This window comes from Oryx dammah, unplaced genomic scaffold (genome assembly GCF_014754425.2).
Source record: "Oryx dammah isolate SB20612 unplaced genomic scaffold, SCBI_Odam_1.1 HiC_scaffold_1, whole genome shotgun sequence".
Classification (NCBI taxonomy): domain Eukaryota; kingdom Metazoa; phylum Chordata; class Mammalia; order Artiodactyla; family Bovidae; genus Oryx; species Oryx dammah.
In genome coordinates this window covers 61,386,348-61,963,063 of record NW_024070185.1, presented here as the reverse complement: position 1 = coordinate 61,963,063, position 576,716 = coordinate 61,386,348, and the positions used below count along the sequence as shown (strand labels likewise).

The 576,716-nt window shown below is 43.4% G+C and overlaps 9 protein-coding genes, 1 long non-coding RNA gene, 1 other non-coding gene and 1 pseudogene across 20 annotated transcripts; 6 read left to right on the top strand and 6 right to left on the bottom strand.

Annotated features, from left to right (window-relative positions):
• Positions 1–6,259: 6,259 nt before the first annotated feature.
• Positions 6,260–17,027, top strand: HEMGN (hemogen). The gene is made up of 4 exons (XM_040238718.1): positions 6,260–6,394; positions 8,249–8,347; positions 13,178–14,281; positions 16,921–17,027. The coding sequence occupies exons 1-4, from the start codon at positions 6,316–6,318 to the stop codon at positions 17,025–17,027; spliced, it is 1,389 nt and encodes a 462-aa protein (XP_040094652.1). The 5' UTR covers positions 6,260–6,315.
• A 3,215-nt stretch (positions 17,028–20,242) lies between these two features.
• Positions 20,243–31,214, top strand: TRMO (tRNA methyltransferase O). 3 transcript variants are annotated; one of them, XM_040238689.1, is made up of 5 exons: positions 20,243–20,397; positions 22,473–22,647; positions 23,485–23,642; positions 26,605–27,246; positions 30,488–31,214. In XM_040238689.1, the coding sequence occupies exons 1-5, from the start codon at positions 20,322–20,324 to the stop codon at positions 30,745–30,747; spliced, it is 1,311 nt and encodes a 436-aa protein (XP_040094623.1). In that variant the 5' UTR covers positions 20,243–20,321; the 3' UTR covers positions 30,748–31,214. The 3 variants fall into 3 exon arrangements, with proteins under 3 accessions (XP_040094623.1, XP_040094641.1, XP_040094630.1); XM_040238696.1 differs by having other exon boundaries at positions 20,374–20,560; XM_040238707.1 differs by lacking the exons at positions 22,473–22,647; positions 23,485–23,642 and having other exon boundaries at positions 20,276–20,397.
• Positions 31,215–56,225: 25,011 nt separating this feature from the next.
• Positions 56,226–63,883, bottom strand: LOC120862609 (annotated as a pseudogene).
• A 1,381-nt stretch (positions 63,884–65,264) lies between these two features.
• FOXE1 (forkhead box E1) lies at positions 65,265–67,799 on the bottom strand. Its single transcript, XM_040238667.1, has one exon. It carries the CDS (start codon positions 67,797–67,799, stop codon positions 66,678–66,680), a length of 1,122 nt encoding a protein of 373 aa, XP_040094601.1. The 3' UTR covers positions 65,265–66,677.
• A 91,368-nt stretch (positions 67,800–159,167) lies between these two features.
• Positions 159,168–177,468, top strand: LOC120862596. Its single transcript, XR_005720813.1, has 3 exons — positions 159,168–159,249; positions 160,350–160,354; positions 177,441–177,468. It is a non-coding gene; the product is annotated as an uncharacterized LOC120862596 (long non-coding RNA).
• A 31,122-nt stretch (positions 177,469–208,590) lies between these two features.
• XPA (XPA, DNA damage recognition and repair factor) lies at positions 208,591–237,704 on the top strand. Of its 3 annotated transcripts, XR_005720811.1 has the most exons (7): positions 208,639–208,850; positions 216,231–216,341; positions 219,770–219,875; positions 223,489–223,654; positions 225,318–225,435; positions 228,419–228,660; positions 235,034–237,704. XR_005720811.1 is itself a non-coding variant. In XM_040238638.1 (6 exons), the coding sequence occupies exons 1-6, from the start codon at positions 208,679–208,681 to the stop codon at positions 235,180–235,182; spliced, it is 822 nt and encodes a 273-aa protein (XP_040094572.1). In that variant the 5' UTR covers positions 208,591–208,678; the 3' UTR covers positions 235,183–237,704. The 3 variants fall into 3 exon arrangements, 2 of the variants coding, with proteins under 2 accessions (XP_040094572.1, XP_040094586.1); XM_040238638.1 differs by lacking the exon at positions 228,419–228,660 and having other exon boundaries at positions 208,591–208,850; XM_040238652.1 differs by lacking the exons at positions 228,419–228,660; positions 235,034–237,704 and adding an exon at positions 226,476–226,540.
• Positions 237,477–274,742, bottom strand: NCBP1 (nuclear cap binding protein subunit 1). Its single transcript, XM_040238584.1, has 23 exons — positions 274,421–274,742; positions 266,403–266,491; positions 265,749–265,849; positions 263,781–263,937; positions 261,637–261,744; positions 261,175–261,296; positions 260,167–260,236; positions 259,471–259,686; positions 256,721–256,818; positions 255,920–255,983; positions 254,251–254,361; positions 253,494–253,558; positions 251,903–251,965; positions 251,599–251,673; positions 249,609–249,712; positions 247,322–247,444; positions 246,295–246,397; positions 245,393–245,486; positions 244,493–244,596; positions 242,750–242,864; positions 241,372–241,500; positions 240,453–240,566; positions 237,477–238,774 (listed from the first exon to the last, which is right to left on the bottom strand). Exons 1-23 carry the CDS (start codon positions 274,452–274,454, stop codon positions 238,661–238,663), a joined length of 2,373 nt encoding a protein of 790 aa, XP_040094518.1. The 5' UTR covers positions 274,455–274,742; the 3' UTR covers positions 237,477–238,660.
• A 50-nt stretch (positions 274,743–274,792) lies between these two features.
• Positions 274,793–302,412, top strand: TSTD2 (thiosulfate sulfurtransferase like domain containing 2). 2 transcript variants are annotated; one of them, XM_040238608.1, is made up of 10 exons: positions 274,793–274,936; positions 280,294–280,505; positions 284,974–285,287; positions 287,904–288,021; positions 292,321–292,446; positions 293,275–293,380; positions 296,606–296,724; positions 297,205–297,363; positions 297,902–298,040; positions 299,855–302,412. In XM_040238608.1, exons 2-10 carry the CDS (start codon positions 280,338–280,340, stop codon positions 300,142–300,144), a joined length of 1,539 nt encoding a protein of 512 aa, XP_040094542.1. In that variant the 5' UTR covers positions 274,793–274,936; positions 280,294–280,337; the 3' UTR covers positions 300,145–302,412. The 2 variants fall into 2 exon arrangements, with proteins under 2 accessions (XP_040094542.1, XP_040094533.1); XM_040238599.1 differs by having other exon boundaries at positions 274,793–275,061.
• Positions 301,410–390,215, bottom strand: TMOD1 (tropomodulin 1). Of its 2 annotated transcripts, none has more exons than XM_040238618.1 (10): positions 390,069–390,215; positions 368,855–368,998; positions 349,228–349,384; positions 340,684–340,803; positions 332,216–332,305; positions 331,198–331,328; positions 329,433–329,540; positions 323,363–323,506; positions 309,779–309,923; positions 301,410–303,012 (listed from the first exon to the last, which is right to left on the bottom strand). In XM_040238618.1, the coding sequence occupies exons 2-10, from the start codon at positions 368,972–368,974 to the stop codon at positions 302,948–302,950; spliced, it is 1,080 nt and encodes a 359-aa protein (XP_040094552.1). In that variant the 5' UTR covers positions 368,975–368,998; positions 390,069–390,215; the 3' UTR covers positions 301,410–302,947. The 2 variants fall into 2 exon arrangements, with proteins under 2 accessions (XP_040094552.1, XP_040094563.1); XM_040238629.1 differs by having other exon boundaries at positions 368,855–369,001; positions 390,069–390,204.
• A 7,867-nt stretch (positions 390,216–398,082) lies between these two features.
• Positions 398,083–495,555, bottom strand: TDRD7 (tudor domain containing 7). 3 transcript variants are annotated; one of them, XM_040226935.1, is made up of 17 exons: positions 495,445–495,555; positions 469,442–469,654; positions 466,358–466,499; positions 465,231–465,444; positions 452,702–452,775; positions 450,199–450,416; positions 435,813–436,399; positions 429,038–429,224; positions 424,969–425,080; positions 423,557–423,759; positions 421,285–421,419; positions 419,313–419,399; positions 410,277–410,411; positions 407,801–407,911; positions 405,138–405,640; positions 400,611–400,771; positions 398,083–398,569 (listed from the first exon to the last, which is right to left on the bottom strand). In XM_040226935.1, the coding sequence occupies exons 2-17, from the start codon at positions 469,646–469,648 to the stop codon at positions 398,349–398,351; spliced, it is 3,297 nt and encodes a 1,098-aa protein (XP_040082869.1). In that variant the 5' UTR covers positions 469,649–469,654; positions 495,445–495,555; the 3' UTR covers positions 398,083–398,348. The 3 variants fall into 3 exon arrangements, with proteins under 3 accessions (XP_040082869.1, XP_040082943.1, XP_040083001.1); XM_040227009.1 differs by lacking the exon at positions 421,285–421,419; XM_040227067.1 differs by lacking the exons at positions 465,231–465,444; positions 469,442–469,654; positions 495,445–495,555 and having other exon boundaries at positions 466,358–466,439.
• TRNAS-GGA lies at positions 468,766–468,838 on the top strand. The gene has a single exon. It is a non-coding gene; the product is annotated as a tRNA-Ser (tRNA).
• Positions 495,556–519,677: 24,122 nt separating the features above from the next.
• On the bottom strand, positions 519,678–575,778 carry CCDC180 (coiled-coil domain containing 180). Of its 2 annotated transcripts, XM_040226774.1 has the most exons (39): positions 575,526–575,738; positions 575,213–575,289; positions 574,857–574,947; positions 573,444–573,634; positions 570,375–570,463; positions 569,020–569,129; positions 567,880–568,008; positions 567,662–567,772; positions 567,447–567,542; positions 565,366–565,529; positions 563,503–563,622; positions 558,574–558,653; positions 556,257–556,345; positions 554,451–554,573; positions 553,177–553,350; positions 552,248–552,363; positions 551,063–551,189; positions 549,397–549,436; positions 548,820–549,268; positions 547,356–547,582; positions 544,585–544,760; positions 543,036–543,216; positions 541,988–542,134; positions 541,218–541,362; positions 540,911–541,027; positions 539,608–539,706; positions 538,300–538,419; positions 536,519–536,691; positions 536,208–536,263; positions 536,013–536,091; positions 534,225–534,302; positions 530,209–530,275; positions 529,409–529,550; positions 526,154–526,314; positions 525,479–525,616; positions 524,871–524,982; positions 522,330–522,435; positions 521,382–521,517; positions 520,023–520,204 (listed from the first exon to the last, which is right to left on the bottom strand). In XM_040226774.1, exons 3-39 carry the CDS (start codon positions 574,923–574,925, stop codon positions 520,073–520,075), a joined length of 4,869 nt encoding a protein of 1,622 aa, XP_040082708.1. In that variant the 5' UTR covers positions 574,926–574,947; positions 575,213–575,289; positions 575,526–575,738; the 3' UTR covers positions 520,023–520,072. The 2 variants fall into 2 exon arrangements, 1 of the variants encoding a protein (XP_040082708.1); XR_005718729.1 differs by lacking the exon at positions 536,013–536,091 and having other exon boundaries at positions 519,678–520,204; positions 575,526–575,778.
• Positions 575,779–576,716: the final 938 nt, after the last annotated feature.

Here is a 576,716-nt window from a genome sequence, read left to right as displayed (position 1 = left end):
AAGAGACACTTGAAAATGTGATCTTAGAACTCAGACTGATAATTATTTAGAAGATATCTGCATAGAGAGAATAGCTAAAGGTATACAGTTGGATTGACTGTCTAAGAGTGAGAGAGAAGAGATCCTCTCCTTGAGTAGTACTTCTCACAGCTAGAAGAGTGAAAGAGAAGTGTGTGGAGGGAGATGACGGGGAGGAGGGGGGGATGAAGAACATTACTACCAAAACCAAGAAGAGAGTGACAGAAGCATTCAGAGGAATTGTGAGTTACAGTGAGGTCATAGAGAGAATTGAGAAGGGACCACCAGAGTTGGCCATTAGGAAGTCATTGCTGACTTATGAGCGAACAATGTGTGGAAGAGAAAACTAGATTGCAGATGCAAAGGAAAGAAGAAGTGATGTGGGGAAAAGGAAGCGGTAGACATGAGCGTATACTGTTAGTTCTGAAAGTTCAGGAATGTAAGGACAGCGATGAGATGGGGGATCAAGGTGGGAGCAGTATTGTTCTTCCCCAGTTAAATGACCACACATCAGTGTTTATCCAGAGATGCTTACCGTCTATACATTAAGAAGTAGGAAGCAATATTGGTGGAGGAGGCCAGAGGAGGGAATTCGAAACAAACTAGATTGAAAGTCAGGTTACAGCCATTCTAAAGTCTGAGACCATGTTATCTGTATGTGTACGGCAGCATCTGTTTCAGCAGAGACAGGGGACTTATTTATCACATATCAACAGGCTATGAGACAAGAGGAAACTGAGAAATTCTCCCTCTCCACTCAGGAAAACAAAACTTGATCAACTCTTAGAAAAGAATTTAAAAGCTTTGAAAAAGTATTTTAGCAAGGAAAGAACACTAAGGGGAAAAAAGGCATATGATAGCTTCCCTTTCTTTGCTTTTTCCACCCAAAAGCACTTCAGGAAAATGCCCAGGTGCATCATAAGAACTCTCTAATAATACTATTAATGCTGCCCGCGTTTATGGCATGTCTGTCTGCGCAGTGCTTTTCATTTTATAGAAAGCTCTCACGATTTCTTCTATCCTCCCAGAATCCCTGAGAGGTATTACTTGTCCTCTGTTTTATAAGGGAAGAAATTGAGGACCAGAAAGAATCGAGCAATTTCCCTTCAAGTTACACAGCAGGAAATGGTAGAGCCCCAAATCCCTTGCTTTTTTTTCCTACATGCTTTCAAATCCCATTCATGCAGTCTTCAGAGTATAACCTTCCACGTATGGGATGACAAGCCAACGTATAGTGACGTGACCATCCTCATTTCTATATTTCTATCAATGTGACCTAAAACTACATGAGTTTGGGGGCACTTTTTTATCAAGTCCTGTTTCTCACTGAATAGTATCCAATGCTCCCTTTTCCTCCCTGTCATAAAGAGTCCCAGGGCAGAAGTTCTTAGCAGCATGTTTCCCTCTTTCCACATCTGCCCAGTTCAACCAGACCTCTGACGTGCATGAACAGGGCCTCAATACTTAAGCCTGCTCCGCGTGGGGCAGGAGACAGGAAAGCAATTCTTTCCCTCAATATCTAGTGTCTAAGTAGGAAGAAGGCCAGACTTGGAGGCTGTAGGCTCAGGTTTCACACGGAGACTGCCACTCAACACTCTGAGCACCAGTGCCATGCTCTGGAAAATGAGGATACTAACAGCTCTTTTATAAGTTTGCTGCAAAGATTCAGGCAAGCACATGTGGAAGTAGGACCCTGTGATGCATTTGATATTCTGCTGTAGCTGTCTTGAAATTTTTAACACTTTTTGAGGGAGGAGGTCTGTATCTTCATTTTGGACTGGGCGCTGTAAATTATGTCACTGGTCCTGCCTGTGTGTCCTTGGCCAAGTCACTTAACTTTTCTGGGCTCCAGTCCATAATTAATTAAATTCTTAGGACAATTCTCAATCTTTCTTCTACCTTCCTATTACCACAATTTGATATAGTTGATCACTCCCTCCTTGAAACAGTTTTTCCATTTGACTTCCAGAACACTGCACTTCCCTGGTTATTTCACCCACACTGGCTGCTCCTTTGCTGTTTTCTCCTTAGTCTATCAGCATGTCCCAGACTAAACTCCTGATCATCTCCTGCAACCCTGTTCCTCCCAGTCTTCCTCATCTGTTAATGGTAACTCCATCCTTCTGGTTGATCGGACCAAAACCTTGTCTTTGCCTCTTTATCGCTCATTCCATATCCAGTTTGTAAGCTACTCCAGAGTCTGACCACTTCTTCACCACTCCCATTACAGTCCAAGCCTTAGTTGTCTAGATTATGCATGATCCTTATAATTGGTCTCCCTGCTTCCACCTCCTCACCCTGTCCCCATGGTCTGTTCTTCACACAGTAGACAGAATAATCCTTTAAAAATATGTCAAGGACTTCCCTGGTTAAAACTCCACACTTCCACTGCAGGGGGCCTGGGTTTTGTCCCTGGTCAGGGAACTAAGATCCTACATGCTGGGTGGCACAGCCATATATATATATATATATATATATATATATCATTTGGAATCAGTCCTCTGTTCAGAACCATCCCATGATCATCCATCTCTCAGAGTCGAAATCCCTACAAGGGACAATAAGCTCCCTCTCAGAACCTCCCTCCTGCCACTCCCTCACCTTGGGCCATTCACCATTGCCTCTCTGCTGATATGTCCTTCAAGAGGGCTGCCTAGCTGGCCCCTCAGTCTCCTCCAGTTCTGCTCAACTGTTACCTTGTTTAAAATAGCAACTACCAGCAGCTTTTCTCCCTCATTCCTTATCCTATCCTCATTCCTATTCCCTGCTCACTTTTCTCCAAAGCTCTAACCACCATCTGATATTAATACATCTTTTTATTTATATGCATCTTGTTGATTTCTTCCCATTAGCATGTAGGCTTTGTAAGGGCAGAGACTTATCGTTTAACTGCTATGTCTTCAGCACATGGGGCAGGGCCAGTGAATGACTGACAGTAGAAAGAACTCTGGAACAAATGATGGTGTTACTATAATTAAGTCACAGCAGCGTCAGCCCCTCTGACACAGGCTGCACGCCCATGAAGCCGGCACTGCATACAGGAGTGAGGGCATTTATGGGGACTGCTCTGGGCCAAGCCTCCTACTATATTATAACTTGGGGATAGAAAGGTGAATCGGGAGTGGTCTCCACCCTCAGAGAATTTGTGGCCTAGAGAGAGGTATCTTGTAGATATATAAATAACTCTAGAAAGAGGCAGCATTTGTTAAAAATATTCAGTCTTTAATGCCTAACATTCTGTGATACATTCCGCTAACTACTCTAGACTTCACTGCAGAGGGAAAGGACAATGAACTATGGCTTGTGAACTTACTATGTGGCTATTTCTGTTCCAGACAAGTTCATGCTGTGGCCTGCTTATCAAACCAGAGACACCTTGCGTGACTTCCAATCTGTTTGCTCCAAACTCCCTCCACCAGCTCCCTCCACCCAATATTGCTGCCTAATTTTACTGTTAACTTGAGACCCCACCTTCACATAGTCCCTCCACATTATGCTTCTAGATATCAGAACATGAAGCAGGGGTGGAATCAGCCTGGGGAGGCTGCAGCAGGGTGTAGAGAGTCTAAATGTTATTTCCCTCCAATAAAGATGTGCATATCTCTATGGGTCCACAGTACACAGGACCCAGAGACAAACATCTGTTCACCTCTGCAGCCTGACAGCTTGCTCAGTACCTGGCACAGAGGAGACATTCAGTAAGGTTTGCTGAATCACTGAACTGGGTCTTAGAAGCTTTAAGGATAACTGTATTTAAGAAGTAATTTTGCATCTTCTGTAAGGTGCCCCAAAAGTATTCTAAAAGCTTATCTTATTTCATTATCATAAGAAATAACCTAATCAGTCAGAATTAAAACATCTCAAATAAGGCCACTAGTATTTAAAATCCCTGTTCAAATTATAAAACACTCTTATTTTATAATTTTCAAAGTTATTTAAACCTGTATTTGAGTTTTTAAAACCTGTATCTGAAAATTTAAAAATTACCATGAGATAAATTACAAATCACACTTTACATTTCCTTTAGGACTTCTTGAAATAGGGACTCCCTGAAGCTGTCTGAGTTTTCAGGTAGAGATTTACTTATGAGAAAGTCTGCAGAACCAAGAAACTTAAAGCTAGAGCTTAGAATCTGGTCATTAAATTCCACATTAAGTTTTGGTGGTAAGTCCTGGAGTGCTTGTTATAGAATTCTCAGTGTGTTTAAGAAGTTTGCTTCTCTCATATGTTCACATCACACATACATTTTCCTACTCAGGTAAGATCAAGCATGGCAAGATGACCCACCTTATAATCAGTAAGATGTGCTGACAGCAATAAGTAAGAAAATTTAGGACAGGTGAATCCTTCCCCTCCTTGGTTCTCAATTTCTCTGTATATAAAATAGGAGGAGGGACTAGATGGTTTAGGAGGATGCTAAAGCCTTATGAGTCTATGGATGTGGAGGGCATCTATTCACATGATAAAGGTTTTCTCTTCATGAAGAATTTCCTTCAGATTTTCTCTGAGTTTCTTTAAAACATTTAAACTGTGACTTGACTTACCAAAATCTTGCCACTATATTTTTATTACTAATAATAGCAGCTAACACTTATTAAAGGGCTTCCCTGATTGCTCAGCAGGTAAAGAATACACCTGCAGTTCAGGAGATACAGGAGACGGGGGTTTGATCCCTGGGTCGGGAAGATCCCCTGGAGGAGGAAATGACAACCCACTCCAGTATTCTTGCCTGAAAAGTAAACATTTATTAAGCAGGCGAGATATGGATTCAATATGCCAGGCACCTATAAACTGCCTTATGTACATTGTTTTTTTGTTGTTGTTTGTTTTAAATTTAACACTTCCAGGTTTTGTTTTTATTTTTATTATTTTAAAATTTTATTTATTTATTTATTATTTTTGGTTGCCCTGGATTTTCATCGCTGCGGTGAGCAGGAGCTACTCTTTGTTGGGGTGCACGAGCTTCTCATTGCTGTGGCTTCTCTTATTGCAGCGCAAGCTCTAGGTGTATGGGCTCCAGTAGTTGAGGCTGGTGGGCTCTAGAGCGCAGACTTAGTTTGTCGTGCTCATGCTTAGTTGCTCCTTGGTATGCAGAATCCTCCCGGATCAGGGATGGACCCCATGTCCCCTGCACTGGGAGGGGATTCTTATCCGCTGGACCACCAGGGAAGGTCCAGTACATTGTTTGATTCAATCATCCCAATAACCTCATGAGATGCATACCAATATTGTCCCATATTATAGGGAGTATACTGGCTCCAAAACTAAGTTGCCTAAGGTAACTGGATTAGGGAATGTGGCAACACTGGAATTCAAACACTCTTCAACTCAACATCTGACTCCAGACACATTGTTAACCCTTTATCTCACAGACTAGTGGCCCATATCAGGAGGTAGTCCGTGTTCCTTTCCTAGGCGAACAATTCTGGTGCTATGTGCCCCTTTGCCTTCACAAATGGGGTGACCAATTGAAGACAGGTGATTCCTTTGGTTTCAACTTAATTTCTGTGACATAATGTGCTGATACTTTCATTAAGAAATGCTTTTTGACCTTCCCTGGATTAATACAGAGGATTTCACTAGTTGTCTTGAGTCACTTATGAATGATCTGGTGAGCAGAAGAGGGTTCAAATTTGAATTCCTAATTTATATCTTTTTGTCTATTATCTAAGTCTAACAGCAAGACTTTCCATTATTTTGCATACAATTAAGGTGAAAAAACGCCACATACAGGGAGACATTGCAAGATTAATTTCACATCTTTATAATTTTCATATTCATTATATTCACTTTCACAAGATCTATATGAGGTGGACAAGTCAGGAATTATTTACCTGCTTTGCAAATAAAGAAAGAGTCGCAAAAAGGGGAAGTGATTTGTTCAAGGATATTGAGCTGGTTAAGTGCTAGACTTCATTCCTTCCTATGCTATGCCACCTCTGTATGTGAAAAGGAACATCAGACTAGAGCACTTCTTAGCATGCAGAGAAAAATGGCTGCCATCCCAGAGGCTGGGGTATACTAGCCTGGGGCTGCAGGGCTGCCTGTGTAACTAGCCACTGTGCTGGAGGACGAGGACATAGCATCAGCCACAACCCTGCTCACACCTGTGCAGGATGATAAAGAAAGTAGAAGTAGCCAACAGCTGTGGTCCAGCTAGATAAAACTTTAAGGCGGGAAGTCAAGTGACAAGTGAACTCGTCTATGTGTGTGTTTTTTAACTGTTAGTTACTTTTGACATTTTAAAAAAGGCTTCTTGTGGAAGTCAGACCAAAAGCAGGAAGATACTGCAGCAAGATGGATTTGGGAAAAGACCAATCTCTCTCAAAGCTCCATCAGACACCTGATCCTCGTCAAGAAGAGACCCATGTTCCAGGTAATGAAAGAAACCTTAAGAGACAGTGGCTGTTGGGAAGGATTGGGCTATGATTATTTTCCTCTTTGTATGGGTCTGGCAAAAAAGGGGCATCATTGGGTGGGTACATTCATGTATTAGAAAGGAAGAATAGGGGCTATATAACTTTCTGAGCTGACTTCTAGCACTAAGATTCTAGTAAGCAGGAGAAACACAAGGAAATAATAAAAAAATAATTATATATATATTATTTAAATAATAAATAAATAATTATATATATATAAGATAATGAAAATACCCAATAATGGATGGTGTGGTAAAACAAGTACAGCCATATATGTAGCACAAATATAGTGTAACTTTTGGAAAGGTATCTGGCAATTAGTAGCAAGAACTATGAGTGTTTATTCTGTTGATTGACTAATCTTAGTCTTTGGATATACCCTAAAGCAGCATTTTGGCTGCTTTTGCAGAACCCTAGGCCTTAAGACAGTGATTTAAACATTTTATATGCCATGGATCCCTTTGGCTTTCTGATGAAACTCTAGACACCTTCTTAGACTAAATTTTTTAAATACATAAAGTTAATTACATATGATTACAAAGGAAGCAATTATATTAATAAAAGTATCAAAATAAAACTGTGATATAATATGTGCTTATTTACAGGTGCATTAAATAATAAGATCCATGAGTGGATCTCATTACCACTGTATCAAATCAAATATTTCATCTCAAATAAATGATATTCTAAGGTATCTGTAATAACTGTAATGTGATATGGAAAAAAATCCACAATTTCTTTTTGTGACAAAGTCATATTCTGCTAAAATCACTGTGGTTTGTTATCTACATTCATAATTGAAGGAAATAGGCATTTAGATTGGTAAAAATAAAGGTATAATTTTCCCCCATCCAAGTTCACCATTAAGGACTGCTGTTCTAAAATCAAAAGGTGTCATGGTCCATGAGGTATGTTTGCTTTGGGAGGTCCCAGTGCAAATTTGAAATCATTCCACTGGCTCTAAGAAGTTCTACATCAAAGACCCATTAACTTTTCACAGTCTTGGATGGCAACAGAACTGTTGTTGACAGTAACTTTAATATTCCAAAGAACTTGGAGAAACATCATCCAAAGGAAAAAAATACAAAAGAAAAAAAAAATCTGTGTGTGAAATGCTTATGATAGTTGATCTACAGTGGCAACAACAACAACAACAACGAAACAAAACAAACAAACTGGCAAGAACCTAAATGTTCAGTATAAGTGGAATGAGTGGATAAATGAGAATACATCAACTTGATTAAATGTCATGTAGTCACTAGAGTTACAATTATGAGGACTAGATGATGGAATTTATTTTTGATGGTTAATAAATGGTAAAACTGTGGTATGCAATCATTGCAACTTTAATATAGGGGCTAGATGAATACATGGAAAATCCCATGGACAGAAGGGCCTGGCGGGCTACAGTCCATGGGGTCGCAAGAGTCGGACATGACTTAGCGACTAAACCACCACCAGATGAGTACAAGGAATGAAATGAAAGCAGGTTTTAATGTTAAGGATGGCAGAACATGGTTGGTTTTTTCCTTTACTTTTATGTTTGTACAATATGCACACTATTTTGAAGAAATTAATAGCACATTTATGTACAAATACTGATCTTTTCATTTAAAAAATGTTGACTGAATGTTTGCTCCCAGGCATTCTTCAGGAGGCACAAGGATAAATAAGAGGTAGTCCTTGTCCTCAAAAGGGTAGGAGAAAAACTTAGACACTCAAGGGAATTTTATCATTTTGCTATAGGACTCTTTTGCTGTTAATGCCGTAATTCATCACTCTCTCTCATAACTTTCATTTTGATCCTACAGAAGTCATTGGAACTTGGAGTTTGCGAAACAGAGAGCAACTCAGAAAAAGAAAAGCTGAAGCACAAGAAAAGCAAACTTCACAATGGCAATTTCGGTATAGTATCACTGCAAGGGAGAAGGGACTGATATTTACTTAGCATGCTGAGAACTTTTATACACTATAGTTTATCTTTCCAACAATCCCACAAATCAGGAGCTGTTATCCATATTCATCTCCCCGCCAAAAAAAGAAAGAAACCAAGTCTCTGAAGGTTAAATCTCTTGCCTAAAGTCACACAGCTAGTAAAGTGATGGGAACAGTCTTGTTGCTGCTCTCTTTGACCAGGTGATGAAATCATGTATATTGTAGAGAGATCTGCTGTTCAACCACTTTAGTAATGTAACCATTGTTGTTGGGAGTAGGAGATACCATTGAGAAGACTCCCAAGCTTGTTCTCCAAGCTTTCTATTAGTAAAATTCTTCTTTAATGAGTATAGTTAACTCTCCAAGGAGTAAACCAAAGCACTGTCTGTAAATGAGTGATGGAAGAGTCTGAGAGTTCCTGTGTCCAAAGTCAGCTGTATGGAGTCTCAAGGAGGGAAGCGTCTAATGGCCCCATGTAGAATATAACTTTGAAAACAGAGGTATTGCTTGCTTGGAGGTAGGAAAGGGGAACCCAAAGAGCTACAGTACAACATCCATCTGAGCCAGGGTTTCTCAATGCTGGGGTCACTAAAGCTGTGGGTAGGAGAATCACTGGCCTCTAGAAACCCATAGAACTTTCCCTCCCCAGTTATGACAACCAAAAATGCCTGCAGACATTATCAAATGCCTCATGGGGTGGGGGAAGAGGAGGTAAAATTGCTCCCAGTTGAGTGCCACTGATCTAAGTACTGTTCTTCTTTAAAACAAAAAAAAAATTTTTTTTTTGGTTGTGCTGGGTCTTTGCGGCATGTGGGCTTTCTGTAGTTGCGGGGGCCACTCTTCGTTGTGCTGCACAGGCTTCACATTGAGGTGATTTCTTTTGTTACAGAGCACGGGCTCTAAGTGCACAGGCTTCAGTAGTTTCAACATATGGGCTCAGTAGTTGTGGCTCATGACCTCTGGCTCAATATTTGTGGTGCATAGGCTTAGTTGCTTGTCTGTATATGGAATCTTTTCAGACCAAGGATTGAGCCCATGTCCCCTGTTATTGGCAGTTGGATTTTTATCCAGTATCACCAGGGAAGTCCCTTTACAAAATTTTGATTAAGGTTTAGCTATGTATTTCTTCTTTTTTGGAGAAATGTGTCCTTCAGTGGCAAAAATAACATAGGTATACATTTTTCTAAGCATCATTTTTTAAAAAAGCATACAATGCAGGTGTTTTAAGTTCCTATTCTCACTGTGGACAGAATATTGTCTGTTCTGCTACAACATGTGTTTCTATAACACCAGTTAGCTCACATATAATTTGTAAATAGGAGAGTGGCATCAGTTTAATGTGGAAGTTTTGTTAGTTTGTAATTTTTCCTAGTCAAAAGAAGCCAGAATGGTGGGAATAGAATTAAAAACTTCAGCAGGAAAGGAAAAAGCCTTCAACTTGGCTGCTCTGTAGACAGGATTCTTTTCAGCCTGCATCCAGGCTCCTTCCGCAGAGAAGGACATCACTAGCTCTGCAGAGATCTCCTCATATAGCAGGTTGCACTTCCTCCTGTGCTCAACTCTGTGGCAGCCCTGCTGGCTCAGAGCATCATCCTCATTTGCATGATCTCAGCACTGAAAGCCCGCATTCACACTGGTGCTTTTGTGCATTTTTGCCATCCCCAAGGCTGCCTCCCTGCAGAAAAAGCTGCCTGTCTGGACTTTCCCAGTTATCTTCCCTGTACCAACTATTGTTTATCCTAGTGTTATAAAGTTGCATAGGATTTGACTCATTTGCCCCAACTAAATTTTTTTCTTCCCATAAGCGCTGTCACTTTTAGTGCATGATTTTGCAGAAAGTGAGGTTTTTCAGGAATGCATATATGTTGTAGCGGAAACTTCTGTACTCAGGTCCTCTGACAGGTGACTCTGTTGAAGAATACTGAGTTGGCTCCCTGAATTCCATACTCACCAAGCAACCTTCTGGTCATTATTGGCTTCCCAAGTACCTGCTGGAGAAGGTGATGGCACCCCACCCCAGTACTCTTGCCTGGAAAATCCCATGGATGGAGAAGCCTGGTGGCCTGCAGTCCGTGGGGTCGCAAAGAGTCGGACACGACTGAGCGACTTCCCTTTCACTTTTCACTTTCATGCACTGGAGAAGGAAATGGCAAGCCACTCCAGTGTTCTTGCCTGGAGAATCCCAGGGACGGGGGAGCCTGGTGGGCTGCCGTCTATGGGGTCGCACAGAGTTGGACACGACTGAAGCGACTTAGCAGCAGCAGCAGCAAGTACCTGCTATGGAGAAACAGTGCATTGTCACTTTGCTTTTCTCACAGTTTATTTAAAAATTGGTCTTTAGGTTTATGTATCAATCCCTTTGAGCTGGTTGCTGAGCCCTGACTCAAGAAATGGAAGAGGCTGGTTTCAGTATGCTCTTAGAATTGGGTTTCTATGCTCATTGGGTTGGGGGAGGGGTTCAAGGCTGAAGAAATCACAGGAGTAGGTGGAACCTTAGTGAACCTGGGCTGGCCTTGCTGTTGTGATGTATTTCTAGACTGCTGACGGCTGTTCTCACTACAGTGAAACCTCAGTTCCAGAGAGAAAGGACAGAGTGTAATGGTTAAGAGCCCGGTGGCTGAAGTCAGATGACTTGATATGAAGACTAGCTCCCTCATGTCCCAGCCATTTCACCTGGGGCAACTTACTCAGAAAACTGTGGTTCAGTTTTCTCATCTGCAAAATGGAGATTATAATAGTATCTGCCTTATAAGTTTATGTGAAGATTACATGAGATGACAGAATAAGTAAATTACTTAAAACAGTGCCTGACATGGAGGAAGCACCATATATATATATGGTATATTCTATATTAATATGAGTTCAGATTTCTATTTGGACAATTCATCATGTAAGTTATTACATGCTCATACAACAACTACATGAGGCTGGGCAGATACTATTTATTCCATTTTACCTGTGAAGAAACTGAGGCATAGAGAGTTTGACTTGCCCATGATCACACGGCTGATAATTAAGAGAAGAGATTAAATTTTAGACCACACAGATATATTTGTATCTTTTGAGAAACTACTGGAAATAACATGAAACAGTGTATTACTCAGACTCCCTCATATAGAAACCTACATAACAAGTTATTTAGGATTTAATTTCTAGGGTAATAAGTGTTTCCTGAAGAATTCACATACATCAGTTTTTAAAAACATTTAAAATTTTAAAAATTTATACATCATCTTTTAAAAATTTGCTAATAAGGATTTTATAATTTATCTTGTTACCTTGGTTACTTGGACTTAAACTTCAAAATGCTGAGCTATCATTTTTACCTGCATATCATCATATTATTTCTACCTTCTATATTATTTTTAATATTTCTTTTAAACTATATTATTACAATATAAACTTTTAAAATATTGACTTCAAACTAGTTTTGATGAGACAGTCTTAAAAAAATTAATTATGGGAATTTTTCAGACACAGCAAAAGTAGAGTAGGGTATACATTTTTTGAGTGTGCATGAACTGTGAGAACTGCAGAGGTGTATAAAACACTGGTTTCATCTCGAAAGAATGTCTAGTTTACTAAAAGAATTTGGGTTTCTCCATTAAGCATAATCCTCATAATAAATCCTATAGGAGTGGTAAGCATGGAGAGCATTTCAGTCCTGTGGCCTGTTAGAGAAGGCTCCATGGGGCAGATAGCATGGAACAGAGAGTTTCAATAAGTTTAGAAAGTGGTGAAATGCTTATTTATAGTCCCCTCTGCCCTGCCCCGCCAATCCATCTGTATTAGCCTTCTGTATTTGGTTATATTTGCAATACCTAATGGCACCACACTTCAGCACTCTTGCCTGGAAAATCCCATGGACGGAAGAGCCTGGTGGGCCGCAGTCCATGGGGTCGCTAAGAGTCGGACACGGCTGAGCGACTTCACTTTCACTTTTCACTTTCATGCATTGGAGAAGGAAATGGCAAGCCACTCCAGTGTTCTTGCCTGGAGAATCCCAGGGACGGGGGAGCCTGGTGGGCTGCCGTCTATGGGGTCGCACAGAGTCGGACACGACTGAAGCGACTTAGCAGTAGCAGCAACAATTTGTCATTGGCTGCAGTTATCATGCATATCTTTCCATCTTCTAGATCTTAAACTATCAGTTCAAAGTAGGTGTAATATGACCACTCACACTTTTTCACCAAGCTGCTTTACCTCAAGAACATGTTTTTGTAGCTTTGGACCCGGCTTATACTACATCTCATTTGACTCACACTGCAGCCTCTTAGCTTATTTTACACAAGACACTGTATTAAATGAGCAAGCCAGGCTCATCACCTGCAGGCTTCACAGATGTGAATCAGGGCTGCATTGCAGATTTAGCAACACAATCATATCAGTTTTCCCCACCGGCACAGAGAAACGAATTCACACAGGTTAAACCCAAAGAGACTATTATGTAAAACAGAATGCCAATCTGTTCATTTATAACATCAGTGATACATTTTCTATAACCAAAGTTTAAGTATATGCTCTCAAACACACACACACACACACACACTGCTCACTAAGAAGGTGCTTGTTGAACCAGTCATCAAAGACAAAAAAGTCCTAAGGGTCATTTCCTCTCCGGACAATTGAGAACATTTAGCACTCCTTCTTCATTTTACACACACGGAGATTGAGGCCTGGAGAGATTAAGTAGCTTGTTCAAAGTCACGCCACTAGGCGGTGGGAGTCCTGGAACAGTTACTGCCAAACATTTATTTGAATTCTGGAGTCCTATTTTTGATAGTAATTCTGATTTCTCCATAGAGAGAAAAAACACAAGCGGCAAAGAACAGGGAAAAGAAATGAAAGAGGCAGAAAGAGACAACAAAATACAGAAATGAAGGTGGAGCTTCCATCACAGTTAGAAAGGGAAATGATGGAGAAAACACCAGCACCTGAAGAGAAAGAAATTGAGCCACCTGGGAGTGTGACCAAAGCTCTCCTTCCGGCAGTGTCCCCACAAAGAGTTGTGCCCGAGAAACATGTTTCTGAAGTAGGTCAAGAAAGTGTTATCCTTCAGGAAAATTCTTCTGAGTACCAAGCAATAGCGGTACAAAACCACCCTTCTGAAATAAGCCAAGATAGGGCTGAATCTGAAGACCTCTCTCCTAAAATGTGCCAAGAAATAGCTATATTTCAAGACCAGCCTTTCAAAATGTTCCGTGATATGGCTCAGCCTGAAGACGTCTCTCCTAAAACATGCCAAGAAGCCATTGCAGCCAAAGTCCTTTCTTCGAAAACATCTGAAGATACAACTGACCTGGAGGGATGCTCTCCGGAAGCACACCCCAAACCAGATGTGCCCAAAGCCTCCACTCTTGAAACATACCAGAAAAGACCTGAGCCTGAGGAACCCGATTCTGAACCAGGTCAAGGAATAGTTGAGACTGAAAGCTTTGTTTCTAACACACAGCAAGAAATGGCTGTGCCTAAAGAGCTTTCTACAGAAATACACCAGGAAACAGTTGAACCTGAAGACTTTTCTCATAAAATGTATAAAGAAATTGCTGTGTCTAAAGCCCTCTCTCATAAAACAACCCAAGAAACATCTGTTCCTGAAAAATATCCCCCAGGAATGTACCAAGAAACACCTGGGTCTGAAAAATATTCACTTGAAATATACCAAGAAACACCAGGACCTGAAGATGGTGCACCTGAAATATACCAAGAAACAGCTGGACCTGAAGCCTATGCACCTGAAATTTACCAAGAAACACCTGGGCCTGAAGACCTCTCTACTAAGACATATAAAGACAAAGATGTTCCTAAAGAATGCTTTCCCAAACTATGCCAGGAAATAGGTGGACCCCAAGACCAGGATCCTAAAGCACACCAGGAAGATGCTAAGGATGATTATACTTTTCCTCAAGGTATGGGTTTCTTACTGGGGTCAAGTTAGTGACACTGCCATTTCTTAACTGCTCCCTGTTCATAATCAGAGCACCAAATAGGCATCTCTCCCTTGGAGCACTGATTTATAGCCTTCTGTGACAATCCTGGGTTATCCCAGTTATCGCAACAGGTATCTTTCATGTCTTTGTCCAGTTTTAAGTGAAAAATGTTTATCATTCAACTGATATATATTTGGTATATTTCCATGTAATTTAAAGAAAATAATTGAAACTATAAGTGTATATAGTGGGTACCTATACATACTATGCATTTTGGGAAGCTTCAGTAGGTGAAGAAAAATGAACCCTATGTAGAGTCAATTATGTGCAAAATATTTTGGACAATTACATTTATATTAACACAAAATCTTGGTGAATAAAGTTTTTTTTTCCTAGAAAATTAACATTTCCTGGCAAACTAAAGGCAAGTAAATTCATGGTACAAGGTACTGAGAAAGATACAAAGACATAAAATAGGATCCTGATACTAGGGAACTTGTTGTTATAGGAGTTAACAGGCTTACCTTTCTATTTCAATATTTGTCCCTGAAAAGCGTAGTATTTTAAAAACAATGTGACCATTATTCAACTTTACTTGTCTCAGGGACATACGGAGAAGGCAATGGCACCCCACTCCAGTACTCTTGCCTGGAAAATCCCATGGATAAAGGAGCCTGGTAGGCTGCGGTCCATGGCGTCGCGAAGAGTCGGACACGACTGAGCAACTTCCCTTTCAATTTTTACTTTCATGCATTGGAGAAGGAAATGGCAACCCACTCCAGTGTTCTTGCCTGGAGAATCCCAGGGACGGGAGAGCCTGGTGGGCTGTCGTCTGCGGGGTCACACAGAGTCGGACACGACTGAAGTGACTTAGCAGCAGCAGGGACATAACTGAGAGCCTTGGCTCTCCTTGTTCAGTCCTGTTCTCGGTGTAGAAAATGGGCTGAGCCTAGCAGTCTATCCCCAGGGAATTGTTTTCTAAAGAAATTCCTTTGGTAGCTTATTTTCTCTTCCTCCTAAAATATGAGTGCAACAAAAACCTGGGCTTAAGTTGGGTTCCAAGCAATATAGGTTTTGAGGAAATACCTTTTTAAAATTACAGTAAAAGCAGACATATGAAACACTACCTGTATTGACAGGAGTCCCCTGCTGGAGACGCAGCTCTAATCAACATAGCACCAGATTCTCAGGGTTTTGTTCTAAACCCAGTGAGGTTAAGACAGGCAATTAATTAATTATTTTATGCTTTTTGGCAATTAATGCTTATCTTGTTTTCTCTTTGTCTTGCCAAACAAGTAGAAATGTCTTCCTTTTTGCTGATTATAAAATTGCTATAATGATAATTATAAATGTTCATTATAATAAATTAAAGCAATATCTAAGTGACTATAAAGTACCCTATGATACCACTTCCTATCTCTGACCCCCAATGTTAAGTTTTTGTTTTAGCAAATGAGATGGTACAATAACGTTCTATTTTATAACCTGCTTTTTTTCACATGCCATGTATATTGTGGCCATCCTAATGACATCTTTGTAACAGTCATCCAGTATTATGTTATATACACAGCAGTTTATTCAACCAGTCCTTATGATGATGAACACCTAGGTTACTGCCAAGTTTTACTATTATAACAGTGTTCAATGAACATCATGGGAAGTAACGGTTGTTTAAAATTTATTATAGCACTTTCTATCTGCCAATCTCTCTATTAAACATTTTTTTGTGAATTACTTTATTCAATGTTAGAAACCCGAGTGGATGAATAATATGTCCCTATATTATAGATAAGGAGACTAAGGCACTGAAAGCTTAAGTTGATCTGATTACTTCCTTGGATAAATTCCTAGAAATTGAATTGCTGGGCCAAAGGGTACCAGCATTTAGTCTGGATACATTCAGTCAGACTAGCCCAAATGTAGCAATTCACAGAATCCAAGAATTTATGTAAGTGCCTAGTCCCCATGCCCTTGCCAACACTGCACATAATTATGTTTTAAAAATCTGCACCTATCTGCTAGATTTTTAAAGACCAACCAACCTAATTGTTTTAATTTCTACTTTTTTTGATGATCTATGCTACCAGGCTTACTTTTAAGATTATTATGAATTTAAGTTTTTCCTTTTGAGAATCACCTGTTTGAATACTTGCTCCATTTTATATTTTGGATATCTATCTTCTTAATTAAAAATCTCTTTAAATAATAGTTATTAAATCTTTGCCTACATATAAGTTGAGTCATAAACATTTTTATTCTTGTTGTTTGTGGTTTAACTTTGTTTATAGAGGTTTGGACATCTATATGACCAAAATTTTAATGTTAGTTTTTAGTTACACAAACTTGTCATGATTTTAGTTTTTAATGATACAAACCTGTCAATCTTTTTCTTTATGGCTTCTAGTCTGTGGTCTGCTTAGAAAGGCTTTTAAAATCTTAAGATTAAAAGAAATATTCTATGTTTCTACAACATTTATTGGATCTTAATATTGAAATCTTTAATTCATCTGAGATTTGTTTCTGTGCAAAGTATGAGGTAGTTTTCTTTCTCCAAATGGATAGCCAATTGTCCCAATACCGTTTATTGAATCTATTTTCATATTTTTTTTATTTTACAGAAATGAAGGAAAATCCCAAAGCAGAAGAACCAGAGATAATAGAAATTACAAATGTGCCTCAGGAGAGTAACCCAGAAAATGACATCTATAGTTACGTTTTGTTTTAATAATGTTCAACCATCATAGTCATCCAACAAAATACACATCTCAGTACATCATATGTGTGATTTTCTCAAAATATGGTAGAAATCTCTACAATACTCGTTAACATTTTAACAGTATCTCCCCGCCTATAGATATATAGTCTATAGATATATAGACTATATCTGAAAGCGAGAATTAATGTTTTTTCTCAGGCTCTACCACATAGACAATATTCTGCTAGTGTGTATGTGTGTGCACATATGTGTATGTATGTAATCTGGGGAGAGGACAGTGGTGGGAACAAACTTAATTGTTTTACTCCCCTTAAGAATTAATCAAAGAAATGTTTGCTCTTGGGGGAAATTATCAAGCCCTCCTTTTTTCCATTTTTAAGGCTGAGCAATTAAAATATGGGGAAGTATATAGATTTCTTGTAAACTTTGATTAATTATTAATGTGACAATAGTATCAAAATTTTATGCAGGCTTAAGTTAGCTTTTAGTTATTTAATAATTTTAACAATTCTTATCATTCTAGGACTTCTTTAAAGATATTTTGGAGTGATGTATGTACTTACATATTTGAATTTTGATTTTCTATTTTTACTTTTAAAATATTGTAATTGTGCAAAATGTACATTAAATCATTAGTACAAGTTTAAATGTGCGGACAGCATTATGGTAAGCACTGTGAGGGGCAGAAGACCTATAACACATAGTCCTTACCTACTAGGAGTTTAATCTAGTCTTGTGGAGGAATAAAACAGAAAACAAATATTGCAAAAGAAGAGAGTAATGCTGATGCTCTTTGGATAGAAGATACAACCAAGGAATACTCACTTTTTTGCCAGAGTGACCTGAAAAAATTACACTAGTGGAGCCTTGAAAGTTGGAGAAGATTGGTATTATAGGTGAGGATAGCAGCTTTATTGTTTGTGACACAAAGAAGGGTGAATTCAATATGTTCAAGAACTGCAGCAACACACTATAGTTAATGCAGGGTCCATGTGGAATAGCAGAATTAAAGTTTGGCGAGAATCCATCTAGCCCTACGTTGGGCTTACCCTCCTCTCATTGTGGGTGCAATGGTTATTCTTTAAAATACATGAATCTTATGATATTAAATCTAATGTGATGTGTGATAAGATCCAAAGCTTTAATTGATTTTCAGAAGGATCCTTCACTCAAATGAAAGATTAAGAATCATTATACTGGGACACCCCTGGTGGTTCAGTGACTTAAGAATCCGCCTTCCAGTGTAGGGGACACAGTTTGATCCCTGGTCAGGGAATTAAGACCCCATATGCCACGGGGCATCTAAGTATGAACACCACAACAAAGATCCTCCAGGCTGCAACTAAGAAAAAAAAAAAAAGAATCATTATACTGAGGAGTGTTTCTCAAAGTGTAGGCCGATACCTACTTTGAATCATTTAGGGTTTGTTTTTTTTAAAAGGCAGATTCTTAGATCCTACCTCTAGAGAAAAGGTTGTATCATAAACTACAAGTAATCACATATAATTGTTATTTATATAATCATATATTCTCTAGACAGGATAATAAAAATTGCAAATCATATAATGAAAGTGCTACATATTTAAGTTCCTGCTTTCCATAAAGAGAACTTTTTCCTTTAAATCCAGTAACAATCTACCTCATCAGTGTCTCCAAGTCTACTATGCATTTCAGAACATGTCACACTTGGTATCGTATTTTTGGCGTGACTTTCATTGTGTATATCTAAGGCCAAGAAGGCAAATACCTCTGTTGGGCCACAAAGCGACTATCACTTTTAGCAACACCCCCATCTAGTGGAAAATTGCAGCCATTACGGCCCCAGTTTTACATCGTGCAAAAAGCTCAACAGTTGTCAACTTTTGTTTCATAGCTGCCCAGAACTGTTCCCTCCTGAAAACAGAATAAAGGTGTTCTTTTCCAAATTTCGTGTGGAAAAAACCTATCAGAGGACATGTAGGGTTATGAATTTTATCACTTTTAAAAGTTTTTGTTTTAAAACCCATAATCCTCTCTTTAAATCTTTGACTCCTTCTGATGGTTATTGTCTGATAGTGGTCTATTAGTTAATGATAAATGAACATGTTTAGGAACAGCTTTTCATGGTTGTTAAACTTTAAATCTGTGGAGTTTTACGATCTTGAATAATTTGTTTTGCAAGCAATATGTCTCTCTCCCTCCCCTAGCCCAAGAAAAAAACAGGATAAAAAACTCAGAATTAGAATTAAGTATACAGAGAAACTTTATAAATATACAGGTGGGAGACGAGGTTACAAGTAAGTAGGTAAGAGTCCTTGGTGGCTTAGACGGTTAAGACTCTGCCTGCAATGCAGGAGACCTGGGTTCAGTACCTGGGTGGGGAAGATGCCCTAGAGAAAGGGATGGCTACCCATTCCAGCATTCTTGCCTGGAGAATTCCATGGGCAGAAGAGCCTGTCGGGCTACAGTCCATGAGGTCACAAAGAGTCGGACACAACTGAGCGACTAACACACACACACACACACACACACACACACGTAAGAGGCCAGGCTAGCGCTGCAGGGGTAACTGGTCATTGCAGGGGCTGAAAACTGATTCTTGTAGGCCCTCAACTTTTTAGAGCTTCCCCAAAACAACCACTACAATCCCAATGTATATGGCCGTTGACTCAGTTTCATTCTCACTTCAGTTCTCGTGAGGTACAGAGCACAAGGAATAGTCCCCACTTCTTATCCCTACCTAGTCTGGTGTAGAGCTACACATCCATTAGATTTGAAACGAGGTTTATTTGGGTTTCTTTTCTGACTAAACATCCTTTTTATTATGGAAAAATTGGGAGCATACAGAGAAGTTATAAACGACCATCTGTGTATTCCCACTACTCAAGAAGTATTAACGTTTTCTTAACATCCCGTCATCTCGCTATGTGATAACTGTATATACATATTCTTTTTATTTAAAAATTAGCGTCATGTGTTGGATGAGTAGGTTGCTTATTATTTCGAGTATCTTTATGCATAAATATTCATCGACTTGTTCTCAATGGAAAGGGCGGTAACTTGGACCCTAAAACTGAAGCGGGTGCGTGCGAGACAGCACAAAACACAGATTCAGAAGCGGAATAAGGGCTCCAACCTCTAACCGCCACCTAGTGGTAGCCTCTGACATACCCCGCCCGCAGCCTCACTCCCCCAGCGCCCCCGCCCTGCGCGTGCTCAATCTTGGCACCATCCGCCAGCACAGCTACTACGCAGGCGCCAGGTAGGGAAACCGGAAGCGGAAGGTTTGAACGCGTTGGGTGGGATCCTGTGTGACCCGTAGCCATGCGCGACTTGAAAGAGTCCGGGCCTCGCGCCACAGCGACCCCGTGCGGGTGTGTGAAGCCGGCTCTGGAAACAGGTAACTTCTAAGAGGCTGGCGGTTCTGCGCGCCAGGAGCAGGGAACCGTTTTCACTGCAGAGGGGGGACGGGACTTGCGACACCTTAATGGACAAGGGTCGTTTTTCGTATTTATTGCGAAGTTACGGATCATGTGCTCAGGCGACCACGTGATGTGTCTGAGGTGAGCGGGATGATGTCATCTCTGCTCTTTGGTGGCTAAGGTTGGCAAGGTCTTGGCGGAACAGCCACGTGCACTAAGAACTACTGTGTACCGTGACCCCATGCACTCCCTTTATTGCTTAAAATTAGTTCGTTTCATGTATTGTGTTGTTTTCAATTAAAAGCGTCTTATATGCAACCCGTGTCCTTATCTTTTATTCTTTGCCTTGTATTTCACACTCCAATCAAACTGTTTTGTTCCCTTCTTATGCTAGAAAATTTGTCATTTAACTTTGTGCACCTTATTCTCTCTATTTGAAATACTCCATAGTCCTGACCAAGGTCACATACATAGTTATGGTAGCATAGAATTTGAATTATAGTAAGTCTTCTAAACGTGAATTTTTCCTTTCACCCATGTTCTTTCCAGTTTATTATCTAAAAGGATATAACAATGCATATGTAATGATGAGGATATTTATTTGTACTTATGAATGTCAGACACGACTGAGTGACTGAACTGAACTGAACTGATGAATGTTTTAAGAATCTTGTTTTATAGTTGCATAACATCTGGCGTGCTGTGGTCCATGGCGTTGCAAAGAGTCGGACATGACTGAGTGACTGAACTGAATTGAACATCTGGTAGAGGCTTCCCTGGTGGCTCAGTGGTAAAGAATACACCTGCCAAGGCAGGAGGCGCAGATTGGAATCTGGGTCAGGAAGATCCCCTGGAGTAGGAAATGGCAACCCACTCCAGTATTCTTGCCTGGAAAATTCCACGGACAGAGAAGCCTGGCCAACTATAGTCTGGGGCATCACAAAGTTGGACAGCTATAGTCTGGGGCATCACAAAGTTGGACACGACTGAGCATACACGCATGTAGGAAACATCTGGTAGATTTTAAAACTATGAAGTCATTGCGTTAAAGAAAACACATCTTCCTACATCTTTTCTTGACCTTTTTTTTGTTGTTATTTTTGCCTGCTTGGAAAAGAAAAATAATCATGGTGGGTTTTAATACATTGTGTTAACACTATTATGTAGGAAATTGTGACTTCTCTTTAAAAAATTTTTATATTATATTTTATTTTTAAATTTTTTCATTGAAATATAGTAGATATATAATGTATTAGTTTCAGGTGTACAGCAAACTGATTGAGTTATATGTATGTGTGTATTCTTTTTATACATTCTCTTTATAATAACCATTATAGGTTATTATAAGATATTCAGTATAGTTCTCCAGGCTGTACAGTAGGTCATTTTTGGCTGTTTTATGTAAAATAGTGTGTATATGTTAAGCCCAAACTCCTAATTTATCCTCCTCTTCCCCTTTTGGTAACTGTAAATTTGTTTTCTGTGTCTGTGAGTCTATTTGTTTTGTAAATAAGTTTGTTTTTATCATTTTTTTTTAGATTCCACCTATAAGCAATATCATGTATTTGGCTTTCTCACTTAGCATGAAGTCTGGTTTACTTAGCATGATGATCTCTAGGTCTATCTGTGCTGTGCTGTGCTGTGCTGAGTCACTCAGTCATGTCCAGCTCTTTGCCACCCCATGGACTGTAGCTGGCCAGGCTCTCTGGCCATGGGGATTCTCCAGACACCAATGCTGGAGTGGGTTACCATGGGCTCCTCTGGGGGATCTTCCCAACCCAGGGTTTGAACCCAGATGTCCCTCATTGTAGGTGGATTCTTTTCCTTCTGAGCCACCAGGGAAGCCCAAGAATACTGGAATGGGTAGCCTATCCCTTCTCCAGAGAATCTTCCCAATCCAGGAATCAAACCAGGGTCTCCTGCATTGCAGGGGGATTCTTTACCGGCTGAGCTACCAGGGAAGCCCTTGGTCTGTCTGTGTTACTGCAAATGGCATTATTTCATTCTCCTTGACCTTTTGATTAATGATTTCTTACCTAATTTTCTTCTGTAGGGAATCTTTTAACTGAGCCAATTGGTTACTTGGAATCCTGTTTCTCAGCCAAGAATGGTACTCCAAGGCAGCCATCCATTTGTAGCCATTCACGGGCTTGTTTGAGGATTAGAAAAAGCATCTTTAATAATCCTGAACATTCCTTGATGGGCTTAGAACAGTTTTCTCATGTTTGGTAAGTTGTTTTTTAGTTAGAAATGGTACTCTGGACCAGAACTTGTCTCTGAGTACTCCAGTTAGAAGTACCCTTGGAGACTGCCATCCAGACCACCCTTATCTATTGCCTGGGATTCTTGGACTATAGGCATGAATGTGAATGTTGGCATAACTTGGACACCCTCAGGGAAGTGTGCGATCCACTGAGGGGGCACACTCCATTTGCAATTGTTCTAATTGTGATGGATGACTTCTGTTGAGCTGAAATCTGTAGACCTCAGTTCTGCCCATGGGTCATTATTCTGTCTTCTAGACCAGGGGTCAGCAAGCTATGGCCCATGGAGCAAACCCATCTCATCTTCTGTTTTTGTAAGTAAGTTTATGGGAACACAGCCACGAGCATTCATTTATGTGTTGGCTGTGGCTGCTTTTGTGCTACAGTAGCAGAGTTGAATTTTTATAGCAGAGACTGGTTGACCTGCAAACCTTAAAATATTTTCCAGCTGCTCCTTTAAAGAAAAAGTTTGTGGACTTTGCTCTATACCTGTGAAGTATTAAGTCTACTCTTCCTAAAAGACAAAAGAAACCCTAGAAATCTTGATACTTTTAAGTAAAGTGTTAGCTATATTAAGTCCTGTGTTATACTAGTGTTACTTGCTGTCACTTAAATTTTGTCTCTGTTCATTCTTCCTCACCCCAACATTTTTTCCCCCACTGATCATATTTTAATACCATTAAAGGCATTCTTTCTGTTTTAGTTTGTGAGGATTACAGTTTTTTCTTCCTCCATATCATTATGATAGATTAATTTCTTTGTCTTCTTTTCTTACTCAGTAATTTGGTTTATTTTCAATAGGATTTTGTTTGTTTTTCACAAAAATGGTCATTTGAGCTGTAAGGCAAAAGTACAGCCTCCTAGGCTGAATGGTGCAAAGACTGGCGTTTTCTCTACAAGGAGCCCACATCGTCCCAATGCAATAGGACTGACCCTGGCCAAACTGGAAAGGGTAGAAGGTAATTTCTACTTTTACCTATTTTTCCTTAACCAAAAGAAGTCTTATAAAATCAACATACTACTCAGCACTGGCTGTTATTCACAGAAATACAAATGGTGTTAGCCCCTGAGACCCACCAGATATTAAAGAGAATGAAATAATGAAAGGAATGTGAGCATTGAAACACTTTGAAATAAGCTCTCATAGGATGCTCAGAGTTAGTTTATGTCATTGCACTTATCAGAAGTTATTATTTCAAAATAACTCTTAAGATTTCACAATCATTAAATTAGCAACCAAATTTTTTCTAACTTGAAATTCTGTAAATACAAAATGATCTAAAAATAATTGGACATGCTCAAAATTTAACACACAGCAACTGGTTGCATGTATGGTCAGCACACAGGGTGGTCGGTCATTTCTTCCTTGTAGCCCCGAGGAATGAACGAGCATCCTAGCTGCAGTGCTGCTGCCCACTGAGACATGAGGCAGAGGGCTGGGATGAAGACTGCATTGACTGAACATCTGTCAGATTGTGGGAGAACCTGTGTGGAATACTAGATTAGTTTTAACTGCATGCTTGTGTATAATGTTGCTACTGAGCTGTTCATTTTTGAAAGCTGCTGGTTCTCAAATCCCTCCAACCTGATCAGCACATTTGTGAAAGAGGGAGAAGATGGAGTGGCAGGTATAGGGAAATCAGGGGACATTCCAGGCTTCAGCTTGCTTGTTTGTAAAGTGGCCAAAGGAGAAGGAGTCACTGTGGGATATTTTTTTGAGGATCTTACGAAGGCTCTAAGGGTACATTACAGACTAAAAAGATGCAAGCCATTACTTCATTTGTTCTTTCTGAGAGCTTGAACTCCCTTGCTGGCTTATATTCAACAGGGCCTTGGTTAGGTTTTCCAGAAAAATTCTAGAGCCAATCCAACTTGAGTTTTCTCAATTTGTGATGGCTAACCAACTTGGGTAATAGTACTGGAACATTTTGTGATTGTGCAACACACATGTATTTTCTGAGCACTGAATATGTGTCAAGCATTATTCTAGGTGCTGGGGATATAGTGGCAAACAAATTTAGATAAAAATCCCTGCCCTCCAGAGGAGCTTAGCATTCTAATGGGGAAGATCAAATCAAAGAGGTGAAGACAAGCACAGCAGCCCTATAGACACTCTTATAAGTAAGCATTATAAGGATAACCAGTGTTTTTGCAGTGCTTTGCAGTTTATAAAACATGTTCATGTATGTTATCTCACAGTGGCTCGTGGACTTGATAGAGTAGCAGTCTGACTGTTGTGGATGAGGGCACTGAGGTCTTGGATGTTTGATAATTTACCCAACGGCATCCAGACAAGGGTTTGTCTGACTTCAAATCCCTTGAACTCTCACTTGTACCCCCATGTCTTTTGCAGACATCATTAGGCACAATCTATCACTTAGAAAGTCCAAAATCTTCTTTCCAAAGTTCCAGGTTCATTCACAATAAGCATGTTTTAGAAATCAGAGTCCTTTGTTAGTCATGTTTTTCTTAAATGAAGATAGGATCGAGTGTGATCACATGTGGTTTTTTGATTCTCATTGGACCAGTTTTCCAGGGGTCAAGTTAGTAGACTCTGCAGCAGTCTGTTAACTGGACAATAGCAGTGTAAGTGGGACAGCAGGAGACCTTCCCTTAGTATTCGGTAATGTGACTTATATTCTGCTTAATTATATGATGGAATATTATATTTCTCTTGCTGTGTAACAAATTACCACACCCTATCAGTTTAAACAGCACACATTTATTACATGTTTAAGACATTATGATGTTTCTAGGGGTTAGGGAGTTGGGACACAGCTTAGCTGGGTCCTTGCTTAGAGTCTCACCAAGTTTCAGTGAAGGTGTCATGTGGAATGAGTTCTTTTCTGGAGGTTTGACTGTGGAAGAATCCACTTCCAAGCCCACTCTGGTCGTAGGCAGAATTCACTTCCTTACAGTTGTGATCCTGAGGGTCCTGACCTCTCGCTGGTTTTTGGCTGGTGGCTGCCTCCAGCTCCTAGAGGCAGCCCACAGCACCTAAGGACCACCCACAGTGCCTTGTTATATGGACTTTCCCAGCGTGGCTGCTTGCTTCATCAAGCCCACAAGAAGAGTCAAGTGAATCTGCAGCAAATGCAGGAGTCTTAGATAACATAGTCACTGGAGTGATATCAAATCATACTCGAGAGGAGGGGATTATACACCACTAGGTGATGAGCGTCACAGGGCCACCTTAGATGCTGTTTGCCGCAGTAGAAACAATCGTCAGTCCCACAGAGGTAATACTGAGGACTCTGAGGTACCTGGGCTTCCCTGGTAGCTCAAACGGTAAAGTATCTGCCTGGAATGCGGGAGACCTGGGTTCAATCCCTGCATCAGGAAGATTCCCTGGAGAAGGAAATGGCAACCCACTCTAGTATTCTTGCCTGGAAAATTCCATGGGCAGAGGAACCTGGTGGGTTACAGTCCATGGGATCTCAAAGAGTTGGATATGACTGAGCAACTATCTTTCTGATGTACTTGGAACAAAGTTAGAAACCTCCAGTGATGCAAAGGTGAGCTGGCCCCACCTAGTGCTCAAAGGCCTACTCACTGTCTAGGGGGAGAGACTCTAAGCAGGCCATTGCCAGACCACATGACAGGGCTCCAGGGGAAGTCTGGGCACAGGTTCCTCTGCAGGACCCAGAGGAAAGAACACTTTTGCCTGAAAGAGCCAGAAAGGCTCTGTAAAGGAGGTATTACATGAGAGCCCTGAAGAGCAAGCAGCAGTCTGACAGGTTAAAAAGAGAATCAGTTTCTAGGTAGAAAGAGAAGTGTGTATTTGGCACCAGGTGTAAGAGAGCCTGGTGCGTGAGGGAATTGTGACTAAGCCTGGTGAAATTTAGGCAGATGGTGTTGAATCTCTAGTCATTTACACTGTTCTTCATTGTTAATATCTCTAAGATGTTTTTTATATTACAGGTGGAGCTGTCTACCTTTCTGGAATTGACATGATTCATGGCACACCTGTACTAGACATAAAGCCCTACATAGCTGATTATGACTCACCGCAAAATTTGATTGAGTCTTCAGGGGACTTCACCTTACAGAATAACCAACATAAACTGAAAGCCATGTCCCAGTCTGAAGGCAAGACTGATAGCTGTGACTGGCAACAGCTCTCAGGGTACAAGGAATCAGAGCCCTGCCACTGCACTAGGGAGAAACCCAAATGTCCTGAACATAGAACTTCAGGGGAAAACAACGCGGAGTCTGATGATGCAGCAAACACCCAGCAAAGCTCCCCTGAGCCGAGGGAGAGAGCAGCAGAGTTGGGTGAAGAATCCGGTCCCAGGGTGGCACAAGAGCAAAGTGGCCCACATAGCCAGGAGAAGAGCCCTTCAGAGGAGCAAGAAGATGGCAGGCTGAAGAGAGGGGAAGAAGCAGTGGTCCCAGAAGGACACGGCTCAGAGATGTCCCCCAAGGCTCCTTCCAGGGTGGCCGGTGCAGCCCACTGCAGCGTGGTCCCTGCCTGGGTGAGAGAGGCCCCGGTGGCCAACCTGGAAGTCCGGTTTACTCCTCACGCAGAGATGGACCTTGAGCACCTCAGCTCAGGTGAACCAGGTACTTTCCACTTCTTGTTTGTGAATAACAGATGAGCCTTTGCTAGGAGATTTGGCGAACTTGGCGTTTCTCCCATCCAAATACTAACCAGGCCCGACCCTGCTTAGCTTCCAAGATGACCTTAGGCATGTTCAGGGTGGTATGGCCATAGACCAAATTGGTATTTCTGAGGGCAGGTATATAAAGTATTGGTCATTATGACTTGTAAAGAAACGTAGGAGTATAAAATCAAACTTGGACAATGTCATCATCTGATGGCTTTCAGTCAGCAACTGTTCAGCACAGAGTCCCAGCCACTCAGTCACATGTTTACTGAGGACAGCTGCTGCCCAGGAATAGGGGCTCTTGTCAACTCGTAGCAGTAGTTCTTGGAGTTCTCAGATGGCATTCAGACACTAAGTTGTGCTTGTTCTATACTTAGGTAGATTTTCTTTCATCTGTTTCACTCGCTGAGTAGAGAAATGTCTCATCTTATTTTTACTGTCAGGTGGCCAATAGCTCAGCCTTTGGCACAGAGCCCAGTAGTAAGAAGGAAAGAGTGTCTTACCACCGGGATTGTCCCTGTAAAGTCCCAGCACTGCAGAAGAGCCACCACAGGTCTTTTACTTGGCACCTGTTTAATACGTAATGTTAACAAACATTGTTATCTGGTTTTTCAAGCCCACAAGCAGATTCCAAGCAGCTGTCCAGAATGAAGGAAGGGCCGTTAAGAAGTGGGTTCAATGGTTCTAGTAAGAAGTAGCCAGTTAGTTGTTGCCAAGGAGATGTCAGATTTTACCTGCCACTAGGTGGTTGTACTTCTCATTCTATCCTAAGGCTTTATGTTTAAACAGAACATTTAATTTTTAAATTGATCTCTTTCTTTTAAAAGTTTTATGAACATTATTTAATCACTGCATCTAGCTCATGGTGGGGGGGCTTCCCTAATGGCTCATGGGTAAAGAATCCACCTGTAATGCAGGAACACCTGTTCAATGCCTGGGTCAGGAAGATCCCTGAGAAGAAAGCAGCAACCCACTGCAGTATTCTTGCCTGGGAAATCCCTTGGACAGAGAAGCCTGGCTGGCCACAGTCCACGGGGTTGCCAAAGAGTGGGACATGACTTAGTGACTAAACAGCAGCACAGTTCACGGGAAGAGGAAGTCAGTTTTGGGTTTCTTTTTTGGAGGGGTCACACCCGACATGGCTTGTAGTGTCTTAGTTCCCTCACCAAGGATTAAGTCCACACCCTTAGCAGTGAAAACTCGGAGTCCTAACTAGTAGACCACCAGGGAATTCCCAAGGAAAGTAAAAAAAAAAAGGATTTTGTGGTAGAACAAAGCAGTGCTGCCTAAAAGGTACCATATATTTGCCCCTTGTCTGGTGGTTATCATGAAATGCTTCCTGCTTTGGAAAGTTTTGTGTTTTTCAAACTACAGTTCATTGAGGGGCTACATGATGTCTTACTGATTTAAAAAATGGTTAAAAAGAGAAATAGTGAACTGTAACTATAAAATGGGGGCTGATTGATTTATAGCAGCAGAATTTTGAGCCAGGACAGAAATAAGAAATGACTTCAGAAAGTTTAGAGTGTAGAAAGGATAAAAAGATGTTGGAATGGAGAGGAGGGATTGGCGCTGGAATAGAGTGCTGTGGGAACAGAAAGGAGAATGTATTCTGACGTGGGGAGCAGAAAATCTGGGGAGGCTTCCATCTCCTCGGGGAGGAAATCTGAGAAGGCTTCTTGGAGGAAAGGGTAAGTATTTGGGCTGAGCTTGGAAACATAAGTAGGTAGGGAAGTGAGGGAAGGGCACCTGTGCCAAATGAACAGCCAAGCGAAGACCTGGAGCTTCTACGGGAAACAGTTACTGAGAAGTGTGGTGTTTTGGGAACTCTTCTTTCTAGAGTGGCCTTAGAATCATTTTATGTACCATACAAGAGAGGAATCTTAGCACTGCATAATTAGTCCTCAGTTTTTGACCAGAGATTGTATTTCATGACTTTACTTATCAACTTTTTAATTGGACATAGTCCAGAGTGATATTTGGCTGTTTTCTAAAATCTGAATTTGTTTTCAGAAGGATAAAGACAGCACTTCCACCCACCAACTACCACTCCAGATGATATTTTGAACAGGGACAACATTCTGTAAAGCACCTGCCTTCTTGGAAGAGCCTGGTCTTCGTTTGGATGTATATTATGTGGCAGCTATTAAAAATTAGGTCACAGTTAATCTTTTATTTAAGTTTTGTATGTAATGTATTTTTAAAAATTATAACACACCTACAGTGTTACAAACATAGGAAATTTTTCTACTTCCTATGTTTACTGACATACAGACGTGGGGAATGGGGTAGCCTCTTCCCAGTGATGGTGCTGAACTTAGTCTGCCTGCTTCACTGTTCTCACAAGGCTCTCCCATTTCTCCTACACCCCTAACTGCTGTTACTTTTACTTGTGGGTGTGTGACACCCTCCCCTGCCTGAGGCACCCTCCCCTGCCCTTAGGCAGTGCTCTGGCTATGTGTGGCCTCCTGAGAATGCTGGGACTGTTGTACCTTTCAGTGACCATGCCTCCATTCTGAGAGGAAAATGACAAGGAATTGAGTTCAAGTCTACATTGAGCTTCCCTAGTGGCTCAGTTGGTAAAGAATCTGTCTGTAGTGCAGGAGACCCAGGTTCGATCTCTGGGTTGGGAAGATCGCCTGCAGAAGGAAATGGCAACCCACTCCAGTATTCTTGCCTGGAGAATTTCATGGACAGAGGAGCGGGGCAGGCTACAGTCCATGGGGTCACAAAGAGTTGGATAGGACTGTGCGACTGACTTACATTGAGCATAGGAAAGTGACATTTTGGGTGCACAAAAGTGAAAGCTCAGCTGTCCTGTTTAGGAGACTAAGGAAAATTATCACCATGATTTTTTTTGCTCAGCAGATTTTGAATTTGGGTTGTATGTGCATAAATTTTAATTATATAATGACAGTACCACTTGAAGGTGACATTCTTTATGATGATTAGATTTCCAAGTGATATTCAAGGCTCCAACCAGCCTCCACATTGAAACTCACTGTACTGAAATTTGACTTGCATGATTTTGATAATTAAGTCATGGGGTCCTTTTTTGGGGTGGGGGTGGGGGCTGTGTGCCTTGTGGGATCTTACTTCCCCAGCAGGAATTGAACCTGGGCCCATGGCAGTTAATGCGTGGAGTCCTCACCACTGGACCGGCAGAGAATTCCCAAGCTGTGTTCTTCTTGTTGCAGGTGTTGGTCAGGCTTCATTTAAATACTTTCAGTCAGCGGAGGAAGCAAGGCATGCCATCGAGGCTGTGCTGTCAGCTGATCCTCGGTCTGTATATCGACGGAAGCTCTGCCAAGATCGTCTTTTTTACTTTACAGTAGACACAGCACATGTCACATGCTGGTTTGGTGATGGTTTTGCAGAAGTCCTAAGGATCAAGCCAGCTTCTGAGCCTGTTCAGATGAGCAAGCCTGCAGAGTCCCCAGTGTCTTTGGGGTCGTGAGTATCCTCCATGGAGCCTGTAAGACAGCCTGATTGACTTGGGTGTGGCTGTTGGGTTATCAGTACAAGCTAATGATGTGCCTTCTTTGCAAAAGGAAGCAACATGACACTTTGTGATCTCTCACATTTGGGGGATTTGGGTTGTTCACAATATTTATTTGAAAAACATGTATTTTAATAAACTAAGAGATATAGAATTTGGAGAAAGCACCATATCATGATTGCTTTTGATCAGTTAATACTGAAGAATCCAAAGGTGATGCTATGTCAGGGTTTTCTGAAAGAAGTCAGTTGTCCTTGGTACTTGGTAAAACTGGGCCAGAAGTTAGAGGATGTGTTCAACCATTCATGTTGGGTTTTTTTTTGTCTGAAAAAGCCCGATCTCTCTATTTTGTTCTAAATCAAACTGAGTTATGATATCTTGAGAAACTAACAAATCAAAATAAAGTTGTTAGAAAGATCTTTAGAGACTTTGCTCCCCACACTCACGTATGTGTATATATTTAATCCTGATTCCAAAATGGTGACTTTAGGATTTCTTTGGATGCCTTTGTATCAGAAAAGAAAATCATTCTCAGAAGTCCAAGAAAAATAACTTAATTTCTGGTTTATTTCTTATTTATTCTATGACCATTCACTGAGAACTACCATGAGTGGGGTTTCAGTGGTAGAATGAGATTAAACTGAATGCAGTGCTTGTTGCCAGTCATAGTTGTGGAGGAAGAAGACACAACCACATTGTTGTATTGCAGTCAGATAAATAGAGTAATTAAGTCTGTACACGATTCCTGTGTGAGCACCACACGGGAAGCAGCTTGAAGAACGTATTGCCCCTAGGTGATTTTAGTGATGTGATCCCAGATAGCTGAAGGTTTATGATCAGCATAACCAAATTAGACACCTGTCAGCATGACACAGGCTTTCCTAATCATAACCATGAATCTCAATAGCTGATTGATCATGGTTTTGAAAGGAGCCCTGCTGCCTGTAGATACTTGCAGAGTTGTTTGTGGCTCATGACAGTGCATTCCGGAAACAAACTGGGTTGTCTTTGAGGTTACCTAGAACCTCGTGGGGAAGTAGTATTAATTTGATTTGTAAAAGCTTTTTATTTCAAGATAATTATAGGTTCACGTGTGTGCTAAGTCGCTTCAATGTGTCCGATGCACTGTAGCCCGCCAGGGTCCTCTGTCCATGGGAATTCTCCAGGCAAGAATACTAGAGTGGGTTGCTATGCCTTCCTTCAGGGGATCTTCCCCACCCAGGGATCAAACCCTCATCTTCTGTATTGCAGGTGGATTCTTTACCGCTGAGCCACCGGGGAAGCCCTATAAATTCATAGGAAATTGCAAAAATAGTGCTGGAGGCCCGTTACCCCTTCACCTAGCTTCTTCTCATGGTAACATCTTACATAACTATGGTATAATGTTAAAACTAGGAAACTGACATTGGTAACAATCCATCCTTTATTTTGATTTTGAATTCTTATCTCTTAAAATCACTTTGAGACTGAGTGACTTCCCTGGTGGCTCAGACGGTAAAAGCATCTGCCTACAATGTGGGAGACCTGGGTTCAATCCCTGGGTTGGGAAGATCCCCTGGAGAAGGAAATGGCAACCCACTCCAGTACTCTTGCCTGAAAAATCCCAGGGATGGAGGAGCCTGGTAGGCTACAGTCCATGGGGTCGCAAAGAGTCGGACACAACTAAGTGACTTCACTTTCACTTTCAGGTCTTGAAACACAAAATGTTGATATTTAATATGGAGAAAATAACTCTGAGGACCATACCAGTCAACTTCCTAGCAAGAGGACTCTTCCATTGTTTGTGGTTTTAATATACATTCTCAGGGTTTCAGAACTAAAACCCTAAATATAATCCAGCTTAGTTCTCTGCCAGCTCATCAGTCTCTTCAGTATTCCCAGTGTTTGGCCTTTTTCTCCCTGCGTAAGCCCCTCAGTGACGACCCTTCACCCCTGCCCTGTGTAGCTCATTATTAAACGGGTCTTCCTTTACATGAGATCAGATCTGTTCTCTGATAACTACACTCTCTGGCAGGGCCATAGAGGGTGAGACTGATCACCCTTTCGTGTGTTTTTTTTTTAAGCTGTTTCTCACATAACAAGTTCTGCAGCCTCTACCTACCCCCAATCCTTGAGTCCCCTGTGTGAGTTTTTGTCTCTAGGCGAGAAAATGTCCTGTTGTGAGGAAGTTCATATCTCTAGGTTACGAACTTCCATCCCTCAGCAAGAGAAGTCATTGGAAGTAAACCTTCTAATCCTTTTCATCTCGGGAACTTTTTCTAAAGAAAGGGACACAAATGACATCCACCTTCCAGGTTACCCTTGGCTTTCTGGTGCCTGTAGGGGGAGCCCTGAGAGCTGATAATTTTCACTAGCTTGGAGAGTAACTCCAGGAGCTCAAGCTGTTCAGGTAATTTTGGCTTTCCCCCCATCTCCTCCAGCTCTTCAGAACAGTAACTCGCACAGGGAATGATGATACTTGTCAATCACATATATATAGGGAGGACAAGGATGAGTGCCATTTATTACATTTTAAAATTGTAGTTGGCTTAAGGTGTGAGATGGATTATTCCAGTGTGTGGAGGATGGAATTAGCGAAACCCATAAGCCTTTGACTGTGTGGATCACAATAAACTGGAAATTCTGAAAGAGATGGGAATACCTGACCTGCCTCTTGAAACCTGTATGCAGGTCAGGAAGCAACAGTTAGAACTGGACATGGAACCACAGACTGGTTCCAAATAGGAAAAGGAGTAGGTCAAGGCTGTATATTGTCACCCTGCTTATTTAACTTATATGCAGAGTACACCATGAGAAACGCTGGACTGGAAGAAGCACAAGCTGGAATCAAGATTGCCGGGAGAAATATCAGTAACCTCAGATATGCAGATGACACCACCCTTATGGCAGAAAGTGAAGAGGAACTAAAAAGCCTCTTGATGAAAGTGAGAGAAGAGTGAAAAAGTTGGCTTAAAGCTCAACATGCAGAAAACGAAGATCATGGCATCTGGTCCCATCACTTCATGGTAAATAGGTGGGGAAACATTGGAAACAGTGTCAGACTTTGTTTTTTTTGGGCTCCAAAATCACTGCAGATGGTGACTGCAGCCATGAAATTAAAAGACACTTCCTCCTTGGAAGGAAAGTTATGACCAATCTAGATAGCATATTGAAAAGCAGAGACATTACTTTGCAACCAAGGTCTGTCTAGTCAAGGCTATGGTTTTTCCAGTGGTCATATATGGATGTGAGAGTTGGACCATGGAGAAAGCTGAGTGCCGAAGAATTGATGCTTTTGAAGTGTGGTGTTGGAGAAGACTCTTGAGAGTCCCTTAGACTGCAAGGAGATCCAACTGGTCCATCCTAAAGGAGATCAGTCCTGGGTGTTCATTGGAAGGACTGATGCTAAAGCTGAAACTCCATTACTTTGGCCACCTCATGCGAAGAGTTAACTCATTAGAAAAGATCCTGATGCTGGGAGGGATTGGGGGCAGGAGGAGAAGGGGACAACAGAGGATGAGATGGCTGGATGGCATCACCGACTCAATGGACATAAGTTTGGGTAAACTCCGGGAGTTGGTGATGGACAGGGAGGCCTGGGGTGCTGCGATTCATGGGGTCACGAAGAGTCAGACACGACTGAGTGACTGAACTGAACTGAACTGATGAGCCATTTGTTTATCAAGCTCTTGTTGATAGTTTTCTTTTTATGATATGGTCCCAAAGGATGAAGGTGCCATTATAATGAAATCTGTATTGGTTACTACACTTTTAGTGGGTCCTTGGCACTGGGCTGTTTGCTTTCCCTACATTGACCAGGGGTTAAATGATGTGTTCAGGCTCACACAGCTGGTCAGCCAAGCACTGAGGATGTCATCCCTGTCATCCAACTTGGTCCTGGAGTTGGCTCCCTTCCCAGCGTGGCCCTCACCTTCCCCTGTGCAGGGGCAGATGCTCAGCTGACCCTGCTGCTTTATTTGAGGTTCCATATGCTTCATTGGAGAAGGAAATGGCAGCCTACTCCAGTATTCTTGCCTGGAGAATTCCATGGAGAGAAGAGCCTGACAGGCTACAGTCCATGGGGTCGCAAAGAGTTGGAGAGGACTGAGCAACTAACACACACAGATGCTTCATAAGCACAGCGTGCTTCACCTAGAGTGATGTTCATGGGAATCTAACCACTAAATGAAGAGGGAGGAGAATAAGGGCAGAAATGCCCATTCCCTCTAGATGTGCCTGGCACCTCCGCAGCGTGGGAGATGTGGGGAGCTCTGTGACTGGCCTCAGAAAGTTCACGCACTGCTTTCTGCTCGGCCCTGTGCTACCTGTGTGACCTTGGGCGAGTCACTGAGCCCATCTCCACCTCCCTGAGCTTATGGAGTTGTTGTTACAAGGATAATGCTTGGGAAAGTATTTTCTAAACTCTTCTGTGGTCTGTAAACTTAGGTCATTTTAATTTTATCTTTTAAGAAACAGACTCACAGATTGATTTATTTTTGCTGTGCTGGGGCTTTGTTGCTTTGCGTGGGCTTTCCTCTAGTTGCGGTGAACAGGGACTCCTCTCTAATAGTCCTCTCTCTAGGAGCAGAGAGTCCTACTCTGCAATGAGGGCTTCTCATTGCAGTGGCTTCTCTTGTTGGGGAACACAGGGTTTAGGGTGCGAGGGCTCAGTAGCTGTGGCCCATGGGTCCAGTTGCTCTGAGGCATGTGGGATCCTTCCAGACCTGGAATCAAACCTGTGTCCCCTGCATTGGCAGGTGGACTCCCCAACCACTGGACCACCAGGGAAGTCCAACTTAGGTCATTTTTAAATTGCACTTGTCATCATCAACACACTTTCTCTGACAGTCTGCTCTGGCTTACCTGACTGGATAAGCAGACTCAGGAGAATCAAGGGGTGCTTAAAGTCCAACGTATGGAAGGCCTTATTTTATTATTATTGTCATTACAGAATTTTCTTTTAAAGGACTTCTTTTAGCCAGTTATAGGATGTTTTGCTAAGGGAACTGTCACAAACTGCCCCCATCTGAAGGACCCAGGTGACTTTATGCCACCTGCCCACCTGGCTCTCCCTCCTGAAATTGTACATGTACCAGGAGCTGCCTTCACTGCCTGCACACCATCCCCAGCTCAGGCCCTTCCTCACGCATGATCCTTCTCAGCACCCTTTCTCTCCTGCCTTCCTTCCTAATGCCAGCCCAAGTATTTCAGGGTAGTCTGCACTTCTTTTGTATGAAAGTAGAATTGTAATCATAAAGTGCAGTTATTAAGGTAAGTTCTACCTCTCTGACAGAAAAGAGGTGAGTCATAAGGATTAAAGCTCAATGAAATACAATAAGGATTTTTGGCCATTGTTAAAAATAAGGTTCCTCATCTAGGTAGTTATCAAACGACTCTCCAGCATCCTTGTTATTCTGCTGTCTGCCCCTTCTCTTGCCTTTGTGAGTTACCAGAAGTGCAACTCACAGAGAACTCAAGATTTAGGTCAGTGCATATGCAGAAAGTGAAGAGGAACTAAAAAGCCTCTTGATGAAAGTGAAAGAGGAGAGTGAAAAAGTTGGCTTAAAGCTCAACATTCAGAAAACGAAGATCATGGCATCTGGTCCCATCATTTCATGGGAAATAGATGGGGAAACAGTGTCAGACTTTATTTTTTGGGGCTCCAAAATCACTGCAGATGGTGACTGCAGCCATGAAATTAAAAGACACTTACTCCTTGGAAGAAAAGTTATGACCAACCTAGATAGCATATTCAAAAGCAGAGACATTACTTTGCCGACTAAGGTCCGTCTAGTCAAGGCTATGGTTTTTCCTGTGGTCATGTATGGATGTGAGAGTAGGACTATGAAGAAGACTGAGCGCTGAAGAATTGTTGTTTTTGAAGTGTGGTGTTGGAGAAGACTCTTGAGAGTCCCTTGGACTGCAAGGAGATCCAACCAGTCCATTCTGAAGGAGATCAGCCCTGGGATTTCTTTGGAAGGAATGATGCTAAAGCTGAAACTCCATTACTTTGGCCACCTCATGTGAAGAGTTGACTCATTGGAAAAGACTCTGATGCTGGGAGGGATTGGGGGCAGGAGGAAAAGGGGACGACCGAGGATGAGATGGCTGGATGGCATCACTGACTTGATGGACGTGAGTCTGAGTGAACTCCGGGAGTTGGTGATGGACAGGGAGGCCTGGCGTGCTGCAATTCATGGGGTCGCAAAGAGTCGGACACGACTGAGCGACTGAACTGAACTGAATTGATGTGAATGTAAGTGACAAGCACAAGAGAAGCCTTTCTCAGTGCCCACAGGAGTTGGGGGAAGAGACAGAAACTCAGTGGTACACTCTCTCTTTACTAATGGAGGGGGCTGCTTGGCCTATGAACTTATGCCACAAAAACCAATCAAGTTTGGGCCCACGTATATTTACATTATGTTGACAAAAAACAGTAGGATTGGATGTAATACAGTTCCCTACCTCTTCTACCTTGTAGATAACTGGAGAATTCTATTCAGATTCTTCACTAATTCTTCATGCAATTCAAGATATATAAAACTTTTAAATTCAGTGTTAACAAATTTTATTTTTTATAAAAAATTACCCATGTGCTAAACACTGAAGAAGTGTTGTAATTCTTCAGAGTGGTGTAGATGTTATGGTTTGCAAAGCCATTTAAAATATATTGACTCATTTGGTATCTTAGCAACGTTGTGGGTGGATTTTGTTTCTGGGTGCTAAGCTGGGAGCCTAACTGGTATTCAAACAGGGCACAGCAGACCATAGTCTGAAGGCCCAATTTAGCCCATAGCCTGTTTTTGTGCAGCTTAAGAGACAAGACTGGTCTTTTTTATTTTTTATTTTTTTACTGGTCTTTACTTTTTAAAAAGATTGTAAACAAAAACAAACAGCCCTTCAAACAGAACCAGTGACAGAGATCATGGGCTGCAAAGCTGAAAATACTTGCCACCTGGCCCTTTACAGAAGTTTATGGACCCTGACCTAGAACATTATTTCTCTGAGAGGGTGTTTTGAGTTCTAGAAAAATTATTTATGAAATAGGTTTTTGAGTTATCACGTGCTTCTAAATCATGGACTGTACATTTTGGAAAGATTTAGTCATATAGCCACATGAGAAAATTCACCAATACAACATAAATAGTAAACTGTTAACAATGTTCTATTCATACATGTAAAACAGGATTATAACAAATCCATGTTTACACATATGTAGAAACTTCTAGAAGGATAAATACAGGTATGCTAACAATGGTTGCTTGGCGGGGAGGCATGTTCTCTGGCGGCTAAGGGAACTTTTCACTTTCTTCTCTACAGTATACTGTAGATTTTTTTCTAATCATGAGCATATTTTTATTTATTTTAAAATTTTTATTTATTTTTTTGGCTGCGCTGGGTCTTTGTTCCTGCACATGGGCTTTCTCTAGTTGCAGCGAGCATAGGCTGCTCTCTGTTTGTGGTGCATGGGCTTCTCACTGTGGTGGCTTCTCGGTACAGAAAGTGGGCTCTGGGGTGAGTGGGCTTCAGTAGTTGCAGCACTTGGTCTTAGCAGTTGTGGCACACGGGTTTGTTGCTCCATGGCATGTGGAGTCTTCCTGGACCAGGGATCAAGCCTCTGTCCCCTGCATTGGTGGGTGGACTCTTAACCACTGGACCAGTAGGGAAGTCTCGCATGTGTTGTTTTTATATGTGGAGCATAAGGAGAATAAAATGTCCTAACTTAAATAAGTTCAGTTATACAAATGTGAAACTATGTATCTTTGTCCTCTCCCCCCAAAAAATAACTGGTAAATATAGTTAGAGACATTTTTTTCTCCTAGAGCATCACATATGGATCAGAGAACCAGAAACCACTCAGGTCACTTATCAGCTGTGGAGCTGAGCCATTTGGGGCAGGTAAACTGGCTGGGGCTGGGCAGCTTGTTTCCAGGTATGCACTGATCTTTTCTCTTCTCCCAGAGACAAGGTTTTGGATAAAGCATTGTGCCTCCAGGCAGAAGACAGGTGCCTATGTGGATGGTGTTTCTCGCAGAGGGCTGAGCCGCTGAGAGCACCTTAGACCCATACTCGCCAAACCTGTGCAGTTCATCCAGTCTGGAAGAAGGAATGGGTCTCTGCTTGTGTCAGCTACACCCACTAGCTCTCTGTCTACCTGAATTTAGTGAGTTCACAGGCCATGTGATGGAAGGGGGTTGCTCTGCCTGGGTCCCCAGGGCCGGCCCTTACCCACTGTCAGGATGGGAATTCTGAGCTCAGTCAGCAGGAAAGGAAAGGCTAAGAAATGAAAATTAGCTGTTCCCTTAGATCAAGGGGAGGTGGAAGTGGGGCAGACTAGGAGGAAGGGCAGGCTGGCACAGTGGCAGGTGGCAGAGCTGAGTCTGTTGGTGGTGGTGGAGTAGGGCTGTTGACAGGTTGGGGGCTCAGGCTCTACCTGGGTTGGGGAGGAATTGAGGTCTGAGAGAACTGGCAGAGCCAAGGCAGGACAGAGTCCAGAGGGGTTAGGTGGGTTATCCAGGGACTTCAGGGACAAGAAGTCAGGGACCCTTTTTATTCCTTAGTTCTTTGCCCAGCATCCTATATTTGCCAAGATAAAAGATCACATTCAAAGTTACCTTACATATAGGAGGACAACACGAGTAAGAAGTGCTTGGAAACAGGCAAGGGGAAAACAAGCAACATAAAGTGGGCTGATTAGTGAAGCCATGCACAGACTGTCTGCTGGGTCCTGTGGTGGGAGGAGCTTGGCCATCAGAGCTTGCCCTCTCTTCCTCTTGGGATCCTACCACACAGACAAGCCTGCGTTAGCCTACTGGATGGTTAGGGATGCATGGCTGAGTCTCAGCAGACACCAAACTGGTCACCAGACATATAAGTGAAGCTATCCTACATCATGCAACTCTGAGTTGGCCTAGATGGCCCAGCCAACACACAGAATCATGAGGGGGAAACTTGTTCAATTTTTTATGTCCCTGTTTTGGGGATGATTTGGTATAAAACAAAAGCTAGCTTATGCATTTAACTACCACACTTGAGAGGAGCAGTGCAAGACGGGAATTTATTTAGCAGGAGGGTTAACATGACAAAATGCTTAAATGAAAAAGAGGTTTTTAATGCAGGATAGATTTTTGTGATGAAAGTCATGAAAAAGTAATAATAGCTAACATGTTAGGTACTGGAGTTAAGAGTATTAGTATGGATTATCTCATTATAAGGAAAGATACTGTTATCTCTGTTGTACAGATGAGAAGCTGAGGCTCAAGGACATTAAATTACAAGGTTTCATGGTTAGAAAGCAAGAAAATTTAGGACGTAAATCCTGAGTCTATCAGACTGCACAAACAACATTTTAAACACTAATAACTCCAAGGTTTCCAGCCCAGAAACATTTTTATTGTTGTTTAGTCACTAAGTTGTATCCGACTCTTTGTGACCCCATGGACTGTAGCCACCCCACCCCCCCTCACCCCCCCGCCAAGGCTCCTCTGTCTGTGGGATTTCCCAGGCAAGAATACTGGAGTGGGTTGCCATTTCCTTCTTCAGGAGATCTTCCCAACTCAGGGATCAAACTTGTGTCTCCTGATTGATAGGCAGTTTCTTTACCACTGTGCCACCTGGGAAGCCCTTCCAGCCTAGAAGACTCTTCGAATGGTGGTTCCATAAACTCCAGTGAAGAGCCATAAAGTGAAACTAAAACCAGGTACACCGCCTCTCTCCCTCAAATCACATCTCTGATTTCTGGGTAAACATTTAGTGAACCCATGCAGTTGTTTCTGCTCCCTGCTAAAATCCCAATAAATTGCAGCAAAAAGGGAAAATTAAACCCAAAGCAGAAATCAAGGAAACAGGAAATTAAAAGTAGAAATGAGTAAAACCAAAAGCTGGTTATTTTGGGTCAATTTGATAAACTTCTTTCTAGACTGATCAGAAAAAAAGAAAACGTCAATTAACAGTATTAGGAATGAGAGGTGACACCTCTATAGATTGTGCTGATATTTAAAGGGAATATTATGAACAACTTTGTGCCAATTTTAAAAACGTAGATGAAATGAATAAAAACTATGAATATACAAATTACAAAAACTGACTAAAGAAATAAATAACTTGAAGCACCTTTATATCTATTAAAGGAATCAAAATTGTAGTTAAAAACCTTTTCTCACAGAAAACTTCAGGCGCAGATTACTTCCCTGGTGAATTCTATCAAATATTTAAGGAAAAAAAATTCTAAATAAGCTCTTAAAATCCTGAAAATGAGGGAATACTTTCCAACTCATTCTATGACCCCAATATTACCGTGATGCCAAAACCAGACAAAAATATTACAAGAAAGAAAACTACAGACCACTATCTCTCGTTTGCAAAAATTCTAAACAAAATTTTAGGAAATTAAATACAACAGCATATTAGAGGATAATATATCATGACCAAGTAGGGCTTACCCCAGGAATGTCTAGTTGGTTTTAACATTAAATAAATCAACATAATTCACCATATTTACAAACTGAGAAAGAAAAACTCTATGCTCATTTTGATAGATGCTGAAAAAACATTTGACCAAATAGCCAATCTGGTAACAACTGTCAGAAAACCAGGAACTGAATGGAACTTCCTCAATCTGATAAAGGGCATCTACAAAAAAATCTACAGCCAACATCATACTTAGTGTGAAAGACTGAATGCTTCCCAGACTAAGATCAAGAACAAGACAAGGATGTCTATACATACCACTTCTATCCAGTATTGTACTGCAGGTACTAGCTAATGCAGTAAGGCAAGAAAAAGAAAAAGCACACAGATTAGAAAGGGAGAAATACAATTTTCCTTATTTACAGGTGATACATCTATGTAGAAAGTCCTAAATAGTAAACAGAAAAAGCCACAGGACTAGTAAGTGAGTTTAACAAAAGTTATATGGAATATAAGGTAAAAAACCCCCAAATTTTTAAATTAAAAAAGTTAAAAAAAATTTTTTTTTGCTGCACCACATGGCTTGCAAGGATCTTAGTTCCCCAAGCAGGGATCGAACCCAGGCCCATGGCAGTGAAAGTCCTAACCACTGGACCACCAGGAATTTCAAACAAAAATCAATTTTATCTCTCTATATTAGCAGTGAACAATTGGAAACTTAAAATAGCATTTATGTAAAAATATGAAATAGAGATAAAATTTATCAAGATATGTGTAATATCTGTACACAGAAAATTACAGAACTTTGCCAAGGGAAATTGAAGAAGGCCTAAATGCATTGAGAGATGTACAGTGTTCGTGACTTAGAGAACATGGTATCATTAAAATAAAATATCAGCTTTCCTCAAATTGATTTATGGATGGAAGGAAATGGAGCAGGCAGACTCAGCCAAGGAGAACTTCAACGGGAAAATCCTGAGACTGGCTCTGCGTCTCTACCTCCAGTATCAGCCTCAGTCCATCAGCAAGCTACTCTTTAAGGCTTGGCCGTTCCAGATCTTGGGCAACCAGCACTCTGCAGGGGGGAGGACAATTCCTCGGTCACTGGACCCCATTGACCCCTCGGACGTCCATTCAGTTTTATGTGCATCTCCCAGCTCACGGGCTCTCAGGACATCCTTCAATTGTGGCTCAGGAGCTGCAGTCTTCTTGGACTTCTTCCCTGGGCTTTTTGGCCTTCAAAGGAATTCCTAAATTAATCTCCAGCATCCTTTTCCTAAAGTAGAAAGAAGATGCTCCCCTCCAGACCTCTTCCTCTCTTTGCTCTGCCTCTGGGTCTCTGCTCCTCCGTGACTGGAGTCTGTTGGGGCATGACTCCATTCTCATCTCTTGGGTCATGTCCTGCCATTATTTGACTTGGAGTGACTCCAGACTGCCTCTCTCGTCCCCCATACATTCCCACTCTGCCACAATCTGTCCATGATGATGGATATGAGAAACCAAAAAGTTTGTCTGCTCTCCTAGAATTAAGGTCCTGTGTGGACCATGGCCAACATCTCAGGGCCATCTGAGTTTCCTTGTTCACAACTGAGGAACTGGGAGAGGACTGTCCAAGATGGGGGCTGAACTTTTGTGATCAGCTTGTCTCCTGACCTGCCAAGGGTTTCTACCTCAGCTTAGCTATCCCTCATCCCATGGGCATCTGAGAGAGAAAAGTGGGCTGAGGAAGAGGCCATGATTGAGTCTGTATTAGCTAAATGGTTTATGAATTCAAGGAGCTTGAGAGGTAAGCCCTAACTTTGCTGTACCCCAAACCATATAATCTGGGCTTCTGGTGCTTGTCTAACATCTGGATCAGGCAGGAAAACTTCCAAGAGGGTGCTTCCCTGATGGTACAGTGGATAAGAATCCAGCTGCCTATATAGGGGACATGGGTTTGATCCCTGGTCCAGAAAGACTCCGTGTGCTGCAGAGCAGCTAAGCCTGTACTGCACAGCTAATGAGCCCAAGCTTTAGAGTCTTCAAGCTGCAACTCCTGAACCCCGTCTGCCTAGAGCCTGTGCTCTGCAACAAGAGAAGCCACCACAATGAGAAGCCTATGCCCTGCAACAAAGAGTAGCCCCTGCTCACAACTAAAGCCCCCACACAACCATGAAGACCCAGCACAAACAATAAAGAAGTGATTTTTAAAAAAGTTTCCAAGAGGCATTCAGATGGTGCTCCTGACTCCCAGGAGGAGTCAGTGTACAGGTGGCCACACGCCATGAACTACACTCACCTATAGGGCTCTTGCCAGAGTCATCTACTCAACTTCTTGTCCAGGTGCATCTTCAGGGTGTTTTCCAGTTGCCTCTGATCTAATTTCTCCCTTGAATCCTCAGGTGACATACCAAGTTCCTTCCTGTCTCCTCAGAGTCAGACCCTGTACTCCTCACAGGGTGGCTTTCTAAAAACCTAAGTTGTTTGAGAGCTCTTCTTCAGGCAACATGCAAGGGTTCTTGTGGGTCACTTTGCCAGCACTTTCACATGGAAATTCCCTGGTTCCCTCAGTCTCCTGTGGCCAAGATATTTCTTTGCTGTTTTCCCTGCCAGTTTGCCCCAAGGCTGTCTCTGTACCAGGTGGGCCCAGTGTTGGATGAAACTCTTTGAAAGGTGGTGCTCAAGCTGCCCCCAGATCTCAATGCTAGTAGGAGATTCTCCAGCCAGGTTGGAGCCTGGTACTTGGGGGCAAAGAGGCCATGTTGCACTGAGGAATGTTGGGAGTGAGAGGATGAAAGTTTTCCTGAGATCTGTGGACCAAGGGTTCCAGCTGCTTATGCTATAGGTGCTGCTCTGGGAGTTAGGCCTGAGAGACTGTACTTCATCCCGGGGTTCAGAGAAGGACACTGCGCAGGGGCGTCACCCCAGACACTCCTGTCTGGGGTGACAGAGTAGGAGAGAGTTTGAATGTAGACCTGAGTTAGGGGTGGGGTTCAAGATAAGAGTGGGCTGGGGCTATAGTAGGGATTCTTTAGCCTGAATATGGACTGGGAATCTACTGAGTAAGACAAAGAGAGACACTAGTGGGGACCAGCCACCCAAGGCCAGGACAGTAGCCCCTGGGACCCACTATGCTGAGAGGGGAGACCCTGAAAGAGCTGGCTCCATTTCTGCTGCAAAGAGTCCCTTTGAGCTTTGGGACTCGGGAACTGCCGAGGACTGCAGCCTCTGTGGTTTGTCTGTGATGTTCTACAGGGCTTGGGAGCCTGTGGGTGTCCTGTGTGTCCACAAGAGACTCTGAAGTAGTCCTGGAAGATTTCCTTGGTAGTCTGCCTCAGTTGCTTGGTAAGTTGCTTCCTCTTCTCTCTCCTCCATAATTCGGAAATGAGCTCTTTTTGTGACTTGTGTCTCCAGGAGCCCCTGGAGGTAAGGGTGGAGGAAGATAGGCTACCACCTCAGCACATCTGCTGGCTGAGTTCCCCAGCAACAAGGAACCTCTGAGGGAGGGGAGGGCTCTGAACTGTGGAAGGCAAAGGAATGCAGAGGCCACTGCAACTTCTCAACCTCCCAGACATTGGAAGGTTACTGCTAACAATCACCCTGTCAAGATGCTCCCAGCAGGGATCTTCCATAAACTGTCCTCATCAAGAAGCCTGCCCAGATGGCTGCAAAACCAGGATGTATAAACTACGGTTGGGAGCAGGACAGGGATGTAAGGGCTCAGCAGGCCGGGCAGGAGTCACATTCTCCATATCACTGACTCGAAAATGCTACTTTTATTTCTTAAGGAGGGTTCCTCTCACATTCCCTTCCCTGTAGAATTACCCTCCCATGTCAACCACTGTTGCATGGGGGCCCTGCAGTCACAGAATCCATGCCAGGAAGAGGGGGACAAGACGAGAGGTCCGTCAAAACCTGCTTTCCCAAAGAGCAAGCAGGTCCCTTGTCATGTGCACTCCTTTCTGGAAAATTCTCCTAGGAAATCAGAAGACTTGGTCACATGTAGGGAAGGAAGGAGCAAAGCATCTTATGGGAGACTGAGCAAAACCAAATGAACCAGTCTTCTAGATAATTGAGGAGGCTTTTGATGCATCTTTGAATCTAGCACAGCTCTGTGCTCAGTGGCTTATGTATCGCAGATACTCGGTGTTTTTGTTAAAGGGAAAATTTTGTGTAAATGAACAAAGGAACAAAGAATAGATGAATAAATGATTGGGGTGGGTGGAAAAACTGCCCTCTGAGGGAGGCTCTTGGGAGACTAGACTTCAAGAGCCCCAAGCATTAGCAGGCAAGGTCTATCAGTGACAACAATAGACAGGCTCAGGTATGGGATAGCTGTGAGGGATGAAGGTCAAGTGTATCTTTAGGAGGAATCTGAGCCTTAGAAAAGTTAAAACAGTCTGTCCCGATCAGGACCCAAAAGGCCTGCCTATAGATATCCATTCCACTGTGTCTCACACTGCCATCTGGTGGGCAAGACCCACCAACCAGCTCCACCTCCAGACCTAGCAGGGAACCAGCGAAGTGTACTCCTTCCTGTGACTCTCTGATGAGGGCTTTGTTTTCTAAGAGGGTTGAGCTGCAGGGTTGGACTGTGGATGTCTACCTGGGTCTCAGGAAAAGGAGAGATTAAGGTTAACCCTCGAGTGCTATGGACTGAATAGTCAGAACCTTACCTACCACATGCTCCCTCTTTGTTGCTGTTCCTCCCTCCACACTGATGCGGAAAAACAAGAAAAGAATGAGGGGCTTGGACTCAATTCTTATTCTCCCCTCTTTAGGCAAATCATTATTCACAGATAAATCTTTCTACATTGCATTGACAGAGCTCTATGTTTCTATTTCATTTATAAAATGGATTATATATATATATATATATATATATTTTAATCTCAAAAGTTGTCTGTGTGGGGTTCCCAGTTGATTTTCTTCCATTGGTAGACCTCTCCTGAACAAAGGGACAAACTCTCAGACATGATTTGCTCTAGAAGATGAGGTTCTGTTCCATGACAGCACTGTGGCTTCAGTGTCTGATTAGAGGCTCAGCATTGCTGTTTAGATCAGCTCTAACACAAAGGAAAGGCTTGGCCAAGACACCTGGATGCAGGATTGGGGTGGGATATGACTGATGAACCAGTGTTGAGGACTGTTCAGTTTTTCTGAACTCTCTTAATAATCCTATCCATGGCCCCTGAATTGCATGGTTGGGTTTTTTCCCAGAGTTACAACACCAAACAGATGGTCTGGGGTATTGGACAAAGGCCCTACTAGTCTCTATTCTAGCCTCTCTCTCCTACAAGGATGATAGTGTCTTCTTTCATGAGAGTTCCCATCTCTGGGCCAACAGAGTTAATTTAGAAAACTGGGAAGAGGCACAGGAAAGAAAAACCCTCAATTTCTGCTGGGGGCTCATCTTCTATTTCTCTAGGGTGGTGGTTGGGGGGTGGGGGGTTAGCCTCTCAGCCTAGCAGTCCCTCAAGCTTTTCTAAATTCTTCCACTCTTCTCTGGGTCTTTTTTACTCTCCACTCCGTATTTTCATCATATCATTTATCTTATGCTATTTCCTATTTCTTCCACCTAGAACTAGATATTAACTGGATCCTTCTTTACCCCTGGGAAATCTCAACTTGAACTTCATCAATTCCATAGACTTTGAAGCTCTTTCAGTTCTGGAATTTTTTGCTCTTGCATCAACACAGACACACAACTCATCCTTTGCTCCCTTCATTATTCTCAGAAAAATCCACTTACACATAAAAGAATTAGCAATGCAGCCTTTTTTAAAAGACGGTGTGGGAGTGACCAGAGGGAGACAGGCCCATAAACATACACCATAGTAAACAGCTTAAAATCCTCTCTGATGAATTCCCTTTCTTTCAGAATCCCTTTGCATTAGTGTGCCTCTAAGGGCTCTCAGCCCTCCCTCCTTCACCCCTGCAGTGTCCCCCTTACCGGTCCCTCCCTCCTCTCTCCCAGGTGCCTCCCTTTTCCCAGCATTATAATGCTTCTTCCTTACTACACAGAGCAGTTCCCCTCTCCTAAAGCCCTGCCCAAACCTGCATATGCAAACCCATCCTGATTTGAAGAGTAGGTGAGGCCTTCTCTTTAAGCATTTCAACTTTTAAAGGCAGTAGTTGGAGTTACACATGAAAATATATTTTATTAATTTTGAATCAGGCTTCCCTTGTGGCTCAGCTGGTGAAGAATTCGCCTGTAATGCAGGAGACCTGGGTTCGATCCCTGGGTTGGGAAGATGCCCTGGAGAAGAGAAAGGCTGCCCACTCCAGTATTCTGGCCTAGAGAATTCCATGCACTGTAGTCCATGGGGTTGCAAAGAGTTGGACACAACTGAGCAACTTTCACTTTCTTTCAATTTTGAATCATGCCTAAGGTTATTTCTTCCATGAAGGATTTCTTGATTTTTCTCATCTATTTTTTACATTTTTACCACCCTCTCTTGAAATAATCTCAACTTTTTTTTTCTTTTGAGATCATGCATTTCACATCGTCAAATTTTCTTTTTTAACAGATTTATGAGGCACAATTGTTTAAAATGTACAAAATTTGATGAGTTTTGACATAGGCATATACCAGTGAAACCACCACCACAATCAAGAAGATGAGAAAATTAGTAAAACAAGTTCCAATCAAGAAGTCCAACTGCTAAACTGTAATATATATTCCCATACTGGTAGCTTCATATGAGATTGAGCAGGCGTGACCCTGCAGAGCCCGGAGGTGCTGGGCTGGGAAGCACAAAGATGCATATAGTAGGGCACTGGGCCTAATGGTGGAGCCACTGCTGCCTCCCAGGCCACCTGTCCTTCCTGCTGGGGTGCACACACCTATAGAGGTCTCTGATTTAATAAATGCACTGCATCCTGAAGAATGGCACTCTGTTCTTTCAATGTGTTGCCTGGTACATCAGTTGTGCCTTTAGCAGGGCGTTTCAGTATTCTGTGAGGCTGGCTGCCTCCAATTTCATTAGGTGATTATCAAGCTATTCATCCCATGACCACAGGCCATCCCCATACCACTTTTACAGGTATGACCCAGCACAGGTCATATACTGTGCTGGGTGGAATTCCATGCCTGTGGACTAGGCAATTCTTATGCCCATAGGCAGAGAAGGTGATGACACCCCACTCCAGTACTCTTGCCTGGAAAATCCCATGGATGGAGGAGCCTGGTAGACTGCAGTCCATGGGGCTGCGAAGAGTCGGACATGACTGAAGCGACTTAGCAGCAGCAGCAGCAGCAGCATGCCCATAGGGGGTCAAAGTAATAGGATGACGATAATGGGAAGCATATTGAGAAAACAGAGGGTGTCGTGTATAATAGGCAAGATGAGTGCCTATATAAAGCAAAGGGAAAGAAAAAGGATTCTGTAGAACCTGAAAGTTAATCCTGTTCTGTCAACTTGGAAGAAGCTAGCCACTTCCAAAGTGCCAGTTTTGGAAAGTTCCTAAGAATCTTGTCTGTGGTCTGATGGACTGGATGGTTTGTAGTCGGGAGAAAGTGAGGCATGTCTTTTCAGCTGGTGGACATGTATCCAAGGATAACACTTTGGAGGTTCATGATGTCAGTTAATAGTGGCTGATGAGACCCTCTCTTTCAAGGCTCAAGGGCAGTTTTTCTTTAATGTCTTTTCCAGAAACCAAATCTCCATATTTCAGATCATGCAGAGGTTGCTTAGGTGGTATTTTTACAATTTCTAAAAGCAAAACAACAACAAAAATTTTTTTTTTTCCAGCCACCGTCTCGTCTTTTATACCCATTTCTTGTACGGCTCTCCCCAAGACGGGGAATGGGGGAAGTCATTTCTTAATCCTATCTGACTTCCTTCTTCTTCTCCAGAGACCCACGCAGAGCGGGTGCAGGTAAATATTTAGAAAAAAATGTTGAACCGCATGGCATGGTGCCCGCTGTGCTCGCAGTGGGCTCGCTCTCTGCCAGCCGCCGCTCGTTCTCTCCGCGTGTCCAGTCCGGTGGATCTGTGCCGTGGCATGCACCGCTTCAGTCCTGACAGCCTGGCCACCATCCAGGGCAGGACTCACAGCTTGATGAAGCCAGAGGAATGCCTGCAGCGGATGAGCACATACCCAGCCCAGGTGTGATCGGTAGTGAAATCACTGCAGCTTCCGGTGAGGAGTGGAGCTCCATGACCCCAACAGGAAGGTGGTCATGGACACGTTAGTAGAAAGATTTTCCGGAATACAAAGCCCCTTGCATCTTACTCTATCCAGGGTTCTCACCATTGAAGTGTTGCTGTTTTCTCTTCTTTTGACTTCCAGTGTCAGGAGATGGCATTTATAAGGGAAGGTTTTCCTTGTAGTCTCACTTGCTCAACTGTGGAATGGGCTGCCGTGGGAAGTTTGAGTTTCCTGCCTGGGGTGCTGGATACCATCTTGGCAGAGCCGTTGTGGTGGTGGGAAGAGAACTCCCAGCCCCGAGATGCTATGAATCTTTGGTGTCCGTTGTTCCTAGGACGCCGCCAGAGGTACGCAATCTGATGCGGATTTCGCAACGCAGCCTTGAGGTTAGTGATGCAAGCTCATTCAGGAGGAAACTGGCTGGTGAGTCGGATCCCAGGATGCTGCTGGGGCTCGGAGGGCCTGAGTCACGCCTCAGAGCTCCCGCCAGCGTTTCAGAGGGAAGCGATGTTGTCTCTTGTTCCTCTTCCTCTGCTCATCCCCTCAAGGTGGGCGGCTGGTCTTCAGCCTCCTCTGCATTCCACGCAGCCCTCCTGGGAAACCTCAGCCACACCTCTGACTTCAATTCCTATCTCTGTGATGATAAGTTCTAATGTTGTGTCTCCAGCCTTGATCTCATCCTTTAGCAGACAGACCAGGTAGCCAGCAGTTTATTGGACATCATCATCTCATCAGCCCTGCATCTCAACACAATGTGTCCCAAACTGAGATGTTTTTCTCCTGCCCTCAAACCTAACACCCCTCACCCAACCAGCCGCCCCATACAGGAACTTTATCTTTCTCTCTCAAGTACACTTCTCCCTTGCCTCCATATCCGATGTGTTCCACCCTATAGTGCCTCTTTTTATCGGCCTTTTAAAATTCCAGTTCTGTTGCAACTGATTTCATTATGCCTCCCCAGGGCTGTATTGCTTGGCCTCCTGGCTGGTTCCTGTGTGCCAGCTCCCCCTTTTCTAAGCACTACACTCTGTGTTAGGTGGGTGTGTAAATGGACAAAACTACTGTAGAAGACTAGTAGTATCTATTCAAGAAGACATATGTATACCCTGTCCCGTGCTTAGTTACTTCAATCATGTCTGAGTCTTTTCGACCCCATGGACTGTAGCCCGCCAGGCTCCTCTGTCTATGGGGATTCTCCAGGCAAGAATACTGGAGTGGGTTACCATGCCCTCCTCCAGGAGATCTTCCCAACCCAGGGATCAAACCGGGACCTCCTGCATTGCAGGCAGATTCTTTTCCAGCTGAGCTACCTGGGAAGCCCATGCATACGCTATGACCCAGCAATTCCACTCCTAGATATGTATCAAACAGATGGACATCCATGAAAGTACCAGAAGTCAGATGCAAGAAGTTTTATAGCCCCAAATTGGAAACCAGGTGATGCTCATTAATATTAATAATTATCATATCTTCATACAATGGGATATTAACATAAAGATGAAAAACAAACTACTTTTATATACGGCAACATGGATGAGTCTTGAAAACATTGTGTTCGGTGAAAGAAGCCAAATACAATAAAATAGGGAAAACTCTTTTATGGTGTTAAGATCAGGATACTATTTTCTCTTGTGATTGGGTAGTTCCTGAAAGAGGGCTATTGGGTTTTTAGTAATGATTTCTTTCTTTAGCTGGATGCTGTTTGCAGAGGTGTGGTCAGTTTGTGAAAATGTTTGCACTTCTCTGTATGTGTGCTATACTTCAATTAAAAGTTTACCAACACCCTTCCACCCACCCACACACCAAAGCAAAATTCCTTCCATTTTCCTCATAACCAGCAGAAACATTTCCAAACCCTAGCAATACATTCAGTGCCCTCTGTGATACGACCACCCAGGGCATCTCCTTCCCACCTATGGCATGTGTGCCATCCACACTGAGTCACACCCCGTTCTGCTGGCACATCTCTGGGCCCTTGCTTTTCTAGTTCCTCTCTCTATCTGTTTCTGTGCTGAAAATGCCACCTCCTCTATGAAGCCTCCCTTTATTTTTTAGGCCAAACAGATCTCTCCTGGGCTTGTGTTCACACGGCATGCTGTTTTCCCCTCTCTCAAGGCCCTTAGCTCTCTCTGCTTACATGTGTTTCTCTGATTGGTGGTAAACTCTGCTGTGGCAGGAACAGTGTCTCATTCACCTTTGTAAAATCTCCTGGAGCCAGTGTTGTGGCTGCTACAGTGCTCGAGCTAATGAAACTCTGACAAGTGATTGAATGCATGCTCCGAGTTAAGCCTCAGTCAGTACTGCCAGCAAACCGAGACACCCAGCTTGCCTGCAGAGAGCTTTTGCTGAGAGCCAGGTCACTTTGGAAGGAAACACATCCTACAGTCCTTTCTTGACTGTTGACAGCCATCCAGATGTAAGTGTGTTGTGCAGCACTGTGGGCGTGTCCAGTTAGACTGAGCAGCCCCACTAACATGAATAAGCCGTGCAAATATGTGTTTAATGACCATGTTGCTCCGTGTCAAGTCTTAATCCCAGATAATTAGCAGATGGATAATTGGTAGAAGAATGGGAGGTGCCGATGGATATCCCATCACTTGGGTGAAGCTAGTGATCCTCTATGGATTAAGACCCACCCTCTGTAAGTGTTGATGGCTCCATTTGAAATGCTCCTTTTGAAAGGGCCTAGGTCCAAGAAGAGGTGTCAGGAGCTCCAGAATAGGGCGTTGGCATCAGCGCTAATTCCCTGGGCTGCTTCCATGCAAGATGGGTGGATGGGTCCCACTGCTACCAGGTTAGTGCTGACAGCTCAGAGTCCTGTACTGCCACTGACTTGGTGGGTTGTCTTGAGTAGGTCCTGTCTCCTTTCTTGCCATTTGTCTACTGGCAAAGGGCAGAAGGAATGGGGTGGACATGCTGAGTTGAGAAGCCATTGTAGACAAGATTTTCCCTACTCTGCTCCTTCCTGGCTTTGTCAGAGGCGTGGTTAGTTGGCCTGGATGTCAGGGTGCCTTGAAGGGGATGTTCTGGGAGTGAAAGCAGACATCTGAGATGAGAGTTGACAGTATCGTACTATGTGCATGGTGACCCTGGAGTTACACATCCAGGCAGCACTGGATTGAATGACTTTCACGTGTCACATTTAGTCATGCTCAAGAGAATGGAACTTAAAGGCAGCTCTGCTGTGGATCTGGGTGTAGAGGAATGAGCCTTTGACTAGAAGTCAGAAGGCTAGTTTTGAGGCTGTTATCATAGGAAGTTTAGTGTGAACATAGTCTTTATTTCTCTGGGATAAATGCCCATGAGTGCAATTGCTGAATTGTATGATTGTTACCTATTTAGCTTTATAAGAAACTGCCAAATTGTTTTCTAGAGCAGCAGTACCATTTTACATACCCATCAGCATTGTATGACTGATCTAGTTTCTCTAACTCCCTGCCAGCATTTGGTGTTGTCACTGTTTTTTTTTTTTTTGTAGTCACTGTGATAGGTATGTAGCAATATTACATTGTGGTTTTAATTTGCATTTCCCTGTTGACTAATGATGTTGAACATCTTTTCATGTGCTTATTTGCCATCTGTGTATGCTCTTTGGTGCAATATCTCTTTTGTCCATTTTGTAGTTGGATTGTTTCCTTACTGGCGAGTTTGAGATTTGTCTATATATTCTAGATAGGAATCTTTTGTCAAATATGTGGTTTGAAAATACTTTCTTCTGGTTTGTGGTTTGTCTTTTCTTCCTTTTAACAAAGTCTTTCCTAGACAAATGTTTGTAATGTTAACAGTCCTATTTAGCAATTTTTTTCTTCTATGCATTGTGCTTTTTTGTGTCATTTCTAAGAACTTTTTGTTTGCCTAATTCTACATCCCAAAGATTTTCCTCCCATTTTTTTCCCTAAAAGTTGTGAACTTTTTACATTTTATGTTTAAGTCCATTATCCACATAAAGTTAATTTTTGCATAAAGTATGAGATTTAGATTGAGGATCAAATTTCTTTTTTCTTTTTTTTGGACTATGGCTGTCCTGTTGCTCCAGCACCATTTGTTGAAAAGGGTGTCTTTCCTTTGTTGGATTGCTTTCTCACCTTTGTCCCAAATCAGTTGGTTATTTATGTGTGGGTCTATTTTGGGGTTCTCTATTCTTTTTCATGGATCTGTGTGTCTGTTCCTTTACCAATACCAATATGGTCTTGAATACTATAGGATATAAGAAGTGTTGAAATTGGTTAAATGATTCCTCTCCCTGAAATGGACTAAATATTCATGTCCCTTAAAATTCAAATGTTGAAATCCTAATTCCCAGTGTGAGAGTATTAGGAGATGGAGCCTTTTGGAGGTCATTAGGTCAGGGTAGAGCCCTCATGAATGAAATTAGTGTCCTTTTTAAAGGACCCCAGAGAGCTCTCTTGTCCTCTTTCCACCATGTGAGAACACAATGAGAAGTCGGAAGTCTGCACCTGGAAGAGGGTTTTCACTGGAACTTGGCTATGCTGGCACCCTCCCAGAACTGCGAGAAATAATTTTTTTATTGTTTATAAGCCCCCAAGTCTGGTATTTTGTTATAGCAGTCTAAACTGACTAAAAATATACTCTCTTTTTTCAAAATTGTTTTAACTATTCTAGTTCCATTGCCTTTACATATATTTTAGAGTGATCCTGTCTGTATCAGTAAAAACTCTTGCTGAAATTTTGATAGGAGTTCCTTTAAACCTGTATGTCTACTTCGGGAAAAATCAACTTCTTCATATGTTGAGTTTTCCAACCTTGCATATGGTCTGTTTGTTTAGACTTTCTTGGGTTTCTTTCATCAGTATTTTATACTTTTCAACATATAAGTTCTGTACATGTTTTGTTAGATTTACCACCTGTTTTTTTGAGTGATTATAAATGGTATTTTAATTTTGATAACCACACTTTCATTGTTAATACATAGAAATATAATTGTTTGTTATGTTTGTCTTATAGCTTGTAGACTTTTCTGGACTCACTTATTAGTTCTAGGAGTTTTGTTGTTTTCTCCCTGTAGAGTCCCTTGGATTTTCATTGTAGACAGTCATGTCATCTGAAAATAGAGACAGTTTTATTTCTTTTCCATTCTATGTAACTCTTAATTTCTAGCCTTTTTTTTTTTTTGGTCCTGGTTAGAACTTCCAGTACTATGTTGAATAAGAGTGATGACAATGGACATCTTGCCTTGAGCTTGATCTTTGGGAAAAATATTCAGTCTTAAGTATAATGTTAGCTGTAGATTTTTGGTAGACATTCCTTGTCTAGTTGAAGAACCCTTCTGTTCCTATATTTTTGAAAGTTTTTATCTGTGATAGGTATTAATTCTGTCAAATGCTTTTTATTCAGTGATTGATATGATTATGTGATTTTTCTCTTCTTTAGTCTATCAATATGGTGGATTGTAATAATTAATTTTTGCCTATTGAACTAGCCTCACATCCTCTGAAGTCAACTGTGTTTGGTTATGCTATATAATTATTTTCATATATCACTGAATTCTATTCACTAATATTTTATTGAAGACTTTTCTGTCTATATTTATGAGAAATACTGGTTTATGGTTGTTGTTTCATATGACCTTAATCTGATTTTGTCATCAGGTTAATACTAGCTTTATAGAAAATAAATTGGATGTATTTTTTCCTCTTCTATTTTTTGGAACGGAGAAGGCGATGGCACCCCACTCCAGTAGTCTTGCCTGGAAAATCCCATGGGCGGAGGAGCCTGGTAGGTACAGTCCACGGGGTCGCAAAGAGTCGGACTCGACTGAGCGACTTCACTTTCACTTTTTTCCTTTCATGCACTGGAGAAGGAAATGGCAACCCACTCCAATGTTCTTGCCTGGAGAATCCCAGGGACGGGGGAGCCTGGTGGGCTGCCGTCTATGGGGTCGCACAGAGTCGGACACGACTGAAGCGACTTAGCAGCAGCAGCAGCATTTTTTGGAAAAGATTGTGTCATTGGTATTATTTCTTTAAAATTTTGGTAGAATTTCCTAGTGAAATCATCTGGGCCTGGACATTTCTTCTGGAGAGTTTAAAAAAATTTTGAATTCAGTTTCCTTTATAGTTATAAGGCTCGTCAAATTATTTCATATTGAGTAAGTTGTGGTATTTTTTGTTTTTTCACATTGGTCTATTTTATCTAAGTTGTCAAATTTGTGTGTTTTTAGTTGTTTGTATAATTCCCTTATTATACTTTGATATCTGTATAGTAGTAGTGATAGCTTCCATTTCATTCCTGATATTGGTGATTGTGTCTTTTTTCCTTAATCAGTTTTGTTAGAGGTTTGTCCATTTTATTCATCTTTTCAAAGAACTAGCTCTTTATTTCCTTGGTTTTCTCTATTGTTTTTCTGTCTTCAGTTTCAACGATTTTGACTCTTTATTGCTCCCTCCCACCCCTCCCTGATTCCTTCCTTCTTTCCTTCCAGCCTAATAGACCTACAACAGTATGTTAGTTCTAGGTATATAAGTGATTCAAGATTTCTGTATGTTACAAAATAATGACCCTGATATGTCTAGTTACCATCTGTCACCATACAATTGTAATATTACTGACTGGATTCTTTTTTTCTATTTTCTTGAGGTGGAAGCTTAGGTTATTGATTTGAGATTTTCCCTTTTTCACAATGTATGCCTTTAGTGCTATAAATTTCTCTCTTAGCATTTTATTTTTGCTATTTCCCACAACTTTTGGTATGCTGTATTTTCATTTTCATTCACTTCCATGTTTAATTTCTCCCCCCATCCTAGACTTTCTCTTTTACCCATGGACTGCTTAGAAACATGTTGAGTAAAATGTTTTCCATTCACTGATAAACTAAGTCAATTTCTGGATCTTTCTTTGTCTTGTATGCTTCATTTGTTTTATTGGCAAGCAAAGCCCTATAAGGGATGGCTTCACTACTCCTCAGACTCAGATCCATCTTCATCTTGACTAATCTGGAAGTAACGAAGTTTATAAGTGTCCTTGTCAGATGCAACCCTTGAAGCCAGTCACCAAAATTGTTCTTTTTAAGGTATTTCTTGGTAAGATATTTTAGATATCTTTTGGAGAACTGTTTCTCAGAAAAAACATGATTTTATTCTTGAAGCATTCAGTGCAAACAACATTCCCAAGATTTCAAGGTTTTCCATTCATTTTAACATTCTCACATAGAGACGGTTCAATTTCCAGAATCAAAAATTCCATCTTCTCCTGGATGATTAAGATCAAAATTAAACTTCCAGGTTGATTTCTTGGGCTTCCTTGTCTTTCTTCAGCACCATCCTGAAGGTTGGCCATGCAATCAGAGAGCAGCCCTGAGTCTTTTGACTTCTAGCCTAGTGCTCCTCTAACCCAGGAGCTCATGATGCAAAGTATTATCACTTAGAGGTTCTGGTCCCCAACTGCCTGGCTTAACACTGCTCCTCCTGTTCTAGGTCACAGTCACTACCTTTCAGAGGAGTTTGTGGAGACTGAAAGCACCAGATAGTGCCCGCCACCCCACCCCACACCCCCCCACTGCAGCTCACTGAATGTTAGCCATTGTGACTGGTATCAGAGAGGGAAGGCATTGTTGTGCCCATTTTATTGTTGAGGAAGTTGAGGCTGGGACTTGCGCAGGTACTGGAACCAGGATTTGAACCAGTGCATTTGTGACAAAGATGGGCAACTGCTCAGAAAATAGGAAAGTACCAAACAGTGTTCAGATTTGACCCTTACTAACAGTATATCAGACTCTAGATTCATTTCGTGCATTTGTGTGTAGCGGGGGGCAGCCCAAGTTTCCTGAGGATAGAAGGAAAAAAGGAAAAAAATTTGAGGAGGAAATCTTCAAACTGAGACCTGAAAGGGCTTACCTGGTGGCTCAGTGGTAAAGAATCCACTTGCCAGTGCAGGGGACACAGGTTCGATCCCTCGGGAGTGATCCCGCATGCCAAAGAGCAATTAAGCCCATGCACCACAGCTGTTGAGCCTGTGCGTTAGAGCCTGGGAACCACGACTCCTGAGCCCTCATGCCCTAGAGCCCATACTCCGTAACAAGAGAAGCCACTGCAATGAGAAGCCTATGTACTGCAGCTAGAGAGTAGCCCCTGCTCACTGAAACTAGACAAAAGCCTCAACAGCAGGAAGACCCAGCACAGCCAAAATAAATAAATAAATACAATTTTAAAAAAGAGAGAGAGAGACCTGAAAGCCACTTACTGAGAAGCAAGGTGTCTGCCAGGGCATGTAACTCACCAGCCAACCAACCTTGTAGTAGTGTTTCGGAAAAGTCATTTATGTTCATTATAGTTTGGGGTTTGGGTGGAAAGCCTGTTTCAGTTCTGGGGTTTTGCTCTCCTATCAGGCCGGCTGCAGGCCCAGACGGGCCCCTGTTGGAAGGAAGTCGGCCCTCCTCCCCTCAAGGAGGAAAGGCCCTCCCATCTGTGGTCGCTGCATTGTACTTGTTGGATTCCAGGCTGTCAATCTCATGCAGAGCTCCCGGGACGCTTAGCCTGCAGTTTGTTTTGTTAGGTTTCTGCTACAATTAATTTGGAAATCACCCAGCTGCCCACAGCCTCTCCCAGGTGTTCTGTAAACCACAGGCCTGCTCCTGCAGCCTTTGCCTTGGTGGGACCATCGCTGGCTGAAGCTGGGTGGGTCAGGGTGGGGTGATAGGAGGGTGAAAAGAGGCCCATGATGGTAGAGCTCATTTAAAGCCACGTCCCCCTCAGCTTTGGCACTAACCGTCCTGCTTTGTAGGATCTGGAGCAAGCAGATCCACACACTTTGCAAACTTTATCTTTAAGCCTCACACGCCCCGTGGAGGTAAGTCAGGGGCGTGTGGAGGATCCACCCTACTCAACGAGAAAGGATTTCCCCCAAGCTGCAGTCAAACCAACTGGCAAGCCTCCAGGTTCCCATATCCAAGGAGCACAAATCCTCACATGCTTGATTCATTTTGCTGTGAACTTTGTCACACCTGGATTGAATCCTTTGCAGACAAAGGTCTGTGACCTTGAGCTTGCCCTCTTTTCTTGGACCTTACTTTTCTCATCTGAAAAAATGCACCTGAAACCTGCTACTTTCCAGGGCAGTTGTGAAGATCTAAAGGAGAGCATATGTGGATGTTCTTAGTACAGCATGAACAAAGCCACTCGTGGATAATGTGAGAGCTATGTTAGTCAGCTGTGCCATGGCTGAGCCACTTGAAGCTGGGGAAGAGCGATGGTGCGCTGAGAGCCCTGGACAAGGATCTAAGATGTTAGCTCCTTGTACAGCTGTGGAAAGTCACCGTCTTTATTTATGTGCTCAGTCGTGTCTGACTCTTTGTGACCCCATGGACTGTAGTCCACCAGGCTCCTCTGTCTGTGGAATTCTCCAGGCAAGAATACTGGGGTGGGTCGTCATTTCCTTCTCTGGAGGATCTTCCCCTTCCAGGGTTGAACCTGTATCTCCTGTGTCTCCTGCATTGCGGTCGGATTCTTTACCTGATGAGCCATTGAGAAAGCCCAACCTTGTTTTTTTCCTTCTATAAATCAAGGGGTAAGATTAGATTACCTTTCAGCTGTACTTTTTTTTTTTTTAATATAAGAACGGCAAAGGAAATCTCAGTGGGAAAACCAAGAATCAATATTTTCCCTGCCTCCAAAAGGGTCACCTTCTTTAGTTAGCATGCATTTGGCTGCAAGTAACAGAGAGACCAAAGAGAAGAGGTTTAAATGGCAAGATGTTTGTTATCGCACACAGGTATAATGAATTGTTCCGGGGTTGGCTCTTTCAGTAGCTCAGTGATGTCACTAGGTACCCAGGTTATTCCCACCTTTTGGCTCTGCCATCCTCAGCAGGGTGGCTTGTTCTCTTAGGCTGGTACCCTCTGAGCCCAACATGTCTGTCACACTTGCAGGAGTCACTCTAACAACATTAAGAGGAAGAAAATGGCTATTTCTTTCCCCCTGTTGCTTTAAAAACAAGGAGATATTTCCCAGAAGTCCTGAGCAGACTTTTCTGGGCATCTCACTGGCCTGAAAAGTATCCTGGGCCTGTTTCTCAATAACCACTGGCAGGAGTGATGGAATCATCACCATGTCTACCTTAGACAAGTCCAGATTGAGCCAGTGGGCACTCCAATGGGTAAGACATTCCCTACAACACATGACCAATTGCAACCTGGACAAAATCAGGGTCTTGTGAGCAGAGAGGGGGCAGAATGAATGGGTAGACAACTATCATTATCTGGCACACCTTCTTCTTGAATAGGCCAGAAAGAGAGCCTATTGTTCTACTTCTGTCCAGGGTTGCCCACTGTTCAGTTGTCCTCAGTATGCTGCATCTCAGCTCTACCATAAAGACCTCTTTGTCCAGTTTCCTTGATAGGACACTGTTCTTTCTTTTGAGCACCAGTACCGAGAAAACGTGAGCACACCCCAATGTTGAGTAGTTGTATGAAGCTTGGATGAAATTTAGGATAAAAGGAAAGTGTTACATGGGAGGGGAACATTTTGAAAATGCTCATATTAAGAATAATTTTCTCATAGTGTAAGAAACCCTTGGACTTCCCTGGTGGCACAGTGGATTAGAGTCTGATGTCAGTGCTGGGGACATGGGTTCAATCCCTGATCCAGGAAGATTCCACATGCCTCAGAGCAACTAAACCTGTGTGTCACAACCACTGAAACCCATACACCTGTCCTCCGCATCAAGAGAAGCCACTGCAATGAGAAGCTCACCCACTGCAATGAAGAGTATCCCCTGCTTGCTGCAGCTAGAGAAAGCCTGCTTGCAGTAACAAAGACCCTGCATAACCAAAAATAAATAAATAATTTTAAAAAAAGAAACCCTTCACAGGGCTGCTCACGAACACACCATGCTTCTAATCTCATTCCCTTGTCCTGAGATCGGGACCTCCGCAACAGAATAACACGATCCATTCGTGTTTGAGCTGAGTTACATACTGGCTGCTGTGGGAAATGAGTGAGGAGAGCAGTGGAGGGATCAGGGAGCTCTGTGTGTGAGGCTGATGCTGTGATCCAGGAGAGGGATGATGGAGGCTCCTGATGGGTTTTGTCCTTGGAGGTGCAAGATGGGATTAGGTGGTTCTTGGAGAGGTAATGATCAAAGCAGATTTGGGGTGACTGGAACACATAGGGGTGTCTAGGAACAGCAAGTGGGGTGTTGGCTGGAGCCTAGAGGTGTAGGAAGGGCAACTGTGGGAGATGAGGCCAGGAAGAGGGTTTGCATAAGGATCATGGAGGGCCCCAAATGCCAGGTGAGAGTTTGGGCTCTCTGCTACAGACAAAAGCGAGCCTGAGCCCACAGGACTGGAGCTCAGCTTCTGGAAGTGAGTCTGGCAGTGTGGGCAGAATGGGGGGTGGAGGTAACAGCATCCAGGGGCGGGTTTGGCTGGCTATAGGTGGCTGAGAGCAGAGGAGAGAGTTGGGCTGTTTGAGGCTGTGCTTCTCACACTTCATCTCTGGTTGTTGATTGCCTCCATGCATGAAAAATCATAGCTGGGAAGCCACTCCAAGTTCTCAGATAGTGAGATAAGCCGGTGTTCTGACCAGGGCAGAGATCCACCCTGATTCTGGCTCCCAGTCCCTTCCTCACCCTGGGAGAGGCTGACAGTTGATCCCCAGCGCCTCTCTGACTGCGTGCCTCTGCACCCGGTTAACCCTTCTAGGCTAAGCTGGAAATCCGAGCCTCAGCTCTCAGAAGAGGGGTTGTGGGGCTGGCAGAGGGGTATGGGGAGCTCCACAGGGAGCAGTCGTCCTTTCCATCCCAGGAGCTCTGCTAGCTTTGGCCTCTACCTGGAGAGAAGAGGGAGGGCCTCCCATCCTCCTTCTGCCTTAGCTGTCTGCCCTGCTTTTTCTTTAGTTCACTGCTCAGTTTGGGCTGAAAACACTGTCTTCCCTCTGGGTAGTTCTAAGCTATGTATTTAACTGATCCCAGGCTCACGACTGAAGCGACTTAGCAGCAGCAGCAGCAGCAGCAGCTGCAGCAGGCTCACTTTACCCATCCATACAATGGAGGCTCCCCATCCAGTTGCACTCCTTCTCCATCCTTCAACCCCCACCTTCACCACCACCACACTCTGATTACCTCCATTTCCACATTGCGTTTTATGAGGATGATAATCAAATGTAGTCTCCCTTGAGGGAGGCATAGGTTTTAGTCAGGCTTGGACACTTAGAGCTATGAGATCTGGATTAAGTCATGTATCCCTTTGGGTCTGTAGAAGTTCTATACACACACATCATATTCCTATTTATTCCTATTATTGAAAACTCATGTGAGCACTGAGATCAGAGTCCTGATTCTTCCACTGAGCTGCTCTGTGATCCTGGGAAGAAAATCCAGTCTGGTACATGCCCCTTGTCTGAACAACTTTTCATCAGGGACCTCCCCCACCCCACCCCACCCCCAGTTATTCTGTCATGCCAGCCCCAGCAGTCAGTACTTCTCAGGAACAGGATGAGCACAGAAACGAAATTCTCTAGAAAGCTGTGTGTACTGGGGGCGGGGATGGGGGGACTGTGGGGATGGTGGGGGGCAGGGTGGTGGTGGATTCATTAGGGCACTCATAATCTTGGGCCGTTCAAGGGACCCTTAAACTGCTTTACTGGAGGATCCTTCAGCTCTTCCTGCTGGCTGTTGGGTCCTGAAAAGTGAGCTTTATTTTTCTCCTAAACCCCAACTAGCCCAGACTTGGGGTTAGAGTTGCCAAGCTTAATCCGTATTTAGGTAAATGACTGCTGCTTAGAGGACACAGAGATCAGAGCCCAAGGTCTCCAAAGTGGCTCAGCAGGGAGTCAGGAGCCTGGGTTCCTGGCCAGGCTCTGACACCCCAGCTTTCAAGATGGTTTCAGATACACTCTCATTGAAGTCACTGTCACGGTCACACCCATCAGACAGGGAACATGAGATGAGATGCATTCGAAAGTTTAGGATTCCAAGACTGTAAAGTATACCCAAGGGTGGAGGTGAAGGGCTCTACCCCAGCCATCTCTGGTTGGGGTTCTTGCTCAGAAACAGGAAGCTTCTGGAAGTTATTCTGGGGTCTCTGATCAACAACAGAACACTTTACCCCTCATCGACAACTGCCCCCCCCACCGCCCCCACGCCTCCCCGCCCGCCACCCCACACTTCTCTACAGCTCTGCCTCTCTAGTAGGGCAGAGAAACGCTTCAGGTCTCGTTGAAATGCAGTTTGTGTTTCAGTGAATCTGGGTAGAGCTTGAGAGTCTGCATTTCTGTCGAGCACCCAGGGGATGCCCATGCTGGTAGCCTATGGCCCACACTTAGAGCTACAAGGCCTTTGTCTCCTGTGCAGAAGAGCAGGGACAGCAAGCCTGCACTCAGCTTTTCTACTGGCTCTTGGAGAACAGCATCCTGCATTCAAAAGAGGAGTTCAAGAATGTGAGGGTGAAAGGGGACCTGCCACCTAGGTTTGTAGATAGTGCAACATAGGCTGGTGCAAGCTCGGTCAAGATCTCAAAGTATTTCATTGACAAAGTTGGGACTCAGGCCTCTTGCAAAGGAGAAACAAAAACTAGAAAAGATACTCACTGAGGTGTTTTCTGTGCTTTCTCTAGGTGAATTAATGTTACTTTGACTCTTCTTTCTGTTGTGTGCGTGTGTGTTTTACAGTGAAAGTGTACCAATTTTGTAATAAAAATGTGATTTTAATGAAAAAATTCTCACAAAGTTCTTAGTAAATGAGATTATGTTTATGAGTGTTCTGGGTAAACTATAACTGTGTACAGCAGCTTCATGTCATGACTGTGGAATTCAGCCCAAACCCTCACGAGTTCATTTCAGCGAGGTTACCCTTACTCTTTCAGGCGCACGGGTCGTCGAGTTGAGGAAGCCGATGCCATCACCGTCCACAGCCGCGGAAAGCAGCTTCCTACACCCCCTTGGCCTCTGCTGTGGGAACGCTTCCCCTAGCGCTGCAGGAATCTTTCCCCTTAAACCGGGGAAGATTCCTTAATCCGTTTTCGTGGTAAACGACCTCGGGCCAAGACTCCTTTTGTTGCTGGTTTCTTAAACTTAATTGCAAGCAAAGTTAATTTGAAAGAAAATAAATGTTACAGCTCTGGGGCGAATTCTAACGAGCCTTGGGAAATTAGAGAAGAACGCATCTAATTACCCACAGCCCGGGGGGCGCCTGCACACGACGCTGGGGGTGCAGGGCCCAGAGAGGGGCACACGATTACTTTGGTTTCAAGATAGGAAGAAGAAAAAAAGAGAAACGCACCTCCCGACTCTGAGCCCCTAGACGAGGAGGTCCTGTTTCGCGGTTTGGGGGTTCGGAGAGTTGGACTGTCGCTAGACGCAGCCGTGAATGCTCTCAAGGTCCTAGAATCGCGCGGACGGCTCGGCCGCGTGGAGGGTCGGCTCGGCTCGGCCCGTCTGTGGTTGAAGCGCCTGGATGGCCCGCGAGATTTGGTGCCGCCGGCAGGCAGGAGGCCGAAAAGCGCCGACGTTCTCCAAAACCTCGAGAGTCCCGCTGTGTCTTTCGGGGCTCTCGCTGCGCGCGCCCAGTTCCCAACTAGCAGCGCCCCCCTCCCGTCACATACTCTGGCTTTGGGCGCCATCTCACCTGTCGTCCCAGTTTCCAGAGAGAGTTGGGAGTGAAGACGCGTGCACTTTGCCTCTCCATCTTTCTCCTTCACCCGGGTTTTACCTCGACACTCCAGGAGGCTTCGGGATAAGGCGGCGCTTTTTAATTGTAAAGCCCTTCTTCCCTCGTGTGCCAAGCGCTTTACAGTTTACAAAGCGTATCTACCTCTCTTGATTCTTTTAACTTCAGGAGGACTCTGAGCGAGGGGTCACAAATTCCTACTAAAAAATGAGGACCCTAGAGAAGGGACTGGTTCATGGCGCTGTCAAAGCACTGGACTTGCTAAATAAAACACAGAGAAAGGGTCAACCACCGCATTAACCGGGCGCATAGACTGCCCTTTTCCAGGCCTAATCCCCTAGCTGGGCTTTAGGCAGCCAAGGACAAAGAACCTGGGGTGGAAGAAGCCTTTCAATTTCTGACTACTGCCAGCTAAGGAAATGGCAACTCACTCCAGTATTCTTGACCTGGAGAATCCCAGGGACGGGGAGCCTGATGGGCTGTAGTCTATGGGGTCGCACAGAGTTGGACACGACTGAAGCGACTTAGCAGCAGCAGCAGCAGCCAGCTAGGCAAGGCATCCTGATTTCTGCCTGGGAGAGCCAGACTGTCTAGCTACACATGAGAACCTTTGAATTTCAACCTGCAAGGATCCATAGGGAGATAAGGGAGGCCTAACACCTAGGCATTTCCAAGGTCACAGGGCTAGGTCTGAAATCTGGACCTGCTGGTGGTAGGGTCAGTGATGCAGCTGCTCCCTGCCACCAGGTGGTCCATTACTACCATCAGAGTCAGGAAGGACCAGTGTCTAGACTCGTGCTAACACCGTAGCCATCAACCACACACTGCTACTGAGCACTTGGCTTGTGGTTAGTCCAAACTTAGGCGGTTCATGGGGTCACAAAGAGTCGGACACGTTCATGGGGTCACAAAGAGTCGGACACGACTGAGCGACTGAACTGAACTGAACTGAAGTGTAAAATACACTCCAGATTTTGAAGACTTAGTATGAAAAACACAAACTACCTCAACAATTTTTACACTGATTATACCTTGAAATGATAGTTTGGACAAATTGTGTTAAATACAGTATATTATTAATCTCACTATTTCACTTGTTTTTAAAATAAATGCAGCTACCAGAAAAATCTTAGTTACATAGGCAGCTTGCATGATATTTCTATTGGGCAGCACTTTTTAGACAGATACCCATCTGGACTGAATCACATTCACGTGTCTTTGTGAACAGGATAGAGCAATCCGCGAAATTAAAAATAAAAATTACCAATGGTTTTTAGTCTTCTTTCCCACACTCCCCAACTCTTCCCTAGTAAATTACACAGAAAGAGGCTGCCTTTCTCTTGCCAGAACTCACTTACTCAAAGATCTTTATTAGAAACAGTTCATATGAACACTCAAGTTTATCTGAAACTGCACAATGAGCCTCTGAAATATTTAATGCTAGAAAGTTTTGCTCCAGAATCAAAACTTACAAGATATCTCCTGAGAAAGGTGGGGAAATGGTTGGATTTATTATTTTTTTCTGATCTTGGTCATCTTGTAGCTTAAAAGAAATAAATGGAAACAAAACAAAGTTAAATACCAGTTTCTTTCTAAAGCCTGCCTAACTGACTGCCCCAGTTAGTTTTTCTCTTTCTTTTTTGCATGAGGAGGCTACCGAGGTGCGGCAAAAGGTGCCAGGGATGGAAGGGGCAGCCCACAAAATGAAAGCCTTCACCAAGAGACTCAAGAGAGTTTTGTCATCCCTGTGACTTTTAAGTCACCCACTGGGTCCAGGGCTTAATGAAAAGAAAGAGTGGGCAATGGACAAATGTATTTCTACCTGCCTCACTGGAAAACCACATTTATGATCCAACAGTAATAGCTGCCGAATGATCAGCACATCATGCTGAAAAGATTCAAGAAATTATGACATAATCCGGGCCTGGAGCTAATCCAGAGTTGCTTGCCATGAGCTCTGTTCCCATTCCCTGGAGTAAGGTTAGGCCTTGGGTGGCCCACCCATGCTGCCAAATATGCAGGGCGGCAGCAACCCTCATGGGCCCTTAAAGATCATATGGGGCACGGCTGGATTCTGCAGCCCTCTTGTATATCACATGGGAACACTGCGGGGTGTGAGTGATGGAACTGGGTCACACTGTGGCAACCCAGCACAGTCCAGATTCAGAGCCAGGTTTGCAGTTCTCAGAGGCTGGGAAAGCAGGCCTCCGTCAAGCTAAACAGAGATCTTTCCCATTTTTTAAAAAAAGTTACTTCTTTTGCAAATTTGTCCTCCTCACCTTATGTAGGAAGACGCTATAGGAGTCTTTTATTGTAATAAGGTAGTCAAAGGCACAAGAAGTCGAACTGTGTAAAAAGTTTCGAAAAGTACAGGGAAGAGTGAAATCGTGTGATTCTCCACCATTCCTCTAGACTCTGGAGTAGACGCTACCTTGTGCCCTCTTTAGAGCTAAGGGCCCCTCCCCGGTAGAATGTCAAAGGCAAGACCTCTGGAGCTGCGCCTCTATGAGAGTCTATTGTCCCAGTCCATGGGCCTCGGACGCTTCTCCCCACCTCCCATTTTCAAAGCCGCCCGGTAGGCGCCCGGTGTACGCCGTGCACCGGGAGTCCGCGCCTGTCACGCCGGCTCGGTCCCTGCCACATGGTTCTCAATTCGGCCCTCTGTCCAGTCCTGTCCTCAGGTTTCCTGGATACTTAGTTCGTAAGGACAGTCGAGGTATCTATGAATATTCGCCTGTATGCTCCGCTCACATGGCGGACACGAACCGATCCACTGCGCCTGGATAGGCAGCCGCGTGGCGAGCGTGGTAGGCGCCTCCACTGCCCGCTCCGAGCTGCCCACCAGGATTGTAGCAGGGCCCCAGCGCTCCGAACTGGCCGGGCGATGTGCGCCCATAGAAGTCCACCGCAGTCTCGACGCCGCTGCTGCTGCCACCCGCGGGGGGCGAAGCGGGCCCGGCCAACCGGCCAGTCGCTGCGAAGAGGGCCCCGCTGGCCCCTTGCGAGTACGTGCCGTCGGGGCCAGCGTAGGCGGCCGCATAGGCTGAAGTGTTGGCGGGTCGGGCACCGGCGCAGCCGGCTGGCTGGTAAGCGGTGCTAGCGGCAGAGCCGCCGGCCGAGGCAAAGGAGCAGGAACCGGCGGGCCCCGATGGCGCGGGGCCCAGTTCTGGGCTGAGCGGCCGCTCAGGCACCAGGCCGAAGACGCGGCACGGGCCTGGCGAAGCAGCCGGGTAGTAGACCGGGGGCGGCGCGGCGAGCGACGGTGCGGCATAGCCTGCATAGACCGCGCCAGGGTAAGGAGGGCGCGCAGCGGGCACCCCCCCCGGGAAGATGGCGGCAGCGGCGGCGGCCGCAGCGGCAGCGGCGGCGGCGGCCGCGTCGTGCATGTAAGCGGGGTAAGTGGACAGGTCAGAGCGCTTGAAACGCTTGCGGCGGCGCAGGAAGCTGCCGCTCTCGAACATGTCCTCGGCGTTGGGATCGAGCGCCCAGTAGTTGCCCTTTCCCGGGCGGCCGGCCTCGCGCGGGATCTTGAGGAAGCAGTCGTTGAGCGTGAGGTTGTGGCGGATGCTGTTCTGCCACTTTTTGGGGTTGTCGCGGTAGAAGGGGAAACGCTCGGTGATGAACTTGTAGATGCCGCCCAGAGTGAGGCGGCGCTCCGGCGCGTGCGCTATGGCCATGGCAATGAGCGCGATGTAGCTGTAGGGCGGCTTGCCCCGCTGCAGGGGGCGCTTCCGCCGCCGCCCACCGGCGCCGCGACCCGCGGCCTCCGCCGGTACCCCGCCGGCCCCCGCCTCACCGCGCTCCTCCTTCACGGCCACCAGCGCCTCCGGCTGCGGCGGCGGCGGCGGCGGCCCGCTCTCGGCCGTCATGGCGCAGCCGTCCCGTGTCCCCGAGGCGTCCCCGCTGCCTTCGAGGATCGGGCGGCGGATTTGGGAGCTGCGGGGCCCGGGACACTGGGTCGCGGGGACCAACGCTGGTTCTCTTTGCAGAGAGCTGAGAGGGTCCTCGCAGTTGGCACCGGGAGCTTCCCTGGCAGGGGCTCGCAGGAGGCTTGGCGCCCGCGGTTTCCGGACTGGCGGTCTGTGGACAGAGGCTTAAGTATCCCGCCCACCGACGGCTCTGCTCGTGTTCTGGACCTCGAAGCCAGGCGCCGGCAGCGACGCTGGTACTGGAACTAGACTCCTGTCTAGGGCTGAAGGGTCCTTTGCGCGCTGGTGCCAGGCGGTCACCGGGTTTGGAATTGGTCCTGGAGCTGAGGCGCTGGCATCAGTTCTGGGCTTCTCGCTGATTCTGAGGATAACCGTCGAGGTCGCGAGTGCAGAGGAGGTTGCGTGCCCAAAGGCCTGAAACGGTAGCAGTCAGTGCAGGCGTGGGGGCACTGTGTTGGGGGCGGCCTAGGCCGCGTCCCTGAGGCCGCAGCCGCTGAAAGCGCGGAGGGCAAGGAGTCGAGGCGACGGTGGCGAGGTCGCGGCGCGGGTCAGGCGCGGTGGCCGGCCACTGTTCCTTTCCGAAGGGTTGGCCTCCAGCCGCCAATACTTCTGGCGAGGCGCTCCCCTGCACACACCCGGACCGGCTCCTCCCTCCGCGGGTTTCTCCTCCTTAAAGGCGCGGGGAAGCTCGGGGCGGTACCGCTTCCCCGCCCGCCCCCCAGCCCCCGACTACCCGCCCCCTGGGCCCCGGCGCACCTCCCCAGGTAGGTGCAGCTGTGGCGGCGCGGCGGGAACCACACGGTCGGAGCGCGGACGGCGCTTGGAGATCTCCCCGGCCGGTCCTCTCTGCGCACCGACGGGGAGAATGAGGCCGAGAGAGGCAGGGACTGTCGGCGCGCAAACTCAGCGCTTCCGGACTTTACCAGCCTGTATAGAAGGCTGGGACCCGCAGGTGAAAGGAAGGGCTCGCTTCACTTTTTTGGCTGGAGAGGGTGAGAATTGACTGAAGGGGCGCTTGGTTCTTGTGGGTGGGGGCGAGGAAGGGAGAAGACGTCCCAAGTGACTGGCTCCCAAGGTCTTTGGGTTGATTCTTAAACTCTAAGTCAAGGCTGCCCTGGCCATTCTCCATCCAGTCCCTCGTCTTTCAGACAGAATTCCTAGGTCTTATAGAGGATGTAACTTGATACAGTTCCACCGCGACTTCGCGGATTAGCCAAACCTCACACCCGCCTGCGTCTGTGTTAGTGCGTTTCCTCACCATGTGCCAGAGGCAGCCACTTTCCCTCTTTGGGTGCTAGGCTCCTCGACTGTGCCGAGGTTTTGTATCTCGTGTCCTTGCATTACTGATATTTAGGGAAATACCGCACTACCCCCACCTCCAATCATTTATCCTTGGGTGGCTCGGCTCCCTCTATATGATGGGGAGTGAAGCACAGTTTAAAGAGGATGAAGGCTGGGCTTCTGCCCTCTCGTGGTGATCTTCTCCTCCAGTTCGCTCAGGCCAAGAAGGCTCCAAGCAGCCGAGTCGCTCCATCCCGAAGCGGGGCTGAGAGAAGTAGGGGCCGGGGGAGGGGGAGCAGTAGCCGTCGGCCGGCGTGTCTCCTTGGAAAGGGGCGGGCACGGGGGACCCGTTTGCTTCGAGGGTGTCTGGTTTCTGAGTTCGTTTCCTGCCACCCCCCAAGACCGAGCTCGGCCTCACCCAAGACTTCCTGCATTGGTGGCCCCGCAGATCTGGATTCTTTTTATGATCATTTGCAGGGAGACCTTGGGCCAGTCCCTTCCCACCCGTAAGCTCACAGTTTTTTTCTGAGAATCGAAGGCGGAAGGAAGGCTTTTATCCTTAGGATTTCGAGACTTGGTGCCGACTGCCAGAGGCTCCGGCCGAGATGCAGCTTTCCGGCTGCGGGTGCAGGGTTGCGGGGAGCGACCTGCGAGAGCACGGGCGGCCAGCCTTCAAGGATTTTAGTCGCGTTTTTCGTGGCGACGAGCTCCGGGCAGACCCAGCCCCACCAAGCACTGGGCAACTGCCTTCGGAAGCAGGAGGCAAAGAGTCCAAGTCCTCGCTCCGCCGATCCGGGTGTGGAAGCCAATCGAACAATTTGCATGAGGACCTTCCTCCGCAGATGCACACTCGAACGACTGGAGAGGCTTTTCACTCGCTCAAAACACTCCCAGGTTCCTTCTTCCAAAGTAACCACGCTGCGAAAATCCAGGTTTCATCCTTTTTTTTTTTCAAAGGGGGAAAAAGTTTAAAATTGTTAAATTTTAACCAGATTACATCATAGCAGTCTTTTAATACTGAATTTTATGGTTCCAAGATTCAGATTTCCAAATGTTAAAATTTGGACTACTATCCTAGCATGAATCCCTAAATCAAATAATGTGTTTCTGTAATTCTATGATCAGTGTCTAAGTTCTTTGACTGTGATTATATTTCTATGACTTTAAACTTCTGTTCAGAGTATAAAAGCATATTCCTTATATCTTAAGATGCTGGGAGTAAGATTTTGTGCCTGAAAATATGATGCCACTGTTGGCAGTTGTAACTTCTCTGTTTTAGACATTTTTGCAGCTATGAGGTACATATTGCTTAATTTTAATTCCTGTCTAGGAATGTCTGATTGGAAGATTTGGGTCCTATAAATCCACATCTCTCTTATTTCATTCTAAACTATTAGTACTAGATCCACTATTCTATAACTCAAATAATTTAACAATTCTTATAATATTTGTGACCATATGCTTGAATAGTTAAGATGGAGCCTTTTAAGCTCCAGTTACTATGATTAGAAGCCTCCGTGTCTCAGGATGTTTTGATCCTCATTGTTTTGTGACTGTGGACACACTCTTCTAGAAATCCGATTCCTTTTTCTCAAACTTTTCAGCTACTGAGTTCTGCCTATGCATCCGACCAAGCGTTAGCATCCTGAAATTAGAATTATTAAGATTGTGATTCTAGGATTTCATGAACAAAGAATCCTTAAAATGCTGTTCCGTAAATGCTTTATTCTAATAACACATTTTAAAATTCTGTACCTTGAAGATGTAAAATTTGAATTAAAGGATTTGAATGAACTGGGACAGTTAACCCGTTTGGATCAAAACTATGCAGAAAGATCTGCTCAGTGCCAGGCCACTTCCTCAGTTTCCTCTCATCCAGTCTTCACCTCTTCTCTGGGGCAGTGCTCCTTAATATGTATAGGATTAACAGACCCATTGAGAACCATTTGAGAACTACAGAGTTGGCTCTTGTCCCTTGGAAATCATCCTTCTAGTCCAGCTGGGCTGGGTTGATGTTGATATGGACAGATGCCGGGTGCTTTCCATCCTCTTCTGACTACCTACAGCCCTGAGTGTATCCTCAGCACCTTTTGGAAAAACCTGCCCCCTCACAGGCTATCTTATGTTAAATTTTGGGGGGAGAGGAGGAGTGCTGCTGATCTGTAGAAGATGCTAGAGCTCTTCCCCTAACTACCGAATTTTGAAGTGCCCTCGGAGAGGGGATTCTAGGAGTTATGGGAAATTCCTCCATATCTTTTGACCCAGATGCCCCTGCAGGCAGATGCAGAGGTACCCTGCTGTTAAGGAAATCTTAGAAATTCAAGCTGGAATGAAACCAGGCCCAGGTTGTCAAAGGGGCTTGCTTAAAGTTGTGCAGAGGAGGTTCTACACTGAAAGGGAACCCCAGGTATTTGGGCCCCTTACCTCCTGGGCCTGCAGCCTCTCTGTCTTTTCCTGAGTTCTCTGTCCTCACTTGTGCTTGAAGTCCTGATCTTCAACAGTCTCCTTACAAGGGGACAATGGAAGTCTAGGCACAGATGCTTGCCGATCAGATCTAAGAATCTCAGGGCAGCTAGAACACAGGGACTTCTGGATTACTCTGGGACAGTCAGTCAGGGTCAATGGGTTGTAGGTATGGCCTCAGAGTGCCACAGAGGCAGTCAGTCCTGTGTCACGCTCAGCCTAGCCGCTGGTTGCAGCAGTGGCACCGAGTGAGAGCTGTCACTAGGCCCAGCAGCTTTGAACTATTTGTTGTCCTTCTTAGGCCTCAGTCTCCCCATCTGGGAAGTGCCGGACTTCCTGTCATTTCATTTCCACCGAGTCAAGAGGATGAAGTGGGGCATATAGCCATGATCATCTTGTCTTTTAAACTGTTTTCAAGACGAAAATGGTTGTTTTAAAAAAACAGGCTGCTGAGGAAAATTAAAGTCGTTCCCACTCATACGTGGGAATGAGATGCTCTCCTCAAAGAAGTAGCCGTAGATTAAATTGTTTTCTGCCCGCCTAGAAGGCAGTATGTGTGTAGGGAGAGTGTTGGAAGTTTTTGAGTTCGCAAGAGTGTGGCCTTATTTTGCTCCACGGAGGCGCAGAGACCCCCGGAGCTTAGTCAGGACAACACGGTTTCTAACGCTTTCTCCTGCTGGTTCACTTAAATACCGGGGACAGAGAATTACCATCATCCAGGCAGAGAAACTGGGGCCCAGAGAGGCGAGCTTTCTGCTTCCCAGCCGCAGCCTCCCAGCTCACCCAGCTCACCTCGAGGAAGCTCCTAATCCCTGACTCAGAGCCCTCTCCCAGCGCTGCCCTCTGGTCTCGGAATGGGGAGTTCAGGAGCCGTCTGGGACAGCCCAGGAGCTCCGCGGCGGCTGCATCGAAAAGGGCAAACCTCCTGGAGGACGCGGACCTGTCCCGCTGCGTACAGCAAGTTGGGGTCTGAGTGGAGCCCGAGCAACCCCCGCCCCCAGGTTAGCTCCTCAGCCCTTTCCCCGGCGCTGTAAGCGTTCCTGAGCCAAGGACGGAGGAGCGCAAGGTAGATTTTGCTCAGACCCAGAGGGAGAGAGCCGGGCTGTGGCTGGGCCCACTTCTGGAAAAGCCGTGCACGACCCCCCAAACCCCACCCCTCCACGGAGGAGGAGGTGAGTTCTCAGCAGGCTCAGGTCCTCCTTTAGGGTTCGAGGGTCTGTGGGGAGGAGTGGCTCTCCAGAATCATCCGGCATCCTGATGTCTTGGGTATTCTGAGCTCTGCATGCGGCCTTGGGACTCGAAGAAGCGGGAAAGATTGTGAATGTTCATTTCAGTGGACAGAGTTCCCGGTTTGCGAGACGATCTCAAAGGACCAATGATTATCCTCTTTCTCTCTCAAAGCGGAAATGCACCAGACTGGATTCAAGTATCGTCTGAGGCACAGGAAGAAACAGTGATTTGACCTCCCTCCCCAGGCCAGGCTCAGGCCCAGGCCTTTGATTCTACTGCTTGAGGCCTCCTGCCCGGCTGTGACCATCAGGACACTTCACCTTGAAGCTATCTCGGCTCCCGGGGTGAAGGTTAGAGCGTGGTGCAGTGCTCAGGCAGGGACCCAGCCCAGCTGCTGGTTGCTCAGGGCCCACAGCAACGCGGGAGCAATAGTGAGGGAGGCCAGAGACCCTTGTCTGTGGCTGCATGCGTGCACAGGTGGCCAAGCTCGCCTCTGGCCTCTTTCCTTTGGGCTTTTTTGGCATTGTTTCTCTGTCTAGCCTGAGGGTGTATATCTTTCTTAGTCTTAGCCTCCACCTTTCTTGCCTGTCTGTATGAACCAGCCTGCACATCCTCCCTTTCTGGGTGCCTTTCCCCAGAGTTGCTTGGAAGAGAGCCTGCACACTTCAGCCAGGGTTGGGCTGCCCATACCAGTCCCTTCCCTCCCAGAGGGTAGTGCAGACAGTATCAGGGCTGGGACAGACACAGGTTCTGTCCCGATCCTCAGCTTTTCTGCCCAGGCACCTTGGAAACCCTCAGCTCCCTGAGCTCCGCTGAGCTTGACTGGGGTAGAGGGGAACACAAGGTTCCACATGCCAGCCTTTTGGAAAAACCTGAGTCCAAATAGTCCTCATCAGCACAGTTCTTCTGCTGATTGTCTCTGCACAAACTGGGCTACTTGGCTGCTCAAAGGCCCTCAGTGACTCCCCTCCTCCAGGGCAAGATCAAGTACACCTTCCCTGGCCTGGCAGGTCAGAGCCCTCCAGCACAATACAGCCCTTTCCCACCCCTGCTGTCTCCCTTGGTCTTCTCTGCCCCCAGCTTCAGAGGACCCGTTGCCAAGTCTTCTCCAATTCTCTCACATAAGTTCTTGCCCTCAGCCTGGACCGGCCCCCCTCCGCTCCCCCATCAGCCCAAATATCTCCTCTTCTGGGAAGTCCTCCCTGATCTGCCTAAGTCGAACACTCCCTCTTTCAGCCTGCCCCAGCATGATTGGATTTTGGCACTTGTCACACATTTTTGTGGTGTAGTAATTTGGTTATGTGACTGTTGCTGTTCTTCTCTGGGAGTTTCTTGATGGCAGGAAGCGTAGTTTCCTGCAACTGGGCACCTGGGTCATCAGCACAGAGCCTGGCCCAAGAAAAAAAATGTGGCCCTGCTGTGAGAGCCAGTTACTCAGAGTCACAGTCCTAGGTCAGTTCCTATGTTTACCTCTTCTCAGCTGTGTGACTTTTGGCCACTTATTCACTCTGAACCTCAGCTTTTTGATCTACAAAATGGGGATGATACTAATGTCATAAGGGAGCTGTGAAGGTAGCTTTTATTAACTGCAAATACTTGCAAAACTCCTCTGTTTACAGATATGGTTTTAAGCAGTTTTGTGCATGAAGTACACTAACATGTCAGGAGACCTGGCAGCAAGTCTCAGGCCTATGACTAACTGGGCACTGGGGGGACAGCTAGGAGAACAGGCAGAGCGCTGGCTTTAGAAGGTATAATGACTTGATGTGCCATCTAGGCAGGAGGACAGCTGCAAAAGAGCCCAGAAGCAGGGGTCTCACAGGTAGTAGATGGGGCCTAAGGGAAGGTTCAGATGCCGAACAGCATCTTCTGCCCTAGGTTCAGGTATGGAGGCCTCTGGGATGAGCCTGGGGTCATCTGAGAGGCACAGTTGGTCCAGCTTGATCCTACTGGACTGAAGTCTGAGGGTGTCATGGGGCAGCCTCTCCCTGTGGTGTCCTGGTAACCTAGGGCCTTGGATCTGTTATGCATGTCTGGTTTCTGTCTAGGCAGATCTGGCCCATCTTTTTGGCACAAGGGTTGAGGAGAGCTTCAGCATGGAACTGGGCATATTCAGAGGCGTATTCTTCAGTCCTGAAGACATGCCACCCAGTAGGGTAGGAGTCCGGGGGCCATGGGCTTACCCTCGTGATATGGATTTGGACATGCACCAAGAGTAGGGAAGAGGTGAGAGACTGCTCCTGGGGTCCCTTTAGGGGTTCTCACCCTTGGTGAGTGGTATATGTGGCTCCTTGTCTTCCTTGAGTCCTGGCCAGGCCAAACTGACCCCAGGTGCTGGGACCAAACGGACTGCTGGAATTTAGCACTGGGTCAGTGCAATAATACAATAGCTTCTATCTACAGGCTGCTATCGTTTTTTCCCCCGCTAAGTTCTGACTTTCTCATATATAGCCTATATGTAGTTTATGGAGCTGATTGTGGGGGCATTTGCTGGCCTGGGATCATTGACGTTGATTTTACTCAATGAGTGATTCATACAGTCCAAACTCAGGTAAGCATCTCTGCCTCCTTCTCAGGTTCACTTTGCTTCCATCTCCTAGTCTTCCTCCCTTGGGAACTGGCTTTCAGTCAAATATGGAATTGAAATAACATAAGCAGACTGACAGCAATGGAGGGAAAGAGTGTGCTCTTCACACCACACCATAGCTCTGTTCATCATTTAATCAATGATACAGCAGAAGGCATAGAAGGGAAGCTGATTGGGCTTGTGGCCTGACCACGCTGAGATGCTGATGCTGGTAGCTGACAGATGCAAGACTCAGAATGATCACCAGGTTGGGAGACTGAGCCAAAACCAACAAGAAGACATTTAAAAAACTGTTATGAAAACATCATAACATTACAGAAGATAAAGCTGGAAGAAAAAAGTCACCCACATACCAATTACCTATCATTCATCAACTGAGGTTGTTTCCTATATTCTGTTTTTTTTTTCTCCTTTGTGTTCTTATGCATCTTTATGTTTTTGCATAGGTGTAACAATAGAGTGTGTACAATTCTATAGTCTATACACAATTCATTTACAATATTTTGTAAACATAACTGCATGTTGCCCCTTACTTCCCATTTTTCATCTTTAGTTGGGAGTGACATGGTCTTGTGTTGACTTATTCCTTTTATGGTAGATAGGCAATTAGGTAGTCTCCAATATCTCTGATATAGGTGATGCTGCTATGTGTTTGTATAAAGAACTTTGTGTTTACTTTGAACTGTCTTTAAGATAAATTCCTAAGAGTGAGATTTATGGAATAAAGAATATTTTTGTGTTTTTAATATAGTTCTACCATGTTGTCTCCAGGACATCTTGCAACTCGCCACAATCAAGGTAATTAACATGTCCATCACCCCTAAACGTTTCCTTGTGCCCTATGTGATTGATTCATCCACCCCCCACCATATCTGTAGGCAATCACTGATATATTTGTGTCACTACAGACTAGTTTGCATTTTACAGAACATTATATAAATGGAACAACTGTATTTTTTGTCTGTTTTCACTGAGCATAATTATTTTGATATTCATCTATGTTATTATAATAATCAAATCCTTTTTTTTTTTTGCTAGATAATATTCCATTATCCATTCACTTGTTGCTAGACATTTGGGTTGTTTCCAATTTTGGCTCTTTTAAACAAGCTGCTATGAATAGTTTTATATAAGTCTTTGTGTGGCTAAATACCTTCAATAAATATGTAGGAGAAGAATATCTGGGTCAGATGGTAGACATCTATCTACCATCTGACCAATTTCTTAAATTTTTAAGAAATTGCTAAACTTTTCACAAAGTGGCTGTATTTCTTTTATTTCTGTTAGCAGTAGATGAAAGTTTGAATTACTTCATCTGTTCACCAAAACCTATTAGTACAATCTTTTGAATTTTACCCCTTTTAGTATATAGTGGTATCTCATTATAGCTTTAATTTGCATTTCCCTCAGGACTAATGATATGTTTATTATCTATGGCTGTGTAACAAATTACCCCCAAAAATTAGTGGCATAAAACAACAAATATTTATTATCTCACAGTTTCTATGGATCAGGAATCTGGGTGTGGCTTAGCCAGATGTGGTTAGCAGAACTGACCCATCTTAAAATGGGTCAAAGCTTTAGCTTTAAAGCTGCTTTGAAATAGTGCTGGATTTGAGGAAATTGGGGAAAAGAAGAAATGAAAGAACAAAGCGTTGGAAAAATGGACAGAATTGTCATTTTTGACAATTTGACAATTTGACAAAATCGACAATTTGTCCGTTTTGACAGTTCTTTGTCAAGCTGTAGTTTTCCTACTGGAGAGGAGTTTGAATTTTCCTAATGATTCTGTGAAACGGAACATTTGTTGAGCAATGTACCTGTATCAGGCTTTGATGGTAGTTCATTTAGTCAGTTCTCAGAACAGTCCCATTTTACAGACTTAGAAATTGAAATCTGGAAAGTTAAGTAAAACTCCACCAAGGCCATAAACCTGAGAAGGATTTGAACCCCCGCTCTATTTCCTATTGAAGCCCATAGACTTTCATTGTGGTACCCTAGTCTATTCACATCCTATTACATTTTCAGCTCTGCCTCACAGTGTCCTTTGCCTCCAGGGCTCAGAAGACCTCTTGGAGTAAGTTCCAGTGGACAGTAAAATGTGCAGGGCCTCTGATCACTCAGTTTTAGCTAACAGCCTGGGTTCTCCTTAGAGACTGAGCTGTGTTGCAGAACCTCCCTGTAGCCTCTACTCTAAAAGGCCCGAGTGGCCTCTGTAAGGTTGACCTCCAACAGTGAAAGACAGTAAGTCTCTACTCTGGCTATCTTCATGAATGATATCTGCCTTAGAATGGAAGAGTCACCTGTGGCCCAGCTTGAGATGTCTTCTGTCCAGTCAACACCCCCTATTTCAATGCCCCTACATGCAACAAATTTTGGTTGTGAGACTGCTTCAAGTTTTAGCTCCAAGTAGTGAGTAGGTGTGTGATCAGGCCATCCAAGATAGCTGTTCTCTCTCTCTACCTCCCCTGCTCAACCATTCCCTGCCTCACCTATACTCTGCTCATCTGACTGACCTTCCCTCTTGATCATAGAACCTAATCAGTAAATGCCTAGGTACCTGCCCGCTGGCCCCAGCTAGTGATTGTTCTAAACTTTAGATCAGAAGGTCTCCATTAGGACAGTTTATCAAAGGGTAGTGAGGGGCACGTGCCTCTGACCATTTCCCTGGTAACCAATGAACCAACCTGATGTCAGTTCCCTCTATAACTGGTAACCTCCCTCCCCCAAAGGTAGCAAATATGGCTGCCTGCTGTCCGCATCCACGAAGGGATGTCATTCCAGGACCATTTTGTGATGAGATCTTCTGTCCAATAAAGCACTGTGTCTTTGTCTCTGAGCTCTTTCTTCTGTCTTGTGGCTCAGCAAGTATAGGGCTTACAGGCCTGCAGGTGCAGCCCAACAGTGGGTTTGAGAAGGTTCTGTTTCCTCTCCAGGCTGTTTCTTCAGTCATCGAATGGGACGGGAAGATTTGGTTGGCTCGATCAGTTCTTGTTCTTACCCCATGGAAGAGGAGAATGCAAAGTATGCTCCAGTCCACAAGATTACTAGGCATTGTCTATTAAGTCATTCATAGGTCTTGCCTCTATATGTATGACTACTTTTTAAGTGTGTGTCAAGTTTTGTCTTAAATAAAATACAAATCCGTTTAAAGATGTTACTGAAATGTTGGTAATTTTTTGGACCTGAAATTTATCAATCAATGTTTACCGAAAAATATGTCTACCTTATATGTACGTATGTCTACCTTATATGCATTTTGTGAGAACTGTGGAATTTATAGCTGTTAAAAAGTATTCTCACACTCAAAACAATTGAAAAGCACTAAAAGACTCCCTATAGTTTCTCTAGCCAGATGGAGTACTAGTAAACATATTTAACAAACAGTGTATTGTTCAATAGGTATAAAGCTATAGTTATACAAGGTGAATCACTTGTAGAGATCTCCTGTAGGACATAGTACCTATAGTTGTGCACTTAAAATTTTGTTAAGAGGGTAGATTGCATGCTAAATATTTTTATCACACACACAGAAATTAAGGGATATAATGAATCTTTCTGAGATAACAGATATATCTGTCACTTTGAATGTAGCGATAGTATCACAGATATATGCATATGTCCAAACTCATCAAAATAATGCATTGAACATGCACAGGTTTTTTGTGTACTTATTATAGCTCAATAAAGATAAAGACGTTAAAAAAATCAGTAAGCCAGGGGTATTGACCAATTAGAGTAAATGTGCTGGACCAGGCCCAATCAGAATGGAAGCCTGCTAGGACAATAGCCGCCCCCCTCTTCTTGCTGTTTCAGGCTTTAACCTTTTAGTTACAGAATCTTAGGGGCATTCCAGGGAATCACAGGGGAAAGACAGCTTGGGGTGTGGGGGCTCAGCAGTGGCTGTTTATTTATGGGGCATCACACCATTTCAGTATCTTAATCTCCAGCTGCTGCACGGAGATGGCATACAAAGCCTGGACATGGGCTTGGATTTTTCCTTCCTGCACAGCTGACTCTCTGTGGCCACGAGCCCACCTAGTATCAGTGCACCACACCCTTTTGCCCCCAATTTGACTTTAAAATGCTGCATCGTGCCAGGCAAGTTTTACACCCAGATGGTAAACTTGTGGATGGTAAACTCTCCAGATCTTGTTTTGGTTGAATGAGGTCGTCTCCTCACTTCCTGTGTACAAGTGAACCCTGTGAAGGGAAGGAAGCAGACTTTGAGGTCAAGAATTGGTTCTGGGTTCACATCTCAATTCTCCTACTTTTCCTCCTTATACCCCTGGGGGCAAGTCAATGAATGTGGTGGTGATATCTGCCCTGTCCTCTCATAAGTCTGTGCTGAGGTTCGAATGAGAGAAGGGAGAGGAGGTGCTTTGCAAACTGTAAAGTGTTGGGCATACATGAGTGAGTCTCTGTTCCATAGACCAAAGGCCTTGACTTAAGAATGTTGCTTGTCTGCTTCTGATTGAACCAGGGATTACAGATCTGCCATCTATTTAGAATGTTTAGTCACTATCCTCACCATATGTGACTATGGTATAGCTTTAGCTTTTAATGGACGGGGGAAGATCACTGCAGAAAGTGTGATCTTTCTTTCCTCTTAACCCTATAAAATCAGAGCTGATATGGGCTGCTAGAGAGTATCTAATCCATTTTGTAAATGGGGTCACTGAGGTCCAGAGAGGGCCCAAAGCCACATAGCGAGTTAATGGCAAAGTCAGGACCGGGTGTTTGGTTGCCCAGCTCCTTTCATCACAATATGTGATATATCTCGTGGCAAACCATTCATTCATGTTTTTGATCACTCAGGTAAGTCATTAGTAAATGCTGGGCTCTATGCTGACGATTTTGTGCATAGACAAGTTGGATGGAATTCTGCTCTCAAGGTGCTCATGCCACTGGGCAGAGAATGTTTTTTCAGAATCCTGAGAGGGGACCAGAGAAAGTTATTTACGTAGATCTGGCCTATATATATAACCCCCCTCCCCGGGAATGGAGGCGGTTTTTTGAGAACAATCAAAAAGTGTGCTGAAGGAGTAGGAAGTGGGAAGGAGGTTCCAGAGGGAGAGCATATATGTATTCATATGGTTGATTCATGTTGATGTATGGCAGAAGCAATATTGTAAAGCAATTATCCTTCAATTAAAAAAATAATAAAGACAACCACTGATTGAAAAGAAAAGTGTGATGAAGCCCAGAATCACTGACCCAACACCACTGAACAATCAAATATCCTCATCAGCTATCTCATCCAGTATTCCCAAGAGCCTTACACTACAGATGGGGTTACTGAAGCCCCAAGAAGGGAAGGGTTATGACCAGGGGCACAGGGCTAGAGAGTGCCAAAGCCACTTTGATTGCAAACAGGGTGTGAGTCCGGGGCTTCTGGGTCTTATGAACCAGCTTTTAGTTTGAAAGAACATACATCTTGGTGCTGAGGAGATCTGGGTTCAAATCCTAGGTGTACCATTTCCCAGCTGAGTGATTTTGGGCAAGTTCCTCCTTGGGAGATTGTTTTCTCATGGGCAGCATAGAGATAACTTACCTTGTAGGGCTCCTGTGAGGGTGAAATCAGTGCCTGTGGGGGTGAAGCCCTCAGTGTCTGGCACGTGGTGGGCACTCAGTACTTGTTCCTTTGCTGCCTCCACTAGCCCCTGTTGTGGGCAGCTTGACCAATAACCAAGGCCTCAAGTACTCCTGGCTCTTTACACCTGAGTCCTGTGTCATGACAAAGGCTTGGCATGTTTTCCTTGATTGAACAACAAAGAGGACAGTGGTGAAGGTGAGGTTTGCTGCAGATTCAGGCCTGAAAATTGGGGCCTCTCTCCCAAAGCTCACTCTGTCTCCCTCCCTCATGGGTGGGGCCCAGGCAAAGCTCCTGAAGGCCCAGTTTGGATGCCGGAGACACCTGCCATGCCTGACTGCACGGGGTGTCAGTTCTGCCTTGTTCCTGCTGCATTCCGGCCTCATATGTCAGCACCTCATGAAAATCTTCCAGGCCCTGGCTTTGAATAGCCCTTTGGCTGCCTGGGAGTGAAGAGGCTGGCTCTGTTTTGCCTGTCAAATCATCCGCTTTGTCTGTCTACAGGCAGGTAAGCTGGGTCTCCTTACATAATACCGACTGGGCCATCACTGTCAGGGCTGATTCTGCCTGGCTCAGGCTGAACAAACAGCCATTCAGCCCCACCAGCTGAGGCCGAGGCTGTGCAGTGGCAGGAGCTGCTATTCTTGGGAACAGTTTAATGACAGTCTAAGCAGGTGCCATGCACTCTAGTGAGGAAGGAGCTAAGCTCCGACTTGCCTCACAAGGCAAAGGCAAATCCTCCTTTCTCAGCTGAGCCAAACCTTCCAAAAGGACTCCCATTTTCAATTCTGGGCATGTGATATCACAAGTGGGCAACATGAAACAAGAGGTAGCCCCTGATATACAAAGAGCCCTCAATATATACAGAGAATCTGATAACCCTGCCACATTTCTTTTGCCTTAACTGCTAGGAGACTTGGAACAAATTTAGTACCAGAGCAATAGTTAACTCATCCCAATTGCCTGGTAACATCCTCTGCTCCTTTTAATTGGTTCTCATCTTAGTCTTTAATCTTTTTTTTTATTTGGCTGCACTGTAAGGCAAGCTGGATCTTCGTTCTCTTATTAGGGATTGAATTGTGCCCCCTGCAGTGGAAGAGCAGATTCTTGACCAGTGGACTGCCAGGGAAGTCCCTTATCAGTCTTTATTTAATGTATTTTTCATTGTGATAAAATATATACAACATAGAATTTACCATTAGGGACATTTATTACACTCACTGTGCTGTACAACCTTTGCCACTATCCAAGTTACAGAACATTTTGATCACCCCACACAGAAACTGCTTACTCATTAAGCTGTTATTCCCCATTCTTTAACTTTTAAGATATCAAAGGATCCTTGCAAAGTGAGTAGAGGGTATGGATTCTAAATAAATATAATAAAAGAATAAGCAATTCAAATTTCATGTATTAGCTAGGCATATTCACTTTTTGTTTTATCGTATTTTTCCACATTCACTTGTGTATTGTTCTCTTCTTTGTTCAATTAGACATTGAGTTGTGGCTCATTTCTGATCTGCATATGTCATTCCATATTCCCTTCTTTCTTCTCTCCTTCCCGCTGTCTTCCTTTCCTTTAGACTTTCAAATCAACTATTATCTACCAGTCATCTATCTAGCAATAAAAATCTGTATGAGTTACTTATGACTTATCTATGAATTATCTTTCTGTCTATATATCTATCATTTGTCTATCTTTCTATTCTCCATCCATCCATCTGTGCTTTTCTTTGCAAATCTAGATCATTGGTTCTCAGCCCTGCATATTAAAATCACCTGTTAAGGTTTTAAAAATCTACTGATGCCTCATCCCATCTTGGTCCAGTTAAAAGGGAAATATTTTTATGGGACCTTGGTATCTGCATATTCTTTAAGTTCTCATAGGTGATTCTAACGCATAGTGAAGATTAAGAATTACTCACCTAAATTAACCTCTCTTAATACTTAACCTTCTGCAGAAACTTCTTATCTCATTTCTGGTCCTCAGCTTGTCTATTTTTTACATAAATGCCATTGACTACACATAATGCTGTTTAATTGGCCTTTTAACAACATGTGTAAACAAGTTTCAGTGTACTTAAATATTTTTCAAGAACATCATTTTAAAACCTGCTGAGGGTTTTATTAACACATATGTTACCTTTATTTAATCAGTCTGTTGAAATTTTGATTAGGATTGTATTGAATCTATAAATGAATTAGAGAAATCTGTGTATATTTGATATACATTTAATCTAAAATTAAAAACTTTGAACATATACAAAATAAATGATATGATGTACTCTCAAGTGCTCCAAAACCATCAGTCCTGTTCACTTCTGTCCCATCTGTATCCCTATCTTCCCCTAGTATCACATTATTTTGGAACAAATCCCAGACCTCATATACACTCAGTGTAAGTAATTCAATATGTATTTGTAAAAGATAAAACCCCAATATAATTGTTGAACCAAAAAAAAATACCCAAAAAGAAAAGCCTTAATATTATCAAGGGCAACTTGATGGCTTACTAAAAGTAAAGTTTCAGATTTCTGATTGCTCATGAAGGTAATTATTTTATTTTTATATTTTGGGGGGATTAAAAAATTTTTTTTAATTGTGATAAGTCTTGATTGGTCTTATGCCTCATTTAATATAGAAATTTCCACTCTATCTTTAATTTTTTTCTTGGACTTTGTTGAAGAAACTGGATTGTTGGTTTTATAGTGTTTTCCATGTTTTGGATTGTGTTCTTACGGTTTAATTTAACATGTTTTCTGTCTTCTGTATATCCCATACATTGGTGACTAGGGCTAAAAGTTTACATGACATTAAACCTTCCAATTTATGAACATGTTTTACTTATCATTTTAATTCAGGTTTTCCTTGATGTCCATCAATTATATTTTCTATTTTTCTACATAAAATCATGCACATTTATTAAAATTATTTCTAATACTTTGTCTTGTTTGGATAAAATTGGATATGTTCAGTGTTCTTTTTTTTCGTCTTTGCTTTATTGAGATATAATTGACATGTAACATTGTGTAAGTTTAAAGTGTACAATGTGATGATTTGATACATGTGTATATTGCAAAATGTTTATCACAAGAAAGTTAGTAAACACATCATATAATTGCCATTTTTTGTTGTGTGGTGGTGGTAAGATCATTTAAGATCTACTCCCTTAGCAACTTTTAAGTGTACAACAGAGCATTGTTAACTGTGGTCACCATGCTGTATATTAGATCCCCAGAACTCACTCCTCTTATAAGCAGAAGTTTGCACCCTTGGACCAGCATTTCCTCATTTCTCTCACTCCCCAGCCCCTGGCAACCACCCGTCTACTCTCTGTTTCCATGAGTTTAGCTTTTCTAGGTTTCACATATAAGTGAGATCATACAGTATTTATCTTTGTTTGTCTGACTTAAGAAATGTTAGCTGTTTTTAAACTGCATTTATCTACTTGTTTGTTACTGATGGATAGTAATACAACTGATTTTTTTTTTTTAAAGATTGATTTGTATCCAGTAACTGGTTCAATTCTTTTAAAAAATCTAATATGTTCTCAACTTCTTTTCAATGTAGATAATCCTATAATCTGTGAGTAATGACATGTTTATATCTTATTTTCAAATATATTAATATACATACATATATAAGATATGTATCACCAGGCTTCCCCTCCACCACATCTCCTCCTTGCCCTTTTTTCCAAAGCCTTTCTCTGGCTTTTCTCTTACCTGGTTCTGACCTGCTCTCACCTCTCTGTCCCAACCATTCACCAGGTGGCTCCTCGTGTGCCACCTCTTCAGGGAAGCTGTCCCCTTCCGGTACCAGATGATTGATTTGTTTTTCTGGACTCGACTAGAAGTTGCTTGGTGCCAGGAATGGGTCTGGGTTCACCACTGTGTCACCAGCACTTACTGCAGGGCCTGGCCCAAAGCAGCTGCTGGGTAAATGTTTGCTAAATGGTCAGATAATTGGATGAATGAAAAGGAATGGAGGACACTTGTTGATCACCTTGAATGAGGATTTGTTTGCAGATCACCAGTCAAATTATTTAAAAACCCAGATCCACAGAGAGCTAGGGAAATGAAGCAAGAGTGACAGGCAAAATGGCTTCTAAAAATACCAGAGCCTCAGGGTCTTATTTTCACACCTGGCGTGGCTAGTTTTGTTTATTCACAATTTTCTTATTTCCATGTAAATCACATTCCTTGAATCAGTCTGGCTTTGACACTATGTCTTCCTGCCTTTGGGTTAAAAAATAAACACTATGGTTAGTGAGCTTTTGTGTTTAACATGCTGCTATGATTAAGAGCTACTATTTACTGGACCTTACTGTGTCAGGAAGTGTGTGGAGTGCCTGACATCTGATATCTAATTAAATCCTCACTGCTGCTGCTGCTGCAAAGTCACTTCAGTCGTGTCCAACTCTGTGCGACTCTATAGACGGCCTCCTAGCAGGCTCCGCCGTCCCTGAGATTCTCCAGGCAAGAACACTGGAGTGGGTTGCCATTTCCTTTTCCAATGCGTGAAAAGTGAAAGTGAAGTTGCTCAGTTGTGTCCAACTCTTAGCGACCTCATGGACTGCAGCCTACCAGGCTCCTCTGTCCATGGGATTTTCCAGGCAAGAGTACTGGTCAGTGCTATTTCCCTCATTTTGTAGGTAAGGAAATAAGTCCAGAGAGGTTAATGATTCATGGTCACCCAGGAAATGAACAGTGAGGATGGGATTTGAATCCATGTCAGACCCTTTTGTTCTTCAGTTCTTATCTCCCCAGTTTACAAAGTGGCTCCATGTTCATCATCTCAATGGATCCCTGAAGCCTCTCATGAAGGAAGGAAGCAGGCCTCCCTAATCCCCTGTGGAAGGTGAGGGAGTTAATGACAAATTTAGAGCTTCAGCCCAGTCCAGCAGACGCTGTGCTCAGCCCTGCTAGGGCTGTGACTGTGGACAATGTGTTCTCCCTCTCCCAAGCTCAGGATCTTCATCTGTTAAATGGGGATGAGGGTTTCTTTTTCTTCCCCTCACATCAAATATATGCTCTCTTTTCCAGTACCGCTTCTTCAGCTCTCTGGCACCAACTACTTGTCCTGCAATTCAATTCAATTCTAACACTGACTGCTGCTGCTAAGGTGTCCAGCTCTGTGCGACCCCATAGACGGCAGCCCACCAGGCTCCCCCGTCCCTAGGATTCTCCAGGCAAGAACACTGGAGTGGGTTGCCATTTCCTTCTCCAATGCATGAAAGTGAAAAGTGAAAGTGAAGCCGCTCCGTCGTGTCTGACTCTTTGCGACCCCGTGGACTGCAGCCCTCCAGGCTCCTCCGCCCATGGGATTCTCCAGGCAGGAGGACTGGAGTGGCTGCCATCGCCTTCTCTCTTACATTGACCGCCTGGAGCCAGTGTCAGATCTCCCGGGTTAAAGGCTCTGCCGAGACTGCCCTCACTTTGCAAGTAGTGGGTTCCCAGGTGATGTGCCACATCACTTGGCTACAATGTCAGGCTTTCCCACAGTTCCTCTCCTTGGGTTTAGTAATTTGCTAGAACAATTCATGAAACTCCAGAGCATGCTACGCTTATGACTGCAGTTTATTATGAAGCATATAAATGAACAGCCAAGTGAGGGAGTACACAGGATAATATCCCAGAGTCCGGAGTTGAGGTGATTCTTTCTCCATGGAGTGAGGGTGCACCACTGCCTGAGCGCCTTGATGTGTTCCTCAACTCAGAAGCTCTCCAGACTCACCTTTTAGGGTTTTTTTTTTTTTTCCTAAATAGAGGCTTAGCTTGGCTGGTAAAGAATCTACCTGCAATGCAGGAGACTCTGGTTTGATTCCTGGGTCAGGAAGATCCCCTGGAAAAGGGATAGGCTACCCACCCCAGTATTCTTGGGCTTCCCTGGTGTATCAGATGGTAAAAAATAGAGGTTTTATTACATATGATTGATTGTATACACTCATACAAATCATTGACCAGTGATGATTGGACTCAATTTCTGGTCGATCACCCCTCGCCCCCTCCCAGGTCAGGGGTGGGAAGGTAGGGCTGAAAGTTTCAACCTTCTCTAATCAAGTCTTGTTCTTTTGGGTAACTAGCCTTCATCTGAAGCTATCTGGAAGTCTCAAGCATGACCTCATTAGCATACACCCAGTATGGTTGAAAGAAGTCACAAACGACAGCCGTGTCATCCCTATCACTCAGGAAATTCCAAAGGTTTGAGGAGCTCTGTGCCAGAAACTGGAGGCAAAGACCTATTTGGTCTTTACCAGCATATTTACCATTATACTTAGGGAGTAATCATGGTCTCTACCTGCAGAGTTGCTGGAGGGATGAAATAATAGAGGTAAAGCAGCAAGCAGTCACGATGTGTCCCCAGGAAGCCCAAACCTTTCAGGCAAAGGGAGAGCAGACTGAACACCACCAAGGTTGGCATGGGTGGGAATTGAGGAGGAGCCTAGGGCTAGTGGTGGGTAGGACAGCCAGGACGGATACCTGGATGCTCCACAGGCTTATCGGTGATCTCAAGCTGAGATCCACACTGTTGGCTGAGAGAGGTTAGAGCTGAGAGAATGACTAAATCCAAACTGCTTGGATCTCAGCCTCTCAAAGGCTCCTGCCTCTTTCTTCTGCCATGCTAGTCCCACCTACACATTGTCTCTCTCCTGGGACTCACACACTCTGTTTCAGAAACTAGCCCATTACTTCTCCCAACAGTTAGCACCAGTAGTCTCCTAAGCAGCTCTCAGGGTCACTTACCCATTCACTCACTCATTCATTCGTTCACCAAGCGCTTCCCAACCTTTAGGTACCTTGTGCTGGCCTTACTGAACTGAACAAATTATGTTCCCCTTCCCACTAAAGGAGCTTCCCATCAATCTAGCCAGCTCTCAGCTGTTAACCCTGTCTCCAAATATCCTTCCACCTTGCTGCTCTCATGAAATTCTATCATTGCCACCCTGTTACTTATCCTTAAAATCTTTTAAAATTACTATTGAAATGTTGAATAATTTTATTAAGATGGTACTGGCTTCCCCAGTGGTTCAGTGATAAAGAATCCACTTGCCAATGCAGGAGACATGGGTTCGATCCCTGGATTGGAAAGATTCCCTCAAGAAGGAAGTGACACACTTCGTTATTCTTGCCTGGGAAATCCTATGGACAGAAGAGCCTGATGGGCTACAGTCCATGGAGTTGAAAAAGAGTTAGCAACTCTTAGCACCTAAACAGGAGAAGGCAATGGCACCCCACTCCAGTACTCTTGCCTGGAAAATCCCATGGTCGGAGGAGCCTGGTGGGCTGCAGTCCATGGGGTCGCAAAGAGTCGGAAACGATGGAACGACTTCACTTTCACTTTTCACTTTCTTGCATTGGAGAAGGAAATGGCAACCCACTCCAGTGTTCTTGCCTGGAGAATCCTAGGGACGGGGAAGCCTGATGGGCTGCCATCAATGGGGTCACACAGAGTCGGACACGACTGAAGTGACTTAGCAGCAGCAGCAACAGCAGCAGCAACTAAACAACAACATTACCTCTTTCCTGAAATTTCAGCTTTAATTTCTCTGAGAATACTACTTATAGAGTTGGTTTTGCTAGAAGATGGTATTATAAAGTGGTTAAGGGCTTGGACTTTGAGGCCACCATAGACCACCTGGGTATGGGTCATGCCTATGTCTCTCACTAACTATGAGACCTTGAGCATGGTACTTAATCTCTACAAACCTCTGTTTCCTTTTCTGTGAAAGTGGAATTATAATACCTAATCCAAAGAGTCATAAGAAGTAGGTGAGAAAATGTTTATATAGTGCTTAGCATTTAATACATGTTGATAATTAGATCTGTAGTCAGAGTGTGTAACATCTCTATGACCTACTTTCTCTGCTTACCTTCAATTCATAAAACTTTTCTGTCTTGTTACTCATTGTTCATGCTTGTTATTTTGAATGGCTGCAGAATATTTCATCAAGCTTCATTGTAATTAACTCAGTCATTTTCTTCTTGTTGGATATTTAAATTACTTTCAGTTTTTCTCTAGTATAAAAATATGGTTAATATTTTGGAATATAAAATATATTTTAAAAATAGCAAAACAATTTAGTTAAACAAAATCACTGCAGATGGTGATTGCAGCTGTGAAATTAAAAGACGCTTACTCCTTGGAAGAAAAGTTATGACCAACCTAGATAGCATATTCAAAAGCAGAGACATTACTTTGCCAACAAAGGTCCGTCTAGTCAAGGCTATGGTTTTTCCAGTGGTCATGTATGGATGTGAAATTTGGACTGTGAAGAAAGCTGGGCACCGAAGAATTGGTGCTTTTGAACTGTGGTGTTGGAGAAGACTCTTGAGAGTCCCTTGGACTGCAAGGAGATTCAACCAATCCATTCTAAAGGAGATCAGTCCTGGGTGTTCTTTGGAAGGAATGATGCTAAAGCTGAAACTCCAGTACTTTGGCCACCTCATGCGAAAAGTTGACTCATTGGAAAAGACTCCGACAATGGGAGGGATTGGAGGCAGGAGGAGACGGGGACGACAGAGGATGAGACGGCTGGATGGCATCACCAACTCGATGGACATGAGTTTGGGTGAACTCCGGGAGTTGGTGATGGACAGGGAGGCCTGGCGTGCTGCGATTCATGGGGTCGCAAAGAGTCGGACACGACTGAGCGACTGAACTGAACTGAACTGATTCATATCTCAGTCTTGAGTAAAATTTTGTGATACATACCCTGGATACAAAGATGGTTCAGTCTTGGTCCCTTGCTTCGGGGAGCTCATGGTTCTGAGTGGAGAGACACCTCGGTTATATAAAGCAGGGAGTACTCAGTGCTGTTAGAGAGAGGAATGTACTACGGACGCATGAAATGAAGGGGAGACATTACTGTGCAGGAAGTATTTGTGGATCTGGAAGCTCCAAGAAAGTTCAACTCACCCATTCAGTTGTGCATCCAGCATGTTAAGCCCCTCTGCTAGTGGGGTTGCCTCCTGCCCTCAGGAACTCATACCCTGTTGGACTTTAAAACCGGGACCCTAATCCTAGGTAGAAAGGCCACAGAGAGACTGTCGGCTCTACTCAGAAGCAGAAGAACTGGAGGCAGCCTGCCTGGAGATAGAACTGGAGGTAGAGGAGGTCTTCTGAGAGCAGGGCTTTGGCCTCACCTCTGAAAGAAGAAAAATGGAGTCCTTGAGGGATTTGCAGCTAGAAGACTCAGGTGGGGGCCCCCTGGGAGGGTTGGGAGTGATGACATGTTGGGAGTGATGACAACTTGTTTCACTGCTGTGATGCAATTGTTATGAGTTCAAGTCCTGATAGAGAGGGAGAAACTTCTATATGAGGACATTTTGCCTCCAGGGAACCTAAAGCAACTACCAAGGCTGAGTGCCGACTCCCCAGTCACTTTCGCTCATCAAACCATGGCAGAACTGGACAGCAAATGACTGCAGCTCTCCATGAGTGCCAGGAATATAGAAAACTCCACATAACATAGATATACCACCTTACATGTGCAGTTCAGTAGTAAGTCTATTCACGTTATTGTGCAATGTATCTCCAGAAGTTTTTCATCTTGCAGCTCTGAAACTCTGTACCCATTAAACAACTCATCATTCCCCTCTCCTCCCAGGCTCTGGAAACCACCATTCTCTTTTCTGTTTCTATGGATTTGACTTCTGTAGGAATGGCACCCCATTCCAGTACTCTTGCCTGGAAAATCCCATGGGTGGAGGAGCCTGGTAGGCTGCAGTCCATGGGGTCAACAAAGAGTTGGACACGACTGAGTGACTTCACTTTCACTTTTCACTTTCATGCATTGGAGAAGGAAATGGCAACCCACTCCAGTGTTCTTGTCTGGAGAATCCCAGGGACGGGGGAGCCTAGTGGGCTGCTGTCTATGGGGTCGCACAGAGTCGGACACGACTGAAGCGACTTAGCAGCAGCAGCAGGAATCTCATATAAGTGGTATACCTTTTTTTTTTTTTAGCTTATTTTTTTGGCCACACTATGTAGCACGTGGGATCTTAGTTCCCTGACCAGAGAACTCAGATCCATGTCCCCTACAGTGGAAGCACAGGTGTCTTAACCACTGGACCGCTAGGGAAGTTCCTCATACGAGTGAAATTGTACAGTATTTGTCGTTTTGTGATTGGCTTATTTTGGTTAGCTTAACATCCTCAAGTTTCATTTGTGTCATAGCCTATGTCAGGATTTCTTTTCTTTTTTTTACCAGGCATACTCTGAGGCCTGTTATGCACATTGCTTTATGCACATTACATCATGTAATCCTCACAATGACCTTGTGAGGGAAGTACTAGTCTCACCTTCCTCACGTTGAAGATGAGGATATCTGGGCACAGTGAGCTTCTGTCAACTGTCTCAAGGACCCCTAGCTGGTGGTGGAGCCAGGACTTAAACCCAGGCAGCCCGGCTCTAGAATCCATGCTGTTACCCACTCCTCTGGGTTACCTCTCTCACTGTCACACTGGGGAGCACAGAGATAATCAGAGATCAGTGCATCCCAACACACAAGATACCTGTGTCATCAGCATCTTGTTAAAGGGGAAAGAGCCTTGGGTAGGGATTAGAAGCCTGGGGTGTGCGTCTGGTTTTTGCTCTTGATGTTCTGTGACTATGAATGAGCTTCCTCCCCACCCCTGTAGGGTGTCATTTTCCCCATTGGTAAAATGAGAATGTCGGGCAAGATCATTTGTAAGATGTTCTGTGGGCAAGTGAATCTGGGAAATCTGCTGAGGTTAAATATGTTTCCCTTTAAAAGAGAAAAGGGTGGTCATGGTGAATACAAGGTTATTGCAGTTTTCTTTGAGAATCTTTTGGTGTGAGGGAGGAGAGGAAAGGGATTTAAAAATATCTTAATTCATTTGGCTGTGTCAGGCGGGGTCTTCATTGCAGTGCTAGGGTTCTCTAGTTGTGGCGCATGGGCTCTGGAGCATGTGGAGTTAGTTGCCCCACAGAGTGTGGGACTCTTAGTTCCTCCTAACCAGGGACTGAATTCGAGTTCTCTGAGTTGGAAGGCAGATTCTTAACCAATGGCTCACAAGGGCAGTCCCAAGGACAGCATTAAGGCACTTTTGGAGGAGTAGGAAGGCAAAGACCACACTGTTTTTCATAATGTGAAAGAGCATCTTTTTTTTTTTTTGGCCTCTCCTGCGAGGCTTGTGGGATCTTTCCCAACCAGGGTTTGAATCCAGGCCATCTCAGTGAAAGCCCAGAATCCTAACCTCTAGGCCACCAGGGAATCCCTGAAAGAGCATCTTGAGGGTGGGGTGCATGGGCAGTTCATCTCTGGATCTTCACTATCCTTGCAGCTCCCTCCGTGTAGCTGGTATCCAGAAAATATTTGAGTATGTCTGAGCAACTGTGTCCAGCTAATCTGAATGCATCCCTAACTTACACACCTTTGCCTCCAGGTGGGGCCTGGAGAGTATTCACAGAAAAGTGGAACCGGTGGGAGCACAACTCAGGGGTATTGAGGACCTTCTGTGATCTAGGTGCAGTGTTACACATTTTTTTTTTTTTTTTTAGATTCACTTAATTTTTGGTTGTGCTGGGTCTTTGTTTCTCTAGTTGTGGTGAGCTGGGGCCACGCTGTGGTTGCAGTGCCTGGGCTTCTCATTGCCGTGGCTTCTCTGGTTGAGGAGCACGGGCTCTAGGTACTCAGGCTCCAGTAATTGTGGTGCTTGGGCTTAGTTGCTCACCGGCACGTGGAATCTTCCCGGACCAGGGATAGAACCTGTGTCCCCTGCATTGGCAGGCAGATTCCTATCCACCATACCACCAGGGAAGTCCCATGTTTATTTTTTAAAGAACAACTTTATTGAGCTATAATTCACATACCATAAAATTCACCCAGGTAAGGTACACTTCAGTGTTTTTGGTATAGTCACAGAGTTGTGCAGGCATCCCTGCAGTCAATATGAGAACATTTTTATCACTTCGTCTAAACCCTGTACGTATTAGCAGTCTCTCCCCATTCCTCCCCACCCCACCCACTTCTTCTACATCCCCATGCCTAAGTTTAGGCAACCACTAATCTTAACTAATAGATTTGTCTATTTTGGTCATTTCTTAGAAATGAAATCATACAATACATGGCCCTTTGTGAACTGCTTCTTTCATTTAGCATAAATGGATGCCTTTGAGATTCACCCATGTTATAGCATGAGTCAGCACTTAATTTCTTTTTATGGGTGAACAATATCCTATTGTATGGATGTACCGTGTTTTATCCATCCATTCATTAGTTGATGGGCATTTGGGTTCTTTCTACTTTTTGGCTATTATGAATAATGCTGCCATGAACATTCACGTATAGGTTTTTGTGTGGACATGCTTTCATTTCTCTTGGATATATACATGTATAAATGAAATCATTGGATCATGTGGTAACTCTGTGTTACCATCTGAGAAACTGCCAGACTATTCTCCGGAGTGGTGGTATCATGTTACGTTCACATCAGCAGTATATGAGGGTTCTAATTTTTCCACATTTTTGCCAACAGGTTGGGTTGAAAGGGAGCGCCATGTCCTAATCTCTGGAACCTGTGAATGTTGGAAAAAGGGTCTTTTCAGATAATTAACTCCAAGATGTTGAGCTCTTGGGTGGGCCCTAAATCCAGTGACAAATGTCCTTATGAAAGAGACACAGAGGAGAGACACAAAGAGAAGAGAAAGCCACGTGCAGAAGAAGGCACAGACTGGGGTGAGCAGCCCAGTGCAAGGCATACCTATGGCCAGCAGTAGAGGCCACGAGTGGACTCAGATTCCCCTCAAGCCTTTGGAGGGAGTGTTGCCAACACCTTGATTTTGGACTTCTCAGTTCAGTTCAGTTCAGTCACTCAGTCATGTCCGACTCTTTGCGACCCCATGAATCGCAGCACGCCAGGCCTCCCTGTTCATCACCATCTCCCGGAGTTCGCTCAGACTCATGTCCATCGAGTCCATGATGCCATCCAGCCATCTCATCCTCTGTTGTCCCCTTCTCCTCCTCCCCCCAATCCCTCCCAGCATCAGAGTCTTTTCCAATGAGTCAACTCTTCGCGTGAGATGGCCAAAGTACTGGAGTTTCAGCTTTATCATCATTCCTTCCAAAGAAATCCCAGGGCTGATCTCCTTCAGAATGGACTGGTTGGATCTCCTTGCAGTCCAAGGGACTCTCAAGAGTCTTCTCCAACACCACAGTTCAAAAGCATCAATTCTTTGGCGCTCAGCCTTCTTCACAGTCCAACTCTCACATCCATACATGACCACTGGAAAAACCATAGCCTTGACTAGACGGACCTTAGTCAGCAAAGTAATGTCTCTGCTTCTAGTTTCGTGAATTGTAACCATCTTCTTACTGGGCTCCTGTCTCCAGCCTCTGCTGCCTTCAGTCCACCCCCACATACCAGCTGCCAGAGGAGCTGTCCTAGAGCACAGCTCTGACTATGATTCGTCCACCTCAAAAATGTGCAATGATTCCTATTACCCACATGACAAAGTGTAATCTGTGAGCCTGACATTCAAGGCCATCTCTCATCTGGCTCCTTTATCTCTCTCCAAACTCATTTCCTCCTTCCGTGCCCTTCACACATCTTTTGCTGCAACCAAACAGAACTACTCACTCTTCCACAGATGGACATCTTGCCTTTGTTCTTTTTTTTTTTTTGGCCAAGTAGCATGCAAGATCTTAGCTCTGCAAGGACTGGGGAGGATTGAACCCATGCCCCCTGCAGTGGAAGCACAGAGTTCTAACCACTGGACCACCAGGGAAGTCCCTGCTTTTGCCCTTATTATCCCCTCTGCCTGGATTGCATCTTTGCATCTTTGTGGGCTGAAGTGTTTCTGCTCTTCATGACTTGACTCAGATGTCATCCCTGCATAAAGTCCTCTCCCTTCTCTCAACTGGAAGTGATCTTTATTGCATTGTGTGTGTCAGTCCTTGATTTCCTCACCTGCAGCGCCAGGGCTGCAGCAGTACACATCTCTGGACATGGGGATGAGGGCATTCACTTCATGGTCTACGAGACTGGTTTTCCTTAGAGGTGTACAGGAAAAACCACTGGTACAGCTCTATGTGGTCATTCTGGGCAGGGCCACTTTATCTCCTGGAGTCCAGACGGATGGTCTTATGAGCTCTTCAAGCACTTTTGAAAAATGTATTAGCTCCCAAACATAAAAAGAGAACTGCAAATATGAACTTAATAATAAGCTCTAAAAAATAACTTACTTTATGCTGCTGCTGCTGCTGCTTCTGCTAAGTTGCTTCAGTCGTGTCTGACTCTGTGCAACCCCATTGATGGCAGCCCACCAGGCTCTTCCGTCCCTGGGATTCTCCAGGCAAGAATACTGGGGTGGGCTTCCATTTCCTTCTCCAATGCATGAAAGTGAAAAGTGAAAGTGAAGTTGCTCAGTCGTGTCTGACTCTTCGCGACCTCACAGATTGCAGCCTACCAGGTTCCTCTGTCCATGGGATTCCCCAGGCAAAAGTACTGGAGTGGGTTGCCATTGCCTTCTCCAACTTACTTTATACTAAAACATTTTTACACTGAAATATAAAATGTTTATGCTAAATGTTTTTATAGTACAATATTTTAAAATTTAACTGGCGGGATACAGGTTCCAAAGAAGTAATTAAGGTTATTGGTGGTGATGGTGTTGATGATTGACGATAGGGAACATTTACTGAGTGCTTACTGTACTAGGCTCTATTCTAGTTTACACATTTTAAACTAATCTATTCAGACACGACTGAAGTGACTCAGCAGCAGCAGCAGCAACCCTTATAGTAGTCCTATGAGGATGTGCTCTTGTCACCACTTCAAAGCTTTGGAAATGTATAGCATGTCAACATCTTAAAATGGCCCCTCTTGCCTGCATCATCCTGTAAATCAGAGAGTACAGGGGCCAAGATTGCCCCAGTGCTATGTCATCTCAGGCCACAACATAGAATAGGTGCTCAGGGGCTATGAAATAAAGGAATGAATGAATCACTTGAGTTGAAGGTCTTCCACAGCATATTAGATGTGCGATGTACATATTTATGGGATGCATTGCTTCCTACCTTATGGGGGTTTTTTTGTTCTTCTATTAGTAGGCTCTGATAATTCAACCACTTCAGGTGGTAAGAAGAGTTTAGGTTACTGCTTTGCTAGTGTACTATTGTGAAGATTCATAGGAAAGGAAAACAGAAACAGGAAACTTCTTAATGATCACACCACCAAGACTTATGGAGACCTGGTGCCTCATTCTGGATGCAACAAGTCTATTAGTTGTCCTGTGGAAGTGGGCATCTGATGTTTTTAACATAGTCTATGCAAATAATGAGCAAAAGAGCACTGGGATGGCCACAGTATTATTGGACAAAATAGATTAAAATTTTTTTAATAATTAAAACACTTTTCACTAATGAAATATTGACTTTTTGTTTTTTGCCATGCAACACAGAATATAGGATCTTGGTTCCCTGGCCAGGGATCGAACCCATGCACCCTGCATTGGAAGCAAGGAGTCTTAGCCCCTGGACCACCAGAGAAGTCCCAGATCAAAATTTTTTAAACTGATTTTTTATAAATAAAATTATATATAAGGTCTACAACATGTTTATTTCATATATATATATATATATACACATGTGAACTAAATATCCCTATGAAATTAATTAACATAGTCATCACCTCCCATAGTTACCAATTTGTGTGGGATTTACTTTCTTAGGATTTTCACTTGGGATTTACTTTATTAGCAAAATTCAAGTATATAATATGTTACTGTTAACTACAGACATTAGTTTTCTAGAACTTATTAGGCTTCTAGAATTTATTCATCTTGTAACTGAAAGTTTGTACCCTTTGATGGAAATCTCTTCACCATTCTACTCTCTGTTGCTATGAGTTCTGCTCTTTTTGCTTGTTTGCTTTTCAGATTCCACATATAAGTGAGATCATATGCTGTTTGTCTTTCTGTGTCTGGCTTATTCTACTTAGCTTGATCTTCTACAGGTTTATCCATGTTGTCGCAAGTGGCAGAATTTCCTTTTGTTTTAAGGCTGAAAAACATGCCATGGTATGTATATACCACACTGCCTTACCGACTCCTCGGCTGGTGGACTTCTGTTGTTTCCATGCCTCGACTACTGTGAATAATGCTGCAGTGAATACTACGGTGCAGACATCTCCACGTGGCGGTGATTTGATTTCCTTCAGATGCGTGCCCTGAAGTGGGCCTGCTGGATTATACGATAGCTCTATTTTTAATTTTTTGAGGACCCTTCATACTGTTTTCCACAGTGGCTGCATCAATTTACATTCCTACCAACAGAGCACAAGAGTTCCAGTTTCCTCCGCGTCCTCACCAACACTTTTTCTCTCTTGACTTAAATAATAGCCGTCCTACAGGTGTGAGGTGTTGGCTCACTGTGGTTCTGATTTGCATTTCCCAGATGATTAGTGATGCGGAGCATCTTTCCATGTATCTGTTGGCCATCTGTATGTCTTTTTTGAAAAAGTGTCTATTCAGGTCCTTGGCCCATTAAAAAAAAATAGGGTTATTTGCCCTTTTGCTATTGAATTGTATGAGTTCTTTATATTCTTGGGGGGTATTAACTCTTTATCAGATATGTGTGTGCTCAATTTCTTAGTTGTGTCTGACTCTTTGCGACCCCATGAACTGTAGCCTGCCAGGCTCTTCTGTCCATGGGATTTCCCAGGCAAGAATGCTGGAGTGGTTTGCCATTTCCTCCTCCAGGGGATCTTCCTGATCCAGGGATGGAACTCACAACTCTTGTGTCTCCTGCATTGGCAGGTGAATTCTTTACCACTGAGCCACTTGGCAAGCCCTTATCAGAATATGGTTTGCAAATATTTTCTCCCATACCACAGTTTGCCTTTTCATTTTGTTGATTGTTTCCTTTGCTGTGTGAAAATATATTAGTTTGAGTCTCATTCGTTATTTTAGCTTTTGTTGCCTATTTTGGAGATAAAATAGATTCAAGTAAAAAGTTTATAAGCGGTAAAGAAGGACAATACATGTTAATAAAAATATAATCCATCAATAAGTATTAAATTAGGTAACAACTATAAACATGCATACACCTGCAAATAGAGTCCCCCAAATATATGAAGAATAATGGATAGACTAGAGGGGAGAGAGAGACAATTCTATGGTAATAGGTGGAGACTATTTGTATTTGGAATATCATTTTTCTCCAACTAGTTCAGGCAATTCATTGTTGAAGAAAGAGAGTTAATTGCAGAGCAATGAGTCACCATGGTTTTCAGAAACAGGATGAGGGGGGAATAAGGGCAGAATAATCCAGAATAAGTAGATGGATTTGCAGCACACCTTTGAAGTTGAGAGCTGGTGTACAGCTGATGTACAATCATGGGTTTGATAACAAATTGCTATATTCACATCATTGGCAGTGGACATGGGGAATAGCATTTCAATCATCTTGTAGCTTGGGGATTGACTGGAATTTCTTTGGTTCGTAGCTGCTCTCATTTTGGAAGGTCTTCTGGTCCCCATGTGAGAGTCCTCAGCCCCTTACTGTGCTGGGCACTGGTAGGGGTGCCAGGGATGTGAAATGAATGAGATAAGGAATGAAGTATTGACACATGCCACAACATGGATGAATTTCCAAAAAAAAAAAAAAAATTCATGGTAAGTAAAAGAAGCCAGACACAAAAGACTACATATATGATTCCACCTATATGAAGTGTCCAGGAAATGCAAATTTATAAATACAGAAAGCAGATTAGTGGTTGCCTGGGGCTGGGGCTGGGAATGGGGAGTGATGGGCATAAGGGAAATATTAGGGGATGATGGAAACATCCTTAAACTGGACTAGGTGGTAGTTGCACAGCTCTGTAGATTTATGTTGTAAGTCTTGAATTATACACTTAGAATATATTAATTTAATGGTGTATAAATTATACTTCAATTCAGTTAAAAAGAACTCGTGAGGTCCCTGCCTCTTCTTCAGGAATATGGACCTTCCTCGGGAAGAGGCGCTGGCAGGACACACACTGGACACCCTGAGGTGGAGCCAGCGTGTATCAGAGACAGTGCTGGGCGCTGAGAGGAGGAGGGGGCAGGAGGGAGGTGTGTGCTTGACTCATTTTCACTTTGGGAAATAGGTACTGCACGCTCTGCACATTTTATCCTTCCCCCACTGGCAAATGTTTCATGCCTAGCCTGGGACAGGACCACCAGGACCCTGCTTGTGTCTGCACTGGTTGGTCTATGCTATCCTCGTGGTTTTCTGATGGTCAGCCAAGGGTGGGAATTTCAACCCACTCTAGCCAGTCTCAGAACATGGAGGCCTAGAAGGGGAAAGGGCTGTGACTCTGGTTCAGACAGCAACTGGGTGAATTTAAACGCAGGTCTCCAGCACCCCATGCTCCTACTTCTTTCCAGCAGTCTCTCTGGACTCCTGCATTGTAGGCTGTTTAGGACAAGGCTGGGAGGACCTGGACTTTCTCTTCTGAGATGCTGGAAATCTGGACTTGAGGTCAAGCTTTCTCTTGGGGACCAAGGATCTGGTTTTGCACAGTGCGGGTGTGAGATGAGTGAGCTCTCCTGAACACTGATCTCTGTTGAATAAGGGCCTTACTCTAGGGAGCTTGGTAGTTCCAACCTGCCCAGGAGCGTGGGACATCCCAGCCCCTGGGCCAGCTCTTGGAGGTGAGTCACAGGGAAGGAGAAGATAATTCCATTATGGAAGGGGGCCACCCACTGGGGCTTTATTATCCAGCATAATAGAAAAGTAATTGCCTTCGTTTATCCAGTGCCTAATATGAACCAGACACTGTGGTAGGTGCTTCCCTGGCTTTATCCCACTTAATCCTCACAGTAGCAGGCAAAAGGTAGGTGGTAGGATCTGTATTTTACTGAAGAGAAACTGAGGCTCAGAGAGGTGAGGCAACCTAGTATGCACTCCCTGCCCATATCTGCCTGTTGAAATCTTGCTCATGGCTTGCAACCCATCTCTGGTACCATAGCTCTCCTTGGAGCCACCTCATTGCCTCCACTGCATCTCTCCCCCATGGCGCTCAGGCTGTCAACTGTGCTTCTCTGAGTTTATGTCCAGTTGCCCCACAAGCCTGGGAGTTCCTGGAGGGCAGGAAGCTGGCCCAACTGGGCTCTGCCTTCCCAGAGCCTGGCAAAGCCTTCTGGGAACATGGGTTGGATTGACTCTCAATATGCAAATTGAGTCAAGATTTACAGGTTACAATAAGAAGGAAGAATACAAAGTCAGCAATGGTGAAAGTAAGTTGTAATCCTCTTATCCACCCAATGAAGTAGAAATAATGATCTTCATTAAAAAACAATAAGGATAGCGTCCCAGAGAGCCTGAGTTAGTTGACCGAGGTCACGCTGCCAGCAAGTAGTGGGACTGGATTCAACCCCTGGCCTGTTTGACTCCAAGCCTATGTTCTTTTCATTGTTCTAGGGAAGTTACTGGATTTTAGTCTTTTGATCCTCCTTTACAATTTGCACCATATCCATCAACCACCTGTGAGACTGCTAAATATTTGTTCTTTAAGTCAATTCACTATTTAGGAAACATAAATTTATTCTAAAAAGAAACTTTAGATGGAAGCCTAGTATCATTTATGATAATTAAATTAATTATTTATCATAAGTAAGTTCACCCCAGTTTCTCCTTTGCTGGTGTGTGCCTTTGCTCTGGGGAATCCAAGTCACACCTCCTCTCCCATGTGTTTTACACTGTCCCCACAATCCCTTTTAAATCTCTTCTTGCCTCCTCTCCTATTTACTGTCCATTTTCTCACACGATGCTCAGAGTCCTGGAGAGTGAGTATTAGAAAGGACATGGAAAGTTTCATCGTGTCACTGAGTCTGAACGAGCTTGTGAATCAGTGGTCATGTGGCTTAGTTCCATAGAGGTTTTCACTGCTCACATTTCATTGACCAGAAGCAGTCACATGATGCCACCTTACTGCGAGACAGCAGGAAGTGTAGACTCCCAGGGAAGGCGAGAAGAATGAAATAATGGTGAGCATTAATAATGCTCCTACAAATCACTCCTCATACCATTCCTAAGGGAGGGGTGCATACGGACGTGCTAAGTCACTCCAGTCATGTCTGACTCTGCGACCCTATGGGCTACAGCCGGCCAGGCCCCTCTGTCCATGGGATTCTCCAGGCAAGAATACTGGGGTGGGTTGCTGTGCCCTCCCTCCAGGGAATCTTCCTGACCCACGGATCGAACCTGTGTCTCTTACGTCTACCTGCATTGACAGGTGGGTTCTTTACCCCTAGTGCCACCTGGGAAGCCCAAGGGAGAGGTACTAAGTATTATTTCTCTCCTATTAATGAGGGAACTGAAGCCCAGCTGGGTAAGTTGACCAAAGCCACACAGATGTAAAAAGGTGAAGCCAGGATCTGAACCCAGGCAGTCTGGCGCATGTATAAAACCCACTTAGGTGACCTTAGATAGTTGTGCTTCATTACTCAGTGTATTGTGTTTGCATTGTAAAAATAAATTACTTGCTCAAGATATGACTGAGGAAAAAGACCAATTAATGCCTAACATATAACCAGTTATTCTATTTGTATAAGGTTCTTATGGCTCCTGAAACAAATCACCATAGGCTTGGTGGCTTAAAACAGTATAGATTAATTGTCGTATAGTTCTAGAGACCAGAAGTCAGAAATAGTTTCATTGGACTAATTTCAAGGTGTCAATAGGGCTGGTTCTTCCAGGAGGGTCCCGTAGAGAATCCATTTCTTTTTATTTTCTATCTTCTGGAGGCAACCTGCATCCCCTCATTTTTGGCCCTTTCCTGGAAATATTCTAACCTTTTGCTTTCATCATTACTTCTTCTCTGTATTCAAATCTCCCTCTTAACAAAAATACTGGTGTTTACATTTAGGGCCTTACATTTAGGTACATTACCTGTGTAATTTACTACAAAGATAATCCAGAAATATATCCCCATATTAAGATCCTTAAACACATCTGCAGAGATGTAAAATGATATTCATAGGTCACAGGGGTCAGCATGTGGACCTCTCCGAGGGCCATTATTCAGTCTGCCACACTCTCAGTGTGACCTCTTAGTACTTGGATTTCAATTGTCTTTTTTTCTTGGGGCTGTGAGCACTTTCTACCTTTATGATAGCAATCTGTCATGACTGATTTCTTCTTCTGGAATTCATGCTTCCTGAGGGCAGGGACTGGGGCTGATTTACCTTCCTCTTTACAGAGTTGGACATACACAGATAATACAGAATTGTGGATGAAAGTGATTAAATTGAGTGCACTAAAAATTTCAGAAACAACTGTAGGGAAGGCGAAGCCAGTGAATGGTGGTCCCCAATTAACCACCTTGTTTAGGGTGGAAAGAAGGTGACCCACTGTCTGCCAGGGCACACTGCTGCTTTGCCCTGTGCCACTGCCTCATACCTGCAGGTTGAGGAGCTGATAGTCGAGGGGAAAGTCGGCTGTCATCTCACTAACACCTTCGACTCATTGACTCATTCAGCAAACGTTTATTGACTATTCCTACACGTTAGTAGAGAAGGAGGCCTTACAAATAGCTGTGAAAAGAAGAGAAGCAAAAGGCAAAGGAGAAAAGCAAAGATATACCCATTTGAATGCAGAGTTCCAAAGAATAGCAAGAAGAGATAAGAAAGCCTTCCTCAGGAATCAATGCAAAGAAATAGAGGAAAACAATAGAATGGGAAAGACTAGAGATCTCTTCAAGAAAATCAGAGATACCAAGGGAACATTTCATGCAAAGATGGACACAATAAAGGACAGAAATGGTAGGGACCTAAAAGAAGCAGAAGATATTAAGAAGAGGTGGCAAGAATACCCAGAAGAACTATGCAAAAAAGATCTTCATGATCCAGATAACCACAATGGTGTGATCACTCACCTAGAACCAGACATCCTGGAATGTGAAGTCAAGTGGGCCTTAGGAAGCGTCACTATGAACAAAGCTAGTGGAGGTGATGGAATTCCAGTAGAGCTATTTCAAATCCTGAAAGATGATGCTGTGATAGTGCTGCACTCAATATGCCAGCAAATTGGGAAAACTCGGCAGTGGCCACAGGACTGGAAAGTGTCAGTTTTCATTCCAATCCCAAAGAAAGGCAATGCCAAAGAATGCTCAAACTATTGCACAGTTGCACTCATCTCATACGCTAGTAAAGTAATGCTCAAAATTCTCCAAGCCAGCTTCAACAATACGTGAACTGTGAACTTCCAGATGTTTAAGCTGGTTTTAGAAAAGGCAGAGGAACCAGAGATCAAATTGCCAGCATCCTCTGGATCATCGAAAAAGCAAGAGAGTTCCAGAAAAACATCTACTTCTGCTTTACTGAATCTGCCAAAGCCTTTAACTGTGTGGATCACAACAAACTGTGGACAATTCTTAAAGAGATGGGAATACCAGACCACCTGACCTGCCTCCTGAGAAATCTGAATGCAGGTCAAGAAGCAACAGTTATAACTTGACATGGAACAACAGACTGGTTCCAAATTGGGAAAGGAGTACATCAAGGCTGTATATTGTCACCCTGCTTATTTAACCTATATGCAGAGTACATCTTGAGAAATGCTGGACTGGATGAAACACATACTGGAATCAAGATTGCTGGAAGAAATATCAATAATCTTAGATATGCATATGCTACCACCCTTATGGCAGAAAGCAAAGAAGAACTAAAGAGCCTCTTGATGAAAGTGAAAGAGGAAAGTGAAAAAGTTGGCTTAAAACTCAACATTCAGAAAACTAAAGTGGCATCTGGTCCCATCAATTCATGGCAAATAGATGGGGAAACAATGGAAACAGTGACAGACTATTTTGGGGGGCTCTAAAATCACAGCAGATGGTGACTGCAGCCATGAAATTAAAAGACACTTGCTTCTTGGAAGAAAAGCTATGACCAATCTAGACAGCATATTAAAAACCAGAGACCATCTATCAAAGTGATGGCTTTTCCAGTAGTCATGTATGGATGTGAGAGTTAGACTATAAAGAAAGCTGAGCGCCGAAGAATTGATGCTTTTGAACTGTGCTGTTGGAGAAGACTTTTGAGAGTCCCTTGGACTGCAAGGAGATCCAACCAGTCCATCCTAAAGGAAATCAGTTCTGAATATTCATTGGAAGGACTGATGCTGAAGCTGAAACTCCAGCACTTTGGCCACCTGATGCGAAGAGCTGACTCATTTGAAAAGACCCTGATGCTGGGAAAGCTGGAAGGTGGGAGGAGAGAGAATGACAGGAGATGAGATGGTTGGATGGCATCACTGACTCAATGGACATGAGTTTGAGTAACCTCTAGGAGTTGATGATGGACAGGGAAGCCTGGCGTGCATGGGGTCACAAAGAGTAGGACATAACTGAGAGACTGAACTGAATTTACACGTTAGTAACATCTTCAGCTAAGGCAGTCATGGCCTTAGGAGTCTGTTTTTGGTGCTATGTGGAAAGACTTTGGGTCACACGTTTACGTGCCCTGGGCAAATTGCCAGTGGATGAGGTGGGCTAGAAAGAGTCTTGGGATACCTGGGCTCAAGTCCTAACTGTGCTGCTCCCTTGGAAAGTCCCTTGAAAGTCACCCTCAGTGTCCACACAAATCTATGCTACTGCATTTACACATTATTACATTGTAATTATATATGGTTTCTGCAGTCTCTTTCCTGCACTATGAGTTCCCTGAGGAGAAGACAGCGTCTATGTCATCTTTGTTTTCCCATTCATTATCTTGTTGTCATACCTTGTGCCTAGTAAACTCTTAGTAGTAGTAATAATGGTATAGTAATGATGATGGTAAAAGTTCTTCACTTACAGGGAGTTAACTGTGTGCCAAGCACTGTTTTATGTGCTTTTGTTGTAACTCATTTAATCTTTGTAACAAGTCTACTAATTAAATAGTATTAATATCTCTGCAGGTGAGAAATATGAAGCACAGAGAGGTTGAGTAACTCACCCAAAGTCACACAGTAAGTGGCAGAGCCAGTTTAAGTTCCTCTGTCCACAGTTCATGGTATAAACCATTCGTACAACATGACTTGTTTGAAGAATGGAACAAACTGTGAAATGATGACCTCCAAGGTCCCTTAGCTCTGATTTCCCGTGAGTCTCAAAGATGCCTCTCAGTAGACTACAAAAAGGGGCACCTTCTCCGGTGTGGCAGGGTATACCAGGAAAGCAGGTCCACACTGGTACATGGCAGGTGCTATGCAGTGTAGGAGCTTGAAAGCTGACTGTGGCACTTATGGCTTTGACCCTGAGATAGTTATTTAACCTCCTTGAATATGAGTTTCCTCACAGGGCAAAAGGACAATATTAGCTACATTGTAGCACTGTTGGAAGAATAAATTAAAAATACCAAAAAAAAAAAAAACCCAAAACAAAACCCCAAAGAAAGTATCTTATGAAAAGTGCTTAGCACAGAGGACGCTGTTTACAGAAAACTGTGGAGTTTGGAATTAATTGTTACAGAGTTGGATATGCTTTAGAACAGAGCTTGGTGGGGGATTCAGGTGAGTCAGCTTCTCAAAGATTAGTATGCTGCTGCTGCTGCTAAGTCGCTTCAGTCGTGTCTGACTCTGTGCAACCCCATAGATGGCAGCCCACCAGGTTCCCCCGTCCCTGGGATTCTCCAGGCAAGAACACTGGAGTGGGTTGCCATTTCCTTCTCCAATCAAAGATTAGTATGAGAGATCATAAAAAATTAAGTGAATTCAAGGGTGGTCTGCTTTCTGGATGTATGGACTTTGGATGGAAATCCAGCAGGTTGCCTCCGTGTGGGGTGTGTATGTGTGGAGTATGTAAGGAGTCTTGGGATCGATTGCTGGGAATGGGGTGGGAACATAACTTAGACTGAGCAGAGACCAGGGAGTGAGAAAACATATTCAAATTCCAGCTCTGCCACTACCCTCCTGTATGATGGAACAGGTTTGGAAACTCACCAGTCATTTTTGGATTTCCAGCTCCCCAGTTCCAAGATGAGAGGGTGGAATTTGAAGATCTCCATAATCTTAGTAAATACCACCAGTCTAGAAATTCCCAAGCCAAGTTTCTCAAATGAATGAAAATTCCTCTGGTATCCATTTCTACTGAAAGAGCAACTGTTTTATCTTTCCACTGGCATTGCTATGTATTTGAATCGGATACAAAGAAGAATATGGGCATTTTAAAGGCTTTTGATACACATTTCCTTTTGTTTTCTAGAAAGCTGGTATCAAAACAAAATCACTATGAGATAAACTTTCATGTATTCCTACTTTAAGAGCAAATAGGAGGGGTCCCTGAGGTAGTTAGGGGTTTGAAGGGCAGGGGAAGCTATGCAAAGTGTCCGGGTGGAGATCTGTCGAACAAGTTGGAGTGAGCCAAACGAAAAGGGAATGTCTGTTCCTGACAGAGGGGAAAGCATGTGAGAAGGCCCAGAGGCACGGCAACCTGAGAACAGAAATAACTTCCATGTGGTTAAAATCTTGAGAGAAGGCGAGTAACACATGGAGCAATATGGTAAGATCTGTATTTTAGTAAGGTCGCATTGGCTTCAGTGTAGAAGACTGATTGGGGGCAAGACTACAGACAGAGTGACAAGTTAGGGGGCTGCTGCAGTTCCCCGGGTGAGCAATATAGCAGTTTCCAAGACTGGGACAGTGATAGTGAGAATGGAAAACAGGAAGGACGGGACACAATTATTGCTTGGATAGCAGGAGGATGGGAGAGACGGAAGCCTTAAGGGTGGTTTTCAGGGTCCGGAGGTCTTGGAGAGGATTCAGTCAGCAAGTCACCCCTCACCAAGGAACAGAGGGAACAGAGGGATGCCTAAGAGAGAACCCCAAGGCCCACCAACTCCTAAGGGATTTGTAAGGGAGGAGGAGCCTGCAGTGTGACTGCGAAGGAGTAGCCAGAGAAATGGGAAGAAAACCTGGAGTGCCGGTTGTCATGGAAGTCAAGGGAAAAGAATTCTCCAAGGACAGTGGCTGGAAGAATCTGATATAGATAGGTATGACCTTCACACTTTTCAAGGGTCATCTCATTTATTTTTCCCATCAAATTGTCAAAGTGGGGACTTGTATCACGCTGTTTTTAAAGAGAAAACTGAATAACAGAGAAAGTTGGCAAATTTCCCAAGGTCATCCAGCAAGCCAGTGGCAGACAAAATTTGATCCCAGGCCTTGATAGGCAGTGTGTGGGTCAAGCAGGAGAGGCTAGCATATAGAATTTTAGTGTGAGCTCCTGGAGTAGGTGATAGAAGTAATTAGTGGCCATCAATCACCATGTACCCAGAGTGTGCTTGGCACTGCTCTAGGCCTCGCCTGCACTGTCTCTTAGCCTCACTACCACAAAGAGAGGTAGTGATTTTGCTCCTAGTGCAGAGGCGCCTGGGGACCAGAAGCGAAGTGACTTATACGGGATCACACACTGTGGCAGGTGGCAGGGCCGGGCTGGGAACCCAGGTCTTCCTTATTCCCAGTAATGATCGCGGCGGTTCTCTCCCGAGGAGCAAGACAGAGTCTCCAGTGGGAACACCTGGAGGCGCCCCCGGGACCCTCGCCCATCCCTCGCCCCCGCGCGCATGCCTGGCCGCTGAGGCGTGAGAGCGGACGCCCCGGGCCCTCGCTCCTGCGGTCCTTGCACAACCTGCCCGGATAAGTGCTGCGTCTCTGGGCAATTATCGCCCTCCTGCCGCCGCCAGGACTGGCCCGGCAGAAGGCCAAAGGCGAAGGGACTCGCAGCCACCCAAGGAGAGCGGTACCCAGCGGTAGGGCCAGCCACCAGCTCTGCGCGCCGCGCGATTGCACAACATCGTCCGGCCGCGGGGACCCGAAGGCGGGGAGGCGCGGTGATGTCACGTGGAGCAGCCCCGAAGCCAAGGCTCTAGCCCCTCGCCTCCCTTTCCCCACTGCCTCAGGTAGCAAGCCGTGTGGGGCGGTGTGTACACTGCCAGGTAACCTCCTGAAAGGCATTCTTTTCCTTCTTTTATCTTCATTTCCTCCCTTCTTTTCTTTATCATCCCTGTCATTCCTCCTCTTCCTCCTGGCTTCCTCTTACTTCTTTTCCTTTCCGCTTTCTTTCCTCCCTCCTTCCCTGCTCCCTTCTCCTTCCCTCCCTCTCTCCCTTCCTTTCCTTTCCTTCTTCCCTGCTTCTACTTGCTCCCCTTTTCATTTCTTCACTTTTGAAAATAATTTTTAATCTCTACCTATGTTAAAAGCACAGAATATAAATTTACCATCATAACCATGTTTAAGTGTAGAGTCATTAGTGTTAAGGACTTTCACATTGTGCAACCAATCTCCAGAACGATTTCATCTTGCAAACCTGAAACTCTAGATCCGTTGAATAACATCTCCCTATTCCGCCATCCCCGAGCTCCTGGTCATCACATGCTTCTTTCTTTTTCATTTCTTCCTTTTGTCTTTGTGTGCCCTTCTTTCTTTTCCCTTATTTCTCTTTTTTCTTCCCCCTCCTCTTTCCATCATTTCTCTCTTTCTTTCCTTAAAAACCTGGATGGCCCTGCTGCACCCTTGCCAGCCCTCTACATTCTCTGCCAGGGGCTGGGCTGAGAGCCCTGTCAGCGAGGCTGTTAGAGGGCTGGTGACTCATCATTCCTCCCCCGTGTGTCAGGGCCAGTGGGCGGCCCCTGGAAGCCTCACCTGGTTTATGATGGTAGGCAAACATGTCCAGCAAGGAACTTTTGCCAGGAAGAGTTAATTAGAGAGAGGCCCTGACTCCAGGGTCAGGCTGGGAGCCCCTCTCTCCTCTGGGCCTTCCCCCAACCCTGGGGCTCCCCTTCTAGACAGTGCAAGCCAGCCATGATGATGGTGATGGTGGTGATAAGTTGGACTGACAAAAAGTTTACAAAGCAATTCCATAGACATGATCTCATTTTTGTTCTCATAACAATCCTGGGAGGTAAGCCTTACTATTCCATTTTCACAGGTGAGGAAACTGAGCCTCGGAAAGGTGAAGGGGTTTGCATATGGCCATGGAGCTGGTAAGTGACAGTATTGGTACGTAGTATCACAAAAACAGGAGAAAATGAGACAGGTCAGAGTTTAAAATATCCTTTAAAAAATTCATTGCTTCCTCTTCTGTGTTCATGTAGCACCTTGTGTAGACCTCTTGAGGACAGGCCCCACCTGATGGGTTTCTTCAACACCTGAGCGGTAAGGGGCAGATCCTGAAAGAGTGAGTGGTGGAGGTATTTGATGGTATGCATAGCAAATGTGAAAGAGGTAATATCTAGACAACTAAGAGACTTTTAAAAGTGAAATAGAGTTGCCACCCAGCTGTCCCTGGGTTATCTAGAACTGTGGCTCTCCATCTAGGGAACATACTGAGAGAATAGAGGACTTCTAAGTGTGGATAGAGTTGCAATTTTCCCGCCTTTTCTGGGTGGAACCTCTGGATGGTTCACAATTTTTGAGTATGTTCCATTTTAATCTTTTTGTCGTTTGGTGTAAAAATAATTTTGTGTTATGGGTAATTGTGGTAATTATTAATGTTCACCAATATCCACTTCTCTCCTGTGTCATGCAATCTCCAATCTTCTTGAAAGCATGGTCATGTGACTACTTTTGGCCAATAAATGTGATTGGAAGTGGTGTTCATCACCTGTGGAATGGAACGTTGAGTTGCAGGTGCTTGAGTCTTTAGTCCTCTCTTCTTCTGCTGCATTGACTAAGGAGGTCACATTCCAAGACATTGGAACTTTATTGGCCTGGGTTCATATCAACTGTTATGCATGCACAGAGCAAGTGAGAAATAAACCTCAGTGATATTAAGCTGCTCAGACTTGAGCATTTTTGTTACTATAGCTTGCTGCTGCTGCTGCTAAGTCGCTTCAGTCGTGTCCGACTCTGTGTGACCCCGTAGACGGCCTCCCACCAGGCTCCTCTGTCCCTGGGATTCTCCAGCTAAGAACACTGGAGTGGGTTGCCATTTCCTTCTCCAATGCATGAAAGTGAAAAGTGAAAGTGAAGTCGCTCAGTTGTGTCTAACTCTTAGCGACCTCATGGACTGCAGCCTACCAGGCTCCTCCGTCCATGGGATTTTCCAGGCAAGAGTACAGGAGTGGGGTGCCATTGCCTTCTATAGCTTAATCTAGCCTATTCTGACCAATGCAGTCATCGATAGAACAATCAGTATAACACATTGAGTGCTTAGTCAATTTTTTAAACATAACTTTCAACTTTTGAAACAAGATTTATTTATTTAAAAATAGATTTACAGCTACACAATCTAATAGAAAATATAAGATTGATTTCCATGTCTTCCTTATATATATATCTTATCACATATATTTTAAAATGTTTTTAAGAGCTTCATTGAGATGTAATTGAAATATGATAAACTCCACATATTTAAAGTATATAGTTTGAAAAGTATTGACATATGTATGTACCTGTGAAACCATTACTGCAGTCATGATTGTGAATATGTCCCTTTCCACAAAAGTTTTCTTGTGTCTTTCTCTGTCCTATCTCTTCCCACCAAGCCCATCACTGAACTGCTTTTGTCACTATAGCTTAATTTGCATTTCTTAGAATTTTAAATGGTATCATATAGTATGTGCTCATTTTTGTCTATCTCCTTATAATTTAGTATAATCCTTTTGAGATTTTTCCAGATTGTCAATAACTCATTCTTTTTATGTTGCTGAATACTATTCCATTGTATAGATAGACCACAATTTGTTTATACATCATCTGTTGATAGACTTTGGTTATTCCCAGTTTTGGGATATTTAGAGTAAAATTATTGTGAACATCTATGTACAAGTCTTTGTATGGGCATGTGCTTCCATTTTTCTTGAAATACCTAGGAAAGGAATGTCTGGATCATATGGTAGCTTGTGTATGTTGAACATTCTAAGAAACTGTCAGACTGTTTTCCAAAGTGATTATAGCATACATTCCCACCAGTGGTATATGGAGAGTTCTGGTTCTTCCACATCCTTACCAACACTTAGTATGATTAGTTCTTTGGTCTTTTTGTTTGTTTGTCTTTTTTCTTTTGAACTTTTTATTTTGTATTGGGATATAGCTAATTAACAATGTTGTGATAGTTTCAGGTGAACAGCAAAGGGACTCAGCTATACATACACATGTATTCATTCTCTGCAAACCTCCCTCCCATCCAGGCTGCCACATAAGTCCTTTGGTCTTTTTAACCTTAATCACTTTAATAGATGTGCAGTATCATATTCATTGTCAGAGAAGGCAATGGCACCCCACTCCAGTACTCTTGCCTGGAGAATTCCAGGGATGGGGGAGCCTGGTAGGCTGCTGTCTATGGGGTCGCACAGAGTCGGACACGACTGAAGCGACTTAGCAGCAGCAGCATAGTTCATTGTGGTTTTTAAACTTGGGATAAAATACACAAAAACATAAAATTAACCATTTTAAAGTGTGCAATCCAGTGGTATTTAGTATATTAATAATATTATAAATCATTGTAGTTACAGAATATTTTCATTACCCCCAAAGGAAACTCCATATTCATTAAGTCACTCTCCAGTCCCCTTTCCTCCAGGCCTAGGCAGCTACTAATCTGCTTATTGTCTCTGTAGAATTGTTTATTCTGGATATTTCATGATGGAATATGAAATAAATGGTGGAAAAATGCAACATGTAGTCCTTTATGACTGGTTTCTTCCATTTAGCTTGTTTTTGAGGTTCATCATGTTGTAGCATGTATTAGAACTTGATTCCGTTCTGTGTCTGAATAATATTCCATTGCATGTATATACTACATTTTGTTTATCCATTCATTAGTTGATGGACATTTGGGATTTTTCTACTTTTGGGGTATTGTGAATAGTGGCTATGAGCATTTGTGTATAGCTTTTTTAAATTGTTAAATTTTATTGTGATAACATTTAACATGAGATCTACCTTTTAACAATTTTAAAAAATTACTTATTTATTTTTGACTGCTGGGTTTGTTGCTGTGTGTGGGTTTTCTCTAGTTGCAGGGAGTAGAGGCTGCTCTCTGGTTGCAGTGTGTGACCTTTAATAAATTTTTAAGTGTATAATACATTATTGTTGACTATAGATACTGTACATAGGTTCACTTAACATGAATCTGCCTTTCTAACACATTTAGAAATATATATATTTATCTAACTGTGCCAGGTCTCAGGTGTGGCACATGGGCTCTATAGTTGTGGCAGTGGAACTCTTAGCTGGAGCATGTGGGATCAAGTTCCCTGACCAGATGTCACAACCAAGCTCCCTGAATTGGGAGCTCACAGTCTTAACCACTGGACCACCAGAGAAGTCCTCTAACAAATTTTTAAGTGTATGATAAACACGTTTATTGTTGACTAGAGGTACTGTGTATAGGTTTTTATTTGAATATCTACTAGATAATATTGGTAATTTTATGTTAAATTTTTTGAGGAACTACCAAACACTTTTCCACAGTGGCTGTATCATTTTACATTCCTACCAGTGAGGCATCAGGGTTCTGCTTTCATCATATCCTCACAAACACTTGCTATTTTCCATTTTTTTGGGATAATAGCCATTTTAGTGGGTATTAAGTGGCATCTCATTGTTTTGCCTTTATTTTTGAAAGATAGTTTCTCTGCGTGTAGAATTCTGGATTGCCTGTGTTTTCTTTCAGATGTTAAAAGATTTTGCTGTGCTGTCTTCTAGCTTGCATTGCTTTCAACAACAATTTTGCTGTCATCTTTGTCTTTTTTTCCACTGTGTATAATATGTATCATTATCAGAGTACTTTCAAGATTTTCTCTTTGTCTTGAACAATTGGATTGTGATATGCCTTTATGTAGTTTTCGTGTTTGTTCTATTTGGAATTTATTTGGCCTCACGGGTCTGTATATTTAGTTTTCAGTACAAATGATTGGAAAGTTTTGGGCCATTGTTTTTAAAACAGATTTATTGAGATAGAATTTGTGTAACATATAATTAAGCCATGTAAAGTGCACAAATAAATGTATGTTATTATCTATGTGTTTGATGCATATCCATCACTACAAGCAGTTTCAGAGCAGTTTCATTATCCCAAAGAGAAGCCCTGTTTTTTAGCTGTCTGCTTCCAAACTCCCTGGCCCCCTCACAACTAATCTGGTTTTTATCCCTGTGGGTTTACTTATTTTAGATATTTCATATAAATGGAATCATATAATATGTAGTCCTTGGCCATTATTTCTTTAAATATTTTTTCCTGTCCCTTACTCTTTATTTCTCCTTCAGGTACTCCCATTTGTTTTAAAATTATATTTCAGTATAATTAGTTTCTGTTGTAATCCTCTATAGTATTTTATCTTATGCACTTAAACACGTCATTCTAAGATGTCTGTTGGCTCTGCTAGACTGCTAGAGAGGTCCTTGGCACAAAAATGTTGAATAAAGTATTTTTATTCTAGATAGCATTATACATGAGTGTTTTAACTTTGGTTTTTCAAAGAAGGCTATTCCTCAGGATATTAATAGTTTCTGCAATAGAGGTATTCTTTACACAAATAAGCTTGGGAAACACTGGGTGAAACAGTATTTGGTATATTTTTCTGTTGGATTTCTCAGAGCCTTTTATTTGATAAAATGCCATGGGTGTGTATGTGTCCTCGTCCTGAATTCCCCTCCAACCTCCCTCCCCATCCCATCCCTCTGGGTTGTCCCAATGCACTGGCTTTGAGTGCCCAGCTTCATGCATTGAACTTGCACTGGTTGTCTATTTCACATATGGTAATATACATGTTTCAATGCTATTCTCTCAAATCATCCCACCCTTGCCTTCTCCCACAGAGTGGGACTGACCTTTTAAGGGGAAGGTTCTTTGGGCTCCATCTTGCCTATACTACTGTGTGTGTGAGATGACTTAGTTCTCCCACAGCTTTCTCCATTTGAACTGCTGTAAGCTTACAGGCCTATGATATTTCAATCTTCAGTTAATACCTTGAGATTAGGCCTGTCTCTCTCTTCTTCTCATTAACTATTATAATTAAAATACCACTGCCTAGTTCCACTTCCCTCAAAAAGTGCACACATGGGCACTGCAGTGGTTAATTTTACATGTCAACCTGACTGGCTATAGGGTACCCAGATATTTGGGCAAACATTATTCTGGTATTTCTGTGCTGGTGTTTTTGTAAGAGATAAACATTTAAATGGATAGACTGAGTAGAGCAGATTGCCCTTCCTAATGTGGATGGACCTCATCCACTCAGTTGAAGGCTTGCCTAGAATAAAAAGGCTGACCCTTTCCTGAGCAGCAGAGAATTCTTCCTGCCTGACTGCCTTTGAACTGGAACGTTGGCTTTTTTTTTACCCCTGAATCTAAAACCTGTCAGCCTTTAAACCAGAGCCACACCATCAGCTCTCTTGGTTCTTAGGCCTTTGGACTTGGACCAGAACTGAACCACTTGGCTATGCTTCGTCTCCAGCTTGGTGCCCCACCCTGTTGATCTCTGGAGAACCCTGCCTGATACAAGCATTGACATCATGTGGCAGTAGGCAGGGATTGGCTATAATTTTTTTTGTAATAAGTATGTCCCATGCAATAGCTGGGAGACATTATGCTAAGAAGTCATTTATCTGAAAGTCAAGTTTATCTGTGAGTCTTGGGTTTCATCTAGTAACCCTGCCTCCAGATGAAACTGCCCGCTGCAGCACTGCACGACCCAGGAGCAAAGTGACAGACCATGGACTTGTGCTCCAAATCTCCATTGCATTGAACCACCAGGGAGAAAAGTTGGCCCTGAGGATCTGGTTTCAGGGCAGGTGGCCCTTCCCCAGGAGTCTTCACAAAGAACTCCAGTGCTGGCCACTTAAGAGAATAGTCCCCCAGGGGCTCGCTTTGTGGTTTCTGCCCCACTTGCTGGCACTGAAGAGAATTGTTGCCCACTGTGTCAAATATGCCTTCCCCTAGGAGACCCTCAAGACTAATCCTGAGATGCTTGGAACACTGTTTAACCTCAGTCATCTTCAGAAACCCAGGCTCCTCAGGGCGATGGGACTCTAATCCCCATGGTACTCTGAACAGTCTCTAATCTGACTCAATTTCCCACCCCTTCTGGTATGCCCAGACCCTTCCTCTGTGGGTTTGGGAACTCATGGAGTCAGTTACATGCTCCAATATCCTCAACTTCTTTTTTGACTATTCACTTCTGTTTCTGTATCAAATGAAAGCTGAGTATCTACTTATGATTGTTTTCTCAACCCTTTCAAGTGGAGGGTGTTTTTCCTCTTAGATACTGGGTACTGAAGAAGAAGGAGAAGGCCATGGCACCCCACTCCAGTACTCTTGCCTGGAAAATCCCATGGATGGAAGAGCTTCGTAGGTTGCAGTCCATGGGGCTGCTTAGAGTCAGACATGACTGAATGACTTCACTTTCACGTATTAGAGAAGGAAATGGCAACCCACTCCAGTGTTCTTGCCTGGAGAATCCCAGGGACGGGGAGCCTGGTGGGCTGCTGTCTATGGGGTCTCACAGAGTCGGACACGACTGAAGCGACTTAGCAGCAGCAGAGGGCCCAGAGGTGAAGTAGGTGGGGTAGGTGAGGTAAGTGTGGTGGACTAGGTAGGGCCACCTTGATTTACGTTATTGATTCTAAATCCAGTTCTTCTCCCTTTTCCTTTAAAACTCCACTCCCTTGAAATCCACATGACCCACTCTTTATCCCCATTCACTAGTGTCTAGCAATGGCATGCTGTCTTCCTCTCTATCCTTTTTCCTGACATCATTCCTGGTGACTTCCACATCCATGTGGATGAGCCATCTAACATGTTGGCCTCTTGGTTTCATGCCTTTCTTTGATTTTTTTTTTTCCTTTAATCTGTCCCACCCTAGTCACTCATTCCTTTGTCACACTCATGACTATATCATCACCCAGAACCTAGACATCCTGCTCTCTGACCACCACCTCTTCTCATTCCAGCTCCCAGAGGGTGATGTTTCTACACTGTCTCATCAAGATTTCTAATGCACTCCCCCTCCCACTTTTTCACATCTGTCATTTCCCTTAAGTTCTCTGTCTTCCTTAACCAGCAAGTCTTTCTGCATTTGTTGCCATAACTAATCTTTTCAGTTCAGTTCGGTTGCTCAGTCATGTCCGACTCTTTGCGATCCCATGAACCGTAGCACGCCAGGCCTCCCTGTCCATCACCAACTCCTGGAGTTTACCCAAATTCATGTCCATTGAGTTGGTGATGCCATCTAACCATCTCATCCTCTGTCGTTCCCTTCTCCTCCTGCCTTCAACCTTTCCCAGCATCAGGGTCTTTTCCAATGAGTCAGCTCTTCGCATCAGGTGGCCAAAATATTGGAGTTTCAGCTTCAGCATCAGTCCTTCCAATGAACACCCAGGACTGATTTCCTTTAGGATGGACTAGTTGGATCTCCTTGCAGTCCAAGGGACTCTCAAGAGTCTTCTCTAACACCACAGTTCAAAAGCATCAATTCTGTGCTCAGCTTTCTTTATAGTCCAACTCTCACATCCATACATGACTACTCGAAAAGCCAGAGCCTTGACTAGATGGACCTTTGTTGACAAATTCTTTTCAAACACTCCTAATTCGCTTATCATACTTCTCTTCATTCTTATTTGCTCTCCTTAAAGCCTACCTCTCTTCCTTCTACATGCTGGAACTCAAGCATGAGAGAAAACACACAGCCAAGCCAGCTGGCCTCACTTTAAATTCATGACAACAAATCTCAAATGATCATTCAATCCTGTTCAGCAATCCTACTACCCTTCTCTAGGTGTTGACTTCCTATCCCCAAAGACAGTTTTTTCACATCTTGACCTCCTCCTTGGTAGGAGCCATCCATTCCACACCCCTCTTCCATCTTTGTCTGATCACCTCATCTCCTATTTCATTGATAAAATAAGAAGCAGGTACAAAGGAACACCCTTATTTTTCCACCACACCTCTTAATCCATCTGAATTTGTGTTTCCTTTCCCTCCTGCCTTCATATTGCTATAGTTGAAGTTTCCTTACCTGTATTTGTGAGCTGAATCCTCTGGCCTCTAGTTTTTTTTCAATTCTCCCATCTCTGCTGCATCCCCAGTTTCTTTCTCTCCACTCAGCATTTCCAACAAAATTCATACCTGTTCCATCCTTTCCACTCTCTGTAGAGCTAGTGGAAATGCTAGCTTTACCCCATCTTCCTTCAGCTGATGGCCTGTTTCCCTGCTGTCTTCACAGCAGCCATCCCCACGGACTTGTCTCCTGTCCCTTCTTCCTCACTTCTGTTTTCTGCTCAGCCCTCTGTAGTGGGCTTATCTTCTCTCCAGTCTGCTGTTTTTGATGAGATCACCAATAACGTCCAGTGGGCACTTCTCTGTCTTCACTTGATCTCTCAACAGCACTTGGTACAGTAGGCCACTACTTTCTTGAACTACTTTCTTTACTTGGTTACTGGAATATTGGGCTTCCCTGGTGGCTCAGATGGAAAAGAATCTGCCTGCAATGTGGGTGACCCGGGTTCGATTCCTGGGTCGGGAAGATCCCCTGGAGAAGGAAATGGCAATCCACTCCAGCACTCTTGCCTGGAAAATCCCATGGACAGAGGAGCCTGATAGGCTATAGTCCATGGGGTTGCAAAGAGTCGAACACGACTGAACGACTTCACTGGAATATTGTATGCTTTTGGGAGCCCCTCTGTGGTCTGCTTAGCTGGTGATCTCATCTGCTGCTTGACTTCCAAGTGTCAGAGTGCTCAAAGGTTTGGCCATAGTCCTCTTCTCTAGCTACTACTTCTCCGTTGGTGATCTCCTCTGGCCCAGACTTTGAAAACACTCTGTGCAGCCATGTCTCTCCAAACTCTATCTCCAGCTCTGTCTGCCTCTTGGAACGTGACTCAGAAGCATCCAGCCTCATATTGAGTACCTCCACTTGGATGTTTAATAGGTGTCTCTATCCTGACTTGTCCCACATCAAACTCTTGGCTTGATACTCTGACGTGTATCTGTATGACCAAAACTGAGTCATTGAATAATGGTCCCACTGGGAACCAAAAATCATTGATGTGACCTGAAAGGAGTAAATGAGTGAATGAACACACATAGAAACAACTTCAAGGTTTTCAGTCTCAGCCAGACTTAGTGCTACTTGTTAATCTTTGTACCCACTCCCCCCAACTTCTTTCAACTTTTACTCATATCCCATTTTTAGTTTCCCATTTTCTTTGTGTGGTCTACTTCATGGAGAAATTGAGATCGTTGAGTGTGATCGTTCCTGTCTTCCTAAGTTTCTGTTTTCACATCCAGCACTGCTCCCTTTATCTCATTCTCAGAGTATCCTTCCTTCCTTTTCAAGCTAATGTGTCCACCTATGTTCTGGACCTCTTCTTTTCTAACTCTGTCTACTACCTTGTTCCCACAATTATCTCCTTTCTCTCCTGTATCTGCCTTTCAGCTGGTTTACGAATCTTACCAAATTTCTTCAAAGAGTGGTCTAAAATCACTATTTCTACTTCTTCACTGCCTATTCGCTCCTCGACCCACTGTACCCTGTCTACTGCCCCTGCTCTAAGTTTCCCTGAGGATACCAAGAGCCCCTAGTAGCCAAACCCATTAGAGACTTTTCAGTTCTTATCTGATTCAACCTGTTCATGGCACTGGACAGTCGAGGAGTCTCTCTTTTTGGCACATACAACACTGAATTTTCCTGCTTCTACTCTAACTTTGCTGCTTTGTGGGCTCCTCCTCCATCCTTTCCTTAAATGTTTTGTTCTTCAGGATCCATTCTTGTCTTGTAGCTCTCGTCACTCTACAGACTTTCTTTGGGCGATCTCACTCACTCCTGTGGTTTTAGCTACTGTCCATATGCTGAGGAGGCACTGGAGTACATTGGTAATCCTATGAGGTCAGCTGTGGCAGCAATTGTGGCATTGTTTCCATTTCAAAGATGATACAGTTGAGGCTTAGAGAAGAGAAGAAGGAAGGTAGGAGATTAGAAGCAGAGCCAGGTCACAGGTTCTTTCCCCCACACCAGTTGTCTCCCTAGACAGGACATTCCTGGCTTTTCCAAGCACTGTAAGCAGAGGGCAGCCAGGGGCTTAGTCGTGCACACAGAGTGAGACTCCCGGGGTCCTTCTAGCACAGTCCTGACCAATCTTCCTGCGTGCTTGGTCTCCAAGCCCCTAGTTCCGCTGCTACCCTGACAGCACCTCTGCAAGACAGCAGCCCTTGACCTGTGCTGGTTTTTGCTCTCCCTTTGTTCTGATCTTGGAAATACCCTTACTTTCCCATGACATTTCCTATACATTTCAAATGACTAAAGCAAACACTACCCAGCATTCCTGGATGTTTTGTAGCAGGGAGCTTTGAGAGTACTTAGTCTCCATCTTTGCCAGTAGCCCCTCTTCCCAGGCTTAGTCTTCATCTCCTCTACGGCTCCTGCTCCATCTTGGTGTACTTTCTCCACAGTGAAGGGCAGTTGTGCAGAGAGACCTAAAGTGTTGCCTCTCTTGACCCTAAGGTTGCTGCTGAAGCCATTATGGAAAGGTTCAGTCTTGGGGCTGATAATTTATAGTTGGGGCTTTGTGAACCTGGGAGGGTGCTGGGCAATATCCTGGGAGAGAGTGTGGGCAGGCCCTGGGAGGAGGGCCTCACCCTGGCTGGGTCCTCTCTCTAAGACTGTTCCAGGCCTTCGGCTCTTTACTAGCTACACGCCCAAGCTCACTCCCCTTGGCCTAGCCTTAAGACCGTTGCCACCTGCCCCCAGTGACTCTCTAGCCTCACCTCCTGCTTCAACCGAACGTGTGGTCCGCCTGCTGTTACTGAGACACAGCCTACATTTCCTGCCTCCAGACTCTGCCTCTTGCTGTCTCCTCAGCCCAGATTACCCTTTCCCTAATGTCTTGCCCCCAGGTCTTCTCTGTCCTCCAAGGGTCAGGTTCAGTATCATCACCCAGAAAGGTGAGGGCACTCTTTCTCTCCCTTGCTCCTCATAGCCCATCTCTGAGCCTTCCTGTGGCCCTGTTGACCCTACTTAACTGTGGCTGGAGTCTGCATCTATGTGGTCCTGGGTGACCCTGAACTTAATGGAAGGTGTCCCTTGAGACTGCCCTCCATTTTCTCATCCAACACTGGGGCTCAGGGCTCAGAGGCAAAGGAGGGAACACAGCTTTGCTCTGAATGGAGGAAAACTTAAGGCTTTCGTGTTCTGGGTCCTGGGTGGAGACAAGATGAAGTGTCCTGGAAGACCCTTCAGCCACTGTCACTCCATGGCCCAGACCATGCTGCTCTTTTAACCAGCAGCATCTCTGACAGCACCTCTGATTCGAGGAGGTCTGTTGATGGTGGAAGAAGTCTCAATAGAAATTTTGAGTATGCAGAGTTTTTGCTTTATATGCTGGCTTTACCCCCCAACTCCCATATTAGTGCCAGAACCTGGTGTGGGACTTGGAAATAAATGGTTCTTGCATAAATGAATGAATCCTCAAACCCTGGAATTAAGAGGAACTATAAGGATCTTTATATCCACATTTTATGGAGAAATAAATAATAGTAATAGCCTTTTATTGAGAGCTGATTCAGTGTTAGGATCCACGCTGAGTCCTTCACATATATTGATTTTATCCTTTCAGGAGTAATGTGAGCTGGAAGTTATCATCCCTACTTTTTTTTTTAAGGTTAAAATTTTTTTTTTTTGTACAAGTAGCTAGCGTTGTTTTGTCAGGTAGACGTCTTGGATAATCCATTCAACAAAGATCACTTAGTTCTACTTAATGATGCCTATATCCTTCGTGGGCTGATGGAAATACTGGTGGCCCATAGTTAGGCTGTGTTTCCTGATCAGTCAGTGTCAGTTTGAGCAGCTGCAGTAAGAGTTAGAACTCTGGTTGATTTTTGTGGGTGGCTCCAGTAGAGCTACTGATGACATATATAACTTTCAGGGGTGCAATAAGGTACATTTGCACAGCTGGTGACTTGCAGAACCAGTTGTGTCCAGAGGCCACTGGCAGACCCTAGGCTATACTGCTTCTCATTGCATGTGCAAAGACAGAAACTTGGCTTGTCCCCCCAGCCCCTAGAGCTACTTTATCCAAGGCGCCTTCTTTCCTAGTCTTTCCAAGAGCCCTGCCTGCAAGGACATTATGAAGAGGGAAAAAGAATTTGAAGTGCATTCTAAGAAGCCCCTCTGTTCTCTTGCTGTGGAGGGCAGGAGCGTGCACTCAAAGACTCAGCCAGGGAGAAAGACTTGATCTCCTGGGCAGGATCACTTCCCATGGCGACGCCTTCTTGAGTCGAAGCTCTGGTATGAAGAAAGACTCGTTTAAAGCAGTTAAAAGCAGCAATCCCCATTGTGTCGAGTGGTGACAGTATAATCCTCCTTAATGATTTCGTTCCCTCTCCAAACTCCGCTCCATTATGCATCCTTAAAATGTGACTTCAGATGCCTCTGTAGGTTTCTGTAAGTGCAAGGGGATTTGGTGAGAAGGGATGAGGAAAGACCATCTCTGTTACACTCAAACCACTCAGAGGTGCACCACAGGAAACCCTTTCCCCCACTTTTTTTTTTTTTTTTTTTGGCTAAGAGCTATGTGTGTTAAAGTTTTCTTTTAAATGAAAATTTAAATTATATATATATTAGTATGGAATATATTACACCTCCATATCCCTATCACCTAGCTTTAAAATATGAATATATGGCCAATCTTGCTTCATTTATATCCTGTCCACTCTTACCTGCCCCATGCCCCCACTGGATTGTTTTGAAAAAAAAAAAAAAAAATCCCAAATATGTTGGAATACATGTATTTTTTATCTCTAAAACATAAAAGGTCTTTTAAAAATTATTTATAAAACCCATCACACTTAAAAGTTAAAAATGACTTAATATCAAATATCCAGTCAGTTATCATATATATATATAAAATGTATATATTTCAAATGTATAAATGTTCATAGGGCTTCCTGGGTGGCTCAGTGGTAAGGAATCCGCCTGCCAATGCAGGAGACACAGGCTGGATCCCAGGTTTGGGAAGATTCCATACGCCATGGGGCAACGAAGCCCGTGTGCCACAACCACTGAGCCTGAGCTCTAGAGCCCGTGAGGTGCAACTACTGAGCCCATGCACCGCAACTACTGAAGCCGTGCATCCTAGAGCCTGTGCTCTGCAGCAAGATAAGCCACCTCAATGAGAAGCCTGTGCAGTGCAACTAGACAAAAGCCCATTCAGCAACAAACACCCAGCACAGCCAAAATAATAAATGAATATGTTCAAATAAATAGATATCAGAATCCGGAGATAGTCTGCACATTGAATTTGGTTGATATATCTTCTGAGTTTCTTCCAATAAATAGGGTCCCTTTCTTCCTCTATTTAAAAAATATATATATATTTTGAAAGTCAGTTGTTTGTCCTGTAGAACTTTCATGTTTTGGATTTTGTGGATTGCATTCTGAGAGGATCATGTATTGTGTTCCTCTGGTCCCTAGGATGAAATCTAGAAGTGTTATCAGGCTCAGGTTTGATTTGGGGACAAGTTTAAAGTTTGTGCCATATACTTCTCGATGCCTAACATCAGGAGGCACATAATGTTTGATTTTCTCTCTTCTTGGCTTATTAAGAAGATATTGATCAGCAGGTTGAGGTATTTTTAGCCTAATCTGTTATAATGTTCCTTGTTGGGGTTTTGCCTTATGATTTTAGTAGTCACTGATGATTGCTGTTATTTAATCAGGGATTTCAAAATGATGATATTCTAATTCTGATATTCACTATTTATTAGCTATAATTATTTCATAAAGAAGAGCTTGATCTCATCAACTATTTGGTTATACTGAAGTACAATCCATAAAGGAAAGGCAAGATAAATGTTTGATTCTTTACCGTTACCTGTTTCTGGAATTATGAGTTTATTCTTAAGCATCATCCAAAGGTGATGTACTACTTAGGTACTATTGTGTTTTAATTACCCTAAAACTTAGTGGCTTAAAACAACAACCATTCAGTTATGTCTCATTATTTTGGTCCAGGATTAGCTGATCGACTTGTCAGCTCCATATGGTACTGAAGTCACTTGGAGGCAGATTCAGCTCTTGGATGGGCTGGTCTGAAGGATGTGTGACGCCTTACTGGGAATGACTGAAAGGCTGAGCTTTGCTGGAATTATCAACCAGGATACCTAAAAGTGACTTCACTAAGATGGCAGTCATGTGGCTCCTCACATGGTGGCCTGTGACTTTCAGACAGTGTTCCCAACAGAAGATTGAGAGTTTTTCCTAACCTAGTTTCAGAGGCACTTTTCTTAACCTAGTTTCAGAAGCTTCACTTCTTCCATATTCTGTAGTTACAAGTGAATAAGTACCAGGACCAGTCCAGGTCAAGAAGAGGGTACTGTACAAGCCCATGAATACCATGAGACAGTTCATGAGACCCTCTTACAAATACAGGGGGTCCAGTGTCAGACACCCCTCCTCCCCCACCTAGTGTCTTTGAATGCACTTGACTCCTCCCCAGGGAGTCTGGCCATCCTCTTGATTTTGGTTAGGAGCTCGCTGCAAGAGACACAGCCTTGCTCCTGGTGTCCTTATTCTCCCTCAAGGTCAGCAGAATATGGACAGCCTCATCATGAACAGAATCGGTAGTAAGTTACCAAGCTCCTGAAATATTAGTATGCCCATTGCCACCACTGCTAGTATCGTGTAGGCTCTGGCTTTAGATGAACACTGTCATCAGTAACATCTTGGAAAACTTGGCCCTGAATGCTTGAGGACTTGAGAAGGGATCTGTTCTGAGAGCTTGGCCTTCCCTTGATAATGAAGAAGCCGTCAAGCAGGACTTACAAGGATTGTTTTTTCTTTGTATATATTTTATTGACGTATGTATATATGTGCTTAGTCTCTCAGTTGTGTACAGTTGACTTACAATGTTACAGGTGCACAGCAAAGTGATTCAGTTATACATATACACATATATTGTTTTTGAAATTATTTTCAATTATAGGCTATTACAAGATATTGACTATAGTTCCCTGTGCTAGACAGTAAACCTTTGTTGCTTGTTGCATATCTATTTTTTTTACATTAGAAATTAGCATTCTATTCATACTGAGTCAAACAAGTGAAAGCAAAATGTCATGAATTTTTTTAGTTGGGCAAAAATTCATAAGTTTTCTAAAATCACAGGAGTTTTGTGGGCAGAACTAAGAGTGCTGTGGCCATGCCTCCACAGAGATTGCTTTTAATGGTGTAAAATATTTCATCCTATGGATACAACATGCTTTACCAAACGGTTTCTTGTTGTTGTAGTTGTTTGCACTTTCTGATGATTTATGAGTAATACTGTATGTTTTTGTGTACAAAACCTTATAATTCTATTAAATTCTTCCCTTAAGATAGATTTCCAAGAATAGAATTATTTTTGGCTCTTGATGTATTTTATCAATTTGCTTTTCAAAGAAGTTATACTTTATATTTTAACATTATATTTTATATTTTTTATATTTTATATTTTAACATTATATATACTTTAACAATATGTATTTAACATTTTATATTCTGACAGCAGTGTGTGTGCCTGTTGGCTCTTCTGTAACCTCAACTGCATGGAGAATTATTTTAAAATGTTTTTTGTTAATTTATTAAGTGTAAAACTAAAGTTTTCTTTGAATATTTTCTTTTACTATTCTGTTCTAAATTGTCTGTTTTCCCTCTCTTGTCAGTGTTATAAAGGATTAATTTGTTTAATTTATATCAATTTGGCATTAGTCACTTAAGTGAAATTTAGATCATTTTTATTAGTGCCTCCAGTACAGTGTCCTCTAGAACATTAAAAAAGATAAAAACATTTAACTTCTACTCTTTTCAGAGATGAGCGGCAGCAACATATTTCTTGTATTCTGTACCTACAGGAAATTCCCAAGTAGGATCAATACCTAATTATATTTAAAATAACCAGAGAAAATGCAAAAAAAACAAAACAAACCTCCAGAACATTTAGCAGTAACTCCTTAAACCCAGAGGTTATAAATAGCTTTCACATTTATTATCTCATTTGTTTTTTATATTCAGTCCTGGAGGTAGACTGGGAGGAATTCACAGATGAGAACACTGAGACTCAGAAGTTAAGTGCATGGTGACCCAATTAGTTAATGGCAGATCTGAATAGAATCCAGGCTTTCTGACTTCAAATGAATTTGTTCCTTCATTTGTTTAAAAAATCATTAGTAATCAATTCAGTTCAGTTCAGTCACTCAGTTGTGTCCGACTCTTTGTGACCCCATGAATTGCAGCACACCAGGCCTCCCTGTCCATCACCAACTCCTGGAGTTCACTCAAACTCATGTCCATCGAGTCGGTGATGCCATCCAGCCATCTCATCCTCTGTAGTCCCCTTCTCCTCCTGCCCCCAATCCCTCCCAGCATCAGAGTCTTTTCCAATGAGTCAACTCTTCACATGAGGTGGCCAAGGTACTGGAGTTTCAGCTTTAGCATCAGTCCTTCCAATGAACACCCAGGACTGATCTCCTTTAGAATGGACTAGTTGGATTTCCTTGCAGTCCATCAGTCATAACTTACCATATTTCAGGAAATAAGCTAGGAGCTGGGGATGCAGCCATAAACAAGAACTCGCTTTCTTGGAATGTATAGTCTACTAGGAGAGAAGAGCAATTGTCATAAATTAGGAAGCACGGGAAATCTAAACTACCCAGAGAATGGACACTCAGCCCAACCTGGAGGGACAGGAGTTAAGGTAGACTTCCTAGAGGAGGTCACGGTTAAAGTAAACCCTGAATAATGAGCTACCCAGGATATGAGGGATGGAGTAGGTTTGATTTAAAAGCCAAGGGAAGTAATGGATTTATCCAGAGGTGATGAACCTTGATTGGATTTGGGTGGTGAGAGAAAAGGATTCATTGAGGATGATCCCCAGGTTTTTAAACTGAGCAACTTGGAGAATAGGGGTAGGGGTGCCACTCACTGAGAAGGGGGGATAGAGGAGAAAGAACTGGTCTGTGTGTATGTTGATCGTCAAGCTCCCCAAATCCTCAGGTATTAATAAGAGCCTTTCCTTTTCTTAGAGGAATCTGTATTCCAATGAGAGAAGCAAAAACAGAGAAAATATTTCTGACATAAAGTGAGAGGTGCTGAGTGGTAGAGATCTGTGTGAGGTTTGGGGACCACAGAGGAGGGCAGGGCTGTGGGGCAGGAGAAATCATTCAAGGAGGTTTCCCAGAGGTGGTGATACAAATGTGGAGAAGGCAGGAGGCTTCCATTTAGAAGAGATGTGAGTGAACTAGTGAATTTTGGAGGTAGCCATCTGGCAGCTTCTGTTTGATGAGGTGTAGGTTATGAGTGGGAGTTCTCTTGGAGCTGGAGAGGTTGGCCCAGGACTGAGAGGCATGGGCTTCATCTCATTGATGATGGGCTAGGATTTAAAAAATCCTTCTTCCACTGCTAAAATATAGCTATATCTATTAGAATGTGAGTTACACAGGGGCAGATTGTTCAATAGTGTCTGGCACATAGTAGGTACTCAGGAACTCTTTGTTGAATGAATGAGTGGTTGGAGATATTGAAATATTTGCCTCATCTTCCATATTGGTGGAAATTTCCCAACACCATCTATTTTGACTATGTACATTTCAAAATAAGGATTAATATAAAATATATATACCAAGTTGAAAGCAGATTTTATTCATATATATTTTTAATTTATTTAAAAATAAAGCACAAAAGAGTCAGACACTGCTTACTGACTGAACAACAACAAGACTATATTGTATCCTGAAAGCAGCAGTTTAAAAGCTAGGTAGGTTTAGTAAGTATTTTCAAGTGTCATTGTTGGAAACATGAATAATACTTAACAACCAATCAAAAGTTATCAAATATTTTCTTTGTACAGGTGAGAAACTGGGACCCAGAGAGGGAAAGGGACTTGTCCAAGATCACACAGCAAGTTAGAGGCAAGCCAAGAATAGTATCTAGATGTTTGACTGCTAGTCCAGCACTTTATTATTCCATGCTATGGTGGCTGGTGTTTTTCTCTGTCCAGAACCTACTTCCTTCACTTCAGGAAACAGATTTCATCCCTCTATCTGCAGGTGTAGGCATTGGCCTAGGCTAGGTCAGTCATTGTAAAGAGCATTTCACCTTCTCTGGCCTTAGTTGGTTCAAGGGATGAGGATGTGATCCAAGTTTGACCAATCAGAATCCTTCCCTGGGATTTATGATCGTGGATCTGGGAAAGGAAAGGATCTTTTCCTTTCTGGTTGTGAAGTTGTGAGGATATGAACTCAAAACTAGAATGGATAAGCCTGTGTCATATCAAAAGAATGAAAACAGAAGGAAGACAGAAAGGAGAGAGGTAGTCCAGATGGGAGTTGAATTACTTATGCTGATTTCCAAAGTGTATCCATCCTAAATTTTTTCTTAGGTCTCTCTTTTTTAAAAAAACAGTGATAACATTCTTCCAATAATTACCCTGCTTTTTTTTTTTTTTTCTTTTTCTTCTTTTACTAAAGCAAGTTGGACTTGGGTTCCTGTCCCTTTCAGCCAAAGATGCTAACCCAGGATTTTTCAGTAGCAGCAGTATTGGCATTTTGGACCAGATAATTCTGTATTGGGAGGGGTGGCTCTGTGCATTCTAGGATGTTTAGCAGCACCCTGGACTCTACCCCACTAGATGCCAGTATCACTCCATCCCAACTGTGGCAACCAAAAGTGTCTCCAGTCATTACCAAACGGCCCCTAAGAGTGAGTGAGTGAAGTCGCTCCGTCGCATCCGACTCTTTGCGACCCCGTGGACTGTAGCCCCCCCAGGCTCCTCCGTCCATGGGATTCTCCAGGCAAGAATACTGGAGTGGGTTGCCATTTCCTTCTCCAGAGGATCATCCCAACCCAGGGATCGAACCCAGGTCTCCTGCATTGCAGGCAGACGCTTTAACCTCTGAGCCACCAGGGAAGCCCAATGGCCCCTAAGGGTTGGGGCAAAATTGCCCCTGGTTGAGAATCACTGGTGTAGTCTAGTACTCATGGTGATTATTACTAAAGCAAACAGACAAAAAAACCTAACCAACCAACTGAACAAACAAAGCAGATAAGGAAAACTGAAATTCAGTGAGCTGTGGGACTTTTTTCAAAGTGGCAAAGATAAGACTACTAAATCGGGCAAAAGAGATCCAGGAAGTGACACTCCACGGAGATGTTGGTACATGCAAATGTTGGCTCTCATCGCTGTTGGAATAACAACAAACTCCACAAAATGATTTGGGATTTTACACATGACACAGGCAGGAACTCTCTACCTAAGAATTCTCACGCACTTCATGAGATGGTGAGACAAAGTAATGCCAATTAGTTTCATTTCTGTTGTTTTAAATCTTTCTGGTGAATGACTTGGAGTTTGGGTTCAGTGAACTTTTTTCACTGGGTGTCTCCAGAAAGCTCACTGCATGCCCTCCTAAAGCAGATATCCAGGAAGCCAAACATTGCTACAATTAAAATAATAATGATTCATTGCACAATAATGATGTGTCTACTTGAGATCTGTAAAGTACCATGAAGAATGAACTTCATTTTTGCTGAACTACTTTTTGAGGAAGTGCTCTTCAGAGGCAGGATTGTGAGGGAAAGATTACAGGAATCAAGATTACAGGAATCAAGAGGTCTGGAAGTGAGCGTGACTCTGCCACTCATGTTGTGTGACACTGTGCAAGTGTCTGCCTCTCTCTGGGCTTCAGTTTCCTTCTCAGTATACTGAGTAGTTGGATCAGACAAATGCTGAGGAACTTTCTAGCACTGAGTTTCAATGATTCTTGTTGGCAGGCATTATGTCATATCCATTTTGGTTCCTTTATCCCCAACCTAGATCTGGTACAGCACCAGAAACAAAATGGGTACTAAGCAAATGCTAATTAAATACACAGATAAATGAATTAGGTATGAGATAAATGACAAGGACACCCCAGCTTCCAGAGATGTATGGAATTAGAAGGGATCTTAGAATTAAAAGGGATCCCTAAGCTTATTTAGTGAAGCCCCCCCAAAGCTAGAACTCTCTACCTTATTTCTGACAGATGGATATACAGTTTCTGTTTAAATGCTTCTAATGACAGGGAATTCAATATCTGCAGAGGTGCTGTTTTTGGATAGATCTAGATATTAGAAAGTTCTTCCTTATCTGGAACCTAAATTAGTCTCCTTGTAGCTTCACTTGCTTCTTTTTTAAAAATTAAGTTTAATTTTAATCTAAGAATATATGCACACAACTTGAAAAGTAAAATAATACTAAAAGTCTTATTATAATAAATAAGAGTCATTTTTGACTCTTCCTCATCCTTTCTCATTCCCCAGGGCTGCCCCCTCCAACATCTTATACTCTGTTTCTTCTGGAACTTATATCTGCATTTCCGATTAGTATGCTTATGCTGTTATTTCTTGATGACACTGTTGATTTTCTGTTTTAAAGAAGAGGATGTAGCCCTCTTAACTAACCTCCTCTAACTCCCCTCCCTTTATCCTCTTACTATACTATCACAATATTTGCTTCAATCAGTGTTCAGTGTTTTCAAAAGTGTGACTTCATAAATATTGTTTAATGCTAAGCCAAGTAAAATTCTGTTTCTCTTCTTTGTACTTAATTTTTCCTGCTTTGATTAGTTTTCTATGTACTTTTCTCTTGTGATTCTCTAATATTTCAACTGAACTGTAAAACAGCTATCAACACATAATTTTAAAAAGTTTTTATTTTTATCACACTTACACAGTTACAGGCTAAGAAATGGAAAGTCAAAGAGGGAAAACGCCTTGCCTAAGGTCACACAGAAGCACCTAGAGGAGCAGAGCCGTTAGTGCAGCCCAGCACTTTCCCAACCACATTTGTGTTCGGAAACATCACTTTGAGTCCAAACTGGTCAGTGGCAGAATGTGTCCCAAAGATAAGGGGTTCCTGGGATGTGACTCATTTTTAATAGACAGGAGTAAATCACTTCTCTGCAAAGCAGGGCTCAGCAACTGGCAGGACTGAGTGGGCTTGGCCAAGAATTGTGAAAGGCCAAGAATGTCTCCACACCCTGTAATCCTGTAAAGAGGGTCTCTACTTTTTAAATTCCTAAACAGTGTTACACAAACCCTCTAGGGGCTTAAACTTGACATACAGACAGGTGAGCAGGACCTCCCTACCTGCTAGAGAATAGGATGGCCTTAATCCCCACCAGGCAGATCTCTTCTTGCTCCTGTTGAGAACCAGGAGGGAAGGAGTGAGAAATGGCCCCAGGCCTGAAGTCAGATCGTTCTTATTTTGCAGAAGTAAGTTCTACAATATAGAAAGGAAGCCACGTTCAGAAACAAGCAGAGCAATCCCTGCACAATTAGCACTGTGGAGAGGGCCCCTTTGACACATGACTGAAGGAGTTGCTTGAGAGCCGCTCCTGAGTCCCTAGAGGTAGCAGGGTCTTTGGCTGTTTTTACCAGAAACAAGGCCGGAGGACTGGACTTCCTGGGCCTGTAGGGCAGCACCACCCAGCAGCGGCACGTGAAGGTGCCCGTGCAGCCCCTGAGCTCCCTTACCCTGATCTCTGTGTGCTCCCGAGCTTTGCAAGGCCCGTGGTCTCATGATTTGCAGTCACTTGCAAACCTTTGGAACAGCACAGGATTGACTCAGCACCAGCTGTGGGGATGGACAGACTGCCTGCTGAGGGGACTCACACCCAGAACATCTCAGAGCAGGTGTGTGGAGCTGAGGGCGGGGCAAGCAGCCTGGCCTAGAAGGTGACAGAGCCTTCCAGCCCACTTTGCTGACTCTGGAGTCTACAGTTTCATTTAGGTTGGGAAAGGCTGGTGGCAGAGGCCACTGAGCTCTGGAGTTGGAAGAAACCTTTGTGACGTCTCATTAGAGAGAGAAGACTAGGAAGCTTAGAGTGGTTGAGGGCCCTGCCTCTTGCTATCCAGTAGATCCAGTAATCAGGTGCCTACTGTATGCTAAGCACAGAGAAAAATGCTTTCTATCCATCTGCTCTTTTGATCATTCCAGCAAGTCTATGAGTGGGGTACTATTGTTCTGTTTTTGATGCAGACTGAGGCTCAGAGTGGTGAAGTAACTTGCCAAAGCCATGGGGCTAGAATGAGATGGAGGCAGGACTTGAATCCAGGCCTCTCTGCCCCTGAAGCCTGTGCTGTGGACTCTAGTGAGATAACAGGCAGAAAGTATCTACTTTAGATAGAAAGTAGAGCATTCCATTTCCCTCTGTTCCAGTGTTCACATGTTAGCTCTAATTAAAGGAAGAATCTGGGAGGCTGTGGTGGAGCCGGGGAGTCAAAAGGTCTTGGGTTCCAAACTCCTGCCATGTGACTTGGGACAGGACCTTCCTTCCCCTCCCTGACCCTCGGTTTCTTCATCTTGGAGGCCATATCATAAGAGTGCCTTCTGTGCTATAAGCAGGGATGGTCATGTGTCATGGACATACTTCTGTCCAGTTCTCAGCGGCAAAAGGGGAAAAGGCCACCAGAGGAGATACTGGGTGGCACAAGGCCTGGCCTCCCAAGAGGCTAGGCTGCTTCTAGCCCACCAGCCAGGCCAACACAAAACCTCAGCTTTTGTTTGACTTGGCTTCTTGCATCTTGTTGAGTCTGCAGAGCAGGCTCTTTATCCTACTGCCTTTGTCACAGGGCATTACTACACACATAATCCTCGGGGGCTTACTGCTTTCTCTAGGAACTCAGGGAGGGCCACAGAGGGAGCCCAACTCCTGAGAGCCATCTGTCACCCCCCAGCCCCATTCAGAGCAGCCTCAGCTGAGAACCCATGGAATAGTGTGCTCCTGGCTGTGTGATCTTGGGCCACTTTCTCTCCCTCTCTGGGCCTCCATCTACCCATCTGTGCAGAGAGAGAATTGGCTCAGATGCCCTGGAAGTGACTTCAACTCCCTGAGGTTCAGAAGTACATTTCTATGTGGTTTTTCCCCTTTGAGGCCTCCCTCATCCCTCTCCTGAGCCCTCCCCCAATTCTGAAGCAATTTGTAGCATTTTCACTGATCCCATCCCTGCCCTGAGCCTGGGGCCAATCCCTCTCTCATTCAACCTCCTGCTTGTAAATTGGGGATAATAATACCTGATAACTCACCCTGCTGCTGCGGGGATTAAGTAATTAGTGGTTATTAAGGGATGGAGCAACACAGTGCACTGTTTCCATTTAGGGCACTTTTCCTCCTCTGAGCTCCTGCTGCTGCACAATCTCAGAGTTAGTTGAAAAATCCTAAGAGTCTGACTTTTTACTCCCACTTTACGGATGGAGAAACTGAGGCCGAGGGGAAGCAGTAAGAGTGTACAGCCGTTCTGCAGCACAGCAGGGACCAGAGCTCAGGGCGCTGGACATTGTCCAGCATGCCCCTGTCATGCACAGAGGTCGTGGTCCGGGTCTGTGGCGGTGGTCCCTCTCCTGGGATGGAAGGTGAACGAGAAGACTGCCACACCTTTGACCTGGTTCACAGGGGTTCCGCAGCTTGGTATCAGGGAACAAAATTTGGCTTCAGCCAGTCCTGGGTACCACTCCTGGTATCTTGGCTTACTCAGTGAGCTGGGGCATGTCACCCCATTCACTCTGAACTGTCAGTTTCTTCATCTGTAAATGGGGATAATGACAACTTCCTCAGAGGTCGTGTCAGGATTGGCCCAGAGCAGGAATTCAGGAAATAAGTATTATGTTATTATGAGGTTGTTTTTGTTGACTGCGGTGATGGCCAGAGCTCGCTAGACAGCTGTTTGGCGATGCTTCAGGGGCAGACCCTCACTGGGTGCTCCCGTGGGCGACACCCTGGCTGGGGGCTTCCATGTAAGCAGCTCCTTCGTCCTCACGCTAAGACAGCAAGAGTGTTGTTACCCCATTTGACAGAGTTGCACATGGAGCCTCAGAGGAAGAGAACTTGTCCAAAGTTGTGTTTGCTTTAGAAGTGAGATATCCTCATCTTTAGTCTCTTCTTGCCATGTCCAGTTCCCTTATCCTTTATTTCCTTTGTGTTCTCCTGTCTTTTCAGTGGAGAAGTACAGGTGATGCTGGCTCATCAGCAGCCCAGGCCCTCAGGCCTCCTCAGGCCCCATCCCCATTAGCACATCTGAACTCAGAGACCAGGCATTTTCTGGGAGACACAACAGAGTACAAGAAGCCACTGGGTCTGACCAGACTCAGTGTGGGAGGGTAATACTGTGAGGTACATTTGCCTCAGCCCTGGGTATGGTGTCTCCATAATAATATTGATGATAATATTGGTATTAGCTCCTGTTGCTGAGAACTTACTAGGTGCCATGCACAGTGCTAAGCATTCACTGTATCCTTGAGCTCTGTGTCCTGTACTGCTGGAGAGCTGATGTGACCTTGCTCAAGGTCATACAGCTGGTAAGAGGCTGTGTAAACCCAAATCTTTTGCCCCTATAGCCTGTGCACATTACTTTTGCACTCCTACTCTCCTTAGGGCCTGGGGACCTGGGACTGACTCAGACCCAAATCTGGGTCATCTTGGATTAAATCCACCCTGCAATTGTCCTCTCACCTGGGGTGACAGACATGTACACAGGCAGTCAATTCATCTTTGAAATGGGAATAGTAATGATCACCTTGCAGGGTTTTGTAGATGAAAGCAGAGCACTTTGAAAGTTGCCTGGCATATGGTGAACACATAATAAATGGCAGAGATTATTATTATTGACATGATCTTGGCTTCCTACGGGGCCCATGGAATAAGGGGGGTGTAGTGGGTGTGGGGGGAGGGTTCATGTGCTAATGGGAGAGGGACGCCAGAGGAAGAGGTCATGTGCTAATGGAGGGGAGCATCCTGTCTCTGACGATGTGTATAGGTTGCAGTCAGGACAGAAGCAAAGCAGCGGGCATGGTCATTGTTTCTGAGGGGGTGCCCTGGGTAGAGAGAGCAGATACAGTCTGGGACTCAGAGGGCAAAGCCAGTGGAGAGAGCTGCAGGATTGAGGCTGGTTTTCAAAGGACCAAAGACAGGAGGGGTTTCCCTGAGCAGTGTTGAGCTCCTCAAAACTGGAGGTGTACAGGCAGGGGCTGGAAGCTAACTGGTGTTGCAGAAGGCCTGTTAGTGGCTGTATCGTGTGATTTCTAAGGTCTCAGGACAGAAAAGCTACAGGAAGTCTGATTTTTGACTCAGCATAAGCAAGAGCTTTCTAGCAGCGCAATCTGAAGGTGGATGGCACTGCTTCAGGGGACGGTGGTGAGGTTCACGTCCTCGGGACCACTTGAGCAGAAGCTGGGTAAACACTTGGAAGGAATGTTGTGGCATGGGTTAGTGCCTCAGACAGCAGGTTAGATTAGGTGACTTCTTAGTGATAGGTGATGTGACGCTGGTGGAAAAGAAGGGCCCAGAGTCCAACCTGAGGTCTGTTCCAGATACCAGCATTTGCCAGCTGGGTGACCTTGGGCAAGTCTTCACCTCTCTGAGCTTTGGCTTCCTTACCTATAAAATGAAAATTATAATCTCTGTCCTGCTTAGCTTCCAGGAATGGAGTGAAGGGTCAGAGATACAGACAATAGAAAGGCTCTGAGAACTGTGAAGCCACTGTGAATTATTCTTGTGAGCCTGTGGGGGATAGGAAGATGGGTGGAGGAGGAGGAGAAATGAAGAGGTGTCTGGCTCTGTGCTGGGTGCTGGACTGGAGGAGAAAGGAGTTTGTGGCAGATGGTCTGCTCCTCTCAGAGCTGCAGCAAGTTTGAATCTCTTAGAACAGTGTTGTCCACTAGAACTTTCTGTCCTGATGGAAATGTTCTGTATTCGCCCTATCTAATCAATAGCCGCTGGCTACAACTAGCTACTGAACCCTTGAAAAGCAGCTAGTGTAACTGAGGGACTAAATTTTAAATTTTACTTGGCTACCATATTGGACTGCTCAGCTCTAAAGGAACCTCCTTCCTTCCATCTTCTCTGTTCTTTCATCCTAAGTAGGTGCTGTGGCCCCGCACTCCCTGGGCACTGCAGAGGCCACCAAGGTGAACAAGGCAGGGTCCTGCCCTGAAGAGCTCACATCTCATTCTGGACAGATTGGCATGTACTGTAGACAGAAACTACAACCCAGGGTGAGGCATATAGCTCTACAGCTGTGTAGGCCTAAAGGGAGGGAGGCACTCATGCAGGGGGTGCTCCAGAGACTGCATATGAAGGATGGCATGGGCGTCTGGGCAGGAAAACTTTCCTGTGGAGGGACAGCATTGGCAAGGGCTTGAAGGCAAGAAAGAGCACAGAATGTTCGGAGAGTGAAGGCTGGTATGAGGATGGAGGAGGGCACATGTGGCAGGAATCAAGCCCCAAATTCTCTGTTGCAGTCACCCAAGGTATGCCCAGTGAGCTGATGGGTGGAGGCCTTCAGGGGCAGGCCTGGTGAGGGCCTGGCAGCCTTCAGGACAAGTTAAGGAGGTAGCTTTGGAGGGGGTCCCCTCCCTCTGCCCCTTACTCAGAGTCTCATCTCTCTGCCTGGCCTTGATGAAAGGGTCCTGCTGTTCACCTTTCACAGAATCCCTGAGAGTCCTCTTGCGAGAACACGCCCTTTTTGCCCTCACTCTACCCACCAAAAACTTGCTCATGACTCAGGCTTCTGCATTACCGGGCTGGCCCGTTTCCTCATTTCCCAGGTCCTGGGCTGACAGCCTGGCTGACTTCCTCACTGGAACTCTTGCCCCTAACACTGCCTCACCCCAGTCCAACTTCTTGCAGAAACTAGTAGGAGAAAAGGATTAGCTGTGGCCCAAGTTTAAGGAAAGCTTCAGCGTGGGTAGCCTTTGGATATAGGGCAGCACACATCACTGGCTGCCAGCTCAATACCTGCCTCTTCTTGCTCTCTCTCTCTCTTTTTTTTTCCAATTTTTATTGGAGTATAGTTGATCTACAATGTTGTGTTGGTCTGTGCAGTACTGTAAAGTGAATAACTTTTACATATATATATGTGTGTATATATATATATATATATGGACTTCCCCGGTGGCTCAGATAATAAAACATCTGCCTACAATGCAGGAGACCCAGTTTCAATCCCTGGGTAGGGAAGATCCGCTGGAGAAGGAAATGGCAACCCACTCCAGTATTCTTGCCTGGAAAACCCCATGGACGGAGGAGCCTATTAGGCTACAGTCCATGGGGTCACAAAGAGTCGGACACAACTGAGCTACTTCACTTTCACTTTTCATATATATATAAAACCACTCTTTTTAGATTCTTGACCTATATAGAGTGTAGATCATCATAGATATTGAATAGAATTTCCTATGCTCTATAGTAGGTCCTTATTATCTATTTTTGCCTCTGGCTCCCTCTTAATAGAAGCCCCATCACACACACAAAGTCACAGCCATCCGCCCTTGGGAGACTCTGACCTACGCCTCATTCAGAGATGAACCTGATTAGTGTCAGGAAAACTCCATTTTACTTGCTATTGTCCCTGCCTCAACTTGTTGGTTGAGGAAAGGCATGAGATCCAGTTTTGGCCAGTGAAGCACAGAAAATACCTGCTGGAGACAGTTTCAGGAGAAACTTACCACCACGGAAGAGATATAGTAAAAGGTGGTCCCTCTACTTCCTTAGGTTGATGTCATGTGGATGTGATATCTGAAAGCAGATATCGTCACCTTGTTTCTGAGCAGAATGGGGAGCTTGAAAGAACCTGAAGACATCATTAAATCCTTGAATCAACTCACCCTGAAGTCCATCCCATGTGAGATAATACATTTCTGTTATTTGCAGCTAAAAGCTTCTTAATCATTTCAGAGAGATGAGGTACATTGGTCAGGACTCTTTCAGCTTCAGTTGGTAGAAACTCAGTTCCAACTGACTTGAGCCAAAGAAGGGATGTGATACTGCTTTGCATGATAATATGAGATGGATCCCCGTGTGGGCAGAGAAATCCAGGCAGATTACGTGGATTTAGAAAAATTACTTTCTTCTAATGGTCTAGAGCCTATAGTGACTTTGAGAATTATGATTTTTCTTTGGAAAATGATGTGTGTGTGTTCCAAGCATTACCATTTGGAGGACGATGGGAAGAATGAGTAGACATTTTTATCTCATACTAGTGGAGACACATGGATGAGCACCATCCTTTGAGGGCCCAAGCCCACACCATGATTTGCTGGGGCCCTACATGGCTATTCTAGATTCAGATTCTGGGAGAGATACTGTCAGAGGGTTACTGCGTACTGTGGATCTCCTTGATTCTGGGTTCGTGCCATCCCTGTGATCAAGGTTTAGCTTTTCCTAGCCGCAGAGGCTCCCCTGGTGAAGGACTGACAAAGTGGTTCCTCTCTCAGAGAAGGGAAAGGGAAGTGGTCTTCAAGGCAAGAAACACAAGGAGACCTCCTGTAGAGGGTTGATACTCCTATGCTTTGCACTCTTGGAAGAGTTCTATTTGAAGGTTTATGGATGCAATTCCATTTCTTCCTGACCTTCAATAGAGGCTGGTAGACATGTACTTTATGGGTGGGTTGTGGGTGTTGAGGATTGCTGGGGGGTAGCTAGATGGCTTTTTAACAGTTCTCATATGGTGAAGCCCTGCAGTGATAGGTGACCAGAGCAAAGCAAATAGAAACCCAGGAAGATGCTGAGAGTAGTGGGAAATTGAGACCCTCTGAGATCCATTCCTCAGCCCCTACTAGGCCTCAAAATATTTCCCTTTTAGGCATCAGGGTGAGGGTGGGGCTTGAGGGTAGGCACAAGATCTAAGAAGACATACCTCCCCAGCCAGTAGCTCCTCTGCTCTCTTGCTTCCTCCAAAGCCACTTCCCCCTTGGGATCTGAGCTGGGGCCCAGGGTCTCCACAAACTGGGATATCTGTCTTCCACAAGGGGCAGTGATGCCTGTTACTTCCCTTACCAAGAGGTTTGGGGACTTATATAACTGTTGAGAAATAAAGCTGATTAAATGATGAGCATTATATTTTGATCCACACCATGTATGTTTCCAAAATTCCTTTGTAGATACCATCAAGCAAAGTCTGGCAGGTATCTTTCTCATCCAAAGGTTGCTAAAATTGCTTGGTTAGATGTGATACAAGAAACCATTTTCTTTCATGTTGTTGGCTTCCTCTCTAATGCCACCAGTTTGGAAGCTTTCTGGGTGCAAGAGGAGGGGGCTGCTCCTTGATCCTTCTGCCTTAGCCTGGTATTCAAGGCTTTTTCATAAACTGGCCTTCTTAGACTTAGCTCCAGCTACTCCCCAGCAGGTGCTCTATTTTTTTTAAAGCAAAGATGTTTTTATCCTTAAATCCAGAAAGCCATAGTTACCCTCCTCCCAGTGCTATTCCTTTAATTTATTCCCTTCCACAACCCAATTTTCCCTTTTCATGTCCAAAGTCTAACAGCTTTTAAAGCCCAGTGGGAATACCGCCTGTACTACATATCCCTGCCAGAGCAGGGACTGAAGGCATCAGAGAGACCTCTGTTCAAATCTCAGCTCCACCACTGTTAACCGTGTGACTCCAGACAAGTGCTTCCTCTCCCTGAACTTCATTTTCCTTGTCTGAAAAGTGGAGATATTTACCTCACAATCTAATATCCACACAACAGCCAGAGGTGTCCCATGAAAATATAAATCAAGTAATGTCACCTCTCTGCTCAAAATTCCCCTATGGCTCTCGTTCACCTGGAGTAAAAGCCAAGTCCTTGCACCAGCCCTCCATGCTCTGACTCCCATCTCTGAATCCCTGACTCCTACTTTCCCACCCCAGATTCCTCACAGAGCCTCCAACATGCCTGGCATTTTCCTGCCTTAGGAACTTTGCACCAGCTCTTCCCTCTGCCTGAAACACTCCTCCCTGTGAATGCTCTCGACCCTTTCTTCACTTCCTTCATGTATTTGCCCAGATGTCACTTTCAGGGTAAAGCCTTCTCTGATCAGCCTATTTAAACTTATAAACTCTCCCCTTCCTGACTTCCCTTCCAATTCCCCTTGCTTGCTTTATTCTTCCCATACACATGTCACCTTCTGTAACAATGGATGATTGTCTTATTTGTTATGTCTCCTCCTACTAGAAAGTAATCTTAAGGAGGACAGAGAGTTTTGTCTGTTGAGTTTTCTGATGTATCCTCCAGTGCCCAGAACAGTGCCTTCATAGTATGGCACTCAATAAATATTTGTAGAATGAATGAGCAAATGAGAGAGTGACTGATCTCTGATGGCCTTTGAGCCCCATGAGCCACTGAGAGCTGTCCCTGGTGCTGCCCTGGCCCGGCCTCTTCCTGCCCTTCCTGCAGTTCTGTGCTTTGTCTGGTCATTCTCAGCTCTTCTGGCCCCATCTGTATTTACTTCCTCAGCTGCTGATCCAGCCAGTCAGAGGGCAGAAGAGGAAAATGCAAGACATAAAGAAGGGTTTGAGACCCTATGAATTCAGCTCCCAAAGACCCTCAGGATCAAGTCCAAACTCCTTGGCATTTGCTCCAAGGCTCCTCCCTCCTTCAGCCCATCTTGTACTGCTTCCTCCTGGGGCCTGCACTCCTGGTCTCTTTTTGTTCCTTGAACTACATGTTCTGTTATGTTCCTTGACCACCTGTGGCTCTGGGTTTCATGAGTGGGAACAGCACTAGCCAGGTTTCATGCTGTTCCCACTCCTCCTGGTCTTGCCTGCCCAACTCTCAGTCAGCCTTCAGATTTTGTCGCAAAGACTACTTTCTCCTGCAGGCCTCGTTTGCTTCCCAGATAAGATTTACGGTCCCGTGAGGCTCTGATCCCCTACTTTGGCAGTAGTTGCTATGCTTGTTGTTATTCTTCACTGCTTTCCTTCCTAGTAGACTGTGAAACTGTGAGGGAAGGCTCCAGGTCGGTTTTACCTCCTGTGTATTTTTGGAGCTTAGCACAACGCCTGGGACATAGAAAGGGTTCAGTAAGCCATTGCTGAATGAAAGACTGAAGAGGAAGAAGGAAGCAATAGAGGGCAATCAAGAAAGAACACGGCCTCTCGAATCCAGATAGCCTGGGTTCCAACCCGAGCTCTCTCACCCTCAGTCTGTGTGACCATGGGTAACTCACCACCCCTCTCTGGGCCTCCATTTCTCATGTCTAAAAATATAGCTAATAATAACATTGTCATTATGGTTGTAGGAAGAATTACATATGATACTGGATAGACACTTGGCGCTTTGCGGATGCTGAATAAGTAAACCTTTATGTTAATGGTGAAATTATGAAACAGTAGTAGTCATCTTCGGTTTCTGTCTGCAGAGTACTTACAAGCTGATTGTTTTGTTTCACTTTTAGAATAGCTCTTGGAGGAAGGAAACTGAGATTAAGACTTTAAGGGACTTGTTCAAGGTCACCCAGCATTGTGGGGTAAGGTGGAGACTGGATCAGGCAGCATGATTCTGGAGTCCCTCTTCTAGGACCCTGCCAGTTTCTGCTGTTTTTTTGGCTACTTGGGCCCAAATCTGGCTAGATTATAAAGAGCAAATACCATGCTCAGTTCACTACAGAATCCCTAGCCCCTTGTGCAGAATCTGACAGAGAGCAGGTAGTCAGTGAATATTTGTTGAATGAAGAAATACATGAGTTTATCCATGACTCTCTGCTCACCCAGACCCTTCTGACTGCTTAGTTCAGGCAGGACCCCTCTCACTACCTCCCACTGGATTCTTTTGGCAGGCACAAAGGCAGTGTGCCCTCAGAGGAAGCATCCATGGGTGTCACTGGAGCATGTACCTGGCTCCGTTGAGAGACAAGTCAAGTGTTCCCTGGAGCCCTGGCCACCTCTTTCCCAGCACCTGCTTGAGTATCCACTCACCTGTGACAACTGGCCAGGGGCAGTGCTAGAGAAGGCATTGTGTGCAGCCAAGTGCCCTGGGGTCCCCATGCTTGGCTCTACCCAGGGACTCTGGGGTTGAATGCCATTCCTGAGCCTCATGGGCAGAAGTGGGGTAGCCAGGCCCAGCCTCCTGGGAGACATCTCAGCCTTGGGTCCTTTGTGGTGAGGAAAACCTTGGGCATCTGTGTGGCAGAGTCCTTGTCTACGAAGGGGCAGAGTTTGTAGCAGAAAGTGCATTGGACTTGGAGCCTGAGCAGCTGGATGTAGTCTCAGTCCACAGATGACTGTGTGAGCTTGGACAAGTCATTTAGTCTCTCACAAACCTCATTTTTCTCATCTGTGGAGGCACTGATGTGCAGTGGTTACACAGTCCCACATATGAAGACTTGGATTATTTGTACAGAGAAAGGAGTCCATAAATGTTAGCCATTTCTGTAAGTGGGATGAAAGTTCCCATGTGGCCACTGTCATGGGAAAGATTGGATATCACAGGAAAGATTGGATATCAAATTCCCTGTAAAGGGCCCAGTTCCTCCTGCTTATAAACGGCAAAAGATAATCACAATTTACACTGTCCAAGCCTCAACTCTGCTTTAGGAGCAAAAGATTAAGGTGATCTCTGGAGATTTATTGGCAGCAGCTTTTGTGTAGTGAATCATCCATTCATTTCTATCCATGCTGTAAAGGACTATAGAAATGATGTAGCCCTAGGGCCATACATTTTAATGATAATGATGATAATAATAATAATGAACATTCACTAAGCACTTATCTATGCCAAGGATTGTGCTGGGTATCATATTTGCTCATTTAATTGTCGTATCAATCCCTGTGAGGTGGGCACTAACTTGATCCCTATTTCCAGGTGAGGAAGCTGAGGCACAAAAACATAAACAACTTGCTGTATGAGTCTCAACAGGAAACAGAATCAACTGGATGGTTCAGACAGAGAGACTTCAATAAAAGGGCTACTTGCAAGGGACCAGCGATGTTAAGGGAATAAATAAGAGATGTTGAGAGGTACAGAGGCTGGCCACTGTAGGAAGGGGCAAAGGGAGGACCTGGAGTTAATCATGCCCAGAGAGGGTTGGGGCTGTAGGGGCAAGAGCAATCAATGGTCTTGGAGGGCTGCAGCCACTGCTGGACAGTAGGGGCTCAAGCTGGGGGGGGGGTGCGGAGCATGATGGGAGTGTGTGTGGGCCTTCTCTCTTCTCAACTTCTGATCTCCCGCTAGTTCTCTTGTAGCCAGATCCACTTGGAAGACAACCAGTAAGAGAACCTGGGAGATGCAGTCTGTGCAGACCCCAGAGCAGGACAAAAAAACTGTAGAAATAGGATTAAGGGATAGGAAATGGTGCAAATAGAAAACAATCAGTACATTTGCTTGAAGTCACTCTGCTAATAATATGAAAAAAAAATGCAGTCTAAATGTTCACCTGGTTTCCTGGTGGTCTAGTGGTTAGGATTTGGCATTTTCACTGCTGTGACCCAGGTTCATTCCCATGGTTTGGGAAATGAGGTCCCACAAGCTACATGCTGCAGCCAAAATTTTTTTAAAAATCGGATTGTTTAAAAATAGATAAATGCTTACCAGGAACTGGCAGGTCACATAAGGAAAGAAAGGAGGTGACAGTAATTGGCGTCACTCATGCTTTATCCAAGAAGGCCTGATGCTGTTCAATTCAAGCCATTTTTTTGCCATCTGGAGAGATAGGTCCAGTGTTACGGATCTTCCCATTTTTAAGAGAAGCTGAAAATAGGGATTTCAGTATAATGCCTTCAATTCTTAACTATTGGCAAATAACCCTGGCTTAAAATTATTCTGGTGAATGAATAGAAAAGACGTGATACATGCATACTGCTGCTGCTGCTGCTAAGTCACTTCAGTCGTGTCCGACTCTGTGTGACCCCATAGACGGCAGCCCACCAGGCTCCCCTGTCCCTGGGATTCTCCAGGCAGAAATGCTGGAGTGGGTTGCCATTTCCTTCTCCAGTGCATTAAAGTGAAAAGTGAAAGTAAAGTCTCTCAGTCGTGCCCGACTCTTAGCGACCCCATGGACTGCAGCCTACCAGGCTCCTTTGTCCATGGGATTTTCCAGGCAAGAGTACTGGAGTGGGGTGCCATTGCCTTCTCTGATACATGCATACAATGGAATATTATTCAGCAGTAAAAAGACGTGGATGAAGCCATGAAAAGATGTGGGGAGGAGGAGCAATGTATATTGCTAAGTGAAAAAAGCCGTCTTAAAAGGCTACATACTATATGATTCCAAGCATATAACATTTTAGAAGAGATAAAACCATAGAGACAATGAAAAGACCAGCGGTTGCCAGGAGTTTGGGAGGAAAAGTATGAAAAGGTAAAATGTAAGGGATTTTTGTCATTGGAAAAGACTCTGATGCTGGGAGGGACTGGGGGCAGGAGGAAAAGGGGACGACAGAGGATGAGATGGCTGGATGGCATCACTGACTCGATGGACGTGAGTTTGAGTGAACTCTGGGAGATGGTGATGGACAGGGAGGCCTGGCGTGTTGCGATTCATGGGGTCGCAAAGAGTAGGACACGACTGAACAACCGAAATGAACTGAACTGAACTGAAGGGATTTTTAGGGCAGTGAAACTATTCTTATGCTGCTGTAATAGTGAATACATGACATTATATCTGTCACAACCCACAGAACCGTCCAACACAAAGAGTGAACCCTAATGTAAATGATGGGCTTTGACTAATAATAACATGTTGACTTATCGTACCACACTGATGCAAGATGTTGACAATAAAGGAAACTGGTGGACAGAAGATGGGGGTAGAAGAGGGAGCATATGGGAGGTCTCAACTTTCCACTCAATTTTCTGTAAACCTAAAGCTGCTCTAAAAGTAAGGGCTATTAATTAAAAAAAAAAAATACTGAAAATGCCCCATGGGCCAAGTGTAACATGTGCCTGCTGGATCCAGCCACCAGCTTGGATGGCTGACCCAATCCAGCACCCTCATTTGACAGATGGGAAAACTAAAGACCAGAGGAAGGAAGGGGCCCTGCCAGTCTGCAAAACACAGTGTGAACAAAGATTCCCATCTCAGGGTGCTGGGGATCTTCCCAACAAAGAGGGAGAGACTTCCCCTGGAAAGGTCTGCTGCTTGTGTAAGAAAAGGCAGCTGAGGAGAGAAAGGCCAGTGAAGCTCTCTGGCCAGGCGGTTGGGCTGAAATGCCCCAGCAGGTAGTGAGAGCCTCTAAGAGCCTTGTTGCTCTTAGTGTTTGTTTAGCCAGAGACCAGTCTCCCTCCCAGCTTGGCCTGGATCGGACTCACTGAGTTGGATGCAGAAAAGAGTGGACACTTGTGACTCTTGTATGTGCCTTAGAGCAAGATAAGACTCAGAACAGGAGCTGGTATCTACAGGACCCAACCCTGGAGCGCAGTGACTGTGATGTTAAGATTACATCAAACATTTGAGGAGTGAGGGGCGATTTTCCTGAGCCCCTTTGTATATTTTATCTCCTCTCATTCTTCCCTCCCCATCAAGGCGATGAAGCAGATAGGCTATTATTTTGGTTTTATAGATGAGTAAATAGAAATTAAAGAGATGTTAAGTATGTTCCTCACGCTGACACAGTCAATGAGTGGCTGAGATGGGATTTGAATCTTTGCATTCTTTTTTTTTTTTTTGGCTGTGCCATGTAGGATCTTTGATCTTTGTTCAGCATGTGGGATCTTTTTTAGTTGCAATCTGCAGGATCTTTAGTTGCAGCACATGAGATTTAGTTCCCTAACCAGGGATCGAACCCTGCCCCCACATTAGGAGCTCAGAGTCCTAGCCACCAGCAAGTGCCCTGGGCATGCTTTTAAATATTAAAAATTATCTTTGGGTAAAGACAGAAGAGAAACACTGTACTCTAGTTGTTAAATGTATTTGTCATAGGAATAGAGGTTAGCATTCTGAAGCTACACGTATATGAGAGTTAAATAAGTGAATGAATTGTGGAAAATGGGAACCAGGTCTCTCATGTCAGAGGAAGAAGTCCCCCATGAGCACAGGGGAAAGACTAGAATGAACTCTGTGGGGATAGAGTTAGAAGTCTCAGTATGAATTCATGTCTATTTTAATATATGTACAGAGAGACATAGGAACAAATGTAGATACATGTTATGCATGGGTTAGCATACTTCTGCATTGCCTTGCTCTGGCTGCTGAGAGATAGATAGTGACACCCCAGAAGCAATGAACTCAGACTTTGGTTCCTAAGGGTCATTCATCAATGAAAGGAACCAACCCCCCCCACTCCCCCAGGGAGAAATGGCCAGTTACAGGACTAAGTCAGGGAAAGTACAAGGTAACTCTAATGCCTAAAGTAGTGTCATAAAGTAAGGAAGTATATATATATATATATATATATTAAAAAAGATGGAGTATGAAAAGAGGACATAAGTGTCAACCTGAAAGAACTTCCGGTGGATTAAGTAAATAATTATAATACTAAGTTATAACCCAGATTATATTAAAGATCCATATAGACATATTGATATAGACAAATAGTTAATAAATAAGACAGAGGTCCCAAATCTTCACCATAGAAGAATTCCAGATAATTAATACAGAAGGAACGAGGAAAGTAAAAAATCACTAGTAGACACCACAGTAGTAACTGCAAGAAACACTGAGTATGGTAAAATTGGTAGGCAAAACTTTAAGGAGAAACAGGACATTTGTATTGCCTCAAGGGACCTCCCCCAAATGTGGTAGTTTTAACATATGTCCACAAATTCTTTGATACTCTTCTCCCTAGTAGGTAGACCTTAATTTCTCATACCTTGAACTGGGTGTGGAGTGTAGGTTGAACTCAGTCTTTCTCATCTCGGAGTAGGATATGGAAAGGGAAAAATTGTAATGTGGAGAAACCTGGCAGATTCCACCTTAACCAAGTGCTCGAGTTTAACATCACCATTTATAATATTATGTATATCATACCCTGATATGGGGGCTTCCCTAATAGCTCAGTGGTAAAAGGATCTGCCTACAATGCAGGAGACACAGGAGACTTGGGTTTGACCTGTGGGTCAGGAAGATTCCTTGGAGGAGGAAATGGCAACCCATGCTAGTATCCTTGCTGGGAACATTCCATGGACAGAGGAGCCTGGTGGGCCACAGTCCACGAGGTTGCAAAGAGTCAGATGCAATGAGAAGAAAGCTTCATCTTTGTGATAGTCTTCCTAAAAACTCATTAGCTCTGTTGTATCCTGAGAAAACATCAGATGCTCCCAAATTCATGGCATTCTACAAAATACATGAGTGGTACTCTTCAAAAAATGTCAAGGTCATGAAAGAAAAAAACAATCTGTCACAGATTGAGGAAACATGATGACTAAATGTGATGTGTTACTGTGTATTGGATTTTGGAACAAAAAAAAAGGACACAAGTAGAAAAATTGGTAAAATCTCGAAGTCTGTAGTTATCAGTTTGATACTTTTACAACAGTTATGTAAGATGTTAATATCAGGAAAGATGTAGTTATTGATGAATGGTGACTCTCTGTTCTGTCTTTTGCAACTCTTACATGAAAGCTTTTCCAAAATAAAAACTTATAAAATATTTGTTGCACAAAGAAGTTAATAGCCACCACCAAGGAAATCTTGAAGCCAGTGAGAATGTGGGACAGCTTTATAGTTCTAACACATCCTGTTCTAACACAGCAGTGTTCTAACACAATGCTGGCAAACGTAAGCCTTCATTTCTCAGATCTAGTTTATATTATTCCATGTTGATCTTTCTAACAGCCAAGAGAGTGAAGTCAGATGGCATAGATGAGGAAACCGAGACACACAAAATAGTTCCCACCTTCTCATTGAACAGATGAGGGGACTCTATCCCAGAAAAAGGGAAGGATTTGTCCCAGTAACAGAGCAGGTTAGAAGCCCAGTCCAGGAGTAAGACTTCTGGCTCCACTTTCTTAAAACCATCTTGGCTGCTGTTTCAGGGCAGCTGTAGACAAAGCTTAAATGTAGACTATTTGGGAAGGCAAAGCAGAGTAATTCTCATCTTGCCCCCACCCCCTTCTCACCTTTGAGTTAAGCAATAAAGCTGAAAAGATCCTTCAACAAACAAATCCCTCCTCATTATAGAATCCACAGGCACATCAGCTCTTAGGAAACCTGCAAGGCAAGCTCTTTAGGAGGGAGGGCTGTTCAAACATGCCTGTCTAGGTGCCCTCTTTCCTGTTCACTCTCAAGAAGACAGAACGTCTGTTTCGGGAGCAGCAGTTCAGTGGACATCTGGGCTCCCAAGCCCTTGTGGTGGACCTGGCTGGTGCAGGGGTGGGCGTGGAAGCAGTAGGCCTTCAAGGCCAGGATGCACCCTGGCCACGGCACAATCTACACTTTTCTATTCCAAAGTTGAATTCTTTCTCAATGTTGGAAAATGCTCCAAACTGTTTGTTGTTGATGGAGAAGGGCATTTGTGTAGTCAGACTCACTGGGTGATCGGATAAAGATCATCCCCAGTTCAGAGGATGAGTCTAGAGAAGATGAGCCTCATTTATTCAAAGCAAAAGTCAAGCCTCACTGTCCCTTTTAAACTCTGAGGAAACTGGATTAATAGGAAATGGTGGTGTTCCCTGAAATTGAGGTCAGGAACTCTGGGCAAGGCTTGGCTGCACCAAGAGGTGGAGTTGCTTTAGAGAACAATGTTTGTTTGCTTAAGTCACAGAAAGAGAAAAGAACTCAGTTGGGCATCTTATTTGAGAGATGGAGAATGATTCCTCTATTTGCATAAACAAAATATTAAAGAAACCTATATCTCAGGGGAGAGGAATGCAATCATTCCAGTAATTAACAATTCCCCCAAGAAGTGTGGTTTGCATCATACATGATCTTCTCATTTCGATCCTCTTGGTTCCCGGAAAACAGTGTTTCTTCTCCAGGGCCCCATGGAGGAGAGATGGAGTTGACAAGAAGGCTCTGCATACCTATGATGTCAGAGTCCAAAGTTTCAACTCTTGGCTGATCAGCTTTTAAGATTAGAAAATACATTGTGGCTCAGTGAAAGATTTTGGGTGTTGCTGTCTCATCAACCTGGGTTTGAATCCCAGTCCTACTTGGTAGCTGTGTGGCTGACCTTCAGAGAATTGGCTAGCCTCCTTGCATCTTCAGTTTCTCCTCTTTCAATGGGGATGAAAGCTTCTATTTAATAGTAATGTTGGGAAAGCCCCCCAGAGAGTTGCTTCGTGTAGTAGGTGTTCAGGATGTATTCTCCTGGAGTATGTCTTGACTGTCTTCGCTCTAATTTACTCTTAAGTAGTCTTGTTATCTAGGAATATGGGTTAGTCAATGGTTAGTTTGTATTTCTCTCAGATAAATAAGAACTTCATTCTTCTTTCTTTTTTTAAAAAATAACTGCCATATGGAGCTATGGAAAATTTGATTTTAATGATAGCTTTCAAAACGTTCAGCAGATTAACTGATACTTTCTATTCTGAGCAAGCTAATCACACTCTCTACCTCTCCTTTGTACCCATTACCATCATTTTAGTTGGCTAATTGTGAAATGAATTGTTGAATGATGATCTGTCTTATCAGAATGTCAGTTTTTTAAAAATCTGTATTTTAAAATGTATCTGTTTATTTGCTGTGCCGGGGCTTAGTTGCAATATGTGAGATCTTTAGTTTTGGCACGTGGAGTCTTAGTTGTGGCATGTGGGAGATCTAGTTCCCTGACCAGGGATCGAACCCGGGGCCCCTGCATTGGGAGCACGGAGTCTTAGCCATTGGACCACCAGGGAAGCCCCAGAATGTCAGGTTTCTGAAGGCAAGGTTAGTAGGGACAATATCTGTCATGTTTACTATCATCCCTCATAGCACATGCTGGCTGTGTGCACGTGCATGCACGTGTGTGTACGTGTATATAATCCAATAAGTATTTGCATGAACAAATGAATAACTTTGGAACAAAACTAACAAACAAGAGGAAGATATTTCACAGGATATTATGGAAGATGATAATGCATTAGTTTTTACTTAAGTTTTGACTGAATTGTATATGGCATTTTAGCTATAAATCATGAGATGACTATGGGCATGTCACTAGAATTGACAGCTTCAAATCCCAATTTTGTCACTTCCTAGCTGTGTGGCTTTAAGCAAATATATCCTTTTGTACCTCTGAGCCTCCAGTGTTCTAGATGCAAAATAGAAAATAACATTTAGCTCTGGGCTTGGCTGTGAGCATTAATATACGTGATGCTTTAATGTAGTACCTGGAGATCTTACATGTATGATAAAGATAGGACCTTTGAGAGGTAGTGGTTTGTGTGTTAGAGTGCTTGGCTGGGTTCAAATCCTGATTCTATTATTTATTAGCTGTGTTACTTTACACAAATTACTTAAACTCTTGTGTCACATTTTTTTCTTGCATACAAAATGGGGATGATAATTATATTGATAATATACCTACCTTTTATGGCCACTGTGAGATTTAAATATAATTATTATAGGTAAAATTCTTGAGTGGTGTTTTATGTGTATGCGTAAATGTGTGTGTATATACACACATATATATTAGGCATACTACAGGTCTTGTTATTCTTTGGTAGAGTATGTTTACCCTTTGAGGGTACAGTCATTTTCAGAAGCAACCATTTAAGTGATAAAGCTGAGAAACAGAATTTTGGGTAAAAATTTCTTTAGCCGTAAGTGTCAGGAGCCAGGAAATCAGGCATGACTTGGACACTGTTTTGACTCTCGATGGGCCTCTGGCCAGGCTGAGGAGACAGACACACATATCAGCATTTCAAGAAAGGCCAGCCAGGTCCTTGGAGCAGGAGGCAGGAAGCTTAAATTCTAGTTCCAGCTGTGCTTTGAACTTGCTGTGTGGCCCTGGACAAATGCCTTTCCCTCTCTGGGCCTTTATGTTGGAGAAATTAAGTTTGGTGTGATCTGCGGAGCTGTCCTGCTTTGTTGGTCCTTGGAACTTATGATTTTTATTCGTTAAGTTGGTGCTGCTTCCAACAGTTTCCATCTCCCGAAGCCTGTGCGGCCTCTGCAGGAGAGTGTGTGAATTCCACCTGCTGAGAGAATTCCAAACTGCCAGCCTCACCTGCCTGCCTTGAGTAAAGGCCTTTCTTGGGAGTCATAGACCTGTTCCCTCCCCTCACTGGCCGTGACAAGGGAGAGCCCGGGCCACTGTCTGGTCTTAGAACCCTATGTGTACAGTACAGAGGCTGTGCCCAGAGGTCTGCAGGGCTCCTTCCTCCGCCTGGTGCTCTCAGATTGTTAGGATGGTAAGAGCTGCTGTCTTCTAGTGCAACATTTCCCAAACTGAGTTTGTATTCTGTGGGATGTGAATAGGATTCAGTAACATAAAAGGTGATGGTGAGGTTCCAGCCTCAAATAGGGGGACAGAATATTTCGTTAAATTTAAATAAGGATCCTCAGGTCTTAATTACATCTGGAATTTCCTCAAGGAACAGTACAGCAGATTAAGACAAAGGTAGTCTCACAGAATAAGAGCACAGGCTGGGTTTTGGATCCTGGTTCTTCTCTTTCTAGCTTTGTGACCATGGGGAAGCTCACTAGCCCTTCTGAGCTGCAGTTTCCTCATTTGTGGTTCAGAGGAAATAAAGTGGAGCCTACCTTTCAGGATTGTTGTGAGGGCAGAATGCAGCATTGTGTGCAAAAGACTCTACACAGGGCCTGAGACATGAACAGTCAGTACATCATTCCTGTTGTCTCGTTCAGGGCGCTCTTTTGTGGAGACATAGTTCTGAGCATCTCTCAGGATGCTGGTGTCCCGGGAACACAGTGTGGCGAATGCTGATTAATCTGCTTCTTTTGTGCTGCGCTGCTCTGTCACCCTGACGTGGGAGGACTCCTGTCAACATCTGCCCTACCTCTTCATCCAGTTGCACTGATCACAAGATCAGTGATAGGGACAGAGTCTGGGCACCCTGTACTGGGTTCTGAAAAGTCAGGTGAGCCCAGGGAAGGATGAGTAGGCAGGTGTGGTGGGAGCAGGGGCATGTGAGGGGGAGTCATAGAGGAAGAAGGTGGAGAGATGGGCTTGAGTGAGGACCTGAGGCCGGGATGAGGAATGTGGACGTTGCCCTGGGCAGCGGGGAATTGTGCTGGGGTGTTTGAGCACAGCTGCTTGCTCCAGGGTGCCCGGAGCGCTGGCATCTATCCACTGCAGCTGTCATGGCTCCTCTGCCCCAGGGCATCCAGGGCCTGTCTTGGAGGGCAGCAGCAGGAGCAGTGCGCTGCATCAGGAGACAGGAGATATGGGGAGAGCGTTAGCCCCCACTCAGTGCTTGGAACCTGTTGCTTTACCTCTCTGTGTCTCAACCTCCATGTCTGTAACGTGGGAGGAACCATCATTCCTGAGCAGCCTAACCCACAGGGCTGCATACTTTAATTGAGATAACGTATTTCAACCATCCCATTAAGTGGAGATGCTACTATATGCCAGGCCCTGTATTCAGGCCTCCAGAGGGTTAGATGAACAGCATTGATCCCTGCCCTTGGGTGCAGGGTGGGGCTTACAGTATGCTGGTCACCATGCAGTGAGATGTGACTATGGTCAAGTTAAACCCTCGAAAGGGCCCTTTGCCCAGTGTGGGGATTGGAAGGCTGTGGGAGGAGGAGGCATTCAAAAAGATTCCTCAGAGCAGGTAGCATCCCTAGTAGTTAGTGGGTAAAGAAGGAAGAAATGAAGTTCTAGGCAGAGGAAACTGAATGAGCAAAGGTGAGGAGATAGGATATGCCACAGTTTGTATGGGCAAACAAGTAGCAAGTGAAAATATTAGCACATTACGTTTAAAGTGTGGAAGGAGATTAATGGACACTGCTGACAGGAACACTGCTTGCATTTAAACAGATGCATCATCTAAAGCTAAGAAGTGAAGCTCAAATAGGATAATTTCAGGAATTAACTAGTATAATGCTTTTTTTTTTTTTTTTTTTTTGGTCTCCCTTGAAATTGTAGCATGGTCCCTTTGGTCTCTATGATAGGTTACATCAGTGGTGTTGGGCAGACTGCAGGTCTTGAATGCCAGGCTGAGGGGTTTGCTCTGCAGTCTGCAGACTAATGGAAGAATTAGCCACAAAAGCCAGGGGATTTAGAATGGAATCCGTGGCATTCTCTGCATGTGCAGGGCTGGCTAGGCAAGGAGGTTCCCAGAAGAAAAACAGAGAGACCTTTGCCCTCCTCCTGCACTTAGGCAAAAAGTAGAATTAGGATAAGGTTGGCTGAGTGATCTGGCTATTGTGCCTGCCCTTTGGGTGTCAGCAGCCAATCTGGCATAGTGCTGGGGGCTTAAGGCTTGCTGCTCAGGAGGTGGGGTGGTGAGCCCCAGCCATTGCCTGGGCTTTGAGGAGCTCCTGCATGCAAATAAGCCTGAGCCAAGGAATTAGTCCTGTTGTTCCCTGGAGGAAAGGGCTTGAAGGTACCTCCCTAGCTGGGGATGCACACTTTCCAGCCTGCTGCCACTGGTGGAGAGTCTCTCAGTCCATTTCTCCAGACTCTTTTGGAGCCTCTGAGCCTGACAGTTGAAATCTTCCATTATGAGGTCCCTGGGGTGGAGAGAAGCAAGGGCTGGGGGACACAGGGCCTGGGCCAGGGCATGGCTCTGCCTCTAGCCCATTGTGACACCTTGGGCAAGTCTCTTCACCTCTGTGAGCCTCATTTTTCTCATTTTTAGGAGGAGGAACATCCTCCAAGGGCACATATGAGCATTAAATAATGTGTTTGGAGAGCTTTACAGGGAAAGAGGTGTCATAATCTTTTTTAAAAGAGGCAGAAGGGGAGAGCAGAGAAACATGACAATAATTAGAAATGTGAATGCTCCCTTACTATTTAAAAAAAAAAACTTTATTTATTTATGGCATACTGGATCTTCTTGCTTCACAGGCTTTTCTCTAGTTGCAGCGAATGGGGGCTGCTTTCTAGTTACAGTGAGTGGGCGTCTCGTTGCAGTGGCTTCTTCTGTTGTGGAGCACGGGTTCTAGGCTCTCGGGCCTCAGTAGTTGTAGTTCATGGGCTCAGTAGTTGTGGCTCCTGCGCTCTAGAGGACAGGCCCAGTAGTTACGGCACATGGGCTTAGTTGCTTTGTGGCATGTGGGGTCCTCCTGGATTGGGGATCTAACTTGTGTCTCTTGCATTGGCAGGTAGATTCTTTTACCACTGAGCCACCAGGGAAACCCACTAAATGCTCCCTTACCATTTGATAATCTTAAATTATGGCAAAGTATTTAGGAATAGTAAGTATGTTTTCAGCAGGCTTCAGCAGTATGTGAACCGTGAACTTCCAGATGTTCAAGCTGGATTTAGAAAAGGCAGAGGAACCAGAGATCAAATTGCCAACATCTGCTGGATCATGGAAAAAGCAAGAGAGTTCCAGAAAAACATCTACTTCTGCTTTATTAGCTATACCAAAGCCTTTGACTGTGTGGATCACAACAAACTTTGGAAAATGCTTCAAGAGATGGGAATACCAGACCACCTTACCTGCCTCCCGAGAAATCTATAAACAGGTCAAGAAGCAACAGTTAGAACTTGACATGGAACAACAGACTGCTTCCAAATCGTAAAAAGAGTAAGTCAAGGCTATATATTGTCACCCTGCTTCTTTAACTTATATGCAGAGTACATCATGAGAAATGCCAGGCTAGATGAAGCACAAGCTGAAATCAAGATTGCCGGGAGAAATATCAGTAACCTCAGATATGCAGATGACACCACCTTTATGGCAGAAAGCGAAGAAGAAAAAGAGCCTCTTGATGAAAGTGAAAGAGGAGAGTGAAAAAGCTGGCTTAAAGCTTAACATTCAGAAAACTAAGATCATGGCATCTGGTCCCATCACTTCATGGCAAATAGATGGAGAAACAATGGAAACTGAGAGACTTTATTTTTTGGGATTCCAAAATCACTGCAGATGGTGACTGCAGCCATGAAATTAGAAGACGCTTGCTCCTTGGAAGAAAAGTTATGACCAACCTAGGCAGCATAATTGGAGAAGGCAATGGCACCCCACTCCAGTACTCTTGCCTGGAAAATCCCATGGATGGAGGAGCCTGGAAGGCTGAAGTCCATGGGGTCACTAGGAGTCGGACACGACTGAGCGACTTCACTTTCACTTTTCACTTTCACACATTGGAGAAGGAAATGACAACCTACTCCAGTGTTCTTGCCTGGAGAATCCCAGGGACGGGGGAGCCTGATGGGCTGCCATCTCTGGGGTCGCACAGAGTCGGACACGACTGAAGCAACTTAGCAGCAGCAGCAGCAGCAGGCAGCATATTAAAAAGCAGAGACATTACTTTGCCAACTAAGGTCCATCTTGTCAAAGCTATGGTTTTTCCAGTAGTCATGTATGGATGTTAAGAGTTGGACTATAAAGAAAGCTGAGCATTGAAGAATTGATGCTTTTGAACTGTGGTGTTGGAGAAGACTCTTGAGAGTCCCTTGGACTGCAAGGAGATCCAACCAGTCCATCCTAAAGGAAATCAGTCCTGAATATTCATTGGAAGGACTGATGCTGAAGCTGAAACTCCAATACTTTGGCCACCTGATGCGAATAACTGATTCATTTGAAAAGACCCTGATGCTGGGAAAGATTTAGGGCAGGAGGAAAAGGGGATGACAGAGGATGAGTTGGTTGGATGGCATCTCCAATTCGATGGACATGAGTTTGAGTAGGCTCCAGGAGTTGGTAATGGACAGGGAAGCCTGGAGTACTGCAGTCCATGGGGTTGCAAAGAGTCAGACAGGACTGAGTGACTGAACTGAACTGAAGTATGTTTTGGTTGTTTTTTAAATTAACTGTATCACTTAAAGGCTTACACTGAAATATTTATGGACAAAAATATATGATATTTGAGATATGCTTCAAACTAAGGAAAGGAGAAGACTGAATTGCCAAAGCAATCTTAAGAAAAAAGAACGAAGTTGGAGGAACCATGGTCCCTGCCTTTAGACTGTGATCCCACGAAGCTACAGTAATCAAAACAACATGATACTGGCACAAAAACATACACACAGATCATGGAACAGGATAGAGACCCTGGAAATGAACTCGAGGAGGCACCTACAGTCCATTAATCTATGACAGAGGAGGCACCTACAGTCCATTAATCTATGACAGAGGAGGCAACAATATGTAATGGGGAAAAGACAGTCTCTCAAAATAAGTGGTGCTGGAAAAACTGAACAGCTTCACGTAAGAGAAAGAAATTAGAACATTTCTTCACACTGTATGTGAGTGAAAGTCAGACTGTTTGCAACCCCATGAACTATACACTCCATGGAATTCTCCAGGCCAGAATACTGGAGTGGGTTGGGTAGCCTTTCCCTTCTTCAGAGGATATTCCCAAGCCAGGGATTGAACCCAGGTCTCCCACATTAAAGGTGGATTCTTTACCAGCTGAGCACAAGGGAAGCCCTGGGGGCTCAGAGCGTAAAGCATCTGCCTGCATCGTGCGAGACCTAGGTTCAATCCCTTGGTTGGGAAGATACCCTGGAGAAGGAAATGGCAATCCACTCTGGTAATCTTGCCTGGAAAATCCCATGGACGGAGGAGCCTGGTAGGCTACAGTCCGTCAGGTCCCAAAGACTTGGACATGACTGAGCAACTTCATTTCACAGTGTATACAAAAATAAACTCAATATGGTTTAAAAACCTAAATGTAACAGCTGAAACCACAAAACTAGAAGGGAACATAGGCGGAATACTCTTTGATGTAAATCATAGCAAAATATATTGATCTGTCTCCTAAGGGGAAATAAGAGCAAAAATAAACAGATGGGACCTAATTAGACTTTAAAACTTTTTATTATGGTTTATTGCAGGATATTGAATATAGCTTCCTGTGCTATGTAGTGGGACCTTGTTGTTTATCCATCCTATATATAATAGTTTGCATCTGCTAGTCCCAAATTCCCAAGCTGTCCCTCCCCTGCCCCCTGTCTTGGCCACCACTGGTCTGTTCTCTCTGTCTGTGAGTCTGTTTCTGTGTCATAAATAAGTTTATTTGTGTCATAGTTTAGATTTTACATATGAATGATATTGTATGGTATTGGTCTTTCTGACTTACTTCACTTAATATGATAATCTTGAGGTCCATTATGGCTGAGTAATATCTCAAAAACGACAGAATGATCTCTGTTCGTTTCCAAGGCAAATCATTCAATATCACAGTAATCCAAGTCTAATCCAACTGCCCCAACCAGTAACCCTGAAGAAGTTGAAGTTGAATGGTTCTGTGAAGACCTACAAGACCTTTTAGAACTAACACCCAAAAAAGATATCCTTTTCATTATAGGGGACTGGAATGCAAAAGTAGGAAGTCAAGAAACACCTGGAGTAACAGGTAAATTTGGCCTTGGAATGCAGAATGATGCAGGGCAAAGACTAATAGAGTTTTGCCAAGAAAATGCACTGGTCATAGCAAACACCCTCTTCCAACAACACAAGAGAAGACTCTACACATGGACGTCACCAGATGGTCAACACCAAAGTCAGATTGATTATATTCTTTGCAGCCAAAGATGGAGAAGCTCTATACAGTGAACAAAAACAAGACCAGGAGCTGACTGTGGCTCAGATCATGTACTCCGTATTGCCAAATTCAGACTTAAATTGAAGAAAGTAGGGAAAACCACTAGACCATTCAGGTATGAACTAAATCAAATCCCTTATGATTATACAGTGGAAGTGAGAAATAGATTTAAGGGACTAGATCTGATAGATAGAGTGCCTGTTGAACTATGGACTGAGGTTCGTGACATTGTACAAGAGACAGGGATCAAGACCATCCCCATGGAAAAGAAATGCAAAAAAGCAAAATGGCTGTCTGAGGAGGCCTTACAAATAGCTGTGAAAAGAGAAGCGAATAGCAAAGGAGAAAAGGAAAGATATAAGCATCTGAATGTAGAGTTCCAAAGAATAGCAAGAAGAGATAAGAAAGCCTTCCTCAGCAATCAAGGCAAAGAAAGAGAAGAAAACAACAGAATGGGAAAGACTAGAGATCTCTTCAAGAAAATTAGAGATACCAAGGGAACATTTCACACAAAGATGGGCTTGATAAAGGACAGAAGTGATATGGACCTAACAGAAGCAGAAGATATTAAGAAGAGGTGACAAGAATACACAAAAGAACTGTACAAAAAAGATCTTCAAGACCAAGATAATCATGATGGTGTGATCACTCACCTAGAGCCAGACATCCTGGAATGTGAAGTCAAGTGGGCCTTAGAAAGCATCACTATGAACAAAGCTAGTGGAGGTGATGGAATTCCAGTTGAGCTCTTTCAAATCCTGAAAGATGATGCTGTGAAAGTGCTGCACTCAATATGCCAGCAAATTTGGAAAACTCAGCAGTGGCCACAGGACTGGAAAAGGTCGGTTTTCATTCCAGTCCCAAAGAAAGGCAATGCCAAAGAATGCTCAAACTACCGCACAATTGCACTCATCTCACATGCTAGTAAAGTAATGCTCAAAATGTTCCAAGCCAGGCTTCAGCAATAAGTGAACTGTGAATTTCCTGATGTTCAAGCTGGTTTTAGAAAAGGCAGAGGAACCAGAGATCAAATTGCAAACATCCGCTGGATCTTGGAAAAAGCAAGAGAGTTCCAGAAAAACATCTATTTCTGCTTTATTGACTATGCCAAAGCCTTTGACTGTGTGGATCACAATAAACTGTGGGAAATTCTGAAAGAGATGGGAATACCAGCCCACCTGACCTGACTCTTGAGAAACCTGTATGCAGGTCAGGAAGCAACAGTTAGAACTGGACATGGAACAACAGACTGATTCCAAATAGGAAAAGGAGTACATCAAGGCTGAATATTGTCACCCTGCTTATTTAACTTCTATGCAGAGTACATCATGAGAAACGCTGGGCTGGAAGAAGCACAAGCTGGAATCCAGATTGCCGGAAGAAATATCAATAACCTCAGATATGCAGATGCCACCACCCTTATGGCAGAAAGTGAAGAGGAACTAAAAAGCCTCTTGATGAAAGTGAAAGTGGAGAGTGAAAAAGCTGGCTTAAAATTCCACATTCAGAAAACAAAGATCATGGCATCTGGTCCCATCACTTCATGGGAAATAGATGGGAAACAGTGGAAACAGTGGCAGACTTTATTGTTTTGGGCTCCAAATTCACTGCAGATGGTGACTGCAGCCATGAAATTAAAAGACGCTTGCTCCTTGGAAGAAAAGTTATGACCAACCTAGATAGCATATTGAAAGCAGAGACATTATTTTGCCAACAAAGGTCCATCTAGTCAAGGCTATGGTTTTTCCTGTGGTCATGTATGGATGTGAGAGTTGGACTGTGAAGAATTGATGCTTTTGAACTGTGGTGTTGGAGAAGACTCTTGAGAGTCCCTTGGACTGCAAGGAGATCCAACCAGTCCATTCTGAAGGAGATCAGCCCTGGGATTTCTTTGGAAGGACTGATGTTGAAGCTGAAACTCCAGTATGTTGGCCACCTCATGCGAAGAGTTGACTCATTGGAAAAGACCCTGATGCTGGGAGGGATTGGGGGCAGGAGGAGAAGGGGACGACAGAGGATGAGATGGTTGGATGGCATCACTGACTCAATGGACGTGAGTCTGAGTGAACTCCGGGAGTTGGTGATGGACAGGAAGGCCTGGTGTGCTGCGATTCATGGGGTTGCAAAGAGTCGGACACGACTGAACGACTGAACTGAACTGAATATTCCACTGTGTGGGTATGCATACACACACACACATACACTCTCTCTCACTTATAGATACATACACCACATCTTTATCCATTTATCCATCAATGGGCCTTTAGTTTGTTTCCACGTCTTACCTATTGTAAATAGACCTGTATGAACATAGAGGTACATATAGCTTTTCAAATTATAGTTTTGTCTAGATATATGCCCAGTAGTAGAATTGCTGGGTCATATGGCAACTCTGGTGGACTTCTTGGTGGTTCAGACGGTAAAGCGTCTGCCTACAATGTGGGAAGTAAGTGAAGTTGCTCAGTCGTGTCAACTCTTTGCAACCCCATGGACTGTAGCCTACCAGGCTCCTCCATCCATGGGATTTTCCAGGCAAAGTACTGGAGTGGATTGCCATTTCCTTCTCCAGTGGATCTTCCCAACCCAGGGATCGAACCTGGGTCTTCCGCGTTGTAGACAGACGTTTTACCGTCTGAGTCAGCAGGGAAACCCGGGTTCTATTTCTGGGTTGGGAGGATCCCCTGGAGAAGGAAATGGGAACCCACTCCAGTACTCTTGCCTAGAAAATCCCATGGACAGAGGATCCTGGTAGGCTACAGTCCATGGGGTCGCAAAGAGTTGAACATGACTGAGCGACTTCGCTTTCACTTTTCACTTTCATGGCAACTCTATTTTTAGTTTTATAAGGAATCTCCATACTTTTCTCCATAATGGCTGCACTAATTTGCATTCCAACAACAGTGTATCAGGGTTCCCTTTTCTCTACACCCTCTCCAGCATTTGTTATTTGCAGACTTTTAAATCATGGCCATTGTGACCAATGTGAGGTGGTACCTTATTGTAGGGGACCTAGTTAAATTTAAAAGCTTTTGCAAAGCAAAGGAAACCACTGACAACATGAAAAGACAGCCTACTGAAAGGGAGAAAATATTTGCAAAGTTATGATTGATAAGGGGTTAATATCCAAAATCTATAAACAGTTCATACAACTCGACATATAATGTCCCAGTTAAAAATGAGCAGAAGACCAAAACAGACATTTTTCCCAAGAGGTTATACAGATGGCCAACAGGCACGTGAAAAACTGCTTAAGACTGCTAATCATCAGAGAAGTGCAAATCAAAACCACAATGAGATATCATCTTACACATCTTACACCTCTCAAGATGGCTGTCATTAAAAAGTCTAAAAGTAACAGCACTGGCAAGGATGTAGAGAGAAGGGAACCACAGTACACTCTTGGTGAGATTATAAATTGGTGCAGCCATTGTTTAAAACAGCATAGAACAACCGTATTTAGCAATTCCACTGCTGAGTATATATCCAAAGAAAATGAAAACACTAACTCGGAAAGGTATGTGCACCCCAGTGTTTATAGCAGCACTGTTTACAATGACGAGATATGCAAACAACCGAAGTGCCATCACTGGATAAAGAATGTGTGGTATATATACATGAGAGGGGGCTTCCCAGGCGGCTCAGTGGCAAAGAATCGGCCTGCCAATGCACAAGGTGCAGGAGATGTGGGCTCCACCTCTGGACTGGGAGGTGCTCTGGAGGAGGAAAAGACAACCCGCTCCAGCATTCTTGCCTGGAAAATCCCATGGACAGTGGAGCCTGGAGGGCTACGGTCCATGGAGTTACAGAGAGTTAGGAACAACTGAGCATCTGAGCTTTAGTATACATAATAGAATATTACTCAGCCATTAAAAAGAATGAAATTCTGCCACTTGCAACAATGTGGATGGACCAAGAAAGTATTATACTTAGTGAAATAAGTAAAATAGAGAAATAAGAATACTCTGTTATTACTTATATGTGGAATCTAAAAAAACAAAAGAAGTGAATGTGTATAATAAAACAGAGACAAGCCCACAAATATAGAGAACAGACAAGTGGTTACCAGTGAGGAGAGGTAAGTGGGAGGGGTGAGACAGTAGTTTGTGTCTCTTAAACCCATACCCCTATGTATAATATAAATAAGCAACAAGGGTATATTGTACAGCACAGGGAAATATAGCCATTATTTGGCAATAACTTTAAAAGGGGTATAGTCTATAAAAATTTTCAATTACTATGTCATAAACCTGAAACAAATATAATATGAATCATTTAAAAAATAAAAAGGGAGGTAGGAAGAAACAGAGAAGAGGATAGGATGAAAGAAAGTAACTCCAGAGGAATGACAAGGAGGCGGGAATGTGGTGAAGTACAGGAAGAAGATGAATCGAGAAAAAAAGAGGCACCAGAGGGCAGGTGGTGGGGAGAAAGTGAAGACAAAGAGCAGAAGCAATCAGCCCTCCCTTCTCTTTCTCTTCCTGGTCCCTAAGGGTTAAAATGTCTCCAGCCACCTCAGCTGCTGGTTGTGGAAGGTTGGGAGATGGGGAGGCCAAACCCGCCTTCCCGGGGGTCCCATCTTTTCCCAGCAACCAGAAGCAGGTCAGCACTGTGGGGTGGACAGCGCCTGACTGGGCAGGACATTGCACTCACTTCTAGATCCCTCTGTGAGGTGCTGGGTTTGAGCCCCCCAAGTCCAATCTTTAACTCCTCCCTTTTGGGCAGCTTTCTCAGCTGGCTTGGGACCTGATCGAAAGGAGTAGGCCAGGGTGGGGCTGGCGCATGGTCTCTTCTGGGGCAGGGCCTGACACATGGAGGAACACCTTTCAGGACCACCCCAGGTACCAGGGGTTTCCTAAGAAGTATGAGAGGAGGACCCTTCCTGCAAAGGCTCAGGGTGCTTGGAGAGATACAACAGATGGACATGAAATCCTTGGAGAACAGTAGGAGGGATGTAGACTAAGCTTCAGCATTCCTGGAGGTCTGTTCTTGGAGTCTCACTGAAACTCAACCCTGCCAGTCACCAGCTATGTGACCCTAGGCACTTTCTTCACTTCTCTGGGCCTCAGGTTACACATCTGTAAAATGCACATTATACTCTCTGCCCTGCCTGGCGTCCAGGAGCTGTTTGAACACATCTAGGATGATGGATGTAGAAGCACTTTGTAAACTCTGGTACCCTCTATCCATGTGAGCTTTCACCCCTGGATTCCAGCCTGTGTGGCCAAGGTGTTGAACTGTGTTTCTCTGTTGGGCTGTAGTTTTTATCCGAGGATTACATGATAAACCTCCACATGAGGGCAGTCCCTTGACCTTCTTAAGTTACTGTTGACATTTTATCTCTTGTTCTGTTCAGTGTATGAAGACATACTTGCTCTGTTATTTTTAGAATATAATATGAGGGAAAGATGTGTGTTTCTTGAAGAACAGATTCCTTTATCAGAAAGTGAAAATTACATAATTCATCCTTATTGTCTTTTAGTCTCAGCTACCAGGAAGATGAGAGTAAAATTTAAGCTCAGTAATAACAATATGGGGCTTCCTAGGTGGCTCAGTGGTAAAGAATCCGCCTACCAATGCAGGGGACACAGGAGACGTAAGTTCTATCCCTGGGTGAGGAAGATCCCCTGGAGAAGGAAATAGCAACCCACTCCAGTATTCTTGTCTGGAAAATCCCTTGGGCAGAGGAGCCTAGCAGGCTATAGTCCTTGGGGTCGCCAGTGAGTCAAACATAACTTAGCAACTAAACAAATAACAATAGAGGTCATTTTTATACATTTTCTTCCATTTTTTAAACCTGATTTTAATTTGCTGCTGCTGTTTCAGGTTGAGTTGATGCCAAGCTGATCCAAAGATGAGAACCATGCTAACAAACCCGAAACACTCCATTCCAGTCCTCAAGAGCAACACTGTTGAATAGGGAGATAGCATACATTTCACCATCTGTATTAGCTTCCCGTGGCTGCTGTAACAAAGTACCACAAACTTGGTGGCTTAAAGCTGTAGAAATTTATTCTTTTATGGTTCTGGAGGCCAGAAGTTTCAAATCAAAGTGTCAGCATGGCTGTGCTTCCTCTGGAGGCCCTAGGGGAGAATTCCTTCCTTGCCTCTTCCAGCTTCCGGTTGTTGCCAGCATTGCTTTGCTTGTGACGGCATCACTGCAATCTCTGCCTCTGTCGTCACATCACCTTTCTTTGTGTCTTCTCCCCTTCTGTCTGTGTCAAAACTCCCTCTGCCTCTCAGGAGGACACATGTGTTTACATGTAGGGTCTACCTAGATAATCCAGGATTAAGCTCCTCCTTTCAAGATCCTTAACTTAATCACATCTTTTGCCATGAAAGGTAGCAGTCATGGGAAATTAGGAAATGGATATATATCCTCGGTACACTGTGGAGCCCACCATTCCATCTGAGAACCCTAGATTCATAGGCTCATCCACTGTCCCTCATTCATTGTGTAACTCAGTGGTTAGGAGCAAATGCTCTGGAGTCTTTTGGGTTCCCAGCATACCTCTGTCACTGGCTGTGGGACCTTGGGAAAATTCCTTGATCTCTCAGCACCTCAGTTTTCCTGCCTGAAAAACTGTGGATAGTAGCTCTCTTGTAGGGTTTTTATAAGGATTAAACAAAATGCCCTGTAAAAACACACAGCATAGCACCTGGCCCATAGTAATCACTCAATAAATGTTAACTACTATTACAGTTGATGGTTTTAGGATATGTCTACAACTTCTTTAATATTCCTTCTTTCAAGAGGTGAGGCTTAATTCTCCTCTGGAGTATTGACTGGACCTAGTGCCTCACTGACAATGAAGAGAATAAAGCAGAAATAACAATGTGACTTCAAGACCTAGGTCATAAAAGATGCTGTGGCTTGGCCCTTTCTCTCTTCTTCAAATCACTCACTCTGGGGAAGCCAGCTTTTATGTCATAAGAACCTTGTGGGAAGGAACTGAGGTCTCCTGACGTCGGCCCACAGTAAGTGATTTCAGAAGAGGATCCTTCAGTTCCAGCCCAGCTTTCAGATGACTGCAGCCCTGGTCCATACCTTGATTGAAATCTCACGAGGGACTCTGAGCCAGACTACCCAGCTCTTGGCTCTCTGACCCACAGAAACTCTGAGATAGCAAATGTTGTTTTAAGCCACTGAGCTTTAGGGTAATTTGTCATACAGCAGCAGCTAACTGATAAATTAGTTATTTATTATTTAATCTTTAAATATTAATTACCTATTGCATGCCAGGCAAGGGAGATTATACAGTTGGCAGAATATCCACTTTTAAAAAACAGTCTAGTGGGGATTGGAGTGGGCCATGGAATATAAAACCATGTTTGCAATGGAGTGTGAGACAATGCCTGTGTGGTCTGTAGCACAGACAAGGTAGAAAAATGCTTTCTTAAGACAGCATTCTATGGAGGGGGCTGCTGATCTGGTTGGGCCTGGCTGGAATATCAGAATATAGGCTGAAGTTCAGGCAGAATCCAGTCGGTGTAGGATCTGCATCTAACTACCCGGAGGGACTTTGAGAAGGATAAAAACCTCAGTAGTTTATTAAAATCCCATACTAAAGCTAAATGTACACCTATCCCACGATCCAGAAATTCCACTCTTGAATATAAATCAAAGAGAAATGTAGCTCACCCAAAGATGAGGTGATTCATAGCAATGTTATTCATAATATCTGTAAACTGGAGGTATCCTAGTGTCTATAAACAAATTTCAGTATGTTCACACCATGGAATGTTTCTCAGCAGTGGCAGAGAGCAAACAACTGGTATATGCAATAATGTGAATGAATCTCAAAAACATGCTGAACAAAGAAGCCAGGAATATATCATATTTATAGGGATGTTGTTGTTCAGTCACGCTGTCATATCTGACTCTGTGCAACCCCATGGACTGCAGCCCTCCAGGCTTCCCTGTCCATCACCAACTCCCGGAGCTTGCTCAAACTCATGTCCACCAAGTCAGTGACACCCTCCAACCATCTCATCCTCTGTCGTCCCCTTCTCCTCCTGCCTTCAATCTTTCCCAGCATCGGTCTTTTCTAATGAGTCTGCTCTTTGCATCAGGTGGCCAAAGTATTGGAGCTTCAGGATCAGTCCTTCCAATGAATATTCAGGACTGATTTCCTTTAGGATGGACTGGTTGGATCTCCTTGCAGTCCATGGGACTCTCAAGAGTCTTCTCCAGCACCACAGTTCAAAAGCATCGATTCTTCAGCACTCAGCCTTCTTTATAGTCCAACTCTCATATCCATACATGACTACTGGAAAAACCATAGCTTTGACTAGACAGACCTTTGTCGGCAAAGTAATCCCTGCTTTTTGATATGCTATCTAGCTTGGTCATAGCTTTTCTTCCAAGGAGCAAGCAAGCGTCTTTTAATTTCATGGCTGCAATCACCATCTGAAGTGATTTTGGAGCCCAAGAAAATAAAATCTCTCACTGTTTCCATTTTTTCCCCATCTATTTGCCATGAAGTGATGGGACCAGATGCCATGATCTTAGTTTTCTGAAGGTGGAGTTTTAAGCCAACTTTTTCACTCTCCTCTTTCATTTTCATCAAGAGGCTCTTTAGCTCCTCTTCGTTTTCTGCCATAAGGGTGGTGTCATCTGCATATCTGAGGTTATTGATATTTCTCCCAGCAATCTTGATTCCAGCTTGTGCTCGGCATTGCTCATTATGTACTCTGCATATAAGTTAAGTAAGCAAGGTGACAGTGTATAGCCTTGACGTACTTATTTCCCAATTTGGAACCAGTCCTTTGTTCCACGTCCGGTTCTAACTGTTGCTTCTTGACCTGCATACAGATTTCTCAGGAGGCAAGTATGGTGGTCTGGTATTCCCATCTCTATAAGAATTTTCCAAAGTTTGTTGTGATTCACACAGTCAAAGGTTTTAGCATAGTCAATGAAGCAGAAGTAGATATTTTTCTGGAATTCTCTTGCTTTTTCTATGAATGGTTCTATGAAGATCTACATGAACTTCTAGAAAAAAAGATGTTCTTTTCATCATAGGGGACTGGAATGTAAAAGTAGTAAGTCAAGAGATACCTGGAGTAACAGGCAAGTTTGGCCTTGGAGTACAATATGGAGCAGGGCAAAGGCTAATAGAGTTTTGCCCAGAGACCACACTGGTCATAGCAAATACCCTCTTCCAACATTTATAAGAATATATAAGCATATAACAAAATCAAGATAAAAGACATTTGCAGAACTTTATGCATTTAATACCTTAAATAAATGGACTACTAAAAAAGAATGAAGCATATTATTAGGGAAGAATTCCATGTATTTTAACATATTTATCATACATAAGAGTATATGCAGTATACTACAAATCAGTGCTCTCTGACATAAATATTCAGCTCCTTGTCAGAGGGTCTCATTGGCTTAACTGTATGGCTAAGACAGCAATTCCTAACTGGTGTACACTGGAGTACCACAAAGGTGTGAACTCAATTTCAGCTACAGTAATTCCGGATGTGGTTGGAATATTGAGCTGGGGAGATTATAGGATCAAGGGTAGCCGGAGTACAGCTCACTGGGAGCGAGAAGTAGGGTCACACACAAGAGCTCTTCTTTGTGGGTATGTTAGGGCTTACAGGGCTTCCTGGGTGGCGCAGTGGTAAAGAATCTGAATCTGTTATGGGTCTGCCTGTTCCACTTTCACACATCTTTCTCTGAACTTCTGTGCCACTTGCAAGCAGGGGATGTTTTCTTGTCGCGTGGCCTTAATATTTGAAGACCATCTTTAGGCTTATGACAAGAGCTTGTGACAAGTGCAAGCCTAGGGAAGTGTTCCTAGGGAAGTCTGTTTCCTCTGTACATTCTTCAAGATCCCGGCACCCTGCTCCATGCCCATATACTGGGTTATGGAATTTCCATTTATCCTGAGGTTTCTGGGGAACCATGGGAAGCTTTTGAGCAGTAAAGAGACACGATTAGATTTGTATTCTTAAAAACTATCATGGCTATCATTAATGTAGTGTTTCCTTTGTTCCAGGTGCTTTAGATATGCATGGCCACAAGAGTGCTCTGGCTGCGGGGCGGACAGTGGATTGGAGACAGTCAGGAGGTGCAGGCAGACCAGCCAGGGCTGCTGCTGGGGAAGAGTGGGTGAAAGCCTGCACCAAGGCAGTGGCCCCCAGGTGGGAGAGGTGCTCAGGAGGCAGGGTTGCCTGGGGACTACCTCAGAGGAGTGAGGAAGGAGAGGGAGTCTGGGAAGGACTCCTGAGGGTCTGGCTTAGGTGACTATGGAGAATTTTGGAATGAGTGGCATTGAGGATTCTCAGTATCCTATAAACCCAGCTCCCAAAAGTGGAAGGAGCCCTAGAGACTACCTAGTCTCATTCTATATCACTTATTCTCTGATAATTCCCAAGCTGACTGTAGGTCGTCTATGGACACACCATTTTTTATGGTTGGGAGACTATTTTTATTGTATTAATAAACACTAGCATGTGAGACCCATGGTTTTATAGATTTTATTGCTTAGCAAAAGGCTAAAGAAGCTATTTCAATTTAAAAAGTAAGTTTATAAAAGGAAAAATATTGTCAGTAATACCACACTTACAAGGTGGCACTAGTAGTAAAGAACCCGCCTGTCGATGCAGGAGACGTAAGAGACATGAGTTCAGTCCCCGGGTTGGGAAGAGCCTCTGGAAGAGGCCACAACAATCCACTCCAGTATTCTTGCCTGGAGAATCCCATGGACAGAGCAACCTGGCAGGCTACAGTCCATAGGGTCGCACAAAGTTGGACATGCCTGAAGCAACTTGGCACGCACGTACAGAGATATGGCTGAAATTAGGCATGAGTGAAGTTCAGGGAACCTGCCACCACCTGGAACACTAATCTCCATAGGATGCTATGTGGTGAATCCCCGTATTTCCCTGTGGGACCCGCCTGAATGGAGCCTAGCTGTCCAATCAGCTCTGGCCCATCGGCCCAGGGGAATCCACAGAGACATCTCTGAAGTCGCCCTCAAAGGCAGATCAGGCTTCTCCTGGTTAAGGATTTGATGGTTGCTGTAAGAAGGCAGTGACGATGAACATGCTGTTCCCTGGAGGCCTTCAGGAGCCTCTAGCTCAGGGAGGTGAACTTGTCTTTACCCGCCTGCCCTTTGTGCCGGTCTCTGCCTCGTGCTCAGAAAAGACTGCTACACGCAGGCTGGAGCTTCATGTGTGGATCCAGGGACTTTGTCTCAGGAGGCGCTGTAAGGGATGGCATGTGTGGTGCCCCTGGGACCCCTGAACCACTCACTTGCAGATGGAGGGTGGCTTTGGGCACCCCAGCCATTGGACAGTGCATTCTTGCCTAGACGAGGCCTTCCCTGATGGGCTGGGCCTCCCTTTGTGCCATTCCCCAGCACAATGCATGTAATCCTGCCGACCTGCCCAGCAGAGGCGGGCAGGCAGGAGCAGCTTGGTTTCCTGTCTTGTTGAATGGCTTGAATGGGTGCTGGGCCGACTGTTAATCCCCCAGCAGCTGACTGTGCCGGCAGGGGGGTAGAGGAGGAAGTACGGGAGGACAGCCGCTCTCTTGTCTTCTTTCCACACAGGAGGCTGGCGCAGCCCTGCCTGGCACAGTTCCACCTACGTTTAAAGGCAAGATGTGAGACAGCCGTCGGGCTGCTTGCCGGCGCCCGCTTAGAGCACTCTGCCCTTCTCCAGTACTGTACTTGGCCAGAGCTGGGTGAGCTAGGATTACAAGCAGGGAGCTCAAGGTGGAGAAAAGGAGCTTCAAGACCCTAGCATGTCAGAACTGGAAGCAGCCTTAGGGATTCTGCTCCCCCCTTTCTTTTACAGATGGGGAAACTGAGGCCCATACAGGTCAGAGACATGTCTAAGGTCACACAAGAAAGAGACAGTAGCTGACTTCAGTCAGGTGGCCTGTCCAGTGGACAGCAGTTGTTTCCTAGGCTGCTTCCTGGAGCATCTGCAGCTACCGGGAGACATTTAGTGCTCCTGACAAAGACTTACATGGTCAGATGTGCTGGGAGATGCTGCCTGGGCACCAAGTCCATGGAGGAGTGGAGGGCATGGCAGGCCCTGCAGGCTGATGTTAATGCCGCCCTTTCCAAATAGACTTGGCAGTGCAGCTCTCTCTTTCAGGTGGCACCTTTTCTCACACAGAAGTAGTACCTATTCTAAAGCACACAGTCTGGAAATTCTGCACTAGTCCATGCTATAGACTTTCCAGAAGTGATGATAAAGATGGTGAGGACACTTCTATTTAAACTCTGGAGTTTAATCCATGTGGGAGCCTGTACAATGGGAGGGATCTCCTCTTGAACTGAGACTCACCTGGTGTTTGTTGAGCATCTCTTATTAACCAGGTGCCTTCTACCACCTTATTTCTGCTGAGCCTCCCAATAACGCCTTTAGAAAGGTAATAGAATCTCGATTTTACGATGGTGAAAACTGAGACACCTGAAACCAAGTTAGTTGCTTAAGGTCACACAGCCAGCAGTCAGTGAAAGCAGGTTTTAAGCCGAGGTCCGCCTGCCTTCAATTTAGTGCTCCCGCTCTCTTGCCGTGCTCCCAGTCTTTTGCTGTGCTCTCGTCTCCTTTTCCCCTACAGTCAGATAGTGAGAAGCAAATACATCAGACTCAAAAAGAAAGGAAAAATGCCTAGGTTCATACCCTATTCCATTCTTGATGCATTGTGTGACCTTGGACAGACCTGTCCCCCGCCCCGCCCCCCTCATCTCAGCCCCTCCCCCTACCAGCCCCTGGGACTCTCTCCTGCTTCAACATTCCATGACCCATTCCATGACTCTGGTCTCAGGCCCACAGAGGTCATCCTGTGGGGGAGGGTCAGTCCAGGAACGGGTGACATGAGGCTGAATTCATGTGAATTCAGGCCAGGCCAGCCGCCTGCCTGAGCAGGAGGAGTGTGTGCCGACTCACTCCTGACAGCTTGTGAGAGCCATGGGAAACTGTCACCCAGGGCTCAGGGATGGAGTCGGCCCTGCATGATGCTGGTTCTCAGGACCATGACCTGTGACACCCTCACATGTAATGACCTCCTTAATGGGTGGTGGAGAAACTTGCAGGACTGGTGAGGGTGGGGCCCGGAAAGGGGCAGGCAGGCATTGTGGCATTCTAGACCTGACCTCAGATCACTTCTTATAGTCTATATTTGTCATTACTTGGCCAGTTGGTCCACCTTCTTTTATTGTAAACTAAGGCGATTGTCTTAGTTTAAGTTACCTGAGAAGGGGACTCTAAAACAAAGATTTGACTTACACTTTGTCAAGACTTTGTCTAAGACTCTAAGGCAAGTGGTTTGTTTGGGATGAGATCCCAGGAAATGCTGCCAGGGGGCCTGAAAGTAACGCAGGGATGGAAAGAACACAGTGAATGACATGCTCTCCAGCAAGTGGCCCTGTGAGCAGCTGGAGCTTGACTGTCCTGCAGGTTCTGGGAATGAGTGTATATGGCCTTGGGGTTGACCTGTCTGAGGGGCCAGACAGTAGCCCCCAGCTCGGTGGAGACAGTACCCCCCAGCCAGTGGTGGAGAACTACTGCCAGGGGGGACTGTTAATTCCCCAGCATATCTGGCCTGTGCTGGGAATGACCAGTAGGGAGAGGCCCCTGGCAGAGTGGGAGGAGCTGTGGGCACGTGGGCGGGGAATAACGTGTTTGCCACAGAGGACTGGTAAGCCGAAGCTGCTTCTCCTACACCAGAGAAGGGGTCTGAGTGCCTCCAGAGCTTGCTGGGGGGTAGGGATGGGAGGATGCTGAGTGAGCCAGTTGTCCTCTTGGAGTTTCAGTCTTCTCGTCTAGCAGGTGAAAAGGGAGCCCCTGCCCTGCCTGTCACACACAGGCCCAAATCATAAATTGTAAAAAGATGATGCGTATATATTGGCCTTAGCTTCACTTGGCTCAGCAGTAAAGAATCCACCTGCCAGTGCAGGAGACCTGGGTGCCATCCCTGGGTCAGAAAGATCCCCTGGAGAAGGGAATGGCAACCCACTCCAGTATTCGTGCCTGAAGAATCCCATGGACAAAGGAGCTTGGTGAGGTATGGTCCATGGGGTCACAAAGAGTCAGACACAACTGAGTGACTAGACACCGCCGCCACCGTATATTCAGCTTGCTCCCTGTCTTTCTCATCATCTGCCTGTCCCCATTACCCCACACCAGTTCTCAGTCACTTCAGCTGGGATCGTGAGCATTTTGGTCATTCCTACTCTTCCTCCACCTTAGAAAGCATCCATCCTCCTTAGAAAGGGAAAGGATTTTAGATTTAGAAATTAAGATTTTTAAGCTCAAGAGGAAGCAGAATGATGTGGAATCAAGAGGCCAGAAATATTCCTTTATTCAGGACCTACCATATCCATAGGCTGAGGGTGCTCAATGATGACACAGTTCCCAAAGGAGCTCTGTGTCCATGGTAGAGGGGGCAAGCCCCTTGTCCTCCTGTGGCTTCAGTCTCCCCACCTGTAAAATGGGCCAGGCGGTTCCTGGGGTCCCTTCAAGTGCTATCATTTTTTACTTTAAGTACAAAACCCCCAGTCTTCTCAATATCTTCAGCTTGGGGTCAGTGGAGGAACTAGCGGCCAGGGCCCCTGTGTGTCTGGAGGTGATGGGTGGAGGCAGGGAAAGATTCACTCTGAGCCCTCCATGGAGACCGCCATCGCGCCTGGGCTCCATCTGCCGTGAGCACCGTGTAAGCTCTGCAAACAGCGGCTGAAGATGGTGGATTTGGGCAGCATTAAGCTGTATTAAGTTGAGCTGTTTCTACAAAGAGTACATTTTAGGATAAACATGGCACCAAAGATACGCTAAGAGGATGTAGCACTTGTATTAATAAGAAGTGGCTTCATGCCATGGGCAGCACCTGGTGCAGAGAACTGCTCCCTGACTCCACCCACCCACATGTTGGACTCTCTAAGGAAAAAATTGCACAGCATCTCCTTCTGCTGTTTCTTCTCGAAGAATCACCTCTTGAGGCCCTAGGCACATGATCCAGGCTGAGCCAATCAGAGGACTCCAACCTCCTGGCTACCGTGATTGGTTCAATGATGACCATGTGACCCAATCCAGGCAAATTGGAGTCCTTTTCTTGGAATTTCTTTTAGCTAGTTGGAAAGAATTCTCTCCTGACACGATGGAGATGTGAACTTAGAGCTTTTGGAAGCCATATTCTCACCGATGGTGAAGCCTGTCTGTGGCAGGATGGAATGAAGCCAACAGTTAGAGATGAGAAGCTGAGAAGAAAGTGTCTTGGTGTCTGAGTCCCTGGTCCCAGACCTCCCTGAGGCCAAGTCTACCCTGCCCTTATTGGTTACTTAAAATAATAAAATGCCTTCTCTACCTAAGCCTTCTTTGTTAAGAAACAAAACTTTACTTGAGCTTTATTTCTCTCACCCCTAGGCAAGAGAATCTGAAATGAGACTAGCACCTTCCATTTATTGAGCTTATTGTGTGCCAGGAGCTTTTCACTGCATCCCCTTAGGTAATCCTGCACACAGCCACGTGGGCCATGATTATAATGCTCGTTTTACAGATGAGGAAGCTGAGATGCAGAGGGTTGAAGGACTTACTGAAGGTCAATCAACTGTTAGTAAGTGGTCAAGCACGGATTCAGACCTAGGTCTGGCTAACACCAAAGGCTGTGTGCTTAGCCCTTTTGCCACAAGACTCTTCCACAACCTTAAGCCTCTCTGGTTTTCATCCCCTGGGCAGCCGCCTTCAGAACAGTTTCCTTGATTTGACATTTTGTGTCTTGGTTTCTTGGGGAGTGACTGAATTGCAAATAAAATTAGCATCGTAAATAAACTTTCGGTATTGAGGTCTTATGATTGCCCTCAGCAGCTTAAAGTCAGCCTCCATGTTTGATTTCTCCTCACACTTTCACCAAGCTGAGCAAACGCTTTTTAATCAACATTCTCGGGAGTGTGTGACATTTCTGATCCTAGGAAATCCTAGTCTTAAGAACTGTCACCAGTGTTGTTCTCTCCAGAGGCTTAAAGAGGTAAAGTAACTTGCCAAGGTTGCCCAGCTTGTCAGGGCAGAGCAGAAATTGGAGCCCAGTTCTCCATTTAGTTTATTCCTTTTCCAACAAATTTCTGAGTCCTTACATCCCTCAGGCTTCCAAACCCTCTGCCACAAGATGCTTGTGTCCAGACACAGGTGAGTGATACTGATGCTATCACTGGTAGAGGGTGGTGCAGAAAGCCCCACCTTCTTGCTTTTAACCATCGAGAGCTTGAGTTGTCCTCATTAAAACCTCCCATGGGACCTTAGAAAAGCCTGTGGACAGGGAGTTGGGGCAGAGTAGCTGCCTTTCCTTCCAAAAACAGAGGGTTCCCTCAAAGCCAGTGTAGACTGGAGGGGATACAGGAGAGCTCAGGGCTAGCCTTGGCACTGCCAGTGAATCTGAGTGACCTTGAATAAGTCCATCAAAAATAGCCACTCTTATCAAGCAGTTTTGAATGTGCAGATGTTCATAGCTATCGAATGAAGTAGGTTCTAGTCACCCCACCTGACAGTGAATCTGAGGCACGAGGCAATTAATAACACATCCAAGTCAATGTGACACAACTAGCAAGTGACAGAACTGTGATTAGAAGCCAGGAAGTCTTATTCCAGAGTTCATTCTGTTAGCCACCCCACTGTATCATCTCCCTTTTGAACTGTGAATCAGAGTGGTGGTTTAGTCTCTATGTCACATCTGATTCTTTGTGACCCCATGGGCTCCAGCATGCCAGGACCCTCTGTCCTTTACTGTCTCCCAAAGTTTGCTCAAATTCATGTCCACTGAGTCAGTGATGCCATCTAATCAACTCTTCCTCTGCTGAAATCAGGATATTTCTGCAATCAAACTATTCCAGTTTTGGCAGAAGGAGGGTACACCAGTCAGTATGATTCTGAGGTTGAAATCACAAATTTTGTATTAAGATAAAACCAGAGTAAATTTATGTAGTCTCCTTCAAAGGAAGCTCATGTGGCTTCTTTCATAAGAAAAAGGAAAAAAGTCCCATTCTCTGCTATTCCATGGATGAGCATTATCTCAGCAGGGTCTTTCCCAGCTCATTACAGGTTGCAAAGTTAACTGCAGTGTCTCTGAACTCAGAAGGTCCTCTGGCAAGGCAAAGAGAGTTCTCTCCCATTTTACTGATGAGAAAACTGAGACCAGAGTGGGGAAAAATATTTGTGACATGCATGTGTGTATGTATATGTTTGTTTCTGCGTACATGTGTAAGAAGGGCCCTGGGTGCTCCCGCAGCCCTGGACCTCAGCTGTGAGAGGAACTCACAGCTGTGATGCTTGGAGGGAAACGTTCCAGCTCACTGCCCATGTATGGAGTCACTCAGACTTAGCTAAATACACAGCAGTTAGGAGCCTGTGCTGCAAGCAGCTGAAATCAGCGGGCAGCAGAAAAATGTGGGTGTAGCTCCCTTTCCGCTCCTCCCTTCCCCTCTTCTCCCCCACTTCCCACAGGGTGGAACTGCCTGGAACAGGCCCGGCCCAGCCCACGAGCCTGCACACGCAGCATCCAGGAACAACTGCAGGGAGCTCAGGGGCACATGTAGGAACATGCTTATGTACTTATGTATGTATACATACATGTATACATGTATGTATACATATATGTATGTACTCGCACATGTGTACATACATGGCTTTCTAGAAGGAGTATTCGGGAAAGGTCTGGGACTCTGGGTTCTGACTCAGCCTCTGAATCTCTGGTGACCTGTGAGCCTTGTTTCTCCATCTGTATAATGGGCACGATGATGTTTGCCTCCCAGGGCTGTTACAAGGATCTGAAAAAAGAAGGCAGGTCTGAGAACTCGACCTGAAGGAGCCTGGGAGGCAATTAGCCTAATGCTCACATTTCAAGACAGAGCTGCTGAAGCCCAGAGAGGGACCCAGAGCAAATTAGACACAGATTGGCTAGAACACAGGCCTCCTGACTCACCAAGCACGGCCCTGAAAAGAGCAAGGTGCTGTTTAAGGCAAGTTCTTGCTCTTGGATTTGAGCATCCACGTGGATGTGATTTTGAGACCAGAATGCTTTGTAAACAGAATTTATTAACACAGATTCGCATGTACTGTGCCAAGGTGGGGAGGGTCCTCTTTCTTTGTGAAATATTAGCTCAGATAGGCATACAAAAGACTGTGAATCTGTGCTTAACATATTTGATTTGCTTTCTGCCTACAAGTTCATACTAAACCCTTGCTTATCTGTCAGGCTTTTTATTGACATATCAATTCAGCTTTCCCTAAAAGATAAACTCTGAAATAGAGGCAAGGCAGCTGGGTTTAGGGCCAGTAGGAGTGTTTGCCTAAGAGCCTGACCCTGGGCTTCCCTATTTGTAAACTGCCAGGCTTATGCTCATTGCTCTTCTCGGCTCCCACCTTCCCTGGCCCCTCAGGTCCGCCCCAGCCTCCACTTCCTCCCCACGACTCTCAGTTTGCCCTCTTACTGCAGCTTTCCATACATACGCCCAAATGTCTGTCAGCTTGGGTGCCCCTCCCAGCAGGAACCAAAACTCCAGTGCCCCTCACAGGACCCAGCCCGCAGTCACTGCTCAGGAAGTGGGAGGGCTCCCAGGTAAACTTGGAGTTGAGGCATGCAGGTCACAGGAGGAAGGAAGATAGTACGTAAAGCCCTGGGAAAGCCCGCATTCCTTTGCCCCTCAGCTCCTGCCACCCAGCCTATGTAGCAGGTGGCAGTCTCCTACTAATGATCACATCTGTTTATTTCACATACCATGTGCCAGGCATTTCATATGTGTTAATTCTAATAAAGATTGAAGGCAGGAGGAGAAGGGGATGACAGAGAATGAGCTGGTTGGATGGCATCACCAACTCAATGGACATGACTTTGAGCAAGGTCCGGGAGATGATAAAGGACAGGGAAGCCTGGCGTGCTGCAGTCGCTGGGGTCGCAAAGAGCTGGACACGACTGAGTGACTGAACAACAACAATCTTAATCAGCTCTGATCCCATTTTCAAGATGGGGACCTGAAGCTCAGAAACCTCCATTTATTTGCTTCAGGGAGAGAAAGTGGGATTGGGCCCCAGGTCTGTCTGGTTCCCAAAGCCATGCTTATTCTGTGATATGACAGACGTCTTCCTGATGCTCCCAGGAGACTTGGGACTAGGAGATTACCCTCTGCAGGGATTTTTTCTTGTTATAGAGGTAGGGAGGAGAGGCTCTTCCTGGCCCCTGCCTCTTCCTGGGCTCTCTTTCATCCTCTGACCTTGGTTTTCCTATGAGTACAGTGAGGAAAGGGAGCACGTCCACCAAACTTTATCGGCAGTTCTGACAGATCATCCACTTTCACCACTCGAACTTTTAGGAGCGAAGACAGGGAGGCAGTGGGGCAAAGGGAGGACCCAGTGGTAACAGCTGTCCTCAGAAGGGGACGAGGAAGGACTCAGGCTGCCTGGGATGGTGACAGTTCACCTTTTTGGTCCATAGCCCATGGAAACTTGGAACCCAGGAAGGCTTGCACATCTGATGAGCTGCAGAATCACCAGGGACCCTTGCTAAAATGCAGATTCCTGGGTTCTCCTGGAGGACTAGGGTGATAGGTTTGGGACAAGAGGAACAGGACTGTGCATTTTTTTTCCTGATCAGTTCTGTTTCTTTTAAAAAAATTTTATTGAATTATAGTTATTTACAATTTTTGTTAATTTCTGCTTTATAGGAAAGTGACTCAGTTGTACACATATATATTCTTTTACATATTCTTTTCCATTATAGTTTATCACAGGATATGGAATATAGTTCCCTGTGCTATATACAGTCGGACCTTGTTGTTTATCCATCCTATATATGCTAGTTTACATCTGCTAATCTCAAACTCCAATCCTTCCTTCCCCTACCTCCTTCCCCCTTGATAACCATAAGATTGTTCTCTGTGTCAGTGAATCTGTTTCTGTTTCGTAGATATGTTCATTTGTATCATTTTATTATTTTAAATTTTGGAATATTTTTTAACATGGCAGTAAGGTTTTTTTAAAATATAAATTTATTTATTTTAATTGGAGGTTAATTACTTTACAATATTGTATTGGTTTTGCCATACATCAACATGAATCCGCCACAGGTATACACGTGTTCCCCATCCTGAACCCCCCTGCCTCCTCCCTCCCTGTACCATCCCTCTGGGTCGTCTCAGTGCACCAGCCCCAAGCATCCAGTATCATGCATCGAACCTGGACTGGCGACTCATTTCACATGATATTATATTTGTTTCAATGCCATTCTCCCAAATCATCCCACCCTCTCCCTCTCCCACAGAGTCCAAAAGACTGTTCTATACATCTGTGTCTCTTTTGCTGTCTCGCATACAGGGTTATTGTTACCATCTTTCTAAATTCCATATATATGCATTAGTATACTGTGTTGGTGTTTTTCTTTCTGGCTTACTTCACTCTGTATAATAGGCTTCAGTTTCATCCACCTCATTAGAACGGATTCAAATGTATCCTTTTTAATGGCTGAGTAATACTCCATTGTGTATATGTACCACAGCTTTCTTATCCATTCATCTGCTGCGGTAAGTTTTTACCACAGAAAGATACTTATTTGTTTATTTTTGGCCACACCATGCAGCATGTGGGATCTTAGTTCCCTAACTAGGGATCGAACCCACAGTCCCTGCACTGACAGCACAGAGTCTTAACCACTAGACCATGAGGGAAGACCCCCATTTATGTCATATTGTAGATTCCACATATAAGGGATGGCGTCTGGTGCTTGTCTTTCTCTTTCTGACTGACTGTGCTTTGTATGATCATCTCTAGGCTGCCCCAGGTAACTGCAAGTGGCATTATCTCAGTCTTCTTACGGCTGAGTAGTATGCCACTGTGTGTGTGTGAGGGTGTACCTCTTCTTTGTCCACTCACCTGTCGATGGACGTTTAGGTTGTTTGCGTGTCGTGGCTATTGTGAATAGTGCTGCTGTGAGCATAGAGGTGTGTGTGTCTCTCCACATTGTCTTTCTGTCTGGCTATATGCCCAGGAGTGAAATCGCTGGATCATGTGGCAGCTGTTTTCAGTTTTTTGAGGAACCGCTATACTGTTTTCCATGATTGCTCTAATGTACATTCCTACCAACAGTGTGAAAGTGTTCCCTTTCCTCCACACTCTCTTCAACATTTATTATTTGTAGACTTTAATGACGGCCGTTCTGACCAGTGTGAGATGGCACCTCACTGTAGTTTTATTTGCATTTATCTAATAATTTGTGGTAGTGAGCATCTTTTCATGTGTCTAGTGGCCATCTGTATGTCTTCTTTGGAGAAATGTCTGTTTAGGTCTTCTGCCCATTTTTCAATTAGATTGTTTGTTTTTGTTATTGAGTTGTATGAGCCCTTTGCATATTTTGGAAGTTAAGACCTTGTTGGTTGCATTGCAAATATTCTCTCCCAGTTTATAGGCTGTCTTTTTATTCTGTTTATGGTTGCTTTTGCTATACAAAAGCTTGTAAGTTTGATTAGGTCCCATTTGTTAATTTTTGCTTTTATTTCTATTGTCTTGTGGGACTTACCTAAGAAAACACTGATATTAAAAAAAAAAAACACACATTGGTATGATTTATGTCAGAGAATGTTTTGCCTGTGTTCTCTTCTAGGAGTTTTGTTGTGTTATGTCTTATATTTATGTCTTTAAGTCATTTTTAGTTTATTTTTGTGTAGGGTGTGAGGTGGTAGTCTAGCTTCATTGATTTACATACTGATCCTGAAGCAGCCAGGTAAACCAGGAATTTTACAACAACTCTTTTAGAGAGAATAAAGGCAAATAAAAGAAAACAACTCAATCCTAGATATATAAATACAAAAGAAAAAAATATCAAGAAGCAAAAAGAATCATACTTATCTATTATATCTTCTTTATCCATTCCTCTGTTAATGGGCACTTGTGCTGCTTACATATCTTGGCTATTGCAAACAATGTTGCTGTGAAATTGAGGGGCATGTATTTTTTCAAGTTAGTGTTTTTGGTTTTTTTTTAATATATACCCAGGAGTAGAATTGCCAGATCATATGGTAGTTTTATTTTTAGTATTTGGAACTCTGAGGGGTATTAACTAGAAGGTGGCAAGAAATCTTCTGTGGTCTAGGCAATAAGGCATAGACACAAGTATATATATTTGTGAAAATTCATCAAGCTGTACGCATGTAATGCACTTTACTGAGAATGTATTATACGTCAATTTTTCGACATTAAAAAATAGTAAATATTGGAAATCTCAATGAACTACAGAATGCTGCCATCAAGCAAACTGTATTCACTCACCAGAATGCAAAACTAGAATTTCAGTTATTGACAGATAGCTCCTCCTTGCAATTCCATACACCTGTAAACAACCCTTATAAATAACTCTTAAGTTAAAGAGAAATCCAAATGGAAATTACATTATTTAGAACTGTATGATAGGAGCACCATTTCTTAGTTCCTAGTACATAGAAGGAACTTAAATATGTGTTGAATAATTGGATATCAGATCTGTGAGATGTTGCCAAGGTAATACTCAGAAGGAAATTTACACCATTAACTGTCCTCACTATTAAAAGAGAAAACTTTAAGGAGTGGAATCACCAAACTTTCAATCCAAGAGGCTAGGAAAACAGTAAAATAAGCTCAGAGAAGTGTAAGGACGAAACTGATAGAGGTAAAATGAGAAATTATTGAAAAAGAAACAACTAAATCAAGCCCCAAAACCCAGTACAAATGATCAACAAAATGAAAGCCAGTTCTTTGAAAAGCTGATAAAATAGTTTGGTCTTAGGGATAACTAAGGGGGGAAAAAAGACACAAACAACACCAAGAACAAAAATAAGGGCAGAGGTTAAAAGAAGATCTGACTATAGACACAGAAATTTAAAACTGTAGAAAACAAGTAGTGCGGTAACTGGTAAAAGGAACTTAAGGATGGGCACGTCCAGTGAGCTTCCTGGAGTTTCCTGTCTCACTGAGATTCAAAGTAATAACGGCAGGAGAGGGATGGGGGGCTGGGTGAAATAGGTGAAGGGGGTTAAGAGGAATATTTCCAGTTACAAAATAAACAAGTCATGGGAATGTAATATACATAGGGAATTTAGTCAGTAACATTGTAAATACTTTGTATGGTGTCAGATGGTTACTAGACTTATTGTGGCAATCAATTTGTTTTAGATATAAATGCCTAACCACTGTGTTGTACATTTAAAACTAATATAGTTTTGTATGTCAACTATACTTTGGGTATACAAAAACAAAAAGCAAAATACAAACTGGTTTGCATCAGATGAAGTTCCCTTTATCCACCCCCAATATTAAAAAAATAAAAACAAAATGGTGGCAGAATCAGGCAAGAAAAGCAGTGCAGTCAGGGGTTATATTGTGTGTCCTTGAAGGGCAGAAGCACAGGTCCCAGATTGGGTGTGCAGGGCCTCCTGGAGACAGCTCAGCCATTCAGACCTCCCATCCCTGCACTTGTCTCCTCTTTGACCTCAAGAGGGCTGGCACTATGTGCAGAGATCTCTGCGCTGTACTAGATCTGGCTGTTTCACCTCTAGGATGCTTTGGACGTGTAAGGTCCCTCTCTCCAGGTGCCCCAGGGCATTTCCTCCTGGGGTGGTCGGGCTCAGTGTATCTCCAGCCAGGCTCACTCAGTGGGAGGTCCGGGGCCGCCACACCCAGGACCTCCTTCTTCCTCCTGAAAACTGTCTGGGCCAGGGACCCAGGCCAGAAGAATCTAGGGTGGTGAGGATGCTGGTCCCCTGTTGAGAGAGAGCAGCCACATCATCTCCCACAGTTGCGCTCTACTACAGAACCCACTGAACGATCCCTACTGTATGCCCCCATGCCCACCCTGTCTCTTCCTGACTGAGCCTTGCCAGTGGTGTGTTAGTAAATGTTTAACCAAAACTCTCTCAAAAAAGATACCTGCATAGATATCTGTGCATAAGTTATATTTTCCCAATATAAAGGATGTATGGCACACAATTTACAAATAGTAATATGAAATACTCTTTTTTTTTGTAAATTCCATGCACCTTAACTTTAGTGCTGCTCTTCCCTGGAGGCTCAGTTGGTAAAGAATCTGCCTGCAGTGTGGGAGACCTGAGTTTGATCCCTGGGTCAGGAAGATCCCCTAGAGAAGGGAATGGCAACCCACTCCAGTATTCTTATCTGGAGAAGTCCATGACAGAGGAGCCTGACAGGCTACAGTCTATGGGGTTGCAAAGAGTCAGACATGACTGAATAACTAACACTTTCACTTTCATTCCTTGTGAAATCCTCTATTAGTGTGTACAAGTGTATGAACAATAATAGTATTACAAAGTCACACTATAAACAAATACTTGATTACCATAGGATTCAGCCAAGAAGTCACTCATGTCACAGAGTCAAGTTCCTTCATAAATGTTGGCTGGTATTTTCATTTATATTAATGAGTAAGACAAAAATGAAATAATGAAGAATAATTCATGGAACTTTACTCATTCATCAATGACAAATACTTTGCTGAATCAGATAATAGTTTGAGTATTAGAAGTATTTCCTCATATTTTGGTACTATTCATAATGTTTAAAAAACCATAGACATGACTGTCATAAATTTAATCTGCATTATTAATATTTTCTCCATCACTTTTTAAAGTCCAGAGTCTAAACTCTAGAAAGCAACAAAGCATTACACTGAGTCCTGATTTGGATTACTTGCCCATTTGCATGGTGTAAATGCTCCCCCCACCTCCAGTTTCAGGCCACAGACATGGTATCACTAACAGCATGGAGTTGGGGACAAATGTGTGGGTACAGACCATATGGTTAACAATAGATGAGAACAACCTCAGGGACATAGGTCACAGTAAAATAATGTGGAAGTGATTAGTATCGAGTATTACCTTTGTTTCAAATGTTATTTATGAAATTACAAGTTCATATACTTTATTTTTAATAATGGCTATGTTTAGGCACCAACACTCGATATTTCTGAAAATTTAGCAGTCAGCTCTCACTAGCTGGCATGCACTGGCTCCAGCATATGCCAGGTGTCCTCACTCTGATTCTGTGTCCAAACGCCACCTCCTCCGTGATGTCTTCCCTGATTAATTCGGGCAGAAGCCTTCTCTTTCTCCCAGTTGCTCTGAGGGTGGGCACCAGGTCTGATTTACCTCTGTCCTTCAGGGCCTGGCATTGAGGAAGCATGTGCCAAGGCCACACGTTGAGCCAGTCCTCTCCACCCCGGCCCCAGAGGCCTTCCACACCCTGACTCTCCTGTGCACAGTCACCACCCCTCCACTCTGCCCCTTCAGCCATCCCTGTCGGCCACATGGAAACTGTAGGGACAGGTTCTCGATGGCAGGGCAGCCACTTGGCCTTGTCTCCCTATGTGTAAAGAGGGGATGGAAAGAAGGAAGCACAGTGATACTCCTTCCAGTCTCTTTTTCCTAGGCATATAGTTATGGGCTGTTATTAATATATTCGGTCTGGGCATGCTATTTTTTTTTAGTGTCTTATGGTTTCTTAAGTAGTATCATAAGCAATTTTCACATTCCTGTATAGTTTTCAAATTTTTCACTATTTGTGAATGCATATTGTCATATTTAATTAAAACTCACTTTACCTTTCCTTTGAGAAATTTATACAGTTTTTGTTTTCTGTGTAGAACCAGTTTTACTTGATCATCACCAGCATTGAGTGTTTTCATTTTAGAAAATACATGCGAATTTAAACATCACGGACTTTATTATTGTTTAATGTGCTTTTGTTTTAGTTTCCAGTGTTGTTGGACATTTTTCTGTCAACTATCCCAGCACCCCTTTTTTGTTTTTTAAATTTTTATATGATTTTTAAAGATTACAATCCATTAACAGTTACTGCAAAATCCTGCACTCTTAAATAGAGAGCACAGATCACAAAGCAACTTGATTCTTAGTGTCTTGTGTCATTACTCACACCAGGAGCTCTGGAATGTGTAGATTTTCAATCCAGAGTATGATTTTGAGTGAATACAGCTGTCATTTATACTCTTTTGGACATTTCTCCTGTCAGGCTGTTAAATATTGCTTTTTCCTAGGGTCAGTAGGCCAGCTTTTTGAGTCTTTGTTTGCTTCTACTCTAAAAAACCAGACACAATAACGACGCTTGTTAGAACTGCCTAGAAGAGAACACACTGGGCATTGGAGCCCAGTTGCTTCATTGTGAAGAAGGTGCCTGTCATGTGGTATAGCCGCCCAGAGGCCTTACAGGTTTGTATCCTAACTCCTAGCTGGCGTCTGCAAGTCTGAGGATGTTGGATCAATGATCCCAAGAAAGAGGAGTGACCGTATTTGGTATTGTCAAAAATCACACTGGGAGAACAAATGTGGACAGCAATACCTTTACATGTGCATTCAGCGCGACACTTTATGAAGCCCTTGAAACACGTCATAGATCCTCACAGCACCTCACAGCTTTAACCCCTTTATGAACTAGGATGCTCAGGCCTGACGAGATTCTCTGACTTACCCGAGATCCCTCAGCTAGTTTGTGGGGCTTGGCCATGCACCTGGGGCTCCGGACCCTTTCTCCCTACCTAGATGCAAGGTCTGCGTGACTTGAGCTCCTATGTGTCTGCTCCTTCACGTGTTCGCTCATGTTCAGAGTGCAGGATGTGGGGAAATTGCCCTTAAGTATTATACAACAAGGGAGAACCAAGCAGGTGAGCTCACAAGGTCTTTTGTTTGGGATGGTACCTGTTTATCTAACTGACTCTCCCCAAATTACTAACAATGTCTCTGCAGCCAGGAGACGGGCCACCCTGTACTTGAGACATGGGCGTCTCTCTTTGGAATTCATAAAGTCATGATTCAGTCCATCCTGGTGCCTTGTGTTGGACAAATTCTAGAAGAGAAGGGTTACTCTGGGGAAAGAGTCACTGATGGCATCCTGGGACACACATAGTGACTCTGAGATTTCTGACGGCAGGGTGGTCTGTGAGCTTCTGTGGCACGTGAAGGATTCCCTGTTAAGTAGCCCTCTATAGGAAAGGCGTTAGTCCCAGTGTAGTGAGGACACAGCACACAGTAGGGCATGTGGGCTGTGGTCACATCAGAGGGACTTCTTCCAGAAGTCCAGCCCCAGCCCACTGGAATCTTGTGTGATCACCTGGGTGACCCTGGGCCAGTCACTCAACTTGTTTTGCCTGCACCCAGGAGACCTGGAAGTGAGCAGGAGATTGCCCACCACCCCGCCTCCCCCATAACCAGAGGGAACCAGGGATACAGAGGTGCAAACACTCCAGCTCCTTGCCCTTTACTAGGATGTCTCTGGGGTGTGACTTTCACCAGAATTCCCTTGAGGGGTGAGCCAATGATGTTTTCTGAGCAACTTGTTTGATAATGACCTTTGCTGGGCCCCCTTTCCTTTCTGATCCTTCTTCCCCATGTCCTTACAGGTTTGCTCCAGGTCTCTTCCTAGTAAATCACTTACACATGACTCCTCCCACCAAGGTTGCTTTTACAGAACCTGATTTAAGGGGCAGCCGTGGAGATGCTGCTGTCTTGGCTATAAGATAGAACTCAAGCAGGCTCACAGAGACTCCTCTGTTTTTCTGTCACTCACTTTAAAAAGAAATCTGCTAGGGTCTTGAAGGGAGAAGGAATTGGAAAAGGTGTGAACTTTCCGTTATAAGTAAGTACTAGGAATGTAATGTACAAGATGATTAATATAATTACTATTGCTGTGAAGAGAGTAAATCTTGAGTTCTCATCACAAGGGAAAATTTTTTTCTTTTATTTTGTTTCTCCATGAGATGTTGAATATTCACTAAACTGATTGTGGTAATCATTTCATTATATATGTATGTCAAATCATTACGCTGTACACCTTAAACTCATATAGTGCTGTAGATCAATTATATCTCAATAAAGCTGGAAGAAAAATACAAAAAAAGGAAACTGCTAAAAGTTTAGCTTTTCAATAAAACATTAAGCAAACTTTTTTTAAAGCTCTTAAAAAATTTACTTTTGTAGCATTTGAAAGGATTTTTCACACACATGGTTTCATTTGAACCTCATTACATTGCTGATAGAGGAAGAAATTAGTATATCTCCTTTCTCAGATGAGGAAATTGAGGCCCAAATTGATTAAGTGAATTGCCTGAAGTTACCCAGACATATAGGGCAGAACCAGGTAAAGCAGCCCAAGTTTTCTATGCCCTGGTGTGTGTGCCACAGGGCTTTGTTTTCATAGAATTGTGGATGAATTGTTTTAGTTGATTTTTAATAGGGTTTGTTAGCATACTTATAAATCCTTATGCAATGTTCTCAGAGGCTGGCTTAACCCATTATTTTTAAGCAAAAAACCCTTTTAACATAAATTTTACCATTATAAACATAGTATGTTCTCACTACATAAAATCTGAGATATGCAAAAAAAAAAAGCAATATGAAAAAAATTTTCATAATTCCTATAGAGTGTCTTCTAATTTTCTAGCATTTTCTTCTATTCCTTTCTTTTTTCTATGCATAGTTATTTCTTTATGTGTTAAAAATTTAGAATAATTATTCTTGTTTACTACCACACTTTGCCAGTGCACAATCATCTTTAATGATCTGTAAATACCCCTTTCTCTTTTTCTAATCTCCATGCTTTTTTTTCCACAAGATGAGCCTGGTATATCTGGTGCTAGAAAGTAAAGCAGTGCTCAAAAAAAAAAAAAAAAAAAAGATGGGGGCAAGTCAAAAGGACACGGGAATCAGCTTGAAGAGGAGCCCATCAGCCAATCTGGGATAATTTGAGCATCAAAATAATTAAGAAAATAAGGAACAATGAACCATTGAAAAATAGGATTCTGTGAATCTGTACTGATAATAAATAGATCAATAATAAATGGATGAACAAACAAAGAAGAGGAAAGGGCTCTCGCTTACAGTAAAATGCCAGCCAGTAAATGTGAAGAGAATGTTAGGGTTGGAAGATATTTGTTTTGCAACCGTCATGGTCAAGCTTGGTTGAAATAAGAATCATCATGCTGACACAAGTTCTTCAAGCTGAAATGAAAGGATGCTGCTTAGTAACGTGAAAACAAACGAAAGTATAAAACACACTGGTAGTTCCCAGGAGACCTCCCTATAGTTATCTTCATTCCAGACTTATCTAATCTGTTGTGAGTGAAAACTGATTGACTCTTTTAAATTCTACTGAGCTTAATTATTCATTTATTTCTGGCATCTCTAGCTATAAGATAAGGGAAACAGTGCTGGATCTATCTAGGTGTAGGTTTGGATGGCCAGTCTCCTCTCTGCCCTGTTCCTGCTAATTCAAATACCACGGCCCCGGGCCCCCCCGCCCCGTCAATGTAAACAGCCTTGTTTTTCCAGATAGTATATTCTATTGTTTTATTTTGAATAATAGGTAAAAAGAAAGATATTTCATTCTGGATGGTGGTAAACATTTATTAGAAACCTCCCAAGTTGTTTTTAAGTTTCATACAATTTGGAAAGAATAAAGTCCAAGTCAGGGAGACAGAGGTTTGAGAGCTGTGTGTGGATTTAAAGAATGTTTACCCAGCCCAAGTAAGAATTGTTTGCCACTAAAAGATTCCCAGAAGTAGCCGAATTGTTTGCCAGTAAAAGATTCCCAGAAGTAGCCACAGGATTGGAAAGGGTCAGTTCTCATTCCAATCCCAAAGAAAGGCAATGCCAAAGAATGCTCAAACTACCGCACAATTGCACTCGTCTCACACGCTAGGAAAATAATGCTCAAAATTCTCCAAGCCAGGCTTCAGCAGTACGTGAACCGTGAACTTCCAGATGTTCAAGCTGGATTTAGAAGATGCAGAGGAACCAGAGATCAAATTGCCAACATCCGCTTGATCATTGAAAAAGCAAGAGAATTTCAGAAAAACATCTATTTCTGCTTTATTGACTATGCCAAAGCCGTTTTCAACAATAAACTGGAAAATTCTTTAAGAGATGGGACTACCAGACCACCTGACCTGCCTCTTGAGAAACCTGTATGCAGGTCAGGAAGCAACAGTTAGAACTGGACATGGAACAACAGACTGGTTCCAAATAGGAAAAGGAGTAGGTCAAGGCTGTATATTGTCACCCTGCTTATTTAACTTATATGCAGAGTACATCATGAGAAACGCTGGGCTGGAAGAAGCACAAGCTGGAATCAAGATTGCCAGGAGTAATAGCAATAACCTCAGATATGCAGATGGCACCACCCTTATGGCAGAAAGTGAAGAAGAACTAAAGAGCCTCTTGATGAAAGTGAAAGAAGAGAGTGAAAAAGTTGGCTTAAAGCTCAACATTCAGAAAACGAAGATCATGGCATCTGGTCCCATTTGTGGCAAATAGATGGGGAGACAGTGGAAACAGTGACTGACTTTATTTTTTTGGTCTCCAAAATCACTGCAGATGGTGATTGCAGCCATGAAATTAAAAGACGCTTACTCCTTGGAAGGAAAGTTATGACCAACCTAGACAGCATATTAAAAAGCAGAGACATTACTTTGTCAACAAAGGTCCGTCTAGTCAAGGCTATGGTTTTTCTAGTGGTCATGTATGGATGTGAGAGTTAGACTATAAAGAAACTGAGCGCCGAAGAACTGATGCTTTTGAACTGTGGTGTTGGAGAAGACTCTTGAGAGTCCCTTGGACTGCAAGGAGATCCAACCAGTCCATCCTAAAGGAGATCAGTCCTGAGTGTTCATTGGAAGGACTGATGTTGAAGCTGAAACTCCAGTACTTTGGCTACCTGATACGAAGAGCTGACTCAGTTGAAAAGACCTTGATGTTGGGAAAGACTGAGGGAAGGAGGAGGAGGGAATGACAGAGGATGAGATGGCTGGATGGCATCACTGACTCAATGGACATGTGTTTGGGTGAACTCCGGCAGTTGATGATGGACAGGGAGGCCTGGCATGCTGTGGTTCATGGGGTCACAAAGAGTCAGACACGACTGAGTGACTGAACTGAACTGAAAAGATTCCCTGTGCCCTGTCTGCATCACAATGTCCTGCTGCAGAAGGTCAAGTGGCCTTGCACATAGGCTCATTCCCTGCATTCCTGATCCAGGGGCACACAGGTTGGGGAGCACCATTGGGAATTAGGACCAGAGGCTCATGGTTCTTGTCAGGGTAATTCACATACCCCCATACTCTTCCTTAAAACGCTGAAAAGCAGAAGATTGGGGCTTGCATCCATTTTGAATAGAGCTTTAGAAAAAGAAACAGGGAGGCCAAGGTCTAGCCATCATTAAGACCAGTGACCTCAAATGACATTTACATAGTATATGATGGTTTGTCACCTATGTCTCATCAGTCTGCTAAAGAGAAGAGGGCTATCTCTTGAAGGCTGAGTTTCAGCCTCATATACGGACTCCTTGGGTAAACTTGGGCAAGCAGTTTGTCTTTTTTGGGTACCAATTTCCTCATCTGTAAAAGTAAATGGTGGCCTAGGTAATGTCTAAGCTGGTCCCTGGCTCTTCCTTTGTAACCCACCTGGCAACTCTAAGTAGATAGGGAAAAGAGCCTTATTCCCATTTTATAGGTTGAAATGACTGGGGCGCACCGAGTGGAAGCGTCCTGGCCAAAGCTGCAGTGTAAGTGGGTTTGAATTATCTAACTCTTCTGTTGTTTCTATTACACTGAGGACCCCAATGCAGAGTCATGATTGGAATTTTTTGTACTCCTTCACCTGTGCTCCTGCAAGTGAAGGAACAGTGTGGGTGAAGGCCCAGAATCCTGTCTGTGTAGCCCAGGCACATCTGCTTACCCTTCATGTTCCTTACTTTCTCTTTATGGTTTTAAGAACTGGCTTATTGATGTTACATAACCTTGGTTTTCCATCAACACCGAAAGAAGGGCCCACAGACAGACAGATCGTCAGAAATAACCCTGGAATGACAAGAATGCAGCCATCTCTCTTAGGTTTGTTGGCAAAAGCTGTGCTGACTGATTCGAAGTGCTGAACTCAGAAGCGCCCCCAACAGGCCAGGTAAACAGCAGCGACAGTCCTTCACAAGATGGGAACTGTGCAGCCACACACCACTCTCTGCTGTGAGCTTCACCCACGTCATCTCATTTAATCCTCATCGCAGTCCTAGTCTCCACTTTACAGAGCGGAAGACAAAGTCTCTTCAAAGTTGGGGAGCTTGTCCAGAGAGTCTCTGTATATGGGTTGGAATTGGGGTGGAATCTGAACCAGGTCCATCTGTCTGTCTGTCTGCAAGGATAAGGTCTATTTTTGTTACCCCATGACCACATGCTACCTTCCACATAATTTTGGGGAAATTTACAAATCTGTAGGCACACACACACAAGATTTAATGTTCATCTGATGAGGAAAATGGTAACTGGTGGGCATGGAAAAGATTTCCCTTTCAGTATTTATCCTTTACCCTTACAGAGTGTTGACCCTGTATGTATGCATTATCAATTCAAATGAATTAATTAAATTTAACAAAAAGTGATCTGTATGTTAGTCTCTTGTGGCTGCTGTAACAAATTACCATTGCCTTGGTGGCTTAAAACAGCAGGCATTTATTCTCTCACAGTTCTAGAAGCCGGAAGTCTGTAGTCAAGGTGTTGCAAGGCCACACTCTTCTGAAGTTCTCAGGAGAATCCATGGCTTGCCTCTTCCAGCTTCTGGTGGCTCCAGGCCTTTCTTAACTCGTGGCCACATCACACCAATCTCTGTGGCCACATTGCTTCTTCCTCCTTTTCTTTGTGTGTCTGTCTTATAAGGATGCATGTGATTGCATGTAGGGCTATCTGAATAATCCAGGATAAATTCCACCTCTCAAGATCCTTAATTTATTCTTGTCTCTTGCCACACAAGAGGCACCAGGGATTAGGATGTGGACATATATTTTGGGGGTCAGCTTTCAATACTTAGGAATTAGGAAGTAAATCTTTAGCCCTTCCTGGCAGAGGTTATTTTCCCCTAGTATATTCTTTTGGATAAGATGCTGGTGTCTAAACAGTCTAAGCAGTTGTTTTGAAGCTTATCTAGAGTGTTTCTGTGGCTCTCTTGGAGAGTTATATGCCCAAGCTTGGGAGTCAGCCTGGGTGGGTTCTACTATCAGTGCCTCCATTTGCCACCTGGGGGGACCTTTAGGAAAACCAGTAGGCCCATTTTGCCAGATTCATGTTCCTGAAGTACAATTCTGATGACAGTACATCTCTTCCTTCAGACCTTCAGTGGCTCCTCAGTACCTGCCAAATGAACTGCACACCCCTTGCCTTAGCATTTAAAGCCAGATCCCTCCTTCTATCACTGTTTGGCCCTCTGCATCCCTTGACTGTGTATATACCAGGCTTGGTTTTGAGTCACAAGCCTCTCCACTGGTCTCATCCGGCCCAGTGAACAGTGGCTCCTTGTGGGCAGGAAACAAGCGTCTTCTGTATGATCAGAGGCAGGAACAAGAAATGGTCTAAGATAAGGGTTCAATGGTGTGTGTTAAGTTGAATTTATGTAAAAATAATAGAAACTATACTAGAAGGACCCTGAGTGGTTGTGTGTTCAAAGTCCTTCCATGTTATAGACAGGGAAACTAAGACCCATACTGGCAAATTACATCTTCTAGCCCAGGCTTTCAGGAAAACTTGAAGGATTAGAATAAAAAATGGAAAGGTTGCATTTGGGAAACTGTTTATTTCTAATGATGTCAGATGGCAAAGAGCATGCATTTCATGGTGAGGTTTGTCTGTTTTAAAGAAAAATACAAACAATTTGGTTTCTTTCATACTATTCTCTAGCCATCACCAGCAGATTTCAACCTTAGTCTTATACATGTCCTGGTTAGACTTTTCTTTATGCTTCACTCTAATTTTTTCCTAATGTTTTCTTACTAAATTTAGAGCATGAACTGCCCCTCTCCCCCCGACTCAAAGTTTTGAAGTTATTTTTAAGAGTCCCACTTTCCCAGGGAAAACACAGGCAGGCAAATGAAAGCTGCCCTACAGAGCACATCCTCCCAGCTGGTAACACCTCAGAGAGGTAGACCAGTCTTCACCAGCATCCGTGTCATTTGGCAAAGCGTATAAAGGGAGGTGCAGCGAGGCAGAGCAGAACACCTGTGGCCGTTGTGAAAGCCCAAGCCACCTTCCAGTTCTGCCTTTTATTCTGAATGTGCAGCATCTGTCAGCCACAGGTGAACACCCAGCAACAGAGGGCCCGGCACTGGGGCTCAGACAAGCTGACTGCGGAATTACAAGGATTTTGTAATAAGAACCCATTCATTTTGTCAGGTTGAAAGAAGAAAAGAAAAGAAAGAAAGTGAAGTCGCTCAGTCGTGTCCGACTCTTTGTGACCCCCATGGACTGTAGACTACCAGGCTCCTCCGTCCATGGAATTTTCCAGGCAAGGATACTGGAGTGGGGTGCCATTGCCTTCTCCAGGGGATCTTCTTGATCCAGGGATTGAACCCAGGTCTCCCGCATTACAGGCAGATGCTTTACCATCTGAGCCACCAGTGATTTTATGTTGGGTTGAAATATCTTCTGATGGCACACAGACAAAGACAGCTGTACTTTGGTTTAACAATTTTTTTTTAATGTGGGCCATTTTCTTAAGGTCTTTATTGAATTTGTTACAACACTGTTTCTGTTTTATGTTTTGCTTTTTTTGGCCATGAGGCATGCAGTATCTTAGTTCCCAGACCAGGGATTGAACCTGCACCCCCTGCACTGGATTGCCAGAGAAATCCCTGGTGTAACATTTTATATGGCATTTTATGCCTGCCTGAAAGCAGGGGTGCAGGTCTGCACAGCGAGGTTGCAGGGCCAGAGATTAGGGTGCCAGAGTCCAGGGCTGGGATTCTGAGCTCTCATTTACCAACTTTAATTTTGGGGCCCACAAAGCAGAGTTTGTCCCTCTCTATTGTCACAGAGCTTCTATTTGAAGCTCAGGTACATGTCACAATAAACCGCTGAACGTGTCATGTCACCCAGTTCCCACCATCAGGTTGAGTCCCCTTCTGTCATTCCCTTGTGGAAGTTGGGCTCTGATAAGACACCAGAAGACCAGAAGGGACTTGAGAGCTTCATCACATGTTTCGTGCTTTGACGTCCTTTATAAAATGGCTCAGGAATGACATGCACTTCTGAAACTCACCCCTCCCATCCCCCAACACACATACGCACACCCTTTGCTGGCATGCGAAGCGTGCTTAGAAAGGGGAAGAAAAACGCAAACCACAAAAACCCACATTCCTTTTGAGGGCTGTATGTGTACACACCCTAGACCTCTGACCCTCTTTGCCTGCTGAACAGGGGTTTTTGAGGCTTTAAGTCAGGAGTCCTGGACTGTTAAGGTCCCACTTTACCAGGTCCCAGGCTTATGGTTTCAGCATTTCCCCTCTTGGGGGTTCTGTTTCTTCATCTGTGAAATGGGGTTAATAAACCCTGGTCCTGTCTAACCTCCCAGGATTGTAATAAGGATAAAACAGAATAAAAATGGGGTGAAAAATTGGAAGTATGAGGCTTCATTACACTGTTTCAAGTGGAAACAGTCTACTTTCTGTTTCTGAGGTGGTGGGTAGAATTAGGAAAAGGCAGAGGACAGGCTGGAAAACCAACTGAACGTTCCCCAGAGACTCCCGCACTCCTCTCAGCCCTTGCTAGTCCCTTCAGCGCTCATCCAGACAGCCCTTGTCTTCCTACTGAGCACAGGGTTTCCCTTCACTCTAAAGATGATGAAAGCAGGAAAAAGGACACACGAAATCAAGTGTGTCTAGAACACCATCCACATCCTTTTCTCCTCAGTTCTGATAAAATGTTTATACCACTGAGAAACGCATTCAGATGAGCACTTTATTTAAAAATCCTATGTTGGAAAGAAAAAAGACATGGCTAGAATTATCTGAAACAACCATAAAAACTGAAGAAACAAGAAAAGAGTCTAGTAACAATTCACCATACCTCTGAATCTGGGGGAAATTGCTGTTAATTATAAGGCAGACAGAAATGGATGAAGAAATCTATCAAAAAAAAAAAAGAGTCTATTAAAAATGGCAGAGAGAGTAGGAAGGCCTGGCATTGTATAATGTAGATTCCAAGGGGTTGTTTACAGTTTCTATTTACAAAAAGGAAAAACACAGAAGTACTAAAAGAATGTGTATGTGTGTATATAGGAGGCTATTTCTATAATTTTGGAATGGTGAAAGTCTTTCTAAGAATAACTCAAAGACAAAAGCATAAAGAAAAACATAGATTTGACTTATTTTTCTATGTAAAATTAAAAATTTTAATTTATTTAAAAACCATAAACATCTCCTATATGGCTAGTGGAATTTTTAAATGATGTGGCCATTTTGGAAAATAGTCTAGCAGTTTTTAAATGTAGAATTATCATATGACCCAGAAATTACACTCCTAGGTATATACCCAAGATAAATGAAAATACATGTCCCCACAAAAACTTGCTACTTGAATGTTCATAGCAGCATTATTCATAATGGCTAAAAAATGGAAACCACCCACTTGACTATCAACTGATAAAAATCTGATCTGCCATACCATACAAGGGGGTATTATTCTGCCATAAAAAGGAATGAAATAGTGATACCTGCTACGACACGGATAAGCCCTGAAAACATGCTGATGTATACTAAAAGCCACCAAAGTCTATACTTTAAAAAGGGCGAATTTTATGTTATATGAATTTTCCTCAATAAAGATATTATTTAAAAATAAACATAATGGCAAAGCTAATGACAAATAAAAAATTGTAACATTTCACAGAGATGGGTAATATGTGTAACACACGAGTGCTTATATAAAAATTTGAAAATAAAAAGGCCATTAAAATTGGCAAAAACTAAGATATGCATTTCACAGGAAAAGCAACACTAAAGGCCAATAAGCATTTTAATATTTATGCTCATTTTGGAATTTTGATGTTACTGTGATTATTAGACCTGCTGCTAGATGTTATCATTTAGCATGTTAATAGTAAAGCCATATTTTAGTATGTCATACTCGGAGAAGGGGTCCTCAAGCTTTGTCAGAACATCAATGTGTCTATGGCCCAAAAAGAGTTAGGAATCCCTGTACTACAGGAAACAGGTAAAAGAAAGTACGGCATATTTGTATGAAATAGAAATGCTATGTGGCCATTAAAACTGATCTTGTAGGTGGAATGTAGAGGAGTTGGAACTCTCAGACAGTCAGGAGAGTTTAAATTGGTGTGACCATTTTGGAGACTTTTTTTCTTCTAATGCTGAATATGTGCATATCTATCACCTAGCAGTTACATTCCTAGCCTTGTATGCATCAGAAATGTACACATATATTCACCAAAAGACATCTACAGAATGTTCATGTTCTACAGAATATGAACAGCTACAACAGCCAAAACCTGAAAACATCCCCTGTGTCCATCAACAACCGAATGGATAGATAAACTGTGATGTATTTATATAAAGGAATATTCTATGGCAGTATGTGTGAATGAAATGTTGCTATATGCAATGACATGAATTAATCTCATTCATATACTGTGGAGTGAAAGAATACAGACGTAAGAATAAATACTGTCTAATTCTATTATTAGTATATAAATAATGTGTAAAGATTAAAAAAAAAACAGGCAAAACTCACTAGAAATTAGAAGTTAGTATCATGGCTTCTTTTGCAGGAGAGGAGACAGTGTTTAGGAGAACTAGGAGACAGTGAACGGAGAAGGCCATGGCACCCCACTCCAGTACTCTTGCCTGGAAAATCCCATGGATGGAGGAGCCTGGTAGGGTGCAGTCCATGGGGTCGCTGAGGGTCGGACACGACTGAGCGACTTCTCTTTCACTTTTCACTTTCATGCATTGGAGAAGGAAATGGCAACCCACTCCAGTGTTCTTGCCTGGAGAATCCCAGGGATGGGGGAGCCTGGTGGACTGCCATCTATGGGGTCGCACAGAGTCAGACACAACTGAAGTGACTTAGCAGCAGCAGCAGCCAGCAGGAGACAGTGAAAGGTTTTTTGAAATGCTGGTAATGACCTGTTGTTTTATATTCAGTTCAGTTCAGTGGCTCAGTCATGTCCGACTTCTTGTGACCCCGTGGACTGCAGTATGCCAGGCTTCCCTATCCGTCACCAACTCCTGGAGCTTGCTCAAACTCATGTCCATCAAGTCAGTGATGCCATCCAACCATCTCATCCTGTCATCCCCTTCGCCTTCTGCTCTCAATCTTTCCCACTATCAGGGTCTTTTCTAAGGAGTCAGTTCTTCGCATCAGGTAGCCAAAGTATTGGACCTCCAGCTTCAGTATCAGTCCTTCCAATGAATATTCAGGACTAATTTCCTTTAGGATGGATTGGTTTGATCTCCATACAGTCCAAGGATCTCTCAAGAGTCTTCTCCAACACCACAGTTTCAAAGTATCAGTTCTTCAGTGCACAGCTTTCCTTATGGTTCAACTCTCACATCCATGCATGACTACTGGAAAAACCATAGCTTTGACTAGAAGGACCTTTGTCAGAAAAGTAACGTCTCTGCTTTTTAATATGCTGTCTAGGTTGGTCATAGCTTTCCTCCAAGATGCAAGTGTCTTTTAATTTCATGGCTTCAGTCACCATCTACAGTGATTTCAGAGCCCAAGAAAATAAAGTCTCTGTATCCATTGTTTCCCCATTTATTTGCCATGACTTGATGCGACCAGATGCCATGATCTTAGTTTTCTGAATGTTGAGTTTTAAGCCAGCTGTTTCATTCTCTTCTTTCACTTTCATCAAGAGGCTCTTTAGTTCCTCTTTGCTTTCTGCCATAAGGGTGGTATCATCTGTGTATTTGGGGTTATTGATATTAATCCCTGCAATCTTGATTCCAGCCTGTGCTTCATCCGGCCTGGCATTTCACATGATGTACTCTGCATATAAGTTAAATAAGCAAGATGACAATATACAGACTTGATGTACTCCTTTCCCAATTTGGAACCAGTCTGTTGTTCCATGTCCAGTTCTGTCACTTCTTGGCCTGCATACAGATTTCTCAGGAGGCAGGTATGGTGGTCTGGTATCCCCATCTCTTGAAGAATATACAGTTTGTTGTGATCCACACAGTCAAAGGCTTTGGTGTAGTCAATAAAGCGGAAGTAGATGTTTTTCTGGAATTCTCTTGCTTTTTCCATGATCCAACGGATATTGGCAATTTGATCTCTGGTTCCTCTGCCTTTTCTAAATCCAGATTGAATGTCTGAAAGTTCTTGGTTCATTGGTACTGGATATAAAAGTAGATTCAATATGTGAAAACACTTTGAACTTTACACTTATAATTTTTGCGTATTTTAGATTTTTATGTACTACTTGAATCAAAAGTTGCTTTAAAATGACACTGTAGAAAATTTCAATAAAATGGAAAGATATTCATGTCATGTTATATTAAAATATAGATTAATGCAGGTGAAAATTGTACATAGAGTATGCTACCATCTTTTCCTTCATGATCATCTCACATATATTTTTGTAAAAGCATAACATATTTCCAGGAGGATATACAAGTGAATGATGGGAGTAATTGCTTCTAGAGAGGGGGACTGGGAGAGAGATTTATTTTTTACTTTATGCCCTTTTGTAATTATGTGTTTATGTTGGCTATTTAATGCACAAATAAATTAATGATAATGCAGATTATTATTTCATTTCTGTGATAATTAAGGTCTGGCACTAGCCTTATCGAAATGATAACCATGTTTACCTCTGGGTGATGGGATTATGGATGGTTTATCTTTATTTTTTTTTAAACATGTCTGTATTTTCTCAGTCTTCTAATGTGAACATAGTTTTTTTTGGCTGTGCTGTGCACCTTGTATCTCAGTTCCCCTACAATGAAAGCCTGGAATCCTAACCACTAGGTCACCAGAGAACTCTCAACACGTATTTATTTTGATAATAAGAAAGTCATTAAACTTGTTTTTGTTTGTATTTTAACTGCACCATGTGGCTTGTGGGATCTTAGTTCCCTGATCAGGAGTTGAACCCAGGCCCACAGCAGTAACAAATGCTGAGTTGTAATCACTGGACTGCCAGGGAAGTCCCTAAACTTGTTTTTGCAGTTCGATTTTTTAATCAGTGTTATTGAAATGTAATTTGCAGACAATCAAATGCAGTGATTTTATGTAAACAGTTCAGTTTCACAAAGGTGCACCATCTCATCATCACTCAATTAAGACACAGAGTTTCCACCTCCTTGAAAGTTCCTCCCTGTCCCTTTGCAGTCAGCTTCTCCCACTCCTAAGGCATCAGCCATTGATCTAATTTCTAGCACCATATAGCTAAGTTTTATCTTCTCTAGAAGGCCACAGAAATGGGATTATACAGTATGTAATCTTTTGTGTCTGGCTTCTTTCACTCCGTTTGAGGTTTGAGATTAATCTATGTTTTCTGTGTATCAATAATTCATTATAATTTTTTTAAATGAACAGTAATGTGCTAAGCACTTACTGCTTTCTGATCTGTAGAGTACAACCCCATCTACACAGGAAATAATCCTCCACAGCCTCTCTAGGCACGGCTACTGCATGCCAGCTGCTGACTTACACCCTCCACGTCCTGGAGGAGAGACAGCAGTAACCCCCCTTCCCCCGCCCCTGGCAGCTCCAGTCTCAGGTGAGAGCCACCCTGCTCCTTGCTATTGTTCTGCAAGTGACAGCCTCCAGGGCAAATGGAAAACCATCAACCTGAAGGCTGTCAACTGCAGACAAGAATTCCTTTCTTTGTCAGGCTGGGTGGTCTCTGTGGCTTCAGCATCAACCTGCACAAAAGATGATAAGCATCATGTGTGCTTGTAGAAAAACTTCGCCACCACCCAGCGACTCTAACCACACTCCTTTGTGAGGCTAGGATTAACCCGTGTGAGGCTTCCCGTGACTGTGTACAAACGTCAAATTGCAGCCCCAGGAGGGCATTCAGAGGTCGTTCAGTCTATTCCTCCCCGTCGCAATCCCGACCACCTGCATGCTTCGTGAAATATACGTCCCAGAATCTTAGTCATAGACATCCAGAAGGTCCCTTAGAGATCATCTGGTTCAACCCTCTTGGGCTTCAAAAAAGGATCCAGACTTTCCCAGGGTCACACAAGGACAAGAACCCCTGTCCTAGGATGGGTTTCCCTTCCTTCTGGGGTGCTCTTTACATTACCCCAAGCTGCTTTTGTGAATAAATGAACCCCCTGCCCAATAGTACAATGAAAAGTATAATTTCTAACTTTTCAACGAAGATGTGTATGAGTGTGTGTATGAGTGTGTGTGTGTGTGTGTGAGAGAGAGTGTGTGTCCATATCCGTGTCCCTGTCCTCCACTGGCTTTGCACAGGTAAAGGCTTGCACCTGTGTTGAGTGTGGCAGGCCAACCTCATTTACGGAGTAGTTTGGTGCCCTCTACTGGTTACACCAACAACAACAGCTTACCCTTTCCTGGGCGCTTACTGTGCAGAACATTCAGTGGGTGCCATTACTGCTAATTTCAAATTCAAAAAACAGGCCTCCACTAGGCAGTTTTATCCTTATTTTATAGATCAGAAAATAGAGGCTCTTAGAAATCAGATATTCTGCCCAAAGTGTCTGAACCTGGATTGAAACCTAGCCTTGTGGGATCCCAAGTTCCTTCCATGCCTCTGTGTCAACACCACATGTCACCATCCTGACACTGTGTGTAGCGCATTCCCATTAAAACAACCTGTACATCCCTCAAAATCTGCCAGGATGTGGATGCTAATGCCTGTTTACACAGTGGGGAGGCCTGGGCTGCAACATCAATGGCATGTCCAGGGTTCATGTCCACTAGACCCTGTAAACTCACTGCCAGGCTGCTGCTCAGGAGAAGGACACACAGGGTCTGCAAGGGAACTTCTTCCCGGGGCAGTCTTCATACAGGAGAGGGGTTGGGAGACCGTGTTCCCACCCAGGGAACCAACCTGGATTCCAGGCCCCAGGGGACTCAGAGATAGAGAAAGCACATATTCAATTTGTGGGGAACCCTATCCGCTGGATTCTGGAGCCCCTGGTGTGTGTGTGTGTGTGTGTGTGTGTGTCTGTCTGTCTGTCTGTCTGTCTGTGTAATGAGTGAATGGATAGACAGAGTGGCTGAGTGGCAGAGGCTATGCAGGTCAGGGGTGGTCAGGCGGGTGTATTGAACACTATAAAGAGATTGATTTCAGTTTAATTTGAAGAATCTGTTCCTACCAGTTGCAGCAGTCCACATACAGAGATGGCTGAATTCGTAGGGTTGGGGTCCAGTTCCCAGATATGCAAGCAGAAGAGTTAAGATGACTCCAGCAGAGATGTTGTAGAGGGATTTCCAGCCCCTGTATGATATTTTCTTTTTTAAATTAAAAAAATATATTTTCAAAATTTATTTTTTAATTGAAGGATAATTGCTTTACAAAATTTTGTTGTTTTCTGTTAAACATCAACATGAATCAGCCATAGGTGTACATATGTCCCCTCCATCAGCATCAAGATTTAGAAATTGGATAATTTCATGTAAAAATCCCAATTTTTAGCTCCTCTTTAACAGAGTGGGAAGCCTGGCTTCACTGGGCCTGCTGCAGTCCTTTCACAGATGTCCCTTCATTTCCCTGCTGTCACCCCAGAAATGAGGATGACTGGGATGCCATTTCTCATTGTACATTGCTGTTTTTTTAATTATAAAAATAAAACATTTTTTTAGTTTTTTTTCTGAAAAAAAGGAAAAAGATCAAGTCATTTGTTTTAAAAAATGGAGCCCAACATATTTATCTGTAAAAGTGAAGAAACTTGTATACATTTAAAAGGCAGGTGCTCATTTTAAAGGTTTACATTTAAAAGGTTGGTTTTCCTTGCCAGCTTGGACCCCAGGACGATTTGAATTTGCTGCCCTAGAGTGTCTTTGGCGTCTCCTTGTTCCTGATCTGTGGACCTTGGGTCAGATTTTCACCTGATTGCCATTTGGGTCTTCAGCTTCCAAGATGAGGGGCCATTGGAACTGCCATGAGTGTAGCCCTGGGTCTCGTGGTGTAAGGTAAGAAGAAATCCTGCCCAGTGAGGCAGGTGTGAATTTCCAGTTAAGTGAGATGATAAAGGCCTGGCAGACCACACTGATGCCTTTGCCCGGGGAAACCCTTCAGAGATGCAGTGCCTTGATCACGACTTTTCTGAAGTGGCCATCCTCCCAGCACTTTCCTCCTAGCCCTTCCCTCCCCAGACCAGCCACATAGACGGTGCTCTGATTCCTGGAGTGTTGTTCAGAAGTGGGAACATGCTTCTGATATGGTCTGAGCAGCTCAATCCGCAGGACAAACCTCTCCCTCAGTTCAGACACCCTGCTTTGATTCTTGTCATCTCAGATCACGTCCTCTCTTTTCATCAGTCACATCACATGTTGACCCCCACTGAATCTGTGGGACACCAAGACCTTCAGATTGCTTTTTCATGAACCCTTGTCAAGAGAGTTCTACCTCTACCTTAACCGAAAATCATAAACAGTGCAGGTTGAACATGCAGGATATCATCTAATTTCAGTTTCCACTTACACAAAAAAGATCACTTCATCAAACACACTGACAAAATCGTTGAAGCGAGGAAGTTCACACTAACACACTGAATATTTTACCCATAGTTCTGCTCCTCCAAGAATGGATCTTGATTTTGTAAAACAAAAAACCCCCAATACATTAACATTCTTCCTCATTTAATACCATTCATAAGTTTGATTAGTACGATTTCTACATTTTCACGTAGGTTAGTATCACATTTTAGATAGTCTGCTTATCAGAGTCACTCATCGTTCTAGAAAACTTAGAAAATACAAAAGCATAAGGGAAACAATTAGAAAACTGGGATATCATATAAAAACTTACAATTCAATAATAAGACAAATAATTCAACTTAAAATGGGCAAAGATCTTGAATAGACATTTCTCCCAACAAGATATGCAAATGGCTAATATGCACATGAAAAGATACTCCACATAATTAATCTTTAAGGAAATAGAAATCAGTTTCTTGAGAGGAGCATCATTAATTTTTGCTGTATCCCTGGTCGTCAGCATAAGACCTCGCTTGGCGCATGGGGTCTTAAAGTTGCTGATTGAATGTATGTACAAATGAAAGAATGAGCGAGTGAGTGCATGAACAAAAGAATTGCAGAGAGGGAAATAGTCCAGAAGCAAGAAGAATGCAGGACCAGCCTAGAAGATAGGAAGATAGAGCATAAAGTTCAGTGAAAATTCATGGAGGATAAGTACCCAAAGGCAGCTGGAACAGATGATGGGGATTAACTGCAGGCTTGGTGTCAGATGCTGCAGTCCATGGGGTCGCAAAGAGTCGGACATGACTGAGCAACTGAACTCAACTGGGGTCAAATGATTTTTGAGCAAACGGTTAAAGATGTACTCTTTTCTTGGGGAGGTGCCACAGTGTGCAGCTTGTGGGGTCTTAGTTGCCTGATCAGGGATTCAACCCAGGCCCTCAGCAGTGAAAGCGTTTGGAGTCCTAAGCACTGGACTGCTAGGAAATTCCCTAAAGCTGTACTTTAGAAAAATGAAACTGTAAGACCAAGTATAAGATGGGTCAGGAGAGACTGGGAGACCAGCCTGGAGGCTGTTCAGGGAAAAGACAATGGGAGCTGAACTAGGCCTGCCATAGGACCAGAGAAAGGATGGAAGGCAGAGACACTCATCCAATTTCCAAACATTATAAAAACTGTAAAAACAAGCGTGTCTGGTGACAAATAGTTCACTGTTCAATGGGACTCCAACTATTAGAGGAAGTACTTGCCAATAAAATTTAAGTGGTTTGTGGTTTGAAGTTTCAACCACACTTTTTATAAAGGTAATTGAAAGGAAAACAAAAACTCCAATTGGGGGTAGTAAGAAAACAGGGAACCATAAGACTATCACCCCATTATGTCGATTGGAGTTCATCCATATAATGAATGAGCCCTGGGTCACATTCATCCTCCTTTGGCCCTATTTAAGACTGGCAACAATAACTCTCAAACCAGACTTCAAACAGAGACAGTCCTGTCTGTTTCAAGCCATGAAGTGCATTGCAGGGAGCATGTATTAGGGTATTACCCATGTAGAGTATTGCAAGGATCTGGTTTCTGATCCCAGCTCTGAATGAGTACTAGTGGAGAAGTAAGAGGAAGACATTCTGTTAACAATGTTGAGACTTAAAGTTTAGTGGTTGAGATTATTGATACTGGGGGTGGGCTGTGCCTGGTTGATCTCAGCTCTGTCACTAGATTATGACCTTGAATAAATTATTTAACATCTCTGTACCTTATTATCTCATCTATAAACTGGGATTAGTGAATACAATCATTGAGTAGCTACAAAAATTAATTAATTAATAAATTTTAAATGCTTAGAAACACCTACTATATACTAAGCACCATACTGTTTCCTGTTATTATTATTATTGCAAAAAATAATGGCCCAAACTAGGCAACAGTGGAGTGGGCTGTTCTGAAGTAGAGTGTTCCCTGTTTCCACAGGTGTGTAAATACCAGAGCTGAGTTGGTGGTCGGGTTCAGCTTTGGACATTGAGTTTTCAGTGCTGGTGAGGCCTCTGAGTAGGTTTATTCAGCATTATTTGTTCTGTTTATTTAATTCCACAAACATTAAATGAGCAGCTACTCTGTGCAGATGCTGTGCTGGCGACACTGGGATGAACTAGGCGGTCCCAGCTCTCAAGGACCTGATAATTTAGTTAAGGAGGCAGGTAGGTTCACTTCTTATGTGGAGGGGCCACAATACCAGCACACGTGAGGTTGACAGGAGCCCAAGGAAGGAGACAGGCAGGTTTCCTAGAAAAGGCAGTAAGAAGCAAGGTCCCTTGGCCCACATTCAGGACCTGGGGAATGCAGAGTGGGAAAAGACCTGCCCTTGCTGGTGAGTGGGTGACAGGATTTTGGCTTTCAGCACTGATAATCATCTTTCCTAGTTCCTGTCCTTAGTTGAATTGTTTGGACCCTCCTACTTCTTATTGCTTCTGGAAAGAATATTGTTGTTAGTCTTTAAGATGTTTTCTAAATCCCTTTGCACATACATTTTATTGATCAAGGTTTCAATATGATGGTTTTGCCTCCATCGCTTTATCTTTTGGTTCAGGGAGGTTGAAATCTTAATTTTTTCCAGAAGGGCATCAGTTACAGACAAAAGAGACCACATTTCCTGGGTTACTAAAGCAATACAGCTTAGGTCTATAGGATCAGGCTAATTTCTGTGTTCCTGTGTGCTCATCCCAGACAGTTGCCCAACTTGATGTGCTCCTTACCACGGATGTTCTCCTATTGTAAATTTATGCCAGTGATGTTCAAAGTGACCACATTAAGAGGTAAAGCACATCAATCAGGGGTAAAAAATGAAAGTAAAAAAGAAAGCCACACACATGTACTATTTACTAGATGATAAAGACAAATATGTTCACATCCTGTCCTCTCAGGCATGACTAACCCCAGTAATGCTCTCAGAGAGGAGGTCTACCAGGAAGTGCTGCCAAGGTTTTCATTCCCCTTCCTGGCTTCCGTTCCTACCTGCCCGCTCTTTCTCAAGCTCTGTTAGGCCTTCCGGTTCTTCCTGTGCTTTGCTCACTACTCCTCTTTCAGCCAGGATCACAGTTGGTCTGGAAGGTGAGAGGCACAAGCAAGAATACAGATGTAGTCATAGATTTCTCCTGACACGGAATGGGGTGAGGCAAGAACATATTTACTGCCCTGTTCTCCTCGCTTGCTTTCCTTTTGTGCCCCCACCAAGATGACTCATGCCATTGTGCTCTGGGCAAGCCCTGCAGCCTTTGTCACTGTGTGGGGTGTGCAGATTGGGGCATGTACTCCTCTTTTCTCTAAAGGAGGAGCCTTGGTTTAGCCTAGTTGCGGCTTCAGCTAACAATTCAGACCCAGTTACACGAAACTTGCTAACAAAGGTCAGGAAGCCCAAGGAGAGGAAGTTACCAGTAAAAGGAAACCCCAAAGGTTGTCAAGAGTTAACAAAATACCAGGACCGGTACGGCATCTGAGCTATGGTCCCTGTCCTCCAGGATTCAAGCTTGGAGTGCTTTCTTGGGGAGGAGGTTCCAGGGGCTAATTATTCTCAAAAGGTTACCTTGGGAGAGAACAGTTGTCTTGTCCCACACAGAAATATTGCAGTCTCAAAGGCTCTTTGTTTGTTTTGTTCAGTCGCTCAGTTGTGTCTGACTCTTTGCGACCCCATGGACTGCACCGCACCAGGCTTCCCTGTCCTTTACCGTCTCCCGGAGTTTGCTCAAACTCATGTTCACTGAGGCTCTTAGAGCTGCATAGAGTCTGCTGCTGCTGCTGCTAAGTCACTTCAGTCGTGTCCAACTGTGTGACCCCATAGACGGCAGCCCACCACACCAGGCTCCCCCATCCCTGGGATTCCCCAGGCAAGAACACTGGAGTGGGCTGCCATTTCCTTCTCCAATGCATGAAAGTGAAAAGTGAAGTTGCTCAGTTGTGTCTGACTCTTCGCGACCCCATGGACTGCTGCCCACCAGGCTCCTCCATCCATGGGATTTTCCAGGCAAGAGTACTGGAGTGGGGTGCCATTGTCTTCTCCAGCATAGAGTCTAGGGGGGTCATTTAGGGTGCTGACTCTCAAAGTGTGCTACCCATTAGAATCATAGGGGTGGGGGAGAGGGTGCTTTATAAAATCCTAATACCCAGATCCCACCCCTGACCAATGACATCAGACTGCGTTTTTCAAATTGCTTCCAGGGTGCAGCCAAGTTTGAAAACCTGTGGACCTGACCCTTACTATTAGACCTATGGTTACTGGAGCTGTAAGTCCATTAGGGAGCTCATTAGAAATGCATAGCTCGAGTCCCACCATGGACCTACTGAATCAGAATCTGCATTTTAAGTGGATCACCAGGTAACTTGTATGTGCTTTACAACTTGAGAAGCAGTTACTTTTCTTCAAACATTGGGCCGTTGGCAACAAGGGGCCCAAATTCTGTCTACTCACTGGAGCTACGCAGTAGCTCTTCCCTTAGAGGGGCCCTCACACTCCACTTTACAGTGTGTGACACCTGGATGGATTCAGTAACTTCCATTACCTGCCTGGGCCCAGCCAGAATTTGAATTTTTAGAAAACTTATAAAATTTACCATTAGTAACATGTAGTACATTCACAATGTTGTGAAACTGTCACGACAGAACATTTTTATTACCCCCCAAAGGAAACCCCACACTAATTAAGCAGTCACTTCTCATCTCCTTCTCCCCTCAGTCCCTGCCAACCACTAATATGCTTTTTATGTCACTATGGGTTTGCTTATTCCACATGTTTCATATAAAAAATGCGTAATATTTTCAAGGCTCATTCATGTTGTAGCATGTGTCAGTACTTCCTTTCTGTGGCCGGTTTATTTTCCTTCTACGGATGTGCCACATTTTTTCTGTTTATCATTTGACAGACATTTGGGTAGTTTCAATCTTTTGGTTATTGTGAATAGTGCTGCTATGAGCATTTGTATGCAAGTTTTTGTGTGAACACCTGTTTTCAGTCTTTGAGGACTTCAGTTCTTTCTACCCAGGAGTGAAATTGCTGATTTATGTGGTAATTCTCTGTGTTTGACTTTTTGAAGGATAGCCAAACCGTTTGCCATCAGCAACATTGTTTTACATTCCCCCTAGGAGGATGCTAATTTTTCCACATCCCTTGCTAACATTTTTGTTATTTTATTTTCTTTTTTCCTCTAAATTCTAGTCATGTAATTGATGTGAAATGGTCTCTCACTTCACTTTTGATCTGATGCTTTTCCATTTCCATTTCACTAATGATGAATATCTTTTCATTGATGAATATCTTTCCATTTTCAGAAATGCTTGTCTAGCCATTTGAGGAAAATATCTATTTAAGTCCCTGGCTCCTTTACAAACCATTGTCTTTTTGTTACTTAGTTGTAAAAATTCCCTTTTTAGATAAGGTATATCACTTGCTTTTCAAGTTTGCTTTAGGTCATTTTGCACTTATGAAAGACCTTCACTAGTACCCATTTTTGCATTAAAAAAATTAATCTGTATTTGAGTATAATTGCCTTACAATGTTAGTTTCTGCAAAGTGAATCAGCTATACATATACATATATCCCAGCTTTTTTGGATTTCCTTCCCATTTAGGTCACAGCAGGCATTGAGTAGAGTTCCCTGTACTATACAGTAGCTCATTAGTTATCGTAAGTTATCTATTTTATACACAGTAGTCTATATTTGTCAATAGCAATGGCACCCCACTCCAGTACTCTTGCCTGGAAAATCCCATGGAAGGAGGAGCCTGGTAGGCTGCAGTCCATGGGGTTGTGAAGAGTCAGACACACTGAGCGACTTCACTTTCACTTTTCACTTTCATGCATTGGAGAAGGAAATGGCATCCCACTCCAGCATTCTTGCCTGGAGAATCCCAGGGATGGGGGAGCCTGGTGGGCTGCCGTCTATGGGGTGGCACAGAGTTGGACACACCTAAAGCGACTTAGCAGCAGCAGCAGCAGCAGCAGCAATCTCCCAGTTCATCCCTCCCTTTTCCCCCTTGGTATCCATGCCTTTGTTCTCTACATGTGTCATATTTGTTTTGCAACAAGGCATTATAGAGGCAGCGCACTTTGAGGGAGTGACACCAAGAAGCTCCCTCCCCTGGATCTACCCTCAGCACCTTGGCATCCAGTCACCATAGCTGTGAACTGTCTCTGAGCATCTGTGCTTGCTTTATCTTCATTTATTTTGTGCATATGCATTCATTAGCAAGATGTGTTCTAAGCTAATTGTTTCTTTGCTTTGTGGCATTTTGGTTTACAAAAGATTTCTTAGGAATGCTCTACTTTTGGATAGGGGACATGGAAACCTTTATATGATTTCTCAGTGTCTTCTCCCATTCTGTGAGTTGTCTTTTCACTTTCTTGACAGTGTCCTCTGATGAACAAAAATTTTTAATTTTGATGAAGTTAAATTTAACTGATTTTTCTTTTGCTGCTCATGCTTTTGGTGTCAAATAGAATTTGAGATTTTATCACCTGGACAAGGTCAATGGATAGGGAACAATCTGAGGGGAAAGGCAGTAGTGATGGCTTGAGGTTTCTGTCTCCAATTCAACCAGAAAATCTCAGCATTTATATGCTTTATATAATGTTTTTCAGCTTGAATATATGTATAATTGATAGAACCACTAACTTAACGTTTCTCAAACTTTAATCATTGAATATTAAGGGAAACTGCAGTGTGCCAGCTTGCTCTAAAAACTAGTCCAAAATGGTAAATGTAGTAATTAGAACTTAATGTTTGCTGGCTTTAGTTAAGTTTTATTTGTAATAAGGAAAAGGCATACATTTTAAGAAAATCATGCAATGTTTCTTTTGCTAAATTTGCCACACATTTGGGAAGTTAGGATTTGGCTCAAATTCCAAACCCACTGTCTGCTTGGTGGCGGCTCATCCACACTGAAGAAATATTGTAGGAAAAGATAGCTGAGCTCATACTTACCAGCCTTGGGTACCTGGTGCTACATCTGCATGACGTCACACAGCAAGTGAAAACCCAGGTGTTCTTGGCTGTTTAAACCAAAATCTAAAAAGACCCTGTCCCCTTAGGCCAGGCACTCAATGTATTCAGACCAATCATCTATTGATCTCTCTTGAATTGGCAGTACTGTTACTACTAGCTGCCATCATTTTTGGAAACTTTCTGTGTGCCAGGCATTGTGCTAAAAGGCTACATCTAATCCTCCCAACAACTGTGGAAGTGGTTCCATAACTATCCTCATTTTACTACTGGAGAAACTGAATTCAGGTTAAATAACTTGATGAAGTCATGCAGACGGCAAGTGTCAGGGATAGGGTTTAACCCAAGTCTGACTCCAGTTCCAAAGAAAGGCAATGCCAAAGAATGTTCAAACTACTGCAAAATTGCACCCATCTCACATGCTAGCAAAGTATTGCTCAAAATTCTCCAAGCCAGACTCCAAACAGTATGTGAACTGAGAACTTCCAGATGTTCAAGCTGGATTTAGAAAAGGCAGAGGAACCAGAGATCAAATTGCCAACATCTGTTGGATCATAGAAAAAGCAAGAGAGTTCCAGAAAAACATCTACTTTATTTTATTGACTATGCTAAAGCCTTTCTGTGGATCACAACAAACTGTGGAACATTCTTAAAGAGATGAGAATACCAGACCACCTGACCTGCCTCCTGAGAAATCTGTATGCAGGTCAAGAAGCAATAGTTAGAATCAGACATGGAACAATGGGCTGGTTCCAAATTGGGAAAGGAATATGTCAAGGCTGTATATTGTCACCTTGCTTATTTAACTTATATGCAGAGTGCATCATGCAAAATGCTGGGCTTGATGAAGCACAGGCTGGAATCAAGATTGCAGGGATTAATATCAATAACCTCAGATACACAGATGACACCACCCTTATGGCAGAAAGCGAAGAGGAACTAAAGAGCCTCTTGATGAAAGTGAAAGAGGAGAGTGAAAAAGCTGGCTTAAAACTCCACATTCAGAAAACTGAGATCATGGCATCTGGTCCCATCACATCATGGCAAATAGATGGGGGAAACAATGGAAACAGTGAGAGACTTTATTTTCTTGGGCTCCCAAATCACTGCAAATGGTGACTGCAGCCATGAAATCAAAAGACTCTTTCTGCTTGGAAGAAAAGCTATGACCTACCTAGATAGCATATTAAAAAGCAGAGACATTATTTTGCCAACAAAATACGTCTAGTCAAAGCTAAGGTTTTTCCAGTAGTCATGTATGGATAGGAGAGTTGGACTATAAAGAAGGCTGAGTGCTGAAGAATTGATGCTTTTGAACTGTGGTGTTGGAGAAGACTCTTGAGAGTCCCTTGGACTGCAAAGAGATCAAACAAGTTGATCCTGAAGGAAATCAGTCCTGAATATCATTGGAAGGACTGATGCTGAAATTGAAACTCCAATACTTCGGCAACCTGATGGGAAGAACCGACTCATCGGAAAAGACCCTGATGCTGGGAAATATTGAAGGCAGGAGAAGGGAACGACAGAGGATGAGATGGTTGGATGGCATCACCGACTCGATGGACATGAGTTTGAGCAAGCTCTGGGAGTTGGTGACGGACAGGGAGCCCTGGGGTGCTGCAGTCCATGGGGGTTACAAACAACCAGACACGACTGAGCGACTGAACTGAGCTGACTCCAAAGTCCATATTGTGAACTACCAAGCGAAACTATTATTTATTTTAGAGATGACCAGGTTCTGATCATTGATCTCTGCACTGGCTCTTGCGCTGGATTATATATAAACCAGCAAGACCTTCCGCGCCAACGCGTGCGCAGACTTCATCCTCCGCCCTTTCCTTCCCCACTTCCTTCTCTAATTGCGCAGTTGCGCTCCGGATAGGAGGCGGCGCTGCTGACTTCGCGAGGGGGAGCCTTGGGCACGCTTTGGACTACCAGTGCGCGTGCGCGTAGCTAGAGCCGCGGACCTTTGGGGAGGTTGGAGATGGCCGCCGCCGGGGAAGCTTCGTCGGAGCCGGCGGCTTCAGAACAACCAACGGAGCTGTCTGCCTCAGTGCGGGCGAGCATCGAGCGGAAGCGGCAGCGGGCGCTGATGCTGCGCCAGGCCCGGCTGGCGGCCCGGCCTTACCCGGCGACGGCAGCTGCAACTACTGGAGGTTTGGGCCCTTGGCGGCGCCTGCCTCTTCTCTTCTCTGGGGGACCGGGGGCCGCATCCTGGATGGGGCGTCCCTCCTCTCGCGTCTGAGCGCTGACGCTTGTGCAGACGCTTGTGCAGGGTAGGGGCGGGTGGAGGGCGTAGGGGAGGCGGGGTAGGGAATCCGCTCGTCGGAGATTGTCACTGCGGACTGTCCAAGACCACAAGGCGACCCTGACTCCCAGACCTGGCCTTTCCTCTCTGCCTTGGGCGGTCCAGCTACCGTCCTTAGTTTGGGGATGCAGCCTCCCTCGCCGTCTGGAGGTGCCAGCCAGTGTCTCAGCTCGCCTCTGCTCTCTTCCTGCAATTGCCACGGGTCCCAGGGGTGGTCTTTGTGTAAAGCTTTTAGACCTTATAGCACATTTGAGTAGTAGTCCGGCACCAGCTCTTTCATGCATCCACATAACACGGGCTGATACGCAGTGCTTGCTATGTGCTGGAAGCAGACACGCTAGCTCCTGGCTTCGTGGGGGTAACAGAGTGGCACCTGTTGTGCTTCACGTTTTTCAGATTGGCTAATTTAATTCAAACAGCTAACCTGGAATTATTTAGGGCAGAGCTTGATATCCGTATTGTACTGAGATGATAATTGAGGATCAGTAAAGGAAAGGGGGTTTGCTCAGGTTCATCCCAGTAAGTGCAAAGGCTAATCAGGACTAGGACTCGGGTCGTCTGACCCTGGATTCAGGGCCTTTCCTTGCTCACTAGTTGCCTCTGCTATACCAGGCATTTCTCTCACTCTTAGGATGAAGGGCTGTTCTTGGATTTCACCTTTCCCTTTTCTTAGAGCCGCACTTGGCTGCCTATTTCTTTGCATATCATGTAATTCTCCAGTGGGGGTCAACTAATGGTTTTCACCAGAGAAGTGTAGTTTGACATGTGGTTCTTCAGGACTCCCTCTATAATGTGAAGCACCTGTGTTCCTAAACCTATGTCCACACCTACATGAGCAGTTGAGCTCAGTCAGAACTGTGTTGTCTACTACCCCTTCTCATCAGCCAGAAGAAAGGCAGAGTGAAGAGAGCTAGCTGCACGCCTATATTCATTCACACTGACGATGGATCTGCACTTTTTGACCACTTTTAAGCATTCTAGGGTCAGGACAAGATGTTCTTCATCTGCATGGATTAATTCATATTCATGATTCCATAAAGATTTCTAAATGTGTAAAATGGCTATAGAACAAGGGTGGAAAGTAGAGCATAAAGTGGTATTAAATGTCTGATAATGGAAAGCAAGGCAGCATGAATATCTTGTAAGATTTCTTGGGCTTCACCAAAGAACTGAACTGTGTTGTTGCATTGTAGACAGCCTGTGCTTCGAGTTAGTTAGGTGCTGAGATTTTTGTTCTTTGTAATACTTTTATTTCCATAAGTGTAGTTTTCACATTCTGTGTGTGCTATGACATATGCCTTTGAAAAAGACCGAGAAGAACTTGCTTAGAATGTGTTGCTAAGAGTAGTGCTAAGGTCCTGGGAAATACAAGGCGTAGCAGTAGAGAGAAATGGGGCTTTGTTTTTGGTATGATTTAGCATTGCTCAGGATCCTGCTCTAATTATAGTCTTAATAACTACAGCTTCCCTTCTTCTTATAACATTCATGAAATCAAAATCTTATTCTGGTACATTTTCTATCCAGTAAGTAAATACTCATGGAATGCTAAACTATTTTTCAGAATTACAGAGATAAAAGAGCTCAGGCTAATGCAGGGATATAAGGAGATGAACGGGCAATATAGTAAAATATGAAAATTGCTGTTAACTGTAGAAACAGGCTTATTATACTCTAATCCCTTTATATAAGAGAAAAAGAAATTGAGGCCAGGGAAGGGGAGTGATTTAAGCAAAATAATACCTCTTTGTCTTAAAGAATTAGCTATACCATACATTAATGTAAAATGCACTTATCTGAATTTTACCTGTGTGGGTGCTCATGTCTAATACCACAGTATCAATATACTGTACTGACACTTCCAGAACCTTAGAAATTTCCCTACTGTCACTTCCTAGTCAGTTACTCACCCTCAGAAGTAACTACTCTTCTGACAATTTGATTAGTACTATCTGTTTTTGAACATTGTATAAATGGAATCATATAGTATCTGGCTTCTTTTGCTCAAAGTAATACCTGAGAGATTCATCCCTGTTGTTCCATGTATTAGTAGTTTGTTCATTTATTTGTTCTATAGTACTCTTTTATGTTGTTACATTGTAGTTTTTCCACTTCCCTTTTGATGGAAATTTGGGTTGTTTCCAGTTTGGAGCTATTAAAAGGAAAACATTTGTGAGCATTTTTGGTATATGTGTTATGGTGGACATATGCACACATTTCTATTCCATATATACCTAGAAATTTAATCCTGGCTCCTAGGGGAAATGTATATTTAGCTTTAGTATACGCAGAATACATCATGAGAAATGCTGAGCTGGAAGAAGCACAAGCTGGAATCAAGATTGCCAGGAGTAATATCAATAACCTCAGATATGCAGATGACACCACCCTTATGGCAGAAAGTGAAGAAGAACTAAAGAGCCTTTTGATGAAAGTGAAAGAGGAGAGTGAAAAAGTTGGCTTAAAGCTCAACATTCAGAAAACTAAGATCATGGCATCTGGTCCCATCACTTTGTGGCAAATAGATGGGAAAACAGTGGCTGACTTTATTTTTTGGTGTTCCAAAATCACTGCAGATGGTGATTGCAGCCATGAAATTAAAAGAGGCTTACTCCTTGTAAGGAAAGTTATGGCCAACCTAGACAGTATATTAAAAAGCAGAGACATTGCTTTGTCAACAAAGGTCCGTCTAGTCAAGGCTATGGTTTTTCCAGTGGCCATGTATGGATGTGAGAGTTGGACTGTGAAGAAAGCTGAGCGCCGAAGAATTGATACTTTTGAACTGTGGTGTTGAAGAAGACTCTTGAGAGTCCCTTTGTACTGCAAGGAGATCCAACCAGTCCATCCTAAAGGAGATCATTCCTGAGTGTTCATTGGAAGGACTGATGTTGAAGCTGAAACTCCAATATTTTGGTCACCTGATGTGAAGAGCTGACTCATTTGAAAAGACCCTGAGGCTGGGAGAGATTGAGGGCAGGAGGAGAAGGGGATGACAGAGGATGAGATGGTTGGATGGCATCACGAACTCAATGGACATGAGTTTGGGTAAACTCCAGGAGTTGCTGATGGACAGGGAGGCCTGGTATGCTCTAGTTCATGGGGTCGCAAAGAGTTGGACATGACTGAGCAACTGAACTGAACTGAGGCATTGCCAAACAATGATTATATCAATTTAGAATCTTACCAGCAACGTATGACAGTCTCAATACCACATCTTCATTTGGTATTGTCAGTCTTTTTCATTTTGAGTATTCTGGTTGGAGTGGTGGTGTTTCATTATGGTTTTAATTTGTATTTTCCTAATTTCTAATGATAGACATTTTTCTTGTGGTTACTGGATATTTTCGTGTTTTCATTTGTGAAGTTTCTCTTCAGGTCTTTTGCCTCTTTTTAAGGCTGTTTTTCTTTCACTGAAGTGAAAGTGTGAGTTGCTCAGTTATGTCAACTCTTTGCAATCCCTTAACAGTCTGTCAGGCTTCTCTGTCCATGGGATTCTCCAGGCAAGAATACTGGAGTGGGTTGCCATTCCTCTTCTCCAGGGCATCTTCCCGACCCAGGGATCAAACCTGGGTCTCCTGCATTGCAGGAGGATTCTTTACCATCTGAGCCACCAGGGAAGCCTGTTTATAGGATTTCACTGTGTATTCTGGATATGAGTCTTTTGTCAGATATACATATTGCAAATAGCGTCTGCCAATTTTCATCTTGTCTTTTTACTCTCATAATGGTGTCTTTTGATGAATAGAGGTTCTAATAGTTTTTATATATTTTATTGAAGTATAGTTGACTTAAAATGAATGTTTTAGGTGCACAGCAAGGTGGTTCAGTTATACATATACACGTGTTATTTTCCATTATAGGTTATTATAGGGTATTGAGTATAGTTCTCTGTGCTGTACTGTAAACCTTTGTTGCTTGTTGAATATCTTTTTTTTTTTTTAAATTAGAAATCTAGTGTTCTGTTCATACTAAGTCAAGCAAGTGGATTCAAACTGTATTAAATTTTTTAGTTAGGCAAACCCCATGTTTTCTAAAATTATTATACATACTATTTATATATTTGTATATAAAAGCTTTTCTACTACACTTGATAAAGGCTTGAGAAAGAACATAAAAAAAGATGGAGAAATTGGAAAATTAAATGGGAGCATTGAATATGAAATAGAAAATGTGAAACAAACTTGATAAAAGTAAAAGATCACCATGTAGTCCAGTTGTTTTTAAACATGGCTGCTCATTAGAAACATCTGGAGCTCTGGTGAAGAATAGTGATACCTGGGCATTTGTATTTTTCAAAAAATTCCGAGATGATTCTGATATGTATCTGGATTTTAAAAAGTGATTACAGGTTTTTCTATTAAATGGTAGTTAGGGTGATATATGGAGAAGGCAATGGCAACCCACTCCAGTTCTCTTGCCTGGAAAATCCCATGGACAGAGGAGCCTGGTAGGCTGCAGTCCATGGGGTCATGAAGAGTCGGCCACGACTGCGTGACTTCACTTTCACTTTTCACTTTCATGCATTGGAGAAGGAAATGGCAACCCACTCCAGTGTTCTTTCCTGGAGGAGGCTGGTGGGCTGCCGTCTATGGGGTCGCACAGAGTTGGACACGACTGAAGTGACTTAGCAGCAGCAGCAGCAGCAGGGTGATATAGAATTCTATTATTTTTCTGTTGCCCAGTCATGATACAACAGTACTGAGTAATAGTTACATAATCACAGTAGTAAAAGATGTTTGTCAGTTTTCACAGTCAATAGCCAGACAAAACATAAAAGAGAGTTACAGTTGCAAGCCATAATGGGAACAAGATTAACTTAACAATATAAAATAATTACATACAATTTGGGAGGTCAAGCAGAGTGATGGAGTAAGTGGAAGTGTGTACATGAACATTTTCATCTGCCTAGCAGCCTGTCTTTTAATTTTCTTAATTGTTTTGGTTTTATCTTCTGTAGGTCTTTTCCTTCTCTTGTGTTTCCTGCCTAGAAAAGTTTCTTTAGCATTTGTTGTAAAGCTGGTTTGGTGGTGCTGAATTCTCTTAACTTTTGCTTGTTTGGAAAGCTTTTGATTTCTCCATCAAATTTGAATGAGAATCTTGCTGGGTAGAGTATTCTTGGTTGTAGGTTCTCCCCTTTCAACACTTTAAGTATATTGTGCGGTTCCCTCTAGTTTGTAGAGTTTCTGTTGAGAAATCAGCTGATAACCAGCTGGGAGTTCTCCTGTATGTTATTTGTCACTTTTCCCTTGTTCCTTTTGATATTTTATCTTTGTCTTTCATTTTTGTCAGTTTGATTACTATGTGTCTTGGTGTGTTCCTCCTTGGGTTTATCCTGCCTAGGACTCTGCTTCCTGGACTTGGTTGACTATTTCGTTTCCTATGTTAGGGAAGTTTTCAACTATTATCTCTTCAGATATTTTCTCTGGTCCTTTCTCTCTCTCTCTTCTCCTTCTGGGACCCCTATAATGCGAATGTTGGTGTGTTTAATGTCCCAGAGGTCTCTTAGGCTGTCTTCATTTTTTTTTTTTTTTCATTCTTTTTTCTATAATCTGTTCTGCAGCAGTGATTTCCACTATTTGTCTTCCAGGTCACTTACCCATTTGTCTGCCTCAGTTATTCTGCTGTTGTTTCCTTCTAGTGTATTGTTCATGTGTGTTCATTTATTTTTAGTACTTCTGACTCTTTGGTAAACATTCCTTGCATCTTCTCCATTCTTTTTCTGAGATCCTGAATCATCTTCACTATCATTCTGAATTTTTTTCCTGAAAGGTTGCCTATCTCCACTTCATTTAGTTGTTTTTCAGGGGTTTCATATTGTCCCTTCACCTGGGACATAACTCTCTTTTTCATCCTGATTAACTTTTTGTCATGTGATTTTTGTTCTAGCTGCTGTGGGATTGTGGTTCTTCTTCTTCTGATGGTCTTATACATATGTTCCCTGGAGAAGGAAGTAGCAACCCACTCCAGAATTCTTGCCTGGAGAATGCAATGAACACAGGAGCCTGGCAGGCTACCGTCCATGGGATCGCAGAGAGTCAGACATGACTGATCGATACTTTCACTTTCTGGTGAATGAGGCTAAGAGGCTTCTGTAAACTTCTGTCTTCTTGTGGCTTCTTGGTCTGGACATGGGGTGTCTTTTTTGGTGGGTTCTAGTGTTCTCCTGTCCTAGTTGTTCAACAGCTAGTTGAGATTTCGGTGCTTTTGCAGGAGGAGATGCGTGCACATCCTTCTACTACTCCACCATCTTGTTAAAATTGGAAGTCATAATTTTCGGTCAAGTTCAATTAAGCAGTTTTTCTCTTATGGTTGATACGTGTATGTCATGTGTAAGAAGTTTTTGGCTGCCTCAAGTTCATAAAGTTATTTTATGTTTTCTTCTAGAAGCTTTATTTTACCTTTTATGTTCAAGATTGTGATCCATTTAAAAATTGTTCTATGTATATTGTATGCGACATCTATTGGAATGACCATCTTTTCCTCACTGTTTTGTAGAAGTGCCTTAGTCATAAATCCTAGCATCATTTATTGAAAATGCTATCTTTTTCTCACTGAATTGCCTTGGAGCCTTTGCTATAAGTTAAGGCTTTGCTGTAAATACGTGTAGATCTATTACAGGACTCTCTTACACTGGTCTCTTTGTCTTTGTTTCCGTACTACACTGTCATAATTACTGAAGCTTTGTAGCAAATCTTTAAATCTGGGTAGTGTAAATTCTCTAGTTTTGCTCAGGATTATCTTGGCTATTCTGTGTTCTTTGTATTTGCGTATAAGCATTAGATCAGCTTGTCAGCTCCCATTATTCCTCCCCACCCACAACGCACACATGCAAGCACCTGCTAGGGTTTCGAGTGGGATCACGTTGAATCTTTAGGTGAATCTGGGGAGAAGTGACTTTGATTTCTGTTAGTGATGTTTTCGAGGTTTACACATCTATTCCTAGGTATTATTTCTTAATTCTAGTTGTAGATTCTTGTGGCTGCCCTCTATTACATAATCATATCATCTGTGAATAAAAGCTGATTTACCCTTTTCAGCCTTTATGCTTGTCTTGTTTTCTTGCCATATTACAGTGACTGGGGCCTTCAGTATAATGTTGAATAGCAGTGGTAATAGTGGACATCCTTGTCTTGTTTGATATATATTAAATTTTTGAAAGTTCCTGTTTATACACAGGGGGAGCATGTGGGCTTACCTGGTTCATTTCTTGACCACTTCTTAACTTTTGTAGGCATGGCTAATGTAAAAGCAGCCCCAAAGATAATTGACACAGGAGGGGGCTTCATCCTGGAGGAGGAAGAGGAGGAAGAACATACAGTTGGAAAAGTTGTTCATCAGCCAGGTAAAGTGGGTTTTCAAAAAACAGATATCTAGATTGGTCATTTTGAATAACATGCATGATTTTTGGCAAACTGATGTTAACAAATGACACATTTAGTCAGTGAGCAAGTTGGCTTTATAAGAATGATAAAATTTGGCAGTTTTGCTAGTAGATTAAAAATTAAACAAATTTGGCAGATTCATTTAAAAATGCGGTTTATATGCTTAGAGTTGATGCTCTCGGTCTTATAACAGGTTGATAGAATAAATACTTAAAATTATCTTGATAGGTTGAAATGAGAGTCTTGAAAGCAAGAGATAAAATTTAGCACATTCTTTCTTTATGTTTAGAGGAAAAGTGGTTTCCCCATTTCTCAAATACTCTTTCAGAGCTTTCTTTTTAACAGCTACATAGTATTCCATTTGATGGCTGTACCATGGTTCATTTAAATGCAGCTCTTTTGTTTCTTTTCTCTATTCTAATAATTATTACTGCAGTGAATATATTTGGAGGTAAACTTTTGTCCAGCTCTCTGATTCACAGCAGTAGGGTAACTGACCCAAAAGTATGTATACTTCTGGTAAAGTTTACATATTTAAAAAAAAGTTAACATATATAGAAACAGTAAATAACCTAAAAGCAAATAAACAAGTGGATGTATTTTTCCAAATGAATTAACACATATTGAGGGGCAGGACAGAAGGAACTAGTCCAAATGATTTATGAGCATAGTATTTGACAGTATATCCTCAGTTTGAGATAGGTGGGGTAAGGGGAAAAACTACAACATTCCTGAACTCATTTATAAAATGAGTGAAATGAAGGAAGCAATTTTGAAATTATTTTAGATGTATTATTGGCTCAAATAGATGAATGTATTTCTTGATGTTGGGAGCCAGCGTTCTCATTGTGGAAGAAAGCACATACAAATGTAGAATGGGAGAAGGCAAGAAAGAACCCTATGGGAATGGATCAAAATTGGATAGATTAAAATCATGGGTATGAACTCATGATTTCTGAAACATGTATATGTGTATGCATATGTGTATGTATAAACTAATGTACTCAGTAAAGTTTCAGGAAACAAAATCAATAAACAGAAATCTGTTGCATTTCTGTACGCTACTAGTGAACTATCAGAAAGAGAAATTAAGAAAACAGTCCTATTTACCACTGCCTATTTATCAGAAGTAATAAAATACCTAGGAATAAATTTGACCAAGGAGGTGAAATACTTGTACACTGAAAACTGTAAGACAAAAATGAAAGAAATGGAAGAAGACACAACTAAATGGAAAGACATTCTATGCTCCTGGGTTGGAAGAGCTACTACTGTTAAAATATCCATAGTACCTAAAGCAATCTACAGAATCAGTGCAGGCCCAGCCAAAATTCCAATAGCATTTCCCACAGAAATAGAAAAAATTTTAAATCCATATGAACAATGAAAGACCCTGAATGGCCACTGAATCTTGAAAAAGGACAGAACTGGAGACCTCATGCTCCCTGATTTCAAATTATATTTCAGAGCCATCCTAATGAAATAAGTATGATATTGGCATAAAAACAGACACATAGATCAGTGGAATGGAAGAGAGAACCCAGAAAAAACCTACACGTATGGTCAGTTAATTTATGATAAAGGAGCCAAGACTATACAATAGAGAAAGGACACTAGTAAATGGAGTTGGAAAAACTGGACAGTCACATGGAAAAGAATGAAACGAGGCCACTGTCTTACATCATACAAAATAATTCACAATGGATTAAAGATTTAAATGTAAGACAAACCGTAAAACTCCTAGAAGAAAACATGAAAAGCTCCTTGACATTGCTCTTGCTAATGATATTTTTGGATGTGACACCAAAAGCAGAGGCAATAAAGGCAGAACCTTCATAATTGAAAATAAAGCTTTAAATAAATTATAGCTGATATATTTTTAAAAAATTAAAAAAAAAACAACTGTTAAACAAGTGGGACTGCATAAAAAACCAACTGTTAAACAAGTGGGACTGCATTAAAAAGCTTCTACATAGCAAAGGAAACCTTCGAAAAGACTGCCTACTGAATGAGGGAAAATATTTGCAAATCATACATCTGATAACTTGGATTTTGTTAGGGTTTGGAGATTAGATTAAGAAGTGCTAGAATATTAGTTGACCTTCTTGTATTGGAAGTAGGTAAGGAGAGGCAGTGATAGGAATATGTTGAACGAATTATGAACAAATGACAACTCCATTTTTCTTCCCAAAGGGGCTAGTGGTAGTTCTCAGAGTTGGGGCTTGGCAGTGGCAGTCATCCTAAAGACTTATTAGTAAAACTTTAAGATTTGCTGATAAAAAGAAAACAGTTCTATAGGATAAAGATCCTTAGCTAGTTATTTGAAAGTTTTTTAAAAAATTCTGCTTTACTTTACCTGGAGTTGTTTTTGTAGTGGGTGTTGAGGTTGTATAGCTAAGTACAATCTCTACCCTTTAGAGATTTTCAGTCTAGCAGCGGAGACAGATGAAGAGGAAGCCATTTACTCTGTTGGCAGGAGGTGGATTCTGTATTGTCTCTCTTTTACTTTTGTTTTGCTCTTTACTGTTCTTTTCTGTGTTATATGTTGAGTCCATCTCCCTTATATGTAAGCAGCACCCCCATCTTGCTTCTACCTTGGGACTGATCTTTGTACTCTCAGCAGTACTGTGGTAGGCTGAATAATGGCCCCCAGCAATGTCCACATTCTAATCACCCTGGAATCTGTGAATTTATTACCTTACAGAGTGAAAGGCACTTTGCCAATAAAATTAAGGTTAAAGACCTCGAGGTGAGGAGATTATTCGGGGTTATCCAGCTGTAATCACAAGCATCCTTAAAAGTAGGAGAGAGGCAGGAGAGAGTCTGGGGTAGGTGTGATCATGGAAGAAGTCATAGTGATATAAGGAGCTACAGTTGCTGGCTTTGAAGATGGAGGGAGTCGTGAGTCAAGGAATGCGGGTGGCCTCTAACTGGAAATGGCAGGGTGATAGACTGTCCCTCCAAAACCTCCAGAAAGGAGCGCAACTCTGCCAACAACTTGCCTGTAGCCCACTGAGACCTGTGTCAAATGTATAAACTACAGACTGTGATAAAATAAGTTTGTGTTATTTTAGCCACTAAATTTGTAGTAATTTGTTATAGCAGCAATACAGAAGTATTAATAATACAAGTACTTTACATGTGGTTTGTGTTCAACAATACTGAATGAGTTGATAATTTTTCCTTTTATATTATTTCCTTTCTCATTTCTTTTTTCCCTTAAAATTTTTATTAATAAATGGAAGATTACTTAAAGTTTTATGTTGTCTTATGTAAATACATTTGTATCAGTCATAAAATACATTTCGTAAACTAATACAAATAAAGGAAAATGTATTCTAATTACACACAAAAAAGGAAACTTAAGAATGAATTTTCCATTCTTTAGGACCTGTTATGGAATTTGATTATGTTATATGTGAAGAATGTGGTAAAGAGTTCATGGATTCTTACCTTATGAACCACTTTGATTTGGCAACTTGTGATAATTGCAGGTACTCATTTTTATTTCAGAGCATGTTCTAAATTACTGAAGTTTAACGTTTGCATGTAGATTTAGGGCAAAATACTGATTTGATCCATTTAGAGTCAACATTTTCATAATTTGTTTTTTGTTTTGGAAGTTTCCTAAAATTTCTGTGTTTTCCATTTTGCCAGAAAAATACAGGAAGCCTGTGCTTATCAGTCACACCATATCAATAGGAAGGATGGCTCTGGGTCTGCCATGGATGTGTCCTTTTGCTTTTTTCTTTAACCATCTCCTAGTAGCAGGTTCCTAATCCTTCTCTTACCCCACCCCTAAGGATCCATTTGTTTTTTTCATTCTTTGAGCACCATGTAACCAGCTTGGTCAGAGGACTGGCACCTTCAGGGAGAGGAGGAAAGTATAACCACTCTCCCGGTACTTAGAACACCTCTTTCCATTCATTTTCTGTTCTTCTGAATTGGCAGGGAAAAGAATAGATGAGGAAAAATCAGATTCTTCTGTCATTCCTTTTTTTCTCCTAGCCTTTATTTCTTTTTTTATATCACCACAAATTATCCCTCACTACTCTACTTGGTTCTGTCCCTACTGCTTACCTCAGCCAAGTCCTGTGTTGGTGTCTTTCACACCTGAAGATCCCACCTTGGATTCTCACTCAGCCTCTTATCTGCTCCCTGTCCCCACTTATATGTTCAGCCCCAGATCAACTGCTCACATGCCTGGTGGACCTGCCCTTTCAGTGTCCCTGCTGCAGACATTGAGAGCCGGCACCATTGACTTGTTGCCAAGTAGAATCCTTAGGAGATAGAATTGGAGATATTTCTGATCTCATGATCAGTGATGGGAAATGTTCTGGTACCCAGTGGAATTATGAATCATAAACTCTGTTGCCAGTGTTTATGCATAACGGTGTCATTGATGCACGCAGTGGTTAAGGTCCACAGTGTTATCTCTTTAAGTACAGATAGCATTCAGGAACTAGGTTACCACATATAACCTTTTTCCATGAGAAAATGGAAGCCAGTGATTATCAATTTAAAGTTATGTAGTAGTCTGCTGGAGCAGGAAACGGCAACCCACTCCAGTATTCTTGCCTGGAAAATTCCACGGACAGAGGAGCCTGGTGTGTTACATGGAGTTGCAAAGAGTTGGATATGACTGAGGGACTGAGCACAGCACATGTCTGGAAAAATATTTGAAAAGTTTAAACATAATTAGGGATATAGCCATCCATTCTGTTTTTTTTCCAACATCTTTGACAATTATAGAATTCATACAATGATAGGTTTCCTTCCTTTGGTTTATACTTCCAAATTATTTAGTCATCTTAAAGTTATTTTTGATTTTTAACTGTCCTCCCCCTCCCCTCTCCTGTCTTGTACCTACCTCTTCAGGATTCACTGGTTCAGTAAAGGACAGCTTCACTCATTGGTTGTTTCTGTATTCCATGTTTAATTCCAAATCCATTTGGTTCTGTATTTAAGGGCTTAAACCATATCCTGAATCTGTTCGTTTCTCATTCTCTGTACAATTATGCCTTAGACTGGTCCCCTACCAGCTTTTACCTGGACCACACAGTAGTAGTCTTCTAACTGGCCTCTTCTCCCACTTCTGCACCGTTAGTCTCTTCTCCTATAGCCTTTTACTCAAGGCTTTTTAACAGTTTCTAATTCATTCAGATTCAACAGTACATGAATCATGAACTTCCAGATGTTCAAGCTGGATTTAGAAAAGGCAGAGGAATCTGTATGCAGGTCAAGAAGCAACAGTTAGAACTGTACATGGAACAACAGAACCATCCATATCGGGAAAGGAGTACGGCAAGGCTGTATACTGTGATCTTGCTTGTTTAACTTATATGCAGAGTATATCATGTGAAATGCTGGGCTGGATGAAGCACAAGCTGGAATCAGGATTGCTGGGAGAAATATCAATAACCTCAGATACACCATAACCTCAGATGACACCACCCTTATGGGAGAAAGTGAAGAGGAACTAAAAAGCCTCTTGAAAGTGAAAGAGGAGAGTGAGAAAGTTGGCTTAAAACTCAACATTCAGAAAACTAAGATCATGGCATCTGGTCCCATCATTTCATGGCAGATAGATGGGGAAGCAATGGAAACAGTGACAGACTTTATTTTGGGGGGCTCCAAAATCACTGCAGATGGTGACTGCAGCCATGAAATCAGAAGATGCTTGCTCCTTGGAAGAAAAGCTATGACCAATCTAGACAGCATATTAAAAAGCAGAGATATTACTTTGCCAGCAAAGGTCCGTCTAGTCAAAGATATGGTTTTTCCAGTAGTCATGTATGGCTATGAGAGTTGGACTATAAAGAAAGCTGAGCATTGAAGAATTGATGCTTTTGAATTGTGGTGTTGGAGAAGACTCTTGAGAGTCCCTTGGACTCAAGGAGATCCAACCAGTCCATCCTAAAGGAAATCAGTCCTGGATATTCATTGGAAGGACTGATGCTGAAGCTGAAATTCCAATACTTTGGTCCCCTGATGCGAATAACTGACTCATTTGAAAAGACCCTGATGCTGGGAAATATTGAAGGCAGAAGGAGAAGGGGATGATAGGGGATGAGATGGTTGGATGGCGTCACTGACTCGATGGACATGAGTTTGAGCAAGCTCTGGGAGTTGGTGATGGACAGGGAAGCCTGGAGTACTGCAGTCCATGAGGTCACAAAGAGTTGGACATGACTGAGCGACTGAACTGAACTGCACTGAATGAATTCAGAATAAAATTGTCTTCACCATCGCTCACAAGACCCCTGCCTATCTCTGACTTTATCTCCCATCACTCCTCACCATCACTTGACTTTAAGCATTCTGATCACACTGGCCCTCTTGCTTATGAACTCCATTTGCAAAGCATACTCCTATCCTAGAGCTTTTGCATTTACTCTGCTCTCTGCTAGAAATATTTTTTCTCTAGCTATTGGGAATGTTCTCTGACTTCCTAAGGCCCTGCCCAAGTGTTCCCTCACCAGTGGCCTTCTCTGATTACCCAGTCTCTGGAAATCTCGGAATAGAGATTTACTGTGCTCTGTGTTATAGTACTTTTATCTGTCATCATGTTTGCTTAGTCTTTTCCTAAATAGAATGTAAGTTTCATGAAAACACGGTTTATTTTATTTCCTTTATTCTGAGTGCCTTGAACAGTAACCAGCATGTAGATGGAGAACAAATGAATGAGAAGAGCTATGTAATTGTCTGTGTCTCCATTTTCACGTGGGCTTTCAGAAAGAGCCGACTGGAGACTCACCTGTGCTTGGTGCAGTTGGACCTCGTGTATTGATATTCCTTATATGCTGACTTTAAGCTTTAGATTTTCTTAATTATCATTTATATTTGATATACTCATGTCTTTTCAGATTCCTTGTGGAAAAGAGGAACTTAAATAAAAAGAAATTCTTAAAAGGTTAAATAGCATGGATCTGTTGCTGACTCATGCTTTTCACAATTATTTTTCTGTTGGAATTCTTATGCTGCTAATCTGACCATGAGAGTTTTAGGAAAAAGCATTTATATATTTCTTTTGGCATGTATGCCCCTAGGTTTTGGGGCTACTTGAAACTTTATTTACTTTATGTAATGGACTTAATCTGTTTTCAGAGATGCTGATGATAAACACAAGCTTATAACTAAAACAGAAGCAAAACAAGAATACCTTCTGAAAGATTGTGATTTAGAAAAAAGAGAACCAGCACTTAAATTTATTGTGAAGAAGAATCCTCATCATTCACAGTGGGGTGATATGAAACTCTACTTAAAACTACAGGTCTCTAATAAGTTATATTCAGTCATTTTAAACCTTTGTTTAGGTGATATTTTAACAACGAACTAGTTATAATTAGTTTGGTTTTTACTTACCGACTTAAAAAGATCCTGTTGTTTTATTGTTTTGCATGAGTCATAGTCATACATAATAACATTAAATACATGTTTACTTATTATGGTTTTTGCTGTAGCACTTGGAGCAAATATATTACTGTTGGGTCATGTTAGAAGTACAGTTTGGAAACTAAAGAAAGCTTGAGATAGAGAAGTCAGCCCGTGTTTCCCTTGCCCACCCACCCCCCAAATAGAATCATAAAAAAAAAATTCAGGAATTTCCCAAATGCCTAGAATCTAATTCCAGTTTCCTGTATCTATCCCAGAATGGTACAGATATCATAATATTCTTTTTCATGCCATTATGTAAAAAATACTGGGAGGCATTGCTTTAGGGCACAGTTTGATTGGAATATACTAGAAAATCCTGTATGTTCTAATAAAGAAGCCATGTGTAAAACCAAACATGTACTGAATTTTCGCTAAGTGTTGGACACTGTTGATTAAAAGATTCACTGTTATGTACCATTAAAAATGAAAAAAAAGTACTGGTATTTAAACAAACCCAGTGCTCTCTTATCACTTGGTGCTTTTATTTTACTGAACTGGTGTCATTAGACTTACTGTAGTTTATTTTTCCCTTTTGCTATAAGTCATGCTTGTGTGTACTTAAAAAGGAAATTGCAGGTACCACAGATTTATTAAGGTATTCCTAAACTTTCTTACGTGCAGAGTCCAATTCTTCTGAACCACTTTTTGACTCAGTTGTTAAAATGCCATTAAGTACATTAGTGATGCAGCGTTTTCAGGAATGCTAAACTGTGGGAAATGTGGTGTTAGAATTTATGAAATAACAGTATATATCACTCTGTGTTAAGAAATTTCAGTTTGGCTTTATTGATGGACATTTTGGTCCCCTTAACATATTGTGAGAGATACCTCGAGCAAGTTCTCAGTGTGTATATTATTTTCCTAAATGTAAATAAATATTTGCAAAGAGTATTTTTATGTATATATTCTTTATAATATTTAATATATTATGTATTATAGATATATAAAATTCAAAGGTTTTAAACTAGAATAAAGACTTTTTAGATCATTCAGCTACCAAAGTTTTTTTTTAAAAATTCATATTTTGAAGACCAGAAATTAGTTGAATGGATGTAAACTGTTATTGATTCAGAAGTAGAGTAGCATTCATTGATTTCCTATGATGGGAGATTTTTAGAGATGACCTCATATTTAGATCTGCTATGGCTAATTGGTTAGCAGTTGTTTTTTTTTGATGGTCCTGCCAAAATTCATCAAATCTTTGATTCATGTGAATACAAAAAAGCAATTGCACTCAGAGGGCAGCTTTATTTATATATACACAGGCATCTCTGGTTCTATTGTGCTTCACAAATATGTAATCTGATTCATCATTTATTTACTGAGGGTTTCACAGATATTACTAGAGTTTTTTTCTTATCAGTATTTAAAATCTTTTAAATTTCAAATAAATATTTGTAGTTTTACTTGATCATTCTTTGAGACCTATGGATTTAATAATTATAACTATTTTACAGCAATGAATCACAACTAATTTAAATATGAATTCTGTATTTCAGATTGTGAAGAGGTCTCTTGAAGTTTGGGGTAGTCAGGAAGCATTAGAAGAAGCGAAGGAAGTTCGACAGAAAAATCGAGAAAAAATGAAACAGAAGAAGTTTGATAAAAAAGTAAAAGGTAAGTGGCTGCATTTACATCATGAAGGACTGTGCTCTACTGCTTTGCAAAAAGCCTTTAGCTAAGTTCCTCCAGTTTAAAGATATAATTGAATTTTATTTTTTTTCCATGAATTTAAGAACAAAAGGCTTAAAGTTTGGGTAGGTTGGTGTTTGAGAGTCTTAAGTCCAAATCTCACAATACTGCAATTCTAAAAAAGCATGTAAGCCCTCATCTTAAAATGAATCATAGTTTTGTATAGGAATGGTAGTAGGGTCAGGGATGTGCCTCTGGTTAAGGATTTGGCATCAATTCAGTCTTAAATATGACCCACAGGGTTATCCAAAGTGAGATTTCTACCAGGAAACCTCTCTAATTGCTTAACGTGAAGGAGCAATGTCTTTAAGTCTTAGTCATCTAACTTAACAACTAGAAGGTACTTTCTAATGTCAGATAGTCTGTCTAATCATTTTTATTTTTATATGAAAAAAAGACCTGGAAAGGTAGAGTGACTTGTTACATAGTTTCTGGAAAGTTGGGATTGGAGCCAAGATGTTATGACTGCGAGTCTGCATTCATTCCTCTGACCATACATCTGTCTATCTGTGTTACTCTCTGTTTCTTTGTCCATCTGTCTCTGTATTTATTTGTCCATCCATCCATCCATGTATGCATATGTGCAGAAGTCTGTCTATCCATCTGTCCGCCAGTGTATCCAATAGTTACTATGTCCCAAGCACTGTGCTGATACAAATGCTGAAATCAGTTTACCAGAGGAGAAAAACTGGTAAAGTCATCATAATGTGAGAACTACTGTGATAGTGATGAGCATAGGCTGTTAGAGGAGCGCAGAGAGCACTTGTTGCTGTAGCACAGAAGCCCCAAAGAGAGTCTTAAATAAGTAGCTGTAAATGTTCTTTAGTAACCGTAGAGTCCCACTCTGGTGTCTAGTTTATATAGATAGCATATGTTCTGTGTATATACAGAGTTATACATATACTAAATCGATCCATTTAAAATGAGTATCTTAGCCATCATAGGTAATTTTGCTTATTTTTTAGGATTTAGAAGAGGTTTTGGAGGGTGAATGAAGATAGCTGAAATGTCTTAAAAACAAACAAAAGAGCCAAAAAAAAAAAGAATGTCAGCCTACTTTGTTTCTTCTTATTGTGAGGGACTGCTTTCCACCTTTTCAGTATAAGAGTAATTCATGTGCAATACAGAGAAGTTAGAAAACTACCAAGAACTTATAGCCCATAATTATACTACCCAGAGACAGTCATCAGTAACAGTTTAATGTCTATTTTTCCAGTTCTTTTTTATGCATAGGCCCTTAAATTTTTTTTTATAAAAATGGAAGCACCATTGGACATTTATGAAGTTCATAAAGTTTATCTCTGCTTTATCTCTGTATCTCAGTTTCTTCAACTATAAAAATGATGATAATACCACCCACGTATAAAAGTTTCTGTAAGGAATCAATGAGACATTATATGTAAGTTGCTTAGACGAGAACTAGGGCAGAGTGATATCCCGTAGGTAGTATTACTATGAGAGATTATGCCTGTTCTAAGAACGTGGCAGCTCTGCATGTGCTGCTAGAAGAGCACTCTTTAGAGAAAAGTTGCATTTTTTCCCCGATAGATATTATGTAATGGAGGCAGGTAAAAAATTCACTTATATATCCTTGGACTTGTTCACATATTTGTCAGTTATTACTTTATTCTTTAATTATGGGACAGGGAGAAGAGTTAGGTGTGTTTCAAGTTTCCAATTTGACATTCTTAATTTTGATTACAAATGAAAATTTTGATACATAAATTGATCAACTTAACAGCGAAGAATAAAAATCAAAGTTGAATTTAAAAGAAGTTTATTAAGACAGATAATCTCATGATAAATACATCTTTATATAAATTATAGTTACTTAACATGCTTCCTGAATCAGAGAGTAAGCACATTTTTATGGCTTTGTAGAGGGGTTTCCGACAGCAGCCTGTGCCATGGAAGAGGATTTCACTGCACGATCATCCCCACATTAGCCACTGCTGTACCACAGTCTTCCGAAACACCTGTGGGGCCAATTGAGAGGATTTGGAAAGGCTTCTTTTGAATTTGGTCCTTTTCTTTAATCTCTTCCATGTTTTACCCCAAGCCTTCCTCTCTTCCAGCATCAGGGAATCCCTTGATGGGAGGGGTAAGGTAACAGAAGGTACCTTAACGGGGGTGAAAGAGGAGGGCATATTTATAGACTAATCATATATCAGGCTAAAGGCTTTTGTTAACTCCAGCTCCTTGAATCTTCTCAGATCTTCCCTTTCAGCTGCCTCTTTAAACCACTTCCCTATGATCTTTTGGCATAGACAATAATATACAGATAAAGGAATTAAGAACTTGTACCTTCAAAGTAAAATACTTCTTGAAAAGGGTCTGTCTATAATTTTACTTAGACACTGTTTCTGTAGTTTGGTCAAGATGTTCACTAAAGGCGGCTGAATTCTGATAATTTGACTGACAACAAAAGGCATCTGTTTAATTTATTTTTTTAATAAAACAGTTCTATTAAGATAGTCACACCTACTAAATAGCATGAATAGAACATTTCTTTCAAGATTTACACAATTAGCCTAGATAATTTTTAAAATAAGTATAAACTCAAATATAATTGGCGATATTTCTCACTATGTTAAATTTCTGCTATTAACCACCAGATGAACTACTGTGCATTTTCCTCATCCCTGAAGAGTTTGAGTTTTCCCTGAAGTTTTTCCTGGAGCTCTTAAGACTGATTTCTTTAGTTTATTCCTTAAGTGCTTACTAGAGGGGTATATTTTCCAAGACCCTGTTACAAATCTAAGAATGTTTTTCTGTTTCTCTTACATTTGAAAGCCTGAGTTCTCTCTGAGTTGTATAAGCATTATTCCATTGTCTTCTGGTGTTTAATGTGCAGAGGTCAATGCCGTGCCTTCTTTAATTATGGCTTCTTCTTGTTGATTTGCTTTAGAGGTTGGTGGATATGTTCCTGTCCTCCTGACTAGGCCACAGAGGGCTGAGAGTGGAGTAGACACTGTAGAGATTAGAAACAAGGAGCTTACTATGCAGTTTGCTCAGAAGGCTCAGGACAGAGAGGAATAAAAGCAAGTCTAAAAGTTTTCTTAGTTGAAAGAAATTGGAACCTGGTTCCTCTTGGTCTTCTGATTTTGATCCACAAAGAAGCTGACACAAAGTTTACTTCTTTATAGAAAGGTAAGAGATTACATTTACCTGCTTTAGAATATGGTCTTCTAATTTAGCAATTTGAGAAAGAATTGATCTTACTAGAGAAGAAAATTATAGATAGTATATAAGGGGGTTGTGTGTGTGTGTATGTATGTCTGTATAAATTTAGATAAAGAGAATTTTCTCGTTGGCAAATTCAAATTGTTCAAATTCACATTGACTGTCTTAGATCTGACAAGGCAGAAATAGAAATGATGGCATCACTGGTGCTTAGTTTAACTAGATTTTTATAAAGGCAATGTGTGTTGGCCTTGATATTGGATGGAAACTTTGAACTTGTGCAAATACACAGAACATTCTGGGTTTGCATGGCTCCTTTCCACAGATAAGGTGGCTGTAAAGTTTTCTTTAAAGTTATACTCAGCTTTCTCTTAATACTGGTAGAGGTTAGCCTTCTTTAAAAAAAAACCACAAAACAGAATGATTAATTTTCATCGTTTGTTAGTGTGCACTTTTTTTCCCCAAAAGAGATGGGTAAGAAAATCCCATCTGGGGGCTCCTCAGTTGGTGAACATTTTACATTCTGGGCCTATGGTTATATTTATGGGTATTTTGGGGCTTCTTTCGGGAGAGTTTGAAGGACACAGTTTCCTATCCTCAGTTTCTGGAGGGCAAAGTAAGATGAAAGCTTCTTAAGTTTTGTTATTCCCTTGTGATTTCTCCCCCTCTAGTCACCGGTGGGCACCCTGTGTCAAAACTTCCTGCCCTCCCATCAGGTATTTAGCTGTACGTGTTCTCCCTCCACTAATTCTTTTAAGTCTGCCTCATAAGCATCGCTGGGCTTCTTTGAATACAGGCTGCCTCTTTTGCAAAATTAAGATATTAAGCTGGATGAAGTACAAATTTTAGAGTGGTATAAAATATATTTTTCACTGAAACAAGCATTTAGGGGAAAACGTCTTTGGATAAAAAATGGAAGCAGTCTCTGAAGATAATCAGTAGCAACGATGATGGTTACCATGAACGTTTTTGTAACCTTCCAAGAGAAGTGGTCCACAGTTTGTTGTGTTGAGAAATTCTAGGCCAGTGGGACCGGGAGGTGGGAGCATGGCAAACTGCGGCTCTCTTCGCCTGTCTCAGGCTTGCAGGCCTGCTGGGCACATCCCTTTCCACGCCCAAGGTGTCCCTAGCTCTTCTGAGGCCTAGCAAGCCTTTTCTCACTCTTCTGAAGCCTCTGACCTTACTACCCTTTTTTCAATCTCAGCAGTAGTAGCTGACCTCTACTTTCCAAAGTTTTAAGTTGCTTAAATGAAGTAATGTGAAAAACTATTACTAATCTGTAATCAAACAAATGTTTTATTTCACCAGATGTTGACATTTTTCCACTTGCTTTTTTCTCTTTCATTCACACACATATTTTGGTGAACCATTTAAGAGTTATTTGCAGGCATTGTGATTCTTAATACTTCAGCATTTATCTTACTATAAATGACATTTTTCTACAGACTAAAAAATACCATGCTCAAACTGTACATTATAACACTGTTGCCCAGTATATAATCTATATCGTCTTTCTCCAAGTGTTCCAGTGTCCTTAATAGCTTTTCAGTTGTTGGATCCAGGGGCCTATCAAGGATGATGCATATCCAGAGTCTCTTTTTTTCCTCAGCCTTTTTCTTTTATGAGAATTTTTGAAGAGTCCAGGCTACCCATTTTCCGAAATGTCCCTCCATTTGGTTTATTAGCAGTTTGTTTCCTCATGATTATCTTTGGATCAGTCACCTCAGGAGACGCGTGGTACCACTTAACTAAGGCAGTATCTGCCAGATTTCCCCATTATAAAGGTACCCTTTCCCCTTTATAATTAATAGAAAATCTGTGGGGTGACTCTAAACACTATGTGAATATCTCATTCGTTAAGTTTCATTCAGTGGTTTTAGCACACAGGTTGAATCTTGTCTGAGTCAGTTATTATTAGGGTAAATATAAGTGGTGACTTTCTATTTCTGTTATTTCTACAGGTATTATTTGGTTTCTTTTGGAAAGAAGAGCTTTTTTTTAGTAGCAGTTGGAACCATGGGTTCTTATTCTCAAGTCACTGTTACAGTCTGTCCATTCCTTGCTGTTTAGTCACTTAAGTTGTGTCTGACTCTGCAACATCAGGGACTGCAGCACGCCAGGCTCCTCTGTCCTCCACTGTCTCTAGGAGTTTGCTCAGATTCGTGTCCATTGAGTCAGTGATGCTATCTAACCATCTTATCCTCTGCCAGCCCCTTCTCCTTTTGCCTTCAGTCTTTGCCAGTATTAGGGTCTTTTGCAATAAGCTGGCTCTTCATGTCGGGTGGCCAAAGTATTGCAGCTTCAGCAGTAATCCTTCCAGAGAATATTCAGGGTTGATTTCCTTTAGGATTGATTGATTGGACCTCCTTGCAGTCCGAGGGACTCTCAAGAGTCTTCTCCAGCACCACAGTTTGAAAGCATCAGTTCTTTGGTGCTCAGCCTTCTTTATGGTTTACTCTCACATCTGTATGTGATTACTGAAAAAAACCATAGCTTTGACTATACGAACCTTTGTTGGCAAAATGATGTCTCTGCTTTTTGATATGCTATATAGGTTTGTCTCCATCCACAGTGATTTTGGAACCCAAGAAACGAAATCTGTCATTTCTTCCACTGTTCCCCCTTCTGTTTGCCATGAATGGATGGGACTGGATGCCATGATCTTAGTTTTTTTAATGTTGTGTTTCAAGCCAGCTTTTTCACTCTTTCGCCCTTAAGAGGCTGTTTAGTTCCTCTTCACATTTTGCAATTAGAGTGGTATCACCTGCCTATCTGAGTTTGTTATTTCTCCTGGCAGTCTTGATTCCAGCTTGTGATTCATCCAGCCTGGCATTTCACATGATGTACTCCGCATATAAATTAAACAAGCAGGGTGACAGTATATGGCCTTGTACTCCTTTCCATTATTCATCTTAATGCCCAAATTTGGCCAGTGGACGTCCCTTCAATCTAGCTCCTGTTTTTTAAAAAATGTTATTATTTGGAAATGATTTCAAACTTACATAAAATTGCAAGCATAAGAATGGTACAAGGGGCACCCATATATTCTTCACCTAGATTTACCTATTGTTGACACTTTATGCCATTTGCATTCTTTTCACACATTTCTTTTTATGAACCGTTTAAGAGTAGGTTGTGTACATTGCCAGCCTTTTTTATCCCTAAATACTAAAAATGCAAATTTCCTAAGAATAGGAAGATTCTTACAAAAGTATAGTATCTATATTTTTATTTAGTCATTCTTATTCCAGTTTTGTTAGTTGACCCAATTATGTCCTGTATATTCATTGTAGTATAAAATCTAGTCTAGGACCAGGTGTTGGCTTTAGGTACCAAGTCTTTCTAAATTTCTTTATTCTGGAATATTTTCATAGCCTTTATCGTTTATGACACTGGTATTTTTGAAGAAGTCTTTCCCCTTCCTCTCTCTTTTTTACAGTAATATTTTTCACGTGGGGTTTTTCTGATGTTTCCTGATGGTCAGATTCAGGTTATTCATTTCAGGTTGGATAGTATATAACTGATGTGACTTTTCCAGGGTATCACGTCAGGAGGCATGTGATATCCATCTGCCCTTAGTGGTGATGTGTTTATTTTTTATTTGATAGGCAAAAGTCCTGTAAGACCATGTAAGGACCTGCTTCTGTTCAACACTCCCCTCAAGTTTAGCATCCATCCATGGGTGGTTCTTGCCTGAACCTAGGATGATGGTTGCAAAAACTGTTTTCTAACTTCAGCACTCATTCCACATTTAACACGTTGGAAGTCAGCCCTGATAGCATCCTCTCCCCTACTTATTTGTTACTGGTATGGATTCATTAATTCCTGTTCTTCTCAGTGGCTTTTGGTTAATTTCTGTCCTCAATTATTTTGGTGCTCAAATTGCCTCCGATTTGGGCCAACAGAAGTATCTCCAGACCAGCTCTTGTGTCCTTTTGGCATGTCTTCAACATCCTTTGAGCACATCTTTCTAGTTCAAAACACGCATATATGTATCAGTTGAGTTTAGTCACTCAGTCGTGTCTGACTCTTTGCAGTGTCCGTCGAGTCAATGATGCCGTCCAACCATCTCATCCTGTCATCCCCTTTCCCTCCTGCCTTCAATCTTTCCCAGCATCAGGGTCTTCTCCAATGAGTCAGCTCTTCACATCAGGTGGTCAATATATATAGTTCACACCCAGTTCTAATCTAAAATTTAGGGTTTATTCTGGTTTTCTCCCTTTCCTTACTTATAACTCCTTTCTCTGACAGTCAGAATCCTGATTTCCATTATCCTTTATAATGTGTAGTTATTTGATTGGTGCTCCTGAATGTAACTAATTTCCCTTCATGTGCTGCCTCCTCTCTAGGATACCCTCCTTATTTGTCTTGGGCTCTGCCCACCCTACCACAGATGCTCGCTTTATCTGCTACTCCTCATGGCTTTAGGACTAGATTTTTCAGGTGGAGAAAGATGTGGCAAGAAATGAGACAGCAGGTTGTTATTAAATTTTTTTATTACTTCCTTTCTAGCACAAGTTTTTTCAGGAATGTCTAATAAATATTAAAGACAGGCTTTGTTCTTATTATAGACCTTGATAGGTTAGCTGAAGAATGGGAAGAAAAGCCATAAAGTCAGAATAAAACATTATGTTCAGTTGTGACAATCATGGATAGTAAGGTAGATTTTTGTTCTCTCTCAAGTTCACAGAATGCTTAAATGGGGCAGAGGTTAGCTTAGTGATTGCCATGCAGTCACATTTTGAGAGGTTTTCTTCATTGGGTAGTAACGGAAAAGTGGCTAGAATACTTTACATCACAACAAAGTTGAAAAGTAGGTACTGGAACTTGAAGAAACATCTTCTTGTCATTATCCGAAACCATGAGGCCTCTGTGCAGTTCTGGTTAGCATACTGTTTATTTTTTATTTTAAAAATATCCCACTTTTAAAATAAGGTTCTTCAGAATATGGGAGGATATAGGAATAAAGATGAGAGTTTAGAACATGCTAGATATAAACTGAAGCTTGAAAGCGGCCTGAAATAGTGCTTTTCATACTGGAAGTGTATGAAAAGGCAGCACAGCCTAGTGGTTAAGAACATGGACTGAGCTGGACTGTGCCTCTGCCTGTTTGACCTTAGGCACAACTTATGTAACCTCTCTGTGCACTAGTTTTCTCATCTGTAAAACTGGGATGATAGTTGTACTTATTACACAGTGTTGTGAGGATTGAATGTTTTAAATACAGTACTTAGAACAGTGCCTGATACATAGCCTTATTTGTTTGCTTATCCATATGATACAGTAAAGGCTAAACATAAAAAGATTCAAGTGGTATTTTGATACTACTTCTAGTAAAATGGATTAAAGAAAATGTGTGATTACTTGGTGTACTTTGACTTTTAAGGCTGAGATTATAGAAGGTGATGATCATACTCTCCCTTAGGTAGGGCAGCCAACAAGACAATGCTGGATCATTGGTCAGAGTAGAAGAAATCTGCTTTTTATTCATTAAACTAGAAACTGAGATGTTATCAGCTTATTTTCTAATTAACACAAAGCATTTGGTTTCCTCAGGTAACATGCAGTGTGAACTTTAGAATGTCCTGGTTGCTTTTCAGAACATCCAACACAATTCTTTTCTTTGTGAAAAAGCTGTTTTGTATGATGTAGTAGGAAAAGTTCTCAACGTTGGAATACATCTGTTTGTTCAGTTTTCCTACCTGCAAAATAAAATGAAGTAAAACAACTCTATATAGTTCTTTCCAGCTCTTAATAGCCAGTGATTCTTTTCTTTGTTGTACTTTGTAACAATTACTAGCAATTTGTCTCCTAAAATACTGCTGTCCTTCTATAAAACAAAAGAATTCAGTAGATATAAGGTCATTTGCGGAAGCAGCTTTTCTAAGATGAAACAGCAGCAGAGCGGCTGGGTTCTTGGTTTTCTAGCAGAGTTTGACTTGCCTCTTAGAGAAGTAGCTCCTGACTATAAGGAACTTAAGTCCTTATCCTCAGTCATCCCAGTTGATTCCCCTCTCATTCTTTGGCATCCTGTTTTCCATAGTCAGCTGCTTAAACTATTCTTTGCATGTCTTCTGAATCTAGTTTCTTGCTGTTCTTCTAATCCACATACCCCATTTCTGAACCTCCTGTTTCAAACTAAAACCAACAGTGACTTGAAACATTCCACAGACCAAACTAGTGAGCTAAGAAAGTAGGCTTGCCAAAACTGTATCATTAGTTTTGACTTGTTATAAAATTAAGGCATAAACCGTATTTGGTTAAACACAGCTGAAACGCAATGGATTTTTAATTCAGCTGAATAGCACCACTTAACAATTGGCTTTTATTTTTTCCTTAGAATTACGGCGAGCAGTAAGAAGCAGTGTATGGAAAAAGCAAACAGTTGCTCATCAACATGAGTATGGGGCTGAAGAAAACCTACAGGATGACATGTACCGGAAGACTTGTACTGTGTGTGGCCATGAACTGACATATGAGAAAATGTGATGTTTAGTTAAGTGATCTGTTCTACAGTGTGGAAATTTAGATTGGTCCTGTTCAAAATTCACCAAAATGTAAAGTCTTCATAAATGAATGAAACACTTGTATAAATAATGCTCCAATAATTATGTATGTTATGGCTTAACAGCAAGTTTCAGTTAAGGTCCAGCAGGTCTGGTGGGCAAAACACTAAGTGTGTGACCATTTTTTCTATAATAAGGGTGGGAGCTGAGCAATAGAATGGGTTTAAAAGTGTTAGCTTAGAGCTAAAACTGAGAAATAAGCGACCAAGCCAAACCCTCGATTGAGGTAGGAGGAAGAGCTTTTAGCAGTAAAGGCAAAAGCTGGCCGAGCTGGATTCATATCCCAGGAACCAGCAGGGATGGTGGTAGACCGCTGCACCCCAGACCCTGGGCCAGGTCTTCTAGACCATGTCTGTCTCTAAGGGTGTGGGGGAGCTTTGCTGGGACAAGTTTTCTGTATCCTTAGGGTTTATGATAGATCTTAATATCAGTGTCTGGATATGCCTTTTCAAATCTGGGTAAAATAGAAAAACAGCTAAACTGTTTGTTGATCAAGGTAATGGTAACTTGTTAACATTCACTGTGCATTTTCTGTGTGTCATGCAAACACTATGCAAAGTGCCTTACAGGTATTCTCATGTAATCCTGGGAGGGAAGACAGCTTGCTTCTCTGTTTATGTAGCACTTCTAAAGGAATGGTAACCTACAACCTGACATCACCCTAGACATTTGAATCAAGTTTAAATAGTCAAATATTACCCTATCTTGTCAAAAGGATTACAGGATAGTTACCTGGTAAGAGCAACTGATCCCAAGTGCTTGATTAACAGGGTGCACGCATTCTTTTTTTTTTTTTTGGATAAAAACAAATTCAAGATAATTTCAAGTTGTTCTTTGACAGGACTTTTTATCTTCCTGCAACAAATAGGAAGTTTTTATATATTTTCATGTTTTTCTTCAGGTCAGCTCTTGGAGATGCTGCTTGAAGAAGGGCAAAAGTCAAAACAAGTCAAAGCCAAAGACTTGAAACTCATTACTAACTGTTCTCTATATAAGTATTCAATACAGAAATGGTTAATATGGTTTTTGAATGTTGATTTTTTTCATGTGCTATGCTGAATATTACAGCTCAGTAAAAATAGATTCTGAATGGGCAGCAAGACCTTCTTTGGACAAAATAAAAAGCTTCTGGCAAGTAACTAGGGGTTCAGGCTGCTGACAACTGCATTGGGAGATAAGGAACCCTTGAACCACCACATGGACATAGTTTCAGATTCCATTTACTAGCTGTGGACCTTGGGTAAGTTACTCAGTGGGCTTGTTTTTATCTGTCATATAGACATAATAATCTAATGACTGTCACGATGATTAAAGATGGCAAATCTATAGCAAATGACACGTAAGTTATTAATGAGCATGTATTATCGAGACCAGTATAACTAAGACTTGTCTAGTTGAGGTGAGCTCCCAGTCAGTCACTCTTTACCTTCATCAATCTAAGACAGTCCTGGTGTCCAGATATCACTGACAGCCAGCTTTGCTCTACTCGTGTTGCCAAGTTCTGTCCTCATCTTTCATTTGCAGATATAACTGTAGATTATTAGTAAGTCATAGAAATCACTGCTAAGTAGTTTGCAGGAAAAGTAAGCAAACTTTATCTTCATTTGAACTGCTTTCTGAGTAACTCCTGTGAGATTTAGAGTCAAGGAAGACAAAAATTATGTTTACTTGGACAAAAGCATGTTAAATGGCATCAGTGCAGTTTAACAGCATATTGATTTATTGCAAGGTACGATGTACAGTGTGACGTGCCATTCTTTTTGTCTCTGTGAGCTTCATTTGTGGGGAGAGCGATTGTTGAATGTTTGTTTCTTCAGAATTCAGTCTCTGGTTTGGTTTTTCCATGTACCTAGTTTGCCAGACTGGATCAGAGCAGGGTCACGTTAGTGAGCAGTTGTTAGAAGCAACCATTACACATGAAGAGAGGGTCTAAGAGAAAGGAGGTGGGTCAAGTAAAAGCATAAGTAGCCACACTTTGCAATACATTATGAAAGGATTACAAAGCAGCTTTAGGGTCAAAATTACCAAAGCCTTAAATGGTTATCCTTTAGCTTCTTGAGGACAGGAGCCATTTCTAACTAATTACATAGTTTGTGGGAAGGAGAACAGTATAAAGAAAAGAACACTTAGCTAAGTGCTTGGCTTTTAGTTCCCTGCCAGTAACTTGCCATGCAGCTTTAATCTTGTGATTATTTGTCTTAAATGGCATGGTGTTTTAAAATCCTAGGAATTTCCATCTACTGAGTAGACTATATTCTGTAGCCACTAAGTATATGGTAAACCAAAGGGACCCCATATATTATGCACCATAAACTTATGATGTACTAAGTTTAAAAAAAACACCTATATTGTATAAATGAACAAAGCTACTTCAGTTGTGGGATTATTGCTAAATTTTTTCAAAGGTTCAATGAATTAAAAACTAAAAATCCTAGAAATCTGGAATGTCAGATAACCCCTTGTTATTTTACAATGTACTTTTCTTATCTTAGTTAAGCCTCAACACCATATAGGAAACAGGTTTAGGAATTAGTAGTTTCTTGGACCTGATTCCACAGAAATAAAATCCAAACCTACATCTAACACTAGGCATTAGTCAGTCTAGCTACTTTTAAGTCACACTTTAACATGAAATTCACTATATGAGCTTGGACAGATCTGTCTCAGATTTGAGATCAGATATTCTAAGATGATAATTCCAAAACTTGTCTGCATACTGCAATTACCTGGGAGCCTTAAGAACTACCAGATATGTCTGTTTGAAAGACTGTGGTTTAATATTAATTTAAAAATAACTTTAGAGAGCCCCAGGTGATTTATGTTCAGATTTAGGAATTGCTACTCTAGTAACTTCTTAAATAGTATCTTAAAAATACTACAGTAATTAAAAGTATTTTGAAGAGAAAATTTTGGATGGAGGTATTTTACAAAGAAATCACTAAAGTAGACTGAGATGATAAATCATGAAATACCAAAGTTTAAAAAACAATTTTATTTCAGCCATGTTAGGTTACCCATGAGCTGTGAAAAGCTATGCTACTTGATAATAAATTCATCAGTTCTATATACTACTTGGTAAATAAGCTTGACCCTCTAGTGTTTCACATACCTCAAGTTAGTTATCTTTTGTGCCTTAAGGAAAAAAAAATATCAGAGAAAAGTTGTATTTGTCACATATATGATACATCCTATGCATTATCACATTACTGTCATTAGGGAATATCTGCTTTTTAGGGGAAACTAAGGGTAGTCAATACCATATTTCTTCACTGTCCTCCTCTCTTTCTTTTAGAAAGTGACAGGATGCTACAAGAAAGCAAGCATTCAAACAATCAAAAATAAGATTATTTTGAGATCTTTTAAAAAATTCTTGACAGGAAAGGGGAAAAAAAAAAAGACCCTTAGGCCTGCAGGGCACAGAACTGCTGGAACACAGCCAGGATGTGAGGGTCTAACTCAGCAGTGAAGAGCAGGTTCTCCAGGGTCACCATGTACTGCTGGATTATTTGGTGATGCTGTAGACACAGAAAAGGGGGTAAATGTTTAGGTTAGGAAAAGGAGCACATAAGCAATCTCACAGAACATTCCCCTAAAGCCTACCCACATTGTGGAGTGGTGCGAGAGAGCAGAGAAAAAAGTGGTTTAGCTGCTAGGAATAATAACTCTGGAAAGCCCAAATATTGAGAAAATGTAGGGGGAAACAGAAAAAAAATGATGGTCAATAATTTAAAAATTCAGTTCTGTGCAATTCATAATTCACGGCAGTGGCAGCACCACCTGCTACTATTGTAGATGAGTTCAGCTGGTTCTTTCCCCTAATTGAAACTGAAGTCGCTTAGTCATGTCCGACTTTTTGTGACCCCATGGACTATAGCCTACCAGGCTCCTCAGTCCATGGAATTTCCCAGGCAAGAGTACTGGAGTGGGTTGCCATTTCCTTCTCCAGGGGGATCTTCCCAACCCAGGGATGGAACCCGGGTCTCCTGCACTGCAGGCAGACACTTAACCATGTTGAGCCACCAGGGAAGCCCTTCCCCTAATTAGGACAGACTATATACTATGACTTTTTAAAAGTTGCCCAGACAAGGAATGAACTATGAAGAAATTTTGGAAATCATTTCCTTTTTTGGTTAGGGCATTAAGCAAAGAGATGTGTTAAGAAAAAAATATTTAACCTACTTATATTTCAGAATTACCCAGTGACCTGTTAAGTATTCCACAAAACAGGAAACTCAAACCTCACTGTTTTTTATCTTTTAAAATAGAGGTCATCTGTCTGAAAATCAGTGACTTACTGAGCCTAACTGGAAAAAATTGTCAGAAAATCAGAGTTTCTTCTACATGTACATATATAAACTTTTAATATACTCAGATTCCTATAGGATCAGGCTGTTGACAATAAATAAGCCTCCAACCAAAAATGTACTCTAGATTTTTCAAGGAACTTTTTTCCCCCTTTAAGCCTTCTGCTTTAATCACTCTTGTCTAGAACAAACAGATAAGGATTTGCTTGGGGTGTTGGTATCTGAAGATACCACTCTACTTAAAATCTAACTTAAATCTAACAGAGTATGTGTTGCAGTCTGCTTTCTGTAAGAACCTCAGGGAACTTACTAATAATGCCTCCAGAAGCACTGTTATCATTGAACTTTGGATTTAAAGAGGTTCTTAAAATCTTATTACTCTTCCCTTAGCATTTTTCTATTTTGTGTCACAGCTAGGCTCTCCAACAAAGAGAATGGCAATTAGGAGTCTGAGTGATACAGAGCCAATTTTAAGCCTAAATATTCTGATGAGCAATGGTAGGAACAAATGGACACTAACTAAAGGGCTTACAGGTACCATATAACCTAACAACTTTCATGCTTTTTTAAAACGGAGAATCCCTGTGGCTGAGAGTGTGCTGTGTTTAGTGGCTTGGTCATGTCCAACTCTCTGCGACCCCACCAGGCTCCTCTGTCCATGGGATTTCTCAGGCAAGAATACTGGAGTGGGTTGCTGTTTCCTTCTCCAGGGATCAGACCTGGGTCTCCTGCAATGCAGGAAGATTCTTTACCGACTGAGCCACCACTGCTTAAGTCATGTCATTTGAAAGCTCTGTTACTTACAGACTGCATTCTAACTGAGCTAGGAGAGAATTCCCATGGCTGAGAACAGTGATGTTTATTATCCTAATCAAAGTTTTCCACAAACCTGTAGGAAGATCTGCTGGAGCCTCTCTATACAGTTCTTATACCATGGTGTTAACACACTGGTCCCGTCAGTCTCACAGCGTACTAAGTGCTCGGTCAGGATCATGATAAAACGCTGGAAATAGGGTACAGAGTTCCAGAGGTGTTAGTAAAAATTCTTATACTTCAGAAACAATCACACTTTTGACCAAGAGACCTCAAAGGTATTGCTTGTTTAACCCTATCTTTGTGGTATGTACCCCCGACTTTCATGATTCAATAAACACTGAAGTGTGAAAAGCAGACCAGTGATAACATGAGTTGTTTAGTCTTCGGTCCCTAAGTTGTTTTTGACTTTTTGCAACCCCATGGACTGTAGCCCACCAGGCTCCTCTGTCAACGGGATTTCCTGGGCAAGAATACCGGAGTGGGTTGCCCTTTTCTTCTCCAGGGATCTTCCCTTTCCAAGGGGTCAAACCCACATCTCCTGCATTGGCAGGAAGACTTCTTTACCACTGAGACACCTGGGAAGCGTGATAAGGTGAGCAGCATATCATTTTCAGCAATACAAAAATAATCTAACCTTCAATATTTAGATTACTTATGCTAGTGATTTTTCTTAGAATCTGTTTTAAGGACATAATCAGAAATGTTAACAGGAATGTATATACAAAAATCTTCAGGAAGGAAAGCAATCATCTAAACAGATCTACAAGTACTTAATAACAGCATCCCCCATTTTTTTTAAGCAAGAAGAAATATACATGCTAATTAACAACAGAATTACCTCCAATTAGTGAACTTTTATTTCCTGTATAAATTTTTATACATTTAAGACCTTACAGATAAGCATGTATTACTCCTAATGATTAAAAACATTTTTTAAAACTAAAGAAATATACTGGTTTTTTTGAACCTATCAATGTCCCAAGTCACAATACCTGAAATATGACAAGGAAAAGATTCTTTTGTTCACTCTGAGCAGACTCCACTTTTTCCTGCAGTCTTTCTATTTGTTCTTCAAGAGCCCCATCTTTCCTGTCACTGCTTCTGTCATCATCATCACTTCGCTACAGAATGCCAAGGAACAAAAGGAAACAACCATTTAGAATTCCAGTGTATTAAACCCCAACAAGCAGACCTGAGGATTTTACTGTGTCTGGTCAAATACTACCTGAAGACTTCTATTCCACAAGAAAAGAACCAAACATACAGGCAAACAAACATCCAAAGTCCTGTAAGTGCTTATCTAGGCCAGGGAAATTCAGTGGCACTTGTCCTGGGTAATGGCATTGGGTTTCCTATATAGCAGAATGACTTACGCCTTTTACAGGATAGTCCACTCAAAGAGGAAATGTATGTCACAGTCTTCATTCAAAATGAAAACAGCTTTGTAAAATGTACAGTTGATTCTTGTTAATCATGATGGTGGTTTTATGAAATTGCTGTGAACTCTGTGAACACTGAACTGTTGCTCCTAGGAGAAATATAGGACTAGGGTCTTGGGAACCTCTCATCACAAAACTTTTTTAACATAAATTTGCACGGCCCTCACAATAGCCACACATGACTACTGAGCACTTAAATGTGGTTAGTGTGACTAAGGAACTGAATTTTACATTGTATTCAAATTTTTTTTTACATGTGGCTAGTGGTTATCATATGGATACCACATATCTAGAGAACAGGGTGGTGTGAAGTCAAGTCTCTGGAGTAGGTACACGTATAAAATGGGGATGATGCCATTTACCTTAACAGTGTCTTAGGTTTGTGTAAGTCATCAAACCTGCTTTTACTTTTTTCTGGTAAATGTGTGTAACACTGGAAAACTGTCATGAAGAACACTAGTACTATCTGCTAAATCTCAGGATACATCCAGTTCACTGCTGCCCCTGATGGCCACAATACTAAACATATTAATAATACAAGGAGTATTTTATGGGTCCAGGAAAGACTGTCTCCTCTTGCCCTGCTCCCTCCCCACCTCCATACCAGGGAAGGGGTGAACACCGTCAGTCTTCTCTCTCTTTCCCTCTTGCATCAGAAACTTTTATAGAAACACAAGTGTCCTCCTTCCTTCTCCTTCGGGAAGGCAACAGGATGGTAAACTATGGAAAAAGCAAGCTTTGTGGCTTGCTAAACAGGTTCACCATGCAGGAAAACGACAGAGAGCAGTAGGCACCAGTCCTTCCCCTTCCTCCATTTCTACAAACAGCTCTGCATGATTTGGTCTCAAAAAGCTCCCATCAAGGCAATGAATATTCTCAATGATTTCTTATATTATTTTCTTTGACCATTTATAGTCGACACAAGGCTTACCCGTTTGTGTTGCCTTGCGAGTTTTTCTTTAGCCTCTTCTAGCTCTTTCTGGATCTTGAGAACGTGTTTGTTCATCTTACGAATTGTGGAGTGCAAGATTTCCCAAACAAACAATCTTAAAGTAATAAGGCATTTGGTTACTGTATGTTAAACTATACTTAAAGAAAAGAAGACCTCTCAACTTTTGTAATCTACACATACTTAAGGTCTGATATAGCCTTTAGGCAGAATAAGGTATATTTCTCCAGCAACATAATTTTTCTTGCAGTGTCAATCATGCACACAATCTAGCTCTACCCATTAGATTCAGATGAGCTTCCTGAAGACAGTAGTGGGTCCTTGTCATTTTTATTTCCATCCCCTACTAGACACACATAGAATGTATGTATACATAGTCAGTGAAATGGCAAACCAGAAAAAACACCCTAGAAACAAAAATACATCTTTCTCTCTTTTGAATGTAAACACTATTTATTGTGGTTTTTTGAAATGGAAACCTAATCTGAGGCTCATTCACATGAGTTATACTAGCACAAACTCAGCCAATTCTCTTGGAACATGAAAGAACCTCATTAGCTGATAATAGCTATCAACTGCTGGGCCTTTAGGAATGAGATACTTATGTCAACTACTTTTTCAAACTACTCAAGTACCAGGATCACCTGTAGGTGCTTTAAATGTTTACTGCATAAATATGAGTGTGTTTAAGTAGCTTCTTAACTCCTTTTTATGTCTATAACATTATGTCTCCTAACCCCAGGATATACAGCACAGAAGAGTACTTCCTTCTACAAGTTTTAATCTGGATGATGACAGTTTAAGTGGAATATAGTAAAACAAGGTCTAGAATGTTAGCAAACAGGTTAAAGGAGCAGAGTACTTTAACTCTGCATCAGTCAGCTGGTCAGGAAAGGCTTTGCAGAGTTAGAGTTGTAGATGTAAACCACTAAGGATGATGGCTAACACATACTTGAGTGGTTTTTTGAGATGTTGCACATCTGAGAATATCCTTCTGTTGCTCTTATTTCTGAGTGCCAACTTGGCTGGTATGATAATCTTAGACCACACTTCACCCTAAAGATTCAGCTTAGAGTCCTAAGCCAATAACAAACACAGTGAAGAGGATAAAGGTTGTGACAGATATTTATGTCTTTGCAAGTAATGGGTTTCCTATTTTGTGTCAACTCCTGTTGTCCTAGCCCTGATCAGGTATAAAGCCTGTGGAGTCTGCTTCATGTATAAGAACCAAACTTAACGAAAAGTCTTTTTCCTTTAGGGGGAATGAGTCGAGAGAGAATTTTCTGTGTACTATATATCTAGGATTTTTATGACTGAGGTGAGACCTCCTTCCCCCAGTGGCATTCAGGTGCCCACCAGGCTTTCCTCAATCCCTCCATAATGTGTACTTAATCTACAATGGACTGATTTCTGCCAGTTCTTAGTGTGAACTCCTGCCCTGTCCCACTGTCTAGTTGAGATCCTGACATACAGCCTGATCTCCCCGCCCAACAGTTTGCATCTTTTGTAAGCATTTCTACTTTTAAGTCCTAATTCAACTTATGTGTGTGTCCCTAAGAGACACTGCAACCAGACTGGTTGTGTGTACTTCCGTTGTGCAAGAATCCCTGCCGAGTCCAGAGTGGACCACTATGATACTAGTATTAACCTGGTCTGAACCAGAATTTGGAGCTCATGTATAAGAATTCTTAGAGAATAGGAACTTTGTAAAATAACCCATTTTACCTAGTAAAGTCACGAGATAATTCTGAAGAGAAGATCCAGTTTGCTACTGCAGCACAGTCAACAATCTGCGTACGAATCATCTTATCTACTAGTACAGCAATCATCTATAGTCAGGAAAGAATTTATTCAGGTAAGTCACAGTTATATGTAGGCCACAATAATCCCACTGCTACAAAAGTTAAAATAGGATGGCTGTGAACATTCAGTAGCTATGGAACTGAACAATTTGACCATTAGGTCTCAAGATTTGTCTTCCCTTCTGCTTGGTTCTGGTACTTTTTGTAAGAATATAATAACACAAAAACTGAGCAAAAAGAAACTCTGAATGTTAAGACATATTGACCAGAGATTTAGTAATACATCTTTTGTTACCTGGATGTTATTGACTGCAGATGTTTCAGTATTCATTTATATAATAAACTGCTGGCCACAAGCGTGCATTAGTGCAAAAATATCCTGGTTAATAATGTGTCAAAGTTAATCCTAAAGTTTTATCATGAAAAATGTCTTAAATATACTCCAAAATTTATTCTAATGCCTCTTTATAACAGATGGTATTAAAACAGTATAATAGTATATTGAGATTTGAGAAATCTGGGGCCTGTTTAAAAATAGAAACTGGATAAAGAACTATCTCCTACCCAGTTGGAGAACCTTCCAAGAAATAAGCATTCTTACTTAAAATGTGTTGAGGTATTATAATATCAAACCAAATCATAACACTTGCTCTTTAGAGAATGACTCAAGCATCATTACTTTCACAGCACTAAAATTAGAGATTTAAAAACTATTTGAAGGGCACAGCCAAATTTCATGTTCTACAAACTAAAACAATGATATCAAGTGCCTTCTTTTTATACCTATACAATCAGCATCTCAACATATCTAATTAGTTTTTACCTGTGGATGGTTCCGCCAGACCTCAAACATGACTCTTAGAACATGTAATTTTCCTTCATCACTTTCAGCTAGGGTTTTGAAGACTTCATGAAACCTTTTCATGGTTGGCGGGGGTGGGGGCAGAAATAGCACATATAAACTTATTGAGCATCTTAATATTTTCAAAGCTTTACAACGTTACTCAATTTCCAGTGCAGTATATACATACAGAATACCCAAACATCATTAACCATTAAGGAATATAAAAGGTATGATTAGGAATTCAATTTGTATGGCATTTGTCTCAAAAGCTTAGAATTACAAAATACTATCAAACCAAGGACTCTAGTTTACTGTGTATTTAAGGACAGATGAGGGCTAAGGAATAGTCTCCTAACACAAGTATAGTATTCTGCCTGTATCTTCTGTGGGAGCCCTGCAAGTCTCATAGTCCTGGAAGTTGAGATGGGGTGAGAAGTCTAGTTTCTCTGCCTGACTGGGAAGAATATCTGTATGTTCTTTCTTCATTTAGACTGTATGATGAGTTAATAAGTTCTGTCTTTAGATGTCAACCTTTGGGTGGCTCCCAAAAATGCAGCTGGCTCTCAATTCTGCTCACTCTCTTTTTAGGAAGATCCTTGGACAAGGTGGGAACTTTCTGACTGTCCTATGGACCCAGGTTTTTGTTTCTCTAAAGGTTTATATGAAAAAATGTACACTTTATATATACATGCAAACCACAGACAGGAGCCACAGGATGGGGATTTTAGCTACCACAAACCAAAACTCACTGTATCAAATTATATGATACTATTAAGATCTTTATATTCAATAATCTTAAGATAAAAACTACTACACCACTGGTATTCATCCAGCAAAGTTTTAAACCCTCAAGAGAGCATGTGTGTTCTGGTTGTACTTACTTTGCAAGAGCACTGAAGGAGTGGCTGAACGACTTGGCTGCTAAGTGTAGCAAAGTCTGTACAAAGACCTCGATTTTCAGTGGGTTAAAGCTGAATCCTTCATCTGAACGACAGTCCACAGTAAAGAGAGTTAGGAAGATTAAGTATAGCAATTCTTTGGTCCCTAACCTGTATTGCTAAACACATGGCACACTCATATCCAAATACTAAGTCCCACATTCAAGCAATGTCTCAAGAGTACTAACAGACAATAAAAGACCATCACGGATTAACTGCATATACTCAAAATATAAAACTAAACATGACCTTAATTCTGAAGTTTTTTGGGATTGTTTCCCAAATTCTTCTATATGATCCATTTCTTTTTACAAATACCACATAGATTTCTTTGTTCTTATCTCTCTACATGGTGGCAAGATAAATAGTAAAAGAAAAAAATACAGTAAGCCCTTTACACTTTAGGTCCATGTCCTAAGATGTCTGACAATGTCTAAATTTAACATTCTGAATTATACTTTCTAAATATATTCTAACATAATACAAATTTCTTAGAAAAATCTAAACAAAATCTGAGTAATAATCTAAACACTATTAATATTTTAAGTCATTTTTCTCTGCACATCGTTATGTACAGATCTAACAAAATTTTCCTCCTAAACGGTTACCCCATTGTCCCAGTAGACTTTATCTGTTTCACTAATTTGTCTTTTTTTGAGTTATTGTAGTTTCCAAGATGTTTTAATAGATGACAAAGCAAGTCCCTCTCATGCCTTTTTGTCTTATCTTTTGTTGATGATAAACTTATAGTTCAATTTGGAGAGAGCATCCAACTTTATAATATACCAAGTCTTCCTGTGCAGGAACCTCTCTAAAGTGGAGGGAGGCAATGCTTAAGGGAACAGATACCTGTGTTCTGGGGAATAACTGACAGGCTGTCAGGCTAAACAAATATACTGTATGAGAATTATGTTTCTACTTAAACCTGGCCCATACATAGTTCCATTCAACAAATATTTAATTTCCTTACCATCATCATCATCCTGATTAGGATTAGGGACGTCTTTCAGAATGCTGAAGATTTCATCATTGGTTGCTTTACTTTTAAAGGCAACAGCTAAACAGAGGGCAACCGAATGTCCAGGAAGAGAGTCTAAGCACAGAATGCAAAGAGTTAAATAACTGAAAAACTTTTTAAAAATTACTTTCTTAAACAACAGTACTTTCTATCCTAAGGTCAATATTTATTCTGTATAAAGATAATCACATATGAAAGTTTCATTCAATATGTCAATGGCTTTTCACCTAAAATAAGGCATAATAGGTTTCTTGCCTCATTACTTCCTTAAGAACATGGTGATAATTGAAATTCAGAGTGTGAGGCAGGTATGGATCTTCCTCGGGAAACACAGCTGCAACTCTCCTTTGATGGTCTCAAATCCCTAGGCCTCTAAGTTGAAAGGCTGAGAATCAATGTATTTCTCTTTCATTTTGGTCAATGATCCTCCTCTTCCCTAATACAGTGGAAACTAAGTTTGGGTTTGAACAAGGTGAAGGCTGCCAATTTAAGACAGACTCTCTGCTTTTCTCTTGTGCTGAATCCACATACGTGAACCTACATAAGCCAGATGCTTATGTGCTGTGACTCCAAATGTTTACTGTTGGTTAGTACCTGTCAGGTCCTTACTGTATACAATCTGTGCTAATACATGTTGTACGGCATCACCAGAGCAACTGGAAATCTACTTTTAATGTAAGGTAGACAAAGAGGTAGCAAAAAAGGCAATTCTGACACAGAATATGAATTACTAAGCACTTGGAATGAATCAAGTCAGTTCCAACTATTCACATGTGCTCTGTACTTTTCTTGAAAGTGGGAGAGAAAGGGAAGAAAAATCCTCCACCATCGACAAGTCTACATTCTAGATAAGGAACCAAGATACTCACATAAAAAGTAGCCAGAGAGTAACACAAAACTGGCTTGCTAAAGGTTAAGAAAATATTTACAAGAGCGGAGCTTGGGCTAGATCCTGAAGAGAGAACAGGAATCAGAGAACAGAAAGGGATAATGGTACAAACAAAGGTAAAACCAAGAATGAGAAGCATGGAAAAAACAAAGGAAGTGGGCTTGGCTGGAGTGGAGATTCATTTGAGAAGAAGTGACAAATCATCAAGTAGAAACAACAGTTTAGGTGGGCCTTAAATGCTAGGCTGGAGGCTGAGTTATTTCTGTGGGGAAAAAAGAAAGCTCAGTGTTCAACAGAAGTCTGAACTCTTTGATAGCAAAGACTGTATCTTATGGTTCTCTGAGCCAGTACAAAGCAGAAATCAAAATGTGGCACTTGTAAGTACCACATCAAACTTTGCTTTTTGCAGAAAACACAGTGATCAAGAATAAGGCTGCTCAGTATTTAAGTCTGGGCTTTACCTCTTTGAAGCCATTCCCTCATTGTAAAACTGGTGTTAAAAACATACCTATTTCTCAAGAGTTGTTTTAAGGAATAAGTGAAACAGTAACATAGGAAATGGAATACACAGCACTGGAACCGAGTTTTGTTTCAAAGAAAACAGGTGTAGTCTGAAATGCAGGTGGAGAAGCAGGGGTGCAATATGAGAAAGCAAGGGAGAGAGGAGTGAGTTTTAAGATACAAACAACTGCTACACAACATGAAGTGGAAGGCTCACAGAGGAGCTGAGTACAGTGCCATGGAAAAAGACTAACTTGGGAACTCCACACCTACCTCTACCACTGCTCACCGGTGCACAACCTTCCCCTCCAGTAAGTGTAAAGCACAATATGGCATATCAAATTAAACAGTCCCTTTGATTTACAGTGCAAATCTCAGAAGTGACGTGACCAAAAAGTAAGAAAAGTACGTTTAAGAATTTACTTCTAGACTAGAGGCACACTGCAGGTAAAACATAGTCTCTATGTGCACCTATGTTCCCACGCCTGTACTGTTAGCAGATGACAAATCAATTCATGTAATCAAAATTGCCATGACAAACACATATTTTCATTTTAGTAAGTTCTGGCTATAAATTCATCTTGCTATACTTAACAACACTTAAAATGTCATGAATAAAACATTATAAACAATATTAAAAACAGTTACAAGACAGTAATAACTAAGTAAATCACAGCAAATGTTTAAAATTATGACAGGGCAAATAAAACAACAGAGGCTGGTGAGAAATCACCTTTCAAACAGAGAAAATATAAACCCAAGAAGAGAAATAATTCACTTTCTCCACCTTAGATAATTGACTTAATATTTGCATTAGTACCTTTGAAAAACAGAGGATTCATTACTTACTGCTACTTTCATCTCCATACTTGTAAATGCAGGTTGGGTTTGCAGGACATAGAGCTGAGAAGGTAGGAGGGACAAAATCTAATATACGCTGATGGTAAGACAACCTACAATACAAATAAAAGCCTCAGAAAATACCATTCATCATTTTCATTCTTTGGTAATATCCCACTTTACTCAGAAGATCAACACCCTGCACTCAGCTGACAACCAAGAAGCAAAGGGGCAACAAGTCATTTTAACTCCTGTCTGGGCCAGCACACCAGAACTCACGTCTTCTTCAGAACTTTCTGGTTTGTACCGAGATGTGGGCCAGTGGGTCCACAAGCTCGGTGGCCAAGGATGTGAGGTGGTGACGGTAGGGTGGGATGAGGTGAAGGAAACAGTTTGTATAGTTGGGAGATTGGTTATATTGTAATAGATAAATACTTATCAAGATTGTGGCAGACAAGTTTTTTAATGTCTGCCAAGGTATTTAGAAATCATGGCAAAGGGGAAGGCTAGGAAGAAACATGATATGTTGGGTTGGAACTGGAAAGATACACAGATCTAGGTGGATATAAAAAACAGATTTATGTATGTATGGGTATATGTGTGCATAAAGATATTCACTATGCTTGTCCATCTAGAGGGCGGAAAACCAGTAACACCCAATAGCAATAAACACATCAAGTGTCCAGACCTTGCTACTTAAATACCATGCTCCATTAAAAGAAACTCCGCCTCTTTGAATGAATAGATGATTCCAGGAAAGGGGCAAGGAAACATAAGAAGAGCCCAGAACATTTGTGCCAGAAATAAGGAAATGCTCAAAGAATGGAGGAAGAACATTAAAGAAAGGAAAAAAAGACACAGAAGGCACAAAGGACTCCCAATGGACAAATCAGGGGCAATTTGAGCATCAAATTAGTAATGACAGTAATGAATTATAATCTACTGAATGAAACAGTCTCTACTGATATATAAACACAGGAATTAATAAACAGGTAAAAAAGGAAAGCTCTTTCTTACAGTAGAAAGCAAACTAATAAATGTAGAAAGAATAACGGCAAAAGGGAATCATTACGTGAGGATCATCATAGTGGTGGCAAATAAAAGTACGAGTTGCAGTGGAGATCTGATGTAAGATGGGAGTGTTACCTCAGGATATTTCCCACAAAATATTAATCAACTACAAAGGGAAAAATGGGGAGTTTCAGGTTGAGAAGCCTGACATGGCCATATAATTAAGATTAACATCTTTAGTGGTGGACAATGCGAGACTTGAGTCATGAGGATGCACCAAGGCGACACAACAAAGTAAGGCCTGCATTCTTTAAAACTGACAATGATGTGAACGAGAAAGAATAATGGCAGTTCAAGGTGAAGGAATCAGAAGAAAATGACAATTAAATGCTTTACATGCTCCTGGATAGAATTCTGGACCAGAAAGGAAAAAAATACTGTTGGGATGGTTGGCAAAATTTCAGCAGCATCTGTGGACTGTGTAGTGGTGTTACTGTATCAGCTCACATCCTGATCTGGAGGGCTGTGTGCTGGTCACGGAGAATTTTTTTTTTGTTTGGGGCAAATATACAACCGACTATTAAAGGATGATCAGACATCATATCTGCAACTTTTCAAAAAGTTCAGAAGAAGACCATTATAAAGGGTAGATATTATACAGAGAGGAAAAAAGGACTAGGCATTAGAACAAATGTAGTAAAATGTTAACTAGGGGATCTAGATGAACATGATACAGAGTTCTATTTTGGCAACTTTCCTAAAATTTGAAATTATTTCCAAGTATATGTGACAAAAATAAACTTTTTGACTTAATTCACATAGAATCCAGATGGCACGGCTGCCCTAATTTCTCAGCCTAAATCTGAAAGGGAAGAAAAATAGGTACTTGGATTTTAAAAATGATATTCTGGACGTACATTCAGAGAAGGGAAACCTCCCCCACAGAACTGAGACCACCTAAGCTAAGGAGAAAACACAAAGAACTTACCTCATACATTTTTCTAGAACTTCTCTTACAAACTTTGGTTTGGGACTTTCTGGATCTTGAGTAAGACAATCTGACCTAATGACAAAATACAATTTTACAAGTTCTTACACATAATCTGCACCTATATCTACCTTGTATTAAGCTGCAAATAGTTCCCTTCTACCTAGATTATTTCATTTATATATATATATATATAAAACTAAATCTTTCAGATCACAAAAAAGATTGCTTTTATATTATAGTTTTAAATATTACTTTTTAAAATGGTAAATTGTAGAGAAAAGACAGATAAAACACTACTTACCAATCTTCCCAGCTCCAACGGAATTGGAAGTTACTTAGATGATGAGAAAACCAATTAATAAACCTACACAAAGAAGTGGGGGGGGTGGTGGAAAAGGATGAATGGTTGCAGTTTATAATAGGAATTCACATAATGCTTCAGACAAAGACGACCCTATTTTCACCCTACCTACAGCTGTTACTTTCTCCTGCCACCTACCCCTCTCTGTGCAAATCCTGCAACTCATCTTCTACTTCAAAAAAATAACAGTCCCCATCTCACTCCTCCTAACAGTGCTATCCTTTTCAAGGGAGTAACAGATATGACTCAAGTGCCTGTTTTATATCAAGAACCTTATATATGTTTATATTATATAATTTAATTCTCACAGTAACTGCTGAGGGATGTATTATTCCATTTAATTGACAATGAAACAGAGCTGTGAGGTGCAAAAAAAGATTAAAAACATTTTATAAATGCAAGAGCCAAAGTGCAGTCTTTCATTATCATACCATGCCCTTTTTACCACAAACAACAAAACATACCATCAGAGCCCCTTTTTCTCTTAAAGACACCCCTGATCTAACTAGATAGGGATCACTTTAGTACACTATATAATACTGTGAAATTTGTAAGAGCCCAGTAAATACTTGCTGAATGAATGGCATAGTTGGAATGCCCAGAGCAACCGGCAGTTTATTAATTAGACTGGGAAAAACCTCAGCAGACAACTTAAAGCATATCCCTTATGTCCCTATAATTTCAATCATTAAAACTACTCAAGATAATAGGTCAACACACAGGGTAGCCTTTTCTGATGGTTTTCAAATATTGCATTTGAACAATGGACATGACAGATTATGGAAAATATGCACTATCTGTTCTGAGCTAATCTGGGAAAGTGACAGAGTAAGAGAGCATGTTAGCTAACAGAGGCAGGAAGATCTCACCCAAAAGACAACAGTGGGCATGCCAAGCAACACAGCTGTAAAAATCCAATACGGTCTTTTGTATAAACCAAGTCTTGAAGTTGTAGTTATAGAGAAGTTAATTGTTTTAGAAACAGACACTATCTATAAACAAATACATAATATATAAACATAATAAATATACAGGATTAGACTCTGCTTCTACATATGAATTAGCATCAAGTCTATTTTAAAAGCTTACCTACCTAATTACAAAGGGAAAGTGTAATCATACCAAAGCACCAAACAAATAAGCAACGAAATTAAAGAAAACTTCAGCATGGGTATCATTTCACATTGAAAATTAAGACTAGAAAGTGAAATGCTATATTACAACAAGTATGAGCTTTATTATACATAGGATTATTTGGAGGAGGCAAGAAAGAAAAATCAACTTGGAAATTCTTAAAAGGGCAAAATTTTTTCTGATCAAATACTTTTATAAAGTACAGGGAGTAGAAGCTGCTAACACTCTACAGAAATAAGGCAGGGACTTCCCTGGTAGTACAGTGGCTAAGACTCCATGCTCCCAATTTAGGGGACGTGGGTTTGATTCTTGGTCAGGGAACTGGATCTCACATGCAGCAGCTAAAACCCACCGCAGCCAAATATTTAAAAAAAAAAAGGAGGGGGCAATACTATACCTGTCTACACATGTAGTATTCATCGTGTCCAAACGCATATATAACATTTCAGTTGCCTGTGCAAGCTGTGAATTTCAGGATAAGGAAACTATACTCTCGAATAACATTTCCTAGAAGTCTATGAAATGGCTAGTAATTCTTTTCAAGTAACTGCTCTTTGAGGTATCAGTGATATACAATAACACCTGACCTGTATACACCTGTGAAATCAAGATAATAAATATTTACATCACCACCAAAACTGCCACATTCTCCTTATAATCAATCCTCCCTTCTTCCCATTTATGCCCCCAAGCAAATATTGGTCTGTTGTCACTACATTATTTGCATTTTCTAGGATTCTGTGTAAATGAGATCATATACTATGAATTCATATTTGTTTGGCATCTTTTATTCAACATATATTTTGCAATTCACTCATGTTGATGCCTGCACTGAAAATCTGTTCTTTTTTTTTTTTAACCTGAGTAGTATTCCATTGTATAATTGTAACAAAATTTGCTTATCCATTCATGTATTGATGGATACTTGGACGGTTTCCAGTTTGGGGTTGTTACACATAAAGTTATAAACATTAATACTCTTAGGTCAACAGTCATAGAGTAGAGTGGCTGATTGTATGGTATATGTGATTTTTAACTTTTAAAGAAATGCCAAACTGTTTTCATGAAGTGATTTAAACCCACCAGCAGAAATATTTAATAATGTTGTAAAGCCAGGCCAAACAGAGTACGTTTAAAAACAAAGGAAAGGATACAACTTGGGGTAGAGAGCCAGGCTGAAGTTTGCACAGTTCAATGAGAAGTGTTGTGTACATCACATCGATATGAGGCGGTGCTGGAAGCTGAAACAGCTCTGCAAAGATCACCTACAAGGGAATCACAAGTCAGCACTCAATTCAACAGCGATCCATGCACTTCTACTATTTAGAAAGACCTCAGTGTTCTAAATTTTGTGATATTCATAATTTTAAAAAGTAACTTTTTAACCTTAAAAACTATGCTCTCTAAAACACAAAGACCTATGATTCAATACCATAATGAAGATTTCTTATCTCTGTAACTCAATAAGAATATGCAAAAATTAATGCTTAGCTGATATTTCCAGAGAATTAAATTTCTACTTTGAAAGTATCAGAGTTAGTTCAGGGAGGTAGTTTACTAGGGACTCATAGAGCCATCAGAATTTCATCTCTATAAGAAATAAAAGCCCTTGGTAGACTCTGAGGATGGGATCAGAAGATAGTTAAGTCATTCTGCACAGTTACTACCTTTTTTGGTAGTCCCAGACATTTGGCCATGCTCTTGTTCAGAAACTTGTTTTCATCCTCCATGTATAATTTGTGGGCCACATACCTAGACTTCTAAAGCCTAGTTTGCATTCCTCCTCCTTACTCCCATCTCCCACACTTTTGTATGAATTTCTAAACATTTTGCAGATTTTAAAACGTGACTTACATTTTGCACTTCAACTGACATCTCAATGAGTGAAATCCAGTAGCATAAGCATGCTCTCAAGTTTTGTAAAGACAGAACAGATGCACTGTCTATCTACAGTGCACAGATACACTACACCACTGTTCACACTGGTAGAGTATGAATAAAAAGTGAATTAAAGAAGACACTGTAATTATGTTCACACTGAGCATTTTAACATAAAGGAATAATATAATTGACAGTTTGACTCATGTATCAAGTGAAAATACTGTTTTTTGGGAAATAAATTTCTATAAGGTATTCAACTGTATGAGTCAATATGGAATCAAAAGCATTATCTATTCTTTTCACTTCCAAAACAGTTGGCTCTTTTGATTTCTAAGAATCAATAAGGATTCGTATTTCCCTACCCTTGTGATACAGGAAATAATATACTAGTCCAGAGTATGCTAGTAGTAAGAAACCAGATAAACACAGTTAAAAAATGGGTTATCTGCCTAAAGATTATTATAAAGTATTTAAGCCGCTTATACATATGTTCCCTGGAGAAGGAAATAGCAACCCACTCCAGTATTCTTGCTTGGAAAATTCCATGCACAGAGGAGGCCTGGAAGGCTATAGTCCATGGGGTCACTAAGAGTTGGACACAACTGAGCACAGACATGCGCATGCACACAAACATCTGTTAAGTGGCCAATGTACTGCTAGAGTTAGAGGTAACTTACAGTATCCATGATAACTATACATGAATGAAGACATACTAAATAAATAAATTATAGGCAACTCAAAAGTTTGTTTGGTTAGTGAGCTTAACCTTCTCTTTTCTCTTGACTAACATGGTTAACAGAGCTCCAAAACTGAAAGCAATTTCCTCTTTTCTCTGTTAATTTTCATTATCTGACAAGCAGCAAGAAAAAAAAAGCAGATTACACTTTACAGTTAACAGAAAGATTCTGAGACTTTGAAACAAGCTCCATCTGGAATGCATACCTCAACTATGTGGTAGTTCAAGGGGATCTTGTTCTTCCCAGGATAACTCACTAGCTGTGCAGCACTATAAAAAGTGTAATTTAAGTTCAGTGAGTATACACAGATATATGAAAAACCAAATAAGCAGTTTCAAAAACAGTGTGTGTAGATATAAAGGAAATATTTTCTGAAATGTTCTAGATTTCAGTTACTTCATCTAATTACAGCACAAATTATTTTTTCTACCCTAAGGGAAACTCTTTAATGTATATCCAAAACTCCTTGAAAGATCAGAAAGAATGTAAATAATAGTAAGGAAGTACATTCAGATCTACTAACTTAAATAGTTTTATATGGTAGACTATCCCCAAAATGCTATATTCCTGTCTTAAAATCCAAACTAAAACTTTCCAAGGTTTTAGAAAACATTAAAAATAAACTTTTCCAAAGCTTGATGTCTAACTGCTAGGAAACAGAGCAAAACCATTAGTATTCATTTATTCCTGCAACATTCATCCCCAAAATAGCTTGTCATTCAAATTAATTTATCCAGAACATATGGAAAATATCCACATAGAAGAGCAGGCATCATATGCATAACACTATAAAGCACTACAGTACTATACAGCATCCAGAAAAGTACTATTCGAAGCTGAAGTGCTGCCAGAAAGCAAGTCAAGTATTTTCGAAATTGGTCGTAGTGAGCCGGAAACCAGGAAGAGGAAGACTTTCTTACTCTTAACATGTATTTTGCTCTTTCTAAATCATCAAGATTGCTACTTTTTCACCACATTAGTAAAAGTACCATGAAAAGCATCTTACCAGGTCTTCCTTTCCTTCCAATGGGACTTAATGATGCAGTGAAGATTCTCTTCTATTACGAATCTTTCCACTGAATGACTCCCTGGCATTACAGGACCCTGGAATCAAAACAACAGCTATATACTACAGGGCCAGACAAAATATATTTCATTTCTTTAACAAAATATATGAGAGCTTATTATGTTCCAATATGTTTTATATTGGATGCTGAGAATAAAAGTTCACAAGCGTGAAAGCTCTGTATTTCAACAAATTTTACTTCTGTGTTCACATACCTACAAGAGAACTAGAACATCAGTTATAGTTTTTCTTCTTCTACCTGACACTACTATCTCTGCCCACCTCAAGTCTTAAATGATTAACTAAATCATTAACTTAAATGCAAACTAAATAATTTTTTGTGTATTATTAGTCCTTGATTTATTTTTTTACACAATGAGACTGGATTACTTCCATTAAAAACATGGAGAGGGGGCTTCCCATGGTGGCTTGATGATAAAGAATCCACCTGCCAACGCATGGGACATGCGTTCGAGCCCTGATTCGGGAAGATCCCACGTGCCGCAGAGCAACTAAGACCACAACTACTGTTGTGTGCCACAAGTACTGAGCCCAAGCGCTAGAGCCCAGGAGCGGCAACTACTGAGTCTATGTGCTGCAGCTACTGAACCCTGCATGCCCTGGAATCTGTGTTCCGCAACGAGAGAAGCCACTGCAATGCGAAGCCCAAGCACTGCAACAGAGGAGCCCCCACTTATTGCAACTAGAGAAAAGCTTGCACAGCAACAAGATCAAGCACAGCCAAAAATAAAATAAATTAAAAATAAAAACTGGAAAAAAACACAAACACATGGAGGGGGGAAAATTTTATTTAAAACACTATGTAGATATAAAAAAATCACATATATGTTGAAAGATATCCACACTGTGTTGTTTTTAAAAAGGTTAAAGAACATTATCTATGTATTGTTTAATTTTTTAAAATATGCACAGCAGACAGGTTCAATGTGTTTATTTTTATTTCCTTTTTTAGTGACCACTGTAGACTTTTAATGGTGACTTTTACTTTACTTTATAATTTCTAATCAAAAAAGAAAAACTTTTTTTTGAAAGACCAGAACTAAACAACCAAATCCTCTTAAGATATCTTGTATATTTATGCTCTTCTGGCAAAGGATGATGGGCACATCACAGAGGCAATACCAATTACAAACAGTACAGGAGAGGCAGATTTTGATGTCCTATTCTAATGTTCCCTTTGCACAAATAAATACCTAATCACAAAGATTCTAATAGTCTTATTGTAAAGTAGACTTCCAATTACATACACCTAATTAGACCATTACATAAAGTTGACTAAAAGCATTTTATTATATATGGAATACTGCAAGTGGATAGCAAGTTGATAACTGTATTTATAACCGATTACCCTGGGTCGGGAAGATCCCCTGGAAATGGCAATCCACTCCAGTATTCTTGCCTGAAGAATTCCACGGACAGATGAGCCTGGCAGGGCTACAGTCCATGGGGTTGCAAAGAGTCAGACATGACTTGAGCAACTAACTAACCCATTACCCAACAACTATTTACTCTAAGATAGAATATACATACACTAAAATTTCACTGATCAAAAGCAACTTTCCATAGAATAGAAGAGAGAAGGCGGGGGAAGAAAACTCAAATTTGACCTTAGGTGGTAATACGGGTTCTTATGCCAGTGGTTCTCAACCAGGGGCAATTTTGCTGCTAAGGGAACATCTGGCAATCTCTGGAGACATTTTTGGTTGTCACAACTGACACGCTACTGGCACCTAGAAGGTAGAGGCCAGGGAGAATTCTAGGCATCATACAGTTCATACGACAGCCTCACAACTAAGGATTCCCCAGCCCAAAATATCAATTGTGCTGAGGTTGAGGAACTCTGCTCTATGCTGACTGGAACGTACAAGCAACAGGTGTGACAGAGAGCCTTGTGGGCTACAGTCCACGAGGTTATGAAGAGTCAGGCACGACTACACCACCACTACCACATGGCACTTTGGTTAGGCGAGTTTCTATTCAGCACCAATCCAGTGATCACTATGCTTGCTGCTTGGGTGTTAAGGTTAATACAGTCATTTAAACACAAAGGCATAAAGTAAGCATAGTTAAAATGTAAATTTTTATACTAAATGTTATTATCAAAATTATACATTTTTTAATCTGCTAAAGGATAAAGGCTATCAACAACTTGACCTCATAATAAAAAATATATATATTTAAGAACTATAAAGTCAGCTTATACTTATCTTTGGGATTTTTAAACACTACTGAGCACTTACCATGTGTCATATATCATTCTGTATACCTTATGTGTGTATATTAACAATTTAATCCTCATTACAACTTTGTGAGCTATATACTAATTATTATTCTATTTAGGAAACTAAGGTAAATAACTTACTCAAGATCGCACAGCTGGGATACGCCTAAATTGGGGTTAAAACCCAAACCAACCTGGGCTCTTGAACCTATACTTTTCGATTGTACACCATGCTGTCTCTTCATTTATACAAGCTAAATATGATTTCTTACATAATGAGGTGATTCCATTCACTGAATCCGACGTTGACCTCACTGCCACTGACCCTCTCAGACAACAAACGACTCAAAATTGAAATGTCCTGCAGGCATAATTCTAACAAGATGAAACCGTAAGTACAACATAACACAGGCCCTTTGAAAGGAATCTTTGCTGACCATGCACATACCTCAGGATCATCTGTGTAATCAAACATTCTGAAGATGACCCTTGGCATCGGGTACACCGAGTCTTCTGTGTGAGGTGGTGGTGTGAACGGAGGCAGGTTGTGCTGCAGTGCTTCACACAGGATGCTGTCAAAGGCAAGATAAGGTCTTAGGATGTGCCGCTCCTGCCAGCGATCCTTTTTCAATTTCTGAATCTGGGCCCAGAGGCAATCTAAATACTAAAGACAGATTAATTTTTAACAATTAATAGATATTTGGAGGCTAGGTGAAATAACATTTTGACTAGACAAAACCAAAAATCTACTACTTTCTAAAATATAGGGTACAAAAGCAAGCTAACATTAAACACAATACAAAAGAATAGTGCTATGTTTCTGTACACATTTTAATTACAAAGTCTGTCTGGGGCCATTATATCTTATTTTTTCAAATTGGGCATTTAAGTAAAAAATACATCAACTCTATGATATCTGGAATCCCACAGAATAGGGAATGTTCTAAGGACATTCTAATATTTTTAAAAAATATACTATATAAAAAAAATACACTATATGCCTAGGGCTATGAGGAGCTGAACCCCTGATATGAAGTGTGAAAACATAGCTATGGTATACAAATGGGATGATTGAGTATGTCAGAGATTAAGAATCTACTCTGACTGTGCTTGTATCTATCACAAGAGACTAAAGTCAATTTACCTCTTCTTGCGGATGTGGTTTCTCTGCGGTCCACACTTGTAACATGGGTACATGAGTCTTTTGGCGTCTTCTAAAAGTTAAAATGAAAATCTACATTTAGGTTTTTAAAAACATGAAAAGATGTTCAGTTGCTTTCATAATTAAGAAAATGCAGATTACAGGAGTGAAACATTGTAACCTGTCAAATTGTCAGATGGCAGAATCATTGATAATGTACTGTATTGCCAAAATGTAGGCAAATACAGTTTTGAAAACACTGCTGGCAGAAGGCTAACTGATAAATAATCAATCACTTTATAAGAGATCTGGAAGAGTAAAATCTCTTTGGAAGTCAATCTGACTAAACAATCTATCAAAATTAAAACTGTTAAGACACTTCAACCTATTAATGCCATTTCTAAAAATTCACATAACCCACAGACACATTTGCACATGTACCCAAAGACATACGTACAAAGATATTCACTGAAATGCAATTTAAAATAGCCAAAGACTTGCAATAGGCTCAATGTCTACCAACAGGAAACGAATTAAAGAAATTATGGTACATTAAATGAGTCGAATACCATACAGCTGTTAAAAGAATGAGGTAGAGCTAAATATTTTACACAACAAATCCAAACTGTATTAAGGGGGAAAAAGGAAGTGTACAGAGAAGAACAATTTGTATACTGGAGCATCACTTGTATAAAAGGAGGGAAGGATATATTCAAATGTTAGAACATTCACACTCTTATTTTCATTCTTCTTTTGCAAACATGTATATATTATTAAATATAAAACTACAACTTTTGAAAAATATAAAACATTTTAAAAATATTGAAGGTAGCTTAGTGTAATGAGAAAGCAAATTTTTATCTTTAGACTTCTTCGGCTTTATTTGTAACTATGTAGATATTAACAATATCCAAAGAGGTACCTATTAATAGAAAACCAAACTTAAAACAGAATTCCCTGGGCAAAACCTTAAGGGGACACAAAACCATTACCATGCTGTTGTGCCCTTACTTAAGATAGCTTTCAGTGCTGGCAAAGATTCGGTCCATCTCTGCATCTTTCTTTTCATACAACTCCTTTCCAACCCAGGGCAAGGATGACAGAAACGCATACACGTACCAATCCCGTCGCACCTGAAGAAGTTTTTAAAAGGGGCCTTTAAGATAGGTGCTAGTGAAGTTTCATTCACATCATATTTATTCCTGAATGAAATCCTATGGACGCTATTTATAGGGCTAATGAAGACATCTGCTCATTCACAGCATTTTCAGATATATTAATCTTATTAGGCAGAATCATTTAACTAATATACATATGTCATGAGGATTGACCATTATGCCAGTTGGCTTAACTTTCAGATATTAAGAATTTATAATGTAATATCTATTAATCTGGTTTTTTTTTGCTAAAGGGCTATTAGTGAAAAATTCCTCATACCATATGAATGAAATCCAGCACAAGGGGTTTTCTTACCTGAGGCACATCTTCTTCCTGAGTTACACTTACAAAATTTTCAAACATAGCAACCATTGATGGGGCAGCAATGACATGACAATTCACAAGATCAGATAGAAAACGGACCTATTGGGGAAAGCAATTTCTATTAAATCTAAATGTCCTTTATAATATTTATAAAACAAGCATTTTGCCCAAGGACCAAATCTAGGCCACTACCTGTTTTTTAAGGAACTTGTATATTAAGAATGGTGTTTTAGATATTTAAAGGCTTGGAAAAAAACAAAATAATATTTTGATTCATACAAACTATATGAAATTAAATTTCAGTGTCCACAAATCAATTATTACACAGCCATGCTCATTTGTTTACATGTAGTCTTTGGCTGCTTTTGTGCTCTAACAGCAGAGCTGAGGAGTTGTTAAAGAGACTATATGAAGGACAGGAATCCACATGTACAGCTTTACATTTATACTAGCCTAGGAAGTCAAAGTGAAAGTCGCTCAGTTGTGTCTGACTCTTAGCAACCCCATGGACTATACAGTCTATGGAATTCTTTAGGCCAGAATATTGGAGTGGGTAACCTTTCCCTTCTCCAGGGGATCTTCCCAACCCAGGGATAGAACCCAGGTCTCTGGTATTGCAGGCAGATTCTTTACCAGCTGAGCTACAAGGGAAGTCCACTACACTAGAACCTAAACTGTAATATTCTAGCTACTACAACCAATAATCTTTTTTGTTTGGTTGAGAAAAATTTTCACTGGACCACAGAAATGGAAACAAACAGAACTTTATTGGGTGTCCTTTATGTGCCACTGCTAAGCACTATTAAAGTCTCTGTCTATGGGAGCTCAGAGACTAGTGGGACGTGCACAGTCTGGACCCAAAAGGATGACTCCTATCCTAGAAGATAAAGAAACAGTACTCTAGAAACAGGGATAAAGGGAGTAAGGGGAAACATCATAAAGTAGGTAACAATAAACTAGGCCATGAAGAATCAGTAAAGTATCCTCAACTGGAGAGGCTTCTAAACAGAGAGGTTCAAACACAAGGTGTGTTCAGGGACCCACAAGTAATTCTGACAGAGCTGGGATATATGGAAGGCAAAGAGAAACAGACAAGGGGCAACCATGATGGGTCAAGCTAATGAAGTTTGAACTTAATCTTATAGCCTAATCAGTGTCCAACTCTTTTGATTGTATACTCAGTAGAAAAGAATTTGATCACGTACCTTCAACACACACATATATTTATTCCTAATATACAGAGGCCCACTGTCTACACATATTAATAAGGCTGTCAGTCTAAATGTTACATGTTAATAAGGCTTAATTCCATTTCCATTTATGAAGGCATGAACTATACTAGAGGCCCTGGAGACAGAGAAGGGACAAACTGGAGAGAAATTTATGAGGTAGAACTGACAGGGCTTGGGGACTGCTTAGAGTATGGCAAAGGGAAGACAAAAATCAATGTTCAGGTTTTTGGGTAGCTATCCAGTAAATACCAGCCACTTGTGTGGGTTGGGGTGAGGACTCAGAAAAGGAGGTATGAATAATGTATTAATTTAGGAATAAACTTTCAGGCACGTTTCCTTAGGGCTATCTAGGAAGTATCTGGAACATAGGTCTGGAGCTCAGGAGAAACGCTGAAGCAGGAGTTAAAACTATAGTGGGGAGGGGAAGGGTCATCAAAATAAAGGTAGTTTACAAAGCTATGAGAGAGAATGGGAATGCTTTAAAAGAGAATATTTGAAAAAAAGTGAAGTGAGGACAGAATTCTGAGAAACATAGAAATTTAAAAGGGGCAGAGGAAGCTGACCCAGAAAAAGGAGCCTGAGAAATAAAACACAGGTGGCAGCAGGAGGTCGTGAAGAAAGTGGTACGGCAGAAACCAAGAGCTAAGAAGTGTAAAGCATCATTTATTATAAGGAGGTCAATCTGGATTTAAAGTTAAAAGAAGCCGTATCATTGGATTTGGTAATGAGATCTGTATCTTTAAGAAAAATGGTTTCAAGAGGGCAGCTGTTATGGTTAGTGGAGAACTGTATTTCAAGAGAAAAGATAAATTATTTGGTTGCAGCTCACCTCTCTCCTCCATTCCGACACTAAGTTCATAACATACCAGAAACCTCCCCAAAGTCAAAAAGCCAAAAACTTACCAAATATACAGCTTCATTAAAATTGTTTGATTTCAATGATTCTTTCAGTTGGCGAACCATGGCTTCTACAAATTCTCCACCGAAGTTGTAATTCCTGGCATTCAGGAGTCCAACTAACGTTGTATAAATGGTCAACTTCTCAGGTAACAGACGTGCACTGATTTCAGAAGCCAGTACGACAAGAAGACCCAAACACAACAGCATTAAGTTGCTGAATTTGATACTATATAATTTTTTAATCATTGTATTAACTTTAGAAAAGCATTACATTTAACTATTATTTTTAAAACTACTTTGAAAAAGGCATAAATATTGAGGAGAGTTGTAGACAGAGCTACCTCAATTTTTTCACTTTGATTCTATCAGTTAATCCTAGAGTTAAGAAAATAAAACACTCTAACTGTAAAGTCATCAAATTAAAATAGATAAAACTCTAGACTAGCTTTTCTTCCAATATGCTTAGTGGAATTGAACGGCAGATTTACAGAAAATGGTTTCTGTGGTAAAATACCTAAGAATTGTTGAATCAAACAAATTTTTTAAAATACAGAATCACTAAGGGGGAGACAGAGCAATCAACATTCTAAACTCAGCTGACCAAATGTCACGGGATCAGAATTCCACTTTGAGAAACAATATTCTAGTTCCTTAGAAAAACTTCAGAACTAATGCCAGTTCCTATTAAACTGTTGAATTTTTAACACAGTATTCTAATATAGGAAGATTTCTTTACATCTCAATTTGCTTACTCAAGTGTGTTAATTTTCATTAAAATTATTTGAAAAGTAGAGGATCACAGTAATAAATTTTTGAAAAAATGCAAATGTTGATCCCTAATTTAGGCAGCCTTTAGCAATTAGCTCAAAAAGAAAAGTGAATGGGAACTCGTGATCATTCAGATTCTCTTAACATTTTTTGCATTTTCCCAAGGTTTCTAGCAGTGTTAGGGACAATTCAGGCTTAAAAAAAATACTTGCACTAATAGTAACCATTCTCCTCAACCCATCCCCATCTCAAAGTCATGGCTTCCAGAGTTTAAACATGAATCTACTCCATTCCCATAAATGCTTTCAGAACAGAAAGAATCTATGGATAACTATAGCCAAGTTATTTTTCTTAGTAGTTTCCTAGTGTGAGGACATGTCTTCCTGAATATTAATCAGATTCCTTAAAAAAACTGTAGCTGAATTTATTTATACTTTATGAGAAGTTAAAAATCAACCTATAGTTTCAATCTGTAGGTATACTTGTAAATTTAAAAACTGAGTTGTAGGCAATTTAAGACAAAAACATAGTTTTAAAATAACTGAAATAACAACGAAGTCACTTTCATAATGAAGACTCTTTTATCCAGAAATCATAGCTACTTCTCCACAAAGCATACAGTTTAGAGTAATCAATGTCTACTTGAGTGATAAGAAGTCTGGATTGCTAATTCCACTGTTGGGAAAGACTGTTTCATGATCTCACATGAGACTTTCCCACACTAATGTCCTTACAAATTAAGTGCTGATACTCATTCTAGCTAACCTAACTCAGAGAAAGATTATGCCTATTATGTCATAGCTCCAAAAGCATCTTCAGCCTTCTAGAAGGGCTAGTACTTGACTGACTAGTTCTCAAATTTGTTTGATATTACTGATTAAAAATATAAATTAAACTCTATTATATACATTTAATTGTATATGCTTAAAAGAAGATTGCTAAATGTGAAGTTGTCTGCTTTCTCACTTAAAAAGCAGTCAACTCAAATGAGTCTAAGGATTCAAGAAACAAAAAAAATGCTCAGTTTTCATGCTATTTATCTCTAAGAGTTCACCAAAGGGCCAAAGATCATTTCATCTGACAAATTCCCCATGGAATGAAACCAGACGATATGGAACATAAACACATCTTCTGAACATTCCCAAGCATTTAAGAGTAGATAATACATTATCACCTGGATTCATAAATCTTTTGTATACATACACTGTACAAAGAAGCCTTAAGATCTTGCTCTTGTAATTAGGAAGATCAGCTTCCAAAACACCAGCCAAGCCTTCTAGGTTGCTCTCCAAAGAGCAGGCACTCTGTAGAGGACAGGATAGCATATTAAACATCTGTCGGGTACCCAGCAATTAGTGCATTAAAATTTTCCAGGTGATGATAAAAAAGTTACACATAAGGCACTCTGACAGTTTAGTATAAATAAATTCAGGTTGTTATTAATCGTTAGAAAACCCTGCAAAGAAAACAAATGAAATTTAAAAAGCAGCGTAACAAGTATTAGAAGTGGGAGGACATCCCAGGCTCTGCCTACTGATACTTTTCTGACGAATTCACTCATTATATGACTGGGCAAACTATCTCAAGTATCCAAATGGTCTTCATTTGCAAATTGAGCAGACTGCTTTCTAAGGTCTCCTCTAAGACTTAAATTCTATGAAAATTACTAAAAACATTTAACTCTTTAACAATCTGTGTTCCAAAGCTTTTAATATGCACCCACTTTGGGATGTAGATGCATGGCCATACAAACTTTGACCATAAGTTAGACCATCAAGTTTTCAGATGCAGAAATTAATCAAGCACAGTCAATTAACACTCTGAGCCCATCACAATCTGTACCTATTTTGATCATACCTTTTCTCCTACTTTGCATATTAAAGATTCCAAGTGATCTTCAGTTTCATTTGCATCAGAGGTCTTTCTCCTTTTGTGAGGTTGTCCCCCTGTTTCAAGAATGTAAAAAAGTGAACATTACAGGATGAATCTGTTACCAAAAACTTTAACTTTTTAATGCTATAATCTCTTTCCTACCTGAAGCCCTACTGTTTACACACAGCGGAAGCGCTTAGTAACTCAGACAAGGCCAGATACAATCAATAAACAAGGTTAGACACAACCAACAGTCTCTATACCCTGGGGCATCATAACCCCAAGAGGCATTATTTAAGTTCTGTGAGAATAGTGTCCTCATAGAACTATGCAGTGCAGCAGCCCTGTCCATTTCTTGGATAGGCAGCAAAGGTGCCCGTATCATGGTAGTCACTAGCAGTGAGGAAACTCCCTATAACACTCATTTATGGCTGTTCCCATTCTTTAAGGGCTTAACTTGAGTTGTTTAATCATCCTCAGTCACTCGTTCCTAAAACCTGTCAGTGTCAGTAGTACTCATTATTCTAATAATGAAAATTATGTAAACTGATGAAATATGGGTATAAAAACCAAGTTGAACATTTGCAAAGACTTGATGAGGGGGTAAGCTTTTGTTTAAAACCAAAAGAAGAAGAAACTGCAAATGATGGGAAAGGAAGCATAAAATATTAGGACTAGTTTTACAAAAGTTTCTGAGCTAAGTCTTCAATGAACAGTTTTGGTTCTATAGACCATAAAGGCACTAGGGTCTGGTTTATCCCAAACAAAGAGAATTATAATCGGCAGACATACTCAAAGAAATGTCCTGAGCATGATATCAAGTAATTGGTGAGGAAGAAAGTACATGATTGTCATTCTTAAGTACCGGACGATCAATTATTTAGTCTTGGTGTTAGCGATCTCTTACCATTTTGTCTAAAACCTCATACTCCTACCTCACATCCTTTTGTAGAATAACATAAGGCTGAAAAATTTTCAAATACTAGTGTTAAACATGAAAGATGATGCTGTTGCTACACACAGTGTTGGCCACTCACTCAATATAATTCAATTTTTCACTTCCACCAATTAAATTATTAGGACAGCAAGCAAGCAATAATCTGTAACTCTACCGGGATCAGTATTAATAATGAAAATCTGCAGATATAGGGTCACCCAGGACCAAGTTATATTTTTAATCTCCAGACTTGTACAGCCAGAGGAACTGAACCATTTTTAGAGTTCACAACTACTTACTTGCCACTGGAACATCTGACAGTGGAAAAAACCCCAATGATTTCCATAGAACACAGCACCTGGCTATTATAACATGGAGTGTTAAAAGCTTTTCCAATGTCTGACATGATCTTCAGGTACCTACCACCTGAACACAAGCTGAATAAAAGAAGCAAAAGGCAAAGGAGAAAAGGAAAGATATATCTGTCTGAATGCAGTGTTCCAAAGAACAGCAAGTAGAGAGAAGAAAGCCTTCCAAAGTGATTAATGCAAAGAAACAGAGGAAAACAACAGAATAGGGAAGACTAGAGATCTCTTCAATAAAATTAGAGATGCCAAGGGAATATTTCATGCAAAGATGGGCACAATAAAGGACAGAAACGGTATGGACGTAACAGAAGCAGAAGATATTAAGAGGCGGCAAGAATACACAGAACTACACAAAAAAGATCTTAATGGCCCAGATAACCACCATGGTGTGATCACTCACCTAGAGCCAGACATCCTGGAATGCAAAGTCAAGTGGGCCTTAGAAAGCATCACTACAAACAAAGCTAGTGGAAGTGATGAAATTCCAGCTGAGTTATTTCAAATCCTAAAAGATGATGGTGTGAAAGTGCTGCACTCAATATGCCAGCAAATTTGGAAAACTCAGCAGTGGCCACAGGACTGGAAAAGGTCAGTTTTCATTCCAATCCCAAAGAAAGGCAATGCCAAAGAATGTTTAAACTACTGCACAATTGCACTCATCTCACATGCTAGCATAATAATGCTCCAAGCTAGTCTTCAACAGTACTTGAACCAAAAACTTCCAGAAGTTCAAGCCAGATTTAGAAAAGGCAGAGGAACCAGAGATCAAATTGCCAACATTCGTTGGATCATAGAAAAAGCAAGGGAATTCTAGAAAAACATCTACTTCTGCTTTATTGACTTTGGGTGGATCACAACAAACTGTGGAAAATTCTGAAAGAGATGGGAATACCAGACCACCTTACCTGCCTCCTAAGAAATCTGTATGCAGGTCAGGAAGCAACAGTTAGAACTGGACTGGAACAACAGACTGGTTCCAAATTGGGAAAAGAATATGTCAAGGCTGTATATTGTCACTCTGCTTACTTAACTTATATGCAGAGTACATCATGCAAAATGCCAGGCTGAATGAAGCACAAGCTGGAATCAATATTGCCAGGATTAATATCAATAATTTCAGATACACAGATGACACTACCCTTATGCCAGAAAGCAAAAAAGAACTAAAGAGCCTCTTGATGAAAGTGAAAGAGGAGACCGAAAAAGTTGGCTTAAAGCTCAACATTCAGAAAACTAAGATCATGGCATCTGGTCCTATCACCTCATGGCAAATACATGGGGAAACAATGGAAACAGTGAGAGACTTTATTTTCTTGGGCTCCAAAATCACTGCAGATGGTGACTGCAGCCATGAAATCAAAAGACACTTGCTCCTTGGAAGAAAAGCTATGACAAACCTAGACAGCATATTAAAAAGCAGGGACATTACTTTGACAACAAAGGTCCATCTAGTCAAAGTTATGGTTTTTCCAGTAGTCATGTCTGGATGTGAGAGTTGGACTATAAACCTGAGCGCTGAAGAATTGATGCTTTTGAACTGTGGTGTTGGAGAAGACTCTTGAGAGTCCCTTGGACTGCAAGGAGATTCAACCAGTCCATCCTAAAGGAAATCAATCCTGAATATTCGTTGGAAGATTGATGTTGAAGCTGAAACCCCAGTACTTTGGCCACTTGATTTGAAGAACTGACTCATCAGAAAAGACAATGATGCTGGGAAAGATTGAAGGCAGGAGGAAAAGGGAAAGACAGAGGATGAGATGGCTGGATGGCATCACTGACTCAATGGATATGAGTTTGAGCAAGCTCCGAGAGTCGGTGATGGACAGGGAAGCCTGGCATGCTGCGTTCCATGGGGTCGCAAAGAGTCGGACAGGACTGAGTGACTGAACTGAACTGATTACCATCTAAATAGAATCAGTGTTATAAAAGACCACAGGGCGAAACACTGTGTGCTTTGACTCCCCAACCCCTCAGTGATCATTAGGATCTAGTTTAAGTAATCACCGAGTATAGTTTAGAAGGGATAAAGCAAAAAAAAAAAAAAAAAAAAAAGCATGCAACATAACTGTTGCAACATATTCCTGAAGATACCTGTCTGTGTAAAGATGTGGACATGTGCAGTATCACAGTATCAGTGACCCTGAGTCTCTAGTATACATCAAGCTGAAGGCACAGAATCTGCATAAAGGTTCCACCACCCAAAGAGCCAAACCCGACACAAAAGGACTTCTGTTTTCAGAATTCATTCACTGAAAAAAATTGCATATTTGAAGGAACATTTACATAAGCTACCAGCCAGGACATTAAAATAGCCGTATCCAAGAGCAATGGTTCTCAACTAGGTTGGATTTTGTCCCCCAGGAGCCACCTGGCAATCTCTGGAGACATTTTTAGCTGTCACATGGGGGGAGTGCTACTGGCCTCCAGTGGGCAGAGGCCAGGGATTCTACTAAACATACCACAGTGCAGAGAACAACTCCCACCAACAAAGAATAATCCAGTGCAAAATGGCAGCAGTGCTGATGTTGAGTAACTGTGTTCTAGGAAGCAGAATATACTAAATGTTCTTCAGAATCAGATTCCAGTAAGGTTAGGAGAATGCAGATGCTAAAAGATGACTGAATCAGAAGTTTTGTTTTTTTCTCCCCCCCTTTTAAACCTTAACCATTGTTCATTTCTTTCTGGACCATCTACTTTGCTAACTCACATCCACCTCCACATCATCTCTAAATTAACCATCCAGCTGGCCTGTTTCCAAATCGGTTTAGAATGATACCCTAGACTTTAAAGCAGCCTCCTAGGCACTCTTGTAAGACTGAACAGAAGAAGATACTGCTGTGGGGAGAGAAGGCAGGATTTTTGAAGAAAAACTAGAAAATACAAGTATTCAGTCCTATCTCTGAACTGCAACTCTTCTTTCCTCTCTTCTTCCCACTTTTAGTATGTTTGGAGAATAAGAGGCAGAAAGTGTTAAGAAGTAGAAGATGCCTGACTCTCAGCTGATACTGGAGAGACTGTAAGGGGGAGGGGGACTTAACAGACACCATGTGAACTCACACACAGTAATAGGAGACTGAACTCAAGAGAACGTGGGCAAGATCACAGGCAAGGAGAATAAAAACTTAATGAATAAAACTTGTGGAATCAACTGAATATTTTCACCTATCCTCAAGAAAATATACCTAAGGTAGTGCACAAAACAAAAACAGATTTTATATTAACAAGTACCTAAGTAGAAGTTTTGCAATGAAAATTAAAGTTATACATTAGCACTTCATTCTGACACCCTTGGTTAGTATAGAAGAGAGAAGGAATTCTCTATTAAAACCCATCAGAAAAAATCTTAATAAGCCAACTAATCCGCCCCCCCATAAGGTGATCCTAATTCTATATGGATACATTATACTACATTATTTTATATCCTTATTTAGAATTTACATGCATTACAAAAAATTTTAGACCCACAAAGTGGAAACAAAAAACCAACAAATGTGAACGAGAAAGTAAAAAAAACCAACAAGAGAAAAGGGAAAAGTAAAGGTATAAAAGTCACTTCTGAAACAAACTATACTTTTCCTCAGAGTAACAAATCCCTGCACTTCTATTTATTTTTTCTACAGTTAAGTATCAATTTTAAAAAAGAGTTACATTCTAAAAGGTAAGGATCTAATACTAAGTAGCTTAAAAGGGACTAACATGGGGTTTTGGGCCAAGGTTATGGACAATATAAACACTTTCTTACAAGAATAAAACAATACATTGAACAGCTACTGTATGCATATCCAGAATAACTGAAAAGCTTCAAATATTCTTAAAAGAGTCTAAGAAAGGAGTTAGTTTTAACACTGGACCAGTAACCACACACATTTATTTCCATTTTCACTGACTATAAATCCATCTCCAGGTGAACTTCATGGGTATAGCCTTGGATCCTGGACTCTGAAGTCTCAACAGATAGTTTTAAGTTGTATCTGTGAGCTGATCCTCCCTTACCTCTCTGACCTCATCTCCTACAACTCTCCCCCTTTCTCACTCTACTACAGCAACACTGGCCTTCTTGCTGTTTGAAGATGACAGGACTATTCTAGCCTTAAGGCCTTGGCATTCAAGGTTCCCTTTGCTTAGACTACTGCTTTCCCCCACTTTTTAATTAATCAAATGTAAATACACCCTCACCTCCTGCAGGTTTTTGATCAGATGCCATTCTCAGTGAGGCCTTCACTGACAAACCAATACAAAACAGCAACTCCTTCCCGACAAGAGCCCCACCCTCTTTAACTGGTTTTATTTTTCTCCACCGTACTTAACACCATATGATACACTATATTTACTTGATTGTTCTCTGCCTGTAAAAGGGAGACTGCACCTTTTATCGCTGACTGCTGTACTGCCAGGAGTTAAAACTGTGCCTGGCACTGTTAAATATTTGTTGAATAAATTATTGTGTCTAGTCAAGCACACAGAGAGTCATGGCAGTCAGGGACTGGTAAGAGCTGACAATAATAATCCAGAAATGCTTAGATGCATCTATTTAACACAACAATAATTTGGCCTATTTTAAAATAGCCTTCTATAATACTTAAGTTTTAAAAATTTCTGATTTAAAAAAAATTTAGTAGGCATTTAACCAAAAGAAAGTTATCTAAAATATTTGACTCAGATCACCATTTAGAATAAACCCTAGCTGATGATTACCCAAATTGTGGCAATTTACAAAAGCTCCAGACTTGGTGTAGTATCTAAGAGGGGTTATAAACTGCTCTTCAACTACTAAATTATTTATAGTAAACACTGCTTAATTAACCCCTTATTTTGTTTTATTTATTCTGAGATTCCTGCAGCAAGACCCAAATGGACAGTGATTTAGCTGCCAGAAGCTAACTCCTAAGAACGTTATACCAGCATCCCAATAACCAAAGCAAAAGTTGTTTTTCTACAAATTTACATCCAATTCTCCAGGATGCCCCTTGGAAAGATTTTCTCTCCCTTTAGGGATACTCTAGAAAGGAGAAGATGAAAGAGTAGAGAAAGCTTGAGAAGAACAAAGACAATGGGAAGAACTTTAAAAGACCCAAGTTCTCCAAATCCCAAGCATGACTTCCAGGAGATTAAGTTAACTAATCAGATACAAAGCACACGAAAACTATTTTCTGTGCCCTGTATGTATATTATGTTGTGTTTAATAAAAATCAAAGATACAGCATAGTAATACCTGTGTAATGTAACTCTTGACTTGCTTTTACTGGTATCTGGGCACTGCTAATGCTGTCTTCGTGTTAATTACACTAAAACTGTAGACCTCAGGTGTGAGGTGAGAAGGCTGGGGTAGAAGATCCTCCCAAGTCAAGCTCTAGGAGAAATCTGATACACTATTAAAACTAAGTGGGGGACATCCCTGGTGGTCCAGTGATTAAGACTGCGTGCTTCCTCTGCAGGGGGCACAGGTTCAATCCCTAACCCTAACTAAGACCCTTATACCACGGCCAAAAAAAGAGAAAGCAACAAAACCCAAACCAACAAACCAAACAAAAAACCTTAAATTAGTGGGATTCTGCTCCTACCCCTAAGTTACCCCAACATTCAAGGAGAGAAAAATGTCAGTGGAGAAAACTAATTCAATTTTTTTTGTTCTGTACTTTTTCTTAGAGTCACCATCTGCCAATGTTTATCAGCTCTTAAGCATTATCAGGTGATAAAATACACATCTTCATGAGCAATTAGTTACATGTGTTACCTGTCACAAAACCAAAAGGTCTGTATCATTATTTCTAAGTTACAGAATAAGGTTTAAAGAGGTAATATAACCCAGGCAAGATCACAAAGTAAACAGCAGGGTCTGGCTTTGAAAAGTCCTCTGATTCCAAAGTCTGGCCTCTTAACCACCAAACTATACTCTTCTCGAAGAACAATACCCTAAACTATTAGTAACAATAACTGTTAGGTTTTCTGTTTGTTGGATGTGTGTTCTTGACTGATTTTTGCAAGATAAACATCTTTTCTATTTTTAGCTAGCAAAATTATTCTTGGTTTTTATTACGATGGCAACTCCATGATCCCCATGAGCGCAACCATCCAAACGGTTGATCGAAATCTCTAGGAGCTCTCCAGTTAGTGTTCCGACACTCTTTATTACACGAGGGAAATATGCTTACAGTCAGCTCAAAATGTAACACAACAATCTACGTACATCTCTTTCTTAAGAGACCTCGTGGGTGTGGTAAGACACCGATTTCTTTCCCTATCGCTTGGAAGAAGGCAAGACGACGGATGACGGGTACAGGAGAAAGCTCAGATCGGGATTCAGCAGATCTCTCATCTTTTAAGAGTCCTTTTTAAGTGCAATTTGAGGGTCAAAACGAGACACTGGGTTGAATGGGTCCCTAAGAAGCGGAGGCACAGACACAGGTGTAATTCCCTGCTCGGCGATGCTAAGAGCCAAATTTTGAAGAGTTCCTAGGCACCGGGGTCCACCAGGCCTCCCCGTGGCCAACGACTGAGGAACTGGGACCGGGGAAAGCAGGGGCTTTCCCAAAGTTGCCCGGCCGCACTCCCGCCGTGCCACCCCTCTTCTCTAAGCGGCTCCCTGAACGCTCCCAGAGGAAGGGCTTCCCGTCCCTTCTCTCGAGACCCGAACACCAGGGAAGCCAAACCTCGGCCCACCTGAGCGCGGCCTCGGCGGCCAGGCTCAGGGCACTCACCATCGTTCTCGTCGCTGTGCCGCCGCCGCGACATGCCGCACGCTGGTGCTCCGCGGAGCTGAGACACCGGTCACGAAGCGCGGCAGGAACCGTCAGGCCGGCGGGAGGACAGCGGCGTTGCGCGCGGAGTGGCCGGCGCGCAGGCGCTGTCGGTCGCGGCGGCTCCCGGAAGCACAAGGCAGGATGGCTGGATGGCTCCGCGAGCTCGGATCCAGGAGAGCCGGCTCTGGAAGCTCACCAGGCCGGTGGCTTCTGCCCCGCACGCAGCGACCCTCTCTGGTTACCTCCGCCTCTTGGCTGCTCCCTTCGCCCGCCTTCGCTGCAAGCCCTTCCGGGGCCACGCGGAGAGCACCGCCTCTTCCGCCAGGCCGAACCCCGCAGGCCGCGAGCCACGCCCGGAGGCGGGTCGTCTAGGAGGGACCCTCTAGTCCTCACCTCCACTTTAGCCCCTCTCTCGGGTCCTCCGCGGGGTTTTCCCGGCGGCCCTTTCGCCAGCTGCCTAACTTCCGGAGCGAGATGCGGTACGGCGTTCCTTCCTAAATACAGGAGGGGGCTGGCAGTGCGAGGGCTGCGAGCGGTGGCAATTGCTAGGCGGAGACTGCTCGGTGAAGAGAGATCTGAGAAAGGATCAGGACGGGCGGGTACGTGCTCATCTTTCTCCCACTTCCCGGCCTTTGCCGGCTGGGGAAAGCTGGGCGGAGAGATTAGGCCAAGCCCGGTGCGCGGGGTGAGGCCGGGGTGCGAGGCGGCTCCAGCGACCCGGGGACAGAAGGACCCTCCGAAGCGTGAGCCAGCTACTCCAGGGTTACTCTCTGGCCCCCATCTGATCTCTCGCTCCTCCGACTTGTGGTTTAGGAAAGAACGAGTGATTGCTTTAGTAACGTTTTCAATACTTATCGTGTACCTCCATACGTGTATTTGAATATCCCTCGCTCTGACATCTCTGGTGAGCGCTACAGCTGCGTATCTAATTGCCTGGTCCTTAGCCATATGAAATTTTCACATCTCTGAAATGGAACTTTTGTTTCACTCTCCTGGCCTAATCTGTTCTTCATTCAGTTCAGTCGCTCAGTCGTGTCCGACTCTGCGATCCCATGAATCGCAGCACGTCAGGCCTCCCTGTCCATTACCAACTCCCGGAGTTTACTTAAACTCATGTCCATCCAGTCGGTGATGCCATCCAGCCATCTCATCCTCTGTCGTCCCCTTCTCCTCCTGCCCCCAATCTCTCCCAGCATCAGGGTCTTTCCAGTGAGTCAACTCTACGCATGAGGTGGCCCAAAGTATTGGAGTTTCAGCTTTAGCATCAGTCCTTCCAATGAACACCCAGGACTGATCTCCTTTAGGATGGACTGGTTGGATCTTCTTGCAGTCCAAGGGACTCTCAAGAGTCTTCTCCAACACCACGGTTCAAAAGCATCAGTTCTTCAGCGCTCAGCTTTCTTCACAGTCCAACTCTCACATCCATACATGACCACTGGAAAAACCATAGCCTTGACTAGGCGGACCTTTTTTGGCAAAGAAATGTCTCTGCTTTTGAATATGCTATCTAGGTTGGTCATAACTTTCCTTCCAAGGAGTATGCTGTTGTTCCTTGTCCAGTTCTAACTGTTTAAATTTCATGGCTACAATCACCATCTGCAGTGATTCTGGAGCCCCCAAAAATAAAGTCTGACACTGTTTCCACTGTTTCCCCATTTATTTCCCATGAAGTGATGGGACCAGATGCCATGATCTTCGTTTTCTGAATGTTGAGCTTTAAGCCAGCTTTTTCACTCTCCTCTGTCACTTTCATCAAGAGGCTTTTTAGTTCCTCTTCACTTTCTGCCATAAGGGTGGTGGCATCTGCGTATCTGAGGTTATCGATATTACTCCCGGCAATCTTGATTCCAGCTTGTGCTTCTTCCAGCCCAGCGTTTCTCATGATGTACTCTGCATATAAGTTAAATAAGCAGGGTGACAATATACAGCCTTGACATACTCCTTTTCCTATTTGGAACCAGTCTGTTGTTCCATGTCCAGTTCTAACTGTTGCTTCCTGACCTGCATATAGGTTTCTCAAGAGGCAGGTCAGGTAGGCTGGTATTCCCATCTCTTTCAGAATTTTCCACAGTTTATTGTGATCCACACAGTCAAAGGCTTTGGCATAGTCAATAAAGCAGAAATAGATGTTTTTCTGGAACTCTCTTGCTTTTTCCATGATCAAGAGGATGTTGGCAATTTGATCTCTGGTTCCTCTGCCTTTTCTAAAACCAGCTTGAATATCTGGAAGTTCACAGTTCACGTACTGCTGAAGCCTGGCTTGGAGAATTTTGAGCGTTAGTTTACTAGTGTGTGAGATGAGTGCAATTGTGCGGTAGTTTGAGCATTCTTTGGCATTGCCTTTCTTTGGGATTGGAATGAAAACTGACCATTTCCAGTCCTATGGCCACTGCTGAGTTTTCCAAATTTGCTGGCATATTGAGTGCAGCACTTTCACAGCATCATCTTTCAGGATTTGAAAGAGCTCAACTGGAATTCCATCACCTCCACTAGCTTTGTTCATAGTGATGCTTTCTAAGGCCCACTTGACTTCACATTCCAGGATGTCTGGCTCTAGGTGAGTGATCACACCATCATGATTATCTGGGTTGTGAAGCTCTTTTTTATACAGTTCTTCCATGTATTCTTGCCACTTCTTCTTAATATCTTCTGCTTCTGTTACTATATCATTTCTGTCCTTTATCGAGCCCATCTTTGCATGAAATGTTCCCTTGGTATCTCTAATTTTCTTAAAGAGATCTCTAGTCTTTCCCATTCTGTTGTTTTCCTCTATTTCTTTGCATTGATCGCTGAAGAAGGCTTTCTTATCTCTCCTTGCTATTCTTTGGAACTCTGCATTCAAATGGGAATATCTTTCCTTTTCTCCTTTGCTTTTCGCTTCTCTTCTTTTCACAGCTATTTGTAAGGCCTCCCCAGACAGCCATTTTGCTTTTTTGCATTTCTTTTCCATGGGGATGGTCTTGATACCTGTTTCCTGTACAATGTCACAAACCTCCGTCGATAGTTCATCAGGCACTCTGTCTATCAGATCTAGTCCCTTAAATCTATTTCTCACTTCCACTGAATAATCATAAAGGATTTAATTTAAGTCATACCTGAATGTTCTTCCTTCAGTCTTACCCATTTCAGTAAATAGCACCATCCATTCTACTGCTTAATCCAAAAACATGGATAGGAGTCATTCTTAGGTCCTTTTCCTTCACTTCCTAAAGAACAATCTACCGGTTCCCGGCTCTACCTTCAGAACAGATCGGAATCAGATCACGTTACTCCTTTGTTTACAGCTCTCCAATGACTTTCTATTGTAAACTCCATAACATCTTCTACAGGGTTTTACTCTCATCACTGTATTCCAACCACTCTGACTTCCTGCACCTGCAGTAAGTCAAGCTGTTTACCACCTGAAGAATTTATACTATTTCCTTTGCCTAAAGAATCTGCTCCTAAATCTGCATGGATGGCTCCTTGTCTCAGTTCAAACATCAGGCCCTTAGTGAAGTCTTCCCTGGCCACCCAATCACACTTACTTCATTCGACAAATATATTATATATGTCGTGTGCCAGGCAGTTTTCTGGATGCAGAGGTGAACAAAAGAAAACTGCTTTCTTAGTGATGATGACTCATTCAGGAATGAGCAAACAATGCAATCAGGTAGTGAGTAAAAGTGGGAGAAGATGAGATTAGGGAGGTGGTAGATGGGGCTTTGTAAAGACCTTGGACCTTATCCTGGTACATTTAGAAGCTTTTGGAGGGCGATCTGACTTATTTTTTAATCGTTTCCTCTGAGACTTCCTTGTTGATCCAATGGTTAAGAATCCACCTGCCATTGAGGGGACACGGGTTCCATCACTGGTCCGGGAAGATCTCATATGCCGTGTGGGGCAACTAAATCCTGCTTAAGTTTATTGAGCTCTGAGATCTAGAGCCCGGCAAGCCACAGCTACTGAAGCCTGGGGGCTTAGAGCCTATGCTCCACAATAAGAGAAGCCACCACAAGGAGAAGCCCCTGCACCCCAGCTAGAGAAAGTCTGCGTGCAGCAACAAAGACCTAGCACAGCTAAAAGTAAAATAAATAAAAAAATTTTTAAGTGTATACACCCATGGTGGATTCATGTCAATGTATGGCAAAACCAGTACAGTATTGTAAAGTAAAATAAAGTAAAAATAAAATTTAAAAAAAAAATTTTTTTTAAGTTACCTCTGTGGCTTCTACAGGAACAGGGAAGTCGGGCAACTGTGGTAATTCAGTCAAATGATGGCTTGAAGGAGGCTGGTAGTGAAGGTGGTGCATTGTGGTCTGATGTGATTGTATTTCAAAAGCAGAGTTGATAAGCTTTTCAGTCATCTGAAAAAATAAGGAAATGAGAATACCAAAGTTTTTAAGTAACGGGAAGAATCGAATTGTTGTTTACTGAGGTAAGGAAGACTGAGGAGGAGCAAGAATTTGGTTTTAACAGTTGCATTTGAACAGCTTCCTAGCCCTCACCACAGTCCTGCAGGGTAGATACTGTCATCCCCATTTTATGCTTTTGGGAACTCGAACCCAGAGTTCACTTACTTGCACCCAGCTGCACCACAGTCCAAAGCCCATACTTTCCCTAGTCTTTCTTGTTATTCTTCACACTTATCACTTGTAACATTTGCTTTACAAAAGAATGCATCATGTTGGTGTACTGTGTTCCTTTTGACAAGATTTGGCCTTGGTAGCAGTTTGTATATTTCTTTTGGCTCATTTCTTTGAGCTTCCCTGGTAGCCCAGCTGGTAAAGAATCCACCTGCAATGCAGGAGACCTGGGTTCCATTCCCAGGTTGGGAAGATCCCTTGAAGAAGGGAATGGCTACCCACTCCAGTATTCTGGCCTGGAGAATTCCATGGACTGTATGGTCCATGGGGTCGCAAAGAGTCAGACATGACTGAGTGATACAAAGTGTAAGTTTGACTCATTAAAATGAGGCTCTCTAGATAGTTATCTCTTCTAAGGAAGGGAATTTGACCAGCTCAAAAATTAGGGGACAAAGAGAAAAGTATTTATAATTAAAGGTACTGCTGCTGCTAAGTCACTTCAGTCGTGTCTGACTCTATGTGACCCCATAGACGGCAGCCCACCAGGCTCCGCCGTCCCTAGGATTCTCTAGGCAAGAACACTGGAGTGGGTTGCCATTTCCTTCTCCGGTGCATGAAAGTGAAAAGTGAAAGTGAAGTCGCTCAGTCATGTCTGACTCTTCACCACCCCATGGACTGTAGCCTACCAGGCTCCTCTGTCCATGGGATTTTCCAGGCAAGAGTACTGGAGTGGGTTGCCATTGCCTTCTCTGAATTAAAGGTACTAACACACAGCTTGGTTGATTTTGGTTGCACCTGGTACTTTTTTTTTTTGGTGTGTTTTCCCCTAAATGTTGACATGGCTTACCCTCTAATTCAGGTTTCTGCTGAAATGCTTCTGCCTCAGAAAGACCTGGACTACCCTCTGAGTTCTGAAGAGTCCTTCCATCACTCTTGTCTCCTTACCTTGCTTATTTGTCTTCATAGCCCTTTCTACCATCTGACTTTTTTTAAAAAAAGCAGTTTAATTCGTTTACCTCTTCTCTCTCCCCACTGGAAAGTAAGCTCTAAGAAAGAAGAGACCTTCTCTGTTTCTTTCACTACTTCATCTTCAGGGCTTAGAACAGTGCAGGGCATAGAGTTGGTGCTAAATAAATATTTCTTAGATGAACAAGTAAATGAATGGATAGCTTGGGCTACTGGGCCATGCTCATTTGGATGACTGATTTACTTTAAGTAGTAATCAAAGACTTGGATGTTGTTGTTTTTCCCTTGCTTACTTCCTAGGTGATAGCAGAAAGGAACCTACCCCACAGCCGGAGCCAAACCAGATGCCTTCTTCCACTTCACCAGACCAAGGAGATGATGACCTGGAGGCCTGTGTTTTAAGGTTTTCAGACCTGGATTTGAAAGACACAAGTCTTATCAATCCCAGTAGCAGTCTCAAAGCAGAGTTAGATGTCAGTACAAAGAAGAAATACTCATTTGCAAAGAAAAAGGTAAAATTACTGTTGATGTTTCAGGATCATGTAGGTACAGTTAATGCAGATATGTCCAGAAGTAACTCATCAAGGTTGTCCTCCAGGGAGTGGAGCGCTGGTGAGACACCAGGCTGCTGCCACACTCACGGTAAGTTCTAGTCAGGTCTGGTCACATTTGTCACTTGTGACATTTGCTTTACAAAAGAAAGACTGCATCATGTTGGGTACTGTGTCCAGTGATTAACCAGTTCTTAGTTAATCTTAGTTCAGTGCCAAGCAAAGGAGGATCATAGGAAGGTATGGCTCGGAAACACCTAATTTACGGTGGAGTACTTGACAGATTTCTAGATAGATGGGCTTGATTCCTTTTCCCACTTGGGGTTATGGGAAGAGTCCCAGGAGCCTCAGTCATAGGAGAACAGACAGGTGTCAGGGCAGCTGCTGTCTCAGAACCCCGGTCCGGCCCAGCTGGCGGGGCTTGGTTGGCGGGGAGAAGGAACAGAGTGGCTTGGAATGCTGCAGGCCACCGATAATTGGCTTACAGTTGTGGTAGATGGATGCTGTTCCTCTGGGCCACTGATGCTTTTCTCAGAGATCATTGACTAAACCCTTCTCCTAATGAAGCTCAAAGGAAAATGACTTGACTGAAGAAATACAGTTGAGACTTAGTTTTCTTACCTCCCAGCTTTTGTTCCTCTTGCAAAATTATCTCACATTGGCTCCACGTCAATGAAGAATAGATGTCTCTTCTTATAACTTCTATACTCCACCCTTCTGCCTGCATCCCACATAGATTTCCTTGAAAATGAAACCCAAAGAATACAGACGTTTTGTTGTTGTTGTTATTTTGCAATAATTTCAAACCTAGAAAAAAGCTGCCAGAATTCTACGGACAGTCCCCTTTGCCCAGCAGCTCCATTCATGTTTCATCAGTCATCTCGAATGGCTTTTATAGATCCACTCTGAGGTCTACATGTTTAGTTGTTATGTCTCAAAAGTCTTCAATCTGGACCACTTTTTCTTTTTTTTTTATTTTATTTTTTATTTATTTAAAAAATTTTTTAATTTATATAATTTATTTTTTTTACTTCACAATTCTGTATTGGTTTTGGCATACATTGACATGAATCCACCACAGGTGTACATGCGTTCCCAAACATGAACCCCCCTCTCACCCCCCTCCCCACAACATCTCTCTGGGTGATCCCCGTGTACCAGCCCCATGACCGTGACTTTTTAGAAGGTGATAGTAATGTGTAGGACATCTCTCATGATTTTTCACTCATTTCTTTGTGATTAGATTCAAGTTATGGTTTTTGTTAACAAGACTGCCCCACAAGAGACACTGTGTTCATCCGGCTGCATTCTGTCAGGCAGTCACAGTGCCAATTTGTCCTGTTACTGGCGATGTTAACCTTGGGTACCCAATTAAGGAAGTGCCTTGTCAGATTTCTTTGCTTTAAAGTTATTCTTTTTTCCCTTTTAGTTATCAATATTTGAGGGAAAATAGTTTGAGACTATGTAAATAGCCTATTTCACAATGAACTTTCATCTACTAGTTTTAGATCCATTGGTGTTTCTTTGCTTCAGTTGACTATTACTGTGATGATTTCTAAATGGTGACTTTCTAATTGCTTCATTCCTTCTATATTTCTTACTTGGCAGTCTTCTGTAAGGAAGAGCTTTCTTTGCTCCCAATTTATTTGTATCAGTGTGTACTCAAGAATGCCATTTTATTCAGTGGGCAATAATCCATTATCATCATTTTTTATTTTGATTCTCAGATCATCTCAGATTTGGCTGGGATTCCGGCTAGTATCTATGTCTTTTTGACTTGCCCCCATCATTCTTTGAAAATTTCCTTACTTTCTGATTTAACAAGATGTTTCAGGGTCATATTGTTTTTTCTCTGTCTCATCCCTGGAGTCAGACATTTCTTCAAGGAACACTAGTGGAAAACCAAAACCAAGGGGCTAGATAAACTCATATCTACTAAGGTGCTGCTTCTCTCAGGACATCTGGTGGACAGAGCTAAGAATAGATGGTGGATAGAGCTAAGAATCTATCTAGATGAAAAACACATACATTTCTATATATCATACTTTTATATTTACTTTCATATCAGTATAAACCAGATGAGTTCATACTCACGGAACCTTCAGTTCCGTTCCCATATCACCAGGTTTATTTTCTCCCCTTATGTTTATAACTTCCCTATATGATGAAGTTTGATGGCAAACCTAGCTCTCTTTAGTCCCAGTATGTATACTTAATTGCTTATTCCCCTGTACGCAGTCAGTCTCCTCACTCTGCCAAGCTGCTTCCTCCATCAGGGCCTGCCTTCCCTACACAGGCCTCACCCGCTCTTAGCTACCTTCCTAGCTCTGGCCTACCTCTCTCTCCTGAGCAGACCCCACATGGGCCCTGACTGCTGCTGGATCCTCAATGCCTTGTTCAAAAGGCCCTAAAAGACCATTGGCAGGCCACAGTCACCCTGGGCCTCCCACCTCACTCAGGCCTGCCTGAGGACTTTTGATGAAGGAAGAAGGGAGGAAAGAAGAAAAAAAAATCAGATTATATACTGCATTTTTTTAAGGATCATGACTTCTTGAGGCCTCAATGATGCTAATGAGGCCTTGGATGCAATACCTTACATTTATATATAAACTAATAGTCATGGTAATTATTGATGTACAGTAATTGCCAACTGAAATAATTGTGTAGTGCTCAGGCTGTTCCTTGTAAAAAGTATTCTCCTTCTTTCCTTCTAAGTGTTTCCTTCTTAGTACCCTCAATTAGAAAATAAGGTTTGAAGTTCTAAGTATAATACAAAGAAGCACTCAAGTTGACATACTGCTCTTTTTTTTTTTTTGGCCTATGCAGAATGATCAACTGCACGAGAGGCTAAAAAGTGCCCTTCAGTGTAATTTCAGACTACCCCATCCTGCTTCAGTCTGGGACAATCCAGATATGGTTGTGTACAGACTGAGGAAGATCTAAAAATGATGCTCCGTAGTTATAATTATTATTCTTCAGAGTGCCCAATTTTGGATGCTTTACAGTAGTCTTCAGATACATTGAGAAAATTGTTTAAATATTACACTAATATAAATTGTTATTTATATATTTCAAACAACTTTATATATATAAGTACTATGTGTGTATGTGTATATGTATATATGTGAAAATATGAATACCTTTCTAGAAACCAAGAGGGAAAATATCTTGAAAGACTGATAATCACAGATGCCATAAACTACCATAATGTATAAACTTCAATTTTGACATCAAAAAACACCATAAACAAAGTTGAAAAACAAATGACAAGCAGAGAAACAAATTTGAATAACTATGATCAATAAAAGGTCACTAAAACTACTTACAAATCAATAAGATAAATGCCACAGTAGAAAAATAGGCAACAGGTATGAATAGGCAAATTAGAACATAGAATCATTATGAAAAACTATTCAACCTTACTGCTAATCAAAGATTGGAAAATAAAAACAGGGTATTTGGTTTTTATTTGGGTCAAAATGGAAAATACTGACTACAAAAAATTTAATACTGATAAAATGCTGTGAATAAAATGGAATCCTCATGCATTGCTGCTGAATGTATAAATTGGTAATGATTTTTCAGGTAGTCATTACTTAATCACAGTTTAAAATGTATGCTTCTTCACCTCCAAAATTTTCTTCTAAATATTTATTCTAAGTAGATGGTTAAAGAAGTATACAAAGATTTATGCTGACATGCTCCTTCACCATTGCTTATAATTGCAAATACTGGAAACCAAAAAAGCTCATTCATTTAGAATTAGTTAAAAGAATTATGGTACATTTATAATTTTCTCTTCTGTTTAATTTTTTTAACAATTTGCCTAAATCCTCTTTATAATAATAATAAAGTTATCTTCCAAAAACCAAATCAATACATTTGGTACATTTCTTTCCATGCTTTTCAATATACTTAAAAAAAAATTATTTATTTGGCTGCACTCTGTCTTAGTTGGGACATGCTGGATTTTCATTGTGGCTTGTGGCTCTAGAGCACACAGGCTCAGTGGGCTCAGTTGTCCCATGGCCTGTGGGACCTTAGTACCTAGACCAAGGATCAGACCAGGGTTCCCTACACTGGAAGGCGGATTCTCAACCACTGGATCACCAGGAAGTCCCTCAATGTACTTTTTTATGTAATTGAGATTACATGATAGAAGGAAATTTTTTTCAATTTTTTCCATTTAACATTATACCATAAATATTTTCCCATGTAGTTTGAAACTAGCTGCTTAATATTCCATAGTAAGTATATTCCATAATTTCTTTGACCATTTCCTTTTTGGAGGAAGTTCAGTCTCAGGAAGTTCTGCAGAATTGTAGGACCTAAAGCTAGAAACCCCTATCGAAAAAATTTCACTGAGACTTTCATTCTAACCTAAAACCTAAGGTTATTTACTAGTGACATATTTGAAATGTAATTGCAGGCATTTGCCCTTTTCGTTAAAACTAAAGAAGTTCCAGCACCTCCTTGTGAATGTAAAGAAAAATGGTGGAAATGCTGTCAGCAACTATTTACAGACCCAACCAGCATCCACAGACATGTGGCAACACAACATGCTGATGAGATTTGCCATGAGACTGCTTCTGTTTTAAAGCAGCTGGCTGTGACATCAAGCACCTCCAAGAGTCTTGAGTCTGCAGACAAAAGGAACCCTTTCAAAGAGGACCTTACCCATAACCATGAAGTGTCTACTTGGCTCCCTGATATAAGCTGCTTTAACCCTGATGAGCTGATAAGGTAAGAATTTCATTTCGTACCTTCTGTTTCATTGAAAAATGTTTTCCCAGTTGGAATGAGATACCACCCATCCACTAAAATGGCAGATCCTTAAGGCACAGAATTTCTCTACTGCCTAAGCTAGGCCGATAAATGTGTTCTGTGTGTCATAGAAGACCACAGCCTATGCAGTAGCATATACCCATGCAGCCGGCAGTGCACTCTAGGTATCTTGGAAGCCATCCTATGTCTACTTCTCTTGGGAGAGGTAAAGAACAGAAAATGTTATTTCCAAAGAGAAGTCGGAAGGCCCAGAGATGTTCATGATTCCTCTACCCTGAAGTGTCAGCTTAGAAAGGGGTTTTTAATTACCAGATGTGGTTTTCTGAGCTGAATATGTTTTAGAAAGTAAATTAACTTTTAGAACTAAGGCATAGGGTTAGAAGTTTAGATCTGCCTTTGAAAACCTCACCGCATCATAATATTATGTTAATTGTAGAGGACAGATTTCTGACTTTAAGGAATTCCTAAACTATTCAGTGAATAGAAAATGCCCACATTTGATACACTTTTGTCACTGGTCTTAATACCAGTTCCTTTTGCTTATCAGAAAGAAGAGAAAGAAAGAGAACTGAACTTGGAGTTAGACTTGAGCTAGTCACTAAATTCTTCATACCTTTACATCCTTACCTCTAAAACTGGAAATAATGCCTGCTGTGCCTACCTCACAGAATTGCTCTAAGAATTATATAAAATGATGATGGTAAGAGCTCACGTGAACTGTAAAGTGCTATGGTGGTCTCTTCATTTCTATATGGACCTGCTTTTTAGAAAAACAACAAAAAAGGATACACAAAACATTTAGCAGATGGAATAAGACAAGCTATGCAATTATCACTTAACATTGTGTGGCTCAGACGATAATTTGTTATAGGAATTTAGCCAGAGGAAAACAGATACACTAATAGACAAGCAGGTGTTAGAGGAGACTGGGCCCTGAAATAAGAGGGCATTGATGAGAGAGTCATGACCAACTCTCATGATGAGAGTTATGACCAACCTAGATAGCATATTCAAAAGCAGAGACATTACTTTGCCAACTAAGGTCCGTCTAGTCAAGGCTATGGTTTTTCCTGTGGTCATGTATGGATGTGAGAGTTGGACTGTGAAGAAGGCTGAGTGCCGAAGAATTAATGCTTTTGAACTGTGGTGTTGCAGAAGACTCTTGAGAGTCCCTTGGACTGTAAGGAGATCCAACCAGTCCATTCTGAAGGAGATCAACCCTGGGATTTCTTTGGAAGGAATGATGCTAAAGCTGAAGCTCCAGTACTTTGGACACCTCATGCGAAGAGTTGACTCATTGGAAAAGACTCTGATGCTGAGAGGGATTGGGGGCAGGAGGAGAAGGGGATGACCCAGGATGAGATGGCTGGATGGCATCACGGACTCGATGGACATGAGTCTGAGTGAGCTCCAGGAGATGGTGATGGACAGGGAGGCCTGGCGTGCTGCCATTCATGGGGTCGCAAAGAGTCGGACGTGACTGAGCGACTGAACTGAACTGAACTGACGAGAGAGTCAAGAGTTCAGAGCTGGATGGGACCTGAATTACCATCTATGACCTCATTCTCTAAAATATCTCTACAGCACTAGCTCTGCAGGGTGCTCTCAGGTATTGAAAAGAGGTGCTAAAGACAATTAAATTGGGGAGACATTAGGTTAAAATGTTTTTTACAGAGCTTCCCAGAGCCTTCAATATATGAGGGGCTTTCACTGTGACTTTCAAAGAGGGAGATACTGTCTGCAGGATTTCTCAGACAGGTGATTTCATGGGACAGCTTCAGAGCACACTTTGAGAAAGCAGTTTATGTCACTCCTCTGGTTTTACAGTTGAGGAAATCAAGGCTCAGGGATAAGACACCCACCCAGGGCCCATGAGTGAGTGAGTGAGTGAGTGAAGTCGCTCAGTCGTGTCCGACTCTTTGCGACCCCATGGACTGTAGCCCACCAGGCTCCTCCGTCCTTGGAATTCTCCAAGCAAGAGTACTGGAGTGGGTTGCCATTTCCTTCTCCATGACTAGTTAGTTAAAGTCAGCACCGTGCAGTGGGAAGAGTATGGATTCTAGTGTCAGAAGACTAGTGTTCCAGTCCTGACTGTCACTTTGCATCTATTTCATGCAGGATGAACTGGGCTCAGTTCAGTGAGCTATAAAATGGTGATGATAATAACCTGTCTCATGGGTAAGAGGATTACATGAAAAAATGAAAGTGAAACCATTTTGTACAGAGAGATTCAAAACAGATACTGCCTTTTCTTAGAGGTTAAGCCAGAATGGACTCAAATTTAAAAAGGAGTTATTAATACCAGTTTCGTGGATATGATGATTAAATAAGGAAATCAAAGTAAGCTCACTTTTTAGAAAGGAAGGAGTTTGGTGCAGGTATTGTCTTGTTTAGAGCAAATACAGACCAGAGTTGCTTCTCAATCCAGGAAAAGAATGATAGTTAGGAGCCAGGGCAGGCATGAGTCACTCCATTAGGCCTTCCCTCTTGACTCTGCCTGAGTCTGCTTTATGAATTGTAGCCTCTTCGTGCCAGTGACTCATTTGCTCTTTCCCCATGGTTTTCTTTTTATAGTGGCCCAGGTAATGAAGGGGAGGTGCTACTTTATTACTGCTACTGTGACCTGAAGGATCCTGACTGGGTCTGTGCCTGGCAAACAGCTCTGTGTCAGCACCTGCACCTCACGGGCAAGGTAACACTTTCTCCCTTATCACTTATCCTTCACAGGGCTTATCTTGCCTCCACCTTGGTTTGCTTGTTACAAAAAGGATTCACCAGTTGGGTTCTTAGAAATTAGTGAAATCCTGCTAAGCATTTAAATAGAATACTAAATAGCTATTAACATGATGTTTTCTGTTGGTGGAAATATAAGTTGGTACAGCCACTGTGGAAACAGTGTGGAGAGTCTTCATAAAACTAAAAATAGAATTACCATATGATCTAGCAGTCCCGTTCCTTACAATAATATATATGCAGACAAAACTAATCCAAAAAGATACATGCACCCTTGCATTCATAGCCGCACTGCTCACAATAGCCATCAACAGATGAATGGATAAAGATGTGGTACACATACATATACATATACTGAGATACTACTCAGACATTAAAAAAAGAATGAAATAATGCTGTTTGCAGCAACATGGATACAACTAGAAATTATTACAGTCAGTGAAGTCAGACAAATACTGTGTACTATCACTTATATGTGGACTATAAAATATGATATAAATGAACCTATCTATGAAACAGACTCATGGACATAGAGAACACTTGTGGTTGCCAAGGGGGAAGAGGTTGGGGGAGGGATGGAGTGAGAGGTTGGGGTTAGCAGATGTAAGGTATTATACATGGAATGGATAAATAACCAAGTCCCACAGTATAGCACAGAGAACTACAATCAGTATCCTATGATAAACCATAATGGAAAAGAATATTAAATATATATATATATATAACTGAATCACTCTGCTGTATAGTAGAAATTGGTGCAACATTGTAAATCAACTACACTTCAGTTAAAAAGAAAATAGTGTTTTATAAGACTATATAAAGGCATAGACCAAGGATTAGCAAACTTCAGAGCCACATACACATAGTAAATACTTCAGACTTTGCACAAAACGACTCAACCTTGGCATTTTAATATGAAAACAACCATAGACAATATGTAAAAGAATGGGTATGGTCAGGGGTTTCCCTGCTGGCTTAGTAAAGAATCTGCCTACAATGTGGGAGACCGGGGTTCGATCTCTGGATTGGGAAGATAACTGGAGAAGGAAATGGAAACCCACTCCAGCATTCTTGCCTAGAGAATCCCATGGACAGAAGAGCCTGGTAGGCTACAGTCCATGGGGTCACAAAGAGTCGGATGTGACTGAGTGACTGAGCATAGCACATGTTCCAGTAAAACTATGTAAAAGTAGGCATTATATTCTGATTCTTTGCCTGATAGCTCAGTTCATAAAGAATCTGCCTGAAGGATCGACCCTGGTTCGATTCCTGGGTTGGGAAGATCCCCTGGAGAAGGGAAAGGCTACCCACTCTAGTATTCTGGCCTGAAGAATTCCATGGACATACAGGTGTGATACCAAGTTGCTTCTTAATTTTCCTAGAACATGTCAGTCCTTTACCATTTTATGGTTTTGTTTCCTTTCTCTTGAATTCAAGAGGACAGGAACTTCGTCTTAATCGATTGATGGACTGTCAGTGCTAGAACAGGGCTTCGAATATAGTAGACAGTAAATATTTGGAGCAGGTTGAATAAAAAATGAATGTTTATAACAAAACCAGAAGCATGTGTGTAAAAAGATGACAAGTAGTAAATATCAAAATGTTAGTCATGATTATCTCTACATGATAGGATTATGGATTTTTTTTTAAAAAATCATTGATAATTACACATGTATATATATTTTCCCTCTAGTTCTGACACTAACCTTTCCTACACTTGCCCCAGGTTTTTATTCCCTGAGGCAATCACTTGATCAGTGATACTTTTCACACCCATGTTTTCTTGCAGATAGTGACTGAAAGTTGCATTTACCTCATCAGTTCATCACCAAGTCCTGACATTTCTGCCTCTAACATATCCTTTGATCCTCCATTTCCACCTCCTTAGACCTAGCCCTACCCTCTCTTACCTCATTCATTTCAGTAGCTTCCAGACTACTCTCCATTCTTCCATCTTTGCCCCCATTTAATCATTTTCTACTCAGCAGCCAGAATGATCTTAGAAAGTAAATGAAATCCTCTCCCTCCCTCCTCACAGTCTTTCAGTGTCTATGCAGTGTATTTAGAGTAAAACCCAGATCCTTAACGTGCCCTTAAGTTTCCTGCATATTTTGGCCCCCTTCCACCTTTTCTAATTATCTGATGCCATTCTTTACTCATTGCTGCTGCTGCTGCTAAGTCGCTTCAGTCATATCTGACTCTCTGCGACCCCACAGCCGGCAGCCCACCAGGCTCCTCCGTCCCTGGGATTCTTCAGGCAAGAATACTGGAGTGGGTTGCCATTTCCTTCTCCCTCTACTCATTACACTCCAGCAAAATAGCCTTTCAGTTTCTTGGAGCCCGCACATTTTTTTTGGTGCCTTTGGTCCTTTTTACAAGAAAACTTTCTTCAAGGAACTTTCCCACACCCACTCATTTCTCCTAATTTTTACTCAGTCTCCACTTCTCAGTTTTAATGACACTTCGTCAAAGACATCTTTCCAGACCTTTAATCTAAATTCACTTTTCCAGATATACTATTTCACTGCATCTTGTAGTTATTTTTCATAGCACTTGTCAGTTTGTGACTTTTATCTTAATATCTGTGACCTTCCTTAGTTTGTAAGTTCCCAAAGGGAAAAAACTATGTATTTTTTAATCACTGTGTCTGCAATTCCTGGCAAAATTGCTGGTGCATTGTGAAAAAAAAATGAACATTTGTGGCTTATATACATATATTATCATCTATGTTTAGAGAACACCTTAAAAGATGGAACGGAGTGCACAAACAGGCAATCAACCTCTGTAGTTTGGGGCAAAGTGAACTGGCAGTGAGGGTCTCTGCCCACAAGGTGGCAGCACCTGCCTGGCTCTTAGGTTTAAATTCTAAGGCTTCAGGGACACATGCCAAGTTCTCGTTTCGTGTTGGTGGGAGATTTGGAAGAATGTTGGCATTTGTAGGGAAAGGGGAGAACTTGAAAATTCTAGAATTATGGAAAGAAGCTTCTGACCCCTTGCTATATACTTCTTACTGCCTCAAGAAATTTGAGCAGATGCATTAGAGGCTTTAGAAAGGAAAATTATAAGAGATGGACCCCAAAAGATCTGGTATTGAATCCCAGATCTACCACCTCCCAACTCTGTGCCCTTGGGTAAATTACTTGATTTCTCTAAGCTTCTGTTTCCTTTTCTGTCAAGAGGGAATTACAATATCTACCTTTTGGGATTATAATATAAAGACAGGAACTTTATAATATAAAGGTGCTCATTAAATGCTAACTGTTTCTCTTCATCTCTGAGGTATAAGGCTTTCCTCACCTAGCAGCTACCTTGAAGGTTTCATTTGAGGAATCCTTCAACAGGAGTTGAAAGTCTAATGCATGGGTTTTAGAGGTTGCCCATCCTCAGTATTCAGGGAGTGCACATACTTATATTTTGTTTGGGTTCTGGGATTAAAATAACATAGGAAAGAGTCTTTTGGCTTACCCAAAAGACAGTTACACAGAAGCCCGTACCTCTTCATCATATTTGCCCCTGTCAGAGACAGTTTTGGGGTAGATTTCTGGTTAATGCTGGCTCAGCTCTATTTTTCTATGTTGTCCCTTAAAAAAATGAATTGGTAATAGGTGCAGTAGCCTGTATAGCAGAGATGGCATATGCTTCCTGCTTCCCTCTGTCAGCCCAGATCAGGCTCAGTAGACTGCATCTCTCTCAAGGAGCCTGGATGTGACTCATGGAACTCTGGAGAGCTATTGCTAGTGAGTAGGCCCTGGCTTGTGAAATGAATCCCATTTCTATCCATGCTCTAAGGAATTGAGCCAAGTGAGACAACAAAGTACCTTCTCTAGGCCCTAATAAAAGGGGAGCCTTTAAAAGTTTTCAAATTCTAAGGCACTGGTAGGTATCATTGTTATAATTATTATATAAGTAACAATGTAATAACATAGAACTTTGCTCTAAGTTACTTCTCTTTCCGGAGAATACCATGATACACAGTGTTGTACTTTCTAACTTTAGAAAAGCTAGCTCTGAGATGATCTGGTGGCTCAGTGGTAAATAGTCTGCCTACCAACGCAGGAGATGCAGGTTCAATCCCAGGGTTGGGACGATCCCCTGGAGGAGGGCTTGGCAACCCACTCCAGTATTCTTGCCTGGGAAATCCCACAGACGAAGGAGCCTGGCGGGCCACGGGGTCATAAAGAGTCAGACACAACTTGCCAACCAAAACAAAGAGAAACACGGACGGCTGCATTCCCCTTTTCACTGTATTATGTCTCAGGTTCGAATTGCTACGGAAGGAATCAATGGGACTGTTGGTGGAAGCAGACTGGCCACCAGACTCTATGTCAGCGTCATGCTTTCCTGCCCTCTGTTTAAGGATTACCTGTGTAAGGATGATTTTAAGGTAAGAGAGATTGAAAATAAAATGGACTGAGAGCCATTTGCTTCTGCTTTAGTGCCTCTTCCCACTCCAGGCTATGAAGATCACCATAAAGAAGTAAGCCGTGCTGGACAGAATACTACTTCCCCTCTAGGTCTTGAGGCAGCTCAGTAGAAAGACTATGCTCCTTCCATCTTCCAAGTTGCCACCACGTGATCATGGGCCTTTTTATATAGGATAAGGACATTACAGCTTACACACACTAAACTCAAACTTAGCCATATTTGCTCACTTGAGAGACCACCTGTTTCAGGGGATCACTGTATGTTTAGTAAACCTGGTGGGATCAGACCAGCACTCATAACACAGCAGGAATGAAGCTGTTGCTCTCTGAAGGAGAGACTTTATGTCAGAGTGACTTTATGCTTTAGTGTCATGGGTTACAGAGGTGGTGGGAAGTACCTTGCTAGTAAGTGTTAGTGTTGGTGATGATGATATGAAAAGAAAAGGTCGTGACTCCTGAACAAAAGCTTGGATGCAATCTTACACATACAAATTGCTCAGTGGTGTTTCAGTTTTATAGTTAAATACTTATTGCTATAGAAACACCTTTTCAATTTGACATTTCTACACATGGTAGATACGCAATAAAGAAGTGCCAAATATAAGGTTACATCTGTTGTGTAATAATAGGGTAGCTGAAGTATTAAGAAACCTCAAATTAGGAACAGCTCTTTCAGTGGGAGAAGGGAGTTAGAGCATGGAATGTTCCAGATAATTCAACTTAATAAATATCTTATACCTGGAGATGGGAAAGAAAGACTGTATTCTGTTTTGTTTCTCACTGGCTAGACCAGCAAAGGAGGAGCTTGCTGTTTTCCAGAATTGCGTGTTGGTGTGTTTGAAGAAATTGTGCCCATGGGGATCAGTCCCAATAAGATCTCCTATAAGAAGCCTGGTATGCTTGCTTTAAGAAACATTTTCCTTTTCTTCATAGGGACAAATCTTAATATAGGGACAAACCTTAATATAGAGACAAATGTGGAAGCTAGACATTCTGATCAGCAAGGGTTGTAATGAATTCTCTCTTCAGAATAGCTGTGGGGTGGCTGACACTTGTGTTATTCAGTGCTCAAGTTGGCTCTTCTCTTTGGTGCTCTGGTGTTTGGAGACTCACTGCTTAGAATGACCTGGCTTAGTTATTCTCTTGGTGATGGTTTAGAAAGAAGTTGTTTTCTCTTTCCAAAGATAGCAATTTGGGAAGAGTATAATTATTACTTGTAAATAGTTCATCAAATGGATAAGACATACAGACTTTTTGCTACAGAAAGCTAGCAGCTTTCAACACTAAGGCAGTTTGTTTGCAAGTGCTGTAGAATGTTCTCTTTCCCCCCTCACTCATGGGTACCATAGGTGGTTGGAAGACATTTGTTTGGCTGGGGTTTTTGGTTTTGTTTTACTTTTTACTATGAAAAAATTTCAAACATTTTAAAAAGTAGAAAAAATATTACAGTGAACGCCCATGTTCCTATCCTGCAGCTTCAACAATTACAGATTCAAGGCCAACTTTCATCAATCCCCACTCCCTTCCCCCAACCTAGATTACTTAGAAGAGAATCCTGATGTCATGTCATTTCATTCCTATTTTAGTGGATCCTGCTAAAAAAATAAAGGATTTAAAAAAAAAAATTATAAAACCATCATATCCAAACATTTTAATAGTAATTACTTAATATTATTGAATATCCAGCCAGGGCTTAAAATTCCCAGTTATCCCATAATTTTTAAAGTTTGTTTCTATCTGGATTCAAGTAAGGTCTACTCATTGTGACTGAGCCTTTTAAGTCCCTTTTAACCTAGAGCCCCCATCTTTTATTTTCCCATGCAGTGTATTTTTTGAAGGAATTAGAAAATTTTGCTTGTAGTTTTCCCCACAGTCAGGATAATGCTGACTGCGTCTCCATGTAATGTTCCTCTGTCTTTCCTGTGAATTCTAGTCACATTTATGGTAGTGCTGTCTACCATAACAGGAATATTATGTGTGCCATGATGGAATTTTACATTTCCAGTAGCCACATGTTAAAAAGTAAAAGGAAACAAGTGAAATTAATTTCAGTAATACCCTTTATTTAATGCAGTGTAGCCAAAATATTATTTCAACTTGTATCCAATGTAAAAAATTATTAATAAGATATTTTAGGGGCTTCCCTGGTGGCTCAGTGGTAAAGAATCTGCCTGCCAATGCAGGAGACACGAGTGTCCCACCTGGCTGCAGAGCAACTAAGCCCGTGTGCCACAGCTATTGAGCCTGTGCTCCAGAGCCAGGGAACTGCAACTGCTGAGTCCATGTGGCGCAACGACTGAAGCCGGCATGCCCTAGAGCCTGTGCTCTGCAACAACAGAAGTCACAAGAAGCCTGCACGCCGCACCTAGAGAGTAGCCACTGCTCACCACAGCTAGAGCAAAGCCCACGCAGCAACACAGACCAGCTCTGCCAAAAAGAAATACAAACTGTAACAACAACAACACAAAGAGATGGTGCTTTTTTTTGGTATACTAAGTTCTTGAAATTCTGCATGTCACCCTTATTACAGCACATCTCAAACCACATTTCCAGTGCCCGTTAGCCATGTGTTGGCTAGTGGCTACCATATTAGACAACTCACATCTAGAGGCTTGATTACCATTTTTCTTTTCTTTCCTTTTTTCCCCCCAAATCTACTTCATAGGTAGTATTGTCTCCTTTCATCAGGAAACAGGTCTGGCTGGCTCTATGTTCATTTTTTAATATGTAAGTATTTTAAAAGGATAAGAGTTAAACCAGAGGGAAATGGGAGTAAGATACAAGCATCTGGGGAAGGAGACTCATGTATGAGGACAGAAGGCCCCAAAGGGCTGTGTCTGCTTAGCGTCCTCACCTCGGCAGGAGGACCTCGTCGGCACTACAGGACCTCGTCGTGGAGGTGCGGGGAGAATGGGCTCCAGGTAGTGCTGTGCTGCCTTCATTTGAGCTGTGTTGCTTGAAGGCATTTCTTCTAAGCAGGTCTGTGTGAGTCACTGTCTGATCAGGCCTCCACAGGGCCGGGAGAGTAGCCACAGTAATAGCAGCAGGAACAGGTTGGGTTCCCTGCAGCTCCCTGTAAGGGGAAGGCTCAGCAGATTTCCATGCTTGTCATCACAGTTTTGAACCTCCCTTTCCACCCCACTATTTCAGTGACTGTGTAATTATGTGATAATCGCATATAAAATCCGGCCTTGTTACATTCTCCCTGCAGTCCTCAGATGGGCAGGCAGGAATCTAGCTCTGGGTCTCTAACCCCATCTGGTGCCCAGCAGCTTCAGGGGGCTGTGGGGACCCATCATGAGTGGTAACTGACGCACCAGAGCCCCCAGCCATGAGGTGTGGTTGCTCCCCTGTCAGATTCACCAAAAGTTCTTCACAAGCAACTGAGATGTCTGGACCCCTAAAGGTATAGGAATATTTCTCCCCTGGAGAGTAGAGAAGGCAAAAGGCCCCAGCAGACAGGTTCTTTGCTTTTAGTCTCCTTGTATTTTACTTCATCTCCTTTCTCTCCTTCTCTGGCCTTTCATCTTTTCTCTCTTGCATGTTTCTCATATTTCATTCCTGCTGTCAACCCCTTTTCTCTTTTACTTACACACACAAACTTAGACACATTCTTCTCTGTTATATTTTTAAAAGACTTATTCAAACTTTGTTCCATAACCATATGCTCACACCTGCCTGTCTGAGGTTCTTAACCTTGGACTTGATGTTGGTATAGAACAAGTTTCTAAAGCCTATAGTCAAGCATATACATGTCCAGGCCCCTCCATATACAGGAACAATTGAACACCCGCCATAACATGGACCAGCAAACCCACATGGCAGTTTACATCTCTACAGTCTGGCTTTTATCATTGGGTTAGGCCAAGTATGAAGATGCAGAATTCTTTGACTAATTATTTCTAAACTGCCAGGTCTCTATAGCACTCATCTTAGGAGGAAGAATGAGGACATGGAATTACTAAATTCTGTCATTATGCTGATCAGATAGCATTATTTTCAGACATAATTCTAACTATGCAGAGGAAATGTTTAGGTGGGGAGGAACAAATGGAAATCACTGGGCTGGGCCCTGTGTGATTTGGTTTTATTTTTAACCAATTTTTTGTTTGGTTTTAGGAATCCATTTATCCCCAGGTGAATTTCATAAAGAAGTAGAAAAGTTTCTGTCTCAGGCAAATCAAGAAGAAAGTGATACTATCCTATTGGACTGCAGAAACTTCTATGAAAGCAAAATAGTAAGTAAGAAAACCACAACTGAGTTCCCGTAGCACAGCATGTTTCTGCAGGGGACACTGTGTGCCCACCTGTGGCCCAGTCAGTGCTCTCCTCCTGCTGCTAGCAGAGCAAACCCGTGCCTTTGAACCCAGAATCTGGTGAGAAAGGCTAAGAAAATACAGATTAAAGACATCTTGCACAAAATGAACTGTCTCCCAAATGCCTACCCCTAGACACATGTCAGGATCTTATCAAGTTTGCCTTGGGCAACCTCTCAGTTCCCCAAGGTCTCTGAATGAGTAACACACAGCCCACCCAGCCTTGTTTCTAAGTTTTAGCTCTTGAAGTTTGAAAGGTCAGAGTATGGGATGAAAATGGCAGCAAGCAAGCGCTTCCTTGCCAAGGCAGGGCTGAGGAGTGGTGGTTGACACAGAAAGAATCTTTGTTCTTACCAGGTATGTTTTTCTGATAATTTTATTTCTGCTGCTTCTATATTGTAGGGACGATTCCAGGGCTGCTTAGCCCCAGACATCAGGAAATTCAGTTATTTCCCTAGCTACGTTGATGAAAATCTAGAACTTTTCAAAGAGAAGAGGGTGCTGATGTATTGCACTGGGGGCATCCGTTGTGAGCGGGGTTCAGCGTACCTGAAAACCAAGGTGAGTTTGCAACCTCAGGGCACTGCAGGCATGGAGGCGAAGGAAGCTCCCACCCCCAGCCAGCAGGATTTATTGTCCCCTAGTATGGTTCCAGCATAGAGTTTCTAAGTATAAAGTCTGAAGTTCTTAAATCTCAAGATGTGAAAAGCACTCATCAGTCTTAGAGACTCATCAAGTACAAAAGGGAAAGATTAGTTGACATCTCCCTTTTCCTAATCCTTTTGCTTGATCCTGAGAAGAGCAAATTCAGTAACATTACATGTCCCAACAGGTGTCTACCTATATTTAGGGAGCCACAAAAATAGTTGGGCTTCCCAGGATCTCAAGAGTGAAGGCCCTGACTGCTCTCCTCAGCCATCCCCCTAGCGGGCAAGGTCTGGCCAGTTGGCTCCTCGCCCCCCTTGGTCAGCAGTTCTTCAGTGTCCCAGAAGGGAACCAGGACCCCCATTTTGGCATTCCGACCACATGTCGCTTCCCTGTGGAGCTTCCTATTGGTCTCTGCTAGTCTCCTCAAATTTCCTCGTGTTTCCACACACAGGGAGTGTGCAAGGAAGTGTTCCAGCTCAAGGGTGGCATCCACAAGTACCTGGAAGAGTTTCCTGATGGTTTTTACAAAGGGAAGTTGTTTGTTTTCGATGAGCGTTATGCCTTATCCTTCAACAACGACATAGTGTCAGGTAGGTCAGCACTGGCTCAGAACTGCAACTCCTGAGCAGGCACACCCTCTGATTAACCTTCTGGAAGGCAGGCCAGTACTGATTACTTGACGAATATAGCAAGGGAAAAGGACTGCCCAGCACCACCGTTTCCCACCAGAGCTGGGGATGCAGTGGTGGAGCAGGCAGAACCCTGACCGTTAGGAGGCCTGGGCTAGGATCTGACTCGACTGATTACTAAACAAGTCCTGTAAAATGGGAATAACCTCACTCACTCTGTCCACCTGCTAAGAGCTGAACCAATAGGCTAAATCTAGGGTCTTAACCTGGAGTTGGTAATTACTGTACTAAAGGGGCCTATGAATTTGGACTGGAAAATAATTTCATTTGGTTTCATAACCCCTCACTAAATATAGCAGTTCAATTATGAATGTAAGAAGCAAATCAGGTGTATTGGATGTACTTGTGACTTTGTCATCAATAGAAATCACAGTATTTTCATTATTACAGCTGCTGTGAATATTTCAAAATAGCATTTATGTGCATCATTGCTTCAAAATGGCAAGTTATTAGGCCCATCACTAAATCTTATTATTTTATGTGTTAAATACCATACTGTATCCCAGACTTTGAAGAATAGTTATTTTGTATTTCTGTTTAGTTGGTTTCCTTTGTGATCTTATGTATTTTCTGCATTTTAAAAACATTTTTCCAAGAATAGTCTTCACTAGGCTGTAAAGTAAATTCATGGCACAAATAAAAGAACCCCTAATTAGATGGTGTGTGGACACATGTGTTATACATGTTTAGAGTGGTGGGTGGGGCATTCCAGGGTGGGAGCTGAGCCCAGGGCCAGAGGCAGAGTGGCTGCAGGAAGCCTGTGGTGAGACTGTAGTTTGGAGTCCACAATAACATGTGGTACCAGATGAAAGCAGTCAGGAGGAGGATGAAATTAATCTTGAAGCAAATGGATCTTCGTTCTGGATGCCACTGTTCTGAATGGGAAAGGTCATAAGCAGACAACCCTAGTGACTGTCAGAATTTTTTAGAGCTTCTTTGACCAGGGACTGAGATTGTTAACACCTGGATAATAAATAAGATGGGAGTTTGATTTCCTCTCCCTTTTCTTCTTGATCTTTTTATTCATTTTAATGGTCTTATTTTGTCTCTCTTATTGGAAGCAACTTCAGATCTCTAATGGCGCTAGAGGGAGAAAAAAGGGGGGAAGAGAGGGCCCAAAGGTAGCTTAGATAAGCTGGGTAAGGAGACTTGAAGAACGATGTTATCAGTGGTAATAGGAAGTCAGCAGGGAAAAGGGGCTGAGAAAGTAGATACATGAGCTTTAGGACTTGTGTGGCTGAGTGTGCCCTGGCAAGAGCAGATCCACAGGCCTGGGGAGACGGGTGTGGACTGCAGAATTTCGATGTGCAGTCACCTGTATTCAGGCGTGTTGTGTCTTGGTGCAAAAGGGAATAGTGTTAAGGGAAAAAGCCAACAAAGGGTGTTGGCCAGCTTGGGACTAGTTAATGAAACAGAAAAACGTTACTACCTGTTTTCTAAATGGGGAAAAGAAAAATGGATCCATGAATGCTAGAATCAAAAGACAAATCCCAGAAGCAACCTAACCCAAAAAAGTAGGGATGGGTGGGGGAACCTTGTTAGTTAGAAGACAAGAGATTTACACTGTTTAGAAACCTTCCCCAGGCCCGAAAGGATACATTAGATGCTGATGAGCAAAGGGCTAGGTTTAGGAACTGGAGAAGTGCCTGTCTACATGGTATATGTACACGCATGTGTGCTTGTGTTCTTGTAACAAGGCTTTTCTTTCTTCCCAGAATGTTCCTACTGTGGGGTCCCATGGGACCACTATAAACTCTGCTCCACTCCCCAGTGCCGCCAGCTCGTCCTGACCTGCCCTGCCTGCCAAGAACGAGGATTCACAGCCTGTTGTGCCACGTGTCAAGACAAAGGGAACAGACAGGCTGCAAGCCCAGCCCAGAGCAGCTTTAAAGAGGAATGCGAGTGTACAGCCCGACGGCCACGTGTACCGAGGGAGCTCTCACAGCGGGGGCCTCTCACAGCAGGAGCCTCTTCCCTCGAGCCTGGGGCCCAGGCTGGATGTTGATGGGAGCGGCCCCTCTGTGTTCCCCCAGGCCTTTACACAGCTAGGTCTGGGGCTGCCATGGATTGGAGAACATTAGGGCTGCACTAACAGAGAAACAGGGAACTTCAGAGCTGCCAGAGCCACCATGGTCAGCTAGTCACCATGTTAGCACCTGTCCTCCACAAGAGAAGGCAAGAGGAATTTGGGTGCTGACCTCTTACCAGAGACATTCTGGCTCAGAAGGTGCTAGAGCACAGAAAAAGGTGGGCTTTGTGGGATCCCAAAGTTCCTAAGGGAGAGAGCCTTGAACCTGGTGACCTGACCTGCCCCTTCTGCACAGGGCTGGCAGTAGTCATTTTATCAGCAACCCTGTCTGTCCTGATGGCAAAAATGAAAGCTGTGTTGCCCTAGAAGTGGACTTCTCAGAACCGGGTCTCTTAGGTCAATCCACCATCCACCCCTACCCTCCTCTTTTCCCTGCTGGCCTCAGAGCACTGGACCAGGATCTGCCAACTACAGCACGTGGCCCACCTCTTTCTGTAAATAAAGTTTTATTGGACTAGCCACAGCCATTCACTTACATATGATCTTTGACAGAATTAAGCATTTACCAGAAAGACATGGCCTGCAAAGCCTACAGTGTTTACAAGTGTACCTCAGAGATGCAGATTCAGTTCCAAACCACATCAAGATGAGTTACACGAACTTTTTAGTTTCTTATTATATATAAAAGGTATGCTTACATTATGCTGTAGGCTATTAAGTGTACAACAGCATTGTGTCTAAAGAAACAATGTGTATCACCTAAGTAAAATTTTGTATTGCTAAAAAATGCTGTCATCTGACAATGTGGGGTTGTCACAAACCTTTAATTTGTAAAAACCAAAATATCTGAAGCACAGTAAAGCAAGATATGCCTGAACTATCTGGCCCTTTACAGAAAAAAAAACAAAACAAAAAAACCTTGCCACCTCTAGTCTAGACGAACAGCTCATCTGGTGGAGGAGACAGTCTTAAAGATATGGCCATCTTCACTTTTTATGGATTTGAGAGATTTCCCTGTAATAGTTTCCGCTTCTCTCAGCATCCACACTACTAGCTCTTAAGCATCTTTGAGAGTACCACATTATGAGCTCAATGACACTGACATCTGGGCAGTAGTTTTTAGGTAAACACCTCAGAACATAAGACATCCTGTGTGAGGTTACTGAGCACCGCTGTGGTGGTTTCCCAGCTTCTGGCCAACACGTCAGGCGCAAGTCCCAAGAAACACATGCACAGCCATCCATAGGCCAACAGATTTAATAGTATATTGCAGTTTCCAGCGATGCAGAATACAGCTGCAGTTGTGTTTCAAGGAGAAGCCGAGTGGGGCTGGCTGTCCCTGCAGCACGGAGCCACTCCTGGGCCCACCTGCAGTCTCAGCAGACACTCCATGGTGGTGAGCCCTGGCTCCATCTCTGGTTACCCTGTACTGTCCACATCATTACAGTTCAGTGTGCAAGACTTTTTTCATCAAAAGCCTCTCTGCTCAGTGCTCCGCAGCTTGGTCTATGTTCGTCTGCTCTTTGGCCTGTCCTTTGTTCTAAGATTTGCTGAATCACTCATGAAAATAACTCCCCAAGCAACAGAAATACTAGTTTAACTGGCACTGTGGTGTATTAAAAGGCACAAGGGCAGTGTGGCTTAACATTTTTGCTGGATCCCAGGAGATGCACATGATGTTAAAAAGGGATCTGGCAGAGATGCCAAAATTACATTTTCAGAAGTCACCATCTTGGGTGGTTTGGCCAGGTTTCCTAATTCTTAAATATCTAGATTTTCTTCACCATTGCCCTTGAGAGGCTTCATTGACAGGCGAGATCAGTAACTTGTCTAATAAGTGATGTGACAGGGTGCCTGAAGTCTGTAAGCATAAGCCATGATGGACTGGAAATTCATCTCAATAGTGATTTACCTTACATAAGGCACTGGCCTACTATTGACTGTGCAATTATGAGTGTTTTCAAGTATTTGGCCATAGGTTTTCACATCCATTGTAAGGTTGGCGTTCAGTAAGGAAACAATTCTTTCTGACTCCAGTACTGTAAATAAATCCCAGATGTTGATAAAGAACACCCAGGGAAATGCTTGTTGCCTGGAATTGGTTTTTGTTTTTTTAAAAAGGATGATTTTTAAAATGAATTTTCATTACTGGCTTTTTCTATCATTCCCTGGTAACCAGCAAAAGGATCATTCTTTGATTGCTGGCAAAGCTCTGTGGGCTTGTCTTTCTTGAGGTTAAAAAAAAAAAAAAAAAAAAAACTGTTCTTGATCCAGAAATCAATTTAGCAACTTTAATCTTGAGGTTCTTAAAATTTAGAGGAGGATTAATAAAGAATGATGATCTGTTAAAGTGCTAAGATCAAATTTGTAATAAAATATTTTATAATGCTTTTCAACCATGTGGAAGAGGGTGCTGTTTGTTCATGTTACACATTTTAAATATACCGGAAACACCACATACCAAGGTCACTGAAACTGGACTTCTGGGGTTAAGTCACTGCTGCTCTAACATCGTCTTCAGTAAGATCTGCCGGTTCAGGGGCTTCTTAGTTTTTAAATAATAAGCAGACTGAATTTCTGTGACTAAAGAAAAACTTCACATTAACCATAGTTTATAAAATTTTCAGCTGCAACCACTAGCTAACCTAAAACCTTAGTGCATGAAGAACTGAACCACAACAGGGTTTGTGCTGGCATTCTGCCTCCTGGTTCCCACCGCAGAGCACAGCTTATCAGTAGAACACGTCCAGTTCAAAGGCGTGGTCGGTGCCCGCACACACTAGACGCCGCTCCGGCACTTGGGAATGATGGGCCCGGTCAGGTCTGCCAGCCTCCTCTTCCTCACTGGAAAGGAATGGAGATGAGACGTGAGCAGCTGTCCCTGGGCCCCAGAACCACCACCGTGGCTTGGAAAGCGCCAGGAAGCTTCTTGACAACTTTGCTGAGCACACTCTGAAGTCTGGTTTTAAAGGACAGCTTGTGAGCCTTCACTGAGAGGAGGGCCTGTAGTGGTGTAGATTCGTTCAAAAAGTACTTGTGAAGCGCTGGCCACACAAGTGTAAAACCCGCTTTATCCAACTCTACTGTCATCCTTTGTATACAGAGGCTCCATGGTTGAAGATCCTTACTCCAGGTCAGATAGAGGTTAAGTTCAGTCCATCTTAATGAAATCTTAACCTGCTGGTAAGGTTTCCCTCGGCCCTTCCTCAGAGTTCTTGGCCTGCCTGTGTGAGCAACAGCATCTGCCCTGAAGATTACTCTGCATTATCTATCCCCTTATGGTTAACCTTGACATTTTCCCAGAGGCAAGACAATATCAAGTCCAAACACTGTTCACATAGCAAGGGAGTTAAATATCGCAAAGAGGAAAGCATTAGCCAGGGGGTTGCAGGCGGAGTCATTAGCCTATGAGATGGCGGTGATGGTGGGGGCCAGGGGGAAGGGTCCCCTTTGTTGTAATAAGGGAGAGTCTTTGAAACAAAACAGTGTCTGCAGATGAAAACCAAGCAGCAAGTCACATCAGCTACAAGAGAAAAGCAGGTCAAAGGCTGTAGAGCCAGTGGGTGGCAGTCAAGGGGGCTGCAGGTGTGGCAGATGCTATTGTGAGAGGCAAAAAGTTTGTCTACACAGATGCCTTCTAGTTCCCGAGCTAAACAAATTTAGATCTCAGATGGATGCTTACAAGCTGTAACAAGAACCGAATCGGCCTGTGTGTGACACTGAGCGTATAAAGCAGAACCACCCAGGAAGGTGTGTTACTCTGGTTGTGGCTAGGAGCTGGTGGGGAGACACACAGTTTGCCCCATCTGGGGCCTAGAGTTTAGCTTTTGCCTGGGCTGCTCCTCTCCCCTGCACCTCCCTGGAAAGAGCAATGAACGCAAATCAGCGGGCTGTCTCCTGGAGAGAAGACAGTGTGTCTGGCCAGATTCCTGGAGACCATCAGAATGTTTAACAGCTTGGGGGGAGATGTGGGGGGAACAACCACCAAAGCCCAAAGAGCAGAAGAGGTTTGCCCAGAGTGATGAGAGGGTTTACACAAACCAGGCTTGGCAGCATCTCCATGTTAGCTGAGTAAGCATTACACCCCATTTACACTCAACCCCTCCCTGGAGCCCCTCCAACAATTCCAGAGTGTCAGTGCAGTCACCACTGCCATGCCATGGATGAGGGAATTATGGCAGGGAACACAACAACAGAGCTGGTACCAGACGGAACCAAGGCTGTGACTCATCTTCAGCCTCAGTCCAGCACCTCCCTCGGTACAATCAGGCCCTGTCTATGCAGGCTGCACACATGCACGACTCATCTGGGTCTCACAAGGGGACAGCTCCTTTCCCCTGGAGAACAGAAGGGAGCCAGGGTTCCTGAGGGCAAGGTAGCAGAGCCAGGACTAGAACCTGAGGCCCCAGCCCGTGGCTTGAGGTAAGAAAGGAACCCCATGGGGTCTCCCCCAACATGCCCTCAGTAAGTATGCTGGGCCGCATCTGCACAGGGTTCCGCAGGCACTGGCTTCTACAGGAACTGGATGGGGAGAAAAGAAAGGCACCACTTTGGTATTATTTTCCCCCGTTTTAATAATGACGAAACTTGAGGCCAAGAGAGGAAAAGCATCTTGCCTCAAGTCATAGTGAATAAAAGACACAACTGGGAGCAGACGCCAAGTCTTCCAGGTTCCTTCAAATCAACCTGCTTTTTCCTTCCATTAAAGCAGACTCCTCTACATTGCTTAACATTACACCTGCCAGAGACTCTTTCACTGTCAGAGCCTTCCAGCATCTCAAGCCACCGGGACCAATCCCCATCAGCATCTTACACTCCCTCCACCACTTGCCAAGCTTTATACCTCCATCACGCCTTTGGGGCATGTCTTATATACATTTATATGCAGCAGCATTGACAGAGGGCTGTGATGTGTCAAGCACAAGGATCAGAAATAAAGATTAACAGGGGACTAAGATAAATCTACAAGAAATTAGATAAAATATTACAAGTACGCTGGTAGAGCTCATCAAGTATGAGAGGCCCAGTGAACAGAGTGGTCAGACCTTCCAAGGATGGTGGGTAAGTTGTCCACTGAATCTTAAACAATAAAGGGGTAGATGGTGGGAACGTGCAGGGAGTGTTAGGAATAATAGTTCCCCAAAGGGCAGCTTTTGCCTAGGCCACTGGGAGACACTCAGCCTTCCTGGACTGGTTGGTACCAACACGGCAAGGCGATGGCTTGTTGGGGTGTCAGCAGATGAATCTGGCAGGGCCTCACCTGGAGTGGAGGCGGACAGCACAGGTTCTGGGGCCAGAACGACTACCAGATCTGGTCCCACTTCCGCCCACTGACAGCAGGTAACTTTACTACTTCTCTGGGCCCCATCTCCTTACCGTAGGATGGGGATGACAACAGTACCTGCCTCACCTGGTTTTTGGGAATGTTACACGAGTTAGTAATATTGAAGTGTTTAGGGCAGTGCTTGGCACACAGTAATGGCCATGTATGTATCAGCTATGATTGCAAAGGGACTTGTAAGCCACGTCAACGAGTTTAACCTGAGAGCAGTGGGAACATAAGAAGGGTTCTAAGCAGAGTGGTGGAATAAGCTTTGGGATGAGCACTGTGAGAGATGCCGGCCCGAGAGGAGCTGCAGGGGTCCTAGGACACCGCAGAATGCTGGGTATGGGTGATGAGGGCTGGACCAGGGCCCAGGAGACATGGATGGTGAGGAGGTGGCTGGCCAGGTTGGGGAAGCACAGACAGAGGGGCCGATTTCTGGCTTGAAATGGTGAGGAAAGTAGTGCTCTTTCCCAAGATGATGAAACTGATTTGGGGGGTATGTGTGTGTTGTGTCTTGGGTGCCTGTTAGGTCTACCTTGAGAAAACAGTAAAGGAGTGACTTTCCCAGAAACAGATGTTTTCTGCTTTTAAACATGTTACTCTCTCCCCACCCCGCCCCCTCCAAAAACATACAACTGTCTTAACCTGGAGGCTGCAATTCAGACTTCATTAAGGGATGAGAGCGTCAGTGGCAGAGTTACAGGACCCTGAGCAGTAGCCTGGCTGTCAGCTATAAACAGCGCGGAGACAGGAGTCATCTGAGGTACCACCTTGGGAAAGCAGAGATGGGGATCCTTGGCTCCTTCCTGACGCCTTGCTCTCTCCCATGGAACACTGCTAAGAGCCCAGGGCGGGAAGGACCAAAGACACACCAGTCAGGATGGGTCCTGGGCAGGCTGCTTGTCTGCAGAGCCACTGGCTGACCCATGGGCTTGAGGACTACATGTCTCCCTAGGAGGCCACCTGCCTTGCAGGCAAGCAAAGCCTAGGCCCTGCAGACCTGGCCCATGGCCATGAGCCAGCTCAGAGGTTGATCAGAGAGAGAAGGAAGCCGGAGAGGCCTGTTCCCTTCCATCTAGAGCTTGCTCCCTGCCGCCGGACTGCAGCAGCAGACAAGTCACAACCGCTGTGGCTGGGCTCTAATGACAAACAGGTTCAGCTGGGAAATGCAAAAGCCTGTTGGCTTCATCAGAGCATCAGGAGCAGGATGAAAAAAACATGTTGCAAAGAGAGTCAGAATTTCTTTTAGAGGAGGACACTGATGCACCATCAGAATTGTAAGTGTTTCTTTCACAAAAAGTTAGCAGACAGGCTCAATTTGCTCTTAAGGCTAAAAACCCTACTTCACCAACTGGTACTCTGTTGTGTGCAGTCACTTAGATCATTCTGCTCTAATTCCTTCTGTGGGAAAACCCAATGGAACCGCTGCACAGATCTCGGGGGGAACCCACTTTAATACCCTGTCATTCCCGCCTAGGAAACCGCCACTGTCCCACTACCCACCTGATTTCCTCAGCAAAGTCCTGAGCTCAGCACTAAAGGCCTTTGGCTCACAGCCTCCCATACCTACCCCCTCAGCCCCATTCCCATGAGCACCCCATGTGCCTGGTCATCGTCCCTGCCTTTGCCCATGCTGTTCCCTCTGCTTGCAATGCCCTTCCCTTCCTTCTCTGTGGGCTCCTGCTTCTATTACAGTTCCTCCCTCCTTTCAGAACTTCCTGTCTCTCCTATCCTGCATACTGGGTCCTATCACCCTGCCTTTGCCAGCAACCCCACCAGGAACTCCTGCCAACCTCCCTCTTCTTCACAAGGCTGACTCAAGCCCACTCCCACCAGGAGGCATGACTTAACTGGCCTCTGTCCTCACAAATTATTTGCTTGTTTTGTCTGCATACAGTTTGTAGGCCTTCCTGAATCTAGGGATCTGACTTTGAGTCTTTTTCTCCACTAAGAGGTTGTAAAGGTTTTTGAGTCAGGGAACTGGCTTTCTGCTACCGCTTACATCACCTCGCACAGCCCTGGGTACCCAAAAGGTGCTAACAAAGTACTCACTGTAACTAAGGTGTGACACTGTAACTAAAAAAGGTGTGACTTGACCGAGCCACTGCCTAGAAGTACAGTACCTCCCAGGCCTCAGTTCCTCCAGGAGAGAACGGGAGGAGGAGCCTGAAGTCCCGTCCAGCAGCGGCACGCAAGGCTCCTGCCACGACCTCACCAAGTCCCTGGTGATAGGAACTGGGCCTGGATTTTGGAACACAGACTCTCAGGACATAGTGTCCTCAAGGGCCATTTCCTCTAGCCTTCAGCTGATACTGGGGTCCCCCCTACAGCACTCCTGACTCATCTGGAAACTTCTAATCCTAGAAAGAAGTCCTCCAAGCCATCTTGCCACTGGAAGACCAAAGCTCAATTAGCCCTGAGACAGGCACTGAGGAACACGTAAGACGTTTAATCTGAGATTAAAAAAAAAAAAAAGAGTGAGGTTACTGCATATCAGAATAGAACTCAAGGATTTTTAGTGCTGGTTCTGCAGCCAGATCACAACTGAGCCAACAGAGTCTAGGTTATGGGCCGTCCTCAACAATTCATTGTAGCTATCACTGAGAAGGGGGTGACAGAGGATGAGATAGTTGAATCAACTCAATGGACATGAGTTTGAGCAAACTCCAGGAGATAGTGAAGGACATGGAAGCCTGGCATGCTGCAGTCCGTGGGGTCGCAAAGGGTCAGACACAACTAAGCAATTTAACAATAACCTCTGTTACACCATGATAATTATATTCTTAGTGGTTTGTGTTTGCTCATGTTTTATTGCAAATAAGGACACTTCACAAACCAGGACACTTGGTGTGGGTTTTTGTTTGATGGACTTTTCTAGATCTGCAGCTCTAGAAAAAAGTAACAGCTGGGGTAAGAAATGAATAAATAGCTTATTAAGAACATGAACCTATCACCTTCAACACCCAGTGCACTACAGGTCTTTGACAAATGTTTGTTGAATTGAGTAGCTCTGTGGCTATCTAAGCACAGGTTCTGTGAGTACCTGCCTCGTGCATACACACCTACACACTCACCCCCATTCTTCTAGGCCTTTCGGTGTTAACCGAGCTTCGGATTCGTCACCAGGAAGTGACACACCGGAACTCTGAGAGGTGCTTTAGTGTTAAGCTCCTTGCATTTTACTGAGTGTCAGAAACAAAAACTAAACAAACACATTTAGAGCAGATTCAAATTTGATGAAAAACTCACTGAACACATCATCCTTTAAAAACACAGCTCATAATTCAATCTCAGAAAGAAGCTTTCTTCTTTTTAAAAAATTCATTGCTTCCTTCTAAGAATAGTATAACTTGCTTTGTCTTCCTCCTGCCTTTGAGTCTAAGTAACTCACAGTTGAATATAATGATCAATTAAGTTAACAGGCCCACTCCTTTTCTTGTTTTTTCTCCCCCCCCCCTCTTATTTTCCTATAGCCTCATGAAACATACTCCTCTTTGGACACTATCAAGTTCTTCAAGCAGGCAGCAGGAAAACACAGGAGAAACAACTACCCACAGAGCTTGAGAACAATTAGCATCTGGAACTAAGTGGGTGATTGGTCTTTCTTTTTGTTCAACTGACTTGCATTTCTATTCAGTATTTACTAAGAAAGAGTGTGACATTTTCTTTTTTTTTAGGAAAAAATACAAACTATGCCTGTAACTGAGATTAAATGAATGTAACCTGTTATACTTTACTATGAAGTCAACATTTTCAACCTTTACTTTAAAAGCAATATGAAGTCCCCCAAGCTTCAGGTGTGGGTAGTAAGGCTGATTGTTTGTTTGCTTTGGGATCTGGGGCTTGGGCCAGACTGTATGATTTGGAGAGGATTCTGGGCTCGGACACGGCTGAGCAACTGAACTGAACTGAACTGGGCTCCAAAAAAGGTATCAGAAGAGGAAGAGACTCAGTGTTGGCTTTGTGCCGCCTACGTTTCACTCACTAGGCTAACAGGCTGAGGGTGCGCTCTGGGCCCAGTCCTGTGCTGAGCTGAGCTACCTTTGGGGAGGAGGGCCTGGCCTCGGCGTCTGCAGGCAGGGCTCTGGCAGTCTGGGGAAGGTTCCGGGGGGAAGCAAGACGCAAACACCGAAAACTAGAGTATGGGATTAGTATGAAAACCGAGAGTCAGGCCCAGGAAGAGGCCTGCCTTGGGCAAAGCAACAGTGGAGTTTTCCCTGCCATATCTCCTCCGATATGTACGAAGAATGACAGGGGGCGGCTAGGGGGCTTAGGTCCACTCACCAAGGTCGTTGTTGTTCATCATGGCGTTGGACGCTCGCAGCCGGGGTCCCTGCTGGGTGAAGTGGTAGCCGAATTTGAGGAGCGTAGCATTTTTTTCCAACATGCTCACAATCTCCATTTCCACTTTGTTGCCCAGAGGCTGGCTCTTTGATTTAAAAAAGAAAGAAAAAACAGTCACTTCTTGCTCACTTGTGCGGCACCTAAATCTTCTCTACCCGCAGAAACCCTCAGTGCTGGGCTGGGATTTTAGTACTTCCCTGCCCCAGCCCACTCCAAGAGCAGGGCAACCGGAAGCCGGAAGTTTAGAGAAGTTGAAAGGTCAGGCAGCCAGGAGCCAATGAGCTGGGATTCAAACCTAGTGTAGCTGAATGCCAAGAAGAGATCTTTCCGCTGCCCCACAACAGCCTTCTTGGACTATCTGAGCAGAAAGGACTTTCATATCGTTTAGTCTCAAGGAGATTTAAAAATCCCACAACCCAGGCTATCCCTCATACTAATTAAATCACTGGCTGCGGTACTCGGTACTCGGGTGTCCATGGTTTTCAAAACTCCCCAGGTGATTTCAAGGCAAAGTCAGGTTGGCTAACCAGTCTTTTAGACTAGAGATTTGTAAATCTCTTCAATGTACAAATGAAGAAAACAGGCCCAGGGAGGGAAAAGGGTTTGTCTAAGGTCACACAAAAGATTGGGACTGCTACAGTTAGCTTCCTGAAGCCTCACTCTGATTATGCTAGTTCTCTAACCCCGGATCCATAGTGATCGTCTGACAAAGATGAAAAGGAAAGGAAAACATGGCAATACACAGAGTTGGGAAGGGTATGATGTGGATATTCATCCTGCTTGTTTATAATAGTGGCAATAAAAGGGAAACAAACATGCATCGAGAGGCAGTTTCTCAAATAAAAGATGGTTAAGCTTCACAGTAGAACCTGGGCAGCTGTACAATAACAATCTGACTGTTTGGGCCCAAGCCTGGAAAGATGCTGTGGCACAATATTGAATAGACGAAGCCTAGTGACAAGATGGGTTGTACTTATTACGTAAAGTTAACTATATTTCCCACACATATACCTATGCAAAAGTATGGTGATAAGCTTACTTAAAGAGATCTCTTTTCAAGAAGAGTTTTTGTTTTCTTTTTGTATTGAGTTTTCTGTTACCATGTATAATAAGATATTAAAGAGTAAACATAATCTTAAAAAGGTTTAAAAAGACACAGAAGGAAAGCTAACATAGTACTATTTAATGATTAAAGACATTCCCCCTCATAACAAGAACAAACCAAAAAATGTCCACTTTCACCAACATTGTCTGGAGGACAATTAAGTAAGAAAAAGAAAGAAAAGTCGCCATATAGAGAAGAAGCAAAACTATTTCTATTTGCAGGTGACACAGTACTGTATCTAGAAAATCCTAAGGAATCCACAAAAAGCAATTATTAGAGCTGATCACCACATTCAGCAAGCTATTCAAAACCCATCTGTGTTTCTACACACCAGCAATGAACCACCACCTCAAAGTGAAATTAAGGCAATAATTTCATTTACAATAACATTAAAACACTTAGGAATAAATTCAATAAAGAAACAAAGATTTGCATGCTGAAAACTATAAAAGAGCATTGTACATTAAGGAGGACCTGAATAAATGTAAAAACATCCTATATCCATGGATCAGAAGACTTAATACTGCTAAGAGGGCAATACTCCCAAATTGACCTAGAGAAGCAGCAAACAAACACAGAAGCACCACCAATGACTCCTCACGGCTGATAACTGCTGCCATTTATTGAGAGTTTACTATGTTCCCAATGCCCTGTGCCCAACCTGTAGGGTCTCAGTTCATTCAATAACCATACCAGATAAGCCCTGCCTTCTCTGCAGCCTGGCCTTCCTTGAAAGTGAAAGTGAAGTTGCTCAGTCGTGTCCGACTCTTTGCGACCCCGTGGACTGTAGCCTACCAGGCTCCTCTGTCCATGAGATTCTCCAGGCAAGAATACTGGAGTGGGTTGCCATTTCCTTCTCCAGGGGATCTTCCCAACCCAGGGATCGAACCCGGGTCTCCTGCACTGGAGTCAGATGCTTTAACCTCTGAGCCACCAGGGAAGCCCTTCGCCTTCCTTTCCTCTCTCAGTCTGTCCTCAGGCTGGTTACCCCAGGGGTGGAGAGTCTGGGACCTGATGCCTGATGCAGGCAGAGGTCCTTCTAAGGGTTCGTGTGTCCTCTTGCCTCCATGTGGAATGCTCCTACCCTCCCTCGCCCTCCTGGTGATGTGTCGTAGTGCTTTAATTTGTTGTTGTTCAGTTGCTCATATGTGTCTGACTCTTGGCGACCCCATAGACTGCAGCACACCAGGCTTCCCTGTCCTTCACCATCTCCCAGAGTTTGCTCAAACTCATTTCCACTGAGTCGGTGATGCCATCCAACTATCTTATCCTCTGTCATCCCCTTCTCCTCCTGCCTTCTTCTTTCCCAGCATCAATGTTTTAATAGCTACTGGAAATGCCCCCCTCCCTGATGAGGCCTTCCTGATCTTTACCTCTGGAAACCATCTTTTCCTCCTTGATACTCAAGCATTGTTATGTCCCTCTCTACTCCCAGCCCAGTCAATCTGCATTATTGGGTCACCTGCCTTCACCTGTCTCTCCCACTAGACCTGTGTTGTTCAGTAGAGCAGTCACCAGCTGCATGGGGCTCTTTAAATCTTTTTTTAATGACATAACATTAGTTTCAGACATATAGTATAATGATTTGATATTTATATACACTGTGAAATGATTACTACACTAAGTCTAGTTAACATCCATCCCCATACATAGTTACATACATAGTTTCTTATTATGAGAACTTTTAAGATTTAGTCTTGGGACTTCCCTGGTGGCCCAGTGATTAGGATTCTGGATTTTCACTGCTATGGCCCAGGTTCAGTCCCTAATTAGGAAACTGAGATCCCACAAACCACACAACCAAAAAAAAAAGTACTATCTTAGAAACTTTAAAACATGCAATATAATATTATTAACTATAATCATCATACATTACACCTCCATGCATTACTTTTTTTAAAATTAATTTATTTTACTTTACAATATTGTATTGGTGTTGCCATACATTGACTTGAATCTGCCATGGGTGTACATGTGTTCCTCCATCCTGAACCCCCCTCCCATCTTATTAATGGAAGTTTGTACCTTTTGACATCTTTCACCCATTTCACCCACCCCTTACCTGCTGCCTCTAGCAACCACCAATCTGTTCTCTTTTTTTTTTCCTTAGATTCCACAGATGAGAGGATATGGTATCTATATTTCTCTGAATTCACTTCACACAATATCCTCTAGGTCCATCCACACTGTCACTAATGGCAAAAATTCATTCTTTTTATGACTAAATAATATCCTATTGGATATACCACATTTACTTTATCTATTCACCCAGCAACGCACACTTTGGTTGTTTCCATGTTTTGGCTATTGTAAATACTGGTGTAATGAATAGGGATACATATCTTTTCAAATTAGTGTTTTCATTTTCTTTGGATAAACACCCAGAAGTGAAGTTGCTGGATTGTATGATGGTTCCACTTTTAATTTTTTGAGGAACAGCCATACTATTTTCCATAGTGGCTGCACTAATTATAATTGCCACCAATGGTGCCCAAGGGTTCCCTTTCTCCATATCCTCTCCAAAACTTGTTAATTCTTATCTTTTTGATAATAGCCATTCTAACAGGTGTGAGGTGATAGCTCATTGTAGTTTGATTTGTATTTCCCTGATGATTAGTGATTTTGTGCAACTTTTTTATGTACCTGTTGGTCATCTGTATGTCTTCCATGGGAAACTATCCAGATTCTCTGCTCATTTTTGATTTAAAAAAATTTAAATAAATAAAATTTATATGGAATCTAAAAAAATACAAATGAATATATATAGTAAAGTAGAAACAGGCTCACGGATATAGAAAACAAACTAGTGGTTACCAGAGGGGATAGAGAAGTGGGGAGTGGCAGTATATAGATAGGGGATTAAGAGCTACAAACCACCACATATAAAATAGATAAGCAACAAGGACATCTTGTAGAGCACAGGGAATTATAGACATTATCTTGTAATAACTTATAATGAAATATAATCTGTAAAAATTCTGAACACAGTACATCTGAAACTATAATATTGTAAAGCAACTATACTTCAATTAAAAGTTAAATAAAATTTAAAATTCAGTTCTAGTTTCAGAGTCCCTGGAGAAAGGAAGGGCTTGAGAAAGGTAGTAAGTAGGAAGCTGCTTAAGATGTATGCACATTTTCTATTTAATGCACATTTCTATTTCAAGTGTGCAAGAGCCACTGGCTGGTGGTTGCCATATTGGTGCAGATACAGAACACTTCCATCAACACAAAATTCTGTTGGATGGTTGCTAACCTAGACCGTGAGCCCTTAGCACATAGTACCCTGTGTCTCTAGGGCAAGGGCAAGGCATTGAACTGAATGGAAAAAATAGGAACATGATCAGTGCACAGGAACTTGGGGAGGTTGAGAAGATACATCAGCCCAATATCCAAAAGGACAAGTGTGAAACTGCAGTTGAGACTCTTGATAGAGAACTCCTCCCAGGTATCCTGAGTTCACTGGAGCTTGTGTGGGTTCAGACAGAGCCGGAATTGCTGACTAGGGCAGGCAGAGGGAGGATAGTAAGATTCCACTGGCCCATCTGGCAAGGCTTCTGAAAGTGCTGGGAAGAGCCCAGGCCTGTCCTTGAAGGACCCAGCACAGTCCTGGGCTCTTGGCCGGCTTGGTCTGGCAGATGATACAGACTGTCTGAGGCCCCAGTAAGGAACTGGCATGTCCCCTGCCCATCCCACTAAGCAGGAAGCCTGGTCTTTCCTTGCTGTCACTTGTCAGGCAAGCTCTGCTACAAAGCAGGATGGACTAGTCTTTAAAGCACCAGTGTCCCAAGTGGAGGGACTGCCAATGACTGCAGGGGCCGCTTCGGCAAAGCTGACACATCGTGCTGCCTGGTCGAGAGCACAAAGCACTCAGATGCAAACTGCCCCATTCGACTGCCCTCCTTCCCTGGGAGGTCGGCAGGGCAGGAGAATAGGCAATCCCGGACTTGGGGATGAGTAAACTGAGCCTGTGTGTATATGGAAGCCAGGCTGTGCTTTCTCTGCTTAAATGAGAGCCAAGGCTAGAGCTGAAGCTGGAGCTGGAAGGACTTCAGAGGATGCTCCAGCACCACCTTCTCCGACAGCCCTGGAATACATGCAGACATGTCAGGTGTGTGCCAGAGGGTACATTAGATAATCACAGCCTGTCTGCCTGGAGTGTTAATCTCTGACCCAAACCACATTTTTACATTAAAATAGAAAATGTGCATACATCTTAAGGAGCTTCCTACTTACTACCTTCTCAAGCCCTTCCTTTCTCCAGGGACTCTGAGACTAGAAGAATGTCAATCACTTCATAGATGAGAGAGGGGGCCTTGTGGACAGAAGTCAGGACTAAGACTCTGGTCTCTTATTATCTAGTGATCATTATGTCCTAGGCATGGCATAAGCACTTTACATAAGCTAAGTCAATTTCTCTTCCCTATAAACCAATGGAATATGTAGTATTCTTATAACTTTCATCATATAAACAAGAGACAAGATAAGCAGAGATATTAAGAAATTTCCCTCCAATCACAGAGCTAGTCAGTTGCAGGATTTGCACAGTTTACCCCAGAGCCTGGCTAGTTCCCACTTCAGTTGAGTGCCTCTGAAAGAGCTCATAAGGTAGACTTGGCTTGGCGTGCAGATTGCCATCTAACCATCAACAGTGGCTGGCGAGGTGGTGGACTGCTTGTCCTTGGAGGTGTGTGAAGAGATGGCAGACTGCATCCCATAAGGGTCTCCTAGATGTTGCTGGGGGAGGCTTAGGCTCCGTGACCTTTAAGGCCTCCAGAGCCTGCATTGAGTCTATCACTAGCTTGCTTGGGATGGCATAACAAATTAAGAGGTGACCTTGACAGTGTGTATAAGACACTTAGGAGCCTCTTACGGGGAGACTGAAGTGGAGCGGACTCTGGCAGTAGGGCCAGGGAGAGGGCATCGGGAAGAACTCTTGCCCCACTTCAGACATGCTTGAAAACTTGTGAGTAAATATAATCTCATTATTAACAATTCTAATGATACTAAAGCAGATGAAGTAAATTAAAAGTCTCCCTTCACATCATTTATCCTCATTCCTACCCACTTTCCACAGAAGAAACTACCATGGCCAACAGGATGTGTTCCTGTGGATTTTTTTTTTCTATGCAATATGTAACAAAAATATACAGATTTTTCTTATTTTTCATTTTTTCCCTTAATGGATTCATACTGTACTTATTGTTCTGTAACTTATCTTTTTCATTTAATGTTTTCTGGAATCTTTCCAGGTCAGCACATGGAGAACTACCTCATTCCTTCTAACTGCTTCATGGGATGCCCTAGTAGAGACAGATAATTTCATTTGCTTCCAGTTTTCCCTGTCATACACAATGCAGGAGTGGGCTTTGCTGGAGAGGGAGGAGTATTCTTCAGGCTGGATGTGGAGATATAGTATTGGTGGGTTAAAACGATAGGCATATTTTGAATTAAATGTGTGACTGCCCTGCCCAAAGGACACAAACACTGATGTGCCCTTCAGGAGTGTACAACACCTCTTGCTCCCTCAGCCTTCACTCTGACCATGTATTATCAATCTGAGGAGAAGATGATCAGATTCACTACTTAATGAAACAACCATCCAACAACTCAGGTGCAACTGAGCTGTGACCTGGAGCTGGACAGAGGTGCCATGGACACCGAGAAGCTCACTTGATACATTTCATGGGGCCGGTTATGGCCTTTTCTTTAATCCAGAAAATATGGACAGCTGAGAACACTTGAAAAAACAACAGAAAGGAGCCTTGGGAATTATCTAATCCAACGTCAGCGTCCCAAATCCTGGCTGATATTAACATTCCCTCCTTTATTACAGCTGCCAGATTGTTCTGTTCCACTTACACACACCCCTGGGGATGGGAGTACACCACTCTTTGAATTGCCTGTTCCAATCTTGGGTTGCTCTGCTGATTAGAAAGGCCCTTCTGGTCAAACTGCAGCAATGAAAAAGGATAGAAATGATTCTCACTCTGCCAATTAAAACATGCCTGCAGGACTGTCCTGGTGGCCCAGTGGTTAAGAATTAGCCCACCAATGCAGGGGATATGGGTTTGATCCCTGGTCTGGGAAGATCCCACATGCTGCAGAGCAACAAAACCCATGCACTCCAACTACTGAGCCAGGGCTCTCTAAAGCCCATGCTCCACAATAAGAGAAGACACTGCAGTGAGAAGCCCACACACCACAATAAAGAGTAGCCTGAGTGCAGCAACAAAGACCCAATGCAGCCAGGAAAAAAAAGGCTGCAAGGTCTTTGACACTCTTCCCTTCAAAAGGTACAGCCTAATTCCTCTCCCCTTGAGGGTGGCTTTGCTTAATGACTCATTTCTAACAGACAGAACATGGCAGAAGTGACTGTGTAACTTCCAAGGTTGGCTCATAAAAGGCATTTTTGGCTTGGCTTTCTTCTTTCTCTGCCTTGGATCGCTAGCTCAGGGAGAAATTAGCTGCCATACCATGGGGACACTCAAGCAGCCCTATGGAGAGGTCCACATGGCAAGTAGCTGAGGCTTCCTGCCAACAGCCATGGAAGAAGCCACTTGGAAGCAGTTCCTCCAGCACTGGTCAAGCCTTGACTGTAATCTCATTAGAGATTGGGCTAAATCTATGCAGTCAAATTGCTTCTGGATTCCTGACTCAGAAACTGTGAGCTAAATGCATGTTCATGTTGTTTTAAGTGGCTAAGTTTTTTGGGGGGAAGGAAGCATACTTTGTTACACAGCTGTAGATAACTGATAGACTCACAGACAATGTTGACCAAAAAAAGCCAGACACAGAAAGATTCCATTTATATGAAGTTTAAAAACCTCTTAATTCTGAGGACAGGAATTAAAATATTCATGCATTTGCAGCGTGCTGATTGGAAAAGGGGCCTGAGGGAGACTGCTTGGGTGCTGAAGTGTTCCGCATCTTGAACTTGGTGGTAATCAAACAGCTACACATAAATTCGTAAATCCACTAAGTTGTCTACTCAAGATGCATTTGCTTCAGTATACGTAAGTTAACTTCAATAAAAAATAAACTCAAGTAGGAAAGGAAGAGAGGGAATAAGAGAGGAAAAGAAAGTGGTTAAAAGTTGTTCCTTGCATAAGCTAGAATCTCTCGGATGTCGGTCCTCCCCACCCAACCCTTCCACCACTGACTGGGCCTAATTAACAATAGAAACATTTCCCCCCTTGATTGAGAAAAGACTATCTGTCAGGTATATGAGGCATAGACCTATTAGGCGAGGAGGAGTATTATTCCCATTTTACATGTAAGGAAACTGAGGCATGGATACAATAAGTGGCTTCCCCCCATTACACAGAAAGAACCTGACACAGCTGGGGCCTAGCCAGGACTCGATCCCTTGCTTGACTTCAAATGTCAGAGATTTGAAGCCAGGGGGCCCCTGGGCCAGTCTGTCTCCTGCAGTGGGGCCCTGACATGGGGTGAGGTGATCACTGTCACAGATCTTTATTCTGGTTTATTCTGATCTGCATAGGAAAAGGGTTTTCTCTACCATTTCCACTGACTTCATCTCATCTTTCCCTTAGAGTGAGGGCAGTAAATTGACATTTAGAGGAAGGGACAGTGACACACCCCTGTCCTCTCAAGGAGGCTGAATACTTCCAGACTGAATTACTTCAATACAAAATGAGACCACAGACTCAAAAACTATGCGGAGACGGAGAGCTGCTGCTTAGAAGCTAAAACGATAAGGAATAAAACAAAACACAGTTGGTCTTGCTCTCTTACTTTTCAAGAGTGTGTTTTCCTTATATCTTGCAAAACCAAAAGCTATATTCAGCCTCATTTAAAAAGCTGCCCTGAGTGTGGAATCTAAAATTAATGGGTGTCACCATGTGTGAAAACCTTCAGGATCCTATTCCAGCATCGCTTTTGTTTTCTAAATTTATTTCCACTAGGAAAACAATCCAATCTGGAAAAACAAGAAAACAGGATCCACTTCCTTTAGCTTTTTTTCAAAATATTAAGCATACTCTCGCTGTCAAATATTGGAATGAAATGCGAGACACCCAGTGGAATCCCCCTAGACTTTGCACATGTCTTCATGTGGAGAGGGAGCCTATTTTCAGGCCTTGTCTCTGCTGAGGGGCAGGGAGAGTGTCCCATGCCCAAGTGTCCTGGGAAAGGCCTGCTGGAGGGAGCTCTGTGGGAGAGGGGAGTGGATCAAGAGGGGCGAAGAGCCGCCGCTTGGGACACAGTTGGCTTGGGACGGATGGGCCTGCAGGTACCCCATGTGTCCTGCCTGCCTCCTGCGTGCTGGAGGAGGGTCTCTCCTGTCTGTTCACTAACGCAGCCTGTTTGGAAGCTGGGTGCCTCAGTTCCAGCCCAGTTCTGAGCCTAACCTGATTCATGACATTGGGCATGTCCCATCCGTTCTCAAATCCTTGGTTTCCCCATCTGCAAAAGGGGGGCTGAACTAGGCATGTCTCAGCACCCTCAGCTGCAGCCAGCCCCCTGCCCCTCCCCCCATGCCCAGGCTCACTGCTGCCCCAGGGTGACTCCAGGCAGCAAGAGCATGGAAGTAAAAGAGAGCCTGGCTGAGTCAACAAGCAGCCTCAGAGTCCTATCCTGAGTCTGTGTTCTGAACCAGCCTGCGAGGCTCTGTGTCACCCTGGGCAGAACTCCCTGAGTCCCTCTCCTTGGCCGTATAAGGAGAAGGGAGGACTCTGACACAGGTTACAGGCGCAGGGCTGAGGAGAAAGCTGTGGCCTCTGGGGACCTTGGTGACTAACAAGAACGAGGAATAAATCCAGCGCCACTCATCACCTCCTCTTGGCCACACTCCCCCAGAGCCCATGCCTCCCGGGGAACTGAGAGAGGCATGGGTGGCCTTCCCCTAGCCCGAGCCAGCAGAGCCCCCTTCTCAAGTCCCGTTTCAGCCCCCCACCTCCCCGACCAGGTCTCAGTCCAGTCTCTAGACTCAGGCTCCCAGGAGTACCTCCTCACGGGCCCCCTGCATGTGGGTGGTCAAAGCCCCCTCTGGTCTCCAAGCCCTGATGCCCTCTTCCTGCCCCCAACCCTCTCCCATCCAGCCGGGAACCGTCTTTGCAGAGCATGACTGTGACGGTTGCTGATGACAGCCCACAGGCCACTTCCCTTCGAACTACCCACTCCCAGCCCTTCGGGCTCCCCCCAGCTCCCTTTCCGGCTTTCCTCAGGCAGTCCCATTAGTCGATTCTGAATTGACTCTACAGCTGTCCTCTCTCCTTCTCTTTGTTCATGTGGTTCCCTATACTGGGGATGCCATGGCCTCCACTTTACCCTCTGACATACTGTCCACCCTAGGGTTTATCTCAAATTCCACTTCCTCCAAGAAGCCCTCCCTGATGCCTGCTCCTGACTGAAAATTTTCCCCACAGTACCCCACTGTGTGTGGCTTGCTAGAGCACCTGGCTGGATGATCAACTGCACACTGTCTGTCATCTCATCCAGTGTGGAATCTCAAGAGAACTGAGCCAGTATTCACACACAGAGCCCAGCACAGCCCTGGGTACAGCAGGCACTTACTAAACCCTGAGATAAAACAAAGGGAGACACTCCTCGGGTGGGGTGGGAGCAGAAGGTGACCAGTGCTCTGGCCTGGCACCAAGGGAAAGGGACAGCTGAGAAGAACCAAGACCTGCACAAAACTACAGTAGATTCAAGAACCCAGACAGGCACAGTTCATGGACTTCAGAGTCACATAGACCTGGATTCTAACCTTGCCTCTTTTACTTCCTATATGACCTCAGGCAGGTTACATAGCCTGCCTGGGCCTCGGTGTCTTCATCCACAATACTAGGGTAGACTGCGACATCCACCCAGAGAGTCTTTGCCAGCATTAAATGAGATAATGGATACATGGTACCTGCTCAGTACATTAACTCTTAGAATAATGTGTAAACTCCCTAGGTCACCTTCAGAGTAAATATAAAAGTGAACAACTTCATAGTATTCACCTCTTAGCTCCTTAGAAGTAGAGATTCTTATTATCCCCATTTTGCAAATGAGGAAACTGAGGCTCAGGGAAGTGGATGTCCTTGCACGGATGTTTAGCCGGGGTGAGGGTGATGGACGGCTTGGGCTCTGTCTCCGGGGGGGAAGCACTGGGAGGGGAAGTGGGCAGCTGGCTCCCTGTAAGCTGCCACCACAATGACCTGAAGCGAGTGCTCTGGGTCATCTTTGGCCGACATTCTGCCCCAGGAATCAGGTTTCAGCTGACGCTGCTGCGTAGATCCTGACTCCCTGCCCGGGTAGGCCTGGTGTCACATGAGTAGCCAATCCCAGGGCTTGGCCTAAGGCTACTGCCAGGCATGTTACATGCCTTTGTTCCATCTGATCTGCCCCCCCCCCCTGCCTGCAATAGAGCAGGGTCAGCAATGGAAGAAAGGATGGAAGCGATGGGGGCTGGGAATGGCTGCTACAGCAGCAGGCTCCTGGCATGTGAGGGATGGAAAGAATTTAATGCAGCAAATTCACGTGACACGGCTGCTGCAGGCTCATATGGCCTCTCTTTATGAATTAGAGAAAAGTGCCTTCTTTGGATGAATAAAGCCCTGTACGAAGTTTTAAAGAGTAGATTATGAGTTGGGTTTTGTCTCATCTCCTCATTATACAGTGAACAACATATACAACCATCCAGGGCAGCCCTGTTTATCAAGTACCACTGCAGGGCCAAGTTCTGAACTGGGTATTGGGATATGGAGATGACTTAGACACAGCCCCTGCTTCTGAGACGCTCACAAGAAAGCCAAAGTGCTAGGAGAACCAGGGAAGGAGCTCTTAAACGCTCCCCGTGGGGAGGCTCAGAGGCCCTGTGGCAGGCTGAAGGGAGAAAGCAGTTAAATGCTGGCTCTTGTGGTGGGGGCGGGGGTGGGAGGGGGGACAAAGGTTGGATTTGTAGTGTTTGCCAATATCCACAGTGTAAATACTCTCACTAGGAGCAACTTCAAGGTACCAGTGAGCCATCACTCAAGTGGAGTTGGGAAGGGATATATACAGTTAGCTCCAGCAAGGTGGTTCAGGCTGGCTCTAGAACCACTGGGAGAAGGAGCGACTACAACCCAATCAGAAGCAAGAGGAGGATTTCTCTAGGCAGAGAAGGGGTCAGGGCAGGGGAGGACGTTCCTGGGGAGAGAAAAGTATAGCTCTAAGTCATGGAGCCATGAAAGTAAGTAGGGAGCAAACTGTGAAGAGTTGTGAAGGTTTAAGATTGGGAGAAGTGTTAGTTGCTCAGTCATGTCCGAACTGTAGTTTGTCGAGCTCCTCTGTCCATGGAATTCTCTAGGCTAGAATACTGGAATGGGTAGCCATTCTGTTCGCCAGGGGATCTTCCCAACCCAGGGATCGAACCTGGGTATCTCACATTGCAGGCAGATTTTTACCATCTGAGCCACCAAGGAAGGCACCGCCAAAGTCTTCTGGAAGCTGGTGATGCTTAACCTCTTGACACAGGTTACCTGCCTATATGAGTCGTTAAGCTGTGGATTTAACTTCTATGCACTTTTCTATATATTTGTAGTATTTTTACAGCGACATCCTGTACCGGAAAAGAGTGGGCTTCAGAGTCAGAGACCTGCATTCAAATCCTGCTTCTGAAAGTGCTCACTTGGTAGCCTTGAGAAAGCTGCTAGCCTTCAGCTTCTCTGAGCCATTTTCTTTTCCAAAAACTGAGACTGATAACACTCACATCCTGCAGGGCAGTCGGGAAGATCAGAGATGATGTGTATAAAATGCACAGCACATGGCCTGGCCCACAGTGAACCCTCAACATGTGCAACAGACATGATACTGTTATTAGTATCATCTTAGAAAGTTAGAACTGAAATGGTTGCCCTGAAAATAAATGACTGAACTATGGAAGTTATAGAGAAATGATAACCCTGTAAGGAAAAAGGCAAACTAGAATTTGCCCAGGGAATAACCTTGATGGTATTCAAAAGCCCACTGAGTGGTGTGTGGGGGGGTGATGGGTAAAAATGGTGTTGTTTTGCCTAGTGAGTTTATAGATCCAGTGGTTTATAAGATCTGTGCATCAGATATACCCTGTATGCAGCAGAGAACAGAATTAAACTCAACAAACAGGACTTATAGGGAACTGACTTCTACTGGATATAAGGAAGGATATTCTCACTAAAAATGAAAGGGGTGATCTCAATAAAGAGTGAGCCTCCCATCATTAGGGGTACCCAAGCAGAAGCTGGTGGAGCACTTGGTGGGAATGAGGAAGAAGGAACTGTGAGCATGTAGAGGGTATGGACTGGATGACCTTGGAGGGCTCTTTAAAGCTGGGCTCTGGAGCTTTCATAAGCAGCAGCATCTGCTCTGTCCATTCCCTACAGCAGCAAATGAAAAAATGCAGAACTGCAAGCATCAAGTGAAGGACACAAGGAGGCCCTTGCCCGTCTCACCTGGTTATCGATCTTCAGTTCCACCAGAGAAGTGTTGTACGGAAGTGCTTCCACTAACCGCAGGATCCCAGCTCCGGAAATGAAGTTGGATTCCACGTTCAGCGTCTTCAACACCTTGTTCACCTTGAGCATCTCGGCAAGGGCCTTGGACCACAGGAGAAAAGGTAGGGTGCCGTGAATTACCTGATCAAGGCTGGAGCCCCTGTGGGTAGAACCTAAAATACTGAGGGAGCCTTGCTGGGAGTGAGAGTCCTTCACACACAGTCAGGGGCCAGCAAGAAGATCTCCTCAGCTTCCTTCACCAAGCACCTCTGGCTTGCTGGGGCTCCAGACCCCAGCTGGGGAGTTTCAGCTCCTTAAGCTGCATCCAAATCTTCTGTTACCTGGTTCCCCCGCCCTGATCAGCCTCAACTCCAGTTGCCCCTCTTGGTGGTGCTACTCTCAGTTCCCCCAGCACCCAGCGCTCTCCCTCTGCTCTGCCTTCCCTCATCCTTCCCTACCACCTGGAATGCCCTTCCTTTCTGCTTCACTCGTCCAAACCCTGTCCATCCTTCCAGGCCATTCTCAATGCCCCTTTCTTTAAGAATCTTTCCCCGTAGCTTGCTGTGCCTGCCCTCTTGAACCTCACAGACTTTATCCATAACCTCCCTCATGGAACTTGTGTTCCTGTGTTTAGAGTCGTTTTTATAGAGGTTTTGTCTCCTCCATTAGCCTGTATACTCTTGGTGGGCTGTTGGTGCACCTCACCCACCCCAAGGGAGCCTCCCACCCACACAGTGCTCAGCACACAATAGGTCCTCAGTCACCGGTCACTGGACTAGTGGAGTCCCAAGTTCCCTATATGCTTTCAACTTGTCTTTTCTGTGACCCTGTTGGAATTCCATGGAGTTGTCATTCTCTTTGAACAGCAGAGAGGGGAGCCTGGGAAGCCAGCCCACTGGGCAAGTGACCAGGGCAAATCGGAAGACAGAAGCTCAGGTGGCCCCAGCACGTTGGAGGACTTCAGCCAGGGGGTGTAGATGACAATCAGAGACTCTGGAGGAAATGAAGTAATTAGCAGGTGGTGGAAACGATGTGTCATGGAGGAAAGGAGACACCAGCAGCTGATGAGCCAGGATGTAAGATCAGTGGGTCCTGGTTGTCTGAAATGACGATCTGGTCCAGGAATGCCCTTCCCACTGGCCCTGCCTGCTGAAGCCTTCGCAAGGCTCAGCTCCTAGGATGCCTTCAGAGCCCAAATCCTCAGCTCCCCTGCTTTCATGTGTTCCGGGATGACTTGTCAGCGTCCTCTCCAACCCTGCGTAGGTTGGACCCTCCTGAGGGGATGGACCCAGTCTGTGCCCACCCACAATATCCCTCTTGCTCCCCAGGAAAGGTGTGGCCTGATAATCAAAATACTTGACAGCCAGTATGTAAGTATAGCAGGCTGATCCAAATAGACATACTAGTGACTGAGCTGGTCCTATAGGCAGTGTCATACCAGGTGTCAACTCTGTCTGCCAGACCAGAGTAAAGAAATGGGCAGGAGAAGAGCTGGGGCAGGCAGTGCAGACACTAATGGAGCTCCGGTAGCTTATTACCAATTGTCCCAGAAGTATTTTCATCTTCAACAATGGGTATCCTGGTGTGAAGGGTATGACATCAGCTGTTGACCTGGCACAGGGTCAATTCCCCGTAAATATTTGTGGAGCCGAGCTGACTGCCAGCACAGATGGGCTTGGTTTCTGATCCAGTGACAGCAGTGGACAGAGCATGTGACTGCCAGCTGTGTCTCTGTGGGCACACTCAGGATCCACTGGAGATATCCTGAGGTCAGAGAACATCTAACCAGAGGTTCTCCACTGGCAGCAGTGAGAGACTATGAGCTATTTCTATCATTTCGAAAACAACCAAGGAAATGTCCTATGTATTTTAAAAATGAGAAACTAATTGATTGCTATGAATGGACTTCAAAGTAAGGAAATTTATCAGGATAAAGAAGGATAGTATGGGGTCAATTATCCAAGAAGACATATAGGATAGTATGGGGTCAATTATCCAAGAAGACATACAATCCTTAATGAGAATGTGCCTAATAAAAGAGCATCAAACTATATGAGGCAAAAACTAACAGAATTGCAAAGAGAGACAGAGAGATGAATCTACTATCATAGCTGGAGACTTCCATACACCTCTGTGGATATGGACAACTCTAGCAGGTCAAAGACAAGGAAAGATATAACTGAACACAACACCACCATCAATCAACTAGATATAATTGACATCTATAGACTATTTCATCCAACAATAGCAGAATACACATTCTTCTCATGCACATTGGAACATTCACCAAAATAGACCACATTCTGGGCCACAAAACACACTATAACCAATTTAAAAGAACAGAAATCATACAATGTCTGTTCTCAGACCATAATGGAATCAAACTAGAAATTCAATAACAAAAAGATAAGTAGAAAACTCCCCTAATACATGGAGATTAAGCAACACACTTCTAAATAACACATGGATCAAAGAAGAAATCTCAACATAAATTAAAAAGTGTTTTGAATTATGACTAAGCAGGATATTCCATCATATCAACAAGCTAAAAGAGAAAAATCGTCATTTCAATAGATGCAAAACAAGCATTTGACAAAATCCAACATCCATGCATGATAAAGTCTCAGTAAACTAGGAACAGAGAGCAATTCCCTCAAATTAATAAAGATTATCTACAAAAAAAAAAACCCGCCTACAGTTAACTTCATACTTAGTGGTAAGAAATTTGAAACTATTTCTAAGATTAGGTACAAGGCAAAGATGCCCCTTCTCAGCCCTCTTTTTCAACATTGTAACAGAAGTTCTGTCCAATGCACTAAGGCAAGAAAAGGAAATAAAAAGCATATAAATTGGGAAGATGAAATAAAACTGTCTTTTTTTGCAAAGATGAGATGGTTGGATGGCATCACCAATTCGATGGATGTGAGTTTGAGCAGGCTCCAGGAGTTGGTGATGGATGGGGGAAGTCTGGTGTGCTGTAGTCCATGGGGTTGCAAAGAGTTGGACACAACTGAGCGACTGAACTGCACTTGTTTGCAAATGACATTATTGGTTACACAGAAAATACAAAATAACTGACAAAGAAAACTCTTGGAACTAATAAGCAATTATAGCACGGTTCCAGGATATGGTTAATAAGAAAAGTCAGCTGCTTTTCCATAGATAGCAATGAACAGTGGAATTTAAAATTTAAAGTACAATACCATTTATGTTATTACCCCAAACAATGAAATACCTAGGTATAAAGCTAACAGAATATGTACAAGATCTATATAAGCTGAACTACAAAACTCTGTTGTATGAAATCAAAGAAGAACTAAATAAATGGAGATACATTCCATGTACAAGAAACCTCAATATTGTCAAGATATCAGTTCTTTCCTTTTTGATATAGATTCAATGCAACCCCAGTTGAAATCCAAGCAAGTTATTTTGTGGATATCAACAAAACTGATTGCTACTAAATGGTTAATTGCCATGGCTGGTAGGCTAATTCATGTACCTTCTAACCTGCTAAGAGTCTTGTAGTAATCATGCTGTACTGTTATTCTTTATCTGTCTACATGGACCATTACATTCATGAAAGTGGGACTATCTTGGTCACAGTTGTATTCTCAGAGCCTAATTCAGTGCTGGACATAAACACTCCATAAATATGCATTGAATATTTTTAAAAAAGGAGTTGATGGCTACTTTATAATAAATACAATTTAATATAATCAGAGATCAAATTTCCAACATCCGTTGGATCTTAGAAAAAGCAAGAGAATTCCAGAAAAACATCTACTTCTGGTTTACTGATAGCGCTAAAGGCTTTGACTGTATGGATCACAACAAACTGTGGAAAATTCTTCAAGAGATGGGAATACCAGACCACCTTACCTGCCTCCCGAGAAGTCTGTATGCAGGTCAAGAAGCAACAGATAGAATCAGACATGGGACAACTGACAGTTCTAAATTAGGAAAGGAGATCATCAACGCTGCATATTGTCACCCTGCTGAGTTAACTTATATGCAGAGTACATCATGAGAAACGCTGGGCTGGATGAAGCACAAGCTGGAAACAAGATTATAGGGAGAAATATCAATAACCTCAGATGTGCAGATGACACCATTCTTATGGCAGAAAGTGAAGAAGAACTAAAGAGCTCTTGATGAAAGTGAAAGAGGAGAGTGAAAAAGCTGGCTTAAAACTCAACATTCAAGAAATGAAGATCATGGCATCCAGTCCCATCAGTTCAATTCAGTTCAGTCGCTCAGTCGTGTCTGACTCTTTGCGACCCCATCAACCACAGCACGCCAGGCCTCCCTGTCCATCACCAACTCCCGGAGTTCACCCAAACCCATGTCAATTGAGTCAGTGATGCCGTCCAACCATCTCATCCTCTGTCATCCGCTTTTCCTCCTGCCCTCAATCTTTCCCAGCATCAGGGTCTTTTCCAATGAGTCAGCTTTTTGCATCAAGTGGCCAAAGTACTGGAGTTTCAGGTTCAGCATCAGTCCTTCCAATGAACACCCAAGATTGATCTCCTTTAGGATGGACTGGTTGGATCTCCTTGTAGTCCAAGGGACTCTCAAGAGTCTTCTCGAACACCACAGTTCAAAAGCATCAATTCTTCAGCGCTCAACCTTCTTTATAGTCCAACTCCCATATCCATACATGACTACTGGAAACACCATAGCCTTGACTAGATGGACCTTTGTCGGCAAAGTAATGTCTCTGCTTTTTAATATGTTGTCTAGGTTGGTCATAACTTTCCTTCCAAGGAGTAAGTGTCTTTTAATTTCATGGCTGCAATCACCATCTGCAGTGATTTTGGAACCCAAAAAATAAAGTCAGCCACTGTTTTCACTGTTTCCAGTCCCATCATGTCATGGCAAATAGATAGGGAAACAGTGAAAACAGTGACAGGCTTTATTTTTAGGGGCTCCAAAATTACTGCAGATGGTGACTGCAACCATGAAATTAAAAGACACTTGCTCCTTGGAAGAAAAGCTATGACCAACCTAGACAGCATATTAAAAAGCAGAGACATTACTTTGCTGACAAAGATCCATCTAGTCAAAGCTATGGTTTCTCCAGTGGTCATGTATGGATGTGAGAGTTGGACTATAAAGAAAGCTGAGTGCAGAAGAATTGATGCTTTTGAACTGTGGTGTTGGAGAAGACTCTTGAGAGTCCCTTGGACAGCAAGGAGATCAAACCAGTCCATCCTAAAGGAAATCAGTCCTGAATATTTATTGGAAAGACTGATGCTGAAGTTGAAACTCCAATACGTTGGCCATCTGATATGAAGAAGTGAGTGAATGGAAAAGACCCTGGTGCTGGGAAAGATTGAAGGCAGGAAGAGAAGGGGACGACAGAGGATGAGATGGTTGGATGGCATCACCGACTTGATGGACATGAGTTTGAGCAGGCTCTGGGAGTTGGTGATGGACAGGGAAGCCTTGTGTGCTGCAGTCCAAGGAGTCACAAAGAGACATGACGGAGCAACTGAACTGAACTGAATCTAATCTGAATTATTTTTAAGACACAGGAAAGATCAAATAAAATTGAACACTGGAAACCACCAATGAAGACAATAGTTTTAGATATGGAGAAACTGAGGACCAGGGAGAGGCAGGCCCTTGTCTACACACTGAGTGGAGACAGAGATCCAACTTTAAGGTCCATGTGACTTGCATTTAAACCTCAACTCCACTTCTCACTTGCTGTGAAACTTTGTACAAAGCAAGTTGTCTGAGCTTCCTCTACCCCACGTTCTTCGTCTGTAATGTGGGGAGCCCTGCACTTCTGGGATCTGGGATGACTGTGGAGATTAACTAGGATAATGTACAGATGGTGCCTGGCTAATGGCTGTTCTGTCCACATTCCCTCCTGGCTCCTAGCCCTGTGTCTTTCACCACATCACAGCTCATCACAAGGGTTCTTCATCAGTGGCACATGGCCAGTCCTGAGGCCACAAATGTCAACTTTCCTGTTTCTATGCCTCCCCCTCTCAACGCAACAGAACAGAAAGGTACATACAAATGCCACAGGGTCATTGCTCCGTGTTCCCACGATGCTGAACTTCTTCACATACGAGTTCTCTTTGAGGGCTTCTGCATACGCCTTGAGAGTGGCTATGGGGATATTCTGCAGAGAGAAAGTAAAGCAGTGACCAACAGTCCTGCCAGGGGCAGGCAGGGCAGAGAGATGGTGCAGTAATTCTCTCACAACTGATGCAACCTGATGCCCAGCACGTCTCTGAGCAAAGAGCTGAACGGGCAAAGGGTTCCTGCTTTGCCCAGATGGCTGAGATTTGGGGAGAACTTTCTGGTAAACAGATTGAGAAAGTCCTCCCTGAACATTTCAGATAGCACCTGTAGTTTTCTCTTTGTACATGCAGAGACCGAAGGAGCAGGAAAACATCAAGGCAAAGGTGCAGGAGAGTGTTGTGCCGAGAGCTCAGGCCTGTGGGTGTGTGCAACAGGCAATGTTGCTGACTTGCTGTGTGACTCTGGGGGAGTCTCTGCCCCTCTCTGAGTTTGTTTCCGTAAACTAAGGTGGGGCATTGCCCTAGACAATCTTTAAGAGACATCTGTCCCAAAGGGTCTCAGCCCTAGCACACACTGGAGGTGCTAGGGAACTTTCATAAAATGCTGATGCTCAGGCCTGCCCTGGACCAATAAAATCAGACTCTCTGTGGGGAGAGGGACTGGGCATTGGCATTTATTATTTTTTTAATCTCAAGTGAATACCACTGACCTAGTCCAATTGCCTCACATGCAGAGGGGAAACGGGCCTGGAAAGGGTGAACCCTTGCCTGAGGCCCCACGGTGAAGGCACAGGGCCATGGCCAGGTTCCCCCTCATCCCACACTTCTCCGAGCCCATCGACATTGCCAGGGTGCACAGTTCTGAATTGTGCCAGTGTCTCCCACGGCACACATGGCAGATAGTGGAGGCACCCGAATGGATCTCGCATTTCAGAGCGTCACTTTAGCCCCCATGGGAGTAAAGCGCAGGGAGGCCAGGTGGAGGAGACACTGCAGTCGCAGGTTTCCAATCTGATTATGCCAGGAGGGCTGGCAGCCACTTAAAAGAAAGCAGAGAAGAAAGGAAAACGGAGCGGGGAAGTGAGGGGCCCACTTCTTAGCTTACATCCACACCCCCTGAGAACTAATCTCTCTGGCTCCCGGGCTGAGCAGGTGAGCAGGCAGCTGGGCCTGCTTCTGCATTCCTCCCACAGCCTGTCCACCCGTCCCTGCTCTGCCTGGTGGTCACACAGGAAGGGTCCAAAGAGATGTGAGCCAACAGCCTAGAGCATGACTTTGGACACTGGGCCAATGGTTCCCATCTAGGGTTGCAGAATGAGGCTGAATACGTGCCTGAGATGCAGGTTCAGGGTTAGGCCCCTCCCCAGGCTTGGGTTACCCCCATGAACCTGGTGGGCACCAGGCTTTTCCAGTCTTGAGATCCCTGTAGCCATATGTGTCTGACTCATGATTTATCTCTGAGAAACTCTCAGTGTTGTGGATAAGGTGGTGGGTTTCCAGAGTCGAAGCTGGGTTGGCTGTGGTAAACATCTGGGTCTGATGTCAGGCCCCAAAGGAAACCGAGATGATGGGCTGTGCTGGTTTATACTGTCCTCCTTCCCCAAAGTTTTGCCTCTATTCCTGATCCAGAAGCACCCAGAGTCCAAGCAGGACATTGCTGTCTGTGTACAGTCTGGTCTGGGCTGTCTGGTTCTGAGTGGACTTGGCTTCCCCCACACTCCCACGACAGGGGAAGTAGAGTGAAGGGGGCCTCACCCGGATGTTGTTGAGATTGACCTCTTCAAGTTTCGGGTCATTGCTCTTTATCCTCTCCAGTGTTTCTTCCACGTCGGTGGCATTTGGTTCTTCGTCAGGCACAGGCTTGTACTGTGTAGGTTTGATCACACCTAGAGTGACCGACAACAGGGAGATGGCTCACAGAGATGGGGCGTCATTTCCCCTCAACACAGGACATCAGAAGGAAGTGGTGGTTGAGCTCAGGGCCATGGAAGGCTGGGCCTCTTGAGGGCTACTGAGGGGAGGGTTGGAGGAGGATGGTGAGGGATTGGGCCAGGAGTCTGGGCCCTACTTGGATAATGCCTCTGCCAACTTGCAAGAACTAGGGGAATTCACTAAACTGTCTGAAGCTTGGTGTCCCCACGGTAGAGCGTGAACAGTCGTTCTACCCAGTGGGTTCCTGTGAGGATAAAATGAAGACTGGATGGGAAAGAAATGTGTAGGCCTTCCAGAGGAAAGGGTAATTGTGCTTTGGGAGCCTTTATTTCTCTTTGGGGCCAAATTGCCAGCTTGGAACAATGTAGTGGAGCAATTTAGACAATGCAATGTTGGCACAGGAAAGGACAAGACTTGTGGAACAAGAGAGGCACCCAGAGACAGACCTGTGTGGACACATGGACATTTATGATCTGGGTGGAGCCCCAAGCCAGAGGTGAGAGGACGGACTTCGCAAGGAGTGGTGCTGGGACAATGGAATATTGATATACGAGAATGAAAGCTTGATCTCATTTCACACCGCACACAAACAACTCCAGGAGGATTAAGAAGTGGAGTATAAGAAGCAAATCTCTGATAATATTGGGATGGGGAAGGCCTTTGTAATCAAGTCACAAGGATACCAGGAGAGTGAAAAGAAGAGGTGGGCAGTTTTAGCTAGTAGAATTTGAAATCTTCTGCAATGAGATTGCAGAGAGTGAGAGGAGGTAGCAAGACTTTGGAGGATCCCTCACTTTTGAGATGCCCTCGCAGTGGGGCAGGGAGCAGGGCCAGTACTCACTGTTGAGTCCCTCCTTGTTCACGATGGAGCTGCTGCCCAAGGCCTGGTAGTACTGCTGGTTGCTCATAAGCGTGTGCATGCCGAGGATAGCTGCGGGGACACAAGGGCCCGTGACGCGCCTCTCAGACAGACAGATTCCCAGGCACAGACATTCCATGCCCCAGAAAGTTTTGCTCTCAGAAATGGCAAGAAACACTTTGGTTTTATTCTTGCCTCTATTGATGTGACTGTCCAATCTCTATCCCCAGCCTAGGTGTCTCTAGTCCCTGGCCTCAGATTCCTAGGTGTCCCTCTGACACGTCCAACCCAACTTGGCCAAAACAGAATTCCTCTTTCTCATCTTCTTATCCTGCCTGTCCCCTGGGGTGGAACCTCAGTCACATGGCACACTTCCTCCCAAATCCTCACCCTCCTGTACAGGATCTCTCATTTGTCCCATCTCCCACTCCATCACCTCTGTCCTGGTCAGGGCCCTATCAGTTCTCGCCAGTGATTCCAGCTGCAGATTCACTGATATGCTGGCTCCGGTCTCTTCCAACCCTCCCCCAGCAGCGCACAGCACAGAGCAGTCAGAAAGATCTCTCTGGAAATGCAAGCCTGACCGTGCCCTCCTCCTGATCAGTCACTCTTTCATGCATTCATTTGTTCGGCACTTACTGAGTGCTAGCATCATGTGTCTGGCTCCGGGCTGGGGTGGGGTGCAGGTGGGGAGAGCGAGGAATAAGAGACAGGGCCTCTGCCCTGTAGCCTACAATCTGCAGGGAACTAGAGACTAAGCAAGTCACAACTGAAAACATAAGTGCAGAGTATGCTGAGTGTTGTAAAGAGAAAGTTCAATGTGTTCCGGGAGAAGAGGACAGAGGGATGGGAGCGATCAGATGTTGGCCAAGTGAAAAGAAAGAAGGTAGAATATTTTGGACAGAGGGATGGTGGGTAGGAAGCCACAGGCCAGGGAGAGAGGGGGAGACTGAAGATGGACGGAGGTGAAGCTAGACCCGTGCCAGAGGGCGCCATGCCCTCACTAGCTGCTTCTGTGGGGCTAGAGAGCACACCGTCCAGGAGTGACCCTCAATCACTGTGCACCCGAGTCACTGGGAATCTTTTGAAACTCCTGATGCCCAGACTACCCCAGACCAAAGAAAGCACAATCCCCAGGGCTGGGGCCAACCATCTGCCTTTTCAAAAGCTCCGCATAATAACACAGCATTGTACATCAATCAAAACTATACTCCAATAAAAATGTAAAAAGCTCTCCAGGTTTCAGTGGGCAGCCAAGGTTGAGAACACTGCCTGACGTCATCCCCCTGAATCTTTACAACAATGCTTTGGAGTAGATTTGATTCAAATAGGCCAGATCATACCTTACAGGGCCTTCTAGGTTGAGATAAGAAGTTCAGATATCTTTTTCTAGGTGTGGCCTGAACTGGGAGTGAGATGGTCTGACTCAGGTTCCTGTTACTCAGGCTGAATGCGGAGCATTGACCACAGAGGGCAGGGGCAGGCTTGTGGGATTGTGAGGCTGGGGCAGTGTTCACCTGGGAGGACGACGTCTTGTAACCCCAAAGCCTGGCTTCACCCATCTCCCTGGGCTGGTCCTGCTTCAGTAGCCGTGTCCCTCGCCCGGGCCCTTTCTGCTCTGGCAACACCAGTGGCCACTGCTCAGTGGCTGCTCCTGCTTCTGCCAACGCCACCCATTTGCTGGCGAGCCTCTTTCCTACACTACCCACCGCTGAAATGCAGCCCACCCCCGCACTGGAGAGTTTTGAGATTTAGCAAATAAAACTACAGGATACCCAGTTAAGCTGTAATTTCAGATAAACAATTAATAATGTTCTGATATGAGCGTGCCCCATTCAGCATTTTAGAACTTTTTCTATGAGAAACTTGTTTATCTGAAATTCAAATCCAACTGAACATCCAGTATCTGATCTAACAACTCTTCCTCCCCATCCTTTAAGTCTGGAATAATGCTTCCTTCCCGGAAGTCCTCCTGGATTCCTCCTTCCCTCTAGCTCTCTCACAGCACCTGGTGTCCCTGTCACAGTCTTAGTCAACAGAGTTAGAGCTATCTGGGTATATGTGTTCTTCCCCTACTGGCCTGTGGGCTTCCAGAGATCAGAGAAGAGTCTTCTCTGTCTTGGACCTCTTTCAGAAGATGGTATTTGGTAAACATTTGTTCATTAAAAAGAAAAAAACTCCCCCGGACATTTCATTAGATGCAATTTCTAGTTAGAGACAACATGGGAAGCTTTAGTGAAGTCAAGAGACCCAAGTTCCAGTCCTGACTCTGCCCCTGATGCTGCTGTGTCCTTGGATAACTCCACTCCCCTTTCTGGGTTTCAGCTTCTCCTGTACAATGAGGGGTAAGACTAGACCACTGGTTCTCAATCACGGCTACACATACAAATGACACAGGAACTTTACTACACCACCAGTGGTCCTCCTGGACAAACTGATCTAATCCCTGGAGATGTGTTTTTAATCTCTGTGGATGATTTTTGATGCTCAGTGGGAGCTAAGAACCACAAGACAAGATGATCTGAAAGTCCCTTCTGTTTCTCACATTCTATGAGTCTTCTCTGCTAAAATTAGACCTGCCTGCTCATCGTTAAGAACTGGTAAGGAGAGAGGCTTCTGCACTGTTTTGAGCTCTGCGGGCCTTAATTTAGGCTGCATCTCCGTGGGCAGACGGAGCTGAGGCTTGATTCAGCAGCAGGTGCATCAGATCACCTGGAGTCACCTTCTGGAGTGGGCTCTTCAGCTCCACCCAGACAGCGGCTCTGGTGGTGGTTCTGAGCTGCTGCTGGGTTTTAGGGTTGGAAAAACAGTTTGCAAAGGTTGCTGGGAATCATAGGAAAGATGTAACCTCAGATGGCTTCTCTTGCTTAGAGTGTATAGAGTGGTGGGAAAATCGAAAATGCTTTTTGTGCTTGAATGATAGCTCTTCATAGTAGTCCAAAAAGAGGGGGCCGAGGCAGGAAGGTTGCAGGGAAGGGCTGGGGGACAGAGGAAGGAGACCTGGACCCTGGACTGAGCCTTGGCACTAATTTGCTGAGTAACTCTGTCCAGATGACTTCCACTTTTTGCGCCTCAGTGTATTCACCTCTAAAATGGATCATGTTTGAGGGATGATCTCTTACCTTTTCATGGGCCTTAATAGCCACATGACAATTTCTCACCGTCTCATAGTGTTTGATTTTTACGAGCAGCATCCAGGACAGGTACTGTCAACCCCCATTTTCCTAGCAGGCTCAAGAGGGTAATGGTTGGTCAAAGACCATTTGATGAAGACCCTCCTGGCTTCTAAGTTAATGTCCTCACCCACACCTCCACATACCAGGTCACCAACTGGTCTAAAGTTCTAAAATTTCCCCTCGACCTCAGAATTCTAAAGACAGACGACACATATTCTAGGAGGTAATGTATATCAATAGCAGCCATAAGAAGAAATAAAACAACTTTGCAATTCAGAGGAGATTAAAGTTCCAAGAAGGTGAGAGGGAGGAGGACTGGAGGGGGAGGGGCCAAATAAAATCTCCGCCACTGAGCAGACCGCCCGGTGGCTCTGAAGCCGGTATTCCCTTCTCCTGACCTGAGGGCCAAACCATGACTTTCTCCTCGCTTGGTTTCGCACACTCCATGTCACCAGGAGTGAGTGACAGAAAAACAGCACATCAACGTTGCCTGCTGCTTCATTCTTTGTAGATACTGGCAGGGCTGAATTTAGCACAGGGGAATGTGATTTCTTAACAAAAAAAAAAAAGTCTAGATCTTCCTCAAAACTCAAAAAGGCCTATTTTTGAACTCTGAAAAAGAACATCGAGTTCTCTTTCTTCACTCTGCCTTGGCAGGGTTCACTCAGTTGGTGATTTGACTCAGGACACAGAGAGACAGCGGCACACATCCTTGGCTCCCCCAGCTGCCAAGTGCGCAGGCTGACTCGGGCAGAAGGCCGGAAGGTATTTCCTGCATCCTAGAAGCAGGTGAGGGAAGCTGGCTCCGGCCCAGGACCTCAGAGCAGTTGAACCAACTACTTCTAAATAAGCCACACTCTGACCCTTGTAGTGTTGGGAGAAGAGATGCCTAAGGACATCAAAGTACAGCAGAAGCTGGGTGGTCTGACTAAGCCTGCCTCTGATCGTCACAGGAGCTGGGGGCACCAACTGCCCTGGGGTGGCCTGGGGGTTCTGAAGGGTAAGTTTGCTGCTAAGTCACTTTAGTCGTGTCCGACTCTGCGATCCCATAGATGGCAGCCCACCAGCCTCCGCCGACCCTGGGATTCTCCTGGCAAGAGCACTGGCGTGGGTTGCCATTTCCTTCTTCAATGCATGAAAGTGAAAAGTGAAAGTCAAGTCGCTCAGTCGTGTCTGATTCTTAGTGACACTATGGACCACAGCCTACCAGGCTCCTCCGCCCATGGGATTTTCCAGGCAAGAGTCCTGGAGTGGGGTGCCATTGCCCTACCCTCAATTCCTTCTTGGGTCCTGCCCTGCCTGAAAGTTCCCCAAAGGTGAGTCAAGGTCATGCCCCTGACGGAGGAGGGGAGGCAGTGATCATGCACTTGCTTGCAGCTGACTCCCAGTGGCCTCGGAGCTACAACTCAAGGCCACGTACCATGGAGTTAGCACGGTCAGGGGCCAGCACATTGCTCATCACCTATGATGATACCGCATGTTGATATTTGTATGTCTCTGTTCTGTCCTCTTCATCACATCCTGGGGCCCCCAGGTCAGGGACTGGATCTGATTCATCCCAGCAGTATACGCTGACTCGTGAGTGAATGCACAGACGAGAAAACAAAGAGTGAGTGAGAGTTCACAGGTCTGGCTCATGTGACACACCTACTGGGTGTCCCCTTACACGTTCCTGTCACAGCCAGGTATCAAGCCTGCCGCACGTGCACCTGTAAAGCAACGGCTCAGGGGGGCTGCCTCATCCCCAGCTCAGAGCCTCTTTCCCCCTGGGACCCATCTCCTGGCCTAGCTCACCTCTACTCCTCCTCCTTTCAGTTCAGCTTTGGTCCCCACCTCATCTTACGGCCCCACCACCTGTGGAGTCCTCTGCTGCACTCGGCCCTTTCTCCCAGGACACTTGCTCCCACCTGTCCCTGCATGTTGGCCTCGGGGGTTATTTAACTTCAGCTCTGCACCGGCAGGAACCAGGCTGCTTTCTTATGGTTAGTCCACTGCAACTGGAAGCTTAGTTAACAGAAATGCTCTGCCCGAGAATCGAGTCGCAGGGTGCAGAGAGGACCTGCAGACCCTGTGCCCAGCACACCCTCCTCTTCGTTCCCTAATGCATCATCCACTCGGGGCTCCAGCTACCACCAGCAACACCCCTAGCACTCCAACAAGATGTCCCGCCTCCAGCGACTTCATCTCTTAAATTGACTCCTGGCTAGGCAGCTCTCCTCGGTCCTTGCAGACACCCAGCTCTCTTTTCTGGAGCCTCAGGCCAAAAGCCCACACTCATCTCATCATCCCCTCTGATCCAGCTCTAGGAGGAGCTGGTCTTTCAGAAACACATCTCAGACACAGGCCACCTTGGCCCTTGGCCCCACCTGGGGCCTGTCCCCTCCATCCCCTCAGCCTCCCAACACCGTCACCTCTCTACCCAAACCCCTGCTTTCATCTGGCCTCTCCCAACACTGCCCAGCCCAGGCCTCAGTGCTTTGGTGTGACACCTAGACCCTTTCCTAATTCCTATCCTCGCCCCGGCCAACTCTGAGATCCAGCCATGCACTCCTCTCCCCACTCTGTGTCCACCTCCCTACCCTGGAAGGCTTTATCCAGGATGTACTGGGTAGTGATGTTGTGAGCAGACCCTAGAACCAAGGTGCCGGAGTTCAAACCCATGGGCAAGGATAACCTCGCTACGCTGACTTTCTCTATCTGTAAAATGGGGACTTCAATAAAACTCACTTCATAGGATCGCTGTGGTCAGTAAATGCAGCAAGGTGTGGAAAGCAACGCCCACAGCAGCAAGGACATAGTTGGTGGTCAACGAATGTTCCACACCTTCTTCCACGGCCACCTTTCAAAAATAGCTGACATGCAACGACAGGCGTCCAAGGCTAGCCAGTTAACTCTGGTGTCGTCCTTCAGCTCCTGCTCTCTTTTCTGGGCATTGGAAGTGTGTGGTATCATGAACAGATACGAGTAATTAGCCATGCCAGCAAAAATAAAGAGGACTAGTTTCAAGAAATCAAGGCAGAAACTTAGCATGATATTGCAGTTCTATTTTGGCATAGGAACTGCCGGTTCTGACAGTGGAGTCATTTGATAATCCCTCTGAACTGCCTAATGAGGAGCATGACGTCACGAGGGTGATCAGAGGAGAAGGACCAGGTCACAAACAGGCGCTGGGGTGAGCCAGTGTGGAGATGCTGGACAACTGTGCCCCCCACCCACTGCCCAGGTGCACAGATGAACCGGAACGCAAGCAAACTCTGAGTCGGGAAGATGGTTTGGTCCTAATACCAGGGCCTAATGTGGGATCTAATGTGACAGGTGTGGGTTTTGATGAGCAAAGCAGTTGAGTATCCTGACCTAAGTGCTGCATTTCCAGGGTCACAGCCTCACTGTTGTGTACTTCATAGTGAAAGTGAACACCTTTCTCTCTCAGCCTTGACACCCTTCAAGCCACTGCCCTTTGCCTTTTCCCAAATGTTCCGCCTCCACAGGAAAGGCTATCTGGGTTGAGGGTCTACACACTGGCTCCCCTTGTCCACTCCTCAGCTTGCTGCAACCTGGCTCTGGTTCCCCGTCCCCCTCTCCCCTAAGAATGTCATCATACTGGTACACAACACGCACAAAAAGCTGGAGGATGCGAAAAGCGTAAGACACTGCAGCCACCTGAGTCCCCTGGCAACAGCAGCCTCACTGGCCTCTGGCCTCACCTCTGAGTCTCCCGGCCTGCCCTGAACCCTCATACTGTCTCGCTAGCTCTTGTATTAGGCTCTGCCCATCTTGATTTGGCCTTGGGTTCCCAGCCCATTCATGATATCCACGGTGGTTACCTTCATCCTATTTCCACTCTTCTCCCAAAGACTTCTACCCTAGCCAGGGCCCTAGCCTCCAGAGCCCCAGACCCCACTCCCACCAGGCCCTCCACCCTAGAGCTTGCCGATACTAATGACACCCACCTCCCTATCTCCAGTGTGGACCCTGGAAGAACTCAAGGACTTTCATATACACCCGCCCCCTCTGTGGGTGGCCATTGGCCTTATTTCCCCTACGCTTGTCTCTCCCTCACTGTTACGGCTGAATTTTGCCCCTCCAAAATTGTTGATTGTGTCCTGCTTTGTCCCTCTACTATGTTGAATAAGGTAATTTCTAGCCCCTTAGAATTTGTAACTGTTTTCAGAGATAAGGTCTCTACAGAAGTGATTAAATGACAATGAGGCTGTTAAGGTGGGTCCTAAAGCAATCTGCCTGGTGTACTTACAAGAAGGAGATTAGGACACACAAAGGGGCCCCAGGGGACACATGCACAGAGTGACAGAGAGATACGGGCTCAGAGGGAACCAATCCTGTGGACACTTGATCTTGGACAGCTAACCTCCAGAACTATTGAAAAAACACAGTTCTGTTGTTTAAGTCACCAGCCTGTGGTATCTCGTTAGGGCAGCCTGCAGACTAGGGCACCCGCCTTCACTAACGACACCAACTTATTCGGAGAAGTGGACTCCTCTTCTGAACTCACAGTTGACCCCATCTTTCCTCTCCCCTTCCCACTTGCCTTGAGTCTCTCCCTATCCCATCCACCCTCCTGTCATCATCTGGGTGAGGGTTAGTAGCCCCCCAGGACTGCTGAATAAAAGGACCAGCTACCCCACTGGGCCAGGGAGCACAGCATGACGGTGGGCAAGCTACAGCCAGAGCCTGACCCCCCGTGACAAAGGGATACTAACAAGTGGGGCAGGGACCAGACAGTAATAAGGCAACAAGAGTAGGTGGTAAAGGGCTCTGGATGCTAGGCCACCTTCTGGAGTTTTCGGGGCTGTTTGTGAAGATCACAAGGAAACACACATGAAGATGGAGGGTGCTGTATGAATATGAGATATGGGGTGATAGGCTCCAAGCCCAGCTCTCTGAACTGTGCAAGTGGTAAAATCAGATGACCTGTTCCAGGCATCTGTGAGCCCCCTGGACCAGAGATGCCGGCAGCCCTATGTCTCCTCCCCTCTCGTCTTTCTTCCCAGGAGGCCTGGGCAGGGTTTGATGCAATGGGTGGTGAAGGGCTTAGGCTGCCTCCCACATTCCTCTGGGATGGGCTCTGAGGTGGAAAGGGTTTGGGTGTTATCTCTATTTCACTCATTTCGGTTCTTGATAATAGGTTTCCATCTCCTCTAGTCCTTTTTAGAAACAGAGAGGGTATTTACGTTGTAATACATCACTCAAGGCTCCCCTGCTGATGCAGGTCAAATGCTTTAGAGGACGTGGGGGAGCGTCAGGAATGCCTCCTACCTGCGATGTCACAGAGTTCCGCATCTGAGGCATTCGCCAGGGCCTCCTCCAGCTCTGGCTCCAGCGTCACACTTTCCAGCACGGGGTCCATCGGCTTCTGCTTGGGGACCCAGACCTTTCCTGAAAACACATGAGATGCCAGTTACACGGAGCGCCACTGCACTGGGGCAGCCTCTGGCGGTGACCCCAGGTGGGCCGTCCAGAGTCCTGTGGCTCCCTCCATGCCAAGATACCCTGAAAGCTTCTCTCTCTGGGGACCCAGTGCCAAACTGGCTCAGAGAAAGGGAATCAGAGATCTCCAACAAAGCACCCCTTATGTTTAAAAAGAAGAACTTTAGAACTTGGTCAGAGGAGACTGCTTACTATTGAAAACACTGGTCATTAATTTTAACAATCAGTAAGTAGAGAAAAAATGCAAAAGAAAAATATAATCTAATGCCAAGGTCTGGAATGCTCTAAACAAGGGTTCTGGTATGAGAGAAAAACTTAGAAACATTTCTAAAGCAAATACATACACTCAGATTAGTAAAAGAGGAATAGGGAGAAACTTGGGACACTATATTTTTAAAGTGTCAGACTCATAACTGAATGAGAGAGCAAAGAGGCATACACGGGGATGGTTGGCAGCTGCAGAGTACACCAAGATGGCCTTTTGAAGAAATTATGGGGCATCCACACAATGGCGATCCCACAAAAGGTTGACGGAGAGCTCTACTCACTAAGAAAGGAAAACGCCCAAGACAACATGTGTGAAAAAGTGAGAGGTTAACAGGCAGGAAGTCCAGGGATCTCCAAATGGAGGAAATAGGCTGCAAGTCTCTTAAAATTCTGTGTTGCTATGATGACAACTGGTTCCACCCGAACTTAACTTTTCTCAAACCTTGAGCTAACCAATGCATTTTTCTTCTGGAAATGTTTTCCTTAAGCTATGTTAATGAAAACTATGTATTTGCTTTGGAATTTGCCTTTCTTCAAAATGGTTCCCCCTAAGACTAACTTTTGGCTGACAATAGCTCAAAAAACCCGTATTCATATCAATTGTTTTATGACTGGGGGATGACACACCTCGGGCCATCCTATCTCAAAAGTGAACATTGTGGGAGAGGGGCCTGGTGAAACCCCGTCAGCCTTGAGGTGTCTTTCTTGTCTGATTAATAACTCTCTGACAGACACAAAACACCTTGCTAAAACTAGCAGGAGGGGCACCCTCTGTCCCTCTTCTGATGTCTATGTCAGAAGGTTTCTCTGTCCCTTTTCATACTTTAATAAAACTCTGCTACACAAAATTTCTTGAGTGATCAAGCCTGGTCCCTGGTCCCGAAGCTAAAGCTTCTTCTTCGGAGATCAATAATCCAACACTGTTCACTGTAAGCTATCAAAAGCAAGCTTACAGAATAGCATAAATTATTTAATTCCGGTTATGAAAAACTGCATGTGTGCATGCTAAGTTGCTCAGTTGTGTCTGACTCTGTGTGACCCTATGTACCCACCAGGCTCCTCTGTCCATGGGATTCTGCACACAAGAATACTGCAGTGGGTTGCCATGCAATCCTCAAGAGGATCTTCCCGACCCAGGGATTGAACCCACAGCTCTTATGTCTCCTGCCTGGACAGGCAGGTTCTTTACCACTAGTGCCACCTGGGAAGCCTGAAAAATTGCATACACACACACATATATCTTTATTCATGCAACATGTTTATTGAGTTGCAATCAACCCTGAATATTCATTGGAAGGACTGATGCTGAAGCTGAAGCTCCGACACGTTGGCCACCGGATGTGAAGAGCTGATTCACTGGAAAAACTCTGATGCTGGGAAAGACTGAGGGCAAGAGGAGAAGGGGGAGACAGAGGATGAGATGGTTGGATGGTGTCATTGACTCAACGGACATGAGTTTAAGCAAACTCCGGGAGATGGTGAAGGACAGGGAAGCCTGGCATGCTGCAGTTCATGGGCTTGCAAAGAGTCGGACACAACTTAGTGACTGAACAACAATTAACAGTTTATTGAGTCCTTCCTGTGTTCTAGGTACCCTTCTTGGCGGTAGGCAGATAGCCGGGAACAGTTTAGTGAAAGAGGACAGGTAACAAGCAAACATGTAAAGATATCAGATATCACTAAGCATCACAAAGGAAAATAAAGTCAAGCAAAAGATTAGGAAGTTCCAGGCTGGGGTGTGGGTGAGGTGGACTCTGCTCTTTGGGATAGGGTGGTCAGGGAAGATGATCTGTGAGCTGGAATCTGACAGAGTGGGGAAATGAGACCCTCAGGTCAGTGACAAGACGAGGACGCCCACTTTCACTGCTCCTACCCAACTGTGTACATAAAGTTCTAGTCAAACTGAATGGACAAGAAATAAATGGTATCCAGACTGGAAAGGCAATGGCACCCCGCTCCAGTACTCTTGCCTGGAAAATCCCATGGATGGGGGAGCCTGGTAGGCTGCAGTCCATGGGGTTGCTAAGAGTCGGACACGACTGAGCGACTTCACTTTCACTTTTCACTTTCATGCATTGGAGAAGGAAATGGCAACCCACTCCAGTGTTCTTGCCTAGAGAATCCCAGGGATGGGAGAGCCTGGTGGGCTGCTGTCTATGGGGTCACACAGAGTTGGACACGACTGAAGCAACTTAGCAGACTGGAAAGGAAAAAGTAAACTTATCTCTGTTCTTAGATGATATGATCTTATATGTAGAAAACCCTAAAGATTCCATACACAAAAAAACAGGGTACAAGATTAACATACAAAACTAAGTGGTATTTCTATACACCAGCAATGAAAAATCTTAAAGGGAAATTAGAAAAATAATTTCATCTACAATAGCATCCTAAAGAACAAAATACTTAGGAATAAATTTAACCAAGGAGGTGAAGGATTTGTACAATCTCCTGCATTGGCAGGCAGAGTCTTTTATTGAGCTACTTGGAAAGCCCACAAAACACTGCTGAAAAAATTTTTTAAAGACCTAAACAAGCAAAAAGGAATCCCAATTTTAAAGATTGGAAGGCAATATTAAAATGGTAATACTGCCCAAAACAACCCACAGCTTCAAAGCCATCTTTATCAAAATCTCAATGGTCTTTTTTGTGTGTGTGTGCAGAAATAGAAAAGCCAAACCTCAAATTCATATGATTGTAAGGGACTCCAATCAATCAAAAAATCTTGATAAAAACAAAGTTGGAGGATTCAGACTTCCTGATTTCAGAACCTACTATAAGATTAAGCAATGTGGCACTAACATCAGGATAGACATACAACACAACGAGGTAGAATTGAGAGTCCAGAAATAAATCCATACATCTTAAGCAAATTGACTTTTGATGAACTTGTCAAATCCATTAAATGGGGAAAAATAGTTTCTTCAAGAAATGGTTCTGGGACAACTGGATATCGATAGGCAAAAAGATAAAGCTGGATCTCTATCTCACACCATACACAAAAACCTAACCGGAAACAGATCAGTGACTGAAGTATCATAGTTAAAACTATAAAATTCTTAGAAGAACACATAAACATAAATCTTCATAACCTTAGATCTGGCAAAGTATTCCTAGATATGACAAAATAGAATAAGCAACTAGAGAAAAATCGATCAATTGAATTTAAAATTTAAAACCTTTGTGCATCAAAGGACATCATCAAGGAAGTAGAAAGACAACATATAGAAGAAGAAAAAATATTCAAAAATCATGTACTTTTATAGGGTCTAGTATTCGGAATATATAAAGAACTTTAACAACTCAACTACACAATCTATTTGAAAATGAGCAAAGGGCTTATAGACATTTCTCCAAAGAGGATATACAATTGCCTCTCGGTATCTGAGGGGGATTGGGTGCTCGAGTCACATATAAAATGGCATAATATTTGCATATACACACATCCTCCTGTATACTTTAAATCATCTCTAGATTATTTATACCTACTACAATGTAAATACAATGTAGATAGTTGCAAGTGTGAGACAAATTCAAGTTTTGCTTTTTTAAAATTTGCGGAATTAAAAACAATATTTCTGACTCATGGTTGGTTGAATCCATGAATACAGAACCTACAGATATGGAGGGTCAGTTGTACAGATGGGCAACAAGCACATGACAAGATGCTCAACAACATTGGTCATTAGGGAAATGCAAATCAGAATTAGACCGAGAGACCTCTTCACAAGCGTGATAATGACTATAACAAAAATCAAAAGTTAAAATGGAAACTAACAAGTGTTGGCAAGGATGTGGAGAAACTGACCCTCATATATTGCTGTGGGAATGTGAAACGGTACAGTTGCTTTGGAAAATAGTTTGGTAGTTCTTCAAAAAATTAAATGTAGAATTACATATGATCTAGCAATTTCACTCCTAGATATATACCGCAAAGAACTGAAAACAGTTACCCAAGCAAATACTTATACAGGAATGCTCATAGCAGCACTAATCACAATAGCCAAAAACTACCAAAATGTTTATCAATGGATAAATGGACAGACTATGGAATATCATTTAGTAATAAAAGGGAATGAATGAGTCTTGAAAACAATATTCTAAGTGAAAGAAGCCACACACACAAAGTCACATATTATATGATATAATTTAGAGGAGATATCCAGAATAGGTAAATCTATAGAAACAGATTGGTGATTGCCAGGGGTGGGGGACGGGGGCATGGAGAATAACTGCTTATTGGGTACAGGCTTTTATTTTGGATGAAAATGTTTTAGATTTAGATAGAGATGGTAGTTGCACAACACTGTGTATATACTAAATGCTACTGAATTGTTCACTTTAAAACAGTTAATCTTAATGTTATGTGAATTTAATAATAAAGAAACAAAAACTGCTCACTTTGGCTATTGACTGAGAATAACCTGAAATGGGGCAGGATGGAAGCCAAGAGATGGTTGATGGTTAGGAGTCTCCTGCAAAAGTCTAGATGACAGATGATAGTGACTTGGACCACAGATGAAGAGGGATGGGAAGTGCAAAGAGAAATGGCCACAAGGATATTCACTAAAATAGGACCAGGGGACCATCTCTCAGTGGAAAGAATTACTTTATTACTTAAAATGTTTACAGCAAAGATCAGTTACCTATATAAGCAGAACAGGCAAAAAACCATCTGGGAGAAGATGTATAATAACTTTCACCAGAGGTGGATCTGGAAAAGGGCAAAATGGCGAAAAAGAAAACAAACTGTGAAAATGGCTGATGCAGTGACTAGGATGAACATTCAGTAAATATTTAAGACTTGAACTTTATTATACTACTGTAGCAGGTGCCTCCATAGAGGTGGTGACTCAGATATCACAAGACTCAGACTTCTTCCCTTCCTTCATCTTACTAGTTGGGATATGGCTATGATGACTGGAGCTTCAGCAGCCAAAAGAACCATGAGGACAAAGATGTATTGCAAGGATGGCAGAATGAAAAACTGGAAAAGCTCTTGATTCCTAACCCCAAGAAAGATGTCTTACCAACCTTGGAATGCCTAACCCTGCAGCTCTACTAAGTAAAAGAAAACTAAATTTTCATCTTAAGTCTCTTTCCTTTTACTTGTTTCTCTAGCACATGGAGCCAAATCTGCATAATGAAAATAACCTGCTTGGAACTTTGTTCTGATTCCCCCACTTGAATGAGAGTGAAGGAAAATCCAAGTTCCTCAAGATTTTGCACAAGTTTGTGGCCCCTACTACATCCTGCCAGATCTTGTAGTGACTGATATGCGATTTCCCCTCGGCCTAGGCTCCCTCTAGGCCTGGTGTGGGGCAGGTGCTCAGCAGGGCTGGGCTGAATGGCCCTGAGTCTGCCTTTTACAGCTGGAATGTCTCCTTCCACACTCTCTCTGTTGAGACCCGCACTTATTCAATATACATGGACTCCAACAATCATCATGTAAATATTTTATGATGACAATGATGCTGGTGGCAATGATGTTAGTGATGATAAACCTTTTAGGCTTGTCATTATTGTAAAAATAGAATAAATTATAGCTGCCCTCTTTGGGTCAGCCTGGCCTTTGATGAAGGCACTCAGGCTCTGGGAGTCTGGAGAGCTGTTCCCGGCTCAGGGCCAGGTCAGCATTCTGCGAAGGGGCAGCAAGATTGGTTGGTGTGCAGCCCAGATTCCCTCCCCATCCCCCATCTCATCTCCAGCTCCTCCCCTGGGAGGGGGAGGGCTACACAAGGGAGCAGATGGCAGTAATGACTCACCAACTATCCACCCAGGCCTGTTCTTGACTCTCACAGCCTTGCTTTCCCCAGTTTTCAGATGTGTAGGTGGGCTAGTGGTAGTTTTAAGACCCCTCGAAATCCAGAGATTTTTTTTTTAATCTTTACCTGCTGCACCTGAAATCACTCTTCAAGGCACAAGTACCTTGCTTAAAACCAGCTTGCAACTATACTCTCAGCCAGGCACACCTAGGCTTTATGGTCCAGGCTCCCTTCCCCTGCCTCCCACTCCAGGATGCCTCAGATCACACAATTTTTCCAAAGCTCTGTGATCCAGATGTCTCCTGGGCTTCCCTGACCTTCCAAGTTTTTGGTAAAATCTGGACTGAGCTCCAACTGCAAGCGCTGGATGGCCTGACATCCTCCGAGCAATGTCCACCTCTCCCTGCTCTTTCATTTTATTATTTATCAGGCAGTTACTCTGTGTATTGGATCGTGCTAACACATCAGGGCATGCCTGCTCAGTTGCTCAGGTGACATAGGGACAAAGCCACAGACAGGGACCCTTGGCTCACCATGCTGACATCCTTGGGGGGATGACAATGGAAGAGGCAAAAAATAAAGAATTACCCAATTAATTAATTAGAATTAATGCTTTCATTCAACAACTATTTACTGGGTGCCTACAATGTGCTAGGGTTTATGAGGTACAGGAATATAACAAGGAACTAGACAGATGTGGTACTAGTACCCATGGAGCTTATATTCTAAGGAAAAAGTCTACAAGATCCATTATGTATGTAATCAATTTGAACGCATTACTTTTCACTTTCATGCATTGGAGAAGGAAATGGCAACCCATTCCAGTGTTCTTGCCTGGAGAATCCCAGGGACAGAGGAGCCTAGTGGGCTGCCATCTATGGGGTCGCACAGAGTCGGACATGACTGAAGTGACTTAGCAGCAGCAGCATTCATTCAGCACCTCTCTCTTGAGCCCTGCTGGGTGCTGCGGGAACTGTGTGAGCAAAAGTGTCTGAGTGCCTGCCTCATGGAGCTTACAGGCCGGTGTGAATAAATTGTTCTGAAGAACACACAAAGGCTTCTGAGATGGAGACTAACCGAGGGGGAGTTGAATGGATGGAATGTGCTAACCAGTAGGGACAGGAAAGGCTTTCCTGAAAGAGGAGACAGTACAGTTGAGACCAAGAGGGTAATAATAGCTGATACTGATATTGCATTCATGGTGGGCCAGGTGCTGTGCTAAGTGCTTTATATATATATACATATATATATATATGTGTGTGTGTGTGTGTGTGTGTGTGTGTGTATAAACTCAATCTTTAGAACACCCTCAGGAGGCTGGTAATAATATTCTTTTCATCACCCCCATTTCACAAATGAGGGAATGGAGGCATAGCAGGTTTAAAAATGTACTTGAGGGAATTCCCTGGCAGTCCAGTGGTTAAGATTCTGAGCTTCCACCACAGGGGGTGTAGGTTCCATCCCTGGTCGGGGACTAATAATATCCCACAAGCCTTGCAGTGTGGCCAACAAACAAATGTACTCAAGTTCACACAGCTAGTAAGGGGTAGTGCCAAGATTTCAGCCAGAGTAGACCCAGCTCCAGTCTATGCTTCTAACCATCACATCTCTTACAGAAGAGGGGAGCCAGCCCTGAAGACAGCATGGAGCCAGACAGAGGACCTGCATTCCAGGCAGAAGGCATCTGTGCAAAAGTCCTAAGGTGGAAAAAAGCTGGGAGTGTCTGGGGAACAGAAAGAGGCCTGTGGGGGCAGCAGGGCAGTGAGCAAGGATGAGCACGATCCCAGAGGACAGGAGGAGGGTTTGGAGTGTAGGGGAAGTTCTGGAAGGGTTGGGTAGTCGGGGTGCCTCTCTGTTCCCCGATTCTGGATGGTGTGCTTTAGGCTGGGGCAGAGAGTCATGGGGGACAGATGAAGGAAGGGGGGCTGCAGCTGCCAGAGAGAGGGGCAGTGGGGAAAGAGCAGGGACAGCTAGGGTAGGGAGAGGGTATCTCTTGTTTCTGGTTGGAGGGCACAGACTTTGTCTGGGCCTCACGTCCTGATATCATTTTAATAGTTCCTTCTTTCGCTTTCAACTGTATCAGGTTTGGGTGAAGAGTAATCAGGACACCCTAGTTAGAGGGGACTTAGGGAGAAGTGTTGCGGGCCTGGTTGAGCCCCAAACTTCACTAAATCTACCTCACGCATTGATGCTTTTGGAGCTGGGCTGTAACTTTGGGCCAGGCAGGGATGAAGGCAAGGCGGCCCAGTCACATCTGGCCCGACATGGGGCCTGGCTTACAGCTGGCACTCAGTGATGCATGGAGGGGTGACGTACTCAAAAGCACAACATCGTCCAGTACCTCGCTTCTCCCCTGTGTAGGGGACCAGATCTTCTCGGTCCTTAAACTCCTTTGCTTGCTTTTCCAAGTGATCCAAGAGCTCCTCCCTTCTAAAGGGGCCTGTGGGCGCCTTGGTGGTCTGATCCTTCTGCCTCAGGCCCGCGGGCAGCAGTGCATTCTACAGTGGTGGTTGCGGGGCGGGTGCAGAGAGAGAGAGAGGGGGAGAGAAAGAGAGAGAGTGGTCAGCTGCCGAAGACTCGCATTTCTCCAGAAACTCCTCACTGAACCATGGGAGCGCCATCTAAGTTGTTCATTCACAGGTAAGGAAACTAACACCCTGGGAGGGGCAGGGACTCGCTGAGGTCACGGAGAGACACATGAGGTCACGGCAGACAGGGGCCGAGCTCGGCTAGGACTCAGGTCTCTTAACCAAACCCGTTCCCAGTCTGGAACATTTTATAAAGGCATGAGGGTGAGGGTCAGCTGACCAGGGGCCAGGCACAGCAGGGGGCTGCCAGAGCATCTGCTGAGGGGGAAATAGGATGACATTAGGGTTTGGATGCATGAGGGTATTTCCAGCCGCTATGTAGAAAGTAGCTGGGGAGAGAAGCAGCCTGGAGGGGGCAGACTGAGTTAGGGCCTTGGATGCAGAATCAGGGAGGAAGAGGCAGGCCCCCCAAAACAAGCAGAGAAACCTGGGCAGGATGGCAGGAAGGGCCAGGCAGGCTGTCAGGCTGCAGGCCCCAGTTGGCCCTACCCACTGCTTCCTACCCTCCTGACTGTCGTGCTCACGCACGCTGGCTGTTAAATATTTTGAACGTTGCCCTTGGAGATGGGTCTCTCAAGAAAGATATCGTCAAGCAATCCCCGTGATTTCTTCTTCAAACATGGGCAGGCTTCTAGGTGTGGGCTCACTACGAAAGCAGGCTCCTAATCAGGGTGGATTTGAATCACACGGGTTTCACTTTAACTCAGTAATGCAGAGATTCAAAGACACTCGTGGCTGGAAAGGATGCTCAGAGATCAGCAGCCACTGCACACGCACTCCCTTCAGGAGGAAACTGAGGCCAAGGGCAGAGAAAGACTTGCGCAAATCTAGAACTCAAATCAGGCTCCTTCCTCAGACTTGAGGGAAGAGGGAAATCTTCTGGTCAGATCAGTTCTCTCCCCCACCCCCGTTCATTCAGGGAGGTCAGGAGGATCCCAGGAAGGGTGATGGGAGCAGAGTCTCACCTCACTTCTTGCTGCAGTCTCACACTGGACAAATCAGAGAGCCATTCAATGTCCCATCTCTGTACCATTCAGTAAGAACATGCACGTCTTCAGTCACCCACTCACACTCCAAATCCTTTCCTAAATGCCCCCTCTGAGGGGAGAATGCTGTCCGGTACATGAAGAGAGCTCTGGGCCTGGCACTTGGGGGGATAAAGCTTGGGAGGCAAATACTACTGTTTGGGTGCAGTCTGATATTTTTTTTACAGGATAGTTTACCACTGTGCCATTTCCATAAGAGCAGTGGGTGCGAGATCAGGACCCTGAGTGTGAGCCCAACTTTGGTTCGAGCAGGGCCTGGCACAGACATCAGTATCAGTATATACCAGGGCTCAGAGAGTGGGGTGGTGTCCACGCAAATGGACTTAGGCCACAAGTCAGGAGGGACATCTGGGAATTGGAGAGGACATTATGAAAGAATGGCCAGTAGGTAGAAAACTGAGCCTTGATTGGCTTGTGGGTGACCGCCAAGAATGTAAGTGGTGCCACAGATCAGAGCACTGATCTGACCAGAAGATTTCCCTCTTTCCTCAAGTCTTATCTCCCAGGTGAGATAAGACTTCCTGTGGCTACCTCTGTGTGTCCACTCAGAGTAACTACATCTACTATAGCTCAGCTGAGGGGACAGCCTACCTGTCCTGCAAACGTCCATCTGTGATTACCCGTGATGAGCAATCAAATTCCTTGTGACATGCTGGCACCTCACAGTTGACCCCACACCAGGCTTAAGCCCTCACTTGGAGTAGTGATATTGCCAGCACTGTGATCTTGGGCAAGTCAACTAACCTCATTGTTCCTCCATTTCCACAGTTGTAAAACATGAATAATGATAGCCACTCTCTCAGAACTGTTGAGAACACTCAATCAGATAATGCAGAAGAGTGCTTAGCACATAGTGCCTGACACAGTGAGCGCACAAATTACTGCTGATTATTGTTGCTGCTCTATGATCGGATAAAATACATTTTGCTAGGAGGTAGGCTACCCAGATATGTAGGCTGGACAGGGGATGTGTTATCCAAATATGTCTTAGAATTCAAAAAATGAATATATACAAACATAAAATGAATTAAGCATGTGAAGCAAGTGGTTCCCAATGATCCCCGCAAGGGAAGACCTGACAGATTCTTGTTACCATGAAGGATTTTGAGGGTGGAGGTGCTGGGGTGCATTCTAGCCTCTGAAAGGATCAGTATTGTGGTGGTAAAACCCCACGAGGTTGTAACTGAGGGGAAAGGGGTTTGCAAACTTACATCTCTTTTTGAATATATCTGATAGAGGCCAGTGATTTGAAGTAGAGTTTTTTCAAAATTTTGGTTTTTGGTATCTACACGAGACAATGGATGTTCACTAAACTTGTGGTCATCGTTTCATGACGTATGTAAGTCAAGTCATTATGCTGTACACCTTACACTTCTATACTGCTGTATGTCAACTATATCTCAATAAAACTGGGATGGGAAAGTAGGGTTTTCAACCTCGGCACAAGAGAGATTTGGGGCTGGATGGTTCCTTGTCAGGGGAGCTGTTCTATGCATTCTTGGCTGTTTAGCAGCGTCTCTGTTCTCTACCTAACAGATGCCACGAGCACGTCTCCAGGTTGTGACAACCAAAATATCTTCACATATCCCCAGATGTCTCCCGGCGGAGGGGGGGGGGTACAAAATCACCCCTGATTAAGAACCACTGTGTTAAAACTGAAACCCATATCATTATAATACGGGAGTAAAGATGTTTTTCATGTGTTTTAAAAATATTACTTATGTGGCATGTTAAAATGTAGTTTTATTTATCTTCATTGAAAGCAGTTGATTTTTAAAACACAAAAACACAACAGGCTTTTTCTAACAATTCTCTGCTTGTTGAATCTTTAAAGTAAATACTGAGAGTATTAGCCTTGTTAGGAGTTTATTTTCATTCCATTAAATGGTACGTTTAGTGAAATATAACATGATTTTCAACTAAAACCATAGCCAGTTGCATATTTTTAAACTCTTGATTATTTATCATTTTAACTTGTTTTCAAAAACAGCATATGATAGAAAAAACAGCATGTGAACTCACCTGATATACAAAAATTAACTCAAAATAAATCAAAGACCTAAATGTAAGAGCTAAAACTATTGAAAGAAAACAGGCATAAATCTCTGTGACCTGGATTAAGCAATGGTTTCTTAGATATAATTCTGAAACAATAAGCAACAAAAGAAAAAATAAATTTGACTTCACCAAAATTGAACATGTTTGTGCTTCAAAGGAAACTAAGAAGTAAACAGACAATCCACCGTTTGGTAGAAAGTTATTACAAATCATATATCTGAGAATGATCTAGTATGCAGAATACATAAAGATCTCCTAACTTAAAATATAAGACAAATAACAGAATTTAAAAGTGGGCAACAGATTTGAATAGACATTTCTTCAAAGAAGATATAAAAAATAAGCACATGAAAAGCTTCTCAACATCATTAACTAACAAGAAAACACAAATCAAACCCGGAATGAGCTATTACACTTCACACCCTTTTGCCCATAAAAAAGATGGGTAAAAACAAGTGTTGGTGAGACTGTGAAGACATTGAAACATCCATACACTGTGGTTCAGTTCAGTTCAGTCACTCAGTCCTGTCCGACTCTTTGCTACCCCATGAATCACAGCACGCCAGGCCTCCCTGTCCATCACCAACTCCCAGAGTTCACTCAACCTCATGTCTATTGAGTTGGTGATGCCATCCAGCCATCTCATCCTCTGTCGTCCCCTTCTCCTCCTGCCCCCAATCCCTCCCAGCAGCAGTCTTTTCCAATGAGTCAACTCTTCGCATGAGGTGGCCAAAGTACTGGAGTTTCAGCTTTAGCATCAGTCCTTCCAATGAAGGGAAATGTAAAAAGTGCATCCCCTTTGGAAAACAGTCTGGTAGTTTCTCAACAGATTAAAAACAGAGTTATCGTTATGAGATAGCAATTCCACTTCTAGGTAAACCCAAGAGAAATAAAAGAATATGTTCACACAAAAACTTATACATGAATGTTCATAGTAACCTTAGTTATAATAGCCCCAAAGTAGAAACAACTCAAATCTCTATCAATGATGAGTGGATAAAGAAAATGTGGTATACCCCTACAACAGAATACTGTTTTGCAATAAAGAGAAGTGAAGTGCTGGTGCATGCTACATCATAGGTGAAACCTTGAAAACATCATACTTAGTGAAAGAAGCCAGTAGTAACAAAGGACTACACAGCGTCTGACTCCACTAATATGCACTGTCCAGAACATCAAATCTATAGAGACAGAAAGTAGATTAACGGTTGCCTAGAGAGCAGGAAGTGAAGTGAATGTTGTTCAGTCATGTCCAACTCTTTGCAACCCTATAAACTATACAGTCCATAGTATTCTCCAGGCTAGAATACTAGAGTGGGTAGCCTTTCCCTTCTCCAGGGATGGAACCCAGGTCTCCCACATTGCAGGTGGATTCTTTACCAGCTGAGCCACAAGAGAAGCTCAAGAATACTGGAGTGGGTAGCCTATCCCTTCTCTAGCAGAACTTCCCGATCCAGGAATCGAACCTGCATTGCAAGGGTCTCCTGCATTGCAAGCGGATTCTTTACCACCTGAGCTATCAAGGAAGCCCCAGAGCTGAGGAGGATGGTGAGAAATGCAAAATGACAGCTATCAGGAACAGGATTCTTTCTGAGGTGATGCTAAGTCGCTTCAGTCGTGTCCGACTCTGTGCGACCCCATAAACGGCAGCCCACCAGGCTCCCCCATCCCTAGGATTCTCCAGGCAAGAACACTGGAGTGGGTTGCCATTTCCTTCTCCAATGCGTGAAAGTGAAAAGTGCAAGTGAAGTTGCTCAGTCGTGTCCGACTCCCAGCGACCCCATGAACTGCAGCCTACCAGGCTCCTCCATCCATGGCATTTGCCAGGCAAGAGTACTGGAGTGGGTTGATGAAAATGTTCTAAAATTGACTATGGTGATTGTTGTATATCTCTGTGAATATACTAAGAAACACTGAATTGTATACTTTAAATGAGTGAATTTTATGGCATGAGAATTATATCTCAAAAAAGGTGTTTTTTTTTAATGTTATTGAAGGAAAAATTACAAAAATGGCCAATGCAATACATTAAGTGCCCATAGAATGCTAAGAACACAGGCTCTTTGTGTGTCAGTGGCCAAAAATGATGCTGAGACTGGGCAAGCTAGAGCTGGCCAGATTTAACGTGGCATTTTGTTTTAAAGAGTGAGGAGCCACATTATGTAAACTAGTCATGGAGGCATTATATGGGTTACAAAATATTGCCTTAGATCTCTTATAACTATTAGAACCTAAAACTGACTCTCAGACCCAGCCATTTAATTGGTAAAGAAAGAGTTTCCACAACATTTTGTCATCACCTTTAACCAGGAGAATATTTGCTGAACATGTTTGTGTAGAAATGTATCTTTTCTTAAGTTCCTTACTCATTTTACAAACACTTATAGGGGGAGTATTACAAAGCCAGGTAGTGTGCTAAGACACAGGGCCAGGGCCCGACCAGGGACTCCGTAATCTGGAGTAACTGAGTAAACAGGGAAAGCAGGCTAAAAGGAGAGAAAAGTCTCAATTACAGCATGTATGCAAAACAATGAATTATTTTAGCTTTTAAGGTTAATCAAGATGCTAAAGTGGGGTCCACTTTACTGAATAGCAAAGAATAGTTGATAACTAGCCTCTACATTGCTGTAAAAGTCATATGCGTCCATGGTGCCTGCAGGTAAGTGGAAGCATCTAACCTTTAAGGTACTTAAGTCTCGTTTCCTAATCTTAACGTCTGCACAGCATAAACTTGCTGAGCATGTGCTTTCTTTACAGTTAGTTCAAAGGGAGGCAGCAGTCTGCTTCTCCAGGACAGATGTCACTTCTGCATGAGGGAATCCGTATCTACATGCACACATCACACGCACATCTTCACTCCAAAGACCAATGGATTAGGGTGAGATTTGCTTTGGGAGATAGCTTTGGGGTATACAACTCTAAGCATGCCTTCAAGGTCCTTACTTACAATTAGAAATTTACTCATGTGAGGAGGGCAGTGGGTAATGTATGGGTGATCTCTCTGTTATCTCCAAACAGGAAAGTTGGTGGTGTTGTTTTGTTTTGTTTTGTTTTTAATTTGGCCAAGCCATGTGGCATGTGGGATCTTAGCTCCCGGACCAAGGGTCAAACCTGCATCCCTTGAATTGAAAGCAGAGCGTCTTAACCACTGGACTGCCAGGGCAGTCCCTAGTGTTGGTTTTAAGGAGGAAGAATTTCTAGGTACTCTTTGATCTTAGCCAAAACATAAAATTATAGCTGTTATACACTTGGGAGCAAGGAGGACTGTGGCACACTGGAGATTTCAATGCCTCCACATATACCCAGCTCTAGCCAAGAATTGCCGTGGGTGGTGTTATTAGATCTGCTGATCTTTATGTGAAAGCTCTTGATTTTTTAATATTGACACATGATCCAAATATTTTAAAAACAATGTTCAGACCAAATAAAACACAGCTGTAGGCCAGTCTCAGCCCACCGGTTGCCATTTTGCCATGTCTGATCTGAGTTCCTATCAGACTGAAATTCCAGATAGAGAAAGTTAAGATACTCATTCATTTATCCCTCAAATGTTTGCTGAATATCTTGCTCATTTCAGGCTCTGGGCTAGAGGAAGAAAGAAGTAGATACATCTTTTTTTTTTTAATCCAGAGGTTTAAAAAATTGTTTTTAATAATCATAAGAGGTAAAACTAAGCAATCTCTTCCTGTAGTTTTCTAGTTGTAGTTTTTTAAATGGCGATTTTCTTTTAAATGTTGTAAAATTTAAAAGCTGGATGTGCAGCTTGATAGGTTAGCATCTTTGTTTAGTTTTCTCACCCAAGCTCTGGAATCCAGCTGCCCAAGGGATGATGGAAACTTTGACAAATCCTCAACTGTGCTGTCAGGAGCTCTAACACCCTGTGAACAGGTGCAGTAAAGGCTAAATATTAAGTATCTGCACAATTATCACTGCTATAGATAGTTGGGGCTACATGAGGAGCTATCTCGGCTAGAACCACTGCAGGTTGGTTAGCAGTGTACATGTGCACAATGCATACACACACAGGCAACACATATGCGTGTGCATGCGCGCGCGCGCACACACACACACACACACACACACACACACACACACACACACACAATGTGTTAAAAGGATCTCAGGTTGGCAGCTCAGAGCTGCAAAGCCTGGAAGAGAGCCCCTGAGCCAACTCTCTCATCTTCAGTTGGGGAAACTGAGGCATGGGAAACTGAAGTCACTTGCCTAAAGTCACACACCTCGTTAGTCACACAGCCAGGAAGGCTGAGCTGATAAATAGGTGACATGTACATAAGTAGCATCTCAAGGATCAGTATGGCTGTCTTCAGACTGGTGGTTCAGCATATATACAACGTCTTTCAACCTGATTCTTCACAGCGTGTCTCGTGACACAAGGCAGGGCCAAACCTGTCCCTCCTGGTGTTCTCCTTATCCTCCTTTTCTGCTTCACGTTCAAGGAAGATGTTCCATTTCCCTGCTACTGGGGGACACTGAGCATCCTGAGACAATGAAGGAGTGATCACACTCCACAGGGGCTCTCAGATGGGGAGACACACACAGGTGTGAGCAGCTTCCTTCACCTGGAGCTTCCTGCAGGAGGTGGTTCCTGAGCTGAATGAGTCTCAGCGCACAGGCAGGAAACAGCCAGGTGAAGAGCAGAGAGAAGAGGGAGGTTACCAGGGGACAGAAAGCACAGCACAGAGGCTTGGCAGAATGAGAGCGCCTGACTTGTCAGGGGAAGGAGCCTGAGACTACAGGGTTCAGAATCATCTCTGTCCCGCAGGCACCAGCCTAGTTCAAGCCATGGTATTTACTGCTGAGAGCATCAGGGTAGCCTCAGGCTGGCTTGTGTACCTGACCTGGCTGGCTTGTGTACCGCACCCACTTGTGTAGCTGACCAGGTCACTCCCCAACACAGTCACAGATACTCAGCACCTCCACTAACCCAGAGAATCATTATCAAATTCATCAGCCTGGCACGGAGAGCTTTTTTCCTGATTTGACCTCAATGAACTCCAGCCTCCCCATCTTCTTGCTTTAAGTATTCCATGTTCCAGCCACTCCAGGCTGCTCTGCATTCCACAGCCTCGCCCCACACCATCACCCTGCCAGGGCATCACTCAAGCTATGCCCTCTGCCTGGAATTCCACCCCTCCTCCCCCACTGCATTCATCCTTCAAAGCCCTTCTCTCAGGCACCCTGTCCAGCCTTTGCAGTGCTCCCCACACCGATCTGGTGATTCTCTTTCCAACCACCAGGAGACATCGTCCCAGTTCTTATATAATGCTCCTTCTAATTTGTCTTGGAGCACATTTATGCCATATCCCTCTCCCCAAAGAGACTGAATGCCCCTCAAAGGCCGGCTGAGATATATCCTAGTCTTCTCTGAATCCCCAATCCCAAGTAATAGGTGCTAATGTGTTTTGAATTGTCCAGAATCACACAGCCCTGACGCTCCAGCAGGGAAAAGATGGTATTTCCTAGACGCCCTTCAGGTCAGCATCACACCTGCTACCCTGAGATGTTTGCTGGTCTACCCAACTGCTGCCCCATGCAGCTCTGGGGAAGGGGAAACATTATGAAAGGTGCTAGAGTCGGGGTGCCCACCATGGGGCCAGAATTTACTGATGGAGATTTTGGGAAATGCCAAACTAGAGAGTAAGACCTTTGTAATGTTTCCTTCAGGGATCTGGATTTGGTTAAATTCCTATCAGCTCCTCCATCTTCCCCTCGGAACTTCCAGTAGAGCAGAACATCAGGCCATAAAACTGGCAAACTCACAGCGACAGACTTCAGATAGTCCCCAATATCACGTCTCCCCCTCTCCAGTAATAAAAGCACTCCACACTTGGCTGCGCAATGGCCGCTATGGTAAAAGACTACATTTCCCAGGCTCCCTTGTGGCTAGGCTGGGTCACAGTACGAGCATGTCCAGTGGCAATTTCCAGTAACTTCCCTTAAAAGATACTTGAAAAATGGCTTTTTTCCCTTTTCTCCCCACCTCCCACCCTTTCCCTCTATTCTAATGTCTGGACTGCAGTGATTATGGCCACCACTTTGGACCATGAGAACGGGGGCTACACCTTAGCGATGGAAGGAAGATGAGCTGAATGCTCCTTGGGACTCTGGGAAGTCTGGGGAGCTAAGCTCTGTATCTGGCCTAGACTTACCACCTCTGGACTTACTTGAGAGATGAATAAAACACTGCTTGGTGGTGGTTTAGTCTCTTAAGTCGTGTCCAACTCTTGCAAGCCCATGGGTTGTAGCCTACCAGGCTCCTCTGTCCATAGGATTTTCCAGGCAAGAATACTGGAGTGGGTTGCCATTTCCTTCTCCAGAGGATATTCCAGACCCAGGGATCAAATCCAGGTCTCCTGCAATGCAAGCACATTCTTTACTGACTGAGCTACCACTGCTTCAGTTATGTTATTTTGAATCTCTATTACTTATAGACAAACTGCATTCTAACTGACAACCTGGGTTCTCATCCCAGGGCTTTGAGGCCACACACAGGGCGCTGGTGCTCTTGAACCTTGAATCCCCTTTCTGTAAAATGGTCAAAAATCATCTTTTGAAACTTCAGAATAAAGGTTTGAACTCTATATTAGAGGCAGATTATGGCAATCAGTTTTGTCACTGCAGAGCATAACTGTTCACTTCCATTCAACTGAAAAGACACCACATTATGGGGAAGCCCTGTGAGCGCAGCAGCATCTGACTGTGCAGACTGTGCGCTGTACAGCTCCAAGGGCACTCTATGTTCTCTGCTTTGTATGAACAGTGGTTCCTGGAGCTACGCAGTGCACAACTTACACAACTGTACCTGGCTGCCCTGTGTCTGTGGTGGTAGTGTGGCTCTAAATTGCAAAAACCCTAGATTCCAGTGGGCAAGTCATATATGCATGTTCAATAAACATGTATTAAGCACCTATTAGGAGAAGGCAATGGCAACCCACTCCAGTACTCTTGCCTGGAGAATCCCAGGGACAGGGGAGCCTAGTGGGCTGCCGTCTATGGGGTCGCACAGAGTGGGACACGACTGAAGCAACTTAGCAGCAGCAAGCACCTATTATGTTCCAGACACTGGGCTAGGTACTTTTCCATCTGTCTGTTTATCTGTCTAAAAACCTGTGATGTGAACAGTCAAAATTGGAAACTGAGAGGTCTAAAGTCCAATCAAATGCCAAAACTTGGTTGCTTTTGTCTGTATATTTGAATGAGCTGGCCAACACTTTCAGATAGTAAACTTGCACATAAAAATTCAGATGTCCAGCCTTTCTTGCAAACTTAGATGATGGGACTGTACTGGAGAGCATCTGGTGGAGTGGGATAGCAGGTGCCCTCTAGCCAAACACAAACTCCCGTCTGCCTCAGTCCCCACCACTCCCTACTGTCTCTGACACAGAGGTCAACAAACAGTTAATAATCATTGGCTCTGTTGTTGCTTTTATTCCTTGAGGGTGAAGTGATAAACGAAAACTTCCTTACGTCCATCTCTCTTTTCAAGAGCAGAAAAGTAAGAAACGACCCAAGACGGCCATGTGCCTCAAGAAAACTGGCCCAGCTTCCTTCCTTCATTATATTACCTACCTGAAATTGTGGGGGCTTGTCTGCTGCCTCTTGAGTAGAAAGTGAGGGAGTGAGAGAGATGGGGCAGAAACTGGGGGAGTGGGAAGGCAGGGTTAAAACTCTACCATGACTTGACTTTAAGGGTAATCTGAATCAAATAAAGCAACATTTTTATATTTGTTAAATTTGGATAATGGGAACACAGGCGTATTCTGTACCCTACTATATGTTTAACATATTTCCTATTAAAAACATCAAAATGAAAAGGGAAATGGCTCAGTGGGGCCCTCTTTGATGGGGCAGGTGCTTCACTGGGAGCTTAGAGGGGGAGGGTCAGGAAGGGTTCCCAAGGGAGGGGTGGAGAGGTTGGGCCTTGAGAAATGGGAGGATTCTGACTTGAGAATAAAGGGTTCCAGATCCAAGAGGTCGCTCAGAAGCAGAAGTGAGGAGGAGGGGATTCTGGGGAGGGTGGAGGCCTGCCTGGGGGGAGGTAGCGGGGTGCAGAGCGGGGTGGGGAGGTGGTCAGGGTGCCAGAAGACCGAGGGTGGGCTGGGGACACACCGACACCTGGCCTCACTCGCCCTCACCCCGCCAGGCCCACCCTTGGCTCCGCGCACGGCCGGCAGTGTTTCTAAGGATGTGTGCCTATTTTTAGAGCAGAGATTTATTTCTTTCCATTTCAACTGTTTACTTCTGTCCTGGGCTTGTGAATCTGCTGGCTTGTGTTACAAGGGAGAACCACAGCCCTGTGGACCAGACATGGCTGCTTCCTGCATGGCCAAGACTGTCTTCTGGTTTATGGGATAGGATGCGGGCCACAAATAGGGAGGGTTTACGATTTTGTGGACTGTGGTTGGAAGTCATGCAGTGTGATCAGAAGTCCCAGGATTCTGTCCTGTGCAGTGGCTGATTTGCAGTGTGACCCTGAACAAGTCCCTTCCCTTCCCTGGGTTTCAGGCTGCTGTTGTTATATTGATTTCCCATCACCAAAGTGGCGATAATACTCCTAACCTCAGGAGTAATGATTCGATGAGATACAGAAAGCACCAGGTGAATGACATGTGTGCAGGAGAAACTGTAAACCAGGGTTTCTTTTACTGTGCTGTGTTCGTACAGGCAGGGATTGAGGTGGGGCTTAGATCATCTCTAAGGGTCCCTCTAATTCTGAGATCCTACAGTTCTAGAGGTTTTCTCCTCCATCATTTCTCCCTGCAATTCATGGTCCCAGAATTCTTAACACATTATGGGCTGGGGGAGGCAGGTCTGTCGCCTACCGGCTGTGTGATTTCGGGCATCCATTTCCTTTTCTTAGAGTGGTTTTAACCCCAACCTGCAAGGATCAATCTCACAGAATCCTCATGGAGAGTTTATGAGACAAGGCCCATAAAACACAGGCCAGCGCCTGACACGTAAGATGATCTCAACAGAGAATCGTTGTAGTGTTAAAATTATTGTTGCTGGCAGGGGCCTGTTGTTTTCTACTGTTGTTTTTATAATGTGTCACAGATTCTCAACTGCAGACTTCAGAATCAATTTGAAGGATCCAGTTTCTTTATAAGTCTGGGATTATCTCTGCCTTCTTTCATGCAAATATTTTGATCCTCTTACTGAGACACTAAAAAATATTACTCCTTTTCCTCAAAGCCTCATTAACAAGTAACATGTATAGTTAAATTTTTTAGGCTGGTAGGTTTTTTTTCTTTAAATTTATTTTTATGTGAAAATAATGTAACAACTTCAAAAGACACTGAATTAGAAAAAATAATTTGCTGGTAATTCCCAACTTTGTTTTCCAAGTTCCCTTCCAGGCTCATCCCACATACCTTCACTGGAAGTGGTAGTTAACAGCACAGGCTACTGTGTCTGACTGTCTGGGCTGGAGTCCCGATTCCTGGGCAAGCTACTTCATTGCTCTATCCCTCAGTTTCCCCATCTTTAAAATGGGTGTGTGTGTGTGTTAGTCATTCAGTTGTGTCCAACTCTTTGCGACCCCATGGACTGTATGTAGCCTGTCAGGCTCCTCTGTCCATGGAATTTTCCAGCAAGAATACTGGAGTGAGTTGCCATTTCCTCCTCCAGGGGACCTTCCTGACCCAGGGATTGAACCTGGGTTTCCTACATTGCAGGCAGTTTCTTTACTGTGTGAGCCACCAGGAAAATGGGGCTGATAACCAAAACTTTCGGAAGACTAAAGATAATCCATGCAGGGCTCTGTCACAGTAAATGTTGACTATCTATTGATGCTCTAAGAACTCATACACTGTACCCTGCTCAAGTCATGGTGTGACCTGTCATTCTCAAACATTGCTATACATTGCCCATTTTCCCCGCCGTCTGGTGCTTCAGAGCGGCAACCACTTAACTCCACAGAGACAAGAAAGGCCAGGTCCTCTTGGGGAATCAGTCAACAGCGGATACTTTTAGCACATGGAGCATTCCTCTCCCGTGGGAGTCCAAGTGCAACAATCTCATGATAAGCTCGAGTTTTTCCAGGCCTCAGACTAAGAAAGTTTTGAGGATTTTTTTTTTTTTTTCACTGTGCACAAGTTTGGAATCTTCTGCTGCAAACAAAGCAGCTTTCCAATTCTGCGTACTCCACTGTGTCACATGACACTGAGGCTTAACAATTGCATCACTGCAAACATAACCCCCTGCAACACTACCTGTTAACGGAATTCAGGTCATAAGACTGTGAAGAACTGTGCATAAAATCAGAGATGCTTAGAGCTGGAGGGGGTGTCAGATGGCATCTAGGCCAACTGTGTCCATTTTGCAGACTGGGAAACCGAGATCCTGAGAGGGAAAAGCACTTGCCTAAGTTGGGAGCCGAGCCAGGATTGAGTAAGGATCTCTGCATCTCAGGTTGTTTCTAGGAGGAAAAGGGAACAATCTATCATATAGTACCCTCCCCAACTATAAAGCCAGAGCGCGTGCATGGCTCAAACTATCTTCCTGAGGACTCCAGTGAAGCCTTTTAGTGTCAGGGCTAAGAGTGAGCTCAGAGCTGTGGCATGGTTCTGCCACCACCTCACTTCAGTTTCTTGGACAAGTTACTTGACCTCTCAGTTTTCTCATCTGCAAAATGGGATGACAACAATGCCTGTACCGCAGGATTAGGATGACAGTTGAATGAATTAATATTTTCAAAATGCAAGAACAGTGTCTGCATATAAAAAGTGCCATCTAGGCGCTTGTTAAACTAAAATTAAAACAGGAGGGGTAGAGCATATAAGAGAGAGGACAGTGGGCCCAGACGTGTGACCAATGCAAGTTCCCTCCTCTCTCTGGGCTTGGGTTCTGCTCTATGAGTTGGAGGGCTAGACACCCGCTGGTCTCTGTGTCCCCTCCAGGCCAGTGGCCCAGAGGCCTCTTGTGGTCTGCATACCTTTGGCCTCTCCCTGCGCTGTGATTTCAGAACATGGGTGGAGGTCAGGTGAAACTCAAGCTGGAATGTTTGTGCTCTCAGCAAGAATGGAGCCCCACTAGATCTTTTCAAAGCTCCTATCCTGACTTGCAAATCAGGTAATAGAGGCACCTCAGTGAAGGGCCAATTGTGAGGTGGAGACAAAAACCCCACTGGTCTTGGTTATCTCCTATCCTTGCTCTGATTTCTCTTCTCTTTTTCTTGAACTTAGACAGAAAGCGGTCTTTGAAAATGTCCACTTGAAACCACAATGGTATGAGGATCACAGGTCTCGGGTTGCCAACCCTACTCCAAAATTCAAGTGTACTTGAACCTTCCTCCTGCCAGAGGGGGAGGTGGCACACTTTGGGGCCTGCTTGAAACCTGAGTCTCCACGCCCTGGTCCTGTGATGCAGGGCAAGACAGTCAGCTCTCTGTGCCCCAGGCTCTCCATCCCGCCTGTGTTCACAGGCATACCTTCCTGTTAACCACCTGCAAGGAGGGCTCAGGTGTGTAAGGGCACAGAGGCCCTGGGAATTCGCTTCTGGGGCCAGATACTTTGATATTAGGAGTGGAGCCATTTGCCAGTTTGGAAAATGGAGCTCCAAGCTGAGGCTCAAACAGTTCTCAGGGGCTCTACTCTGAGAGGGGTCCTCTATCTGCCTACTCCAAAGTCTGATATCTGGCTCTGAACCTTGTCATCATGCATCCAATTTGCAGCCACAGCCTAATCCCAACTCATCTCCGTCCAGGGACTCAGGGCAACTCCAACAGCCTGGAAAGCCAGAGGCAGAAGGCTTTGGGGGCTTCTTGGGGAATCTTTGCTTCACCCTGGGAGCAGCAAAGATTCTTCAAGATGGTGGAAGGGTTGCAGAGAAGGGCAGGGCCCTCGCTTATCTTCAGGGAAGATCTCTGTCAGCAAACCCACCCCCTCTCTGTCCTCGGAACTCCCTGGGCTGCTGAGAGAAGTCCACAGTCTGTAGCCTGCCTTACACCTCCCTCTCCCCCCATGTCTAGCCCCCTTCCAGGCTCAGCTAGCCCTCCACCGGAACCCCACCTACACTCCCCACCACCGACTGCTCTCTGTGCCTGAGCCTCTGCTTGTGGCCTTCACTCAACATACAATTGTTTTTATTCATGGCTTAGAAGAATCCAGGGCCCAGTTTCAGTATCATCTGCTCTGTAATGCCTCCTACCAAAAGAATTCATCCTTTCCCTGAGCTCCTTGTGTGCTCCCACTTGGGGTGAGGTTTATTGTGCCCACTCCCCTCTGGACTGAGCACCTGAAGGTCAACTCCAGTGGCCTCGCCTCGGGGACCATCTCCTCCTGGTTGGGTGTAGGTGTGCGCAAGGGGTTGTGAATAGCGGGCAGAGGATACATTCCTGGAGGGGTTTGTCACTCTGTGGGGCCTAAAACCCAGGACCCCTAGGCAAGGTTTCTGGGTTATCTTAAAGAAGACATTTAATCAAATCTGGAGGTAGGACCAGTTTATAAGCTCATGGAAACTTAGTCCTGAATGGGGCCAATGAGGCTCCATCATTCCATGGACTGGGACAATAAGGTCTGAAGGACAGCAACTGGCTCAAGGTGATGTGAATGTGAGAGACACAGCCAGGGTTGCCTCTGAAACATCGAACCTCTTGTCTTTCATCTTCTCTGCTAACCTACACTCCCTGTACACGAGCTGTGGTTACTGGAGGGTTAGTGAAATGGTATAGTAGTATTTACTGTATGGATCACAGTTAAACTAGGTTTGAAGAGTGACAGCTTTTTAAAAAAAGACATGAAACATCCCATTTTTAATAAAAATATATCAAATGGAAAATTTACTTAATTCAGTAATATTCAGTCTGTACCTTCTCTGAACTGGTCATTGGCCAGGGTACCAAGGATATACAGATACAACGATAGTATAGTAGGCCACTTGGAGTCCCTCCCTTGGTTCTGTCACAGCTCTGTGGTGACTGGCCAAACCACAGATGTGACCAGTGAGCTTCCTGTCTTGGGATGCCATAACCTGGCTGCAGAGGCAAATTCTGAGCTTAAACACATTTATATGTACTACTTATGAAATGCAAAGATAAAGACATCCAACCAGTGGAAGCAGATCTTTGTATATTAGTTGTTTAGTTGTGTCTGACTCTCTGCGACCCCATGGACTACAGCCTGCCAGGCTCCTCTATCCATGGAATACTCCAGGCAAGAATATCAGAGTGGGTTGCCATGCCCTTCTCCAGGTTATCTTCCCAAACCAGGGGTCGAAGCCATGTCTCCCACGCTGCATGCAGATTCTTAACCATCTGAGCCACCAGGGAAGCCCTTTACTTCTCAGTTAAGTCATTCCATGACAGACATTCCCTACTGTCCTGAAGCAGCTAGCTCGACGGAATGGTGGATAGGGCTTTTGAAAACTCAGTTACAGTGCAGCCAGGTGGTGAAACCCTGCAGGGCTGGGTCGCTCTGAGTCTGTACATGCTCTGATTCAGTGTCCAGTATGTGGTGCTGCTTCTCCATGACCAGGACTCACAGGTCCAGGAGTCAAGGGTCAGCACAGAGATCCAGAAATTGCCAACATCCTCTGGATAATAGAAAAAGCAAGAGAATTTCAGAAAAACATCTACTTCTGCTTCACTGACTACACCAAAGACTTTGACTGTGTGGATCACAACAAACTGGAAAATTCTTAGAGATGGGAATACCAGACCACTTTACCTGCCTCCTAAGAAACCTGTATGCAGGTCAAGAAGCCACAGTCAGAACCAGACATGGAACAATGGACTGGTTCCAAACTGGGAAAGGAGTACATCAAGGCTGTATATTGTCACCCTGTTTATTTAACTTCTATGCAGAGTACATCATGCGAAATGCCAAGATGGATGAAGCACAAGCTGGGAGAAATATCAATAACCTGAGATATGTAGATGACACCACCCTTATGGCAGAAAGTGAAGAAGAACTAAAGAGCCTCTTGATGAATGTGAAAGAAAAGAGTGAAAAAGCTGGCTTAAAACTCAACATTCAAAAAATGAAGATCATGGCATCTGGTCCCATCACTTCATGGCAAATAGATGAGGAAACAAGGGAAACAGTGACAGACTATTTTCTTGGGCTCTAAAATCACTGAAGATGGTGACTATAGCCATGAAATTAAAAGATGCTTGTTCCTTGGAAGAAAAGCTATGACAAACCTAGACAGCATATTAAAAAGCAGGAACATTACTTTGACAACAAAGGTCCATCTAGTCAAAGCTATGGTTTTTCCAGTAATCATGTATGGATGTGAGAGCTGGACCATGAAGAAGGCTGAGCGCTGAAGAATTGGTGCTTTTGAACTGTGGTGCTGGAGAAGACTCTTGAGAGTCCCTTGGACTGCAAGAGATCATCCTGATTATTCATCAGAAGGACTGATGCTGAAGCTGAAGCTCCGATACTTTGGCCGCCTGATGTGAAGGGCCAACTCATTTGAAAAGACCCTGATGCTGGGAAAGATTGAAGGCAGGAGGAGAAGGGGATGACAGAGGATGAGATGGTTGGATGGCATCATTGACTCAGTGGACATGAGTTTGAACAAGCTCCAGGAGGTGGTGAAGCACAGAGAAGCCTGGCAGGCTGTAGCTCATGGGGTCGCAAAGAGTCAGACACGACTGAGACTAAAAAACAGCGACCCACTCACTGTCACAACTGGTACCCCTAGCGACCCACTGGCAAAAGTTTTGCTTCCTGTTCCTGTGACTTTATGCTCTGCTGGCCTCAAGGTCTTAGTTCCAAAGAGAGGAATACTTCTACTAGGAGACACAGCAATGATTCCATTGGATTGGAAGTTAAAACTGCCACTTTGGGGGTTCTTATGCCTCTGAATGAATAGGCAGAAAGGGAATTTCTGTACTGGCTGGGGTGATGTGTGTTGATTACTGAGGGGAAAATTAGGCTGCTGCTCCAGAAGGGTGGTAAAGAAGGGCACCCCCCTGAAATACAAGGGATTCCTTGTATTTCTATAGGGCTTTCTCAGTATTACAAGGCCCAGGAATTAAAGTCAATGGAAAACTATAGTAACTCAATCCAGGCAGGACTACTAATGGTCCTTCAGGAGTAGATTCACTCCATCAGGCAAAGACTCACAGCCAGCTAAGGTGCTTGCTGAAGGCAAAGGGAGCAGAGAATGGGTAGTAGAAGAAGGCAGTTATAAATACCAGCTATGACCATGTGACCAGTTAGACAAACAAGGACAATATTGTTATGAGTATTTCCTCTCTATTTTTATGAACATGTTTGTGTATGTGTGAGTCTATGTATGTGTGTATGCATTAAGTAAATATCTTTGTTTTCTTCCCTCTATTATTCTCTTAATATGTAACAAAGAATGTACTGATTTTATATGGTGGCATTTAAGTATTGTTAATTTTATATCATAGTATTAAGTTTCAGGCTATCAAGGAGAAAAGTAAACATTACTCAAGGACTTTACTTCTTCTTCTGGCAGGTACCCAGGATAGTTGTATCACATTAGGCAGAATTATGACCTTATTATTGTCCTATATGGAAATAAATATGGTTTAAAAAGATGTGTATGGGTGCCAAGTTGACCACAAGTGGACATGTGATGATTAATTTTATGCATCAACTTGACAGGGTCACAGACTGCCCAAACATTTAGCTAAGCATTATTCTGAATATGTCTGTGAAGGTATTTCTAGATGACATTAACATCTGAATTGGTAGACTGAGTAAAGCAGATGGCCCTCCCTAAGGTGGGTGGGCCCCATCCAATCAGTTGAAGGTCTGAATACATATGCAACAAAAAGGCTGAAACTCCTACCAGTAAGAGGGAATTTCTTTCTGCCTGACCTTTTTGAGTTGGGTAATTGCTTTTGTTTTGTTTTCTTGCCTTTGGACTTGATCTGAAACACTGGCTCTTCAGCCTGCTAGCTATTGGACTGAAACTATACCATCAACTCTCCTGGTTCTCAGGCCTTTGGACTCAGGCTAGAACAACACTTTCAGTTGTCCTGGGTCTCCAGGTTGCCAACTGCAGATCCTGGAACTTGTCAGCCTCAATCATCATGGAAGCCAATTACTTATAACAATAAATTTCTTCATATCTAAATCTATATATCTATACTATTTGTTCTATTACTTTAGAGAATCATGACTAGCACACACACATACAGGCACACACACACCCCCAACAAAGGCGAGACTACTCTAGGGTTATTGTCACAGAAGGAAAGGCGAAATGGTACCCCAGGCAGTAAGAGTCACCGTCCTGCATGTGTGACAATGTGTTCCCTTTAGTGCCTACTCACATCAGGGTCCAGCTCATCCAGCTCATTTTCCAGGGTCCTTAGCTCCTCTTCCGTTAGGGCTCCAAGGATTTCATCTTCATCCAGGTCACGGTATTTCTCTAGTTCTCGTCTGTACGACATTGTGAAAGAACTTTCTGTGCTGACCTACTGGAAAGAGAAAAATCTTAGAAAGATCCTTCTTGGATTCATTCTCAGAGCAAGTAGATGCTTGTCACTCACAAAGAGGTCTGGGCATGTTTTATGAATTGTCAGGATAATAATTACTATAATGGAATCCTGAATTAAGTTGGATTAATTCTCTAATAAACTGTGCAAGGTAAAAGTCCTGAGGGCATGCGGCTTAGCAAAATGTAATTGTTGTAATTGGCAAGGCCATTAGTTACAAGTAATAGATGATTATAAATGGCCTATGAGTGCCTGAAAACTGTTTCATTCTTCAAGTAGTTCAAATATTTTCTGTACAACTCTCCACCCCATATATCCTTATGGAAAACATGCTGGACATTCTGCCAAGGCCTATCTTAAAAGCAGGGTGAACATCAGTGATCCATTGAGCACCTGCTGTATGCAGGCTCTTCTACAACATCTCAATCCTCGTGAAGAACAGCTGATGCTAATAGCTAACTTTTAAAAAAAAATTTAATTGGTAATAGGGAGAAGACTCTTGAGAGTCCCTTGGACTGCAAGGAGATCCAACCAGTCCATTCTGAAGGAGATCAGCCCTGGGATTACTTTGGAAGGAATGATGCTAAAGCTGAAACTCCAGTACTTTGCCCACCTCATGCGAAGAGCTGACTCATTGGAAAAGACTCTGATGCTGGGAGGGATTGGGGGCAGGAGGAGAAGGGGACGAATGAGGATGAGATGGCTGGATGGCATCATTGACTCGATGCACGTGAGTCTGAGTGAACTCCGGGAGTTGGTGATGGACAGGGAGGCCTGGCGTGCTGTGATTCATGGGGTCGCAGAGTCGGACACGACTGAGCGACTGAACTGAACTGAACTGAATAGCTAACTTATACTACCATACACCAAGCTGTGATTAAGTGATTCCCAAGGACATCCTATTAATAATTTAACCTCTGTGGCAGGCATTCATTCCCATCTTGTAGATGAGGATGTTGAGTTTAGAGAGGTTGCTGCTGCTGTTGCTAAGTCACTTTAGTCGTGTCCAACTCTGTGCGACCCCATAGACGGCAGCCCACCAGGCTCCTCCGTCCCTGGGATTCTCCAGGCAAGAACACTGGAGTGGGTTGCCATTTCCTTCTCCAATGCAGGAAAGTGAAAAGTGAAAGTGAAGTCGCTCAGTCATATCCGACTCATAGCAACCCCATGGACTGCAGCCTACCAGGCTCCTCTGCCCATGGGGTTTTCCAGGCAAGAGTACTGGAGTGGGGTGCCATTTCCTTCTCCTTAGAGAGGTTGAGGGACTCCCAAATCACACTACCGAGAGGCGGAAGAATCACCATTTGAACCAGATCTGCTGTGTTCCAAGCCTGTACTGTTCTAGCCACTGCATCCACACCTTTTCACAGAATCCCCTAACTTCATGGCCAGAAGGAGACCTCCTTGTCCAGACCTCTCATTTCACCTCTGAGGGAGCTGGCTCAGAGAGGAAGTGACTAACAGGAGGGAGGGGGTCTGGGAAAAGGGGGTCCAGGTCTGCCACTTGCCAGCTGTCCTCCTTGCTAGAGACGCCTACTGCTCATTCCCCATGGCAGAGAGGTACCTGACACCCGTGACTGGATCCCGTCTCTGCTACTTCCATAACTAGGACACTTTCACACTTGAGGACTCATTCAATCCTGGTGCCACACCCTGTACATTGAGTCTTTTAACTAAAACCATTTTGTCAACAAAGAAACTGAGGGACGGCTTAGGCCTTGACTCAGAATCCCTGTCCCGGGCCCCCGGGCTTCCGTTGTGCCACACCGCCTCTCACCTAACTTTGAATTGTGTCCCCTCCAAGTTCTTATGTTGGAATTCTAACCTCCCCACCCCACCTCAGTAACCCAATGCCATGATCCAAGTGAGAATGTGACAGTACTTGGAAAGAGGGGTGTTGCAGATGTAATTAAAGTTCAGTGAGGTCATGTCAGAGAAGGGTGGGCCCCTAGCTCAATAGGACTGGTGTCCTTATGAAAAAGGGAAATGGAAACAGACAGGCACACAGGAAGAGCATCGCGTGAAGATGAAGGCAGAAACGGAGGTGATGCTTCTACAAGCCGAGGAATACCAAAGATTCCAGCAAGCCACCAGAATCTGGGGAGAAGCCTGGAACAGACTCTCAGCCCTTGGAAGGAACCAATCCTGCCAACACCTTGATCTTGGATGTCTGGCCTCGGGAACTTTAAGATAATAAATCTCTGCTTTTTAAATCAGTGAGTGTGCAGTACTTTATTATGGCAACCATAGCAACTAATACAATCAGCATCACCTTTCTTGCAGCAATTTGTGGTTTCAGACCCCAGTGCAAACAAATACAAACAAAACCCATGGCTCATCTGTGAAATGATTGATGGATTTTTCCAGAGTAGAGAAAAACAAAACCTAGGAAAAGTATCAATCAAAAAGCTGGGAGTAATTGTTAATCTAAAACAAAGTAATTAAAAATAAACAAAAACCAAAGTTGACTCAGCTACCAGAAGCAGCCTCCATTTCAGGAAGAAAGCAGAGATCCATGCTATTAGTGCAAGTCCGAGCCTGTGTGGGGCTATTTGTAGGAGAAGCCCATGTGTGTGACAGCTGGCTTGATAAGAAAGGACTTGATTCCCAAATACAGAAAAGGCCAATGCTATCCCTTTCTCTAAGCATGGCTCAGCTTGACCTGATGTCTTCCTCTGACCAGACCCCAAGATTGCAGTGTTCAGACCATAAATGGGCCCCCCCACCCCTTGATTCATTTCTATTTGTTTCCAAAGAAAGCACAAGCAACTGACAATGGTATAGATGAAAAAGAAAAACAACCCTTCCTGAAGGCTCTCAGAAAACGGCCTAATTTGGATTTTCCTGAGTAGGGAGCCAGGAGAGGCCCTATGATTTCCATCTCAGGGCCAAGAGGACCCTAGTGGAGGGCTCAGATGCTTCCCGACCATCATGGAGACATCTCCAAACTAGCCTCTCTCAGGTGGGCTGCAAAACACATTTCTGGTACTCAGACAGATCCTGGGTTGTACACAGTTGCACGGGACTCTGGACTCCCCCTGACTTCTCAAAACTGTCGGTGTGCTTGCTACGACAGAGGTCCGTCACCACGATGGTGAGGCTGCGAGCAGAGCTACCCTGACCTCTGGGCCAGGAAACTACATCTCTGAGAAACCTCTCCTGGAATCAGAACCTCACGGAACAAAGTTTGGGAAACACAGCCTTGGATTCACCTCTGGGTCACATGAGGGACAAGAAGGGACTAGGGGAGAGGACCAGCTGAGACAGGTTTGGGACCCTGGGAGCTGCCCATGCTTGACTCCTTAGCCAGTTGACTCATTTTCCTAGATGCTTTGCACTAAAATCCTTAGAAAAAGTCATGGACGGACCCTGGAGAAGGGACAAACTGGGACAAGGGAACAGACAGGGGAGAGAGGAATCCATGTCAAAGCAGTCGGGGGAGAAAGGAGCTGGGAAGAGGCGAGAAGACATGTAGGTGGCAACTAGGGGCCTGCTAAAGGAGGGGTGGGGCTGGCTGGCAGGCACCTTCAGAGATGCCCTCCTGAGGGCTGCAGTCATTAAAGTTCCTGCAGAAGTCTCCGTCTTAGTGCACACAGGAAAGTTACTGTTCCACTTACACACTCCGAGGTGCCAATGAATTTAAAAATCATATTTCAAAGGATGTAAAAGGCCCTTCCTAATGTCAAGTGTCCCGTGAACAGAGTGACAAGGTATTTCATTAAATAAGCTGAGAGGAACGGAGAACTCCTAAGGTAAACTATGAAGCTGTCGGCTTCAAGCCACACTCATCCACTTGGCTCTCAGGGGTGGTTTCTCTAAAGTGAGATTCTTCTCCTGTGTTCAGTGACATGTGGAAACTGGAGGTCAGAGAGACACAGGGCGGGAGGGAGGTGAAAACACCATGTTAACAAGAGCCCACTGAAAGCTCGGCTTTAAATGATGGCTTGGAAGAGAGGGTATTTTATAGCTGTTAGTAAAAGCCTCTGTTTCCTAGTCAAAGAGGTGTCACAGATGGACACAGTCTGAGATTCACAGGACTTTGGCCAGAGTGCCAGCTGAGGAGGTAACTCGCTGGGGTGGCCCTCGATAAATCCCTCCTCTCCCCTGGGCCTCTGCTCATCTGTAAAGTGAGTATAAATGGACCAGGAAGTTCTGTTTGTAACCTAGCCCCCAGGGATGGTGTTTACCCTGTGCTCAGGGGAGACCTCAGGGACCAAGAAGTTTCTCCAGACCCCTGCAAGGGGGTTAAGTGGGAAAGGCTAAGCAAGGGTGCTTCCCCAGTACTGCCTGATTTATTGGGGGTTCCATAGAAGATTGCTCTTGACAACAGGATTCACCTACTAAAATAAAAGGTTGATATCCATTGGACTGAGTTTCTTCATCTGCACAGTGGGGATCACAGTACTCAAGCTCTGAGTCAGGGCAGCCCCTGGAGTACCCATAGGTGCTATGATGATGAGCCTGCAGCAAGCAGGTAAGGGGCAAAAGCCAGGGGCTGGGGCATGGTTAGCATGGGCACTGCACCCATCAGACACATTATTACGAGGCTCCCATGGCTACTGCCACTGCTGGGCTGCTCCCTTCCCCCCTGCCTCCCCTACACTCTCATCAGACTGCCATGCCCTCAGGTAAGGAGCTGTGTCTTATCCTTACGGTCCTGGTGCCTAGCCCTGCACCTGGGGATGGTGTTAGTTGGGCACGAGTACATCTGGGCTTTGATCTAGTGTCTTGGGAACTTGGGGCAAATCCCTGTCTTCTTGGGTCCTCTGCTTCCCCATCTTTAAAGTGGAAAGATCTCGGAGGGCTGGGAACCCGAGAGGGTAGGGACGGGCAGGAAGGGGGGATGCTGCTGCCTGCCTTACAGATGGGCTCCTGAGCGAGAGCTGGTGAGAAAAAGAAAAGGACAGTGTGACCAATTTAAAACACATTTAAAACCGTTAGTCTTCCAGACCCTGCGTATTTTACATGAATGGCACGTCTGGCCTCCCAGCTTCTCAATGGCAGGAACTTTAAGCTGCTGCTAAATATGCAAAAAAGAGAATTTACCACCTGTGCCAGGGAGTAAAAGTAGGCAGGGTGGACAGTAAGAATGAGTGGGTCAAGCACTGAGGCCACCCCTCAGGAAGCTTCAGGAATGGAAGCTCTGGAAGCAGTCCCTGGAGTACCAACAGATCTTTCCCGGGAGGTGGGCACAGTCACATCTGCTGATGGCTCCTCCAGCATCTGCCCCGGGGGACACTTGGGCAGGAGGTGCCAGAGCCGCATCTTGATTTACAGACCACACCTCCCCGAGGTCGGGAAGAGCTGAGTCACGAGTTTAAATGAATATTTTCCGGTTACACCATCTCATTATTTCAGCCACAGGAAAGGGAGGTGGATTTACAAAAACAAAGCTGACTTCTCACAGCCTCTCCCCTCTGTTTTTGTCTCGTCTTCTCTTTGGGAAGACATTTTGGCCACACGGGATTTACGCCCGTCATCCCTGCGCCTCTCCCTTCCATTGGGTCCCCTGTCCCTCCCGCGAGAGCGGTCTCCCCCCTGCCCTCCTCCCCAGGGCACCTCTGGGGGCGGCAATGCTTTACACCACATGACCCCCCACCTGCCCTGATGACTGGACAGAGTAGATGCTGGGTTAAAGGACAGCTGATTCACTGGCTAGTCAATGACCTGTGGGGTGGCTTGGATTAAAAAAAAAAAAAAGAGTTGGATGAATGAGCTCCTTCATTTCCTGGCATTTTGTACTGGTTCCTGAGACTGCCCCAACAAATGGAGGGGCCTCAGCAGAAGAAATTCACTGTTTCTCAGCTTAGGAGCTGGAAGTCCAGAATCTAGGTGTGGTGGGGTTGGTTCCTTCTGGAAGCTCTGAGGGAGAATCTAGCGAGTTGAGAGATGGGCAACATGGTGTCCCCAGAAGAGTCCCATCCCTGCTCCTTGGGCCTGGATGGCTGCCGCTCATGCTGGGTTCCCATCAGACCCTCATCCCACCACCATCCGTTCGAGGCCCAGCCCCTCCTCATGCTCCCCACTGCACTCAGGCTGAGTCTCTGCTCCTTGCAGCCTAACAAGGACGTGGCTGTCTCCATCTGCCTCCTTCCTTTCTCCCCACTCCTTCTCAGGCTCCCTGATGACAGGTTCTTCTTGGCCTGCCTGTTCTCCTGGCTACTGCCCTCTGCTTACATCTCACACCCTCCCTGGGGGCTGTCTCCGAGGTGGGGGGTCAGTGTCCAGTGATAAGCTGATGGCCTTCCCACGGTCTCTCCAGCCTGGGCTCTGCTGGGCACATCTCCTGGAGCTCCTCTGGCTCCATGAGCTCAGCCCTGAGTGTGGCCACCTTCCCACCACCACCACCTCACCCTGCTGCCATCAGCCACCCAGGCCAGACACCTGGGGGCCAGCCCAAAACCCTCCCCTCACCTCCCCCAGCTCTGGTAGGTCCCCACACCTGTCAATCCTCTCTCTGATTGATTCTTTTGAATGTTACAGTTTTTGTTGTTGCTGTTGTTTGATTGTGGTAAAATGCACAACACAAAATTAATTTAACCATTTTAAGCGTACAGGTAGTTCTACAGGATTAAATACATTCACGCTGTTGTACAACTGTCACCACCACCCATCTCTAGAACGTTTTCATCTTCTCCAATGGAAACTCTGACCCCCTTGAAGCCCTAAGCTGCCCTCCCCTCCCCCAGCCTCTGAAGCCACCACTTTGCTCTCAGTCTCTGCCCATCTGACCACTCTAAGAGACTCTGAGCGGAATAGCGCACTAGCCCTTTGGTGACCGACTCGCATCTCTCTATCCTCTGCGTGTCTGTCTCTCCTCTCCCTCGTCATGGCACCTGCCTGTTTTGGATCTGTGTTATCAGTTCTCCTACCGTCTGTCCACGTCCCCCAGCCTCCAAACGGTGCTTGTGAAAGTCAGTTCTGACGCTGCTCCTGAGTGGAAGCCTCCTTGAACAGTGCCCATTATGACAGATGGAGGCCAGCTCCCCAGCCTGGGGCCTGAAGCGCTCGGAGACCCGGTGGCCTCTGCGCCGCCCCAGCTTCCAATCCCCACAAGGCCCTCCCCTTCCAGCTGCACCCACCACCCCTCCCTGAGCACCCTGACAATCTGGGTCCCCTCAGCCTGGACGCCCTCTCTCCACCTCCTTACTGGAGAGCCAAGGCCTCCTGCTGTGCTTCCATGCCCCGTGGAAGAGACCTTGGCCCCCACACCCTCCAGCCCCCAGGCTGGACTGGGCGGGCATGGCGCCCCACCTGACCAGCATCTTGTGCACAGGTCAGGCTGCAGACGCCGTTATTGCAGGTCAGTCGGGGATACAGACGTCTGGAGCTGGGGAACACCTGAATTCTAGCCCAGGCCAGTGACTGCAAAGGGAAGAAAGTCAGCTTGACTGGATGGGGCGGGGGTAGGCTGTGGAAGAGGTAGACAAGTGGGTATTGGAAGGCTGCAGCGGGGCTTGCCTTCCTCAATGTCTACATTTTGGAACAGCGTCATAAAACATGAGGCAACAATTACAGCAAAACAATTCCAAAGTGCAGATTAACTTTGCAGATCAACACAACAAAACCAAAACACCACTCTCATGCCTGCAGTCTCATGTCCCCTTGCAAGGCAAGACACGAGCGCCTCGGTGTGCTGTCACCTGTGATTGGGTCCAGAGAGACAGGGAGAAGGAGAGTGCTAGACAGAGAGAGTCAAATCTCCTGCGTGACAGCCTGACTGCTCACCTGGTCCTGAGGAGGGACTCTCCCAGCCAGGGCTGGCTACAGAATCCACCGAGTCCAGCACAAAACAGGCCTGTGGCGTCCTGAGTTCAAACAGGAAAAAACTGCCATTAAAAGTACCAAGACATAAAGTTTTCCCTTTCTCTCATGGTCTCTGTCCTGATCTATCACACTGTCCCTAACATTTATCATTGAATATCATGATGTACACAGGTGCCTGGGTGCCGTGACTCAGTGCATGCAGGCCAAGCCCTCTGGCTGCCAGCTTCCCTCCCCTGGCCCAGGTGGGACACACACGCTCTGCCCTGTTAGGGCACCCGCCAGTCGGGCCAGGGATCTCCCCTTCCAGTGGGGCCACTGTCCAATACGCAGAGATGGGTGATCTCCATGGTACCCCAACTTCTGCACCAGGACACTAAATGCCTGGATCCAGGGATGACAAAAAGGCTGTCTGGCAGAGCTGCCAGCTGAATGCACCCAGGGCAAGAGCCCCGGTAGCAGCTGGGTGGGGGTGGGGAGGGGGAGGCTGTTTGGATCTGGGGGTGTCAGGAGGCCAGGCAGCTGGAGTCTAAGAAACCCGTCCCTAGGAAGCAGATAGGCAGCAGGAGATGGGACCTCATGTGAGCTCAGACTCAAAGCCCCGGTGTGTACTCCACTGTCCACAGGGCTTCACTTAAAAATATACATCCAAAAGTAAAATAAAGAATTTCAAGAAAATGACTGCTAAGCACAGGGTACTTCTGAGAGCAGGGGTCCATACAGCTGTACAAACTGCAACCCGTTCCTAGCCCTCTTCCCAAGACACCTTCCTCCCCCAAGGCCCCAGGGCTAGACTCAGTCTTGGCTCACCTAGGAGGGTCCTTTCCTTCCCGAGTATCTTCCAACCGATTGGAATCTCCAGTCCCTGGAGTCCACAGGAAGTTAGAGACATTGCACAGTGGCAGAGGGACATTGGGATAGGATCAGGGGCCTTGCCTACCAGTTCTGACTGTGGCTGAGGGCTTGCTGTGTGGCCTCAAGTACGTTGCTATACCTCTCTGGATCTGTTTCCACAACCTAATTCACTGTTTACTGAGCACCCACTTTGTGCAGGGCATAGCGGGCCTTCTTGAGAGAGACAGAAGTTAATAGGAGAGTTCCGATCCTCAGGAAGCTTACAATTAAGTCGGGAAGATAAGACCCACATAGAAATTCCTGAAGTGGTATCACACACATCCTCTCTTCACCTGCCACCCTCAGCAGGAGGCTGAGCTAATGATAGGTGAAAGCATGGACTAGGGGTCAAGCAGTCCTGGGCTGCCCTGCCTCTAACTGGCTGGGCAGACACGGGCATGGCACTCAGTGCCTCTGAGCTTCATGGATTCATTTGTATGGTGAGGGCACAAACTGATTTCTTTCTTCTTTCTCAGTCCCACAGAGCTCCAGCCCAATAAGCCTACCCAACAAGTGTTAGAAGGATGGTCATGGCTGGGCAACCATGAGGAAGGTTTGGGGCTTCTCCAGAGACTGTCCATTCAACATAAATCAATGTGGGACCCCAGAGCCACAGTGTGACCTCAGTTGCATTAGTAAAGTTACGGCGGGCAAAGTAAGTGCATGATGGTCTTTTTCAGCTTCAGGCTGGAGCTCAGCTCTGGGCCCCAGCTCTTGCACTGGGGGTGTGCGATTTCTTTTTGTTTTAATAAGCCATTGGCTATATACAGTCAAGTGGGCAAGTCTTAGGAGCACAGCTCACTGAATCTTCCCATATGCATACACCTATGACAACACCACTCAGATGAAGATACAGACCATTTATAGCCCAACAGAAGGCTTTCTCATCCCCATCCCAGTTCATCACCCTCAAAGGTAACTAGCATTTGAACTTTTAACACCATCTAATAAACTGGCTTTGACTATTTTCGAACCTCATATAAATGGACACATACATTGGTTATGTTCTTGTGTCTGGCTCCTTTCACTCAACATTACATCTGTGAGATTCATTCATGCTGTGTGTTAGAGTGGCAAGTCATTCTTTTTTCATTGGTGTGTAGTATTCCATTACCTGACTCATATAATTTATTTACTCTATTGTCAATGGACATTTAAGTTATTTCCAGTATCTGATAATTATAAGTAGTGCTATGAATGTCTTTTGGTAGAAATAGTCCCTTATTTCTGAGTATGTACCTGGAGTAGAGTTTCTGGATCACAGAGTAGGCATATGCTTAGTTTCAGGAGATACTGTCAAACAGTTTCCCAAAGTACTTGTATAATTTTACATCCCCACCAGCAGTGTTTGAGAAACCCAGTTGCTCCACATCCTTGCCAACTCTTGGTATTGTCAGTAAGTTTCCATTTTAGCCATTACAGCGGTGGGCAGCGGTGTCTCATTGTGCATCTCCCCTATGACGAAGGATGTCAGCTGAGCATGTTTCATATGGTTATTGGCCACATGGGTGACCACTCCTGTGAAGTGGGCCTTTTCTCTTGAGTATTTCTAGCTAAGTCCAGAGAAGGGGGGCAGGGTGTCATATGAAGAACAGCTGAAGGACAGAGGGAACATGATAGCACCCAGCAAACTTCTAATGGACTGACCTGCAGAGGAAGGAACAAAAGTGGTCTATGGATCTCAGTGCTCAGAAGACAGAGATTTAAAACTGAGGCGGCCAGGGCGTGGATTTCTGATCAGCCCAAGAAACTGTCTAAAAATAAAAAATGCCCGAGGAGGAGCTGGGCTGATTCAGGAGGTGGTGAGCACTTGTTATGCCAGGCATGTGAGCAGAGAGCCTAGAGCCCAAAACGCTGTTTTCCAGGGAGGGCTGACATCTTGACTGATGGTGGGCTTGGGGAATTGACAAGATGAGATTATAAGGCCCCTCAAGACCTGGTTCTGTTATGAAAGATATGTTTGGGGCCACTGAGTAGAGAACATGGGGACTCAGAGACCATCAGTTCTCTTTGAAAGACTTGTTTTCTGGTTTGTTTGCCTTATTCTCCCTGGCTGATCTCATTCTCTTACTCACAAGAGGCCTTCTGAAAAAAAGCAGGGCAACAAAACACGGCATTTGACTCCATCACTCTCTGCAGTGGCTATGAGCCAGATCCCAGTTCACATGGAGCCTCAAAGGTCCAAACGTCAAAGTGGTCAACAGGTTTACATTAGAAAAGTGCATGTATGTGTGTGTGCACCATTCGTCCTGCACCTCCTGAGGTCATCACTGTGTCTGACTCACCACATGAGTCATTGTGAGCAACAGTGTTTCAGGAAAAGATGCTGAACCCACTGCCCTGTCCCAGCTGGCTGGTCCCCCTGCCCTGCAAATCCTGCCATACTCCACACTGTAGTTCCTTCTTCCTGCCTCTCTGAAACTGCCCTGACTCAGGCCACCAAAATCTCCCACCAGCCTCTTGCCCTAACCCTAACCCATCACGTCTTTCTCCATACCAGCTGAAAAGGGTACTAGCAAGCTAAATAGCTAACACCAGGGGAAGGGGCCATCAGAGTTCCGCCATCAGAAGCATCATGTTATTGCACCCCATCTACCTTAAGCCTGAAAGCTACTTGAAGAAACATCCTTGTCTCCCACGATCCATCAGAGTCTGCCTCTCTCAGGGGCTGAAATCAGGTTTGTTGAATAAGTAAATGAATGAATGCCTGGCATTATTACTGGCATTGGCAGCCATAAAACAAAAGCCTTGGTGGAATTAAAAGTTGACTTGTAGAAAAGCTTGCGAACTCACTCCTACTCTCACTCTCCATTTCACACCTATGAACCTTGTCACCTTGCCTAACAGCAGCAGTTAACAGACGTACAGCTTTATGAAGCACATTTTTGTATTTTCTAAAAAGTCAAGATGAAAAAGTAGCATGGGGAATGCCAAAAGGCAAGCTGTGGGGGGAAATATTTATTGTACACTGAATAAGGGCTAACTTTTTTAATAGACAAGAGTTCCTAAATTGTAAAAAAAAAAAAAAAAAAAAAAGAATAGCCCAGCAAAAATATGGGACGAGGGAAAAAACAGGCAATTCACATAAAAAGAAACAGAAATGGCTAATAAACCTATGAGCAGAGAATGAAATCCACCCATAATAAGAGAAAAGTAAATCGAGAAAAGAGACATCAGTTTTCCTCTATCAGATCAACAAAAATAAGAAGTGCCTTGAATGTTGGGTGATGGGTAGATGGGTGGAGGAAAGAATGGAGAGAGCGGAGGAAAGAAAAAGGGAAGACTGGAGAAAGGGAGGGATGGCCACACTGATGCATAAATGACCCCAAGGGAAACAGGGAAGGAAGATATGAATTCTGGTTGAAAGTAAATAAGGAAGACCTCATAATTTGGGACCATTTGAGTTATAGCTAAAGGATGAGTTAGATTTAGTGAGAATCCCTGGTGTTCACAAGATGTGGAGATCAACATTCTCACACAGAATAGAAGGATGCTTTGGTACACTGTCTCTCAGGACGGATTAAGCCACATCTACCCAAATGCATACATGCTTTAACACAGCAATTCCACTTCTAGGAATTTATTCTGCTAGTGTAATCACTGAATTGTACAAAGATACAAATTATCTGGTTATTATCTGAAAGTGTCAGTCACTCAGTTGTGTCTGACTCTTTGTGACCTCATGGACTGTAGCTTGCCAGGCTTCTCTGTCCATGGGGATTCTCCAGGCAAGAACACTGGGGTGGGTTGCCTTTCACTTCTCCAGAGGATCTTCCTGACCCAGAGAGTGAACCTGGGTCTCCTGTATTGCAGGCCAGTTCTTTACCATGTGAGGCAGACAATAATCAGAATAACCAGAGAATCTGGTTATTATCTATATTATCCCCAAATTGGAAACCACATAAAAATTCATCAATAGGGCAAATGAATTATAGTGCAGGTGTACAATAGGATGCTACTAACACCATCCTTGAGGCTACCATTGCCTGTTATGTCAAGGTACCTTCTAATTACAAGCATTATTCTATATGTACCACAAGCTTGGCACAGTGCCAAACCCTTTATGTGGATTATCTCATGCAATCCTAATAAGTCTATGAAGTAGGTACTTTTTAACTCCCATTTTAGTTGAAGAAACAGAAAAGCAGTAATCTGACTGCAGCAGTTTCCTGGGGCTGCCATAACAAATAACCACAAACTGGATGACTTTGAACTCCAGAAATTCACCCTGCTGCAGTTCAGAAGGCCAGAAACTGGAAACTGAGACATGGGCAGGGTTGGCTCCCTCCGGAGGCTCCCAGGGAGACTCTGCTCCATGCTCCTCTAGCGTCTGGTGATGACCAGCAACCTTGGGCATCCTCTAGCTTGTACCTGCATCCCTCCAGTTTCTGCCTCCGTGGTCACACAGCCTTTTTCCCTGGGTCAGTCCACTCTATGTCTCATAAAGACCCCAGTCATTGCATTTAGGGCCCTCCCCAACCCAGCATGACTTCATCTTAACTCATTACATATGCAAAGGCTCTATTTCCAAAGAAGGCCACCTTCTGAGGTTCTGGGTGGACATGACTTTTCAGGGGACAGAACCTAACCTACTAAAGTGGCCTAGGTAACAAGGCTCATAAGTAGCAGAGCCAGGACTTGAATCCAGACAGGCAACCTGTACTCATCACCACTGCGCCACGCCGCCTTCTCATAAGAGCACATACTTTTCTAATATGAATAATGTTCCAGATGCTGGCTTAAGCATTTTGCCTATAATAACTGAGTCCCCACAACAACCCCACTTCAATCATGTGTGAACTGAGATCCCCACAGTAACCCTACATTATAGATAGGGAAACTGAGGCACACGGGGTTAACAGTTACCTGAGTTTACACAGCCAGTAACTGACAGAACTTAGATTTGAATCCAGGAAGGTATGTTTATAACCACTATGCAAAACTGCCTCCCAAGACTCTGAGAACCAGGGCTAAGAAAACATTTCTTTCTCCTGAAGGATTGGTGTTTTTCAATCAGACATGACGTGGCCCCTAATTCATCTCTTCTCCCTTTCCCCTTTGGCCATCATGATTTATCTCAGAGGTGATTGGAATGTCCATCTTCAGCTAGGACATGAAATAACTCCTCTCCTTATTCTGTGTTGTGCATTTTGAAAGACCTTCAGAGTGACCCATGCATCCACAGAAATGACATGCAAACTGTTGTGTGCATGGGTATATTCATTTTTTGGAGCAAGGGTCCATGACTCCCACCAGATTCTCAGAGTTTCATGACCCTAATTTTCAAGTTTTCTGCCATCTCTCCCTCCTCTCTCCCTTTCTTCTGTTTTTACCAATTATGTGGCTGGTGGGGGTTTATTTTAAGCAATCTCATAGCCTTTTAATGGTATAAGTGAAATGCAATAGAAAAACCATAAACAAATGCACTCAATGCTGCCATTCAGTCTGACTTTTTAAGTCTTCCTGGATTTGCCAGGAGGAAGTCCGCCTTCCTGGCTCCTCTCTTTCTTGTCTTTTAATGGTTCTGAGGCAGGAGTCGGGTTCCCACCCCTGCATGGGCCAGGTGCTCACGCTGGGTTCATAGATAGCGAACGTGTAAGCGATGTGCACTGAAAAAACCCAATCAGACACAGGAGCCTGGAGTTCTGGCACTCAGGGGGGAATCTAGGCTGACCAGGAACTAGGCAGCTTGACATAAAAGTCATTTCTGAATCTAAATTTCTCTGAAGAGGAAAGGAGAAGGCAGGAAGATAGAAGGTGGAAATAACCCACAGCTGCAAGCCTGATCCTTCCAGCAGCCTGCCATTCCTGGGGCTTTCTCCCTGCCAGTGTGCTCAGGACACGTGACCCCACCATGTGCCCCAGCCACCTGGCTGCAAGGCCCTTCCCCAATCCCCTGCCCCCTTGCTAGTCTCCGCCCCCTGCACATCGAATTACCCGGGCTTCCCACATGCCCCACTGCATACCACACGCCCTGGCCTTGTCATGCCCCTCACGCCCTCTATGTGACAGAAACAAAACCAACCAACCAAACAAAACAGAAAGAGCCCTGGATTTTTGATTTGGAGTCAAAGTTTAAATTAATTCATTTGTAGATTTTAGTAAAAGCACTATCTTAATGCAATGGCCCATCAAGTTGGACCATACAGAAAGCTGATGCCTTTGACCCAAGAATTGATGCCTTTGAATTGTGGTGTTGGAGAAGATGCTTGAGAGTCCCTTGGACAGCAAGGAGGTCAAACCAGTCAATCCTAAAGGAAATCAGTCCTGAATATTCGTTGGAAGGACTGATGCTGAAACGTCAATACTTTAGCCACTGGATGCAAAGGGCTGACTCATTGGAAAAGACCCTGATGCTGAGAAAGGTTGAGGGCAGGAGAAGAGGGCATCAGAGAATGAGATGGTTGAATAGTATCACCGAATCAATGGACAAGAGTTTGAACGAACTCTGGAAGATTGTGAAAGACAGGGAGGTCTGGCATGCTGCAGTCCATGGGGTTGCAAAGAGTATGACACAACTTAGCAACCAAACAACAAAAAAATGCAATCACCAAGGGAAAACTGAGAGAAGTCATGGGCACCTTGTTGCCCAAGGTTTCGTGGTCAGAGTATGCAGGACGACCCTTACATTATGGGATGTGCATTAGTCCTTATTAGGAATCATTAAGCTTATTATTTAAGAAGCTTATTAGAAACTCAGAGTCTCAGGCCCCCTCCTGGGCCTACTGAGGCAGAATCTGCATTAACAACATCCTAAGTGTCAGACTTTATTTTTGGGGGCTCCAAAATCACTGCAGATGGTGATTGCAGCCATGGAATTAAAAGATGCTTACTCCTTGGAAGGAAAGTTATGACCAACCTAGATAGCATATTGAAAAGCAGAGACATTACTTTGCCAACAAAGGTCCGTCTAGTCAAGGCTATGGTTTTTCCTGTGGTCATGTATGGATGTGAGAGTTGGACTGTGAAGAAGGCTGAGTGCCGAAGAATTGATGCTTTTGAACTGTGGTGTTAGAGAAGACTCTTGAGAGTCCCTTGGACTGCAAGGAGATCCAACCAGTCCATTCTGAGGGAGATCGGCCCTGGGATTTCTTTGGAAGGAATGATGCTAAAGCTGAAACTCCAGTACTTTGGCCACCTCATGCGAAGAGTTGACTTAATGGAAAAGATTCTGATGCTGGGAGGGATTGGGGGCAGGAGGAGAAGGGGATGACAGAGGATGAGATGGCTGGATGGCATCACTGACTCGATGGACGTGAGTCTGAGTGAAGTCCGGGAGTTGGTGATGGACAGGGAGGCCTGGCGTGCTGCGATTCATGGGGTCGCAAAGAGTCGGAGATGACTGAGCGACTGAACTGAAGAGGTTCTAATGCTAGAGACGCACTAGTGCAGAACATAAGGACTCTGATTTCTCAAGTTTACTAAACCCTGGAGAGCACTTGGGTTTTCTCCAGGGAGAGCACACCCCCACTGGATTACCTGGAGTGATTCCTACTGGGGTTCACTGGGCTATCTACAAAAAGGGGTCATTATACCAGCCCTTCCTCTCTTTCCAGGATTACTGTGAGTTTCCAGTGAGATCATGGGTTCATTCCATTTATTGTGAGAAGGCTGAAAGAGGTTGCAGGGTTGGTGGGGAGCAGAACAGGTGTGGTTTCTGCCCTCAGGGAGCTGACATGGTGGTGGGATGGGGAAACATGTAGCTGTTTTTGTGTAATCGTCATGGTTACACAGGACTTTCATTTGCTTATTCTTTTACATATTCATTCATTCAGTGATCTGTCATCGACTAAAACATAAAACACTCGCACTCTGCCCAGGGTTGAGCTCTGAGTTCAACACTGGGGAAGCAGAAATAAATGAGCCATAAACTCTTGCCTTCAAGGACCTATCAATCTGGTCAGAGATAAGGATGAAAGTAGCTGATTACACTTAGAACTCACCATAGCTGGGGCTGTGGGAGCACAGGTGAAGCAACAAGTTTGCTGGGAAAGATTGTGGGCAAGAGGAGAGGGGGGCGACAGAGGATGAAATGGCTGGATGGCATCACCGACTCAATGGACATGAGTTTGAGCAAACTCTGGGAGATGGTGAAGGACAGGGAAACCTAGCTTGCTGGAGTTCATGGGATGGCAAAGAGTCAGAAGCAACTTAGCGAATGAACAGCCCAAGTTTGCCATGCAGATAAGGAAGAGGACAGCATTCCATGCAGAAGGAACAGCAGGGGCAAAGGCAGCAAGGCAGCAAGTCACATATGTTTGCACCATGACCAGAAGGTGCAGAGAACTGGGAGGAGTGTCAGGAGATGGATTTGGAGTAGCAGCTTGGGGTCAGATCTTTGATAGTCATGGTGATCAATGACAAGGAATCTGGCAGGAAGTGGGGAGTCCCTAAATGGAGAGGAATAACACTGTCTAAGCTACGTTTTATTAATACAAAGATCTTTTCACAACAGCATGAGAAGAAAACACTGAGGCAGAAAGACTCTTAAGAGGCTCTGATGTTAGCTCAGGGGAGAGATGGCAAACCATTCGACTGGGGTAGTGATTATGGGGACAGACGTGAAAAGAAGAGATACTAAGTAAGGTAGACTGACAGGACTGTTGACCAAATGAATGGGGTGGTGAAAGGCAGGGAGGTTTCTGGCTCAGAGCCTGGGCGAACGATGTTACTGTTAACCAAGAGGTGGGAACGCAGGAAGAAGACTGGGTGCTGAGCCTGAGTCAGGCCTGTTGGGTGTGCAGTGCGTTTGGGACACCCTCTGGCTTTGTCCAATGGCTGCAGTCATAGATGCCTAGAGGTGAGAAGAATGGTCCAGGCTGGGCACATGAATTTGGGAGTTTGAGTGTTGAGTAGGTGGTAGGAGCCCTGGCAGTGAATAGGACAGGAGGAGGGTATGGGGTGAAAAGGAGCAAGGTTGAGAGTGGCACTAAGATTCAAGAGAAGGCAGAGGTGAGTCCAGGATGGCTGAGTGAGGCTCAAGACCCTTCTGCTCATCACCCACTAGAAGCATCTCCCAGAAATGGACTTCTCTAGAAGCTCCAGAGTGAGTGGGGGCCAGGGCTGGGGCCCTGAGAAGAGCCAAGACAGACAGATCTGTTTTTCTCCAAGAGGAAAACAAAAGGATGTAAGAAAAGGAGAAACAAAAGAAATGCTTGAGCTTGTTTAGTTTCTCAGATGAGAAATGATCTGGATCCAGCACATCCTAACATTGAAGAAAAACTCCCAGGCTGTCCTAGGTTGACTTCAGTGAGCTCACTCTTTCCTATTGTTAAAAGCACAGCGTCTGGTCTTATCATGATTAATCAAAGGAGGATTTTACACAACAAAACAAGAAACAGGAAATGGTCCCCCAATCCTGCCATGTGATTCATGTTATTCCATACAGACCATTTGTGGCTTTAAACTGGTAATAGCTCCTAGTGGCCAAATAATTGATCACTTGGTGTTCTGGCTTTAAGCGAAAAGTGAAATGGCCTCTTTAGAAATGTTGGCAGCCTGGCTGGCCCATTAGTACGACCGAAAAATCAAAACATTGCCTGGAAAAGGCCATTACGACTGGGCTCAGCAGGAGTCATCAATAGATGATGTCATTTCAGGAATAAGCCAGCCAAGGTCACAAGGCCTCTGGCAGCATCAAACGACCCTTCATGGCCCATCACTACCCCCCTTCACAGATACTAAAGTCTCCCAAGGGGACACCAGGTTTGAGTCAGGACTGGCTTCATTTTATCCTTTCTGCACTCAGCCTGAATCTAGAGGAATGCGATGTTTGAGAGCCTGTGACATTCAGCAGGTGGTGAAGGAAGGCCCTCAGCCTCCTATGCACAGTCCCTCAGACGCTCTCCTCTCCCTCTTCCCCTCTCCGGGGTCTGGGGTCTGGCTCAGCCTCTTCTCACACTCAGCTCCTACCACCTTCTCCTCCAAGCTTTTAGAAGATCTGCGGGCTCTGTCTCCACATCCTCAGCTCCCATTAGCTTCTTCCTCCTCTCGCCAGCATTAACAGCGTCGCAGGTACCAAGCACAGGACCAGGGGCTTCCCCTGCATCGTTCCCCCGACACCAATCCCCACAGAAACTCCTGTGAAATGGGTGCTCTTATTATCCCCATTGTATGGAGAAGGAAATGGGCTCAGACAGATTGGGCCACTGGCTTCAGTAAAGCAGTGGCAGATCCCGTTTTTGAACCCTCAGCAATGCCCTGGCCAAAGTCATCCACGATGCCTGCCAATCATGGTGGCCCTTTCCCAGCCCTCATCTCTGCACCAACTGGCACTGCCAATCTCTCTCCTCTCTTGGCTCTTGGGAGTCAGTTTCGCCTTGCTCTTTCCTTCCTCTTCACAGAGTGAGTTCCCCTGAATTTTATCCCTGGCACTTCACTTTTCTCATGACAGAAAATCTTCCGAGGGAAACTCTGAATCCAGTGGAGATATCATGCCCACTTGCTCAAGGTCACTCTAAGTCAGTGGCAGGCAGGGTGTCCTAACATCCAGGTCAGCCTGTTACTCATAGCTGCCACTACCTACTCCTAGTTGTACTTTTTGCTGAGCAGCAGGAAGCAGCCCAACCCCAGAGAAGGGAGAAAGTGTGAGACCCTGATAAGGTGGGGCAGAGGCTATTTTTAGACAACACAGGCTTTCCACTTAAACTCAGGAGTCAACATCTTCTAAATCGTGGATCTGCAAGGCTGGTTCATTAAATAGAATTAACACATCAGAGTGACAGCACTCTTTGCTCTGTCTCTGCCTACTTGATGTGTTGCTGCAATTGAGGAGAACCTTACTATTTGTCTCCATTTCTTCTTCATTCTATCTGTGAGGCTTTAAGATGGCTTTAGAAAAAAAAAAAAAAAAAAAAGATCCAAAGTAAAGGAGAAACAAAAACGAAACTTCCAGATGAGGGTGCTGTTGTCTGAGTAAGAGAAAGTCCTAAACAATAGCAGACCAAAGAAGGGGGAGCATTGGTGGGGTGCTCGGGGATCCCCAAGACCTGCCTGAGCAGCAAGTGTCAGAAAAGAGTGAGAATGGCTGGTGGAGACTGTCTGGCATGCCCAGTAGTGTGTGACCTTGAGCAGGGGGCTCTGCATCCCTTCCCCAGAAACAAAATGGTTGTCATCACTGGGGGTAAAATGGGAGGTTTCCAGGTGCCGCCGCGGAGTGCCTAGAACCTGGGTTAGGGTCTGGTTTTGTGATTCGGACAAGGAAAAGCTTAGGCCAGGTCCTCTCCAAGGGTCTGAGAGGGCCAAGGTCAAGGCCAGAAGAGATGGGGAGGGGGAGGAGGTGTGTGTAGGGCTCCGAGGCAGCATCATAAGCTTCATATAGATGTGAAAACAGAGGGCAGAGAGCAGCGGGACTGGAGCCTCTAGCCCTGCCCGGTTCACTGGATCTGTAGCTGTTTGACTCACAAGCTCCTTTGCGAAGGTGATGGCTGCCACCCAGCAGAGATGCCCATAACTACCGTGGAGCGTGCGTCCTGGGTGTATATAGCCCAGCTTTCCGAGGGTTCTACTAGGTCTAGTATAAGATCCGAGTCAGAGGGAGCGGCAGAGCCACCGGTCTCCGCAGCCCCTCGGGATGTGCGCGTCTGCGCCCCCCAGGGTCCCAGGCCTGGAGCTGGTGAACAGGTGGGGGAGAACCGGCGGTCAAGAGCGCGCCCTACTGCTTTCGGCCCAGCCACCAGCTCCAGCGCGGAACCAAACCCTGCCCCCACAAATGGGGAAATCGAGGCCCAGAGAGGGAGGAGGCTTATCGAGTCCACCCAGTGGGTTGACGATACCCGGGGCGGGGGTGGGGGGACTTCTGCCTTCAGGCTCTCCCCCTCTTCTTTCCGCCTCCGAGCGACAGGCGAGTTACCGTGGGGCTTTAAACCTTGTCTTTTCCCGCAGTTTGGGAAACTTTTCCTGCCGCAACCAGGAGCAGCGCGAGCCCAAGTACCAAGTCCACCTGAGCGCGTAGGCGCCCCACTCCCACCTGCACAGCCTCGGTAGCCGGACCCAGGCTGCGCCTGAGTGCCGGCTCGGCTGCACCTGCACCCGCTGAGCGCCCGGGGCGCCACGCGCTGGCCCCGCCATGACCCCAGTCCTCCGGGGCTCCCAGGTCCTTCTACCATTTACAGATGCGGCGCCAGGGTCCAGAGAGAAGGGCGCCCTAGCCGGGGCCACGCGCGCCGAGTGGAGGGGACGCGAGCGCCCAGGTCCGGACCCAGACACCCGACTCCCCAGCCCCAGAGGCAACCCCAGGCGGCGGCTATTTATAGAGGGAGCCACGCTCAGTCCCTCTTGGCGGCTGCGGCGGCGACAGCTGAATATTTTGCCCAGATATGGCTGGGGCCCCGGCGCGGGGGCAGGGAACCCCGTGAGCACGGGGGGGACCCCTGGCCAGTAGGACGCTTACCGAGCCGTGGAGCCGCGGGGGCCGGCGGACGGACGCAGGCGGCGGTTGGGCGAGCGCAGGCGGCCGGCGGACGGGCGCGGGCGAGCGGAGCGCGGGGCTGGACGAGCTCCCGGGCGGCCGTGAGCGGGCGGGCGCTGTGGGCTCCGGGGGTAGGAGCCAGGGGCGGGCCCGGCTCTGCGTTGTCACCGCGCCCCGCCCCACCCGCCCGGCTCTCCCTCCTTACCTCTTCCTCCACTCGGGGGCGCCGGGGCGCAGCGCACAGTCCCCCGCAGGGTAGGGACGTCCGCTGGGGAAGCGCGGGGCAAGGGCTCCAGCCGTCCGGAAGATGGGCTTCTTGACCAAGTGGGTGCACGTCACCTCCTGTCTTCGTCTCGGTTTCCCCACTTGTATCAAGTAGTTGTCTACTAAAAGGTGGGCGGATTTCATTTCTGCTGGGTCTAAGACGTAAGAATCGGTAGGTCCTCGGATGGAGCAAAGCCAGCCAAGCGGTTGCCACACCTTTACCTGCTTTAATTGAAGCAAAGACCCATCCCCGTCTCATCAGCAACCCAGCTGTCTTGTTTGAGCCCAAGCTTTAGTCACGAACAATTTTTGAACACGTAGTTCCATCAGAGGCACATGGTTAAAATAACCACCACCCAAAAAAGCCCCACCTGTTCTTTCTTCCAGTTTTTTTTAGATGTAATTGACATACAGCACTGTATCTTTAAGGTGTACAGCATGATGGTTTGATTTATAAACATAATAAATTTATTATCACAAGTTTAGTGAACATCCATCATCTCACATAGATATAAAAGAAAAAAATTTTTCTTGTAATGAGAAATCAGGATTTACTCTTAAAAAGTTTCATGTGTTAAGTATATTTATCCTGTACATTTTATCCTTAGTACGTATCTTACAACTGGAAGTTTGTACCTTTTGACTGCTCATCCAAGCCCTGCTCCCAAAACAAAAAATGTGATCTTTTTTTCCTAGAGTTTGTTTTTGATGTATAATTGACTTACAACATAATTCCTTTTTGGACAACATAGGGGTTAGATATTTCTATATATTTCAAACTGATCACAAGTCCAGTGATAATGTCACCATACAAAGACATTACATAGTTACTAAATTCCCCACGTTGTACATTTCCATACTTTGCTCATTTATTTTGCAGCTGGAAGCTTGTACTTCCTAATCTCTCTCATCTATTTCTCTCCTCCCTCTATCCTGCTCCTCTCTGGCAACCACCTGTTTGTTCTCTGTCTATAACTCTGTTCCTGTTTTATATTTGTTCGTTTCGCTTTTTTAGATTTCACGTATAAGTGAAATCAATAAAGTATTTGTCTCAGTTATTTTGCTTAGCACAATACCCTCTAAATCCATTCATGTTGTTGCAGATGGTAAGATTTCATTCTTTTTAATGGCTGAGTAATGTTCTATTGTGTGTACGTGTGTATATATATATATATACACCACATCTTCTTTATCCATTCATCTATTGATGGGCACTTAGGTTGCTTCTGTATCTTGGCTAGGGGTGCATGTATCTTTTCAAATTAGTGTTTTTATTTTCTTTGTATAAATCCCCAGAGGGAATTTGCTGGGTTGTATAGTAGTTCTTTTAATTTTTTTGAGGAACCTCTACCATTTTCCATAGTAGTTGCATTAATTTACATTGCTACTAACACTGTACTAGGCATCCCTTTTCTCCACATCCTCAACAACACTTATTTCTTGTCTTTTTGAAAATAACCATTCTGACATGTATTAGAACTCACTGAGGTTTTGATTTGTATTTCGCTGATTAGTAATGTTGAACATCTTTTTATATGCTTATTGGTCATCTATATGTCTTCCTTGGAAAAACACTTATTCAGATTTTCTGCCCATTTTAAAAATTGGATTAAAAAAATGTTCATTGTATGAGTTCTTTGTATATTTTGGGTTTAGTTCAGTTCAGTCGCTCAGTCGTGTCTGACTCTTTGCGACCCCATGAACCGCAGCACACCAGGCCTCCATCACCAACTCCCAGAGTTATCCAAACTCATGTCCATTGAGTTGGTGATGCGATCTAACCATCTCATCCCCTGTCATCCCCTTCTCCTCCTGCCTTCAATCTTCTCAACATCAGGGTCTTTTCAAATGAGACAGCTCTTCGCATCAGATGGCCAAAACACTGGAGTTTCAGCTTCAACATCAGTCCTTCCAATGAACACCCAGGACTGATTTCCTTTAGGATGGACTGATTGGATCTCCTTGCAGTCCAAGGGACTCTCAAGAGTCTTCTCCAACACCACAGTTCAAAAGCATCAATTCTTCAGCACTCAGCTTTCTTTATAGTCCAACTCTCACATCCATAGATGACTACTGGAAAAACCATAGCCTTGACTAGATGGACCTTTGTTGGCAAAGTAATGTCTCTGCTTTTTAATATGCTGTCTAGGTTGGTCATAACTTTCCTTCCAAGGAGTAAGCCTCTTTTAATTTCATGGCTGCAATCACCATCTGCAGTGATTTTGGAGCCCCCCAAAATGAAGTCAGCTACTGTTTCCCCATCTATTTGCGGTGAAGTGATGGGACCGGATGCCATGATCTTAGTTTTCTGAATGTTGAGCTTTAAGCCAACTTTTTCACTCTCCTCTTTCACTTTCATCAAGAGGCTCTTTAGTTCCTCTTCGCTTTCTGCTATAAAGGTGGAGTCACCTGCATATCTGAGGTTATTGATATTTCTCCTGGCAATCTTGATTCCAGCTTGTACTTCCTCCAGCCCATCGTTTCTCATGATGTACTCTGCATATAAATTAAATAAGCAGGGTGACAATATACAGCGTTGACGTACTCCTTTTCCTATTTGGAACAAGTCTGTTGTTCCATGTCCAGTTCTAACTGTTGCTTCCTGACCTATATAGGTTTCTCAAGAGGCAGGTCAGGTGGTCTGGTATTCCCATCTCTTTCAGAGTTTTCCACAGTTCATTGTGATCCACACAGTCAAAGGCTTTGGCATAGTCAATCAAGCAGAAATAGATGTTTTTCTGTAACTCTGTTGCTTTTTCCATGATCCATCGGATGTTGGCAATTTGATCTCTGGTTCCTCTGTCTTTTCTAAAACCAGCTTGAACATCTGGAAGTTCATAGTTTACGTATTGCTGAAGCCTGGCTTGGAGAATTTTGAGCATTACTTTACCAGTGTGTGAGATGAGTGCAACTGTGCAGTAGTTTGAGCATTCTTTGGCATTGCCTTTCTTTGGGATTGGAATGAAAACTGACCTTTTCCAGTCCTGTGGCTACCGCTGAGTTTTCCAAATTTGCTGACATATTGAGTGCAGCACTTTCACAGCATCATCTTTCAGGATTTGAAAGAGCTCAACTGGAATTCCATCACCTCCACTTTGTTTGTAGTGATGCTTCCTAAGGCCCACTTGACTTCCAGGATGTCTGGCTCTAGGTGAGTGATCACACCATCCTGATTATCTGGGTCATGAAGATCTTTTTGGTATAGTTCTTCTGTGTATTCTTGCCACCTCTTCTTAATATCTTCTGCTTCTGTTAGGTCCATACCATTTCTGTCCTTTATTGAGCCCATTTTTGCATGACATGTTCCCTTGATATCTCTAACTTTCTTAAAGAGATCTCTAGTCTTTCCTATTCTATTGCTTTCCTCTGTTGCTTTGCACTGATTGCTGAGGAAGGCTTTCTTATCTCTCCTTGCTAGTCTTTGGAACTCTGCATTCAAATGGGTATATCTTTCCTTTCCTCTTTGCTTTTCACTTCTCTTTTTTTCACAGCTATTTGTAAGGCCTCCTCAACCCACAATTGCATATATCATTTGCAAATATTTTCTCCCATTCAGTAAGTGGCCTTTTGTTTTGTTGATGAATTTCCTTTACTGGGAAAAAACTTTTTAGTTTTGATGCTGGAATCAAGATTGCCGGAAGAAATATCAATAACCTCAGATATGCAGATGACACCACCCTTATGGCAGAAAGTGAAGAGGAACTAAAAAGCCTCTTGATGAAAGTGAAAGTGGAGAGTGAAAAAGTTGGCTTAAAGCTCAACATTCAAAAAACGAAGATCGTGATATCTGGTCCCGTCACTTCATGGGAAATAGATGGGGAAACAGTGGAAACAGTGTCAGACTTTATTTTGGGGGGCTCCAAAGTCACTGCTGATGGTGACTGCAGCCATAAAATTAAAAGACGCTTACTCCTTGGAAGAAAAGTTATGACCAACCTAGATAGCATGTTGAAAAGCAGAGACATTACTTTGCCAACAAAGGTCCATCTAGTCAAGGCTATGGTTTTTCCAGTGGTCATGTATGGATGTGAGAGTTGGACTGTGAAGAAAGCTGAGCGCCGAAGAATTGATGCTTTTGAACTGTGGTGTTGGAGAACGACTTTTGAGAGTCCCTTGCACTGCAAGATCAGCCCTGGGATTTCTTTGGAAGGAATGATGCTAAAGCTGAAACTCCAGTACTTTGCCCACCTCATGCGAAGAGTTGACTCATTGGAAAAGACTCTGATACTGGGAGGGATTAGGGGCAGGAGAAGGGGACGACAGAGGATGAGATGGCTGGATGGCATCACTGACCCGATGGACCCGAGTCTGAGTGAACTCTGGGAGTTTGCGATGGACAGGGAGGCCTGGCGTGCTGCGATTCATGGGGTTGCAAAGAGTCGGACACGACTGAGCGACTGAACTGAGTCCCATTTGTTTGTTTTTACTTTTGTGTTCAAAGCCTTAGCTTCTTAAAACCCAAATGTGTTTTCCAGAACAAACCATTTAAACAAAAACTTAAAGTGTTTTAATTTTAAACATGGCTCATAAAAAGGAGTTTGTGTAGATGGAATGTATCTTTGGATTATCATTGGAAAGTTTCTGGTGGGGTAGAGGCTGTTAATATAAACTTTTTAATATTGGTGTACAGATCACTAATGAGAAACACCTTTGAACACTCTTGCTTCCACGAAATGTATTCCTACATTGCAAAACCCTCTAGGCTATAAGAAAATACTCTTGTCAAGGGGCACTACCCTATATTTTTAAACAGTGCAATGCTTTAATATTTCAGATTTAAAATTTTAAATCCTTTTGTTGTGGAACCAAACATTTGAGAAAAGGGCATGCAATGTAAGTGTGCTGGTTCAAATTTTTATTTTTCTCGGCTGCACTGGGTCTTCGTGGCTTCACGGAGGCTTTCTCTAGTTGCAGTGGGCAGGGGCGACTCTAGTTGGGGTGTGTGGGCTTCTCCTTGCCTGGTTTCTCTTGCTGTGGTGCACAGGCTCTACAGTGGGCAGGCTTCAGTAGTTGCGGCACACGGGTTTAGTTGCCCCATGGCATGCGGGATCTTTCCAGACCAGGGATCACACCCATTTCCCCTGCATTGGCAGGTGGATTCTTAACCACAGACCACAAAGAAAGCCCCAAATTTTTATTATTCAAACACTTGTTGCAGGCAACACTACCAGCAAAAGTCAACCTGTGCTCTTCTGGGTCACAACGCCCTCCTAAAATTCCCACTTTCTCTACTCGTGTGGTAATCACTCCCTTACTTGCCTCTTTCCCCCCCAGTTTATATTCAATGGCTCAACTCTGTGTTTTAACATTAATCCGTGTTGGTTCACATGACTGTAGTTTGTTTACTCTCATTGCTGCAGAGGTTTCCATTGGATGAATGTATCAGTTTTTAAAAAGATCCATTTTACTATTAATGGACATGTAGGTTATTTCTTGGTTTTAGATATTACAGATGTTTAGCTGTGAACTTTCTTTACCAGCATCTCCCTGCACAAGTGCACACATCTTCAACACACTTGGAATTAACAGAAATAGAAACATTTTCCCCATTCCGGCACTTGAGCAGTGGTATCTCATTGAGGTTTGAATTTGCATTTCCCTGTGTCCTATGGGTTGCGCATCTTTCAAGTTTATGGCCCAGCTGGAGTTCCTCTTTTGTGAAGTGTTTGTTCAGATGTATTGCCCATTTTGCTTCTGGATAATTTATTGAATATATGTAATCTATTTTTCTTGTGTGTATGTGTATGTATATATCCTCCAATCTGTGCTTTGCCTTTTCACCTTCATAATAATGTGTTCAATGCACAGATGTTCTTCATTTTAATGTTGTCTAGTACAGTTGACCCTTGAACAACACAGGTTTGACCGTGCAAGCCCATATACAGATGGACTTTCTTCAACAGAAAATACTATAATACTGCACCATCTCTGGACAGTTGAACCTGAAGATGTGGAACAACAGACATGGAGGAACCACATATATGAGGACGTCCAACTGTGAAGTTACACAGGAATTTTCCACAGCAGGGAGGGTTGGCACCAGTAAACGCCCTCCCCTCAGCATGTTCAAGGGTCAATCTTTTCCTTTACTGTTAGCACTTTGTGCATCCAGTTTAAGGTATCCCTTCTGCTCCTGGATTATAAAGGTAGTTTCCTGTGTTATCTTCCTACAGTAGCCTTTCACTTTCAGGCTTTCACTCTACCTGGAATTGACTTTTGAATATGGTATGAGGTAGGGGGCAAGTCTCATTTGTCTGTCACACTGTTTCAGCACTAGATTAACTTTTCAGTTATATCAACAATTAATTGTTTTATTTTAAAAAGTAACAGAAACATTCCTAAAGTTAGTGAAGTAGTAGAAACCACCTATTTCTTACCTGTAGACAATTGAAGATATTTGTGGGTTTTTCTTTGGTTGATGTTAGGGAAAGAAACCATTATTTTAAAAAAAGTTTATACTACTTTATTTTACTTAAGTATTTATGTATTGGAATGTTTTTATCATAGTGATTATTTAAATCACTGGGATAATCATTCCTGAATTTTGAATCATTTTAATTATAAATGCTAAATGTAAATTTCAAAAAGCTAGAAAGATAATTTCAACACATTTTACATGAAAAATTTAAAACATCTGGTACTTTCTTTCTGGGATAATCCCACAAATAAAAATAAGCAAATGAATTTAAGAATTTTTATCTCTGGCCCTGAAATCCGTTCTATATTTCTAATTATTTATGCATATCTTCACACAGAGGTCAACTAGCCTAAACTCAGTATATGTTCAAAATCAAAATTTTAAGCTTCCCAGTCAAACTGAACTCACCATCCTAGAATTCACAAGAGCCACTTGGGTGCATCTTTTCCCAACTCACATTGTTACCTGGAACTCAACAACTGTAGGAATATTTATAACACAGGGGTCATCAGATACTACATTTCAAGGCTCACTGGCCCCATCCCCCACACATACCCACTAGAACCAGTTATCAAATATCTACCAGGATATGACTGGACAGATGACTAAGATCCCTCCTTCCCTCCCTCAAGGTGCTCACAATCTATTGGAGTGATTGGTGCAGACAACTATTGATATGGAAGCTCAGGGAGGTCTGGGCACTATGAGAGGCAGAGTTGGAAGTGCAATGCAGCAGGAGGGGAATCAGGGAGTGGAACCAGATAAGCCTGGGAAGTCAGGGAGGATACCGACAGACAAGGATGGTGGAGACAAAATGAGTTGCAGGCTGAGGGAAGGCAGCAGTGGTGGTCTGGAGGGGAGGAAGACTTATTTTAGAACATCAGCAGTTCTGGATAAGCATGCATGGGGTTTGGGAACCAGATGAAGGTTCACTGGGACTGGTGCAGGGAGAAGCAGTGGATAGTGAGGTTGGGCAGGGAGATAGTAGAAGGCCTGGGTTCTCGGTCCACACTCTCTGGGCAATGAGAAGTTACTTGAGATTTGGGGTGATCTGGGGTGAGGGATGTGCTGGTTTGCCTGGGCTGTTCCTCCAGCAGCCCCACTAGTAGTAATGCTGATGTGCTGAAGACTTGGGAGAGACTTCACATGGTGTGGTGACCACCTGCTTTGGGACCCACAACTAGACTAGGGCAGGGTTAAACCATGAAATTCTCAAGCTAACTGGAGAAGAACTGAGCACAACAAGGAAGAAAACATGAACAGGAAAGGGAAAGGGGTCTTTAAGATCATAAAGCCGAGAAAATTATAAGATAATCAGTTTTTGTATTGATAAACATTTTAATTCTAATATTATAGTAGTAATTCAAGTGCAATTCTCTTTGAAAGTCAACTCCGTTAAGACAAAACTTGTTAAATATCTTTCATCAAACATAAGCTTAAAAAAAAAAATAAGCATATTCTTTTCAACTTCCCACAGCAGTCAAAGCCATGTAGCAGAGGTAATTTTTTTTTAAAAGCCTACTACATTTTTGTTATTGCTAAAAGATCTGAATTAGTTGTCAAGGTCTCAGAATCAGTGATTAATTGACCTTTGAAAGCTCTACCAGATACTCTGACATAAAATCATGAATCCAGATATCGGTGTCTGGCAACGATGTGTCCACTAAATAGACCACTACTTTCCGGTCCCAAGGGTTAGTGTTTTCTATAACTGTCTGCACCAGTGCCACCAGAGGTTTCTTCTCCACATGATTTCGAAACACCATCGAAGCCTCCTCAGACCACTGGTTACACTTCACTCCTAAGAGAAAGACATGAATTTGAAGATCAGTGAAGGGTCAAAAGAGCCTTTCTTTGATCTGTTATAATGGAAAACTATTTAGTCAGTTGCAAAGTAGCTTAAGCATACCAGGTTAGACTTGCCTAACTGAAAACAGAGGTGCCAAGCAGTCTCAAAATAGTTTTGCTTACAGTTTTTCTATTCCGAATGGGGTTACTCCTGTAAACCTTCAATTACAGACACAAATTTCATTTGAATGTTATAAAATGAAGTTATAATAAAGACTGCCCATTTTCCTTAAGTATATGTAGATAACAGACTGATGATGAGAAAAATATCAATACCAATGACATTTCTCTTAGTCACATATTTTTTTCTGATGAACCAGATAGAGTTAAAAAAAAAAGAAGACGAATCAATACACTTTCAGTGTTTAAAGTCACATACATCATCATGGTAAAAGCACTGAATGAAAGTCTAGAGATTCAGTTACTATGTCTAGCCCTTCCTCTATGCAATGGTATGATCTTAGGGAAACCAGCTAATCCTTCAGGCCTCAGTTTACTTCTCACAAAATAAAGTGGTTGGACCAGATGAATTTAAAATCTCATGCATATCTATTAATAAACCTCATGACTTTTAAACTTGAGAGCTCAAGTTAAAGAATTCTGAATTAGGTTTTAAAACAAAACTGAGACAAGAATTATGTATTTTTCAAGAAATACTATTAAGCCAATAAAAATTAAGTTCACTTATGCTAGATTAGATAAACTATAAATTATGCCCCATAGTGATGAAGGTATGGGAGTTTCATATATAATTTTAAAGACCTATCAGTGAGTGGGCTAACCTCTTGGATTATTAAGAACTTCTGATGAGGGAAGCCTAGAATAGTCTGTAAACCACTGCTTAAGTGATGGTAACAGAGCCTAAACCTCCCAGCATGGTTCGAATTCAGTGACAACAAGTGGGTGTAGAGTCCCCTGCACAAGCAGCACCAGTGACTGTGACCACGAAGCCGGGGGTGGGGATGACGGTGCCATGCACCCCTCACTCACAGAGACATGCTCACTGGAAGGTCTGACTGTCATGTTTAACAACAGGTGTTGACAGCAAAACCTGAACATTAAAAAGGGAAAATGAAAAATGTAACCATTAGTTATTTAGAACCTTGAGTTCAGAGCAGATCAACGGTAGCCATGCCATGCATAAGATGCCAGTTTTGGCTCACATCTGCCTACCATGAGAGTTTCATTTGAAGTCTAGGAGGAGACAAAGAAACTGGCAAATAAGACCATCTCTGTCTATCTATCCCTATCTCTTTAATAAAAGCTGTCAATAAGAATTTATATACACAATTGCTCTCATTTCTGAGATCAAGTTAGTTCTGCCACTACTAAGTATATGGGGCGAGTGGGGGGCAGAGTGAGGGTGGCACATGTGGTCATCACTACCCCCCTACTCCCAGCGCAGCAGGACACACAGCCCAGATGCTTGGAGATGTCGGCACCCCTCAGCCCTCTTGACCTCCACACCCTCTGCTAATGCTGCCAGCTGTCTGGGTAGAGCTTCAGCTAGGCACCCATGTTAACTGCTGGTAGAGGGCACATGGAGGGGCCACCGACACCTGCACTGCTTTCATAGAAGATAAAACGAATCTCATCAGATACTATCATAAAGAAGTACCACTCTATGCCTATTAGTTTAGCTCCTCAGATTTTATGAGAGTCAATGGGCTGGTGTGAATGTGCTAAAATCACACACTTCTGTGCTGTTAGCTGCAATGCAAATATTGGCCATGAAAATGGTCATATTCTGCAAGCCAGGAATGTTTTGTAATTGTGAAAGTCCATTTTGTAAATGCATTATAATTTATGCAATAAATTATGAAATATTAATCATGCAATGTTCTCCTGTTGGTTGTTTCATTGTTTCCATTTGTTTACTTTGGCTAGTATATGTAGCTGTGGGCTTTTTCTTAACTCTACAGTAAAAGCATAAACAACCCAAATGTTCAACAATCCACTGGAAAACAATGATGTTCAGACTCCCCAGAACTTACCTGCTAATTGAGCAGTGACTGCTTGGAACGGCAGCTTGCGGAACATGTCTGCCAGGGGCTGCACTTTTCTCATGTTGACTAATTCATGCTTGCCATAGTCCAGCTCGTACACAGACACCAGTCCATTGGTCAGGATTCCTTTTAAAAGCACCCTGTGCCACCTAGATGTGCATTGGATTAAAAGAGAAGAAAAACAAAGTCAATACTTGCTTTAAGGGGGCAACATTTTTTTTATGAAAAGAGAAATTAATAAAAAGGTTGTTCATCAAAATATAAAACTGTATTGTTACAGAAGTTTTTAGGAGACTGCTTCTTCTTTTTCCAGAGGTTACTATCCTCTGTTTTGCCACTGGCTCATTTGATGGAATTTGTTCACGCAATACCCTTTTATAAGCCTCATGGAGCTGATAAAGGAGAATCACCTCTAAGCAGGAGGAAAAGAGTGGCATGGAGGACGACCAGGAAAAGGCTAATGGATCCCTTCACTCCGATGGGGAGACAGGAGACGGCCACACGTTTGGAACAAGGTCCATGGGTGGTGGGCTTTCCAGGTGGCTCAGTGGTAGAGAACCCACCTGCCAGTACAGGAGACACTGGAGACGCAGGTTCAATCCCTGGATAGGGAAGATCCCCTGGAGGAGGAAATGGCAACTCACTCCAGTATTCTTGCTGGAAACATCCCATGCACAGACGAGTCTGGTGGGCTACAGTTCATAGGTTGCAGAGTCGGACGCAACTTAGTGATGCCATGTGTGAAAGATAGAAAGAGGAAAGCAAGCCAGGGCTGGCTGAGGACACGCAGGAGGGAAAAAAAAAACAAAAAACAAAAAACATAGAAGACCGTGCAGGGCAGGGTGAAGCAGTGAGGTGGCTACCGTGCAGCTGGAAAGTGGAGTGTGGAGGAATGGAAGAGACCGTCAGACTGGGAAGCCAGGCTGGGAAAAGAGGACAAGAAGTTTTGACCACTGATTGATCATTTTAATTTTGCCAAGTAAGGAATTACAAACCTGAGATAACATGAAACACAAAATTTAATCCACCTAAAATAAAGAACCTATAAAGGATAGGAGAGCACAGTGTGTGTGGGGGTGGGGGGAGGGAGGAAGAAGAGTATGATTTCAGGCCTCAAGTTCAAGATGTGAGAAAGAAATTCACATGAATATACGTTCCTCCTCTGGACCTACATCATCTCAATCAAAATGAGAAAAACCTAGACTTCAAAGTTTAGGTATGAAGGACCATTTTAAAGTCCTATGTCTTGATTACATGATTAAAGAGTATTAAAACTTCACTCGCTTAGTCGTGTCTGACTCTGCAACCCCGTGGACTGTAGCCCATCAGGCTTCTTTGTCCATGGGATTCTCCAGGCAGGAATACTGGAGTGGGTTGCCATTTCCTTCTCCAATTATACCAAGAAAAGGATGACTGTCAATAATGTCTATAATGAAAGTGTCTCTGCTCCCGAAAGGTGTGGTTCAGGCTCTGCCTTGGGCAGCAGACCCAGCCACCCCCTGAAACAAGATCGTCAGCCACAAGCCCAGTGGAGCAGCAGCCTCATCACTGCAACACACGCTGGGCGGGGGCTGGCTGGAGCAGCAGATTCTCCAGCCAGGGCACACTGGGCGAAAACAGGTACAGGAACCCACACACAGATGCTGTAGCATGAACGCCAGAAGAAAGCTACAGAGACTACTTCAAACATTCTATGTGATTGAGTTTCTGGGATGAACTCCAGAAGCCTTCAGATAAGCCCAAAGTGCAGCAAGCAATAATCCACGAACCACAGAAACAATAGGGACACAAAAAGGTATCATAAAAAGTACATGAGCTTTGGGGGCCAAACAGACCTGAGCTGGTGTCCCATCTGGGCCATTTTTCCATCATGTCACTCTGGGCTCTTCATTTAACCTCTCTGCGCCTCAGTCACCTCATGCGTAATGTTTAGTTTTAATTTACTTGAAGAAATAATAAATTTTAAGTACCTAACACATTCATTTGGCATATAACAGGCACTTGGCAAATGGTAGCCATTATCGTAAGTATTATTCAAATGAAGATAAGCTGGGCAAATAAGACTTAGATTAATCTGAAGAGAAATTTCCACTTGTAGAAATGACAGTTTGGTGCAGGCTGCTAATTTGTGTAAGTATAAAAGGAGATGAAAACATTTGGCTTCCACCAATATCACTGTCTTTAAGCTGTACCAGGCAAATGACTGACAGTGGTCTGTGCTTTCAGTCTATAAAGAGGTACAGAGCAGTGAGGAGAGAACCATCAGAAAAACCTACATGTTGCATTTCTATTTAGCTTTCAACTTTCAAAACTGACAGCTTAAAAAAGGCTTCAGTTTTGACTACATTACCAATTTTAGTACAAGGCTGCATGTGGATCACCTGGAGAGTTTACTTAAAACAGATTCTGGGGTTCCACTGTCAGAGACTCTGACTCAGCAGTCCAGGGGTGAGGAAGGGGAGCCTGCAGTTTTAATAAGTTGTCTAGGTTATTCTTATATTGTGGTAACTGTGGAAACCACTGTAATTGAAAGTATACGTGAAATTCCTAAGTCTTAACTTGCCAGAGCTGAGAGCAAAGTTTAATAAATAGTCCTTGGGTTGTAAGCAAGATAGAAGCTCTAAGCACTTTAAATGGATTCAGTTTGTAAAGTTTCAAAAAATATTAGACAATCTCTTCCTACAGATAAGGCATCCCTTGGTAATCTAAGACAAGTTAACTGATCTAACCCAAGAGTCCTGACTCAGCAGAGCTGTCAGACCCATGGAGGTGTCGGGGTGGAGTCTGAAGTCCTGAATATAGTCTCCAGTGTTTGGGTTCTCTTCACAGAACCCTTTGCTCCAGTGGGACCTACTCACCACTAGTCACCATTAATCTGCTCCTCAGATAAGAGTTAGCATCAGTTTAGCTTTAACTGTGATTAAACTATCCAACAGCAATTCTGAAGGGTAAATTTATACTATGTTCCTGTATTGAAACCCATTTATGCTTATGACTATAAATAACATGACATAGTCAAAATATTTTTTTTAAGATGAAAAGCTGTGACATATAACTTGAATGCTTTTCAGAATGAGACTATTATACTTTTCAATTTTGAGTTAAAATTTTTTTTCCTCCCACAAAAATAACAAAATTCTATAAATGCCTATGGTTAAGGTATTTATCATAAGAATGAATGAAAGTACTTTCTAGAAAAAATAAGCAGTTGATCTTTTTTAAACTGAGTTTAGGGGTATGTGCCTGTGTGTATGCTGGGTCAGGAAGGGTAGGGGGAGAGACAGTTCTCTGTGTGGATCCAAATGTGCAAACATGAGAAAATAGACTGAAAGTGTTAAACAAAGCCTCACTGTCCAATGGCTAAGAAAGAAAGTGAAGTCACTCAGTCGTGTCCGACTCTGTGCGACCCCATGGACTGTAGCCTACCAGGGTCCTTCGTCCATGGGATTTTCCAGGCAAGGATACTGGGATGGGTTCCCATTTCCTTCTCCAGGAGATCTTTCCAACCCAGGGACTGAACCTGGGTCTCCCACTTTGTAGGTAGACCCTTTACCGTCTGAGCCACCAGGGAAATACAACGGCTAAAGAGCAGTGAAATATGCATTGCTGTACCTTATAAAGGTGGCAAAAGCTCTCTAGGAAGCAACCAACTGCCTATATCAAAAATCCTGTAATCTTTAAACAAGGGATTTCTCTTCTAGGAATCTATCCCATAAATAATCAGAGAGTTGAACAAAGATTTCAGTTCAACATTATTTACAACAGTGAAAAGTCTGGGAGGAAAAAAAACCTATAAAAAAGAAAATGGTAAGTAAATTGTGATTTCTCTTTATGATAGAATATTTAGCCATTAAAAATGTTTATGAAGAAATGGTATCCCATGAAAAACGGTTCACAGAATTATATTAAAGTGAAAAAAGTAGGTATGAAATTACATGTAGTAATATACTGATTGTAGAAATACGTATACGAGAAAAACCTAGAAGAAATACATAAGTAGTTTAACAGGGGTTATGCTGGTTGGCTGATCTTGTTTTCTTATACTTTTTTGGATTTTCTAAATTTTCTCCAGTAAATATCTTATTTTTAAAATTTAAGTCATCCATAAAAAACATTTTTTCCTAAATAGTAAATATAAATACTAAATATTTTTTCTCACAGGAAAGTAAAAAAATGTTTAAACCTTCACTTCTGATATAATTAGGTTTTAACAGGAATATGATCATTCAATTTTCAGGTAAATGACATCATTTTGAATATTAAAAAATTACATAATTCACTGGTCTTGTTTCACATTCAGAATACCCATTTGTGTAATTCCAAATGGCACTACAAATGCTTGCCTGGAAAATCCCATGGAGTGAGGAGCCTGGTGGGCTGCAGTCCACGGGATCCCAAAGAGTCGGGCATGAATGGGAAACTAACACAAGTCCCCCTGCAGGGATTAAGGACTCTTGGTATCATTCTACAAATTTTTCTTAGGAGGAGAATAAAAGGCTCTGTCTAAGGACCTACTTATTTTCCACTTTGGCAGCATACACTTGGTCTTTCTCCACTGCCACATGGCGCTCCTCAGACACACTGTAATAGAGAATCATCTCTTCCATCAGAACTTCCAGCTTGTGTATCTCTTGCCATGGCTGGATGACAAAGTAGCCGGGGTGACAGGCCACAGGCACATACACATCCATGTGTTCCCCTGGCTTGGATAAGTGGACAGGAGGTGGCAGTTCCTTTGTAAAGAAAGAGCTGGGGTGGTTGACCACAGACTTCTTGAGGACATCCGTGAGGCTCTTTCTGAAATTCTCTCCAGTGCTGCCCAAAATGGGGGTGTTTGCACTTTTGGTGTTGGGGGAGCTGGCTCCACTGGATATGGCACTCAGAAACACATCCTTCTGATGTTTCCATAAGTCTGCGTTTGTAATCTGGCGATTGATACTGCGGTGAGGATCGGGGAAGTTCTTGGGGGTGAATAAATAAATATGTGCGATACCTCTGGTTTCATCCACTTTTGTAACCTTTGGAAAACACAAAACACCAATTTAAGAAATCCAAGTTCATGCTGGATTCCTAGAGGTCATTATGTTAACTTTAAATATTAAAAAACAGTACTCTGCAAAAAACCCAACTTGCTAAAAATCAGTTTATTTAAGGTCAGATGAGTTGTCTATCACAGCTGGAGCAAAGAATAAGCTTGTAGGTCCAAGCAGTCTAGAAACCAGTAGCACCTTGTAGAAACGAAAAATTTACTAACCTCTAAAAACTGAAAATACCTAAGACTTACTAAAGGTCTGAGTCCGATTACTATGACTAATTTTAAAAATTAACGATATATTAAAACACTCCAAGTAGAAAGAACATCATGGTGAATCCCCATGTGCTCATCATCCAACTGCAACAATAAAAACAACACAAACAGCAAAACATCCTATAAGCATTCTGCTTAGTGCTGGTGCACCCTCAGACACGGAGGGGAAGGAAAAAGCTTTGCCTTTCACCATATCTTTTGGGACCCTGGGTCCAAATTCCTTATTTGGTCCTAATATCTGTTCTCACCCCTCTTCTTCTTCCCTAGTAACATAAGAGGAGAGGGGCCTTGGGAGAAAAAGAGGAAGAAAGCTCCATTGAATAGGCCAAAATTAGTCACCATTTTGCACCTTTTGCCCAGGAGACCTCCGACGACCTGTCTACATTCTTCTGTTGGCAGTGGGAGAGTCTGTACAGAAGCCCCACACGCTGGTAACTGGGACTAGGCTGCTGTGTGCCCCCGAGGGCTGGGTGTCTGTTAATTCTTCTCACCAGCTCCTCTGGTTTATCTTAGGAACAAAAATGAGATACTTCTATCTTTTATCAAACTGGGCTAAGAAATGAAAGGCAGGAACACAGACATGAAGACAAGGAAACACCAACATGGCAATCCTTCTAAAGTCATTTACTTTAAAAGTTTTCCTTGTAGCAAGAGGAGTCAATTTAAATTCATCTTTTGGAAGGTTAATGAAGTACTGACTGTTAATTCATTTTGATATTAATGGTACAGAAACACTATTTCAACCATCAACCTCTAAAAACATTTTTATTGACCGATACCCTGGCTTTAGGAGCTGAAAATGTAGCTGAGAAAACAATATTCGTGTGGCAACTGAAGAATACAAAATGGTGCATAACTGTGTGACTGTCCATGATAAGCCCTAGAGGAGAATGAAGACAGGAAAATCAGTGTGGGCTAGAATAACTGAAATCTCATGAAGAGATTTCTCAAGGACATTTCACTGTTAACTGTTACATGCTTGTATAAAATTATAACACTATTTATATTACTTAAAATAGAGAAATACTATCTTACATTTCTTTTTTTTTAATGTTATATTTCCATTCTCGGAAATATGAACAGTGTTTTTGATATAAAGATTGAAGAGTGTGAAAAAGAAACACACGAAAGAAAGCAGTTTATACAAGTTTTAGGAAAAGAGACAAAAAACCAAGATTATAAGCAAAATTTGTTTATAATTCATTTTACTTTAGGAAAAAAAAAGACACACAGGACTTACTTAAATGGCCTTTAGAAACATTTATCAAGAAATATATGGTCCAGGGCTTCCCTGGTGGTCCCATGATTAAGAATCCACCTTGTAATGCAAGGGACATCAATTCAATCCCTGGTATGGGAAGATCCCACGTGTTGTAGAGCAACTACGTTCACGTGCCTCAACTACTGAGCCAGTGCACTAGAGTCCTTGCTCCGCAACAAGAAAGTAGCCCCTGTTCTCCACAACTACAGAAAAGCTCGTGCAGCATGAAGACCCAACACAGCCAAAAAAAATAAACATAAATAAATAAATCTTAAAGAAAAAAGAGACAGAGAGACTGTGGTCCTCTGTTGGGTACTCAATTCCTTATCATGGAGCAAATTAAGAGCTGAAAACTATCTGCTACTTTATTAATAATCAAAAAATTATATAAAAGGTTTAAACATAATACTGCAGATACAGGATAAATTCTTAAATAAAAATTAAACCATGAAATGTCTCATAGCTACACATGTAATCAATCTCCTAACTACAAAAGTGTGTCAGATGTGAAAGCATCAATTTACAGAAAGATAAAATTCTTTCACAAAAACCAAATGAGTCCTTTTGGCTGACAAGCTCCCATTTATCAAGACCATTAAGATAACTAACCTTAATGCTACAGTCTGAGCAATTCAAAACAGAATCTCTTAGCCAAAGCACAGCATCAGGGGTCCACATGCCAATAGATTGTGGAAGATCTGCTAAACAGCACTTGATAGCCTGAAAATAAAACACAATGGAAAAGAGGGCACACCATCTTAAAACAGGTACTTAAGAGTAACGTCAATATTATTTTCATACAAGTCAAATGTTACCAAGATAGAAAGCAAGCAACAGCTAATAGTGACAATCACAGCTCTTGGGCTGGAGCGTCTGTGTTCCTATTTATATTACTACCATTCTGTGAGCCAGGGTTATAAAGGCATGGTACGGACTTCTCACCCTACAATACAATACTACAATACTGGCAGGCTAGTGTTGCCATCTGATTTCACAGATGGTGAAAAAGACTCAGACATACTAACCTGTGTAAGTGAGGTCACAAAGTCATGAAGACAAGATTAGGACTTATATTGAAGTCCTTCCTCTAAGTCCAACTTAAAAAAAAAAATTAAGTGTCATTTGGAGGAAACCTGACTCACTGTAGAACTCTTTGTGGAGATTTACTGCTGAATAAAGCATTTCTAGAGTACCCCAGGCACTCGTGCTCACTTTTTTGAAGGAGGGCTTCCCTTGTGGCTCAGCTGGTAAAGAATCCACCTGCAATGTGGGAGACCTAGGTTCTATCCCTGGGTTGGGAAGATTCCCCTGGAGAAGGGAAAAGCTACCCACTCCAGTATTCTGGCCTGGAGAATTCCATGGCCTATAGCCCACAGGGTCGCAAAGAGTCGGACAAGACTGAGCCACTTTCACTTTTGAACGAGGTTGTTATGAGAATTAAGAAGGCTAAGAAAAACTGAAACCTGTTGATACCTAAAAGCCTCATTTTCCCTGATGCTTTCTACCTCCCACCATCACTGCACAAGCTTCTGGAGAATGTCTACCTCAGGTAGGAAAAGATAAACCCAGGGACTCCCTCCAGTCTCATGGGAGCCTTTGAATTGATGGAGGCAATTTTGTGAAGGAGATCAAATTTACTTCCAGGATTCTTACATTCCTCCTTTCCTCTCTGAGCCCCACCCTCACTGTCACACCTCTCTTCACCCTTGAGGGCCCCCAGTCTCCCACTGTGCCCCTTGGATGAGGCTCCTTTCTGTGTGGGGCAGTCACTGAGAGCAGACGCTACCTGGTGGGCATGAGGGAGTGAGGCAGGCCAGCTGGGGCCTGGGCACTGGAGAGCTTGCACCCTCCCCTACAGAGAACAGCACTCCCAAGCTCCCTTAGAGTGCTGTCCTGTAAAAGGGACTGCTCAGTAGAGTCACATTTTCTAGCTTCAGAAGATAGAAGCAAACGACTAACTCACATTTTAAAACACTATACAAGCCAACAGCTCAGATCCAATATTCATGGGTCAGCCTTGGCCAAAGGTCATCCATTTGCTACTCTCAACTTCTTAGGGAGATGCCGTTAGCCAGAGGCTTGGCCTAGCTGGTTATAAAGGTTCTCCCAACTTCACAATTATCAAATAACAAATCCAGTACGGTTAACAGAAAAACTTACAGTGGCTTTTACCAAGAACGTACACTTTGGATAACCTTCAGACACTCAGAAGCAGTAGGACAGATCCCTCTTCCCCTCCAGCCCCGGGAAGCTTTTCTAGGTAAGGCTGACCCTGGATGGGTGTTCTAACAAAGGGTACAGAGGTCAGAGGTGTTCAAACTTCTTATCACCTGGATTTCTATCAAGAGAGGAATGATAGACTATAGTTAATTTTTTCACTGAAATCTATGGAAGTGAAGTGAAGGTTGCTCGGTAATGTCTGACCCTTTGCGACCCTGTGGACTATACAGTCCATGGAATTCTCCAGGCCAGAATACTTCTCCAGGGAATCTTCCCAACCCAGGGATAAAACCCAGGTATCCTGCATTGCAGGTGGATTCTTTACCAGCAGAGCCACAAGGGAAGCCCAAGAATACTGGAGTGAATATCCTATCCCTTCTCCAGTGGATCTTCCCAACCCAGGAATCGAACCAGGGTCTCCCACATTGCAGGCTGATTCTTTATCAACTGAGCTATCAGGCAAGCCCCCGAAATCTATGCGGAAAGGGTTAAATATAAACATATCCAAGACAGGTTACTTAATTAAGAACTCTGGAAGTAAATATCGACATATAATATCCTGAAACTGTGTAGAAGCCAGCACAGTCATCTAATTATTAAAATAGAATCGCTAACTGGAGAATATAGCCTGATGACTCAACATGCTTGAAAAAACATTTATCAAACAACATTCTCTAAGTCTGACTGGCCGCCTTGTCTAAGCAAAATTTTACATCTGAAATCCAGTCAGCCACTCCACATTTGGATTATTTCCAGTTTTGCTGTAAGCTCAATCATTATCAAAACTTGAGAGAGCATCTCACAATGTGATTATGAATGCGTTCAAATTCCCTCCAGTTAGTCTCCCAGGGTGTACATACAGTACCTGAGGTGGCACTGAGATCATTTCTTGGAGAAACCGAGGGGGGATTTCCCTGAGCTCGGACACTTTCACAGACGTCACAGTGCCAGCGTCCAGGAACTGAACGTCAAGGGCCCGGCTGCTGTGCACATTTGTGATCTGTGAGGAGACAAATGTTGGCTGATTTATTAGCATATCCAATAGGCCAAAATGGTTCTGTTCAATTTCATTCCATACTACTCTAAAATGCATTATAAAAAACAACAAAGACTATATGCTGGTTAAATTTACTCTTATTTTAAAATGTACTTGTTTCCCGAATAGATATTCTTTTACAGTAGAATTGACATCTTGCTGTTAATTCATAAATATAGTAATAATTACTATGTTTGCAACTCTAGGACACCAATGATTATAAAAACAATTTGGTATATCATTATATGATGTTGAGTATAAGATGCAGTTCTCCAAAATATTAGCACATGAGGGACAGAAAAACTACTGTGTCTCAGTAATTAGGAAATTAATAGAATTCAGAGACAGAATTTCACTTGTAGTAGGTAAATACTATATATTTTTAAAACATATTTTGCTATTTTGTAGCCTAGTCAGAAAGCCCAATGATAATTTGTATCATTTGGCATAACTAAAAATTGGAACCAAGAAAGTCAGGTCTCCCACATTGCAGGTGGATTCTTTACCATCTAGCCACTAGGGAAGTCCCAGAATACTGAAGTGGGTAGCCTATCCTTTCTCCGGGGGATCTTCCCCATCCAGGAATTGAACCAAGGTCTCCTACATTGCAGATGGGTTCTTTACCAGCTGAGCTACCAGGGAAGCCCAAGAATACTAGAGTGGGTTGCAGTGTCCTCCTCCAGGGGATCTTCCCAACCCAAGGACCAAACCCAGGTCTCTATCATTGCAGGCGGATTCTTTACCATCTGAGCCAACAGGGAAGCCCAAGAATAATGAATAATTACCAACCTGTGGTCAAACGGCAACATCACAATATGAGATTCTGGATGTATCTTTAAATGCCCAGTTTCCCCTAAAGTAAAGTCGCTCAGTCGTGTCTGACTCTTTGTGACCCCATGGACTGTAGCCTACCAGGCTTGTCCATCCACGGGATTTTCCAGGAAAGAATACTGGAGTGTGGTTGCCATTTCCTTCTCCAGGAGATCTTCCTGATTCAGGGATTGAACCCGGGTCTCCTGTGTTGTAGGCAGGCACTTTACTGTCTGAGCCAGCAGGGAAGTCCAGTTTCCCCTAAGATGCCCCTAAAATACCATTGTGGTATTTGCCATTGTTCAATATTTGTGTGTGTTTGTGCTTAGCTGCTCAGCTGTCCAACTCTTTATGATTCTTGAGACTGGAGCCCACCAGGCTCCTCAGTCCATGGGATTCTCTAGGCAAGAATACTGGAGTAGGCTGTCATGCCCACCTCCAGGGGATCTTCCTGAACCAGGGATTGAATCTGTGTCTGCTGTGTCTCTTGCATTGCAGGTGGATTCTTTACCTGCTGAAAGGCTTTCTCTTCACCCTTAGAAAAGCCTGGTAAATATTTACATTGGCCAAATACAACCCCACTGGGGTGGTTATCTGGGCTAAGATTTCACATCTACAACTGCATTAACTGCTACCTAAGCGTGGTGGTGGTGGTGCTTTCAATACAATGACTGTCAAGAACTGGGTCACTCTCAGCTTGAAGTCAGATTCACCAAAAGTGAAGCCTTTTTCTACTACCCCAGGTAATGCCTGATTAATAGCATAAATTTCTAAACCTCTTAAGACATGATAAACACAAACAGTCCCATGGAACGATATTTTAAAATCTATTCATTTATTCATGCTCACATACCAAATATATACATTGGTATGGATGCTTGCCACATCCAGGCATAACTGAGCTACAGAGATATACCACCCCTTCTCAAAGAGCTCCTAGTGCTGTGAGAGAGGAGACAAATACATGCCATACTATACTGTACTAAGGGTGATAATGAAGATATGCATGGGGTATTATGAGAACACACAGGGTGGTTAACTGACCCAGCAGGAGGTAGGTGTTAGAGCTAGCTTTCAGGAGGAAGGAAAGCCTAGAATTGGTACTTTTTTCACCAAAATTTACTTTTCTTATTTTAGTAAAACGCCTACACTACAGAACATTTAGATACTTAAAAAGAATGATATAAAAATCACTCTTCATCTACTATAGGTTACAGTTATCTGTCTAGTCTTTTATCTGTGATTCACAAAAATTAGATTTACAAAAATTACAACGTTTGTAGATACTATTTCATAGTTGACTGCCTTCCACACAATGGCTCATAAAAATATTTCATGTCATTTGTCTTCTATGTAATTTTACCTAAGTCTATCCATTGTGACTTATCTAACAAATCACTTTGGATAATTTGTGTAAATTTTTGTCACTTTAAGAAATAATCATATTTATTAGTCATGTGTATTTCCTTTTTCACAAACTGGAGTTTTGTAAATTTCACAAATTTATGTCCTTTCAGAGCTGGACCTTAAATGATGAATGGGAGTAAACCAGATTGATTGGTAGGAGTCTAGTTAGAGGCTAATTGTGACATTTCAAATAGAGGGGAGAGGATGGGCAAAGGTACACACATATTTCTCACATGTAGTGACTACAAGCATTGTGGTTACATTAGAGCATCAAGTGAGAGGCCAGCCAAGGCAAGAGGTGAGGCTGGGAGACAGGCAAACGGAAGGTCAGCAGAGCCAGACATGTCTTCAAGAACTGAGACTTTACCCTGCAGATTAGAAGCCAATGTCAAGCCTTAAGTAGAAGAATGAGGTGGTCAACTTTATAAAATTGCTAATGAGGGCTTTGTGATCTGATAGATTTGGTTTTGGGCTTCCCTGGTGGCTCAGACAGTTACATGTCAATTACCCCGCTTATTAGCTGAGTTACTTTCCTCATCAGTACAAACAGGGATAATAGGGTTTTGCAAACATTAAATGAGATCAGTCATGTTTAACAAACAACAGATAGTCCTGTGGAAACAGTAAATCTCATCATAAACTGGATGTGTTACTATCTGCATTTTGGGTTGCTCACTCTTAGTGGTACAGAGCTTGACTTGAGGAAGACAACGGTGAAGGCAGAGGAAAACGGCGTGGTACTGCAGTGATCTGGGCAAGAATTGACAAAGATGTAAAATCAGCAGCATTTGGTGATAAGTTACACTGCGGGGCTGAGGAAGATGCAGGATTCAAAGATAACTCTTAAGAAACAGCCTGAATGGCTGCACAAAGGGAGGTACCACTAAAACAGAGACATGGGAGAAAGGTAACGATGGGGAGAAAGTATTTCGGTTTCAGACACAGAGAACTTAAAGTCTGTGAAATGAACAATTTGGCTGGCTTTCTGCTTAATCTACAGTTCACCAGGGGCTGGAAAATGAATTTGGAAGTCATTAGGGCTGAAATGGTACCTGAAACTATGAGATAGGATTACCCAGAAGGATAAAGAGGCCAAGAAGACTGATAAGCCAAGACAGGACTTGGGGACACTGACAGTGACATTTCAGAAGTGGGGATGGAGGGAGGTTTGGGGTGAAAAGTAAGAGAAAGAATCATTAGACTATCACAAGGAAGATTAGCATTTGATAATATGGCACTTTAGTGAGAAGAGAATTTCAAGTTTCACCACTATTTGATGCAAAGAGGTTTAGAAAGACAAGACCTGGAAGATACTAATTTGACTGCATAATAAAGATGCTTTTACAAGAACAGGCTCTCTGATGGAGTGTGGGCAGAAGTCAAGTGTCAGTGACTGAAGACTGACTGGAAGATGGTGCAGAGTGAAGGCTGATCACTTCAACAGGGAAATGGGGAGTAATGGCCTCTGCATTGAATAAAGTTGGCTGGATGTATGGAATAAGTTCAGAATATGTATGTGCTAAAGTTAGACAATTTAAAATGTCAAGAGCAAATACATCATTTAAACACAGGATCTGCTTTTCATTAATCATCTTTCTTTCCCTAACTTTCTACGTGTCATTAAGAGAATGAAAACCTCTGCTACCCGAAAGGTAATCACAATTTGATAGCAATAAAAATAATACTAGATATTTATCTAAAGTATTTGAGCATGCAGTGAGAAAGTATTTGCCAAAAAGGTATAACCTGATTATCAGTTCAGTTCAGTCGCTCAGTCGTGTCCAACTCTTTGAGACCCCATGAATCACAGCACGCCAGGCCTCCCTGTCCATCACCAACTCCCAGAGTTTACTCAAACTCATGTCCATCCAGTCGGTGATGCCATCCAGCCATCTCATCCTCTGTCGTCCCCTTCTCCTCCTGCCCCCAATGTCTTCCAGCATCAGGGTCTTTACCAATGAGTCAACTCTTCGCATGAGGTGGCCAAAGTATTGGAGTTTCAGCTTCAGCATCATTCTTTCCAAAGAACACCCAGGACTGATCTCCTTTAGAATGGACTGGTTGGATCTCCTTGCAGTCCAAGGGACTCTCAAGAGTCTTCTCCAACACCACAGTTCAAAAGCATCAATTCTTCAGTGCTCAGCTTTCTTCACAGTCCAACTCTCACATCCATACATGACCACTGGAAAAACCATAGCCTTGACTAGGCGGACCTTTGTTTGCAAACTAATGTCTCTGCTTTTTAATATGCTGTCTAGGTTGGTCATAACTTTTCTTCCAAGAAGTAAATGTCTTTTAATTTCATGGCTTCAGTCACCATCTGCAGTGATTTTGGAGCCCAGAAAAATAAAGTCTGACACTGTTTCCACTGTTTCCCCATTTATTTCCCATGAAATGATGGGACCAGATGCCATGATCTTCGTTTTCTGAACGTTGAGCTTTAAGCCAACTTTTTCACTCTTTCACTTTCATCATGAGGCTTTTTAGTTCCTCTTCACTTTCTGCCATAAGGGTGATGTCATCTGTATATCTGAGGTTATTGATATTTCTCCTGGCAATCTTGATTCCAGCTTGTGCTTCTTCCAGCCCAGCGTTTCTCATGATGTACTCTGCATATAAGTTAAATAAGCAGGGTGACAATATCCAGCCTTGACGTACTCCTTTTCCTATTTGGAACCAGTCTGTTGTTCCATGTCCAGTTCTAACTGACATGGAGAAACTAAAGTTGAGAGATACTTTACAAAATATTGCTATTCTTCAAAAGGCCACAAACAACAAGGACTGAGCAACTGTCAGGTTAGAGGAAACTAAGATAGGACAACTAAATACAACTTGGAAGACCAGAAAAAGGACATTTGAAGGACAATCTGGGAAGGTCAGTATGTTGTGCAGATTAGTTAATAATATTGTATCAGTGTTAATTTCCTGGTTTTGATAATGGTTATACAAGATGTTATCAATTGGTGATGGTGGGTAAAAGGTAAAGGTATATGGGAACTCTGAAATATTTTTGCAACTTTTTAAAAGTCTGAAATTATTTCAAAATAAAAGGCTTAAAAGTTAAGCATTTATGCATTTATATATTATACACTAGACAGCACAGAGCTTTAAAATTCAAATAATGTTGTGTTCTTTTTAACAAGTCATGCTTTGAAGTTTATAGCTAAGCACATAACTTTTAGTTATATACCCAGATCTCGACTTTCTAAGACACATTCACATTAATGACAATAATTATTTCAAAACTGATGCTTTTATTGAAGTGGTCATGATTAAGATTTACTAAAAGGGAAAATCATTACAATTAAGTTATCAAAATGTTACTATGTTGTATTAAAACTCGATAATTCAATGATTCTTACCTTCTTCGGGTTGGTTTCTTTCAGAATCTTATGAAAATTACGAATACTTTCCCTCCAAAATACATCATACACATATACACACACACACACCCCCAATATGCATATGATTATGGTAGATGGGTTCAGGCACTCCCTGTAAGTAGAGGTCTTTGCACCTAGGTTAAGAACCACTATAACAAAGGAAAGGCAGGAAAAATGAAATTGAGCCCAGATTTGCAATTTAGTAACTGGGAAAACTAGGTATCAAAAAAAAAAAAAGAAGAAGAAGCTGAAAAGAAAGAAACAGCAACCACAAAAATCCAAAACCTGCCTCTGAAAAACAAATAAATATATGATAAAATATAACAAATCCCTTAAAATTCATAACTGAGCTTGCAAGAAAAATAAAACAATTATTAGGCACTGGAACAGTATGTGAAAACTGAAACCCAAGCAATCTTAGGCAAGGGGGAGGGAGGGCATGAGACTCCCCAAAGAAGTCAGAACTTTCAAAGGGCTACAACATTAAGGGAGGGTGACTCTGGAGAGCAACTCCCTACACCCAGAAATCCAACTCCTATATATGCACCCTGTGAGATGTGCATGGGAAGTTTCAGGGTAGCACTGTTTATAATAAAAAATTTGACACAAGCTAAATATCACTGTCAGGTGAAGGGAGTAATAATGTTGGCATATTCATACACTGTTATATCATATAGCAGGGAAAACAGATTACATCACAAACATAAGGAATGAAAAAGCATGTTTCAGAAGAATCAATACATTTTCAGTTCAGTTCAGTTCAGTTGCTCAGTCATGTCTGACTCTCTGCAACCCCATGAACCGCAGCACACCAGGCCTCCCTGTCCATCACCAACTTCTGGAGTTCACCCAAACCCATGTCCATCGAGTCGATGATGCCATCCAACCATCTCATCCTCTGTTGTCCCCTTCTCCTCCTGCCCTCAATCTTTTTCAGCATCAGGGTCTTTTCAAATGAGTCAGCTCTTCGCATGAGGCAGCCAAAGTATTGGAATTTCAGCCTCAATATCAGACCTTCCAGTGAACACCCAGGACTGATCTCCTTTAGGATGGACGGGTTGGATCTCCTTGCAGTCCAAGGGACTCTCAAGAGTCTTCTCCAACACCACAGTTCAAAAGCATCAATTCTTCAGTGCTCAGCTTTCTTCACAGTCCAACACTCACATTCATACATGACCACTGGAAAAACCACAGCCTTGACTAGATGGACCTTTGTTGGCAAAGTAATGTCTCTGCTTTTGAATATGCTGTCTAGGTTGGTCATAACTTTCCTTCCAAGGAGTAAGCATCTTTTAATTCATGGCTGCAATCACCATCTGCAGCGATTTCGGAGCCCCCCCCAAAAAGGTCTAACACTGTTTCCACTGTTTCCCCATCTATTTCCCATGAAGTGATGGGACCAGATGCCATGATCTTCGTTTTCTGAACGTTGAGCTTTAAGCCAACTTTTTCACTCTTCACTTTCACTTTCATCAAGAGGCTTTTCAGTTCCTCTTCACTTTCTGCCATAAGGGTGGTGTCATCTGCATATCTGAGGTTATTGATATTTCTCCCGGCAATCTTGATTCCAGCTTGTGCTTCTTCCAGCCCAGCGTTTCTCATGATGTACTCTGCATATAAGTTAAATAAGCAGGGTGACAATATCCAGCCTTGACGTACTCCTTTTCCTATTTGGAACTAATCTGTTGTTCCATGTCCAGTTCTAACTGTTGCTTCCTGACCTGAGTACAGGTTTCCCAAGAGGCAGGTCAGGTGGTCTGGTATGCCCATCTCTTTCAGAATTTTCCACAGTTTATTGTGATCCACACAGTCAAAGGCTTTGACATAGTCAATAAAGCAGAAATAGATGTTTTTCTGGAACTCTGTTGCTTTTTCCATGATCCATCGGATGTTGGCAATTTGATCTCTGGTTCCTCTGCCTTTTCTAAAACCAGCTTGAACATCTGGAAGTTCATGGTTCAAGTACTGCTGAAGCTTGGCTTGGAGAATTTTGAGCTTACTAGCGTGTGAGATGAGTGCAATTGTGTGGTAGTTTGAGCATTCTTTGGCATTGCCTTTCTTTGGGACTGGAATGAAAACTGACCATTTCCAGTCCTGTGGCCGCTGCTGCGTTTTCCATATTTGCTGGCATATTGAGTGCAGCACTTTCACAGTGTCATCTTTCAGGATTTGAAATAGCTCAACTGGAATTCCATTGCTTCCACTAGCTTTGTTCGTAGTGATGCTTCCTAAAGCCCACTTGACTTCACATTCCAGGGTGTCTGGCTCTAGGTGTGTGATCACACCATCATGATTATCTGGGTCGTGAAGATCTTTTTTGTACAGTTCTTCTGTGTATTCTTGCCACCTCTTCTTAGTATGTTCTGCTTCTGTTAGGTCCCTACCATTTCTGTCCTTTATCGAGCCCATCTTTGCATGAAATGTTTCCTTGGTACATCTAATTTTCTTGAAGAGATCTCTAATCTTTCCCATTCTATTGTTTTCCTCTATTTCTTTGCATTGATCGCCGAGGAAGGCTTTCTTATCTCTCCTTGCTATTCTTTGGAACTCTGCATTCAAATGGGTATGTCTTTCCTTTTCTCCTTTGCTTTTCACTTCTCTTCTTTTCACAGCTATTTGTAAGGCCTCCTCAGACAGCCTTTGTGCTTTTTTGCATTTCTTTTGTTTTTCGTAAAATACATTTTACAATTTATATAAATTTTTAAAACATTCATTCAGTTACACTTTATTCACGTTTTTACTATAAGTATTACTTTAAGTATTTATGTTTTTACTTTAAGTATTACTGTAAGTATGAGGGTGTCAGAGGATGAGATGGCTGGATGGCATCACCGATGCAATGGACATGAACTTGGGCAAACTTTGGGAGATACTGAGGGACAGGGAGGCTGGCATGCTGCAGTCCATGGGTTTGCAAGGAGTCAGATATGACTAGGCAACTGAACAACTTTATACATACTATTCATTTCTGTATTTTGATTATTTCTATTTTTAAATATACAGATAGTAAAAGTGTGTTTGTACAGACACAAATATAGTAAAAGTATAAAGCAGTGAAGAGGACAGAGAAATACCAAATTCAGCAGGTATGCCCAGGGGAGGAAGTAAAAAACAAGGGCTGCTGACAGGCAGGGTCAACTGTAATAGTCATGTTTCATTTCTTAAACTGGTGATTTTTTTTTTTAAACAAACAAACAAAAATGTTGTTTGTGCATGTGAAATATTTCATCTTAAATTTAAAAAATAGTCAAGTGACTAATTTTACCTCTACTCGTAGCCATTTTCCTTTGCAGTGGAAGAGGCAGACTTTCCCACAGAAGGGTAATGAAACGAAGTACTCAGAAGTCATGTGCTGCAAAACACAAACACATGACACACTCATTACTCACAGCAAAGAGCACGTTGCCACACGCCTGCTGTGGTGCAGGTCGACTGCTTCCCTGTCCATGATCAGACTTCCAGTGAGGCCTGCACTGCAGCGGACACAGCATGCGTACTGCGCTTGTAGGGCTTCGGCCTTTTTTCTCCTGTGCTTGTTGGTGGCAGCCGTCTACTCTTTCCTTTAGAGTGAATGTTTCTACTCTCCTTCCTTGCACATAGATCATAAATCAGCCCTGTTAACATGTCTAAAAATGATAGCATAGAGGTCAGGATGATTCATCAAAGCTCCGGCACCATTAGTTAAATACAAAGGAGGAGGATGAATCTGATAAAAAGAACAGCTTGGATGAGAGGGAGGTGGTTAGGTTAGCTGTCCATTAGGCCTCCTCTCCTCTTCGGTTAACATTCAGATTCAGAGAAAAGATTTAATTCCAAAACAAAAGAAATGTTATCAATACAAATGTGGATATCAGTGCCAGTTCGGTATCTTCATCCTCCTCCTCTCTGTAGCTTGAAGCTGGGGACCTGCCATTGCTTCTTTCCTTCAGGGTAAATGTTTCTACTCTCCCCAAAGGCAATGTCTCCCTCCACTTGAGTTCCCAGGGCACTAAGAACTATCAAGGGTGCTTTTCATCACTATAGATAATAAGCACACGCATGTAAATGAATAACTATAGTCCATCCTCTGGGTGTCTCAGATTTCTCTAGGATAGATTAGCAAATCAAACTTAAGTAATGCTCCTGAGATACCTCCAAGATATCTGCAATGGAGAAAGAGGTAAAGTTACAGATCTAACATCTTGATTCTAGGCTGTAGTCTGAACACAAGTTTATTCCAATTCAGCAAATATTTTGGAATACTGATTTTATGTAAGACACTAGATAACATACTACAGTACCTAAATGAATTAGGTACTTACCAGAACCTGGGGAGGCTCAGTCTCTGCCCTCAGGAAGCCTACACTCTAGTAAAGCAAACAAACGTCCAAACAGCTGAAACAATCCTGCGTACAAGTGCTGTGAGGCCCTTGGGGTGCTCTGTAGGTTAGAGAGAAGCGTTCACTTCTAGGGTAAGGGGGTCATAGTTGAAGGGGCACAGGAGTTTAGTCATTTGGAAACTGCAGCATATTTTGGATTACGACCACAATGTCCTAATGGAGGTAAGGAAATTCCTTTAGGAACTTAAATGAAAACCTCTACAGATCTTGATTCAGAGAAAATGATACTAGCATTGAAGGGTAAACTAAGAGTGAAGGTGAAAGTAGCTCAGTCATGTCCGACTCTTTGCGACCCCATGGACTATACAGTCCATGGAATTCTCTAGGCCAGAATACTGGAGCAGGTAGCCTTTCCCTTCTCCAGGGGATCTTCCCAACCCAGGGATCGAACCCAGGTCTCCTGCATTATAGGCAGTAAGAGATTATTAATAAGTATAACTGTAGAACCACATTTACCAGGGTACAGGTTTTCTCAGGGACCATGAAGAGCTTGGGGAATGATGCCTTGTAAGTTTTATTTTCCCTGTAAATTCCATGGTTCTGTCTTTGTCCAGGCAGAGGAGCCAGCTGCACAAGACGACAGTCACAGGCAGCTGCACTGTAGGCTCCTCAACTGCACCTTGACCCGTCATTGAGCACTTTCTATGAGCCAGGCCCTGTGGATACTCACTATTATTATCCTCATTCTACCCTGCAGAAAGCATGGAGGGGTTCTGTTTCAAATTCTGAAGTCTGGGGATCTTACATTTTAGAGATTCTATCTTAAACTGTTCAAAACTTACTACAAGAATACAATTTAGTGACTCCTCGTTTGCAACACTAGTACTCATCTTGGAAATAGATGCTGCTCAGCCGTACCTTACAGTGGAAGTATTCCTCTATCTTATGCAGAAGGTCGTTGAGCTTGTTCAGACCCTTACAAGGCACTTGGCAGTAGAGTGTGCCGTCGGAGCAAATGTTAGTCACTCTGACATTAGTGTACATGGCATCAACCTGGAACAAAGGACACATCAAGGATGCTTGAGAAGAGTGCAGCTCTTACCTACCTAAGGGGATAGACCTAGTTCACTGAAAGTCTCTGCATTTTACAATTTTCAAAGCAAGCCGGAAGACAGATAGGATAGAATGAAATTCATAATGCGAATGTGAAAAACTAGTTTGGCTATCTCTCTTTCAAAAGGAGTATCTGCTCTCAGTGGTATCAGGGACAGAGTAGACATTCTGCATATATTATGTTATTACCACTTTCCCCTAATAGCCTAAGAATATCTTTAACTCTGGTTTATCTTCTCCCCATTAATTTTGTTGTTGTTCAGCTGCTAAGTCGTATCTGACTCTTTGTGACCCCATGCACTGCAGCATGCTAAGCTTCCCTGTACTTCACCATCTCCTGGAGTTTGGTCAAACTCATGTCCATTGAGTTAATGATGCCATCCAACTATTTCATCCCCTGTAATCCCCTTCTCCTCCTGCCCACAATCTTTCCCAGCATCAGGGTCTTTTCCAATGAGTCAGCTCTTTGCAGCAGGTGGCCAAAGTATTGGAGTTTCAGCATCAGTCCTTCCAGTGAATATTCAGAGTTGATTTCCTTTATGATTGATTGGTCTGAACTCCTTACTGTCCAAGGGACTCTTGAGAGTCTTCTCTGGCACCACAATTCAAAAGCATCAGTTCTTTGGCACTCAGCCTTATTTGGGCCTCCCTTGTGGCTCAGCTAGTAAAGAATCTGCCTGCAATGTGGGAGACCTGGGTTTGATCCCTAAGTTAGGAAAATCCCCTGGAGAAGGAAAGGTTACCCACTCCAGTATTCTGGCCCAGAGAATTCCATTGCCCGTATAGTCCATGGGGTTGCAAAGAGTCGGACACGACTGAGCGATTTTCACTTTCAGTTTCAGCCTTCTTTATGGTCCAACTCTCACATCTGTACACGATTACTGGAAAATACCACAGCTTTGACTATACGGAGCTTTGTCCGCAAAGCGATGTCTGTTTTTCAACACACTGTCTAAGGTTTGAGACTACCCTTGTGGCTCAGACGGTAAAGTATCTGCCTGCAATGAGGGAGACCCAGGTTCAATCTCTAGGTCAGGAAGATCCCTGGAGAAAGGAATGGCAACCCACTCCAGTATTCTTGCCTGGAGAATCGCATGGACAGAGGAGCATGGCAGGCTACAGTCCTTGAGGTCGCACAGAGTCAGACATGACTGAGCAACTAACACTAGGTTTGTCACGGCTTTTCTTCCACGGAGCAAGCGTCTTTTAATTTTGTGGCTGTAGTCACCATTTGCAGTGGTTTTGGAGCTCAGGAAAATAATGTCTGTCACTGTTTTCACTTTTTCCCCATCTATTGGCCATGGAAGGGACCGGATGCCAAGATCTTAGTCCCATTAATTTAGAAAAAGAATTATTATATAAATATTTTTGCAATATTAACAGAAATGAAAATAAACAACTCTCAAAAGATCAATCCCATTATTAGTCTACTTTCTAATCCTTGCCAATGGCCCACGTGAATTTTAGTAACTTTAAAAAAACGGAAAAGGTTTAATTTTAGCCACTTTTAGTCAAATCATAATATGAAGTATGAAGGCAATTCACTGTTGTTCTATTGATAATTATTAAAACAATATTTTTCCAATGTTGTTATAAAGTTTCTAAAATAATCATTTTTAACACCTAATCCTATTCTTTACAGTGGCTGCTCCATAATTTATTTAAAGGTGTCCTTTCCTGCAGATATCTATGTTCTTCACATTTTAAAAATGTTAAAGCTAGCAATTCAATGAACATCTTCACTGATCTAATTTTCCCTTCTTTTGAATTATCTTCCATTTGCAAAATAATTTCATATAAAATTAATATATGCTCTTTGTAGGAACTCAGAAATAAAATAAAAATCCAATTCTTAATGCTCTTTGTAGGAACTTGAAAATAAAATAAAAATCCAATTCTTAACAATTACTATTTATGTTTTGGCATTTCCCCCCACTTTTAACTCCCCTCTATCTTTTTTCTCAATACATATGTATTCTGTCTCTATCTAACGTTAGCCTAAAATGTGCCGCATTCTATTCTGGTGAATTTATTTCCTGTGATATGTGTGAACAGACAACAGGGGTCATGGTGGTACCTGAAGGTGAACCTCTAGTGACTTGTCACATATGGCCTTTAAGCAGGTGGCATTGATGTTGATGTCATCTTCTCCTGAGGTATCATACAGAACAACCAGTGGAATGTCAGTTTTTTCAAGTATTTCCACTGCAAAGATCTTCCCACAAGTTAAAGATTCCACCACTTTCACTAAGTCAGGATCATCACTTAGAACTTCCAACCCTGAAAAATATTGAATATTTAAATTTCTATTTAATTAGAAGAAACATTTTAAGACACATTGATTGTATTCATTCTGGCTACTTATTACAATTATGAATCTACTACAAAATTCTTAAATTTTATAGGGAAGCTTTGTTTTACAAACTTCTTTGTAGTATCCAGCCTTAGGTTTAAAAATATTCATTATAATGTGAAAGTCTTTTTGAATGATTACACTGCTGCTGCTGCTAAGTCGCTTCAGTCATGTCCTACTCTGTGCGACCCCATAGACGGCAGCCCACTAGGCTCCTCTGTCCCTGGGATTCTCCAGGCAAGAACACTGGAGTGGGCTGCCATTTCCTTCTTCAGTGCATGAAAGTGAAAAGTGAAAGTGAAGTTGCTCAGTTGTGCCCAACTCTCAGCGACCCCATGGACTGCAGCCTACCAGGCCCCTCTGTCTAGCTGCAGGCAATCTTACAGCAAGAAGAGAAGTTGATGATCAATCTGAATTTCTACCTTAGGAGAAATAGCCTTCACTTTATATACAAGCACATATTTAAAACAAAGAGACTAATGCATATAAAAAATTAGCAACCAATTATGTCTTATAGTCATGGATTTGTAACATTCTTCCTAAAAGTATAACCTTGGTGGTTTTTTTTTTTCAGTTTCTAAGTAAGTATACACAATTATTTCTTTCACAAACATGCATTTATTGAAAATTTAGATAGCCTCCCCCCTCCCTTTCTTTTCAGGTACACCATGATGGCACTGAGAATACCAAAGGACTTTCTGATTTATGAAAGAAAGATTAAACACTGCTTAATGTAATATGGGTATTAGGTGAATTTTATCATAGTCTAATTATACTTTATTCTTAAAAAATTGTAAAACTGGGGTGGGTTGCTATTTCCTTCTCCAGGAGATCTTCCCAACCCAGGAACTGAACCTGGGTCTCCTGCATTGCAGGCAGATTCTTTACCAACTGAGCTATAAGGGAAGCCCATATGTTATATATAATGCAACAAAAATATATAAAAACATTATAACATTTTTATAATGATCATATCCTATAGAGAGAACATTAAACATGAATTTACTTATGCCTTTCAAAGAAATAACACATTTAACACCTGGAAATAGTTAGTATGCTTTAGGATTTAACTACCCCCAAATACAATGATAATACACACCAAAGTGGAGAGCTCTTATAAAAAAGTTTCTTTTTACCTGCAAGCTTACACTTTGTAGCTTGGAATGAGAGTGAACAGAACTTCGGGTTCAATCTGTATGCTTTGCTCTTTTCAACATTTTCACTAAAACCATAGTCAACATAGCATACCTAATGATAACAGAAACAACGTTTAGTTTCAAATAAAATTCTTTATCCTTACTTCTTAAAAAAGACCAAAAAACTCACGATGCATTTAATTGGCTTCAGTTTACTCCTCTGCCAACAGGGAGCAGAGGGAAGACAACAGTGGTGCCTTCTGTTATCAGCTTGTCAGCAGCACACATATCTGATCTGCCATCCCTGGCTGCTCCACTCTTGCCCTACTATCATAATGCCTATATCACCTCCTTCTTTTCTGATTTACACCCCTCCATTATTTGTTTCTAGAGGAGGCACACACTGGGGTTTTTGTCAGATTCTATACCCCCAAAGCAGCACTTATGATGGCCTGCTCTCAGCGGTTTTGTTTCCAGGGACTGAGATGCTGTCTATGACAGCAATGATGTTGCAGCTGGATAACATGAAATCCTACACCGTAAAAGTAGATAATTCTGTTTTTTCTCAGGGCTGGGAAGCTGGGTTAGGCTTTCATCCAGCTCAGGAAAAGATCCCAAGTCTGCTGGACAGAGTTCTGTGTTTACAGAAACCTGCATGATGCTTTCTCATCACCAGCACAGATCACTGAGAGCCTGGACAGTATGTTTAGTGTATTAATAAAACTTTATTTGAAAAGGACTATATAACCAAAGCCTTTTTCCTTTTGGAGAAAAATTAAATCTAGAGACCTTAAGCTTTGATTTAGAATGACACCTAGGAATAGGAGGTAAAGTGCTGAAAATTTAGCACGCTTCTCTAATTAAAGCAGATGATAGTTATTACAAAAACAAGACAAAACAAGGCAGGGCAAAGGCACGGCAAAGAAATACCAAAGAGTTTTACTTTCTGCAGTAAAATAAAGTCCACAGCTTCTGAGTACTGAGATTCTGGTATTAAGTATACAAAACAAAAACTCTCCCCCATCAGAGAATCTAAGGAAGAAAAGCACAGAGAGACAACTAAAGTTTTTCCTTGGCCACCGGATCACTGGGGCTGTGGGGCTTGTGTATTCCAGGTTGAAAAGGATCATCTGTTCGAGCTCACATCTTGACTCAGTGCTCCCTGAGGCCTCAATCCCTGGCAGGGTCCCCACACTGCAGCCAGCAATTTCTCCAACCCCAAATTAGCATCTGCATTTCCTTCCCCAAAACCTAAGGATCCACACAGCTTTTGTTTCCTTTAATAGTAATCACCACCCACAACTTGGATTCTGTTCTTCCTAGGCCTAAAATGGAGACAGCGTGTTCTGAGAACAGAACATAGTATGTGAAATCATGATTCCTGGGCAATTCAGAATGTAATCCCAGCAGCAAGAGACAAAAGAATACTGTTCTAAATTCTTCAAAGGGTTTCTATAACTCTGAAGCTTTTCTTTTCTTTATTCTTTGGAATCATGATACCATGTATTCGCATGTCCCCTGTAGTTCATAAAACATTTGCCTGTGGACATTTGGCTAGACTCTCACAGCCCTCTGCTCTTCACCCCCGGGATTAGCACAAGCAGGCTCCCTATCCTCACGTTGGGCCCCAGTCCGTTCCTGGCTCTCTGGCTCCCTCAAGCGGTCACAGGTCTCACAGTGCCTCCTGAGTAATAACCAGCAGACACCTCTGGGATGTGGGTCTGGACCAGGTAAAACTGGCACCAACCTGAGGGGTGACCGCCAGTTCCTGTTTCTCATGTTCACCAAGATCTGTGGAAATCAAGGAGGGAATGGATACTGCTGTCAGGCATAGCAAAATTCAAGAGACACAAGACTTGTTGAGTAGCCAGTGTTTCTCCTAGTAAGGGGTAAAATTTATCTCTGTCTGGTTCATGGGGATATGGGAACATGATCAGGCCAGGATTGCCACAACTACTGCCGTCTTAAAGAGCTTACTTTCTACAACACACCAAGCTATCCCTTTTATTCCTAACACCAGCCCACAGCTCTCAGAAGCAATGACATAGACGGTCGCTTCCTGTTCTGTCTTCCATGAGGCACTTCCCTGTTCTGGTTCCCATGACATGGCCCTCTTAGTTTTCCTCATTCTTTGGCCATTCTCAGTCTCCTTTGCTCCTCTCACGCCCTCCATCTAAATGCTTAAGTGTTTCAGAGCCTGGTTCTGGGTGATTCTTCCTCTAGGTGACCTGACCCACTCCCAGGGCTTCAAGTGGCACTTACTTGCTGATGCCCCCGCCCCTGGTCCTGACTTCTCCCTGAGCTCCAGGCTCATCCAGGTGAAATCAGACAGCTATTCTCAAACCTATTAGGTCCTACAAAATTTTTGATTTTCTTATATATTGATTCTTCTCCCTGACTTCCCAGTTTCAATAAATGGCATGACCATCCACCCAACTGCTCAAGTCCTGAACTCATCAGCCATCCTGAACCTTCTCCTTTCTTCTCTTCCACATCCAATGAATTAGTGTCCTGTGAGTTCTACCTCCAAACACATCTTGAGTCTGTCTTGTTACCTCTGTCTCCACTGTTTCCACCCTAATCCAGGTTGCAACTGCTGGTTACTACAACAGCCAACTAACTGGTCTTACTTTTGATCTTTGCCCTACACTACAACCTATGCCCCACATAGGCACTGCAACAACCTTTGAAGCAAATAAACCAGATAACATCTCCCTGCTTATCCCTTCCTTCACAGTTATTTTCTATTGCAGCACCCTGGTTATTTCCTTCACTGCTTTTCACTGTCTTTTCATTTATTGTATACTTGTTTATTATCTGTCTTCTTTTACTAGCATAAAAGCTTCTCGAGGACAAGCCTTGTCAGTCTTGTCTCTTTCCCTAAGACAATGGAAAAAAAGAATGAAAAGTATAACAGGCAGATACTAGCATGATGATAGTGTCTGATTTTATAGGTAAGGAATCATAGAAGTCCCAAGGTCACACAGCTAGAAGTGGCAGAACTGGGACTCAAACTCAGGTCTAAATGACTCCAGAGTTTAAATTCCCAAAGCAGAGGTAAGGAAGGAAGGGAGGCCCAAGTGATTTTTGCCCTGTAGATCTCAGACTGGGGGATGATCTTGTGGAGGGTTCGCAGTGTTTATTATAAACCCTGACACACTCTTAACGTATCATCAGGGTTTTTTACAGTTCTTCTCTTCATAAGCAATCCCTGTGCCTTCAAGCAGCTAAGTTTTGAATTTCCTAAGGGCAGGGAAACAGTCAGGAAGTGGACTGAAGCTGAGCTAACATCTAGGACAGTCATTCCCCATCATCCAGAGATCACTCAGGTTTCTCACTAAACACACACTAGTGACAGGGCCACATACTGACTGGGGTCCTAATCATCTGGACTGCCCACCCCCTGCAGTGTTAAGTGTTCTGAGATGTGCTAACCCTGATTTTCAAAGTTTAGACCAAACTGTGTCTTGATGAGCAAGTTCTCATTCTGGGTCTCTAAGGTGAAGGAAGGAAAAGGCAGCAGGGCGGGGGCTGGTCACCATGAATGTGGCCAAATCTGGAAGTACTGGAGCCTCTGATGGAAGAGACTAGTGGAAGAGCCCTCTGACCTTTCCAAGACGACCACGAGGGCAAGACTTGGGGCATGGTCAAGTCTTACTTGGGGTTCCCCTCAGCTGGCTGTGCAAGAAAGGAGAGAATGTCATCTCTTCCAATCTGTATGATTTCCCTCATTTCCAAGTACTGACCCTGATAAGAAGCCCATAGAGCTCTGATCAGTATTCATTAGGTAACCCTGAGGAACAGGAATACAGGTTTGCTTGTTTTCCTGATTAATTATATCATGGGTTATGGTATTCCAATGGAGAAGAATTTTTTCTTTGTTTAAACTAAAACTCTAAGATAATATAACTATCACTGACTTAAAAGCTGACAGGGATAATTATTATTATTTCTTTTTACATATATTATCTTTCTAACTTCTGGAGAAAACTAAATACTGTTAGAGGATACCATATTAGAAGCAATATTTTCATTTGAAAAATAACGTGTTTGTCTTCATGATGCTTGCCTTTATCTTGCCCTCTTCCATTGAAATGACCTGTGCTCGTAACCAAGCATCCTCTTCAGCATTTACAGCCAGCAGCTGGCCAACCTGCACAGTCTGGACTGGGGTGACCTTAGGATTCTTACTGTAGTACTCCTTCATCTCATCTTCCATTAATTCTTGAGCAGCAGAGTAGTCTTTGCCCACGTACCTGAATTAAAGGAAAACAACACAGATGAAGCAAGCTGGAAGAAGGAAAGCTACAGGAATTCACTAATATTACTCTGTTTTTCTACTGTCATCTTTGGTGCCAGGCTCAGATTTCCTTACATCAACAGGGAGGAGAATGTGGATTTAGTAAACATTTATATCTTGAAAAAGGAGAATGCAATACTGTGGAGTCATAAAACAAGACCAAAGTCCAACACACCACAAAGCAGAGCAAATGTTCAACAGCAACGCAGTGACCTTGAGAATGTAACAGTAAACAGTCAAGGAGTTTTTAGAGGAGGACTAGGCTGAGAGAAGACTCAAGGGAAGGGAAGAGAGAAAGTGGAAAGGAAGACACCAGAGGAGGCCAGATGAGCAGGAATCAACCTGAGATTCTGACTTGGGCTGCTGGAGATCTGTGTGGATTACTTAGAAGAGAATCTAGTTAATAGTTCTGCCTTAACTAAGGTGCATATGGACAAGTCTCAAGCTCTGAAAAACCAATGAAACTTAACTTCTCCAAGAGAAAAACAAACCCCAGAAAATAAACAAAATCATGTGACAGCCCCTCCTTCCAACTTACCAAACAAATCACAACAAAATGCTGAGTTCTGATACCCTTAAAGAGATGACATGTTTTAGATAAATGCCTCTTTAAACTGTACGCTTCCTAAAGAAAAAAATTTTTTTAGGATACTCTTCTACATCCTTCTACAATTTTCTGCTGTTGACAACTGCAATCACCTTGTTCTAGTTCACTGTTTTCCTTTCTGCCATAAACAGGCTGTTGTTTCCTTGGCTTTACGTCCTCAGAGACAATTCCAACAAAGCCCTCCTTCCAGAATGGAAAACCTGGCAAATCAAGTGTGGCTCCTGTAACAGGAGCTATCTCAGCCATGGGACGAAGCCTTTTGAGTTTTAAGGCTACGCTGTACTAGCACTAGAGTCACCTGGCCAGGGAGACAGGGGATATGCCACAAGAACAGGGCTTCCTGAACTGTTCCAGCTTCTACTTGGGGCCCAAATAGTCCTATTAGAGCTTTAACAAACTACTCCTTTAGGAGCGTCTTCCTATGTTCTTGGTAACTACTAGCAGGGCAGAAAACACCAGAGTCAACCTATTTGTTACTAGCAGAAAAGAAGCTTTTAAAAGCCCCACACAGAATGGAAATAATGCCTCTTTTGGAGGCAAAGGCTGTTTTAAACCCACATATGACATGCATATTTACTCCATACTCTATCACTTGTTTATTGAGCTCTACAAATATTAAGGTACTGGCTGCACTCTTGGCTCTGGGGTCCCCTAGGACATCTTCACCTCTGCCTGAGTGCCCAATTCCTGGGACCTAGAGTCTCATGGGGACTCCTGGTAGCAATGCAGTCCTGGATGCTCCACTGGCAGAGGCCTAGGCTCCAGCGGTAGTTTGGTGGTTTGCGTAGCATGGGATCCTTCCAGGAAGGAGGAAGGTGGTGAGAAGCAGCATGAGCTCCACAGGCAGCTTTTGCTCTCTGTAGCCACCAGCAGAGAACAATGCTAGCTACATGCTTTGGGTGAGGTAGGGAGATAATGTTACAGCTGGTTTAATAGTGGGTGGTGGCAAGAATGAGGTCATTACCCCCAAATTATGTAGGCCAACTTAGGTGGGCCACAAATAAAGGTTATACAAAATTAATTTCTGAGACTGGTGACAACAGATTCCCATACTTGACCTAAGGGTCCCGCCACAGCACCTCCATGTAACTTTGTGAGTTATAAGCCTATCAGTTTCCAGAGTCTATTGCCTGCCTGGGTAAAGCTATGGGTACTGCTGGATCTGCTAAGTTTTCAGGGTAGCTGGGGGATACCAATAACTGAGGGCAGATATCACCTACCATGCTTGCTGGTGGCCTGCTACCCTGCTTCACACAGAATGCTGACCCTGGGATTCTAATTTATACTGAAAAAGCAGATTCAGGTAACCAGAGGACCCTGGACCTAATCATCCTGGAATAGATTGGAACCCTCCTACTGAAGTCTTGGAACTGATCCAGATTCCTGCCAACCCTTGGGAAGAATGTAAGAAATAACATGATTGATCCAGTCCAGTTCTGGGTGACTGGTCTCTGAAAGTGGCCCCCAATGACTATTGGTAACACAAACCAAAGGATCCTGCCAAGGAAGCAGATTTAGATTTTTTCCTTTACAATGTCAAATGGTAAATGTTAGCAATGTGCTCCTCAACATCCTTCCTTTACCTCAATTTATTAGTGACCCACAGTGGGAAGCCAAACCCTCAGCAAGCTCTTTCTATCCTCAGGCCATACTTCACCTTTCAAATAAAAGCTCCATACATTTACCACCCCTATATAAAACAGACCTCAACAAAGCTTCAGCATGTTTGAGTTTTAACATTCAAAGATACTTGATTCTCACTTCTTTATCAGACAGTTTGTTCAGATAGAAGAGCTTTAATAGTTTTGCTGCAATATTTTATTAAAGAACTTGGCCACAATTCTTTGTGGCCTTTCTTTGGGTCTTCCCAGCTCAGCTATGACCCTGAGGAGGAGTGAGAGCCCACACTAGAAGGGACATTTTGGTTGAAGGAGCCTGGACCCTGTTCTGCTTCAGCCTTTGCCCAGTCTGTCTATCCACAGCCACACCTTGGGCTGCTCCTTCTGGAGATCCAGCTCTACTGGTTCCTATTGTTTATCCCAAGTCAGAAAGGGCAATTTACTGTCTTTCATTTCCTATACAGTCTACATTTTCTCCAAAAGTCCACATCAAGTGCCTGGAGCTGGACTGTTTTTTTTTTTATAATTTCAGTAATCATTAGCCACTTAGGCAATAATTCTTTCTCCAAGGCAATGATATCAAAAGGCTCAAGGAACATACAGAATGATCTCTGTTCATTTCCAAGGTAAACCATTCAATATCACAGTATTCCAAGTCTATGCCCCAATCAGTAATACTGAAGAAGTTGAAGTTGAACAGTTTTATGCAGACCTACAAGACTTGCTAGAACTAACACCAAAAAAAGATGTCCTTTTCATCATAGGGGACTAGAATGCAAAAGTAGGAGATCAAGAGTTACCTGGAGTAACAAGCAAACTTGGCCTTGGAGAACAAAATGAAGCAGGGCAAAGGGTAACAGCATTTTTCTAAGAGAACGCACTGGTCATAGCACACAACCTCTTCCAACACCACAAGAGACAGTTCTACACATGGACATCACCAGATGGTCAATACCGAAATCAGACTGATTATATTCTTTGCAGCTGGATTGAGAAGCTCTATACAGTCATAAAAATAAGACCAGACGCTGACTGTGGCTCAGATCACAAACTCCTTATTGCAAAATTCAGACTTAAATTGAAGAAAGTAGGGAAAACCACTAGACCATTCAGGTATGACCTAAATCAAATCTCTTATGATTATACAGTGGAAGTGAGAAATAGATTCAAGGGATTAGATCTAACAGATATAGTGCCTAAAGAGCCAGGGACCAAGGTTCATAACATTATACAGGAGGCAGTGATCAAAAGCATCCCCAATAAGAAGAAATGCAAAAAGGCAAAATGGTTGCCTGAGGAGGCCTTACAAATAGCAGAGAAAAGAAGAGAAGAAAAAGGCAAAGGAGAAGAGATATATCCATCTGAATGCAGAGTTCCAAAGAACAGAAAGGAAAGATAAGAAAGTCTCCCTAGATGATCAATGCAAAAAAATAGAGGAAAACAATAGAATGGTAAAGCCTAGAGATCTTTCATGAAAATTAGAGATACCAAGGGAACATTTCAAGTAAAGATGGGCACAATAAAGGACAGAAATGGTATGCACTTAAAATAAGCAGAAGATATTACAAAGAGGTGGCAAGAATACCCAGAAGGACTATACAAAAAAGATCTTCATGACCCAGATAACCATGATGGTGTGATCACTCACCTAGATCCAGACATCCTTGAGTGAGAAATCAAGTGGGCCTTAGGAAGCATCACTACGAACAAAGTTAGTGGAGGTGATGGAATTCCAGCTGAGCTATTTCAAATCCTAAGAGGACACTGTGAAAGTGCTGCACTCAATATGTCAGCAAATTTAGAAAGCTCAACAGTGGCCATAGGACTGAAAAAGGTCAGTGTTCATTCCAATCCCAAAGAAAGGCAATGCCAAAGAATATTCAAACTACTGCACAATTGCACTCATCTCAAACACAAGCAAAGTAATGCTCAAAATTCTCCAAGCTAGGTTTCAACAGTACATGAACCGTGAACTTCCAGATGTTCAAGCTGGATTTAGAAAAGGTAGAGGAACCAGAGATCAAATTGCCAACATCCATTGGATCACAGAAAAAGCAGGAGAGTTTCAGAAGAACATCTACTTCTGCTTCACTGACTACGGTAAAGCCCTTGACTGTGTAGATCACAACAAACTGTGGAAAATTCTTAAAGAGACTGGAATATCAACCACCTCACCCGCCTCCTGAGAAAACTGTATGCAGGTCAAGAAGCAACAGTTAGAATCGGACATGGAACAATGGGCTGTTCCAAATTGGGAAAGGAGTTCATCAAAGCTGTATGCTGTCACCTTGCTTATTTAACTTATATGCAGAGTACATCATGTGAAATGCTGGGCTGGATAAAAAAGTGAAAGTGAAAGTCGCTGAGTTGTGTCTGACTCTTTGCGACCCCATGGACTATATAGTCTGTGGAATTCTCCAGGCCAGAACAGTGGAGTGGGTAGCCTTTCCCTTTTCCAGCAGATCTTCCCGATCCAGGGATCGAATCAGGGTCTCTCCTGCATTGCAGGCAGATTCTTTACCAACTGAGCTATGAACATAAGCTGAAATCAAGATTGCCGGGAGAAATATCAATAACCTCAGATATGCAGATGACACTATCCTTATGGCAGAAAGCGAAGAGGAACTAAAGAGCCTCTTGATGAAAGTGAAAGAAGAGAGTGAAAAAGCTGGGTTAAAACTCAACGTTCAAAAAAGAAGATCATGGCATCCAGACCCATCACTTCATGGCAAATAGATGGGGAAACAGTGGAAACAATGGCTGACTTTATTTTCTTGGACTCCAAAATCACTGCAGATGGTGACTAAAGCCATGAAATCAAAAGATGCTTGGCTCCTTGGAAGAAAAGTTATGACCAACCTAGACAGCATATTAAAAAATAGAGACATTACTTTGCCAAGAAAGGTCCGTCTAGTCAAAGCTATGGTTTTTCTAGTAGTCATGTATGGATTTGAGAGTTGGACTATAAAGAAAGCTGAGTGCCGAAGAACTGATGCTTTTGAACTGTGGTGTTGGAGAAGACTCTTGAGAGTCCCTGGGACTGCAAGGAGATCCAACCAGTCCATCCTAAAGGAAATCAGTCCTGAATACTCATTGGAAGGACTGATGCTGAAGCTGAAACTCCAATACTTTGGCCACCTGATGCAAAGAACTGACTCACTGGAAAAGACCCTGATGCTGGGAAAGATTGAAGGTGGGAGAAGGGGGACAACAAAGGATGAGACGGTTGGATCATATTTTTCACCGACTCAATGGATACGAGTTTGAGCAAGCTCCGGGAGTTGGTGATAGACAGGGAACCCTGGCGTGCTGCATTCCAAGGGGCTGCAAAGAGTTGGACACGACTGAGCAACTGAACTGAACTGAGTCTACATTTTCTCCAAAGTCCACATCAAGTACCTGGAGCTGGACTGTTTGTTTACAATTTCAATAATCATTAGCCACTTAAGCAATAATTCCTTCTCCCAGGCAATACAAAAGGCTCAAGAAAGCAGAGGGCTAATCTGATATTACACTTGGAAGGTGGTGATTGGCTATTCTGACTTTTCATAAATGCTACATAATTCCAGATTAAACAGTATTTCCTACATAGTGGATGGTTGCTTTTACTATGGACTAGGTATTGCTTTTGACATATTAATATATAGTTACTATTAAGCTTTTGACATTTTTTTTTCAGTTCAGACCATATCATTATTCCAATTTTTAAAACTGTTAGAAATCTTTTCTTCTGAAATAGTTACTTTGAACATTTAACATTTATTAAGAATCATTATTGGAGAAGGCAATGGCACCCCACTCCAGTACTCTTGCCTGGAAAATCCCATGGATGGAGAAGCCTGGTAGGCTGCAGTTCATGGGGTCGCTAAGAGTCGGACATGACTGAGCGACTTCACTTTCACTTTTCACTTTCATGCATTGGAGAAGGAAATGGCAACCTACTCCATTGTTCTTGCCTAGAGAATCCCAGGGACGGGGGAGCCTGGTGGGCTGCTGTCTCTGGGGTCGCACAGAGTAGGACACGACTGAAGCAACTTAGCAGCAGTAACAGCAGCAAGAATCATTATAACTATATTTATAACTAAAAATATAGTATTCTTCCTCAACCAGCACCCATGTGAAAAGCCAAGTAGCAACAGTAGTGACAGTGAAAGTGTTAGCTGCTCAGTCGTGTCTGACTCTTTGCAACCCCATGAACTGTAGCCTGCCAGGCTCCTCTGTCCATGGAATTCTCCAAGCAAGAATACTGGAGTGGGTTGCCATTTCCTTCTCCTGGAGATCTTTACCAGGATTCTAAAGAATTAGAAAATAAACTTGCCTGATAACCACTTCATTTGTGTTGCTCAGTTCAACCACCAAGACTGATGGTGATGTCTCAGTTGGAATGATTAATGGAGGAATTGTCACAGTCTCCATAAAGGTGTCCGTACTTTCAGCAGTATTTTCTTCTATCTGCAAATATTCTTGTTCAACCATAGACTTGATATCACAATTTCCACGTGCTTGCTCTGCATCCTTCAGGATTTTGTCAGCGGGCGATGGAAGTTTAGCATAGAGAATGGCCTTCTGGGGATTTCCAGAAATGTAGTCTATGGTGCATACATCAGAAAGCAAGTCAAGATTTTTTAAGGCATCCTCGGGTAATTTCACTTTGTACATGTCCTCAAATGTTTTCGGGAGTGCACTGGCCCAAAGACCACTTGAGTATTTCACCAACAGTTCTGCAACTTTCTCTTTAAAGTCTCCTGGCATAACTGCGGGACACCCTTTGAGTGGTGGTATTTGTTTTGGAGCAGGTAATGGGGATGGAGGCACTTTTTCAGCGTTCAGTTCACTTCTCAAAAGCTGCTTTCTCTTAGCTGGATAAAGAAGTAAATCCTGACCACCACTGCAAGGTTTTTCCACCTGAAATTTTTAAATAAAGCAAATTACAGATATTTTAATGGCTATATACAATGTGAAAACACATGAATGCATTTTAACTTTGAGAAGAACACTTTTCAAATTAATGAAGAGAACACAAAAGTGTACATTTTACTCTTCTCAATCACTGCCTTTACTTGTGAACATGATTGTGTACCGCATTTCAGAAAGAGGCAGGGAAATTAAATAATATGGATCTCCCTGTGAAACATCTGACTTCCAACAACCCTAGGAAACCACAGGTGCTTCTGCCTTGTACACCATATCTCACCTCATTCTCTCTGACAAATCCAAAGCAACAGCTTAGAAAATTGACAGAATATGAGGAGGCATGAAATCATGGAAAGGTATCAGGACTGGCAGGAATAAACCACTGGGAAGAAAGCTGGAAATATTCGGGCAAAAATAAAGTGCTAGCTCTCTTCTTCCTGCAATATCCTGAGAAAACCCTCAGCTTCTCATTTTGTAGAAAAAGGTCACTAGAGGTAAGGAACACTTTTTCCAGCCACCACACTAGAAAGAACTAAAAGTGTTGCCCCTCTAATGAACAAGAATTAAAAATGCCCAGCATTTGTATATAATCCAACTTTCTTTTCACAACATTCCAGAGAGGCATGGCATGATGGCATCTCCTAATGTAAGAGAAGGAGGAGAAGAAAAACATGCATGGTACCATTTCCCCAAGTTCTAAGCCTGTCTACTTCTAGACCAGGGGTCACACACTATAGGCTATTATAGCCCAATGCAGCCAGCCACCTGTTCTTGCCTAGTCTGTGACCTAAGAATGACTTTTATACTTTTTTAAAGGTGTTTCTTTTATTTATTTATTTATTTTGGCCTCACTGTATAGCATGTGGGATCTTAGTTCCCCAGCCAGGGATCGAACCCACACCCCCTGCAGTGGAAGCATAGATTCTTAACCACTGGATTGCTAGGGAAGTCCCTCCCTCTATTTTTAAATTGTTGGAAATAACAAAAAGAATTACTTTGTGACATGAAAATGAAATTCAGTGTACATCAACAAAGTTTTACTGGCACCCAGCCAGGCTCTATGTAGTGCATATAGCTGCTTTTGCACTCCAGTGGCAGAGTCAAGTAGTTGTGCCAGACTGTGGGTGACAGTCACATAGCTCATGGCCTGCAAAACCTAAAATACTTACTACTTGGTCCTTAACAGAAAAAGCTTCTCAACTTCTGATTAGACAGAAATTAGTATGCATAGCCCTCTGAAAATTTTCTATTTTGTCATATCCTATTCACCTATTCCTTAGCTGAAATTTAAGCCCTTAGGAAACTACCCAGACCACTAAGGTGATAATGCAAGCTTATGAGAAATACCCTCTTCTCCCAAAAGAACAGACTATTAAGGTATGCTGGGTAGGTAGCTTGTCAGTAAATAACACTGACTTCATTTACTAATTTTCTATATAATACTTAGGAAGAGAGACCATAAATACAGTTTGCCCCTGAATAACACAGGTTTGAATGTCACAGGTCCACTTACATGCAGATTTCTTTCACTAAATATGCATTGGAGTACTACACAATCCATAGCAATGAAGATCTAGCACAGCCAAAAATAATAAATAAAATAAATTTAAATGCTTTCAACGGTGTGTGAATTGCATCTCGATTGTGAAAATTCAGGGGAAAATGCTGCCTAACACATGTGGCAAGTGTGGATATGGGGGGCGGTAAGGCTATACAAGGATTTTCAACTGTACATAAGGTTGGTGTCCCTAACCTCCATGTTGTTCAAGGGTCAATTGTATGTATGCATAAAGAAGGTATCCTCTTATTACCAGAGAAGAACTTTAATAAGTCAAAAGATGTAAGTCAATTTAATATTAGATTCCTTTTAATCTTGCTGTATTCTGGATGACACCTAAGAGGAGATCTTAAGAATGCTAATATACGTGTAAAACGTTAGGTTTTCCTCCTCATTCTTCTGCCCATGCGTGCTTAAGATTTGGGAAAGGTACATGCCTGACAAACTTGAAGCATCAATGAAAGCAGAAGTAATACAGTCTGTGTTCAGCACCTGCAGGCATTCCATCATCACTGGTGGACTCCTGCTGACACTATGAGACACTCTAGATGGCACTCTAGACACTCTAGATGTGTCCTTAACGTTAAGCCCAGAAACACAAATATCTGGACACTCCTCCTCTTGCTCTCAATGGTTAGCCCACCTCTCTAGAGACTCATGTTCTAACATATGGTATCTTAAAATGCCAATCTTCATTGTGCTTTAAGACACTTAAGATACATGAACACAGATCGGGTATCCAGAGAAAGTTTGAAAAAGATACTTTTTGAGAAAATGCAAAAAATAAACAAGAATTCTATTTTTATGTGAGTTATTCACTTATCATGCAGAATCCCAGTTTGTATAATTTTAGATTTAGACATGGCAATCTCCATTATCCAAAGTCACTTGAGCCTTCTGGGTCCATCTTAAAACCCTTCTTCAGTCTTCACCTAGCAGCATCTTCTCAACTCTCTGCGACACCTTTGCTAAAGTGGATCAGTTCAGTTCAGCTGCTTAGTCGTGTCTGACTCTTTGGGACCCCATGAAATGCAGCACGCCAGGCCTCCCTGTCCATCACCAACTCCCAGAGTTTACTCAAATTCGTGTCCATTGAGTTGGTGATGCCATCCAACCACCTCATCCTCTGTCATCCCCTTCTCCTTCTGCCTTCAATCTTTCCCAGCATCAGGGTCTTTTCAAATGAGTCAGTTCTTCGCATCAGGTGGCCAAAGTATTGGAGTTTCAGCTTCAACATGAGTCCTTCCAATGAGTATTCAGGACTCATCTCCTTTAGGATGGACTGGTTGGATCTCCTTGCAGTGACAGACTTTATTTTCTTGGACTCCAAAATCACTGCAGATTGTGACTGAAGCCATGGAATCAAAAGACACTTGCTCCTTGGAAGAAAAGTTATGACCAACCTAGACAGTTTATTAAAAATAGAAGCATTACTTTGCCAACAAACGTCCGTCTAGTCAAGGCTATGGTTTTTCCAGTGGTCATCTATGGATGTGAGAGTTGGACTGTGAAGAAAGCTGAGCGCCGAAGAATTGATGCTTTTGAACTGTGGTGTTGGAGAAGACTCTTGGGAGTCCCTTGGACTGCAAGGAGATCCAACCAGTCTGTCCTAAAGGAGATTAGTCCTGGGTGTTCAATGGAAGGACTGATGCTAAAGCTGAAATTCCAATACTTGGCCACCTCATGCAAAGAGTTGACTCACTGGAAAAGACTCTGATGCTGGGAGGGATTGGGGGCAGGAAGAGAAGGGGATAACAGAGGATGAGATGGCTGGATGGCATCACTGACTCAATGGATGTGAGTCTGAGTGAACTCCGGGAGTTGGTGATGGACAGGGAGGCCTGGCGTGCTGCAATTCATGGGGTCACAAAGAGTCAGACATGACTGAGCGACTGAACTGAACTGATGGGACTGGATGCCATGATCTTCATTTTTTGAATGTTGAGTTTTAAGCCAGCTTTTTCACTTTCCTCTTTCACTTTCATCAAGAGGATCTATAGTTCCTCTTTGCTTTCTGTCATAAGGGTGGTGTCATCTGCATATCTGAGGTTATTGATATTTCTCCCAGCAATCTTGATTCCAGCTTGTGCTTCATCCAGCCCAGCATTTCTCATGATGTACTCTGAATTTAAGTTAAATAAGCAGGGTGACAAATACAGCCTTGACATACTCCTTTCCCAATTTGGAACTAGTCTGTTGTTCCATGTCCAGTTCTAACTGTTGCTTCTTGATCTGCATACAGGCTTCCCAGGAGGCAGGTCAGGTGGTCTGGTATTCTCATCTTTTGAAGAATTTTCCACAGTTTGTTGTGATCCACACAGTCAAAGGCTTTGGCATAGTCAATAAAGCAGAAGTAGATATTTTTATGGAACTCTCTCGCTAGATGGAGAGGCTAGTTTCAGTGGACTATAGCCCACCTTACATATCTAAAATAACTCTCACTAGCCCCATGACCAACTGTTGATATAGCTTCTTCTGATCCAAATGAGGATAAGAGTTCTTTAGCTTTATTATCCTTTTCTTTCCAATGAGTTAACTGGGAATATGAGATACTTCAATGTTTGTTTATTAGCCTTTCCCACTCTTAGCCCCAAAGTTTCCATTCCCATCTGTGCTCCAGATGTAATCAGAACCAACTACCTAACAATGTACTTTGTCAAAGCTCTAAGCATGACCTCTAAACATGACCAATACCCTGAGTTCTTCCAAGTAGGGCTTACTGTCTTAACAGAAGTTATGAATATTTGGTCCACTTGATGTGAATGTGTTCAGGGCAAGAGGAGAAGTCTCATTTTTCTAGCCTTTATTCCAGACTAATGTTTAAAAATCACCTTTAAGTAGGAAGCTTCCAGGGCTCCATCTGGAGCATTTATATTAAGCTTTGCCAGTCAGCCCATCAAAGAGATTTTTGACCAATAAGCCTGAGTTTATCCAAAATACAAACAATAGCCAAAGAATCATCTAACTGAGAAAGTATACTTGTTTCCTCAGCAGTTTTATTTTCATTGTTTAAGGTAGATACCCGATCCCACCACTGCCAATCCCCAAAATGCCTAGTTCCTTGAATTGCAGGCACTTTCCAGTTCTTACTGACTTCTTTTTGATCTCTAGAAAGTTGGTTATATGCCAAAATCCACTTTGTTGGTTAGTGATTTGGCCTCCCTAAATTTAAATTAGCATTTACTAAGGTTAAACATAGGCCTGACTTTAGGAACTGAACCTGACACTTAACTGGAGTTGATTCAGAGGTCCTTCAACATGTTAGACAAATATTCATGGATAATTTAGTGACATGGAGAATACTCCCTGTCCACATACTTCATTAGCCAATCTTTGGGGAATGGCTGAAAGGTCACTCAAAGGAAAAAAATCATGAAACTCATTATTTTTAAAAATATATGTAATTTAAGACAAATATAATTTTTCCAACTTAAAGTCTTAAATTTTTTATAGAAGTGAAAATTTGTTTTTCTCAGGAATTCCAATGTAATCACCATGTGTCCTCCAAAGCATGTGTCTTTTTTTAATTTGCTGGTCAACTGCCTTAGAAAATACACCTATTACAATACCTGTCCCCAGCCTATGAGAATCTCTCCAAAGGCAAGAAACTGCTGGAATGTGGTTACAGGATGGTGTCCACTCTTCACTGTGCTTGGATACATCTTACCAGATTTACATGTTCTATTGTCTCATTCCCCAAAACAGAATAGCTGTCTTCTGGCCTTCACAAATGACCAAGGTAAGTCAACTGCTACTTGAAACATGGCTGTTATTATTTCCTTAGTGTGATAACCAGCTGCTAAACATTCCCACTGGATTTCTCAAGAGGGTGCTTTTACAACTTCTAGTTCCTTTAGTCTACTTGATTCAGGCACATACCTGAGGAGGGGCTCAAAATGCCTCCTGTTCTATAGAAGACTCAGGATCATAATCCTGCCATTCTCCTCTTCATTTTCTTTGTTTTGGTCCCTACATTCTTTCTTTGGTTTTGGATATCCACCCCAAATATCATGAGTCCCATGATTGGGAACTGACATGATCTCCTCTGGTGATCATCAGAATATTCTAGAATCTAACATGTCTTAAACATTCTATTTCCACAAGTTCATTGTATTTATTTGATTTCTGTCTCATTTGGAATCACGACTTGAATGAGATACTTCTCTCACATCCCTCTGAGTTGCTGTAAGTTTGGAGTTGACAGATTAGGTTTGGTAGATATGAGACCCAAGGATTTAAAACATCAACTTCTTCAGGAGCTCTGCACATTCAAAAAATAAAACCTTTCATCCTATATACCTAGAAATTATCTCTTAATACTAAGAAGTCTTCACTTCTTCCTAATTTACCTGTGCTATAAAGTTCTTGAAGCCAAACTCCTTTGAGTCTATGAAGATTCACCTGCTAACTCTGCAGCATGGGTTGCTAAGGTAAACCTACTGTTTCAAACAAAATTAGAATTTTCTTTGGGATTCAGTAACAGAATTGGAACTGTTCAATTAAATCAAAGTTTTCAAAGCAGTTGTATGGGTCTTATTCAACCACAGCTTTGTTTCCATTGGGTAGTGGTTTCTTTGCGTTGAAGATTTTAAATTATGTTCTAAATTTTACTTTATATGGGCACCACTCAATAGAAACCTGAGACAGTATGATAAATCACTATCCAATAAATAGGAAAAAGGAGCTATTTGAAATCCTAAAAGAAGATGCTGTTAAAGTGTTGCACTCAATATGCCAGCAAATTTGGAAAACTCAGCAGTGGCCACAGGACTGGAAAAGGTCAGTTTTCATTCCAATCCCAAAGAAAGGCAATGCCAAAGAATGTTCTAACTACCACACAATTGCACTCATCTCACATGCTAGCAAAGTAATGCTCAAAATTCTCCAAGCCAGGCTTCAACAGTGCGTGAACTGAGAACTTCCAGATGTTCAAGCTGGGTTTAGAAAAGGCAGGGGAACCAGAGATCAAATTGCCAACATCCTTTGGATCACAGAAAAAGCAAGGGAGTTCCAGAAAAACATCTACTTCTGCTTTATTGACTACACCAAAGCCTTTGACTGTGTGGATCATCGTGAACTGTGGAAAATTCTTAAAGAGATAGGAATACCAGACCAACTTACCTGGATCCTGAGAAATCTGTATGCAGGTCAGGAAGCAACAGTTAGAACTGGACATGGAACAACAGGTTGGTTCCAAATAGGGAAAGGAGTACGTCAAGGCTGGATATTGTCACCCTGCTTATTATATGCAGAGAACATCATGTGAAATGCCAGGCTGGATGAAGCACAAGCTGGAATCAAGATTGCTGGGAGAAATATCAATAACCTCAGATATGCAGATGACACTAGTCTTATGGCAGAAAGCGAAGAGGAACTAAAGAGCCTCTTGATGAAAGTGAAAGAGAAGAGTGAAAAAGTTGGCTTAAAACTCAACATTCAGAAAACTAAGATCATGGCATCAAGTCCCACCACTTCATGGCAAATAGATGGAGAAAAAATGGAAACAGTGACACACTTTTTTTGCGGGGGGCGGGGGGCGGGGGCTCCAAAATCACTGCAGATGGTGACTGAAGCCATGAAATCAAAAGGCACTTACTTGCTCCTTGGAAGAAAAGCTGTGACCAGACCAGACAGCACACTAAAAAGCAGAGACATTACTTTGCCAACAAAGGTCCATCTAGTCAAAGCTATGGTTTTTCCAGTAGTCATGTAAGGATGTGAGAGTTGGACTATAAACAAAGCTGAGTGCCGAAGAATTGATGCTTTTGAACTGTGGTGTTGGAGAAGACTCTTGAGAGTCCCTTCAACTGCAAGGAGATCAAACCAGTCAATTCTAAAGGAAATCAGTCCTGAATACTCATTGGAAGAACTGATGCTAAAGCTGAAACTCCAATGTTTTGGCCATCTGATGCAAAGAACTGACTCATTGGAAAAGACCCTGATGCTGGGAAAGATTGAAGGCAGGAGGAGAAGGGGATGACAGAGGATGAGATGGTTGGATGTTATCACCGACTCAATGGATATGAGTTCGAGCAAGCTCCGGGAGTTGGTGATGGACAGGGAAGCCTGGCGTGCTGCATTCCATGGGGTCACAAAGAGTCAGACATGACTGAGCGACTGAACTCAACTGATGATAAATCACATTCACCTGGAGACATACCTTCCAGCATCCCAAGTGTTAGCTTGTAATTCAAAAGCAAACCAATTAAAAAATTCAATTTCAGCAGGGAGTAAAGACCCCTGGGTACCTAGCAATAACTAAAACATCAAAGAGTCCTTGACCAGAAGCCTGCACCTACGATTAGTCAGTTCACAGAAAGAAAGACTGGTTGATGACCTCCTACAGAGCTCAGGCTTTTTGTGTTAAAGCTGAGAAGTTCTGGAAGGGTTGGTTAATTGAGAAAGAGATGAGGAAATGGTTCCCAGTGAAGAAAAAACTGATAGGTTAAGATCTGAAACCTCTAAGGGCAGTGGGTGGGGCTTATACTTCACACAGTATAATACACAGAGATGAGTTAATACCCAATTTACCATTCCAGACCACCTACATCTGCCAACCTCCCCTGCAGAGGCTCCTGCTCTGCCCAGGATAGTTCAGAAAATGATAATTTTTAGTTACTTCTGTTTAAGAAACTACAGGTGTTTGTGGTATATTCCACAGAGAGTTAATCAAAGGGAAAGGTAAAAGGTTCCTTGCAGACTACCCCATCTGTTCACAGACCATCTACCTAGAGAAACTCTTTTTTCACCATCTAGGGTGAGTAATTTTATAGACATTATATATTTCAAGGTCAATACTCTTTCACTCTCACCCCTTTCCTACTAAGGACTTCACACTGATGCTGACTACAATCATTGGTATTTGGATCAATTTCAAGCTGTTTTCCTTTAGCATGGCCCGAGGTTCAGCACTTGTTCACAGGTCTCCCCAGGAAAACTTTATCCTGGTTAAATGTGTGCAAATCTTTGGGGGATGATCTTGGGTGGCAGCTCTGGCTTTCACTGTGTATTCTAAGCCAAGCAGGTACCAGATATGCTTCTCATTAACTCTAGGGGGAGAAATTCACTTCATCTAAGAGTGTCATTTTCTTTATCCACTGCTCCTTATTTTTCAGTTTAAGCTCTGTTCTGTCCTCTTTCGCATTACCTCTGTTTTCATTGACAGAAGCTCCTTTGTAGCATTTTCTGGTAATGCCTCTGCTTTACCAGTGGGTTTTAACCTGCTTTCATTTAAGCTGGGCTGCCCATGGAAAAAGAACAGCTGTCTTTTCCTATATACCTGCTATGTTTCTATACTGTACTGGCAGCTGCTATTTTATAATAAAGTTTGTGTCACTTAATTCTAACTCTAAGAGATGGAAGAACAGTCATATTTTAGAGCAGACTGAGGCCCTGATCTGTACGCTGAAAGTAATACCACTAAGAAATGGTCAAGGCAAAAACCAAACTCCAAAGACCAAACTCTATTGTACTATTGGGCCTATGGGTAGTTTTCTGTTTCAAGTTCTGGAACAGCAACATCACATTACTCCCCAAGTGTCCTATTCTGATTTCACTGCAGTGCAATTTTATCTTTCTCCTACTCAGATGGTCACTGAATTTAAATTTTAAAACTGTTCCAATGTCTTCATTGTATGTTTCTTTTTACTGATGAAAAGTCAGAAAAGATACTGGGTTCCAATTCACTATTATGGCTATACTTTTAAGTCCTGGCTTTACTTCTCAGTGCTGCTTCTGCTGGAATGGCCGTATAGATTGTATCAATACTGTTAAAGCTGAGGATACATCACTGCTGTTTCATTTATGTTCACCTCCTTAGAATTCAAGGTGTTTTTTACAGACATATCCAGGCTTTTAAAAAAGAGGCAATTCATGGGCTGACAGGTGCTTTATTTTACATAATTAATTATCATAATTAAAGACAAATTCCTGAACATACAGAAGTATATAAGTGGCACAACTGCTATTGCTGCCTTTGATATTATAGAAATTGCAATCCAGAACTTCAGGAATTTTTAAGTCTGAGGTATTAGGAGGACTAAATGACTTAAAGCTCAGTGATTTGTAACAAACAAAAAAATGACATATAAAATATAGACTAACAGTAAAACCTTTTTGTAAAAGCATGAATAATTAGCGTCATTAGGTATTTTCCTCATTTATATCATTTTATGTTATTATTCACTAATGTTATGTTCTGTGATTAAGGCTTGATGTGCTTCTAGCTGAACTCAGAATGTTTCCCACTATCTTGAAGCTACCCCCAGTGCTGCTCTGCTAGGCCTTTGAGGAACCAGCAGAGAGTCTTCTCAGCTAAGTGCATCTGTTCCTGTCTGGTTCTCAAGCAGTCCCCATCCACCCCCTAGCTCTCCACATAGCTTCAGGCAAGGCACTGAAGACAGATACTCCATGTCATGCAGGAATGGAGAGGTTTCTCTCGCCACCCATGTTTCAGAAAGTGGAGGATTTCAACAAAATCTCTGGTATTCAACAATCATTGTCACAAGATTTGAAATTCTTGTGTAACAGCTACCTCCTCTGAGAAGCTTTTCTTGACCTGGCTGACTATGCCGCACCCTCCTGTTTACATGTTTCCTTAACACCCTACATTTCTCCCTCATAATAACTGCAGGCTTACCCTTATTTGTTCAATGCTTATCTTTCCTGTTGGGCAGGGAAAAGTTCCTTAAGTTCCAGAAGGGCAAAGCTCAGGTCTGTCTTGTTTATTGTTATTCTTAGCACCCAGGTCAGTGAGTGGCTCACAGAAGCATTTTATAAATATAATACCAGCCAAATACAACAATTTAAGAAAACATTATTAATAAGGCCAGAACAGCCTTCAGAACAGCCAGGAGGTGTTGTTATCTTTCTCCTAGGATCCAACAGCAATTCTTAGATGCTTGGTATCCTTGGCCAATGGTCTGCCATCTTGGGCTCTGAGCCTTTCCAAGACAGCTTCTGCACAAGTTCTTTAGGAACACTATGGAACTGGGTCATCATTGTTAATATGGCTTTATATTCTCTTTAGCTTTTAAAACTGTCAGTACACACTTTGCTGCTAGAGAGATCCAAAAGGTTAAAAACAACAGATTCAAAGCATACTTTTGCCTGTATCAAGATGCCGTCTAAAAAACTTGTAAAGTGACTCGTAGCACAGAGCTGATCAAACCTCCATCAAGGTAAAATTTCAGAGCTGTTATTTGGTCCCTTGAGCTGATGAGACCCATTCTACACTCAAATGGAACTCCTGAAAGTGATTATCTCTGAGTGCTAGGATGATGGGTGATTTTTATTTTTTTTTGTAACTTTATTTTTCAGTACTTTTATATGGAATATTTTATATGACTGGGAGAGAAAGCACTTAAAAAAAGAGAAAGAAATACAGTGCACTCAGATTTCTTCTTCAGTTACACAACAAGCCACATGGAGATACATATCACTAAGTCTTTTTCACCCTAAAATTTCTGCAGTGCAGTGTGTTCTAACCTGTCTGACCTATCTGCAGTAGAATCAGCCCTGGGCATTCTATCAGTGTTCCTGCTTTCCAGCAAGGTGAAAAGCAAGAAGTCAGAAGAAAGGGAAAATAATCATGGTGTAGCTATTTAAAACTGTCTAAAATTGACCATGGTGTAACATTTTGAAACTGTTTACCAGCAGTTTGTTAAAAAAATCAGGCTACTAAAAAGACCATTTTGAAAAATACTGATAGATCTCATTAAAACTGGCAGTTTTTGTCATTCTAGACACAATTCACTAATCAATTTCTCACACCTGACAACTGATAGTGATTACATCTAAACAGTCCTATTAAAATTGAGAGAAACAGCATGGAGATAAGAAATATTAACATTTTATTTCTGCTTCACGTTCTACCCTCATTGCCCAGACAGAAATAATCATGCAACAAAGATGCATTTGAGCAACCAAAAAATTAAAAATTATTTTAGCACCTGAAATTTAGTAGGAAACCACCCATTTTAGGTAAAGTTTTAACATCAAAGAGACAGGCATTCTGTCACCTGCAATCCTGGCAAAAGAAATTTTGAGGGTGTGTAGACATATAAAGTAGTAAAGATGAGAATTTCTCTCCCAAAGCCATAAATTTAGCTACACAAATACTAGTTATTATCATCCAGTTTAAAACAAACTAATCAGAAAGGTGAAGAAAGTGTTAGTCGCTCAATAGTGTAGTACTCCTTGCAACCCCCATGGACTGTAGCCCACCAGGTTCCTCTGTCCATGGGATTTCCCAAACAAAAACACTGGAGTGGGTTGCCATCCCCTTCTCCAGATGATCTTCCCAACCCCGGGGATCAAACCCCAGGTGTCCTGCATTTACAGGCAGACTCTTTGCTGTCTGAGCCACTAGGGAACCATCAACCAGAAATATATTACATTAAGAATCTGTGAAGTTAATTTAAAGTTCTTTTACTCCAAAGATAACTTCTTTTTGGAAACTTAATAGTGAGTTACACGTGTATCTTCACAATAAGAGGACTTAAAGTTCATTGAAAACATAAGTTCATGAATATCTATGGATTTAAAAAAATAAAAGAACCATATTTCAAGAAGAAGCTCCAGGCCCTGAACCTTCAGATCGAGCAGCCTGATGAAACCTCAAAAGTCTCCTTTAGATTATGGAAACCTGAGAGGTTCCTCAATGCTGCTCAGCCTGCATTCAGTAAGAATATTCTTCCCAGGAAAGAATAAAAATGGAATAAATCAAATAGCGACCTTAGAAATTCCTACTACAAGAACAAACCCCATATTCAACATAAATCAGGGATAACATTCTTATGATCATTCTTGACTTTATAGGGAGGGCAACAGCCATATTTCCAGAGTTTGGTATTTCTTGTTTTCTCACTTCACACTGTGTATTCATCGTTTTACATTGCCCTAAGGTGGTCTCAGTACCTAAGGCACTGCCTGGTACCTGCAGGTGTAGAGTGAATGATTTAAGAACAAACAAGATGGATGGATGGATGGATACATAACCCTTGTCTGGAAAGCACAAGGGACCGGAGCAGATGTTACTGTCCTGGAGGAAGCAGTGGTTATAAAAATACATGCTGTCTTTAGGCCAGGTGCCTATAAGAGGGAGTGGCCCATACTGTGCCCAGCGTTGGGGACCAAAATATATATTAAGTTAAAGAAATGAAAGCCCTGTGTCAAATAATAATTGTCATGCATATTTAATTCTATAAGCTTAGAAGCACCAAGTAAAGCTAATGCTACTATTTAGAAGTTATTTTGTTGAATATAGTCTATGTAAATAGCATTAAGAAATATCGAAGGACTTCTTTGGTGGTCCAGTGTTTGGGAATTTGCCTGACAATACAGGAGACATGGGTTTGATCCCTGCCCTGGGAAGATTCCACTGCTGTGGGGTAAGCACATGTATCACAACTACTGAGCCCAGGCACCTAGAGCCCATGCTCCCAACAAGAGAAGCCATAGCAATAAGAAGCCTGTGCACTGCAACTAGAGAGTAGACCCCAATTGCCACAACTAGAGAAAAGCCTGCGAACAGCATCGAAGACCCAGTGCAGCCAAAAGTAAATAATTATATTAAAAAAGAGAAATATCTAAAGATTAGTTATTTACCTTTAGGAAGCTAGTTTTCTCTCTCTGGCTGAACTAAGATTTCTGATAAACTACTCTGATCCATCATTTTATTATAACAGACTCTCAAGTAGGAACAGGCATGAAAATTGATGTTAGCTCACTTTTCAAATTTTTTCAATAGAGTTTTTAAAAATTTTAAATCTGAATTCTATATTAATTTTTTAAAGGTATTCTATAAATAATTAGCCAAAATAACTAAAATCTGTTCAGCTGAATGTCTTTAAAAATGCTCAGGAACAAGCATATAAAATTTGAGGCCAACAAAAAATGTTCTATTACCAGTTAAGTTCAAATTATTAAAATGACAAAGCCATCAATATCTACTGGTAACAGTTCAATACTAAATGGTATATATATATATATATATATATGAGATCATATATTAAATACACAGTAATTACAACACACACAGCTCTCAGCCTAGATGTATTTCTCCTATAAATAAGAACTCATATGTGTTAATCTTAGTGATAAGAGATTAATGAAGCAATATTATGTAAAGTGCTTCGTGCTCCCCAAATAAAAGATGATACGACTAGTAACTCAAAATCTGAAAGTGGGGCAGGGAGGAGGCATCAAGAGGGAAGAATAAGAAGAAACGTACCGTGCAAATATGAGGCCAGTGTTCAAATTGTTGTAAAATTCCTTGATTTAGTTCTTCTTTATATAATTCTTTGTAAAAATGTGGAAGCTTAGATATCCAAATGCCATTGCTATGCTTGTTTAGCATTTCCTTTATGCGGTTTTGAACCTCATCCATTTTATAAGTGTAAGAGGCAGGAGGCGTGACATTTGGTTTTTCAACAGCCTGATTTAAATTATCTTTAAATTAAAAAAATGATAGAATTAACCAGAATGCTTAACATTTCAGATTATCCCTATTATCTAGTACTTGTGTCTTTAGGCTTTGTTGTACTTCAGGCTTGTAGGGGTTAAGGGACTTCAAAGGGAACAGGATTAGGAGAGCAGGACCATAACAACTTCATTCTAAGTTTTAATCCTGAAATAATAAGGAAGGTCAACAGCCACTCAGAGAGGGAACCTAGCCTCTTTATGTTGCAAGGATATGTCACAGTTTAATTTAAACATCAGGATGATGTTTGCTTCATAAAGAATAATGAAATTATTTAACTATTTTCTAATTGCAACCAAGAAAGGTTAAATTTTAGACAATTATCGTATATATGTAATGCTAAATTTAAAGCTGTATTTTACAAAGCATAAGGATAATGCCTTAATAGTAAGATCAAAGAAACACTTTATAAAAAATAAACAACTCTCCAGGTTTTAAGACATGATCAATTTGCCCTTTGTTAGTAAGAAAAAATAATTCAGCACTAAGCAAAAGTTCAAAAATTGGTGCATGTGTAATAAACATCCTAGCTTCAGTTTATGACCATAAATAAAAGATCTGGTGTCCACAGATAACTATTAATGATTTGTTTTTATTTCCCCCAAATAAGTCATTTATTTTTCATAAGTGAATATTACAGAGCTTTGGCTTGCTCTCTTACATTGATTTTTTATTTAAAACTTAGAATACCTGAGTTAATATCTTAATTTAAGTGTCCACAATAGCTGACATTTCTGGAAGAACTATGAAATTCATTCCAAACCTTTTTAAAATTTTACTGGGATACAGACCAGAGTATATAAAAAATTACCATCTATAAACAAAATATGTTCATATTTTAATCATATAGTATTTCTGCTGGGATTCAACAATTTTTACTTTATCTTATTTTAAAAACTGGCTTGTAGAGACACTTAGGCTGGTTTGGGGATGCTGGCCTCTGAGGATGCTAGGAAACGGAAGGGAGAGCCATCCCTTGAGGATGGCTGGATGCTGACTCTGCCTTACCCACCAGAGGGCATGAGAACTGCCCTTTGCTGAGACTTAGCTTGGCTCAGCCAATAGAAGGGTCCAGGATTTCCACATCTGTTTCCTATTAAAGGCACAGTTAATTTATAAAGTTCTTCCCAAATAATGTATATAAAAGAACCAGGAAGAAGGAAAAGATGAATCTCTTGGAACTGGCCAGTCCCTTCCTTAAAGAGAGAGTCAGCAGTTGGCATGTAGTTGGAGTCTGCAAATGCACCTGCTCCATGGGGCTACTGGAGTTATTTAAGTTTCTGTGCCTTTTGTTCAACAAATCAAGGAAGTAATCTAGGCTGCCAGCAATTAGAAGAGGTTATGTGTAAGAGGTTATTCACCGAGCCCCTGGGTGAATCGTAATCCTTCTGAAACAAGTCCTCTTGGTTCTGCAGAAAAAGCTTATTCTATTTAAAGGATTTACAACCTCTAAAGGGTATGTGGCTTTACCGAGTGGTCATTTTTCAGAAAATGCATATGTAAATATAATTGATAAAGACAAAAATCAACTGTTCCATCAATTTTCATGAGAAATACTGGAGATATATTCCTATGGAAAAAATGATTTCAACTCAGTAAGAATTACATGTAAAGCAGCAAATCATTTAAAACTACATAAATTTCATGCAGTATAAGTACTAATTCTGAAAACCATGTATTCCTCCGGTGGGTCTAAGAGCAAGGGATTTATACTTCGGTTGGAGAAGACAAGTGTATGCACTTCTGATCTTCAGATTCTTCAACTTTATTATGTCTTCTATTGTCCTTTTGGATTGTATATATTTATATTCATATTTAGATGCTTACAGTCACTGCACACAGTTTAGGAGCCCAGTTTTCACACAGTGTTAAGTATGTGAAAGTATTTTATGAGTATCTGAAACTATTTTTTGAGTTGATGTCCCCTATTTATGTGCTTTAAATCTTACTCTTTAATGAGTGAAAATGACAAGGGACACAAGATCTCTGTAGGTAACAAGCGGAAGTGACAGAACAGGTCTGGTATGAGGAAAGCCTCAAGTCAGAATAATAATGATACCCTTAGAGGTATTACTTTGTCTTTAGATCACTACAATTCATAACTTAAAGAAATCAGAAAAGAGAGGAGGAGAGACATATTACAAGTGGGAGAAGGTGAGAACAAATGTCAAAAGCCACCACTAGACACTCTTCTTAGGGTTCTGAGGCTCCAGAAGTCATAATGTATCACAAAAATAATGTTTAGAAAACATACCACTCATTTCCTTAGTACAGGTTCTTGAGAGATGCATCTGAAAACGTGGTGGAAGGGATGCCTTTGGGCTAAACCTAAGGTATAAAACAAAGGTAAATTAAAATTCAAATGGCAAAGTCAGTACCAAGTTTCAAACACTATACTTTTCATTTAAAGTTTCTGTGGCATTGAGCAGCAAAGTAAGTCACTAAAGTATTTCAAAAGGGGAAAATTAAAATGATACCTTGTATCAGCTTTCATATTCACTGAAGGAAAGTATATTAAAGGCTGAATTTAAACTAGTAATTTAAAAGAACTTGGAAGTCACATTTCCCCAATGGCTCAGTGGGTAAAGAATCCACCTGCAATGCAGGAGGTGCAGGAGACACGGGCTCAATCCCTGGGTCCAGAAGATAACCTGGAGAAGGAAATGACAACCTACTGCTGTATTCTTGCCCGGAAAATTGCATAGACAGAGGAGCCTGGTGGGCTACAGTTCATGGGGTTGCAAGGAGTCAGACACAACTGAGCACACAAATGCATTAAGAAACTAGCAATACAAAATAAAGAACACTATGCAAAGAATAAACAGTTGAACATAAAGAATATTTTTGAATGTAACTAAAAAATCAAAGACTTGCATTACCAGGTACTGAAATGTGTTATACAGGTACAACATAGTTGGACAAGATAAGTAAGATAGTAGAGAGCTTATAAATACTCAACTTATATTAATATCTCAGCACAAGATAAAAGTGGCATTTCAAACCAGAAGGGGGATGCTCAACTTACGACTTAGGAAAGAAAGGTAGATTTCCCACCTCATACCCTCACCAAAATAATTTTTGTGTGAATTGTATTGGAAATAAGTAGAAAATTTTGCTAAATGTAAGGACAAAGAAATACCACCCCCTACCCACAAACAGAAATAATTTGTGTTCATGTCTTCCTGTCTCACTAGATTCCAAATGTCTATTACTTGTGTTTCTAGTGCCTAGGGCAGTGCGTGGTACATGCAAGAAGGAGTGAATGTGGAAGAAGGAACAGGATGACTGAGTGAATAAAGACTTCCCAGCAGTGGGTATGGGACTGGAGGTGACTGTGACACAGTATACCTATTTCACAGGCTTTCAACAGTATGGAATATTCTAAAAATTAGATCAATTCTCTGAAATGAAGCACATCGGAGGCGGTCCCAAGATGGTGGAGGAACAGGATGGGGAGACCATTTTCTCCCCCACAAATTCATCAAAAGATCATCTGAATGTTGAGCAACTTCCACAAAACTTCTGAACACTGGCAGAGGACACCAGGCACCCAAAAAGGCAGCCCAAGTAGGTAGGACAAAATATGGAGAAGGCAATGGCACCCCACTCCAGTACTCTTGCCTGGAAAATCCCATGGACAGAGGAGCCTGGTGGGCTGCAGTCCATGGGGTCGCTAAGAGTCGGACACGACTGAGCACCTTCACTTTCACTTTTCATTTTCATGCACTGGAGAAGGAAATGGCAACCCACTCCAGTGTTCTTGCCTGGAGAATCCCAGGGACGGAGGAGCCTGGTGGGCTGCACAGAGTTGAACACGGCTGAAGCAACTTAGCAGCAGCAGCAGCAGCAGGACAAAATATAAAAGACAAAAGCAGAGACAAAAGATTTAGGGATGGAGACCCACCCTGGGGAGGAAGTCATGAAACAGGAGAGGTTTCCACAAGGCGGGTCTGTGGGGAGTTTTGGAATCTCAGAGGACAACATAACTGGGAGGAAAAAAAAAAAGAAATGAAGCAAATCTCCTAAATTCTAAAGAAACGATTAGATTGTAGGCCACAAGCAAACATTTATTTAGTATATGATTCTCTGCAATTATAAGAGCATCACATTTGTGTATTAATGCATCTGGATAATACAGAAGATGCCAAAAACATATCCAATTCCTACTTATGCAGAACTGGCAGGGAGACAGCAATCCTTTCCCTTGATTCAGAACCCTAAGAAATGTAAACTGGAATATTTGCCTGCTTTGAGTCAGCTGTGAGGACTTAAGCAGGAAGCAGGGGGTTATGAGTGAAGAATGAAAGAAAGCACAGCAAGGATATGGTAGGGGCTGCTTTGGTTCAAACCTTGGTGGGTCTAATGTACAGGAAAGAAAACAGTTAACACAGCAAAAGAAAAATAGTCAAGGAAAACCACAGGGGCACATGAAAAACAAACACAGTAAGATAACAGAGGTCCAACCAGTTTTACAACAGTAAGTATAAAAGACTTATTACTTTGTTTCTTAAAAGACAAATATTTAGGCTGTCCCCTCCCCAAAACAGAGAAGGCAATGGCACCCCACTCCAGTACTCTTGCCTGGAAAATCCTGTGTGTAGGGGCCTGGTAGGCTGCAGTCCACGGGGTCGCTAAGAGTCAGACACGACTGAGCGACTTCACTTTCATGCATTGAAGAAGGAAATGGCAACCCACTCCAGTGTTCTTGCCTGGAGAATTCCAGGGACAGAGGAGCCTGGTGGGCTTCCGTCTATGGGGTCGCACGGAGTCGGACATGACTGATGCAACTTAGCAGCAGCAGCAGCTCCCCAAAAAAGCCACATTTAAACATACGCCATTTATTAAAGACACACTATTATCCCACTAATATTTAAGGACCTACTATTACGTGCCAGGGACTGTGTCAGAGCGTAATGATCAACGATGCACAAGAGAAAGATACCATTAGTCTCATGGACTACACATATAGTTGAGAAGACTATGGCAAGCAGCTAGTAAATGGCCTCCCAATGGTTCCTGCCTCTGGTACCACAGCCTTGTGTAATGCCCTCCTTTTGAGTAACTTGCTTCTAATCAATAGGATACTTTAAGGTTGAGGGGATTATACATAATTAGATTACAGAAGATTCTAATTTCCACTTTGCTAGCATAATCTCTATTTGCTGGCTCTGATGAGGCGAATGGCCACATTAGGGAGGCCTACAAAGCACGAAATTGAAGTAGGTCTTCGGCCAGCCAGATGAAATTAAGGCAAAACTCAAAAGGAATAGATTGTACGAACAACCATGTAAGTGAGCCTGGAACGGGATTCGTCTCAGCTGACCCCAGCAACAGCTGACAGTGTGATTGCAGTTGCACGAGAAACTCTGAAACAGGAAACCTAGCTGAGTAGTTCTTAGATTCCTAGTCCACAGAAGCTATGGGATAATAAGCATGTGCTGTAAACTGCTAAATTTGTGGTCATCTGTTACATAATAGATATCTAATGCACTGAGTGAATATATATATAAGAACAAAGTCTACCAAGTGCTGTAACAGGGGCAGTAGATGTAATAAAAGCACATGACAAAAGCAACAAGCCAAATTAGGAGGTACAGAGAGGAGCAGTAGAAAGTAAAGGTGATGAACATTTATTACAAATTTACAATAACCTGAGTAGCTTGGCACTGTGAAAGAAGAGATAGGTATAGTCAATGATTCTGAATGGAAAGCCCAGAAATTGAATCATATACTTATAACAATTTAGTATTGGTAGAGACAGAATTTCAAACCATCAGGAAAAGAAAGTATTATGTCATAATTGATATTAGGACATCATAACAGGAAAGATTCCTACTCTCACACAATTTCAATGTACATGCTCAGTTGTGTCTAGTTCTTTGTAACCCCATGACTGTAGCCCCCTAGGCTCCTCTGTCCATGGGATTTTTCAGGCAAGAATACTGGAGTAGGTGGCTGTTTCCTCCTCCAGGGGATCTTCTCAACCCAGGGATCGAACCAGCATCTCCTGCATTACAGGTGGATTCTTGACCCACTGAGTCATCTCTTACACTATACAACAAAATAAATTCTATGTGAATTAAAGGTTTAAATGCAAAAAATAAAACCATCAAAATTCTAAAAGTAAACAGAAGACATACTACATAAATTGGGGGTAGAAATGCTTTTCTAAGCATAACACCTAAAGGCAAAAGCCATAAAGGAAGAGATTAATAGATGTAACTAGAAAAATTTAAAGTTTTTGTATACCCAAAATATATAATTAAATAAACAAGGGAGGGGCTTTCCTGATGGCTCTCAGTAGTAAAGAGTTTGCCTGCCAGTGCAGAAGACACAGGTTCAATCCTGGATCCCGGAAGATCCCACATGCTGTGGAGCAAATAAGTTCGTGTGCCACAACTACTGAGCCTGTGTTCCAGAGCCTGGGAGCTGCAACCACTGAGCCTACATGCCGTAATTACTGAACTCACACGCCACAGCTACTGAAGCTTAAGTGCCCTAGAGCCTGTGTTCCTCAGCAAGAGAAGCCACTGCAATGAGAAACCTATGCACTGCACCGAGAGCAGCTCCACTCCTGAAACCAGAAAGAAGCCTGCACAGCAATGAAGACCCAGCACAGCCTTAATAAATAAATAGATAAAATTAAAGAAATAAACTGAGGAAACATTGCCAACATATTACAGGGTGAAAAGGTCAACTCGTAACTTATAAATCACTTTTACAAATTAGAAAGAAAAACCAACAAATGACAAAATATGTAAGTTATAAAAGATCCCTAAATGGGTTAATAAACATATAAAAACATAACTTACTTAAGAATCAAAATCAAAACCATAGAAATTAAAGCATAGGTACATTTTTTTTCACCTTTTAGAACACCAAATAAAAAACTGATGCCCAGTGTTGGCAAGTGCACAAGTAAACTATCATTCCCATTTGTTTCTAGAAAACTCTATCTGGTATCATTGTTTAGAGTACAAATTAATAAAGCACTAGTGTGTATATCCTCTTACCCAGAGAGTCTATTTCTACTAATTTATTCTAAATAACTAGTTGTGAATACAGGCAAGGATTATTCTACATATATGTTCATTGTAGTATTGCTTGCAATAGTGAAAATCATTTATATTTAACAATAAATGACTAGACTATGGACTAGCCTGACACTAAAAATGATACTGTAGATGTGTATTTAAGAACAGAAAATGTTAACATATTGTCTTTTAAAACAGGTTAAAAAATAGCAATATACATCTTGATCCAATTTGTATTTTTAAAACATATAAATAATATAGAAAGATATTTCTTAATGTTTACATTTATGTTTAGATTAGAGGTGATTTTTTTCTCTTTTACTTGCTTATACTTTGCAAATTTTCCATACAATACACATTCTGCAGTCACAACAAAACAATAAATGCATTTTAGAAAATGTTTCCTATAATTATTCAGTACACGACTTTTAAAACCTACAAGATCTGAGAAACATACATTCATTTACTTTAGCTTAATACTTGCAAAATACCTTTTCAAAATACCTTCCCTCTTGCATTGCCACATCCTTCCCCTTTCTCCAACCCTTGATCTTGGCAATCACTTCTCTGTTCTCTATCTCTAAAACTTTGTCATTTCAAGGATGTTATATAGAGTCATACAGTATGTAACTTTTTGAGACTGCTTTCAACTCGGCACAATTCCCTTGAGATCCACTGATGTTGCATATGTCCATAGTTCATCCCTTTATAATGTTGAGAGGTATATTCTGTAGTGCGGATGTATTCAGTTTGTTGAATCTTTCAACTTCTCAAGGACACCTGGGTTGTTTCTAGTTTGGGTCTATTATGAATAAAGTTACTATGGACACCTGTGTACAGGTTTTTGTGTAAACCCAAGTTTTCATATCTCTGGGATAAATGTCTAGGAGTGGAATTTCTGTTCAGCTTTTTTTCTTCTAACTTATCCTCTATCTAACTTCTAACTTACCCTCAACTATCTTCTAACATGTCTGTACAATTTTATATTCCCAAAAACAATGCCATGAGTGATCCATTTTCTCTGTGTGCTTGCCAGATTCAATGTTATATTTTTAAATTGAAGTACATTTGATTTGTAACTGTATTACTTTCAGGTATACAGAATGGTGATTTGATATTTTTGCAGATAATACTCCATTGTAAGTTATTACAAGATAATGGCTAATAAGATAATTCCCTGTGCTATAAAATGTTTTTCTAGGACTTTTATAGTTTCAGGTCATACATTTAGGTCTTTAAACCATTTTTCGGTTTGCTTTTGTATACAGTGTGAGAGAATGCTCTAATATCTTATTTTACATGTAGTCATCCAGTTTTCCCAGCAACAACTTGTTAAAGAGACAATCTTTTCTCCATTGTATATAGTTGCCTCCTCTGTCATAGGTTAATTGATCATAGGTGTGTGGGTTTATTTCTGGCCTCTCTGTTCTGTTACATTGCTCTGTGTCTGCTTTTGTGTCAGTAGCATGTTGCTTTCGTTACTGTAGCTTTGTAGTATTTTCTGAAGTCTAGGAGGGTTATACTCCAGCTTTGCTCTTTTTTTCTCAAGATTGCTTCAGCAATTCAAAGTCTTTTATGGTTCAATATGAATTTTAAGATTATTTGTTCTAGTTCTGTGAAAAATGTTCTGGGTATTTTGATAAGGATTGCTTTAAATCTGTAGATTGCTTTGGGCAGTACGGATAGTTTAACAATATTAATTCTTCGAATCTAAGAGCACTTTGTCCATCATTGTATCATCTTTGACTTTCATCATTAATGTTTTACAGTTTTCAGAGTATATGTATTTATTTCACCTCCTTAGCTAGGTTTATTCCTATTTTATTTTTTTGATGTCACTATAAATGCTATTGCTTTCTTATTCTCTGAAATTCCATTATTAGCATATAGAAATACAACAGATTTCTGTCTATTAATTTTGTACCCTGCAACCTTGCTGAATTTTTATTTATTATTTCTAATAGTTTTGTGGTGGAGACTTTGGGGTTTTCTCTATAAAGTATCATGTTATCTGCAAGAAGTGACAGTTTTACTTCTTCCCTTCCAATTTGGATACCTTCTACTTCTTTTTTTTTCCTGCGGTGGCTAGGACTTCCAATATTATGTTAAATAGAAGTGGAAAGAGCGGGCATTCTTCTCTTGTTCTTGAATTTACTGGGAAGGGTTTTACCACTGAGTATGATTTTGGCTGTGGATTTGTCATAAACAGTCTTTATTATGCTGAGATAAGTTCCCTCTACACCCACTTTGATGACAGCTTTTAATCCTGAGTAGATATGGAATTTTATCAAATGTTTTTTGTGTGTCTATTCTGATGATCATTTGATTCTGAGCCTTCCATTTGTTAATGTGGTGTATCACACTGACTGATCTGCAAATGTTGAACCATCCCTATGACTCTGGAATAAATCCAACTTGATCATGGTATATGACCCTTTTTATATAGTCAGATTTGGTTTGCTAATATTTTGTTGTAGATTTTTGCATTTATATTCATCAAAGATATTGGTCTGTGATTTTCCTTCTCTCTGGCGTCTCTGTCTGGTTTGGGTATTCAGATAATGGTAGCCCAGGAATGAATGTGGGAGTGATCCCTCCTATTCAATTTTTTGGAATAGCTTGAGAACAGATATTAGTTCTTATTCATTATGTTTGGTAGGACTCCCCTGTAAAGCCATCTGGTCCTGGACTTTACTTCCAGCTTTTCTATTACAAATTCAATTTCACTTCTAGTAACCAGTCTCTTCAAACTGTCTTTTCTGTTTGTTTGTTTCAGTCTTGGCTGTTTGTATGTTTCTAGAAATTTGTCCATCTCTTCTGGTTTAGTTGCTAAGTGGCATCTAACTTTTGTGACCCCATGGACTGTAGCCTGCCAGGCTCCTCTGTCCATGGGATTCTCCAGGCAAGAATACGAGAGTGGGTTGCCATTTCCTTCTCCAGGGGATCTTCCTAACCCAGGAATTGAACCCAGGTCTCCTGCATTGCAGGCAGATTCTTTACTACTGAGCTATGAGGGAAGTCCATCTCTTCTAGACTGTCCAATTCATGGGCACATAACTGTTCATAATATTCTCTATGATTATTTTGTATCTCTGCAGTATCAGTTGTTATTTCTCCTCTTCAATACTTACTTGGGTCCTCTTTTCTTCTTGGTGAGCCTGGCTAAAAGTTTATCAATTTTTAAATCTTTTTTAAAAACCAGCTCTTGGTCTCATTGATCTTTTCTATTGTTTTTATGATCTCTATTTTATTTCTTCTCTGATCTTTATTATTTCATTTTTCTGCTGACTTTGGACTTTGTTTGCTCTTCTTTTTCTAATTCTTTTAGGCAATAGGTTAGGTTTTTGAGGTTTTCTTTAATTGTTTCTTGTGAGAAGTCTTAGTTCAGTTCAGTCACTCAGTCAGGTCCAACTCTTTGTGAATCCATGAACTGCAGCATGCCAGGCTTCCCTGTCCATCGCCAACTCCCAGAGTTTACTCAAACTCATGTCCATTGAGTTGGTGATATATCGATATAGACATCAAGTCTCTATCACTATAAACTTCCCTCTCAGAACAGTTTTTGATGAATCCCAACTTTGGAAAGTTATATTTCCATTTTCATTTGTCTCAAGATATTTTCTGATTTCCTCTGATTTCGCTATTGACCTTTTTTTTTTTTTAGTAGCATGCTGTTTACTTGCCACATGTTTGTTCTTTTCCCATTTTTCATTCTGTAGTTGATTTCTAGTTTCATACCACTGTGCTCAGAAAAAATGCTTGATATAATTTCTTCCTCTTAAATTTCTTGAAGTTTGTTTTGTGACCTAGTATATGATCTATCCTGGAGAATGTCCTATGTGCACTTGAAAAGAATGTGTATTCCGCTGCTTTTGGATTTAATGTCCTATAGATATCTATTAAATGAAAAGATGCTTGCCCTTCGGAAGGAAAACTATGACAACCCTAGACAGCATATTAAAAAGGAGAGACATCACTTTGCCAACAAAGGTCCATATAGTCAAAGCTATGGTTTTTCCAGTTGTTATGAATGTGAGATTGGACCATAAAGAAGGCTAAGCACTGAAGAATCAATGGTTTCAAATTGTGCTGCTGGAGAAAACTCTTGGGTCCCTTGGAGAGCAAGGAGATGAAACCAGTCTATCCTAAAGAAAATCAACCCTGATTATTCATTGGCAGGCCTGTTGTTGAAGTTGAAGATCCAATACTTTGGCCACCTGATGTGAACAGGTGACTCACTGGAAAAAACCCCGATGATGGAAAAGACTGAAGGCAAAAGGAGAAAAGGGCAGCAGAGGATGAGATGGTTAGATAGCATCACTAACTCAATAGACATGAATCTGAGCAAACTCTGGGAGACAATGGAGGAGACAGAAGCCTGGCATGCTACAGTCCATGGGATTGCAAAAAGGTGGACACAATTTAGCAACTGAACAACAAAGTATCTATTAGGTTCATTTGGTCTGCTATGTTAAGACCTCTGTTACCTTACTGATTTTGTCTGGATGACCTGTCCATTGATGTCAGTGGGTATTAAGGTCCCCTATTATTACTGTATCACTATTTTTTATTTCAGCCATTCTGATAGGTATGTCTCAATACAGGTTTTTTTTGACACATTATCTTATTACTATCTTATGTCATCTGCTGTGAAAGTGCTGCACTCAATATGCCAGCATATTTGGAAAACTCAACAGTGGCCACAAGACTGGTAAAGGTCAGTTTTTGTTCCAATCCCAAAGAAAGGCAATGCCAAACAATGCTCAAACGACCACACAATTGCACTCATTTTACATGCCAGTAAAGTAATGCTCAAAATCTCCAAGCCAGGCTTCAGCAGTAAGTGAACCATGAACTTCCAGATGTTCAAGCTGGTTTTAGAAAAGGCAGAGGAACCAGAGATCAAATTGCAAACATCCGCTGGATCATCAAAAACGCAAGAGAGTTCCAGAAAAACATCTATCTCTGCTTCACTGACTATGCCAAAGCCTTTGACTGTGTGGATCACAATAAACTGTAGAAAATTCTGAAAGAGATGGGAATACCAGCCTACCTGACCTGCCTCTTGAGAAACCTATATGTAGGTCAGGAAGCAACAGTTATAACTGGATATGGAACAACAGACTGGTTCCAAATAGGAAAAGGAGTACGCCAAGGCTGGATATTGTCACCCTGCTTATTTAACTTCTATGCAGAGTACATCATGAGAAACGCTGGGCTGGAAGAAGCACAAGCTGGAATCAAGACTGCCAGGAGAAATATCAATAACCTCAGATATGCAGATGATACCACCCTTATGGCAGAAAGTGAAGATGAACTAAAAAGCCTCTTGATGAAAGTGAAAGAGGAGAGTGAAAAAGTTGGCTTAAAGCTCAACATTCAGAAAACGAAGATCATGGCATCTGGTCCCATCACTTCATGGGAAGTAAGTGGGGAAACAGTGGAAACAGTGTTAGACTTTATTTTGGGGGGCTCCAAAATCACTGCAGATGGTGACTGCAGCCATGAATTAAAAGACGCTTACTCCTTGGAAGGAAAGTTATGACCAACCTAGATAGCATATTCAAAAGCAGAGACATTACTTTGCCTACAAAGGTCCATCTAGTCAAGGCTATGGTTTTTCCAGTGGTCACGTATGGATGTGAGAGTTGGACTGTGAATAAGCTGAGCACTGAAGAACTGATACTTTTGAACTGTGGTGTTGGAGAAGACTCTTGAGAGTCCCTTGGAGTGCAAGGAGATCCAACCAGTCCATTCTAAGGGGGTTCGGTCCTGGGTGTTCTTTGGAAGGAATGATGCTAAAGCTGAAACTCCAGTACTTTGGCCACCTCATGGGAAGAGTTGACTCACTGGAAAAGACTCTGATGCTGGGAGGGATTGGGGGCAGGAGGAGAAGGGGACGACAGAGGATGAGATGGCTGGATGGCATCACTGACTTGATGGACGTGAGTTTGAGTGAACCCCAGGAGTTGGTGATGGATAGGGAGGCCTGGCATGCTGCAGTTCATGGGGTCGCAAAGAGTCAGACATGACTGAGCGACTGAACTGAACTGAATTCTGTTTAGGTTTATCATACACCTCCTGGCCCACTTTTGTAGGCTGAAGTTCCAATAATAATTTAGTTTTCAGAGCCCTTATGGCACTATTCTGGTCTGGTCCTCTCACTTGTTGCTGATGGAGCTCCTCTTTACTGCTGGAGTTCCTGTTTGATTTCTGTAGGTGCTGCCCATGAAAGTGGAATACACTTCCCTAGGCCTAGTGCTGCTAGGTGGGAGGGTGGAAAAATGATATGCAGCAGGTCAGACAGCACTACCTTGGGCCCTCTCTAGGGCTTTTTGGTGTGGCAAGGTCCTCTACTCAATCACTGCTGGTGCTACCTGCAGGAATGGAAGGCTCTTATCTAGGCCATACAGTGCCACTAGATGAGAAGCAGGATACCAGACAATGGGGTAGAGAGTGTTCCTCTGGGCCCACAATCCAGGATGCCTGGTTTTGCCGTCATCTTATAAATTCAAGTCAAAATCTTGAAATTTAGGCCTAGAACCAGCAGAGACAATGGTACCTTAGTCACCAAAGTCACCAACTGTGCTTTGGGTTAAGATTCAAGTTTTAATTATATATTTTCTAGACTTTATAAAAAAATTTATAACTAATCATAAACAACATTAAATATATACCATTATGAAAAATATTTAAAGGTTGCTTTATTAAAAAATACTAAAATATAAAAAACTAGTACCCTTTTGCCTACTTAAAAATATTCTATCTTTCTAAATATTCTAGTGTTGGGGGAGCACTTAGGGGGAGGGGAACTATCTTTTATACAAAATGGAATCTTTGAGCATTGATATAAAGGAAAATGATACAAAAAAGTTTGTTTTGTATAGGTACAAACAGGATGGCGGAATGTGACACTGACTCACCTACACCAGGAAATGGCGAGCTTTTGATGTGACGGGTCTAACAGTATTTATTTTAGGCTTTGCAGGCCATACTGTCTATGTACAACTACTGAACTCTGCAGTTGTGTAAAAGCAACCACAGAGAATATATAAACAAAGGAATGTAGCTGTGTTCCAATAAAACTTTACTTATAAAAACAGTCAGTGGGCCAGATTTGGTCCCTATGTTGTAGTTTGCTCACCTGAATTATCTCATGCAACCATAAAATTCAGAGCCAGAAAGGAACTTTGAGATCACTGAGTTAACATTTTTATTGGGCAAATGAGGATACCACAGCCCCAGTAGATGAAATAATTTCAGTTATTTCACCTGGCCAAAGAATGGCAGCATCCAAACAAAAACTTTAAGGATGCGGTATTACTTCCAGTTCAGTATTCTGATGCATGGATGTGTAATGTTACTATATTAGGGATATGATTATTGGAACACAGTAGAGCATACAAATCAATGAGATTTTATTTAAAACTTACAAAATTAATTGGAAGAAAGATCTTCAGCCAAACTAAGTTATGCTGAAGTAGAATCTCAGAACAATCTGTGAGACCTTCTAAAATGAACGTTACAAGCAGAGGCTACTAACAATGCACAACAAAGACAAGATGGAGATATTCAGAACATGATGTTTAGGCAGCCAGGAAAAGTGGAGTAACTAGGAACGATGCATTTCTCTACTCATATGTGTACATTGCACAAAACAAAGTATTTCCTTCTTCACCTGAACACACATGCTTAAGACTTATCCTAGGTTCACCACACTTCTCCTTTTAGCCAGACAAGCCCAAATACCTGCTGTTGGCAGACATGGTCACATGACTCTGCACTGGGACATCTTTGAATACTTCATTTCCAATAGTTGTCTGTAATGTGTAAGGCAGCATTTCAGCATCAGATTTAACTCCAAGAGGGTTTCCTTTGTTTCTTAATAGTGTTGAATTAGGTTTTTTGCTCACAGAAAAATCTGAAGAAAATCCTGGTTGTCTGAGGGTTGCTTTTGGTTTTCCTATGAAGTCAGGCATACATAATGGAATCAGTTAGCTTTCCAAAACCCTGGTTTCATAATGTCACTCCCTTGCCCAGATGTTTTCTGTTGGTCTCTGTGCTCAGAACAGTTTGTAAGAATATGAGGAGGTGGCCATTAGAGGGTCGGTCAGCAGGGGAAGAGCAGATTGGTGTGTACTTAGCAGATGAGCTTCTTCAAAATGTGGCTTCATCTGCTAGGCAAGCCTGTTACTTTTCCTCCACTCACCAACTAACTTGGTTGCAGTCACCTCACATTCTTACAAATGCAGCACACTCAGCGGTATCTTAGTCCTCCCATTGCTTCTCCACCAATTTGGATTCTTCCAATCGTTAGGGGTCTGGTTTCAAGTCTCCTCCTTGCCATGAAGCTCTCCACTGCCATTCTCACAAGGATTGCTCTTTTGCCTAAAATGCTCATTGTGGCATCTACTCTCTTATACTATCATTAAACTATTTCTTGAGAATTTAATTTTAGAAATGATTATTTTATAAGTTCCTTGAGAAAAATGATCAGTAAATACAGGCTGAGTTGCCTATATCTTTATGTACTATATAATTCATGTTTTTCTAAAAATAGAGGATTTGTAGTAAAAGATATGATTTCTTAAATAAGACATGATCTCAGTTGGTTCATCCAACATTCTATATGAGGCTTTCCCCTCAAATAAAGAGCAAAACCATACTTTGCCATTGTAAGTTATGCTGAGTTACTTCACTTAATAAGTCATGCTTATGTTCACTTAAATTCAAATGGAAGTACTAGCTTCAGGATTTTTCCACTGACACATGGATGTTAACAAACATACATGTTTATCATAAATACAAGCAATATTTTCATATGACAATGTATTCATAAACAGGCTTTACAATTTTAGCATGTGAAAAGATCTTACCTTCTAGAAAAAATGGCATGGTTTTCTTTACTCTCATCTGACAATTAACTTGCCGACCAGTTTTCCTTTTAGAACTCCTCTGTCGAGCCACAAGCTGAGCAATTCTTGCAGTTTCTGTGCAGGCCATGGCATAGCAGGTTATCTAATTATGAGAGGTAAGGGAAAGGAGAAACATTTCTCAGATTCACTGGTAACCAGAGGCTGACTTTTCAAAGTGTATCTTTGTGAGTTTACATGTCCCAAATCAAGTTGTATGCAAATATTCATGTCTCTCTCTTTCATAATGTTAGAGCTAAATTATATTTTCTGCAAGAGAAACCAAGCATAGTCCAGCACACTGAATAATCATTTTTCCTTAAACTGAAAAGTTCACTTATTTCTTAAACATGTTTTTATTAAGCATCTAAAATGTGCTAGGTATACAGGCTTAACAAATGAACCAAAAGAAACCTGTGATTTGTATATATTATCTCATATACTCTGTGAGATTTATTTTATTCCCATTTTATACATGAGAAAACAGAGGATCAGGAAAGTTAAGCAAACTTCTCAAGCCATGCAGTGAGGCTATCTCTCTGAATCCAAAGTACATACTTGTAACTGCTATTTGTACTATCTCCAAGAGACCACTAAATTCTAGTCTTGCCAATGAAATGGATTACCTGAGTGACTTAGGGCAAATCAGTTTACTTCAAAAACTCTAGTACTATCAGCTACAAAACAGGGAATAGCTTAGATCTGAGGTTTTCAAACTATTCAGTGGAGTCATAGGATTCCATGGAGGTGCCTCATGGGTGTGAGGGCAAGACAGGGCAAGCAAAGGCCCTGGAGCCTCTGGCATCTACTTAAAATACAGTAGCTCAGCCTTTTATATTAAAAAAAAAAAAGATAGGATATACAGGATATTTGAAAAAGGATTTGAAAACAGAATGTAGACTGCTGAAGTTAGATGATCTCTAGAGCCCCATCTAGTGGGGCTTTAATTTTAATTTTAAATTGAAATCAAGACAGGAAAGCAATGAGGTTTTACACCACAGCCAAAACATGCTCATAATCTCTGGTCCAGTATTTCTATTCCTGAAAATATAAGTATACAATTCAAAAGAAGAAAAATTACATACCCAAATATGTACATTAGGGGTTATTTTAATAGTCAAAACCTGGAAACATTAAAAATGTCCCAAAAAGAAGAAGAGTTGAGTAATTTATAGCACAGTAACTATATGAAGCACTACTAAATTACTAATCCATTTAGACATTTGATCATTTATACATTCAACACATATTTATTAAGCATCAAAAGTCAGGGGCAAAAAAACAAAACAAAAAGCAATCCCTTATCCATAAGAAACTTATGAAGGAAAGAGAGGCAAAGAGACTAAACAGAAAACGTTATGTCAAGTGTTATACTGAATGTATTATAAGAGGCCAAGCAGACAGAAAGGGGGGCTTAAATCTTTCTGGGAGAACCAGGGACATTGAAAAAAGTTTTACTATTAATATATTTGATTAATTTATACCTTCTCCTTATATAAACTGTATTACAGATTAGGCGAACCTTTGCTGTGTGCTGTGCTGTGCTTGGTCGCTTTAGTCATGTCCAACTCTTTGTGACCCAATGGACTGTAGCCTCCCAAGCTCCTCTGTCCATGGGATTCTCCAGGCAACAATACTAGAGTGGGTTGCCATGCCTTCCTCCAGGGGATCTTCCCAACCCAAGTATCAAATCCAGGTCTCCTGCATTGCAGATGAATTGTTTACTGTCTGAGCCACCAAGGAAGGCCACTCTCCTAACCCTGGGCCCCTTTTCTCCTCTACCCAATGCCTCTCTGACTCACCCCCACACCAGAGGAACAACTATTCTAATTTTTTGTGAGAAATACCCCAGACCTGCCCTACATATTTACATATGAAACATACCTCCAAAATATACTGATTTGGGCGGGGTGGACACCTTTCTGTCTTGGGTGGTAGTTTGTCCAATCTTTCATACTGTATATTGGGCAGACAACAAGAAGCAAAACTACTGAGTCATAGGGGATATGTAATAAAAAAATTTACTTGCCACCACTCAATTGCCCATATTACATATAAAACATGATTCCAGAGGAACTAGAAGATTTAAAATTGTAGGATAATCACTATTACTAAAGTAAAGGTGAGAACAGGCTAGGGACAGAAGGGCCTAAAGACAGGGAGAACAGTGGGGAAGGCTCTGTAATAACCAAAAGTGCTGAATGATCAAGTAGAGGCTTGACTAGGATCAAGACAGTAGGAACAGATAGGGGTCAGGTCAGATTATCAGAATTTTAAAGTATCTATTGGAGTCAGTAATCAGGAGGTCACTAGTGACCTAGGCCAAACAGCTGTGGTAGGCCTATAATGAGTGGTATGATATTTAGACAGCTTCCCTGGTGGCTCAGAGGTTAAAAGCGTCTGCCTGGAATGCAGGAGACCCGGGTTCAATCCCTGGGTTGGGAAGATCCTCTGGAGAAGGAAATGGCAACCCACTCTAGTACTCTTGCCTGGAGAATCCCATGGAGGGAGGAGCCTGGTAGGCTACAGTCTATGGGGTCGCAAAGAGTTGGACACGATTGACCGACTTCACACACACACACAAGGTCTCTAATACAGTTATTTTGTGTGGACACTGAGACTGAGTAAACTTGAAATTTTTTAACTTAATATGGTTAAAATCCTATTTTTATAACAAAGAATTTGAGGGTAAAACAAAAGACATGAGAATCTAGGCTGCGCTTTGGATGCAATTCTCTATCACTACTAACTTTGGCTTCCCTGATAGCTCAGTTGGTAAAGAATTTGCCTGCAATGCAGGAGATCCCGGTTCAATTCCTGGGTTGGGAAGATCTGCTGGAGAAGGGATAGGCTACTCACTCCAGTATTCTGGCCTGGAGAATTCTATGGACTGTATAGTCCATGGGGGTCGCAAAGAGTTGGACACGAGTCTTTCACTTCATTTCACTTCTTCACTAATCTTGGCTAGTGCTTTTCACTTTGACTTCCATCCTAATTATGAGGCAATTAAGAATTGGCTTGCCTCTTTTGAAACAGTTACCTTCTTACCTCTCCAGACCTACTAGTCTCTAGCCTGACAACTGCTGGCACACTTCTCAGATAGGCTTCTAGCGTAGGATAGCCCAATTGCTTGAAAGGGATCCAGTCTCCAGTTAGGGATCTGTACTCTCCTTGGAGCCGGGGTAATGCTATTCCATTCTTATGAGACTGCAGAACAGCCCGTAGCATTTTTGAAACCAGATCTGCTTCCAGCATCTTCACCTACGAGAACATGGTAAAAGGTTACTATAATGATGCATTAGGCTGTGAATTCAAATATATTTTCAGAGTTTTCACTTGTTTGTATATTTCATAAACTGCTACCGAATACTTTATGTGCTATTACAATACAGGGAAATAACTGTTATGGTAGAGAAAAGCATGGAGTACTATGAAAAAACAAGGGAAGTCAGAAAGGCATAAAGACTAGCCTGGGGAAAGGAAGGTATCAGGGAATGTTTCCCAGATGAGAGGAGGTCTGATGGAGTTCTAAAGGACAAGGTGCAATCTGTCAGGCAAGGAAGAAAAGGATGTGTGGAGGTTGGGGTCAGGGATGGGGAAAGGTATCAGCCCCAAGTAGAGGGAAGAGAAAATTCAAAAGGCACACAGGTGAAAGAGAAGCACGTGGTTGAGTGGTGGGACATGAATGAATAAAGACTCTAAGCTAAGGATTTAAAGATGGAAATGCAAGAAGTGAGAAGAGGCAGACCCAGAGACTACTTACTATATTATACTAGTATGTTTGCATTTTTGCCAAAATTAATGTGAGACCCTTGGAGGGATTTTAAATAGCAGAATAAAATGATCAACTCTGCATTTTAAGATCACTCTTTAGTATCAAGGAAAATAAACTAGAAGGAGAAAGATAAATGAGTTGTAAGAATTGAAGATACAGAAATCTGAAAATAGGGCCCTGGAATGCTGATAGAAAAAAATCAGTATCAGAGCTAATCAGGAAGTGGGATTAACAGGAATTGATTAACTGTTTGAATTACAAGGGACGCCTCCCAATTTCTAGCTTAGAAGCATGGTGGATAGTAATGGGAAGAGACAAGTTTGCAGGAGAGGAAGGGAGTGAAATCATTTTGGACATATGGAAGTTGGGATGCCTTTAAGGCAGCCATGTAGTTATATTCACTAGGAACTCAGGTTACAAGTCTGAGCTGCTTATAGATTTGTTGGTCTTCAGCATATATGTGGTATTTGGTGTTCAAGGAATCAAAAATAAGGTTAAGGTTGGACTCCTGTGGAAGGCTGTCACTTAAGAGATGGGCAGAGAAGGAGTATCCATAAAAGGCCTCGAGAGGGGGCAGTCCCAAGATAGCAGAGGAACAGGATGGGGAGACCACTTTCTCCCCCACAAATTCATCAAAAGATCACTTGAATGCTGAGCAACTTCCACAGAACAACTTCTGGATGCTTGTGGAGGACACCAGGCACCCAGAAAGGCAGCCCATTCTCTTTGAAAGGAGGTAGGACAAAATATAAAAGATAAAAAGAGAGAGAAAAGATTTAGGGACCGAGACCTGTCCTGGGGAGAGAGTCATAAACAAGAAGTTTCCATACAGCAGGAAACCAGCGGGTCTGTGGGGAGTTTTGGAATCTCAGAGGGCAACATAACTGGGAGGGGGAAAAAAAAACCCACAGAATACACGCCTAACCACAACTCCCAGTGGAGAAGTAGCCCAGATGCTCACGTCTGTGCTGGACAGGGAGGCACTGGCTGCATGGTTAGGGTAAGGACAGGGCCTGAATGCCCTGAGGACGATATGAGGCAGCTAACCTGAGATAGCAACCCAAACTGTGGGATAGCCACCCAAACTGTGGGATAGCCAGAGAGAGAGAGAAAAAAGAGAGAACTTTCCCACGAAAGGCTCTAACCTAATGCGCAGCTTGGCCTGCTCACAGAACAAAGGATTGAGCCAACACCAAAGGAGAGCTAGCCGGCTGCATACAGGCCCCTCCCCACAACCAGAGGCAGAGAGGCAGATGTGTGACAGCCAGAGCCGGAAAGGGACAATCTCAGCCCCAGAGACCAGCATCCTCCAATGAACTGTGAGCAGGCTCCCAGTTGCTAACCACATCTTCCTGGGATCCTAGACGGTTGACATCTGCCAGGAGGGTCACAGTCTGAGATTAGCTCCCCAGAGGAGACACACGGCACACCCGGGAAACCAAGCAGCTAGGACCAGGGTGGCGATTAAGACACCCGGCCTACCTGGGACAGTGCACTCGCCAAGCACCTGGACACCTGAGCTGCTCGGACCTGGAAAGGGCACAAAACGCACGCCCAACCAAGTCTGTGCCCTTGCAGAGTACCCGAGAACCTGAACCTGAGCAGCTTACACCTGGGAAGTGCACGAAATGCAGGGCCCACTTTGGACAGCACCCCTGCAGAGCAACCTGGAGCCTGAGCAGTGCAGACCCAGAGAGCACACGCCCCCCTGAGCTGGGGCGGTGTGGTCCATACTGTGAGCACTCCCCACACATGCCACTGATATCTGTTTGCAGTGTTCCTCCCTCCCCACAACACAACTAAACAAGTGAGCCTAAATAAGTGGACCACCTTCACCCCCTTGTGTCAGGGTGGGAATTAAGACATTGAAGAGACCTGCAAGCAGAGGAAGCCAAAATAAACAAATAAGAGGGAAAAGCTCTGGGAGAGACAGGTGCAACAGATTAAAACCCTGTAGTTAACATTGACGAAGCACTGGAAGAGGCCTATAGATCTTGAGAAGAAGTACAAGCTGGAACAAGGAACTATCTGAAACTGAACTGACCCCACAAAGCCCACAACAGCTCCAGAGAAATTCCTAGATCTATTTTTACTATTATCATTTTTTAATATTTTAAAGTTCTTTATTACTTCTTTTATTTTCATTTTTATAACCTACTATTACCTTGCAAAAAAGACACTATTTTTAAAGAAAATTTCATATATATTTTTTATAATTTTTGTGATTTTGTTTTGTATTTCTAATATTGTATTTTTGAGAGTCTAACCTCTACTCTAGCTTTTTTAACTTTGCTTTTTTATATTTGTTATCAATTTTGTACCTTTAAGAATCTAATTTTCAGTATCTATTTTCACTTAGGGGTGTGATTATTTGCTTGATTGCTCTCTCCCCTTTTGACTTTCCGTTTTCTCCCCCAGTCACCTCTATCTCCTCCTTCCTCTCTGGGTGTTCCAGGATGTGAAGAACACTTAGGGAACTGATTACTGGCTAGATTGCTCTCTCCCCTTTTGACTCTCCCTCTTCTCCTCCTGGTTACTCTATCTCCCTCCTCCCTCTTCTCTTCTCCATGTAACTCTGTGAACCTCTCTGGGTGTCCCTCACTGTGGAGAATTTTTTTCACCATTAACCTAGGTTCCTGTAAGAATAAGACCGAAAGTCAGAGGCAGGAGGCTTAAATCCAAAACTTGACAACACCAGAGAATGCCTCATTCCAGAGAACATTAATAGACAAGAGCTCATCCAAAAGCCTTCCTACCTACAATGAAGCCAAGCTCCACCCAAGAGCCAACAAGTTCCAGAGCAAGACATACCACACTAATTCTCCAGTAATGCAGGAACACAAGCCTGAGCATTAAAATACAGGCTGCCCAAAGCTGTATCAAACCTAGAGACACCCAGAAACTCATTATTGGACACTTCATTGTACTTCAGAGAGAAGAGATTCTGCTCCACCCACCAGAACACAGACGCAAACTCCCCTTACCAGGAAACCTTGACAAGCCACTAGTCCAACCCCACCCACAGGGAGCAAGCTCCATAATAAAGACAAACCACAAACTTCCAGCCTACAGATATCCCACCCCAAACACAGCAATCTAAAAAAAATGAAAAGGCAGAGAAATGCTCAGCAGGTAAGGGAACATGATAAATGCCCACCAAACCAAACCAAAGAGGAAGAGATAGGGAGTCTACCTGACAAAGAATTCACAATAATGATAGTAAAGATGATCCAAAATCTTCAAAAGAAAATGGAGTTACAGATAAACAGACTAGAGACAAGGATTGAGAAGATGCAAGAAATGTTTAACAAGGACCTAGAAGAAATTATTGCCAAATTCAGACTTAAACTGAAGAAAGTAGGGAAAACCATGAGACCATTCAGGTATGACCTAAATCAAATCCCTTATGATTATACAGTGGAAGTGAGAAATAGATTTAAGGGACTAGATCTGATAGATAGAGTGCCTGATGAACTATGGACGGACGTTCATGACATTGTACAAGAGACAGGGATCAAGACCATCCAATGGAAAAGAAACACAAAAAAGCAAAATGGCTGTCTGAGGAGGCCTTACAAATAGCTATGAAAAGAAGAGAAACAAAAAGCAAAGGAGAAAAAGGAAAGATATAAGCATTGGAATACAGAGCTCCAAAGAATAGCAAGGAGAGATAAGAAAGCCTTCCTCAGCGATCAATGCAAATTAAATAGAGGAAAACAACAGAATGGGAGAGACTAGAGATCTCTTTAAGAAAATTAGAGATACCAAGGGAACATTTCATGCAAAGATGGGCTTGATAAAGGACAGAAATGGTATGGACCTAACAGAAGCAGAACATATTAAGAAGAGGTGGCAAGAATACACAGAAGAACTGTACAAAAAAGAGCTTCACGAACCAGGTAATCAGGATGGTGTGATCACTCACCTAGAGCCAGACATCCTGGAATGTGAAGTCAAGTGGGCCTTAGAAAGCATCACTATGAACAAAGCAAGTGGAGGTGATGGAATTCCAGTTGAGCTATTTCAAATCCTGAAAGATGATGCTGTGAAAGTGCTGCACTCAATATGCCAGCAAATTTGGAAAAGTCAGCAGTGGCCACAGGACTGGAAAAGGTCAGTTTTCATTCTAATCCCAAAGAAAGGCAATGCCAAAGAATGCTCAAACTACTGCACAATTGCACTCATCTCACACACTAGTAAAGTAATGCTCAAAATTCTCCAAGCCAGGCTTCAGCAGTACGTGAACCGTGAACTTCCAGATGTTCAAGCTGGTTTTAGAAAAGGCAGAAGAACCAGAGATCAAATTGCAAACATCTGCTGGATCATCGAAAAAGCAAGAGTTCCAGAAAAACATCTACTTCTGCTTTATTGACTATGCCAAAGCCTTTGACTGTGTGGATCACAATAAACTGTATAAAATTTTGAAAGAGATGGGAATACCAGCCCACCTGACCTGCCTCTTGAGAAACCTATATGCAGGTCAGGAAGCAACAGTTAGAACTGGACATGGAACAACAGACTGGTTCCAAATAGGAAAAGGAGTACGTCAAGGCTGGATATTTTCACCCTGCTTATTTAACTTACATGCAGAGTACATCATGAGAAACGCTGGGCGGGATGAGGCACAAGCTGGAATCAAGATTGCTGGGAGAAATATCAATAACCTCAGATATGCAGAGGAATTAAAAAGCCTCTTGATGAAAGTGAAAGTGGAGAGGGAAAAAGTTGGCTTAAAGCTCAACATTCAGAAAATGAAGATCATGGCATCTGGTCCCATCACTTCATGGGAAATAGATGGGGAAACAGTGGAAACAGTGTCAGACTTTATTTTGGGGGGCTCCAAAATCACTGCAGATGGTGACTGCAGCCATGAAATTAAAAGACAGTTGTTCCTTGTAAGAAAAGCTATGACAAACCGAGTCAGCATATTCAAAAGCAGAGACATTACTTTGCCAACAAAGGTCCATCTAGTCAAGGCTATGGTCTTTCCAGTGGTCATGTATGGATGTGAGAGTTGGACTGCGAAGAAAGCTGAGCACCGAAGAATTGATGGTTTTGAACTGTGGTGTTGGAGAAGACTCTTGAGAGTCCCTTGGACTGCACGGAGATCCAACCAGTCCATTCTGAAGGAGATCGGTCCTGGGTGTTCATTGGAAGGACTGATGCTAAAGCTGAAACTCCAATACTTGGCCACCTCATGCGAAGAGCTGACGCATTGGAAAAGACTCTGATGCTGGGAGGGATTGGGAGCAGGAGGAGAAGGGGACAACAGAGGATGAGATGGCGGGATGGCATCACTGACTCGATGGACATGAGTCTGAGTGAACTCTGGGAGTTGGTGATGGACAGGGAGGCCTGGCAAGCTGCGATTCATGGGGTCGCAAAGAGACAGAGATGACTGAGCGACTGAACTGAACTGAGAAGAAATAAAAAAGTCAATCAATAATGAACAACACAATAACTGAGATCAAAAGTACTCTGGAGGGAACCAACAGGTGAATAACTGAGGCAGAAGATAGGATAAGTGAGGTGGAAGACAGAATGGTGGAAATGAATGAAGCAGAGAGGAAAAAAGAATTTAAAAAAATGAGGACAACCTCAGAGAGCTCTGGGACAATGTTAAATGCCCTAACATTCGAATCATAGGAGTCCCAGAAGAAGAAGACAAAAAGAAAAGGCATGAGAAAATACTTGAGATAATAGTTGAAAACCTCCCTAAAATGGGGAAGGAAATAGTCCAAGAAACCCAGAGTCCCAAATAGGATAAACCCAAGGCAAAATACCCCAACACATTAATCAAATTAACGAAGATCAAACACAAAAAGCAAATATTAAAAAGCAGCAAGGGAAAAGCAACAAATAACACACAAGGGGATCTCCATAAGGATAACAGCTAATCTTTCAATAAAAACTCTTCAGCCAGAAGGGAATGGCAGGACATAGTTAAAGTGATGAAAGAAGAAAAGCTACAACCCACATTACTGTACCCAGCAAGGATCTCATTCAAATGTGAAGGAGAAATCAAAGCCTTACACACACAAGCAAAAGCTGAGAGAATTCAGTACCACCAAACCAGCTCTTCAACAAATGCTAAAGGATCTTCTCTAAAAGGAAACACACAAAAGGTTTATAAACTTGAACCCAAAACAACGAAGTAAGTGGCAACAGGATAATACTTATCAATAATTACCTTAAATGTAAATGGGTTGAATGCCACAACCAGAGGACAAAAGCTATCTGAATGGATAAAAAAATAAGACCCCTATATAAGAGACCCACCTCAAACCAAGGGACACATACAGACTGAAAGTGAAGTGCTAGAAAAAGATATTTCATGCAAATGGGGACCAAAAGAAAGCAGGAGTAGAAATACTCATATCAGATAAAATAGACTTTGAAATAAAGGCCGTGAAAAGAGACAAAGAAGGACACTACATAATGATCAAAGGATCAATCCACAAAGAAGATATAACAATATAAACATACATGCACCCAACATAGGAGCAGCACAACATGTAAGGCAAATGCTGACAAGTATGAAAGAGGAAATTAACAGTAACACAATAATAGTGGGAGACTTTAATACCCTACTCACACCTATGGAGAGATCAACCAAACAGAAAATTAGCAAGGAAACACAAACTTTAAATGATACAATGGACCAGTTAGACCTAATTGATATCTACAGGACATTTCACCCCAAAACAATGAATTTCACCTTTTTCTCAAGTGCACATGGAACATTCTCCAGGACAGATCACATCCTGGGCCATAACTCTAGCCTTGGTAAATTCAAAAAAGTTAAAATCATTTCAAGCATCTTTTCTGATCACAATGTGGTAAGATTAGATATCAACTACAGGAAAAACTGCTATTAAAAATACAAACATATGGAGGCTAAACAACACACTTCTGAATAACCAACAAATCACAGAATAAAAAAGAAATCCAGTATCATGCATTGAACCTGGACTGGCAATTCGTTTCATATATGATATTATACATGTTTCAATACAATACTGTAAAGTAATTAACCTCCAATTAAAATAAATAAATTTACATTAAAAAAAGCAAAAAATAAATAAATTACCCTAAAAAAAGAAATCAAAATATGCATAAAAACAAATGAAAATGAAAACACAACAATACAAAACCTATGGGATTCAGTAAAAGTAGTGCTAAGGGGAAGGTTCATAGCAATATAAGCTTACCTCAAGAACAAGAGAAAAATCAAATAAATAACCTAACTTTTTATACATAAAGCAACTAGAAAAAGAAGAAATGAAGAACCCCAGGGTTAGTAGAAGGAAAGAAATCATAAAAATTAGGGCAGAAATAAATAAAAAAGAAACAAAGGAGACCATAGCAAAAATCAACAAAACTAAAAGCTGGTTCTTTGAGAAGATAAATAAAATAGACAAACTACTAGCCAGACTCATCAAGAAACAAAGGGAGAAAAATCAACAAAATTTGAAATGAAAATGGAGAAATCACAACAGACAACACAGAAATACAAAGGATCATGATACTACTATCACCAACTATATGACAATAAAATGGACAACTTGGAAGAAACAGACAAATTGTTAGAAAAGTATAATCTTCCAAAACTGAACCAGGAAGAAATAGAAAATCTTAACAGACCTATCACAAGCACAGAAACTGTAATAAATCGAAACTGTAATAAAAAATATTCCAACAAACAAAAGCCCAGAATCAGATGGCATCACAGGTGAATTCCACCAAAAATTTAGAGAGGAGCTAACATGTATCCTACTCAAACTCTTCCAGAAAATTGCAGAGGAAGGTAAACTGCCAAACTCATTCTATGAGGCCATCATCACCTTAATACCAAAACCAGACAAAGATGCCACAATAAAAGAAAACGACAGGCCAATATCACTGATGAATACAGATGCAAAAATCCTCAACAAAATTCTAGCAAACAGAATCCAACAACATTTTAAAAAGATCATACATCACGACCAAGTGGGCTTTATACCAGGGATTCAAGGATTCTTCAATACTTGCAAAATAATCAATGTGATATACCACATTAACAAATTGAAAGATAAAAACCATATGATTATCTAAATAGATGCAGAGAAAGCCTTGGACAAAATTCAATATCCATTTATGATAAAAAAAAAAAAACCCTCCAGAAAGCAGGCATAGAAGGAGCATACATCAATATAATAAAAGCCATATATAATAAACCCACAGCAAACATTATCCTCAATGGTGAAAAATTGAAAGCGTTTCCACTAAAGTCAGGAACAATCAAGGGTGCCCACTCTCACCACTACTATTCAACACATTTTGAATAGTAGTTTGGAAGTTCTGGCCACAGCAATCAGAGCAGAAAAAGAAATAAAAGGAATCCAGATTGGAAAAGAAGAAGCAAAACTCACTGTTTGCAGATGACATAATACTCTACATAGAAAACCCTAAAGACTCCACCAGAAAATTACTAGAGCTAATCAATGAATACAGTCAAGTTGCAGGATATAAAATTAACATACAGAAATCCCTTGCATTCCTATACACTAACCATGAGAAAACAGAAAGAGAAATTAAGGAAACAATTCCATTCACCACTATGATGAAAAGAATAAAATACTTAGGAATAAATCTACCTAAAGAAACAAAAGACCTATGTACAGAAAACTAAAAAACACAGATGAAAGAAATAAAAAATGACACAAATAGATGGAGAAATATACCATGTTCATGGATCAGAATAATCAATATAGTGAAAATGAGTATACTACCCAAAGCAATCTATAGATTCAATGCAATCCCTATCAAGCTACCAACGGTGTTTTTCAGAGAACTAGAACAAACAATTTCAAAATTTGTATGGAAATACAAAAAACTCAAATAGCCAAAGCAATCTTGAGAAAGAAGAATGGAACTGGAGAAATCAACCTGCCTGATTTCAGACTATACTACAAAGCTACAGTCATCAAGACAGTATGATACTGGCACAAAGACAGAAATATAGATCAATGGAACAAAACAGAAAGCCCACAGATAAATCCACGCACCTATGGAACCTTATCTTTGACAAAGGAGCCAAGAATATACAATGGAGAAAAGGCGATCTCTTTAACAAGTGGTGCTGGGAAAACTGGTCAACCCCCTGTAAAAGAATGAAACTAAAACACTAACATTGTACACAAAAATAAACTCAAATGGATTAAAGATCTAAATGTAAGATCAGAAACTACAACCAGAGGAAAACATAGGCAAAACACTCTCTGACATAAATCACAGTAGGATCCTCTATGACCCACCTCCCAGAGTAACAGAAATAAAAGCAAAAATAAACAAATGGGACCTAATTAAAAGCTTCTGTGCAACAAAGGAAATTCTAAGCAGGGTGAAAAGACAGCTTTCAGAATTGGAGAAAATAATAGCAAACAAAGCAACTGACAAAAGAATTCATCTCAAAAATATACAAGCAGCTCATGCGGAGAAGGCAATGGCACTCCACTCCAGTACTCTTGCCTGGAAAGTCCCATGGACGGAGAAGCCTGGTTGGCTGCAGTCCATGGGGTCGCTAAGAGTTGGCACGACTGAGCGACTTCACTTTCGCTTTTCACATTCATGCATTGGAGAAGGCAATGGCACCCCACTCCAGTATTCTTGCCTGGAGAATCCCAGAGACAGAGGAGCCTAGTGGGGTTCCGTCTATGGGGTCGCACAGAGTCGGACATGACTGAAGCGACTTAGCACAGCATAGCATAGCATGCAGCTCAATACCAGAAAAATAAGTGATCCAATCAAAAAATGGACCAAAGAACTAAACAGACATTTCTCCACAGAAAATATACAGATGGCTAACAAACACGTGAAAAGATGCTCAACATTATTCATTATCAGAAAAATTCAAATCAAAGCCACAATGAGGTACCATCTCATGCTGGTCAAATGGCTGCTATCAAAAAGTCTACAAACAATAAATGCTGGAGAGGGTACAGAGAAAAGGGAACCCTCTTGCACTGTTGGTGGGAATGCAAACTAGTATAGCCACTATGGAGAACAGTGTGCAAATTCCTTGAAAAACTGTAAATAGAACTGCCATACAACCCAGCAATCCCATTGCTGGGCATACACACCAAGGAAACCAGAATTTAAAGAGTTACGTGTACTCCAATGTTCATCACAGCACTGTTTACAATAGCTAGGACATGGAAGCAACCTAGATGTCCATTAGCAGACGAATGGATAAGAAAGCTGTAGTACATATACAATGGAATATTACTCAGCTATTAAAAAGAACGCATTTGAATCAGTTCTAATGAGGTGGATGAAACTGGAGCCTATTATACAGAGTGAAGTAAGTCAGAAAGAAAAACACCAATACAGTAAATTAACACATATATATGGAATTTAGAAAGATGATAATGATGACCCTATATGCAAGATAGCAAAAGAGACACAGATATAAAGAACAGACTTTTGGACTCTGTGGGAGAAGGCGAGGGTGGGATGATTTGAGAGAATAGCATTGAAACATGTACTTTACCATATGTGAAACAGATCACCAATCCAAGTTCAATGCATCAAACAGGGCACTCAAAGCCAATGCACTGGGACAACCTGAGGGATGGGATGGGGATGGAGGTGGGAGGGGGGTCTGGGATGGGGGACACATGTACACCCATAGCTGATTCATGTCAATGTATGGCAAAAAACACTATAATACTGTAAAGTAATGAGCCTCCCATTAAAATAATTTTAAAAATTACAAGGCCTTGAGAAAAAAGAGAACAAATTATACCAAAAGAAAGTAGACAGAAGGAATTAATAAAGATGAAAGCAAAATCAACACTGACACATCAGTAATGAAATAGAAAAAAGAGAGTAAAGAAAAAAAATCATGAAGCCGAAATTGGTTTTTGAAAATATCAATAAAGCTGGTAAACTTCCAGGTAGATTAATCAAGGGGATAAAAAGAGAAGACACAAATTACAAATAATATGATCAAAGAGGGGGCCACGACCCAGAGGGATGGTACGGGGAGGGAGGGGGGTTCAGGATGGGGAACATGTATACCTGTGGTGGATACATGTTGATGTATGGCAAAACCCATACAATATTGTAAAGTAATTAACCTCCAATTAAAATAAACAAATTTATATTAAAAAAAAAAAAAAGAATGAACTGGTTGGATCTCCCTGCAGTCCAAGGGACTCTTCAAGAGTCTTCTCCAACACCACAGTTCAAAAGCATCAATTCTTCAGCACTCAGCTTTCTTCACAGTCCAACTCTCACATCCATACATGACCACTGGAAAAACCACAGCCTTGACTAGACGGACCTTTGTTGGCAAAGTAATGTCTCTGCTTTTCAATATGCTATCTAGATTGGTCATAATTTTTCTTCCAAGGAGTAAGCGTCTTTTAATTTCATGGCTGCAGTCACTACCTGCAGTGATTTTGGAGCCCCCCAAAATAAAGTCTGACACTGTTTCCACTGTTTCCCCATCTATTTCCCATGAAGTGATAGGTCTGGATGTCATGATCTTCGTTTTCTGAATGTTGAGCTTTAAGCCAACTTTTTCACTCTCCACTTTCCCTTTCGTCAAGAGGGTTTTTAGTTCCTCTTCACTTTAGAATTTTAAATTTGTAGTTAGAAGCCTTCACACAAGGAAAATTCAAACCCAGATGGCTTTACGAGCAAATTCTAACAAACACTTCAGAAGGAATTAATACCACTTCTATACAAACTTCCAAAAATGAACACTTCTGAATTCATTTTATAAGGCCAACATTATACTGATACCAAAACCAAGGACATTACAAGAAAAGGCACAGACAGATCAATATCCCTCAAGAAACAAAGTGTAAAAATCGTAACAAAATATTAATAAATCAAATACAAAAATATGTAAGAGAAATAAGACATCATGATTAATATGGTTTTACTCTAGGAATGCAAGGTTGGTTCAACATTTATAAGTCAATCAATGTAACTGACTATATAAACAGACTAAAGGCAAAAGAAGAAGGTGCACCAGAGGAGGAGGTAGTTAGATGGAATCACCGACTCAAATGATGTGAATCTGAGAAAACTCCAGGAGACAGTGGAGGACAGAGGAGCCTGGCATGCTGCAGCCCGTGAGGTCTCAAAGTCGGATACCAGTTAGTGACTGGACAACAACAACAAAGGAGAAAAATCACAATATCAATAGATGAAGAAAAGACTTTTGATAAAGTTCAAAATCATTTATGTAAATAACTCTCAGAAAATAAGAATAGACGGGAACCTCCCTAACCTGATAAAGAATACCTGTGAAAAACCTTCAGCTAACATCATATGTAACAGTGAAATGAATACTTTCTGCTTAAGAATGGGAACAAGGCAAGAATGTCCATTCTCTTCACTCCTATTCATTACCATACTAAGGTCCTAGCTGGTGCAGTCAGGCTGATTTCAACACTTATCATAAAAGCATATTAGTTGAAATAGTGTGATACTAACAAAAGATCACATCAACGGAACAGAATGGACCCACACATAGTCAACTGACTTTTGACAAAAGATAGCAAGGAAATTCAATGATGGAAGTTCAATGAACAGTGCTAGAACACTATTCATCCACATACAAAAAAAAAATAAACCTCATACACAAAATTCAATCACAGTGAATCATTAGGTCCTACATGACAAAGTTAAAACTATAAAATTTCTAGAGAAAACAGGAATAAGTCATTGTGACTGTGCGATAGGTAAAGAATTTTTAGAGCCATGAAGAAAAAAAACTGACAAATTGGATCTTATTAAAATTTTAAGTTTCTGCCCTTCTAAAGGCCATTAAGAATATGAAAAGACAAGCCACAAACTAAGTGAAAAGATTTTCATAACACACTTGGTAAAGGTCTCTTAACTAGCACATTTAAACAATACACAAAAATTCAGTAATAAAAAAAAAAAGAATACAAAAATGTGCAAAACATCTGAACACATACTTCACAAGAGTACAGATATAGACAGCCAAAAACACATTAAAAGATGCTCAACAGCATTACTCATTAGGAAAATGCAAATTGAATCCACAATGAAGTATTACTCTACATCCATTACAATAGCGTAAAATTTTTAAAAAACTAACAATATGAAGTGCTGATGAGAATTCAGAGCCATCTCATACATTTCTGGGGGGTGGGCATGCAAAACAGTACTTTAAAAAATAGTTTGGAAATTTCTTATGAAGTAAAGCATACAATTATTGTATAATCAAGCAAACCCACTCTTAGGTCAAAACCTGTACTTCAGTGTCATAGTAGCATTAGTCGTAATTATCCCAAACTTTAAACAATCAAATTGTCTATCAACAGGTGAAGAAATAAGTAAATATACATCGAGACAATGGAATAATACCCAACAATAAAAGAAAGACTGTTGATACATAAAACCATATGAATGACTCTCACAAGCATGCTAAGTGAAAAAATCCAGATAAAAAGGCTATACATTGTATCATTCTATTAATGTAACATTTTGGAAAGGCACAATCATAGGCACAGAAAAATTTCATCAATGGCTGCCAAGGGCTTGGGGTTGCTAGGGCACAAGGCAATTTTGGGGGTGATGGAGATATTCTGCATCTTGACTGTGGTAATAGTTATACCAAGATAATGCTTAAAATCCTTCAAGCTAGGCTTCAACAGTATGAAAACCAAGAACTTCCAGATGTACAAGCTGGATTTAGGAAAAGCAATGAACAAGAGATCAAATTGCCAACATCCATCCACTGGATCATAGAAAAAGCAAGAGAATCTACTTCTGCTTCACTGACTACACTGAAGCCTTTGTGTGAATCACAACAAAATGTGGAAAACTCTTAAAGAAATGGGACTACCAGACCACCCTACCTGCCTCCTGAGAAACCTGTATCTAGGTCAAGAAGCAACAGTTAGAACCGGACGTGGAACAATGGACTGGTTCCAAATTGGGAAAGGAGTATGTCAAGCCTGTATACTGTCACCCTGCTTATTTAACTTTAATGCAGAGTACATCAGTCGAAATGCCAGGCTGGATGAATTACAAGCTGGAATCAAGACTGCTGGGAAAAATATCAGTGACCTCAGATATCCAGATGACACCACTCTTATGGCAGAAAGAAAAGAACTAAAGAGCCTCTTGATGAAAGTGAAAGAGGAGAGTGAAAAAGCTGGCTTAAAACTCAACATTCAAAAAACTAAGATCATGGCATCTGGTCCCATCATTTCATGGCATATAGATGGGGAAACAGCGACAGACTTCATTTTCTTGGGCTCCAAAATCACTGCAGATGGTGACTGCAGCCATGAAATTAAAAGACACCTGTTCCTTGTAAGAAAAGCTATGACAAACCAAGTCAGCATATTAAAAAGCAGAGAAATTACTTTGCCAACAAAGGTCCATCTAGTCAAAGCTATGGTTTTTCCAGTAGTCATGTATGGATGTGAGAGTTGGATCATAAAGAAGGCTGAGCACTGAAGAAACGATGCTTTCAAATTGTGGTGCTGGAGAAGACTCTTGAGAGTCCCTTGGACTGCAAGATCAAACCAGTCAATCCTAAAGGAAATCAACCATGAATATTCATTGGAAGGACTGGTGTTGAAGCTGAAACTCCAATACTTTGGCCACCTGATACAAAGAGCTGACTCACTGGAAAAGACCCTGATGCTGGGAAAGACTAGGGAAGAAGGGGATGACAGAGGATGAGATGGTTGCACAGCATCACTGACTAAATGGACATGAGTTTGAGCAAACTCCAGGAGATGGTGAAGGACAGAGAAGCCTGGCATGCTGCAGTCCACCAGATCACAAAGAGTCAGACATTGACTGAGCGACTGAACACCACCACCACCTACAGACCTATAAACTAAAAGTGGTGACTTTTACTTTACATAAAGTAGATCTCAATAAACCTGAAAAAAAAGTTCCTTCAAGCTGTGTCCTTTTGCAGTCAACTTTCTCCTCATCACACATATATTGTCCTGGCTCCAATCTGTCCAGTGATCTGCTGTCAGTACAGGTTAGGACTGACTAGTGTTCTTCAGTATCATCCATGTTACTATAGTTATCAGGAGTTTGTTGCTTTTTATTGATGAGTAGTACTCCACTGTATGGATATACCACTATTTGTTCACCCATTCAAATGTTGATAGAATGGATGGGTTTTTTTCCAGTTTTGGAGTATTAAAAGTTCAGTGGCTTGCACTGATTACAATAGCTAGGACATGGAAGCAACCTAGATGTCCATTGGCAGATGAATGGATAAGAAAGCTGTGGTACATAAACACAGTGTAATATTACTCAGCTATTAAAAAGAACGCATTTGAATCAGTTCTAATGAGGTGGATGAAACTGGAGCCTATTATACAGAGTGAAGTAAGTCAGAAAGAAAAACACCAGAAAAACACCAATACAGTAAATTAACACATATATATGAAATTTAGAAAGACGGTAACGATGACCCTACATGCGAGACAGCAAAAGAGACACAGATATAAAGAACAGACTTTTGGACTCTGTGGGAGAAGGCAAGGGTGGGATGATTTGAGAGAACAGCATTGAAACATGTGTATTACCATATGCGAAATAGATCACCAATCCAAGTTTGATGCATGAAATACAGCACTCAAAGCCAGTGCACTGAGACAACCCTGAGGGATGGGGAGGGCAAAGGGAGGGGGTTTCAGGATGGGGGACACATGTACACCCATGGCTGATTCATGTCAATGTATGGCAAAAACCACTATAATATTATAAAGTAATGAGCCTCCAATTAAATAAATAAATTTTTTAAAAAGGTCAGGTGCTTTCCACTATGCAAAACAGTACAGAGTTTCTTCAGAAAACTAAAAATAATGTTACCATACAATTCAGCAACCCCATTCCTGGGCATATATTGTGACAAACTATAATTCAAAAAGATACTTACACCCTACGTTCATAGCAGCACTATTCACAATAGCCAAGTAAGATATGGAAATAACCTTAATATCCATAGACAGATGAACAGATGAAGATGTGGTACGTATATACTATAGAATTACTGCTTAGCCACAAAAACGAATGAAATAATGCCATTTGCAGCAATATGGATACAAGTAGAGATTATCATACTAGGTGAAGTAAGTCAGAAAGAGAAAGACAAATATCATATGATATCACTTATATGTGGAATCTAAAATATAGCACAAATGAACGTATCTATGAAACAGAAACAGACTCACAGACATGCAGAAGAGACTTACGGTTGCCAAGGGGGAGAAGGGGTGAGAGAGGAATGAACTGGGAGTTTGGGGTTAGTATTAATAGATGCAAACTATTATGTTTAGAATATATAAACAATAAGGTCCTGCTGTATAACACAGGGAACTATATGCAATCTCCTGAGATAAACCATAATGAAAAAGAATATATAAAAGAGAAGAATGTATATATGTGTATAACTGAGTCACTTTGCTGTACAGCAGAAACAACATAGAACAACATTGTAAATCAACTACAGTTCAGTAAAAGAGTAAATAAAGCTGCTCTGCAAAGCTATTTTTCTTTCTCTTGTGTAAATTCAATTTTCTGAAAATTTAATATCCATAATAACTACACAAGGAAAGTATTATCCTCATTCTGCAGATGAGAAAACCAAATTCAGAGATGTTAAATAATCAACATTTTACAGGATATATGGAAGCCAGGATTTTAGTCCTGGTCTATTTGATGCCAAAGCTCAAATTCTATTATTTTACCCTGACTGGTACTGAAAAACAGAACTTATGCTTGCCAAGGGGGAGAAAGGTGGGACTACACTAAAGCCTTTGACTACGTGGATCATAGCAAACCTGTCCCCTGAGAAACGGGTCAAGAAAGAACAGTTAGAATCCTGTATGGAACAACTGACTGGTTCAGGATTGAGAAAGGAGTATGACAGGGCTGTTGATTGTCACCCTGTTTATTTAACTTATACGCAGAGCACATCATGTGAAATACTGGGCTGAATGAGTTACAAGTTGGAATCAAGATTGCCAGGATAAATAACAACCTCAGATATTCGGATGATACCACTCTAATGGCAAAAAAGATCTTCATGACCCAGATAATCACAATGGTGTGATCACTCACCTAGAGCCAGACATCCTGGAATGTGAAGTCAAGTGGGCCTCAGAAAGCATCACTACGAACAAAGCTAGTGGAGGTGATGGCATTCCAGTTGAACTATTTCAAATCCTGAAAGACGATGCTGTGAAAGTGCTGCACTCAATATGTCAGCAAATTTGGAAAACTCAGCAGTGGCCACAGGACTGGAAAAGGTCAGTTTTCATCCCAAAGAAAGGCAATGCCAAAGAATGTTCAAACTACCACACAATTGCACTCATTTCACACGCTAGTAAAGTAATGCTCAAAATTATCCAAGCCAGGCTTCAGAAATATGTGAACCGTGAATTCTGGATGTTCAAGCTAGTTTTAGAAAAGGCAGAGGAACCAGAGATCAATGGATCACTGAAAAAGCAAGAAGAGTTCCAGAAAAACATCTATTTCTGCTTTATTGACTATGCCAAAGCCTTTGACTGTGTGGATCACAATAAACTGTGAAAAATTCTGAAAGAGATGGGAATACCAGCCCACTTGACCTGCCTCTTGAGAAACCTATATGCAGGTCAGGAAGCAACAGTTAGAACTGGACATGGAACAACAGACTGGTTCCAGATAGGAAAAGGAGTATGTCAAGGCCGCTTATTTAACTTATATGCAGAGTACATCATGAGAAACGCTGGGCTGGAGGAAGCACAGGCTGGAATCAAGATTGCCAGGAGAAATATCTATAACCTCAGATATGCAGATGACACCATCCTTATGGCAGAAAGTGAAGAAGAACTAAAGAGCCTCTTGATGAAAGTGAAAGTGGAGAGTGAAAAAGTTGGCTTAAAGTTCAACATTCAGAAAATGAAGATCATGGCATCTGGTCCCATCACTTCATGGCAAATAGATGGGAAAATAGTAGAAACAGTGGCTGACTTTATGACTAGACTCTGTCTAGTCAAGGCTATGGTTTTTCCAGTGGTCATGTATGGATGTGAGAGTTGGACTATAAAGCTGAGCGCCGAAGAATTGATGCTTTTGAACTGTGGTGTTGGAGAAGACTCTTGAGAGTCCCTTCGACTGCAAGGAGATCCAACCAGCCCATCCTAGGAAATCAGTCCTGGGTGTTCACTGGAAGGACTGATAGTGAAGCTGAAACTCCAATATTTTCGCCACCTGATGCGCCACCAGCTGACTCATTTGAAAAGACCCCGATGTTGGGAAAGACTGAAGGCAGGAAGAGAAGGCGACAACAGAGGATGAGATGGTTGGATGGCATCACTGACTCAAAGGACATGAGTTTGGGTAAACTCTGGGAGCTGGTGACGGACTGGTGTGCTGCAGTTCATGGGGTTGCAAAGAGTCAGACATGACTAAGCAACTGAACTGAATGGCAAAAAGTGAAGAGGAACTAAAAGACTCTTGATGAGGGTGAAGGAGGAGAGTGAAAAAGCCAGTCCCATCACTTCATACAAATAAAAAGGGAAAAGGTGGAATAAGTGGCAGATTTCCTCTTCTTGGGCTCTAAATCCACTACGGATGGTGACTGCAGCCACGAAATTAGAAGACGATTGCCTCTTGGCAGGAAAGTTATGACAAACCTAGACAGTGTGTTAAAAACCAAAGACATCACTTTGTGGACCAAGGTCCATATAGTCAAATGTATGGTCTTTCCAGTAGTCATGTATGGATATGAGAGCTAGACAATAAAGAAGGCAGTGTTAAGTGTTAGTCGCTCAGTCGTGTCTGACTCTTTGCAACCCCATGGACTGTAGCCTGTCAGGTTCCCCTGTCCATGGACTTTTCCAGGCAAGAATACTGGAGTGGGTTGCCATTTCCTTCTCCAAATAATTGATGCTTTTGAACTATGGTGCTGGATTAGACATTTGGAAAGCAAGGAGATCAAACCAGTCAATCTTAAATGAAATCAACACTGAATACTCTTTGGAAGGACTGATACTGAAGCTGAAGCTCCAATACTTTGGCAACCTAATGTGAACAGCTGACTCATTGGAAAAGACCTTGATGCTGGGAAAGACTGGGGGAAGGAGGAGAAGGTGACAACAAAGGATGAGATGGTTGGATGACATCACCAATTCAATGGACATGAACCTGGGCAAACTCTGGGAGGTGGTGAGGGACAGGGAAGCCTGGCATGCTGCAGTCCATGGGAGGTAAAGAGTTGGACATGATTTTGGGACTGAGTAACAACTTCCTGACTTAAATGTAAGCTCATGGAAGCAGGGATTTGGACAGGTTTTGTTCACTGCTGAATCCCTGGTGCCTAGCCCACAACCAGAGCTCAGTAAATCCTGAGTGAATGAATGAAAAATTCTTCATCTAGCTAACACCAATCCTTTTCTCTCCTATTCACTAAAATAATAGCATAGTGTATGTGGGCAATTAAAGGAATAATCCTCAATTTAATTTAAAAAATCATTTTCAAATTTTAATGGCTGTTGTAAACTGATTGAGACAGTTAATTATGTCAAGCTGTGATTGAGATCCATCACATAGATTATTTCTGGACCTTTCCACTCTGAGTCCAAGCTCTCAATGAGCAGGCTCAGGTCTGGGCATAGAGTTACTGCAAGAAGTCCACACACCTCGATGTGTAAGCAAGCACTGCTTGAACACTGGTAAATGTCTCATACTAACATATATTCATATTCCTCAAACAATATGCAGATATGGTTGAGATTCAAAAACACAACTTTGTAAATGAATTGAAAATTCATTCATTTCAGTTCATTCAGTTCAAAAGCTATGAATTTTCAATAGCTTTTGGTAGTTATATATTTTGTCAACCAATGGATATTAGAAGTACAACTACTTATGTGTGAAGTTTCACAAAGTTTTTTTTAAAAAATTTAAAAAATTTACATGAGTAAAATCGAAAGCATTTCTCTCCTTCTCCTTTTTTAGGCATGCTATTTTCATGGAATACTACAATTCTCTATTAGTAAACAAGTTTTTGGAGGGAAGGGCAGTTCTCTGGACTATAAGACTGAGGATTTCAAAGCTGGTAAGAAGTGTAATAAAACTTGGAAGGGTGAATGTGGTTGTGCATCTTGTCTGGATGAATGTCTTACTCTCAGGTCTGTGTTCTCATGTCTCATGTCTGTCCAGTTTGCAGTTCCTCTTACATTAGCAATATCAGTTCAGGCACTGAACAAAAACAATGTTACAACTAATGCTCAAAAAATGTAATGTTATTTTCTAACCTACTATACTGCTGTAGAATGCTTTAAATTTTGTTAATTCCTTGGTTATCATGGCATTTTCTCAGCTTTCCTGAAGATGGCAGTTATCCTCAAGAACTTTTATAAAAAGTATACACAGAAGAGTACTTTCCTCTAACTATAAAAATCAAGTTTATTTTCTTGGATGTCATCCATTAGAAGCGTAGAAGAAAGCTTACCATGGGAATTTCAACTCAGTGCAGAGCCTCAACAGCAATCCCTCCAAGTGGTTTCCAGACTGCTTAAGCTGCCATTTTGTTCTTTTCAATCTTCCTCCTTATTTCTACTCTCTAAAAGTGTTGTGATAAATATAATTTAGAGTTTAAGAGAATTCAATTTATTTTGAGAATGTTACACAAGCCCTGATGATGGTAAGTTAGGCTAGGCTGGGAGAAATAAGGTGGGTCATCTTTTAAAATTCAGGTTAGAATTCTTAAGGGTTTCCTTGGATAATAAAGGGGCTGCTTGAGCTGAGTAAGAATCCCCTGCTTAAGCAGAGTAAAGTGGAGGTGAATCTGGGGAATTATTTAATCTGAATACTTTAATCTCAAAAACTGACCAAGGTCAGCTAGCAAAGACCTCAGTCAAGGAGGAAGAAACCAGCCACAATGATCACAACAGACTGCACTTGACTTTCATGGCCTTCCTCTAATCCTTTCTCCTCCTTTCCTTGCCTATCTTTCTAAATGATAAGTGTCAAAAATAGAGTTATATGTGCTTAGCACAATACTTGGCATTCGGTGGTTATATTTTCCTAGAAGCCTGGTATGGATGGGAAATACCTATGAATATATGCATTACATGGCTAAGAGTGCAAAGATACAGGCATTGGTGTACTGGAGACATTTCTAGTACAGCATCAAATCTGAAACATTATAACTTTCCCAGTTTTTCTTACTTGCCTCATTAACATACTTGACCAGGCAAGCTTAGTAAAACCACCAGATCTCCTCTAAGATTTCTCACCTAACTTGTACACAAAAGTCACTTGACTGCTATGTCAATACAATGTCCCTGAACCAATGTATGGCAGCACAGGGTGGTGGCCTGACCTCAGAGTGGGGAGCTGAGAGAAGCATGGAATGCTTGTGGGCACCTTCTCACCATCTCCAAACTGCTTAGTTTAAAAATGAGGCAACTGAGGTACAAGGTGATTATTCCAGGACTCACATATTTTTATGGCCAGAACCACAACAAGAATCCAGGTCTGGCTCCCAAACCTAGGGCTTGCTTTCAGACAGCTGCTCCAAATGTACAGCATTGGCTTCTGAAAGTAAATTTGACTTAGAGAACATAGAGAGCAACCCTGAGGTGTATTTAGTGAGTAGCTGTTAAAGTGGCATGAAATGGGGATCTGTCACATTCTGATTTAAGGGTGTGGCACTCAAATCCAAAATACTTTTCAACTGCTGTAAAAATTCAATCCTTTTACACTATTCCTTTTCTATTTTGCTACACAATTAATCACGAGTACCCCGAAATGCTAACAATGTGCACCAAGTGGGGCAGGGAGTAGGTGAAAGTAATGACAACCTTTTGGAAAGCAAGGTTTAAACAATGTAAACTGCCTAAAATAACTTTCACTTTCAATATTATGTTTTGTAAATTCACAGTTTTTCTAATACACCTGAAAATGGTCCCTGGAGAGTCTTAATCTGAAGAAGCAGGTTTTGGTGTCCTCTGGATACCTGCCTTTACCATTAGCTGATGCTCCCTTGCTCAGTCTTTCCACATCTGATCTGTTTTCCGTAGCTTCAGTTTCCTCAGTCCTGCTGCCCAAAGACCTTTGGCCAAGCTGGTCATGCTCCCATCTATGCTTTCTCCTCTCAGTTTCTCTTTTCTCAACTATTTCCAACTATACGATTTGATTCATTTTCCTTGTTGCGTTTTTTTGCGTCATAAATTTGAGTAGAAGAGTGGCACTCAACCCTTAAATAAATCTAAAGAATTATTAGCGTAAACTGAAATCACCAAACAATCTCTCTTATCTTTTTTAGTCGGCTACTCAATTTTTAGTGTCTCCTTAGGGCACATCCTTCTGGTAAATGGCTGCCCTTCTCCATGAAGATACTACTTTAGCAATGAGTCAGGCCCCTAAAATCCAGAATGTGTGTGCTGAAAAGACTTTAGGCATCATCTAGTCTATCCCAACCCCCTCATTATGTATCAATAAACTGAGCCTAAAAGAAGGAAAGTTTTTAAGACTCTTTGGAGGCAATTTCTCATCCGGCAACAGTTTACATGTTACCTTTTATTTCCAATTACAGTCTATTTGTTACTACCTGAGTTACTCCTTTACCAACTCTTTTTTGTTTTGAAGATAGCAATTAAAGCCCTCAGGTGGTGATATACTTCCTTCAGAGAGCAGTTTTCATTTTTATTACTGTAATTTCAACTTCCAAATTATACATGCATTACTAATTACATAGTATGAATAAATAACAGCTCTCCATAAATCTACATACTGGAGAAAAAGCTCTGGGATCATAAGTGGCTTAGTTAGGAGCTTGGGCCTTAATCCCAGTTCTGCTTCTAATTAGCTATGACCCTTTGAGGAAGTCACTTCAGGTTGTTTTTTTCCATATGGAACCTAAGGAAGATGGGCAAGATCTATGGTTCTCAACCTTCCCTGGCGTCCTTCATGTGCTGAAATAGGGTCCAAAGATCTAACGAAAATGGGTTTGCTTCCTCTGGACAAAGCTGCAGAGCTAAAATACTGAGTTTGCTTTGGGGTCACATTGAGAATTTTGTGCCAATCAGAAGCTTTAACTGCCACATATCCTAACACACACCTTTAGCTAAAAATGACAATTACTTTTAAATAGTTTATTTGAATGACAAAATTTTTTTTTTAATTGGCCCAATGAAGAAAGAGTGAAAAGAACAAAGCTTTTCAAAGCACAAAGGTGGGAACAGGAGACAGTCGGTTTTACATAAAGAAAGAAAAATCAGTTCATATAAATATGAAATTAGATTGCACTCCAAGCACCAAGGAACTGTCCTTTCTGTATTTATGTGCTGACCCTGAGAGTGTCCAGAAGCAAAGTGCTCACTCTTCGTAAAATCTTAGACCTTACAAATAGCAACTGATCAAACACACAGTAGGCACTTAAGAGTTAAAATACATATAAACTGTTTTTTTCTTACATTCATATTAAGTCTGCAACTGGATTATACTGCACAGAGAATTTAAAGAGAGGTCCTTCAAGAAGTTTAAATCTCTTGGTACAAAATACAATAGTTAATTCAGCCATGTTCAACCGATACACTTAAAAGGGCATTAGCAGGGATTACACTTCATTTCCAATCTACAGGGGCTGAAATTTGAAGGCACCACCAACTGCTGCTTCAGAGTCTCACTGTGTTGAACTAGCAGAGAGGCTGTAGACTTGCAAAGGGCCCTGCACAAAAGATATGGGTTCGAATCCAACTGGCCCCAGAGCAATTTCCTTCCCCCAGCTGGTACTGTGCATGTAACCGATGCTCTACGAAGGTTAGTTGAGTGGAACTGCAAAAATCTCTACTATGGGCCATTTTATATTATATAGAGATCTTAAAAATGTGTCCCTGCATGCAAGAAAACTGAAATCCAATTATGTAAAATATAGGAAGTTTGGTGGAAGGAAGAGTTAACACTTCTTGGCTGTTATTCTGAGCCAAATGAGTTGCAGTAGTTAATCTAAGAAAAGCCTTGCAGGGTAAATTAAATACCTCCAACTGATAAAGAAAAAATTGGGCTCAAAGCAGGCGTGTGATTTGTTCAAGAGCATACAATTAGTGCCTGAAGAATCGCAGGGACGGGGGGAGCCTGGTGGGCTGCGGTCTACGGGGTCGCACAGAGTCGGACACGACTGAAGCGATTTAGCAGCAGCAGCAGCATACAATTAGTACGTGGAGAAACCCAGATTCCAACGTGAATCTGCAAAGTCCATGCTATTTGCAGTATGCAACACCTCCACATCAAAGCTTCCAGGAGTTGATCTAAGTTTCACTTCTGTCGTTAAGTTGTATATCATTTAGGCAGGGCACTTTTCTGCAGTCTTTCCACCTGCACGAAAGGGGTGGCGGGTAGGGAGGGAGGGATGACCTAGGTCAGTGGTGTTTTTGTTTCTGTTTTGTAGGGTGGCTTTCAGAATTCGGCCAAGGCTGTTTCGAATAAAGGTATTTCCCTTTCTGGTTCTTTGAAATTGTTTGGGAGGGAGTGGTCTCTTTGGTCATGTATGACAATGTACCTATCCCCTCAAGGAAATAGGAGCATAACAGTTGTGTGGGCTTCAAGCTCCCTCCCATTAAATGAAGACTGAGAACCTGATCCTGTTGGGGGATTTGGTGAAAGTTAAGAGATACTCACTATGGATTCATATTTCCCTCCTAATTTAAAGCTCTGTACCCACCCAGGGTTCAGGGTGCTCACGGTTTAAGAGAAACGGATAGTGTTTGTGTCCTGCATTGCTTAAGCGGCCTGCAGAGGCTAGTCTGTAAAGAGAGGAACTTAAAGAGGACGGTGTAAAATACGCGAGCTCAAACAGCCAGGGGGCTCGGATATCCCTTGCTCCGGGCGGGCAGCTGAGGCCCATCGCGCCGGTGCCGGGAACCACTTCCTGGTCAGCACCATCCGCCCCTCGTCCACACCCACCGCGCGGTATTTCCCTCTCTGCACTGAGATTCCCAGGCGGCAGAGGTCCGTCCGACTCCGGGGTGAACACCCAGACCGTCCCGTCAGAGATTTAAAACACAACGCTCTGGAACTCCAACTCCCCTGGCGCCCAGCCTGCTTTGCTGAAGTGGGGACCGGGGCATCCTCTGCGGCTACAGGGAAGAGGCCCCAGCCCGTTGGAGTCCCGTTCGGGTTACTGTCCCGCTAGGAACACAGGTGTGCCGCGCCCCCCGCAAACCTCGTCAGACCTCGCCTGGCACCTGTCGTTCCCACAGCCAGCAGGACCTGCGCTCACCTCGTCCTGAGGGCTCGCGACCCGTCCGAGCGCCTCTGGGCCCGGCTCCCGCCGCCCTCTTCTTCACGGCCACAGCCGCGGCAGCCGCCCACTTTCGGTTTCCCCGCACCGCCTGAGGCGCTGCCGCGGCTTGGGAAATCACCTCTAGACCCCGCCCCGCCCCGCCCTGCTCGGCCCCGCCCCGCTCCGCCCCGCCCCGAGTGCCGCCGGCCTCGGCTCTGCGCACGCGCGGGCGCCCTGGCGGCGTCAGCCCACGCCGGCGTCCGCGCGTGGGAAGGGAAACCGACGCCGTCTAGCGGTTTCTGCGCGTGCCCACGCACGGGCCGACGGAGAAAGGAGGCGCAGCGGGGGGCGGGGGCGCTTCCTCGTGGACCATGCAAGGACTGACTGGCTGGGAGGGCCTTGGACGCAGCCGATCTTATTAGCATTTACGCGCTCCGGCTATTGCGTTCACTCGTCTTAAGTTTCATTCAAGTCTTGCTCATTCTTTTCTTCAGTTCTAGAGCAGTTCCCTTTTATTCTCCTAGACACCCACCTGGCCCATTCATTTCTGTTAGGTCTTTTCTCAGGCGTCATCCTGGGAGAAGGGTGGCCACACTCTCAAAAATGTCAGTCTCCTTCTCTGACAGTCCCGGTGGCCCTTCTCAGCTTTTTCTCTCCTTGGCACTGTCTAGCACACTAATATGTGTTTTACTTATCTGTTTACTCTCCTCCTCAAATTAAAGCTCTGTGAGCTCTGGGATCTTCGTTTTGTTTCCTAATCCCTGGCAAACAATAGGCTGATTTAAACATTTGTCAAATTCATTCATTCATTATAAAATTATTGAACACCTACTATTTATTCACTTGTTTCTTCTATATATTAATTATACCAACGATTATTGGGCATATTGGTTTGTGTCTCTTAAACCAACATTGCACATTTCTCTACATTCATTCTATGTACATTTACAGAGGGCCTGCTCTTTATTCAAACTATCTTTCACAGCTTTATTGAGGAATAATTGACATAAACTCTACTTGTTTAAAAATATATGTTTTGATATATACAGCTGTGAAACTATCACTCCATAAAAATAATGAACATATCCATGACCCCAAAAGAGTTTCCCCATGTACTTTTATCATTGTCAACCTATGTGCCTTACTGTCCTTTGCCCTCCCAACTGCTGGTTTGCTTTCTGTTGCTATAGATTAGTTTGCTTTTTCTAGAATTTTATATGCATGGAATCATACAGTGTGTGTGTGGGGGGGTGTCTTTTTCAGGGGGTGGAGTGGGGCAGTATCCAGCTTCTTTCACTCAGCATAAGCATGTTAAGATTCATCCCTGTTGTGTGCACCAATAGTTCATGTCTTTTTATTGCTGAGTAGTATTCCCTTTTATGAATCTACTAAACATAACAGAGTGTTAGTCGTTCAGTTGTGTCTGACTCTTTGTAATCCTGTGGACAGTAGCCCACCAGGCTCCTCTGTCCATGGAATTCTCCAGACAAGAATACTGGAGTGGGTTGCCATTCCCTTCTCTAGGGGATCTTCCTTTCGACCCAGGGATCAAAACCAGGTCTCCTGCATTGCAGGAAGATTCTTTACCAACTGAGCCAGTATGACCCAGCAATTCCATTCCCAGGGTTTATCTGAGGAAAATGAAAGCATATGTCCACACAATGACTTGGACAAGAATATTCATAACATACATACATAACATACAAACATATTCTTGTTTGTAATAGCCAAAAAAGAAAACAATACAAATGTCCATCAGTAGGTGAATGGACATTTGTACATATCTATAATACAACCAGTTTATACTGAACAACTGCTATTAAGTGTTTATGGAGGACTACTTGTTGTAAGGCACAGGCCTGTGCTTGAGGAGCTTCTGCTTTAGTGAAAACAGGTAGTGGGCAATGAAGAGGGAGATAGGAAGTAGATTATGGAAGACCTGATAGCCCATGATCAGGAGTTTGGGCTTCTTCTCAAAGGCAACAAGAAACTGTTCAAAGTCCCCTCTGAACAATGCTTGCTCTCTTTTATACTCCTACATCTAGTCCCTGACAAAGTCTGCTGAAATGTCTTTCCCTGGCACCTGTTTCTATCCCTGCTGCTGTATTTCAGCCTATTTCAGCTCTCTCTCTCTTCCTTCTCTCCCCTTCAGTGAGCTCCAAACACTGCAGTGGATTTAATAGATGTGATATACAACCAGACACAATTTGGACTCTGCAGTGCTCATAACATCTTCTGGCTCTACCCTGAAGATGGGAAAGATGAAAACAGCAGCTCCCAACTGAAAGAGTGCCAGTTGGAGTAGGAAATTAGGACAAACTCCAGAGTCCAATATGTAAAATAAATCATAAAATGATGTGCATTGACCCCAAGTCTGAGATCCTTTATCCTTGCAAAAAAGAATTCCATGTTTGAACTGTCCTATATATAAAATAAATGCTCAGCAGCTAGTTTTTTTTTAATCAGCCATGTTGGTGAATAGTTTACATATAATAAATATTTTTAATTAGTTTGATGAATTTTGACAAATATATTTCATCATGTGTTTACCACCACAATCATTTATCGAACAAGTTCATCATTCCAAAAAAATTCCTTGTGGCCCTTTACAGTTAATTTCTTTCTCCTACCTCCAGGCCCTGGCAGCCACTGATAATGATTTCTGTCACTACAGCTTTGCCTTTTCTAGAATGTCATATGAATGGAATCATACAGTTTGTAGTCCTTTTGGCTTCTTTCCCTTGGCTAATGCTTTTGAGAATTACCAGGTTGTAACATATCTCAGTAGTCTTTTCCTTTTATGTCATCAAATGTATAGATGTGTCATAGTGTTTTTATTTATTTACATTTGATATACAATTGCGTTCTTTCCAATATGGAGCTGTTGTAAATAAAACTGCCGTACCAATTACATGCAGGTCTTTGTGTGATCATGTGCTTTTCCTGCATGAAGACTTGGGAATAGAATTGCTAGCCAGAAGATAAGTGTATGTCTGACTTTTTAAGAACTGTCAAATTGTTTTCTAAAGTGACTATATCATTTTGGGCTCCCCTTCTTCTAACTTTGAATGAGAATTCCAGTTATTCCAAATCCTCTCTAATACTTGGACTTGTCAGTCTTTTTAATTTTAGCCATTTCAGTGGATGTATAAAGATATCACGTTGAGATTTTAATTTGCATTTCCCCATAACTAATGATGGGGCTTCCCAGGTGGCGCTAGTGGTAAAAAATCCGCCCACCATTGCAGGAGACATAAGAGAGGCCAGCTCAATTCCTGGGTCAGTCAGGAAGATACCCTGGAAAAAGGCAGGGCAACCCACTCCAGTATTCTTGCCTGGAGAAGCCCATGGACAGAGAAGCCTGACAGGCTACAGTCCATAGGGTCACAGAGTTGGACATGACTGAAGCAACTTGGCACGCTCACGTATCTAATGACACTGAGTATCTTTTCATGTGCTTATTGCCCCTTTAGATATGTTTTTGGGTGAAGTGTCCATTCTACAGATTTTTGGCTGACACATATCAGGAGGTTCTAGAAGTCCTTGGATAGCTGGCATAGCAAGGGCAGACTAGGAAGTTGTGTTTTTGTTTCTTTCTTTTTTTTTTTTAAATTTTCTTTGGGACTGGTCCAAGGTCCAGGGAATTTAAACATTAACCTCCATGCCCTGAATATAACTGGATTTCAGGGGAATTAAGGGACATCAGAGATAACACAAATTGATTACTCTATACACAATGTTTCTTACCATTTTGTGAGGGGTGGGGTCAGAATATGTGAAAGCAACACATAGATACAAAATTTGACATATGATTTTAGAGGTTTCAGAGTTCTTGAAGTCCCACTATTGAACTTGTGTTAAAAACTTCCTTAGATGAAAGCCTATGTTATGCGGCTGTGAAGCAGAATTTTCAGGATGGACAGAGGCATCCATTTTTTGCCTCTTGCAAAGGCATTCTCTCTCAGCGAAAGCTCAAGCTCAAGCTTGGAAGACAGGAGCTGGGGGCAGGAACACCTGGGTCACTCTTTTAGGAAAGGCAGACACACTTCCCAAGGGCTGTCAAGAGGTCCTTAGTGATGTCAAGAGTGCTCAGGTGGCTTTCAGGGGTAGGCAAGATGGATAGTAGGGGGATCAAAAACAGCTGGCTAAGAAACTATAAAACTCCTAGAGGAGAACATAGGCAAAACACTCTCCGACATAAATCACAGTAGGATCCTCTATGACCCACCTCCCAGAATATTGGAAATAAAAGCAAAAATAAACAAATGGGACCTAATTAAAAGCTTCTTCACAACAAAGGAAACTATAAGCAAAGTGAAAAGACAGCCTTCAGAATTGGAGAAAATAATAGCAAATGAAGCAACTGACAAAGTATACAAGCAACTCCTGCAGCTCAATTCCAGAAAAATAAATGACCCAATCAAAATATGGACCAAAGAACTAAACAGACATTTCTCCAAAGAAGACATACAGATGGCTAACAAACACACGAAAAGATGCTCAACATCACTTATTATCAGAGAAATGCAAATCAAAATCACAATGAGGTACCATTTCATGCCAATCAGAATGGCTGCTATCAAAAAGTCTACAAGCAATAAATGCTGGAGAGGGTGTGGAGAAAATGGAACCCTCTTACACTGTTGGTGGGAATGCAAACTAGTACAGCCACTATGGAGAACAGTGTGGAGATTCCTTTAAAAACTGGAAATAGAACTGCCTTATGACCCAGCAATCCCACTGCTGGGCATACACACCAAGGAAACCAGAATTGAAAGAGACATGTGTACCCCAATGTTCATCGCAGCACTGTTTATAATAGCCAGGACATGGAAGCAACCTAGATGTACATCAGCAGATGAATGGATAAGAAAGCTGTGGTACATATACACAATGGAGTATTACTCAGCCATTAAAAAGAATACATTTGAATCAGTTCTAATGAGGTGGATGAAACTGGACCCTATTATATAGAGTGAAGTAAGCCAGAAAGAAAAACACCAATAACAGTATACTAATGCATATATATGGAATTTAGAAAGATGATAATGATAACCCTATATACGAGACAGCAAAAGAGACACAGATGTATAGAACAGTCTTTTGGACTCTGTGGGAGAGGGCAAGGGTGGGATGATTTGGGAGAATGGCATTGAAACATGTATAAGATCATATGTGAAACGAATTGCCAGTCCAGGTTCAATGCATGATACAGGATGCTCAGGGCTGGTGAACTGGGATGATCCAGAGGGATGGTATGGGGAGGGAGGAGGGAGGGGGGTTCAGGATGGGGAACACGTGTACACCCTTGGCAGATTCATGTTGATCTATAGCAAAACCAATACAATATTGTAAAGTAATTAGCCTCCAATTAAAATAAATAAATTTATGTTAAAAAAAAAAACTGACCAGTAGGCAGCAGCCTGACAGGCTCATCCAGGTATTTCTCAAGAGAAGTTATCATGGAAAGGGTGTGCCCAGGTGAGAGGCCCAAGGATGAGGAAGGAAGATGGATTTGTTGCCAGTTTATCCTGGGCTGAGAAAGGTGGAAATATCTCAAGTGTGAAACCTTCATCTAAAGCCCTTCAAGCATTTTTATCTCTATCTGGGGAGCCTATTCGTTTGGAAAGAGCCACCACATTGAACACAAGCAGTAAAACACCTGTAAAAACCAGAGAGAACTAAAGCTGTCAGTTGAGTTGAATCTCTTCCTTTTCTCAATTCAGCAAGCACCCTTTAGAATCAAGGGGAGATAGTGACAATGTTCCAAGAATACACCAATAGCTCACCTTCTTTTTATCTCACCTGATGGATGTTTTGGTGTTTGCAATACAGCCCAAAATTGAGAGCAGTGACTTCAGATACCCCCTGGTTGCCCCCATCTCACTTCTCATCTGAACTTACCTGTTTCTTTATACTGTCTCCAAAAAGAAGACCAAAACCAAAACTCTCATTTCTATCACTTTGTTGTTGAGTTGCCCAGTTGTGTTGGGCTCTTTGCGACCCCATGGACTGCAGCACACCAGGCCTCTCTTCCTTCATCATCTCCCAGAGTTTGCCCAAATTCATGTTCATTGCATCATTGATGCCATCCAGCCATCTCATCCTCTGAGGCCCTCTTCTCCTTCTGCCCTCAATCTTTCCCAGAATCAGGGACTTTTCCAATGAGTCATCTGTTCGCATCAGATGACCAAAATACTGGAGCTTCAGCTTCAGCAGCAGTCCTTCCCGTGAATATTCAGGGTTGATCTCCCTTAAGATTGACTGGTTTGATCTCCTTGCTGTCCAAGGGATTTTCAGGAGTCTTCCAGCACCACAGTTTAAAGATATCATCTCTTTGGTGTTCTGCCTTCTTTACGGTCCAGCTCTCACAACCGTACATGACCACTGGGAAGACCATAGCCTTGACTAGATGGACCTTTTTCAGGAGAGTAATGTCTCTGCTTTTCAGCACACTGCCTAGGCTTGTCAGCACTTTCCTGCCAGGAAACAACTGTCTTCTGATTTCATGGCTGCAGTTACTGTCCACAGTGATTTTGGAGCCCAAGAAGAGGAAATCTGTCACTGCTTCCACCTTTCCCCCTTCTATTTGCCATGCAGTAAACTCCGGGAGTTGGAGATGGACAGGGAGGCCTGGTGTGCTGTGGTTCATTGGGTCCCAAAGAGTCCGACACAACTGCGCAACTGAACTGAAACTAACTAATGGGGCTGGATGCTGTGATATTAGTTTTTTTTTTTTAATATTTAGTCTTAGTCCACATCTTTGACTCTCCTCCTTCACCCTCATCAAGAGGCTCTTTAGTTTCTCTTTGCTTTCTGCCATTAGAATGCTATCCACATATCTGAGGTTGTTGATGTTTCTCCCGCTTATCTTGCTTATAACTTATCCAGCCTGACCTTTCTCATGAAGTGCTCTGCGTATAGGTTAAACAAACAGGGTGATAACAGACAGCCTGTCATACTCCTTTCTTGATCTTGAACCAATCAGTTGTTCCATACAGGGTTCTAACTGTTGCTTCTTGACCCTCATACAGGTTTCTCAGGAGACAGGTAAGATGGTCTGGTATTCCCTTCTCTCTAAGAGCTTTCCACAGTTTGTCATGATCCCCACAGTCAAAAGCTTTAGCGTAGTTGATGAAACAGAGATAGATGTTTTTCTGAAATTCCCTTGCTATCTCTATAATCTGGTGAATGTTGGCAATTTGATCTCTAGTTCCTCTTCTTTTTCTAAACCCAGCTTGGACATCTGGAAGTTCTTGGTTCACATAATGCTGAAGCCTATGTATCTATCACTTTATGTACCGCAAAATGAGCCCCAGGGACTTGACTGTGACATTATTCAGTGTCTTATGTAATTATTCCCCCAGGAAATCTTCCTTGAGGCCCCAACCTGAAGATGATGCCTCCTGTGGCTGAGCTCTTGGAGCCCCTTATTTATCCCTCAAACTTGCTCACTGTGGAGGAGGATGTAGGAAGTGATTCCATGTTTCATCGCCCTTGTAGACAACTTGAAAAGACTTTAGATTTAATTCATCTTTCCCCCCTGAGTTATTTAACTGCAAATAATCTCTAGTACTATAACAATTTTAACTCCTTCTTGAAACTAAACAACATGTTCAAAGTTATGTATATGGATGAAACTCAGCCTCCTTTTTGCTTTCATAAAAGGTCAGGAAAAATAGATCCATGACAAAAGGAATCTTTAGACAGATCTATTTTTGGTTAATCATTAACATTATGATCATTCCCTCTCCCATCAGGTATTGCTTCATGAACAAATGCAGAGAAATTTCTAGACAACTGCATTCATTTTAACTGAGTAAGGAGAAACAAAACAAAACAAAAAATAAAAGGGACAGATTCCAGGAACCCTGCTAAAATCCCGGCTCTGGTAAAGCTAAGGATGTGCTGATCAAGCAAAACTCCCTAATCTGCCCACAAAGGCCTCCAAGGTGAGTCAGCTGAAAGAGGCTAATCCCTAGAAGAGACTGATAGCTAAAGCTGTAGAGGCCACACAGGCACCGAATACTGGAAAACAGGAGATAATGAAAGCTGTAAGCCATATTGTATAGAGAAAGGTCATAGACCGATAGGGGAGAGTCATGGCTCTCTAAGAGATTGCCTCTATCCCTTCTCAAGCTGTAGGTCATTTACACAGCTTGGCCTTGGACAAGGCCCATATGTAAGGATGATTCCAAGGATGAAACCTGTATGAGGGTTAAGACGCAACAGTTAGAATCCTGTATGAGTTCGCAGCTGGTTAAGGGCCCAGTTTGGGGGTAGGGCATGAAGGTAGGGTAACAAATACTGTAAGCAAGGCAGTTAACTACAATATTACTGACTCTGTAACAGTCCATAAACCAGTTGGTACAAAGATTATACTGTATTAGGTGCTAGGGAGGAGGAAGAGAGGAAGCAGGGAGAAGAAACCACACAGGAGGTGCTCAAGTACAAGTTAGCTGATCCTGAAATCAAAGAAGCAGACAGTATTCACAAAGTGTGGCTTCAGATTAAAAGTATACTATTCAGTGAGGACCTTTGTCCCTGTGCTATCTGATTTTGGATAAATCATCTGGGGCTTGATCTTTTGTTAAATCATGAGTCCTTTGGTCTTGTTCTAGCCTCAGATTCCCTTAAGTGACCAAGTTAACCCAATAAATAGCAAAAGAGCTTCTCTTGGGGCTGTTTGGTCAATTCCCATTCATCAGTGGTTCTCTATGGGAGCAACTTCTCCCTTCAGGGGCACTTTAGATTTTTAAAAGGTTATTTTTGGTTGTCACAATGATCAGGGGCATTTAGTGGGCCAGCTGGATGCTAATTGTCCTGTTGTGTACAAAAGAGTCCCCCACATCAGAAAAGTTTTCTCTAGCCTTGTCTTTGTCCTAGTCAACATGTGAATGTCTTGCCAGTTACTCCTGAAGAGGAGAAAAGCTCTGCTTTCCATATAAACACAAGTAGCTTTTTTACAGTTTCACTATACAACTGATTTTCTAGGTTATTTTATCTGTGAATTTCATTTCAGGAGAGTAGAAGAGGGCAATTACAAAATATTTGTTTTAAAAGAGTCATGTAGGGTTGGGTGCTGCTTTTAGAAACTCCCCAGCAGCCAATCCCACCCAAAGAGAAGCTGAACAAGACATTCTTATTTACTCCACAGACACAAAGATGGACACATGTATTGCTTAGGATTCTGCATCTCCGTACTACAAAATCACCTGACATTCCCTACCACTCACCATCAGTTGAGGAAGTTAAAACCACTCTTAGAGGGGTTCTTCCTGGAGTTCACTTTGCATTTAGTCGTATCTCCCCACCCTAAATAGAGAAGGTGGTCTGCTGCTCAACTGTCTTCTCATCCCCTCACACTTAAGTCTTTTTCATTTAAAACTGGGCTCCTCACTCTCAGCAGCAACTTCCTTAAAACAGGATGTTTTATATTTGCAATTAGAAGTTTATAGTCCTGGGGACCAGCTATTGGCTAAGAAAGGAGCTAGCAAACTGCTGGCTAGAGTAAACCCCCAAAGGAGATTTCCTCTAGGAAAGTGATACTTAAATCTGAGAGCAGTGCAATATATTAGCACTATCATGGCATTTCCCTCCCTTTGTGCAGTACATGTTGCTGAAACTGTGTTTGAAGGTTGATCTATAAGCCACTTGTAAATATCACTGTAATTATGGGAGCTCTATTTACAAAGCATATATATATAACCCTAGTCATAGTGACCACAGTGTTCCAATACTTGGCATGTATTGGCTTGTAACAAACATTTATTCAACAAATGTCAAGTCTATCCTCCTCCTACAATGCCATGCCACCTTTTTGTATACCTGGTGAATTAAATAAGGGATTTAAGAAACACATGAAAGAAAATGTATAAAAAGCATAACGACAGAGTAAAAAGCTTTTTCCCCTATCAAAACCTCTAAGAGGAGCCATAGATCTGTATAATATAGGTTAACAAATAGCAAATCCAGAAACCAATTTCTGGGCTGAAAATTGTTCAGAAAGAGCCTTGAGTTTTACTTTGTTACTCTCTATCCACAGAATGTCTCTTTTCAGATAGAGTTCAGAAAGTTTCTAACCCATTCTTTTGATTTTCTTCTCTGCACCCTTTCCTTCCTAGGGAAGTTAGATAGGCTCTTTGTTCACCTCCAGGCCTGGTGGGTCTTGGGTGGTACAATGGAGAACAGGGTGGAGAACTGAGACCTTCTTTTTCTCCAGACTCCTGTTGACATCAACATGTCAATCAACTGGGAGCCCTTCTTGGCTAGTTCCAATATGTCACACCTCTGTATGGACCACCTCTGTGTCAGTGGGGAACTTCCCCTTGTGTGTGAGCCCTGTCCTTATTGGGCAGGCAGTTCTGAAGGTTAAAATGCTATGGTGATCTCACAGACCCCTCTCTAGTGTGTCTACCCATGGGTCCTAATTCCACCTACTGGCTAAAGAGTAGAATCCTCCCTAAGGAGTGGGGTTTGTCTGTTATTTGGGGAATGCTGTCACAATTTTCCTATGTCTTATCTTGGCTATGTGTCACATTTTCCTCTTCTAAGCAAGCTTTAATCAATCAAATGATGTCTTTCTTGAAAATAGCACCCAGACAAAATTCTAAATTCCAGTTGGTTATTTCCTTGCAAATAAACAAGACCCATTAAAAAGATATTTGTAACTTAGACAGTGGCTGGATGTTTTAAATAGCAGAATTAGCAACTGCTTGGTCAAGATCTTTCCTTGGAGTTATTTGGAGCCATAATGCTAAAGCTGAGAAAAGCATGGCTCTGGATGAGTTCAAGTCATCCTCTCTCAGTCCTGATCTTAACAATGTGTCTGAGAAGGTTAATCGGTCTTTTTATTGTTCAAGGTGGAAAATAAGGCAAGTTGTAATGACAGTAACTCAAACGATGGCTCGCTAAGATCAAAATCAAGTTAGGCCAACAATAAGTGAAAATGCAGACAGTTTACTTGTTTTGTCGGGTTTTTTGTTTGTTTGTCTAAACAAACTGTTGCCTGTGTACTTCAATTTTCTGGCTCAACCTCAGCTCTGTGAGGATGACTGTATCTACACACATCTAGTCAATCTCTGGCCCATCTTCCATGTTGGTTTTCATGAGCATATTATCATCTAAAGTTACCTGTTTGTTTACTGATTCTCCCATTCCTCATCCCCCACCGCCAATACAAATCAGGAAAGGGTAGAAACCTTGTCTATTTCTCATACAACACCGAACCCCCGGGACACAGAACACCTCGTAAATAATAAGTGCTTGTTGAGTGAAGTAATAAATTTAGTTTGTAAACTTATTTTGCTTTTCAGGGTTGTATAAGGGACATAAGGACATGCTGTCTATACACATTTAAGTAGTAAGATAAATGTAATATGGCAGCTTGAAGCCACGCATGCATGCATGCGAAGTCGCTTCAGCTGTGTCCGACTCTGTGTGACCCCATGGACAGCAGCCCACCAGGCTCCCCGTCCACGGGATTCTCCAGGCAAGAATACCGGAGTGGGTTGCCATTTCCTTCTCCCACTTGAAGCCATATGGGAAAATAAAGATCGCCAGTAAAGGTAATCACATAGTTTAATATAAAAGGAAGTATTTTTGTACTTTTGGTTTGTAAATCTTTTTTCTTACATAATTTAAAATGCAAACACAAGGAATAATTATAAATCTATGTTACTGGGCACATAATGTAAAAGGCAAAATTTGTGACAACAGCATAAATGAGGGGAGAGAGAAGGAGCTATGTAAGGAGCAGAGTGTTGTATACTATTGAAGCCAAGTGAGTCTCAATTCAAACTGCTGCTGCTAAGTCGCTTCAGTCGTGTCTGACTCTGTGTGACCCCAGAGACGACAGCCCACCAGGCTCCCCCATCCCTGGGATTCTCCAGGCAAGAACACTGGAGTGGGTTGCCATTTCCTTCTCCACTAATTCAAACTAGATTGTTATAAATTTAGAATGCCTAGCACTCAGAGCATCTCCAGGCTCTACTGGCAATACCAGCTTGCACATGAGCACCATGCCACACAGGCTTACCTCTGAGGCAGTCTGCAGATAGAGGTAGATGTAGTCACTCAAGGACTTTCACAACTCAGCCCTGCATACCTCTTCCTGCAGTCCATCCTCTAACCTCCTCATGTAGTCCCATGTCAGAAGATTTGCTTATGTTTTTTCTTCTGCCTGGCAGGACTATCTTTATTCCTGTTGACCTCCTACTCACTGTGCCACGCCCAGTTCAAATGTCAACTCCTCTGGCAAACTTTCATGCTCTGCCCTGGGTGTGGATAGTCACTTCCTCCTCTAGGTTACTACTGCCATTGACATAGTAACTGTTGGTTCAGGATGGTAATGATGACAACTTATTCAAGTGTGTATTTTTTTCTTCCATGACGGAGGTTCCCCAAGGGTGGTGGCTAGAGATACTTCTGCCTCAACTTTACTCTACCTACTCATAGCTAGGACACTGCAGGTGCCCAAAAATGTGTGTTGAATTGATTGGGTCAAGAAATAGCACTAACCACACAGTATATGCTATTAGCCAGCCAGAGTACCTTGCTGTGGCCACCTGAGACTTAAAAAGAAAAAAGAGAGTTACAAAATACATATAAGATACTTTTGAGGAGAACCACAACTTGTGAACTTCCAGATGTTCAAGCTGGATTTAGAAAAGGCAGAGAAACCAGAGATCAAATTGCCAACATCTGTTGGCTCATCGAAAAACAAGAGAGTTCCAGAAAGACATCTATTTCTGCTTTATTGACTATGCCAAAGCCTTTAACTGCATGAATCACAACAAACTGTGGAAAATTCTTAAAGAGATGGGAATAGCAGCCTGACCTGCCTCTTGAGAAATCAGTATGCAGGTCAGGAAGCAACAGCTAGAACTGGACATGGAACAACAGACTGGTTCCAAATTGGGAAAGGAGTATGTCAAGGCTGTACATTGTTACCCTACTTATTTAACTTATACCCAGAGTACATCATGAGAAACGCTGGGCTGGATAAAGCACAAGCTGGAATCAAGATTGCTGGGAGAATTATTAATAACCTCAGATATGCAGATGACACCACCCTTATGGCAGAAAGTGAAGAGGAACTAAAAAGCCTCTTGATGAAAGTGAAAGAGGAGAGTAAAAATGTTGGCTTAAAGCTCAGCATTCAGAAACTAAGATCATGGCATCTGGTCTCATCACTTCATGGCAAATAGATGGGGAAACAGTGGAAACAGTGGCTGACTTTATTTGGGGGGCCTCCAAAATCACTGCAAATGGTGACTGAAGCCTTGAAATTAAAAGACGGTTGCTCCTTGGAAGAAAAGTTATGACCAATATAGACAGCATATTAAAAAGTAGAGACATTACTTTGCCAACAAAGATCCATCTAGTCAAAGCTAAGGTTTTTCCAGTAGTCATGTATGGATGTGAGAGCTGGACTATAAAGAAAGCTGAGCACCAAAGAATTGATGCTTTTGAACTGTGGTGTTGGAGAAGACTCTTGAGAGTCCCTTGGACTGCAAGGGACTGCAACTAGTCCATCCTAAAGGAGATCAGTCCTGAATAGTCACTGGAAGGACAGATGCTGAAGCTGAGACTCCAATACTTTGGCCACCTGAAGCAAAGAACCGACTCCTTGGAAAAGACTCTGATGCTGGGAAAGATTGAAGGCAGGAGGAGAAGGGGACAACAGAGGATGAGATGGTTGGATGGCATCACCAGCTCAATGGACATGAGTTTGAGTAAACTCTGGGAGTTGGTGATAGACAGGGAGGCCTGGCATGCTGCAGTCCATGGGGTTGCAAAGAGTTGGACATGACTGAGAGACTAAACTGAACTGAACAACTCTGATGAAAGAAACCAAAGAAGAGCCTAATAAGTGAAGAGATATTTTATGTTCATGAATAGGAAGACTCAAAGTAGTCAAGATGTCAGTTCTTCCCAAACTAATCTATAGATAAAATGTAATCTCAATAAAAATCACAGCAAGTAATTTTTTGAATATTGACAAACTGGTTTTGAAGTTTATATGGAAAGATAAAAACCAAACCAAACAAACAAACAAAAACAAACTAGAACTAACCCAATACTGAATGAGAAGAACAAAGTTGAAGAACTGATACTACTAGACTTTAAGACTTACGATAAAGTAAGGCTACAATAATCAAGCAGTATGGTATTGGAGAAAGAAAAGACAAAGAAATCAGTGGCATAGAAGAGACACCAGAAATGACCTATACAAATATAGTCAATTGATCTTTAACAAGGAAGCAAAAGCAGTTCAGTGGAGAAAGATAGTCTTTTCAACAAAGGATTTTGGAATAACTGAACATTCACATGTGAAAAAACACTTTGACATAGACCTTCCACAAAAACTAACCCAAACTGGTTCACAGACTTAGATGTAAAATGGACAAATATAAACTCTTAGAAGATAATATAGGAGAAAATCTAGGTGACCTTTAGGTTTGTCAATAACTTTTTAGATAAAACACCAACATCTTGATCCATGAGAGAAAAAGTTGGTAAGTTGGAGCTTCATTGGTATTAAAAACTTCTGCTTTGCAAAAAACACTATTAAGAAAATGAAAAGATAAATCACAGATTGGAAGAAAATATTTGTAAAACATCTATTTAATAAAGGACAATTGTGCAAAATATACAAAGGACTCTTCAAACTCAACAATAAGAAAACAAACAATTATCCAATTTAAAAATGGTTAAGATCTGGATACCTCAGCAAAGAAGATATAAAGTTGGAAAACAAGGATATCCAAAACATATGAACCTCTAAAATTCAACAAAGAAGGTCTCACAAACCAAACAAACTCTCAAACTCAAGAAACGAAACTCAAACAATTTAAAAACGGACAATAGATCTGAACATGGTATCCCATCAAAGAAGATAAGCAGATTGCAATGACCATATGAAAAGATGTCTAACATCATATGTCATTAAGGAATTTCAAATTAAAACAGCAATGAAATATCGCCAAACACCTATCAGAAGGGCTAAATGACAACATCCATTGCTAGTGATGGTATGGAACAACATTGCTGGTGGGAAGGCAACAATGGTGTAGTCACTTTGGGAGACAGCTTGGCAATTTCTTGCAAAGCTTAACGTAGTCCCACCGTATGGTCCAACAATCATGATCCTAGGCATTTGGCAATGGCAAAGGCAACCCACTCCAGTACTCTTGCCTGGAAAATCCCAGGGATGGAGGAGCCTGGAAGGCTGCAGTCCATGGGGTCGCTAAGTCAGACATGACTGAGTGACTTCACTTTCACTTTTCACTTTCATGCATTGGAGAAGGAAATGGCAACCCACTCCAGTGTTCTTGCCTGGAGGATCCCAGGGATGGGCGAGCCTGGTGGGCCGCCGTCTATGGGGTCGCACAGAGTCGGACACGACTGAAGCGACTTAGCAACAGGCATTTATCCAACAAAAGTTGAAAAATTATGTCTACTCAAAAACTTTCACACAAATACTTAACAGCCTTATTCATAATTGTCCTAAACTGGAGGCTACCGAGGTGTCCTTTAATAGGTTGATGTATAAGCAAACAGTGATATGTGCATTCATACAATGGAATATTATTTAGCAATAAAAAGCCACCAAAAGACTTGGAGGAACTTTAAATACATATTGCTTGGTAAAAGCAGCCAGTCTGAAAAGACCACATAATGTGCAGTTCCAACAATTTGACACTCTGAAAGAGCAAAACTATACAGAGAGTGAAAAGATCCTAGTTGTCAGTGGTTTGGGGGATGGAGAGAGGAAAGAATAGGTGGAGCACAGGGGATTTTGAGGAGGGAAAACTATTCTGGGTGATGCTGTAAGGATGGATACGTGACATTATGAAATTGTCAAAATGTATAGACCCCTAAAACTATGGACTTTAGTTGTTAATAATGTACCAATATTGGCCCATAAATTTTAGCAAATTAACTGTATTACTGCAGGATTAAAAATAGAGTAAATTGAGAAGAGGGGTTAATGAGAAGGACTATATGGGAACTCTGTGCTATTTGCTCAGTTTTTCTATAAACTTAAAACTGCTCTAAAATATGAAGTTTATTAAGTATTTAAAAAGTAAATTAATGTGGAATCTAAGGGATGACACAAATAAACCTATCTATAAGACAGAAATAAAATCAGAGACATTGAGAATAGATTGGTGTTTGCCAAAGGGGAGGGAGTGGGAGAGGATTGGATTGGGAGTTTGGGATTAGAATATGCAAACTGATAAATATACAGAACAGATAAACAACAAGGTCCTACTGTATCGCACAGGTAACTACATTCAATATCCTGTGATAAACCATAATGGAAAAGAATTTGAAAAAGAATGTAGGTTTCCTTGGTGGCTCCGTGGTAAAGAATCTGCCTGCCAATGCAGGAGACACAGGTTCAATCCCTGGTCCAGGAAGATCCAATTTGCAACTAAATCTGTGCACCACAAGTACTGAGCTTGTGCTCTAGAGCCTGCGAGCTGTAGCTCATGAGCCCACGCACTGCAACTAGTAAAGCCCACATGCCCTAGAGCCTGCGGTCCGCAGCAAGAGAAGCCACCACAATAAAAAGCCTGTGCACTGCAACAAGAAAGTATCCCCCACTCTCCGAAAACAGAGAAAAGCCCATGTAGCAAAGAAGACCCAGCACAGCCAAAAATAAGTAAATAATGAAAATAAAGACAAAGAACATATTACTGAGAAACTTTGCTCTACAGCAGTAATTAACACAATATTGTAATTCAACTATACTTCAATAAAATAAAATTTAAAAAATACATGAGATAATATTATACAAAACATATAACACAGAAAACCAGTTCCAGTTTGCCCACTTTTATTCTTAATTCACTGAAATTATTTTTGTCAGGATCATTTTAAAGTGTAAATTACTTGATTTGGGGTCCACATTGCAATTTATTGACTATGGATTCTGCTATTGTAAATTTTAGGGATCATTATTTTTACTAAGTCCCTTTTCTGGGGTCAAATTATGCATGCAAAAATGTTTTCAAATATAGTTTTCCTTCTGTTAATTTTTAGTTAATGATACGTTTTGCCATGAGCAGTTTTAACCACTATCAGTTTTATTTTTTGTGGATTATCCTTCCTATCATATTTACCATGAGGGTCAAAAATGCTGCAGAAAATGTATTTTATTCTTTGATTTACAGAGAAATAATTCTGAATAGATGTTTAATAAACATGCTGCTTACTTTTAAATCCCCACAATCCCTACCCCACCCCACTTATGAAATAGAATATAATTTTCTTAGATCTACTTACAACTGACAAGCAGATGAGCCAATAGTGTGATTTTGACAACCTGTCTAGGAACTAAAAGCAAGAGTCCCACTCATATATCCTGGTTTGGAACCAAGACTTTTTGTTCTGTCTGTGAGTGGAAAACAGGCTGTGGTAGGTAAACAAATGCCCAGTGCCTCCGAAAGTAACCCGTCTCCTGCTCTTGATCTTGGAGTTCTATGTAAGGAGAGAGCACTGGTTGTTTCCATAGTTTTCATTCTTCCCTTGCTTAAAAACAGAGACAGTTTGAATATAGGCGCAATTCACCAAACTAAAAGACTAGAGTTCCCATTCTCTGTTGCAGCTAAGAGTGACCAGACAAAGTTTAGGCCAATGACATGTGAGCAGAAGTGTGGGACTCTGGGGAGGTCAGGTGGTCAGATGGAGCTGCCAGAGCTGAGTCAGTCCTCTTTGCCTTCATGCCTTCCTCCCTCCTGTATCTGAAAGGCAGCAATGGTGGCAGGTTCAGGCTGGAACCCCAGCAGCCACTCTAGACCATTTTGATGATAGAAAGTAGGATCTTGGTTCCCCAATCAGGGATTGAACCCAGGCTACAGCAGTGAAATCCTGGAATCCTAACCATGAGGCCACCAGGGAACTCCCAAGAAGTTTTAATATATAACCAAAGATCTTAGGAAGCCACCTCCCTGGTGGCTGAGATGGTAAAGAATCTGTCTGCCATGCAGGAGACCTGGGTTCGATACCTGGGTGGTAAAGATCCCCTGGAGAAGGGAATGGCTAGCCACTCAGATATTCTTGCCTGGAGAATTCCATGAACAGAGAAAACCTTGAGGGCTACAGTCCGTGGGGTCGAAAAGAGTCAAACATGACTGAGCAACTAAACCACAACACACACACACAACTCTTAGGCAAGTCTATGATTAACCAGCAGAAAAATTTGTACAGTCACATGCTGTGGTACTGGAACAGGACAGATCACCCATCACCTTCCATGAAGAGCCTCTAGGGACTGCCTGCCTCTAGGGTTCTCATCTATGAGAAAGATATAAATCTCTCTCCTTTGTTTATGCCGTTATTTTGGGTTTGCTGCTGTATGTAGCCAAATCTAATCCTGGCCGAAGTATGAGCTTTGCCATTGGATCACTGTGTGACCTTGGGCAAGATAGGTCTCTCCTCTGGCATATATCCCCTTGTCATAGTGGCACAGGCACCACAAACCAAATCCAGTGTCCAGGGACAGGACTAGTCTTTCTTGGACCCTTGGGGCTCTCACTTGGAAAGAGGGTGGGCCTCGTCCTGGCCCAATCGAGGATGTCTCATGCATGAAAAGGACACTTGGGGTGGACAGAGAGTGGCCAGTGAGGCTCCCAAGGTCCCTGGCACTTCCCTTGGGGCCTGAAGGTCCTGCTTCTTTGCTCATCTGGGACTCAAGAGCCATTGCCTTGAAAGTTCACACAAGTAAGTATGCTTGTTTGGTTTTGTGATCTTTCCTAGGGCTGTAGTTCTGGTGCTGGACACCAGGGAGCAGGCAGTCTCCTATGTCTGAGGTGCCCACTGAGGTTCTGCGGGGAGCAACTGGGGCAGAAAGAGTCATGCATAGGTCACTCTGGCTGTCCCTCCGCCTCAGAGCTAACTTGATCTCCTGTTACTAGCATTCACCCCCAGACTCAGCTGGTCAAAATCAGAAAAGGGTTTCCTCCCACTTCATCACTGAGCAGTCATCACCTTGCTCCAGGTGCCCTGTAGGTCGGGTGTGATGCTGAAGATCACTGAGTGGTCCCTGCCTGCCAGGAGCTCACAGTCTGGAGGGATATGGATAAAATCATGAAACCAAGGACATGTGAAAGGAGAATGCCTTTCAAGTGCCTGGGATGAAGCTGTGAGGAAGGACTCGGGAGTCACTTGGCAGGAGAGTTTGAGAGACCTCCCTGGGGTGAAATTGGTAGGGACCAGATGGAGCTTTCCTGATAGCTCAGTTGGTAAAGAATCCACCTGCAATGCAGGAGACCCCAATTCAATTCCTGGGTCGGGAAGATCCACTGGAGAAAGGGTAGGCTACCCACTCCAGTATTCTGGCCTGGAAAATTCCACGGATTGTATAGTCCATGGGGTTGCAAGGAGTCAGACATGACTGGTGACTCATTTCGCAGGTGACAAGAGGGAGAAGGCACCACTAGGGCAGAGACTGGCAGGCAGAGGTGAGTATGGCCAGAGGGGTAGGAAGGTAGTTGGTACAGCTGGAGTGAGCCCAGGGAGGAGGAGGAGGTGGTCATGGGGAGGAGGGTGGGACTGGATCCTGGAGCCTGTAGACTGTGTTAGCTGTTGGTTCCTCATTGCTCCAAAATTTAGCATCTCAAAACTACAAATATTTCATATCTTACCCAGTGTGGTCTGGGTATCTGTTCATGGCTTAGCTAGGTTGCTCTGCTTCTGGGTGTCTCACAGGCAGGTGCTGTGGCTTCAGTTGGCCTCAACTTGGGGGAGGATTTGCTCCCAAGTTCATCCACAGGCTGCAGGAATGTGTTTGGACTGAGAGTCTGAGTTCTGTCTGTTAACCTGAGTGCTCCCTCGGTTCTCTCCTTGTGACAACTGCTCAGGGCAGCTCATAACATGGGTGCCTGCTTCCCCAGGTCCAGAGATAGAACAGAGAGAGAGAGAGAGAAGTGGGAAGGGAGGCAGTGAGCAGGAGGGAGGGTCAGAGAGGGAACACAGGAGAGAGCAGGTAAGAGGGAAGGGACAGATTTTTTGTCATTATGTTTTAGAAGTGACCTCCCATCATTCTTGCTGCATCTCGTGGGTCACAAGCCAGTCACTAACCACTTAGCAGTTGCACTGAAGAGGAAAAGTTAAAATTTTACTTATCCTTCTGCCTCTGTAACTCAGTTTGCTCCTTGCAAAGTCTGAATCACGTAGGTCACGTAGTCTCAGAAAGTAGGGACTTACAATACTAGAAACTGGAGCTTATCTCACTCACCCTTGTCCTGCTCTTTGCAATCGCCCAGCCCCTGCAAACCCGCTTAATCATGCCTATCCATGTATAAAAACTCTGTAACCCCTTTGTTTGGGGCTCAGAGCTTGGAGTGTTAACTCCTCTGGGCCCACCGATGTAATAAACCTGAGTTCTCCAACTCTCCGAGCGTGGTGCTTGGTTTCTCGATTACTGCTTTCTGCAACAGCACAAGAAGTGGAGCGTCTTAGCTGGACATGGAACATGAACTATGCCCCCTGGAGATGCCCAGGCGGTTGTGTTCAGCAGGCTCACCCCAGGACTGGGAAAAGTGGCCACATTTTGGAAATGACTCAGTGATGAAAAGTGTGCCTTCAGTCATCATTAGAAAAATAAGACTTGAATTAGATGTCATTCGTCATCTGCTGAGTCAGCAAAAAAAAAGAAAAAAGTTTCCCCCAAAGCTGCTGTAACGGCAATGCTTGGTGTGGATGAGGGAGGCAGGCACTGAGTCCTCAGTGGTGGGAGGGACTCCGAGTCTTCTCCTGGAGGGTGATTTGTGCCAGGTCCCCAGATGCCCTCCCCTTTGACTCAGGGAGTCAGCTTTCAGAAGCCAGAGGCAATGTGCAGAGTCCACGAGGGTGGATGGATGCCTTGTATCTAAGAGCCCCACAATGGACACCCCACTTTGTCCGGGAGGGGCCCTGGCTCCTCTGGCAGTGGGAAACTGCAGACAAGACCCCTTAGTGGGCCATGAACTGAGTTAGTGGATTGAGTTAGGGTCCAGAACAAACAAAACTATTGGAGAGCAGCCCTCCCTGTAAGGAGGGGTTTTGCTTCCTGACTCGGTCTCAGCTATGGGGGCGTGAGGACACTGACACACGGGAGGTCCACTCCACATGGGAGGCAGAGGTGGCAGAGCATGGAGACCAGGGTGTAAGTGGCTAGCTATGGCGACCGTGTACCCAGCTGACATCTCAAAACCAACTTATACAACCGAACACACATTATGATTCCATTTGGCAAATATTATGCACACACACACACGCAAAATGGTGCAGGGAACAGCTATCTCTGGATGCCAGGGTTCTTATAGTCTTCTTTTTGCTCCTTTGATCCTTTATTTCCTATAACGAATGTCTTTTCCTTTTGGAATCATAAGGAAAACAATGAAAGGCAGCATACTAGGTGGGGAATAAGAAGTGGAACGGGCATGGCTTTTGCCTTGACCCCCTCAGCTTTGTGGCCTCAGTTCCCAAAGGCTGGCCCAGCTAGGCAAGCTGGGTCTCACTGAGTGCAGTGGGCTGGAAGAGTGGAGCCGGTGTCCCCACTGGACCGGTGAGCAAACTGGACTCAGAGGGGCACACAGCGCTGAGGGGTGGGACCAGGCCTCCCAATTCTGCACCCCTTCTGCTCCCTGGCTCTGCCACTGTTTGCAGGCTCTGTCTGGGCTGTGGTGGGCCCCCAATACCCACCCTAGTCCTTGTGTCCCCCTCCCAGTACTCCTGCCACAGCAGGCGTGCTTCCTTGAGCCTTCTCTGCCAACTGGGACCTCACCAACATGGAAGTGGAGAGTGACTGGCCACAGGCTGTCCTGAACCCACACCTACACCCTGTTCTCCATGCATGCTCCACCGTGGCTGGCAGGAGGGGGTGGTGGTGCAGAGACTCCAAGGCTGGCAGAGGGGAGAGGGAACACTCCTCATTTTTCTGGGTCCTTTCTTACTTACAAAGCACCCAGGTGTATTCACTCCAGGCTGAGTTTCAGGGACAGCCAGAGCCAGGCTGGAACACTGGAGATATCTTCTTTTCTCCAAGTTTCAGCTTCTTTATTTACAAATGGTGACTGCCACCCTGTCCACGGCAGGACTGAATTAGAGCATGTACCTGCAGAGCATGCCACAAGCTGGAGGGGGCTGTGCAGATGTCATTTGCTACTTTGAGGAGAGAGGGTGCCATGGCAGAGTGGTGCGTAGGGGCCTGGCTTCAGGTTTGGTAAACAGGAGGTGGTGATGCTGCGCTCACATCCCCTTGGCTTACCTGAGTCCACCTGCAGCTGGGGAGCTCGCTCCAGCCAATATAACTTGAGACTCCCCTGCCTGAGGACTCTTTCTGGTACCACAGGGGATTCCTGTCCTGCAAGCTGGCACGAGGGTGGCGCTAATGCCCAGGCAACTCTCTACCCACGTGGACAGAGTCCGATCAGGTGGGAGGCTGTTTTCCAGTGATACAGAGCCTGGTCACCCACAGCAGGGGCCACTCCTGACAGCCCCTTCCAGTGACTTTTCTGCTTTCAGGCTCCTTTTTCCCATGTCCTCATTCATGCTTCTTGGAATCATTCCCAAAACAATGTGCCTCCAAGTCCTTGGCTTTGACCTTCTGGACTTGAGTCTCCACATCTGTGAAATGCAGGCTACGCTTACCTCATCAAGTCGAGACAAAGCGCATGGAACTGAGAACTGAAGGCTACAAACCATACCGGCACAGCAGGAGCTCAGGAAGTGGAGGAAAGACCATGAGCCGCCTGCCCACAAGGCGCAGACAGCTGCTGACAACTGCCACTGGTCATAGTGAGGCTGTGGGGCAATCGAGGAAGAGAAAGGAGACAAGGAAGATGGTGGGAAGCAAGCTTCCAAAGACAGTGATCTGAATGTCACAGGACTAAAGAGACCATTAGTCAAGTTAAGGAGGCCTAGAAGATTTCTGCCAAAAGGTTATCATTGGTCATGCAAATAACCAGATACCCAGTCAACACCGGATGATGTCGGGAGCCAGCGTGAGGAATTCCACCCGTGACAAGGTCATGCGGCCAGAGCTCTGATGGCAAGGCTAATCAGACCTCAGGTTTTCCCCCTGGAATTTCCTGAGCATCCACCCCCCCAAAATAAGAATCTGCCTGCTTTTCCACTTTTCTGATATTCTCTGGAAATAGGGCAACTCAGGGCTTTCGTCTTCTGCATTTGAAAGGGATGTTTCAGTTAACCCCCTCTGATTGCTCTCTAGCTTGCCTAACAGGTTCCCTGGACCTCTTACAGCTTGTGAATTGCTTGCAGCCCCCAACCGCAAGAAGCACAGAGCTTAAAAGCATCTTAAAGATACAGAGCCTTTTCTAAAGAGTTAAAAATTATATTGGTGACGGGATTTCACTGTTGACTCAATGATTGCTGCCAGGCCTCCATATTCTTTATCTTTTAGGCACCTGGGAGGATGTTAATCAATGTAAACGGGATATGGAAAAAGATATAGAGTAGTTCTGATGTTAGCAACACTAGACTTTTGAGTTAATTACTTCTCTTTGCACTCCTCTTGTGTTCTTGCTATGTAAGAATGTAACTTTATTTAGTACTTTCTGAGAGTGGCACCAAACTTTGGGAAGATCACACAAATAAGTCTTCTGGTTAACAAACCCTTATCAGAAAAAAGGCTGTAAAATGTTAATTGGCCCCTTTTGACCAGAAGATGATGTAAATCACCTAAGACTTGTGTATACAATTAGGTATGCAGAGAGAAAAGCCTGGTTTTGATAAGAGTCTGGGCTGCTAACACTGCATAATTTTGTATTACCCATTGATCTCTATGTACAATCTAAAAGGTATATAAGGCCTTCTAAACAATAGGAGCCGGAGCCAGTCGCTGGACTGGTTTCCCCCGTGTCTCTCTTTGCCTTAATTTCAGGCTGAATTTCCATCTGGGGCGCGGAGGCTCACCAGGTCTACTTACTTGCCCTGGCTGTTAAGACCCAAGCGAAAGGGAGCCTAAGGCGAGGCACCCTTAGATATTCAAGCGAGCGCCGGTGGCCCAACATAGATGGTGCAAATTCCTTGTCTGGAATTTTATTGGTCTTCCGCGTAATCCAAGCTATTCAGCCTCTTCTCTCCACTTAATCTTCCTACTACATTATTTTTTCCTAGTCTAATCTTATATTAATAAATAAATAAGTCTTTCCTCGCCGACTCTGTCCACCCTTCGAATTCCCTGGATCCACCGGGGCTGGACCCCGGCAGGATGAAGTCTTTGTTGTGCCTAGGAATCAGTGCACAGTTGCAATTAAAACTCGCATTTTGTTAAATGTGCAATATACTCTTTCCTATAAGTTTTAAGTTTTAATTATTTCATTTTCCAAGATGAAGTGCCCATTATGCCTTGTGGAAGTTATCTCCCCTGAACTATGAGTCTTTATTTAAGTTAGCCATCCCTGTTATCCACCACCCTAAGCTGACCAGGTGGAACACCCCCTTTCACCTCTGTCTGCCTCATTGGAAGTAATCTCCATGTGGGCAGGAACCATGCCATATCCTCGTCACTGTGAGGCTACAGCACTGGGCAGAGACAGATGGATGGGTGGGTAGAGGGGTGAAGGAATCTACACAAAATAAGCCATTTATTTAAGGAGGGTTGAGAGTGTCACAAGTACAGGCCCTGGATGATGTTCACGGAGTGTTTCCAGCTGTCCTTCCAGCGCTGAGCCTCTTTCACCTGCAGTGTGGTGTGTTCCTGGACCTTCTTCAGCTCCTCTTCAAATGATGCTAAATATTTCTGGGAGCAAGCAGCAGGAAGAGGCTGCATGAGGAAGGACTTCTGGACTGTGTCCCCTAGAGGACACTCTGTGCTCTAGAGGGATGCTGTAACCCGCTGGTGGGTGGCTTGCAACCCATTCCAGGCACTGGCAAGAGTTCCACAAGTCATTTCTCATGTACTCTGTCCAATAAAGCTCAGGCAGGCCTCGCTGTTTTCCATATTTTATGGATGGGAAAACTGAGGCTCACAGCCTCGCCTGAGGTTATTGAACTGAGAAGAGACTGAGCGTGACTAGGCTCCTGGTCCACCTGATTCTGGACTCTGCGCTCCTTCCTGACCACCACACTATAGTCTCCTTGAAGCTCAGGGGTCCTGGCTTTCTCGAGAGGCTGAGCCCAATAGGCCTTAAGTCCTCACTGAACTCGGCAGGGGAATTGTGCCCACTGCCTGGGGCTTAGCTTGGTGGCTGGGAAGGGCCTGTCTAGGCACGAAGGGGTCTCCAAATACCAGGGACAGTATATCTCTGGGCAATACAAGGTTTCTCTCTGGGGTGCCAGAACCCGTAGGTCCAGACATTCTGGGACTGCGAGGTCCCGCAGGCAGCCTTGGGTGCAACTTCCTCTTTGGCCAGCCCCACAGGTCTAACGGGCCCAGGTCCAGTCCTGGCTCTCACTCTTGGTGGCATAAAGGGGACACACTTTATAACTGGGTGTCTTCTGCAGTAGTGTGGGGACCATTCTGCCTTCCTCATGGGCTTGCTACAAGGATCCAGTGGAAGCCTTGTGTTGAGAACAGAAGCTGAGGCAGCTGCTCAGCACCTATTCCACCCAGCATCACTCACTGTTCCCATGACCTCCGAGCCTCTGACTTCTCTGTCCCCTCGCACTGTCTCGACTTTCCGCTGGGGAGCCTTCCTTTGCCCTCCGGTCTGGGCTCCTGAGGCACTGGGGCTCACGCCATGAGACCTGAGCTATTGCTGGAACTGGACAGGAGCTGTGGACCATGTCCCGGTGCCTGGGAATGTTGGCTGTCACCAGTGCTGTGCCCTGGGATACTCTGATATGGGTCACCTGCTCCATCTGACCAGACGCCAGGGCACCTGGTGATGACAAGCTCCCTCCCTCCTTCCCAAGGCAGCACACCGAGCTGCTTGTGCTCCCTGGGGTCACCCCCTCCACCTTGTCTCTTCACTCACCAGGTAGACAGCATCTCGGGCTTCCACGGATGCCAGGTGGCCCAGTGTTGTTTTGGTGGTTGTGATACATGGTGTTTTCCGGAGGAGAATCTTGTTTTGGATGGTGACTTCAGTAGGTTTGATTCCTGGCCACTTTCTACAAATAAACATGCATGAAAAGTCCTGCAGGCTTAGCTTCATCATTTACTGTGTACCTTCCATCTCTGGTGGAAATGGTTAACACTTCTTTAAAAAAAAATAACATGCTTTAAATGCCTTAATTAAAAGAAAAACTCTACAGGGCATTTAAGATTAAGCTTCTTCAAGTTCTTTTTGGCCTTTTCATACAGCTTATATCCATGTGAATAGAGCTGGATTCTGCATGGGGAAGGGAAATTCCATGCCTCTAGGGGTTTCCCTTTTCTGGATCTCGGTTTCCTTATCATTCGCCCAGCCAGATGCCAGTCACCAGTTCCTGGCTTGCTCTTCCTACCATGATAAAAAACCACTGCTGACAATTTAGCTGGGTAAATCACTGCCTTACTTCTTCCAGAGTCACATTCCTGGGGTACAGGGGACAAGCACTTCTATAGCTCTTGTCATACATGACAGACAGCTGTAGTGAGTCCCAGTACTGCCAGCAATCTGAGAAGGTACCCCACACTAGGACAGGCCTCTCTTTATTGGGGGGTCCCTTCATGGGTCCTTATCACACAAACAGCCGCTGAGCTCTTAGTAGGTGCCACGGGTACTTCAAGCACAATCTCATCGAGCTTTCTCTTCATAATATCATGTAAGGGAGGCTGCCATGCCCATTTCACAGATGAGGAAACTGAGGCTTAGGACACAAAGCCTTTCCAAAGTTATCAGGTCTGTCTGACTTCAGAGCTCGTGCCCCTCACCGTTCCACCACACCACCCCCAGCAAACACAGCCATGTGTGGTATTCACCCCTGCTCTCAGCTCTCACCTGCTCCCCCGTTCAATCAGGGGTTTCTCACTCTCTTCCTCCAGGGACAGCCCGGTGAGTTTCCTCCGTATTAGGATTGAGGTTTTCTGTTTGGGGGGCTCCATCTCTGACAAGCAAAAGATGGGTTACTGATGGGGGCCTCACCCACAGCCTGATATCAAGGGGACCCCCGACCTTACATTTACAGAAATGAAACCTTGCTCCCCTCTTCCACACTTATTGTGTAACTCATATTGAGTCTCAGGCAGGAGGGTTAAAGCTGGAATATGTGAGGTGTGGTTTGGGTGTGCATCCCAGCTCCAAAATCCTATGTATGATGCTCTGACCTTCTCACAGCTTCTATGAGCTCCTGAATATGCTCTTTGGAGACTTCTTTGGCTTATACTAGCTCAAAGGGTCCTGAACTAAGAATTTCTCCTGGAATGAACACATTCAAGGTTGTCTGTCTCATGTCTGGCTCACTGACCTGCCGTTTGACATGGAGAGAAAGGGGCTCTGTTCCTGGTGTGAGACCAGCAGGCCAGAGCAGCTCTCTGCACCCTGGTCTGCAGGCATGGCAGGGCCAGGCCACTGGGCTCAGAAGCCCTAGTTACAGAGCAGGTGAGGACCCCATGATGCAGGCGGTCTTCCTGGCCCAGGGGTTCCCTCCAAGGTGCCGAGGCTGCCTCCCTGTCGGCTCCACTGCCTGTTCCTTCTCTAGTCTAAACCCCAGTATCTCTGCAGACTCCGCTTTCCCAAACCAGGCTCACACTTGCCAGAGACCTCCACTACTAGACAGTGGCCAACACCCCAGTATGCATACACATTTTGACCTAGAAAATCCATTTCTAGGAAGTTGTTGCCCGCAAATAGAGAAATATTGATGCAGATGTTCCTTCCAGCACGATTACAGGAGTGAAAAGCTAGACATGGCCCGTATGCACCAGCAGGGGACTAACTAATAAAATAAGATGCGCAGCAACTGAAGTGCTCACGTGACTGGCTTGGCCAGCATCTGCCCAAGGGGAAATCAGGAGCACACACCTGTGATCCACCCTCCCATCTCCCCACTGATATACACGTAGGCCTGTGACCAAAGGGAAATGACCAGGAGGAGGACAGCCAATGCTACAAGCACCTATTTCTGGGAGGAAGGACCATATTCTTCTCTTTCTTTGTAACTCATATTGAGTTTCTTATTTTACTATAAAAATAGTCATTGTCTTTGCAATCCAAACTTAAAAAATAAAAGTAATATATTTTAATTACTCAATAGATGAGAGATAAATGGACAATATTTAATATATGATTTGAGTCTTTGCATAGTTACAAAAGCAATTCACACAGCATAAAAAATTTAAACATCATCTAATGGGGAAAAAGACTTTAGAAATCTCTCACAATCCCACTTACCAGAGGTGGTCAACAGTCGGGTACCTGTTTCTCAGGCTCTGCTATTCTCATTTTGTCCCTCTTTGCCTCTGTTTCTCTCTCATACAGATTCATTTATATACAAGTGAGGGTGCATGTTTATGTCACCTATGTGTTTTTTAAAATAGTATTACAGGTAAGTATAATTGTCACCTTGCTTTTTCCTGTGACAGTATTCCTTCAGGTGTTTCCAGCTGGCACATAGAGACTTACCACACCCACCTGAACAGTTGCATAGAATTCCCTCCTATATCTGGACCATAATTTATCTAATTCTTTATACACGGATATTAACACTGTTTCCAATTCTTTGCGATTTCAAGCATTGCTGTGAAGAATGTGCTTGAAAATATATCTTTGGAAAAGTGTGCAAGTATTTCTGCCAGATAAGTTCCCAGGGTTAGAACGGCTAGGTCAAAGCACGCACGTTCAGGACTTTGAAGTCACCGACAGAGGGTTCTCCAAGAGAAGGGGTGGAGGTACACTTTTCCGAGGGGCTCTGCAGTGCTGGGGCTTCCTGCCTCACCGGTGCTGGGTGTCACTGAATTTAAAAGCTTTGCCAGGCTCTTGGTGAGAAATGATACCTTAACAATGTTTATATTTGCACTTTTCATCATTGGTGAAGTCAAGCATCTTTCAACATTTATTGACCTTTTGAATTGCATGTGTTTGTCCTTTTTACAAACTTGACCTGTTAAGAATTCTTCATACCACAGGAATATCAGGCCATTCTCTGACCTATTCGTTATTAGAAATATTTTTCCAGTTTGCGGTTTGTCCTTCCATCTTTTGACATTTTCCCTTACTTTTGTTTTGGCCACAGGGAGGTACACACCATTCCTTTACAGCTTCTAGCTCTCAAACTTAGGAAAGTTGTCCTTACCCCAAGATTATGAAAATATTTAGTACTAGGATTTCAATTTTTATATGTAATCTGACTCATTGGGGACTTGCTTTTTTAGTTAAAAAAGATAATTTTAATTAAAAAAAGAAACAAAAAATTCATCAGTCCCCTCAATAGAGTGTCTATTTTCATACTGGTGGAGTTGGGGGAAAGCAGACTCCTCCAGATCCATCACCTCTGTCACCAACCCCCTGGAGCCAGGGCACAAAGGCCAGTGGGGAGCATACTTGCAACCCGGACATCGTCAATGGTGACCACCTCATCCAACTGCAGCAGGAACTTCTCGGTGAAGGTGGCCAAGCTGGCTATGAAAAACCGGGCGTACTTCCTTGTGCATTCCTGGAAGAAACACGGGGAACATGGTGCTATAAGGAGAGGACCCTGCCTCCAAAGGAAGGCCGAAGATGGGTCTGGAGAGCAATGCGTGAGACAAAACCAGGGCCATGAGTCAATTGTGTCCAAGTTAACAGGCATCTGGTCTTTCTCCAGGAGGCTTCTCCTAAGACTGACTTGAAGATAGGAAATGATTCTGCAATGGCCAAGGGACACACACAGACAATTTACCAAAGAGGAAAGAAAACTTGACAGTCAGGATCTTGGGAGAAAAAACTTTCTCATTACTAATTAATTAACTTAGAAATTTTAAAATGCAAGTTAGAACAGCCAATAAAGACCGTCTCCACCTATAAAGCCTGCCCACTTTCATGCCCTGCTTTGGCCAGGGTGCCAGCATAGGGCTGGGCTCAGTGCTGTTGGTGGGCTGTCAGCTGGGGTGACCTCGGGAGGGCAGGGCAGCCCTCAGCACCTAAACATGGGAGTAGAAGGCACTACTGACCTCCAGCTTCTCCTTGGTTACCACAATCAAGGCGTCCAAATCTCCCTGCCTCTTCTCTTCCGCTTGACATAGAGACTCTAGATCTTGGAGCTGTGCAGGGTGTCCGAGATTTGGGTGGAGCTTCTGGGCATTTTCATCCTTCAGACAATCCAGAAATCAGTGGGCTTTTTGACCCGGTCTTGAGGACTAAGAAGTCACTGCCCTATGTCCTCTGCCAGTTATGGCCATGATGTATGCGTTGACCTGAGTGTGTGTGAAGGGCTGTGCATATGCAAAGGAGTGGCAGGGTAAGCAAGACTGAGGCCTGGCCGGAGCCAACTCCGAGGGTTAGGAAGTGGGAAAGCTGAGCATCTTCCCCGGAACAATCAGGGATTCAGTCCAATACAATCAACAGCATGAACGTCCCCTGGTTCCAAGGACCAAGTGGACAATCATTGTTGATCTCAAGGTCCACAGCCCCACAGAACCAGCCCACCTACCTGTTATATCCAACAAGGAATGTGCTGAATCCTTTCCATGAAGGAGCTGTTGGCTCGGCTCTTATCTCTCCAGGGCCTAGTGTCTCTCACCCCCACCCAATAATCCCAGGCCTGGCCCAACTCCTTCCCTGGGACTCAGTTCTGCTCATCCCCTGCCTCTGTGTCTGAACTCCCATGGTGATCCCGGGGGCCTCACCTTCCTTTTCTCCAGCTCTTCCTGGTAATTCAGGAACTGTCCTTGGATCTCTTTGGTCGAAGCACAACATTTTTTCCAGTGGTACTCCTTGAAATTCTCCATCACCAGCCAACACACCTGGGGCAGAAGCTCCTCAAATCTTCTCATCTGGGCCCGTAGTTCTGTAGGAATTGGGGGTGGGGGCCAGGGGAGAGGACTGAGCAGAGCCAAGCTGCTGAGGCCATCTCTCCAACAAAGGCTTAATGCAGTTTCCCAAAGAGAAAGGCTTGGTCTACGTGCGGTAATAGCTATTCCATCAAAAGGGGTCCTGTGGGCAAACTGGTATTAAAGATACTGGATTAAGCAAGATCAAAGGACTCACACTGTAGGACTCCCCAGCACTTTATAACCCACACTGCCTCTTTGAGCAGTTATTTCACCCATTCTCTCTTCACATATTACCTTGACCTGAGTCTCCTCCTCTCTCCCTCTGGACCTCCATGTAGCTGCATGCCAGACCTATTTTTTCCTTCCTCTCTCTTCATCTCCTTCTTGTACTTCTAGGCCTTTGTCTTTCTGTTACATTTTTGGTTATTTTCTTTGTCACTAAAGCCACTCATCATTTTAAAATGTCAACAATTTGTTTTTCCAGTAAGCTTTATTTGGTTCTCTTTTTATTTGGTTTCTCTTTACTTGGTTCATATTTACTTGCTCATTTTAATAGTCTTTTGCTCCTTACTCATATTTCTAATTTCCGCTTTTATTTAACTCAAAATAATTATTGTATTTTATATTCTGTGTCTTGATACATTCAATATCTGAAGTCCTTACTGATCTCATTCTGTTGCCTCATGCTGAAGGCACCTTTCTGCTGTGGTGTGTGTGTGTGTGTGTGTGTGTATTTTGTTTTATGGTGAGCTCTTATTTGGGGCATTTTATGTGTGGGAATCCCTGGAGGCCTGAATTGAAGGTAGGCTTCTCTGGAGAGGATCTGTAGTATCTCTACTAAAGAAGCATCCGGGCATGACACATTCAAAATCATTTTAAGCTATCATCTAGAAATCTTTTGGATGATCCACAAACGCAAAGTTGAATTCAGTTTTATCTAAGTGCAACTTCAGTTTAAACACCACAAAAGGGCTGACTTATAGGTATAGATTCTCATTAGGGTTTTTCTTCTTTGTCCAGTGCCATGGCTTATAACAAGACACGTTCCTTCTAGTCAGTGGGGGAGGAGGTTTTGGTTTCTGTCTCATTCCCCTGACTCTGCAGATGGAGCCCTGTGGAGTCCCAGTTTTCTGTGGCTTGTGCCCTTTCAGGCTGCGCACCTTGGGTGGTCTGGGGCTTGGTCTCTGTTCCCAGTGACCTGGAGGCCATGAAAACAGGCTCAAGTGGACCTGAGAGTCAGCCAAGCCCTCAAGGCAATAGCCAGAGTTACTGCTCAGTTTATCTGTGTTCCTATTCTCACTTAATCTTGAGGCTTTAAGTGTTTCTTACTCTATAGCTAGCTCGTCCATGCATTTAAAAGTTTATCACAAAACAGTTATATCCAGGATTTTTACATGTTTTCAGTGGGAGAGTTGCTCAGGATACTTGACTCCCTGTAGGAAATGGAAGTCTTCATTTCACGTGAACTGTCAGCCTTCCTGGGAGGGACCTGATCTGCAGCATTTCCCAAACCCATGTGGCCATGGAACCTTTCTTTTGAGGAAGATCACATAGGATGGAACCCCACAGAGTTCAAGTGGGGAAGCTCTGAGCTAGAGAAACCAAATGCTGCCTGTGGTTTCAATTCCAGTCATTCTACAACTACAGGAATGAGAGCCATTGTTGATTTCCCCTGTATATGGCAAGGCTGTGAGGGGCTTAGTCCTCAAAAAAGCCTTGCATGGTGGATGTTATCCCTGTCTCCATTTACAGGCAAGGGGAGGTGACTTGGTCAATATCATACATCTGGGGAATGGCAGTGCTGGGTCTTGATCTCAGGTCTGGCTATCCGCTAATCCTCTCCCTCTTCTACCCCTGCTGCCCCTCGACCCATAGCAGGCCTGTAATGGGCCCTTAGGTTCCCTGCCTTACAAGTAGAGATAATTAGGACTTAACGACTGCAAAAACACATATGGCTGTGGACATGGAGATTTGGGCAAGGAGAGGGGCAGCTATGGGTGTGTTTTCACAGCTCCTTTTATCTTGTTATAATCAACATAAATGGCAAGATACATCCTGCCTGCCTGTTTTCATGTCCCTGCTCTCTAGGAGGCTATGTCTATCAAGTTCATCATAGTCCAGGTGCACGGTAGACACGGTGGAAGGATTCTTCAAACGATTAAACACAGAGGCACTGTGTGACCCAGCAATTCTACTCATAGTTTTACACCCAAGATTGATGAAATCATACATCCACACACAACATGCACATGAATGTTGAGAGCAGCACCATCCATAACCGCCAAACCATGGATACAGCCAAATGCCTATCACTGAACAAAAAAACAAACTATGGTATATGCACACTATGGAATATGATTCAGCCATAAAAAGGCTACATGACTCATACTAACACTGGATGAACAGAGAGTAGGTTAGTGGTTGCTGAAGGCTAGGATCATGATAGAGGGACAGAGGTTCTGAAATTCACAGTGGTGATGGTTGCACAACTCTGTGAATATATTAAAATCCACTGAATTGCAAAGTAGCTTCCCACTAGCTATGTATATTACATTTGTGTGTGTGTTCAGTTGCTTGGTCATGTCCGATTCTTTGTGACCCTTTAAATTGTAGCCTGAATTGTAGCAGGCTTCTCTGTCCACAGGATTTCCCAGGCAAGAATACTGGAGTGGGTTGTCATTTCTTCCTCCAGGGGATCTTCCTGACCCAGGGACTGGACCCACATCTCCTGCATCGCAGGCAGATTCTCACATGGTAGTGTATATATGTCAATCCTAATCTCCCAGTTCATCCCACCCTCCCTTTCCTCCCTATTTTGTTGAGTGAATATCTCAATAAAACTGTAAAAAAATTTCAAAGAGTGAAACATTTTTAATGATACAAATCACTATTTTTCTCAAGAAAAATCGACTTTTGGGGGGTAGGGCATTATTTTTTCCCCAGTTAAATCTATCAAGGTTTTTACCTAATCCTAAGATGTCAGTTTTTCACAGGGAGTCTCTCTTCTGCCTCCATGTGACCTCCAGGTCAGGAGGGCATCATTCAGGCTGTGAGTAGCCACCACCTTTCTGTAGCCCCACCTGCCACCTGCCTACTGGGCACACCTACCTATGAGGCAGGAGTTGTAGTAATCGTCTGTCTGGCTGTGGTACTCCAGGATCTTCTTGCAGATGTTCTCTGCGCACTGGTCAAAGGTTTCGTACATGCAGTCGGGCCTGGTGACTGTGCGTTTCTCTTTGCGGTAAAACTCCTACGGGAGAGGGTTGACAGTGTGGGTGCCAGGCCCCTCTCCAGGGGGCTCTGGCCCAAGATCCTGGCATCCTCCTCTGTGCTCTCCTCACCCCTTGGTCTTCTCAACTGCTGTCCCCTACACTGGGGTCTCTCCTCCTCTCCCTGTCTGTCCTCGTCACCACTGTTAGTGTCCTAGGGCTATGCGAGGCACAAGCAAGTCAATGGTGAAACTCCGTGCATCCCTCAGAACTAAGATGGGTCTTCCACCCATGAGACCAAGAGCTTTCTATGGAGTGCCAAGCTGGGCCACTAACACAGATGACCCAGAGCTCTGCTCCAAAGACTCACACCCAGGGGTGCCGTCACATGTCATTCTCTTCTGGGTGCTGGCCACTCAGGGGCAGAGACCAGGCTTGTTCCTGGTATCGGGTATGCTAAATATCTGACACACAGGACCCAAGAAATGTTTGGTGGCTGAATAAATGGGTAATGGATGAGCTTAATTCTATGATGAAAAACACCACACAAGGTGACAGAAGCTGGGTAGCTGTGGTCACAGGGGTGGTAGTCCCCTTTATTCAGCTTTACCCAAAGGTCATTATTGGCAGAAGGCAGGGGGGAGAGCCCATTGGGGGCATGTGGCCAGCAGATGGCAGAAGGGCAGGCAGGGTCCTCACCTCCGCCACCGCCAGCAGGTGCTCATTGCTCTCCCAGAGGAGGCTCAGGACGATGCCTTTAAAATCCCTGCAACACACAGGAGGCAGATCCCTGAGAGGGCTTGTCTAATCACACTAATTGGTACTCAGCAGCCCAGCCAGAACTGGACGTGCACAGCTTGGGATGCCCAAGCATGCTCCCACCTCGTATTTCTATTTGTCTAGTTGAATGCCTCTTGTATGCGCCAAGCTGTGTTTGGCCCCTTCCAAGTGTCTCTGTTCTCTTTTGTTCCTCACTACTCCTTGGAATTACTCACTCTTGCCCCAGGGCCACTGCTCACACTGATTCCTCTCCAGGGAACACAAATAACTTTCCTCTTGGTTACATTTGCTTTTCCTCTGGCCCTGGCTCAGTGGCAATCCCTGACTGCCTCATTCCAATGCCCTGAGCAGCTCTCAGCTTTATAGCCTCCCCACAGGGGCTCTGGGGATTGATATGTATGACTGGCTGACTGATTAACCCCATCTCTCCCAGCAGCTGGTAAAGTCCACCAGGACACCACTGTGTCTGTTTTCGTTTACCATGAATCCCCTGACCAGAGCCTGCACCTATCAGTGTCTCTGTCTTGGTTGAGAGAAGAAAGAATGATTTCTTATAAATATTAATCAAATGAGCAGGACTGCCTATAGGACCAAACATCCTCTTTCTGATACATCTGGCCTTTAGGATGACTATGTATACCAGGTGCTTGATTGAACAAATCTGCCCAGATCTAGCGAATATTCCTGTCAGAAAGGTCAACTGTCTCAATACCAAGAGTGAAATAAGGGACTGATGTGTTAGAAGTGCACATACCTGGAGGACAACTATTTTCCCAAAATTTCTGTAAAGTGATGCAGTGACTGTTTTAAACACACATCATTTTTGACCGGTTTCTAAAATATATGTATATATATATATTTAAATTCCCTCAAATTTAAAAAAAAAATGGAGAAGGAAATGGCAACCCACTCCAGTATTCTTACGTGGAGAATCCCATGGACAGAGGAGCCTGGCAGGCTACAGTCCATGGGCTTGCAAAGAGTCAGACACAATTTAGAGACTAAACCACCAACAAATTAAAAAAGGGACTTCTCTGGTGGTCCAGTGGTTAAGACCCAGTTCTTCCACTGCAGGGGGCACAGGTCCAATTCCCTGTTGGGGAACTAAGATCCTGCATGCCTCTTGGCCAAAAAAACGTGTGTGTGTGTTTGTGTGTGTGATGTGATCTTTCATTTACAAATTCACTCATCATAATTAAAGAAATTAGAAATAAGCTGAAAAGCAAGATGGAAAAATTAATGCTAACATGTACTATATTTCCTTCTGCTGATGTTTAAATTGGTTTGGAATTAGGTTCATGTGCTTTTTACATCCCACACCCTTTAAAGTGTTCCCCCTACATTATGCTATATTTTAAATGGCTATGTAACACCATTGGGTATGTATGTACTGTGTTTACAGTCCCCTATTTTTGGACTTTAGGGTTTCCCCCCATTTTTAGCTAGGATAAAAAGTATTGCATGGTACATCTTCATGCAAATGTTTCCTTCCTGAGAGATGGTTTCTTTGGGAGAGGGACCCATGGAGCTGCTCAAAAGGTATAACTTCATGGCTTTCACCACTACTTTTCCCAACCCTTTCTAGGAAGAGAGTTTGCTCTCTGTTGACTTTGACAGAAACTGCCTTTGAGCCAACATCAGGTTCTTCTATATGCGTTCACTATACTTTTCCCAATTTCTGTTGCGTGACTCATACTCCCGGCATGGCTTTACTAAGGATAATTTGGAACTTTATTGGCTTCCTGTGTAAACAAGATCTCCCTAAACTGGCTCCTCTAAGATCTCTCCCTCCCTGCCCGCAACCCCCCACCCCCCATCAACACGTCTGATCCTTCTTCCCCATTTTGCCACCTTCCGCCTTCCCTTCAGTTGCCTGGTTTCCTCTGATATGTCCCCCTCTAAACTGCTACCTCCTCCATCTCTCTGTCCTTCCTGTCAGACCTTTCCCTTCCCACTCCAGCCCTCAACTCCCTACAGCTGCTTGAACTAAGTTTAGGCCCCTGACCCTGTCAAGGCTCTCAAGGGACTGAGGGACTCCTGAAAGCAACTGCCTGAGGCTAAAGGGGAAAAAGGGTTAGTGAGAAGCATGCTGGACATTTCACCCACCCATATGTGCTCCAGAATTCAAAAACTCCTATAATTATTTATGTGAGTTCAACAAGAAGTTGTCCTTCTTGTGATGGGACGTAATTGGAAACACTGATAGATAAAAGAGGCTTTGACTGAAATGTCATATGGACAACAATGTATAAGATCGGACATGATCAAACATTTTAAAGAAACTAAGGTTGACTTGATGGAGACAATGCTTTTAAGCCCTCTTTGGAAAATGATCCTGGCACCTGGTTTATGGGGTTCCCAGCTTCATAGGTGGGTAAGGAAAATCTTACAGTATTGTGGGGACCTTAAGAAAAGAGGATTTCACCCAAATCTATAGGTACTGCGGGTGAAATCTGACTTGTCTTCCTAGTCTCAAGAGGCTTTTAAGAGTCTAATCTGAGATTCTTTATAAAAAGCTCCAGCAATGCAAACTTAAAAGTTTCGGTGGTCAGTTACCACTCTTGCTGCATTTATATAAATAATCAGGCCAACTCTAAAGAGACCAGACTTGTTTCATAAACAAGAATCAAAAAGAAAGGCAACAGAAATTTTACGTTTCAATGACTATAGCACTGTCTTGCGATTAGTAGATCCTAACCCTATTTGTTAAGAAGGCTGAGCGCCGAAGAATTGATGCTTTTGAACTGTGGTGTTGGAGAAGACTCTTGAGGGTCCCTTGGACTGCAAGGAGATCCAACCAGTCCATTCTGAAGGAGATCAGCCCTGGGATTTCTTTGGAAGGAATGATGCTAAAGCTGAAACTCCAGTACTTTGGCCACCTCATGCGAAGAGTTGACTCATTGGAAAAGACTCTGATGCTGGGAGGGATTGGGGGCAGGAGGAGAAGGGGACGACAGAGGATGAGGTGACTGGATGGCATCATGGACTCGATGGCCGTGAGTCTGAGTGAACTCCGGGAGTTGGTGATGGACAGGGAGGCCTGGTGGGCTGCAATTCATGGGGTTGCAAAGAGTCTGACATGACTGAGTGACTGAACTGAACTGAACCCTATTTGTTAGCTTTGAGGATTCATGACTTCCCTGGAAACTGGACCAGATCTTGCCATCACGCACACTTTGTCAATTCTTATCAAATCTCAACTCTTCTGTTGTTGTTTAGTCACTGAGTCATGTCTGACTCTTTTGTGACCTCATGTACTGTCGCCCACCAGGCACCTCTGTCCATGGGATTTCCCAGGCAAGAATATTGGAGTGGGCTGCCATTCCCTTCTCCAGGCTCAATTCTTCTAGCCTCCTTTATATCTGGCTACAACTCCTCATATTAATGTTTCTAATTTTTCTCCCACCCTCCTGACTTTACGTCACTGAGAGCTGAACCCTAAATGTCTAGGTCCCTGGTAGGACTCACAGTTGTTCTATAGCTGGCTTTTCCTCCAGGATCCAAAGAAGCCCTGCCAGGTGGAACTGGGTGATGGGCAACTGGAATGCCAGGAGCTGCTCCCAAGTGGGCCACTCTGGGGCTTCAGGCCCAATGTCTAGAAAGCTCCTTGACTGGCTGTCCTACAACCAAGCCGCAAGAGATGGAGCAGCTGGCCTTGAATAAACAAAAGGTGACTGAACAGAAATAAACAGATTGTTCAAAGGAAAGAAGAATGTCTTCTTGATGAATGCCTAAATTTGGTGAAAATGTCTCTCAATAAATTTAGGTGAAATAGGCTGAGACAAACAGACCTTGGCCCTTACCAGTACCCCCGCAGACCTCTCCTGCTCTGTCCCTCTACAGCTTATTTTCCCCTCAGTTGAGTCAGATTTAGTTGCCAAGTGACAAAGATGGCAGGTTAAAATGGAGTTAAAGGAAATGGCATTGACACTTACTCTGCCGGAGGAGGAGGCTTGTCGCCGAGCACCTGGTACTTTCTATCCAGTCGGTTGGGCTTGGTGTACCGCATGATGCTGTGGGGCAAAGGTGGGTTAGTGCTCTGCAAGCTGGGGACAGACACAAGCAGATCTGAGTCTGTGGGAGCCCTACCTGGACTGCCTGTGCAGCCCAGCCTTCAAGCTGCTGCCCCACCCCTCGACAGCTCTGCACACAGCCTTATAGTAGGGATGGAGCCCTAACCACTGAAACCCACACAAGGCCGGCGGGGAGGGACGGAGGGGCTCCAGCCCTGAAAGTAGAATCCTTGCTTCCCTGTGGTGAGGACCCAAAGAAACACAGGTTGAGAGCCGCAGGTAGGGATGCCAAATTTTCAAATAAAAGCACATATTAAATTTGAATTTCTTAACACATTATAAATCAACTATACTTCAATTACATAAATTTTTAAATAAACTTGAATTTCATATAAGCAATAAGCAATGTTTTGCATACATACTATGTATTACATGGGACATACTCATATTAAAAAATATTATATGTTGTTTTTCTGAAATTCAAATGTAACTGGACATCCTGAATTTTCATCTGGCAGCCTTAGCAGCATGTATATTTCACCGGTAACCACTGAGAGACTGATTATACAAATGGACAATGGCTATACCGTATATATATAGAGAACCCTGGCTGATAAGCGGTAACAACCTGCCTAGGACACCAAGCCCTTAGCTACAATAAACAATTCAGGAAGCCGGCCTGCTGGAAGTCAGACTTGCAGGAAGACAATTGTTATCTTTAGTAACGATCCAGGAAGCCAAATAATACCCCCTGAAACAGGGCCAGGACCTGCTCAGTACCTGACAGCTCCCTTAGATTTTGTCCCTGCTTTCAATTTAGGATGAACAAGTCAAAGACGTACCCCTAACCAATCACACAAGATGCCCACTGCACTTGGGCCTCCTCCAGCCTTCCCAGGGCAACCACCACCAACAGGGCACATCTGAAGCCCTCCCTTTTCTCCATTACACCCCTTTCCCACTCCCTTGCCCGCCTTTGTGTCTGTGCTAAAATGCAAGTGATAGTGGCTGGTGGTAGCAAGCTCTGCGTAGTCTTTGCTCTTCCCATTTGGTTGGTCTTTGTTTATTTCCACATGGCAGATAGCATGCCTGTTCAAAAAGACTTTCTGGATGTAGGCAAAGCAGGGATCTCTTCAGTGTCACTTCTTCAAAACCAACAGTTAAACTAGGTCAATAATGGCTCATCAAAGACTCAGAAAGTCAGGTCAGCCATGTGGCTTCTGTCCTCCACCTTCTATAAAATCGGTGTCAGGGGCCATCCAGGGCCCACGTTCACTGAGCCATGAGTCTAACGACCCTGACAGGGCATAGTGGGCAGAACACATGGCCCGGATGCAGAGATCCAGGGCTCCCAAGACTCCGTGATGTCATCCAAGGAAAGCCACTTCCAAGGTCACATCCTCTGACAGACACTGTGTGTATGGGAGGTAGCTGTCACTGTGGATAACCACCCCACACCCTGACAGGTTCTCAGGGTGGAGGGCTGTGAGAATCAAGCCACTGGGCAAGGATGAGAATAGACCTGTGTAAAGCTGGCTTTGGAGTTGGCCCCTTGTGGGGTCCCAACTTGGAAGGTCCCTATTTGGAGAGTCTATGAGCACAGGAGGCACATTCTGAGGACATGGGCTGGCAAAGGTAGCCTCTGGCCTCCATCTGGCGGTTGGGGTTGAGTCTGGGGAGGGGAGACTACAGGCAGCCTAGCCTCTCTACCTTGCTACCGAGGTGGCACTGGCGATGGACAAGTCCTTCTTCAAGGAGTGCTCTGCTCGGTTCCGGAGTCGCCTCAAGGCTTTGGGTGATGGGTACCCAGGAGAACAACAGAGAATCCAAGGTGAGCAGGCACAAGGTAGCACCCCCAGCTACCCCACTGTCAGCACTTAAATCCACAGGCCTGTCTGCCCCTACCTGTCTGGGACCGTTCTTTGTCACACTGATGGGTTGAAGACTTTGAGTCAGGAAACCTGAAACCAAAGGAAAGGATGTGAGCTCTTCCCCAATGACCAAGAGGATGGCTTAGGCCAGGCACTGGGCACCATCCTGGTTAGCCCACGATGCCACATGAGTCTGCCCAATCGTGAGCTCTACTTCAGAGGAGGAAGCTGAGGCTCTGAGGGGATAAGGAAGCCCCTGCACAAGGTCACAGCTGTTAGGGTGGGCTCACATGGGGACTGCCCCCTGAAGGCTTGGGCCCCACTGTTCACACCCGGGCCACTCACTGCAGGATCCTCTTGACCACCTCCACGGCTGGGTCTTCAATCATGGACTTTCCCATGCGGCTTGGCTGGGCAAAGGACTCAGGGGTAACCATGTCTACCTTAGCCTCTTCTTCACAGACTTCTGAAGATAACAAGATGTCACTCTCTACCTCCAGGTCAGTCAAGACATTGTCCTGCAGGCCAAAGAGCAGGGCCTGATTGTGGGTGTCAGGGAGGCAGGCAGGCTGGTCCCATCCCAGAACCTCTTGGCTCAGGTGCTGCAGGCTGACCACTTTGAGCCTCTCTTGCCCCTTCTGTGAAGCAGCAGGGATCATATATACCTTAGAGGGCCATTCATTCATTCATTCATTCATGTGTACATGCTGAGACCTTCAAAAGTATTTCTTGAGTGCCTGCTTTCTGCAAGGCTCTCCCTGGGCCTGGGACACAGGGTAAAGGGCCACATGTGACTCTTATCCTTATGGAGCTTACAGTCTGGTCAGAGAGACAAGACATTGAATATGGATATCTACAAATAAATGGTCAAACTGGGGCCAGTGCAATGAAAACAAAGTTACAGCATCTTCCCTGAGGCTGAGAGTCATGAACTGGGCTACTCACAAATGTGCCCAGGTGGTGTTTTTGAGCAAAGGACAAGTAAACAAATGAGTGCATGGATAATTGAGTGGCCACCTCCACCTTGAGTTGGACTTTAGAGAAACAGTGAGTAAGGGACCCACCATGAGCACTTGGTTGGGCTATGCCCTATTTTATTCTGTGTCTTGGCTGCACTGTAAGCCCTGGAGGGAAGGACTCCAGCAGGACTCCTGAGTTTCATCTCGTGGGGCTCAGTACTGTTGGTGTGATGAAAGCTTAGTGCTGGCAGCACAGCCGGAAGATCCTCCCCACAGAAGGAAGGGCTGGTTCAAAGCATGGCAGTGAGAGGCGGGGCCTGAGGGTGGTCAGAGCACAGCTTGAGGGGCATCCACTTATGCTGCCATTGGCTCTGTGACAGGTCCTCCTGGAAGCTGGCTGAGACCTCTGGTGAAAGCTTGGTGAGAGGGTGAGTGTGGGGTGAGGGTGACAGGCTCTGCCCTCTTGGGGCACACAGTCTAGGGGAGACAGCTCCTAAAAGGGGGACCTCACTGAATGGTCTATGGGTTCATGCAGAAGTAGAACACGCCTCGGGGGTCAGGAGATGCTGGCCCAAACTAGTGGGTGAGTGAAGGCCTGGGGAAAAGTGAGCTCTTAGGGGGACCAGAGAAATGAAGGGGTCAAGGAAGGCCTGGTGAGGATCTAGATCTTATCCTGAGGACAGGAAAGGGACACGGGCAGACTGGCCTTCTCCAAGAGGCCTGGCTGCAGCTCAGGGAATGGATCACAGGGGGAAGTGAGAGGATCAGGACAGCCATATGCACAAAAGATAGGAGGCTTGGACAGGTAGTGGGAGTGGGATGGGGAGAAGCTGGTGGCTGCTAATGGGAGCAGGTGCGAAGGAAGAGGCTGAGAGGTGAGACTTCCCTGAGGGCTGAGAGCCCTCATGAGGTGGGGAGGTGCTGCCAGGAGGTGATGGATCTCCCAAGGGACCAGTGCATGGAAGTGGCCCATATGGGATGTGAACCCAGATCTGATTCCACAGTCTGTGGCCTTTCTAAGGCATCCCTGCAGGCCTGATGTCCAGCAGGGGCCTGGGAGGTCTTCTCTCCCTGGGATCTGCTGAACCCTGTGGGACACCTGGGAGCTCAGCCCAGCGCCCACAGCTCAGATACTCTTCCCCGTGGCTGCCCCATCCCATTCCTTACGGGAAAGACCAGGTGAGTCATGGATATCGTGTCCAGCTTGCAGTTGAGATACTCAATCCTTTGGCTCAGTTTTTCTTTCCAAGTTCGAATAAGGCCAAGGAGGTCTTCTGTGCTCACTACCTAGTGAGAACATGGAGGAAAAAAGCCACAGGAAGCAGGCTGCAGGTGGGCAGGCTGACTCCATGTGGACCGCGGGAACTGGCTGGCTGGTGAAGACACCTCTTGGATCCAGGGAGGGCCCCCTCTTGCAGGGAGGGCCCTGGAGGAATGAGGAGCCCTGGGCCAGCTCTCTTGGGCGACTCTACTGGGGCAGCGGGTCCTTCCTTGATGGGGCATCAGGAGTTCTATTCCTGGTTATATGGGTTTGTTCTGAGCTAATGTTTTAAACTTACTTGACTTCCTTGGTGGCTCGGAGGATAGGTAAAGAATCTGCCTGCAGTGCAGGAGACCCGGGTTTCGTCCCTGGGTCAGGAAGATCCCCTGGGGAAGAGCAGGGCAACCCACTCCAGTCTTCTTGCCTGGAGTATTCCATGGACAGAGGAGCCATGGCCTCAGAGGCCATGAGGTCACAAAAGAGTCGGATACAACTGAGCGACTAAACAACAACAAACAATGATAAAACTTCAACTCGGCTACTGAAACGAAAGAGAAAAGATCTTCTGGCCAGGACACCAGGTTTACAAGTGCCTGGCTGGGCTGGGGAGAAAAGTACTCAGAGTGGCCAGGACACGCTGGCCACAGGGGTGTCACAGGGGACAGAGACAGGCACTAGAGGCAGGAGAACAAGCAAGTCAACGATGTAAACATGCAGAGACCTGCTTTGCTGATCAGGGCCTGGCAGGCACTTTGAACCTTACTTCTCTCAGACTTCATTCCAGTTTGGACTTTTTACCATTTATACACAGAAAATGGAAGTAACCAGTTTATGCACACTGGTCAAAACAAAGGGAAAATCAAACAAAAGATGGTTGTTCAGAGGGCAGAGTCCTGCTTCTGTTACTCATCCAGGGCTGCTGTCTAATTATAAGGAGGGAGGCCTCGCAACCTCAGAGTGGGAGGGAGGCCAGACTCAAGCCCCCATGCTCGCTGGCCTCAACATGCTTGCCAGGGAGGTGCTGGGGGCCAGGGGCAACGGCTGGTTTCTCTTCTCTTCCTTAATTCCATTGAATAAAATAGAGGTGAAGTAGGAAGGCTCAGAGGCCCTGCTGGTGGTAGAGAATTCTAGACCACAGATGTGAGTTTATTTCCAGTTAACAATTCTAGCATGTATCTTTACTATCCACAGCTTAGCATCTACTGAACACTTACTTGTTTACTCCCTTTTGAGCTTCGGCACATTTGTACCTTGCTTTGAAGCTGCTCTAGAGAAGAATTTAATCCCTCTGTCTGCAAATTGGATTTTGCCACCTAGAAAAACCAGAGGTTCAGAGATTTACTTCCAGAATACTTATTTTGATCAAGAAAAAGTTTAGCAAATCATTATCTGAGAGATGGATTAAATATGAGAAAAATGAAATTGGAGGGAAAATGCAAAGCTGTATTAGAAACTAGACCAATGCAAATTTAAAAGATTTTTTTTTCTGCCAAATAAATAAGTTTCAAAAATAAAACTGGTGATCTGCAGTACTGGTTGAGGGTGTTAGGAGGACACACTCAGGCCCTGTTGGTGAGGGGGTATCTGTATAAGCCACCTGGAAAGCACAAAGAGCCTTAAAATACTCCTGCTCTAGCCCAGGAATTCTAGCTCTGGGAGGCACCCTATGAACATCATCAGGGCTTCCAGTAAAGTGAAATCCACTAAGAATTCCTCCAAAAAGGAATGGTCAAATAAAAATGGCAACACATTTGGGAGAGAGAAGCCATCAAAGTGATGTTTTTGAAGAAACTTTTCAGCTTAAAAAAAGTTTTTACTGCAGCTTAAAAAATTGTAATCAATAGCACCCTTATCCCCACTGGCCTGACCCTCACTCCAGTGCCACTGAGCCCAGCTCATGGGACCCTGCTGAACCAGCCACAGCTCCAGCCTCATTGCACCTCCAGCGTTTTCTTCTTTGAGCTCTCTCTCTCTCTTTGGCTCCAACTCCCCCAGGATTTTCTTGATGATCTCTCCAGGACACTGCTCCACACCGTCCTGCCTGGCTGGCTCCTCCTTCTCCATCAAGCCTTGGGAAGCACTACTTCCCCAGTCCAGATGAAATCCTCTCCTCTATGTCCCCACGCACCTTATGTGGCCCTCTTGTCCTCTGTAGCCCAAATAGCCTGGCATTTCCTGAATTTCCGGTGTCACAGACATGGGTTCACATGTTGGCCCCACAATTTAGGAACATTGTGTTCTTAATGACTCTCTGCCTCAATTTCTTTATTTCTAAAATGGGCTAAGAACAGCTCTTGTGAGGACTCATATAATTCATCAAAATAAGCCCACTAAGATGCATGCTGCATGATAACTCAGTGGGTGTTAGAAGCTACTATGATTTAATCTCTGACTTCCTGGCTGGAGTGCAAGTCCCAGGGGGGCAGAGACCATGGCTGTATCCCCAGCACCTGGGACAGTGCCTGGGGTGCAGGTGTGTGATAAACATCCAGCAGATGAAGAATGCATCTGTCCTACCTCACACTTTATGTTTACTTGCAGATTTGTCAGCAAGCGCTGGATTTTCTCTATGAAAATAAGGTCCACGGACAGGTTATGGAATTTACTTTCAAACTTGCTGATGAACTCATTAGCCTTAAAGAAAGAGAAAAAAGTAAAGGAGTGGGGCTTAATTTGGAATTTTTGGAATTTAGGAAGTAGAGGGGGACAGGCCCAATTAATGGGTGGAAAGGGGGCTTAACTGGCCTATTAGGCAGTGAGCAAGGCAACTATATACCCAGGTGTCACAGGAGTCTGGCTAGAGGTCAGAGTGTGGCCTACTTACCTGGTCCAGGTAATCGCTCTCCATCTTTTCCATGTTGATCATGATTAAATTTTCAACAAACTCTATCCGGGCAGCTTCCTTCTCTAGTCGATGACACAGTGAGTCAATTTCTTCAGAAGAAAAGTTGCCTCCCTCTGAAAACAATCTGAAAATAATTTGGAAGAAATAAAAGCCATTGATCAGCCCTGAACCATTCCACCCATCCCCACTACTGTGGTAGACAAGGCTTTAGATTAAAAGTACAAGATCATGGAAGAAGTTCAAGGACACAAGCAGGGAAACAACCCAAATGTCCATCAAAGGATGAATGAATAAACACATCATACACAATGGAATATTATTGAGCTTTAAGAAGGAATGAAATTCTGACACAGGCACTGAAGACATTATGCTAAGTGAAAAAGTCAAGCACACAAAAGAACAAATGTGCTGTGATTTCACTTCTATGAGGCCCCTAGAGTAGTCAAATTCATAGAGACGGAAAATACTAATAGCATAGTGGTTCCCAGTGGCTGAAGAAAGGCTAAATGGGCAGTTAGCATTTAGAGCTTCAGTTGTAAGGGTGAAAATGTTCTGGAGATGAATGGTGGTGATGGTTGTACAATAACGTGAACGTACTTAATGCCACTGAACTACACATACAATGGTTAAAATAGACAGATTTATGTTATGGATATTTTGTCATAATTGAAAAATGAAGAGGCACACAAGACAACCTCTCAACAGAGAGAGCCCAGAGGCCCACAGGGGGCCCGGATGCTGGCTCCCACCTGCAGTGCTTGATGAACTCAATGTTGGTGTAGCGCAGCTTGCCCAGGCTCTCTTCCAGGTACTGGCGGAAGCTGCGCAGCGACACCTGGATGACGTCGACGTAGCTGAGCAGCTCCTGCTGCAGAGTGCTGCTGAGAGTCACCAGCCTGGGGGACACAGGAGGGCAGGGTGGTGACCTGGGCACTGGAGGGCAGCCTGGGAGATGACTTGAGCACTGTGCCCAGCTGTGTGGTCACCAGAACCATGCCTCTCTTCACTGGGTAGACAAAGAGGCCTTAGAAGGAAGTTCAGAATGCCAGTGTGTGCAGACACAGTGCGGGACTCTCAGTGAGCTGGGTCGGAGGGCACCTCTCTTCAGTCTGGCTCCTGCCACCAAATTGCTAAGAGAATCCCTTGGTCCTCCCCTTACCACCACCCTCTCTTAACTCCCAGAAATGTGGCTCCTGTGCCCTGGGACTTCCGGAAAGAGCAGCCTGCGGGTTTCCTCTTTACATCCCAGTCTACCCTAACCAGCTGCCTCTTGGGCACCAGACCACGGTACAGACACCTGTGAAGTTTCCTAACCTGTGACCAGATGGAGGCCTTCCAGAGCCTCACCCAAACCCCTGAATGGCCTTCCAGGAAACCCTGGTCCTACCCTGAGCACATCCCGCCCTGGAGCTGGGCCAGTGCTCCTCTCTGGTGGGAGAATTCTGCCTCCTCCTCACCTCCCTCCATTCCATGCCCTAGGGCCTCCTGCAGGAAGCTCGTCCTGATTTCCCTGGGTCTTTCCCACCATGGACATGTCAGGGCACATCATTTGTATCCCTGCACTCTGACATTTGCACCCTTTTCTTTCTCTGGCTGCTCCCCCACCCCCAGAACCAAGCCCCTGGCCAGATGCGTCACCGTAGCTGGACTCCTACTCTCATGAAGAGATGAAAATCCTTCTGGAAACCCCGACTCTTCTGCTGTCCACAGTGGATGGGAGGACTGCTTCTCTGAGCACAGGCATCTGGCCAGGGTTCTAGGGCTGCCAGGCCATAACTGAGTCCCCCAGACCCTTACTTCTGGCTCTTGGTGGCATTCAAGAAGATGTGCTCCATGTCAGAAATCTTGCGGCGGAAGTGTTTGCTCTTCAAGTTTTGCTCTTCTTGGAACTGGTAGAACATCATCCGCTCCTTCCTCAGTGTCTCCATCACCCCTGCACAGTGGCTGTCCAGCCGTTCTTGATGAAGCAAGAGCTCAGCTGAAAGAGGACACAGGGGCAGTGGGCGGGGGGCTGAGGTCCTCTGGGACCTTGGGTCAGCTCAGGATAGTGTTCTCCTGGATAGTGACCTGCCTCTCCCAGGCTAGCTACAGAGAAGGGACTTTTTAGGCCAAGGTCCAGTCCCCGCTGCCGTCCCCAGGGCTCAGCCTGGGAGTGGACTCAGATCTCAGGGGAACTAATCTGAGACAGTCCCAGTGTCCTTAATTGGAGAGAAGGCTCTGATTGGCTGTGAGTGGTGGAAATACCCTGCCTGTAGCAGAAGGGAACAAGGCCTGGGAGCTAGGAGAGCATCTCCCACCCTGGGAGCAGGTGGGATGGATGTTGGGGAGGGCAGGGATTTTGGTGAGAGGGTCTGGGAGCAAAAGACTAACACAAAGTTTGGCAATTGGCATCTGACTCTTATGGCGGACTAAAGTCCTTAAAGCTCTTAAAAGATCTCCATCACAGGCCTTAAGAGCTAGCAGAGAGCCTTGGGTTACCTCATCTGACCTCCTACTGCCTGGAGTGGAGGATGTGCTGTGGGCTCAGCTCTGCCAAAAACAAATGGCGGGACTCTGGGGCTTTGCTTCTCTGGCCTCCATTTTCACATTGTGCATTGGGCCAGAAGCCAGGGAAAAGAAAGGAAACCAGACTTCAGGGAGCATCTTTGTTTATATTTATATTTAATGCACACATTTCCCAGATGAGGACAATGAGGTCCCAAAAAGTCAAGCAGGTCTCCTAAGGTGACAGGAAGCTCTCAAGATCTATGATGAAGTTTAAAGTATGACTCAAGTGAAAAGCTGATGGGCACCATTGAAGCTTTCAAATAAAAGTGCCCTCCCCCCCCAAAAGATGGAGGCTTCTGCCTTAGAAATGGCATGTCTTTTTAAGTATTAAAAATTATAAGCTGAAAATAATGGCTACCACTTTTGGAGACTCTGGCTTATACCAGTTGTTCATAATTCTGCACTGTGCCACTTGAAGGAGAGTTAATTACCACCTCCAAAATGCCCTCAGGAGGTTAGGAATGGGTCAGAGAGGTCACATAACCTTCTCAGAGTCATACAGCTAGAGAGGTTGAGCCTATTAGCTCCGATTCCTGACCTACAGGCCTGCCTCTAGGGCATCCGTCATCAAAGTGTGAATGACAGGTGCGGGACCCATAAAGCTAAAATAAGACAATACCCTTCATTTCAGCATCTAACACCCTCTTTAAAAAATCTTAGATAAGGATTCTGGATACAACCTTCTCTGCCAGCCTGGGTGGTGTGAATCCTCACACACATCTTCCAGTGTGTGATGACAACATGCTAAGCATTGTGCATTGCAAACCGGGGCTGCCTAATGAATGCAGAGCCACAGTACCTGCCCTGACGTTGTGGATGTCCTTCTCAATGTGCTGGGCTCTTGGCTGGTGCAGGTGCAGACACAGCTCCAGTTCTGAATCCAGCTCATCAATCTTGCTGGCCATGATGACCCGAGCATTGAGGGAACATTGGTCAAACCATTTCTCCAAGTGCTCAAAAAAGCCAGTTCGAAGCCTGAGGGAGAGACCAGTGAGGGTCAGCCACTGTGACCAGGGAGAGATCTCTCCAGGTTGATATATAAAGTGCTTCCCTCTTCCACTCCTTATTTCTTATCTAACTTCCCACTACATTGTATTTCTTTTTCTGGGTGGACCGTCATTCATTTAGCCAGATCCCCTAGCTAGTGGACATAGCATGGTTTCCATTCATTTATTCGTATCAAGAAGACTGTAACGTGTAACCTCACACATATGTCAAGTGTAGAATAATTTCTATAGGATAAATTCCCTGAAAGGGAATTGTTGAATCAAAACCTGAAATACATTTGTGGATCTGGTAGATATGGCCAAACTGCTTCTGTTGCAAGACAATGAATAAAAGTTCCTATTTCTCCATTGCTCACTATGGACGGTGACTGCAGCAATGAAAATAAAAGATGCCTGCTCCTTGGAAGAAAATCTATGACAAACTCAGACAGTGTATTAAAAAGCAGAGATATCACTGGGCTGACAAAGGTCCGTATAGTCAAAGATTTTTCCAGTAGTCATGTACGGGTGTGAGTTGGACCATAAACAAGGCTGAGTGCTAAAGAATTGATGCTTTCAAATTATGGTGCTGGAAAAGACTCTTAAAGAGTCCCTTGGACAGCAAGGAGATCAAACCAGTCAATCTTAAAAGAAATCAACCCTGAATACTCATTGGAAGGACTGATGCTGAAGCTGATGCTCCAATACTTTGGCCCCCTGGTGCAAATAGCGACTCATCAAAAAGATCTGATGCTGGGAAAGACTGAAGGTAAAAAAAAGGGGGAGGAAGGGGCTGAGATGGTTACATAGCATCACTGACTCACTGGATATGAATTTGAGTAAATTCTGGGAGATAGTGGAGGACAGAGGAGCCTGGCATGCTGCAGTCCATGGGTTTGTAAAGTCAGACACGATATAGTGACTGAACAACAATTTCTCCAGAGCTTCAGACTGTATTGTCAAACTCTTGAATCTGACAATTTTGTCATATTATGACTGAGATTGAGCATATTTTTATGAGTTCAAGACTATTAAATGTCTTTTCCTGTCTACCATCCACTAATATCTTTTGCCCATCATTCTACTATGTAGTTGTACTTTTTCTTATTAATTTCTGGGAGCACTTTATATATTGGGAACACAATGTCCTTTGACTGAGATGTGAACTGCAAATATTTTTGCCAGTTGATCATTTCATCCCGTTAGAAATGCAGCATGATTTTCTTGGCTATGTATTGTCAAGATGTTAGTTCTCTCCAAATGTATCTATAGATTCAATACAATAACAATTAAAAGCTCAGCAGATGTTTTCTTACAGAAACTAATGAGTTGATTTCAAATTTATATAGAAATACAAAGGGCCAAGTATAGTCGAGACAATTCTGGAGAAATCCAGTCTGGAGGACTTACACAACCAGATAATAAGACTTAGTATAAAGCTATGGTAATCAGTCAGGGTCCCTGCATCAGGAAGATCCTCTGGAGTAGGAAATGGCAACCCACTCCCAGGCAAATATTCTTGCCTGGAAAATTCCAAGGACAGGGGAGGCCTAGCAGAGCAGTGGAGAGAAGAGAGTCTTCTCAAATCGCCTGGCCTTAGCTGGCTATTCATACAGGATAGAAATGAATTTGACTCCTACCATGCACATAAGCAAAAATCAATTCCAGTTGAATTTTACAAATAACTATGAAAGTTTATTACATTAGATAACACAGGAGAGTATTTTAACAACCTTGGGGCAAGCAAAGAATTCTTAGAGAAGGCAGAAATCACACTAACCCTAGTGGAAAAATTGATGACTAAGACCTTACTAAAAAGATATATTTTCACCAAAAGATATCTTTACAAGAGTAAAAAAAAGACAAGCACGGAGAGGGTATGAACATTCACCACATATTTAACTAACAAAAAACCTCCAGTCTAATGTAGACAACTAACTCATATAAATTAGTAAGAAAAAAGGTAATCTACCACAAAATAAATTGGCAAAGAATTTGATGACGCATTTCACAGAAAGATGATTAAATGGCCAATAAGTATATAACAAGGTGCACAACATTGTTACTCATCAGGAAAATGCTAATTAAAACCACAATGAAGCACACACCAGAATGGCTAAAATAAAAACCACTAACAATACCAAGTGAGGATATGGAGCAACTGGAATTCTCAAATATTGCTGCAAACTGTTAAATCACTTTTGAAAACTCTTTGGTAGTATCTTTTGATCATATCTCCTCAAGATGGACACACATATAAGTCAATTTCCCAATAACCCACTCTTAGTTATATATCTAACAGAAATATATACACATGTTCACCAGGAGAACCTGGATATAAAATAATACACTCTGTGTGATTCCATTTAAATAAAATTCACAAACAAGCAAAACTAATTCAGAAGTTAGAATGCTTGCTGCCCCCTGCAAAAATGTACATCAGTACTGTCTTTCTAGATTTCATATATATGTGTTAGCATATGGTATTTGCTTTCTTTTCCATCTGAAACTAGTCCAACCTTTCATTATTATATTTCACCTTGTTAATAAAACTTGAATGAGAATGAAAGGGATTTTCACTCACTGTTTCTTAATCTCTAAAACTAGTCTGGATGGAATGATCACTTCTTCTAAGACCCTAGCACTGGAAATGTCCTTGAAGAGAATGGCAGGAAGGTTGGCATGGGGTGTCTTGCTGTTTTCTTCTTGTTTCAAGGGTAGGAAAACAAAGTAAGTGTTCCCACTGGAGGTTGTGAAGAACTCCATCTCGTCCTGGGAGATCTCCCCTAGACTCTCCTCCTGGGCTTTGACCTAAGCAGAAAACAAGACTTTAAACTTGCCGTCATTGAACAGACTTGGTAATCCTCACCATAGGTCCTCTGACATCAGAGGTTGTAAACCTGTGGGATGAAACTTGTCTATGGTTATATTTTGCCCATATAATGCTTTTAAAATAGGGAATTGCCTCCTAAAAATCTGGATTTCTGATTTCTCTTAAAAATCAGAAAATCTGGCAATTCTGAGCCTACATTCCCATATGGCATCATTGGCTGGAACTGAACAATGGCTGCATGGTTGCCACAGACTGAACGTTGGTGTCTCTCCAAAATTCACATTCCCCTTGTGCTGGTATTTGGAGGTGGACTTTGGGAGGTTATTAGGGCAAGTAGGCAGAGCCCTCCCTCATGAATGGGGGTAGTGCCCTTAAAAACGAAATATCAGAGAGCTTGTCCCCTCCACCATGTAAGGACACAGAAAAAAAAAAAAAGAGCTGTGTATTGCTAAGAAGTAGGCCCTCATCAGACACTGAAGCTGCCAGTGCCTGGATCTTGAATTCCCAGCCTCCAGAAATGTGAGAAATAAATCTCTGGTGTTTATAAGCCACCCAGTCTATGGTATTCCATTACAGCAGCCTGAACAGACTAAGACAGTAGTCTTCACCACGTCACTATTTTATACTTGGTGTCCAGCCCTCTTTTCTATCACCTGCCTGTGGTCCCTGTTCAGAGGTCTCATATGCCAATTCTTCCACAGCACTATAGGAAAAGAGTCTTTGCAATTTCATGATTATGGAATTCAAATTACTGTTCTGTGAGTCTGAATGTGTTTTGAAGATGAGATTTATTCATATGAGAGTCATTTCCCTGCACTCTAAGGAGAGCTGTCTGCCAACTTGGATATGTATCTTTGTTCTTACATAATCAGAGAATGGGAAGAGAGAAGGGATGGAGCAGCTAAGTTGGTCTCTACAATAAAGAGGAGCTGGGAGAAGAGAGAGGACCTGGGAGGGATGAGAAAGAGTCAAGGGGGGACTACAGAGTAGGTTGCAAGATGGGATGTGAGGACAGGTAGGTGAAGTTTAAAAAGTATTGCTGGGACATGAGAACGAGATCTCTGTTGACAACAATGAAAAGTGTACATATGTTTGTTATTCTTTAGACAGAGCCTAATTGAGACTGCACCACTGGGGACCCCAGCTTGTGCTAGGGACACAGAGAGTGAACACAGCACATTTTCCAAACCCAGGAGTGAGCCTTTGCTGGCCTACCTCATCCACAGATGAGCTCCTCCGCTCCTCCTCCTCCTCTTCCTCCTCTTCCTCCTCCTCTTCCTCCTCCTCCTCCTCCTCCTCCTTCTCCTCCTCTACCTTTTCCTTCTTCTCCTCCTCTTCTTCTTCGTGAACCATCACACTGGCCTGGTTTGGGGGTGATCTCAAGGAGCTGTCTCTTTCGACCTGTATTTCTTCCAGTCCTGAAATAGATTCCTCCCTGGACTCCTCCATCTCTTCACTCAGTACGGACTTCTGCGGGCTCACGGCCACCTCTTGTGTGGTGGAGGACTCGACCTCTTGATCTTCTTCTTCTTCTATCTCTTCTGCTGGCTTGAGGGCACTCGTCCTCCTACTGTCACTTTCATCACCTTTGCACATGTTTGCTTTGGACCTTCGTTTTCCTCTCGGTCTTCTCATTCTCTTCTCGAATTGCTTTTCATGTGGTTCTGTTAATGATCAGCCCCAAAGCACAGGAAGAGACAGGTTGCCAGTGCAGCCTGATTGGGCCTCCCTAGCCCCCAGGTACACAGGCGTAAAGTTGGGGAGACTCAGACTTGAATTGTAAAAATGTTACCTGGTTCCCTCCACTGGAAAACGACTTCTCCCTCCAAGTTCTACGAGGCAAAAACACAGACACTGAATATGCAGTGCTGCCTTCCTCATGTGTCACTTCTGAAGGCGTCTCTTTTCTTTAAGGAAAAGCCCCCTCCTCCCTGTCTTCTACATCTGATGCAGGCCCTGACCACTTATTTCACAGGGGTGAGCAGGTGTTCCTGATCAGCTCTCCTTAATCCCAAGCACATTAGCAAAGTTTTTTTAATCATACAATGAAAATCACAGAATAAACCCTCTTTCTGACATTTTTGGTAGTGATCTGGAGCAAAGAACAAGAAAGTATATATGGAGAGATGCATCCAAGGGGCTGGAATCTGCTGCACCCGTTGCTGGATGTAAACATACACAGTGATCATGATGTACATGACCTGGGAGCCCCCTCTTCACGCTACACAGTCCCTGTTTCATTGGCTGTGGGTGAAGTTGTGGAAATAGTGTGTCACTGATAGCAGTGAATTGGAACTCTAGCGCCTCACAAGCTGGGTGACCTTGGACAAGCCCCTTAAACCCTATGGACCCAGGTCCTTCCTGTGTTACTGTCACCACAGTGGCACCTCCATTTTAACCCAGGCAACCAGACTGATCTCAAAGCTCCACCTCTGGACAGCTTGAGTTTCACTTCAACCCAGGTGCCACACAATGCATTTACGAGCAACTGGGACAGGGATCTCTGCTGAGAGGAGGCTTCTCTGAGTCAGGAATCCCACATCTGTTGGAAACCCGAGCCCGGTTCAGCGTCCACAAGTACCTTCCGCCCTGGCCATGCAAAACTCTGGGTGCACGTGTGCGAAAAGAGCCACCTCTGGGAGTCAGAGCAGGACACTCCAGGTGCTCCTGCATTTACCAGGAAGCACTCAGTGTGTCTGAATTATGTGCAGGACGCTGTGTTGAGGGCAATCAAAGCTGGACGAAAGACAGGAGGCCACACCTGCCTCACAGGAAACACCTTCCAGCAGGGTGCCCTTCACTCCTGCATCTGACAACAACCAACATACAAGCACATTCAGAGAGGAGAGGTGGCAGGTTAAAGACAGGGACAGAAGGTCAGATTGGGTGGGTGGGGTCTTGTCACTGGTGGTGGCTGGAGGTCTGTGGGGGTTTGGGGTGTGTAGAGGCAGAGGAATCCCAGCAGAGGAGCAGGGTGAGGGAAGGGCAGGGGGCAGTGGCACATAAAGGAAGGGTGAGGAGTTTGCTGAAGCAGGGAGAGTCGGGCGGGAGTCAGATGCGGGGCCTCCACGGTCATCCAGGGACTGTGGGCTGGGTTTGGTTGGGGCTGCAGACCGGGTGCGGGCTTTCTGAGCAGGAGAATGGGTAGGTCAGAGCCGTACTTTAGGATGGTTATGTGGCATGGTGAGTTGGATGACTAGTACTCAGAGTCCTATAAAATCAGCCTTTTAATTATAATTCTATTCAAGACTTGAGGCCTGGATTCTGAGCCTTTGACCTCTTTGAGACTGAGAAAAAGATAATCTCTTCAGGAGATGCTTTTAGTTTCTCACTCCTTGATATCCTGGCATAGACTCTAACTTCCCCTGCGTTATTGAGGCAAAGCTGAACTAGAAGTCATCCTCTCCTCTTTGCTTCTTGGTGAGCAGCTGGGATTTTTTTTACTTCCCTTTCCATACCTGTTCAAAGATTTCACGAACACAGAAGTGTCGGCTGAGGTGGGAGCTGTAGGAGTTGAGTTCCTTCAGTATGATCACTGGGTACTCCATCACTTCCTTTGTCAGGAGGCCATGAAAAGCCTCATACCTGGAAGGAAGGGAGATGAAAGTACTGTCAATGGGAGGGGCAGCTGGGTGTGAGGGACCCCAGCCAAAAGCCATGCCTCGGACCTCATGGAGGTAGGCAAGTACCTGGCCTTGAGTTCTGTGCAAAGCTGCTGTGGAGGTTTCCTTTTATACTAACAGTCCTTGGTTTGTTTTGCTATTTTTCTGATCATACAAAGAGTACATACTCTTTGTAGAACATTTAGAAAACACCTACAGAGAGAGTTCTTTGCATATGGTAACATAGGTTCCCACTTTCTGTCTGCTGTCCTAACCTCGTCTTAGAACTTTACCTACATCATCCCATCAAACACTCCAAAACCAAGGCCCCAGATTTCATCTGTCCCTGAGGTAAGAAGACCAAGGTTCAGGGGGTTATTTATTTGCCTTAAAATGTACTTCTGAACCTAAGTACTGCAATCAATTGGCAGTGCAATCCCATTTCTGTGAATAGCCCTTATAATATTAGTTGTACAAGGGCACAAAGATGCAAGATAGTTCACAGCGAACTGTCTTTAATATGGAGAAACTGGCACCAGTTTTAAAAAGCTTATCAATTAGAGAATGGTTAAATCATTATGAAGCATCCATATTAATGAATGGATGGTCATTTAAAAATGAAACAAAGTTATAGAATGATTCTTATTTTAAAGACACTTTATATGTGTATATATACACACCAACATTTATAAATGTCTATGTCCACAAAATGGATGAGTTGGGCAGAAGTGAGGGGAATTTCCTATATGTTTGTACTGGTTAATTTTTTTTTCTTTAACAAAGCATGTTATGTTTTAAAATTTAAGCAGGGAGGACCCATGCTCTTGACCTTTAAACTACATGACCCAGAAACAGTCCCTCCATAAATTTTTCTGATCAAAATTCTCCTTGAAAGCTTTTGTGTTGACCGAGGGCAGAGCTGCAAAGCACCACAATGTTCACTAAAGCTGGAGGCAACCTTAGGCTGGGCTCCTAGGCAGCCAGCCTCTGACCTTAAATATGAATTCTAGGCCATCCTCTTCTAGAGTCTGGTCTGCCTACCTGCATTTCATATTCTTCAGAAAATCCTTGGCCTTTTCCAGGTGTGACTTCAGGTTATTCTCATAGCTTTGCTGCCTCAGTTGGTCCAAGAGCTTGTCAAGATGAGCCTCCTGGGCCTGGCAGCCGCACCAGGGATAGAAGCAGATGTGAGTCACCAGAGAGCCAAGAAAGGATGTGACATGCAGAGACCCTGGCCCTGGAGATGAGGTCCAGGTGCCCCAGGCAGGCTTTTCTTCATAAGAAGCACCATTCTTACTCTCACTGCTCTGGTCCTATGGGCTCTTCTCCCTGCCTGGAATATTCTTCTCTATTTTAAATCCCTGATGACCCTACTTAGATGGGACACCGCAGGGACATGTCCCTTACCCTCATCCTGCCTGGGCCGGCCCCCTTATACCTTCCAGAGACACTTACTCCTCACTCTCCTTCTCAGTGCTGTGCTTGATGTCAGATGCTGAGGGCGTCCCTTCTACCCCTACACTATGTGAAGGCAGGTGGTTGGGGGCCAGCTCATGTGCTGGGGGTCAGGATGACTGCCAGAGGGAGATGTTCCATGCCCCCCAGTCTGTCTCTCAGGCAAGCCCCATCACAGACATGTCTGGATCTGGGACTCACTGCACAGTCCAGACTTAATTCCAGCAGAACCTTACTGCCACCCAGCCCCCATGACCAAGGTGAGCCTCACTTTCTCATCTGCTCAAGTTTTATAGCTTGAGGTTTTACGTTTGAGTCTAAGATACACTGGGGATTTATTTTTACACAAAAATAAAATATGGCGTGAAATATGTATTGAATTTCTTTCTCTTTTCTTTTGCATCTGAATGCTAGCTGAATTCATGGGCCCTCAGGCAGAGCCATGGGCAGCTGACAATCTGGGTGTGGCCCTTCGCTCCTGTCCTGTTGGGGTTACCTGGGTGCCGGGGCCACACCTGGTTCTCTCGCCTGTGCTTCTGCCGCTGCTGCTCCATCCTCTTCTCGAGCTCCATCTCCTGCATCATCAGCACACTCTGATGTGTCTCCCATAGGTTCACGGCCTCCTGGAAGTAGCTGAAGAGGTCTGAGCTCTGCTGCTCTGTCTGCTTCGCCACGGTCTCGAAGGATTTCTGTGGTGGCAGAACCCAGAGGAGAGGCCTTTAAGTGTCAACCGGCCCCCAGGGGAAGGAGAAGGGCCCGTCGAGCGGGGCTCCCTCACCAGCCCGGGGAGGCCCAGATCTCCAGGGACTGGTGTCTGGACACCATCCCTCAAGGTTATCTTCACATCCGGCCTTCCCTTCTCTGGGACAGCATTTCTGGTCTGTCCACGGCCACACCCTCAGACTGGCTGACATGCAGTCCCATCTCTAGACCTGTATCCCTGTCCATTGAAGAGGGAGTTCGGGGCCTGGAAGGAGAAAGGCACCACTCTGGCATCAAGTGGACCATGCCCATTTTGACCTGGGCATCTCTCCTTCCTTGGAGCTCCCTGACACAGCACTTGAGCCAAACACCAGAGCCTACTGTTAAAGTCTCACGTCTCCCTCTTTCATATGTGTCTCTTATACTCTCAAAGGGTCTGGGGTTGGCAAACTATGGCCCATGAGCTACATGTAGCCCTCTGCCTTTTTTGTTTAACCTTGGGAGCTAAGCACAGATTTTACATTTTTAAATGGCTGGGAAAAAACAAAAACAACCTAAAGGAGAGAATCAATCATGTAGGTGAAATTCAAACTTCAGTGTCCAGAAATAAAGTTTTATTGAAACATAGCCATATCCATTTATTTCTGTGTTGCCTAGGGCTGCTTCTATGTGATAAGAGTAGAGTGAGAATTTGTGTCAGAAACCTGACACCCCACAGGGCTTAAAATATGTACCACCTGGCCCTTTACAGGAAACATTTGCTGAATCCTGCTCTACACTCTAGGCAGCTGGGACTCAGGCTAATTGCTCCTTGTGATCTCTAGCACCCAGACTTGGCAAGGGCCTGGGGAGGCACTCTGCCTGAGAGTGTTTGACTGGAGTCTGGGGGTGGCTGGGGAGCCAGGGGTGAGCCTGGAGTGCCTGGCGGTGCAGGGGAATTGCTCCAGAAAGGCTGGCCATGACAAGGCGGAGGCACTCACCAGCGACAAGAAAGTTGTAAGCCCCTGGACTCCCACTCCTCTCACAGCCCAGCATCCCAGGCGACCCCCACCCGGCTCCCCAGCAGCACAGATCCCCAGTTACGCACGTCCAAGACCTCCAGCTCCTCCTCCACCTTGCTCTGGAGACATCCCACCATCTGGAAGAAGGACGGGCTCACCAGGCTCTCTGCCTCCTCCTCAGTGAAGGCCTTCCAGTCCAGCAGCTGCTTCTGGAGGGGGACGAGGCAGAGCCCGGCTTAGGCTGATGGGGGCTTCACCTCAAGACTGGTCCTGCCCCGAGACCAACCTCCCACCCATCTCCACGAACCTTGGCAAAAACCCCCACAGTGGCCAATCAGGCCAGCTTCATCTGCCCTCTGTGTCCAGGTGCTGAGTGCTGCCGCTGGTCACTGACTCCACCAGAGGTGTTCTCACTAGCCCCTTTTGGCAGATAAGGAACTAAAACTTGGGGAGAAGTGAAGGGACTTGCTGGAGGGCACACACCTGGCACGTGGTGGGCCTGGGATCTGAACTCTCCTACTTCTGACCCTACAGGCATAAACTGCCATCCTACACATCCTCAGCATTGCTGTAAGCCAGACAGGGCTCCCATTTCCTGTCTGGAGTTATGCCAACTGGAAAGCCAGTTCTCTATATTAATAAAGACTTGATTTATGCACAAAACCTAGAATAAATCAACCTCCCCCAATTATTATAAAACATGAAATGTGTCTCCAGTTGTACACGTCCAATGCTGCTGCCCAGGAACATCAGGTACCCTCTGTCAGGCTCAAAGTGCTCCTAGGGTACGTGGTGACCTCAGCACTCACACCCTGCATGTGCCCAGCAGAGGGCCCTGAGCAGGGGCACAAGGAACTGACACTAGGGCCACAGGGCCGTGGAGCCCCAGGGGCAGGGGTGAGTAAGGAGGTGAGTGCTGGGGGCGTGGTCTTGGGGAGGCTCTCTAGAGCACAAGGCTTCCCTCCAGGCTCTACTCCTAAGGTCTGATGTCCTTAAAGGGCTGACTAGGAGGCATGTGATGGCCCCTAAGGCCCCAGAGCAAGCAGCCAAAGCCCCGTGGGCTGGGACAGCCCTGGATCTTTTGCAAACTGGTCTTCTCATCTTCAGATGGGGCCAGTGACACCCACTCTGTAGGACCTTGCAGGTGCAAGAGAGTGGCACAGCCCCCAGGGACCACAGCACCCACATGGTACAGTGCACTGGAAAGCCCTCTGCTCCCCTGAACTCTGTTCAAGAGTCCTGATGGCAGAGCCAAAGCTTGACAGACACACGTGTGAGGGGTGGGGCAGCAGGAGCGTCTTGGGGCCTACAGGCAGGACCGTCATGGCCTGGGGACTCCTACAGCCACAGCCGCCATGTTGGACAACCTTCAAAATGATTAGGTGTGGGGGATTTTGATCTAAACAATCTTACAAAGGAGGCAGGGAAGGGGCCTTTTGACATAATATGTCCTCATACCTCAGGAAACCAGGTCTTGTCATTGGAAGGGGGTTGTGGGAGGTCTCACTGTCTCACTCTAACAGATGCGGGTAGGTGAAGAACAGAGGCTGAAGGGTAGAGAGTAAAGCTGGGTGTGATAGCAGTGGCAACGCTGTTTATAAAAGGGAACTGGTGGAATAACTCCCATTTCATAACCTCCGCTGAATAAATAAAGTCAAGTGAAACAGAGGGTCAACTGAAGGGTGAGGTGATCAGAGTGCTAAATTTTGTCTGTAGGGTCAAGGAAGGGTCCCTGGAGGCGGTCAGGTTGGGGGCCACGGAGGGGTAAGTGGGAACAGCTGGAGAGGAGGGAGTCCAGGCTAAGGGAGCAGCTTAAGAATGTCCAGACAGCAACGCGGAGGGAAAGCGGGGGCTGCAGGGTGGAGAGGGGCAGGGCCAGGAGGGACACCCACCCTGCACTTCTGCACTTGGGCTAGGCACTCCTGCCAGATCTTCTCGTACTGCAGGCGGATCCGCATCATGCAGTCCGTGTGGTAGGTGTCTCCGTGGGTAGGGAAAAAAAACACATCAGCAGCTCTTCCAGAAGAGGGACGGTCGGGAGGAGGGGTTACCCATCTCTCAGGAAGCGGCTTCTCCCCAGCAAAGTGCCTCCAGAGCGGGAATCATTTACATCAGGGGGTGCTGTCTCCCTCACCTCAAAGTCCTCAATACCCCAAGATAAGGACTGCAAACGAGGAACCACATTTTTCTGTTCTGATCCTGACCCCTGACTCAGTTTCAAGGCTGATGAAACTCTTTCGGGGTAGTTGTACTGAGTGACAAAACAGTAACCAGGTACAAATTAAGAGCATTTACAGATCATGTCTGGGATGAATCCCTTAAGAAGTGATTGGACCCGCAGAACATTTGGAATGTGACTGACTGATCTTTCTCCTCTTCTCCCTCCCTACTGTTTCTGGTTTACAGTCACCTTAGTGTGACTCTTGGTTTCCAAGGTAAGGAACTGAAGTTTAGTGTTCCTGTCACTTCCAGAAACTGAGAGATGATCCAGAGATGGTGTGGTGGCTGTTCCTTGACAAGGGCTGGGGAGGAGGGAGCTTAGGGGCCAGTGAGGACGCTGGGGAGGGTGGATGTGCAGTGCAACTGGTGACGAGAGGCTGTAAAGCTGGTTTCTGCCATCTCCAGGGCTCCCGCCTAGGCCAGCACGTCCCCACTCCTCCTAGGAAGTCACTGTGATGAAGCCCCCCTCTCCAGGGTTTCTGTGCTTCTGTTCCTGTTCCCCTCTGATCTGCCCCCCATCAACCTTATCACTCCCAGCTCGGAACCTTCCACTGGGTTCCCACTGCCTTCAGGATGAAGTTCAGCCTCCCACACATGGCCATGTGGCCAGCACAGCCTGGCCCTTTGGCCTCTTCTCTTTTTCCCCAAAGGTCCCAGCTCTGTCTGGCCTCTCAGCCTCCCCACATACTAGTCTTCTGGCTTGGAAAGCTATCCTGACCCCTGGACGTGTCTAACTCGTACTCGCCTTGCAGGTTTCAACTGGATGGTCACTTCCATGGCAAGGTCTCACATAACCCTCAACCAGGCTATGCCCCAAATCCAAATTAAAGTAGCTGGTCACCTGTCCACTCCCTGCCGTAACATCCTGTGTGGTCTGGACTGGAGGCACCCGAGAGAGATCTACTCCGCTGGTTACCAGGGCCTAGCACCTTGCTTACTCAGCCATTGCTATTATTTAGGGTCTCAGGGCTCTTACGTTTGGTGTTATAATACAATTATAATATCTTTAGGATTATAAGCCTGAGAGTCCTGGGAGCAGTGGTGGGTACTACTAACCAAAGCAGTCAGGTCAAGTCCAGCTGTGACATTTCCTTAGCTGTGTGACCCTGAGCAGGATGCTTCACCTCTCTGTGCCTCTGAATCTTTCTCCATCATAGGGGGCAAGATCACCACTGGGAAGCCTTGTGCTCAAGACCACCCCTGACTTCACTGGGTTATCTCAAAGGAGATGAAAGTATTATATATATTCTACAATAAGACTTGGAAAACTCTGCTAGATAGTAAATATTTCCAGCTTTGAGAGCCATACAGTCTCTGCTGCAACCACTCATTTCTGCTGTGACAGAGCAGAAGCAGCCAGAGACAGCATGTAAACAAATAGAACAGAGCCATGTCCCAGTGAAACTTATTTACTGATGATGGGTTGGAGTTTGAGGACCCTGGTTATAGAGAATTTCTAGATATTACCATTTATTCTTGAGCACCTAAAAGCCAGACACTGAACTATGACTGGACCACAGGACTGCATGTGTTTCTTATGTTAACCTCACAAGGTAGGTATCTTTTTTACTCCCGAGATCCCTACTTTATGGAAGAGGAATGTGAGACTGAGAGAGGCCATGACTTCCCCAAGGTCACACAGCAGGGGCAGCGCACCTCACACATGCAGGATCCGGCCTTGGAGTCACCCCTCTAGCTCATGCTGTGGTCGGGATCAGAGCATGGGGCTGCCATGGCTGTGGGCTGGGCAGGGATGTGAGAGGTGGTGGGAGGAGGGGGACTCTTCCAGGTAAGGTCTTGGGATCCGATATGAACCTCAGAGCTTACTCTTCCCTCCCCCACCCATCTTCCCCAGGAGTGACTTGCCACCTATTTCTGAGTTTGTAATAGACCCTGACATAAACAATTGGCCAACAGACTGAACTACAAAGCTATTGCTTGAACAGAGCTCTGGAGAGACACGAGTGGAATCCCACAAACCTCACTCACCGAGGTGCTTGTTCAATGAGTTGAGAGAAGAATGCCATTCCGTCAGCTGAGCTTTGCTGTAATTGGGGGGCAGGAGGTCACTGGGGAAGGAAGATGTGACACGTAAGCCATGCTTGAGTAAAATTCACTCACTGACCAAGACTGGTAGCATCTTCAAGGAACAATGGTCCAGAGGAGTATCTACACAGATGCTGAAGAAACACAAGACTTGTTGGGGATTTTCTGGTGCCGAACACATGTCATGAAAAGGTCTATTAATATCAGTGAGCTTGTTACTTAGAAAATAAAACTGAATTTTCTTAATGGGGAAAAAAAATGGTTTATATCACACAACCCAGGAATCCACTTCAAGGAACCCAATCAGAGACAATATAAAACATATACAAAGTTTATACATTAAGACAGTTGCTTAACAGTTCTGTTTATAAACACTCAAAAAATAAAAAACAACATTCATATCCAACAACAGGGAATTTCTTAAATAAAATACATGAATTCTTTACTGTAGTCACTAAAAAGAATGTGGCGGATTGAAAAATTGTCAATATTGTTGGGTCCTCCCACCGGCAGGTCAAGTTTATTTCCCCATCTCAGGTTCTGGGCTTGGCCATGAGATTTGCTTTGGCCAATGAGACACCAGTAGATATGTCTCAGCATATTTACCAGTCTCAGCAGAGGCTTGAGACTTCTGCTTGCCCTCTCTTGTTGCAGGGAGCTCTTTCCCCAGCACCAGCACCACCACCATGCCTATGCCTGGATTAGCCTCCTGGAGGGCGAGAGAGCTAGTGGAGAGAGGCCCCAGCTGTCCCACCCAAGGCTCCAGACACAGGAGCAAGGCCATCCTGGACCATCTAGCCCCAGCCAAGGGAAACTGCCCAGCTGGTTCACAGAATCATGAGAAGCAAAAAATGATTGTTGCTTTAAGTCACTAAGTTTCAGGTGGTGTTTGGTGGTGTGGAAAAAATGAATATGACATATTATTTATTGTCCACATTAGGATATTTTGACAGTGAAAGGGGGATGCTAAGAACAATTATGCCAAGACAAGACATGTAGCCCAAGATGGTCTTGGGCAGCCTACTTATAGTGGGATAGTAAAGAGCAAAAAACGAAGATCATGGCATCTGGTCCCGTCGCATCATGGCAAATAGATGGGGAAACAATAGAAACAGTGACAGACTTTATTTTCCTGGGCTCCAAAATCACTGCAGATGGTAACTGCAGCCATGAAATTAAAAGACACTTGCTCCTTGGAAGCAAAGTTATGACAAACCTAGATGGTGTATTAAAAATCAGAGACATTACTTTGCCAACAAAGGTTCATCTAGTCAAAGCTATGGTTTTTCTAGTAGTCATGTGTGGATGTGAGAACTGGACCATAAAGAAAGCTGAGCACCGAAGAACTGATGCTTTTGAACTGTGGTGTTGGAAGACACTTGAGAGTCCCTTGGACTGCAAGGAGATCAAACCAGTCCATCCTAAAGGAATCAGTCCTAAATATTCATTGGAAGGACTGATGCTGAAGTTGAAGCTCCAATACTTTCACCACCTGACATGAAGAGCTGACTCATTGGAAAAGACCCTGATGCTGGGAAAGATTGAAGGCAGGAGGAGAAGGGGGCGACAGAGGACAAGATGGTTGGACGGCATCACCAACTCAATGGACATGAGTTTGGGTGAACTCCAGGAGTTGGTGATGGACAGGGAAGCCTGGCGTGCTGCAGTCCATGGGGCTGCAAAGAGTCAGACATGACTGAGCTAGTGGAGAGAGGCCCCAGCTGACTGAACTGAATTGAAAGAGCAAAAGGGAAAATACAAGAGTGTGCAGGGCATGATCTCAAGTCTAAACATTGTACTAAATGCAATATGGTGTCCTAGATTGGGACTTGGAATAGAAAAAGGATATTAATGGAAAAATTGGTAAAATTCAAAAAAGTGTGTTGTATAGGTGATGAAAATGCATCTAAGTTAATTTTAGTGTTAACAAGCATCCAGAGGCAGGGTAAGATGACAACACTAGGGAAACTGGATTAGGAATATAGAGGAATTCTGTGTGTTATCTTTGTAACTTTTCTATAAATCTAACATTACTCCAAAATGAAATTTTCATTTTAAAAAATTATATGCACATGTATTTATTGGGTCCAAGAAAATCCATGGAAATTCTCCTGGGAGAGACCCTGGGAATCTTACTAATTAACTCCCAACTCTTCTGCCCTCACTACCCACAAGCCTACAGAGGGCCTGGCATGAGCCAGAACAAAGGTTCTTACCGGGTGTCTGGGACTCAGGGGTTTCCAGAGGAAGGCCTGTAGCCATGGGTTGGGATGGGACGTGGGGCCTGCCTGAGGTCCCACGTGAGGCAGTTAGTTCCCTGGACAGCTCCTCAGGCTTGATTAGAAGGCTCCCTAGCTGCTGATAGGCCAAGGAGAAATAAGTGGGGTCTACACGGTGTGTTTTGTGGGAGCTGTCCAGACCTGCTTGCACAAACACCACAAACCCAAACCTTCGCTTGAAACTCATTGGATTTCTGGGATCAAGGTTTTGCAACTTTACCTTTAAGTTGTATGTGTTTGCAATGCTTCCAGACACTGGAATTATGTCCTGACTTCACCTTTTTATATATCCCCACTGCTGGGTCCTATGTCCTATAAATGTGCTCTTGCTTCTGATATCTTAGAACTGCCCACGACTTCCTCCCAGCCAGGTCATATCACACACCCAGCTCCACATGCTGCCTGAAGACACTGCCACTATACAGTATATCCCAGCTGCGGCCAGAAGCATCAAAGGATGCATTTTTCTCCATGTGCTTGGCCCCAACTTTCCACTCCACTTGGGCAGCAGCCAGCTCCACATTCACAGCCTGTATGAAGGCTGTGCTGGGGTAGAAAAGACATCAGCCTAGAACTCTTTCTGCATTTGGTTTGCAAAAGTCTAAGTGCTTAGGGGAGTCGAGAGCATTGGTAAGGAGCAGGCATTTGAGGGACTGGGCAGAGAGCCCTGGGGAGGAAGAGGATGCCGTGGACCAGGACTCTCTCTTCACCCAATAGAAAGGGGCTTGGGAAGGGGTGGACAGAGCAGGGTGGCGGGTGCCTGGCAGTGACAGCAGGTGGGTCCTGCTTCCTGGTGGCACTGCTGGAGCAACTACAAGACCCAGGTCTCTGGAAAGAAATGGCTGCCTGCATGGGAGAACTCAGGGGCTCAGAGCAATCTCCTTAAGATTCCTGTGGCAGCTGTGTGGAGGCAGCATCAGTTGCCCAGTAGCATGTGTGATGCTTTTGAACTGTGGTGTTGAAGAAGACTTTTGAGAGTCCCTTGAACTGCAAGGAGATCAAGCCAGTCAGTCCTAAAGGAAATCAACCCTGAAAATTAATTCGAAGGACTGATGCTGAAGTTGAAGCTCCAACACTTTGGCCACTGATGTGAAGAGCCAGTTCATTGGAAAAGACCTTGATGCTGGGAAAGACTGAAGGCAGGAGGAGAAGGGGATGACAGAGGATAAGACGGTTGGATGGCATCACTGATTCAATGGACATGAGTTTGAACAAACTCCAGGAGATAATAAAGGACAGGGAAGCCTGGCGTGCTGCAGTCCATGGGGTCACAAAGAGTTAGATACAACTGAATGACTGAACAACAATGTGTGTGGACCAAACACTGATGACCGGACTCCCCAGGCTTGGCTCTGGGCGGGATTCCCTGGCTTTCTGTTGATGGGCAAGATCCCCAAGAAAGACTAAGTTTTGCCCACCTTTATGAACAGGGACTGAATGTCAGAAATAAGTGAAGTCATGCGTGTGTGTGCTAAGTTGCTTCAGTTGTGTCCAACTCTTTGTGACCCCATGGACTATAGCCTGCCAGCCTCCTCTGTCCATGGGATTCTCCAGGCAAGAATACTGGAGTGTGTTACCACACCCTCTTCCAGGGGATCTTCCTGACCAATGAATCAAACCTGCGTTTCTTATGTCTCCTGCGTTGGCAGGAGGGTTCTTTACCACTAGCATCACCTGGGGAAGCCCAAGTGGAGTCACAGAAAACAACAACAGCACTTTTCCTTGTGTTGAGATTTCTATCCACCTTGTGGATTTCACGCTTGCGTGAAGATGTGGCTGCACCTGGGGCAGGAGATGCCCATCCTGATGGAGTCTCTCTGGCTCGAGTTGTGTACGGTCCTAACAGTCATTAACATCCTAGGAGAACTTGGGCTCTGTGGTGAGGTGATGGGAAGAACCTGTATCCCAGAGTGACCAGGATGACAGGGACCAATGAGGTGCATGGCTCCCAGCACGTGAAATATCTCTGCCTCGCAGGACCACGCAGGCTCCATCCTGCTGCTGAGGATGAACGCTACAGACTCCCAGGGCTGTGGGCTTCCAGGATGTAGAATATTCAGCATGCCCCGACCAAGCAGCTTATTATCATGGGATCAGAGCTGGTGAACACAGGTCTAAGCAAAGCATCTGTCCACAGCCTCTCACAGGGCCCTTGTCTGATGACAGCAGCCTTCTTACCAACCTCTGGGCCTTCAGCTTCACATGCTTCTATCCACGCTCCAAACTGCAGAGCTGATGGAACCACTCCATTCCTCACTGCCCTCAGGAAAAAGTCCACCTCCTGACCTGGCTTCCCCCCGACTCCCCTACTCTCCTCTGACCTCACCCCTCACCACTGCCTCCTTCTAAGCTCTTTGGCAGAGTCACATTAAACTTCTTTCTGCAGCAAATGTGTCACGTTCCCTGTTGCTACTGGGGCTGGGACACCCCAGAACGTGGACCCAGGTGACCAGCCCAGGGCCAGAGAACTGGGAGATGGCCTGGTCTGGAGGACAACACTTCAAGAGAAAAGTCAACAGTAAGGACTCTGCCTGCCTTCCCCATGGACCCCCAAAGGTGCCCCTCCCCAGAGGGCCCTCCCCTCCTGCTGTACCAGATGGTGCACAGATGGTCCAGTCGCTTTTGCTGCAGGATGCTCTGGTTCTTCATCATGGTCTCAAGCTCTTTCTTCACAGCTGGAGGAGTCTGGATCCTCTCACTGGCCATGAACTCACTGGGTGTCCAGACACATTGGACCATGGACAGGAGAGGAGGGGCAGGGTGGGTGGGAGAGAAGGCATAAGACTCACAGTAAGAACATTCAGCACCCTAACACCACTCCCAACCCTTTCCCCCACATCCAGGCCTCAGGGACACAGGAAAAGAGGGAAGAGAGGGAAGGAGGGTGGGGGAGGGAAGAACAGAGGGGTCAGCAGGCACGGCTCAGGTGTGGGTCCTGCCTGCCGCCTCCAGCTCTGTGACCTTGGACAAGTCACCCCTTCCCTGAAAGTTGGTTTCCTCTTCTGTCAAGGTAATGACAATATCTTCCTCAAGTGGTACTTGTGAGGACCCCGCCAGGTAATGTGAGCAAAACCATTAGCACCATGCCTCACTCCTGGGAAATGCCCAGTAAATGTCACCTCTTCCCATCACTGTCCACGATGGTTACCGATATCTGAACCTCCCACATCCGAGCCCAGGCCTGGACCAGGTACTTTCCATAGAGCATCTTGCTGATCATCACTGAAACCCTGTCACCAGTCCATCATGGTATCTGCAGACAAAGCCTGCGAATGTTTAAGCCCTTGACCAAGGTCACAGAGAAAATACAGGGGCAGTCAGAGCTCGGTACACTTCTCCATCCATCCTAGAGTCAGACTCCGGTGGTCTCCGTTTAGAAGTGCGGGTGGACAGCAGGCACCTACAGCACAGACAGACACTCTCTGGTGACCTTGGACATCTTGGTTCCAAGTGTCCCTTTCTTAGCAAAAGAAAGCCTTCTTTGCTGGCCAAAACCTCCGTGGCCTGTGCGTCAGTATTAACAAGAGTGCCGCCTGATGGAGGAAGCTTGGAGATGGGCCCTCTCTTCACCCTCCCTCCCAGGAGTGAAACTTGCTACCACAGGGTGGGAAGTGGCCCAAGCCTGAGGGATGGCCATTCTCCTTGGCCCAGTAACAGTAAAGAGTGGACAGTGGGCGGGTAATCAGGCTAACATTTTCAAACCACTTGTACAGTGGGCTTCAGCTAGTAAAGAATCCACCTGCAGTGCGCGAGACCTGGGTTTGATCTCTGGATTGGGAAGATCCCCTGGAGAAGGGTAAGGCTACCCACTCCAGTATTGTGGCCTGAAGAATTCCATGGACTGTATAGTCCATGGGGTCACAAAGAGTCGGACACGACTGAGCGAATTTCACTTTCACTTTTGGGCTTCCCTTGTGGCTCAGATGGTAAAGAATCTACCTGTAATGCAGGAGACCCGGGTTTGATCCCCAGGTCGGGAAGACCCCGGAGAAGGCAATGACAACTCACTCCAGTAGTCCTGCCTAGAGAACCCCATGGACAGAGGAGCCTGGTGGGTTATATAGTCCATGGGGTCACAAAGAGTCGGACACGACTGAGTGAATAACACTTTCACTTTCAAGAAGATGCATATGAGAAAATGTGTATGAAGAAAATAAGATACAAATCTACACACGCAGTATGGGTCTAAAAAGCCCTGGAAGAAAATAATACCAAAATATCAGCTGTGCTTCTCACTGTGATGAGAAATTTATGGTGACTTTTAATTTCTCCTTATACTTCTATTTTGACTCTAAGGGGAAAAAAAGGCACCTATTACTTTTACCATCAGAAAAAGCAACCGCATTTTAAAGTAATGACATAGGGAGGGAGAATGCACTCTGCTCACTGACCCGCTGGCGGGGGTGCAGGGTGGGGGTCTGGGGGGAGAGCCTCCACAGTGTGGGCAGCCACTGACCTGAAACCCTGCACTAGGTCCTCCTTCTTGAGAGCCTTCCAGGCATCCATCAGGCCCTGCCAGCGGCGGTGGCTATCAAGCTCCTGCTGCAGCCTGGCCTCCATCAGGTTGACGAACAGCTGGGCGAGGGCCCTCCGGTTGCCCAGCAGGGCGTGGTTTATGATCTGCGGTCACAGGTGGGCAGGTTCTAGATGGAGCAGGGGCTCTCCAAGGTCAGAACAAGGCTCAGTAGGAGAGAGGTGGTGGACAGCTGGAGAGGGGCTGGGTGAGCTGTGGGCTGAGTGCCGACCAGGGTGGTGGCAGCATCTGAGGAGTACTGGGGAGGGGAGGTCCCTGGGCACTCAAGGAAGCTGCCTGGGGTTCAGCAGCTACAGACAGTGACAAGGCTCTCTCCTGAAGGCTTAACAGTGAATCCTGGTAAGGTGAGTTTCAACCCAGCTCCAAGGCCATCTCAGACTGTTTAAAAAGGTGATTCTAAATTCACTAGAGTTAAGCACTTCAGCAGGTTCTCAGTGTCTGTTCTTTTTGTAAATTTGCTCCAACAGCAGAATGCTCATGCTACCAGCGACCAGTCACACATGGTTGTGATGAGAACCAGTACCCCATGACCAAATGAGGTCAGCGCTAGAACACTCTTTAGCAGTCCTCCCAGCAGTCCTCACAAGGGCTCCTTTGGCATGGCAGTGGAGATGATTCTTCACTGGGTGGTACTCATCTGCCATCCAGCCTCCCCAGCCCCTTCAATCAGAGTAGCCTCTCCCATGTCCCCAAGGACTGGAACAGCCAAAAATGTTCCATACATGTCCCAGAGCCCTCTATGCACCGCCCTGGAGCAGGGCTGAGAACTGCTACACGCAGCGGGCAGAAATTCCAGTAATGAAATTCCACTGGAAGCTGAGGTTTAATGCCAGCTGTTCCTAGCTGGGGGGCATTGGCAAGTATTTCCTGAACCTCCAAATCTGTAGCCATGTTGTGAAGACGAAGCTCTTCACAGCACAGGGTGCTGCTGGAGTTAAAAGAGATCGATGCACACAGAGCAAGGAGAAAGCACCAGCTGTTCCGTGGATGATAGGCCTAGCGAAGCCAAACGCTGAAATGTAACCAGGAGACTGCTAACTCTGGCACACCTAGTCGAGCAAGTGGTTAATTCAAAGTGAGGAACTCTTGCATGTCTCAAATGAGAGCGGCCACTGCTGAGTCCTCTCATGTAGCCTTCCCAACAAGTACTGGTGCCTGAGTATCACTGTCCTCATTTTATGGACACGGAGTTCCAGGTGCAGCAATTTTGGGAACATTCATGTCTGGACCGTGGAGGAGGGGGTCTGTGCTTACTCCCTGTCCACACTTTGTCCAGGACCCCAAGGCACACACCTGGGCTGGCGCCCATCTGTGTTTCTGAACACTGTGCTGCTTCTACTCTGCGTGCTGCCGGGAGGCCGGTTACCTGGCAAGCCCAGCTTTCTGCACCAGACCCAGAAACCCACATAAGAAAATGTGCCTCTGAGTAGCCAGAAGTGTCCTGTCATGAATAACATTGATTTTCCTGTTTTGTTTTTTTTTTTTTCAATTCCAAAGGAAGCATTTGGGGGAGGCTGGGGTGTGGACAGGGAAGCAGTGGGAACAGAGCCAGAGGGGCAGGCACGGTTCACTGACAGACAGCAGGAGGATAGATAAGAACCACTGGAAAGACTAGACATACAGAGCGTCCTGAGGTCACTTATGAGCGCACACACCACCCTGAGTCCACGACAGCTGGGAGATCATACTTCTGTCACGGACACACTGCACTGCACATGGTAGCTGAGACACAGCCCCGAAGGTGCTCGCAGAATCAGCATCGGTCAAACTGCTGACACTGTATTAGGTTCACTGGGATGAACACGGCAGGGAAGTACAAAATGTACGGGAGGGATTTCCATTGGAAGCACTTAACAAAGACTCTGGTTCTGAACTCAAGTGGCCAACCTGAATTACTTGGAGATGTTACCTATGAGAAGCCCATCGTTGCTGAGACCCAGGCTCTAGGACATCTCGTGGTCCTGCTCTTGCAGGCTGATCCCGTTCACGTGAAAACCACTCACCATGGCTTCTTTATTGATCAGCCTATACACGTCGGGCTGCATGAGGTAGGAAGTTTTCTCTATGATTTCCACATATTTCTTCAACACGCTTTTTAGCTAGAAATGACAAGGCACCACAGTGAGCGACTCTCTTCTCCTAGAGGACTGAAAACAGGTGATGCCCCATAAATGGCACAAGTGAGAGTCACCCAGAGCCCATCTGGAGGCAAGCTCACTTTATCTACCCGGGAGAACTCAAGTGAGTGCAGTGTCTCATCCAGCTCCCTGATCTGCTGCTTCTGCAGCAGGAACTTCTCGGCCACCTGATCCCTCAGCTCCAACAGGGTCTGTGCAGAGAAGTTTGGGTTGGACTGTGAGAACGAGTGGGACAGAGGGAAGGAGGAGCAGGAACGGACGCAGGCGGGGCAGGCCCCACCATGAGGGGGACGCCTACTTGGATGGTGTAGTCTTCGAGGTTGCTGTCGTTTTCCACCTTTTTGAAGAGATTGTTCACATCCTCATCAGACTCAGCCAGCTTTTTTAAAAGAAGTGCTCCTGGTTCCAAGATTAGAGGTTCCATTTCCTAAAACAGGCCAGGGAGGGCGACGGCTATGGTATCAACACCCCTGGGACAGGAAGGACTCCTCCCCAACCCTATAGTAGGGAAGCACCAGCTGTGGTCCCCTCTCAAAAACAGTAACTCGTAACTAGACCTAAGAGTTAAGGTTTACTCATTGTTGCCAGCCACAGCATGAGGGCAGCACCATTTGGGACACATGTCGTGTGTGAGCCCTTGTCCTCAGACTCACTTGGTCCTCATCACAGCCTGTGAAGTAGGTGCTGACCTTATGCCTGGCCCATGGTTGGAGCTCCACAAGTATTCATTAAAGAAGTGGCCAAAGAAATAGTTCCAAGAGTACTTCAGATGGGGAAACTGAGGCTCAGTTAGGTTGTGTGACCACAGGCACAGAGCTCATGGTGAGAGCAGAGCTCACGTCCAACTGGGATGTATTAGAAAAGTGAGGAGCAGGCTGGAAGAGTGCCTTCTTGGTGCTTTGGGTCTACAGCCATCTCCCACAGGGAATTCACACAGAAAGTGGAGAGTGTGATTTAGGGCTTAGAGATATGGACCCAAAAGGGCAAAAAAGGTCTCTTTAGGGAATATTCCAGGCATCAGTCTGGTTACAGACAAGGTCTCCGGAAAGGAATGGGGAGCCAGGTAAGGGTAGTGCCTAAGGGCAGGATGTTTGGCCCCTTGTTAGCAGGACTGAGCAGGGTGATCAAAGACTTGGCTTAAGCATCAGACCCAGAGTCCAGTTCCTACTTGGCCCTTATGTGCCAAATCAGGCAGGACTTTCTGGGCCTCACCTGTAAAGGAGGGTCATAACAGAAGCTGCCATATAGGGCTGTGCTCACCATCAGCACTTGCCATGAGCCATCCAACATGAGTCCTGCAATGCTGTCTACACCATTCCGTCTACACTGTGGTGAGCCACTGAGGCCCTGGGGGGAGGGGCAGTGGGTGCTGTATAGAGCCCACCCTCCCGTTGGAATGGCCCAGGAACAGAAGGGGAGTGAGAGGGAAAATTCTCACCATCCCAATCTGAGCGATCTCCTCCTTAAAGCTCACCAGGGCACTCTCGTACCCCCTCCTCTTGGAATCTCCTTGCTTTTGAAAGGTGGTGGTGCTGATCCTCTCAGGAACTAGAGAACAACAGAGGTGACGAGGTTGCCCTCAGAGAGTCAAGGTGAGGTCAGAGCACTCAGGGGAAGACAGCAAGACAGCAAGTGCCTGAGTTCAGGAGATGCCCACCCCCAAAGCAGGCCAGCAATATCAGAGTCTTAAGGAAAAGGAAGGTGATCCTTAAGTGCTATAGGGAATTAAGTCTTGCATATACAACTGAATGCTGGAAAAATGTTCCAAATGGTATGTATAGAATAGGGCCATCTAGGTTTTAATTAGAAGTTTTATAGAAGAAAATACACACACAGATAAGAATTACTGACACTTACCAGCACTTACCACTCGCTAGGTATTGTTCTAAGTCAATTACTCCTCGGGATGAAGCCGAGAGGCAGGTTCTATTGCCCTGTGCCCTGCTGTGCCCTGAATACACGTGGGACCCTGGACACTATGTGGTCTCTTGGGTAGTGGGCACTCTTGGGAAGAGAATGCGTGCTACTGTGGAGGTGGACTTTTCACTTTCTGCTTTATCTCTTTCCTTTGTTTTTCTATATTGAGCAAGTACTACTTTTTCAATCACAAGGAAAAAGAGCTTTTATATCGGGATAAAGTCAAACTAGGGTAATGTGGTATGAAGGAAAAGAAAGAAAGTGAAGTCACTCAGTCATGTCTGACTCTTTGCAACCCCATGGACTGTAGCCCACTAGGCTCCTCCATCAATGGAATTTTCCAGGCAAGAGTACTGATGTGGATTGCCATTTCCTTCTCCAGGGGATCTTCCTGACCCAGGGATCAAACCCGGGTCTCCTGCATTGCAGGCAGACGCTTTACCATCTGAGCCACCAGGGAAGCACAATGTGTGTGTGAAGGTGTGAAGGGAGGCAATGTCAGTTGAAAGATCCTTCCATGAAATCACAGAAAATCGAACAACAGTATACCCTTTACCAATTGGTCTCATCAGTCAGTGCTGACTATGCAGGCGGCCCCCTTCCTCCCCCAGCTCCCTGCACTGAGAAGAAGGTCCAGGGGAAGGGGTGACAAGGGTTCAGGGGTCAATGCTGAGGAGAGGAGGTTCAGGGGAAAGACCCAGAGGACAAGGCTGAGGGGAGGAGGTGCGGGGAAAGATTCAGGGGAGAGGGTCCAGGGGGATGGCCTCCTATGAGGCTGAGCAGAGGGACGGTGGGACCTGCAGGTGCTTCTACATTAGAGCTCCCAGGAGCTCCCCACGGAGCACTCTCTGCCCTCACAGCTGAACACAGGCTCACCAATGGTATCCGTGAGGCCCCGGACTTCTCTGGCGGCGATGGTGTTCTCACTCTCTTGAGCTTTTTCCTTTTTGGCTATTTCCTTTTCCCTGAGGCACAAGCAGAGGAAAACACTGACCCCTACAGCCCCCACACCACCCCTCCAGGGTAGCTCTCGGGGTTCACAGAGACCCTGGGAATTGGCAATAGCCTGGGGCCACCCAATTCCAGAATGCCCCAAGGACGTGCCCCCAGCAAACACTGCCAGGGTATTGGCTGCCAGCAGACACACCACAGTCCTCAGATGAGAAGAGGGGCCTGCCTCAGGGAGCTTGCTCCATTCTGGCTGCACACCAAGTGTGGGTGGTAGGCATGAGCCATCTTCTACATGTGGAAACTGAGGGCCACTGGGGGCTTGGCCAGCCTAGGAATGCCTGACCAAGGCTCAGAATTCAGCAGGCCCTCATCTGCTTCTTCAACAACCCATCAGATGAGGCACCTGGGGTGACCCCATTGCCCAGAGTGGGGAATGCAGGAGGGAAGTCCCTGGACAAACTGGCCCTGGGACTCCCAGATCCCTGCCTGTGATGCCCAGGTCCATGGTCCACAAAGTCTGGATGAGGGAGGAGCAAGCTGGGACCCCAGGACAAACTGTCTCAGCAGGGAGGACCAGGGTGGGTGAGCACAACCTCAGCTTTGGAATGAAAATCCTGGAATGTGCTGTTCACAGGGCAAGTACCCCAGAAATGCAGTTCTCAGCAACACCTGCTGTGCCTGGGGCCCCGACATGTGAAGCACTTCTCAGACATTGTCTGATGCAGTCCTCATGTACATCTACCACCAAGGGAGACTGAAGGGCAGCAGCTGATGGGACCCAGGCTGACCCTCCAGGGGCGAATCTCTCAACTTTGTCAACCAAATGCCCCTGGACCAAGGCAGCTGCACTGGAGCCAGGGTACCCCAATTATGGGAGCTGCTTATGGCTCTGGCTTCCCGGTCACTTGCCCCGTGAACCTGGTGACCTAGTTTATGCTAGTGGTGATCTACCCATACCCTAAGTTCCTCTTCCACTCACCCAGATGTCCTGTCCTGGGTGAATGAATGCAAAAGTTGACTGGTTTAGCTAGCTGAATTTTCAAGAAGGGGACAAGGCCCTCAGAGAGGTGCTGATGATGAGTTAGTGACCTCAGTCACTTTGAGGGTAGCAGGGCCTGGTTGGTTATAAACACATCTCTCTTCCTGGACAGGGAGGTGTGCTCTGGATTCGCATCCATGGCAGAGTGGACCTAGTCTGCACCAGGAAGCTGGCACAATACCAGCGCCCTCCATGAGACGTGCCTTTCCCCAAATACTGTCCTGTGGGTGCCAAGAGCTCCTAACTGATGTCATATCCAGTTACGGGGATGATGGGTGGTTCAAGCCAAAACTAAGGGGGAAAGGGGACCCTCGGGAAGCACATGGAGACTTCAGAAGACCCTGGGCCTAACAGAAAAGAGGTCAGCGGAGAGGAGCCTGGCCTTTAAAGGATCCAGACTTACAGTCAGGCTGTGAGACTGTCACTTTGGGAGATGGGGGGGATCATGGTCAGGTCCCAGTTGTCTGTGCCTCTGGATCCTTGCATTGGGCGTCAGGGACATGGGCTGGAGAGTGCTGACCTCCTATCTGTGCCTGGGTGGCTAATGGGTCTGCCCAACAGTTCAGGGTGCTGAGTCTCAGGAACTGTAGGGGAACTTTGCCAGGGAGACTCGAAGGGCAGGGCAGGGGAGAGACCTTCACCCAGCAGTGGGTCAATTCCTGCTCCAACAAGGTTAAAGGGAACACAAAGGCAGATAGAGCTGGACTGACTCCCTGTCCCAGAGTCCCATACCTGAGAAGCATTTATGGTTGGTGGAGAGATGAAAGAACCTAGGAGGAGCCCAGCTCCTGCTACATTCTCCAAAGTGCCCCCCACCAAGGAAAATGCAACCCCTCCTTTTCCTTTCTTCCTACTTGAGGGGTGTGAGCTCAGGGAGCTGACATGGCATGTTTGGGAATCTCAAGTTCAGCTCCCTGCTCCCACCCCACTGGCTCCCATCTCAGGGAATGACTGTCCGTCCAAGGACTCAGGCCAGAGACCTCGGACTCTCAGGAGCCCTCTCCTCCTACCCAATCTGTCATCTGGGTTCTGCCTCCAAAATAAACCCAAAGTGCCCTGCTGACCCTCTCACAGCCCTACAGAGCTGGCATGGACTACCCTGGCCTCCTCCCTGGCCTCTCTGCCTCTCCTTGCAGCCCCCCACATTCTGCATACCACTGCTTGAAAATCTTAAAAAAAAACCAACCTTGAGGGAAAGCATGGGGAGAGAGGTGGGAAGGGAGTTCAGGATGAGGGGACACATGTAAACCTGTGGCCAACTCATGTTGATGTATGGATAAACCTATCACGATATTTAAAGCAATTATCTTCCAATTAAAATAAATTAATTAAACAAGAGTAAAAGAAACCCTGTACCCATTAAAAAAAAAAAAAACAAAACCACACAAACGCAAATCACTGCTCACTCTAGTCACTCCAGAGAAGTTCGAAATACTGACTATGGCCGGCAAGCCTCTCCTGGACTCATCTCCCACTTCTCTCCCCAGGCTCACTGATTTCTCCAGTCTTCTGGAGAAGATCAAACTGGTACTGCCTCAGAGCCTCGCCCTGTGCTTCCCTGCCCTCATCCTCTGGTCTCAGTGGAGGTTTCCTGACTCGTGTCCCCCACCACCCTGTCCTTGGTGTCAGACAGATTTCCTGACTCCTGTCCCACCCCGCTGTCCTCAGTGTCAGAACCTTTCCATCTTCAGGGAGACCTGCTTATTCATTTACTGTTGAGTTCAAGTTCCAGGAGGTTGGGATCTGCATGCCTGGTGCCTGTCAAGGGAGAGGGAGGGAGAGAAGGGAAAGCAAACAGCCCTGCAAAGTAGACATTATTATTATTTCCATCTCTCAGAGGAGGTACCTGGATTTCATTCCCATCTGGTACTCATCTTGTGGGAGCTCTTCTTGAGTTTTTGAAAATCCTGACCACCCCTGGTGTGAGGGGTTATAGCCTGGAAAGCAGGACCTACCTGTAAAGAACAGGGTTTTCTGTGGTCCAGTCATTGGGTAGGCTGCGCATCCACTTCCGCTGCCGAGGAGACAGTATCTCGCCTTCACGAACATCCACCTTCTTCATCAAGGGCTTCTTGCCATCCTTTGGGATCATGGAACGCTCCACAGCTCGCTTCCTAGAGGATGCCAGGGAGCGGACCAGCTGCACCTGAATCCATGGAAGAACCAGGTGAAGGCAGCTGGAACTGTAGACTCCCTAGCACCCAGGTTGCCTGTGCTACCTTAGAAGCTCAAGTGGGAGCCTGCCAGCAAGAAGGCACTTTGAGGGAGGCCCTCAACCCCAGGGCATACCCCATGAAGGAGGGCTCTCTACTCCCCATATTGGTCATTCAGACACTTCTGGGAGGGTATCTTTTAAGAAATTTTAATGAGAACCAAGATGTGCATCCCATCATTTTTTATAATCACAAAGAACTGGAAAAATGGAACTGTCCAACAATAGGGGATTGGTTAAATAAACCCAATATCTCCATTCAACGGAATGTTAGGAATTTATTAAAAATGAGACTTACAAAGGATTTTTTATGACATGAGGAAATGCTTATGATATGATATACAACAAAACCTAGTAATTAACAGCATAAAAGAAAATTATGATGAAAATTATACATTATGATTTCAAAAATTTAAACTCATGGAGAAACAATGAGGAGAATTATGCCAAAGGTTAAGAATGGTTGCTTCCAGGGAGCAGGATCATGTGAGTAATTTCTACGGTCTCTTTATACTATTATAATTTCCAAGCCCTCCACAAAGAGCATTACTTAGGACTCAAAGTAGGAATAAACCCCTTTAAATAAGCAGTACAGAACTTCAAAAGAAGGGTTTGAGTATGTTTTTCTTTTAAGATGTCATCTGTGCAGTTTTTTACAGATGACAAGGCAATGCCAACAACTTATATAATTATCAAGAGGGCATTACTTTAATAAATTACAGGAAGTCCTATATCAAAAACTATGCAGCCACTAAACATTGTGAAGTACATGAATTTGCACTGACACGGAAAGCTCTCTGAGGTACTGTAGACAGGGAAAAAGGAGGTTTTAAGGCACTGCTATAGAATCACACCAACTTTTTAAACAGAAAAATCAGAGACGCTTTCTTGCATAGAAAAAAGATCCAGGACACCCAAAGGTAAATTTTGGCTATTTCTGAGTGATTTAAATTAAATTTTAATATAGACTTTGCAATTTTCAGGAACAGACATTCTAATTTTGTATTCCTACATTTTAGGAAACAATAAGAATTATTTATCAACACAATTTCAAAGCTCTTATTTCATTAGGTTCCCAGGCAAGGAAGTCTTCTAAGGGAGGGAGGCTGAGGGAAGCAGGGGACCAGGGAAAGGGGAAATAGAAGGACAGGCCTACCTCAGCCTCGAATATCTGCTGGTAGACCTTCCCGCTGGGAATCTGGGTCACCTTCCCCACGGAAGACATCTTGGCCTCGAGCTGGACACCCCTGCAGGGAAGCCGTTGTCTACGGGTTGGTCTCAGACCAGGCGGATACTGAGAAGCCTCTCCGCCCGCCTCCAAGGAAAAGTCCTCCCTGGAGAACAAGTGTCTCCAGGCAGGCAGACAGGCTGGGCGAGTCCACCGGGGTTGAGGCACCCCAGCTCTAGCAGAAAGCATCAGAGCCCCTCTCAGACCTCGGGGTTTATACTTTAAAAGAAGAATCGGAGGTGGAGCCTGGGGGAGGGGTGCGAAGAAGCAAAAAGGAAACAAACCTCAGGCACGAACCTAACTGGAACTCACGAAGAAGGCTGGTCTCCCGGCACCGCCAGGCGCAAATTCGAGATTGACTCTGAGGGCAAAGAATGACGGTTACTGTTTTGTACTTCACTCTCTCAAACTCTTCCGGGGAAAAGTCAACGTACCTAAAAGGTGTCAGCGTAGATTTCAACCTGGCCTTGAACTCCTGACTGGAGCTGAAAGCTGTTCGAGGACCTCCCCCGCCTCACCCCCCTCCCCAAAATGGACACTTGGGTAGAGGGAGGAGGAGGAGGGAGCTGTCTGATTCTGGCTACGCCAATTCCGTACCTACTGACTGCTGGGAAGCACAGCCCCCTCCTATCACGCCTGCCCCCCGAGCCCACCAAGGAGCGGCGGCGGTCTCGGGACAGGCCCTCTAAGCCCCACCAAGTGGAGCGAGGCCCTGCGTTCAGGGGCCCGGCTGCCGCCACACCTGCAGAAAGTACCACTCAAGCCAGCCCGGGCGAGTCCAACCTCAACTGCAACGAAACACGTTTGGTCTCCAAGGCAACACAGAGGGGCGGGAGCTCCGCTGGCCCCGCCCTCACTTCCTTTCCAGGGAAGGGGCTTGGTTGCCCTTAGGGACCTGAGCCCCCAAGTGGAGTAGTGAAACTCCGGCCACTTTCTCTGGCAGAGGGATACCTCAGGGCTGGCAAGAGCATCCAGAGCAGCACACTGAATGTTCTGAAAACAGAACAAGAAAAACCTCCCTATCTTCTTTGTCTTAGTTAAAACCAGTCTCTGCTGGGAAGTAGCATAGAGTGGTGCTTGGCTACAAATAAGAACTGGAAAGCATCTCTAAAAGAGACCATCTCTTTCTCATAAGGGCTTAGAATCCAGGCCTCAAGAGTTGAATGGAATTCTAATGAAAAGGCTAATTTATAAGACCCTGAGTTCCATTCACCCAACTCACCATGCCACATAACTCTCCTTAAATACAGCCCTCATCTATTCACTCTCCTGCTCAAAAGGCCCTCACTGCAGCCCCCACCAAACCCAGCCATAGTCCCTAGATGACCACGGAGGCCCCCGCATCTGGCTCCCACCCTGAGTCTCCTACTTCAGCAAACTCCTCACCCTTCCTCACCCTTCTCCTCTGCTGGGATCCCTCTGTCTCTACACACCCCAACCCCCCACATACTTTCAGCCACTAACACTGACAAGATCCCATCCACTCAATCTGACCTTCTCTTCCCTTCTTCACCTTGCCCTCTCTCCTCTGAACATGCTTGTACATTCAGTTCACTCGCTCAGTCGTGTCCGACTCTTTGTGACCCCATGAATTGCAGCACACCAGGGCTCCCTGTCCATCACCATCTCCCGGAGTTCACTCAGACTCATGTCCAGGGAGTAGGTGATGCCATCCAACCATCTTATCCTGTCATCCCTTCTTCTCCTGCCTTTAATCTTTCCCAGCATCAGGGTCTTTTCCAATGAGTCAGTTCTTTGCATAAGGTGGCCAAAGTATTGGAGTTTCAG

Bases quoted from the DNA above. Each gene is read 5' to 3' on its own strand.
- NCBP1 (XM_040238584.1), bottom strand. From the start codon at position 274,454: ATGTCGCGGCGGCGGCACAGCGACGAGAACGATG. The intron at 247,445-249,608 runs GTAAGTAATGAA...TTCTGTGCTTAG, and splicing joins GTATGGAGATGAAAGTAGCA to ACTCTCTTCCTGGACATTCG. The intron at 238,775-240,452 runs GTTTGTGGAAAA...CTGTGTCTACAG, and splicing joins TCCAGCAGATCTTCCTACAG to CATCACCAAATAATCCAGCA.
- TMOD1 (XM_040238618.1), bottom strand. From the start codon at position 368,974: ATGTCGTACAGACGAGAACTAGAGAAATACCGTGACCTGGATGAAGAT. The intron at 331,329-332,215 runs GTGAGTACTGGC...CGGTCACTCTAG, and splicing joins GAACAAGGAGGGACTCAACA to GTGTGATCAAACCTACACAG. The intron at 303,013-309,778 runs GTGAGTGGACCT...ATTCCTTTCCAG, and splicing joins GATGAACAACAACGACCTTG to TGAGGAAGAGGAGGCTGGCA.
- CCDC180 (XM_040226774.1), bottom strand. From the start codon at position 574,925: ATGTCTTCCGTGGGGAAGGTGACCCAGATTCCCAGCGGGAAGGTCTAC. The intron at 553,351-554,450 runs GTGCGTAACTGG...CTGCCACCACAG, and splicing joins AGGAGCTGGAGGTCTTGGAC to AAATCCTTCGAGACCGTGGC. The intron at 524,983-525,478 runs GTCAGTAGTGCC...TGTTTCTTCCAG, and splicing joins TAACCAAGGAGAAGCTGGAG to GAATGCACAAGGAAGTACGC.
- TDRD7 (XM_040226935.1), bottom strand. From the start codon at position 469,648: ATGCTGGAAGCAGATCTGGTTTCAAAAATGCTACGGGCTGTTCTGCAG. The intron at 429,225-435,812 runs GCAAGTTTATTT...CCTTTAATTCAG, and splicing joins ACAAATGAAGTGGTTATCAG to GTACGTGGGCAAAGACTACT. The intron at 407,912-410,276 runs GTACTGTATGTA...TTTTATTTTCAG, and splicing joins TGATCTCAGTGCCACCTCAG to GCTATCAAGTGCTGTTTAGC.
- HEMGN (XM_040238718.1), top strand. From the start codon at position 6,316: ATGGATTTGGGAAAAGACCAATCTCTCTCAAAGCTCCATCAGACACCT. The intron at 8,348-13,177 runs GTATCACTGCAA...TTCTCCATAGAG, and splicing joins ACAATGGCAATTTCGGTATA to AGAAAAAACACAAGCGGCAA. The intron at 14,282-16,920 runs GTATGGGTTTCT...TTTATTTTACAG, and splicing joins TGATTATACTTTTCCTCAAG to AAATGAAGGAAAATCCCAAA.
- FOXE1 (XM_040238667.1), bottom strand. From the start codon at position 67,799: ATGACGGCCGAGAGCGGGCCGCCGCCGCCGCCGCCGCAGCCGGAGGCG.
- TRMO (XM_040238689.1), top strand. From the start codon at position 20,322: ATGCGCGACTTGAAAGAGTCCGGGCCTCGCGCCACAGCGACCCCGTGC. The intron at 20,398-22,472 runs GTAACTTCTAAG...TTTCTTCTGTAG, and splicing joins GAAGCCGGCTCTGGAAACAG to GGAATCTTTTAACTGAGCCA. The intron at 23,643-26,604 runs GTAATTTCTACT...TTTATATTACAG, and splicing joins CAAACTGGAAAGGGTAGAAG to GTGGAGCTGTCTACCTTTCT.
- TSTD2 (XM_040238608.1), top strand. From the start codon at position 280,338: ATGCCTTCTTCCACTTCACCAGACCAAGGAGATGATGACCTGGAGGCC. The intron at 280,506-284,973 runs GTAAAATTACTG...ATGTAATTGCAG, and splicing joins ACTCATTTGCAAAGAAAAAG to GCATTTGCCCTTTTCGTTAA. The intron at 292,447-293,274 runs GTAAGAGAGATT...CTCACTGGCTAG, and splicing joins TGTGTAAGGATGATTTTAAG to ACCAGCAAAGGAGGAGCTTG.
- XPA (XM_040238638.1), top strand. From the start codon at position 208,679: ATGGCCGCCGCCGGGGAAGCTTCGTCGGAGCCGGCGGCTTCAGAACAA. The intron at 208,851-216,230 runs GTTTGGGCCCTT...TAACTTTTGTAG, and splicing joins GGCAGCTGCAACTACTGGAG to GCATGGCTAATGTAAAAGCA. The intron at 219,876-223,488 runs GTACTCATTTTT...ATCTGTTTTCAG, and splicing joins GCAACTTGTGATAATTGCAG to AGATGCTGATGATAAACACA.